Below are 576716 nucleotides of genomic sequence, written 5' to 3'. Positions count from 1 at the left end.
GACTTTTTATCATGCTTGAGTGAGCTGGATCAGTTTTTCTCAAACTATTGGGGTGAAGGATCAGGTTTTTTTTTTTTTTACTAACTTCCAATCTATCATAGACTAATACTTTTATAAAAGACAATAAAAATGCATTGCTAGAAAGATGAAATTAAGAGAAGACATACAAAATACAAGCCCATTTTTAATTCACAGACATAAAATTACATTTTATTGAAAAAAATCAAAACAACATCATCTAGGAAAAAAGGTACAAAAACTGAACACGCTCACTGTTCATATAGATGATTAATATAGAAATTGCTGTACACTTAAATTTTTTTCTTCTGTGATCATAGCTAACCAAAGTTATGAGGGAAATAGTGATTCCCTATATTAAATGCCTATGTGAACACTTTGAATGTACACATGTTTATCAGCATTAAAGCTTTTAGTTGACAAATCCAGGTTGGATTGTTAATAATGTTATAGGAGATGATGTATATCTAAGTTGTGCCTATGTTTTGTTTTAATAACATTCATAGTAGAGTGTCTCTGAGGTAAACTGACAGAAATGGAAGAGATTTTAAAATAATTTCTACATACTAAGGATATTCATTTTTAACATGATGAAGCAATGATGCATTATTTTCAAAGTGCATTTTAAGTCTTTCATTGGTAATGAGCTCCAACAGTTTATGCTGTAAAATTATTGCTAAATATAAATTATATTTTAATGAAAGAAATGGTTTCTGGATCCATGAATTTCTTACATCTGGATCTCTTTTTGATGGAAAATAATCAAAATGTATCAAATTCATAGGGTGTTTGATGATAAGTTTTCACAGGTGTAACATATTTATTACTCTCTTCATTGATAATTATTGTTAACTTGTAGAAACTGGGTTTTTTTAAGCTTCCAATTTTCCTTTTTGACCTTTAATGCTACGTGCCATCAAAAATATGTCGCATTTCTTAATTGAATAGAAGTAGGAAGATCATTAAGAATATTGAAGATATCATACAAAAAAGGAAATCTGACTATCCAATTCACATCTGTAAAATCTTGTGGCCAAAATGATTTTTTTATCTTTCAAAAGCACTGAGAACTTGTTCATAGCTCAAACATTCTCCACGTTTTCCCTCAGCAACTATTATACTTCTGCACCAATAACACTTCTTTATTATCACCTTCGATATTCTCATGTAATAAAGAGATTAATATAGAATTTAATGCATTAGACTTTACATGATTCAAAATTTTCACTAGGTCATTAAGCATATTTAGTTCTGCTGACATTTTTTTCATAGATTATTTTTTTTGTAAAGGAAGCAGTGCATTGATTGACATTCTGTGCAAGCTCCTTAAGCTGGATTAAACCCCTGAATGCTTTCCTGTCATTGCAGCTGTGACATCAAAATATATTTCTCCCTGAAACTTAAACTCCAAGGCACTTTTGTGGACAATGCGATCTTTCATACTTTTATATAGTTCAGAGCTAGTTATATTTGTTGGCAAAGAAGCTGAGAAAAAGAATTCTTTCATATCACCATCTTGCTCAAATTGTGTATGTATTAAAAAACTTTATGCTAAGTGTTCTTATCACAAAAAAATAGAGGGTGAGAGGAAACTTTTGAAGGTGATAGATATGTTTATGACATTAATTGTGATGGTTTCATGGGTATATACTTATCTTCAAATTCATCAAGTCATACACATTGAATACCAGCTTTAAAAAGAAAGACTACATGTTAGCTACATCTGTGAATTCATCAATTTGCAATGAAAAATACTTTGCTAGCTTTATTTATTCATTAAGTTAGTCTTACATATCATTAGCCAGTTTCTGAAAACATCAATCTATGGTATCACTAGAAAAAGTGGTACCTGAGCTTCATTTTTCGCTGTATATTCATCAAACAATTGGAAGCAAATATCTTTGATTCAGTCTTTTACTAAATGTCCTTGGCTAATGTCACTTGTATATGGTTTGTTAGTTTCAGCAACCTGAAGTGCTATTTTATAAGTTCTCAAAGCACAAATGTTTGTGTATGAAATATTAAACATTTGTCTATGTCACCTTTTTAATCCAATATTTTTTCCATAGATTTTTTTTCTGGTTTTGAATTTATTTTTTTATGCAAATACCACTTAAGTTTAGGAGTATAGGTGGCTCTGTTGCTTCATTAACTATATGTTTCTACAAATAGCCCTGTAGTTTTACCCCTTGACCATCACTTATGGCTACAAACCCAAACAAACCCAGTATATGAGGAATCACATTCTGAATAAAACAGGTACAAACTCTTTTAACCATTCTTTCTTTGGAATCACTCCCATTGTCATTATTTGGTTAATGACTATTGCAACATTCAGAAAAAGTATGTCATTTTTGGGACAAAAATGTCCAGTGAAGCTTATTTAGCCATCAGATTTTTTAAAAAGTTTGACTAACATTTAATTATAAAGTTAATTAACAATGCTTATATTTTTCAAGTTTTTATATACTTTGGGGTTTCAATTGACAAACTAACCTTAAAATAAATGCTCCTAACCTGTATGTAGCTCGTGCCACATGCACCTCATCTTGTGAGTTCACTAATACTGACTGGTTGCACCTCGCTCAGAGGAGCCACTGATCACGTGCTTCGATGACGCAGCAATATCAGATTGCTGTTTCCAAAGGTTTACTCAGTCAGCTTTGGTGTTTATCTTACTGCAGACCTGCAAGAAAGAGTTCTTGGGCCAGCATCAGTTCACAGACCACACTTTGAACAGCATTGAGCAAGTGGAAACTATAGATAGACAGAACACTGTAGACATGTAATAGCTCCCATTTGAATACTGCATTATAGCCTACAGAGCATTGTCACATGCAGTATCTCCTTATCAGCATAACTCAAAATGGATAATATTATTCTCATTCTGCTGTCAAATCTCCCACAACTAGAAAGTGGCAGTAGGGACTTGAAACTCCCAGGTATTCAGACCCCCAATCCAATGAACTTGCTCATCTACAATTCCTAAATACCTACACAATACCTAAGCACCTAAATAATAAGTACTTGTTATTACTTCTCCCCAGCTATTTGCTGTGACAACTCAGTTCTGGATGGATGAGTAGTCTCTTTTTATTATTATTATTATTATTATTTTTTTTGGAGGAAGATTAGCCTGGAGCTAACATCTGCCACCAATCCTCTTTTTGTTGAGGAAGACTGGCCCTGAGCTAACATCCTTGCCCATCTTCCTCTACTTTATATGTGAGATGCTGCCACAGTATGGCTTAATAAGCAGTGCTAGGTCTGTGCCCAGGATCTGAACCAGTGAACCTGGGGCCACTGAAGCAGAATGTGTGAACTTAACTGCTGCGCCACTGGGCCAGCCCTGAGTAGTCTCTTTTAATGACTCATTTTCTAAATAGATTTGAGTCAATTTTATTTGTGATCCTATAAAAGTCCTGGAGTCAATTTTGTTCTCTAAATTTATTGTTATCCTAAGATACAATTAACAAAGTAAATTCATTGTGACTTTTATAAAATGTCGTGTCACAAAAGATGAAATCTTTACTAACCTTTCTCAATATGCCTTAAATATATTCCACCCCCATCATTTGCATGAATGAAAAATGGAAAATTAAAAACAGTTACCCTAGGATTACTGTATTTCCAGCAGCTTTATAGATTCACTTCTTCATTTCTATTTTTTGACCTCCTCTTATAAAAGAAGTTGAAAACTCAAATGCCCACAGAGCCAGGCAGGTAATGTAAGGAGGGAAGTAGATTGGGTGGACTGCGACGAATTGTCCAGGGTACTGTGTTTAAACAGGGCAGCTGCTGGCTCTTACTTTCAGCTCATTGTGACTATGCATGACTGTGAGCCCAGGGCCACTAGTCTGATTTTTTAGAAAAGTTGGAGATCTAGATATTTATTAGATTTTTTTTTTTTTGCAGAGAAAGATTCGCCCTGAGCTAACATCTGTTGCCCATCTTCCTCTTTTTGCCTTTTCTCCCCAAAGCTCCAGTGCAAAGTTTTATATCCTAGTTGTAAGTCCTTCTAATTCTTCTATATGATCTGCCACCACGGCATGGCAACTGACAGATGGGTGGTGTGGTTCCGTGACCGGGAAATGAACCTAGGCCACTAAAGCAGTGAGAGCCCCGAACTTTAACCACTAGGCCATCAGGGCAGGCTCTGGATTCTTTTTAATTCTTAAAAGTTGGCAGCAAATTAAAATATTTCAAAACACTGTGCAGCCCAGTGAAACCCAGCTGCAGACAGACTGAGCTGCCAGCTAGTCATTTACTGCTGGCTTATGAACAAGATCGTTGGTATTCAGCTGAAGGTTCTCAGCCATTTAGGGTCATTAGGAGAAAAGTGAGGTCATAAATTTTAGAAAGATTTTCAACAAGAGGTGAAATAAAAGGTTTTTAGCTCAACTCTAACTTTGCCAGAAAATTTAGTTAACGGGGCACCCTCATGCTGATCACTCTGGTGTTTGGAGTGTGTGTATCCTATTAAATTTTTTTTTATTGTGGTCAAATATATACATAACATAGAATTTACCACTTTAACCACTTTTAAGTGTACAGTTCAGTGGTATTAAGTATGTTCAAAATTTCCCCCTTCATTTTCCAGAACTTTTTTTTTTATCATCTTTAATAGAAACTCTGTACCCATTAAACACTGATTCTCCGTTCTCTCACATCAGCCCTTGGTAGCCTCTATTCTACTTTCTGTCTGTACCAATTTGCCTATTCTAGGTACCTCACATAAATGGAATCATACAATACTTGCCCTTTGTGTCTGACTTATTTTACTTGCATGTTTTCAAGGTTCATCCATGTTGTAACATGTATCAGAATTTCATTCCTTCTTAAGGCTGAATAATATTCCATTGTATATATAAATATACACATCATACTTTGTTTATCCATTCATCTGTTGATGGACACGTGTTGTTTCCACCTTTTGGCTGTTGTGAATAATGCTGTGATGAACGTGGGTGTACATGTATCTGTTTGAGTCTCTGCTTTCAATTCTTTTGAGAATGTACCTAGGAGTGGAATTGCTGGATCATATGGTGATTCTATGTTTAACTTTTTGAGGAGCTGCCAAACAGTGTTCCACAGTGTGCACCATTCTACATTTCCACCAGCAATGCACAAGGGTTCCAATTTCTCCACGTACTCACCAACACTTATTTTCTGTTTCTTAGTAATAGCCCTCTTAATGAACGTGAAGTGGTATCTCACTGTGGTTTTGATTTGTAGTTCCTTAATGGCTAGCGATGTTGAGCATATTTTCATGTGTTTATTGGCCATTTTTAAACATATCTTCTTTGGAGAAATGTCTATTCTAGTCTTTTGCCCCTTTTTGAATTGAATTGTTTGTCTTTTTAACAATGAGTTGTGGGAGTTCTTTATATTGTATCCTACTTTAAAATTATTTTATGTAAAAAAAAAATGAGAATTTCAGTGTTAAGATGGCAGCTTTAATCCATCTATTTAATTTTTCTCCCTCCTACTACCTTACCACACCTAATACAAAGGGATTTAAAAATAGTGATAGACCTACAAGGGCAAGAAGAACAGGGAGAGAGAAAACAACAATCATATTTTAAAACCTGTAAAGCAGGTAGATGAGTGGTAACTGAATGAGTAACTCAAAATAGTGGAACTCTGAGCTGGTAGTGGGGAAAGTTGATTAGATCCCTGAGGTATGTGGGTGGTAACTTGTGGCACCAGGATGCTTCTGGATCCTGGAGTGAGTTGTGGAGGAGGAATGGGTAAGAGCTGTTTGAAAAGCTAGATTCCCTCTTCTACTCCATGCTGCTAGGCAATTGCCTTGTCCTACCCCAGCAGGAATTTAGGGGTTAAAGTGCGGGTCTGCAGAAGGATCATTTTTACTGATGAGTTCATAAGGATCATGATGTGTGGTTGAGACTGACTAATGAACAAAACATGTGTGTTCCTATGAATGATTTCCCTGAAGCCTGGTGCTTCCTGTTCACCTTAGCAGGAACTTTCTGGTCCTCACAGACTGACGTATGGAAAAAAGACAAATTGGCCCCAACAAAGGGGAATGCTCTTGTCAATGTACACATGCTCCTGTATATGTGATATATCTCGGGAAGGATACAGAAGAAGCTGGCATTCAGGGGATGCCTCTGGGTGGGATGAATTCATGACTTGGGGCCTGATGTGACTGACGGAGGCTCTGCACTCTTTACCCTTCTGTACCTTGAATTTTGTACCATGTGCATCTGTTACTTTTCAAAAAAATGAATAAAATAAAATACTTTCCTCTAGCCCTAAAGTAATGCATACAAATAAAACTCAGATAATTTAGAACTATCATTTGTTGTATGGCCCAAGGTAAGCTTTGTTGAGTAAATGAATAAAATAGAGAAAATATATCCCCCAACACCCACTGTTCAGATGTGACTGTGGTAATGACTTGGTGTATAGCCTTTTAAACTCTTTTTTCTATACATAAGGAGCATACGCATCTTAAGCAAAAATGGCATCATGCAATGCATATTAATCTGCAATTTTACTTTTTTGCTCACTCTTATTTGGTACATCTGGCCAAGTGAGAATATATAGAGCTATCTCACTCTTTAATGGTGGTGCAGGATTTCGTTGAGTAGATGCTCTGCAATTTATTTAATATTCCCCTAATTGGTAGACTTTTTCTTTTTTTTTTTTTTTTTGCTGTTGTAAAGGATGTTGTAGTGAACATCCCTCTCTCTCTCTATTTTTGCAAATGCATGTGAATATTATTGGAGACTAATTTCATGGCAATAGATTCATCAACCAAATGGTGTGCCAGTTGTAAATGTTCATAGCTGCTGCCAAATTGGCCTTCTAAAAGGTTTTATAATTTTTTTGTTGTTGCTGAAAAATGCCATTAAATGTAAGTGAATTTTTTCCTGTTTATAATTTCTTAAGCATCTCTCTCTTTTTTTTCAGGAATGAATGTTGGATTTTATCAAGTCTTTTATGGAATCTACCAAGATGATTAAATGTTATTTCTTTAACCTATTAATGCTAACCTATTAATGCAAGGAGTTTTAGTGATAACGTTTCTTAATGTTTCATCATCTGCATTCCTGGAGAAATGTTACTTGTTTATAATGTATTATTATTTTAAATTATCTGCTAAATTCATTTTGCTAAGGTTTAATCTTTATTCTTAAATGAAAATACTTTTTTCTTTTTTATGCTTTTTCAAGCTTTGCTATCAGGATTATTCTAGCTTCCATATTTTTCCATTTTTTGAAACAAGTAACTTAGAAACTATGTGTTCTTTTAGTTTTAATAAAAGAACTTTCCCTTAAGACCCTCTAGGCTTAGTGTTTTTTAAGACACATGTCTTTAATAATCTTTTAAAACTATTCAATGATTTTTGAGCTGTTCCTTTTTCCTGCGTTCCTGGAGTTAATTTTAGTAATATGTAATTTCCTAAAATAGAGTCTACTTTATTGATAAAAATATTATTGGCCTGAAGTTGTATATGACATGTTTTTTTTTCACAATTTTTAAGTTTTTGAAACTAGGGTGATGTGTATTTTCTCAATACTAAGAGTGTGTGTGTGTGTGTTTTCTGTTTTTTGTTCTGTCTTGCCAGAGACTTATTTATTCATTATCTTTTTATAGAACCAACTCTTAGTATTATCAATTCTAGGGTTGTAGGTTTTTCTTTTCCTTTTTGATTACTTAATTTATGATTTCAGAAAAATAATTTTTCCTATTTTTTAAAATGTATTTTTCTAGCTTCTTAAGATGAATGTTTATTTTTAACCTTTCTTTGAAATAAAGGTTTTCAGGTTATGAATATTTCTTTTAGAAGGCTCCCAAACCTCTTCACTGCTAAGTGCAATATCATTGCTCAGACTGGCTCCTGCCAGACCTTTTATTTATTCCTCCTTGAAACATTTTCTTCTCTTGGCTTCCAGGCATCACCTTGTTTTCATCCTGTCACACTGGCTGCTTTATCTCAGTCTCCTTTACTGGTTCCTTCTTTTCTCCTCTATCTCTCAGTGTTGAAGAGCCCCAGAGCCCAGTGCTTGGTTTTCTTTGCTTCTGTGTCTCTGTCGGTGATCCCTACCAGCCTCATGGCTTTGCTTACCATCTATGGGACTTACAAGGCTCACATATATTTCTTCAGTCGGGTCTTCTATACTGAACTGCAGACTTACATATCAGTTAACTCCTCAGTATCGCCACATGGATGGGCATCTCAAATTTATCATGTTCAAGACCAAACTCCTGATCTTTCCCTGAAAACCCTTTCTCCTCTAGACTTTCCATCTCATTCAACCTTATCCTTCTAATTGCTCATGCCCCAAAATTTGGAGTCATCCTTGATTTTTCTCTTTATCTGTTTGTTGGCAAATACTGATGGCTGTCTTTTAAAAACATATCAAGAACCCATCCACTCCTCACCTCCTTCACTGCTATCACCAGGATCCAAGTCACTGTCACCTTTCACTTGGTTTGTTAGATTAACCTCCATACTGGTCTCCCTGCTTCTGCCTTGCCACTTCCACAATTTATTCTTAACACAGAAGCTAGAGTGATCCTCTTAAAATGTAAGTCAGAATCTCTCATTTGCTCAAAACCCCTCATGTTCTTTGACCCACTCCTTCCCAGGGCCAGTGTTAGCCATGTATGTCTTCTTGTGAATTAGAAGCCCTTTCTCCAGAAGGACACAACTTGTACCAGGATGCATGGCTTGGCAAGCAGACATGGGCTTGATTTTAGCATCTACTTACCCACTTGGCCTGGTCCATTGTACAGTAAACAACCTGTACAACCACTTATAGTGGTCATGCTCTTCTATCTTTCCTCCTCCCCATAAGACCTCATCTCCTGCTACCCTCCTCCATTCTCTGCTGTAGCTGCTCTGGAATACTCCTCCCTCAGAGAGAAGATTATTTGCTCTTTTACCTTCTTTAGATACTTTTTTGGTGATGCCTTCGTTGGCCACTCTATCTGAAATTGCAGCCCCTCTCTCTATTCCCTATCTCTCTTCCCTGCTTTATTTTCCTCCATGCTACTTACGCCTTCTAAAATTCCATATAGTTTGCTCACATTTTATCTTATTTATGTTTGACTTTCCTGCCTTGAAGGTAACCTCAATGAGGTCAGAGATTTCTGTCAGATTTGTTCATTGTTTTATCCTTAGCACCTGAAACAATGCCTAGTACATGGTAGGCACTCGCTATATGTTTGTTAAATGAATGTGTGGTTGACTTTGGCTGCATTCCATAGATTTTTATATATGCAATTAATTTTTAAATAGTTCTTAAATAAATTTCAAATTATGAGGGGCTAAAATTGGTGAAATCAAACTGATATAAATAAATAAACTCATTTAGAGACACCTATTAGCTGGTGGCTAGAATGACATAGGAAGAGCTTTAGCTTGAGCTGAGGTATAAGTGGGCAGAGAAGACAGCTTCATTGGATCAACTTAGGTACCTTGGCAGAGATACTAGGACTAAATTCCCGGATCTAAACAAAGATGGATCCTTTGTATGCACTTGTTTTCACTCATGTGATTTTCGTTTCTGTGTTTGTAAGTTTCTGAGCCAGATGTAAGATAGCTTTGGAGCATGAATGGTACTGGGAATGTAGATTATCCCAGCCATGCTGATTTATGCTCCACTTCCTATATGGGGCAGCAGGAATGATCCAAGTCTCCCAGTTCCAGGTGACACTGAGCATCATGTGGCAAGTGCCCTTGCTGAGGTGATTTCAGTTTGAGAGGATTGCGCTTAATCAATTCTTTATCTCTCTCTTTTGTATATATAAATTATAAAATTTATATTTTTATAAAATCACATGAAAGCTGTAGAATTTTTATTTCTGAAATGGATCTGTGAGGTAAAACCTGTGTCTACACCTGAAATAAACAGCATTTCACACCTGGCTAGTTCACTGAATCTCCAGATGTGCTGGGTGACAGAGCCATCAACCAGCACCCATAGGGTAGTTCTGAGCATGTTGGTCCTGCTGAACCGGCCACATAGGACATGGGGAGTTGGGAAAAGTGGCAGAAGCCTCCATATATGTAAACTTATATCTTTTATAAGAGAACGTAGACTTTGCACACTTCTTTTGAATAATAACATTATTATAATTTTCTAACATCAAGAATGAAAATTTTTAACTTAAAGGACAAGAAAGGGATTTGGATGGGTTTTCAAGGTGATGGGGTGGCATTTTCTCTGAAGGCAACTGTGATTCTCTGTCAGTCATACTGGGAGTGGTTAATCCTTTGGCAGGAAAAGAAGTGACTTTGAAAGTAGGACAAAGACAGGCAGAATTCTAGCTCTGAAACTTACTAGCTATGGGGCCTGGGCTTGAGGTCTAGCTTCACCACTGACAAACTGGGTGACCTTGGGCAAGTTACTGACCTTTAAATTTCAGTTTCTCTCATCCATGAAATGGTAATATTAAGATTTAACCTCATAGGGGCCAGCCTGGTGGTGCAGTAGTTAAGTTTGCATGTTCTGCTTCGGCGGCCTGGGGCTCGCCAGTTCAGATCCTGGGTGTGGACATGGCACTGCTTGGCAAGCCATGCTGTGGTAGGCGTCCCACATATAAAGTTGAGGAAGATGGGCAGGGATGTTAGCTCAGGGCCAGTCTTCCCCAGCAAAAAGAGGAGGATTGGCGGCAGATGTTAGCTCAGGGCTAATCTTCCTCAAAAAAAAAAAAAAAAAAAAAAAGATTTACCTCATAGGATGTTAGAAGGATTAAATAAAGTATGAGAAATGCTTAGCATGGTGCTAGACTTTAGAATGAGCACCCGGGAAACATCATCTATTACCATTATTGGAGCCCATATTGTCTTCAACTTCCTCTTTATGGGCTCCCATTTTGAGAGGTATAACACTTAGAAGAGTGAGGTGCTAAAGTGGTTTCGGTGTGTGAAATATTTTTTTTTTCCAGTTAAATTTGATCTGTAAGCCTGAACTACATTTGAGGTGCCCTCAAATTCTAGTAGGGAAGGGTGTGTGTGTGTGTGAGAGAGAGAGAGAGAGACGGGGAGGGAGAGAGAGAGTATGTGGGTGTGGGTGGGGGTTTAATATTCACTAATCCCTTAATCCCTGGTCAATATAGACTGGGGACTTCAAGTTTTCGAGAGAGCATTTCTTAGACCAGGGCATCTAAAGTGCTGAATTACTGAGGACTACTCTATCGACGACTGAATTGCTACTTCTTATATTTAGATATATTTAATTTGTGAGTTATGTGAATATATCAGTGCACTATAACATCCAAAAACTGATAATTCAACTAGCTAATTATTAACACTACTATATATTATTAAATCCATTCCACTCGTATAGTGAAAAGAAAATACTAATAGTAAAGGTAAAATTGATAAAAACAAGCAAGTTGAATTGAGTGGTTCATTGAGTTTTGGAGAATATTTTCGCTGTGTAAATAATAACACTTGTCTGGATGCCATTGCCAATGTGCCTCTAAGAGATTCAGGTGGTCAGACACTAGTGAGGTTGTCCAGGCTGGGTTATCAGGCCATTACCCATGAGGTCTGCTGTGTGGCTGACTTGCTTTTTCTTCAGGGGGAAAACAAGTTTATAAAGAGAACAGTGTGTGTCATACAGCTTCCAGGAATCTCAAGTGTTTGGCTTAGAATATTTTTTAAAAACTAAATTAATGCAAGTATTCAGAAATCAGACTCTGGGAGACTTCTCTTGAAAATAGTTACAAGGCTTCGTGAGTTAAGATTCTTTGGGTTGCAAGTAACAGAAATAGACTCTGGCTAGCTTAAACAAAAAGGAAATGTATTGGACAGACACAGAATTATCTCACTCATCCAAGAAACCGCTGACCAGACAAACCATGGGAAGAACAGGAACTGAGGGTTCAGTAGCAGTAGTTTGTAGAACTCTGCTATCAGCATGCTCTGCTCCAACAAATGATAGTCTGAGTTTAAAACCCCCAAATTCCTGGAGAATTGGATAAGCCTGGCTTGAGCCGTTGTTTCAGTTTATCTTTGGACCAATCAGCTATGGCCAGAGACAGGGTCTTCTAGTCTAGACAAGGCAGCTGTGGGCCCAACTCATAGTACTGGGCAGCCCCTGGAGAAGTAAAAGCAGGCAGCTCCCAAGGGGTATCTACCACAGAGTATTTTACCTTTGAGCTATTTTTCTTTTCCTCCTACCTTTAAAGACCTTGGTGAATTTTTTGTTCCACTCTTTGCTCAGGGAAGTTAAATGAGCCCTTGCCCCTATCCCTGGACACTTGATCAATGATTTTTGAGAAGTTCTGTCAAGTGTCAGCAGTTCTACTTAATCCAGTAACAGCAGTTGTTGGGTAGTTCCTCCTGTGACATCTGTTTGCTGTTTTTGCAATTTTTATGTATAAGTTCTACGTTGATTGTCATCTGATTATTACATATCTTTGAATGGGCTGACCGCAGGATGAACGGAATGGGTGGGGTAGTGAACTGGGCAATCTGGACTATGACTTGCGTTTATTGTCTCAAACATCCTCTCATCAAATCTGTTATTGCTTTTGTCCTAGAGGAACATTTTCCCTCAGTTCCCTCCCCCTTGACCTTTTCTTGAGAGGGACTGTTCAAAAGTAAGGTATTATTTCCTCTTTTTAAAAAATTATGGACTGTATAATTCTTACAGAAGAATAAATGAGATATACGTCTTATTAGTCTCTAAAGACTAATAATAAAAAGAACATTCATCTATAAATAGAACATTCCAGTATCTTAGAAATCCTTTATGTGCCCTGTCCTGATCACACCATTTGTCCCCTGGTGGTAACCATTTGCTGACTTTTGTGTTCATAATTTCCTCACTTAAAAAAAACTTTTAAAATCACCCACGTATGTATGTATGCCTAAGCATACATAAAAACATCGTGAGTACAAACCTAGCTGAATAGGGGAAGAGCTATATTGCTGTTGTTAGAAGAAGCCTCCCAAAGGAAAATAAGCTGAACAGAGTCTCTTGGGCATGGATTACAAGAAACCCTTCTGGAGAAGTCTTTGGGCAAAGGCTTGAATGAGTCCTGGGAAAGTCAAAACATCTGGCAGGCCAGGAGTGTGGGCCAGGGATGTCCAGAGTAAAAATGGGTGGAGGGAGTGGGATTCTCTGTGTCTGTTGCTTCTCAGCTCACCATGACCAACCCCAGCACTCAAGGGTAGATAAAAAGCAGTAGTTTTCAAAATATGATTCCCTGGCCAGTAGTATCATCTGGGAACTTGTTAGAAATTCCTAGGTCTCAGTCTAGACTTATTGAATAGGCATCTCTGGGTTGGGGCCCAACAATCTGTGTTTTAACAAGCCCATCAGTAATTTTGATGCATAATAAAGACTAAAATTGTTGTGGTTAGTGCCACTGAGTTGCTTCTGACTTGCAGCAACTCTGCGTACAGCAGGGCGGAACCCTACCTGGTTGTTTTGCGCCATCCTCTCATCTTCCAGGGCTATGTCAGATGATGCTCCGCTGCTATTCATAGGGTTTTCCTGGTGAAAATTTTGGAAGTGGGTGGCCAGGCCCCTCTTCCTAGTCTGTCTTAGTCTCGAAGGTCCACTGAAACCTGTCCACTATGGGTGACCCTGCAGGTATTTGAAATATAGTTTTCAGCATCACAAGCACATGCAGCTGCCATAGTATAACAACCAACAGATGGATGGTGTGGTTCCCTGACCAGGAAATGAATCTAGGCCACAGTGATGAGAGTGCCAACTCTTAACCACTAGACCACCAGGGCTGGTTTAAAGCCTGAGATACATTTGGTAAAAGCATATACTCTACATATCCTCAGTTGATACAGGTTGTAGGGCATAGAGAGGAAAGCAGGAGCTCAATTAATTAGCATATGGGCAAGATAGGTTGAGTGTAGATAACACAATAATCCAGGCTCACTAGGCATTTTTTCCTCCATTAAAGAGGTAGTGCAAGGCAGCAGGTATCCAGGAATGACAGTCCTCAACATGGCTGTCTTTTGGTGATACTGCTTCAGTCTGGACTTTTGTCCTCTAAACTTGGTGCACAATTATTAACCCAGGCTCTCTCTTCATCATTCCACCTCAAGATTACCTTCAGTTCTATCCTCTTTCCTCTGCTCTGTGCCTTCCCTTTTCTGGGTTTACTCTCTTGTTTTGGTGAAGGTCAGCATTCAGTATTTTCTTCCAAAAAAGTGACGGAATGTAAATTTTTGGAGTCCTGGAGTGTCTGAAAATGTTTTCATTCTTTTTTCTTGCTTGATTATCATTTGGCTGAATTTAGAGGAATGTTGAAGACATTGCTCCATTGCATCTTATTCTTCAGTCTCTTTGCTTCTAGTGTTGCCGTTGAGAAGTCTAAAGCTGTCAATTCCTATTTTTTTTGTATGTGACCTGTTTTTTCCTCTCTGAAGCAAGCCAAATCTTCTATCTGTCCCTAGAGTTCTGAAATTTCACAAGAATATGCCTTGATGTGCTTTTGTTATTTTGTTATTTTCATATAGGGTATTTTTTTTTTAGTTCTGCTGTGACCTTTTCAATTTAGAAACTTGTGTCTTTTCATCTTGGGAAATTTTCTTGAAGTATTTTGTTAATTTTCGTCTCTCCATTTTCTCTGTCCTCTCTTTCTGTAATTCCTATTTATTTGTTTGTTTTGGATATTGTATCTCCTCGACTGACAGCCTTTTAAATTTTTTCATGTTTTAGCTCTTTTTTGTACTTGAAATGTTCCCTTTTTATAGCTTCTCATTCTTGTCTCATGGATGCAATGTGATCTCATCTCTCTGAGGATATTGATGATATTTTTGAAGTTTTCTTTGTTGCAAAGTTTCTGTTTGCTGTGAATTGCTTTTTTGTTTGGTTTTGGTTTGGGTCTCTGTCCTCTGTATTAGAGGTTTCCTTAGATGTCTGACTTGGTTGCTTTCTCATATTAAAGAGTCAAGAGCTGAAAAGCTGATTGGAAGCTCTGAGCATGTGTGTGCAGGGCTTGTCATTTGTGAACTTCATGAAATAATGGGTAGACCATTCGTTGGAGAGCTCCTGATATTAGTATTTTTACATCTTTACTCTTTTATCAAATTCCCCAGAGAAGACTCTTCCAATGTTCTGCCGGGTTCCCAGTATTCTGGAACCTGAACGGGAAATGAGGACTAGCAGACTTAGCATTCGGCTTCTCAGGACTTGTTCATCCACTCTTCTTTATTTGGACACCCCCTTCACCTACAGTTCCCTTGGCTGGGATGTCGAGGGTCAACAATGTGCATAGTTTCTCCTTCAACTCTTTCTCCTCTGACATTGGAGTTGAACTGGGCCTCTCTATAGGCCTAAAGGCATTTCTGCTATAATACCATTTGTACATGACTGAAAAACCTTGTGTTCTGCAAATTCGTGCTCTAAAATCGGGCTTCTGAGAAAAATATGGTTAGGAGAGCACTACTCAAAATTTTGTAATCAACGCAAACCAATAACAATTCTAATAAAAAAAAAAGTAGTGCAGTTAAATCTCCATGCACATTTGCATCCAGCCTGACTTAGTAGATCCTTTGTGGCCTTAAACTGAAGCATAGGTCCTTGAGAGCATTTGCTTCTAACAGAGATTAGTATCAAAATAAAAAGTCTGATCTGACCCAGGTGTAAGTGTCTCTTCATTGATTTTTTTTTTTAAATGTGGGGAAAATGCCTTTGCAGTTCCAACATCTGCACTCTCAATTCCTTCAAATGGTTAATGTAGTAGAAAATGTAGAGGTTCTTGAAGTCACTAAACCAGCCAATACTTGCAGTTAAGGATTTGGCCTTTTTTCTTTCTTTTTAGGATTTCATATGCTGTTAAGGCTTTCTCTTTAATTGTGAGAAATCTTACCCCTGGTAGCTTCAAAATGAATGGGAAAGGTCAAATATGTACCTATACAATTTCTGCATTATACTGTATCATCCCCCCTAGTTACCACTTGTGTTTGAATTAGTTCTCATTAAAGAAACACCTGTTCTATCTGAACAAATCATACACCTCACTTCTGTGGGGCATTTCTGCCCCCAGCCCTTGTGGCTCTAACTTAAATATTCTTGGATAATCCCCTCAGATTGCCAACAGTTCCCTTAGGGGAGGTATGTACTGTGCAGGGGCTCCATTCTTTCCACATCTCCATCCAGACTCCCCAGACTTTGGGCGGTGTACTTGCGGACTGGAGCTGTATTTGTTTCCTTGTTTCACTGTCATTTTTCTTTTTTCCCCTCAAGTTTTCATCCTTGTTGTTTTGAGGAAAACTTGAGAGAGGGCAGTGGAGTAGGATATATTACTCCACCATTTTTTATCCAGAAGTCTCCCAGGAACAGTAGTCTTCTAGGAAGGTGAACTCAAAGTTAGCTGGAATTTTACAGGTTGAGAAGTTTGCATCAGTCTCAGAGACTTCTGAAGAAAGGGAGGCTATGAGGATGGAGTGACTTAGAGGGAGGGAGAGGTGAAGGAAGCATTTCGCAAAACAGCAGGAGCTGTCGCTATTGATCTAATTTAATTGAGCCTGATTTAAGGTCTGTTTAGAGTACTCTCTTGGTTTCTACGTTTTGAATCATCAGAATCACCTAGGAACTTGTGAAAAAGCAGATGCCTGGGCACCCTTCTGGAGGGCCCACTCTGGGAAATGCTGGCCGGGAGAAGAAGGGCAAGGACAGCTAGTGAGTGACTGTGATGAGGCATCTCACACATAAAGCTGCAGATAGTTCCATTTGTAGATCTGTGGCATTTCATAGGGATGTAAAAATTCCTGTGACCACTTTATCTGCAATGGCACAACTACTATCTAATTAAATTGAATCAATGGCTTTAAGCATAAAAATGAATTGTGTCTTGGGCCCTTTACAGTTATTACTGCTTTTTTCGAAACAGAATATTTGACTCTTACTATGAAACTCTCAATTTTCAGTTTCCTTTATGGCTTTTTTTCAAAGAGTAGAGATTTCTAAAACCTGAATTATCTGCCATGTGTACAACTACCTATTATAGCTCTTAGTCTTTACAGCATTTTGTACTTAATTTTTCTTGCACTGGAATAGAACTTTAAGAACAATTTAAAAGTTTGTGGCACTAAACACAAAAAAATGTACTTAGCCTACCAACTCTACTAGAAAATCAAGCTCTCTTTTTGAATATTTCTGGTCATTTGCCAACATTTCTTTATTATTTCATTTTTTTCTGTAGTGGGTATGAATCTTAGGCTCTCAAAACAGGTATGTAAGCCATATCTATTTTGCTTTTTAGTTGAACATAACTTCTATGTCAAGCCCTCATTTTGTAGAAGTTTAACCTCAGCCAAATCAGAGTTTCTTCAGTCAGTTCAGACTCTTGCTTCTGTTACCACCCACACATCTTTGGACTGAGAGTCAGTGCCAGGAGTGGCATGACTTCCTAGCGGGTGGGATGGGGGTGGGGACAAGCCACTTGCCCTCAAGTGGTTGTCATCTGTTCCCAAGTTATCGATTGTAAATCGGGTACAACATTGCTCTTGTGTCTGCCCTATCCTGTCCCAACCCCTCTCCAGACTATTCTTACTTGTGTCCTTTGGACACACACACGATATTTGGATGCCTTTTTCAGAGATGTTTATCAACAAGCAGCTCTCTTGTTTTTCCATCCTATGACTCCCTATCTTCCACAGCTAAGGGAATCTGTATTTCCTCTAGGATAGGAAAAACTGGATTTTATATAATCACACATTCTATTTAATCCATTTGGTAACATACAATTTTTGCCATATACTCAAAAGATCAGGCTATAATAACTGAAAAAATGATCTGCTTTTCTACAGAAGCACCCCTCTTTGGAGGCAGTAGATACCTTAATATTCAATTTGAGTAGAGGAAGGGTTATGGGACAAAAAGAAATTACTAGAAATGAGAATATCAGTTTAAAATATGAAAATGTTACCCATAAAAATTATGTTGGGATTTGGGGCCAGCCCTGTGGCTGAGTGGTTAAAGTCCCATGTGCTTTGGTGGCCCGAATTCCAATGTTCAGATCCCAGGTGTGGACCTGCTCCACTCATCAGCTATGCTGTGGAGGCATCCCACATACAAAGTAGAGGAAGATTGGCACAGATGTTAGCTCAGAGCTAATCTTCCTCAAGCTAAAAAAAAAAAAAAAATAGAGGAAGATTGGCCATGGATGTTAGCTCAGGGCAGATCTTCCTCACACACATGCACACAAATTATGTTGGAACTTATAATATATATTAATATCTAGTATGTATTCTAGATTCTTAATTTTAGTTTGGTGTTCTATTTTTCTTTATGTATATTATTTCCAAATATCCCTTTGGGGAAATGGAAAGCTGGCAGCAGTGAGAGGTGGCTCACTGGCATGGACTCTACATGATGAAGATGTGGTCTTGCAAATCTGATTTTGGGTTAAGAACTGGGAGCACCTGGTATTAGTATACATTCCCTTCAAAGGAAGCACATACTCTGCTTCCAGGAAGATGCAATAGACATGCTTTCCTCTACTCCTCCCAGTAAGTATAACTAAAACCCTGGACATTTTATATAAAACTAACATAAGAAGACTCTAGAGAGAAGAGGCAGATCAGCTAGGAGCCTCAGGACCTGAGGAATGACATAGTAGTGAGCACTGTGGGTTTTCTTTTTGCTTCATACATTGCAGACTCGATACTGCATCCCAGAAAATGCCAATAGGTGCAGACAAAAAAAGTCCCAAGAAAAGCCTGATCTCTCTAGCCAAAGGATAGGAAAGGACACACAAGGCAGAAAACCTTTAGATAATAAACACTAGACTCCAGTCAAATAACACAGAAAAAGCCACAGTCCTATTTCTCCTCCTCTAGCTGAGACCAAATGGAGGAGTCTAGACTTCTACCCTCTTGAAATATAACAAGGCACCCCAACACCTGCGCTGGGGTGGTGTCAGAGAAGGCCAGGAAGGGGTCTGAGACTTTCATCCCTGCTAGGCAATAATGAATCACCACCCCACCCAACTGCCAGCCCTTGTGGTGTCAGTGGACCACATGGTGAACCTGGACTTCCACTTCCACTTGGTGGTAAGAAGGTGGCCCTTCCCCTCCCCACTAGAATGATCTCAGAGGGGACCTAATGAAGAGTCAAAACTTTCAGCAACACTCAGTGATAACAAGGCCACCTCCCTCCCTCACCGTGTCAGTGGAGTCCAAATGCTGAGCAGTAATGAAGGATCTCTCTCCAGCCAGCATGGTATCAGTGCAGGCCTAGTGGGGAGCTTGAACTTCTGCCCCTGCCTAGTAGTGCTAACAATCCCCTCCCACTCTGGGAGTCAACAGACGACAAATGGAGGACCTAGACTTCTTTCTCCACCTGAAAACTAAAGAGAAAGAAAAATTCTTGAGAGCAACTAGAGAGAAATGACACCTTACCTATTACCTATAGGAAAAAAAAGTGGAATCCTAAAAATTGTTAAAGCAACCTACAGGAAGGCAGGAAAAAGAAAACAGAGAAATAAAAATACAGAGAGATCAAATAAAAAGTAAAATAGCAGATTTAAGGCTTAACATGTCAACAATTACACTAAATCTAAATGATTTAAACATACCAAGTAAAGGAGATTGGCACAGTAGATTTTAAAATGTGACCCAACTACATGTCGTACAAATGACTCACTTCAAATAGCTCAAATGATATATGTAGGTTAAAAGTAAAAGGATGGAAAAATATATACTTTGCAAACTTAAACAAAAGAAAGCAGAAGTCGGGGCCAGCCCTGTGGCCAAGTGGTTAAGTTCATGTGCTCTGCTTCAACAGCCCAGGGTTTGACCGGTTCAAATTCTGGGCATGGACGTGGCACCGCTCATTAGGCCATGCTGAGGCGGCATCCCACATGCCACAAATGGAAGGACCCACAACTAAAAATACACAACTATGTACTCGGGGGCTTTAGGGAGAAAAAGGAAAAATAAAATCTTTGAACAACAACAAAAAAAGAAAGCAGAAGTGGCTGAATTAATATCAGATAAAGTATACTTAGAGTGAAAAAAATTACCAAGGACAGAGAGGGACACTATGTAATGATAAAAGGGTCAATCCCTCAAGAAAACATAGTAATCCCACATATGGTCACCATGTAACAGAACTGCACAATTTATGGAGCAAAACTTGATAGAACTGAAAGGAAAAATAGACCAATCCACAATCTAGTTGGCGACTTCAACATTTTTCTCTCAACAATTAATAGAATAACGAGAGAGGAAATCATCAAGGATATAGAAAAGCTCAAGAGCACCTGTTGGTTGACCGACAGGATCTAATTGACATATAAAACACTTCGCCTGACAACAACAGAATATGTATTCTTTTCAAGAACCCGTGGAACATATACCAAGATAGACCAGATCCTAGGCCATAAATCAAACCTCAACAAATTTAAAAGAATTGAAATCATATGAAGTATGTTCTCTGACCACAGTGAAATCAAATTAGAAATGGATATCAGAAAGATAGTAGAAAAATCTCCAAACACTCATAAAGCAAACAACACACTTCTAAATAATGAAGGGGTCAAAGAAGTCTCAAGAGAAAAAAAAATATACTGAACTGACTGAGAATGAAAATGCAACATATGAAACTTTGTGAGACAAAGCTAAAGGAGTACCAAGATGGAAATTTGTGGTATTAAATGGTTGCATTAAAAGGAAGTACATATATTGTATAAGTTCTTCCTAAATGGTGATACAAAAGGCAATGGTAGGGTAAGAAATGAGCTTTTTAGATCCTGGGAGACCCTACTCCATCAGGGCAATGTTACCAATAGGTGTGTGCCCTGATTAAAGACCTGGGCGTCAAGGGAAGCAGTGCTCCTCAGATACTCTGAATCTGCCCCTGTCCCGCATGATTACTTTGCTTTTTGCATGTTCCTTATCCTTGGTTAAGAATAAATTGGGAGCTATGTTAGTTAGAGTATAGGATAAGCTACTGTAACAAAGACATCCCCAAATACAGTTGCTGAAATGAAATAAAAGTATATTTCTTTATAACCCAACAGTCCAGTGATTGTTAGTGGTCTAGGTTGGTGACTCTGTTCAGCTCTATGAGGTCATTTAGTGATCGAGGTTCCAGTCATCTCTTTGCTCTACTTAACCTCTAGGACAGGCCTGTCCAGTAAGAATTTCTGCAATGATGGAAATATCTTGTATCTGCACTGTCCAATATGATAGCCACTAACATGTGTGAAATCAGGGGACTTAATTTGTGATTTTATATAATTTTAATGAATTTAAATTTAAAATTAAACACATACAAGTGGCTACTATGTACCATATTAGACATTGCAGCTATGGATATTGCTCTGTTCTGCATGATTGAAGGTGATTCACCACCACATTTTTATTCTAATCCACAGAAAGTCAAAAAACTAGAAATGGAAGGCAAGTAATATCTTTTTGGGCAGGTGAAAGTTAAATTATAAATCAATTCTACTCGTGTTTCATTGGTGAAAACTTAACCACTGTGTTGGGGGTTCCCAGCACCAGCCTCAGATTCAGTGCTTTACTAAGAGGGCTCACAAGACTCAGTTGTATGAGTCACAGGATAATACTCGTGACTATGATTTATTACACCAAAAGGATACAAACAAAATCAGGAAAAAGACACAAGGGGTAAATTCTGGAGAAAATCAGGCACAAACTCCAAGAGCCCGCTCCCAGTGGAGTCACACAGGATGTACTTAATTCCTCCAGCAATGGGTTGTGACAACATGTGTCTACCAGGGAAGTTCATTAGTAACTCAGTCTGCAAAGTTTTTATTGGGGAATCCTCTGCTTAGCATCTGTTAAAATGTCAGATTCTCAGAAGGAAAGCAGGTGGTTAGTATAAATCACATTGAACAAACAATTTAGGCACTCTTATCATTTTGGGAAAGTTCTGTATTGAGGAGGGGAACTCTTTACCATTCAAGTTCATAGATGCCAGCCAAGAGCCAAGCCTGTAAGCAGGATAGCAGACTTAGGCCTACTATGTTCTTTTGTCAGCATAGCCATGCCTGCCTGCAAAGGAAAATGGGGAATGTAGCCTCTAGATGGGTAGTCACATGTCTAATTCAAACTCTATTACTGTGGAAGAAGTGGAGGATGGATCTGAAGGGATAACTAACAGTCTGCCATGAAATTTACACACTTTGTGACTTTGTACAAGTTGTGTAGACTCTCTGCTCCTATGGTTAATGCGTGTGCCTCTGAAATAATATATACATTGAACCATGCTTAGCACACAGTAAGTGCTCAATAACAGTTAGTTATATCATTATTATCATTATTATTATTCGTCTATTCTTAGAGCATGTGAGTTGGTTTATCTCTTCCTTCCCATTCTTAACTCACCAGAAACTTGGAAGTTTTATCAGGAGTGGAGTCTTGACTGCTGCCTCCCTATCAGCTTTCTCTCTTGCAGACTTTTGGATCATTTTCATAGTGTAACCTAAGTGTTCTCAAGCCCCTAGCCTTTGGAGATAATCCTTTCCTTTAGCATCCAAATATAATAAACAGTGTCTCCATCCCAAGCCGACTATAGGAGATTCAAACCTTTCCCCAATCTTCCTGAGTATTCTTGATTTCCTTGGAGAGGTCGTACACCTCCTGGTTGCTGCCTCTCACTTCTTGCTTTGAACTCTTACCTTTGATCACTTCTCTGAATCTTCCTGTATTTTCAATCTTTCATTGTCCATTTTGCCCCAAAGGTGGACGTGAAACTCCCTTCATTCTTCAGAAACAGGCTAGCACAAGGCTGCCATATATTTGCTTTATGTTGGTGAACAAAACTCATTGAAGTTTGATGAGTGAGAGAGAAGATAAATTAAAATATGCCGCTAGACGTCACAGTGTCTGGAGTTCCTGAGTCATCTCTGCCACAGGTGTTCCTTATCATTTACTCTTTTTGCCTCTCGCTTCCCTGGCACTGTCTGCCCTTTTGCTGGAAACTGCTACAGAAAACTGGATCTCTTCTAGATACTACCCCTAGATCCCAACCTCCTTACCCTCTGCCACCAGAAGAAACTGAAAAAAATCTTCAGCATTTAAAAAGCAAACAAACAAGAAAACCCCCAAATCAAAAACTCTTTCCCAGAAAGTGGCTCTTTATCTTTCTGTTTTATTAATGATTTTATTTAATTCATCCTCTGTGCTCTTTCATAACTTGGACCTGATGGCTTTAGCTTCATTTCTACTACTTCACTTCCCTCTTAGTGCTTTAGCTATTAACTATTAGCTATTAGCTATTCAGTTCCTCCAACATGCTCTTTCCTGCCTCTGAGCCTTTGCACATGCTCTGCTCACTGCTTGAAACACTTTCGTTACCTCTCCAACTGGCTGAATCCTATACATTCTTTTGATATGAACTTAAATGTCATTTCTTCTGGGAAGCCTTTCCTGAGCCCTCTGCTATAGACTAGACTCTCCCACTGTGCACTGCCATAATAGCAATAGTGGTTTCCTAGGGCTGCTATAACAAATGGACACAAACCGGGTGGCTTAGAAAAACAGAAATTTACTCTTTCATAGTTCTGGAGGCTAGATATCTAAAATCAGTGTGAGCAGGGCCAAGCTCTTTCTGAAGGCTCTGAGGGAGGCTCCTTCCTTGCCTCTTCCAACCTTCTGGAGGTTATCTGCAATCCTTGGTATTACTTGCTTTGTAGCTGCATCTCTACAATATCTGCCTCCATCTTCATATGGACTTCTCCCCTCTGTGTCTCTCTGTATCTCGTCTCTTCTTATAAGGCCCACCCTAATAACCTCATCTTATCTTGATTACATCTGAAAGGATGTTATTTCCAAGTAAGTTCACATTCACAGGTACTGGGGGTTAGGACTTCAGCATATCTTTTTAGGGGACACAATTCAACTCGTAATAGTAGCACACATACTTAGCATATAGCATAGTAGTTATTTCTTTAATTGTTTCCCCTAGACTGTAAGCTCCTGGAGAGAAGTGACCTAGTCTGTCTGATTCGTCATTATATCCCCAGGGCCCAGCAGAGAATCTGGCACAATGCAGTTCTTCAGAGAATATTTGAATAAATGAATACATTCAAATCCAAAATTCTCTGTGCTTTATTCTTCCATCCAACCTCTACTTCTTCCCTCTCTCAAAGCCTCAGTGTCCTCTGAAATTCCTGAATCTTTGTCACTAATCACCAAAACCTACGGAACCAGCTCCTAGCTATCTTTTGTTGATGGCTACCATTGCCTTCTCTCCTCTAGCCATTCTCCATTCTCCGTTCTCCACCCTGAAACTTGAGTGATTATATTAAAATGTAAATCTCATATGTTATTCTACTTCTTAAAATCTGTCAATGCCTTCTCACCATATATGGAATAAATTCCAACATTTTTAATATGACTTCTGATGCTGTGAATGATCTGATCCTAGCCTCCCTCTCCACCCACTCTCAACCACCTTCCCTCATGTCCTTTGTGCACTGGAGATAATGTAGTTTTTATTGTCTCAACCATAGTGTGCTCTTTGTTGATTCAGATGTTTGCACACGTTGTTCCCTCTGCCTGGAATGCTCTTCCCACCTATCTTGGCCTGACTAATTCCCATGTATGTTTCACATCTCAGCGAAAACTTTACTCTCTCAAGGAAGCCTCCATGACTGCCCTACCCAGGCTTAGTTAGGTCCCCCTGCTTCTAGTGCCCCTAGTATAGGTTCTCAGTGCACCTCACATTTCTCTCTTGTAAACCTCATCACACTTATGTTCTTTGTTCAATGTCTGTCTTCCTTGCCATAGTGTAAGCCACATGACAGCCAGGGCCAACGTCTAGCTTATTCACCTCTGCATCCTCAGCATTACCTGACATATATGGTGCTCAACATATTTTTGTTTGAAGAATGGATGCATTAGTTGACTGCTATTTCTCGTTGTTATTTGATTAGGTTAATTTTGGGAAGCCCACTTGTGATGCACAGTTTCTAGAAAATCAGAGTATGTGGCTCTTGCTTAGCTTCTCTCAATTCTTGACCTCTATGGACTTTCCCTTGCTCAGAACCACTCTGCTGGAGGAAGAGGTCTATAGTGGTTAGGGTGAGGAAAGCTTTCTTAGAAGACAGAACTTTTGTATTGCTGGGGTTGAAAAGGGGAAATCTTTACTAAATTCCCAACCTAGTGTTGAAGTGGGATGGAAGGACTGTGCGCGGTTATGCAGATTGCCTCTCTCACCACCACTCTCGACAGGGCCAGGAGAGAAGGGCAGACAAAGAATACTGCTGGTGCAAAAGAAAAGAGAGGTAGACGTACATGCACTGACTATTTATTGCCTTCTCTGGAAGTTCTTAGATTGTTTCTTTCTAACTCTTGGTATTTTTCCTTAAGATGAAGATACATAAGTGCAAAGTATTTGTAATTTCCCCACTCATTGACCAACAGTATTATGTCCCCAAGAATTAAGATGTCTTATATTTGATCATCTATGTATGCTTTCTTCAATCAACAAATGTTTGTTGAGGCCTCCTATGTTCAGGTTCTGGGCTATGGGCCCAAGATGCAAAGATGAATACAATAGAGTCTGCCTTCTTGAGGAACACACATGCTGGCTAGAAAGAAAAACCCATCAATTTTGAGATGTGATACAATGTGGTAGGTGCCATGACAGACAGCTATGTGTAGTGTATGAGGAATTGTATGAGGAACTTGGAGGAGGGAGGCAGAACTTCTAGTTTTTATTTGGAAGCTTGCATATTGCTATGTCTTATACAAGTGGTTGTATCATCTCAAAGGCTTTTGATTGCATCTTTAAATGTATTCCCTGTATTAACATGTCTTGGGATTTTCTACATCATCTCTTAGTTCCCTGGGGGGTAATGGGACCTAAAATTTAAGGGTAAGGTGCCTGGAGGCAGGTAGACCTGGATTTCAACCTGGGCCTGTGTCTTACCTTTCAGCTAAGTTACTTAGGGAAATCACTTACTTTCCCACATCTGTAAGAGTGTGCAAGTGTGAGATTAAATGATATGATCAATGCAACACATTTAACATGGTGCCTGGCATGCAGTAGGTGTTCAATTAATCATGTGACGCATAATGATGTTTCGGACAATGATGGACTGACCACTTATAAGACAGTAGTCCCATAAGATTAGTACCATATAGCCTAAATGTGTAACAGGTTATACCATCTAGGTTTGTGTAAGTACACTTTATGATGTTTGCACAACAGCGAAAACCCCTGACATATTTCTCAGAACATATCCCTGTTAAGTGACATATGACTGTATACCTTTTTCCAGGTGATTGCAGGTTTTTTTTGGTGGTGGTACTGGTAACAGAAACTTGTTCATATTAAGCTTCATAGGACACACAGAGGCTTAGTTGCTAATTTTTTTTAAAAGGTGTTTATTGGTATAAAAACAATTTAAACATTATATAAATACAATATAAATATTTCCTTTAAAAATATGTATAAGTTAGCAATTTACTTGAGGTAAGCCTACGCATTCCAAGAAATGATCCGGCTCTGAAACAATGAAGACTTTGAAGCTGCATAGCCATTTTACATTATCTTTTCAAAACTAATACATAAAATATTTCAAGTGGCACTTCATAAAAATATAAATATCTATCACTTATATAAATTAACTCAATATCATATATTTAAATATCAATAAGTTAAAAATAATTAAAATAGTGTCCTAACGCTCATACTTTTAGTTCTTCATAGAGAACAACATAAGTTATGTGCCCAGTGGACAGGTTTCTGACCAGAGGAAGGAATGCCCATGAACTACAACAATCTTAGATGCCAAGGTTACATTATCCGAACAGCTCTCAGGCTGAACTGCAGGAAATCCTCAAGGCTTCGAAGGATGAGGTGAGTTGTTGTGTTCTTCAGCCACTCATTCTGTGAATGCAGCTTAGCCAGCAGGCTGCTTTTTGCAGTTGGGTCAGGGGTGGTTACTTCTGGATTCTTCATCTGAAGAGAAAAGAAAACAAAAAGAATTATTTAAATATTGAACAAATCCTTTTCAGTGGAGGGATGCTCTGGGCTGTGGGAAGATGTTCAAATTTGGGGTGAAGGAGATTAAATGGGGCTACTTGCCCTGACTTGCCCAGATAGGAGGAGGTGCTTCTCCTCCGAGCCCACCCTGTGTGGGAGGCCCTTTCTTAGCAACTGAATTCCAATCATCTCCTTGCTGCTCTGTCTCCATTGGACCGTAAACATCCTGAGGGCAGCCACAGTATCTTATTTGTCTTTGACTCTATTATCCTAAACAGTGCTTGGCACATAGTTGAAATTCAATAGATGAATGAAGAAGCTATAGTTAAAGCCTATTTTAAAGGATTCTTCACTGGCCTCTAACTCTAATATTTTTCTGTTGTTTCATTCTCACCCCGCAGCCCAGCATCTATTGAGAGTCCACTGACCTACTGCTGTAGAGAGGACTGGGAAATACCTTTCGATAGACACACTGACATGGGGATAATTAACTGGGGAAGGACTTGCGCCGCTAAGTATGGTCCTAGAGCACTGCAGCATGAGCATCACCTGGAGCTTGTTAGAAATGCAAATTTGAGGTTTCGCCACAAACCTGCTGAATGAAACTCTGCATTGTAACAGGATTCCCAAGGGATTCATGTGCACATTAAAGTGGGAGAAGCCATGGTTTAAGGCAAAAAGCAGAAAAGGCAGAGGCAAAATTAGCCCGCATGTGCCCGCCTCTCTGTCTAGGCCCTTCTCATGTGGCTTTGTTTGGCTCATCCACATGCTGTGACTTCAAGCCTCCATTGAGTGGCATTTGAGTGGCTAGCTCATGGTGACCAAAGCCCTTGATACCTTCTCTTCCAGCTTTTAGCCTTTGGCCATTTCTCTGCATTAACTCTTCTGGCAAAAAGTAGGGGAAAAGAGTTGAAACTACCATAATGACAAGAAGGTCACTTGGAAATGATTAAAATATTAAAATAATTTTTGTGCTCTCTGTTCTTTGATATCATGGATCCCTGAGCAGGGTTGGATATGCTTCCTTCTGCCTGTACAGATATTTTTTTCTTATTTCCTAAGCTATTAGAAGTCGATGTTAAAATCCACCTCATTTAACAGTTTAAAATACAGTTATTGATGTCTTTTGCAGAAGAGAGCCAAAAAAAGTTTTAACTATCAGGAAATATTTCTCAGATCTTTTCGTTTACATGTGGCCATCTCTTTTAAATTGGCTCTGCATTCCTGAGTTATCTAGGCTGCTTTCTTTGTGCCTCTCTTCCCCACGCCAGGTGAGGAGATGAGGACACACTCACCTTTTGCATCAGGATCTGGACCAGGACTTTGGTACTGATCTGCATAGTCTTGATGTTTTCCTTTTCACCCTTGAACTCGTTCTGGAGGTACTCCAGGTATATCTGAAACTCCGAAAGACCAGTGGTGATTTTCATCAGGCAGGTCTCCTAAGAGGAAAGATGGTGGGAAAATTGGTTATTGCTAGGAAGATATAACTGATTACATTAAAATTAACGGTGTTAAAATTGCTGTAATTCAGTAACTTTTCCTTCTGCTCCTCCAAGGAAATTCAAGTACTTCTTAGGCATCATGTTTTGAGACATTGGGCAGCATTAGCTGCCCCATTTTAAATATCTGGACAATCAAAGACACCACTTAATTTTACCTAGAGCCTAACAGATGTTAGAATGTGACATTTTTGATTCTCCCCTTAATGTTCTTCCCTCTGGCTGCACTTCTGCCCTTGTCAATGTTGGGCTGAAACCTCTTTTTACAGAGTGATCGGAAGCCAGTGTAGGTTATCTCACTATCTGGAAGGAGAAGGGTGGAGAGAATGACCTCAGCAGGGAGGGCAGACCTGGACTCTGCCAAGGGCAACCAAAGAGAAGAAAGCTCCTGGATCATCTTACCAGATGAACTAGCTAAACCTACTGGGGTTTCTAATGTTTGACAGTCATGAAAATCCCAACACTTGGGGGCCATCTCTGACCATGCTGTTCAAAGACAAGTTTCCTTTAAAAAGCTTTAAGTTGACATCCTCATGAAATTTACATGATGTTCCTTACATCTGTCCCCCTCTTTGTTGCCTGCTTGGTCTATATGTATACAGGCACTGCATGCAAGAGGGAGAACTTTTGCCTAAGGAATAGCTGAAACTGAAAGTGATGAGTTCGTACCTGATTGAACCCAGATTGGAAGCATCCGTCTTTTTCTGCCATCTTTGGAAGATTCAGGTTGTTTTCTGCCAGTACCTCCTTGCTGTTTTCACACTTGCTAAAATTGTTACACATCTGGGAAGGAAGACCAGAATTGTTATTGTCTAAGTGCCCCTAAAACAAACACCACTAGAGGGCCATTCATGTTTTACCATGGCCAGGAAATTCTCTAAAAAAAATGAAGTCACAACCCACTAGCATCCAGGCAACCAAGGTCTGGTGGAGGTGGGCACACGTGGGTTCAGTCCCAGGCTCACCTGTGACTTCAGGCTTGTTACCTATCCGAGTCTCAGTGCCCTTTCTCTCCAAACTGGGGATAACGAAACACCTCCCTTGTAAGTTTGTTGTGAGGATGAGACACAGTATTTATATAAAGTGCTTGGCACATAGTAGGTACTTAATAAATGACAGCAATTTTGATGATAATTGGGTGAGTATAATTCAAGCCATAGAAAGCTCCAGCTGGAAGGACCTGTGAAATCATCTAGTCCAATCACATAATTTTACAGATGGGGCCCAGATGTGGTAGGGAATTTGCTCTCAAGATCATAGGGCTGGTTCTGCAGAATCAGAATTGGATTTGGGGCTCCCAATCCCCTCTTCCTGTGGTCTTTCCTTTCTACCAAATAGAGCCAAACTGCCTTGCATTTAAAGCTTGGGAGCTACTTTAACGTATCTGTGATTTTGCCACTTGGGTTGGCTATTAGGTATGCATCTTGATGCTGCAGTGACTTTGGGGAGTCCCTAACCACTGAGCTTGCATAACCTAAAAGTACTGTGACTGTCTTGAGAGGCTGAACAGTCATTTTAGGTGCTACTTTTCTAATTCTCCCAAAGTCCAAGGGACAAAAAGAAGATGGACAGACCTTAGTTTTTGGTTAGGGAAAAGGGAGTCCTGAGAAACAGTGACCCTCAACTCATGCCAAGTAGGAAGGTGAGAATTGGCTAGGGGCCATAGATTCCAGCCCCATTCTGTATTTTCCAGGAGGCAAAGGGCCTCCCTAAGACCAGCAGCAGAGGAGAAATACAGAAGACAGTCTGCCCTTTTGGCCTCAAGTCTAAACTGCCCCAGAACCCAGCAAAGACCTCCCAATGCACAAGCTCCCATCCACATCCAAGGGCAAGACGAATGCCCACATGGGCCTTTCATTACCCTCTGTCAAGCCTACCCACCTCATTTTTCAGGGCAGAGATTTTGCCGAGGATGTACTTAATGTGCTGTTTGGTTTTGTCTGCAGTGGTGAGTAGTGGTCCATTTGAGGTGGTTTCATCTTCTCCCAGGGGTAGTGGGGTGGGGAAAGCAGTAGCCATCACCAGGAGCAGCCCCAGGGAGAAGGCAACTGGAGTGACGGTGCCTGTACCGGAGGGAAGGGAGAGCAGCCAGTGAGCAGACTGCACAGCTGGGGGAGCTGTGCTTCTGGTTGCTGGCTGCCAGCCAGCCCTCACGCAGACACACACCCCTCCCTCACCCAGGGACGGGGGCCAGGCAGTTCCAGGGCTAGGGATTTCCTTCACTTACTTGTGAAGAGGGAGTTCATAGCTGGGTTCTGGAGGGCAGATGAAGCTCTCTTTCGTTCCTGGTGGGCTCGAGGGCAGAATGAGCCTCAGACATCCCCAGTCTCATATTTATTGGGGGTTGAGACTCTAATATTGAGACTCATGGGAAAATCCCACATTTGATAAATCTTTGTTGGAGGGTGGGGGTGGGGCCAGAGCGGGTGGGGCTGATTGGAAACCTTATTAAGGATTGTGCAATGTGACGTCCTTTAGCATCACAAGAATCACAACCGGGGAAAAAGTGCCGCTTAGGTCATTACAAGCGTAGCCCTAAGAAGCTCACTTACTTTCTTTTCCTTTTTTTTGTGACTCAGCATTTTGGCACGTCTTGAGAAAGAAAGTAAAGCTGAAGTCATACACACAGTTTAACAAGGGGGAGGAAATAAGCTGACTATAATTTAAAAAATACTTTAATTACCAGATTAACAGGCTAGAATTCAGTATTCCAGTTTATTCACATTTGTAAAAAATCTAAGGTGTTCTGACCTAAGTTTCCTGAGACCACACCACAGCCCATCCGCCCAGGGTTACAAATAAGGTGATACTACCGATCATCTGGAGTGTTTTTCTTTCCTGGCTCTCGCCGTGACCAGTTGTTGCAGAACTGCCTGATTGCCCCCAAATCTTGTGTAGTTATTGCTAGGAGTCTTCAGGTGCAGCGGGTGGTGCATACATAAATGACTCCTTTCTGCCGCCACGTGGCATCTGCTAGTTTCCTCCTCACCTGCTCCAGCCCGCTTCAGCCAGGTCAGCTACAGCCCTGCTCTCTCCCTAGTGGCCCGCTGGGGGTCCTCTCAGTGAAGACTTTGATCTCTGTGCCAAGGGAGTTGTTTTGGGCTGCTGGAGCTGTCCTCACCACCAGCAATGGGACGATCCCCCAGGAGCCTAGGCAGGTGCTGGGTCTGCTGGAGCCCTCAAGTTACTGCAGTCCGCTTGGTTCAGGGCAGAAGTAGGGAGAATACTACTCACCTCTTTGATGGGATGTCAAAGGAGGACCTTGTTGCATTTTCTGGAGCTTGTGTTCATAGTTCCCTCCTGCTGTATGACTTGATTTGAATCCAGAGACAGCTGGGAAGAAACCTATTAACACAGGGCTCGAGGCTCTAAATCACGCTTCCCCTCCAATGCCCCCGCCTTCCTTATTGGGTAGAACTTGTGTAGGCTCCCTCTGCCCTTACAATGACGTCCCTTGCAGGAGGGTCCTTGGTCTCATGCAAATAGACTCTAGACTCAGCTGCACTACCAGTCTCTCAGACACCCAGACAGCTCTGAAGATTAGCTCCAGGCTGAAACTAGACTCTTGCAGGCACCAAGAAATTATTTACAAAACACAGTGTTAACATCACAATCGGCTTCTTTGCTTTGCACAGGATCTCTTAAGAATTGCTAAAACAAGGACCTCTGCTAGGGTATTTAAAATATGAATCAATTTACTCAAGTTTTGTTTTGCGCACAACACTGTAGGACCCACCTGTTGGGGAAAGTGAGGTCATCCATTCTTTCACTAACTTTCTAAACAGAAACAGGTCCTGTGGAGGTAGTGGGGTTTTAGTTTGAAAATGAAAATGGGACAGGATGGCTGAATGGTTTCACTTCTAGTGCTCTTGGTCTTGAGCAACTCAGACACCCCCAGCAGAGTCCTCGCTCCTACGCTGAAGGAAGCCATGTTTCCTGGCTCCCTTGCGATGCGTGTGATAGGCCTCTGTAGTGTGGGATTGCTTTTTCTCACATATCTATTTTCTAGAAAATATGACTCAGTAAATTTCAAGTATGTAGTGACTCAGCAACAACATACAGATTTTTCTTTTCAGTTAAAAGTTTTTTAAAATAGGAAGTATGTGTACGTGATAAAATGTTCAAACAGGATGTCAGGGCATACAGGGAAAACTAAGTCTCCTTACATTTCAGCTCGTCTCTCCAGAGCTAGTGTCTGACTCACAATATTTTCTTTTTCTTTTTTTTTTTTTATATTTATTTTTTCCTTTTTCTCCCCAAAGCCCCCCGGTATATAGTTGTGTATTCTTCGTTGTGGGTTCTTCTAGTTGTGGCATGTGGGACGCTGCCTCAGCGTGATCTGACGAGCAGTGCCATGTCCGCGCCCAGGATTCGAACCAACGAAACACCGGGCCGCCTGCAGCGGAGCGCGCGAACTTAACCACTTGGCCACGGGGCCAGCCCCTGACTCACAATATTTTCAATTAAATCCTTGTTACCCTAATCTGGGAGAGGTTTTCTTGGTTACCCAGGTACTCACCTCTGTATTTTCATTATTGGTTTATATATGTGGACACACACACACACACACACACATACAAATATGCACACACTATAATTTCCCATTGTCTGGATGCCACCTCGGTAATTCTCTATGGGAGGGAACATGGTAGAGCACAGGCTCTTGAGTTGCCCAGCTCTGCCTGCCACTTGCTTGACCCTTCTAAGTTACCCCAAGGATCTGTACCCTTTTTTGCTCATCTATAAAACTGGGATAATAAAGTTCTTCCCGTACCGCTGTTGTGCAGATTGAATGAAATGAAGTGTGAAAAAATCCCTGGTGCATAGCAATCCCGCAGTAAACACTCACTCTTTGCAACATTCCTTGGCTCGGGGCTTCTGCTTTGGAGAACTTCTCCATCTCAGCTCCATCACTCCACGTGGTGTCTTGTCTATAAGGGGACTATGAATGAGCCAGACCACTGTGCCAGTGATCAGCTGCTCTCCCAGTCATTTTTCCTCTGAACAAATGAGATTCTATGCTTTGTTGAAAATACCTTATGGCACAAAGTGGAAAATGAAGAAAAAATAAATGATTTCCCCCCTTTTTAAAGAATATTAAGATCCTCAAACTAGGTCCCTCAATTTAGGTAATGAGCCCAGCTTGTGTCTTGTTCTTAGACCATTTCCAAGTTTGGCTCAATGTTTTTATGTCAGAAGTCGACAGCCTTTCCTGTCCATGGTCATCATTATTATTTAGACACCTGAAAGTGGCCCTCAAGGATGAGGGGGCCTGACTTATCCCCAGGTCTTGTGCTTCTGGCAGCTGGGAAAAGGCTAGTTGTTTGGGGGTGGGAATGCATGTGTGTGGGGAGGTTGGAGGACACTGTCTGCCACCTTGCATATTGCTGGCATCCAGAGTCTTTATTGTTATCAATGCCTTGGGCTGGCATTTGCCTGTGAGAGAAATGGACTGTCTTTTGCTCCAGAGTGTTAATGTAACAACCATAAATCCACCATGATAGCTTCCTTGCTTTAGATCTCAATAGATTTTCCACTTGAAGAGCTCATCCCTCATATTTTAACATGTACAAATGACCAGGAAAGGCCAAGCTGTCAGCATTTATTAACTAATACCTTAATTGTTGAATTGCACCATTGCTGGTTTGAAGTGACTGCCAGCTGAGACCAAGAGAGGCAGGACATGGGAATGTATGGGCAAGAAGAAGGGGAACTAAGATGCTTCTTTTACCATCTTGTCTAAGGCTGGCTGGTCCTGTCTGTGCCCTTCAGAATTACTGACCATGAGTGCTTTCCTACATGTTGGTGGAGTCCAGTTCAGAGAGTCCATCAATGCATTCGAGGTGAAGAGGAAAGTAACTTCCATTTGGTCTTAAGCTCTCAGGAGGAGAAGTGTTCTCCATATCTCACAGGGTAAGATGTGGTGGGGTGCTCTCCGTCTTTATTCAGAGGGTTAAGGGGGGTTAGGTCTGGGGTTTAGCAGGAGGGAGTATCCCAAGGAAAAAAGGGAAGTCACTGGGTACTAGGGAACTTGCAGTTGCTGTCAGAATGTAGTTTCACTTGTCACTAAGTCATAGAACTTTGCAAACTGAAACGGTGGGTGATTTAACAGCTCCTTCTGCGATTGAGTCCCCTTGAACAGATACCAGGCCTATAAGGCTCTGGGAAATGTTTTTGCTTTAGAAGAAGTGGTGGTATTACTTGGAGACAGAATATTAGGGATATGTGGTATATCTACCTGGAAAGGGCTGGCTGATCTTGGAGGGCAGTCAGCCTTGGAGACCAAAGCTCTGGGTGGTTCCCAGCCTGGCCCAGTCTCAGTCCTGGCCCTCACAACCTCAGCTCTGATGTCCTATTGTAGCTCGTGGTGACTTCTTGGTCTGGCCTCTGCTTTTCTGAGGGCGAAGGTGTGCTGGGGCTGGGCCTAGCTCTCCCTAGCTCAGAGAAGGGGCACATCTGTCTGCTGGATTTCTGATCCAAAACTGTGCAGGGAGGTCATCTGTTCTGCGCCCTCGTTGTTTTGGTGTGTGCTGAGTTACCTTCCCCTGCTGAAGTGGAAAATCCCAGGCATCTTAGGAGGGAAGTGGCCTCTTCTGGGGCAACAATATAGACTCCCCCTGCCTTGGGGACCCCCCTCCCCCTATATTGCTTTTCCCCTGGTCTCCAGGCCTGGAAGAGAGTGCCCAGATCTCCAGATGTTAATAAGCCAGCTGCTCTGAAGCTGGTTTGGTGATGAGAACTTGCTTTGCTGAACCTGAAGGAGCCTCACTGGCCCTATGCACCAAGTCTGTGGAGGTCCCTCAGGCTGAGTTTCAGTGCTTTATCTCTTCTCCATCTGTGTGGTAGGCTGTCTTTGTTGGTGGCTACTGGTTCTGCTTTACAATTAGGAAACTTCAACTTGTCAGCAGGGAGCACTGAGTTAATTTATTCTCACGAGTCATTTGAACCATCTTTGGTTTCTCCAAAGTCTCAGTTCTCTTGAGTTCAGTGTCACAGGCAGAAACTGAGCATGCAAAAGCATTGGCTGGTTCCTTCCACTCTTTTCCCTCAAAATTAGGGTACTAAGAACCCATTTGAAAGCATCGCATATAATGTCAAGACCAGGGGATTCTACTGTCCTGTCTATGACGAATTTCACCTCCCTTCCCTGCCCTTTTGGTTACTTGTTTGCTAAAAAGAGAGTATCTTTGTCCTTCTGAACTAAGCCTCACATATATTCTCCTTAGCAAGCTGAATCCATGGAGGTAGGGAAGGTCTCTCTAATCTTTATTGTAGAATAATTTCCATGACATGCTTTGGACATGTTGAATGCTCTGTAATTCTGAGACACTGGGGTTTATTATTCCTGAAGAAGGGTCCACCTGGATTGAATAAAAATGTTACAGAAGAATTCATATCCAGGTAAGCAGGTCAAAGAATCATAGGTAATTTCTTCAAGCTATTGAGTTCTGTAATATGTACCTATGTTTGGGCATGGATGTGTACAGCACAGAGCAGAGTCTTGACCTACGGACCTACCATAGCCACTGCTGCATGGGAAGCTGCCTTCACTGTCCAAGGATGGCCTTAGGGGGCATGGGTAGTGAGGAAGCTGGGCTGCTGGTCTGTCATGACTTTGGTTTGCCAGGCCTGTAGCTCATCCTCTTTCTGTGGGATCTCCACAATGGTCTGTGTCTGAGCAGCAGTATCATGTCCCCCAAGGGCTCTGTGGTGTGAGGGCCCTATATCCCTCATCCTGGAGGCCATGTTTCTTATGTGCTACTTTCCTGTGGATGAGTGGTGGTGACAGGAGGGAAGGCACGACATGCTACACTAGTGAGCTTGGTAAGTGATCAGGATGCATGGAGATGGTTTCCTCTACTCTGGCATTTGAAATTGCCTTTTGGTGCTACTTTTCTTGGGAAGTGATGAACTTTTAAAACAAGAGACTGTATTCCCAAAGGTTTGTTCAGGGTCTTGGGGCCTAAGCAATTGCTACTAACTGCCTCAGATTCTCTTGTCCTTCTCAGACAGTAAACAAAGAGGCTATAACATATACTCCTTTCTCTGTGCTAAGTTTTTTCACTGTGGTCCCAGTAAAGCTATTGAAGACACCGAGTGTATAGTCTGGGACAGGTCAGGTGTCAGAAGAGGTTTGGATTCTGGGCTGTTTCCATCTGATATTGTGTGGCCACTCTGCTGGCCAGGCTTGTGAATGTCCCACTGACCTTTTTGACTTGTCTTAGATTACAGGATTCAGAGGAGGTTGGCGCTTTTTGCTGTCAGCAAAACCTTTTGGCCAAATATAAGGTTTCCCTGAATTAGGCTTTTCTTTTTACTGTGTTGCTAAATCCTTGGTTTCCTGTGTTTTGTGAGTGTTGCTCTTGGCAGATATGACATTGAAATGATGAATAATTGGAAGATTTTGGGTAAGGTTCTGTCCCATCTCAGAGTTCCATTAGAGAGATGCTCTCTAAATTCCCTCCCAGCTCGAGCATTCTGTGATTCTTCATTAGCCATGCTGAATAATTCAGAGCGTACTCTTAATGGAATTCTAGGAGTGGGAGACTCTAAATTGAGAAATAGTTCATGAAAGTCTAAAAGTCTGTCTTCTAGTTCACCCAAAGACCTGTTGTGGCTCGTTGGGGTGCCACCCATTTTGACATGCCCAGGATCTTGGTGGTCTTGGGCAGACTAAACTGATTTGGAAGATGACAAAGCCCACATATATCAATGCAAGAAGGTAGCAGATTTCTTGTTATCATACAAGCAGGAACAGATCAATATCAAAATTTTAGTTGTTTTTAACTTAAAAAAGAATTATACAAGTAATACTTGTTCAGTGTAGAAAATTGAGAAAACAGACATAGGCAAAAAGGAAAAAAAAATTTGTAAAATAATCTTATCACCCAACATTAATCACTGTTATCATGTTGTAATTATTCTTGTCATTTTTCTATATAGCGATACATATATGAATGTGTGAGAAATAGAGAAATACCATACATAGTGTTTTATGACCTGCTTTTCTTTTTTATACTACTTTGTCTACATAACATTTTGGATAATTCTCTGAGTAGAGGTGATGGAAATAATGGCTACAGATACACAAGTCAAAGTTGAAAAGGGAAACATCAAGTGAGGGTTATAGGTGACTGCTGGATAAGCACGCTGTTCACCTCACCGTCACGGCGAAAGAGTTCTTATATTCCTGGGGAGAAGATGCATTTAAAACAATCACTGGGTTTCCCAGGGGGGTTAACTTACCAGCTGTTAATGGAATAGTGTAATCTCTAAATCAGTAAGTCATGCTGATTGTTTGGCATCATGAAAATGAAATTTGCTGTTTGACAGAAACTTGCTTTTCAGCTGGTTTGGTAACTTGACATAACCAAGCTTCGGTTGGCCCTTGTGGTGGGCATCATCCTGGTGTCGGGATGCATGGGCATTGTCACAGGTGATGGCTCACCATCTCTCCTCTTTCCTCTAGCACCTTGAGATTGGGGCCTGTTCTACAAAGCAAAAAAGAATTTGTGTCTTGATAAGAAGTGTGTAGTGTTGCGACATTTCTCTCCTTTCCATCTCCAGTTCCAGTCGTGTCTCTTTCAGTCCACTTGTCACCTGTTGTGATTATGCTGCTTGTGCAAGGAAACTGCATTTCCTGTGGGAGCCGAAGATCGACCCACGACAAAGCAGATAGCCTCCCTTGATGATATTGGGGGAGGTGTTTGGGTGAGAGGTAGACAGCCATAGCCTCTCTTGAGGACTCTGAGATGCTGGAATGGGCTGCTACTGGGTATTTCAGCATTCCCTGACTCCCCACCGCTGATCTCTTTAAAAATACAATGACAGGGGCTGGCCCATGGCGCAGCGCTTAAGTGCGCACGTTCAGCTTCGGTGGCCCAGGGTTCGCCGGTTCGGATCCCGGGTGCGGACGTGGAACTGCTTGGTAAGCTGTGCTGTGGTAGGCGTCCCACATATAAAGTAGAGGAAGATGGGCACAGATGTTAGCTCAGGGCCAGTCTTCCTAAGCAAAAAAAGAGGAAGATTGGCAGCAGTTAGCACAGGGCTAATCTTCCTCTAAAAAAAAAAAAACCCCAAAATACAATGACAAGCACCTTTTTGGGGGAGTGTGGACATACAAGGTGATGTCCTAGGAGGACTCTTGGCCCTTGGATTCCATAGCTACAGTATAGTTTTCCTTTTAAGGTATTTTGAGTAAATGAGGATTGACATGTAGGATCAATCAGGAATGGGTTGAATGCCAGGTGCTGGGCTACATGCTTTACACACATTAATTCATTTAAATTCTACTCTATGGAAGTGGCTATTATTAGCTTCACTTTATGGGTGGTAAAACTGAAGCTCAGAGAGGTTAAATGCCTTACCTAAGATCATGCAGGCTCCTGGAATTGTGAAGAAGCTTGCTGGTGTTTGGGAGGAGAGGTAAAATGTGGTAGATAGACTAGGCAAAGGGGTGCCAAGTAAAATACAGGATGCCCAGATAAATTTCTGTATACAACAAATAATCTTTTAGTATAAGTATATTCCAAATATTGCATGGGACATACTTATGCTAAAAAGAGTATTCCTTGTTCATCTGAAATTCAAATTTAACTGGGTATCTTGCATTTTTATTGGTTAAATCTAGCAACCCTTTTTTGGTGGACCAGATTATGGGAGGTGGTTCCAAAAGCTAGGCAGAAGTGAAAGGAAAAGGGAGCCATGGAAGATGGTTTGAGAAGGGCAGTGACATGTTGAGCAACCATCTCAGCATAAGAGCAGGATGGAGCCCAGGCAGAAGTATGATGGGGCTGTTTAGTTCAGGCTCAAAGAGCCAACTGTGCTCATCTCTTCCCAACTGTGCATTTGGTGATTCCCATTGGTAGCTTCATATTAGACAAGGTGAGTGTGTTTACACTATGGAAATTGGCAAATGGTGCAAACCAGGGCCCCCAGAAGGCTAGTTGTTAAACATCTTCCAGCACACCAATGGGCCCAATGGAATAGATGGATATTTTGAAGGCAAAAATCAATGCAATCCAGAGATTGATTATTATATAGATACGATTTAGGGAGTATAGGAAAAGCATGTATCAAAGGCATTATCTGATCTGACATTTCAAAGGCAATTGACCACAAAGATTTTTAGGGAAAGAAATTGTTCTGGTCAAAGCATGCTGCTCCTGTGTTCCAAAATGAAGGCTGCTATTTGTATCAACGAGTAGGCACAGGCTACCTGGGAGGGTCAGAATGTGTACAGGGCAGAATTTGTATTCCACAGAATTAGGTAACCTTGGGTTTCTCCAGCCAGGTACTGGCACATGCCTTAGTGGATCGAGGCAGAGGCTGAGCCCTGCTCTTGAGCCATGGCCCAGATAGGGACAGAAAGAAGACTGATACAGTGAGAGAATTAGACGCAGCAAGGCAGCAGCCTATGGGCCTAGGAATTTCCGCTTTGTCACGATCTGTCAGAACCAGAGCTGATGAATCAAGAGTTCAGCTTTGGAGCCCTTAGTGGACAGGATGAAGAGAGCCTGGAAGCATTCTTAGGATTCCCAAAGGATTGCTTCTTGGGTCATAATTTTCGTTCTTAACTGTACCAAAATCACTTCTACTGTTGTTCTTGGCATTATGTCTTATTGTACTGCATCCTCCTTTTGATTCATCTCCACCACAGTTCTGTTGCATATTTCTAAGACATTGCATTAGGAAAACAAACAGTGCAATTAAATTCACCCCCTGCCTCCTTCTAACAGTACTTGCCTGATGACGGGAACCTGGTTGATACTTGACTGTGTCATAGTCAAACTTCAGAATATTGAGTAAAACCTAAAACTCCCTGCCAGAAACTTAGTTCCATTACATGGCACAGCTCCCAGGCAGATCACATGAGGCTCTATGCTACAATTTTATTTTTCCTCTCCAAAGAATGTTAAGTCTTTTCATAACAGTTTCAATGCAGGGTAGAATGACGGCTTGCGGATGCCATGACGTGTCTCTGTTCTGAACTTCCATCAAGACTCAGACTTGATCCTCTGGGAAGCCTTCGCTGATCCATTTCCAGGAATAGTGAGGGCTCTCCTCTGGGCTGTCCTGCAGTGTCGTGTGCTGTAGTAATCAGTTTCCAGGCAGTGTCGTGATGGCACAAGCTCTGGCGTTAAACTGCCTGGTTCAAATCCTTCTTCCATAATCTACAAGCTCAGTCCGCTAGGAAGTTATTGAACACCTGGGCTTCATTTTTCTCATTTGTAAAATGAGCAGTAGCAGTTGTACCTTACATAAGACAGTTGCTGGAACCTATGCAAAGTGCTTAGCACCTTGCCTAACACATAGTAGGGACTGAATAAACATTATTATTGCTCTCTCTGCAATTGACCGAGTGTTTCTCGAAGGCTCCATCTTTCAATGTTAATGAATAACACAGTTTTGAGCACTTGCTAGGTGCTCAGAGTGGATGAATGAATGAAAGATGGAGTCTCCTTTCAATTGATTTGTTGAAAATAATCATTGAGTTTAGAAATAAAAAATAGTTTAATTCATAAAATTTTCTTTGTATACATGCTTTATAAAAGTCATATAAAATATTAAGCTCACTTCATTTTCAAATTAGAAACAAAGACTGTAATACTTTATTCAACAATTAAAAAAATATATGTATGTATATTTATTCCATATTGCAGGCAGTACAGTTTACTAAAAGAAGCGTGGCTTTCAGAGACAGACTAGCTTTAAATCCAGTCCCAACATTTACTGCTCATACGGCTTTGGGCAAAGGCGCTTCAATCTCCTGAGCCTGAGTTTCCCCATTTGTAAAGTGTGGCAGAGAAAATTTCCCTTTTGGGGGTGGTTGTGCGAATTAAATGAAATCACACCCAAAAAAGCACAGTTATTGGTATATACTAAATTGTCAGCAGAAGCTAATTTTATTTTTCAGTTGTTGTTATATTAGACAGAGGTGGGTCAAGGGAAAGAAAGGAAGAGAAGGGAAACAGAAAAGGATCAAGGTAGATAAGGCACAAAGGAGAAAGGCAGCTAGAAAAATAGAAGGGGCCACCAAAAAAAGAGAGATAAAGTGGCTTATAGATCTAATTTTGTCTTAAAATATTATTTTTTAGTTCTTTATTTTTTGCATAGGCAACACACACCCATGGCATGTAATTCAGAAGGTACCAAATGGTACTCAGTGAAAAAGAAGTCACTTACACCCTGTCTGAGACAACCAGCTTACTTCTTTAGCAGCAACTACATCTACTGGGGTTTTTTTGTGATTCCTTCTAGAAATACTCCATACGTTGATCAGCAAAATATTCACATTTCCCTTGATTTAATTTTATTCTTCTACATAAGTAGTGGTGCACTAATTACACCGTTCCGCACCTTGCTTGCTCTATTCAATGTGTTTGAGTAATCATATCTTTTCGGGAGATAGAGGGCTTCCGCCTTCCTTTCAGCCCTTGTCTTCCATTTATTAGCTAGTCCCCATTGATGGAATTTTAGGTTGTTTCCAAACTTTTGTTATTACAGTTAAAACTACAATGAATAATTCTGTCCATGTGTGATTTCACACATGTGAGTGTTTCAGTGGGATAATTTCCTAGAAATGGAATTGCTTACTCAAAGGATACGGGCAAATTTGATTGATGGAGACAGATAGAGGTTGTACCAATTAACACTCTCCAATGAGGTGTGAGCAAACCTGTTCCTCATACTCTCGTCAGCACATGATACCATCATCTTGATCTTTGCCAGACTGATTAGGGAAAAACATATCTCAGTGTACTTTTAATTTACATCTCTCTTATTATAAGTAAGATGGAGCTTCTGATCAGATATTTGAGAATCATTTTAATTTCATTTTCCAGAAACTCTACGTTCGTATCTTTTATCTGTTTTTCTGATCCTTTCATATTGATTTGAGGAGCTCTTGATATACTCCAAAAGGTAAACTTTTGTTTTTCATGTGCATTTTCAGTTTATCATTCATCTTTTTATTAATTTATAGTGATTTCTTTTTTTATTTGCCATGCAGAAAATTTATATTTATATGAAGCAGACTTTATATCCTTTCTTTTATGGCTTCTAGGTTTTGTGACATATTTAAAAAGGCTTAGTCTATTCTATCATAAGAATATTCTGGGGCTGGCCCCGTGGCCGAGTGGTTAAGTTCGCGCGCTCCACTGCAGGCAGCCCAGTGTTTCGTTGGTTCCAATCCTGGGCGTGGACATGGCACTGCCCATCAAACCACGGTGAGGCGGCGTCCCACATGCCCCAACTAGAAGGACCCACAACGAAGAATATACAACTATGTACTGGGGGGGCTTTGGGGAGAAAAAGGAAAAAAATAAAAATCTTGAAAAATAAAAAAGAATATTCTTGTAAGTTTTCCCAGAGTGTCTTTAAATAGTGATAGGTTTGTGAAGTATTGAGCAAATATAGACTATGTCGCATGACAAGATGAACTATTCTTGTCACACCCTAATGTAAATATACATACATAGAAAGAAATGTAGGTCTCTCTAAAAGGTAGAGTAAGCAATACATTTTTGCCTCTTTATACTTTTCTTTGTTTTCACGTTTTCTACATTGATCGTGTATTACTTTGATACTCAGAAAGATATTAATTAAATAAAAATTTACTTTTACGTCCTTTCACTTTCCTTTAGGAATATCCCCTGGTTCCTGGATCTCTCAGAATGCTAGTAATTCTGACTGTTTTGCTTTGGAAAACAGTTTGTCCAGCTTACACCCTGAACAGCTTTGGCCCATCCTAATGACTTCCTTGTTGCTAAATCCAATGGGAGTAATTTAGTCCTAATCTTGCTTTCCTGCTGGCATATCTGAAGTTCCTGACCACGCCTTTCCACTTGGCCTCAGTGCCTCCTCTCTCCCTGCTGTTCCTCCCTCTGTCCTCCTTCTGGCTGCTTCTCAGGCAGTTGGCCTGCCTGGGAGGGCTCACTGTACAGCAGGTACTCTATGTGCTTTGCATATATTAATTCAGTTAATCCTCACCACAATTTTTAAGAGAGCTGTAGTGAGCAACTGGATTTTTCAGATGAGAAACTGGAGAATTAGAAAAGTTAAGTAAGAGGTCCAAGAGTGCCCAGCTAGAAAAGGGTAGTGCCTAGATTGGAGCCCAGGGCTCTGTGCTCTTAACCAGCCCTCTACACTGTGTATCTAACGAGTGTGCTAAACTGTCCCAGACACTCTTTCCTCTGTGCCTTCTGTGGGTCAGCTCATCCTTGTGTGGCTTTATTTACCCTTTCTCTTTCATACAGATGACCCCCAAGTTTATGTTGTGGCTCCAATCTCTCCCCCGCATTCTGGACAGTCTAGACATTTTCAGTGTTCAGTGGACATTTCCACTTAGATATCCCACAGCATGCCAGTATCTCCTAAGATTGTGCATCTGGAAAGATGGGGGATATTTTTCACAGTGCCCAGTGGAGAAGGCTGGCAAATGAGACCACGGGGAACTTGAACTCAGGTGTTCTATAGCTGAGGTTAGTGCTTTGCTTTAATTAAGTGTGATTCAATTCATCAGAGCCTACTACAGGCCTTGGCCCTAGCCCTCAAAGAACTTTCAATGATTTAGCTTGATTTGCACGTCCTTGGTCTTTTAAGGCCAATAAAACCTTTTGGAAGCTTCGTTGCCTTTCCCCACAGCCCAGAGTGATTTGCTTATCCTGATGGGAAGGCCCATTCATTTCCTAAAAGTGAACAGGGCTTGCTAACATGAGATAATTGGTACTGAAGGCCTGAATCTGTTTAAATCCCTTAAGAGTCTGGGTCTAATCGCCAGAGAACTCAAGGTGGTACATTCGATTTAAAAACAATTGCATTCCAGTGGGAAGAGGAAGCTTCAACCAGAAGAGGAATCTTCTGGCTGAAAGACTGGTTTTTATGCCTTTGCTATTGATAAAAGTCACCATAGGAAGAGCACTACCAAGTCCAATTCTCCTTGATAGTGTTTTTCTTTTCTTTTCTCTCTTAATTAAAAAAAATAAATTGTAAAAGTAACACACGCTGATTGTAACTATGGCAAGACTGCCAGCCCCTTGGGATGACCACTGTTAACAGCCGCACTGTCTTCCACACCCTGCAACAGGTTACATGAATGGATATGAACAGACACTCTAATTACACATACAGGATTGGGTTATTTATTTACTTATTTGTTAAGGTAGTGAAATCATGCAATGCATATTTCCCTGCAACTTGTTTTTCTCACTTAGGTCTATAACATGAATACCCCATCCAGGTCAGTTAACATAGCTTTTATTCTTTTTGATAATGTGTAATATCGCATGTTGCATGATTTATTCAACCAATTTCCTCTTGATGAACATCCAGTTGTTTTCAGTTTTCTATTTCTACAGGCAAGGCTGCAGGAGACATCCTTGTACATACATTCTTACGTAATGAAGCATTTATTTCTAAAGAGTCCTAAAAGTAAGATTGCCAAGCTACAGGGTTGGCTAGTTTCTAAAACTACCTTAATATATGAGCAGGGGAAGAGAAAAGGGAAGTGATGCACTTCTGTCTGCCAGGTACTACAGTAGGTACTTTCCATAAGTTGTTTAGTTTCATCTTGGTCTCCTGCCTCTAGTCCTGCCCCAGTCCCTCTTCTATATAACCACAGATGAACATGTCACTTCTTTGCTTAGAGCCCTGCATGGTTCCCATCTCCTCTAGGATTAAGGCCAAGCTACTAACATGGCCCACAAGGCCCTCCACAGTTTGGTCTTATCTACCCTCGCAGTCTCTTTCTTGCCCCTCTCCCTCTTGCTTTGCATTCCAGCATACCTAAACAATTTGTAGCTACCCGCCTTACCAGGCCCCTGCAACCCTCTAGGCCTTTGCTCTGCCTGCCTCTCTCTTCTGATGGTCCTCCCTATCCTCTTCCCCTGGCTCTTCTCTTAATCATCAGTTAGCACTTTGGCCCTTTTGGAATGCCTTTTGCAGGTTGGTTCATAAATAGTGATGCGAGATTATGCTGTAGTGATTTACAACCCACAAATTTCAAGTCTATCAGATTCCAAAACTCATACTTTTAGGAAAGGTTCTATAAGTTGATTCCCAGATCTGACTTGGGACAATAAGCAGTTCAGCCATTGAGAATGAATTCAATCTTAGAGACATGAGAATCCTAACAGCCTCTTTAGTATACCACATCTGGGATGCCCAGTGTTGCATCTAACAGGGGACCTCCTCTTTGTGTTCTGGCAGCCAGTATTGAAAAGTTAAGCAGACCTTTATGACCCAAGATCTCCCAGGTACGGACTTAAAATCAGGCAAGAAAAACCAGTCCCCAGCCAAACTGAAGAATATTTGAGTCACTATCAGAGCGTCCCTCTGTCCTCACTTAATATATTTGAATTTAAATAGAACCCCTGCTTTCATACATACAACTTGTGTGGCTACAGAGTACTATAAAATTGGGGTTTGAAATTGAGTTTGAGCTCCAGCTTTGCCACATCCTCACCCCATCACTGGACCTCTGAGCCTCTCTTTCCTTGTCTTATGAAGTAACACTGACTGTAAGAATACTTACCTCAGGGCCCACGGCATGGCTGAGTGGTTAAGTTCTCACACTAGGCTTCGATGGCACAGGGTTTCACAGATTCAGATCCTGGGCCCAGACCTAGTACCACTGATCAAGCCATGCTGAGGTGCTGTCTCACATAGCAGAGCCAGAAGGACCTACACCTAGAATATACAACTATGTACTGGGCAGCTTTGGGGAGAAAAAGAAGGAAAAAAAAAAGATTGGCAACAGATGTTAGCTCAGGGCCAATCTTTAAAAAAAAATAAAAAAGGATACTCACCTCCCTATAATTTTGGGTAGACCACAAAGTGCTAACTTTCTGCTCCAGTGACTCAAAATTCCAATGGAAATTCAGGTAAGTACCCTACTATATCAGGGGTCTCCAGAGAAACAGAACCAATAGGATATATACATATATTACATATTTTAATTGTAAATTTTATCTCATATTATTATATATTATATTTTATTTTAATATATTTAATTTTATTATAATATAATTTATGTTATATAAATTATATTATATTCTATATATAAACATATATTTTATATATATAAAAATATGTATGTATATATAAAATAAGGAATTGGCTCCCATGACTGTAGAGGCTGAGAAATCCCAAGATCGGCATGCAGTCAGCAAACTGGAGGCCCAGGAGCGCCAGTGATGTAGTTCCAGTCTGAGTCTGAAGGCCTGAGAACCAGGATGGCCTAAGTTCCAGTCTGAGGGCAGGAGAAGATGAATGTTCCAGCTCAAGCATTCAGGCAGAGAGAGAGAGAAAGTGAAGTCTGCCTTACTCAGCCTTTTTGTTGTATTCAGGCCTTCAATGGATTGGATGAGGCCCACTCACCCTGGGGAGAACAATCTGCTTTGTTCAGTCTACCTATTCAAATGTCAATCTCATCCAGAAACACCCTCACGGACACACCCAGAATAGCATTTAACCAAATATCTGGGCACCCGTGGCCCAGTCAAGTTGACACAGAAAATGAACCGTCACATCTAACCTTCCTTATGCCCTCATAATTTGCGCTGTTAATCTTCTACAGGACTCTTATGCTCGCATTCCTTCTGTGTTGCTATCTGTATTGTTAAAACACATTAAAGACAAAATACTGGAAGTGGAGTAACTTTACCTTCTGAAAACATTTTTTTAAATGAAAATTATTTGCTAAGAGTCCAAGAGAATTCAGTTCAAAATAGTCCCCACTGGTATTCACTGTTTTCCCTCACCATGATTTGTGGGTTTTTTTTAATTGAAAAAACATAGACAAGTTTTTAGAGAAGTTTTAGTTTTCCAGCAAAATTGGGTAGAAGGTACAGAGATTTCCTGTATAACCCTTACCCCCCCTACCTGTACTACCTCCTCTACTATCAACATCCTGTGCCAGAGTGGTTCATTTGTTACAATCGATGAACCTACATTGATACATCATTATCCTCAAATCAGTAGTTTACATTAGGGTTCACTCTTGATGTTGAACCCTCTATGGTTTTTGACAAATGTGTAATGACATGGACCCACCATTATAGTAGAGACTAGTTTCACTGCCCTAAAAATCCTCTGTGTTCCACCTATTCATCCCTTCCTTTCCCCAATCCCCAGCAACCACTGATCCTTTTACTGTTTCCACAGTTTTGTTTTTCAGAATGTCATATTATTGGAATTGGACAGCATGTAGGCTTTTCAGATTGGCTTCTTTCACTTGGTAATGTGAATTTAAGTTTCCTCCATGTCTTTTCATGGGTTGATAACTCATCCCTGATTTATTTTTATCATAGCATTTAGCACTAGCTGAGATATACTATTTATCTATTTGCATGCACGTTCATTTTCCACATCTCCCACTAGAATGGAAGCTTCTGGAAGGCAGGACTTTGTTTTATTACCACTGTATCCCAGTCCCTATAAAAATGTCCAGTGCATAATAAGCTCTCAAAAAAAAAAAAATTATTGAGCCAGCCCTGATGGCCTGGTAGTTAAAGTTTGGTGCTCACTGCTTCAGCGGCCTGGATTCGCTTCCTGGTTGTGGAACCACACCCCCTGTCTGTCAGTTGCCATGCTGTGGTGGTGGCTCACAAAGAAGAACTAGAATGACTTACAAGTAGCATATACAACCATGTACAGGGGCTTTGGGGAGGTAAAAAAAAAAAAAGAGGAAGATTGGCAACAGATGTTAGCTCAGGGTGAATCTTTCCCTGCAAAAAAAAGAAAAATTTATTGAGTGAATTAATGAAGAGATGAGTCACTTATAACTCTAAGCGTCTCATTTAGGGAATTGTTTCTGATATGCGTGACACAAGAGTCAATCCAATACTGCTATTTCAATGAGATTTAAATGTGATGACTCTTAAAGAGTTTGGGTCCCTTTTGGTTTGGATACACGACTGGAGAGCTCATAATGATCAATAAAATAGAAAAAAATCATTGGTTTATAGCAATGTACTATTTTAATTTTTTAAATGCAGAAATAAATGGGAAGTGGACATTCTCCTGATAGCTGACTATTTAAAATGTTTAAAAATTTTCTATTATAAAAGCAATAAAATTTCCTTCCCTATACACTCACTGACCTCTAATCCCACTCCTCAGAGGTAACCTCTTCTAAGAGTTCTGGAAGTTTTGTGCAAAATATAATATTTTTATGTGGTGGGTCACAGATTAACTCATTCTCTACCTTGGATATACAAAATGCAGCACATCTGTTTTGCTCTGATAGGCTATCTTGTTTTCCTCACAGTTTTCTTTCCCAATTGGGCAGAGGGAAGCCTATTCTGCTGGTGAACAGGAGCCCAGTGTCTTCTGCTTTAAAGAGTCTCCTTCCGCTTTGACACAGGTCTTTTCAAGGAACTTATCCTTGGGCATTCACTCCCCTGCCTTCTCCTACCCAAGATGGTGCCTTGGGATTTTATCTGGGAATTTACTGCTACCTGTGGTAGAAGTGTAGGTCACACCTTGTTCCCCTGGTCAGCCTGCAGGTGTCTGTTCCTGAAGCCTGCAGCCAGCAGACCAGAGGCCTGTGCTCCCTCAGCTCAGTCCTCCCTGCTGATTTGGTGCCTCTGCAATTCCCCTGGCGCCAGCCTGGGAGCTCTCAGCACAGTGGTCCCTCATGCTCCTCCTTACCCCTTCCCTGGAGATCTCCTGTGTAGGCTGGCTAGCCCATGCTACCAGGTACTTTCTGTGCCCTTTGCAGGGTACAAAAAACTTGTGTACACTCTCACACCACGTGGCAACTAAGGGAGCCCTGTAACGCTAAATTCAGGCCCGTTTTCTGTTTCATCTGATGCAACATACAGAGAACTTCCTAGCCTGTCAAATGGAAAAGGAGCAGGAGGTTCTCTGCTTTCAACTTTCCCCTTAACCTAAGGCTCACCCTCTGGGATTTTGGCTCGGGAGGCAAGATTTCCATCACACACATATCTGACCCTCTGCCTCCCCTTTCTGTCTCTCTTCTTCCCACAGCCCACTGAGCCTGAAATTTGGACTTTCATTTTGCATTTCCTTCCTGTCTGCTAGCGACTTCTCCTATGGCATATCCTCCTCCATCCCAACTCTAGTGCTATGTCTTTGTCTAAATACTAAGTACAGTGTTCAGGGAGAGAAATAAGCTTGCCGATAAGAGAACAAACATACACAGGGGAATACTTTGAAACTGACACCCATTAAGTGTATGTCTTTTATGTAGTTTAACTAGTCAAAGGTGAGGTCATACTACATATAATGTTCTGTTTCTTCTGTTTCAATTTAATATTTCTTTTTTTCCTTCATGAGGAAGATTGGCCCTGAGCTAACATCTGTTGCCAATCTTCCTCTTTTTGCTTGAGGAACATTGTTGCTGAGCTAACATCTGTACCAATCTTCCTCCACTTTGCGTGTGGCATGCTGCCACAGCATGGCTTGATGAGTGGTGTGTAGGTCCACACCTAGGACTCAAACCAGTGAACCCTGGACCGACAAAGTAGAGCACATGAACCCAACCACTATGCCATGCGGTGGCCCTCAATTTAATATTTCTTCGATATATTTCCATATTCACAGAGACACACAGACACGCATACATCTACTTTATTCTTTTTTAAGAGCTACATAATATTGCATAAAAGGTATGTAGTTTATTTAGCCAGTCTCCTACTGAAGGACGTGTAGGTCATTTCCAGTCATTTTCTATGCAAACAATTCTGTAGTGAACATTACTATATATAGTTTTGAGTTTCTTGAGTGTTTGTGTGAATGTATCCTTTGGCTAGATCTCTAGCAATGGAATTGCTTTACCAGCTGGTGTGTGTGTTTAAGATTATCTGAAACAGTTCTAGCACTTTATATCTAGCACTTCACAATCTCATCTTCTGATATGAAAGTCACAGTTTTCCCTTAAGATAACAGCTTTTATAACTATACTAGTGGTTAAGAGAGTGTGAGAATACATTTGGAAGAAAGAGAGGAAGAAACAGGAAGGCAGGAGATGAGTTGTTTGATAAGTACTAGTGTAGTGTGGGGGGTAGGTTCATGGATGTTGGGAATCATATAGACCTGGGTGGGAGGTCCAGCTCTGCCGTTTACTGTGTGACCTCAGTTTCCTTGTTTATACTTCTTGTTGTGAAGATCAAGTCTGACAGTCCGTGTAAAGTATTTAACATTCAATAAATGCTTACTCTCAGTACGATTACTGTGTACCTGGTACTATGCTACATGTTTAGCATGTACTAGACACTGAAGGGAATGCAAAAGGAAGTGCTAGACGTTATTCCAGACCAGATGGAAAAACACAACAAGCCTGTTGGGAACCGTCAGGAAACAACGAAGTCTTTCAAAAGCTCTCAGTGTCCCAGACAGTCAGATCTACTTTGGAGATTAGTTATGTGGATAATTTAAAAAAAATCAGTTCCAACAAAATAATTTCTTCATGGGAGTTTTAAAGAGCTCTCTTTAATTTCACATGACTTTCTTGAAAGCACCTCATAAGTCATATGACATGTTGATATGTCAGCCTCATTTTTCAAAAGTTCAATTACATGTTTGTCGTGGTTTCTATAGAGTCAACATCCTGAAATTCTTTAAAAAATGCTATTGGTATCTGGGTTGAAAAATAGCTTCAGGGTAGAGCTGAGGTAGATTTGCATTTCAAAGGGAAATTTTAGGCTTCTTTTTAGGATTATTTTGTAAAATGTCAGAGTCCTGTGTATGTCTCTGATTGAGGGTGTGGTGATGCCTGCTCTGGGTCAATAGAGGAAATTATGAAATAATGAAACTTAACTATAGCACTGTCTAACCAGGAGATGGAGGGATGGCTACAGCTTTTCCCCAAAGCTGGCCCTATTACATCATGACATATCACTAGTGATACTGTGGAAACAGTGTCTGGGACCTTCTCATTCTTTCCTCTGTTAGTCTTCTCTTACAGTTCCAGGGTCAGTCAGACCTGGCTCTGAGACCTCATTCTGGCTCTTGTTACCTACACGACCTTAGGGAACTCTTTTCAATCTATGCTTTTTCATGGTCCAGTGGAGACAAATGTCCATTACTGTGCATTTGGACAAGCACTTCAGGAGATTCTAATATGGGAGGAAGGGAACTAAAATCTGGAGAGGTGGAGTGACTTGCCTAAGACAGTACAAATACTCAGTGGCAAAGTCTAGAATTGATCCAGGGTTTCCTGACTCCTGGTGCAGCATTCTGTCCATAAAAGCAGTGGCCTACCTGGGGGTTAGGGGTGGGAGAGAGATCCTCCAGTGTTGCCTCCTACCATAAGGCAGCTCAAATGCTCCTCTTCAGAAAGACAGACCCTAGACAGACTCACCATTCAGCTCCAAGGGGCACCACCTTACCTGCTTCTCTTTCCTCCCAGCTTTCCCAATGCTACTCCCTTCCTCCTCAAGCTCCAAGTAAAAACCTAAAATTCGTTGCAGATACCTTCCTCTCTCTCACCCCGTATATAATCTTCTGGAAGTCCTGTCAGTTTTCTCTTGTAAATAACTTTCAGATTTATTTACTTCTGTCTGTCTCCACTGCTACTCCCCCAGTCCAAGGTTCCACCATCTCCTACCTGGACCATGACTTCCCATCTGGCCTCAGACTGAACTTTCCACAATGTGATTCTGCTTTTTCTTTACCACCTGATTTAAAACCCTTCAATGACTCTCTATGGCTGTTAGGTTGGAGGTACAACATGGTGTGACCTCCAGCACCCTGCAAGGTCTAGCTTTTCAGTCTTATCTTGTACTATTCTTCTCTTCTCTGTGCTCCTTCTTTCAGTTTCCTGAATGTATCAGCTCCTCCCTGCCATAGGGCCTTTGCACATGCTGCTCTTTTGCCTGGAACACTCTTTTCTCTCTTCTTTCTTTGCCCAGTCAACTCCTACTCACCCTTCAGATCTCAGCCCAAGGCTCACTTTCATAAGAAAACCTTTTATAACTGCTTCCAGTTTGTCAGGTTTCTGTTACAGCACTCTCAGAACCATTTTTTCCCCTTTATGTATGTTTATTACAGTCTGTAATTCATGCACTCATTTGTATAACTACTTGATTAGTTTTAGTCTCCCCCACTCTATTGTATGTTCCATGAGGGCAGATTACATGCTTGATTTTTTTAAACACTTTTTACTATTATTATTATTATTATTGGTGAGAAAGATTGTCCTTGAGCTAACATCTCTGCCAATCTCTCTCTATTTTTTTTGTATGTGGGACATTGCCACAGCATGGCTTGATGAGCAGTGTTATAGGTCTGCACCTGGGATCCGAACCTGCGAACCCCAGGCTACTGAAGCAGACATGCAAGCTTAACCACTGAGCCACTGGGCCAGCTCCGTTACATGACTGATTTTTCTCACTATTGTTCCCCCAGTGTCTAACATAGTGCCTGGCACCTAGTGAGTCCTCAATAAAAATTTGCTTAATGAATGAATGAAGCTTATGTTCAGTTCTTCCTGAAATCTCCCCTTGATCTACTTCATCTGACTCCAATCACTTAAGGCCTATCTTTCATGTGTACACTTACTTAGTTGGCCACATGTACATACATGTGTGTCTTTTATGTTCTCTTTATCAGAAGGTAGCCTCTATATTCCATCTGGGCCATCTTCAGTGATACTTTTAATCTGAGTGTCTTGGATAGGAAACAGCAGGGGCCTCGTGACTGTAGCGAAGGGAAGTACTTAGTAAATTACCCTTCCTCTCTCTCTTTTACTGAAGTGCTGGGGAAATCCCTTTGGCCATGAAAGCCAGGGACAGAGTCAGGCTGGAGGCTGCAAACTATCATGGTTTACATCAAGGCTTGAACACAAGATAACTCAGGAAAAAAAGATGGAAATCCATACCTATTCATAGTCCATCAAATTCATTTACCGGTGGGAATCATAGTGTTGGGTGCTGTATGAGACCTTTCGGCTGATCATCTCAAGACTTCATAGGATTCAAATCGCTATAGTAAATTGCTTTAAACTATAACCTACATCCAGACAGGATCTAAGATTGGTAGATTGTTGGGTTCTGTGGTATAGGGCGCCTCACTAAGCGTGTGTTCAACAGGCCAAACAAACTATTGGCCTGAGGCAAAAATGGGGTGGGGAGGCTCTGAGATCTTCCCTGGGGCATCTGGGAGTGTCCCCAAGAACCAGAAATTTCGTATTGTGAAACTAGGGACTATCCGAGATAAGACATGCGGCGCCTTTGCTCTTAGTAAATGTTAGTGCTTAGTAAATGTTAGCAATTCTTTTATTACTGTAGACAGCAAATAGGCACTTATGCTTTAGTTGGGGGAAGAAGTGACATGCACAGCTCTCCTTTTCTCCAAGGCATAGACACATTGGAATCTACTTGTTTATTAAGACACTCCGATGGTCTATCACACTTTTAAAAAATGTCGTTTCTTTTAAAATTCAATCCTAACCAGAAGAATCTATAACATGCTTCAAGTGGTAGAAAAGAGGAAGCTTTTTCTGAATACCTTTTGTTGTGTAACCACTGAATTCCTGCCTGAGCAATGAGAACTTGTCAAGAAACAGGTCCCCCGATATAACCTTTAGCACACTTTTACTCTTCCTTTGTGGATCTTATCACAATGTGTTATTATTTGTCATTTGTGTCTTTTTTAAAAAAAACTGAATTTTCTCATTCTTACTAGACTTTAAGCTCCATGGGAGCAGGAATCTCTATTTTGATAACTTCTGTCTGTATTCGTAGGACCTAGAACCATCTCCGATATAGGGTAAGTGCCTAATAACCATTTACGAGTATCAATTCACTTAGTTTCCCCAGGAACCCAGAAGGCAGACATTATTGTTATCCTCATTTTATAAATGAGAAAGCTGAGGCACAGAGAGGCTAAGTAATTTGCCAGTCAGTAGTTGAGTCTGTAGTGGAACCAAATCAGTCTGGATGGGTTAATCATTATGATCTTCTACCACGAATAGTGTTAAAAGAATGAAGGCTCCATGGGAACAGACTTGGAGCACCTTTGGCCATGTGATATATGAATCACGCAGACAGACATGTTCAGGGTTTCAGTTGGCTGGGAAGGCTTAACTATAGTATGCCCCTGAGCTAGGGGGGAAGGGTTGGGAGGGGACAGGTGAGGACACGGTAAGTAGAGTAGGCAAGTCTGGTCAGAAGTACTCCAGGAGCCAAGGTGGTCTGGCCTGGTCTGTTTCATAATACTCCTCTTTTTATGGATTGGAAGTCAAGATCTAGGTTGTTTCTATACTTGTAAGCAGAATAGCCTAAGTGTGGGGAGTATTTCTCAAGATTCCTAAAGCCAAACATAGAGCTTGTGCGCTTTCTAGTTGCATAACTGGTTCTAACCCCCTCCGACACCGTTGACAAGCTAGAGCAGGTAACAGGCTCAGGGAGTTCATGGTGGCCTGTGCTATGCTCTCTTTCTTATAGATGACTTTATTTTTTAAAGCTGGGTCTTTAAAATGTCATTTTAAACAAATTCTCTACAAATTATTTATGCTTATGGTTTTAAAAAGAGAAACCAACCAGAGTAGAAGGGCACAAAGTGAAAAGTGAGAGTACCTTCATCCAGAAGTCTTTGACGTATCTATCAATCTATATGTAGTCTGATCCTTTTTTTTTTGCACTTAAACGGGAACATACTATATTACATGTGTCAAATTTTGTTTCTTTTTAAAAATAGATTTATAGATTTATTTGGGGGCTGGCCCCGTGGCCAAGTGGTTGAGGTTGCGTGCTCTGCTTTGGCGGCCCAGGATTTCACCAGTTCGAATCCTGGGCGCTGACACAGCACTGCTCATCAGGCCACGCTGAGGCGGCATCCCACATGCCACAACTAGAAGGACCCACAACTAAAAATACACAACTATGTATCGAGGGCCTTTGGGAGAAAGAGGAAAAATAAAATCTTAAAAAAGGGGCTGGCCCCGTGGCCGAGTGGTTAAGTTCGCGCGTTCCACTGCAGGCGGCCCAGTGTTGCATTGGTTCGAATCCTGGGCGCGGACATGGTACTGCTCATCAAACCACGCTGAGGCAGTGTCCCACATGCCACAACCACAACTAGAAGGACCCACAACAAAGAATATACAACTATGTTCTGGGGGGCTTTGGGGAGAAAAAGGAAAAAAAAATCTTTTAAAAAAATCTTAAAAAAAAAGATTTATTTGGACACTTGTGGGTTAATATGGTAGATTGAACACATAATTTTTCTGCCTTCCAAAACTCCACTAAAACTACAGAAAGGGATTTTGTTTGAAGACAAAATTTATAAAGATGGAATTTATAGAAGAGGAATCAAAAGCTCTTAACATTTTGGAAGCAGAAAGGCGGGTGGAAGAGTGGCAACTGATGTAGCAGACCCAGGAAAGCTGTGTCATAAACTGGCCATGGAGAAAGCTGAGAGCCACTTGCTCTAACTCAGGATGCTCATCGGCTCAGCAGCTGACAGCTGGAATCATGTGTATTAGGGTGATAGGAGCAGGGAGTAAGCATGTGGGGATCAAGATGTCTGGGCTGGGAATGCAAGGCACAGATGAAGAGGCGAACTCTATACTGAAAATTAGGGGATTATGTGCATAACGATGCATATGCATACTGACGATGTTTTTCCCACTTGCCTTCCTAAGCTCAGCAGTGAGGTCTTCACCCTCCAAGTAGGAGCTGGAAGGGTACACATTGGGACTCTGACCCATGCAAGCAGAAAGACATAAGGATACTGACAGTGTATTGCCCAGATCGCTCTTCAGGGAAGCTCAAAGTCAGTAAGCCCCATCCTCAAGCTTAAAGCTTCTAATCAGCCCTTTCCTCCCATTCTTTTAAACATGAGCATAGAACCAGCTATGTGAGGACATGAGAAAATTCTCTAACAGGAGAAAATCCAAAACAAACAGAAAAGCAACTTTGAGGAAACAGATTGTGCAGTTAGAAGAAAACCTGACATTAATATCCTCAGGGAAAATATTTCTTCCGTAAAAGAAGAACAGGATGCTATAAAAAGTAAAGTTTGGAGACAAAAATAATCTTTGGATATTGGAAACATATCAGAAGTGAAAAACTCAAAGGAAGATTTAGATAAAAAGTTGAGGAAATTCCCAGAAAGTAGAGTAAAAACAAAAAAGTTGAAAATAGAACAGAGAAGAAAATTAGAGGATGCATCCAGAAGATCTAACAACCCAACAGTATAAGTCCCAAAAAGAAAGAGAGAGCAGAGAACATGGAGGGGAGAATATTTTTCTGAACTGAAGAACATGAATTTTGTGATTAAAGGGACCCAATGATTGCCGAACTCAATGGATGAAAAAATACCCCCAGCATAATTGAAAAATTTCATTACCTTGGGAATAAGGAAGATTCTACAAGTGTCCAGACAGAAAAAAACAGGTCACATACAACTGAGCAGCAATGAATAGAACTTTGAACTTCTCAAGAAAAGCACTGGAAGCTAAAAGACCATGGACAATACTCTCAAAAATATGAAAGACATTTATTTCCAACCTAGATTTCTATATCAAGCCAAAATATGAGTCCAATGTGAAGGTGAAAAAAATATACTCCAGACGGGTGAATCTAAAAAGATTGTGGTAAGTTCCCCTTCCTAGGAAGCTCCTGGAGGATCACTCACTGTGGATGAATGAATAAGCCAAGAAAGAGGAAGGCATGGAATACAAGAGATCCATCACTGTAGAGAAAGGAAGGGAATCTCCTGGAGAGTGGTGAAGGGAGATCCCAGGATGACAATCATGCATCATATGTAGAGGGCAATCAGTGCAGATTGGAACAGCATGACTCAGGAAGTGGGTTGAATCACAACCTTGGTGACAGTCATCACCAAGACTGCCGTTGTACCAGTCTTTTTTAAGAAAAATTATTGTAGTAAAAAAACACATTATGTAAAATTTAACATCTTAACCATTTTTAAGTGTACAGTTCAGTAGTGTTATTTCACATTGTTGTGAAATATACCTCCAGAACTTTTTCATCTTCAAAACTGAACATCTATACCCATTAAACAACAACTCTCCTTTCCCCCTCACTCCACCATTGTACTTTCTGTTTCTATGAATTCAAACACTTTAGACATCTCATATAAGTGGAATCATACAGTATTTGTCTTTTGTGACTGGCTTAGGCCACTTGGCATAATGTCCTCAAGGTTCATCCATGTTGTAGCATGTAACAGAGTTTCCTTCCTTTTTAAGACTGAATAGGGGCCGGCCTGGTGGCGCAGTGGTTAAGTTCGCACGTTCTGCCTCTCGGCGTCCGGGGGTTGACCGGTTCGGATCCCAGGTGCAGACATGGCACTGCTTGGTACACCATGCTGTGGTAGGCATCCCACATATAAAGTAGAGGAAGATGGGCACGGATGTTAGCTCAGGGCCAGTCTTCCTCAACAAAATGAGGAGGATTGGCAGCAGTTAGCTCAGGGCTAATCTTCCTAAAATAAAAAAAAAGACTGAATAATATTCCATTGTATGTATACACCACATTTGGTTTATCCATTCATCTGCCAGTGGACATTTGGGTTGCTTCAACCTCTTGGCTATTATGAATAGTGTTGCTATAAACACTGGTAAACAAATATCTCTTTGGGACCTTGCTTTCGATTCTTTTGAGTGTATACTCAGAAGTGAGATTGCTGGATCACTTGGTAGTTCTATTTTTAATTTTTTGGGTAACTGCCATACTATTTTACATAGCAATTGCACTATTTTACAAGCCCACCAACAGTGCACAAAGGTTCTAATTTCTCCACATCCTTGCTAACACTTATTATTTTCTTTCTTTTATTTAAATAGTAGCCATCTTACTGGGTGTGAGGTGATATTTCATTGTGGTTTGGATTTGCATTTCTCTGATGATTGCTGATGTTGAGTATCTTTTCATATGCTTGTTGGCCATTTGTATGTTATCTTTAAAAAATATCTATTCATGTCCTCTGCCTATTTATATGGTGTATATATAAGGGTCCAATTTCACTCTTTTTTTTTTTGCATGTGGGTATCCAGTTTTCCTAGCACCGTTTGTGGAAGAAACTGTCCTTTCCTCATTGAGTGGTCTTGACATCCTTGTCGAAGATGATTTGACCATATAACAAGAGTTTATTTCTGGGCTCTCTATTCCATTGATCTATGTGTCTGTTTTTATGCCAGTGCCATATTGTTTTAATTACTGTAGCTTTATAATATATTTCGTAATCAGGAAGTGTGAGTCTTCAAAATTTGTTCTTTTTCAAAATTATTTTGCCTATTTGGGGTCCCATGAGATTCCAGATGAATTTTAAGTTGAATTTTTCTATTCCTGCAAAATATTCTGTTGCGATTTGATAAGGATTGCATTGAATCTGTAGATTACTTTGGATAATCTGAACATTGTACCAGTGTTTTTAACTGTATAAACTACTATAAGATGAATTTGACCAAAATGAGGGTGTAAGGTAAGAAATTGGAAGACAGGAGACCACTGGGAACTCACAGATTACCTGATGGAAATGACCAGTGGAATACTGTACTGAAAGGCCATTTGGCAGTGTGGAAGAGTTAGTATTAGATGTATAAAGATAGTCAAGCTAATAAAAAATAAGACCATTATTAGATTTAGGAAAAACAAAAAACAAGAAGAGAAGCATTGTCACAGCACATTACAGTGCTTGACTATGATTAATATTTGCATGGGCATATAATGTAAATATTGAATATTTAGTTAACAAAAAAGTATGTATATGAAATTGTGAGAGAGAAAGTACAGTGTTGGGACAGTTAGACCTTCACTTGCCCATAATAGGAAGGCAATAATAAGTCAAAAGACGCCAATATTCTTTGATTGTTTAGAGCCGTGCTATCCAATATGAAAGGCACTAGCCACCTGTGGCTAGTACTCAGTAGAGGACTGGAAATGTAACTGGTGCAAATTGAGATAGACTTTTAGTTGTGAGCTACACACTGAATTTTGAAGACTTATACAAAAGGAGAATGTAAAATATCTCTTTAAGGATTTTTATATTGATTACATGTTGCAGTGATAATAAAAATATTATCAATAAAATATTTTTATTGAGGGGCCGTCCCTGTGGCCCAGTGGTTAAGTTTGTGTGCTCCACTTCGGCGGCCCAAGGTTTTACTGGTTCAGATCCTGGGCGCGGACATGGCACTGCTCATCAGGTCATGTTGAGGCGGTATCCCACATGCCACAGCTAGAAGGACCCACAACTGAAAATACATAGCTATGTACTGGGGGCTTTGGAGAGAAAAAGGAAAAATAAAATCTTTAAAAATATATATTTTATTGATATTTGATATTGATAAAAATATTTTTAATATTTTGGGTTAAATAAAAGGTATTATTAAAATTTATTTCACTTCTTTCTTTTACCTTTTTTAAAAAGGTGGCTACTAGGGAATTTAAAATTCCATAAGTGGCTTGCATTATATTTCTATTAGATAGCACTGGTTTAGAAATAAGGTGATGTATAAACCCAGAAGAAACAGCTAAGATAGTGAGAAGTAGATGTCCCTGAGGAAGGCACTGGGGGCTGTGGAGGGGTGGAACAGGGAATTACTGTATTTCTTTTTTTTTTTTTTCCTTCTTCTTCTTCTCACCAAAGTCCCCCAGTACACAGTTGTATATTCTAGTTGTGAGCGCCTCTGGTTGTGCTATGTGGGATGCCACCTCAGCGTGGCCTGATGAGTGGTGACAGGTCTGTGCCTAGGATCCGAACCAGTGAACCCTGGGCCACCGAAGTGGAGCACGCGAACTTAACCACTCAGCCATGGGGCCGGCCCCACTGTATTTCATTCTAAACCTTTTAATATCATTTGACTTTTAAAATAAGTGGATATATGACTGTTAAATACAATTTATTAAAATATATTTATTTGGTTAGTTTTAATTACAATATATTTACTTGGACAGTTTCTCCTGTTAGTCCAGATAGATTTACCTGATCTTTTAGGAACTACATAATATTCCACTATATGGGGTTAAAATAATTGCTGTAATTAGTCCCTCTCTTTTATGGATACTTGTTTCCAGATTCTTTTTTTTTCTTTTGCTGTTTCAAATATCACTTTAATGCATATCTCTGAGCATAGATCTTTGTCATATTATATCTACAAGATGAATATCCAGAAGTGGGCTTCTGGTACAAATGGTATGTGCATTTAAAGTTTTGATAGGCCCATCAAATTTCTCTTCAGAGAAATTACACTGGTTTACATTCTCACCAACAATACTAGCTTTTCCACACTTCGATCAAAATGGAAATTATCAATATTCATGGCCCTCACTTTTTGTTGTTATTTGTGATGTTGAGCATTATGTATATGTTTTATTGGCCAGTGTCCTCACTCTGCTCATGTCCTTTGCTCATTTTTGTTTTCGGTTGCTGTCTTTTTCTATGTGATTTATAAGAGTGGGTAGATACTTTCTTAATGGATTTTGAGGGCTATTGTAGATGGGAAAGATGTTTGTCTTCCTAACAGAAGACCAATCCCGTAGTGTCCGATGAGGGAAAAGGTGAGAATGTGTATGTTGGTGACGTTTCACATTTGGCAAAAAAAGCCATTTAAATAAGCAGAACCACATGTGTCCCAGAAACAAAAACCAACCACATCTGCTAAAATCATGGCTAAGTATTAGAGTAATAAAAGATTATTTTGACAGGGAAAGATGATTTTGTGGCAAGAAACAGAAAGATTTTTAGTTTTTACATCTGTGCTACCTCTTTCCTGACTCCTTTGTTTAAGTTCATTCTTAGTTTCCATAATTTGTCTTCAAACCTAACCTTACAAAAGTACTGTGTCGGGGCCGGCCCTGTGACAGAGTAGTTAAGTTCGCGCGCTCCGCTTCGGTGGCCCACCGTTTCACTGGTTTGGATTCTGGGCACGGACATGGTACCGCTCATCAGGCCACGTTGAGGTGGCATCCCACATGCCACAACTAGAAGAATGCACAACTAAAATATACAACTATGTACTGGGGGGATTTGCAGAGAAAAAGAAAAAAAAAAAAGATTGGCAACAGTTGTTAGCTCAGGTGCCAATCTCTTAAAAAAAAAAGTGCTGTGTCATCCAGTCTGAATGTTTACACACACACGCATCCTGCTTAAAAGACAACAACAACAACTATGAAATGGTTTTTCCCCCCTCCACATTATTCTATCCCTTTACTCCCCAGCAGGCAACCTTTAGGAGCAGTGGCTACTGCAAATTCATGGTTCGGACACTTGAAGATATGCATAGTCTATTGAGTTAAAGTGGAAGGATGCATGCAGGTGTTAATAGTCATCATTATTCTGCCAAGGGAAAGAGTCGTTTCTGATATAGCAGCAGCTGGGGATAACTTATTTAAATAACTTCTCTTTCCCCCAATTTAATAGTAAAATATCAATGTAAAAATAAAGTAGAAAAATGTGTCATGTGGTGGAGAGGTATGTGGTGGAGAGGTATGTGGTGGAGATATGTAAGGGCAAGTCAACAGAGAAGTAAGAGCTTAGAATCTAAAAATAAGTGTTTCTCCATTGTTTATACAAACACAGGACCAAAAAGCCCCATATAATGTCAGAGTACATGTTTTTATCTCTAGGGAGCTTTCTCCTAAGCCACCCCAGAAAGTGGGTTTACATCCTCCTGCTCTGAAATATCTCTGAGGGAGAAGGGCTCCATGACAATCCTCAGAAATCCACGTGAGTGTCAACCCTCCTGCAAGTCAGAAGGATCTTGCTTCACTTAGTTGAGATCATTTCCTCTTCTATCCTTCATGGGAATGAAAAGAGACCGGATTACTATTCATAACCCAATAATCTTCCACAGGCTCGTTGTATCACTTCTTTCCTGGCTTCTTCAAACTAAAAGAATCCTCCTCTGTGATACATTTTTTCTCTACATCCTTGAATAATTTCGAAGCTCCTTTCTGACTTCTCTCTCCATATGACACCAAAATTGATCTCCTTTAAGGTTGAAATTTGCAACTAAGTCTTTAATTATTTTAACATAACTGGTGGTAGAAATCAAAAGTGATGGTGTTGTTTCGTCATTGCTGAAAAACTTCACCTTTTCCTCTCCTGCTTCCAACCTTCAACCTCCAGCTCCAACCACCAGTAACAACAACGTGTGTCCAGGGCTTAAAATAGAAATTCAACAAAATTTGAGTACTGGCATTGTGCCAGAAGCTTTTGTCTTGTGGAACACTCAAAAATGGAATAACCCATTGTTACAACAGCATTCTGTGTAGGTTTGCCAATCCAGGCACCAGAATTCTGTGTCTGGCAGGGCTCATCCAGACACATGGGGGAAGCTCTGTATCTAAGCTCTAAAAAACAAATGAAAGGTCACTTGAGATTGAAGGAGCATGATAACATGGATTTAGAGCCTGATATAATTTACTATGCAGTTAACTCTAGTGTAATTATGTACAACAAATTATCGATGATTGGAGATAGGGTCCTGATCCCAACTTCCTGTTCCTCCTGCCTAAGGCATTGGTGAATCAAGTTCTTATCCAAGGATGGTTGTGGGAATTGTCTTCCTCCCATTCTGGCTTAGATCTCTAATCTATGTTCTTGTGCTATGCTAGTTAGGGTGGGGGTGGCCACGATCTCAAACGAAGAATCTTATTCTCATCCTCTTTTTTTGCATTCTGTCAAAGTTCTTTCTGGAGTTTTTGCCAACCGCATGGCTAAGGAGGCTTAGCCTTCCATCAAAGGAGTGTGTAGTAAGCCTGTTGCTTGTCACTTATTACTGAGAAACGGCTTCTCTCCTCTCTATATAGCCTTGTTCTGCTCTGTTCTCTTTCCCTCTGGTGATCTGGCACTGTGTTCTGTCCACTTCCTTTGGCTGGAAAAATTACTTCCTGCTTTTTTTTCTTCTTCTTAAGAATGCATGTACCCCTATTTACAAAACATGTTCAACAGAGAAAATTTGGAAAATACCAAAAAGCACAAGAGAAAAAGTATGCATAATTTTACTACCCAGAGGTCATCACTATTAATATTTTAAGGTATATATACATATTGTATATACGCATTTTACTTTATACTACAAAAGAGCTATTATACTGTGCTTCTTGTTATAACATTTTAAAATTTGGCAATATGTTATATTCATCTTCCCATATTATTCATGTCAAAAATATGTTTCATGACATTTTTTATTAATAGATTTTTTTGTGTGTGTAAGAGGAAGATTGGCCCTGAGGTAACATCTGTTGCCAAGTTTCCTCTTTTTGCTTGAGGAAGATTGTCAGTAACATCCACGCCAATCCTCCTCTATTTTATGTGGGATGCCACCACAGCGTGGCTTGACGAGCCATGCTAGGTCCGTGCCCAGGATCTGAACCTACAAACTCTGGGCCGCTGAAGTGGAGTGGGCAAACTTAACCACTGCATCACTGGGCCAGCCCCTTAATAGATTTTATTGAGTCAATTTTATAGACATAAATTATTTCCATTTTTCTATCAGATGTAATATTGTAATGAACATCATTGCACAGACACCTTTGCACTCATTTGACATTTTCTGCAGAACAAAATCCTAGAAGTGAAATTGTAGGGTCAAAGGGCATGTACATCTAAGGCTTTTGATAAAGAGTGGCATGTTGCCCCTCATAAAGGTGGTACCAGTTTGCTTTCTCACCAGCAGCATGTGGAAGTATCCATGTTTCAAGACTGTGGTCAACAGTAGGCACTTAACTTTTTAACTTTTTTCACCTTGATAAGTACAAAATGGTATCTCTTGTTAAATAATGGCATTTCTTTGATTATGAGTCTGAATATATTTACATGTGTTTCATGGTCAGATACACTTTTTTGTGATTTGCTTCTTTAGGTCCTTGGTTCTTTGTTTTGTTCATTTTTTAAAATTTCTTTGTGTTGGATACATAAACTCCACTAACTCATTGGCAACATGGCAGAGTGATTATTAGCCTGGAGCCAGATGTCCTGGGCCCAAGTCCCACTCTGCCTCTAACTGGCTGTGTAACCCTCTCTAAGTTACTTAGTCTCTCTGTGCCTCAGTTTTCTCATCTGTGAAATGAAGAATTATGTCTGCCTCAGAGGGTTGTTGTGAGGATTAAATAAGTCAATATATGCAAAGCACTTAAAACACTATCTGGCACATAGTCATTGCTAAATAAATGTGAGTTATGATAAATACTTAAGATACTCTCTATACAGTAAGGATATTGACCCTTTATTATATGTGTTACAAATACTTTCCCTTATTTTTCTTAATTTTGTATATGAATTTTACCTACAAAATTCTGTAAATCAAATTTATCCATTTTTTTCCTTTATAGCTTCTACCATGGTGTCATGCATATAAAGTCTTTTCTTATTCCAGGATTATGTAAATATTACCATGTTGTCATCCAGGGTTTTGTTTGCTTTCTCATTTATGTTTTTTATTTAAAAAATTGTAATTATTTAACCTACATGGAATTAATTTTGGTGAATAAACTGATAAGATACTAATATTATTGCTTTTTAAAATCTCAATGCTGTTTATTGAATAATCTTTTTTCTTCCTATTTATTAGAAGCACCACCTTTATGGTGAATCACCATATATGGTGACTACTTATGTATACTTATTAGTTTCTGGGCTTTCTACTCCATTTCACTGAGCTCCCTCTCTCTCCTATTATCAACACCACATTGGTCAAATTATTGTAGCTTTAAAATACATCTTACTTTTGGCAGTGAAGATGCATCCTTTGTTATTACTCCATTTTTTTCTTAGCTATCACATCTCATTAACTTTGAAATAACTTTTTCAAATTTCAAAAAGTCTTTTTTTAATTGAAATTTGAATTAAATATATAAATTATTGTGGAATGAATTGGCGTCTTTACAATGCTGACTTTCCTCATTTGATAAGCTAATTTATGTCTATTTATCAGAAATTCTACAGATTTCTGTTAAATGTTGTTTTGTTTTTCCACCAAGGCTGATTTTCTAAAAAAGTGAGGTAAAAAAGACATAACAAAAAATTTTGGTTTTTAAAAATCTATATAGGTCCTATATATTTCCTTTTAGATTAATTCCTGTGTATTTTATATTTTTGTTGTGCTTTGTAAATAGAATACTTTGCCATTATATATAAATAATATATATATATATTTCCATTATATACAAAATTTGCCGGTATTAAAATCTGCCTCACATATGGAGGAAAGTCTTTTTGCATATTTTGTAACTGGTTGTAGTACCAAACTGTCCTATTTATACTAATAGCTGTTGTTACTTGAAGTGATTTTTAGTAGTAAGCATATCATTCAAATAATATGTTCTGGCTTCTTTTGTGACACTTACGCTTGTTTTTTTCTCGTCTCATTGCTCCTCAAACTTCTAGAGTGTTAAATGTTTTCAGCGATTCTGAGCCTTCTTGTCTCACTTCAGTTTTTACCGGGAATACTGGCTGTTGACTGGAGGTGAGAATGCCATGTTGGGAGTTATAACTAAGAACAGATTTTTCACTGAGCAAAGTCACGAAGGCCTATCACATCCGTGATAAAATCATTCCACATCCCTTGTGGTTGTAATTGCTCGAGAGTGGAACTGTTTATCACTTTGTGTCCAACATGACTTAATCTGCATGTATTATATGATTTAATTCTCATAACAGCTCTGTGAAGTAGATACTCTTATCCCTATTTTCAGAAGAGGAAGCTGAAATTCAGGAGAATATACGAGTTGCTTAATCCCCAGTCACCACATGACAACAGTGCATTTGAGCTAATTCTACTTGTTTTTTTTCCTGGTGTTTTACAAAGTTATGGGAATAGTGGAAGTTACAAATTCCATTACTCTGTGAAATCCAAAAGGAATATAAAGAAATATATATAGTCTTAACTCAGTAGTTCTCAAATTTAATGTTCATAAGAATCACCTGGAGTACCTTTAAAAGTACAGATTCTTGGGGCTGGCCAGGTAGTGTAGTCATTAAGTTCGCACCTTCTGCTTTGGCAGCCCCGGGTTCATGGGTTGGATCCTGAGCGTGAACCTATGCACCACTCATCAAGCCATGCTGTGGCAGTGTCCCACATGCAAAATAGAGGAAGATTGGCATAGATATTAGCTCAGGGGCAGTCTTCTTCATCAAGAAAAAGAAAAAAAGATACAGATTCTTGGGCCTTACTTTCAGAAATTTTAGTTCCTAAGGGCTGGGCTGGACTGGGGACCTGGGATCTGTATTTTTGAGAGAGGAGGACTACAAATATCCCTTTAAAAAACAATGTTTTAACTATGTAACTAGGGATATTATGTCAGGAGTTCTTGACAAAACCCTTGGATACTGATGCATTGACCCAGATATTCTAATAGGTAGGTGCCTAGATGGTGCAATTCCAGGTTCCCAAATAAATCTGGGGTTATATGGGCGCCTTGGAGCCTAAAATTCACCATTAGAGGCGACTTTTCCTCATCAGATAGTCCTCCTTTCACAATTCCCTGGGAGATGGTTTAATTGGTCTCTAATTCCTTGATTCATCAGAATAACTTATACCCTGATGAGACCAACAGGGAGAAAGGTAGGCAAAGATGAAGAGCTGAAGAGGGGAAAGAGCCTGAAGTAAGTATGAGAAGACCATGCTGGGCCTGGCTAGTTTCTGCCAGCCAGCCTCTTGGCAATTGCTGTCTCCTCTGCTTGCTTCACTTGACTCTGCCATTGCATCCCCTGAACCAGATGGACATTTTTGAGAGGTTATCTGAAGTCCTAGAAGAAATCCTTCCAGGTTGATTAAGCTTCTGCTTCCTTCTTGGGCATGCAGATTCTGATTCCCACCTGGGCTCACTTGGAAACTTTGAGGAATATTCTTTGCAAGGGGAGCAAGTGTGATGTTGCTGCTGCTATTTTTTGGATCACACTCTGGTACAGTGAAACTCGAGGATACTCTACCCATGATAACATCAAATAAAATGCAGTTGCCAGTTGGCTCCCACCATCCTTTCACCCTGTTTCTTGGAGGATGGGCTCAATATAATACTTATCTTTTGGAAAGGGGCTAGGAAGTGACTTCTTGATCATTTGACACTTGGTCAGTTCATTAAATGGTCAATTGCCTACACATCGAATAAACACTAATGTTTTTAAATTTTAAAATATTTTTAAATTTTAAAATGTTATTTTTCAATAACTTTTCAGTATTATAACTCTGCAATTTGCAGTATTAGAAGTCTTGTCCCTGTTTATTCCACTGTAGTGTAGTTTATTGCACTTTAAAAAATCATAACCTGAGGTTTTCTTTAGAATTTAGATCTTTCCCTGCTAATTCCTTCCTTTCTTTCACTAAACATTCATTGCACCCCAGGCATTGTATCAGGCACTGTCCCTAAGGAACTCTTAGTTGGGGTGGAGATTTGGGGGAGAGTCTTAGCTGGTTTGTTAGGGTTGTATAGCTCAGAGGGCTGGTGAGGCAAAGAGAAGGTGACCTAACACCAACAATTCTTCTTTCCCTCCCTAGAATATAGCACTAACCTTTAACTTTTCATTTTCACTTAAAAACCCCATTTCTCAAAGAGTACCTTACCCTAAACTGGTTACTTATTTTCCTCCTTTACTATCATAATCAAAAAACATTCACGAATCATCTTAGTGGTTGGCTATCATCTCAAGCTGTTATCTACACAGCTCTTTGGCCACTTCCCCAAATGGTTTGAGGTCTTTGACACCTGGAATTCCTACTCCTGCCACCTTCTTTGGAGAGCATCAGTGACCACATAGCTGATCCTTCTAATGTTCCATTCTCTTGGAGACCTCCTCAGTTCCAATGATCTTCACTGCTTTTCCGTTTCAGCTCATTTTGTCACTGGCCTCACCTTGGATTTGCTATCCAGCAGGGCTGCTTCACCCATGAGGTCTTAAAGGCCAAGACCCCACTCTAATAATGGCTTCTGATCTTCCCTGTCACTCCCTTTTCCATTACATCAGCTCTTGGGTCTCATTGAGTCTTCCAGTTCCTTCCACTTCAAGTGGATCAGTCCTCTTTTGATTTCACTTTTTTTCCTGGGCAACATAGATCTTATTGTGTATCTAGTTTTGTGTGTGTGTGTAGGAATGTATGCTATAGCTATTTTGTTTCAGATTATCTATTTTTACTGATATAGAATTTATATGCAGTAAAATGCACAGGTCTTAGATGTACAGCCTGAAGACGTTTTACGTATGCATCACCTATGTAACCACGACTCGGATCAAGATATAGAACATTTCCATTGCCCCATAGAATTCTGTCCAGCTCCTTTCCAGTTAATAACCACCTTCCACATGTAACTGCTATCATGACTTCTAATCAGCAGAGATCAGTTTTTGCCTATACTTGAGCTTCCTATAAGTGGAAAAGTCTTTGCTTCATAGAAATTAAGATTTAAATTAATTGTTACTAGTCAACCCATGGTGGGAGTTGGGGTTTTAAACGTGTTCCATTAGCTTCACAAATACCCAGCTATTATAATAAACAGGAAAAAAAAATCCTTCTCCCCATATTTTACTGATATCTTTGTTCTTTCCTCAGAGTAGTCTGTCCCTGGAGACCCTCCTCTATCGCTCTTGGCATTTAGCTCAGGTCTTGATGCTCAGGTCTCATCCCCATATCCTGCTCCAGAAAAGGGAGATCGTCCCTCTGTCTACTTCTTTCTCTGACTCCACCCTTACTCACAGAAAAATGCAACTGGACCCAAACAAAGACACCTTTGGTTGAGAACAATAGATGCTTTTTGGGAGCCAAGCTCTTCTGCAAACAAGTTCCCATAGCTGTAGGGCAAGTATGTTATACCTTGATTTGAGCAGAGAAGGAAGCACAATTTGCTGTAATTTTGACTATGCGTATTCCTTTAAGCCTTCCAATATAAAAACATACAAGGTATTATTGGTTCAATTTATCCAGGACCTATGTTGTATGAAGGAGAAGACACAGTGTCCAGTGTCAGAATCCAAAGGCGTCAACCACATTTATTGTTTGTCTCAATTTCTTTGTAGTCTCCAGATGACTTTTTATGTGTGCCCGGAAATACCCCCTGGGTCCTCTTTTCTCCTCCCTCCACACACACACACTCTGCCTGGGGAATTTTGTCATCACCTGTTATAGCTTCAGCCATCATCTTTATGGGTGTGACTCTCACATATGCTTGTCTCAGCCTAACCCTGGACTGAGCCTAGTCTATCCTTCCTGGATATCTCCACTTACATCTTCAAGCCAATAGGTCCCAACCTGGATTCAGACCCTTCTCTCTTCCAAATATGCTCACCTTCCTGTAGTCTATGTATTGATGAGGTGAGTCTCCCTACACCCTCATCTGTGAGTTCTACCTCATCAAATTGTCCTGGGTCTGTCTCTTCCATTCCACTTGCATTGTCACTGTCCTAGTTCAGGGCCCACCATCTCCTGCCAGATCTTGCCTCAAAGCCTTCCTGTTCTGTTCCCCTTCACCTGTTCTGCTCCTACTGCTGAGGGGTGTTTCTAACACAATATCTGATCTCATCACTTTCTGATTCAAAATGCTTCAGTGGTTTCCTACTTCAATGTCTTACACTAGTCCATAAGCCTTTCATAAGCTGGTGCCTACCTACTTGTTCAGACTTATCACCTTGCCACTTTCCCTTCAAACTCTGAGCTTCAGTAATCCTGAACTATCAGACATTCTCTGAATATACTATATGCTATGCCTTTGTGCTGCTGTCACTTTTCCTGAGATACCTCTTCCTATTGTCCACCTGGGAAGAGTAGGGCAGCCTCAATGCTACCCTTGTGAAGGTAGCCCCTTTGTGAAGTCTTCCCTAATTCCCTATCCCTTAAGCATAGCATCCTCAGTCCCACACACACAAGGAAATGAATTCTGCAAACAACTTGTTTGAGCTTGAAACCAGCTCCATGGAGGCAAGCATCTTCCTATATTGTAACTGTCTACATTTTCTATCTCCTACTTGTCTACAAGTTCCCAGAAGGCAGGGAGTCTCTTGTTCAGCTTTGCCTGGAGGTGACACTCAATATCATTTGTTAAATCAATGAATGAATAAATGGTGTAGCACTGTGCTGGGACTTTGCAGATAAGTTGGAGGTCATTTCTACCCTCTTTAGACTTATCTGTAAAAAGAATGATGAAGGCTGGAAAGGTAAAAGACCAAGCAATAAACCGCTATTCTTTGAGAAATACTTATCTTGTGTTTTTGAACAACAGATTAAGGGCCTTTTAAATGAATGTGTGATGGGAGAGAGACTCCAGGAAATTACCTTCTCTTTCTGATTAATCGGTGGAGGCTTGACAGTTGGAAGGCTGGGGCTTCTGGACCTGAGGCTGGGGTGGTAGTGTGGAAGACTGTTCACAGGGCAGGGGAGGGTTTTCCAGGCACTGGGTGTGTTTTTGGAAGAAACTCCTACTCATGTGTAGAATGTTGCTAGGAAGGCACTTACAGCAGATTTGCCTAAGCACTGGCAGGGTGGGCAACACAGGAGTGAGATAAGCAATGGGATGGTGAGATAATTCAGGGCCCTCTGACTAACAGGCAGAGTCTGGATTGCTTGGATCTAGTTCCTTTCAAGTGTGCTCAGATATTCCACCCTTGGGGATCACATCTAATTCATCTGTCAGTCTTAAGGGCTAATCTCTCTTAACTGCCAACTAACTTGAATACTGTCTTTTCCCCAGGGCCACTGAGGACAGAAATTAATTCAGGAAAAGCTTACCCTTCCCACCTCACATCCATATATATATATATACATACACACGCTCACTCACTCTTTCACAAACTCACAGCTTTTCATCTGAGAAGGAATGTGAGATCACAATAATTTGAGACAATTTTGGGAGAGGTCATTTGATGTCATCTCTAAGGTTTTTATTGTTCTTTTCTGGAGTGGAGGCAGGTTAACATGTAAGTATACACACGTGTTCACACATATGTGTGTTCAGCTTGTATAAAGCACAAAATTTGGAAACTTTCTGATGGCATTATTAGCTTCCATAATAGAAGAAGTAATTGAGCATCAGAGAGGTTAAGTGACTTGCCTTTGATCAGAGAGAAAACTTTGGACAAGTTACTGACACTTTCTGAGCCCCAGTTTTCTCACCTCTACAATGGAGCTGATAATACTGTACTGGGTATTGTAGTTATTGCCCCAAATTCTATTCCATTCCTCCTCCATTGTGTCGCAGCTGCCTTTTCTTTCTTTTTTCTTTTTTTTTTTTTTAGGGAGATTAGCCCTGAGCTAATATCTGCTGCCAATCCTCCTCTTTTTTTCTGAGGAAGACTGGCCCTGAGCTAACATCCGTGCCCATCCTCCTCTACTTTATGTGTGGGATGCCCGCCACAGCATGGCTTGACAAGGCACCCAGGATCCGAATTGGCAAACCCTGGGCCACCGAAGCAGAACGTGTGAACTTAACTGCTGCGCCACCAGGCTGGCCCCACAGCTGCCTTTTTAAAAAGAGGGTCAGAGTAGTTCTCAACCTTGAATAGTTATTCCTCAGAGGTATTTGAAAATGTGTGGGGACATTCTTGATTGTCACAATGACTAGAGGAGACACTACTGATGTTTAGTATGATAGATCCACTCTTGTCCATAGACTGGGTCCTTATGGGTCCAAGTCAATTGGGATAAGCCTTCCCCTTTGCCACAGAGAGGGATGAATGTACTCTTTACCCTTAAGGGACTGCCTGCTGAGTTGGAAAACTGTAAGGAGCCATAGGAACAGTTATGAAGAAACATTAACAACAAGTGGTATCACTGGTGGTAGAAGTCTGGCCCTTGGTCATACCCTGACTTGAGTTGTTTCCTACTGATTCTGGTAAGTTCATCTTATCCACTCCCACTGTACTGGAAACTCTGAGGGCAGAGACCACATCTTCCAATGCTCTTTTATTCCACATAGCATCAAATCCAATGCTTTGTGCATAAAGTATTCTCAGTAAATTATTACTGAGTTCAGTTGGATAGATTTGGGGGTTAAGATCTAGAAGTGTGGGTTTAGGAGAAAGTTTCTAGTTCTTAGAGGCACCGCCAGACTGAGACCAACCAAGGTACAGTTGGAGTGAATCAGTAATTTCTTAGAATCTCAGGGTGAGAAGGGCCCTTAAATGTTATGGGACACCTCACCTTCCCACCTGTGCAACAGTTCTGGGTACCCTCTTTTTAAAGGGTCACAATGATTTTCAACCAGGGACAGTAACCTCTGTATTTCCCTTGGAGGTGTTTGGAAATGTGGCATGGGGCATTGGGTCATTTGGGGTGGTCACATGAGTAGGGGGCACCTATGGCACTCAGTGGGCAGGTGCCGTGGATTCTAAATGATCTCAAAGCACAGGAAAGTCCTATTCAATAAAGAATTGTTCTGTTTCAAATGCCAATAGTTGTTCTTTTGACAAACACTGTAAAACTAGAGCTTGTTCAAGGAAGAGATACCAGGTGATGGTCACCAATGAGTAATTTTTATCTAAGACATATTTCAATTCAATATGGAAAGGCACTTTCTCTTTTTCTTATTGCAGCCTTATTTTATATTAACATAAAAAATATTGACAGTTAACAGAAAATTTCTCTATATGAGTATATGTATATATATTTGTATGTTTTTAAATTTTTAAACAAAAGAGATCATATCGTCCACTGTTCTGCAACTTGCTTTTTCACTTTACATTATTCCTTTGATATATTTCTATATCATCAGATATAATAATAATGATGATAAAAATAATAATTGCTAATATTATCCAATGCTAACTACAAACCAAGTGCTGCCTAATTGCTTTCTATGTTATAACTCATTTAATCTTCACAGCAGCCCTTTGAGATAGGAACTGTTATGAACCCTATTAGCTACCGTGTAGTCAGAGATACTAAGTCACTTTCATGGTTTGTTTTACTTTGGTTGTAGCTTTTTACAGCTTAACTGGGTTTTAACCCCTATGGCAGACTGACTCCAGATGACCACCCCCTCTATTATCTTTGCCTTTTGGTATTCACACTCTTGTATAATCCCTCCCCTTGAGTGTAGGTGGGACCTATGACTTGATTCTAGCCAATAGACTATGGAAAAAGTGATGGATGTCACTCTCATGATTGCATAACGTTGTATAAGGCTCCATCTTGCTGGCACATTAGCTTTGGAGACTCTCTTTGCTGGCTTGATGAAGTAAGCAGTTATCGAGCCACCTTCTGGAAGCTGAGAACAACCTCTAGGATCTGAGGGTGGTCTCCAGCCCCTATGGAAACTGTGAGAAAATGAATGTGTATTGTTTTAAGCCTCTAAGTTTGTGGTAATTTGTTATAGAGCATAGAAAACTAATCCAACTCCATTTTATAGGAGAGGAAACAGAGGCACATAGAGCTAAATAACTTGCCTGAGGTCATGCAGTGGCAAAGCTGGTAAATGAACCCTGGCTCCAGAGTTCATGCTCTTAGTAATTCTTCTTGTCTGCCTCTACAGAGACCAACCTTATTCTTTTAAACAGCTGGAAGGTCTCACATAGTATGGATAAACTTTAATTTATTTATCCATATTCCTACCAATAGATGTTTAGACTATTCCCTGTTTGTTCATTTATTTATGTATTTGAATAAAAGATATGCTATAATGAGCATCTACATTTTTTGCCCACTTTTTATTTTTCTGGGAAAGATTTGCCCTGAGCTAACATCTATTGCCAATCTGCCTCTTTTTTTTTTTTATTCCCAAAGCCCCAGTACATACTTGTATATTATAGCTGTAAGTCCTTCTAGTTCTTCCATGTGGGCTGCTGCCACAGCATGGCTCCTGACAGATGAATGGTGTAATTATGTGCCTGGCAACTGAACCTGGGCTGCTGAAGCAGAGTGTGCCAAACTTTAACTACTAGGCCATCAGGGCTGGCTCCCAACTTTTATGGATATATGTTTAAAATAATTCTTAGCAGTAAATTGCTGGACTAAAGGTTATTTTCATTTAAAATTCTGATACAATGGTCAGTTTTCCTCAAAAAAGATCATGCCAATAGGGGGGAAATTTTGTCAGAACTGCCCAAAAATGGAATGGGAAGATTTCTGGACAAAGATGGCAGATTGAACATACATTTCCAGTTCTTTCTTCCTCCCCAAACCACTAAAAATAAAATAAAGACTTTTTTTAAAGGAACAAACCAACAAGCTTGGGAGAATGAGAGATGAGGCCAAGAAGGAAATATTTTGAAGGTGGAAAGCAGATGGACAAGTGATAACTGACTTGGGGAAAGTCACTGGGAAATGTGAATCCTAGGTTGGTAGTGGGGAAAGCTGAGAATTCCCTGATCTAAACTTCAGAATTCCCCAAAGACCTTGGAATTGACAGCACTAGGTATCTATGGAACTAGAGTGAAGGGGCAAGCCTAAAATTAGGTGACATAGAAAAGTCAAGAAGTAGAGTCCTGGACTCTTCTAATAATTCACTGATGCTAGACCATTGCTGCATCCCTACTGCAACCATAGCAGAAGCCTGGAGGTTTTTTTCCTCTGGAGAAGATAAACAAAGTGTCTTTGGACTGAGGACCCAGCATAGTTGAGGGCAGTGACAGAGATATTGTGCAAAAACATCCCAGGCTCTTAGAATTCTGTCAGCCAGGACTTCAACTTCCAAAGAGAAGAGTTTACTCTGGCATATCTGACCAGTCCAAGAAGAAGAAACACCTGACGTTTCTGATATTGGAAGTTCCTCAACAAACAACCTAGCTAGGTTGCACTGCAATGAAACCAAAATTGGACAGATCCCATTTGAAGACCAGAGTTCCAGTCAGTTTTTAATCCCTATTTAATATGAACAGACAGCCAAGGAATACAAGACTTCTGAGAACAGCCTCAAATGAAAAATAGAGACCAAAATAGTCAAATAAACAGTTGGAAAAAGCTAACTCAGAGGGAAGAAAAAGAGATTATGCAAGGAAAAGAAACTTTCAAGGAAAAAAATTATTAATATTTTTAGAGATATAAAAGAAACTATTTTAACCATAAGATGAAAAATAGGATGCTAGAAAAAGCAATTAATAGAACAAAGAAAGCTCTTAGAGAGGCTGGCCCAGTGGTTAAGTTTCACACTCCACTTCAGTGGCCTGGAGTTCGTGGGTTTGGATCCTGGGCATGGACCTAGCACACCACTCCTCAAGCCATGCTGTGGCGGCATCCCACATACAAAATAGAGGAAGATTGGCACAGGTGTTAGCTCAGCGACAATCTTTCTCACCAAAAAAAAAAAAGCTCTTAGAAATAAAATGACATCAAATGTGAACATTTCAATAGAACAGATGGAAGATAACGTTGAAGAAACATCTCAGAAATTAGAATAGAAAAAAATGAGATAGAAAATGGGAGAGAGAAAGTAAAGATAAAATAATTAGAGGATCAGTCCAGGAAGCACAGTTTCTGAATAAGAGTGTCCAAAAGGGGGAACAGAACAAACTAAGTGGAGGAAATAGTCAACAAAGTAATTCAAGCACATTTCGCAGACCTGGGAGACATGGGTTTCCTGACTGAAATTGCCTACTGAGTGCCCAGTACAATGCAAGAAAATATACTCACACCCAAATACAGCACTGTGAAATTTCAGGACACTCAAGACAAGGAGATGATTTTAAAAGTTTCAAGGGAGACAAAACCAATCACATACAAAGAACAGCTATCAGAATGACTCTAGACTTCTTGATAGCAACACTAGAAGCTAGAATACAATTTAAAACCAAGTATGAGATAAAATAAAGATGTATTTCATTTTGAAAACATTCAAAAATTTTATCTCCCACAGAACCTTTCTCAAGAAGCTACTGTGGGGTGAGCACCACTAACACAATGGAGAAAAACAAATAAGAGAGGGACAGGAGATACAGGAAAAGGGAGAAAAGGGAATCTCCAGGTAATGGTAAAGGAAGTTCCCAGATGGCAACTGTACACCAGGCGTGGAATGTAACCAGTCCACATTAGAATAAGCCAGGAGGCTTTGAGATGGCTAGAATACCTGATGTATATGAATGTCTTGAGAGGAAATTCAGGTATTTGACAGAAATCGAGGGTTTGATAAGTACATAAAAAATAAGCAAAGGCAAAGTGTGAGACTTTTTATTAATCCTGGAGGAAATAAAAAGATGTATAGGAAAAGAAAAATAATCATGGTTTACATCATGACTCAACTCTGAATAGTGTTTGGTTATAGTAATAATATAAACACAGAATGCTGATCTAACCAAAATTGCTGCATAAACTATGTTAGAATAATGAGGAGATGGAAAGGGTATGTGTGTATCTTGTCGGTGGGAAATGAAAGAGAACAAAGCGATCTAACATTGTGGGAAGTTAATGGAGAATGCCTAATACTGAGAAATTATGAAATAGCAATATAAGGAGGTTATTTAGAGATATAGAGGTAAAATTTTCTAAAAAAATTGAAAGTGGATGCTTCCAGTGAGGAACTTCTATGTTTCTTAATGAATTTTTTAGAACTATTCAACCCTTAAATTGCGTGCATATATAACTTTGTTTAGAAAAAAATAAAATCTGAAATGTTTGAGAATACTTTTTAGGAGGGTGATGTAAAGGTGATCCAAGCATCTTGAGACTGATTGGATGAAATTCCTTCAGATTTTCTTCCAAGCCTGACGTTTGACAAGCTAATGATTTTCAGTAATGGGACTGTCTGCTTTCCAAAGCAGTTGAATTCCCATTGAACTGTGGAAAAGCTCTTCCTTAAACTGAACTATAGCTTCAGATAATCTCTACTATTGGTGCTAGTTTTACTACTTGGGACCCTAAGACCAAGTCTAATCCCTCCTCTTCATCACGCCGTTGAAACGATTAGACTGTCATCATTGATAAATGATCCCTGCTTCCCACGTTCACTTGCATGGTTTTTGGTCTTCTTATATCCAGTTCAACTTCCTGTCATTACCTTCCACTTCTAAGAGACAGAGAGAGTGAAAGTGTGTGTGTATGTGTTCAGAACAGAATATTCCAGTTGTGGCTGACTACAGGACATCTCCTCCTTGGCTGTCAACCTTAGCAGTTAAGAGCAGAGGCTCCCGAGCCAGCCAGTCTGGGTTTAGATCCAGGTTTGATACTTCCTAGCTGTGTGACTTAGAATGAATTCTATAACTTCCTCTGTCCTTCAGTTTCCTCTTCTTCTTCAACCAACATTAGGAATTATAAAATGGGGATAATGTCAGCATCTTCCTTATGGGGTTGCAAAAATTAAACGATGTAATATATGCCCAGCACTTAGAACAATGACTGACACATGGTAGATGTTCAATGATTGTTGGCTATTAACCTTTCTCCCTAGAATTGTTGTATTAATATAGCCCAAGACACCCATTAATAGACCAATCAATCAAACAACAAATATTTATTGAGTTTCTCCTCTGTGCTAGATGCTGGAATGAGGAGAGTAGGACCAGCCCCTTATCTGAAGGAATCAATAGTCCATCACCACGTTGATTCATTGAGTTAATTAAGAACAAAAGTCCTTTACCTTATTTTATTTTTTCATTTTGTAAAAATATAATGTACTTAAAAAAGTCAATTATTTTATCAAAGGTATACTTGTACATAATTTATAAAGTTAAATAGTATTGAAAGTTTATAACAAAACACAATGGTTCCCTGCATCAATTCTCACACTCCTCCAGTGCCCCTTCCCAGAGGTAATCACTTTTGACTCTTTTGGTCATTTCTTTTGGAGTATACATCTAGGTACTTCCAAATAGTATGCCTAGATTATACTGTTTTGAATTGTGACTTTTAGACATTTTTTATCACCTATTATGGTAGATAAGCATCCAACTCTCTTACACCATCTTCCTCTCTGTTCCTGTGCCCCATGCCCCCAAGCTAATAAATTTTTTAAACATTTTTTATCATTTATTTATTTATTTTCATAATACACTTTTTGGTTAAATCAACTTTTGTGCTTACATAACTTGTCTATGCAAATACAATTCACAGTTTAGTATTGTGGGCTATGGCTCTGTTCTTCTGGTTTTTCTTGAAATTAATTGTTTCCTTTTCCCCTCATTTGCTTAATTTTCTTTGTACCTACCTTCTAATAGACACAAGGTCAACCAACATTAGGTAAATCTATTAATCTCTTTCTTTCTCTTGAATAGAGCCCCCGATTCCTCCACCCTTGTTCTATCTGGGTTGAGTACTCTCCATGCTGTTCCAGAGCTGTGATGCTAGGACTTCCCTTTGCTATCAACCTTGGAATTCCCTATGTTTTTCTCCTGAGTTGAAGTCCTCATCTCTTCCTCTTTCTTAGTTTACTTTTTTTTTTTTTTTGAGGAAGATTAGCCCTGAGCTAACATCTGCTGCCAATCCTCCTCTTTTTGCTGAGGAAGACTGGCCCTGAGCTAACATCCGTGCCCACCTTCCTCTACTTTATATGTGGGATGCCTACAACAGCATGGCTTGCCAAGTACTGCCATGTCTGCACCCGGGATCCGAACCAGTGAACCCCAGGCTGCTGAAGCAGAATGTGTGAACTTAACTGCTGCGCCACTGGGCCGGCCCCCTGATTTACTCTTTCGTGTTTGTGGAGAACATCCTCTAGTAGTCAAGGCAAAAATGGATCTTCTCTTTGTCCCCATTGTTCTGAAATTCCACAATAATGTTCCTGGACATGGGCCTATTTTCATCCATTGTGCTTGTCTCTCAGTGGCCCTTTCAGGATATCTAGAAACTCATCTTTCACTTCCGAGAAATTTGCTTGAATTACTTTATTGATGATTTCTTCTCCTTGGTTTTCTGCTCCCTCTTTCTGAAACTCTTGTTAATCAGATATTGGAAGTCCTGGATTAGTCTTCTAATGTCCTCATTTTTTCTTTTCTGTTTTTCCCTTTGCATTTCACTCTCCTTTTTAGGAGAATGCCTCAAATTTCTTTTCTGATCCTTCTTTTGGGTTTTTCGTTATTACCATTATGTTTATTAATTTCTAATACCTCTTTTTTTTAAACTTGAATACCCCTTTTTCTATTTGCTTATTCTTTTCTTATTTCCCTGAGAGTACTAATGACACTTTTTTATTTGTTTTAATTCCTATATATTTTGTTTCCTCTAAGTTGCTCTTATCTATTTGTTTTGTTCTCTAGTTTTCTTGTTTTAGGTCTTCCTTAGACATCTGGTAATCTTGGATGTCTGCTCAGGATTAGAGTAGAGGACCAAAAAGCTCATTGACTTCGGGCTTCATTGTACCATGATCTGGAAGCACTGTTTACTTCAGGAAACCTCTGATTCAGTTTTTCCCAGTTACATTCTCGGACTGGTCACATTCTCCAGAAAGAAACTTTTCTCATCTTCTGTCAAGGTTACAAGAATGCTGCCAGTGTTCTGGTAGCCAATTGAGGAAGTAAGGCTGGGAGTCTCAGCATTTGATGGTCACTAAATGCCCTAGGTTGTGGTACTGTTTCCAAACCAACAACTGGATCAGTTGGCCTCCAGTCCAGAAAGAGTTCCTTCAGAGAATAAACCTGTTATCTTCTGTGGGGATGGGGAAAAGCAGGGTACAGACCTAGTGATGAGGAGCAGCGAGGGAGAAGAAGGCTCTAACTGCTTCCTAAACAGCCTTCACTCAGCCCTTCTTAGGTTTGTTTGCTTTGCCTTAACCCTCACTTTCTGAAGTATTTGGAACTACCAGTTCCTAAGTCTTCTGAGGACTCTGCACTGTAGATTTCTTTGGTTTTCAGTTTTTACCATTGTTGACCTAGAACTCAAAATTCTGATGTACTGTTACTTCAGCCCCAACTACATATGAGCTGCATTATATTCTAGGATTACACTTCTTTCTTCCTCCCTCCCTCCATTTCCTCTCCTTCCCTCTCTCCCTCTCTCTCTCTCTCTCTCTCTCTTTCTTTTCTTTATTATCTCTTTTTGGATATCTGCCCTTCTGGATTGGTCTTCTATTTTTTTAAAAACTTTTTCCTCTTTTCAATTTCTTTCTTTTTTTCCTATTCCTTCTTGGAGATTTACTCAGCTTTGTTATTTAACCCCTTCTGTTGAGCTTTTGATCTCTGCTATCATATTTAGAATTCCCAAGAACTCTTTTTTTAAAAAATACTGTCTTGTTGCATGAATATGATATCTTCTTTTATCTCTTTGAGGAAATTTATATTAGCTTAAAACATTTTTCTTATTTCTTATTTTTTTTATTTCTCCTGAATTTCTTCTTTCTGTTAGTTTTTTTGGTCTGTTTCTTTCAAGGGTATGGCTTTCTTCAAATGTCTTGGTTACTTACTTTTAAGGGAGAGGCACCGAAATGCTGATTTGAAGTTTTGTTTTGTTTTGTTTAAGATTGGTCCTGAGCTAACATCTGTTGCCAATCTTCCTCTTTCTTTTTTTTTCTCCCTAAAGCCCCAGTACATAGTTGTATAACCTAGTGGTAAGTCATTCCAGTTCTCCTGTGTGGGATGCCACCACAAAATGGCTTGATGAACGGTATGTAGGTCTGCACCCAGGATCAGAACCAGCGAACCCCAGTCCACCGAAGCAGAGCACATGAACTTAACCATTTGGCCATGGGGCCGGCCCCTGATTGGAAGTTTTATGTAGATAGCGCTTATTAGCTGGTCGGCTTTTCTGAAGAGAGATCTGGCAGGGCTCTCGATTTTTACATCGGAAGATCTTTAAATGTCAGTATATGCGGGGATGGAAGCAGGTTTCTCTTGGGATATTCAGTTCCCCCAGAGAGGAGTTGTCTAGTCTGTTACCTGGAGGACATAAACCTGCCTTGCAAGTATTCTGATAGCTGAGCCTCAAAAATGTTGGGCAAAGGGGTAATGTTGGTGTGTGTGTGTGCAGGTGCACTTGCGTGACTCTTTCACCTAATCTCCCTGACTTCTGTTTGGTATTTCACTTTGCCCACACCTGTGGCTGAAGTCCCCTATACAGACTCCCTTGGCTGCTTACAGTTTTTTCCCTTAACATTTTTTTTGTAATCCTACTTTAATGGGTTGTGGGGCTGGGGGGGGGGAGCAGGGAGGATAAACATAAATCTTTAATTCTTTAAGTGGAACTAGAAGTTCCGCCTTTGTATTTATTCTTACCTACTCTGGCCAAGTTATGTCTCCTCCCTGAATTTGTGCAACTGTTTACACGGAAACTTACTCCCCTGAGTCTTGTTTAATCTGAAAGGGCATATTAGGATTTTGATTCTGCCATTTAATATAAGAATGAAAGTACTTAGGTGTTGGGCTAGGCTCCCGCAGGATTCTAGAATATGGGTCAATATGCCAACTTCTGCAGGGTAGCTGTGGGCAGGGGAAAGGGGACTGATAGAAGGAAAAGGCATGCATGCTATGTGTGTGCAGGCACAATGCATGCAGTAGGACCTGAACTGATGTGTATGCTGAACTTCCACAGCACACACTCATCTTCAGCATGGGACCCCGGGCACTGCTAGTGCACCTCTGAGAAGCTGTGTTGATGCCCTTGTTTTATGCTTCACTCTGCATTTGCTCCTGCAGATTGCCACTTGCCCCTTGATCCCGGAGCAAGTTTTCTTAAGGAAGCCTGGGTGGTACAGCTTTTCCTTCTTAAGATCTTGCATGCAACTAATGCTCTAACAAGAGGTCATAACGTAATTAAGATAGAGTGGATAATAGTAAATCTGACATTTCAAACTGGGTAAAAGCCATTGCTATTATGGTGGAACGGGAATAGAATTTTATTAAAAAACCTTAAAAACCAACGAAAAGCTAGCTAAAAGAACAAATGATTTCCAAGCTCTATTTGGACAGTTTAGAACTTAATGATTGACTGCATTGAAAGTCTTTCTTACCTAGTCACCAAGCAAGAGATATCCATAAATAGTCCTCTGTTAGACTACCTTAGAGTTATACCATGATTTTGAAAATAATAAAACTACTTTAAAAAACTGTTCTGTAAGTCACACTAAAGCCTAAAGGAGGTTTTCACTAATTCAGCTGGCCATCATCCTGTTAGATCAAAACGATCCGTGTTATCAAGCAGATTCTAAAGTTTCCTTTTAAATAATCCATGGACGCTTTAATAGAGCATGAGGAATTTATTTCCTGTTCTCATCCAGAGCCCAGGAAGCTGGTTTGACGTCAGGGCCAAGCTGGAGTATTGTGGGGTGGGGCGGGAATAGTGCTCTGGTCAAAGTTGGCATGGAGTCCTCAGCTCTCTGCCCCATCTCCTTTGTGTGTCCATCTACAGGGCAGAAGGAAAGGCAACGTTGATTTGTCCTGGCTTTGGGTACATTAAAAAACATCTGCTAAGAGAAAAGTTTTCAGTTGGCAGTAGCATGCTTGTGACCTAGAGGTTGTGTAGGTGGAACATGGAGTTTTTATAACAGTTCCTAAGAAGCCAGTGTAGTTTCACCCCCGTGATTATCTGCAAGCATGCCATGCATTATTATTAACTTTGTAAATGTTCAATGGGTTTTTAAAAAATTTGTGGCAATGACATTTATAGAATTCATTTTCAGTGTTTTACTTATCTGTGTTGTGGTTTAGACTGAAGGAAGTCGTAAAATCCTCAATTGTTGTATTGCAAAATTCAACTACTGTGACAGCATCATTTGCTAATATGTTTTTTAGACATAAGAGTAAAATTTACCCCCAATAATAGTATTGCAATTATTAATGTCCTTAGAACTTTTAACTTTTAAGTAAAAGGTAAGAATAACATCAGAATGCCTGTTAATATGTAATTTTCTTCTCAGAAGAAATGAACTTTTAATTTTAATCATCATGAGACAAAGTTCCTTTACCGAAGTATTGATGGGATGAAAGATGCAAACAACTTGAGCCCCACTTCTAAGTAACTGAACAAAATGAGCTGGGATTCAGGGCAGACTCATGCAGCCCCTAAGCTCAATTCTCAGAGCTTCCCTAGTTGTGGATGTCTTTGGTGGGGCTGAAAAGGAGAAAGCAAAGCAGCAAGGATCCAACAGAATGTGAAATGCTGTGCTTATTTGTTTTTCTTTTTGTAATCATTTGTCATTGGAAAATTTCAAGCATACACAAGAGTAGAGAGACTCATATAATGAACCACCATTGAAAAAATTGCAAAAATAACACCTTCAACTTGATATGGGAAAGAATAAACTGGCAAATACAAGAAGTCCTTACAAGGTAGAACTTAAAAACCATAGCAAGGACCTACTTCCTTGGCTGCCCAGTTCTACTCCTTCTCCAACGAATACCAGCATAATATAAATGTCATTTTTTAAACAACAAAAATGCTTTCTAAACTTTTGACAAAGACGTATTTCTTAGGACTTACATTGATTTGACAGAGCTCAGGGCAGGCTCATGGGAACAGATCTGGGCACCTGACCTCACCGTCCACTGTCCTGAGTCAAGTATAAATGGGGTCAATAGTAATAGACATAGCAGGAGAGGCAAGTGCTAAAAAGGCACCATCATAAGTCCACAGTGGCCTGGGGAAAGCTATCAGATGAGGGATGTGATTGACTCATGGGCTTTAAAAATGCCAGTCACCTGTGGTATCTGAGAACAGGTGGGGGTGCAGTTCGAAACTGTGCTTGTGCTCCTGAATTCCCACTCACCTTTCAGGTTCTTAATTATGGCGGCCGCAGGTGAGTGCTCCAGGAAGCAAAATCTGCACATTCCTTTTTTAGAGGAATGTCAGTGTTTAATTTACCGCATGGAAAGCCCTAAAACCCCCCAGGGCCTTCCAAAAATAGATGGGATTAGTCAGTAGTGACATTTACAGGGTTTTTTTTTCCTCCCTTCCCCCTTCTCAGGAATGACAAAAGTTTTTCTTCTTTCTACTTAGTAAACTTAGCTCCCTTGAGGATTTTCACCTTATGAAAGAAAGACATGGTTAAATTCTATACTACATTTACGGGATTTTATTGCAAAATAAAAAAATCTAAATTGCTATAGCCAATTTGGGGAAGTGTTTCAATTATGTTCATAATGAAAAGGATTTAAATGGAAGCTATCAACTGGAAAAAATTTGGATGAATTAATGAAGAGTTGAAAAGAGTGAATCCCCTAAAGTAGTAAAAGTCTGAGATTTCTCAGCCCTCCATTTGGATAATGAATGGTTTCCACACAGAGGAAACACAGGAAATGTTTACATATATAAATACTGCAAAATTCTTTTCTAATCGCAATAGGGATGTGTTAATTGAAAAGGAACCCCAGTGAGAGGTAGAGTGCCTCTAACCAAGGGTAAGGCCATTCGTTGGTCTGTTAGTTCACTCATTTGTTCTTTCGTTCATTAATTCATCCATTCATTTCTTTCTTCTTTCCCACTGAAGGGCCTTTGGTCTCATGAGTGCTGCTAGTAGTTACCTCCTACTCTTCTTTCAGATCTCAAACTTCACTTCTGTAAGGAAGCCTCCCCAACCCTGTCATCTCTACCTCCACGTAACAGATGGGTCAGGTTATTACTGAACTACTCTTTGTGGTATATAATAGACACTGAGTAAATATTTGTTAAATGAATGAACAAGTTAATCCATTCATCCATACATTCTTTCCTTTGTCTCTTTACTGAGCAGGAATTTACTAAACCACAGCTATGTGAGAACCCTGGCCACGTGGGCCTGGCTGGGAGGAGAGCAACTTTTCATACCTGAGAACTCAAACAAGTCAGGACTCACCTTCCTCAGAAGCCAAGGGAAGCTGAGAGTGAGGTGGATTTCAGCCCAGGTCTACAGGTGGAAGTTTATGGAACTAAGCAGAAGGGACAGAGATAGGAAACAGTGGAAACTAAATTTGCACTTGTGCCAAGCTCTTGTGACTCTTAGAATCTGAAATATAGTTTTCCTGGTAAGGAAGCTGTGGCCAGAGAGATTAACTGACTGACTTCAAAGTCACAGAACTCATGAACTTGAGTCTCTGAGATTCCTTTGAACTGATTAAAAGTAGTTATGGGTTGAACTATAAGAAGCTGCAGTATGTTTTGGTGCCTTGGATTTGAAGGGGACAAGTTACTTCCAGATAAGTGAAAGGACCCAGAGTGTGGACCCCAGAGGAAATGTCTGGAAGAGAAATGGAACCCCTCAGAGTCTCAGGGTTTTTCTACTCTGGGGTGGTGGTGGCAGAGGGGGTACCAGCAATCCCACCGGGAGAGCATTCTTGGAGGGGGCTATTCCTTCAACAGTTGATTTAACCACTGGAGAGTTTTACCAAAAAGTAAACTTTTCTCATGGTAGTGTAGAAACTTCTGGGTGGTTCCAGTTCTCAGACACTCATTCTGTTTAACTCAGCTGTTCTATTTAATAGGCCATCAAGTGTGTATTTTCAAAATAACGCATCTCAGTTGCAGGGTTTTGGTAGGGACAGAGCGTTTTCACATACGCTAGTTTGCTTGGCCCCATGACACTCCTGTGAAAAAATTAAGACTAGAGACCTTGTGGTTTGCCCAAGAGTCACACGGCAGGTTAGTGGAGAAACAATAGCTTGAACTTGGGTCCCTGACTCAGATCACATACTGTGTACCACAGGTGGCTCACGTGAAAGGAAGTGTTTCTCTAGCAGGCAGGACACATATAGCGAAGTGTGACAAGGGTTTTGAAAGCACTCAGATTTCACTTTTAATATTTAGTCTATATGCTGTCCTTCTCAGAGGTATGCTTTCCTTACCTGGAATGTTTTCTTCTTACCATATGCTGTAGTGGAAGGTGACAGAGATGAGCAGCAACCGATAAGGATAATGACTGTTAGCAATCGATTACACAGCATTTACTATGTAGCAGACACCAAGTGCTTCACATACACTAGTTCATTTAATCTCACGATAAATACATGAGATAGGTATCATAATTATTCCCATTTTACAGATGTGGAAACTGAGGCATAGAGGGGTAAAGAAACTCAATTAAGGGTCTCACAGCAGGTTTAGTATCTGAGATCTGTCTTCTTAATCACAGAATTTTTTTTTTACCTACTGAATTTTTACCTATAAGATTATTAAGCCATTTGAGTACAAAGGTAAGGCCTCGATATTGCATTCTAGAAAATATTCTGAAAATTCTGGGTTTCAAAAAATTACTTTTCTTTCTAAAGTAATTTTCTAGAAAATCTTCTTGAATAGGCAATCCATATGCACAGTACAACCTCACAACCATGAAAGAGTGTGTGAAAAAGTCTATCTCCCTCTACGCTGTCCCCTAGCTGCTCTCTTCCCCTCTCCAAAGGCAACTGCTGTTAATAGTTTCTGGTGTTGAAAATGATGTTTGGAGATTTACGTTCTCATTTGTGCTTAAGGAGAAAGAAATGATGCAGTAGGAACCCCAGCTCTGGCCTCAGCTGTGTCCTCTGTCAGAATTGAGACACATCTGGGCTGTCTGGCAAACTGATAGGGCAGCTGACCAGAAGTCAGAGGGCGGGTGGAGTGAGGAAGCATCTGGGAGAGAGAAGTGCCTAAGGGAGAAGGAGCTTGGCCCCACATCAAAGCTTTTAGGCTTAGTGGGGGGAAAGAGAGATTCTGAGGAAGAAGTGGTGATTTCCTTGACTCTCATGGCAGAGCCCACCCATGGAGTCGTTTCTGAGTCCTTTGGTTTGGAGGGAACCCAGTTGGCTGAGGTAAAGCCTGAGGAAACAGTAAAGGGCTGTTTCTTTGAATATTGTGAAAGATATTGAGCACTGCTTGGGGACCCCCTCCATCATAGCAGGCATGGTAAGGGGGACAGCCTCCTTCGTTAGCTCATCTCAGATCACTGGACAGTGTTGGCACCTCTGAGTTTCCTAGGAGTGGTGTTGAAGGGTCATTGAGGCAGTAGTACCTTGAAGGAGGTGGCCGCAAAGTGGGGGTTAGAGACAGCACTTCACAGGCTACCCTCTCCAGGGGGCTCCAGAACAAGGGAGGAACAAAATGGCAGGCTTGACCCCACAAAATGGTAGCTGCACATAAAAAACATGTATGGGATAAAAATGTTTGCTGATTCTCTGCATGGGGCATTCTCTTGTTGTCTTAATTCTTTGTTCATGGTGCTCTCCTTGTCTGGACTGGCCTTTTTTCTTCCCTTTTCCTGTCTAATTCCTCCTTATCCTTTAAGACATGGTCAGGCAATTCCTTCCCTACACCCCTCTCCTACCCTCAGCCCCTGGCCCTGTGTATCTGTTATTACCTGACTTGTATTAAAATTATCTGCTAGTAGGTCAGTCTGAGACCATGAACTTCTGTTTAGGGATGGTTTTGATGAGTTTTGTAGTTCTGGCACTGGGCTTTCAGTAAGTATATTGAGGAAGTGTAGAGTTCCTGCAGGATGTTCTGAACTACCCGAGATACCTTTCATTCTTGCAAAAGATCCCTCAGTGACAGCTTGATCCATTGAGTGATCTATTTTTTGCTAGCTTACCAGACTAGAGAATCTGCCTTTTAGTTGAGAGTGGGACTAAAATGCTTGCTAAACTCTAGGTGGTTTTGATTTATTAGTGAGCATCTGGAACAGACTGCACTGGAAAATGAGCCACATTAACACGTCACCATAACCATTTAATTATCTTAGATATCCATCAAACTACTGGCTATATTACTCAAGTTTGGGTCATTGAAAAAAAAACCCAATTGAGAAATCTCATCTTGTTTCTGTGAGGTAAATGTTCTGTGAGAGTATGTTGAGATTACCTGCAGAAAGGCTCCATATTGTTGTTGTTTTTCTCCCTCGTGCTATTTTTCTTTTTTCCAATGTCTTTCTCTATTCCAGACATGGTGCTTTAAATAATTTGACTTGCGGGTAAGATTGGAATATAGAATAAAGGCCAATGTGGAGGGAATAGGTCAATGCCTAATTGTTTCTAAATGACAGAGGGGAAATAGACCGTAACTGGTACACTCCTGGCATGTAACCCTTTCTGTCTCTTTAGAAGATTGTCAGTGAAATAGCAAAAAAGTCTGAATTCTCTGAGTAGGTTCTGCTTTGTATAGTTCCAACTAAATGAACTAAATTTCCGTTTAAACACTGCAAGTCTACATGTAATGGTGCACGCTGAAGATTTTACGCTGTGTAAAAATGGTAATTTCCCCCTTTGGAAGGCAAGGAGACAGGAATGGGAGGGGTGGGTGGGGGAATCAAAGTGTAGGTCAAAAATTTGAATTTTAAGTGCAATATTCTTAGTCATCACTTTCATTTCTGTCTTCTAGGGAAATCTGACACAGCTAGAAAGCAATGGAAAACACTAGGGGTTGCATCAGATGTTGAAGAGGAACTGATCTTAGCATGGAGATAAAATGATCTCTTCAAGGGGTGTTTAAAAAAGGTGGTTATTTAAAGGTAGCAACCTTTATGGGGAAAGCTAACAAGGGTTCCAGAGGCTAATTTGTCCCTTGTTAGCAATGTTTGTCCCATGTTAGAATGAGAAATCAGGGTGACTTGATGCTATTTCTCTTCCTCTCAGCATAGATTTGCAAGAGTGGGCTGCAAATAAATTTTCTTCCCTTTTCAGGATGTTTCCTTGTAGAGAAGGTTCTCAATTCACTCTGTGGAACAAATGTCTATAATAGATTTAATATGGTTGCGGTTTTGCCTTAACTCATTGGGTAAGTGGTTTTCTTTTATTCATTCTTAACTCTGCAACTACTATTAGCCTACAGCATTGCTGGCATCGTACGTGACCCAGGGGAGAGTTAGAAAGGAAGTAAAAGATGTGGCCTCAGAGATCTCATGGGGGAGAAACAACAATAATGATAACTAACATTCACACAACTTGAAAAAGTAGAAGTCATTTCCCGTTACTTTCCCTCATTAATTTTCTCTACAAACACATTGTGTAGGCTTCACTATCTGCATTTTACAAATGAGGACAGTGAAGTTTGGAGTAGTTGAGGGACTTAGCTAGGATCACCAGTAAATGACAGAATGTGAACTTACAAATAATATTCTCAGTCTAAAACTGTATCAATTCTATTGAAAACTGGCAGTTACAGTCTAATATCTGTACAAGTGCATGCTGACAAGTCCTCGTGAATGATCAGGGTGGAATGCGGCTCCTCAGGGATGGTATCTTGGAGAAGGATGCAGCACATGCGGATTATTGAAGGAGTCAAAGGAGACCCTGCTGCAGGGAGAAGGGTGGAAAAGGACATGGGAGGAGAACAAGGGCAAGAGTGAGCTGAACATGTGGGTCAGGGGAAGGAGACAGACCTACCCAAGCAGAAGAACCACATGGTTGGGAATAATGAGAGACAAGTCTAGGAGACATTGGGATGTGGATATAAGGGTAGGGGAAAAGTAACACCTGGAATTTTCTTTCCATTGCCTTGGGGAGCACCTGGTGGAAGGGCTGTGAGTGCTCCTAAGAATATGTTCTGCACTGGTGCCTCAATGGGTAGAAAAGGGGGTTGCCAAATGAGTTATATGTAGAAGCTGTGCAAGGGAAGTTCTTATGCAAAATGACTAAACACGCTCCATTGCCCTGCCTGGTTACTTATAACCGTTGCATGTGTGCAGAAGTTGATGGGAGTCCAGACATTATCTATGAGATCGCCCAGAGAATCAAATGAGAATAGAGTTGTTCTAAGAGATAAAGGGCTTCTGCTTTACCTGCAGCAGTTGATGACAATCTGTCCCTCCATCATAGTGCAGACAGTTTCAGCCACATTCCCATCAAGCATTTCCTACATCTGGCACTGACACCTTACTCAAGGGAGGGACTGAGAGCTTGGGGCTGGGGAGGGAAGAGAGACCTGATGCAGACCTGAATGATCTCTACAGTTATATAACTTTCCAGTCACAAATCACTTATTAAACCACTGAATTCATACGACCAAGATCATTGTGTGTTTGGGTCACTTCAGTTACCTTGAGATCTGGGACCCACAGGCCTGAGAGTGGCAGCTGGTCATGTCATGGGGACTCCTCTGCACAGCATCACAAGCACAACAGAGAGCTCTGAATTCATGAGACAACACCTGGAATCTACAGGAATAAAGTGAGAAGGTTTACAGAGCCTGGAGAGAGGAGCCAGCTTACAGAATTTCTCTCCCTTTTTCCTCTGCAGCTTCAAGGCAGATCCCAGGGAACACACAAACACATAATGGGAAGAGACAGTCTAAGAGTTAGTGCCTGACTGTCTGCACCCAGAGTCTCATCTAGGAGGATATTTGCCTGATTCTAGCACAGCCTAATTCTAGATCAGAGTTTGCTTATCCATTTTTGTTAAAAGACTGTAGCCTCTAGAACCAGGGAGTGTGCAAGTTTCTTAAAGCTCTTAGGGCTTGAGGAAATAGGCCTTCCAAATAGGCATAGTAGTAAAACTGATAAAGTTGTGATGAGGAACAAATGAGATAATGTCTGTGTTGCAAGTTGGGTTCCTTGGGACACAGATTATGAGATGGAGGTTTGGATATAGGAAGGTTATTGAGGAATCATTTTGGGATCAATAACTTTGGGAAAATGAAGATAGCATTATTGGGCAGAGGAAGAAGGCGAACCTTGATGCAGTTGTAAGAAACTCCTCACTAGCTCTATGAGTGGCTGTGCAGCTGCAATAGTCCTTCAGAGTTATCCTAAATTGAGAAAAAGAGCGTCAGTCTTATATCCCCACGCTGACCAGTCAATGAATGTGGCTGTCTCCAGGAAGGGTCTGTGATCTGGGGCAAAGAAACTCTTCAGCAGAAGGCAATTCCTGTAGAGGGATTCAGCTGACAGCTTTCAGCTGCCCACACTCCCAGCAGGTGAGGGGAATGAGTGTTTGAGTCCTGAAAGAGGCGATAAATCTGGGTGATGCACCACGGGTCTGCTTCAGTCCACTTTTTGCACCTCGGCTTCACTTGCTTCATTACAATAAGTTCTGAGAACAGCTCCTCCAGGATTCTGGTTGATTTCTTTTCCTGGAGAAACTTATAAGAGGAAGGTGAATGGAATGAACTAGAGCCTACACCACAGTAGCTGCTCTTGAGGTTGCAACTGATACTCATTTTCTTCCTTCTTTACTACCCATTCTAGCTTCTCCTTACTCTTATCTGGGCCAAGTGGCTTACTCGGTGGGTGCAGACTAGGCTGTGGCTGCTGTACTTATCTATTTTCCACTAAGTCACCCAAGTGGATTACCTGGGTGCCAAACACAGTCTTCCCTGCTCCCCAGTTGTAAGATCAGCCCTATCACTTCCTGATTTTCAGGATCAGCTACTCATGCCAGAATGTGACTCCTTTCCCTGTCTGCTGTTCCCTTGGTATGAGGAACATGAAGTAACCGGGTGGCAGCCACACCTTATCATTTAATGGGAAACTTACTGTGTCCTCTTGTAGAAGTAGGCAACCAAGAATGCTGTGAGCCACTGAATCTTTGTAGTGTTTTTTTCCTCCCATCTGAAAGGCACGTATATTACTAAGGCCTCCAACACACTTGCTACTTCTTGCTCCTCAGGTCCAAAGAACATACTGTCATCAACAGAGTGGACCAATATGATGTTCTGCAGGATGTCCAGGTGGCCCAGGTTTCTTAGGACTATATTTGGACAGAGGGTGGGGAAGTTTACACGGCCTTGGGGCAAGGCTGTTAATGTATGCTGTTGTCTGTCCCAAGTGGAAGAGAACTGTTTTTGATCTTCCTTTCTTATAGAGATTGAAAAAAATTTATGTGTCAGATCCATGACTGAAAACTATGTACCTGTGGCAATGTTAATCTGCTCTAGCCAAGATATTAATCTGGCATAGTTGCTGCAATTGGGGCTAGTGCTTAATTGAGTTTGCACCAGTCCAAAGTCATTCTCCAGGATCCACCTGGTTTTTGCAGAGGCCACATTGATGAATTAAATGGCAATGTGATGGGGATCATCACCCCTGAATTCTTTAGACTTGACATTCCTCTCAGGATATAATGCTGTTTCCGATTTACGATCTTGGCTGGAATGGGGAAGAGCAGTTTCAGAGGCTTCAATTTGGCTTTCCCACTATGATATATGGGGGTTCTGCCAAAACCAAGTATATATATTGTAGTTATATATATATTGTAGTTATATATATATATGTAGTTACATATATATTGTAGTTATATATATATTGTAGTTATATATATATGTAGTTACATATATATTGTAGTTATATATATATGTAGTTTTATATATATATATATATATATATATATATATAGTGAAAATGACTCCTATATGGGTCTGAGGAACCAGTGTACCCACTGTGAGCCAGACTTGAGTCAGGACCCCATTTATTAATTGACCCCTATACGCTCCCACTCTAATAGGGGGTATAATGTTTCTTTGGATCCCTGGGTTTCAATATCAACCTGTATCCTATATCCAACAGTCCTCAAAATATTTAGAATTTCCCCTTTTCCAAGTACCCAATTACTTGAGTAAATGACCATAGATAGATCCCTTTGGGAAGGATTGAGGTAATCATTACTATATATACTTACCATGATGTTATAGGATCCTCCTTCCTAGGGACCTTACCTCTGTTTCAGTCAAAAGGTTCCAGGTCAGAACACTGGCTCAAATCTAGAAATTGGGCTTGGGATCATGACTTTTTATTGGGTTGTCCCTAGTCTCTTGATCACCCACCTTACTTTCTTTTGTTTGTTTAGATTGAACATTATTACCATTATTGGCAGAAATTCTGTGTTCTATTAACTACCTCATGAATTACGGCAATTGTGACCAAATTGCTTCTGATGGTTAAGAAGCAACTTGGCTACCTGGCCTCTTTTCAAGATCCTACCATCCCTGTTGCTATCAATGAGTCCACTTCTGTATAACATCTACTACTATCAGCCTCGTCCTACAGAGGATGGCCACTATGGGAGTGAATTCTAATTGGCCTAAGCCAATCATGGTGGTTCTATCCCTCTTGCCTGTGATTAATTTAAGCATGGGCACATAATATAATTCTGGCCAGTGAGATAAGGGGAAATTTGCTGGAGGCTTCTGGGAAATATTTTCCTCATTGATAAAAAGAAATTCTCCTGAGGAACTATCCTGGGGATGTTGCCTATACTTAACTTGTAGGACTGTGGCAGCTGTCTTAGGCTCATGAGGGGAACAGCCATCTTGGGGTCATGAAGAGAGCCAGCTAACAGGTATTATTAGGGTTCTCTAGAGAAACAGACCAATAGGATATACATATAGGAAAAGATTTATTATAAGGAATTGCTTATGCAATTATGGAGGCTGAGAAGTCCCATAATCTGCTTTCTGTGAGCTGGAGACCCAGGGAAGCCAGTGATATAATTCAGTCTGAGTCCAAAAGCCTCAGAACCAGGCGAACCAATGATGTAGATTCCAATCCAGGTTTCAAGGTCTGAGAACAAGGAGTGCTGAGGGTGGGAGAAGATCAATGTCCCAGCTCAAGCAATTGGGCAAGAAGAGTCAAATTCTTCCTTTCTCTACCTTTTTGTTCTGTTCAGGCCCTGAATGATTGGATGATGCTCACCCACACTGGGGAAGGCAAACTGCTTTACTGAGCCCACTGGTTCAAATGCTAATTTTGTTCAGAAACACCTCACAGACACACCCAGAAATAATGTTTACACCAAATATCTGGGCACGTGTAATCCAGTCACGTTGACATAAAAAAATAACCATCACAAGTCCACTCTTGTCAGGTTGGCACCGACACGCATCTCCTTAAAACATATTTAATGTCCAAATAAAGACAATAACTAGATCATAATTCTGCCTAATATGATATAATTATCTTGCATAAAACCAAAACCAAACTTACCCCTTCCCTAGAAGAGGAGGTAAAGTCTCTTAAAAGAGTAAATGATGTTTACTTTTGATCTCCCATAACTTAAACACTATGACGTAAAATTAACAATACTCAAATACTGATACAAAGTCAATATATCTTATTTTACATAAGAGGAAAGAGAACAAAGATACACACGTACACAAACACAAATGCATTCATAACAAAATAAGGAGGAAATACTCATGATAATGACAGTCATTGTTTCTGTAACGGACCATGTGGTCATGGCTGTTATTTGTAACTTCCTTCTTCTACTACCCATTCTGTACTCCCTTTACCTTCAGCAAGTACCTCAGCTGATCATATTTTCTTAGCTAGGGTGGGGTGGGTGAGCCAAACCTTCATTCCTGAAAGGTCTGGGCCATTAGTAGTTTTGCCTGGATTGGGTTGTTGTAGTTTTCCGTTAACCTTAACCACAGGACATGGTAATACTAAGAGATCCCCTAGGGGATCTTCTGTATTCTGGACATATTCTTCCTTACTTCCATTGTAGAGTAGTAGTCCAATTTCCCCTTCACAGTCCAGATCAATCACCCCAACCAAAACAGTAACCCGCTTCTTTGCCTGTTGATTCAGAGGCGTGAGGAGTCCAAATTGGCCAGGCGGCACTTTCTAGTTCGATTAAATCATTGTTGTGTCTCCTGATGGAGTGTTCCTCTCTTTGGAACTAACATCTCTAGGCCAACAGAGCCTAAGGTTGTGGGAACAACAAGCAAAAATTTTGATAGTGGATCACTCAGGGTAATAGTAAGTAGTGCCACTCCCATTTCCACCCCTTGATTCCTGAACCCATGAATCCTGGCTCTGTGAGAAACAGCACCATGTATTGGATGCTGATGGAGAGCATATACAGCCTTCTGAGGAACCTTGCTCCAGCCCTGCAAGGTATTGTCACCCAGCTGGCACTGTAATTAAGTCTTCAAAAGGCAATTCCAATGTTCTATCAAGCCAGAGGCTTTAGGATGGTGAGCAACGTGGTAAGACCAGTGAATTCCATGAGCATGGACCCATTGCCACACTTCTTTTGCTGTGAAGTGAGTTCCTTGATCAGATCCTTACCATCCAGCCAAACCATTGGCCACAACCCATGAATCAATATATAATCACATGTTTTGGTCATTTCTCCTTCCTAGCAAAGTGAACAACCAGGTGCACTGCCCAAACTTCTGCCCATTGGAGGATTTCCCTTCACCACTGTTCTTCAGGTATGTCCCAGAAAGGAATGATAGTGCTGTAGCTGTCCACTTTCAAGTGGTGCTTACATTTTGTTCAGAATAATCTGTAAACCAGGCCTGAGTTTTCTCTCTCTGTCAACTGATCATAGGGAACTCACCTGAGACCATAGGTGCAGGCTGGGAGAGAGAAGGTAATGTAGCAGGAGTGGGGACAGTGTACATTTGGGCCAGTACTTCACGTCACATACTTGTGCCTTCAGGGCCTACAGGCCTGATCACATATATACCACTTCTATTTGATGGAGTGCTGCTGTGCACACCCAACTTTATGACTTGCTTAGCCAGATAACCCCCACTTCATGATGGAAACTTGGTGGTCCATGGTTAAGGGTTCAGTCTCTACTAAGGCCCAGTAGCAGGCCAAGAGCTGTTTCTCAAAAAGAGAGAAGTTATCTGAAGATGGTGGCTGGACTTTGCTCCAAAATCCTAAGAGTCTGTGTTGCTATTTACCTATAGGGGCCTGGCAAAGGCTCAAAACAGCATCCCTATCTGCACTGACACTTCAAACACCATTGGATCTGCCTGATCATATGGTCCAAGTGACCGAACAGCTTGTACAGCAGGCTGGACCTGTGCAGAGCCTTGCCTTGTTCTGGGACCCTCAAAACTGAAGCTTTTCAGGTCACTTGGTAATTGGGCTGGAGTAACACATCCAAATGAGGAATATGTTGCCTTCAAAGAAGCCCACTAAGCATTATGCTTCTTTCTTGGTTGTAGGAGGAGCCAGATGTGACAACTTATCCTTCACATTAAAAGGGATGTCTCTTGGGGCCAGCCCCATGGCCTATTGGCTAAGTTTAGTGTGCTCCACTTTAGTGGTCCGGGTTTGGTTCCCAGGTGCAGACCTACATCACTCGTTGATGACCATGTTGTGGCAGTCACCCACATACAATGTAGAGGAAGATTGGCACAGATGTTAGCTAAGGGCATATCTTCCTCAACAATAACAATAAAAGGGTAGTCTCAACTTGACCCATACCACTGGATCCCTACAAATTTAACTGAGGTAGAAGGTTCCTGAATTTTAGTCAGACTTATTTCCCACCCCCTGGTATGTAGATGTCTTACGAAGAAGTCTAGAGTAGTTGGTTCTTCTCGCTCAGTAGGTCCAATCAGCACAATGTCATCAGTGTAATGGATCAGTGTGATGTCTAGTGGAAGGGAAAGAGGATCAGGATCTTGGAGAACTAAATTATGACATAGGGCTGCAGAGTTCATATACCTCTGAAGTAGGTAGGTGTATTGCCAGCCTTGTCAGCTGAAAGCAAATTGCTTTGTGTGGACCTGGTAGACAGGGATGGAGAAAAAGGCATTTCCCAGATCAATAGCTACATACCAGGTACCAGGGGATGTGTTAATTTGCTCAAGGAATGAAACCACATCTGGTACAACAACTGTAATTTGAGTCAACACCTGGTTCAGCTTACAATAATCTACTGTCATTCTCCAAGATCCATCTGTCTTCTGCACAGGTCAAATAGGCAGTTGAATGGGGATGTGGTGGGAATCACCACCCCTGCATACTTCGAGTCCCTGATGGTGGCACTAATTTTTGTAATCCCTCCAGAAATGCAGTATTGCTTTTGATTTACTATTTTACTATTTTCTTAGGTAGAGGAAGTTCTAATGTCTTCTATCTGGCCTTTCCCACCATAATAGCCCTCTCTCCACAGGTCAGGGAACCAATGTGGGGATTCTACCAGCTGCTGAGTATATGTATTCCAATTATGCATTCTGGAACTGGGGAAATAATCACAGGATGGTTTGGGGACCCATGGGACCAACTGTGAGAGAGACCTGAGTTAAAACTCTATGGATGACCCAACTTCCATAAACCCCTACTCTGACTGGTGGGCCACAGTGACATTTGGGGTATCCTGGAATTAGTGGCAATCCAGAGCCAGTGTCCAGCCGTCCCTGAAAGTTCTGATGATTTTCTTTTCCCCAATGCACAGTCACCCTGGTAAAAGTCCATAGGTCCCTTTGGGGAAGGCTGAGAGAAAGATTAACAGTGTAAAATTTTGGTAGTGTACCTGGTCCTTTCTCAAGGGAACCCAGCCTTCCCTTCATTTAAGGACTTCTAGGTCTGTAAATGCGCTCAAATCTGGGAATTGATTGAGGGACTGTGACTCTGTTTTTATAGTTCAGGTTAAATTTTTAGTCACTTGGCTTAGAACTTTTCTGCTTATACAGATTGAGTAAGAATTTTGAAGGCTTTCTGTGTATTTCACTTGTAAGAACACCATGATGAACTAGCCAGTGCCATAGGTCACTGTGAGTCAGACTATTCTGAATACTGCTTTGATTCTTTTGTCTGTTATGGTAATCATGCCCATCTTGCCTTTGGCTGTTGAGTGCTGCCACTTGGCCCCTGCTACCTCAGGCTCCAATTACTCTCACTGAATTTAGGTTTCCCAGTGGAGTGGCTGCCGTTCCCACCCTCAGGTCTGGCCTGCAGAGAAGAGCAATCATGGAGCCCTTCAAGGATGCTGGGGCTCCCCTCATAAACTTATTTCTCTCAGTCTTGATGGAAGGTATGTCTTCTGCACCTTCTCAGTGTGAGTGAATAGGTCTTAAATACTAATCCACTCTAACATTTCAGTCTCTCCAAGCCTTGAATACCTTCCTCTTCATTACATAAAGCAGGTCAGGCATTTCTAGTTCACTCACTGTGAGCCATCTTTTGGTCCATGTTTCAGCCAACCACCAAACAAACTTTTAGAGCCCTTTCTAACTCCCCAAGTTGCAATATTAAATGCAGAATCTCTGCTTGGTGAGCCCAAATCCATAAATTCGGCCTGATACACCTTTGTGTTCCTTCCACCATTCTCCCACACCCTTAGTATCTATTCCTACTAAATGTTCCCTTCATTTCCATCTGTATAAATTAGAAAACTCTAGTAGTTCTTTTGGAGTGTGGTGTACTTCCTCATGGGTCACATTTTGTATGTCATCTTTAGGGGCCTGTTGGGACTTGCGTCTAGGTCTTGGTCTGGAAGCAAAGAAGAGTGGTGGAGGTGGGTCCTGAGGAGAAGTAGTATGGTCTTGTATGGCAACTGCCTCAGAGGAGGCCTTTATAATTTCCTTGGGCAATGCGGTTAATCCCCCTAGATTCCGGTGCAAAGGCCTATACCACTATGGGTGGAGATGCTGCTGCCACTGAAGGGAGTGAGGCCAATTCCACTGAGGATGGGGAGACCTCTTCCATTGGCAAAGAAGATTCATCAGAATTTAGGGACTCAATTGTCCCAGCTTCATCAAGGTCTTCCCACATGTCCCCATCCCAATTTACAGGATCCCATTCTTTCCCAATCAATGCCCTCACTTTAACAGTAGACTCCCTGTGAGTCTGAGGGTTTAACTTGTGTTGTAATTCAACCAGTTGCAGGATGAGGTTCTGTGTTTGATTTTAAGTAATTTCAGCATTGCAGCTACAGGAACTAGTGTTTCCTTTAGGGCACACATAAAAGCTCTTAGGTCATTTACATGGTACTTGAGCTGGGAATTCAAATCCTTGAGCTCATGCTTTTCTTTCATGAAAAGAAAAGCCAGTAACTTTAGGAGCAACCAACCAGTGTCATTATATTCATCAGTTTTTCAAAAAATGTTTGAAAGTGTCATATACAGAGTACCTCATTGTTTCTTATAAGTGGTTGATTAGGCATATCCAATGCAGATATTTTACATATCTCTACAAACAATTCATGCCTATTTACTTCTGGAAATGGAGTTTACTATTTATCAGTGCTCTATTTACTTCTGGAAATGGAATCTCTAGCATCTTTAAATCTAATCAGATTAGAAAGCCAATTCCAGAAACCCTAGACCCACTTGCAACCAAGGTAATTCCTTGTTATATGATATAATAACTATTCTCATTACTTGAACTACATTTGGTTGTTTTCTGTTTACTTGCAGTCAAAAGCACCTATCATAACTCACATAGTTATGCCAACTGATTAGGGCCATTAAAGCATAGTGTGTAAGGTATTGAATTGCCAATATAATTTATTACCTATAATCAGCATATAATTTACATAAGTTAGCATGTTTATTGTGTGATGTCTTTATCAAAATATCAGAATTGGTCTGGGGCATGACCCACATTCACTTCAGGCCTCACCTGCTTAGAACCACAGGGAAACTTCCACTTTAACATTCAGTCCTTACTTGATTAATCCCTTGTTTGTTCTTCCTTTAGAAAATAACCCCCAGGAAGGGACTGGAATGAGGAAATAGAGAGCTGACCAAAGGCTAGACAGCTTCTTGTTCCTGACACTGGTCTAGATGTACTTGCACCAAAAGATGGGTACCTGCACTATAAGAGTAGTGGCCCCAGTGAAGGGGGGGGACAGAGTAAGTTTCAGGAGAAGAAGGCACTGAAGTGATAGGAAATGACCAGATATGAAATATAAAGCAGACTTGAGAGGTGAAGGAAGGCATCTGAGAGGGTTCCAGTGTTTTAGCCTTGGGAAACTGTTCCACCTGAATTCTTATAAAACGTTGCCACCCTGTCTGTAGGCAACTCTGACAGTAAGGTCCCATCCAGCTCAGGCAGCCACTCCTGGACTTGGTGCTGCTGTTGGCTGACACTTGGGTTGTCACTGCATCTCTCTATCTCACAGGTAAGCACATTTTGGGGTATCTGTCCAGCTCACAAGCCAATAAATCCTCTATTCTAGGAATTGATCCCCCTCACCCAAATGGTCCACAGGCAATCATGGATTGCTGACAGATCCTGGCCATAGCTGATTGGTACAGGACTAGCCCCAAACCAGACCAGTTGCTTTCTCTGTTGGGAATTTGTAGTCTTGACCATGAGAAACAAGCATTTGCTGTAGTTCCATCTATAATGTGTAAACTTGGGAGCTGTGGAGTAGCCATCTTCTGCCCACCAAGAAAATGGATAAGCAAAAAAGACCAGTCTGCAGAGCAAGAAGGACAATTTTCTCCTTGCCTCCAGTCTGGGCCTTTCCCTTGAACACCTGTTACACGTTTCATCTTTGTCCCTCATTTGGTTACTCTGTGACATCCTGGCTTGCATTGACATTACTGTTTTGTCCATGTATTACTTTCCTCCCCAAGTATATTTATTCCAAAGACTTTCATTTCCAAGAGTTAGGACTTGATCTTGTTCACAATCAGCAGTCAGTTAGAATTATCAACTAGAATGTTATAAATGCTGTTATTTAAGCACACAAAGAAGCACTAGAGCAGAGAGCAGAGGAGCTGTGACACCTGGGGTTGGATAAATCTTTTCTCATTTTACCAAAGGGGCCCATTGTTTTCACACTCATAGGTTTTGTGTTTCACTTTGTGTGTGTTTATCCTCTCTGCCTTTGTTCTGTTGCAGTCTTTGTGTATGCCCTGCCCTTGCTCTTGCACTTCCTCTGGGAGCTTTGTTGCCAAGAAACAAGGAAAGGCCAAAGCTCTTGATGTGAAACTCAGTGTTAATAAAAAAAGCGGGCAAGGAAGGGTAGACATCAGGTGCTTTGGACCTGCTTAAATCTACACCGGAAAAGATTTTTTGACAACACCAAGAAGATCAAGGAGATTGGGAAGGGTGCAACAATGACTAGGGTAGTAAAATTATTCTGTGCTAGGAGTTTTACAATAATGAGAATGGAACTGGTGCTCAGTCCTTGGCTTGGACAGAGTCAACCTTACGTCATGGTGGTTATGATTCAAGCAAAGGCTTTGGATAGCAATGAAAAGTGGTTTTGCAACATTGGAAATGGACAAATGCACTTGATAGTGGGATAATGGATGTTTAGATTTTTATTTTTATCTTAAGTTATTGTAATATTTAAATATAAAATTATTTTGTTATAGAAATCAGGCTATCATACCCACATATATCAGTGCTATCCAACTAAATACCTTAATTTGCCATTATTTCTAAAATTTTTAAGTTCTGTTTATATATATTTTTTCTGGTAGTATAACCTTCTTAATGCCTATGTTCCTGCTTTACACAGTGTGTATTAAATAAACACTTGCATCTATGCATAAATGAATATCTAAATGGTAATTTAGAAAAGTGCTTCTCAAATTTTAATGTGCATTAGAATCACCTAGTGATCTGGTTAAAATGCATATTCTGATTCATTCAGTAAGTCTGAGTGGTGCCTGAGATTCTAACAAGTTCCTAGGTGATACCTACACTGTTGTTCCACGGACTATATTTTGAATAGCAAGGATTTAGAAGACTGGAAAGAAAGAGCTTCATTCAGATCAACATGCTTTGGTATTTTTCCTCCTGTGTCCAAGTCAGTGGTAGGGTGAGTTGAGCAGTGAACACAGTTGGAGATCTGGAAACCTGTGTCCTGTCCCAACCCTGTCACTAATTAGCTCTGTGACTTTGGGCAAATCACTCACCCTCTTTGGACTTCAATTTCCAGTCCTGTAAAATGAGGGAGTAGGGCTGGATCATGTTTCCAGCTGTCCTGAGAAAGCTATAGCTCTACAGAGATGCTTCAGAGACCCACCCAGGAAAAGTGTGAGGCTAGTATGAGGAGGAAGAGGAGCCATGAAGGCAATGGAGAAGGAGTCATTATTTAGAAAGATAGGAGAACAGCCAGGAAAGTGTCCTGTCACTAGGAAGGTGGCTTTAAGAAGGATGTAGTGTGGGGTTGTGTCAAATGCTTTCGTTCAATTGTCATTCAACACAGTATTTAAGGCCAGCATGTTTCCCACTTATGGGATTTTAATGCATGCATTGCTCTGAAGAAGTCTGAAAACTAACCCTGAACCTGACTCCTTACTGATGGTATATAGAGTATTTAAGATCATCCTTAATGGCAAAGGAGGAGGGAAGGGAAATACCAACAGGACGAGTCAGCAGCTGCCAAAGCTGTCCTGCTGTCCCTGGGGCCTGATCTACTCTCCCTCCTTCCCTCTAGATTCCTCAGTGGACCGTTTTCTCCCACTGGCTCTTTGGGAACGGGGACACAACTGATTCATTTAGTTGCCACTCTTAGGCAAAGCTCCAAGAGGAGAAGATGGCCAATGTCCAACCTGGGTGAGGTATACGTATACCTGAGATCATTTTTATGTCCTCTATTTATTTCCAGGAAAGAGAGAAGAGGAGGGAGAGAGGAAGATTTTCCAGTGACGCATTTTTCTAGTTTGAAACCATTTTTCTCATCTGTGGCTGTACAGTAGAGCCACCTACAGTGTTTTAAGAAAATACCCCCAGAGGTTCTGCTTTAATTGGGGTATGGAGTAGGACTCAGGCAGTGCGTTTGTTTTTAAAGTTCCCCGGATGATTCTTATGTGCAAGCAGAGGTGAGAACTGGTTTAGCACTTCAGCTCAGCAATTCTCTTCTTCTTTCAGTGTGTCCATGGCAATTTGCCCTGGTCCAGAACTGCTCCATAAAAAGCCTGTGGTGGATATGGATTATTTAAAGGCCATCTTGATCTGGACAGAACTGTTCACTGTCTGTTCAAAAATGATGTGTTCCCAGGCTACTGCAATGTTTCAGCCCCAGGTGACTGATGGCTGTGTTGCGGAGACTCCAAGACAGAACAATGGTTTTTTAGGTAGCAGGGGCTTTAAGCTGGTGTTCCAGGGACAGGCTTCCCCTAAATTCAGCAAACATGGAATGTTTTAGCTAAGCCTATGCTTCCTGGATGCCAGGGATTGTGTCTGTCTCACTTTGCCAGACAATGAGCAAATGTGCTGGAATCTTGCTGCTGTCTTTTTTGCTTGGGAGTGGAATTCAGAGCCAGATCTCATGGACCCTGAGATTAGGCTCCACAGTGGGGCTCAAGCATTGCATACTATGACCTCATTCAACTGTGGTATTTTCTCTCTTCTACCACCTCATCTCTCCTCAAGGTTTTAAAGAGGATCAGAATATGCCACCCCGAAATATGCCAATTTGGCTTAAGAATTATTTTGAGCTAAAGACATTTGAGATTCAACAGAAACAGAAAGAAGCCTGTCTGGAGCTTCCTTTTTCTGACTAAAAGTAGAAATTCCTGAGAAACAAGCACTGCCATAAATCCTCTCTCCTAGGAAAGTTTTATGGCCATGAAGAAGATGGAAATTTGTCACCAAGATGGACCTGCACAAACAAACCTTACTAAGATAACCCTTATCTTCCATTAATTTTCTTCCTATATTTGCTTTCCCGTATTTTGCAGCCCCTAGAAGCCTAAAAACCCTTCTTTGTCTTGTTATGTCTCTACAATTTATGATTCTTTGTTAATTGGTGTCTAAGTCTCAGGCCTATCTGCTTCTTTGAATCTTCACTTCTTTTCCAGGAAGGCCCTCATGTGACATAAAAATTAGCATAAACAAAATTTGTATGCCTTTTCTCCTGTTAATCTGTCTTTTGTCAGTCTAATCTTCAGGACCCCAGTAAATGAACTTAAGAGGGTAGAAGAATAAGTTTTTTTATTCCCCAACAGTTTCAAATAGAACCTGCCAACAGCTCTCAAGTCTATTGGTCTTGTCCAGTTTTTGACTCATGACATCTTAAAAATGTCCACCTGGATATCTCATTGGCTCCCTGAAAGATAAACATTTACAAAACTGAACTCATCTATTTCTCAAAGCATTCTTCTTTTCTCCATTCCTATCTCAGTTGTTAACAGTAGCTCTATACCTTCCATCACTTGGGCTGAACATATCAGATTCCACTTAGTCTTCTCCACAGGCCATTCTTGGAGGAAATATTTATTGAGCACCTATACTATGTACCATGCATTGTTCCAACCACTGTACATACAGTGATGAGTAAGCCAGACAAGGGCCTGCTCTCATGGAGCTTACATGGGGAGAGAGAGAACAGACAGTAAAGACATTATTATATTTTCAGATAGTGAGTAGTGCTATGAATAAAGTAAAGGAATGGGAGAGACAGTGAAGGGAAATGCTACTTTAGAAAGTGTGATCAGAGAGAGCCTCTCAGAGGGGCTGCTTGAATAAGGAGAAGGGCTATGGAAAGAGTGGTGATTGTTTGGGAAAAAGGGGGCTACAAGTGTCTGGGACCTGACACTGTTTAAAATCTAAGAGACACTGTCTGGAGAGTAGTGGGTCAAGGAGAGATGAAGGGAGCTATATCACGTTGGATTTGTAGGGCAAAGGTGTTGGATTTATTGTGTTTTATTTAGTCCAGCTCTTTTATCCACACCTTCCTTTCCACTCTCCTAGCCACATTCTTTGTCAAGATCCTGATACATTTCATCTGGACTGTTTACCTTCCCAGCTTTTATGACTCATCCTCCTCCTCAGGCTCCTTAGCTGGTTCTTCTCTTTCTCCTCCTCAACCCTTAACTCTCAGCAGACTCCAAACTTTTCTCCTGTCTCTTCCAGGGATGCTACCGTAGGCCAGCATACTCCAGCTTCCTATTTAGCCTTGAGGAGCAGAGTGTCTGGTTAACCATCCTCCTCAGGTCTTAGCACATTATTATAATTAGAGCTGCCACTTTTCTCACTTGATAGAAGGGTTGATTTCCTTATTACCCCATTCTCATTACTCTCCCCTACTTCCATTTTAATGTATTTTTTTATTTGGATCTGCTCCTGTGAAATGTCAATTTTTATTTCTGTGCATTCATTTTAGTATATCCTGTTCTCTTTTCTGATTTTTCTTTAAACATTATGTTTTTAAGATCTATCCTGGGGGCTATGTATTTCTAATCTGTTGCCCCTAACAAATGACAATATTTCATGGTGTACATATTATTGAAGGTAGGCTGGGCTATGCTCAAGTAACAAACAACCCCAAAATCACAGTGACTTAACACATAAAAATTTATTTCTCATTCACACAGAATTCTCTGTAGGTCTGGCAGTTCTTTAGGGCAGCTCCTTTCTAAATTGTGATTCAGGGAAACTCATCACTTGTGTTTCATAGCTATACTGCTGGGAACCTATGACTTTCAGGGTTGTTGAGGCAGGGAAGGAGAGAGCATGGAGAATTCATACCCACTCTTACTTTCTTCAGACTAGAAGTAAGACAAGTCACTGCCATTCATAGCACATTGACCAAAACTGTTACATGTCCCTGACCAACTGTGTGGTAACTGAGAAATGTAGAGAGCACGTGGGTGGTCAGTGAGCTGTAAATATCTCTGATATAGTAAGCATCCACTATATTTTATCTATATACTATCCAAGTGGCGGGCATCCCACTTCCCACCACCACAAATAATGCTGCAGTGAATACCTTTGGCTTATACCTGCATGAACCTAGATGAGAATTTCTCTGGGATGTTGTAGTGGGTTCAAGGGGGCTCCCAAAAAGATATGTCCACATCCTAAGCCCTAGAACCTGTAAATGTAACCTTATTTGGGAAAACTGTCTTTGCAAATATAATTACTAAAGATCTCCAGATGAGATCAGCCTGGATTATACAGGTGGGTCCTAAATCCAATGACAAGTGTCCTTATAAGACACAGAAGAGGAGAAGACATAGACAAGGAGAAGAAGGCCATGTGAAGATGGAGGCAGAGATTGGAGTTATGCAATCACATCCAAGGAACACCTGGAGCCACAAGAAGCTGGAAGAGACAAGGAAGGATTCTCCCCTAGAACCTTCAGAGGAACACAGACTTGATTTTAGACTTCTGGCCTCCAAAACTAGGAGAGAATAAATCTCATTGTTTTAAGTCACCGGTTTTGTGGTACTTTGTTAAGGCAGCCCTAGGAACCTAACACAGATTTTGCTCCCTGGAAGAAGGGTGCTGCTGTAACACATACGTAAAACCGTGGGAATGGCTGTGGAGGTGGGTAATGGGCAGAGGACAGAAGAATTTTGAGGCTCATTATAGAAAAAGTCTAGATTCTGGTGAGGACTCATAACAAAGTGAGGAGCACAGTGGAGAAACCCTCTACGGTCTTAGAGAATACATATGTTACCATGCATAGAATGTTGTTAGAAAAATGAACATTAAAGGTGCTTCAGGCAAGAGCTCAGAAGGACATGTGAAACTTGTTATTGGAACCTGGAGGGAAGTTTATCCTCATTATATAGTGGTAGAAAACTTGGCTAAATTGTGTTTTCTTTGTTGCATGGAAAGCAGAACTTGTAAGCTATGAGCTTGGATATTTAGCTGAAGAGATTTCTAAGCAAGATGTTGAAAGCGCAGCCTGGTTTCTCCTTGCTGCTTATAGTAAAATGTAAGAGGAAAGATAAATTGAGGAAGGAACTATTAAATAAAAAGAAACCAGCACTTTGATTGGGGAAGTTCTCAGTCTACTCAGATTATAAAGAATGCTAAAATTAGAAAAATCACTGTTGGGAAAGGTGCTCTAGAGAGAAGCCTGAGAGCGTGACTGGATAACCTTTTGCTGAAGAAATCAAGCATGTGACTCATGGCTCCACTCAACTGTCTCAACAGAAACTAGGAATAGAGATAGAGTTATGTAGGAAAGATCTGCGGAGGACCCTCTTGTCTAACGGCATGGACCCTTGTGACATATGCAAAAGACCTGCAAGGTTTTTGAGAATGTTATATCAGCAGAAACGATGCCAACTTGGGCTAAATAGGACAGAAACAGGATAAAATGAGAGACTTCCAAAATTCTACAGACAGGAAATTGGCCAATAGAACCACTCAACTGCAAATGTTTGCAACATTTCAAGAAAAAGCAAGAATGACTTTGAGGTTCCACTGTAGGCCCAAAGGGTGGAGCCATCACCGGCCCAGAGGGAGGGACCATTGCAGGCCCAGAGGCAGGGCTGCCATGGGCCTAGATGGTGCATCGAGTCACAGGATTCTTCTCAGGCCTTGAAACTAATGAAATTTGCCCTGTTAGGTTTGACTTTCTTGGGACCAGTGGCCCCTTTATTTCTTTTATTTTTCCTCTTTTGGAATGGGAATGTCTATCCTATAACTGTCCCACCATTGTATGTTGGAAGCAGATAACCTGTGTTTTAGTTTCACAGATCCACAGATAAAGAGGAATTTTGCCCAAGGAGGGACCATACCTCAAGTCTCACATACACCTGATTTAGATGATGAGATTTGGAACTTTTTGAGTTGAAGATACTTAGATGAGATTTTGAACTTAGAGTTGATGCTGGAATGGTTAAAATTTGGGGGGATGTTGCCATTAAGTGAATATATGTTGCATATGGGAAGGATATAAATTTTGGTGGACCAGAGGGTAGACTGTACTAGATTGAACAACGTCCTCCCAAAATCATATCTATCTGGAATCCATTAATGTGACTGTATTTGGAAATAGAGTATTTGAAAATGTAATCAAGTTAAGATGAGGTCTTACTGGATTAGGGTGGGCTTTAAATCCAAGACTGGTGTCTTTAAAAGAGGCAGAAGAGGAGAAGACACAGAAAAAGAGGAGAAGTTCATGTGGAGATAGAAGCAGAGATTGGAATTATGCAGCCAAGAACACCTGGAACTACCAGAATCTGAAAGAGACAAGAAGAATTCTCCTCTAGAGCCTTTGGAGGGAGCGAGATCCTGTTGATATCTTGATTTCAGACTGCTGACCTCCAGAACTGTGGAGAGAATAAATTTCTGTTGTTTTCAGCTACCATGTTTGTGGTATTTGCTAAGGCAGCCTTAAGAACCTAATAAAGATGTTTGCTCAGGGAAGGTCATAGGTATTAGTGTACTTCATTTGACTAATTATCTGCCAGGGTTCTCTCCATGCTCATGGCATCAGCTTACACTCCCAACAAGAGTACATAGAAGTTCCTTCATCCCTGCCGACATTTGGCATTGTCCAGCTTTCTAATTTTAACTAGCTTAATAGATATAAAGCAATATCTCATCATTTCTTTAATTTTCCATTTCCCTGATTATCTCTTATTTTGAGTATCTCATGGTATGCTTATTCACTCTTTGGGCTTTCTCTTTTGGAAATTGCCTGTTCATCATCTTTGCTGACTTTCCTGCTGGGACTGCTTTCTTTTCCTTACTGACCTTCAGGAATTCCAAATATATTCTACCTGTTACTCCCTCATTGGCTTTAGACATTGCAAATATCTTTCCCCATTTTTTTCAGCTGCCCTTCAACCTTGTCCATAGTGTCCCTCATTGAACAGAAATCCTTAATTTGTTGCATTTCTTCTCTGTTTTCCCTCATTCATGCCAAACTGTACTAACATCTTTTACAGGCTTTGCCAGAGTTTACTAGATGATATGACAATGTCGTGTTAGACAACTTGTTCTCTGTTCACTTGTCCTTCAGCTGTTCTACATTATTTTTTTCTCAACCCAGTCAACCGTGCAATCATGTGTTTAACAAAAGTCATGCTTTTTTGCCGGAAATGGCAAGTGTTATTCTGTAACAGAAAACATTATAACTAATCAGGAACATTTGGGACTTCAACACATTTCCTTGCGGTCAGGCTGTTTGCATGTGGATGTAATGTTGTGCGGTGGGGCCAGATGTTACATTCCCCTCACCTCACGGCACCCTTAAGGAACCAGCTGAGACATGTGAGGGCAAGTGACAAACAGCTCTTTTGCCAGCAGTGCAAGTGAGAGCAGGTATGTCTAACATCATGGGGGGGATTTTTAGGGGTGAGCATTCACTGAATCAAACAATGTGAGAGCTGGAAAGGACCTTGGGGATCATCTAGTTCTACCCCCTCATTTTACAGATTCAGGAACTGAGACCTAGGGAAATGAAGGGGTTTGTGAAAGTGATACAGCTGTCAGTGAATTGCTGAGACTAGAACTCAGATCTCTTGACTCCCATTTTGTGTGTTTTCATTTTTCTGCCTTCCCCAAGAGGATGTCAGAAATCATTTTTTTGGAGGTCTCTGAACTAAAGCTATTACTTGATCTAGGAAATCAGAGGCCTCCAGAATTTGGGCCCACTCAACCTCTCTAATCTTATCTCTTGCCATTCTAGGTTAGTCTCTGCCTCATTCCTCTCATGTTCCATATTCTACTCTTACCTTTAAGTTTTTGCTCATGCTGTGGGTCATGCATGATCAGGCCCAGCATCCCTTTCCCTCTTCTTTCTGCCCATCTCATCCTTCAAGTGCTCATCCTTTGAGGCTCAGTCCTACCTCCTCCATGCCACTGCTAGCTAACATTATTCTCTCCCTTCTTTAGGTTTTCATAATGTCTGCAGTCTATACAAACACAATTTAGGGTTGATTATATCCGGCTTTTTCCTAAATATTTCTATTGTACAACTGACTGAGCAACTCATTTAATGTCTCTGTGCCTCGCCCAGTTTATTTTAAAAAAAATGTATTGGTCAAGATTATTTCTAAGGATGCTTCTATATCTAACTCTCTATGTCTCCATAAGATTTTGAACTCCTCAAAGAAAGGGACTCTGTCTTATATTTCTCTTGTAATTCCCTTAGTCTAATGGTTCTCAGCCAGGGACAATTTAGCTCCCCAGGGAGCATTTAACAACGCTTGGAGATATTTTTGGTTGTCACAATGAGGGAAGGGGGAACCACTGGCATCTAGTGGATAGAGATCAGGAATGCCACTGAACATTCCACAATGCACAGGACAGCCCCCACAAAAATGGGTTATCTAGTTCAAAATTTCAGTCATGGTTGAGAAACCCTGCCTTGGTCTCTAACCCAATGCCATAGACACATAGTAGACATTGAATAAACATTTCCATCTTTCAGTCAAAGAGAATTGCCCTCATAAAAGAGATCCTATTGGATATGGAGCTGTCATGGGGGAAAAAGAAAAGGATGTGAGCACATATGCAAAACTAATGCTAAGTCAGAGAAGAGAATCTAATTTTCCTTAGTCCAGAGGGAGAGGAGAGAGTACAATACAGAAAGAACTGTTGAATGGATGAAAACTGAGAGCTGAGAAGTTATTTACTTTGTAGGAGGTGTTGATTTAAATAATTCATCTCCTAGATGTCTCTGGGGGAGCTTCTTGAGATTGTGGTAAATAGTGGTAATGATAACATTGGAACACATGAAGGAAACTTCTGGGAACTGTAATTTATGTTGTCAGGAAGACTTGTGTTTATAATATCCTCATTCTTACTTTCTCTTGAAATAAAGTCTGGGTGATGAAAGTCGCTTTAATTTATAGGTAAAGCAAGAAAATTGGTTCCATGGCCTCTGAGCTACAACATCCAAAAATATCACAGACTCTCATTCCAGACCCCTACTCGGGGTTTTCTATGGATAGGGATGATGGTTGGCTAAATGCTGTTGGTGACTCCTCCCAGCCTCTGTTGGGCTATGATCCCAATGTTAGCCCTCATCATCTCATGTCTGTCTTTCTCTTTAGGTTGCGACATGCAAGAAAGCCAAGTTGTTATTTTTTTTTTTAACCTCCCCTCTCCTCTCCATCATTATGTAAATATAATAAGAAATATCCTAGACATACAAAATTGAAAGCTCCCCAAAAAGTTGAGATTGGAGGGAAAATTCATGACCTAAAAACTCTCTTGAGAGGCTGGCCCAGTGACATAGGGGTTAAGTTCACACGCTTCGCTTCAGCCGCCCAGGGTTTGCTGGTTCAGATCGCGGGTACAGACCTATGCACTGCTTATCAAGCCATGCTGAGGTAGGCATCCCACATATAAAACAGAGGAAGATGGGCACAGATGTTAGCTCAGGGCCAGTCTTCCTCAGCAAAAAGAGGAGGATTGGCAGCAGATGTTAGCTCAGGGCTAATATTCCTCAAAAAAAAAAGAAAAACCTTCTTGAGATGGACAGCATTATTCTCAACCTCTCCAAGCACTTGGCAGGAGATTGCGTTCTTAGTTCTCCTGGATACCAGAGGTATTTGGCAAGGTTTCTGTTTAGATTTCATTTGGGGAAGAAAAGCTTAAGTCAAACATTAAATTCATGAGAATATTTCAGTTCCTTGTAAACTCTTTTAATCACAGTTACTTCAAGAGAGGTATCATTTGTGGCTCCTCACTGAAGGAAAAGTTCTTCTGAGGGGGACTTCCAACAGTTCATTTCAGGAGATCTCTGAGTCTATGGTCAAACACAGGGCATCATAAAACGGGCTAAAATATGTATATTAGCAATACTCATGAACAATTTTTTTTTGCTTTAGGTCCCTCTCTGTTGCATAGGATTATAAATTTAGCCCATAGAAAAATTAGTCCTTCTCACCCAGTGGTGCCTAAGTTCTTTTTCTAGGTTTTCCAGAAGAAGAAAAACCAAATAAAGGAATTAAAGCACTGCTTTCTCTCTTTTTCAACTTTCCTGTAAAGGTTTTCAGGAATATATCTGGGGGCAAGGACGGAATGCCAGTGTGGCCAGTGCAGAGATCTACATAAGTAGAAATTCGACAAATGTGTATTGCTGCTGCTGCTGCTGCTGCCACTGCTCCTGCCACTGCTCATGTATTTTTTGTCAGACAAATGCATGACTTCTCCTTATAGAATGATCTGGAGTAAACACAAGGAGTTATGAAAAGATAAAGCCCATAAGCATGACTGCACATTCTGTAGCCCAGTCACCATTTCTATTAGTCTGGAATTTTGTCTTTGCATCCGTTCTTCAAGGTTACCTTTTTTTACTTTTCACCCTGCTTCCCCTATACACCAAAAAGCAATGTACAAGGAAATGAGTGCAAGAAACGATTTACACCATGAGCTACTTTGAAACCAATGCTTGCATGGTGGGTGCATTTTGTACTGTTTCCTTCCTCCTCCTTTTGTGATTATTTAAAAATGCAATGCCAAAAGAGCCTGGGCAGCTCTTTGTTTGGTCTCTGGTTTTGCTTTCATAGACCTTTTATGCCTGCTTGGCTGGGTGCAACTGAGACTGGTTTTACAAGAAGCTACCAATAAAGCCCAGAATGGGAAAAGATGAGTAAACTCTTGCTCTGAAGGCAGGGTTTGTGGAAAGGTAGAAAGGGAGAGCCCCTTTACACTTTATGAGACTGCACGATTTAGCGAGGCTTTATTTAAAAGTTCTCCTGGTCCTATGTGGAAAAGAATGGTTCAGCTACTAGCTACCTTCTTGTACTCAGTAGGAAATTGTCTTTGCTCACTAGTTGATTTTTGAGCATCTCACTGTCATTCTGTTTTCTCTAAATATGGAAAATAATAAATTTTGCAAATAACTTGAAGAAGCATGAGGCAGGCAGAATTCTAAGATGGGCCCCAAGATTCTACACCTCTCCCTTCCATGTAGATGCCCTGCATAATGAATATGCAGGACTATGAATATGATGGGTTTTACTCCTGTAGTTATGGTATATGGCACAGTTGACATTAAGGGAAATTATCTGGTGGGCCTGACCTAATCACATGAGCCATTTAAAAGCAGAGAGTTTTCTCCAGCTGGTCACAGAGGAAGAAGGCAGAGATACGAAGCAGGAGAAGAATTTGATGTCTTGTTGCTGACCTGAGGATGGAGGGGGCCACATGGTAAGGAATGTGGGCAACCTCTAAGAGCTGAACATGGTTTCCAGCTGACAGACCTTATCCCCACAACTGTAAAGAAGTGACTTCTGCCAAAAAAAAAAAAAAAAAAAAGGAGCTTGGGAAAGGACTCTAGATGAGAATGCAGCCCCACCTGACACCTTGAGACCCTGAGGTGAGAATCAAGCCGTATCCAGAGTTCTGACCTACAGAAATTGTGAGATAATAAATCTGTATTATTTTAATCCACTAAGTTTGTGGCATACACTTTCTACTTCATACAGCAGTGGCAAACTAATATGAAGGAGGAAAAAGGCTTTTGGAGAAGGAAGCTAAGTAAAACCCATATTCCTATGTTTGGTTTTAGAACGAAGTTATTGTGATGGTTAATTATATGTGCCAACTTGGCTAGACTAGGGTGCCCAGTTGTTTGGTCAAACCCTAGTCTAGATGTTGTTGTGAAGGTATTTTGTAGATGTTATATTTGCCATCCATTGAGTTTAGGTAAAGGAGATTACCCTCCATAATGTGAGTGGGCCTCATCCAATCAGTTGAAGGCCTTAAGAGAAAAACTGAGGTTTCTTGGAGAAGAAGGAATTCTGAAAGACTATAACATCGAAATCCTGCCTGAGTTTCCAGCATCCCAGCCTGCCATATGGATTTCAGACTTGCCAGCCCCCACAATCACATGAGCCAATTCCTTAAAATAAATCTCTTCTGGAGCCAGTCCAGTGGTGCAGCAGTTAAGTTTGCACATTTGGCCCCAGTGGCGCCGAGTTTGCCGGTTCGGTTCCTGGGTGTGGACCCACGTACCTGTTGTCAAGCCATGCTGTGGCAGGCGTCTCACATATAAAGTAGAGGAAGATGGGCACGGATGTTAGCTCAGGGCCAGTCTTCCTCAGTAAAAAGAAGGGACTGGCGGCAGATATTAGCTCAAGGCTAATCTTCCTCAAAATCAATCAATCAATCAATCAATCAATCTCTTTGTAACTATCTTATTGGTTCTGTTTCTCTGGAGAAACTTAACTGATGCAGTCATAAACTCAAGTGCCCTCAGGGAACACACAGATGGATGAAGTGTGCTGGGGGTTAATTGGAAGACAGCGTGGGTGTCTTCTCAAAGGCAGTAGCTCAGGCATAGTGCCACAAATTGTAACCAGCCAGTAGCACAGGCCTAGTACTGTAAGGTCTTTTGATGTTTTTCAAAAGAAGCCAGAAATCCAGAATTTTATGCAAAATTACCTGAATTCTAAATGTAGGCTACTAATTCAAAAGTGTATTTTCTATATATATTGGGTATACTGAAAGGAAACAAACTAGAATATGGGTTGTCCTACGAGACACACCATCCTGGTTCCTTTAATAAGTCAAAGTTATTTAAAAAAAAAACAAAAAAAGACTAGGGCTGGAGGACTGTTGTAAATGAGAAAGATTAGAAGAGACTTACCAGACCTCACAACCAAATGCAATGAGTGTCTTTGGAGCCTGGTTTGAAAAAAATCGCCTATAATAGACATTTTGGGGACAGTTGTGGAAATTTGAGTATGTGCTGGATATTAGATAATATTAGGAGTTTCTAGTTAGCTTACCTGGGTGTGATGATATTGTGAATATATAAGCGAAGTTCTTAAATTTTTTGAGAGATGCATGCTGAGATATTTAAGCATGAAGTGTAATGATGTCTGTGATTTACTTAAAAATTCCTTTTGTTCTATTTCTCTCTCTACATACACTGTAAAAAGTTAACAATGATTTAATCTGGTTGCTGGATATATGTGTGCTTGTTATGCTATTCCTTGTATTTGCCTGTAGGTTGAAAACATTTTATAATAAGTAATTTATTCGTTTGTGTGTGTACGTGTGTGTGTGTGTGTGTGTGTGTATGTGTGTGAGGAAGATTGGCCCTTAGCCAATCTCTCTGTTTTTACTTGAGGAAGATTGTTGCTGAGCTAATGTCTGTGCCAATCTTCCCCTATTTTGTGTGTGCGATGCTGCCACAGCATGGCTTGATGAGCGGCATGTAGGGCCACACCCGAGATCCAAACCCACGAATCCTGGGTCACCAAAGCAGAGCACATGATCTTAACCACTATGCCTCTGGGCTGGCCCCTATAATAAGTAATTTTTTAAAAACCATTGAGTGGAGTAAACTGCACACAATATGACAGTGAGTCCTGGTTTGCAGTTGTGATCTATAAGGTTGAATCAAAAGAACTGTAACCAATTTGCAGGTTACTTAGACTTCCTTTTCCGTACTTCTGTGATGGTGGTGTGGCCAGCCTATCATTGTGTACTTATGTGTGTCTCTTCTTCTAAACGTGAGTTCTTCTTGGGCTGGGAGGGAACTTATTTACCTTTGTGTTCCTGGTGTCTGCACGTAAGTGAGCATTCGATATATTTCTGCTGAATGGATAAAGTAAAGCCCAGGAAAGCTGTAACAACAACAACAATGACGATAATGATAGCAACTAACATTAACTGAGCCCTTAAAATGTTCCAGGCTAAGAACTTCACAACAATCACATGAATTAGATTGAATTAGATGCTAATAGTAGTAGCAATTGGTCCCCTTTTACTAATGAAAAAGGTGAGGCCCTCAGATGATTGGTGATTTGCTCAAGGCCACACAGTAAGAAGTTGACGCCAAGCAGCCTGGCAGCAGAGCCCCATTTCAAGACAACTCCCCTCTTCATGCCTCTGAAATCTCCTTAGCTGTCTAACATACAAAATCTCGCTAAAATAAGTTTTACCACATTCCGTGTGGCAAACTAGGGAATTTCAGGAAAGACCAGCCATGGAGAAAGGAGGCTGGACTGTGGCACCCTGTGCACCTGAGCTGAGGAGCAGCTTCCATGGATTCCACACACAGCTGAGCCTGGGATACCAGGAGGTGGCCACCCTAAGGCCTGTGTGACTTCAGTGGGCAGGAATGACGAGCATGTGGAGGCAGGAGCAGCGAGAGGTCAGGTGGCCCTTGATTCCTGCACTCTGTGGCAGCCTGACCAGCACATGGGTGGGTAAGCTCCCTCCTTTCCCACAGTTCCAGGCAGCTGCCATCATGCTTTCCTCTCATGGTCCTGGGTCCTGCTTGGGCCCAGACGGTAGTACTGGCCCTCGCTGAGTGTTAAATAACTTCCAAGGAGAGCAGCTTTACTGTCACCAGCCCTCCCTTGGGGATCCACTGCGGTCATCTCACTAAGAAGCGAGAAGAAGACTAATGGGGCTTGTCTTACCCCTCAGAAAACCACCCCCAGGCACATTTTAAAATTATGCGGTACATATTTCTAGAGACATTTCTAAGTGGGGCAAATCTGTTTACATTTTTTGCTGTTGGCTGGTCAGGAAAGAGAAAAAAATTTTAAAATGAGTGTCAGGGATTAGGGTCTCCACCTAGCTGTTTGCTGGAGTTAATGTCCTTCACCTTGAAACCTCCATTGCAGGAGGAACTGATATCCCACAGCGACCCCCACCTCCTTACCTTGAGTCTATTCTACTGCAAATATGGTCCCTCATGCCCATCAGGTGTTCCTCAGCTCTTTTCCTTCCACACTTACTCCAGGCTGCGAGGCCCATGCATTCACCTGTCCAGAATTCCATACACAAAGCTCCTCAGCCAGAGAGGGGAGGCCCACACGGAGATCTCCTTTTTAAATGAATGAAAATTTATGCATTTCACACTTGATTTGGGCTAAACTAATGTATTAGTTTCCTACTGCTGCTGTAACAAATTATCACAAATTTAGTGACATAAAAAACACAGATTTATTATCATATAGTTCTCGAGGTCAGAAGTTCAAAGTCAGTTTCACTGGGCTAAAATCAAGGTGTTGGCAGGACTCCGTTCCCTCTGGAGGCTCCAGGAGAGAGTCCATTTCCTTCCAGCTTCTAGAGGCTGCCTTCATTCCTTGCCTTAAAGCTCCTTCCTCTATCTTCAAAGCTGGTAGTGTAGCATCTTTAAATCTCTCTCTGCTTCCATCACCACATTTTCTATGCTCATTTGGACCTTCCTGCCTCTCTTTTATTATAAGTCGCTTGTGATTATGTTGGGTCCACCCAGTGAATTCAGGATAATATCAACATCTCAGGATCTTCAGCTTAATCACATCTGCAAAGTTCCTTTTGCCGTGGAAAGCAATACATTCACACATCCCAGGTAGTAGGACCTGGACATCTTTGGGAGGCCATTATTCTGCCTAATACAACTAATATTTGGAATAGATAATAATTCCAGAAAAGGGAGTTTTATTCTTTTGCTTGGAATCTATTTTCAGATAGTGACAAGTCCAGCTGATTTGTACAGTTATAGCCCAAACAATCCTTTCATTCAGTATCACAACCCTCCCACTGTAGGAACATGGTGGCTTTAAAGCTTTTGCTTGTTTTAACAGAACTGTTCTTTCTAATTTCTAAGCTTTAACCTACTCCTCCCTTTCTCCCATTATACACTGTCTTCCTGTATTTTTTTGTGTGTGTGCAAATTTTGGGCACAAAACTCACTAAGAATTTAACTACTTGGGTAAAATAGGAGTGAATATTTTAAAAATATATGCTCTTGGGTGAAAAAACAGTGCCTAATAAAATCTGTCAAAGTGTGCCAAGTTTGCCATTGTGTTTTGAAGTAGCCATTTTTTTCTGTGAGTAAAAGAACACAGGAGCTTTAATTTTTCACCACAGTGAACAACAAAATAATATTCTTACAAAGGTAAAAGCTGACTTGGTGTTTTGACATTTTCAAATAGATTAGAATTTTGGAATTTTCAGTCAAGGTCTAACTCCAGATCAGTTCCAACCAAGTTTAGTGACTCATGCATCATTTTTTTTAACCTCATAAATAATTATTGTCTATACGGTAAAATATAAAATATAAATAACTTTTAAAAAGTAAAAGGGACTATTTGGTGTGAGATACATTTCCTTTTACAGAATATCTTACCTATTTTAAGAAGTGAAATGCAAGGTCTTCCATTTACAGTAAGTGGCGCAGTCCATATGAACAGGCTGGTTATTTGTATCTTGGGGGAGAGAAGGGAAATTCCTGCCAGAGTTGCTTTTCCCAAATTGAGTATTGACATAAAATTATCTTCAGTTTATAAATTACTATTGACTATGTTTTTAGTTAAAATATGTCTCTTTTTCCTTGTCACAAATTGCTTGAGAATTTTCCTTGGAATTTGAATTAATCCAAGCTGAAGTGTTATTAGAACATTTGGCAGAAGTTCAGGAAGTAATCCTCAAGCATTTTGGTATAAGTCCAAGAGGGCTACAGTAAGATAGAGTGTTTGGGGGTATGTGGATAAAATATTTTTATGATTTTTTAGATACCTTAAAACAGTGCTTGGAATCTGCAGGAATTGAAATGTATCCATTTTTTAAGCAGATATAATTCTTACATGGCTTGCCTTCTTCTGTATTGCCCCAAATACACCCACACTCCATAGGCCCTCAACAAAACACAGCTAGGAATGGAATGTTACTTTATTTCTTCCAGAGTAGATTGCCAAAGATCACATCATTGGTCTGGAATCCAGATTGGGAAGAAAGCTACTCCTTAACAAAATTATGATAAAACCTTAGTCAGCACATACTTGAGATAGTATGGCAGGTCTCTGAGAGATGTTATTTTTCCAAATAGGCTGTTTTGCTAACTGATCATTATTTGGACTCAGAGAAGATGTGACAAAAAATAGGAGGGGAGTGTAACGTCTGCAATCCCTTCTCTTTGCCCTGGATCCAGAGGAGAAGTAAAAATGAGAGACTATTTGACCAATTGCCAATCCTATTTTTCATTTACTCATTCATTCAGTCATTTAGATTGCAGAAGGGAGATGTAAGAGCTCTTCTAAAATATTTGAAAAGAAAAAAGTTAGATCCCTGTATTCACCCTTTACTGTGCTAAGCAAATTCCAGATGATGAAAGTCAAACAAAAACAGCAACCCAAAAGGATGAGTATTTTATCATGGCGAGATGGGAAAGGCATAAGTATAACATAAAGCCAAGGGGTCCTAAAACAAAAGAGCAACAGATTTGACCACATGAAAACTTAAAAGATCTACCTGGCAAAATATGCCCTGAACAAAGTTAAAGGACAAATGAAAGGTGGGGAGAAAATGTGCAACACATATAGCAGATCAAAAGGTTTATATGTCTATTGTCCAAAAAATAAGAAAAAAGAAAAGCCCAATTAGAGAAGAAACACTAATAAGCAGTAAATCTGCTAATATAAAAATGTAAATTAAAACACCAATTTATCTGTATAGATATCGATGTACAAATACGCTCATCCTTTTTTTTTTGCAAATCAGAGTTGACAAAACTAAATCTGATGATGTCGAAGGTCTGATGTTGGTAAGAGTAGGAGAAAACAGTCTCATTGATGGGAGGAGTAATTCTCATAACCTCTTTGGAGGGAAATTCGATAATATCTCTCAAAGATATTAATGTGCTTTCCCTCCTGCCCTGCAGTTCTTCTTCTGACCGTAGACGAAAACTTGACAGGGATGTTGCGGAGGAATTCTCGAATCAGGCAAGGAGCCCAACCCCTTCATGGTTTTTGTCCCTGCAGTGCTGAGAACCTATGTCTAGGGTGAGAGTAACTTCTGTTTTCTGCTTATGAGGCAGATCCCTCCTCCGTTATAGTTGATTTGGGTCTCTACAACTTGAATAAATTTTTAGGGACAAGCCCATCAAAAGTTCATCTGTCCAAAGGCCATCTGGTTTTGTCCTCAATTGTCAGGATCCCATGTGGATATGGAATAGGATGAAACTTGGAGGGGAAAAACATGTCCCCTTTGTGCTGGATTTGAGGCAGCACCTCCCTACTTCTGCTGACAGGGGAGGGGCTGGAAGAAGCTGAGCAATTCCCAGGAAAATGATGTGATGATGTCTGAGTGGTTTGGTTAATGCCAAGATGCCACTGGGTAACTTCATAAATGATGGGTTATTGGGAACACTAAATGCCATGCAGACTTGGGAGAGAATGCACCTATTTCCAGATCTACTTTTACTCTTTAATAGATAAAGTAATTAACCTTAGTGTTTTATTTTGATCTCTTATGGATTAGAATTTTTTCAATTCTAGGTTCATGATAGAGATGTTAGCTAACGCTACAATGAATCACATTGCAATATATAAATATATCAAATTAGCACATTTTCACAATGTTATATGTCAATTTTATCTCAACTTAAAAAATCTACAATGAGAATCAAAAAAATTCTATGTTCACTTGGGATAACTTGTTTCGTGTTACATCCAAGAGAAGACAATACTGCAGCTAAGAATTTTTCAGGAGACTAAATGTCATATTATCTCTTTTCTTCTCTTCTGTTCTGTTCTCTTTTCTTTTCTGTCCCTCCCTCCCACTCTCTCTCTCTCTTTTACCAGTCCAGACACACTTAGAAAACACCTAACCATAGTAGTTTACCATTACTACAATCAGAAACTCCCTTCCTAAGATTTATATTCCTTTCTGAGTATTAACCTAAGGGAGAGGCAAGCAACCATCATCCACCACTCATGTACACAGATGTAAGTCATTCCTGAGCCATCTCCCGAGCCAGGTCTTTTGGCTGACCGCAGAAGGTCAAAGATTCCAGGCAAAGGAGAGGGAGGGAGGTGTACTCAAATCGCATTGCTAAACCTGTGGGCAGGGTCTGGAATCCTGTGAGTGCAAAAGAGCTTGGAAGCATTTCTGTAACATATTTAAACATTTAAAAAATAGACCAAGGCAAAATAATATTTCAAAATTAGAGAAAATAATTTTATATGGCTTATCTTTGGTATTTGAATTAAACTGGCTGCAGCTAATTAACTTTTTAATTTAGTTCAAATACTGCTCATTCCTTCTTATTTGACCCTGCTTTTGCTCGTCCCTTCTCTCCACACTCTAGTCAGTGTTGCTTCTGGATATTCTCTATTAGGTCACATCATCAAGTTGAATAAAGATAAAAATCTCGCTATTTTTGTAGTGCTCTCTCTTTTACCCCAGAGTCATTATAATCCTCTTTGTACTAGTGATAACGCTTATGCTTTTGTAACTTCTTTCCAAGGGCCTCTGCTAACCCATGAGTCACCTTTCAGCGAATTAAATAAAACAAGTGCCCCTCAGGGATAACACAGCCCCAAGTTCGGGCCCCTGATGAAACATGGTTTATATTTCACTCATTGCTTGCCCTCTCAGCCAGGTGCCCTTGTGCACTGAACAGCCTTTGTAATGGTATGTGGTACCCCTGCTTCCTCCTACTTCTTCTGCTCTAAAGGAAAGATGAACGGTTAGGAAGAAGGATATGGGTAAGTGCTGGAAGAAATAATTTATGAAAGTCAAATGCAGTATTGTGCTGAGTCTGGTCATGACAGCTGCACTGACTCTTTATGCACTCATCCTCCTTTTTATGTAATTCCTACAAAATGTTAAAATGGAACTCTTTCACTCTCAGAGTTTTGGCAGAGGACCCAAGTCTGAGAACCAAATATTCCAGCATCCTAAAGAGAGGTATTAGACCACCTATGCAGAATGTGCTTAGAAACTATGACTTCTGTTCTGCTAGCATTAGTCCACAGCCCACCTCTGAGTGATGTAATGAAAGTGATGAGATGCCAGGATTGAGAGTTTCTTTGGGAGAGTTGTCAGTGGGGAGGTGGGGAGAGTTGGAGAGGGAATGTTTCTGCCATTTCAAGCTAATTAAGGTAGTCTGTAGGAGAAGCTCACAGAAAAGTTGTCATTTGTCTTCTGGCATGTGAGGGAACACCGAAAAAGTGCAGAGGAGAGATTGTCTCTAGCGTGCTGCTCTAGAGCCATGGAGTAGAGAGTTTCATTGGTCATGAGCTGTAGTTCCAGAGTTTGGTGGGGCAAGAATGTTTCCCCTCGGTCAGATGAGGACCCCGTGGAAGAGAAAAATAATGGACTCTATCCAAAAGGACTGCCTGGAGGGGAAAGGTGACCCCCAACAGATGGAGGTGACTTATCAGAAACCACTGCCCCAGAAGCAGCTGGGGCAAGAGTCCAGCTGCTGTCTTTGGGAGATTCTTACCTATGGAAGTCTTTGAAGAGTCCATAAAAATACTTCTGAAGAGAGAGAATTAGCAGTTAAATTCTGTACCCTATAAGGGCATTGATGCCAAACTACAACTCACCAATCAAATAAGGCCTTTCTTCCCCTTCGTTTTCCTCCCTATCAGGCTCCAACCCTGGAAGGGCCAAAACCCAGCAGATCAGACTGATAGGTGAGGTGGAGCAAGCAGGAAGGGAGAAACAATTTCTCCTTCTCCCTCTGCCACTGATAATTTCCTAGTGTGGGGTAGGCCAGAGCTGGGGAATGGGAGATACCTACAGTTAAATAAATTTTGGAGTTTTCGTAATAGACTGCATGCTAAACACATCAATGGATGTTTTTGTTGTTGCTATTTGAGAGTAACCGTAAAAGCCATGAGATGTTCTGGAGGTTTTACCCAGGAGCAGGGAAGTAATGATGAGAGAGTTAGTTTCATGAGATGGTGGTGGGAAAGAACACTATTGCTTTCTGTTTCCACCTTTTCAAGTTTCAGTTTATTTGCTGAGTCAGTTCTGTATTAAATACAAAGGGTCTAACTTGCAGAGAAGTTTTATATGTTCTGAGTCCCGTCCCCTCTCACCTTCTCTAGGATATCAGTCCGCAGTTGTCTCCTTCCTCTGGTGCATCACTGACTTCTCCTTTACTACCAGATCTTTCCCAGCAGTATATAAAAATGACTTAATATCACCTAATGTAAAAAAAAAAAAAAAAATTCCATATCCCCTTTAGTTACTGCTCTGTTCCCTATTTCCCTTCACTGAGAAATTCTTTGAAAGAGTTAGCTAACCTCATGGTCTAGGTTTCTTCATCTCTCATTCTCTCTTCAGTCCATTCCCACGGGCTTTCGTCTCCACCACACCACTGAATGGGCTCCTATCAGGATCAACAGTCCTCTAGCTCCATTGTATTTGCTTTCTCAGCTGCACTTGATGTGGTTGACCATTTCCTCCTTCTTCAGATGTGTTCTTCTCTAGGCTTCTGTGCTACACATTTATCTGGGCTCTTCCTGCTCTACTGGCCCTTTCTCATCTGCTAATTCTTCCCCCTCCACCAGCCCCTATCCTTGGCCTCTTAGTATCTCTGTCCAGATTCTCTTCCTAAACCATTGTATCTAGTCCCGGGACTTTACTGGACAGTGAAGATATAAAACATTTCCATCCTTGCAGATAGTTTAACTGGTTAATATGGGTCTTAAAGAAGAAAACAAAGTATTCTCTTTATTAAGTAAAGCAGATTTTAATCAGACAACAAAAATAAAGAGAAAAAACAAGAGCGTGTGTGTGTGTGTGTGTGTGTGTTCGTTAGGAAAACATTCTTTTGGTTCTAAGTGACAAAAACTCAACCCAAATCAACAGAAGAGAAAAGGAAAATATTAGCTAAGGTATGCTGAAAAGTTGAAAGGTACAGGGGAACTCCAGGAGCAGCCTAACTGAGGGCTTAGCCAGTGCCTCCAGGATCCCTCTCTCTGCTCTCCATCCTCCGAGCTGGCTCCACTTTTAGCTCTGCCTATGGACTCCTAATTCCACGTCAGCAGCATTAAGCACACATTGTCATAAAACTCAGTCAGGTAAGCTCAGTTCCTTCAGAACCACCTGCCTCATCTTGAAATTGAGACTTATCAGCCTTCATAATCTCATGAAACAATGTAAGATAAAGAGATTATTACAATGAACTGACTCACACAATTGTGGAGCCTGATGAGTCTCAACATCTGCAGGATGAGTCAGCAGGCTCAGGACCCAGGAGAACGGATGGTGTAGCTCCAGTCCGAAGGCCGGCAGGCTCCAGACCAACAAGAGCTGATGTGTCAGTTTGAAGGCAATCAGGCAGGAGAAATTCTTTCTTACTCAGGGTAGCATTAGCCTTTTTGTTCTATTCAGACTGTCAACTGTTTGGATGAAGACCAGCCACATGAGGAAGGACAATCTGCTTTGCTCAGTCTGCTGATTTAAATGTTAGTCTCATCCAAAAATATCATCACCAAAACACCCAAAATAATATTTGACCAAATATCGGGGCCTCCCATGGTCCAGTCAAGTTGACACACAAAATTAACCATCACACTCTCATGCCCTTCATTGGCCCATGCTGCTTTTTGCACCTCTGAAGTCCAAGCATAGGGGCCTTTATATATGTGTTATAAATAGGGTAAGATAGTCTTTCCATAGGAAAATTGCAGGACTATTGCCCAAGAAGACAGAGTGGAAGCTAGGGGCAAAAAAAGAAGTATCTACTACCAGTCACTAATATATGCATTTGAAAGCTAAAATGAGAATGGAACTAAAAAACATGAATTGAATAACTGCTATGCACTAGGTACTGTCCAAAGCACTTTGTATTACCATGGAGCTGATGAACTTATTGAAAAAGTTCACTTGTATCTTTCAATTTTTTCAGCTGTATATTTACAATGAACAAAAAAGCATCTCTTTCTCTTCACCCTTTACCCCCAATGCACAAAAATAAAAAATAGGATTATAAATACATGAACCCTCCTTGCCCCCGTGGAAGTAAACCTTCTTTAAAATGTGCTATTTCTGATCAAGTGAGAAAATTTGCTGAAAGGTTGTAGATCACTTTGGTGATAGCCCTAAGAACATTTGTCTACATTTTTTTCTCTTTTAGACTAAATTCCTAAATTGTCTAGCCAAGCATAAAGAAATATAGTAAAGTGAGGTAGAAGAGTTTGTGTAATATTGATATCATTTCTTCCATAAATATTTGTGATTTACCATTTAAGTCTTTGTAAAAAGATTTTTAAATTCTTTCAATTTTTTTAGAAGTTATGGAACTATTCAATCTCTTAGACACAGAACAACTCAACATATAGAAGATTTAATTTCTTTAATAGATATAGAAATAGTGAGATTTTTTATTTGCTCGTGTGTCTATTTTGGTAAGTTTTTTAAAAAAGACTATTCATTTTATCTAAATTTTTTAAATAAAGTGACATAAGGTTGTTTATAATGTTCTTCTATCTAGTAAATGTCTGTAATTATCACTTTTTTTTTTTTTTTTGCTGAGGAAGACTCTTTTTTTTTGCTTGAGGAAGATTGCCCCCGAGCTAACATCAGTTCCAGTCTTCCTCTATTTTGTATATGGGTCACTGCCACAGCATGGAGGACGAGTGGTATATGCCCACACCTGGGATCTGAACCCATGAACCCAGGCCACTGAAGCAGAGTGCACCAAACTTAATCACTACGCATAGGGCAGATCCTGTAATGATCACTTTTTATACCTGATATTGGTCATTTTTGTTTTGCTTCTCTTTTTATTTTTTTTATCAATTTTACCAAAGGTTTATCAATTGTGTTAATATTTTCAAAGAACCAACTTTTGACTTTTTAACTTTTCTCTTTTGTGTTTCTTGATTTCTGCTCATTAATATTTCCTTTCTTCTATTTTCTTTAGATTTGATTTGTCTGAAATGGTAATTAAGTTTATTGTTTTTCAATCTTTCTCCCCTACCCCACCCCAATATATATTTGGAACTATAAATTTCCTTTTTGGCATCACTGCTTAATATGTCACTTTCATTATAATTCAGTTCATAATATTTTCTAATTTTATTTGATTTCTTGGTCCTTGAGTCATTTAGAAGTGTATTACATAATTTCCAAATATTGGAGAATTTTCTAATTATCTCATATTATTGGTTTATATCTTAATTCCATTGTAGTCAAAGAACATCTTCCATATGATTTGAATCCTTTGAAAACAATTTAAGACTTTCCTTAAGGCTAGCATAGAGTGTATTTTGTTAATGTCTACTATTAACATAATGACATCAGCTCTCTTTCAGTTAATGTCTACATGACATGTCTTTTACTATCCTTTCCTTTTCACTCTTTCTGTATCTCTATATTTAAAGTGATTCTGTTGTCAACAGGATATAGTTGGGTTTTTAAACAATTTATTTAATCTAGTAATCTTTTTTTAAAAAGCGTGATTGTTTGGCTCATTTATGTTAAATGGAATAACTGATATAGTTGGGTTTAAGTCCACCATCTTGCTATTTATTTTTTTATTTGTTCCTCTGTTCTTTGTTCATTTATTCCTTCTTTCTGATTAATCAAGTGTTTTTATGATTTCATTTCTCTACCCCATTAATAGATAGTTAATTATAAATGATTGTATTTTTCTTTCAGGATTTCTCTGGAGATTATAATTTGTATCCTTGATTTAATACAGTCCATTTTAACCTTTGTGCTGTTGTTGTCATATATTTTATTTATATATGTTATAAATTCCACAAGAAATTATTATCGTTACATGAAATAATCAATAGTATTTTATTTTTACCCACATATTTTTCATTTTCTGATGCTCTTCATTCCTTCTTTTAGTTCCATGCTTTCATATGATCATTTCTTTCATTGTTTTGGTAGTATGGGTCTGCTGGTGAAAACTTCTCTCATTTTTATTTTTCTGAAAATTTCTTTATTTTGCCTTCATTTTTGAATGATATTTTAAAGGAGTATAGAATTCTAGGTTGGCAATCTTTTATTTTAGCACTTTGAAGATGTTATTCTGTTACCTCCAGGCTTCCATAACATGTTGAGAAGTCAACCATTAGTTTTATTGCTGCTCCTTTGAAGTTAATGTATCTTTTTTCTCTGACTGCTTTTAAGTTTTTCTCTCAATTCTTGATTATTCGAAGTTTGACAAAAATATATCCAAGTGTGGTTTTCTTTTTATTTATCCTGCTCAGAATTTGCTGAGCTTCTTGAATTTGTGGAGCGATGTCTTATCAACTTTGGAAAAGTTTTGGCCATTATTTCTTCAAATTTGTTTTTGTTCTAATTTATTTCTCTTCTTCTTCTGGAATTCCAATGAAATATGATAGACTTTTTAACTTTGTCCCATATGTATCCAATTCTCTGTTTTATTTTTATATGTTCTTTCTGTCTGTGCTTGAATTTGTATATATTCTGTTGCCATAGCTTAGAGTCTAATGATCTTGTTGTCTCTGTCAAGTCTGCTGTTAAATGCATCCAATGTGTTCTTATCTTCAGATATTGTATTTTTCATTTAGAGAATGTCCATTTGATTTTTTATGAAGATTTCAGTTCTCTGTTGATATTCCTTATCTTTTCATCTATTTTTCCCTCTTTTCTTCTATTTCCTGTGATATATTAATCAGTTAAAGTCCTTGTCTGCTAGCTTCAGTACCTGGATTATCTATAGGTCTGATTCTATTGTTTATCTTTTCTCTTGATTATGAATATCAGTCACATTTTCCTGTTTCTCAGCAAGTCTAGTATTTTTTTTTTATTGTTTGTCAGACATTGTATACAACAGCACTGCAGAGGCTCCAGATGATGCCTTACGCTCAAGAGGGTTTCCACTTTCCCTATTAGGAAACAGGGTGAGGGATTTATCTTTGAGATGGGTAGGGGTTACATTGAAGCTTTAGTAAGGCTTTAGTCTACTTCTGGTTTTTCATGTTTTTCAAAATAGCTCTACTAAGCTTTTAATTAGAGCCTGCAAGATCTCTGTCTTCTCACTCCTGAAACACTGGGGAATTTAGTGCTTTACTTTAGAGATTTTAAACTTGGTTCTTTATCCTTCCACTTCTTGCCCCATCACAACTTCAAAATATGGAAGATGTCCAGACGGGTGCCTGGCTATGTGTTTGAATGGCAGGACCCCTTTCTCTAGTTAGAATTCTTCTCCTTAGCACTCTGAAACTAGAGGAGATTGTATTATGCCTTTTGGAAGCCTTCAGGCAAACTTCCCAGACTTCTTTGCATAGCCCCTGAACTTAGAAGATGTCCCATGGGGAAAACCAGCTGTGTGTTTAGTACTTCTCAAGTTTCTAGTTTCTCTCACCACCCCATGTGACTATCAAAAACCTCTCTGGTTTCTCTTTCCCCAAGAAAATTCTTTACAAAACATGTTTAATTTTCAGTCCATGCCCAGAATTGTCAAATGTCCCCATAGAAGGAAAAAACTGGTAATTTATGTAGTCCACATTTCTTCCTCATTTTCTGAGACCCTTAAAAATGTAACTTTTGTAATCTGTCTGGCTCTTTCTAGTTGTTGCAATGGGAATTCTAGTCTGCCATGACCTACTACATTATACTTAGGAATAGAAGTATGCTAATCCTCGTGTTTTGAGGGTAAAGGCCCCCCAGTATGGTTACAACTTCAAGAACTGAAAAGGGCCATAGCCTGCCTCCAGTGCTTGGATTCCAGGGGGTGGAAGTTTACGTTGGTGGTCCAGACTTGGGCTCTCAATTGCAGAGGCACTGACCAATAAGTAGCACAGACTTGGGAGCTATTGCTAGACTTGACGTGGGGAGGAAAGTTGGTAAAATGAACGGTAGCTTTTGAATGGACCATGTAAGCTTGCAGCAATAACCATAGCTAGTAGTAATCAAAATTAACTGAATGCCGAGACTCTTTCATTTTCCAGGATATAAACTCTTGTGTGATCCAAAGGTAGGAAAGAAGATCCCCCATTTTTCTGGGTGGTATTTAAACAAGATTAAATTTGACACAGAAAATTAAATAAATTTGTTCTCTTTTTCACAGAGGGAAGCATACTTTTTACACTGTTATTTCTGGCAGTATGACCAGGCTACTGGGTACAAAACTGATTCAGAGCTGTGGCATTTTGAATATGAAGAAGTTTTATGAATACCTTAATAATAATTTTATCTTACTTATATTGTCTTTTTCACATATATATGTACAAATACATATATGTGTATGTATATATGTATATGTATGTATGTATATAATAACTATATTTTTGTTCTACCCTCTCTTTTCAGTCATTATTAATACAATATAGGGACTTATTATTTTTTTAATTATGCTTTTAAATTACATTATTCTTTTTCAAGAGCAATATTGACATTTTAAACTAGATCCACACGTTTTATACCATGATTTTACTAGTTTTTGTTCCCTTTTTTGCTTCATGTTCTGGTCAGTTGAAGGAAGACTTCAAGTTGTTTTTTCTAGAAGACATATTGATATGTTGTAGGTACTTGCTTGCCTGACTATGTCTCCAGTTCTCTTCATGAATGAGAAATAGCTTTGAAATCCTCAGGCTGATAATTTTTGCCCCCAAACCTCTAGAGCAATTGTTCTCAAGCTTACATGCACAATGTCATCTCCTGGGAGATTTGAAAAATACTGATGCCTGGGTCACATCCCCAGCGATTCTGATATAATTGGTCAGAGATGTGGCCTTAATATCAGGATTAAATATCAGGATTAAAAGCAAAACAACAACAACAAATACACTTGAGCTCTCCTCTAGGTAAATTAAATCAGAATTTCTGGGAATGGAGCTTGGGCATCAACACACTTTTTCTGCTTCGTGTGAGAAATTCTCGGGTTTGCCAACTGCACTGTCAGTTTACAGCAGTGTCAAGTTTGTTCTTTATTCCTATCAATGTGGATTAAAATTTTGCTTTCATATTTTTAGATATTTTGCCATCCTTTCTCACCTGTCATCTCCCTTTTATCTTATTGTGTAGTCTCTTTATGCCAGCTGATCTCTTCTTACAGCTTTCCCCTCTTTCACTATGGAGGGGAGTCATTTTACAACTTATAAAACAGTTTTCTGAAATTTTCTTTTATATTTTGCAGGAGATCATTTTTGGAGGCTTGCTTTTCTTCTATATCTCCAGAATGATACTCTCTTTCCCTTTTTTCTGTAGCATTTTTTGTCAGACCCTTATTCTTGTGGTTGTTATTGTGGTTTTGTGTGTACATGCTTTCTTCATTTTACTCATCTCAAATAAGGCAAAACTGATCTCATTGGCCCCACTCTCAGGCAAGGAAGATGACAGATGGTTACTTTTCTCAAATCCCCTCTGCAGTACAGTTGTAAACATTCCCATCTGTCAGTCCAGTTCCAAAAGTCTAGAAGCCTTCCTCTTCACGTTGTGTTGCTTTATGAGGAAATATCTTCCACCCCTATTTGCCTGGCCTTCTCACACGCCAATTGGACACAATGTACTTAAACTTTCCCAAGATTCACTCTTACCATGCTGTTTTTCTCCATCATCCACCCGTAGGGCTTTCCTTGTGGGGACCTCTTTTCTCAGGAGGTTAGACACTAATGCCAGAACACACCTCCCACTTTACTTCTGGCCCTGTTGTTTTCTGGGGTTTTCCATGTCTGCCAGATGGTGACATGGACTGAGGAACAGTGGTCGTCCCAGAGAGTGACACCAGTGGGCCAGGGGATGACTGATGTGCTTCCTTGTGGGTTCATGGCTGGCTCTCTGAGTCAGTGGTCTACGGGGGGAACAAATTTGAAGTACCTCCCTGTCTTTACTCAGATAAATGAAATAAGTTGGTGTAAAACCAGGTAGGCTATTCTCCATCCATCTGTGTCTGGATTAGAACTCGTATAATCTACAAAGCTCCATGGGTGATTCCAGGGTATACAAGGTTTTAGTTCGTGGTTGGAAGAAGCTGCAGTAGGGACTAGTGGGGCACGATTTTAAACTGGAAACCCAGGCTGAATTTGAACAGAGTAACTCCACGGAGGTGGGATTCAAGTGGGGGGAACAAGAAAATGAATGAATAGGTTTTGCAGTTGCCCATGTGATGTTGTTACTGGGACAGTGACCCTGAGAGAGGAGAGGAGTGGGAAGATGTGAGAGACATTACAGAAGCAGCATTGACGAGATTTCGTCCTGAGTAGCTGTAGCAGGAAGAAAGGGGAAGAGCCGGTGACTCCACCCGCCCAAGTGTTCATAGGCCAGAATAAAGAAATGCCTGTCTGCTCTTCTTAGAAATGGCATATTAAGGTGAAAAGGGAGCAGGAGTTATTATTTAGCCATGTCCACTCACTAACTTATGTTTATTGAGTACCTACTATGTGCCAGGCATTTTGCTAGACCCTGGGGATATGACATTTCATGAAAAAAGGACCCAGTCCTTGCCCTCACAGAGACTTTAGTCTAGATGCTTTAGAGATGCATCTATCAAATAAATCACACCAATGAACGTGCATTATAACCTGAGGGGGATGCTCTGAAGGAAGTAAACCCCCCACTATGAAAACATGAAATAAGGGAAGCTGAGGAAGGAGAGGATAGAGGTCTGGGACACAGCAGGGTCCCAGCAGAGAGAACAGGTGACATGCTTCCTAAGGGCTTGAGGAGACGGAAGAACCCCAGTGTGGTGGGAGTGCAGAGTGTGATGAGAGCAGGTTCAAGAAGAGATGGGCAAGTGAGCAGTGCCTTGCAGGAAATAAGACACCATCATTCTGTAAGCTCTGCCCTACTCAGTCCGGCGTTGCTCATTTCTATCGTTATATCAGACTTGTAAGGAGTTGCTTATCTATTCAGCCTAAGTAAGTAAGAAGGTTTTTTTAAGCACTACCCATGAAATTCTTTAATATATGATTATTAATAAAATAATTTTAAAAAATTTCTTTGCATAAAGCTGCTATGGATATTTAGTCAGGCTTGGGAAGTCAAAAGTGGCCCAATAAATCTACACTATAAACATGACCAAAGCCATCTCTTCCTGTAAATCCAGTAGACTTTTCAGTGAAGAAATCGCTAGACCAGACGTCATCTCTCTCCGAAAATGAGCAAATGAGCACTTATGCGCCTGTGCCATGCTTCACAGGATTGATGAAGCCTCTGTCATCTTAGTCTTCAAACAAATTTATTTGCGTCTGTGGTCACAAAGGTGTTTCCTCCTCACCTCTGTCTTCCCCTACCCCACATTTCCCTGCAAGTCCTTTCATAAGCTAGGTTAAGCCAAAGTGGGGAGAAAAAAAAATAAAACCCCATCAGAAAAAATAAATCCCAACCCCCTCAGGAAGCACATTGGATGTTTTCCCGTTCTCAGTTCCTCAAGATAGGAACTGAGGTTGCTAACTGTGTCAGTATTAACACAGGCTGATTTTCTCCCCATTTTTAATTGATTTTTTTCTACTAAATGTTTGATTTTATTTATTTAGCCTGACTTATTTCCTAAGTTTGGGCCTTTATGTGACTTTCCCAGCAGAACTTCACTTTTCAGTCTCCGCCCTTGCTAGATATCGCCAAATCCCAGTACTTTTCTCTTATTCTAATCTCCAGTCTCCTCCACCCACTCCCTTCATGTCCCTGTCTTTCTGTCTGTCTCAGTCTCTGTCTCTGTCTTGCTCTGCTTGCTCTTCGCACCTTTCACACTCCAGCTCTCACTCTCATCTTGCCCTTGCCCCTTCTCTCTTATTTACTCACGTTTTCTCCCTCTTTCTTTCTTTCATTCTCACGTTCTCACATGCAGTGTCCCTTTCTCCCTCCTATTCTCTCTGCTGTAATTTGTAAAATGACTTCACCACAGCCGTAGTTTCAGCTACCACCTGTGCAGAGGTATCTTCTCTATATTTGTAGTTAAGGGGTTCTTTGAGTTACTAATAACAGAAACCAGCTCTGACTGGATGCAAAAAAGAAGGGGAAATTTATTAGAAGGTCACAGAGATATCTCACAGAATCAAGAGTTGAACTATCATGACCAGAAATGGCTCTAGGGTCCACCAACAATACATGAACTTAATACCAGTAATTCCCAATCTCCTTTTTTTCCTATCTCTGATTTCAAATTCCCAGGAGAGAGAATTTGACCAACTCAGATCTAACTGTGGGTCAGTCAGCTCTGGATAGAGGTGTGGCATTGCATTATGCAGACAAGACCGCTTCAGGTCAGTGTTCATAAACTACACAGCAACCCAAGTAGTTGTACCCTGAAATATCAGTCCAGTCCTGGTTTCTGACTTTTGGACAATAGACCCACTTGGATGAACACAGTTGTGACTGAAATTCTCATCTCCCCTCTAACATCCACTGTTCAGGAGATTCACTCTCACCAAGACAAGAGTCTCTGGGTCCTCCAGTTTGGCTGTTATCACCAATCCCTCACTATCCTCTCCTGACACCACACATCCAGTAACAATCTTACAAACCCAAATCTCTGTGTAAAGAGAAAGAGAACCCAACCAATCGGAAAATGTAAAGCTCAGGGCATCATTACAAGTAGTTCACAAAGATTTTTTAACTGGAATTGAGCTTTGGTCACAGTGAATAGGACAGTTTACTTAAAAATATGAATTACCTAATTATTCATTTATTTATTCACTTAAAATATTTTCTGAGTACTCATTCTCTGCTGGTTTCTTCTGGGGGCCATGAGCCCAATGGTGAGCAACATTAGAAAGTCCCTGATCTTGGATCCTCTGGTCTCTCAAGGATGATGGGAAACTAATTAAAAGGCCTCACACAGCTGTATGTAATTTACAATTGTTTTAAGTGCTCCAAAGAAGAGGTGGGAGGGTCTATGAGCACAGTTAATGGGAGGCCAGGGGAGTCTTTCCCTGAGGAACTGATGCTTGCTCTGAGATCAGAAGGCTAAGAGTGGGGGTGTCAGGGAGGAGAAATCAAGAAGAAGCTTCCAGGCAGAGAGCAGGGCATGCTGGGCTCCAGTGCATTTGAGGAACTGGAAATCTAGTGTGCCATGGGAGAGCAGAGATGGATGAGGAGCAGGGTAGGAGGCAGACGAGACAGCAGGCAGGGCTGGCCCTTGTGAGCAGGTTACAGATTTTGTCTGAGAGGCCATCTAGGGCTTTTTAAGCTATAGTGTAACAGAATCAAATTCAAGTTTTAAAATGATCATTCTGGCTGCTGTGTAAAAATTAATTGGAAGGGATTGAGGAGGATGTGGGCAAAATGAGGGACACATTAAAGGAAATCTGGAAACAACTGTTGTGAAATGCCCACATATCTGTAGAACTGGCAGAAAGCCAAAATTCTCTGATAGTTTTATGGCTAGTTTCATTTGGAACCTGCCAATCATCATAGTTCAGAGGTTGTATGAATTGAGTAGTAATAACATCAGGAAAAAAATGTTAAATGGCTGGAATTTTCCCCAGATGATGAAATAATATTATATATGAATCAAGGATAACTCCTAGGTTTCTGGCTTGAGAGATTAGGTAAATGTTTAATGTGACTACCTATGCTGTCTCCTCTATTTCTCTTTGAGAATAGATTATTAAATGAGAAGGATCCATCCTGCTTATGGTTTTGCTTCAATTGTTCAAGTTCCTGATTCAGCCTACATTATTTAATCAATTTCTTTTGTTAGCCACCATATTGGAGATGATATACCTTTTTTTATGCTTGTATTTTTTCTAAAGGCCTGTAAATATCATATTTTGGGGATTGCAGGAAATACCAAATTTAGGTGCTTAAGTCATTATGAAAGATATCCTTAAAAACTCTCTGATAGTTTATGACTCACTCTAACTCAAGTTTATTAAAAGCATATTGAGGCATTTCAAAAGTAGCATTTTAAACCTTGGCTATTGTTTATGATGATGAGAGAGTTGGAAGCAATCTGAGTATCCATTGCTGGAGAATGGAAGGCAAAATGTGGTGGACACAGAAGTTGGAAGGAAGAGACTGGATGTCCACACGGCAAGAACAGTGTTCAGTACACAGGTATTTCAATGGGGAAGATGGGGTTGAAGCTAGAGTATTTCAGACTCACAATAAAATTTAATTTCCTTACAAGATTTTAATACAGTAATTTATTCCTTCCTTCTTCCCTCTTTCCTTCCCTTCACTCATTCAGTTAGCGTTTTTTGAGTCTCAGCCACTGAGCTGGGGCACCGAAGACACTGTAAAGAACAGCATAGATGTTGTTCCTCCTCCAGTGGAATGGGGAGACAGACGAGAACAAATAAGCACATGAATAAATATATGGGTACTAACTGTGATGAATTCCTTGAAGAAAAAATGCAAGTTACTAAATTATAAAGAGGTAGACCAGGGCAGCCTTCTTTGACAAAGTAACAAATTGAGTTGAGACCTAAAGAATCGTGTTTCCCCAGGGGAAGCTGGGAAAAGAGCATTTCAGTGTACAGGAATAGCATGTACAACAGACCCATAGCAAAAAAGGGCCTGGTATCTATGAGAAAATGAAAGGAGGTTGATATGGGTGGACTTATGAGGGAAGGGGACTGGGGTACAACATGGGACTGGAGAAACACATGGAGGCCAAGCCATTATAGGCCCTTTAGGTATTGTTACTAATCTTAGATGTTAACCCACAGACCATGGAATCTGTTGAAGAGTTGTTTTTTTTTTTTTTTAAAGATTGGCACCAGAGCTAACAACTGTTGCCAATCTTCTTTTTTTTCTTTTCTTCTCCCCAAAGCCCTCTAGTACATAGTTGTATATTCTAGTTGTGAGTGCCTCTGGTTGTGCTATGTGGGATGCCACCTCAGCATGGACTGACGAGCAGTGCCATGTCTGTGCCCAGAATCCAAACCTGCGAAACCTCAGGCCACCAAAGTGGAGTGCACGAACTTAACCACTTGGCCAGGGGGCTGACCCTTGTTGAAGAGTTTTGAGCCAGAGAATAAAATGATTTGATTGACATTATAAGTCTATGTCCTTGACTGCTATAAGGAGAAAGGATTGGAATAGGAACAAGAATGGATGCAGGAAGAACCATTAAGAGATTTTTCAGGAATTTCAGTGAGAGGTGGCTTGAACAAGTGAATGGCAGTAGAAATGGAGAGAAGTGGGTGGATTTGAGAGATATTTTAGTGGTAGAATAAAAAGAACTTGGTGTTATGTTAGATATGATGAGAGAAAGGTGAAATCAAGGATTACTCCTAGGTTTCTGCCTTGAGCAACTAGGTGAATGTTGGTACCATTTACTGAATGGGACAGGCTGGCAGAAGATGACATTTTCAAGAAAAGATCAGGAGTCCCATTTGGACATGTAAAGATTCCTGTGTAATTGTGTACGGTTGGTTCTATGGGTCTCGAGGTGAAAGAGCAATCAAGATTGGATAAGCAAATGTGGGAATATAAAGAACAGAAAGTGTATTTAAATTCATTAGAACTAATGAATTAACCAAGAGGGAGAGTATATAGTAGGAAGAGAAAAGGCCCCAGGATGAAACCCTGCGGACATTCAACATTAGAAAAGGAAGAGCCAGAAAAGGACACTGAGAAGGAGAGTCTAGGAGAAAATCCTAGAAGTGTGGTGCCATTAAAGTCAAGAGAAGAGAATGTTTTGAGAAGAAAGTGGTTGTTAACTGTGTTGAATGATGCTGAGATATTGAGTAAAATAAGCCTGAGAAAGGTCCATTGATTTGGCAACATGAAGATCATTATGACCTTGAGAATATAGTTTGGGAGAGAAAGGAGGGACAAAGCTAGTTTACGGTAATTAATTGTGAATAGAAGATGAAGGACTGGAGGTAACATATGCACACAAGTCTTCCAAGAAGTGTGACTATGAGGGAACATGGGAAGATAAGTTAGCATAAGGAGAGGGACTGTATTAGACACCTCTTGTATGTCACTTTAAATCTTGGCTCCACTTTTTACGCCAGCCACTGCCTTGATAAGCTCTGATCAGCAGTCAATTAGCTTCCCAAAGGTTTAACTTGACAGTGCCTACCTTGGGCACTTCCCTACTTTGGGGCTTCCTTGCTTTGTGGCTGGGAACACCTGAGGGAACTTTTTGAGCACTCATGCCTGTACCACTCAGAAACCAGGGGAGATAACATCCAAAGACGAACCTTGATGAGAGGGCAATGGGAGCTGATGGATAAACACTTTCACCTTTCCTCCTTCGGGTGGATGATTTTGAGACACTTCATAAGTTTATTCAGAAGAACCCATTGGACGAACATCAGGTGCCTTTAAAGGTGGTAAAAGAAAATCTGCATCTATGTATTGGCTTTACTTCTTTCCCTCTTTTGCCTCTCTTCCCCGTGCTAGGATCACTGCTAGATAAACCACCTACCTGTATGCGAGCTTTCGACTCATACTAGAGCACGGCGGGAAGGATCCAGTAGAAAAGGAAAGATGAAGACACAGAAGAGGGAAGGGAGAACTGATGGAGCAAGGCCGCTGAGAAGGTGAGAGGAGGTGGGACTCAGAGTACTGTGCAAAGACAGGCTGATAAAGGACGAAGGATATTTCCTGTGTTTTGAGACAGGAGAACAGGTGAAGATGATTTGGGGGCAGGTCTGTATGTAGTTTTAGATTGTGCAGATGAGAGAGTTCCCATCTGTGTTAGTCAGGGTTCAACCAGAGAAGCAGATTCAATAGGAGATTTTATATGTATTTATATATGTAGAACAACTCCAAAATCTGTAGGGCAGGCCATGGGGAAGGGCTAGTAGGAACTCTCGGGCATGGGCTGAAACATCCACAGGAAGAATTTCTTCTTAATCAAGCAAACCTCAGTTCTATTCTTAAGGCTTTCCTACTGATTGTATCAGCCCACCCAAAATATCTAGGATAATCTCCCTTAGCAAAAGTCAACTGATTATGGATTTTAATCACATCTACTAAATACCTTCATAGCAACCCCTAGGTTAGTATTTGATTGAACAGCTGAGGACTGTAGCCTAGCCAAGTGGACACATGAAAAGGCCATCATACTATCTATTTTTACCTCTAGAGCTGTGCTATCTAATAGAAAATTTTGTCACAATGGAAATATTTTATAGCTGCATTGTCTAATACAACAACCACTAGGCACATATGGCTGTTGAACACGGTGCCTAGTGCAATTGAGGAACTGAATTTTGAATTTTATTTAATTTTAATTAATTTAAATTTAAATAGCCATATATGTCTAGTGGCTACTATATTGGCATACAGCTCTAGGATATAAGGCAGGGTGATCAGCTGAGGATATCACTGCTAGCAAAAAGTAATAATTTGGTTGATCAAAATTGGCCCAAAAAGCATGGCATGTTCTCATTTGCCCTTCAGTTTACACAGTGGGAATTTCTCAGTCACAGCTATCATCTTTGTTATTGACCTTGCAGTTTGCTGGTATCACAGTTTGCGAACATTAACAGTAAACATTGGATTATGATTCTAGCTGAGCAACTCACCTAGCAAAGGAGGTGTGCATTCCAGCATGGAGCAAGCAATGGTTCATTTCCTGTATGCACAGAGCCTCTTCCAGATGGCAAACTCATTATAAATAACAGCAGCGTGTACTGCATCATGTTCTCTGATTAATGGGTTGCATTATATCTCATCAGCACAATGAAAACACATGTGGTAGAAGAAATGCCCCTTCTATGACAAAGAAAATCTCAGAGGTTTCTTAAAAATAGAAATCATATGGTCCACATTCCCCAAACACAATGCAATAAAACTCGAACTTAGCAATAACAATAAAAAATATTTATATTTGGAAATATAAAAACGCTATTCTAAATAATTCTTGAATTAAAAGAAACTCAAAACTGAAATTAAGATTTATTTAAATAAACTGATAGTGAGGCTACTATGTATTAAAACACAGGGATGCAGCCAAAGCCACATTCAAATACTTTCCTTAGACAGTTTTAGAATGCCTTTTTAGAAAACAGGAGAAAAAATAAACATAACTATATACTTAAGAAGGTACAAGAAGAGCATCAAAATTACAGACTGAAGTCCTGCCTACTGCACTAGGGAGGCACTAAGAACATCAAAATTAAACCAAAGAAAATAGAACATAGTAATAAAGACAAAAATTAAAATGTTGGCTTGATAAATAAAAGCCAGAGTTTATTCTTTAAAATATACGTATTTCTGGAAATTTTTACATTAAAATAAGAAGAGAAAATACAAATAAATAATTTTAGGAATGAGAAAGTATAAATAAGGAGATATGGAAAAATTTGTATGAATATAAGTAATAATAGCAAACATTTGTTGAGAGCTTTCTATGTTTCAGATACTACTGTTAAAATAAACTATGGTTAAATAAACTATTCATACAATAGAATCCTGTGCAACTATTAAATGGAAAAAGGAAAATCTACACATATGACATTGAAAGTGTCCACAATATACTGATGAGTGAAAAAGGCAAGTTACAAAATTGGATGCACATATGATCTCATGTAAAAAGTATATCTACTTGTATGTATCAATATCAATATCTGTATTTTCAAATCCAGAATAGTTTAGGGATGGAATTGAATCAGGGAAGAGAACTTTCTCATCCTACTTTATCCACTTCTGTATTGTTTAATTTTTTTTAAAATTGGCATGAATTACATTTAATAAGTACGCAGATGATATTTATAAAACCACAAAATATGTTAAGCATAGTATCAGTTCCTAAGAGACTGCTGGGTGAACATTATTTCACTTAGAGGGTGTCCAAAGCAAGTTGGCTGTAACAGTTTTCCTCCTGCTCCATTCTAATCATCACTTGCACTTCTGTAAGATATGCTTTGTCATGTGACTGGCATATTTTATGGTAGTGTTCTTCAAGCACAGTCATGAATTAATGAATCTTTATAATGGCATGTCGTGCTATGAGGGATAAACTCTTGTGGTGAATTTCAGGATGCCTAAACAGGTCAGTTTGAGATATGCAAGGACTACAGGCTCTTGAGAGCTGTACCAGAGAAATCCCAGGTGATCAAGACATGTTGGTGGCTGTCCAAGAGGGACTGAGGCTGTGGCCATCTTTGTCCAACAAGGCACAAGTATGGGAGGAGGCAGGTGTTCAGCTCCAGTTTCTCCACTGCAAAGCATCTTGGACAGTCAGCCTGGTTTAGCACCCGGAGCTGTTTTATATTATAAATTAGCATGTTTTTATTTTTCTCTACATTGATTTCATGTCTGACTGTCTCTTGCTTCTGGCATATCTATTATATTCATTACATTTCCTCTGGGAATTTTTAAAGATGTCCTGATAATGACTTGCAATTCTTCCTGCCTGGTAGTAGCAACTTTCGAAGTTGTCGGCAAGCTGTTTCTGCACAGTTAGGAGCAAATATTATTATTTACTTTATTACTCATTGATTGACTGACAGACTTACAGAAGAATTTTGAGCTTAAAAGGTACCATCGAGATTAAATCATTAAACAAAATTTATGGAAATCCTATTGTGCTCCAGATCTCATTTTCCATCTTTTGGAGATTACATTCCTCAGCAGTGGCACTCAGACTTCAGTGTGAATCAGGATCACCTGGAGAGCTTGTTAAATACAGATTGCTGGGCCCTACCAGCGTTTCTCACTAGTAGGTCTGGAGTAGGGCCAGAGGATTTGCATTTCTAAGGAGTTCTCTGGTGCTGCTGCTGCTGCTGCTCTGGAAAACCACTGCTCCAGAGTAGCTCTGTGCAATAGAAATTTAATATAATCTACAAATGTGAGCCAAGAACACCAGCTTTATTGTGCACAGGAAGGGTAAGGAAATACCCGGACCTGGAACTAGGGCTGGGGGTGGAGGTAGAGGGAAGATTTGAGAGACTGCAGGGGTAGATCTGATAGCACTTGACCTGAGATGGTTGCAGGGGTAGGAATGAAGAAGGGAAAGAGCAAGGTTGAAAGACAGATGTTGAAAAGGGATTAGGGACCAGAGAAGGAGCAAGAGATTAGACAGAAGCAGAGCCAGAGAAACAGAGAGACAGAGCAAAGAGGAGAGGGAAGGAAGACACAGATGATACGAAGGTTTTGAAGCCAGCAGCTGGTGTGATGGTGTTGCCTTTAATAGAAGTAGGGAGACACTCAGAAAAATCTGGTTAACTCAGTTTAGTTAGCTTAATCCAGGTCTTGGAATTGTTGCCTTATTAGGACCATGCTTTGAAACTGAAGGCCAACGTCTAAGTTTGTTCTGACTGTGACCCTTTTCTCGTAGTTTTTGGGAGGACTGTGGGCAGCAGAATAGGTGTCCTTTATGAGAATGTCCTACTCTAAAATGGCAAAATATCCCTGTCGCTGGAAGATGTATTCTAGAGTCTTCTGCTGAGAGAAGGAGGGATGCCTAACTCCTAATCGGGTCAGCTAATGTTCAGAAAAGATTTTTAATTAGATCTAAGGCAGATTTTGCCCAATTTTAGATTGTCTTTGGAGAGGCAGTGGTTCTGATTCCTTTCCAAGCCCCCTGGGGCAGTGACATCCACCTTTTTTTAGGTGTGTCTCTGCCGTCCTGCCTGGGCACCACTGGGTGTGTCACAGATCCAGCTATGGAAGCAGCTGGTTCGTTTGTTTGTTGCTGTCAGCCTCACACATCGTCACATCAGATGGGCATTCTACAGCATTCCTAAGTGGCAGACTTGAAGCTCAGACTTAGAGAAACGGCTAGAAATGATAGCAGAAATCCTCTTCAGGGAAAAATTTAAGCCCTTTTTTCACATTGTTGAGCCAGGAAAAGGAGAAAAAGTACCATACAGTAAAATGAATGGGAGAGAAAAGAATTTCCCATTTGTGCCTCACATTCTGATCATTTCATAACTATTTCTTGGTATGCTTTGTGGAAGAGAGACATTAAGGCATTTGAAAAACTTGTTTAAAATTTGGCATTTGTTTGATAAGAAATTTACCCTTTTCTTTCCCCTGAAAGAAATCTAACAACTCCGGACTGTTGACAAACATTCCCTTTCGGTGTCCCAACTCCTCTTAAAGCCAAAATGAGGTAACTGAAAGTTTCTGAGCAAATATGTAATTGCCCTAATTTGCATAGTATTTGCATAACTAGGGATGCAGGGATTTTCTCTTCTTTCTGTGGGAGAAACCCAACCACAGGACCTTCTTGGATTTTATCTTGTATCTAATTTCCTGCCTTGGACACATAGTGCTAAGAGAATTTTCCCAGACGTGCTATAATCTGATCACCCCCCATCTTCCAGCCTTCCTTTGATAACTAAATTAAATTACTCAAACCCTCATCCTGCACAACGGCAGGAAATCCTTTCTCTTTCAGAGTATTTCAGCAGAGGACTCTAGAGAGTGATTTCTTACCACCTTGTAACAGCTTCTGAAGGCTTCTGCTTCTCTCTCCTGGCTTTGCTCCAAGAAGATTGTTCCTCCTTCATTTCCTAAGGCATTGCTAACACAACCTAAATTGCAGTGGTTAATCAGTTTCCTAAAGATGAAGATAGCAAAGAGAATTACAAAGCACCAGAGAAAAACATGAAGCTCTCAAATATCATGGTCCTCTTGAGCGATTCCATTTCACAATGACTCCTTTCTTCTCCGTTTCTCCTTGGGTTCTGGCTGGTCGCTGGAACTATTGTTTCACTCACATCTTTGCTCTTCTCCCAAATCCCAGGTCCCAAACTCTGCAGAGGAAAATGAAAATCCATAAATTAAAGCAAACTAGCAACAAAAACAAAAATCACTTCCCTGGAAACCCAACCCACAACTCTCTGCTTAAGGAAGACTCTTTTTTACTTTATTAAGCCAAAGTTAAAGTTTTCTAACAATTTTCCCCATTTCAAATTAGCCTACACCCTATCTTAGACAACCAACAATTTCTTTAAAGCTTTTTTTTAACAAAAAGAGGTGTTTTCCTCTAAGATGAATCTACTACTCCCACTTAGCAACAGCCACAATCTGTAGGCAGATTTTTGTTTGAAAAAAAAAAACCATTTTGAAATATTTACTTCTCTGCTGCATACAATGTCCTTAATTACATTCAATGAGACAAGAAAAAAAAAAAAAGAATGGCTGTCTCTGGAATTAGAGAATCTGTAAAAGAGAAAAGAGCCAACAAAGAAATTCTTATAATTATTATTCAAACTCTTTAAACCATGTGAAGGAAGATGGAGTAGTGGAAAGACCACATGCTTGAGATTCAGGCAGTTGACAGACCTGCCTTCAAATCTGAGTCTAATAACCATTTACTCTGTGTCCTTGGGCAAATTACCAACTTCTGTAAAACAGGAATAAACATACCTATAAACCACAGGTTGTTACGAAAATTGAGAAAACGTATGTAAAGCACTTGGTATCTAGTAAGGGCTCAAGAAACAGTCCTTCTTTCCTACTCCTTAGATTAGTAAACTGCTATTGTGAGCTGATTTAAGCCTCTGATTTAGATACTTTAGGATTAACCAACTGAAAATGTTCCACTAGGCAGTTTAGAAGCCAACCCCATTGACTCGCTCATCTATTCTGCTGTCATCTTGTTCCTTTTAGCATCTCTCCACCCTGCCTTGGTTCTTTCTACTCCACACACACCTTTCTCCTCACTATCATTTACTCCTTGCTGTACTTATAGCAGGAAACTGTCGCTTTGATGGAGCCAAAATATAATTAGCACTCATTCTACTTATTGAATAACATTTTATGTTCCTTCTTTGTCTTAATCCAAGTAGAAATTTTAATGCTGTCTTTCTAAGAAACAAAGAGGATAAATGAGCTGGCTTTAAGTGTATTGATCTCAGTTGATTTGGGGAGACGGAGAAGGAGGGTTCGTGGTTCTCAATTAACAAAGAAGTTCCTTACTCTTGCTTCAAACCACTTTGCTTCTTATTTTGTTTCCTCATTTACTCTATTATCTGCAGACTTTGTAGAACAAACACAGGGAAAATCACAATCTCTCTGCAATTATCCACCTAGGTATCAAAAACCTGGGAGTCATCCTCGATGCCTCACCTTCCTTCCTACCCCACAGCAATCTGTCAGTAAGGCCTTTTGGCTCTATCTCCAAAATAGATTCTGTATCCACCCACTTTCCTCGGTTTCCAGGGCCACTACTCTAGCTTCCTGGACTTCTCAAAAGCCTCTTAAGGATTGCTCAGCTCCTATCTCCCCAACCCTCACAAATGTCTCTGCAACAGCTAGAATAGGGTTGCTAGATTTAGCAAATAAAAATACAAGACACCTAGTTAAATCTGAATTTCAGATTAACAATGAGTAATTTTTTAGCTATATAAAATATTATTAAAAATTGTTTTTAATACTAAAAATTATTCATTGTTTACCCGAAATTCAAATTTAACTGAGTATCCTGTATTTTACCTGGCAACACTGAAATAGAATCATCTCTTTAAAAATGTAGATCAGATCACATCAATCCACCAGTGACTTCCCATTGCTTTCTAAATAAAGGCCAAACTCCATGGGTTGGCCTGCCAAGGCTTCCATGGACTGACAGTGTCTACCTCTCCAGCCTTAGCCATACCATTCTCTCACTCTTCTAGTCTCACTCTCCCCCTTCCTGTTCCTAGATCCAGTCAAGTCGATTGGACATGCTATTCCCTTGACCTAGAATTCTCTTCCCCAGAGCTTTACGTGACTGGCTCCTTCTTGTCAATCAGATCTCAACTCATGTGTCTCCTCCCTAGTCGACCTTCTCTGTCCACCCAGCCTAAAGCACCTTCCCCACTGATCTCTGTCACATCACTGGCTTTTGTTTTCTTCATAACGCGTATCTCACTCTGAGATTCTCTTGCTTATTACCTGTCTCCTTCACTGAGCCGCATGAGATCAAGGAACTTGCCCAACCTTTTTCCTGTTACTTTCCCAGTGTTTGGAACAGAGTCTGGTACACAATAGGTCCTCAATAAATACTTGTTGGGCAAGTGGCTCCATCTGTTTAGCTGAGCGAAGAGGTGGGGTCCATCTAGCTTTGTAACACTACTCTGTCAATCCATGTCACCGGTTCGATCAGCATCTCTGTCAGAACAGGCAGATGCAGTGGCCCAGAGAGGATGAGATAAACTGTATTATTGCTTGTTGAATTGTATTTTATACATTGTTACTCAACTGTCTGAACTGACAGGCTAAGAACAAAATTTCCATGATCCATCGTTAAGTGAAAAAAGCAAGTTACAAAATGGTATATGTCCTATGACCCTTGTAATACTCATAACATAATAAATATTTGTTGAATGAATCATGTTTTTCTAAAACCATGTCTGTATACAAATGTCTGGAAAATGGTCTGAAAAAATAGACACATAAATGTAAAAGAAGTAAGTATTCCTGGGAGTGAGATTATGAGTCATACTTTTTTCTTTTCTTTACATTTTCTTTACATTTTAAACCATGAGAACAGTAGGCTGAGGGGAAAATAGCAACTTATGCATTGCTATTGGAAGTATGAAGTGATGTAACCTATATGAAGGTTAATTCAGTAAAACTTCGTAAAATTTCTACTGCATAAGACAAAAGTGGACAAACTAAAGCACATGGGCAGCTGTCTATCTTTGTATAGCTCATGAGATAAGAATGGTTTTTACATTTTAAAATGGTTGAAGCAAAAATCAAGAGAACAATGGTATTTCATAACACATAAAAATGATTTGAAATTCAAATTCCAGTGTCCGTAAGTAAAGTTTCATTGGAACGCAACTATGCTCATTCATTTCTGTATTTTCTATGGCTGCTTTCACAACTACAGTGGCAGAGTTAAGATTGAGATAGAGACCATATGGCCTGTAAAACCTAAAATATTTACTAGTTGTCCCTTTACAGAAAACATTTGCCTATCTACTTCTAGCAGAAACCCTTTGACCAGTAACTACAGTTTGAGCAATTTATTTATGTACTTGGACATGTGCAAAATGAAATTCTGAGCACTGTTTATAAAGCATATAAATAATTTAGGAATGACCAAAATGTCATGGTAGAACGTTTAAGAAATTATGGTACAGCCACACCAACACATAGTAGTGGCTGTAGAAAGGGATAAATATTTGTTTTCAGGACTGATGTGGAAAGATATCCAAGACATACTGCTGGATGAAAAAACTGTATATATCATGGAATTCTTCCATGTTGAACAACTCCAGGGGTACTGTTCACATTGTATTCTATGTAAATGGCAGCCCCTAGAGTTGTGCAACAATGGCTGCCCTGATAATATGCCATTAGTATATAAATAGAAGGGGGAACAGGTACTCATCAATGCTTACATATGTGTATACAACCTTTACTCTGTGAATGTCAGGTGAGAAACTAATAATAACGGTTAGCTATTGGAGAGGTGGGAGCTGGACTAACGGGCAGAAGTAGAAGGGAGGTTTTTGACTATATCCCTTTTAATACCCTTCTTGATAGCCTATTGAAAATTAAATAATTTTTTAAGAAATAAAAAAATATCTAGATAGCTCCTGGTGATGCCTTCAGTCTTGCCTGAGTTCACTGATCTCCTGGCCTGAAGAGAAGGCAGCTGTCAGCCCAGTGCTGTCCTGTGCCTGCTCCTTCCTCTCCACAACCAGCATTCTGACTCTCTGCTCTCACTCCACTGTCTCCTACAATTCTCCTCCCAACTTCACACACATCTTCCCACCCATGTCCTTCCCACCACCTCCCATGTGCTTTGTGTTCTGTGAAACTGCTGCTTTGTAGAGACAAGCCTTAATTCTAACCAAAGGCTTTTCTTTCCCTCCCTCTCTTGGTCCTATGGTTAATCTGGCTCTCAGTCTCCTGGGTCCCCTGCTGCACTTTCCCAGGCAGTCCTCACCTCCTCATAGACCCCTTCTTCTCTTCAGCAGTGAAGGGAGTTGGGCAGGATTTCCTCATTCCCCGGCACCATTTCTAGGCTGTCAAAATACAGGTGTCTTCCATTATATTTTATCTTTTGGATGCCATGTCATCTATCCATGATGTTCTCTTCAAATCCAAGATACTGTAGCTCCTGTCTGCTCACAGACACTTCCACACATCTTCACAGTGTTCTTTCTTCTCCCCATGCAGGGCACCCATCATCCTCCATCATTCCACAACTCTATTCTTCTCCATGATGCTTCAGGCCTCCACATTTATTTCACATAGTAGGGAAGCACCACCCTCACACCCTGGGGCTCCTCCTTCTAAAGACCCCTATGGAATCCCCCACTTCTGAAATCCACACTTCAGGCTTCTCCCTCTCTCATCACATCTCCCAGCTGTCTGCTCTTCTCTTTGCTCAAGTCTATGCTCCCTACTCTGATCACCACAGAGAATGCTCAGGGCCTCAGTCCCCTCCATCTAACCTCCCATTGAGGTTGCCACACTCAGCTCTGCCCCAGATCTTCCCCCTGTGGCATTTCTTCATCATCACCTCCTTCTACCTCTTCTGTGGTGGAGCTACAGACCAGGCTTATTCTGGAGTAGTGCTGTCTGATTTCAGCTCGTCATATACTATGGCTTATCAGTTTTTGATTCTTCTTTTCTCAAATCCCCAGAGCATCACTCAAATAATTATTTCATCCCTATTTTTATCCTTTAACTCTAGTGAAGTGTTTCCCAAGCCTTGCATTTTAAAATCACCTTGGGGGTGTTTAGAAGTCCTGCTGCCCAACTTGCACCACATACCAACTAAATCAGAATGTTTAGGGGTGGGAACCAGACATCACTATTTGTGTGTGTGTGTGTGTGTGTGAGGAAGATTGGACCTGAGCTAACATCTGTTGTCAGTCTTCCTCTTTGTGCTTGAGGAAGATTGTCACTTAGCTAACATCTGGGCCAATCTTCCTCTATTTTATGTGGGATGCTGCCACAGCATGGCTTGAGGAGAAGAGCTAGGTCCGTGCCTGGGATCCAAACCTATGAACCCAGGGCCGCCGAAGTGGAGCATGCAAACTTTACCATTATGCCACGGGGCCAGCCCCCTACATCATTACTTTTTTTTATCTTCAGGTGATTCCAATGTTCAGCAGAGTTTGGAACCACTACTGTAGTGTTTCTGGTTCATGCTCACTCTTAAGGAGGCCTTCAATGTTGAGCATTGACAGAAGTTAAATGTCAGGACTGAGCCTAAGACCATCTTTGTCAACATGACAACTATTCTTTCCAGGAAACTCTTGTCTAGGAAGTAAAAGCTGTAAACCAATAAATAACTTCCCTATTTGCTTTGTCTAGGCAAATAGTTTGCTCATCCAGCCCAACAGCTCTCTTCTCAGGACAATACATTGTTTACCTGGGCAAACAGTTCAGTTGTCAAACAACTGTTTACTTACCCAAGACTTGACCCTCACCAATACTAAACTATTATGTTATGAATTTTGCTCAGTCCCAATCAGATCTCCCCTTAAAAGACCCACCTTAAATCATTTGATCTCAGACATCCAAATTCTGTAAGTATCTTTCCCCTAGCTTTGCTTGATTAACAAGTTTTTCTGTTGTCTTTTAGGGGAGTTGGCTTTTGATAATGTAACTTCACTGGCCCTTTATCTGCACCCTCATTTCACTCCTTTAGGTTAGGAGGAAGAGGTTTCTGACCTCTGTGACATGAATCCCATCCTTTCCTTTCCTGTAAATCCTGATCTCCTAGTCATTCTCTCCTTTGGAACCTTCCCTTCTGTCTAGGAAAACCTCTCCCGTCTTCCTTTACTCACACATTCACAATACTTCTGACACCAGATGTGTGGGTTTTCCACACATCAAACAATTTTCTACAACACCAGCTGGGTGTCCTATAATTCAATTCAATTCTGACTCTATCTACCTGGAGATAGCACAGATCCCACAAGTCAAGGGCTAAGTCCCACAAGACTTCCTCCACTTCAGATGCCAATTGCAAGTTCCAAGTTGTCACCTATACTTCTGACCAACAGCCTTTAAATTGGAATTCCCACAACCCCTTACGTGGGTTTGATAATTTGCTAAAATAGGTCACAGAATTCAGGCGAGTGCTTACTTATGTTTCCTAGTTTATTCCAAAGAATATAATAATGGATACAGATGAACAGCCAGTGAAGAGATACATGGGGCAAGGTGAATGGGAAGGGGCACACCACTCTCCTAGCACTTCCACCAGCCTGGAAGCTCTCTGGACTCCATACTTTTGGGATTTTTATGGAGGCTTCATCACATAGGCATGATAGATCATTAACCTGGTCTCTAGTCCCTCTTCCCTTCCTGGAGGTTGGGAGATGGAGTGGAATGTTCCAAGATTCTTATCATGGTTTGCTCTTTCTGGTGACCGCCTCCATCCTGAAGCTCTCCACAAGCCAACGAAGAGTTGCCTCATTAGAACAAAAGACAGTCCTATCACCCAGGAAATTCCAAGGGATTTAGGAGCTCTGTGTCAGGAACTGGGCTCAAAGACCAAATATTAAAACAAAAGATGTTCCTAGTGTTCTTATCACTTAGGAAATTACAAGGATTTTAGGAGATCTGTGCCAGGAATCAGGGGCAGAGATATTTAATTATTTCACATCCTCCCTTCTGACTCTTTTCCTCCTATCATCAAGTGTGCTGAGATTTGCTCAAATTGAAAAGATCTTTATTTGATCCTTATACCTTTCCTCATCACAGATTAATAATTCTTTCCTATCCACATCCTTGAATACATGAACTGCCAGCACAGCGTCACTTTCCTGGGCAGCTATATCTTCCCTAGCTTTCTTCTGACTCACTACACAGCTGAACCTTTTCTCCCACATCTTACTAATGACCTCTTTATTGCCACATCTAATAGTCTTTCAGCAGAGTTCTTTTTGATGACCCATTGGATATGTCCCTTTCCCACTGTCACTCCCTCACTCTCCTTCTCTCACTTTCTCTCTTTTCCCTTTTCTACTTCCTCTTCCTCACCCCAATTACCAACTGTAAGTTTCCTCTGTCACTCCAGTTTACTCACACACCCTCCCTGAGGGCATTCACTCTCATGATGAACTTCTACATCAGTAATTAAAGCACAGGACAGAGCAAACGCTTCACAGACAAACACTTCTGAATTAATTTAATCAAGTAGCTAATGAGGATGAGCACATCATTTCCGGGGAGCGTCTCATAGGAGTAGCTAGAATTCCCAGTAGATCTGCATCTGGATGTGAGCAGGGATGTGTGCTCAACAGTGGATCCGTAACCTGGAGCAGAGACTGTCTCAGTGGCTCTGTTACCTCTTGGAGACCCCGTGGCTCCATTCCCATGACTGTCAATCCATCCCAGTGGCACTGCCTACAGGACACCAGCCTCAGGTCTTTGGTCAACACTCAACATAATTGGAATGGAATTTACAAAAGGAAAATGGAAAATGCCCTCTTGAGAGTGAGGTCTCAGAGTGGCAAGTCTTCACTCTCACCCTCGCTAACACTATGGTAGGAAACACTAGTGATCTTTCTGCTGAAGTGGGGACACGGTGATTGTCTTGCCCTGATGTAGTCATATCATAGGAACTGAATTAGAGATGGAAGAGAAATTCCTTAGAGGACATGTTCATGAGTTATCCCTGAAATAACTCTAGAGACATTCAAAACTGCCCTCATGCAAGATGTATTTACATTTTATCCACCCACCCAGTAATCATTGTTTAACAAATATGTTTAAAGCAAATTTTATCAGGCACTGTACTAACTGCTGGTGATACAAACGTCAGTACAATTTGTCCCCTGCCTCCAATGAGCTCACCCTCTGATCCCACACAACCACATTTTAAACTAAGTGTAAGTTAGTTATAGAGTTACACAGGCTTTAAGAGAGAGAAGGACAAAGAACTACCATATTCGTAATAGTGTTTAATGTTTCACAAAGTGTTTTCACATCCATTACCTTATTTAATGTTCATAACGGCCCACTAAGATGGGCAGAGAAATAGTGTCAATTCCATTTTACAAAAGAGGATGTCAAGGCATAATGAGATCATGTGCAAAATCACGTGTCTAGCATATGGCTGAGAGCTGGGACAGGAACCCAGCTGGCCAGGTAAAATTCCCTGCTTTTGTCACTACCTCATGCTGTCTTCCTACCTCGGCTTCCTTGCGTGTATAAGGCAGGTGCTGAGCTGGATGTCTTTCTTCTATAGTTCCTTCAACTATGGGATTTTCTGACTCCATAACAAAGTCCCTCCCACGGGGAGCTCCCAGTCCTGGAGGGGCAGATAGACCAAAAAACGAATAATGTTCTTCCCCTGCCTACGTCTGAGGGTTGTTGTAAAGATTATATTATATAATGCACTAAACTAGTGAAAGCACTTTGTGACTCAAAACTAGCTGCAATGATCTTAGCGCTTTGTATGTACCACTTTGTAGCAGGCATTTCTCCAGGTTCTCCCTAATTTTCCAAGTATCTGTTCCTCCAGGAGATGATAGGGGCGGGGAGAATGTTATGCTTACAATCACTAAGAACAGTGCACTCAACATGGATTGTTGAGCAAACAAGGAGTAAGATGAGGCAGGTTGTTCTTAGAGAGGGAGGCGGCTGGATCCATGCACTGCATTCTTGTCACCTCAATGCACATATTTATGTTTCTCAAAGTACCTAGTTTAATATGTTGTGAAAATTCACGGTGGAGGTTCAATGACTACTTAGCAAATGAGGAGAGGTACAGTTGAGTGGGGGAAATGAGGACACAGAAGAAGGAAGAAGAAAGGAAAAAGAAAGAAAGGCAATAGAGCATCAAAATTTGTAAAGTGCTTCCATCTCCATAGATGTAAGTGCCAGGACTTAATTTGTCTTGGCATCCTCATATTTTTCTAATAAGCACACCAGTAACTCCAGGTCTGCCATGGGAAATCTCACGACGACATCGTGTTCCAGGAAATTATGCTGTAGTCACTGCAGCGGGCGCTGCAGCAATATTTTCCCCCCAACATTCCTCTGGAAGGCCAGAGCTTTGCTTTATGTTGTTTTAGCCTCTCTGGCCCAGGAAGCATTATTGGATGGAACCACTCCACCCCACCCCCAGCTCCCAGTGCTGTCTTGTGGTCAGTAAAGTAAATGCCATTTGTGTCTCTTAAGAAATGTGGGACAGGAGGCTGCGTGGAGCGCTGCCAATGTGACAGTGGAGGTGCGTCAGCAGGCTCGGTGACAGGTGGCAGAGGCCAGGGGCCTGGGGAATCACTTACAGTCACGGAGGTTTCTTTCTCTCCCAGCCTTTGTCTGCTGATGGGAATGAGGTAGTGGACAGCCAAGCCACACAACAGGAGCTGGAGAAAGACGTCTTGGGCAATTTGCACACGAATTTCCTTCTTTAAATAACTACACAGTAAGTCAATATCCCTGGGGGCATTTGCTTATTGGCTGCCTTACTAGTTTTGTTTTTTTTTAAAGTAAATCTCTTAAAGACACTTCTCTCTGTCTTATATGCTTGCTCAGGCTTGTCTTATTTTTGTAATTGAAGTTCTACCGTTCAACAGTTAGGAAGGAGCCAGCTTTGAATCTGGGAACAAGAGTGGCACAAAGTCAATGAGACAGTGAGTTTATTTTGCACATGAGTATCAGAGAGAAAGAATGCCAGCCACTATGGGAGAGAGGATAAGGGATTGGACATGCAAAGTGGGTTCTAGCTGGCAGCCCCTGTACAATCAGCTAATGGTAGGGTTAGGAATGGCAAATACTGGAAAAAAGTGCAAACATTTTCACTCATCTGAAATGTGTCATCTACATTAATCGTAAATTCTCCCCACATGGCTCTAGGCAATGGCGTGCTAGTAAACTGGCCCTTTGGAAAGAAAAAAAAAAGTGCTGGTTTGTAACATTAGCCAATTTTCATGGTGTGAATACTCCAACTATGGCAAATTTCCAGCTCCCAATGGTTGATCTGATGGTAAAATTCCTGAATATTTAACATTCAGCTCTCTGGAGCTGGTACCAGCAGCTCCAGCCTACTACTGACTGAGAAACAAATCTCTACTTGCCACTTCGGGGCCAGCTTTGGGTCCACATGCCCACCCCTCCAACAAAAAGATGGGCTTCAGCTTTGCCACTTCTTTGACACATGCTCCTTGGCAGGTGTTTTACTTTCCCCAAACCACAGTTCTCTCTTTTGAAAAATTGTTCATATGATACAGTAGACACTGATTAAAGTCTTTGCCAAGTCTACACCACTCTTCTCTGAGAACTGCTCCCTTCTCCCTCCTGGTACCATATTTGGGTTAAGAGACTCTGCACCTGTGGCCTGAGCAGGGGAGAACTTCGACCCCATGGGAAGAGTCCATTCATTAGCTGGCCAGTTGCCAATCAGATCTCTTCCTTGATTATCTGAACAAAGCAACCCCAAGCTTCGATTTGGGAGTGGAGAGAAAGAGAGACAGGGAGAGACACAGAGGAGGAGTGGAGAGAAAGAGAGACAGGGAGAGACACAGAGGAGGCTCCCTCCCTGTTGTTGCTGCACTCCTCAATCTGCTTGTTGGCTGGCCTGACTGTCCAACTTTATCTTGGAGTCTGGCAGATACCCCAGCTGCTTCCAATAAAGTCTATTCTCAGGTGGGAGTTTGTCAGTTGCAACCAATAGAGCTTTAAATAAGGCAGAAATGATCCTTAAGTCTTTTTTGAGCTCTAATATTTCACCAACAGTTCTCAAATTTGGTCCACTGACTAGCAGCATCAACTTCAACTTGGGGACTTGTCAGAAATGCCAGTTCTTGGGCCCCACCCCAGACCTATTAAATCAAAAACTCCAGAGGTGAGGTCCAGTAATTTGTGCTTCTACAAGCCTTCCAGGTAATTCTGAAATGTGCTCAAGTTTGAGAACTGCTGCATTATTATTCTAAGAGGGTAACATTTTATGCAAAAAAGGCATTTTCAGAATGACTGATGCAATTTTCTTTTCTGATTAGTTTGTTAGATTGAAGGCCAAAAGATGATTTTTTATTGGTAAAAAAGTTAGTAATTTTTATGTGTGTATTACTTTTACAACTTGAAAGAAATTATAGCATTCCCTTTTTTCCTTTTTTCAAATTTTTGTTTCTGTGGACCAAGACTGACATTTCAAAGATTAGCCTAAAAGAATATAAGGACAAGAAAAGGGTGAGGAATGAAAATGCTGGGGGCCAGCCCCATGGCCTAGTGGTTAAGTTCATGCCCTCTGCTTCGGCAGCCCAGGCTTTCACCAGTTTGGATCCTGGTCATGGACATGGCACCGCTCATCAGGCCACGCTGAGGCGGAGTCCCACATAGCACAACCAGAAGCACTCACAACTAGAATACACAACTATGTACTTGGGGGCTTTAGGGAGAAGAATGAAAAGAAAAGATTGGCAACAGTTGTTAGCTCAGGTGCCAATCTTTAAAAAAAACACAAAAGGATGAATGGAAATGCTGCCAATAAAGAACAGAAGTGGAAAACAAGCACCAGATCATTTCAAAATAGTGAAGTTTGGAAGGAACTACAGAACAGATAACCCAGATGCTGTGTGGTTTTGCACTGGAGAGGATTTCACAAAATGTGCCATTAAACACTGAAATGACTAATAGTATCTGGCATTAGGAAACAGTGCACTAATGGTCGATTTACATAAGTACAGTAAAAAGTGAAACAGGAAATTTTGACTTCATTCTTACATACCTCAAAGCACAGTTTTCACTATTAGGGTTGGAGAGATGTGGTTAGATAGGAATTTTCGCTGCAAAACAATCTTAAACAGACAGTTCGAATGGGTAGGGCTCAGTTGTAGGTCGATTGTTTGCAACTAACACTTTTTTTTCTATGGAAAATCATACTGTTGGAGAGAAGATTTCAGGATGGACAATGGGACCCTTAATGTCAGTAAACTGCAGCGCTGGTAATAAACATTGCAGTTCTCTGCTAGGGCAGATCCAGGAGTTGACCGCCACTTTAGCAGTTCCCTCACCAGCCGCTAGAGGGCAACCCCGGGGATGCGGTTAGAGAGAGGGGCATGGTGGAGGGAGGGGAATCAGAGGAGAGGGGCCATCCTCTGGTAGGAGGAATGGGGGCTCCCTTTGCAGAAGCGTCAAGGGTAGGGGAAATAAGGGTGGAGGGAGGTTCTGCAGTTGAGTGTCCATATACGTGTTATTAGTAAGTTGGAGAACCAAAAGTTGGGAACTGCCCCTATTTGCTGTCAGATACTGTGCCTATTGTGATGTCAACCTCTGAAGCAAATTTAAAGAGTGCAGTGGTTATGCTTGCTGCCTCTGCAGTCAGATGGATTCTGATTTGATTCCCAATTCTACAGTTAGTTACCTGCTGTGGACCTTGGGCTAGTTACTAAAACATGCTGTGTACTTTGTGTCCTCATCTGTAAAACGGAGATGATGATGTTTACCTGACAAGGTTGTTGTGAGAATTCAATGAGATAATACATGTAAAGACTTAACGCACTGAGGATTTAATACATGTCAGATGTTGTTAAATGATCCTTATTCTTTTTGAAAAAGAAGATGATGGATGAGTTTAGCTAGAGGACCTAATACATGTAAGAAGTATAAAGAGGACTTTAATGGTTGTGGGAAATTGCATCTACTTTCTTATGTGAGCTGGTGACCCACAGCCCTGAATCTTCATAAAAGATCCCACCAACTGAAAATGGTATTAGAAGTGTGTTCCAGGGGAATTTAGGAATTCTAGAGAAAATAAATATAAAATTTCTATAATAATTCATGGCGTAGAAGGGTTGTTTATCATCATAGTGCTTATTTCCTTCAATATGACTGCTGTTTGAAGGTAATAGGGTTTAAAAACAGAAACAAAATGAAGCAAAAACAAGTCCTGCCTAGTAGTGCAGGGAAGCCGCCTGGATATATTTAGTCGTGTGTCTTGCTCTTCTGACAGTCCCAACTGCTGAAAATATTCATGAGTGTGGTTTTTGCCTTCGTTGTGCTGGGTAAATACAGATAATACACTGCCCTTTGGGGCTTTAGAAATGCTTTGAAAGGCCTGAAGAGTTACAGCTGTTTGGCTCTGACACAGGGTTTCCCAGGGCCTTCGTGGTGTGTGGGCAAAGCAGTCTAGGTTATGTGGCACTCAGCAAGTGTGCTGGCTGCATCCAGTGTCATCTAGGTATCACTACCAAGAAAGGACCCCCCAAGCCTCACATGTGTCTGTCCCAGGGATTTGGAACACATTCTTGGTTGGTGCTTCTGACTTCTAGCAGAGAGGCTTAAGTAGCTTCTGTTGGTGGTTCTCCTATTTACTGCAAATGATTCCATCCCAGTAACACACATTAAAGTCCAAGTATTTACAGAGTAAGGGAACAAACTTCAAAAGAACACAAATCCTTGTACCAGATGGAATCTGAGAGCTGTCTAGCTATTTCTCTGGGTCTGTCCTGGTTTGCTGTACATTCTCAGGCACTGTAAGGGTCCCCCAAGAGTGCCAAGATGATGGGTTCAGACTAGAGTGAGCTCAGGGCAGTGGCCAAGTCATATAGAGACAGAAGCTCTGGAGTCAGGAAGCCAGGGGTTCTGGGTGTGCTTGGCTCACTTGCTAACATAGTTGTGTGACCACTGCCAGTCATGCAGCAGCTCCAGTTAGGATCCAATCGAGGTGATTTCCTGAAGACAGAGTTTCTGCCTAGAATGCTCCCCGTGGATGCCTTACTTTGAAAGCAGTAACCCTCTCTGCCAATTCTCAGACAGTCCCTGACAAGATGGTACCTAACAGTTTGCTTGGGGTAAAACTCTTTTAAGAGTACCCACATTAAGAAGCAATGAGAGACTTAAACAGATCATTAGCCAAAAAAATAAATCTTATGGTAGAACATTGGGTACAATGGCAGCCAATGTGGGAAATACTTTTGAATACATAATTAGTCCTGCATGGCAGTCTTAAATGACTTCCATTATACTCGTCTAATTAGATTGAATTTTCTCTTCTGTAAAATGGGGATAACAAGACTTGACTTTGCTGACTCAAAAGGAAATATAATGACAAAACCAGATAATAGACATGGACTTTTAAAAGTGTTGACCCCAGGGCATTTCATTTTATTGTAATTTTTAATAGGTAGCAATGCAGCCTTAAGGAAAATGCATAAGTTTTGGAGTCAAGCAGATATGAGTTCTGTCTACCCTATGTTAACTGTGTGCCAAATCATTGAACCTCTGTGAGCTTCTAGTTTTTAACTGTAAAATAGGGACAATAGCTCCCCACCTTCCAAGTTAATTGGGAGGATGAGTAAGAATGAGATGCTGTTGGGTGCCCTTCACGGTACCTGGTTGACACCAATAGATGCTGGCTATTATCTTTCCTCAGAGTACCATACAAATGTGAGGTTTTATTATCTACAAAAGGTGATTATGGCAGGAAATGTGGTCTAGTCTCTGGCTGATGGAAGGCTGAAGGACCTTTGAGGATACAGGGGCGCTCTGAGGCACACCACAGAGTCTAGTCTGGACTTAACTGGGAGAGCTGTGAGCTCCATTTCACACCCAGAGGCTGTTCTTCTAGGCAACCTCCTTGGCACCTTGGCACTCTCAGCTACCTTATCTTTCAGTCATCCCTTAAAATGCCCGCTTTGAGTAGATGGAGCCCAGTCTGTCTTATTCACTAACATATCACCAGTCATTTGTATAGTCCTGGGACACAGTAGGGAATCTACCAACATTTATTAAATAGATGAATGACCAGGGTTGGCCATCTGGACTTGCATGGGCTCCTACACAAAGTCTAGTCTGAACTTGAGCTCCAAGAAGTTAGAATTGGAAGAAGGATTTAGGATCACACGCTGAAAAAACCTAGTACTCAAGTGGTATTGAGGCCAAGTAGAAGTGGAGTGGAATACATGGGGCTGACAAGTCCTCCTTTTCACCCCATTTCAACCTGGAAAAGTCATGTGTCTTAATGTTCTAAGCTGAAGCAAGTATGGAAAATGTTAGCTCAGGTGTCAGGAAGGCAGATGTATGTCAGTACTTCTTGACACTTTGGGGAACAGGTCCAGGGATCATTTATTCATTCAATAAATATTTATTGAGGGCCTACTATGTGCCAGACATTATTCTGGGCACCAGTGATATATCAGTGAACAAAGCAGACAAAATCCTCGTCTTTATGGAGCCTCCATTCAAGTGGGACAAAATAGACAGTAAACAAAGAGACCAACAGCAAAGGTGGGTGATGTAAATATGATGAAGAAAACTAAAGCAATGTCAGGGGATGGAGAAAGGCAAGGGTGCTATTTTAGCAAGGGTGTTCAGGGAAGGGCTTCCTGGAGGGGAAGAAATGTACACAGAGACACGAATAAAGGGATCACGATAATATCTCAAGGAAGAGTATTCTAGGCTGAGGGAGGAGTGAATGTAAAGAACCTGAGGAGGGGTGTGATTGGCACATTCAAGAAACAGCAAGAGGGCATGTCTGGCTGACAAGTGTGCAAAGGAGAGAGCAGTAGGAAATGAAGCCTCAAGGAAGCAGGAGCCAGATCCTGGAGTACATTTTAGGCCAAGGCTAGGACTTTGTGTTTCTTCTAAGTGTGACAAGAGGATTTTGAGTGGAGACTTGATTTCCATTTTTAAAGGATGATAAATCAAGTAGCTGCTCTGTGGAGAAGAAACACTGGAGGCAGGGGTAGAAGCAGGAAGACCAGTTAAGCAGTTACTGCAGAAGCTCTGGTGAGAGGGAACTGTAGCTTGGATAAGGACGGGAGGGGCAGAAGAACTGATAAATGAAAACATTTGAGATAGGATTTAGAGATTGAGCCAACAGGATTTGCCAATGGACTGGATATGGCATTTGAACAGAAGAGAGGATCAAGGATGACTCCAAGATTTTGACCTAATCAAGTGGAAGTTTTTTCCTGAGATGGGACACACAAAGGAGGAGTGGGTTTTGTGAGGGGAAATAAAGGATTTGGTTTGGGCTACTATTATAGTCACCTATGGCTGTGTAACAAACCACCCCAAGACTTAAAACTACAATTTATTATTAGCTTTCATGTTTCTGTACGTTGACTGAGCTCAGCTGAGTGATTCTTGGTTGTTTTTCTCTGGCAGTTTTGGTGAGACATCTGGGGCTCACTGAGAGCCCCAGATATGGTTGGCATATGGTTGGCAACTGATGCTGGCCATTCACTGGGAGCTCAGCTAGAGCTGTCAATGGCAGTGCCAATACCGGTTGCTTGGTTTTCTTACCGTAGGGCATCTGAGTTCCAAGAGGGAGTATCCCAAGCAGTTACATTCCGCAAAAGCCATGTGGACATTCCGAGGATTCTTATGACTTAGCTTTACAAGTGCCCAAATGTTACTTCTGCTGTATTTTATGGGTCAAGCCAGCCACTAAGGCCAGCACTTACTCAAGGGATGGGGAGTAGGACTTCACCTCTTGATGAAAAGAGCAGCATACATGTAGAGGGGGGAAAGGAGCTGTTGGCAGCCATCTTCAGACACCATCTATCACTGACATTGTAAGTTAGAGATGTGTATTGATATTCAAGTCTGGAACTCAAGGAGAGATTGGGTTTGGAAATTGGGCAGGAAATTTCTTTTCAGAGATCTTTGTTTAGATTGTTAGACCTCATGTTGTTAAATTAGAAACAAATGGCCCTCCTGCCTTTTTTTAAAGAATGACTTAGTTGGAACTATATTAATCTGTTGGTTATTTCTGTGGTAGCTAATAAATGAACTGCGTTCTCTTTTTATCATCATTAATATTGATTAATTGCTTAACACAATGCCTACTACTGTAGACAATAAGTATTAATCATTACTACTACCTATTACATTTTTTCTAAGTTTCATTATTCACATTTTTGCTAAACTGGATAGATGTCCCATGCTGTGTCTCTGTGGCAAGTATTAATCTGGCTATATTCACATTGGGTTGAATGTTTCTGATGCTGTAAAACAGTTCAGATGACCCATTCTTCCATCTAACCCTATTATTAATGTGCGCACCATTTCTCAACCTGGAGTCTTCTGACATATTTCCTGGGTCCACAAAATCTAGAGGAATTAAACATTTATGAATTTTCATATTTATAATAATCTGAAAGTAATATAATCACATTCTGGAACTCCTGGACTATCTTATTTTACTGAAGTACTCCATGCAATTTCATTGTGGCATTTGCATCGAACGTATGGTATGTTAGTACCAAGTAAAGCCAAATTACATGACAACATACACTCTGAAGTTTTGCAGTCATTCCATAGAGAAAAGTAGTGAGGGGATGGAATGGCCCATATCATTGGCATGTGAAACTAAAAACCTCAGAGCTGGCCATCAGTACATGTTTACAAAGTCAGTGGCTATATTGTGAAATCTTATCTTTGTATACACACATTAGCAATGATTGGATAGCAGTAAATCCGGTAGTAAAAAAAACAAAGATGTTTTTGTTAAACAGTATTTTTTAATTTCAATATTGTATTTTGGAGTGTGCTAATTGGCCTTTCAAGATAATGGATACAGTGTTAAAAGAATGCTTAGTTTTAAAAAAGATGAGCGATGAGGATGATAACAGTAATAGCTCAAATGATAGTTCAAGTTTGCAGCAAGTGAGATGAAATACGTCAGTGCATATTCTACTAATAAACCAAACCAGGGCAATTTAGTGGCAGCAAATAACATCATCCATCACTCCAAATTAATGTTGATAATTTACATTTTAGTGGGTATGTAGCTTAGTTTGTATTTATTTGCAAACTTGCTTTAGCTTTAGATTTGCACAAGAGCTATGAGCATAAGGCATTTATAGTTCATCTTAAAGAAACATTATAATTCAAATGATTTTACTCAACACTGACAATTTAAGATATTTTTCTTTTAAAAGGGTTGCTTCATTACTCATGTTTAAGAAACACTGACTTAGTGAATAAACTTCTATAAACCCAAGAAACAATCTCATTATCTTCTAAGAAGAAAGTAGAGAGAAAAAAAGCACTCTAGGGCCCATTTTTTCCTCCCAGAGATCTTCATAGTCTTGTAAAATTCTGGGTTCAGTTGTTTTTTGTTGTTGTTTTGTTTTTTAAAGATTTTTTTGTTTTCCCTGTGTAGAAGAAATTTGAACAGACGTTTCTAAGTGTGTTTTACGGTTTTTAGAGAAATTTGCTCCTCGTGCTCCGATTATTACCAGTCTACTTTCAGTTCCAAGAACATGCCAAGCTCTTTCCTGCCTCAGCACCTTTGTGCTTGCTGTGACCTCTGTCCGAGCTAGAACACCTCCCCTTGGCTTTTTGCATGGCTCATCTTGTTTAATCTTTGGGTCTCTGCTTGAACGTCTTTTCTTCAGAATGCCCTTCCATGATCACATCTGTCTAAAGGAGGTTCCTCTTATACCTCATCACCTTATTTGTTTCCCTCATAGCACAGGATCTCTCATGATTTAAGACGTTTATTTTACTTGTCCACTGCCTGCTTCCCTCATCAGGCTGTAAGTTAGAAGACAGAAGTCTGTCTGTCTGTCTGTCTTTTTGACCATTGTTGCATCTAGCACACTGTATGGCACACAATAAAGACCCAATAAGCATTGATTAAATTTGGAAATACGGTAATCCCTGCTCTTATGACTCAGTGTATTGCTGGAAACCCTCTCATCTAGAAAGCCATTGTGAAAGTACTGAGAACTTACTTATTCAAAGGTGAAAACCCTTCAGTGAGTGAATTAAAGAAACCAGTAGAAGGTGTATTGGTTGAGCTGAGTGGTGCAAAGCAACCAAAGTAACTACTGGGAAGGGGTCAACCTCCCAGTAGAGTGTTGCTTTACAATCTGAGCTACAAATATTTAATTGTTCTCTGGATTCCCATGCGTTGCCTTTCCTCATGGTTTGATGAGGAGGTAAAAGAGAAATAATGATCCTTTAAGGCCCTGTTCTATCAGACCATGGCCAGGAGGAGTACCTTAGTCAGGATGAGAACTATGCAAATTGATACTCAATTAATAGAGTCAGTGATCAAAATAATGACTAGGTTTTTTTCTAAAAAATGTTTTAATTTTTATTTTATTTATTTATTTTTGGTGAGGAAGATTGGCCCTGAGCTAACATCTGTGCCAATCTTCCTCCATTTTATGTGGGATGCTGCCACATCATGGCCTGATGGGTGGTGCCAGGTCCGCACCTGGGCTCCAAACCTGTGAACCCCGGGCTGCTGAAGCGAAGCGTGCAAACTTAACCACTATGCCACTGGGTCAGCCCCTAATGACTAGTTTTTAAACCTTGGATTTTTATGCATTCATCTCAGAACTCTGTTGAGTTATATATCAGATATTTACCATTTTTTATTAACTCTAATATGCACATTTCCCTCCCCTTCTAATATCTCTGAAATTGAGGTGCATCTTACCATTTTATATCATGGTTTGCTTTTTTTCTTTTTAAACTATGGGCTTTTTCTTTTTAAATGAAACATAAAACAAAGTACATCTTACAATTGATGGCATTTTGGAAACAACAAAATAAGGTAACTCTCTCTATTTTTTCAGGCAATTGTCTAATATTAATTTGTTAAGTAAAGGAATTTGAAGCACTTTGTTAGGAGTCAGCCGCTGTAGTAGCTTTTCATCAAAAACTAAATAAAAGGGGCTGGCCCAGCGGTGCAGCGGTTAAGTGCGCACCTTCCGCTTCGGTGGCCCGGGGTTCGCTGGTTTAGAGGCCGGGTGCGGACGTGGCACTGCTTGGCATGCCATGCTGTGGTAGGCATCCCACATATAAAGTAGAGGAAGATGGGCATGGATGTTAGCTCAGGGTCAGTCTTCCTCAGCAAAAAGAGGAGGATTGGCAGCAGTTAGCTCAGGGCCAGTCTTCCTCAAAAATAAATAAATAAATAAATAAATAAATAAATAAAAGGCCACTAGCAATTCCTACGCAGCCTTGATGCTCTTCCAGCCAAGAGTGGAGTCTGTTTTCCTTTGGCTTGAATCTAAGTTGACCCTTTGTGATTTACCTCTAAGTGATTTACTTTGATCAACAGGATGTGGGAGGTGTGACACTGTGTGACTTCTGGGCATAGGAGGATTTCCATTTCCTTTGGAGAGCCAGCTATCTCAAAGTAAATGTGACTCCTGAATGGTGAGAGACCACAGGGGGAGAGACGGGCACTTGGAGGATAAGGGAGGTACCCCCATCACCAGCCAGCACCAGGGCACTTGGAGGATAAGGGAGGTACCCCCATCACCAGCCAGCACCAGGGCACTTGGAGGATAAGGGAGGTACCCCCATCACCAGCCAGCACCAATGCCCTAAGCACGAGCATGAGGCCATGTCGCATCTTCCGATAGACCTGCCTCAGACAACACCGTGTGAAGCAGAGGTGGAGCATCCCCACTGAGCCCAGTCTGAATCCCTGACCCACAGCATCACGAATGATAACATGATTTTTGTTTGAAGCCACTAAATTTTAAGATGGTTGGTAGGTGGTAATAGATAACTGACACAGCAACAGAGTTAGGATTTAAGTCCTACAGACTATTTTCTCAACTTCCCCCAATGTGGAACAAACTGTCCCCCTCAAATAAAGAGATATCCTTCAATGATATGAGCCTTAGGAAAATTGCCTATGTTTCTCCCAGATCAGATTTCCCAGCACCAGCAGAACAATTCATGAAGTACTGTAAGTCACGGTTCAAAAACATATCCTGCTGGGATCATTATGACCTTAAATCACCTTTCCACTCACAATTGTTTCGACTCAATGTGATAGTGCTTCATTCAGTATCTGGGGCTCCTAAGATGTTTTCCTGTATAACCTAATGTAAAACTGCATAATCACCAGGGAATCACCTCTCTAAATGTCTAATGCTTCTAAATAAGAAATGATTGCCTAGCCATAGCAATTCCACGAGAGAACAAACTTTGAACAAAAACTCTTGCTCATAACCATGATTAGTCAGGGTGAATGATTGGATCCGACAAACCTCATAACTACTAAGGCACAAGGCATGTCACCCACAGCAACAATCAGGGGGAATAGTGGAGGCATATCTGCTGAGAATTGCCACTCAGAACAACTGACCCTGCTGACCAAGCAGGATATCCTCAGTGTGTGCCGCAGTTTCTCAATAGGAAGTATGAGAATTAGGAACATTGCAAAAGGGAGGGCAAGCCCTCTGAAAGATTAATATCCGGTGAGGTGTGAGAGGAAAACTTAAGCTACTTAAGAGGAAAACTTAAGCTACTTACTTTGCAGTAACAGCCTCAGAATGGAAAGCTATTTTGGTAGCCAAGTGTGGAAAGTTAACATTAACCTAATAAACCCATGGGGTCATAAAGACAGGAATGTGCATTTATGAGTCTGGTTTTCCTAAGCTTATTTGCTCTTTCAGAAGAAATTTTCCTCTATTGCTCCATAAAATATGAGTGTATGTGTGTTTACGCTTTTAAATAAACCACATTATCTCTTAAGGTCCTATTATTCCTATTCCACAGCTTAATCCATGTATGCAATCCAATAATTATAATTGCTTTAACATTTCTTTAAAAGTAAACACAGTAGTTTCTCCTTTGTGTCTGCCTAACCTTCTTAATGGGACATTAACATTGAGAATAAAATATCTCCTGCACCCTTTGACTGGCACATGAGACCTTCTCCACGGTCTAGCTGGGGATATAAAATTTTCCATGAGTCCACATCAATCTGTCATCTCAAAAAACCCAGACAGCCAGTTTTACTCCATATGGAATCTGTCTGGTCATCAATGTATTAATGGACATAGTCAAGACGAAGATCAATACCATCCTTATTAGGATGGAGTGGAGAGTCATACTCGACTTTGGATTCCTACATGACATCCAGGAGAGATGTTAACCCAAAAGGAAAACTATGGAATGGAATCATTACATGAAAAAGCAAACCAGAGGAAAGGAGAATGTGGTGTTGGAAAAGTCCAGCCTGACAGACATTGCCATGAGTTCAATGATTTGCAAAGAGGCAGAAAGAAAGGTATCCTTTCCCTAGCAAATGCAAGAGCACCTTGTCATTCTGTCATTGTTGCATGAACATTGATTGACACTCAGTTGGCAACACCCTACCGAGGCCTCCTCACCTCTTCTTTGAACCCCATCAGCAGACCTGGGGTAACAATGCCAGATATTACAGGCTGTGCATTAAAAATCCTTATTTGAAGCCAGAAGACTACTATTAGTTTTCTTCAAATAAATCTAGAAAAAGTATTTCACCCTCTTTTCTAGCAAAGGGAGTAGGGGAATTCACACCAAATCCGAGACCTGAAGATCTGACCAAATCACGGTAGTCACAGAGGTAAAGTTGACCCTTCTCTCTTGACAGGAATAGTTTAAAGTAGCTTTGGGGTGGGAGTGCGAGATGTCCTCATGACCTCTCCCCAATCCCCAGCGTTTCCCCTCACAGCACCAGAGTGTTTTCATTTCTCTTTGTGACACACTACCCAAGGACCACCAATTTAGCCTACTTCTAAAGATGCAAATGGCCCTGGCAAAGGAGTTGAGGTGGCAAGAACACTGATTTCATCCCAGGGCTAAGCACAGAGAACAGGGCCAAGGCAGGCCTCAGGAAACATGTACTGAAAGCTTGAAGCTTGAATGTCTGTAGGAGAGTGATCTTGTTGGGACTTCCAGGTGAGGCACCAGAGTTTGGATAGTGAGGCTGAAGAGAAGGGGAGCTGAGGTGGGGGGACGACACTGGGGAAATCATGGACCTGAGTGACATAGGACAAGGGCAGTGGGAAGCACTGGGCATTCAGGGAGAGGGAACTTTCAAGGTGGCAAAGGGTGAAGAAGGTTGGTGGAGGCAGGCCTTTCGAGGAAAGTATAGTCCATGGTCAGCCCTATTTTCAGGAGGAGGAGGAGGGAGTGTGCCTCTTCCCCCACTTCTTCCCTCCTTCTGTTCCCAAGATCTAAAACCTAATCTAGAACTAATGGTCCCAAGTTTTAACTTCATGGAGGGCTTCTTTAGCATTTTTGCTATCTGTGGATGGATCTCTTCAAACCCAGTCACCTGTGTTAAACGTATTACATAGCACACGATATTCTGCAAACCACTGGCTTAGAAAAACAATTTGTGGGCTGCTTTCAAGGTGAGACTGTCTACACCTCAGCTATGATCTGTGAGGGTCAGTCTCCTGTGGCTCCACCCAGAGTCTTGTTAGGGTCAAGCCCCTTTGTCAGCATGGAGACCACAATTTGCTAATCAGGGTTGGACTTGAAACAGCTGGGCAACGAACCAATTTCCTTTATCTTCCTTTGCATTGTTAGTGGTCATCATGATTCATATGACATAGTTCCTCGAAAGAGCAAGAAAAAAAGATAGCAGAACAAAATTAACAAAATACTTCCTGTTGTCTATGGCTTATGGATACATATTTTAATATCATTTATAAGTGCATAGTTAAGAGTGTTGGGGTCTTCAGAGTTGGAAGCATTAAAAAAACTATATCTGGTAATTAAATATAGGTATTGGGTAATTGTGTTTTCTTTCTAATTTTTTTAAACTAACTTTCTCCCTGTGAACAAACTAAAAGATAGTGACTTTTGGCACAAAGCTGACTTTTCAAATGCAGAGGAAGAAAGAGTTAAGACTTTATAAGTGTGTGCATGACATAGACAAATTTTTGTATTATAGATTAAAAATCCTGAGGTTTGAATTTCCTTGTAACAGTATAGTTAGAAGAGGAAGTCCAATCAGGATGTAACAGGATAATAAAACCCCTAGTCCAGGGGCTGGCCCCGTGGCCGAGTGGTTAAGTTCGCGCACTCCGCTGCAGGCGGCCCAGTGTTTCGTTAGTTCGAATCCTGGGCGCGGACATGGCACTGCTCATCAGACCACGCTGAGACAGCGTCCCACATGCCACAACTAGAAGAACCTACAACGAAGAATACACAACTATGTACTGGGGGGCTTTGGGGAGAAAAAGGAAAAAAATAAAAATAAATAAATAAAAAAGATTGCCTCATACAACCCCTAGTCCAGTGGTTCTCAAAGAGTGGCCGGCGGACCCCTGGGGGGCCCTGGGTTCTTGTCAGGAAACCCACAAAGGCCTGCCTCTCCAACTACACATCTGTGTAAGGCTGGATTTTCTTCATATACTTCAGCTAAAACAGCGTAACTAACAGATTGAATGCAAAAGTAGATATGAGATTCTAGCTGTCTTCTCTGAGGCCAGACATTGAATAAATTCCCAGAAATATAACAGAATGACAGTCTTCTCACTACATTTTTGGGGGAGGAAATATAGTTAATTTTTATAAAAAAATACGTTATTTATGTTAATGTATAAAGGGTTGGTTATTATTATATTAAATGAATGAATACATGTCACAGAAATGTCTTGGTTTTCATTTCTAACATAGTAAACATTAACCTGATATAAACCACATAAGCAGTAGCTTTTTAAAGTCCTCAATAATTTTTCAGAGTGGAAAAGAGTCCTGACGCTAAGATGTTTGAGAATTGCTGCGTAAATCCTGGCTCATTTTTCTCAAGCTAATTCTCTAAGTCTGTAACCATCTAAAGTCTGTCTCTTTCGCCTAAGCTAGTTACCACCTTCCCCCGCTTCCCAGGTGTCCTCCAACAGTGTGCTCATGCACAAAGGTAATCTAAAAGTATTTAGCAACTGGTAGGGTATGGAAACCCCCCAATCAAATGTTTGCACAACCAGTAAGCAAAGATTGCGGGTGAAATCAACAGTTTTCATTCCACTGTTCTGAGCTTCTAGGCCCTCCTACTTGTAAATTCCATCTGTCTGTGGGAACGTGACAATTCTCTCTCCCACCCAGAAGACTGTTCTGTTCACAGGTGATTCCTCAGGCTTAGCACAGTATCTGGTACATTGTTGAGGCTCCACCAGAATCTGTACCTGAGCTCATATTTACCTGTCCTGAGTGCAAACCCTTTGTCTCACCTCGTGGTGTCCCCTCAGTTTGGAGGAACACAAGATAGGGTTTCTTTGCAATGACAAGAAGGGAAAAGGTCACCAAACGCTTTCATCACCATCCTAATTTGCCCCAAGTAGACGGAGCTTCAGGTGGTCTAATATGGTGCAATGTCTTAAACACCTGGATCAGAATTTGTTTAGGTTTAAGGAATGGGTAAAATGCCTGGGAGATCTTAGTTTAACCGAACCACTTAAACCACTCTAGTTAAAACTTAATTAGCACGTTGCATAAAGTGCAGCAGAGTGAGTTTCTCACTAGAAATGCGTGGAATGTATTTAGATGTCTTTTTGGTGGGATGAGATTACGAGAACTGGGAAAACCAAATACAGGGGATTTCCAAAGGTCTGAGGCTAAGCTGATGACTGTCAACCCTGCACACTTAGACAGAGTTCTCCTAGAACATGTACTTCCTCATGCACTTGTTCCTTCCCTCTGAGTTGCTGTTATGGGTTGAATTGTGTCCCCCCGAAATTCATATGTTGAAGTCCTAACCACCAGTACCTTGGAATGTGACTTTGTTTGGAGACAGGATCTTTACAGAGGTAATCAAGTTACAGTGAGGTCATTTTAGGGTGGGTGCTAACCCAGTATGACTGGTATGCAGAGAGATATATACAGAGGGAAGACAATGTGAAGGTGCGGGGAGAACACCATGTGACTATGAGGACAGATGTCTATAAGCCAAGGAGAGAGGCCTGGAACAGATCCTTCCTTGACAGCCCTCAGAAGGAACAAACCTTGATTTTAGACTTCTCACCTCTGGAACTGTGAGAAAATAAATCTCTGCTGCTTAAGTCACCCAGTCGGTGGTACTTTGTTACAGCAGCCCTAGGAAACTTGCCTTCAAGTTTCCAAATCATAACCCCATTTTCTCTCAGGAGAGAGAACTTTCTTTCAGGGAAGAATTCTCAGGAGTTCTTTGAAAAAATATGAAGAATAATGAGCATTTCCCTCTGGAAAAGCTCTCACCACTCCCTCATCTACACATAGCTTATGAGATTGGCTCCTCCCTCCACCTTCAGACTGAAAAGGCCTTCAATATAAATGAGGAGAAGTGTTTGGTCCGCTCAGTGGTGAACCAGGGAGTGTGGCCTGGTGTGCATGGGAGCCAGGCCCCTGCAGCCTCAACACAGCCCTCATTCAGGGGTCTCCTTCTCAGAGACTTTTCCTTCTGCTCTTCAGCCCTGTCAGAACCTGACCCCAATGTGTATTGGTTCCATGCATCTTGTACCATCTATGCTGTCTCTAATGTGCAACAATGTGAAGCTACTCGGGGCTTTTATATTGCTACTGGCCTTGGCATGCCCCAGTCCAAGCTCATCCTCTTCTGCTGTTCTGACACCCTCCTCTGCTTCCCACTTCCCCAGTGTCTTCATTCTTCTCATCACATGCTGATCAGAGAATAATCTTTAGCCACTTTCTGCATCCCTCCTGCTACATCTACTTTGTTGCCAAGTTTCGTGGATTGCTCCTTCCTATTGCTTCTCACACTTCCTTGCCTTATATGTCCACTAACAGCACCCTTGATTAGGCCATTGGTGCCCCATGTATGGACATTGGGTGACGCTGTTTGGACACCAAGAATATTTTGATTTGGGGGTACCTGGAAGGATAGGGTAAAGGATAAGAGGATCTAAGGAGAGATGAAGTGAGAGACAAGGATGGGCTGTGGATTAGGGACCAAGTAAGGCTAATTGGGAGATGGGTGAGCGATGGGGTGAGGGCATCTAGTGCACAGATTTCATGATAATAAAAAGAAGATGAGGGACCAGCTCTGTGGCCGAGTGGTTAAGTTTGTGAGCTCCGCTGCAGCGGCCCAGAGTTCGGATCCTGGGCGCGGACATGGCACTGCTCATCAGGCCACGTTGAGACGGCGTCCCACATCCCACAACTAGAAGGACCTGCAACTAAGATATACAACTGTGTACAGGGGGCTTTTGGGGAGATAAAGCAGAAAAAAAAAAAAAAAAGATTGGCAACAGTCATTAGCCCAGGTGCCAATCTAAAAAAAAAAAAAGTTGAAAGGTCAATCATTTGTGGTTGGGAATTAAAAATTGGCGTGAACATCAAAATGTCAGCTACCACAGAATGTTGGTATTGGAAAGTCATGGATCATTGCAGAAGCTGCCTCCTGGTTGCTTGAATTTCCTTCCTCTAATATTTTCCACACTACCACCATATTTAAATATGTAATTTTGGTTAAGTGTACCACTTCATTTATTCATTTAGCCAACAAACATTTACTGAGTATACATCTCAGTGTTGAGATTTGGCAGGAAACAAGATTGAGTTCTTGTTATTTTCCTACCATCCTCTCCAACAACTCCTGCTCCCAATAATATTTTCAAGCTGATTCTTAAAGAGTTAGTCACCAAATATATATGTATATACACACACATACTTACATACATAAGTACATACATATGTCAAATATATCACTTAATCCCCAGATATAGACTTTTAATTCATTTATTATAATCAAAATGAAGATACTAAAGATACTTGATGATTACTGAGCTGCTGAGCACTCTGCAAATCGTATTATTTTCCTTTAATGGCTTTTTCATTTATAGCATGGAATGGAAAAAACATGGGGACATTTTCAAAACTGTAGGAATTATATCCCTCCTGTCATTCCACACTTTTGTTTTCATTTTCCTCTTTTAAGCTTGAGAATTTTTTTTTTTTTTAAGATTTTATTTTTTCCTTTTTCTCCCCAAAGCCCCCCGGTACATAGTTATATATTCTTTGTTGTGGGTCCTTCTAGTTGTGGCATGTGGGACGCTGCCTCAGCGTGGTCTGATGAGCAGTGTCATGTCCACGCCCAGGATTCGAACTAATGAAACACTGGGCCGCCTGCAGCGGAGTGCGCGAACTTAACCGCTCGGCCACGGGGCCAGCCCCAAGCTTGAGGACTTTTCAGCTTGCTTTTCAAAGCTCATGTGAGGAGCATAAACTTAGTTGCTTGGTTTGGTATTATTCTAACTCCTTAACGTTGTAATATAATTAGCTTTCAATTATTAATTTTGAGAGGCAAAGAGAGAAGCTCTGCCTCCATCTTTCTCCCAATTCCCCTGGTTCAGATGCTCCAAAGCACCAACAATGCAGATGATTCCCCCTTCTCATCCAACTGCAAGAAAACTTTCTCTCAACTTTTTTCTCTCAAATAATAACCATAAATTTTCAGAGAAGTCAATCGTTTCGAAATATCATATGACATTTGAAAAAACAAAAGATTAATCACAGACCTCACAGAGTGGTGGTCAGTGATAATAAATTGTAAACTGCTGGGTATTTTCTGGATTTAAACCAACTATGGCAAAAGTTCGGTCCATGTTGGGTAAGATGAAGATGAATGCCATCTGTGATTAAGTGCTTGCTTCATCACACTCAGAGTCTCCTTTAGGGCATCCACTTGCTTGCGTAGTCTTGGCGATGTTCCAGGGGAGGAAGTGGGGGAGAGAAAACCAGTGGAAAATGCCCAGTTTTCATTCTCAACTCTCTCGAACGGATAAGACCTGTCTGGACTTGTTTGAAAAATTTTGGAGAAATACCTCAAAAACATGACAAATGGAGAAGTTCTGGTTATAGAAGCAGGAACTTATCTAGATGGTCCCTGGGGTCATAGGCAGGAGGGGCCAAGAAAGGGACACCTTTGGTGAAGGTGTCTATATACACAAACATGAAGAGACATGGGGATAGAAAGACGGGTCCCTGGAGACTTAGCTCTTGTCCCATAAAGCCAGACACCTCAGCTTCCCTTAAAGCCCTTGGGCCTCATGTGCAGGAGGGCACGTGTCAGCCACTCTTGCCACGTGGTTTTAAAGCCAACATTTATGGAATGAATATTACCGGGTGCCGGGCCCTGAACTGTGCATTTTGCAGGCATTGTCTGGTTTAGTCTTCTTAGTCCACAGAGACTAGTCAGCCCCAGTTGGTAGAGGAGAACACTAAGACCCAGAAAAGTTAAAAAAGTTTGCCCAAAGTCGCAGACTTCGCCTATTTATCTCCCAGTACTTCTTCAGCACCACCCCGACTCTCTCAATGCCCTCACTAGTTTTGTTTTTTTATGCTTTTCCAAAATTTTCTGTACAGTACAGAATATGTGCAGAAAGCTTCCTGTGTGCCATTTATTCAAAATTCAACAAGATTTTCCCGAGAATTATTAAGTGCCAGCTCTGTGCTAAACAGAAGTGAAAACGTATACCCACTGCACTGAAATAGCTCATCTTCATTCATTCACTCATTCATGTATCATCTATCTGCCTAGCACTTCCCATATCCCAGGCACTGTACTAGGTTCTGGGAATAAAAAGCCAAGTGAGAGACTATGTTCAACGTTGGTAATGCTATTGGCAATGCTGATGATAGTGGCTAACACTTATTGAGCACTTCCTGCATGCTCTGTGCTGTCCTGAGCACTTTGTACCTATTCACTCTGTCGGTCCTCACCACAACCCTCTGAGGTGCAGGTACTATTACCATAATCTTCATTTTACAGATGAGGAAACTGAGACAAAAAGAGATTAAGAAACTTAATCTTGCTGAAGTCAAAATTAAACACAGTCAGTTTAAATACCATACGCCCTATGGGAACCGATTACCAAAAAAAAAAGAAGTTTGTAATGCAAGAAAATTCATGAGAATTGAGGTCAGTCCATAGTTATTTGGGCCAAGCAGAATCAGTGACCAAACATGCCTGACCCAGGGTTCAGGATGGATACTGCTCCTCAAAGTGTAGGTAGTGGCTCCTGGCAAAGCTAGGTCAGGAGAGTTGTCAGAGAGTGGTAAGCTGGGTGTTCAAGAGGCAGAAATGAAATTATCACACTTTCTTTCAGCTTCATTCCAGACATACGGGGCTGTTTCTGCAATGACTGACATCAGGGTTACATGGAAGAGTAGCTTTGGTTGTGTTTAGAGGGTCTGATCATCCTAGTAAGAATCCCCAGGTGGTCATTTCCCTCATTAAGATTCAAATGTAAGCTGTGTGTGTAGTGCTCATTCACTCATTCCATAGACACTTATTAAGCACCTACTATGTGCCTGGAAACTGTTCTAGGCCTTTGGGATACACAGTGAACAAAACAGGAAAACTACCCTTGCTCTCACAGAGCTTACATTATTGTGAGTGACATAGGCAACAAACAGAGAGCATAAGATGAGACCCATGAAAAAGTATTGCCAGTAAGGAACTGGGAGTGTGGGCATGTGGACCTGAGCTTGGATTTAAGTAGGGTGTCAGGTGGGCCTCACTGAGCAGGTGACATTTGAACCAAGTCCTAAAGGAAGTGAGAATAGCCAGTGCCAAGGTTCTAAGGTGGGAGGTGTCTGGTGTGCTTTGGGAACAGCCAGGAAGCCAGTGTGGCTGGAGAGGAAGTAGAGGTGACGTCAGAGAGAAGAAGCCTTATAGGGCTCTGCAGACAACGCGAAGCCTTTGGCTTTTCCTTTGAGTGAAATAGGGAGGGAAGTAATGGAGGTATTGAGAAAGAATTTGATTCTGGATACATTTTGAAGTGAACAGATGTTCTGATAGACAGTAGTTTGGGTATCAGACAAGGAAAAGCCTCAAGGACCACTCTATGGTCTTCAGTTGGAGCACCTGGGAGGATGGAAATGCTATTAACTGTGATAGGGAGACTTCCTATGGAATCATTTGGGGGAAGACCAGGCATTCTGTTTTAGGCCTATTAAGCCAGGGGAGGCCATTAGGCATCAAGGTGGAGAGGTGAAGATGGGACTTAGAGATGTGGGCTGGTGTTCAGAAGAGAGCTCTGGGCTCAGGTACAAATTTGGGAGTCCTATGCAAGGCCATGAGACTGGATGAAATCACCAAGCAAGTGAGACAAAGAGGAGAAGAGGACTGAGAACTGATTGTAGGCCCATCAGTGTTAAGAGGTTGGGAAGAGGCAACCAAGGAGACAGAAGGAGCAGCCACGGCAGGAGGAGGCAGAGAGAGTGTGGGGTTCTGGAGGCGAGCGGAGCGTGTGGATCTCCGAGGAGCGTCCTGTTGTCTGCTTGTTCTCAGGGATAGCCACACCCCCAGTGAAAGTCTTATCTGTGCCTTACTCAGCGTCTAGGAGTCAGGAGTTAATCAGGCAAAACAGTTTTAAGGGAGAGAAACAGCTTCTCTTTTCCTGCCATGAGGAGAAAAAAGACTGTTTAAGCAATTTGCATAAGAGGGCCCTGTGAGAAGGACCGTGTGAATTCAGTGATGAATGGAGGAGATTTTAGCAACATCAGTTAGTCATTAACCCACTTCTTCATTTGCTGTGTATATGCGGTTTCTAACCAGGCTGGAATTTGTTTAACAAAACAATCATGATCTCCATTTCCCCAAAATCCTTGAATCTAAGGATCAATTTTGAAATGTTAGGTCATGCTATAGACACTCCTCAGACGTGTCTTATTTTCACTTTCCTAATTTTATAGGAAAAAAAAAATATATCTGGGGCCTCAATGAACAAATTTGAGATTAAAACCAAAGCTCTCCTTGTGTTTATCAACACTTTCACCATCTTCTGCCTCCAAAATGCATTTTCCAGATGTCTGGAGTCCTTGGTGCTTCCAAGCTGTTCCTACTGTATTTATGACCTAAAACAGTCCACTCATTAAACTTTTTTCCTACTCTTTCATGCCTCCTGTCCATGCTCTCTTGTTTGGACTGGATCCCCAAGGAGCTGGGTTTGGCAGCATCACCACATGGGCTCCAGACAAAGGGAAACCAAAGTTTGGTTTCTGGGCAAAACTTGGCAGGAGGCGTGGAACCAGCCGAAGCCTTAGTTCCACTTGGTCCTATAAGGTCAGGGGAGGGAAGAACTGGTCTGGAGTGCAGAACCTGGGCTCACTCCTGAGGGCACACACTCCAAGGCCCAGGATTTAGGGGCGCTTTCAGCTGAGCCTGTGGGCAGAGAGGGAGCTGATATGGCTCAGTCCACTCATCCAGTCAATATTCACTTACTGTGTGACTCCCATATCTCATGCACTTTGTTTCTTCATGAATTAACAATACAGTATGTTTATTCATATTATGTTGAAGAAACAAGACATAGCCTGAGAATGAGAGGTCCAGAGAGAGTACAAGGGTTAGGGTGGGGGAAATAGCAGCAGCTGATGACTCAGGCTGGCTTGGGTTCAAATCCTGGCCCCAGCAGTGTTGCCTTGAGGTGTTGCTGACCCTCCTTGGGTCTCAGCGGTCTTCTCCAAAGAGGTCGTTATGATATGTTCCTTGAGGAGCTGTGTGAAGATCGTAGATGATATGTGGAAAATACCGGAGACAGCGATTCACATAGCAGGAACCCAATCTATTGTAACAGTTATCATTATTTTGTTTGTTGTAGCAAGGTGTGGCTGAAGTAAGTAGCCTAAAGGAGCCCTCCTGTGCAGAGGCTGAGAACCTGAAGAATTGCCCTGGAAGAGAGATGGCAAATGTCCTACAGTCAGGTTATTGTTGATCACATTTTGCCTTGGGCAGAAATTGATAACCAATCACCACCCTCCTTCTGCTCAGGCTGAGGATGGCTTCAGACCTATGGATCCAGGGCAATACCAGTTAACTGGAGTTCACTTGTGAGATGGTTCAATGATTATAAATAGGCCTTCTCCACCGTCCATGCCCCGGGAAAGGGTCAGTGCAGCTTTGAGCAGCCCTCCTTGCTGAAACTGCATGGTTGGAGGTCATGGTGTCTTTCTCAAGGCCTGGAACTTCCCAGGAACAGGGCGCTCGTTCTCCCCCACGCCCCAGTGCAGTTACCGCCTTCTCTCTCTTGCTTATCTGAGGCCAGCCCTGCCTGACTCTGGGGAGACAGGAAAGGAGCTGAGTCCTCGGCTTCCTCCTCCAACCACAGCCCCAACAGTCAGAGCTGGCAGCGAGGAAATGGGAAGTGCATTTTCTCCCCTTTCTGAAGGTGAAGCCCATGGTTTTACTGCTCACTTGAGATGCCCTTAGGTGAAAAAGTCTTAGCACCAATGATATCCGCCCTACACACGGAGTATGGAAAGTAGATCACTGATGATGAATAGACACTCACTACCTGACAGAGGGAACCAGTGAAAGGTGAGAGCCAGGAGATTCTTGGTTTCAGATTCCTAATTTGGTCTGATCCGAGGTGTTTCTGCTGCATGTTAGACAAATCAGAGAAGTTGCCCAACTGGTAGTGCATGTTGCAGAGAGCCACTGGGATGCGTATTTGCTGATGACTCAGCCCATCTCAGGTCCTTTGAATGGTATTTCCTGATACGGGACCTCTTCCATGCAATGCTTCTCCTTCAAAGACCCGGAAAGAAAAGCCTATGAGTAAAGCCTGCTGCTTCTAGACCTTGGATGGATCCTTCCATATCCCAAAGTCACAGTCATGTCAACAAACATCCATGATATTGGAGCAGTATTCGTTTTATGAGATAGACTTAGAAAAGCAGCAAAACCCAGGGATGAGCGTTTATACTAGGCAAACTCACTTCACTTGATCAAACCAGCCTCTGAAGCCATATTGTGAGAAGGCAGGAGAGTAGCAACCCCAAAACCACACCGGGAGTTCACCAAGGTCAGATCTGATTCAGTAAGATGCAGGAGATAAAACTTTGAGTCAATGAAGCAAGAATGAGATTAGATAAAATTGGTGTAGATTCACTGACTAATCATGGAAAATAAGTCATTTCCATGAAAAGAGCAAGAATGCTATGGGCACAGATAAGATAATAACAGTGGACAGAGTGATACCACGGAAGCTCTCAGGTCATTTATTCCTAACATTATAGCTGTCTTACTTTCACAAAACTAATAATGTTCCCCTGCTCTGTACCAAGAATCACGTGCAGTCTTTTCCATACATTAGCTCATTTACTCTCAACAATAATCATACACAGGATGTATTATTTTCCCCACCTTTCCAATGGCAGGACAGGCTCTGGAAAGTTTAGTAACTACTCCAGGTCACTTAGTAGGGATTGGAGCTCCCTGTGAACCTAGGTTAGTCCTGACTCCAAAATCTCGGCTCTTCACTGGCTCACCACTCAGCTTCCCAATGACAGCAGAGGAAACAGAAAGCAAATTCCATCAACTTCTCTCAATGCCCTTGGGGCTTCCCTTTATATGGCCTCCTCTTTCTCTAGATCAGTGATTCTCTGTCTTAGGGTGCATCCACACCATCACCGGGATGGCTGGTCAAAGTCCAGATTGCTAGTCCCCGCCTCCAGAATCTCTGGTTCCTTAGGTCTGCAGTGGAACCTGAGAATTTGCATTTCTAAGAAGCTCCCGGACGATGCTGGTGCTGCTGGCTCAGAGGACTACACTTGAGGACCACTGCTAAGGATCAACCTGTCTTTCTTGGAGCACAGTACTGGTATTGCAGAGAGGCTATTTGAACACATTCTAATTCTAATAACCAAATAAACAACTAACGGTTTTGTTTAATTATCAGTGGTTGAGTTTTTCTTTATTTCAAAAGTAGAGTTTCTCAGCAAATGTACAGGTCACATAGGTCCTGGTGGGTTGGCCCACATACCAACAACCATTTATAGTAACCAGACTTTTTTCCTATGTGAAACTGCCCTCTGAGTTCTGGCAAGTGGCTGACACCCAGTCTGTTTCAGACTCAGCCTATTTGGAGAATGAACGTTTCCTGAATGTTTGCAGTCAGCCTGAGCTGAACTTGGAAACTCATTCACGGATAAGCTCTTGTAGCACTGCTGGCTGAGGGATGTTTCTTTTCCAGGCCAAACTGCCAGGAATGCTGTTAGAATGCTGGCCAGTCAAAACGTCTTCCCCTGAGCCCTGCTATGCTCTGCTTCCCACTCATTTTTTTCCCTTGTCAAAATTATTTACATTCTCTAACTAGTGATTCTAATAGAAATAGATTATGAGCCACATATGTAATTTGATTTTTCTAGTAGTCACATTAAAAGTATTTCATCTTTCTTTTCTCTACTAAGTCTTTGAAATCTGCTGTTATTTAACGCCTACAGCACGTCTCAATTCAGACCAGCCATATTTCAGATGCTCAACAGCCACATGTGGCTAGAGGCTACCGTATCGCACAGCGTAGGTCTCCTGCATTTGAACCTGTTGTGACGTCTGAAGCTAGAAAGAACCACTTTGTGAACGAACGGCAGAAATATCCAAATATTCATACCTAAGCATTGGTTTATGTTTATTAAATGTACAGATGCAGATGGCCAAAGCATGACTGGGCCTCAGAATTGACTGGAATGCCTGCTAAAAAATATGATGGCCTGTGCCTCTTAATAATTAAGATCTACTTAATTAGAATGGGGGGTGGAGGGAGGGGAATCTGCATTTTTAATGAGCTCCAAGGGTAATTTTGCAGCTGATCCAGCCCAGGACTTTCCAGAAAGGGACATTTCCAAGTCACCAGACAGAGAAGTATGAAACCCCATCCAGGAATGTCAGGCCCAGAGGCTGGGGGCCACACAGTCTCCAGCGTCTTTTACTGTCTGTCAAATGGTGTATTTTACTCGTTACCAGAAGCCTGATTTGCATAGGTATGTATTCTTAAGAAAGAAACATTTTGATCATTTGTCAGGATTAGATTATCACCCAGTTTGTGGAAAAACGCTCTTCACGTGGCTTCCTTATCTTGCTTTTGTGATTAGGTTTTTTAATTTACGGGAGAGCTGTATATAGAGATTTGTATGCATGTGCTGCCACCTAGTGATGGAAGGTGCTATTGACACATTGAAATAAACGTAGGCTTGCCCTCTGCTGGTAAAGATGGGTGCAGTTTACACACAGGGTTCTGCCCGTGCCGGCCTGCTGATCGTGGCCACTCCTGACATTGCAAAGCAGCGGTTCTCAAATATCGTTTCTAGATGAGCAGCAATAGCCTGCCCTGAGTACTCGTTACCAATGAAAATCTTTGAGCCCTACTCCAGATCTACTGAACTAGAAACTCTGAGGGTGGGTCCAGTAATCTGTGGTTAACAAGCTCTTCATATGATTCTAATGCACGCCAAAGTGTGAGAACCACTGCTGCAACCTAAAATAATGATTCTCGATCTTTTAGAGACATAGTTGCCCTAGGAAAAAGGTACAAATGCACATACATCCACACTTTTGCAACCACTTTAGGAGAGTTCACAGACCACTTAAAATTGGACCCCTGTTCCAAATCCTGGGAGGTGGGGGTAGGGGTAGACAAATGGGGAGGAGTAAAGCATGGTCCATCCTTCTTGTGTACCGTGTCAAGGGAGACACACTCTAGTTTAAGGATCTATGTCCTGATTAGTCTTGGTGAGTTTTAGAATACTGGTGCCTATACAGTATCTTTGTCTAGATTAGAAAAAGGTGCTTTTACTCAAGTAAAATTGTTTTTTAATTAGCATATTTTTAATTTTTCAATAATAAAAATTCTTTCAATATTACAATAAACAAAGTTTATATTAGTTCTGTACAAATTAAACAAGTCAAATTTTTGATGACCCAATAATAAAAACCCTGAAATTTTCATCAGAATAATTAGGAATTCAATATCATTAGGACATAATACCTTATTTTAAAATAGTTATTTGTCTTTCTTTCACAGAAGCAATATATTTTGGCAGTTTCAATGCTTACTTGCCCCAATATCTCATTTTCTGTAGAGACAATCGCTATATTTGACAGTCTTTCTGTGACATTATAATCCTCAGATATTGTATAAACTTAGGTAGTTTTATAAAAATAAAGTTTAATTTTGAGAGGCCATATTCCCCACTGGCCAAGTTAACTATATCCTGAAAGTTCCAAAAGTATTATTAGGAAATTCCTGATGAATTATTGCTGTAGATATACTGCAATGTCTAAAAGAGATTCATATTAGAACTTAGAAAGCAATTTAAGGTTTTCAGTTCCTCATACTTGGTGACCCATCGATCGATATCACATACATCTCTTACTATGTTTATCACTTAATTTCAATAACAAATTTGTATATAGTTAAAGTAGTTTATCTCTATCTTAATTTTTACAATTATATGTCATCCAGAAAACTGGGATATTTGTGATATTCCTCAGTATTGTAAACCTTTCTTTTAAAAATGAAATTACCATATCTGATGTAGAAAAAAGAAATTGATTTTAAAATCTAGGGTCTGGCTCCATGGCCGAGTGGTTCAGCAGCCCAGGGTTTCACCGATTTGGATCCTGGGCACTGACATGGCACCGCTCATCAGGCCACGCTGAGGCAGCGTCCCACACAGCACAACCAGAGGCACTCACAACTGGAATACACAACTACATACTGGGGGACTTTGGGGAGAAGTTGGGGGGGGAGGAGGGGGAGAAAAAGAAGAAAGAAGATTGGCAACAGATGTTGGCTCAGGTTCCAATTCTTTAAAAAAAAATCTAGTTTGGGGTCATGGAAGGCCACAAGATTTTCAGTTGAAGACCTTCTGCCTCCTTTTTACACTTTTTTTAAATGGTGGAGAAGTTAGTGTCAAAATCAAGAGATTCTGCAATTTATTTAGCATCAATAACAGATGTTTGAAAACATGATCAATGGTTTTTTCCAAAGAGTTTTTAAATCCTTTGATGCTGTCAAGAGCATTATACCCATTGAATTCGGTTCCTGCATCATTAGGCTTGTATCACTAATTTTACTTAATATATCATCTAAAATCAGTACTGAGTAAATAAAATTTAAAGTTGATATACCTTTGGCTTGCATTCTAAAGTCTGTATCCAAAAAATCATCAACAGTTTTGAAATGAGTATTGCATACCGCTCTTTCAACTCACCCTTTCCACTGAGCCTTTGAAAATGGCCTCATATTCAGGTTTGGTAAATGTTTTTTAATGCAATTCTATATTTCACGTAGCTGTAAAGGTCTTGGGCAATATTTTAAAAACTCAAAATGTCAAAAGAGATTTTTGCTGCATTATTCACTATCAAGTAAATACAGAATAAGAAATGTAGAATGTCCTAGAAGTATTTTAGAGGATTTTCTGTTGCAAGTCATTGTTTTCTGCATATATCTGCAGCATTATAATATTCCTGGACTTTAAATTATGTTTTGTTGAGAAGCAGCTTTTATAAGTGGTCTGCTGAAAACATGCAATATCCTTGTGTCTGTGAGCCCTTTGAGAGATCAAGTGTGCATACAGAGGGATAGTTGCTGGGGGGAGTGAGCAACCTGATGAGAGTTATCTGTTCTATAAAGTTTGCGTCAGTACTTGCATCCAATATAACTGAATGTTTTTTAGAAAATATTTCTTCTCTTATTCAAAATGATTCAATCCATCACATCTGTTATTTTTTCATTCTTCAGCTCTATGTTTTGTCCTCTAAATAAAGTGAAGTATTATTTGGAATTGATTTTATATTCTGCACAAATGTGCTGCTACGATATTATCAATATTTGCTGTGGTTTCTGCCAAATGAAGACAATAGACATTATCACAGCCATGCAGTGTTGTGGACGATTCCTTAATCGTCAGATATGGCTTCAAATTGGATTATGCCTATTACGTGTTCAACAGAAGCTCACAGGTGTATTTTCTTCTTTTTATGTGTCACTGTGCTTCAGCATTGACAGTTATGTATTGTCCAGTAAGATTTCACTTTTGAATATGCAGTCCTACCACTGGTGTGCGTTTTCTTTTTGTTGTGTTTACTGAGAATCTGTGCTGCCTTCTGCCAGTCTTTCGAGCATCCTCAGGCTTCAGTTATTTTATTCACCCACAAAGAGTTTATAATGGAGACGACACCGACTATTTCAAGGTAGAATAAAATAGCAAGAATCTAGTCATTTTTTTTTCACCATTTGGAAAAATTTGAGTGTAATAAGTTTCCCCAAACTCCATACCTATTATTGTCTCTGGAAGGTAAAAGTTACTTTTCAGAGATGAATAATTTTCAACAAGAGTGTCCCACTGTATAACACGAAAATTACATGGTTATGTACCTGGATTAAAGGAAGTATATTCAATGTCACGATTTCATGGGAGTTTTATCTCTTCCTGCCTTTATTGCTGCTGCTATTACTATTTCTCAGTATGACTGACACAGAGGTAGAGGGTACCCAGTCATGACTTACGCTTGCCACACTCCATTAAAACCAGGACCTCTTAGTTTCCTCCCTTTCCTTCTGGCATTTCTTGTATTTTCTCCAAAAATATGTTCATCTAAATAATTTTTCTTCATCTTCTTCTTTCATAGTTCTCCATTTTATGTTTTCTAATCCTAAATTTAAAAATATTTCTGGCATCTAGGATAAATAATTTAATAGCTGAGTGTTTTATCTCGGCATTTGTGGTATCTTAATATATCCACATATTAATAAAAGTTAATATTCGTACTGATGAAATTTTCATAACAAGAATTGCTGTGACATAACTAGTGGATCATTATTAATAATCGCTAGAAGATATCTTTGGAACACTTAGTGACTTATTAATGGAAAATTATTAATTATTATCCACTGATTAATAAGAAAAATGCTCTAGATCCCATCATGTAGAAAGCACACAATGAAACTTCTATAGGCTGAAGCTCAGGGCTCCACAATACCACGTAGGCAGAGTAACAAATATCAGGTGACATGAACTGTATGATGGAGAGTGAATTTAGCAATACTCTAATACCAAAGGGCTTTTCTTTTTAACTTTTAATATTCTCACCAATCATTATTGTCAGTTAGCTCCTTGTTTGGAAGCACAAGTAAATAAAGCTGAATAAAAAGAATTTGATGTTAAAGCAACAAGGTGCTTCAATGCTGAGACTAATCATGTAAGTTGAAGTAGAAGAGATGAGACAACCCTGGCAGAATAAGACACGGGTCAGATGGCGCCAGCTTCCAGGAAAACCCTCATGAGCTGCCTGTTTCTCAGGAGTGCCTTAGTCTTCATCCTCGGGGTATTTGAGGGGGCCTTGCTGCACAGTTTAACAAAGCTTGGCAGAATTATTCACTTGCCTCCCATGCCCATAGGAAGGGTGAGGTCTACGGCAGGCAGAGGAGGGACGTGAGACACAGGTGGGAGGAGACAGTCTGATTTCACCTTTTCCTGACTTCAGTCAAAAGTTTGAGCTGTCCTAGGCTCCTTGCTCATAACTGATGGACCCGGAATCCCAGAGTGGCAGGGCTGGGAGAGCCATAGGAAGAAGGCCCTTGACTTGCACATGAATGAGGAGAGCAAGTCCAGAGAGGCCAATGATCAATCCAAGGAAAATATGTTTTGAAGATTTTCTTGGAGCTTTTCAGAACTAATTTGAGGTTCTGACAACAAGCCAAATATTGTTAGGGATATGAGAAAAATCAAAAGAAAAAAATGCGTCTGAAAATATCTTTTGTTTTTCTTTTCCTGAACAAAGAAAGTCCATCTCCAGCTTTTGCTGACTTCTCAGCATCCAGTTCAACACATCCCAATTTTCAGTCTCCAGCTTCTTAAAGGTCGTGACACAGCGCAAGCAGTAACACTGTCCAGGGGCTGCAAGACACTTACTTCCTCTTCTCTCCACCTGCCTTCAGGTGAGACTTGTCCTACCATCTAGTCCTCAATCCTTTGCCTTGACCATCATGGGACTTCTTAATATCCTTTTAATGGATAAGAACTAAGAGCAGGGTTTTTCCTACTAAATTTGATTGAGTATGCCCAACTGGAATCCTGAAATCCATGCAAAGCATATATTTTCATTGCTGGGACCAAAGAACTTGATCATTCTTTCTCTCCTATTGCCAGCTGCCCTTTGTGTAAGAGAAGAGGAAAATGAAGGAGATGAAACTGGAAATAAATTTCTGTATCAATGTATCCGCAACTTGGACATGGAAACCTCGTGAGGGCTATGAAAATCATCCCCTAAAATGAGGTGTGGGAGGTTATGTATGGATTTCTATTTCCGGGAGCGTTGGTTTTACAGAATCAAGATATTACAGGTACAATTTCTCATTTTCCCTCATCTCAAAAAGGTCAGAATTTGTGCTGTTGTTCTAACTACAAGACAGATTAGAACACGAGAGAAGAGTGAGGGAAGTGATGAGGGTTCTATAGTTTACTTGGAGAAATGAGAGACTCGCCCTCCCAACGTCCTTTTTTCCATGACAGTGATTTTTGCCACTATCAAAATGAGGTCTTAGCAACATGTCCAAGTTGCTGTTGTGGGGACATTAGAAGAATGGGGGAATTGGTTAAACGTCCGAGTGAGGCTAGGCTAGGCTACGCTCTAGTAACCAAAAAAATTCCCAGAGTTCAGTTGCTTACCACAGAAAAGATGTATTTCTTTCTTTTTTTTCTAAAGATTGGCACCTGAGCTAATAACCGTTGCCAATCTTTTTTCTTTTCCTGCTTTTTCTCCCCAAAGCCCCCCGGTACATACTTGTATATTTTAAGTTGTGGGTCCTTCTAGTTGTGACATGTGGGATGCCACCTCAGCATGGCCTAATGAGCAGTGCCATGTCCGTGCCCAGGATCCGAACTGGCGAAATCCTGGGCCACCAAAGTGGAGCGCGTGAACTTAACCACTTGGCCACAGGGCAAGTCTCCCCAGAAAAGATGTATTTCTTATCCATCTGAAGCCCAGTGGAATCAGACGGGCCTCCTTCATCTTTAAGTTCACTTTCTGGGGGCGGGGGGGGGGGGGGTTGGTACCCTATAGATTCGCCTTGGCAGGTGAACAGAGAGATGGAGGGTCCCTTGGATTATCTGTGAGGGCCTGGCCTGGAGCTTCTCTGCTCACCTCCCATTGACCATAACTTAATCACAGGGTCCCAACCTAACTGCAAGGGAGGTTGGAACACACAGAAGAGCAAATAATATGAGCACTACTTATATAAAATTATGCATTTGGCATGATATAAGTAATTTCTGAGGTTTCTCAATTACAAGTAAGACACTTCCATATGGGTCTCTGCAAGGCCAAGGCCATTTTTCAGTTGACAACCCTCCTTTGACTGCAAAAATATCCAGCGATCCAGAAACTTTTGGGTATTGCTGGCATTCATTCCCTACTTCTCTGCATGGGGACACCCCCTATAATCTGTGTATTGGAACTTTGTTTTACAATGGCTACTGATGCTCAGAAGCCTTGGGAGGCCTGAGACAAAGTTTACAACACATAGAACGTGGCCTTCTGGAGCTCACAGACTCCTTAGCAGCCGTTCATGCTGCCAAAGCAATGTGGTGGGAGCATCCTGAAACTGCTGTGTCTCTGGGTCCCCAGGACCTAACAGAATAAAAATCAAAACTGATGTGGGACACATCCACAAGAATGGCTAAAGTTAAAAAGATTGACAATACCAAGTGTGGTGAGGATGTGGGGAAACTGGAACCCTCATATATTACTGGTGGAAGTGTAAAATTGTACAGCCTTTTTGGAAAACAGTCTGCAGTACTCATAAAGTTAGCCAGATATTTACCATTTGTCCCAGCAATTGTACACCTTAAGTATTTACCAAAGACAAGTAAAATCCTATGTTCATAAAAATGTGCACAATATTGTTCATAGCAGCTTTATTCCTCAAACCCCAAAAGTAGAAACAACTCAAATGTTGGAGTGGTGAATAGATTAAAAATTGTGGTGGCCACATACAAAGGACAACTACCTGATAATAGAAAGGAGCAAGGTAAGAAGACACACAAGGACATGGTTGAATTTCAAAACCCGCTAAGTGAAAGAAGCAAGACTTAAAAGCCTGATTCCATTTATATGACATTCTGGAAAAAGACAGACTAGTAACAGAAGGCAGCTGAGGGGTTGCCTGGGGCTGGGTGGGGCCGCTGGTCAGGGGAGAAGATGAAGAGCAAAGGGGTACCAGGAACTTTTAGGATGTTGGGGCTGTTCTATGTCTTGATTGTGATGGTGGTTAAACGACGCTATACAATTACCAAAATTTATCCAACTGTATGCTTAAAACTGTTGAATTTTATTCTATGCAAGCAACACTATAAGCAAAAAAAAAAAAAAAAAAAGGTGGAGGATAAGGTGACAGCTGGCAAAAATACTGACCAAAATGAAACCAACCAACCACGACTCCACCACAGTCCGGGGCTTGAATTCCTACCAGCCAAGTGGCTACACCCCAGTCTCTCCCAGTCCTTTCCCTTGCTGAGCGTGGGAGGGCTGCGCGCTCCTTTTTTGCAAAACCGGTGATCAACCGCGCCCTCCACTGGCTAAAGCTGCTACCTTCATTTGTGGCAAAGCACATTGCCCCTCCCGGCCGGCCGCTCTGAAGGTAGCTGCCGCTTTTGTCGTTGCCATTTCCCTGGGGCCGCAGCGTCCGGCCTCATCTACTACTAGGAAACAGGTGCGCACGTGCGGGGGGTGGGGGAGGGCGGCATTTGCTCTGGGGCCGCAGGGTTTTTGGGGACATGAGTGTGGTGGAGGTCTCCTTCCTCCTGCCTCCCACTTAGGTGCCTTGCGAGGTGCCACACCTACGCTCAGGTGCCAAGTACCTCTGCCCACTGCGCAGGTGCCTGTCAGATACCCTCCCTCCTCGCCCCCCCCCCACCCCCGCCCCGGAGGGTCAGGCCTGAAAGTAAACTGGGGGGCAACCAGAGCCTTTGGCTCGGGCTTTTTTTGTCGCACCCCCAACTCTCTCCTTCCCCGCACTAGCCCTCCCGCCCCGCAGCCCCTGCGACGTCCCCGCAGCCGCAGCACCATCGCCCCTGTCCTTCCCTGACTCTGAGGCCAGCGACAGTTTCTTTTCCATCCCTTGCTCCGGGAAGGAGGCCGCTATGCGTAGGCAGGCTCGCAGATTCCCGTTCCCACAGACGCAAGCAACTCAGCTCCATCGCCCCGCCCCTTTGGCTAGTTTCTGCCGGCTTCCCACAGCTCTCCGGGATGAGAAATGAACCGGCTACAGAGGGGCATATTTTCCTGTGTGTTTACCTCCAGGACCCGCCAGGGCACCTTCTGGGAAAAGAACTTAACCATCAAGATGGTTTGAGCCTGGGATGCCTGCTTGGGCTCATCACCATAAGGGGATGCATTCGGTAGACTACATTGGGCCAGTTCCAGACTCGACAGTCTCTTTTACTAATTTTGGTTTTTAGAAATTATTTTAATTTTTAAAAATCTAATCCATATACGTGGTAAACAGAAGCAGTATCAAACGATGTACAATATAGGTGCGTCTCTCTCCCACCTTTGCCTGGAAGAAAACGTCCCCGACCTCATATTTCCTTCCAGCCATTTCCCAAGCATGGTTAAGTCTATTTGTCTATGTAAGCAAATGAGACATACCTATCGGTCTTTTGTTTGTTCTTTTAATCTATTGTGTCTTGTGGAATCTTTCCACATCAGCGTATAGAGAGCTCCTTCATGCCTTTAAAGCAATGGTTCTCTGAGTGTAGTCCCCAGGCCAGCTACACCAGCATCATCAGGGAATTTGTTAGAAATGCACGTTCTTAGGCCCCCTTCCAGACCAATTGAATCAGAAACTGCCAGCTGGGGCTTGCTGGTGACTGAACAAGCCCTCTGTGCTCAGATTTGAGAACCCCCCTGGGGGCAGGGGGCTGTTCATTGTTTTGGTGTGCCATAATTCATTTAGCTAATTAAAAAGATAAAATATTTTGAATTGTTTTAAATAGTAAATCTGATGTTAACACCACTTAAAGATGATCTTACTTACATAACCCAGTGAGAGGAGAAAGCCAAAATAAAGATACATTCTTAACCCCAAGAGAAACTTCATGGTTTTCACATGGGTTTGTTTATTATTACAAGACCCATGAGGTCACAGTTGGTGGTGAAGTGTCTCAGGTTGATAAGCAGTTAAATCTGTTGTGCAAACATAGCTTGCAAGCGAACAAACATAATCCTCTAAAATAAGCATTTCTATGCAGTTTCCGATGACAAACACATGATTTCAACGTTACAGGTCAACATTTTGATAGATAACTATGAAAACAGGCCTCTAAATATTAGGACAGCTTCTTGCTCTTTTTAGTAAACTGATTTTAACAGAAACTCAGCTTCATCTGCACAGGATATGAATAGGTAAGGACTTATTTTAGTGTTACAGTAATTAGTTGGCAAATATTCTCTAACTGCCTTCTTATCTTTTTAAGCAACGGATCAGGGCTAACCAGATGCTTCTCTCATGGAAAGCACTTACATGAACAACATCTTCATTCAAAGTTTTCACGATACATTTGAAACTTGTGGTCCATAGTGTCAAACTGTAATTTTAACCAAGATTGAATCGAAGTATTTGAGCTTTCAATTTTCTACTTCACTCCATCTTCCAAATACTGGGCATTTAGACTCCTTCCAGTTTTTGGCCTAACCAATTATTGCTTCAGTAGCATCTCCCCACACACATGCAAAAATTATTGGGCAGGGTAGATCCTTTGAAGTGCAACTGTTATGTCAAAGATTATGTGCATTTTACATTTGATAGAATATTGCCAAATTATAATTTAAAGAGGTTGTTGCCATTTACATAATATATTAAAATGTGCATTTTCTACATCCTTGCTAACGTCTTGTATTTTTAAAACTTTTAAATATTTTGTCAATGTGCAAGGCAAAGAAGAGTGGTTTCTCCTTGTCGTAGTTCCGTTTATTTAATTACGAGCCATTTGGATTTCTTTTTCTATTTATGCTTCTTTCCCAGTTTTCTATTCTATTTTAGGTCTTCCTTATTAATTTGCAAGTGTTCTTTATATGTCAAGTAAATGAGGCCTTTGTTATCTGTGTTGCAAAAATCTTTTTTTTTTTTGTTATCTTTTCATGTAGGTTTTTCATACAGAAAATTTTTACCTTTATATGTCCAATTGATCAATCTTTGTTTTTATGGATTCTTGGTTTTAGGTCTTCTTTTGAAAAACCTTTCCTTTCCCCAAGGTAGAGACCACAAATGCATATTAAAAAGCCAAAAGTACCTAATCAGTGAAAGTACAGTCATTCTCCACGACCCTTCTAGAATTTGCACCAGCCAAGCAGGCTGAGGATGCAGTAGAAATCACCACCCCTGTATCTTTCCAGTCCTTGACCTCAGCACTAATCTTGGCAATTCTCAAGGATGCAGAGGGGTCAGTTCCAGGGGACTCCATTTGGCCCCTCCAGCCATAATGGCCTTTATGCCGTAGGTCAGGGATCCAATGTGAGCATTTTGCCAGTTGCCAAGTTTATCTATTTCTTCTGTACATCTTGGGATTGAGGAAATAACCACAGTAAGTGTCCATGTTGAACCTACTGTGAGAAGGACTTGGTCCAGGACACAGTCCATCACCTGACCTCTGTGAGCTCCCATTCTGAGTGGTGGTCCAAGGTGATATTTCAGGTCTCTGGGGTTTCATGTCAGTTCAGAGCCAGTATCTAATAACTCCTGGGAGGTTTGTATATTTTCCTTTCTCTAGTTCCAGGTACCGGAGTAAATGGCCACAGTTTGCTCTGGGAAAGCTTTGGAAGAAAATCCTTATTATGCTCTATGGCTGCATTATACTCTATGCTTGGACATTCATTCCAGGGCTCCAGGTCTGTGAACTGGGAAAGAGGCCATGCATCCCTCTAGGATAATTTGATTTAGGTTTCTGCCCACCATTCCACATTTTTTTCTGCCAATATATGTTGTACAGTTGTCCCATCCCCAGCATACTTTTCAATGCTTTTGTGTGTGGAGAGTGCTCCAGGATCTGCCAGTAGGGTACAAGTGGGTGTGTGTGTGGTAGTGGGAGTAGGTGTGGGGGCTGCTGAGCAGGTTGCACATAGTAGGTTCATCTTGATGTCCCTGTCTCCTTGAGCCTTTGCAGGAAGGTTCTGATGATTCCCTCTGAATGTAGGCGACTGTGGAAGGCAGCATAGTTGCAGATGGAATTAAGGTGCTAATCAGCTGACCTTAAGGAGAGGATCCTGGGTCATCAGGGTGGTCCCAAAATAATCACAAAGGTTCTTAAATGGAGAAGAGGGAAGCAGAAAAGTCAGTTGAGAAAGAAGGCATTGTGAGAAGGATTCTACTGGCTGTTGCTGGCTTTGAAGATGGTGGAAGGGCACCTGGAAGCAGTAAAACAGATTCTCCCCTGGAACCTCCAGAAAGGAATGCAGTCCTGCCAACACCTTGACTTTAGCCCAGGGAGACCCATTTTGAACTTCTGACCTCCTGAACTTAGGAAGTTCTAGATAGTACTTTATATTGTTTATGTTGTTTTAAGCCACTAAGTGTGTGGTAATTTGTCACAGCAGCAATAGGAATACAGCTCCCACTGAATCCGAGTTTCAATTTAATGTTACTCCCAGGTTCTAGAGTCAACATATTACATCCTGAATCTCAGATGAGGATACTCATGAAAATAAATTTAGCCTTATCAGGCCTTATTGTCAGTGGTGTACTGATAAATGTTTAACAATCAGGAATCCAAGGGGGTAAAAAGAAAAGCCCTGACTTATTATGTTAGCCTATTTCCAAGTTGCAAATATTCTCACCATTACTCACTTCAAGCTATAAACATCTTATTACTGAACACAGATTTGGGAAGAGATGCAGAGTAGCCCACTATTATGTAGTATTTCTCTCATATAGCTACAGTAAAGCCAAATAATCTCAAAAGCATAGATAATAGTAAAGTGTAGTGAAGATAAGTGGGAGTGATGATTTAAGTATGACCTTTATTTTTATGTACTGATTGTAAGTTTATGTGATTTAAGTTTTAATAAGGGCTATGTTTTACAAATATTTCATAAAATCCTTGAAAATTTAACACTTGGCTCTCACAAGCTGATTTTAGCCAGCTCTTGAAAACCAACACTTACATTTCATCCTCTTTCATCCATCATCCTTAGATTGCATTCTTATATGTACTCCCTGGACTCCTGCACACAAATGGATGAGGTCAGTGCAGGCCCAGTGTTTATCTGGGCTACACTGGGATCAATTCTTCTTGTAGGCCGGGAGGCACATCCTGGTGGCTGTTGAAAGGTTTTATGCAGGTGTAGGTAGTTTCCTTCCATGTGAGAGGGACTACCTCTGAGGACAAGGCAGATTTAAGGGGAATAGGGGGTTTAGAATTCTCAGCTCCATCCCTGTCTGCTCAAATAGCACCATCTCAGGGCCGGCCCTGTGGCCGAGTGGTTAAGTTCGCACGCTCCGCTGTAGGTGGCCCAGTGTTTTGTTGGTTCGAATCCTGGGCGCAGACATGGCAGTGCTCATCAAACCACGCTGAGGCAGCGTCCCACATGCCATAACTAGAAGGACCCACAACGAAGAGTATACAACTGTGTACCCGGGGGCTTTGGGGAGAAAAAGGAAAAAATAAAATCTTTAAAAAAAAAAAAATAGCGCCATCTCAGAGTCCCACTCCTTTCCCATCAGAGCCCTACATGAGTTCGGTGGTTCTCAAAACCTGCATCAGAATTATCTGGAGGAGTTGATAAAACTCGGGTCCTGGGCCCCATCCCCAGAGTGTCTGATTCAATAGGCCTTGGGCGGAGCCTGACAATCTGCATTTTTAACAAGTCTCTAGCCGACACCGTTGCTGCTGGTGTGGAACTACACTTTTAAACTGTCTTAGTTTGAGAGCCCTGGTGGGTTTGAATATTTATTGCAGTTTTGCAACCATGACAACCAGGTGTTGGGCTTGGCTCACAGCCACATCTGCCTGGGATTACAGGAGATGCGAGATGCCTTCAAAGCTGCCAAGAGGCTGCTGACTTTCCAGTTCTGTTCTCAGTTGGACATTCACAGCCTTCACTTTTCCTTTTCCCTCTGCACTCTCTCTAGTTCCATTAAAAAAAGTCAGCTGACCCTACAATCTCTATAATTACTACTTCAGTTAGCCTTTGAAGTATAACAAACCACCATAAAATAGAATGGCTTAAGAAAACAATCATTTTATTTACTTACAATTCTGTGGGTCAGCTGGTCGCTCTTTTCAAATCTGAACGGCTTGACTGGTGTTGGACGGTCTAGAACAACATGACTGGGGCCTCAGCTGGGATGCTGGAGATGCCTGGGATGGCTAGGGCCTCTCTTCATGCGGTCTCATCCTCCAGCTGGCTAGCCCAGGTGTTCTCATGTGGTGGCCCGCGGACTGCCAAAGAGCAGCAAGAGAGGGGCAAGCCACAAACGCACGAGCACTTCTGCAGCTTCTACTTGTGTCACATTTGTTAGCATCCCAAGAGCCAAAGGAAAGGACGGCTAAGGCCAGAATCAGGGGGCAGAAATAAACTCTACCTCTTGATAGGAGGAGCTGCCAATTACTGTGTCCATGTTTTTCCAGTTTTATTTTTTTTAATTTATTTATTTATTGAGGAAGATTAGCCCTGAGCTAACATCTGCTGCCAATCCTCCTCTTTTTGCTGAGGAAGACTGGCCCTGAGCTAACATCCCTGCCCATCTTCCTCCACTTTATATGTGGGATACCTACGACAGCATGGCTTGCCAAGTGGTACCGTGTCCTCACTGGGGATCCAAACCAGTGAACCCTGGGCTGCTGAAGCAGAACGGGTGCACTTAACCGCTGTGCCACCAGGCTGGCCCCTTTCCAGTTTTATTGATATATAATTGACATAACATCATCTAAGTTTAAGGTTAAAATGTAATGATTTGATATTGCTCAGTGATCACCACAATAAGTTAACATCCATCACCACAAATAGTTACAAATTATTTTTCCTTGTGATGAAAACTTTCAAGATCTATTCTCTTAGCAACTTTCAAATATAAAATACAGTATTGTTAACCATAGTCACCTTGCTGTACATTAGATCCTTGGAACTCATCTTATAACTGAAGTTTGTACCTTTTAACCACCTTCACTCAGTTCTACCCCCCCCCCCCCCCCCACCTCTGGCAACCACAAACCTGATCTCTGTTTCTCTGAATTCGGTTTGTTAGAGTCTACATATAAGTGAGATCATACAGTATTTGTCTTTCTCTCTCTGATGCTTCCTTTAGCATAACGCCCTCAAGGTCCATCCATGTTGTCATAAACGGCAGGATTTCCTTCCTTTTTACGCCTTAGTGGTATTCCTGTGCCTCCTGCCCCCCCCCCCCTTTTTTTTTGGTCTACACAATCCCTATCTTTGCTGTAGTAAAGAAGGGACACAATCACTTGACTTCCCAATATCTTATACTCCACTTATACTCCACTTCACCCCATGCAACCTCTGGTGAATAATTCGGATAACCATGATGCCACCGCATGGTATGAATAACTTGTGCTCCATTTCCCTCAACAAAGGAGTTTTCCATGAGTAAAACATGCTCATAATTGCATTTTGAGGCTGTTTCCTAGGGACACTTCCCAAATGAATTACTGAGTCAGTTAGAGTCCTGGCAGGCCAAAGACGGCATACTCAAACTGGATACTCTGAGGAAAGTTTACTAAAGGGATTATCTACCAAGCTGTAGGCAGAATTAGAGTCATCGGTCACATTTAGTACAGTGGAGTTAGCACTTGCAGGGAGTTGTTACATCCTAAGCCTGACAGGACAAGGGAAGGCTAGAATTTCTGGAACCCTCGGAGGGTAGCCGTATGGGGGTAGTTACCTGACAGTAGTGGAAGCCTTCTGTAGATGATACAGTCAGCTCCTGGTGACCCAATGGGGTGGGAGCCAAGGGGATAAAAGCCTTGACCTCTCTCTTCTCCTGCCATCTGATCTCCTGCTGCTGTCTCCCCTTGGCCAATCCCAACTGACAGCCAAGGAGAAAGGGGCCATTGGTGCATTCCCAACAGGGCAACCTCCCAAGGCAAAGAGCAAGGTGGTTGGAAGGGCACGTGAATCGTGAATGGCCTCATTCTGAGCAGGGCAGGCCAGTCTGTCCATGCCTGGGTCAGATGAAGGAAAAATAATATTCCTTGTGATAACAATGTCTAACTCTCACCCTTTCCAATTTACAGGCCTTGCTCATGTGCATGAGCTCATCGAGGATACAAATCAACTCGAAGGAGGTTGGTGGTATTCCCAGTGCATAGACAAGGCAACTGGGTAAGTAAGTTGCTGGGCATCTCTGAACTTTAAAGTCACACAGCTGGTTAGTAAGATTAGAACCCACTTGTGTTCTTTGGGTGTATCAAAATGCTTCTGTCCAGTTGAGGCGACAATGTAAGCAGAGTCTTCAAATTAAAATTAGGGCTGCCATAACAAAGTCCCACAAACTGGTTGGCTTAGAACAACCGAAATTTATTGTCTCACAGTTTTGAAGGTGAGAAGTCTGAGATCAAGGTGGCAGCAAGGTTGGTTTCTCCCTGAAAGAAAATCTGTTCCACGACTCCCTCCCAGTTTCTGGTGCTTTGCTGGCAATCTTTGGCATTTCTTGGCTTGAAGGTGCCTCACCCTCATCTCTGCCTTCATCTTCACGTGGTGTTCGTCCCGTGTCCATGTCTCTCTTTGTGTCCAAATTCCCCCTTGTTATAAGGACACCAGTACTATTGGCATAGGGCCTGCCCTAATGACTTCATATTAACTTGACCATCTGTGAGGACCCTATTTCCCATTAAGGTCACATTCACAGGTACTGGGGGTTAGGTCTATAACATCTTTTTGGAGGATGCAATTCAACCCATAATGGTGCTCTATTATCAGACATATCAGCTTTATTTATTGAAGGTTCTACACCTTTATAGTACTGAGAAGAGGCAATTTACAATGTGAGGAAGAGTTTAATACTGTTTAAGTACCATGCTTTGGCTGTATTGTGTTCTCTGAAAACTGTTCCAAGAATCTTGTAATCACTGCTAATTAAAATATGTTATTAGCTGAACAATAGCTTCCCTAATTGTACCAGGTAACTGGGAAATCCCCAAACAACAAATAGAAAGATAGTGAAAGACCCGGATCTGTTTCTTTTGTGGAATTTAAGGGTAAGTGATGCCACCTCTATGGCCAGAAGTCTGGTTTCCGGTTTCTCCTTACCCGGTTTTAATCTGTTCCAAACGGTAGGTGTCGCTGTTGCCTGCTCTGTGGTTCTTCACTCTCCATAAAAACCCTTGGGTAGAAGAACTAACAATACAGGCATTGAATGAGAAAATTTATCTGAGGCTACTGCTCCCCCCGTCTTTGCAACTGCTCGTCATTTTCTCATTCACTCAACTGTGCAATCCATTTGGGGACATTTCTGTGGCAAAAGTAAAACCTTGTGGGCTTTTCTCCAGGACTCTTCTCAGCCTCCTCCTTTGTGGGTACTGACTCAGGACAGCAGGCTGAAGACTGTGTGCTTGGAAAGTTAGGCACAAGGCCTGTGCAGTTCAAGTCCACATGGTCATATGGCCCCACACTGCTTCTGCCCTGCTGGGCAGCAGTCAGCAGTAGTTTCTGCTCAGTGGGCTGTTGGGATTATCCTCTGTGATGATGTGGCTCCTGTGAAGCATGGCCTGGCCTAGCACGCATGTAGTTCCTGTGCTCACCTTTTGTTAGAGCTAAGGTGTGTATTTCAAGTTACCACCTGGGTCTCCATTTCAAGGTTGACTTTCATATTTTCAAGGAAGGGTCTCGTGCAGCACTAGTCAGGGTGAGGAGGAGGGTGGGGTGGGGTCCTCCTATTCAAACACTCTGATTCCCACTGTGCGCAGGCACAGGGCCCACTTGGTGACCAGGTTGTCAGGAGTGCTCTCCTTTGCTCTGGCTTGTAGGATAACAGATGGCAGGAAGGTGCATTCCTGAAGGCTGTGGCTCAGAGAATAAAGCTCTTCCTTTCTTCTCTCCCCCTTCAAACACAAACACAACAAATGCACAGCTCCCCAGGAAACGTGGGGAAGGAATCCTGCGCTGTGGGAAGGATAGGTGGGGCAGGGGATGAAGAGGAAATAACATCTGCAGGGGCCTGGAGGCACAAGGACAGACCAGCTGCTCCTGGGAGGGGCCAGTGGAGGAAGAGCAAGGAAGGAAGGGAAGCAGAGTTCATGGACGGTGTGCGGCCACCTGTTTCAGATGTGGCTGGAGGTTTATACAGCAGCAGCCTCTCTGTGGTGGCCTCTGGGAGTGGAGTAGTCCTTTCATGGATTTCCAACCTCCGGAGTGGGTTAGGATGACTGTAACCATTGGTGGGGGTTGCTGGGGCTGCTTCTGGGCCAGTCCTGATCCCAATTACTCAAATAGACATAGGTATTGGTATAATTTGCCCAGTTTTGTATTTCTTTACCTGTATTACTTTCCTACTTTGGAAAGGCAATGTGGTAAATGTGTAAGAAAGTTGTGCTTTAATTTTTATACCTTTTGTAAGAGTTTTCAAACAAATAGCTATATAACTGAACGAAATCTCTTATCAAACTCTTAGTCCTGACTTTTAGTTAGGGCTGGACCTAAGATTGTGGTGACATTTTAGGAAGCTCTCAGATCAATCAGATGTAAATTCCTTGGAGCAGGGGTCATTTTCTCATTTTGTATCTGCATGGCTGAAAAACAAATGATGGACACTGCATAAATAAATGGTACTTCTCATTATTAATGAAGATTTTCCCCCTTCTTCCAACTAGTTGGAGAGACAAACCAACAATTATGATACCTCTTACTATTTATAGTAACAGCCTCTTCCATAACCCAGCCTTTAGGGAGGGGAGCACAGCTTCAGGGACAACTTCCTGGGGAGGGGCTGAGTGAGCTGAGAGGGCTGAGCAGGAGTCAGAGGGTGTGAGAGTGTCTCAGTCCCTGGGGCGCCTGTGTGACAGCCCAGAGAGGAGGGACTGCAAGTACAAACAGCCAGTGTGGCTAGAAAGAAAGGGTGGAACCAACTGGCAGGTTTGCATGAGGGAGTGAGGCAATTGGCTCTGTCTTAGCAGGATAACTCCTTTGCAGAGTAGAGGGCAGACAGGAAGGGAGCTGAGGATCACTCAAGGTAGGGGGACCAGTGCACACCAAGTTGTAGATGTCAGATGAAGACTGGTCAGGATCTGACCACGCTGGTCCATTGGGCTAGAAAAGAAGTGAACTGACACCCAAGCCATCCAGGGGCTAGGAAAGGCTGGGCATCCCACAGCTGATGCCCAGAGAGCTGCCTGCTGGGGCCGTGCTTGCAGGCCCTTCTCTGAGAATAGCAGCACATGGGGTGGGGATCAGGCTATAGACTGTGCTGAGAGGTGAGTGGGTGAGTGCTGGAGAAGTCCTTTGGGACTCAGCATGGAGAAGATTGGCGTAGGTGGGAGGTGGAGGCGATAAAGCCAGGCCTATTCAGAGGAGGTGGAGACCATCAGTGATGAGGTAGGAGCAAAGGTATGGGGCCCAGTTTGGAAACTCTTGAACTATGTGAATGCGCATGAAGGGCAGCGCATGCGCGTCTCAGCCTGGGTGTGTCCAGCTGCAGAACTCGCCCCACGGTGGCACTGATACACGTGAGCCTTTGTCATCTGCTTCCCTCAGTGGCTATTAGAAGCTGACGTTGACTGCGGCGCATCTGCGCCACGGCTATATACACTGAAATCGCCTGGGAGCTTCAAAAAGCGGTGATATCTGGAATCCGCCCCAGCGATTCTGATCTAACTGGGGTGCGGGACCATTGACCGTGGCAGGCTTATATAAGCCAGGCATTATACTAATAGCTATGTACATGCATTATCTCCTTCAGGCCTTTTAACTGGTGGTTCTCAAAGCGGGGTCCCCGAAGCAGCAGCGTCAGCATTCCCTGGGAACTTGTTAGACATGTAATTCTCTGGTTCCTACTGAATCAAACTCTGGGGGTGGGACCTAGCAATCTATTTGAATGAGAGGGAAAATCATCTCTAGTTGAGAACCACTGATTTAAGGAATAAATCTCTAATAGTGAAATTTCAGGTATCAGTAAGTTATGTTCAGAAATGTGTTGGAGACAGAAGGATCCTCTCATTGACTCCCAGATAATACCCACAGGCAACTCTCACCATTCCTACCCTTTTAACTGGAGCAAAAGTGAGCATGTTCTGTCTGTACGCCTTATCCTTCTATATAATAAAAATCTGTTAAACACGTCAAAACAGAACACTGGTGATTACTTCCTTCTAAGATGACTCTTTTCTCCCAAGAGTCGCAATGAGCAGCATGCGTTTTGTCCTTTCTCCTCAGTGTGAGGGATAGAGTTTGATGTTTTGTACGAAAGGCAAAAGCTACGGTCTGCCAATTCCTGAGCCTGCAGGACCCGCTGCCATTTCTCTTACGTTCTAAGAGCTCCCCCATGCGGTAGCTTCTGCGAAAACGGGGGCGCTCTTGCTCTGCTCCCCTCAATTTGTTCCAGGTGTGGATGTCAGCTCGAGGAGGCAAGGCGTGGTGTGAGGGATCTTTGGGGTAACAGTCGTGACAGTAGCAAAGTGTTATCCCTCCTGATTCCAGTTAACCTTTTAACTACCTTCAATTTCTTATCCAGAAGAAACTAGTAATGGGGGAATGAGAGGAACGGAAGCTGGCTCCCTCGTGTAAATGTCGGAGGGGGACCCCCTCTCCCTCTTCAGGTAACTGCTTTTGGCCTCCGTGTCCTTTGTCCCTTGAATGGTGGGCCTTGCTCAGCACTTCCTGGTGCCTATCCTACAAAACTCCTGCTGTTCTGCAAACAAGTACATCAGCAAAAAGCTGGGTTTGTTTACTGCAGGACTTCTCAGGGCATTTACAATTCAAATGGGCCTTGTGAAACTCCAATGAAATAGCTACAGTGTGCAGAGTTTTCCTAACTCTTAAACACAGAATCTCACTTACAAGGGGTGTGTACAAGCCTGGTGTTCTGTGGACCACATTCTGGGAAGACTGATCTGGTTGTAGCTGGCAAGGAACTAGCGATAACTAGCAGTGTCAATGAGGAAAGAGGGGATTCTGGAGTTTGGGAATATAGATCCTGTGGCCTCCTTGCTGAGTAAATGGGCAACACCTTCCCTCTTTTCCTACTGGCTCGAAGTCTTTGCTCCTGAGTACTTTTCACCTCTAGTTTTCTGCTGGGCTTTAAATGCACGAGTGCATCTCAAACACAGCACCAGGAATCTCTTTAGCTGCTTATGTACAATTTATGCCCTATCCATAAGCCGTCATGTCATTTTATATTCCTAAAGTAACGCCGGCTGAGCCAGCCTGGAGAGGAGACTGCCAAGTCTTTACTGCCTGGAAGGAGGGACTATGCGGAGGAAGCTCTTCCCCTCACCCCTGCTTCCCATTCTAGTGAAATAATGACTTTGTTCTACAAGTACCATGGAAAGAAAATGCTCAGTCCAGCTCTCGGAAACACCCAGAATAAACCAAAGTTGGCCTGATAATATGCTGATGATGCAGATCTGGCAGTTAGTGGAACAAGTGTGCTCCTATTCTATTTTATTTGGAAGCCCTATTTATGGATCGATTGTGAAACAGGGATAATAGATCCAGGGAACCTCCTCCAGTTTAAAACCACCAAAGATGTTGACTTCTAGGGGCCGGCCTGGTGGTGTAGTGGTTACGTTCATGTGCTCTGCTTTAGCGGCCCGGGGTTCACGGGTTTGGATCCTGGCCGTGGACCTATGCACCAAGTATCAAGCCATGCTGTGGCGTGCATCCCACATGTAAAGTAGAGGAAGATGGGCATAGAAGTTAGTTCAGGGCTAATCTTCCTCAAAAAAAAAAAAAGAAAAACAGATGTTGACTTCTCAAAGGCCTGAAGATTGCCAGCAGGAGTGTGTGTGATGGGGGGAGAGTATTGTGGATGCTGTTGTCACCCCACCCTGATTGGGTACTGGCTGCCAACAGCTCCCGGGGCTCCTTGGTCTCTGAAGAATTGCCCTTAACCAAATGGGATCCACCTCACCACTCTTGCCCATGAACGGCACCTCCCAAACCACCTGCCCAGGGGCAGACCATGGCCATTGACTGAGCTGCACGAGCGTGCAGAATGCCGGCTCCCCCGCCCCGAGACAGCACTATTTCTTTAGTACATTCTGCCATTTTGGGTTCCCGGTGGGCTCAGGCTGAAGCCAGGTTCCAGCTGAGCCTACCTCCCTGTCCACTTAGCTCTCTTCCCTGCCTGGCTGCTTCCCTTACACCCAGTGCTACCAGATCTAGTAAATAAAAATAACAACACCCAGTTCCATTTAAATTCAGATAACCAACGAATAATGTTAGCATAAGTGTGTGCCATGAAATATTTGGGCCATGTTTGCACTAAAGTTATTTGTTGGTTTTCTGAAATTAAAATTGAACTAGGCATCCTGTATCTTATCTGCAACTCTACTTGTACCCCTTCTTCCCAGAGCATGCCCCCAATAAATCAGTTGAACAAGAGCTCCTGTCTCAAGCTCTGCTTTTGGGAACCTCCTAAGAAAGTCGGGGCGGGGGGGGGGAGGAAGTAGGAAAGGAATAGACACAATTTGAGCCACTCAGGACCCTTTATTCAAAACCACCTGGTGAGTGGCCTGTAAGCAGCTTCTCTTGCAAGCAGAACTCTGGGACTCTGAGGACCAGATCCAGAGGGAGTTCTGCCTGGCCCCTGTTGGGAACAATTGGTCCCCTGAGAGAACACAATGGCCACCCAGTCTCCCCAGAGCAGGATTCAGCTTTCCTGGGCTTGACCTAATTAAGCATGAAATGTCAGTGGGAATAGATGCAAAAATATTTTGTTTTTCTTAAATGATGCTTCCTTCCCAGCTCTCATGGATTACAGGAACTGTACTGCTAATGTTACCTCATTGACTTGAGTCCTAACAGCGACGATTTAGCTTCATTTCCTCATCTTTCAACACAATACTCCTCTGGTCTCACGTGGCCGTGTTCATCTGAGGAGTGCCATAGCTCTCAAAGTGCACGTGTGAAGTTGAACTGGCCCTGTGATGTGTGTTTGGCTTTGTAAAACGGACTCATCTGGGAGTCTTACGTATCTTACGAAATAATTCGTTGCAGTGCACTATTTTCTAGTATAGGATAATGACATCAAACTCCAATGTGCTAATCTTGGGATCTTGTTAAAATGCAGGTTCTGACTCAGTCTGTGGTGGGCCTGAAATTCTGTATTTCTGACAGCTCTCAGGTGATGCTAGACATCAATATCATCTTCTTTGTTAAAATTATTTTTTGGTGATGATGATTGGCCCTGAGCTAACATCCATTACCAATCTTCCTCTTTTTACTTGAGGAAGACTGTCATTGAGCTAATATCTGTGCCAATTTTCCTCTGTTTTGTATGTGGGATGCCGCCACAGCATGGCTTGATGAGCGGTGTGTAGGTCCCCACCTGGGATCCGAACCCTCAAATCCCCGGCCACTGAAGCAGAGGGCTTGAACTTAACCACTATGCTGCTGGGCTGGCCCCCAAACCCTCCTCTTTTTATAGATGAAAAACCAGCCCAGACAAGCGCACAGGTGGCTAACAGCAGAGCTGGGATTTAAAGCCGGGTGATCTGGCCCCAGGGCCCATGAACTTTACCACGAAATCAGGCGATGGGGAAGCTGATTAAAAGACTGGGTGGACTGAACAGGTGTATAGGTGAATTGACAGGACACTGGGCCAAGAGACTGGCTGTAGCTGTGGCCAGATCACCTGGGTTCAAGTTCAGCTACTACCTCTCACTGCACGAGCTTGGATGTCACTAACTTGTTTATGTCACCGAGTTGGGGTCGTAAGAGGGACCCCCTCACAGAGCTGTTGGAGGGTTCCGTGGCATAATCCATGTTAAGTGCTTAGTACTGAGGCTGTCAGAGGAAACACCTGATGACTAGTTATTGTTACTGTAACCTCAGACAGTTGTCCTGGTGCAAGCAAGGCAATGCACTGTGAAGGACTTGCTGTGGCCCCGGGCCGGCCTGCACTCGAATGCAGTCCTTTCCTCTCACTGTCTGCTTTTACTCATTGTCTTGCAGCAGCTTCTGTTCCTTTAGGATGGAGCTTAAATGATCATGTTCTGGTCCTGCAACTTCTAGAAGTCTGTGTAGGCATGCTGCAGCTGGCACCTATTAAAAACAATACAGGCTTCTAAAGGGAGGCAGGCAGCATTATACTCCAATGCTCAAATGTAGCAGCAACAATCCCTGCCACTGAAGGGACGTCTTCACAGGGAAAATGGAGAGGAACACCAGGCCATTGTGGGAATAATCAGCTAGTGTAGACAGTATACCCAAACAATTCAGCCCCGAGCCCCTTTTTTGCTTCAGTAGAGCTGATGGCTTAATGCCTTCATAACTTGCGTCCTTATGGCAACTCCCCATGTCACTTGGCTTTAACAAACTGAGTCTCCCTGGGGCGAGCATAAATTGCCGTAAATCCATTCCATCTTGGCAGCAGGGCGTTAACTACATCCACCCTGAGCGTGGGTCCCCATATTCTTGTCACCTTTGTGGAACAACCAGGTCTCGGTACATAAAAGGCACTGCCACTCACGGACACTGTTGACAGTATCAGAATTTCACCGGTCTGCAGGAAGCAAAACACTCAAAGCTTCCAAAAGAAGGAAGCGTGCTAGGGGCTGGCCCCGTTGCCGAGTGGTTGGGTTTGCGCGCTCTGCTGCAAGCGGCCCGGTGTTTCGTTGGTTCGAATCCTGGGCGTGGACATGGCACTGCTCATCAGACCACGCTGAGGCAGCGTCCCACATGCCACAGCTAGAAGGACCCACAACGAAGAATATACAACTATGTACTGGGGGGCTTTGGGGAGAAAAAGGAAAAAATAAAATCTTTAAAAAAAAAAAAGAAGGAAGAGTGCTGTGTATGTGGAAAGACTTTGCCTTTTCTTTTCATCTGTGAGTGATATATAAAATTATGACTAGATTATGATTCTTTAGGATTTGGAACAGGGTGAGGTTTGTTCTCATTATTCAAGTATAAAATAAATTATTACTCATAACAACCAAGGTCATTTAAAACACTGTTCTAGATGTGGATTCAATAATCTTCTTTTCTAGGGCAGCACCGTCTGGTAGAAGCTGCTGCAATGATGGAAATGTTCTAGGTCTGCCCTGTGCAATAGGGTAGAGGGTAGCCCAGTGTGGCTCTGGAGCACTGGAAATGTGTCTTGTGTGGCTGAGGATAGAATTTTTAATTTTAGTGAATTCCAATTATCTATTTAACTTAAACAGCCACACGTGGCTAGTGGCTACTGTCTTGCAGAGCAAAGTTCTAGAGAGAGAAAGAATTATGCATCAAAGTCTCGGGAGGCTTACAGTTAGCAGAGGGAATAGTAGGAGAATCTGAAGTCAGCAAATTAAGTATAAAATATTGGCCAGCCAGCACTGGTTTTCCCTATTTGCCTGCTCACTCCATGGGAGGTTACTTTACAACGATGATAATGTAATGAATTAAATCTTCAGTCTTTTCAACTTGCCTAGCAGAAAGAATTGGTTGTTATGGTTCAGAGACTATTAGTGAACAAGGCTGCAAATTGTAAAGATGTAGTGTAACGTGATTCTATTAAGGACAGGCAGAGAGAGTTCTCGGTTGGGAGATTGGACTCCCTCCATCCTGCATGGGTATCACATTTTGCCCTCTCTCTTCTTTTACTCATCTACCTTCTCTCTGTTCCCCACCCCAGCCTATGATTCAGACCCACCCAGGGAAGCTCCAGGAATTCTTTCCCGGTGGAAATGATATTATATAATAATGTAGCACGGATGATTCTTAGTCCCCTTGGGTGTGAAGAAATGTCTTTATTTTCTTTAAACAAAATTGCCAAGCTGGTCGGGAGTTTAATCTCAGGTATTTTGGCAGGCCGCCTCTTGGGTGTGGTGCTCAGCACTGCTCCTCTGAGATCCTGCCGCTCCTGTGGTGCAACCAGGGGAGAAGGCAAAGATCCTGGAGCTGCAGAGTGGCCTCCACTCTCCACTCCATCCCAGCTGCCCCTGTCTGCCCAGGGTGACCCCTCAGAGAGCTCAGGTTGGCTGAAACCACAGACAGAAAGTGAGGTGGTCTTTGTGCCCCTGAAGTAAGAGAATGCAATGGCCTGTCTTCCTTCCTGGAATTGAGGGGGGAAAACATTCAGGGAACAACACCCAAACTAGCCACGTTTTAAGTGCTCAACAGCCGCACATTGCTCGTGCTACTGTATTGGAAATGTCTAGAACATTTCCATCATTGCAGCAAGTTCTGTGGGTCAGTGCTGGTCTAGACCAAGCCCCATGGTAAGATTGTACGTGCATTAGCCCATTTAGTTTTTACAGCATACCCATGAGCTGAGTAGGAGTAGTATCATCACTTTAGAGAGAAGGAACGAAAGCCCAGAGAGGCTTCAGGTTAACCAGGGACCCACTGGCTGAGTTGAGGTTTTCAATCCGGGTCTCTCTGACCGCTGGTCACATAGACCTCAGGGCTTACAAGGGTCCTCACCTCTGCACCAGTGTGTGGCTATCTTAAGACCGCCTTAAAGAAACATTCAGAATATCCTGTGAGAACGTTGCAATTACAACAGAGAGAGAGAGGATTCGATAACTGAAAGAATGACTTCTTATCTTTGAGTGGCGGGCTGTGAGAGCAGGCATTTTTGCCTCATTAGCTACTAGTCTCAGCGCCAGAGAGATGTGGGAATCTCCGTGGTCTGTCCTCATTGCCTTAAATAACCGAAGATAAAGCCCAGGCTTCTCAAACAATAGTGTGGTTGTTCACCTCTCTGCTTTTAAGAACAGCGTCAGTTATCCAGCAGATAGATGGAAGCCTAACTGTGACCAGATTCAGGTCTCACCAGTTTGGTGCTATAACAGGGACCTGTCTGGGCCTGAGTCTCAGCGTCCCGCCCCAGCCCCCATCCCAGGCCCTCCCAGCAGCCTCAGCTCCCAAGCCTTGCTGACTGCAATTAGAGCTCAGGGCTCAGATGGGCAGGGCAGGACCCCAAGTGAAGTGGGAAGGAGGCGTCTGTGCTTTTCCCTCTGCTTCTGGGTGACAAGGGCGTCTGAACAGATGCCCTGCTTCTCCCGAGATCGGTGGCTCGTTCATGGAACTCACAGGTCTAAGTAGGAAACCAGCTGAGAAAAAGCAGAAAAGAACAGAGAAAGACTAAGAAGAAGAGATTAAAGACTTTTCCTTTGATTAATTTTTCCCCACTTATGCTTTGTAGGCTACACGATGGATTATACTGGAAGCATTTAAAAAGATTTAGCTCTTGTTAATGTGCCACAAAGCTATGTAAACAAAATTTTTCCTAGATGTGGAGTTTGGAAAGGGCAAATGCAAGCGAGAATCCATTTTGTTAAGAAGGCTAAAATCCGTGATTTTAATGAGTGAAATTCTTACTAAATATTTGCATAGTACTCTTCAATTTACAAAGTACTGTTCCATGCATTATTTCTTTATCGGTCCTGGTCCATGAGTGGGATTATCACTACCACGTAGGCCAAGCAGACTAGAAGGTCATGGGCTTGGGAATCAAATAGACCCAGGCTCAGATTCCATCTGTACTGTAATCTGTGTGACCTTGGACAAGACACTTAACCTTTCTCAATCAATTTCCTCAGAGGTTGGATGGCATCTATTTGTCAAGGCTGATTGCCACCAACACATTCAACGACATCATCCAAGAGCATCTGGAGGGAGGAAGAGTGGGAGGAATTAGTGGGAAGCAGTCAGGGATCAGTAACAAAAACTTTGGCCAAGTTCAGGCTTGGCAAGAAGGATCAAAGAGGAAATCTAATCCTATAGTCAGTGTCAAATACAGAAAGCAAGTGACGAGTGTGGCAGACATACCTTACAGTGACCCCCAATGAGTCATGTCTTTGTATATCACCTTCTCCCGAGTGCAGGTGGAACCTGTAACTTGCTTCTAACCCATAGAAGATGGCAGAGGCTATTGATGTCACTCCCTTGATTGGGTCACATTATGTGGCAAAGGTGGTGGATGTCACTCCCTTGGTTAGGTAATAGCAGACTGGAGAAAGAGGCTCTGTCTCTCTCTTTCTGTCTCTCTCTCACTTTGAAGAAGTAAGCTGCCACGTTGTGAGAAGACCACATGGCAGGGAATTGTGGGTGACCTCTAGGAGCTGAGAATGGCCCCTAGCAGAAAGCCACGGCCCTGAGTCCTGCAGCCACAAAGAGATGGGTTCTGCCAACTGTTTGAATAAGCCTGGAATCAGATTCTTCCCTGCTCAAGTCTCCAGATGAGAACCCAACCCATCTGACACCTTGATAGTAGCCTCTGAGACCCTGAGCAGAAGACCCAGCCAGGCTGTGGTCAGACTCCTGACCCATGGAAACTGTGAGACCATAAATGGGTTTTGCTTAAGCCACTACATGTGTGGTAATATGTTATGTAGCAATAGAGAATGAATATACTGAGTTTGGGGAGAGATTCCCATCAGCTGCCTGAAGGAGGATGTAAAGATCCAGCGATTCAAGGCCCTACGGGAAAAGCAGCCCAGGATCCCAGGCTGGCCTGCCATGGATGCACGCAGCAGGGGCACAGTGTTGCCTTGCAACAGAGTGACTGGAACCTCCATGCTTGGCTCCGGGCTGATGTGACTCTTTAAACAATTCTGTTTAAAAGGCAGGAGCTGGGCCAGCCCCCATGGCCTACTGGTTAGGTTTGGCACGCTCTGCTCCAGCAGCCTGGGTTCGGTTCCCAACATGGACCTACACCACTCATCTGTCGGTGGCCATTCTGTGGCAGCGGTTCCCATACAAAAAGAAGAAGATTGGCAACAGATGTTAGCTCAGGGTGAATCTTCCTCAGCACACACACACAAAAAAAAGGCAGGAGCTGCCGATGTCCTGACCACCACCTACCCACTGGCTGAAGCTGACAGAGAGATGGCCAGATGCCCATTAGGAGCAGCCACACACAGTTCAGGATAGGACTCTCTTCTTAAGGTAAGGGGGGGATGAAGTGAGTTGGTGTATATGAGCCCCTGCCTTTGAGCCTGGAGGTGTTCAGGTAGACATTATTATTCTCCTCCTCCAAGAGATGAGGATATCAAGAGGCTTGTGGGATAATCAAAGAGACAGATACAGGGGGTTGACCTTACTTCCAAATATGACAGTTCATTCAAAGGAGGTATGACTAGTTGTTAAGCAATCAGGAGAGGTTTCTAATTTGGATTCAGAAATCTAAACCTATAATTACAAATTCTCTGTCATCTCATAGGGTGGAAGTTCACCTGACCACCAGTATGGGACTTATGCTCTTCACTGAGATGGGGGAGCTATTGGGCAGAGGTGTTCAGAGCTCTCTAGCCAGGTTGAGGGATGCCCAGGTGCTACAAGTAACACAAAACTTACAGCCGTCTATGGGTATCTGTATTATCTTATTTGAGCTCATGGCTGTGTAAGCCTTAGCCCTGCTCCAGCATCTCACTCAGAAGCCCATCAAGGGCTGCAGCCTGTACACAATGGAGTTTTAGCTAATCTTTGATATGTCCCAGGGCAATGTACATCAGCTTCGTGGATATTTCTCTTCATGAGCTGTCAATAGACCATGCTTAGCTCCCACAGTGGTCATTGTCAGCCACACAGGAAGCTAGCTTTTATTAGCTTCCCATAGAAATTAACAGGACTACAATTGGGACCTTTAGACTCCAATAAAACTGTGATTCCCAACCTTGGATGCACATTATGTCCTGGCCATACATCAGATGAGTAACATCAAAATCCCTGGGGGTGGAGACCAGACATCCAGGTATTTTTGTTTGTTTCTTTTTTTGCTGAGGAAGATTCACCCTGAGCTAACATCTGCTGCCAATCTTCCTCTTTTTTTGCTTGAGGAAGATTAGCCCCAAGCTAACATCTGTGCCAATATTCCTCTATTTTGTATGTGGGTCACTGCCACAGCATGGCTGATGAGTAGTTTAGGTCTGTGCCCACGATCCAAACCCACAAACTCAGGCTGCCAAAGTGGAGCTTACCGAACTTATCCACTCCACCACAGGGCCAGCCCCACATCAGTATTTTTTTAAGCTCCTCAAGTGATTCCAAGGTGCAGCCAAGTGTGAGAAACACTGAAATAAAGGGTCTTTTCTACATCATCTCTAGCATGGCCTGAAGCTGACTGATCCCTGGACATCATTTATATTTGAATATACATATATTCACTTTGAAGGGATATATACCTTTGAAGGAAGATCTATAGATTGATTTATTTATATCTATAGATACAGAAATTATATATATCTCCCTTCAAAGTGATAGGTATTGTGCTAGGCACGTGGCTAGAACTCCATCAACGGAGAATTCAATGACTTTAGCATCCCCAAACTGTTCAACCCCCTTGGGCTTTAACATAAAGCAAACCATTCATTGGTGACCAATGGGTTTATACACATATCTCCTGCCTTTGGAGTTAACTCTTGATGTACAGCCACAGGGATGGGCACTTTCTAGTAGGTCCTAGGCAGGTTTTTAGCAGTGGAGCAGAACTATACTTTCCTCTTGTTCTGTTTGCCATCACCACCATTGTGATTCCAGGCTTGAACTCATGGTATGGACTGGTCTACATACTGCTCTGCCATGACAGGGCTTCCAGAGCACCCAGCCAGCACTCAGAACCTGGGTTGCTTGAGAGACTGCAGGACCTCCATCCTGGAATGGTGCAGGAGCTAACACTGGTGGTCTCGGCCCTGACTTTGCCCCACCATCTTAAAACTGAAGAATCCAGTCTCCCCCTAAACCCACTGAGTTATTATCCTTGGGGTTGGGGACCAGGCAACAGAATGAACATCAGTCAGACTGTAGGAGATAGGTTTTTGAGTTTTTCCAAACAAACATTTTATATTGTTTCAGTACTACCCTTGGACTCCAGACACAGATTTCATGTTGTCTCATTCACCTTTGCTGCATTTATAAGAAGGTTGGATGGTGGAAGTGGCATTGAAATTAATATACTAAATGAAAATCCCTTGCACCTTCTCAGATTCCCTTGACTATTTCTTTCTTCTCTTGTTTGTCACCTCACCCATCCCGAGTTGCCCTTGTACATCTAGGTTGAGAGGAAATGAACCCATTCGGAGCATGGACCATGGTTTTCTGAAAGACCAAGACACTGGAAGAGACAACCATTGATCAGCTGGAAATAGGAGACAAAGAGAGCACCTCTATTTTCCCCTCCAAGGATTGCTCTGAGTTGCAGTTTCTCCTTGCAAGACTTCCAGAAAAATCCCAACATGCCCAGTGAACATGCTTGCTTAATAAGTTGCTGTAATCAAGTTGGTAGACTCACAACTACCATGAACTTAGGTGTGTACTTCTGAGGCCTTAAGAGGCTGGCCTAACACCTGGAGAAAGGGACAATGACACTGGGTCTCTCATCCCAGATGTCCCAATAATCCCTGAACCTCAAAAGATAAATAGTTTCAATGTGTCCTGAGTCTATTGAAGGTATTCCCTCCTCGATGGCGTCCTCTGAGTATCTGGTTTTGGGTGGTCGTGGTTTCTTTCTTTCTTTCTTTTTTCGTAGGTAGCCTCTTCTTCCATTAGTTGGAAACATATCCTCTTGTTACCTCTAAGATTCATATTATCAATATGCAAACATTTTATATCAATCAAAATAGGTTTACCTGTGAGCTAACTGAAGAGTCAGAGACGAATCATTTCTCATACAAAATCTAACACCTAAATGAGGTAAAAGTCTGGTTTTAGGTAAAAGTTTGTAAAAAACTCTGCCTTATGGAAAGACGGAAGATGTAGACAGTCCTATGAAATGTCACAGTTTGGCAGCATCTTCAGATGGCGGCAGATGGTTTTTACTTTTTAACCCACTAATAGTTTATTTATATATTCAGAGATGGGAATTACTTTCCTCAAAAAATGAGGCAACTGGGGATCCTTAAGACCAGACCTTGCAACTCTTTCTTTGGGTGAGATTTTTCTACATTGCTTTCCTCAAAAAATTCTAGAAGGGTTTGCAGACATTTAACTACAAGTGGCACCTCCAGGGAACCTATCTTCCCTAACCCACATTTAGAAAGCATAACTGTAGCAGAGTCTGAGGGGCACAGCCCACCAGTTGGGCCATGCCGCCATGTCAGGCACTGAGCTGTGTGGGAGAGGGAGAGCGCCAGCTGCATTCAGTAGGAAATCCTGATTTAGAAATTCGAAGAAGGAAAGAAGGGGAACAAATAGACACTTTAGGATTCCTGACCCAATTTAGAGATGAGAGGAGGACCAGGAAAATCATTTAATAGTCCAAAATGTGGTAGGCTCACCCTATTCTTGCAGCCCAAATTGGCTCTTTAATGGCTTTTTTTCTTTTACTAGAGAAAGGGATTGTCAGGGAGAAATTAGAGTTCTATGTTTTTTGGGTAATATTTTCATTTTTAGATAATTTTTAACTCAGAAAAGTTGCGAAAATAATACAGAGTTGCTGTGTATGTTTCACCCACTCCCCACTGTGTTAACATCTTACATAACCAGAGAATATTTATGAAAACTAAGAAATCAACCTTGGTACAATAATATTAGTTAAACTGCAGACTTTATTTGGATTTCACCACTTTGTCCACCACTGTTCTTTTTTCTGTTCCAGGAATCCCACGTTTCATTTAGTTGTCATGTCTCCTTAGCCTTCCCCCATCTGTGACAGTTCCTCAGTCTGTCCTTGTCTTCAATGACCTTGATGCTTTTGAAGAGCACTGGTCAGTTATTTTATAGAATGTCCCTCAGTCTGGGTTAATCTTATGTTTCCTCATGATGAGATTAAGGTTATATAGTTTGAGGAAGGATCCAACAGAAGATTGCTCTTCTCTGTGCATCGTATTGAGGTACATAATTTTGATGTGTTGCTGGTGATGTTAACCTTGATTGCTTGGTTAAGGTGGTATTTGTCAGGATTCTCCACCATAAACTTAATATTTTCCTCTTATAATTATTAAACATTTGAGGAGAGATACTTTGAGCCTATACAAGTATCCTGTTTATGCTTAAACTCTTGCCCCCTGATTTTAGCATCCTTTGGTGGATCTTGCTCTCGGCCATGATTCCTGTGGTGGTCTAATGTGATTTTCTCCTTTCCTCATTCCTCCTACCTCTGTTGATTGGGATTCTTCTGTAAAGAAGACTTGTCAGTTTTCCCTCGTTTATTTATTGGTACTTATTTATAGCAGCTCATGGGCTCATAGATATTTATCTTATTCTTTGGGTTATAATCCAATCCTGTCATTTATTTGTTCCTCAAGTGGTTCCAACTTTGGCCTGTGGGAGCTCTTTCAGGTGACTTCTGTGTCCCTTGGGTGTGCTGCCATCTTTTATTTTTTAGTACTTCTTGCTTTCTGGCACCATAAGATACTCTAGGTTTATCTTACTTCTTTTTCTCCAACCCTAGAATCAACCAGTTCTCCAAGGAGCCTTGGTTCCTTTGACTAGAAAATGGTAGAAGAATCCAAGCCATGGGCAGTAAGTGTACTCATTTGCTCCTGGGTGGATGGTGTTTCTAGCCTGTCTCAGTAGATAGAATTAGCTAAGACATGTATGTATACTAACTCGGCATATACTGTACACCTCTATTTTTATTTCTGTGTCTATTTATCTGTATGATTGTATCTTTTAAGACACGAGTCAATATTGATACTTCTGAGTCCAATCCAGCACCTGAGGGTTTATTCTAGCCTTCTTACTTTCCTTAGTTGTAACTTCTTTTTCCATTAATGAGAAATTGGGAGTAATTATTTGCAATATATGTATTTTTTCCTCTCGAGCATACAAACAGTATGAGAAACAGATTTACCCACTAGAGTACCGTGTGTGTGTGCAGTTATTTTTGACCTTAGCTTCACAGTATCAAAACTTTTTCAAAGTGTTTTGTTAGGTGATATTGTAGGTAGGGTCATATAGTAGGTGTCTGTTAACTTTTAAGAAGCTGCCAAATGATTTTCCGAAGTAACTCTACCATTTTGCATTTCCACGAGCAGTATATGAGACTTCCAATGCTCTGCATCTTTGCCAGTACTTGGTATTGCCAGATCTTTTAGGCAAACTACTTAGCCTCTTTTCCTCAGTTTTCTCATCTGTAAAATGGAGGTGGTAATAGTTCCTCATTCAGTTGTATGAGAGTTGAATGAGCCAATGTATGTAAAGCATCCAGAATAGGGTTGTCAGAACAGGACATCTAGTTAAATTTGAATTTCAGATAAATATTTTATTAGTAGAAATACATTCCATGTAATATTTGATATTCCCTAAAAAATAGTTATCCAAAATTTGAATTTAGCAAATAAAAATACAGAACACCCAGTTAAATTTGAATTTCAGGTAAACAAGTATTTTTTAGTATAAATACGTCCCAAATATTACGTGGAACATATTTATACTAAAAAACTATTTTTCCGATGTTTTAGGGGTCCCATTTAGAGGCCACTTATTCTCATGCCTCAGCCTAGGTCCAAAAGGATCAGGGCTCTTCACCAAAGGAATTTTCAAATACCCGTGAAGAAGAGGTAGAAGAGATTCAGAGGTTCTCGGGTGAGCTTGCACTCTATCTCCTGGTAGGGTATTTGTTTTAAGTCAGATTTGTATTGAAGTTGAATATACGTGCAAAAACGTGAACACAGCACAAGCGCGCAGCTGGATCCCTTTTCACACAGCCAGCACGCCCGGGGCCTGGCACCAGATTAAGAAACAGCGCGTTGCTAACCCGCTATCCTGACTTGTGAGGCAGTAGGCTAGTCTGGGGCTGGATGGCTTTTAAACAGGTTTAACATACTGATATTTTTTCCCCAGCAGATTACTTGGGAATTTCCTGAGAAGTTTCCTCTCAAAATGACTTCCTCAGGGTTTTCTGCTTAAAAGTAGGTCGTTATCCTTTTGAATAAATTTGGCCAAGGGAGACAAGTCTGAGCCAAGGAAAGGGATCTGATAAATAAGGGGTCTTCTGGAATGCTGGCAGGTACTTAATTGATTGGAAGAAGCTGTAATTATATTTCCTCTTAAGTCCTTTTCAAAGACCAGGTAAGAACAGTCAGTACTTCCACAGCATCAACTACGTGCCAGATGTTTGAAGCCCTTTACATTTATTAACTCACGTAATCCTTACAACAACCCTACAAGGCAGGTGTTGTCATCATCCTCATTTTTCAGATGAGGACATCAAGGCACAGAGAGGTAAAGTAACCTGCTCAAGATGGCACCACCAGCAAGTGGCAGGGCTGGGGTCTGAACCCAGGCAGTTTGGCCCCAGAGTCGACTCTTTCAACAACCACAAGGTACAAAGGGATTCCCTCTCACAGCTCTGTCCTCTGCGTTGGAAATGTGGCTCTCAGTCAGTCTGCTTTTCTCAAGTACACTTTGCATTATCTTTCACGACTGGTGGAGCAAATGCGTTTTGCCTTTCCGTGTATTGTTCATTGGCCTCAGCTTGCTGTCTAGGCAGGTGGTATTAAAGCGCATCGAGTCAGACGCAGGTGTCTGAGGTGCTATCGAGTCAGCAGAACAAACCCTTAGTAAACCCAAGAACAGCCGTCCACACAGCATCAGGGGACAAAGAGGGAGAGAGAGGTGCTGGGTAATGATCTGAGCCGCAGGTCTCCAAACTTACTGGAGAGGAGATTGTAGCTAATGGAGCACTGATTTCTCATTGCAGGTGATAAATCTTCCTAACGGCATTTCAAACACATTGTTCTATATTTAAATATTTTAATATTAATTTATTCTAATACCACCTCAAGTGGATAATGAACAACAGCATCAGCTGAATTAAAAAGAGAAAAGAAAAATCATAGGCAAATCCTTGCAAATTCTCCACGCTGGGAGTGAAGCCAGGGGAGAGTGAAAAACATTCCATCAAACCTCATTTCCTTTTTAGCTGGGTAATAAGGATACTCAAAATCATGATCAATATAAATGACTGTTAAATTTTTAGCATTTTGAGGAAGGAAAAGCATAGCTGGCTATTTCTCTGGGAGTTTTGAGTTATTTCCCTTTTGAGTTTTGCCCGTTTGCACAGCATAATAACAGTAACTATTACCAACTATTTGCTATGCTACTGGTACTTTCTACGTACTTAACGCAGATTATCCTATTTAATGCTTCTAACAATCACATGAACAGGTGTTCTTTATCCCCATTTTACAGATGAGAAAACAGGTTTCAAGACTTGATGCACAACTTAACTAAATACTGGCACCGGGGTATGTCTGATTCTAGAACCTGGTCTCCTAAAAATGATCTCTTGTGACAGAAGCTGTTTGCACCATCAAGAAAATTAAACAACCATGGCAGAGCCTGATTTTTTTTTTTTTCCCCAAAGAGAGACAGTGGAAAGTGGAGCATGTGGTATAACCCACTGGTCTGGAACTGTGGGAAATGTGAGTGTCCCAGAACAATGACCTGTGAGTGTGCTGGGGAAGGTCAGTCGACTGCTGGAGTAGAACTTCCCAGACAGCGCACACAGCAGCTGGAAGGAAAGAAGGAGAGCACAGAGCTGTCACACTGAAGCCACGGCAGAAACTGAGCTGACCCTCTTTAGAGCTGCAAACTAGCCAAGTGCCCCAAGTTGATACCCAGAATGAGCATTAAGCAATTTCTCAGGGTCTGGGGATGCGTTACGAAATCCAGCACAGCTAGCTGTTCAGTAGTGGAGCTAAAACAGCCCGGAGAATGACCACATTTTTCAGTTCCCCTTAGAATGTTTGACTGCCTGTGTCAGCTATCAATTTATTGCTTCTCAGCTCCAAATACACCCTTCATTATGCTCTGGGATATACAATGGGATTCCTTTAAGTATTTCTCCTTTAAAGTCAGCAATAAAGTAAAATTATATTTTTATAATATATTATATATAGACACACAAACACAGTATAATAAATACAATTTTAAAAGTAAGTGAGCTTAAAGTGTTAAGCTTTTTCAGTAGCAGGCACTGGAGGGGCCCTGCAGGAGGAAGAGGTTCTCCTGTGGTTTCTGGGTGGGCCAGGGGTTGGTGGTGTGAGCGAGAGGACATCTGGTGGAACCTGTCCCAGCCTTAGGCCCAGAACATGGTCCCTCTGCAACTTTGCAGCCTCGGTCTGGCAATAACCTTTCTGCAGCTGTCTCTAACGAAAACCGGAAACCCCGCTAACCCCACCTGCACCTGAACACCATCGCACACCGAGGCCACCAGTTTTGATGGCCGGCTCCCCCAACCTGCACCCCAGACAATGGCCTATTATTTGCCTGGCAATTCAGACCTCCACAGTAAACTTCTCTGCTATGTGGTGGGCAGAACCCTCGTTCTCCCACTAGCGAACCCCTTCCAAGTTTGTCCTTCCTGGGGTCCTCTCCCTCAACCCTAGGTTCCATATAGAGTTTCCTATATCTTACAGTCTTTTTTCATAGCTAATAATTCTTTGTATTAAACTCCCCTGTTTAACCCGCTATGTGGTTTCTATCTTCTGATCGGACCTAAACCACTACACCTTCCGTAGACCACCTACCTGAACCAAATTATGCTGTTGTGGTGGGAAATCTGGGTGCTGAGACTAAACTCTTTGTATTTTTTAAAAATTAATTTTTTAAAATTTATTTTGCTTTTTGTTTTATTTTTGGCTTTGAGGGTGGTTTTAGGTGCAAATTTTCTTCAATCTAATCTCAATTCAGGTTGTTTAAGAGGTTTATTATTTATTATCAAGGAGAGGCTTTAGTGGTTGTAAACAGGATGTTCCCAATCAGCTCCATGAAGACAGGGATCACAGTTTTTCATCTGTTTTTTTGGCACCTAGCACAGTGCCTGGCACATAGTTGTCACCTGAAAATGTTTCTTGAATGACTAAGTATAGCTCCCCCTTGCCCAAGCGATGTAATTTTTTCTCCTTCAGCTGGATTATATTGTCTAATGTTCTTAGCAGTAAGTTTTATCCAAACAACCAGTTGGAATGGCTCATCTGGACTTGTTTGACAGGAGCTGTAAAGGTGTGGCTGGGTGAGAGTTCGGTTGGGATGGGAAATGGCTGGAGAGATGGTTTCTCCAACTTGTTCTTTGTGGCACAGAACCCCCGGATTTCAGCATAGAGCAACCCTGATAATTACAATGCCTTCCAACCTCATGCACTTTCTTTTTCTAATACCATGTCATTAAACAGGCAGGCGGGGACCTTGCAGTTGACTTTGCACTTTCTTTCTAAACCTCAGATTTACAAGGCTTAAAACTTTCCCATAGGTTTGCTAGTTCTCTGTGCTTGACCTAAGCCCCTCCAGCAACTGCCAGTTGTACTCACATGGAAAATGAGAGTTACTAATGCAAGTTGGCATTAGCAAGATATATGTGAAGAAAACTCAGATTCAAAAATAACTAGTACTTACTTTGCATCTTGCCAATAATGTACAGTCGGCCCACCCTATCCATGGGTTCTGCACCCGCGCATTCAACCAACCGCAGGTCTAAAGGCCTATGACAGTTGCGTCTGTGCTGAACATGTACAGACTTGTTTTCTTGTCATTATTCTCTAAACGATACAGTATGACGACTATTTACATAGTGTTTCCATTGTATTAGGTATTATAAGTAATCTAGAGATGATTTAAAGTATATCAGAGGATGTGCAGGTTATATGTAAATACTCTGCCATTTTATGTAAGGGACTTGAGCATGTGTGGATTTGGGTGTCCACAGGGGTCCTGGAACCAGTCCCCTCCAAATACCGAGGGATGACCTTCTATCCTAGAATTCTAGGCTTCTGGAGTTAAGACTGACTTACTAGTGAAGCCACCTGCCCCAGGAACGCATTCCCTAGTCTGCAGTTATGCCCGATGGGTGCCACCACTGGAAGGCATTCACTCTCCTTACCTTGGCATTCAAGGCCCTCCATGCTCTAGTTTCAACCTTTTAATCACTGAAACAACTTTACTGCAGTGTGTGGCACCTTAGGGTACGAAAGGGATACAATTGGCTCAAGGTAGTAATTATAGCAAAAAGGGATACAATTGGCTAATGTGGCTTTTTACTTAGGGTGGTCACCTTTTCTCCTTCCTAATTCACTTTCTTTTCTACTCAAGTTCAAAGTCAGAACTCCTTTTTTGCTTTTCTTTCAACAGTGAAAGAAAGTGAAATCCTCAGTACGGGAAGCCTAGGTCTACCCCTCAGATCTAGGTTAAAACTGCTCTGTTCCTAGGTATATACCTGTGCTGGTTCCTGATTTACTGTCTCAGCAATCAGCTGGTTCTGTGACTTCTCTGATGGATCTAGGCCCTTTAAATATTTTTTGTTTTGCCAGCTGGTACTGAAGCTTGGTCAGTAGAGGCTGCTGGTGAGAAATTGCAGGAGGAAGAGTTTTTGCTTCCTGGTTCCAGTGTGCTGCTCCTCAGGCTCCTGCAATGTGCTTCTCCAGCATCCAGCTGCTGCAGGATGAGCAGCTCCCCTGCAGTGCACATGGCCTCTCTGGAGTCCAGCTCCTGCAGCACATGTGGCTTCTCCAGTTCTGAGTCCCTGCAGTCATGGTGGCCAGCAGTACCTGGTAGCTTGCAGCTTCCCGGAGCAACCACTTTAGTCAGTTTTGTAGTAAAGTGCCTCAGTTATGACACTGCCCTGTGAATAGCTTTCCCTGGCATCCTGGAAGATGGGTTTCCAGCAACTTCCACAGGGCAGGTTTCTGGAAGGTTCCACCAGTGCAACAATACAGTGACTTCTCTGCTACTCAGTGAGCCATGGCTGTGTCCTCTCTAACAAGGTCAGTGTCTCAGACCATGCCCTGAGGGCAGGGATAGGATGGGGTGGGTCTTCTTGGGATGCTCTATCTCAGCCCTGCTGTTGGTAACCTCTCCGTATATTTGCTTTTTCTGTATTCTTTAGATTTCTCTTTACTTCTTACTAGCCAGTCCCTTGTTACTTCCATTATAGTTAAATATCCTTTATATTAAACTTTTCCTATTCAAATTATCATGTGGTTTTGCTCTTCTGATTGGACTGATATGGTGCCCAAGAAAACTATATACAGTCGTCCCTCACTATCTGTGGGGGATTGTTTCCAGGACCCCCGCAGAAACCAAAATCTTCAGATGCTCAAGTCCCTTTATAAAATGGGGTAGTGTTTGCACATAACTATGCACATCCGCCTGTATACTTTAAATTTTACTTATAATACTACTTATTACTTATAATACCTAATGCAATGTAAATGCTATGTAAATAATTGCTACACTGTATTGTTTAGGGAATAATGATAAGAAAAAAAAAGGTCAATACGTGTTCAGTATGTGCAACCATTGTAGGCCTCTCAATCCCCCTTTGGTTGAATCCATGAATGCGGGGCCTGTGGATAGGGAGGGCTGACTGGCTGTCCACCAAAAGATGTGTGCAAGAGTGTTCATAGAAGTTTGATTCATAATAGCCAAAAACTGGAAACCACCCAAATGTCCATCAACAGCAGACTGGATAGGTAAATTGCGGTACATTCACACAATGGAATACTACTCTGCAAGGAAAAGGAAGGAGCTACCTGTGGATGGATCTCACAGACAGTGTTGAGTGAAAGAAGCCAGATGCAAGAGTGTATTCTGTAAGATTTCATGTATACGAAGTCCAAGAAGAGGCAAAACAATTCTGTGGTGACAGGAGTCAGAACAGTAGTTACTTCTAGGGGCAGGAGTGGCTTTGGCTAAGAAAGGGCACAGGGATTTGGCAGGGATATTTGAAATATTTGTGTCTTGAACAAAAGGTATTTACATAGGTGTATATTTATGTAAGAAGTCATCAATTTGTGCACTTTACTGTATGTCTGTTATACCTTCCTAAAAAAAACAAAAACCAAACTAAAAAGGAATGTAGATATGGTCATAAAAAGGGCTGTGGGTGTAGAGCTGTGTAGACAAGAACTCCCCTAGCTGAGTTCCTTGGCCCCTCCACCTCAACAATGCTCAACAACGTGAGTGTGGTATTCTCCAGTCGTCCCCGGAGGCTGATGACGGTAAATATGGTCCCGAACTCTGCAGCCCTCAGCAGGAGAAGCTGAGGAGGTGATGAGAAACCCAGTGATTTTCTGGTGTATACGGCTAGTTAGTGATGGAAATAGAATGCCTCAGCCTTCTATTCCCAACCAGTGTACTTCCTGCTCCATCATGTGGTTTTTCAGAGGGCTTCTTTCTAAAGACATGAGATGAGTAATGAGGTGTTTTATAGAATATGGCAGAGAGTTTTGTACAAGTAAAGCCAACAGAGAATGATTTTGAAATAAAATCCTGTCACAGTTGGTTGGCACTGACGAATTTTTTTTATGATATCTTCTTGACTGCAGTGATAAAGACTGCAGGGGAGTTGGTGAAAAGGAGAAGTTGGTGCCAATTTGGTGGCTGTATGAAATCATTTCACTTCAAAACAGAGAGCAGAAATACCAGAAATCAAAATAGATGATCCCCAGCTCCCTGCCTTCCTACTCTTCTTGGGCAGGAATCAAAGGAGAAGAAACCCAGCAGTAAAAGCAGTCTCCATGGGCTGGTGTCAGGATGAGCAATGCCACAGAGACAGACACGCAGTTCGCCCCTGGAGAATCCTGGTCATGCTTCCTGAACATGTGAGAAAACCGGCTCCCTTTGCACGCACACAGAAGCAAAGCTAAGATTTTGTGAGCTCGGGGTAAGATTCTTAGCCCTGGGCATCACTGCAAGGGATCTTTTAGCTTCTGGTTACTCTCCCTTAAAAACTGCAAATACAACTGAGACCAAAGGCTCAGGACCTACTGTAGAGTCCATCAGTCCATTGATTTGGGGAGAGAGGAGGTTAAAAGTCATTTCCCCTTTCTCTGGACTCATGTAATCCTTTAACTGTAATTTTCTCTCAACGCTTGTGCCAGTTGTTAATTAATTGCCTTTCAGCTCCAAACCCACTCTTTTTCTGTCCTGCTCTGTCACCCTGGAGCAGGACTCTGCCTGTTAGATTTCTGCTTTGACAGCCGGCTCAATGTCCCACTCTAGCGATAGAGGGCTGCAAAGTGGAAGCGGAAGGAAGGGAAGCCTTTGTTCCATGTGCTGTTTTCTGTGCAGTTGCTAGCAAATTGGGGTGCAGAGGCTCCCAGCAGTGTCCACCGCAGTGGTGACAACTCTAAGGTGCTGCAGTGAGCACTGCCAGCATCCTGTTTCTTCTTTGCTGCAGCAACCATGCCCTCTCTTCAAGAGTCTGCATCTCAGCCTTGTGGGATCCTTCTCTACATTTCTAAATTCCTCATTTACTTTTCCCTCAGCCTTAGGGATGGTAGCTGCCTGCTGAGTTTCTACTTCAGCAACACCTTACAGGTCTCTTTTATCCCTTTTAGTAGTTAATCGTCTTTTGCCTAGTTAACAATTCTTCATAATAGATGTCCCACGTTCAAATTACTAGTGGGGCTTGTCTCTTGACTGGTCCCTAACAGATACACCTGACTTGTGTCATGGTTGTTTATATGTATATATCCCAGTGCCCCTTAAGGAGACTCTGTGCTTTTGGCTCCAAGGGGAGCAGCCTTCCAGCTGGAATATATTAGATTGGATATATTTCAGGGAATTAATTTCCAGATCCTAGACTTCCATATGCACTCTTTCCTGTTTGGATCAGTCTGAGAACATGCCTGCGGGGGGATACCATGAAAAATGTTCTTCTTTCTAAGCTCGCCTTCCACTTTCAAAAAAACCGCATTCCTCTCATTTCTCCCTGATTTTATGGTGCATTGTCTAAAGTTGTAATATATTTATTTATGTTCATTAATTTTGTTCTAACAATTTTAACAATAACTCAATCCAGAAGAAAGATTTTAACATCTAAAGGCTTAAGACTATAGGAAATTAAAAAATCATTTTGATTTATAGTGTGTTATTTTTATAGAGAATTATGCTAGGGTGATTAATAAGAGATTTTCAAGCATGAATTATATTACAAGAGGGTAAAATTGGGGAAATGGAATGGAAATATGAATTCAAGGAAGAAAAGAAACACTAAAAGTTCTTACTCTTAAAAGATCATTTGTGAATTTTTAGATTTTAGGTGATGATAAGTATAAATTTACTATGGTATCTACAGTCCTTTGGATATATATAAAAGCATGCAATAACACTGTTGTTTTAAATTGTCTATATTGATTATGCACCAGAATTACATTCTTTGCAACTATTTAAATACAGAAAGAGAAACTTTATATTTCATCTTTAAAAAGTTCAAGAGGGTATGTAATTTTCCCAAGATGTTTTAGGAGATACATGAATAAACAAAATTGCTGAGATGGTGTCAAGATGGCAGTTTAAGCAGATTCTGAACTCACCTCCTCCCATGGAGACAACAAATTTACAACTACTCTTGGAACAATTACCCCTAAGAGAGAACTGAAAACTGGATAAAAGGAACCCCCACAGCAAGGGACAGTGCTGACTGGGGTGGAAGAAGCAAAAATTCCTTACTGGAGAGAAAAAAGCCACCTTTGAGCTGCGGCACCTCATGGCCAGCTGGGAGCAATCTTAAGATACAAAGCCTTCCCTGGAGGAGTTGGGGATCTGAGTGAGGGAGCATTACCATAATAGGCAACATTTAGACTCAGCACAAGTGTCATAATATCTGGCTTTGCTGGCTACTAACAATAATGGAGAATACCCTGAGAAAAGCTATCAGACATAAAAGGGGAAAAAAACCCTGTTCTTAACGGGTCCATGCACAAATTCATCCATTTCAGAAAGCAAACTAAAATCACCAGAAAGAAAGGTGCACAGTCCTTTGGTGGAAAGAGACTCACTTGGTAAGCTCTGGGTGCATCTCAGCAAGAGGTGAGACCTCTCCAGGGACTGAGACATTGGCAGCAGCCATTATCATGACTTGGTACAGGCATGCTGAGAAAGACACTGGCAGACACCACTGGAATTCTTCCCCTAGCCTATAGGTGCAGGGGTCTGCCCCATACACTGGAGCACTGATTTAATCCAGCTCAGCCAGGTCAAGCAGCCTGCCCTAGGGACACCCAACAGCAAGCCCTTGGGCAACTTGTGGGCCTAAACAGGGGGTTGCCTGGAACCACTGCAGCCAGATGAGTGGGTCCACCTCTGCCAGGTAGGGCATACACAAGGGGCAGGCCTGTGTTGGTGGAGTGTGTGGAGCCTCTGCAGTAGGGTGACTAAGTGTGCTTCAGTAGGTCAATGCACACACGTGGTGGGGGGGGGGGCGGTGGGGAACTGTGTTGATGGGTTGTGTGGACCTGCAGGTGTTGGGGCTTGTCAGCTGCAGAAGACTTGTACTTCTCAAAGAGCCACATAGGGGATCAGCCCCACCTTAAGAAGCCTGAAACAATTGGGTGCTCCCATGCCTAGGGCCAACCCCACACAGCTGCAATCCTGAGAGAACTAGCAGCCTTTTAGGCCAGAGGTCTACAGCAGCTGTAAGCACCTGAGCCTAGCAACCAGCCATGCTGGGAGCCTACTCACTTAACAGAAAAACTGCAACAGGAATATGCTATTAGACCTTGCAGCCAACTATTCTGGGGCTTCCCATATCCAATAAGCATCTGAAGGGTCCATACAGTCACATACAGCTGAGCACTACAACCAGCCAGCCAGGGGGACAGCCTAGCCTCCTCTGGAACCTGCAGCAAGAGCAACCCTGGCACAACAGAAGGACACATGTAGCCCAGACAGGGGACACTCCTGGAACATTTGGAACTGGTGACAAGAGGGAAGCACACTGCTGGGTCTCATAAGGCATCTCTTACGTAAGGTCACCTCTCCAAGATCGGGAGACATACCTGACCTACCTCATACATAGATATAAATATAGAGACGGAGGCAAAATGAGGAGACAAAGGAATATGTTCCAAGTAAGGGAACAGGACAAAACCCCAGTAAAAGAACTAAATAAAATAGAGATAAACAATCTACCTGACAACGAGTACAAATTGAGAGTCATAAGGATGCTCACTGATCCTGGGAGAAGAATGGGTGAGCTCAGTGAGAACCACAACAAAGAATTGGAAAATATAAAAAAGAACCAATCAGAAATGAAGAATACAATACTGGAAATGAAAAATTCACTAGAGGGCCTCAATAGCAGAGTATATGATACAGAAGAACAGATCAGTGAGCTGGGTGAAAGACTACAGGAAATCACCCAAGCTGAATAGATAAAAGAAAAAAGAATTAAAAAGAACGAGGACAGTCTAAGGGACCTGTGGGACAACATTAAGCACACTAACATCTGTATTATAGGTGTCCCAGGAGGAGAGGAGAGTGACAAAGGGACAGAAAATCTATTTAAAGAAATAATAGCTGAAAACTTTCCTAACCTAAGGAAGGAAACAGACAACCAGTTACAGGAAGCACAGAGAGCACCAAACAAGATAAACCCAAAGAGGCCCACATCAAGACACATTATAATTAAAATGTCAAGAATTAAAGATAGAGAATCCTAAATGCTGCAAAAAAAGAAAAGGCAACAAGTTGTATACAAAAGAAGCCCCATAAGGCTATTAGCTGACTTGTCAGCAGAAACCTTACAGGCTAGAAGGGAGTGGCACAATATGTTTAAAGTGCTGAAAGGAAGAAACCCACAGCCAAGAATGCTCTACCTGGCAAGATTATCATTCAGAATGAAAGGAAAGATAAAGACTTTCCCAGACAAGCAAAAACTAGAGGAGTTTATCACCAAGAAACCAGCCTTACAAGGAATGCTTAAGGGCTTTATTTAACTGGAAAAGAGAAGACAACAAATAGGAATAAGAAAACTATCCATAAAAAGCAATAAAATCACTGGTAAAGGCAAATATACAGTGAAGGTAGCAGATCAACCATCTATGAAGTTAATATTAAGGTCAAAAGACAAAAGTACTAAAATAGTCTATTTCCATGATAAGAGGGTAATGGATACACGTGCACAAAAAAAGAAGTTAGATATGATATCAAAAACATAAAATGTGGGAGGGGGAGTAAAAGAGTAGAACTTTTATCAAGAAGTCAAACTAAAGACACCATCAACTTAATATAGATTGCTATATATGTAGATTACTGTATATGAGCCTCATGGTAATCGCAAACCAACAAGATATAATAAATACACAAAAAACTAAGAGAAACTAGTCCAAACGTAATACTAAAGAAAGTCATCAAACCACAAAGGAAGAGAGCAAGAGAAGAAGAAAGGAACAGAGAAGAACTATTAAAACACCCAGAAAAAAACTAACAAAATGGCATAAGTACATTCTTATCAATAGCTACTTTAAATGTTGATGGACTAAATGCTCCAATCAAAAGGTATAGGGTGGCCAATTGGATAAAAAAAAAAGACCCATATATACACTGCATACAAAAGACACAATTCAGATCTAAAGACACTCACAAACTGAAAGTGAAGGGATGGAAAAAGATATTCCATGCAAATGGCAATGAAAAGAAAGCTGGGGTAGCAATACTTAGATCAGACAAAATAGACTTTAAAACAAAAACTGTAACAAGAAACAAAGAATGGCAATACACAATGATAAAGGAAACAATCCAACAAGAGGATATATAGCACTTGTAAATATCTATGTACCCAACATAGGGGCACCTAAATATATAAAGCAATTATTAACAGACATAAAAGAAGAAATAGACAGTAACATAATAATAGTAGGAGACTTTAACATTCCACTTACACCAATGGATATATCATCCAAACAGAAGATCAATAAGGAAATGTTGGCCTTAAATGACACATTAGACCAGATGGATTTAGTACGTACATACAGAACATTCCATCCAAAAACTGCTAAGTACACATTCTTTTCAAATGCACATGGAACATTCTCCAGGATAGATCACATATTAGGCTACAAAACAAGTCTCAGTAAATTTAAGAAGATTGAAATCATACTAAGCATCTTTTCTCACCACAATGGTATGACACTAGAAATCAACTACAGGAAGAAAATCAGAAAAGCCACAAATATGTGGAGATTAAACAAAATGCTACTGAACAACGATTGGATCAATGAAGAAATCAAAGGATAAATAAAAAAATACCTGGAGACAAATGAAAATGAAAATATGACATGCCAAATTTATGGGATACAGCAAAAGAAGTTCTAAGAGGGAAGTTGATAGTAATACAGGCTTACCTCAACAAACAAGAAAATTCTCAAACAATCTAACAGTGCACTTAAAGGAACTGGAAAAAGAAGAATAAACGAAGCCCAAAATCAGTAGAAGGAAGGAAATAATAAAAATCAGAGCAGAAATAAATGAAATAGAGACTAAAAAAGCTATAGAAAAAAATCAGTGAAACTAAGAGCTGGTTCTTTGAAAGACAAACAAAATTGGCAAACTTTTAGTTAAACTCACCAAGACAAAAAGAGAGAAGGATCAAATAAATAAAATCATGGGGCCAGCCCTGTGGCCAAGCGGTTAAGTTCACGTGCTCCACTACAGCGGCCCAGGGTTTCACTGGTTCAGATCCTGGGCACGGACATGGCAGCACTCATCAGGCCACGTTGAGGCAGCGTCCCATGTACCACAACTAGAAGGACCCACAACTAAAATATACAACTATATACTGGGGGGACTTGGGGAGAAAAAGCAGAAAAAAAAAAAAGAAAGATTGGCAACAGTTGTTAGCTCAGGTGCCAATCTTTAAAAAAAATACAATAAAATAAAAAATAAAATAAAATGACTACTTTTAAAAATAAATAAATAAAATCAGAAATGACAAAGGAGAAATTACAACAGACACCTCAGAAATACAAAAGATTATAAGAGAATACTAGAAAAGACTATACACCAACAAATTGGATAATCTAGAAGCAATGGATAAATTCCTAGAATCATACAACCTTCCAAAACTGAATCAAGAAGAATTAGAGAATTTGAATAGACCAATCACCAGTAAGGAGACCAAAACAGTAATCAAAAACCTCCCAAAAACCAAAAGTCCAGGACCAGATGGCTTCTCTGGTGAATTCTACCAAATATTCAAAGAAGACATAATACCTATCCTTCTCAAACTCTTCCAAAAAATTGAAGAGGAGGGGAAGTTTCCTACCTCATTCTATGAAGCCAAGATTACCCTGATACCAAAACCAGACAAGGACAACACAAAAAAGAAAAGTACAGGCCAATATCACTGAGGAACATCGATGCAAAAATCCTCAACAAAATACTAGCAAATTGAATACAACAATACATTAAAAAGATCATACACCATCATCAAGTGTGATTTATTCCAAGGATGCAGGGATGGTCCAACATCTGCAAATCAATCAACGTGATACACCACATTAATAAAATGAAGAATTGAAAAAACATGATCATCTCAATAGATGCAGAGAAAGCATTCAACAAGGTATAGCATCCATTTATGATAAAAACTGTGAATAAAGTGGATATAGAAGGAAAGTACCTCAACATAATAAAGGCCACATAAGACAAACCCAAAGCTAATATCATTCTCAGTAGAGAAAAACTGAAAGCTATCTCTCTAAGAACAGGAACCAGACAAGGATGCCCACTTTCACCGCTCTTATTTAACATAGCATTGGAAGTCCTAGCCAGAGCAATCAGGCAACAAAAAGAATTGAAAGGGATCCAAATTAGGAAGGAAGAAGTGAAACTGTCACTATTTGCAGCTGACATGATTTTATATATAGGAAACCATAAAGAATCCACCAAATACTTTTAGAAGTAATAAATGAATATGGTAGCATTGCAGGGTGCAAAATCAACATACAAGAGGTCAGTTGCATTCCTATATACTAACAACGAAGTAGCAGAAAGAGAAATTAAGAATACAATCCCATTTAGAATTGCAACAAAAAGAATGAAATACCTAGGAATAAACTTAACCAAGGAGGTGAAAGACCTGTACACTGGAAACTATAAAACATGTTGAAAGAAATAGAAAAAGACACAAAGAAATGGAAAGATATTCTGTGCTCTTAGATTGGAAGAATTAACATAGTTAATATGTCCTGTACTCTGGTTTCTCTTCAGATCGTATAAATCTTTTGCCCTTTTAAAATGTCCTTACTTCCTAAAGCAATCTACAGATTCAATGCAATTCCTATCAAAGTTTCAATGACATTTTTCACAGGAATAGAACAAAGAATCCTAAAATTTCTATGGAACAACAAAAGACCCTGAATAGCCAAAGAAATCCTGAGAAGAAAGCTGAAGGTATCACACTCCTGGATTTCAAAATATACTACAAAGCCATAGTAACCAAAACAGCATGGTACTGGCACAGAAACAGACACACAGATCAATGAAACTGAGTCAAGAGCCCAGAATTAAACTCACACGTCTATGGGCAGCTAATTTTCAACAAGAGAGCCAAAAACATACAATGGAGAAAGGAAAGTCTCTTCAATAAATAGTGTTGGGAAAACTGGTCAGCCACATGTGGAAGAATGAAAGTAGGCCATTATCTTACACTATATGCATAAATTAACTCAAAGTGGATTACACACTTGAATGTAAGACCTGAAACCATGAAACTTCTAAAAGAAAACATAGGCAGTTTGCTCTTCGACGTCAATCTTTAGCAGCATATTTTCAAGTACCATGTCTGACCAGGCAAGAGAAACAATAGAAAAAATGAACAAATGGGACTACATCAAACTCAAAAGCTTCTGCACAGCCAAGGCAACCATCCACAAAACGAAAAGACAACCTAACAATTGGGAGGAGATATTTGCAAACCATATATCTGATAAGGGGTTAATATCCAAAATATACAAAGAACTCATACAGCTTAACAACAAAATAACTAACAAGCCAGTTAAAAAATGGGCAAAAGATCTGAACAGACATTTCTCCAAAGAAGATATACAGATGGTCAACAGGCATACGAAAAGATGTTCACGATCACTAATTATCAGGGAAATGCAAATCAAAACTACAATGAGATATCACCTCACGCCTGTCAGAATGGCTGTAATTAGCAAGACAGGAAATAACAAGTGTTGTAGAGGAAATGGAGAAAAGGGAGCCCTCATACACTGCTGATGAGAGTGCAAACTCGTGTAGCCTCCTTGGAAAACAGTACAGAGATTCCTCAAAAAATTGAGAATAGAACTACCATATGATCCAGCTATTCCACTGCTGGGTATTTATCCAAAGAACATGAAAACACAAATCTGTAAAGATACATGCACCCCTATGATCATGGCAGCATTATTCACAATAGCCAAGATTTGGAAGCAATCAAGGTGCCCAACAAGGGATGAATGGATAAAGAAGAAGTGGTATACATACACAATATATACTACTCAGCCATAAAAAAAGATGAAATCTGGACCTGGAGGGTATTCTGCTAAGTGAAATAAGTCAGAGGGAAAAAGTCAACACCCTATGATCTTACCCATAAATAGAAAATAAAAACAACAAACAAACACATAGAGACAGAGATTGGATTGGTGGTTACTAGAGGGAAAGGCTGTAAGGAAGAGGGCAAAAAGGGTGATTAGCCACATGTGTGTGGTGATGGGTTGTAATTAGTCTTTGGGTTGTGAGCATGATGTAATCTACACAGAGGGCGAAGTGTAAAAGATGGACACCTGAAATTTGTATAATGTTATAAACCAATGTTACCGTAATAAAAATAATAGTAATAAAATAAAATTAAAAATAGTTGCTTCTCTTGTAATAAACTATGAATGAATGAAGACTGACAGGATGAGTGAATGACTAAGTGAATGAATACGTCAATCAGCAATGGAAAGCAAGAAATCTCTTCTAGGATAAATGAGAACAACATCCCGTTTCTTTGCTCAGGTTCAATTTCTCAGCATCTCTTCTTGGGGAAACACACCTATGGAAAAAGGCAAAAACTATCGTGCCCTTAACACTGGGGCCCAAATCAGGAGCCAGGTCAGCCCAAGTCTCTCCCTTGTCTTTATGTTAGAATAACCTATGGCTGGATGAAAAGCTTATAATAATGCATTTCCTTAAAGCCTGTGTCTTGTTTTTATTTTGTCATCTGTAAAATGGATTTAGAAATTCCCAATCAGTGACAGTTGGAATATTCATTTTACCTTTTGGAGGGAAACAACTGTGGCATAGTAGAACAACACCGTCTTGGAGACAGAAGACCTGGGTCGATGTATTGGTTTTGCTAGTAACTGGTTGCATGACATTTATCAAATGTCTTTCTGTCTCTATGCTTCAATTTCCTCATCTGTAGAAAGTGGATGGTGATAACTATTTGTGAGCCTTAGACAAGATTGTGTATGTAAACATGCTTAGCACATGGCAGTCCCGCAGTAAATGCTTGTTGCAGCTAAAGCTGAAGTACTAGTTGGCAACGACCTTTGGGTATCTCTACTTCTCCCCACCCTAAGGGCTTCCAGTTTCTCTACCATAAGCTAAACTAGTTGGCCATCTAGTGCTGCATGCGGCCACAGGTCTTGATCATGGACGAGACCTTCCATCCTCATGCAGGTATGTAGACCATCTGATCGTGGCACATGGACGTGTTCCGTCTCCACTCCCACAAATGTGGTCTGTGTGGGCTTCAGACTGCAGACAGCAAGTGCTTCAGTCATTGCCTCAGGGGGAGACAGGTTTGCAGGCATTTCATCTTTAGAACCTATTGAAGTAGAGTCATTGTGAAGTATTTGTTTAAGGTCAATAAAACCATTATGTATTATATAAAATAAAAAACACAGGCAACATAGACTCATGCCAGAGTGGTTACTGAATCTGCTTTCTTGTAAGTGTAGAGTACTGGCTGATATTCCAACCAATCAAATTGCAAGCTGACCAGTACACACACACACACATGAAATGATTTCTTTACACCACTTGATGACAGATCTTTGTCACCAAACTGGTGGTAGTTCACCTGGCATTTTATAAGCGATGGAGATCAACTGAGAAAGTGAAATGCTTGTGCAGGTTACCTAATAATAAGATTATAAGGTTTTGCCCATCACCGAAACATTTATGGATCAAAGAAAGTGACTATGGTTGCAGAGTTAAATCAGGTTAGGCAGCATTAGAACTGCTTCTAAACTCGCACCATCAGTCTTTAAAATCAGGATTGCTCACTGAGCTCTTCATACATTTACACTAATAAGAGAGATGAATTTTAAAATGAGTTTTTTAATGCTCTCTGGAGAGTAAACCCTCAAGCCATATTTCTATAAAGATTAAGAATCTCATTCCAGACCCCAATTAAACTAAGGGAAATAACGATTGCAAAGAGACACAGAGGAAAATCAAGTTCCTCCAATGTGCCCAACACTGGCTAAGCACTCTCCCAAATACTGTCTCGTCACTGCTCACAGCACCACTGCAGGGTCGGTATGAGTCCTTCCATTTCACAGGTCAAAGCGTTGAGACTCAGGGAATTTAACTTTGGGACCAAGACTTGAGTCCTTGTCTATCTGAAATAAAGCCCACGTTCTCTCCCCTTCATGTCATTGACTCTAAACCTGGCTCAAAAATGTGGATGCTCAGGGTGCCAGCATGGTGGCACAGCAGTTAAGTCGCATGTTCTGCCTCAGTGGCCTGGGGTTCACCGGTTTGGATCCCAGGTGTGGACCTACACACCCTTGCCAAGCCATACTGTGGCAGGCATCCCCCATAAAAGAGAGGAAGATGGGCATGGATGTTAACTCAGGGCCAGTCTTCCTCAGCACAAATAGGAGGATTGGCAGGAGATGTTAGCTCAGGGCTAATCTTCCTTAAAAAAAAAAAAAAAAAGTGTAGATGCTCAGAAAATAGGGGCTATGGAGGTGACGTTAGCATTTATATTCCAATAGACCCAGAGCAGTGGTTCTCAATGGTGGCTGCATGTTATAATCACCATTGTTCCAGGGTTTGCGCTCCTGGTTGATAAGACACCTCCTATGGCAGTGTTTCTCAACCTTCAGAATCACCCAGAGGTTTGTGAAACAGATTACTGGGCCCTGGCCACAGAGTTTCTGATTCATTAAGTCTGGAGTTGCCTGGGAATATGCATTTCTAACAAATTTCCTGCTGCTGCTGCTGCTGGGGGCCCTCACTGTGTAAACTGCTGTCTCAGAGCATTGTTTCTCAAAGTGCAGTCAGACCCAGGATATTTAAGTTAATTACTTATGGACTCAAATGCAGATTTGGAGGCCCAGGCCCAGACGTATAGATCAGTCTCAGGGGATGGGCGCCAGGGATGTGTCTTCTAAACAAGCATTCCAGGCAATTCTTCAGTTCACTGAAGTGCGAGAATCATTGTCCAAAGGGTTTTTAAGCTCTCCCTCATCTCACATACAAAGTGGCTTTTAAATTCCGTCTCATTTTGAATGATAACCACACACCGAACTCGGTTTACAACCGACCGTTAGCTGTTGTGACTTGCTGCTGTTATTTAAAATGCCCATAATGAATCTCTTAGTTCATGCTTTATAAATACAACTGAAAAAAGGAAATAGTCACTAATTTTTTTTTGGAAAAATTCTCAATTGTCAAGCTTTCACCTCATCAGGGGGAAAGAGGCCTGACCGATTAGTGGTTGTTTCATGCTTCCCCACACAAGTGAAATTGGGAAGAGAAGAGCATTCTATGAAAAGGCTCCTTTCCTTTCTTCTCCCCTCCCCCCTCCTCATCTCAACCTCAATTTCATCAACCCCAGAGAAGATGAAACTCAGACGCTGAGTTGAAAGGAGGTTGGCCCCTTGGAGCCTGGTTACCACGTGGCTTCCTCAGATCTGGGAAATGTCCAGGGAAAGTGCCACTCAAAGGCTGAGGGCGGGAAGCCTGGCCCAGCGTGGATGTGCCCTGAAGAGATGCAGGTGCTTCCCGGGGCCCTGCCCCTCAGCCGCTCCCCAGGGAAGCCAGCGGCCAAGAAGAATATTTATAGCCGGCTTTGCCGACTGGTTCCTCCTTGGTTCTCATATGCGCCCTGAGGATCCCAGCACCACTGGTTGACAAGAGGGGAAAGATTGGGAGGCTGATGTGGAGATGGCCCAGCTGTCCTCCCCGAAGAGTTGCAGAAATTAATGCCCTTATCTGAAGTTGCAAATACAATGGAATTTCGAATGAGGGCAAAATGAAGGTCATGGGAAAAGATTTCCCATTGTTTTTCCATGGGTCCAAAATAAGCTGTTTGCCCAAGAGAACCCTACCACATGGAGGACTGCGCAGCCATCTGCAGAACTGCTGGGTTACAGTCACTCCTGCTCATGGTGGATGCAGGAAGCTCTGGGAAGCTCCCTCAGCCTCTGCTCCCAGCACCAAGCCTGCCCAGAGGCCCTCACACTGAAACCAGTTTTGCTCTCCAGATTCTTAATACAAACCTGTCAGCAGAAACAATGGCCCTTTTTTCTTTTGCATCCTCTCCTTTAGGCCTTTGGGTTACAAAAGAAGACTGATGCAACACAGCTCTCAGGGTGACTACTGCTGCCATGTGGCTAGCCCAGAGTTCCTCAGACGACAGGAAATGGACCCTTTATGGACGAGGGGTGGTCTAGTCATCTGGGGGAGGCCACAGTGTCCCCCCTCACATGGAAGAGTATTAGGGAGCCCATGAAATATCTTGTCAGTTTTTACAGGAGTTTACTCTGTACTGAGCACAGCTCATCAGCGAAAATTTTCTAGGTAAAATCATTAGATCTCCAGGGGGAAAACCAACAAAACAGCAACTGTATCAGAAAAGGTTTCTCTTCCTAACTGGCACCCAGCCTGAGATCAAAACCTGTTACTCAGAGCCACAGGTGGAATTCCTATAAAAGGCACAATCCATCCTATTGTTCTGTCTGAGGCCCTCGCCTCTTCCGGGGTCAGTGTGTGTGGATGAAGCAGAGATCCCTTGTAGTGGCATCTGGGGCTCATGGGCCATTTTCTCCATGAGCTTGACTAGTGTGTCTACAAAGAGAGTCCAGCAGCCCTGGAATCCTCAAGATGGGTGTAATTTCAGAAAACCCTTCCTGAAAATGGGAGGAAATTTATATTTTAGTTGTCTCGTTTTTCTGAGGAAGTGGGTCAGTGTGGAATGATACATAGTTAGAGGCGATTGAAGTCAGCACAAAGGCGAGAGCCAAGCACACAGGAATAGTAATAACCAACCATTGTGCACTTCCGAGTTGCCTTGCACAGTGCTGAGTGCTTTCTAGACGTTATCTCATTTCATCCTCACAACAACCCCATGAGGTAGGTGCAGCTGTTCTCCTTCCTTTATAGCAGAGGAAACGGAGGCCTAGAGAAGGTAAAGGACTTGCTCTTTGTCACAGGATGGGGATGGCAGAGTTGGGATTCAAACCACACCCTCCCCATGAGCCCCAGCCTTACACCACAGCCCTAAGCACAGCTCTGCTTCCTCAGACATGCCCCTCTAGCTCTGCAGCTGCTCTTCTCCAAGAGCTTCTCTGGCTGCAGGGGTCTCTGGCCTCCTTGCATCACTTAGATGCAGGGGGACTGGGGAGGTGGGACTCAGTCAACATCCCCCGGAGAGCCAGTTTACAGGGACAGCCTCTTGGTCTGGCTCAGGGCTCTGTGGGGCCTCCCTTGTCCTGGTCTTGATACCAACCCTGATATCAGTTTCCCTACATTAAACCCAGCATATATGGGGTTAAAACCAAAACACTCATTCCCTGCTTACTCCCTGGCTTCCTGGCTCCAGAGTCCACTATCCTCCATGGAGACAGACACCACCAAGGACAAGCACCTGCATTAGTTATCTCCTCCTCCTCCTCCCCACCAAGGAGCTACAGGCTGGTGGGAAAGCTGCTGGCCAGCAAGGTCACAGGCTCCCTCCTCTCTGCAAGTAGTCTCAAGGCCAAACACAGGCTGGTGGGAAAGCTCTGACCAGCAAAGCCATATGCTCCCCCTCCCCTACCTAAAACCCCAAATAAAAACCCTTACTTTTAGTTTTTCGGGGAGTTTTGGGTTTCAGCATTAGCTGCCCTCTCTCCTTCCTCAACACTGTGCAATAATAAAATTCCTACTTTCTTCCACTACACCCAGTGTCAGAGATTGGCTTGCTGTGCAATGGGTGAGTGAACTCACTTCAGGTGTGATATCATTCTGGCAGGCATCCACACGACCTTTCACCTTCTGCTGGACACCAGCTCCTGGTCAGCTCCTTCTCTGGCCTGGAGCTTGTTCAACTGGGGTGACTTTTGGGGCACTTTATGTAAAACCAAGTTCATGGTAGCTCCACCAAGTGGAGGTGTTTGGCCTGACTCTTGGGTGTGGGATGGTGGTAGGGGGGAGAGGGAGCTAAAAGCAAAAAGGCAGCTGGCAAATGCCAACCTCTAGACCACCACAGAGTGGGCCGTGGATGTGCTGTTGCCCTTCTAAGTGGTTGCTGGTGGAGGTACCTGAGCATGAACACTGTGGGTGGGGCACAGCTGCAGCAGAGGTCAGGTTGGTAGATTTGAAGAGAGGATGACAAGTCTGATGGGACAATCATTTTGTGTGTTTTTTCAGCAGAGAGGAGATATTGCTCTAAGTTTCAGCCACACTCAGAGAGAGATTTTCCTCCCTGGACTCCTCCTGGTCTTGCATTGTCCAAGTTGTCTAGACAAGATTGTCACTATGTCTTCCTTGCTTGCTGTTGTATCCCCAGGATCCAGTGCCATTTCTGGCCCATGGTGGGAGCTTAATTAATACCTAGTGAAGTCATTGATCAAATAAATAATTAATTGAATGAGTCAATAAACCATTAATGTTGAGTACTAGTTTCCTAAAGATAACCAGAGGACAGGACACTAGGATTTTCTCTGCATCTTAAAAAACAAATGTCACCCTCAGAGATTTGGGAAGTGTGTCAGTTCAGATCCTGCAAGAATCAGACACTGGAATAAAATTAAAAGTGCAGGTTTATTGGGGGGAGACGCTTGTGAAAACTAGAAAAGGAAGAAGCAGGACTGGGTGAGGAAGACCACTTGATCTTACCAGTTGCAACAACCTGGATGGACCTAGAGGGCATTATGCTAAATGAGATAAGTCAGACAGAGAAAGACATGTACCATATGATTTCACTTATATGTTGAATCTAAAAAACAAAACAAATGGACAAACAAAACAAAACAGAAACAGACTCATAGATTCAGAGAACAAACTGGTGGTAACCAGACGAGGGGAGGAAGAGGGGGTGGTGAAATGGGTGAAGGGGATTAAGAGATACAAACTTCCAGCTATAAAATTAATAAGTGATGGGCATGTAATGTACAGCATAGGGATACAGCCAATAAATATTGTAATAACATTGTATGGTGCCAGACAGTAACTAGACTTATCATGGTGATCATTTTGTAAAGTGTGTAAATATTGAATCACTATGATGTACACCCGAAACTAATAGGATATTGTATGTCAATTAAACTTCAATTAAAAAGGAAAGAAAAGAAAGAGAGGAGTAAGCAGGATTGTGAATCACACTGGCTTCCCTTGGGGTGTGCCGAAGCAGCTGGAGGCCAGTCAGCTAACTGGAAGTTCTTTCTTGAGCTGAGATCTGAGGGCTGCGCCTCCATGGTGTCAGGGGAAGCTGTAGAGATTATCTGGGTATGACAACGGTTATTGCTTTTCCTTCTCCCAGCAGTGTCTTCTCATCCTGTGTTTCTTCCATCGAGGGTTACCCGTGTCTTCATCACCTCTACACCTTCTTTCTTTCCGACACACCTCTGAGTTCTCTACACTGGGAGGCAAGGCGACCCAGGATGCTGTGGCCCTCTCTCAGCGTTGTCACATTCTCTCTCTCCAACCAATTTCCAAATGTCTGAAACTCAACAAGTCCAAACCTCACTGGAGTGTATTCCTTTCCATGACAGTTTTCTTTCCTAAGATCCCAGCTCTGTCAGGGGTACCATCAGGTCCTGCAGATGAAAATCTAGCATTTCTCAATTCCTTTCCTGATGGCTTACACACTCCACCACCCCCCACCTCCAATCTCAGACATTTGAGGAGGAGCTCTTCAAGACTTCACTCCTACCTTGCAGGCACCAGCTGCAGGCCAGGCCTGCCTCCACTGGGGCCGGCTCAGGAATCCAGGGCCTGACAGGACAGGGTACACAACATCCTTGTTTTAGCCAGAGAGAGTATCTGATTATCAGGGTCTGGGTAAACAACTGAAATGAGGAGGCCTCTGTTATCAGCAGGGGGAGAGACTCATTTGTTTTCTTGACTCTGCATCCTGGCAGTTGGTGTGCTGAGTAAACAATCCTGTTTACTTAAGGTAAGTCGTTTTCCCTTGATAAGTGCTTGTTTTAACTCCAAACCTTTCAATTGTGTTGTCAATATGAAGTTGTGTGTTAGGCACTTCCTCTCACTGAGATATTTTTACCCATCATAGTTACAATGGTTGCCATTGCCTTCTTCCTGTTCATTCATTCATTCATTCATTCATTCACTTGGTTTTTATTCATTCCACAGGCATTTACTGAGAGAGGGCCACATGGGGTCATAGTTAGGCGCATGGGCTCTGCAGCCAGGGAGTCTGGAATCAAACCCCAGCTCAATCACTGCCTAAAATGTGGGACCACAGTCCGATTACTTAACCTCTCCCCACCTCAGATTTCTTATCTTATAAATAGGGGTAATTAGAACACCCATCTCAGAGGTTAACAAGGATTAAAATAGTTAAACAGTGCCTGGCACATGTTAAGGTAATTAAAGGGATACTGAGTCAGTAACATCAAATCCTTTCTCTCAAGGAAATTCCAGTGGAGTGGGAAAGAATAGTGCACGAACGGTCATGACAAAGGCTGATGTAGGCAATGGCTCGGATAAAATTAGAACTTATCCAACCTGGGACATTTTTGAGATAGGGGGGTACTAGAATAATGACAACTACCTAGTTTTTGAAACTATTTATTGACTCACAAATTAGTTTCAGCATAGAGGTAGAACTATTAATAGTCATCTTCAAAAATGAATATAAAAAATTAAATTCTTTTTAAAAATAGAAAATAACATGGTTCTTGTACATAAAGCAAAATTTTTAAATAAATAATTTTATATTTGTTAAGAAAATATAAGCAAAATACAATAATATTATATAGCAGTCCCTCATTATCCATGGGGATACATTCCAAGACCCCTAGTGGATGCCTGAAATCACAAGCCCTATGTATGTGTGTGTGTGTGTGTATATATATATATTGTTTTTTCCTATACATACATATCTATGATAAAGTTTAATTTATAAATTAGGCACAGTAAGAGATTAGCAAGAATAATAATAAAATAGAACAATTACAACAGTATACTGTAGTAAAAGTTACCATAGATTGTAGCAACCTCAGCATACAATTTTTTTTTTATTTGGTGAGGAAGATTGTCCCTGATCTCACACGTGTGCCAATCTTCTCCGTTTTATATGTGGGACACCACCACAGTGTGGCTTGATAAGCAGCATGTAGGTCCACACCTGGGATCCGAACCCACAAACCCTGGGCCACTGAACTGGGACATGAACTTAACCACTATGTCACCAGGCTGGCCCCCAATTTTTTTTCTAAGTCAAGAACTTTCACCTTTTCACTTAAAGGAAGCACTTTACAGCTTTTCTTTGGGATATCCAAATTGCCAGTATCACTACTCTTGTACTTTGGAGCCATTTTTAAGTAAAATAAGGGTTACTTAAACACAAACACTCTGAGATACCACGACAGTCAATCTGATAATGAGGACGGCTGCTAAGCGACTAATGCGAGGGCAGTATATACACTGTGGATACACTGGACAAAGGAGTGATTCATGTCCCAGGAGGGATGGAGTGGGACAGTGAGAAATTTCATCATGCTACTCAGAAGAGCATGCAGTTTAAAACGTATGAATTGTTTATTTCTGTAATTTTCCATTTAATATTTTTGGACCACAGTTGCCTTGGGGGAACTTAAACCACAGAAAGAGAAACCTCAGATACAGGGGGACTACTGCACATATGACTGTGCACAAATACATATTCATGTACTTTAATCAGTCTTTGAGTCATATCTGCCTCTAGGGCAGTAAGTCCCTGGCATTTTTGAAGAATATTTATTTCAATGTCTTTATTTTTAATTTTTAAAACAAAATTGACTGGCCTATCATTTACAGTTGCATTTTATGATTAATAAACTTGAAATTGACCTTTCTCTGTGGACCAAAATATTTTTAATTGAGAAGATAGTCTCTAGAGATCCTGAATTATTTAGTAACCACAGAACAAATGCAGCTAAATGGAGGATATTCTCATTTCTAATGTTTTCAAATTGGATTGTGTTAATATTTTAGCCCAGATACCTTCACAGGGTATGTCTTTTGCCCCCATCCAGAGCATCTTTATTCAGCAAATATTTTTACAAGGCACAAACTGTCAAATAATTTCTCACTATTTATGGTTCTTTCGAACGTTTCACTAAAGCTGGATGTTATAAAATTGCAGGGCTTTTCAATTATACTCCATTTCAGTACAGAATAAAAATTGTTCCTATTAAAAATAAGAGCTTGCTCAAAAGATCCTTCCTAGAAGTCAAGATATCATTTACCTCTGCTCTCCCACAGTTTAATTTCTTCATTTCCTCCCTTGCGTTAGTAGAGGCAATTTCAGTGTGTCCCTGTGTAAACTTGTTTTAGATCATTACTATTCATAAAGAGCTTCACAACCTGAACTTTTTTGTGCTCATTTCATTGAATAATTTATTAAAATAATCCAACTGATTTTCATCAAAATGCAACCAACATTTAAGGAATTGTTCCAAAGGAATTCATTTGTATTCCAGAACATATATATTGATTTACAAAATAGTTATTCTAAGGCTCAGACATTTTTAAAATCAGGTTGCTTGTGGGCAACAGAGAAGGAAAAACTGTGCATCGCCAAGCTGAGGTTTTTGTCATTATTGTTGGTGCAAGGGCTGGTTTGTTAGTTTTGAGTGGGGTGATTGGATACTTAGCATAAGCTCTGTCACAAGAATTTTGTACTTTAGCTACTTTGTTTCTATATAGAAACATTTGTAATTTTTGACAGTAACCATTTCTATGTCCTTTGGTGGAATATCACAGTTGTTCCCAGACAATCATGAATTATGTGCTCCACAACAATTTCCAAGTACAGTCTGCTCTGTAGCTTTCTTGATTTCATGAGAACACTATTTTTCCATGAACCCAAGCTCCCCCCAAAATTTGTATTCCTATTATTACTGCAAAAACACATCTTATCTTCAATGTTGAACTTTTTAACTGAATTTATAACATATTCCCAACGATGTAGGATGTTTTACATGAGAATAAATTTCCAACAGTTTTACTTTGATTTCATGAATTGTATGGGGAAAAAAATCACATCATCATTGGAATCAACTAGTTTTCTATTTGAAGATCTGGAGACTCTAATATAAAAAGGGCTCCATGCAAAGTTTTGGCAACTTTTCTTTTGCTAATGTGACCAACACTCATACAATGATCATTTCACTTTTTGTACATACAGACGGAATAAAAAGGGGCAAAATCAGTTGAGAAAACAGTCATTTGATCTAAATGAAAAGTCATGTTTCACAGAGTGATATGTAAACACACTTTCTGCAGCTGCACACATGAGGTTGTTTGGGGGCACAGCCTTCTTAAAATAGTTCTAACTTTTGAAGTAGAGGCTGGAACTTCTTCAGTAGATTTGTGTCTGGTTTTTGTGTGGTCAGTGATGTGACTAGGACCTTATGGTGGATGGCATATGTCATCAAAGATTTTGTACAAGTTACATATTCATCAACTGTCTTGATACATGGAAATTCAGTACTTAGTTTTTCATTTAACATGCACATCTTGGGGTCAGTTGCTACTGAAAATATTTATTGCCAAATTAAAAAGTGTTACCAAATAGAAAAATAAATAGTTATAATTTTGTGCCATATTATAAATGAAAATCCTCTATAGCAAGAGTATTCAGGTTACTCATTACAGGCATACCTCAGAGAGAGTGTGGGCTCGGTTCCAGACCATCACAATAAAGTGAAAATTGCAATAAAAGTGATTCACACAAACTGATTTGCCAGTGCTTATAAAAGTTATGTTTACACTCTACTGTAGTCTATTAAGTGTGCAACAGCATTATGTCTAAAAAAACAATGTACATACCTAATTAAAAAATACTTTCTTGCTAAAAAATGCTAACCATCATCTGTGCCTTCAGTGAGTCACAATCTTCTTGCTGGTGGAGGGTCTTGCCTTGATGTTGATGGCTGCTGACTGATAAGGGTGGTGGTTGCTGCAGGTTGGTGTGGCTGTGGCAGTTTCTTAAAATGAGACAATGAAGTTTGCTGCATCGGTTGACTCTTCCTTTCACAAAAGATTTCTCTGTATCATGCGATGCTGCTTGATAGCATTTTACCCACAGTAAAACTTCTTTAAAAGTTGGAGTAAATCCTCTCAAACTCTGCGGCTGGTTTATCAATTAAGTTTATGTAATATTCTAAATCCTTTGTTGTCATTTCATCAGTCTTCATAGCATCTGCACCAGGAGTACTTTCCATCTCAAAAACCCGCTTTCTTTGCTCATCCATAAGGAGCGACCCTTCATTTGTCAAAGTTACATCATGTAGTAATATTTGGAAAGGAATCTTTTTTTCTGAGCAGTACGTCTCTATAGTGGGCTTAAAATATTCAGTAAACCGTCTTGTAAACAGATGTGCTCTTATCCAGGCTTTGTTGTTCCATTTATAGAGCACAGGCAGAGTCGATTTAGCAGAATTCTTAAAGTCCCTAGGATTTTCAGAATGGGAAATGAGCATTGACTTCAACTTAAGTCACAAGCTGCCTTAGCCCCTAACGAGAGGGTCAGCCTGTCCTTTGAAGCTTTGAGGCCAGGCATTGACTTCTCCTCTCTAGCCATGAAAGTCCTAGATGGCATCTTCTCCCAATAGAAGGCTGTTTCATCTACATTGAAAATCTGTGGTTTAGTGTAACCGCCTTTGTTAATTATCTGAGCCAGATCTTCTGGAGAACTTGCTGCAGCTTCTCCATCAGCCTTTGCTGCCTCACCTGCACTTTTTTGTTATGGAGGCGGCTTCTTTCCTTAAATCTCATGAACCGACTTCTGCTAGCTTCAAACTTTTCTTCTGCAGTCTCCTCACCTCTCTCAGCCTTCACAGAACTGAAGAGAGATAGGGCCTTGCTCTGGTTTAGGCTTCGGCTTAAGGGAAGGTTGTGGCTGGTTTGATCTTCTATTCAGACCACGAAAACTTTATATCAGCAGTGAGGCTGTTTCACTTTCTTATCATTTGTGTGTTCACTGGAGTAGCACTTTTAATTTCCTTCGAGAACTTTTCCTTTGCATTCACAACTTGGCTAACTGGTGCAAGAGGCCCAGCTTTCGGCCTATTGTTTTTCAAAGTGTCTTCCTCATTCAGCTTAATTGTTTCTAGCTTTTGATTTAAAGTGAGAGACCTGTGACTCTCCCTTTACTTGAACACTTAGAGGCCATTGTAGGGTTATAATCGGCCTAGTTTAGATATTGTCTTGTCTCAGGGGATAGGGAGGCCCCAGAAGAGGGAGAGAGACCGGGGAACGGCTGGTCACTGGAGCAGACAGAACACACACAACATTTATCAATTAAGTTTGCCGACTTACATGGGCGCAGTTCATGGCACCCCAAAACAATTATAATAGTACCATCAAAGATCACTGATCACAGACCATCATAACAAATATAATAATAATGAAAAAGTTTGAAATATTGTGAGAATTACCGAAATGTGACACAGAGACATGAAATGAGAAAATGCTCTTGGAAACATGGTGCCGATAGACTAGCTTGATGCAGGGTTGCCACAAACCTTCAATTTGTAAAACATGCAATATCTGAGAAGCATAGCACAATAAAATGTGGTATGGTATGCCTGTTATATACTTTTTTGCAGAACTGCTCAATCTCTAACTCCCATATATTTTACACAGGGGCCTAACGTATAATGTCCCTTATTTTCCGGACTACAGTGACTGGAGGCCTGGTGGCTTTGTGCATTTTTCAGGCCCCTTCAGTGGCCAAGACACACTTAGCTGGTACACCAAATGGCCAGCGGGGACAGTGTTGCCAAATACGTCTCTTCCCACCTTCCAAGACCAAGAGTTATATATATAGTTCATTTTATCAGCAGTAAGTGCCCTGCACACTGTCCTTGAAAGGGAGATGTTAGTTATCACCTGTTCCGGTTTGCATCTAGAAAAGCTCAGGAAAAGAGACAGGTTGTTGCTGGTCATCTTTCAGATTTAAGCATACGCTAAAGTGAGAACCCTGTTTCCTGCCCATGCGTCTCACACATTTGCAGAACACACCATGGTAGAAGCTAGAAGCAGGAAGTGGACATCTACCAAACTCACCCCAATGTATTTTAATACAATCATCGCTAACAGTGTTCTATAGAAAAATAAAACACGTGGGACAAATGCTAAAAACTGCATAGGATGCCGAGCATAAACTGGGACTGTTCCAAGGGAACGGGATGTATATGTGACTGGCTGTTAGTGAGGTAAGCAGGCATTCCTTTGGGAAGGGCCCCCAACAGCCAGGGGAGGGCAGGGGAGCTTTCTCAGGACAGGGAGTACCCAAGCAGAACCTTCAAAGACAGATAGGAAGTCGTCAGGTAAAGTACGCAAAGCAATTTAAAAAACAGCTCTGTGTAAGCCTTTTATTTATTTAATTATCACAAAAACTCTCTGGGTGGATAATATTACTCTGATTTTACATATGAGAAAACCAAGGCTTAGAGATTAAGGAATTTGCCTGAGGTCCCCCACCTAGGACTCGGTGGGGCTGGGTTGCACGGAGAGGTCTGTGACTCCTGTGCTGAGCATCCCTGGGAGGTCCGCTCATGATTGTGCCCGTACAATGTCTCAGCACAAGAGATGGCATGCAAATTGGGTAACTCCAAGTCGTGTTGACCATGGGGTGTGGGGTGGGTCTGATGAAGGATGCTGCTGCAGGGAGGTGCAGGCCAGCGTGCGAAGGGCTTGGGATGCCTTGTTCACTGGAATTGAGTCCTGAGAGTTGCAGAGATCACATATCGAAGCTCATCTTCTCCATGAAGACCTCCTGGTGGCTGCAGGCTTCACTCGCCCCTGCTCCCTTCGTCTCCACGCATGGTGCTTACTGTTTCCAGGGCAGCTTCAGCTGCGGCTAAATTACATACAATTCGGTGCCTCACTGAATACCGGCTTGTATAGTTCTCTCACTGTTCGCTGTGTGTGCACTGGTCTTTCAAGCAAAAGCCTCAACTTCTTTAAAGCAGAGATGTTTCTGTAGATTTCTTAATAACCCTCCCCCCCTTTAGTGCTGAGCATACAGGAAGAGTTCGGAAAAACACTTGTTGATGGAAGGAGGGTTGTCAACAAATGGTTTTTGGATTGCATTCCATTGATTTCTCTAATATCTCAAGTTTTTAGAAATTTGACTTGTGTTTGAACCTGCTTTAATTTTGCTTTTTGACACTCCCCAGCTTTGTGCTGTCCCCCAAAACTAGCTCTTTGGTTCGTTCATGCCTGCTGCTTCCACTTTAGCTGCTGAGCCTGGCCTGTGATTGCACTTCCTGCCTCCTGTCCTGCCCCATCTGAGTAACAGGCTCATTTTCTTCCAGACATTTAAGGTGTAGTGAATGCAGGTGAGTGGGCACTTGACTCGTTAATGCCTCATTGGCCATTCCCATTGGTGTGCTACTTGATTTGAACCTCAATTAAGTGACGTTCACCGGTTTTGGTAAATCATGGAACTCGATCTCTGAAACTGTGTTATGTAGGATGGTAACCAATAACCACATGTGGCTATTTAAATTTAAATTAGTTAAAATTACGTAAAATTTTAAAATTCAGTTCCTTAGTCACACTAGTCACCTTTCAAGTACTCAATAGCACACACGGCTACTGGCTACCCTATTGGGCAGCACAGATTTAGAACCTTTCTATCATTGCAGATAGTTCTATTGGAACAAAGCAATTGATTTGGGGTAACAATATTGAATAAATTAACAAATTCTGGGGCCAAAACAGAGCAATATAAAACAAAGTTTTGATAAATGATTCTTATTCTGGCTTATGTATTATTTAACATAATATTGATAGAATTCTTAGGGATAAAACTACTTTGTAGCACTTATATAACCATTTGTTTAAATATCTGTGACCTCTAACAAATCTGTCAGCTCTTCCAGAATAAGGATCATGTTTTATCTTTCTGATTCCCAGGCTTGAATTTATGTCTGACACAGAAAGGGCTCAAAAAATGTTTGGAGGGGCTGGCCTGGTGGCGCAGTGGTTGAGTTTGTGCACTCTTCTTCAGCAGCCCTGGGTTCACAGGTTCGGATCCTGGGCTCGGACCTAAGGTGGTGGTGTCCCACATAAAGTAGAGGAAGATTGGCACAGATGATGTTAGCTCAGCAACAATCTTCCTCAAGCAAAAAGAGGAAGATTGGCAACAGATGTTAGATCAGGGCCAATCTTCCTCACACACGCAAAAATGTTTGGAGAATGAATAAATTCATGTTAGAAACATCATCTAGTTTTCTCTATTGCTAACTATAGCTTTTGGGCTCACAAAGTATATTCTAAGATGTACCAATTTTGTTTTTCTTATTCCTGCTATTTTGGATGCTGTATATTCTGAGAATATGAAAGAAAGAAAAAGTTCAAGAATGACATACAAATTCATTTGAATGAAAAGATGGGAAATGTGTGGTTGAGCACACAGGAGGAAAAGCTCCCCAGGGGACCCATGTGGGGTCAGTGGAGGCCTTACACTGACGTGATGTTGCACAAATGACGTGACCCTCATTTGTCGTTCTTGTGGAGTTGGCAGGAGCCAGCATGGAGCATCATGACTTTTGATGGCCGCAGGTGCCCTGTCCCTCAGTCAGGGAAGGCAGTACAGACTATGGAAAGTCAGCTTCCTGTCCCTTTTCTTTCCCTGGAGGGGCCGTCTGCCAGAGCCCTGTGATGCTTATCTGGGCTCTGCAGATCTTTGGAGTGAGGTCATCCAGGAAGTTTAATCCTTTTGATACAATTATCTCTGCATCCTTGGCCCTTTGTTCTCGTGGAGAATGACCGGTGGCCCCCATGCTTCTTACGTGATTGGAACAGCTGTTGCAAGGTGGGATGCCAGGTGCAGGCCCTTGGGTGGGTGTGCATGTCCTTCCCCAGCCGTCAGGATGGGGGCCAATGGATGGGGGTGGGCTTCCCCAGTAAAGCACAGTCATGGAGCTACAAATGAGAGAAGGTCAGAAAGAACTTTATCTGTGATGGGGTCTCTCTCTCTCACACACACATACACACTCATACACGTGTATATACATATACACATTCAACATGACAAAGCCCAGCAATTTTTCCTCTTAAATTCATCTTAGTTGACAACCAGTTAGACCAGTTCCAAAGACTCATTGTTTCCTGAAGGAGTTGGGGTAGGTAACGTTTTGGAATGGGATTTCTCCACAGTCTTGAGCCCAGCTCTTCACATCTTCTAGTGTGCTCTTCCCTGTTATATGTGGAGGCTTTGCAACATTTTCTACCCAATAGGAATTCTCCTGTGTAGCAGGCCCCCCAAACCTGTAACTTGTGCCCCCTTTCCTGGACAAATCCCCCCTCCCCAAAACTTGTGCAGCCTAAGCTGTCCTTGTGCTGCTGTGAGCACAAGCTTGCCTCTCCCGGGGGTACACTGAGTCAGTGCATGGAGGAGGGGTTGGTGATAATGAGGGGGAATCCTTGTCAAATAACCGGGAGACTTGTGAGGCATGCATTTCTTGTTCTGCTCTGAGATTCTCTGTTACTCACTCTTTCTCCCCTGCTTTTCTGTCATCTGTTTTCCCGTTGATGATTGAGACGCGCTATGAGCAATCAGGAGCCTTTGTTGGCAGGAACAGCAGGTCTGAAGATCTTAGCATTTTTCTGCCCGAGGTTGAGCTCGTGAAGCAACTGGAAGGCCTTTGCTCTCAGGGAATGATGAAAGCATTTCTCTAGAAAGACTCCCGTTGTGTCTTTTTAAGTATTGTTCATATCATATGTAATCTGTAGCAGAATAACAGCTGTAGCAGATAACAAGCTAGAATAGTAAACTGTCAAAGAACCAATGAAGGGAAGGTTTCTCGTTTCCCACTGGTGTGGAGGGGAGGGCAGAAGTAATGGGTAGCAGTAGGCATTTGCTGTTTTGGGCTACGTGGTATCCATTCTCCCTTCCTCCTTGTAACATTTTCCGAATCTTCATTCAGATATTATACTAGTCAAGGCCCAGGAAGGAAACAGATGGCACAATGACAGAGTTTAACAAGAGCTAGTTACAGAGATGTGGGTGGGGTGGGGACAAACAAAGGGTGATGCAGTGCTAAGGGACTGGCAACAGCAGAGAGCCATTACCACCCCCGGGCCTGACGGGGTGAGGGAGGGTACCGTGGGACTAGAGCCTGGCAGAGCTGGAGCTGGAAGGGTTGGGGACCTCCCAATAGGAGTTGTCCCTGTAGAGGAACACAGGCTCTGTTAGAACCACAGCAAGGCAGGGAGCAAGCTGGGGAAATGGTTACCCCCTCCCTGTTCTCCTTCCACCTTCTGATCTTCTGTTGATGTTCCCAGGATCAAATCCAGCTGGAAGCCAGAGAGCAAGGGGGCCTTGGTGACACATTGTGAAGAGTTTGCCCTGAGGGTAAAGGACAGAGCAGAGGATGGATCTTGGGGTGAAAGTCTAATAGGGCACAGGTCTCATGCTTCCACCAGCCCCTGTGCTCTGGGGGAGGAGACTCCACTCCAAAAACACAGCCTCGGGCTCTGGTTAGCTAAGCCCCAACCAGCAGATTCTATCCCCCTGGCCACAGTGCTTAGTTGAGGACACATGACCAATTCAGGCCAATGAACCAAAAGAAAAATTTTCTGGAGACTTTTGGAAAAGAAGATATCTTACTTCTGAGAGAGCTACTGGGAGAAAGATTTGTTTTCCCTTCTTGCTAGTCATCAATGAGGAAACATGCAGCCCCTGAAGATGCTTCCAGACACTTTGCAAACATGCAAGGAGTCAGCTTTAGGATAAAGCAGGTACCACAGAAGAGAAGATAAGAAACTACCTTTGGTGCCATCATTGGGCCACTGAAACTCAGCCTATTAGTATAGGTTTTAATTGCTGAGCCAATACCATCTTTTTTTTTTTTATTTATGTCAATTTGAGTTGGAGTTTCTGTTAACTTGTAACCAAAAGCGTCTTAATAGATCCACCATGGATCGGGCCCAGAAGCAGAGAACATTTTCTTATTCAGTGCATCCCAGAAGATGGAGCACCATACAGCAAGACAAGCTATATTTGATAGGAATGTAATGTACAGTTCTATAGTTTGATAGGAATGACTGTAATGTAAATGATAGGGGGACCAAGAACAGGATCAAGTCCAAAATGCCTCTGGAGAAGTGGAAGCTGGAGTCGTGGAGCCCCATGTCCGGTATAGACAAGACTGGGGAAGACGCAGGTCAAGAGCAAATGAGGAAGACCGAGTCATGGTGGTGAGTGTGTCTGTCTGACTGGCTTAAAAGGCCTGGGGCAGGTTGGACAGACAGTTTTGAATGAGGTCATCACATTCTTTAAGCAGTAGGAAACAGCTTTCTCCACGTTCCTTGAGAATACTTGGCTGTTGAGGCAAAACTGTGGCGCTGCGTCCTCAGCATTACCCATCATGACTCTTAGGAGAGTAAGCCCTGGACTCAGCCCGGGTTTCAGTCAGAACCAGGCCAGCCAGGGGCAGAGGGAGGAGGCTGAGGTTCTCCCTGGCTTGAACTGACTTTGCTGCAAGTATTTGCATAATATTGAAATCTTAGAGGGGAGACCACAATTCAACAGCACAAAATAGGCTTTAACGACTTCTTTTGTTAGGGATTTTCATAATTCCTCCCCTTGATCATAAGATTAAAGATGTGCTGTCCTGCCAGTGCTGGTGGAAAATAGGAAGATAATAGTAATAGGAAGAGTTTTGTTTCTTAAGCATTTGATATATGGCTGGCTCCAACCCAAGCACTTTATGTGCACTAATTCATTTAAACTTTATCACGTCCTATGAGAAAGTTACTTTTCTCAGTAGGCAGGTGAGAGAAGTGAGAAGTCATGAGGGTTGAATTTTAGCTGATAGGAAAGGTTTTAGTCATTTGGTTCACCTTTATTTTAAAAACATTGAAATTTTGTACATACATAAAAGAATATAAATATATATATCTACATGCATGTATTATAAAGAATAATATAACGAATGCCCATGTGTCCACAACCAGTTTGAGAAGTGATGCTGTTGAAGACGCTGTGTATCACTTCCCTAATCCAGCCCCTCACATCCTCTGTCCTTGAGGTAAACCCTCAGCTGACTTTCTTATCATTCTCTTGTTTTTCTGTATGGTTTTACTGCCTGTAGATCTGCCCAACCTATGTCAGGCCTTTTAAGCCCATCAGACACACATAATCTTAAACAATATATTGTTTAGATTTACGAGTTTTTGAACTTTTATATAAATGGTGTCATTATGTATATATTCTTCTAAAATATGCAACGTGATGTCCATGTTGATACAGGCAGCTCTGATTACTGTTTTTTCACTGAAATGTGGCATCTCTTTTTATGAATACACCACACTTTAATTTTGCTATTGTGATTGTTGGACATATGGGTAGGTGGTTCTTATTCTTCAAACTTAGCCACTGTCCCTTGGTGCCCACAGGCAAGAGTTTCTCCAGAGTATAAACCTAGGAGTGGGGAGTCTAATTTGTAGAGTGTATGTGGCATTCAGGGCCCTGGATGAGGACTAGTTGTTTACCAAAGTGGTGGTGTCAGTTGACACTGCCACAAGCAGTATACAAGGGTTTCTGCTACACCAGTCTTGCTTACCCTTGATCAGATTTAAAAACGATTTAAAAACAAATTTTTCTTCTGAGTATGTCAGAAATCATTATTTGTTTCAAATCAGTATTCAAATAAGACTCATATGTTATGATTGTTTGTTGTAACTCTGATGTCTCTCTTGCTGTGGAGGTTTCCTCTCCATCTCTAATTTTGTTCTTTACAGTTTCTTTGTTGAGGAAACCAGGTCATTTATTCTGTATAGTTTCACACAGTCTGGATTTTGCTGACTGCATTCCAATGTGTCCATCAACATGTTCCACTGAACCCTCCATTTCCTGTAAATTGGTAAGATGTGGAGAACTGATCAGATTTAGTTTTAATTTTTTGATAAGAATACTTCAGATAATGTATTGTACTTGCATCCCTCATGAAGCATATAATATCCAGTTCACTAGGTTTTTTTAATGATGTTAACAACAGCCATTAATGATTATTGCTTAGATTCATTATTTAATTATGGTGTTAAAATATTAAAATTCTATCACTCCCACTTCATTTATTAGCTGGAATACTTCTATAAAGAAATCCTTCTCCTCATCAACTATTTGATACCCTAAGATATAGTTTGCAAACAGATTCAGTTTGCTTGATTCTTTCCCTTTATTTACTAGTTTTCAAAATAACAAATTGGTTCCCAGCATCCTATAGATATGACTAGAGAATTTTTAAAATTATTTATCTACTACCCTTAAAATATATTTGATATATTTCGGAAGACAAAACGCACAACCACTGATTGAATTTATTTTAAGGTTATAAGAATAGTCAGTTTTGCTGTTCTTGAATCAGTGTTAGAAAGTTATACATTTGGAACTTGTCTATTTTGTCAAAACTTATTGGTGTAACAACTGTATCTCCAGTTGTAGGTCTAACGCGTTGTCAAACTGAACCTGTCCACACCTAAACTAGTGATCTCCACCGATTCCTCTACCTGTTTCTCCCCGACCCTCCCCATCTCAGAAAAGCCAACTCTATTCTTCCAGTTAATCAGGCCACAAGTTTTGAAGTGAACTTTGATGCCCTCTTCGTCTTGCAACCCACTTCCAATCAACGAGGAAGTCCTTTTGGCCTCTCCAGAGTCTAGCCCTTTTTGCCATCTCCATTACACAAAACAGCACAGACTAGGTGGCTTATAAACAACAGGAATTTATTTGTCACAGTTCTGGAGGCTGGAAGTCCCAGATCAAGGTGCCAGCATGGTTGCTTTCTGGTGAACCAGCCATCTTCCTGGCTCACGGCCAGCATCTTCTGGCTGTGTCCTCACATGGTGGAAGGGGTTGGGGAGCTCCGTGGGGTCTCTTTTATAAGAACACTGATTCCATTCATGAAGGCTCTGCCCTCATGACCCACGCACCTCCCAAAGGCCCCACCTCCTAATACCACCCTCTTTGGGGTTTAGGATTTCAACACGTGAATTTTGGGGGATGGAAACATTCAGACCATAGCACTAACTTGTCTAGGCCATCCTTACCTCTTGCTTGGCCTATTGTATAAACTGGTGTTCCGGCTTCCACTCTTGCTCCCTTCTGCTCTGTTCCCCACACAGCACTTCGAGTGAGCCCTCTAAATGTTAACTCACCCTTCAATGTCTTCCCAGCTCTTTAGAAGAAATTCCAAGCCACATATGGCTCTGTGGTCTGGTCCCTAATGTCTCTTGGACCCTGTCTGTGTACTCTGCTTTTCTCACTCTGCCCCAGTTACCTCTCTGCTCCTCAGACAGGCCTGTTTAGGGGCTTTTACATTTTTCATTCCCTCTGCTTGGAAGGCACTTCTCTTTAATATCTGCATGGATAAATTCCTCATTGTTTTCAGGTCTTGCTTGGGTGTTACATTATCAGAGTCCTTCCTTTGACAAACTATATAAAATTCTATCCCTATCCGGTCACTTATTATCATCCCTACCCTTATTTATTTTTCTTCTTAGCATCACCATTGCCTGACAATTTACATGTTTGTTTGGTTTTTGTCTGTCTTCCACTATTTGAGTATAATCTCCTTCAAGGTGGGGCTTATCTGTCTTGTTCATTGCTGGATCTCCAATGTCGAGAAGCCTGGTGCACAGTAAGTGTTCAGTAAATACTCAATGAACAAATCAGTACCAGTTGGCTTGAGGTTACAAATTCTTGGGGGAGACTACTTCCTCTTTACCCAGAGCCACAGCCCCACCTTCATACAACAGTTTTGTTCTTGTTTTCTTTGCTGTTATTCACCCTTTTCCTGGAAATGTAGGCAGCCCTTTGGGGTTGGGTGGTGGAAGGGAGTGTCTGCCTTTTGACTTGGTACCTTTCAAGGGCCCAAGGCTTCATCTGTCTTCCTGTTGCGTGAATGGCAGCAAACATCCCCAGGCAACCTTGGCTTCATCACTCTTTTTTTTTTTAGGAAGATTAGCCCTGAGCTAACATCTGCTGCCAATCCTCCTCATTTTGCTGAGGCAAACTGGCCCTGAGCTAACATCCGTGCCCATCTTCCTCTACTTTATATGTGGGACGCCTACCACAGCATGGCTTGCCAAGTGGTGTCATGTCCGTACCCTGGATTCGAACCGGTGAACCTGGGCCACCAGAGGAGAAAGTGTGCGCTTAACTGCTGCACCACCAGGCCGGCCCCTTGGCTTCACCACTTTTTGAAAATTCTGAATTCTTGCTCTCACTTCATTTTTTGTTCCCTGAGAATTCTCCTTACTTTCTTGTGAGCTTAGCTATACATTTCTTCCAATTATTTCTTTATTTTATTTTGAATTTTAGGGAAGGATTTCAGATCATCTGGTTCACCATATTATTGAATATGGAACTCTTCAGACTTTCTATTTTTCAGTCAATGCTCAGCACCCCAATGCTCAGCCCAAGTTCTTACTGTAAATGAAATCCCTGAGACCAGAGCCTGGGATTCCTCACCTCCAGGACAGTACTTTACTTCTGTGCGGGGCTGGCGGTGAGCCCTATTTTCTTTAGAGGGCCTAATAGGACAGGTCTTTCTAGCCTAATGAGCATTCACAGGCAGAGAACACAGAAAGGAGAGGAAACAATAATAACAACACAACAGCCTCCAATTCCAAGGAAACTGTTGTGCCATTGAGGGCTGTGACGGCCATTTGTAAATCCGCAATGGGAAGTGGGGCCGGGAACTGTGGCTGATTTCAGCAGGGCAGCTGTTGCTGGAAGCTGCTCCTTCTGCTTTTTCTTTAAAAGTCAGATTTGAAAGACCTGTTTTGCTCAGGATTTCTGCTCTGGCCTAAGGCCGCAGGCCATCACCCTTTAGCTCCTGCCCTTTGTTTAGGACACACCTTGTGTGGTTGTCAATTAGGATGAAAACACTGGTACCTTGATAATTGTAGCAGATTTTTAAAAAATTATTATTGGCTCTGGCACGATAGCATAGCTGGAAATAGGCTGCATTTTAAGCAAAATGGCTGCAGGTTGGAGTGCTCGGAACACTATGCAAATCAGTTGAAAACAGAGTTCAGTCAATCAATTTTGATTCATGTGATGCCAACTTACTTTTTTTTTTAAAAAAACCTTATTTGTCTCATTGAACTGACTGACTTTCGGCCTGAATTGACTTAATTGCATGATTGCTTTCGATATCTGGTAGACAGTGATTGCTCTGTCGGGCCATGATCAAATGCAACAAATAGGCCATGGATAATGGTGGACGGCCCCAGCTGGTAGATGACTTGCTAACTTTTTACTTGCAAAATAACTTACTGCTGCCAACCTAGCAGTTAGTTATTTAAAAAGTTTGATAATAATGGTGAGTAGAGCATTCTGTCCCATGAATTAAATTTTAAGTATCACACCAAATCATTGGATCACTTAATCCAGTATCAATTTTTGATAGACAAGGTTATGACCTTCAAAACACAGGTAATGAGCTATTCTGGGATACCTGCCTTTGGTCTTTTGCTTTGAAGATTTCCTTTCAAAAAAACAGCATTAAATTATGTTTTCTAACTATTATAGTTTATTACAATGCACATTTAGAAATCCCACCTACCTAGAGTAGTAACATGGTGACAGTTAATACTTTAGTATATTTCCTTCCAGTCTTTTTTCCACATGGTGTTTTTACTAATTGAGATGATATTGTATCCTGATGTGATTTTTTTTTTCAGCTTAACAATTTGTATACTGATGAAGGGTTTTCTATTGAACATGGTGACTCAAATATTTCCCCACGTTACTATCAATTCTACATAAATTTTTTTTTAAGATTTTATTTTTTCTATTTCTCCCCAAAGCGCCCCAGTACACAGTTGTATATTTCTAGTTGTGGGTCCTTCCAGTTGTGCTATGTGGGACGCCGCCTCAGTGTGGCCTGATGAGCAGTGTCATGTCCTTGCCCAGGACCCAAACTGGCGAAATCCCCAGCCGTCAAAGCAGAGCACACGAACTTAACGACTCCACCACGGGGCCGGCCCCTACATAAATAATTTTAGTGGTAACATAGTATTCCATTGTATGAATATAGAGTAGTTTACTTAACCATTCGTCTATCATCAGACAGGTTATTTCTTGTTATTTATTATTATAAGTGCTACTCAACTGGACATCTCCGTACATTGTTTTCTTCCATATTTTAAATTGTTTTCTTAAGCTAACATCCCATAATTACAGTAGAATTATTTAGTCAAAGGTTGTAGACATTTTGTAGGCTTCTGAGACAAACGGCCAAATTGTTTTCCTAAAATGATGCCCTTGGGGCCGGCCCCATTGCTGAGTGGTTAAAGTTCCTCACCTCTGCTTTGGTGGCCCAGGTTAACAGGTTTGGATTCTAGGCATGGACCTGATCCACCCGTCAGCCATGCTGTGGAGGCATCCCACATACAAAAAATAGAAGAAGACTGGCACAGATCTTAGCTCAGGGGTAATCTTCCTCAAGCAAAAAAAGAGGAAGATTGGCAATGGATGCTGGCTCAAGGCAAATCTTCACCCAAAAAAAAAAGATGTCTTTATTTATATTTAATCTAACAGGACACAAGAGGATTTGTCTCCCCATACTTAGGCCAGTATTATTGAATATTACATTTTTTTAAATGCTATTTTAATTGGTGAAAATTATAGCTTTTTAAATTTACATTTTTCTGATTATCCCTATGGTTGAATTTTTTTATATGTTTATTAGTCATTTTTCAAAGGGGAAGTGAACTAGTCTATTCATGTCCTTAACCCATTTATATCTTGGGTTTTCACTACTTTTTTCTCATAGATGTGTATGAAATCTTTATATGCTAATTAAATTAACTTTTTGTCTTATGTATGGTAAATATTATCAATTTATTCTTTGCATTTTATTTTTATTTTGTGTTTTGATGTATAAAACCTCTATGTTTTTATGTAATCATTTCTATCATCACTTTGTTATTTTTTATATCGAATTTAAGCTTGGAAAGCAGAAATAGATAGAAGGTAAAGTCATTAATTATAGTGTTTATTTTTAGCAGTGTGATTGAGGTATAATTTACATACCTTAAATTCACTTGTTTTAAGTGTACAGTTCAATGACTTTTGGTGAACTTACAGAGTTGTGCAAACCTCACTACAATCTAAATTTGGAACATTTCTATCACCCGAAAGAAACTTCAGTCCCATTTGCAGTCACTCCTCATTCTACCCATGTCCTGGGCCAATGCTAATCTACTTTCTTTCCCTGTGGATTTCCCTATTCTATACACTTTATATAAATGGAATTGTGTGCTGTGTAGTCTTTTCTGCCTGGCTGCTTTTACTTAGTATGTTTTCAAGTTTTAACTATGTTATATATCATTATTCCATTCCTTTTTCTGGAAGATTAATAGTCCAGTGATGGATATACACATTTTGTTCATCCATTCATCTAGTGATGGACATTTGGGTCGTTTCTACCTTTTGACGATTATGAATAAATCTGCTATGAATATTCATATACAAGTCTCCATGTGGACGTATATTTTTCTTTCTGCTGAGTAGAAACCTAGGAGTGGAATGGCTAGGTCATATGGTAAATTTATGTTCAGCTTTTTAAGAAACAGCCAACTGATTTCCAAAGTGTCTGCACTATTTTACACTCTCATTAGCAATGTTCCGGTTTCTCCAACACTTGTCATTGTGATTATAGTCTGTTTATACTTCACTCCTGCACTTGTCTCTATTGTGCTTTGCTCTAGCATAAAAGGTAAGGATTTAAAATAATTTCCCCTTATCCCATTTGTTTGCCATGTCTTTTTATATATTAATATATTAAATTCGTATTTAAATGAAGTATTTTTAATGATCTTTTTTCTTTCAATATCTCTTTTTCACACCCTTCAACATAAAACTTCATCTTTTTCCTTCTCATTCAAACAAAAGTAAGCATCTCACAGAAATCTGGCCATGTGAAATGCTAGGAGAAACTAATGTGACAATTTAAATGATCAATGTCTGCTTCAAATCTTTTTGAAAGTAGTGGGATTAAAAATCCTTTAAAAAGTCATACAAATGAGTATGTTTATCCAAAGGATTCATGGTGAGTATTCTAATGAAGTTCTCTCTCAAGTTATTTTGAGGACTATTCTTTCGAATTGCCCTGAGGAGCCTGTGGTGTATTATTTTGTCTCTCCTTAGTGGTTACGATGTCTGTGGCAGGTGATGTTTATTTTTAGAGAGCATAAAGTCATTTGGAACCAAACATACTCAGTAGGACAAGTGATTGAATTCAACCAGAAATATGGACTACGTAGTAACCCCCCCACACACACACACGTGTGCATGCATGCGCACACATACATGCACACACGTGTATACACACACGCACTGAGTTGCTTTTTCTGTGTTTCCTAGATTAAACTGGAAAACAGGGGTCAGCCCCATGGCCGAGTGGATAAGTTTGTGCACTCCACTTCAGCAGCCCAGGGTTTCACCAGTTTGGATCCCTGGTGTGGACCTAGCACTACTCATCAGGCCATGTTGAGGCGGCATCCCACATAGCAGAGCGAGAAGGACCTGCAACTAGAATATGCAACTATGTACTGGGGTTTTGGGGAGAAGAAGAAGAAGAGGAAAAAGAGAAGATTGGCAACAGATGTTAGCTCAGGTGTCAATCTTTAAATAAAAAAGAAAACTAGAAAACAGCTCTAAAAATCATGCTCTCAGTATTTTTAAGTGATAACGCTATTAGTTGAACAAGAAAGCAACCTTCTATGGTAACATCTTTAAAGATAAAAACATTCAAATAGTTGTACAAGTTCTAGCATATTTGCTTAAAAGTTTATCCCGCTATTTGATAGTGACATTTAATTTCAAAGTTAACTTTGATAATTCCAAGTTCAAAGTTTTATTCATACTGAAAGTGTTCCCATAGGAGGTTCTAATTACAAAGTCGGGTGTATATTGGAAGAAGAGGTCCTTACTTTGGTTTTAAGCTCCCTACTGAGCACGTACTGAGTTTCTGGTCTCGTTGGCACCGTGTGTTGAACTTGATGAGTATCAAGCATATCTACGCTTCTTGTAGGCTTCTTCAGAATCCTAATGATTCATGCTGGGAAAATCTTTCATCTTTTGGTGTACTGGACTTCCTCTCACTGTATCCGTATTCAAAAAGAGTGTTGGATTGGCAACACCAAAACTCTGCTCAAGGCTGAAAAGTAAACTTTCAGAATTGAGTTAGAACATAGATGGAACTGCCCAAGTGTGGTCTGAAGGTGATGGAGAGAAACCCCAAAGAATCTAACTCTACAGCTTTGTAGGCAGAGTATACTCAGAGCAGCCTAGATTGTGAGCTCTTTGACGAGCTGTGTGGCTTCTGAAGTCTCTCTGGGCCTCAGTTTCCCCACCTGTAAAATGGGCACAAAATGAAAATTATGTTTCTCACAAGGCGTAGCAAAATTGAAATGTAATGACAGGCAGCACAATGTGTGGCGTGTATTTAGCGTCCAAACAACGGTAACTCTACTTGCTGTCATCATCATCATCTTTGTAGCCCCTTCACCACCCACCACAGTGCCTGTTTAATAAGAGTACAACAAACAGTACTTCATATTACTATCATCCTCATATTCCTGTCATCACTTAGCACAGAGCCTGGCATACAGCCTGTGTTCAGTAACTGAATACCAAATGAGTGAAAAAACTCCACTTTATGTTTCCAGACATAATTCGTATAGGATATTCAGGAAAATGGTGTTTGACATCACTTTTTAATTAATCAAATTCTTCCTATTCTTCTGTTTTGTTCTCTGAGAGAGAGTAGAATGTAGTTGTTACAAGCACAGATGCTAGAGCTGGAACAGCTGAGTTCACATCCTGGTTGTGCTTCTTACTTGCTGTGTGACCTATGACAAGTTACCTACTCTCTCTGAGCCTCAGTTTCTCCATCTGTAAAATAATAGTGCCTTCCTCACAGAGATTAGAGAGCTTATACCTGTAAGTGATTAGAACAATGCCTGGCAAATAGGAAAGGCCATATAAGTATGTGCCAGGGAAGGGAAGAATTTTAAAAAGGAATAAGGCAGAGTCCCTCTCCTCAGAGAATCTCTCCAGTCCTCAAGGATCCATATATGCCCATAAGGCATGCCAGAGCATGAAGGAAAGCCAATTGTATGTGAAGAATTGAGCATAGAAACAGTGGAACGCTGGTACATGTTTAACAACCAGCTCTCTTGGAGAAAAAAGCCTTGAAGCCCTGATTTATAGCTTTCCCAGTTTCTATGGTGTGAGTATTCCTACCATGGCCAATTTTAAGCCACCATTGTGATGTCATTGAATGCGTTGCTGGGAAAAGATACACACAGTCTCTTCTTGCAGGCTGATATTAATGGGCTCCAGGACGCTACTGGGTAGAAGCTTCAAGATTCCAGAGGAGAACACCCCATATTGATGATGTGGCCTGAGTGCTTGAAAATCCAGCTGGCTGGAGAGTTCTACCTGGCTCTGGGGAGAAGATAGGCCAGAGGGAAGGGCACTTTACACTGCCTACTTATTAAAAAAAAAATTCCTCTTATCACCTGATCCTTGAGATACTCCAGTAAGTCAGCTTCCTTGGCCATTCAGTCCTTGACCTTGAGATTGCCAATAGGTCCGACAAGTACAAAGATGGTTCAGGTTTGTTGAGTTTGAGAGAGAGACAGGAGAAAGATGGGATCCTCATTGCCTCCCAAGGTAGTCTTCCTCAGGCATCTCAGGGAGAAAGAACAACATCACAGCCCAGGTCCCACTTTTCCCTGACTCCCCGGATGACGTTAAGAAAGCGTTTAAACTCGCCATCCTCCTGTTTTGTGTAATACAACGGGTAGAATAATATGGTGGTAGTTATTCTACACACCAACGATTTCCTGCTGCCTGCCTTCCAGGTGCATGATAGGGTAGACTTCCTGACCACATGACCAGATCCTGCCAGAGCATTGTGAGAGGGAATGAGAGTGTTACTTCTGAGCACAACTTTTAACGGCTAGAGCAGAACACTCTGTGCTCTTTTCCCTCTGCCACAGTGAGCAGCCATGTTCCTGATGATGGCAATGTGGTCAGTGTAGATGCCGCCAAGAAGACGACATGGGTAGACCTGCCAGCTGACTCAAAAGAGAGCAGGCAAGAAATATATATGTGCAGTGTGAATCCACTGAGATTGTGGGGGTTCGTTATGGAGCACAACCCATCCTATCCCGACATAAGGATCAGACACGAGAATCAAACGCAATTATAAAAGTTGGGTGGAATTTTCTGATAACATTAAAGCGCTCTACTCAAGGAAGGAATTGGCATCTCTAAATTAGCAAGGGGGCAGAAGAATTTGAGAAAACTCTTTCTTGGAAAATTGCTTGCGATCACTTCTTTGAAATAAAAATGGAAATCTAAGGAACTGTGCCTGATATCAGGTGCTTGCAATGGGTCCAATTTGCTGTTAGCTCTCCTGGTCCTAGACTGGAGAGCAGTCAGCTGCAAGCCTTTGGGGCTAAAGTCTCCAGAAGTGTTAGTGAGGAGGGAAAGTATGTTTCATTGTTCTTTGGGCATAGGAACAGCGACCACATAACAGCAGTCCCTCTTCAGTAAGGAATAGCAGTAAGAATGGCCATTTCTTGAAGGTCTGTGTGCCAGAATTTCATGTATAAAAATATCTAACCCCTACAACACCTAGCCCCCTTTCAGAGTTAAAGCTCATCGATGGTCATATGGAAAGAGAACACAGGAGCTGGAATTCAAACCAGCTGTGCTGTAGACTCTGCCTTAGTTGTGTTTTCCTGGAAGGAGACCCTGAGACAAGGATTCAAGTGTAAGTAGTGTACTGGGCAGCGGGAAGTAATCCAGGAGAGGAAAGTAGCCAGTAAAGGATGCGTTATTATATCAGCTACTACGATGGCAACTGTGGTTTAGTCCCAAGGAGAAGAAGTGCAAAATTCACTACCCAGAATTATCTCATTCAAGGGTGGAGGGAGCTGGGATATTTATACACCAACATCTGAGAGTTGTTGTTTGAGGGCTGCTCCCAGGGGTAGAGTGGCCTGCTGTGATTTGGGGAACAAAACCCCTCAGATGCAGAGATGCAGACCCTGGCAGTTGGAAGTCATCTGGAGCACATGAATGTCCAAAGGTTGTGGGTGGAGATATGACAGCATTTGCTCCAGGCTCCAAAGCCTGAGGTCTCTCCACCACTCTACCCTGCTCAGTTCCTGGGCACATCCCCTCTTCCCTCCTGGGGCCCCTCTAGGGTGAGGGAAACCCCTTGTGGCTCCAAAGAGGCCATCTGGTGCCCAGCTGCATCTAGAGGCCACCTGGTGCCCAGCATGTAGAGGAGAGAGCTCTTGGATGAAATGTGAAATGCGGATAATGGAATCCACTTCCTAGGGTGGTTGTGAGAATTAAATGAGAACATGTAGCATTCTTTGAACAGCATCTGACACATGGTAAATGTACAATAAATGTTAGCTGCGATGGTGTTGAGGACAATGGATTGGGCAGGAGAGGATGAAGGGAAGGAACAACAGAAAGAGGAGGGAGAGAGGGAAAGAATAGAAATTAAAGAACAGAGAGAGAAAAAGCTTTGTCACAATGTGTCATTCACGTGGGCTGTCAGCATCTACAAACTGTTCTCTTTTCTCAGGGTTTGGGGGCGATATACTTCCTTATCAACCAGAACAGTCTGAGATAGCTTCTTACAACATCTCCAGTTCTCATTCCTGCTCAAGGTTATGCTCTCGATGGCGTCATTGCTAAAGACGAGACAAACTACCTGAGGCTGAAATTTGGTGCTTCAGAGCAGCCTAGGATGGCATGGGGCTTTCCAAATGGCTTCTTCATTGAGCCTAAGGCCCAGAATGTAATGTTTGCTTACATGGTAATGCCAGTTTAGAGTGTCCTGAAAGTGTGTGTGTGTGAGAGCACACACATGTTTAACTTGCAGGATATACATAATTTTAGAAATTCTGGAAAATAATTGCTCTTGATTAGGACAAATGGCAGTCACCATTTCCTATTTTCACAGCAAGTTGAAGGAGAAAAGCACTGGCTTAAATCATAAACAGGTGTTTCAGATTAGATATAAAGGGAAATTTCTTTTTCAGATGGATTTGATAAGCCTGGGAATGGATTGTCAAGGGAAAGTTTGAAGCCTTTTTCTCTGGGAGCTTTTAAAAATAGGATAGATGCTCATCTGCCTGAGATGGTTGAAGCATGACGCTATCTGAAGATGGCTTTGGGGTGGGAGCAGAGGAGAAAGGAGATCTCCTTTCTACAGGGGTCTGCTGACTGAGCATTCCATTTCACTTTTTAGAGCATTTCAGCATTACTAACTTCATGTGATTTAAAAAGTCACAAATGTTCGTTATTTAAAATTCAGAGAATATAAAAAAGTATGAACAATGAAAAATCAAACAAAATCCTATAATCCAGAAGTAACCAAAAGCGATTTATTTTTGGCATATCTATTTTCAAGACTTTTATACATAACACAGAGTCTCCAAAAAAATTATATCATACACGGCATGCTTTTGCGATATAGCTTTCATACTTAGTATATTATGGACTCCTTTCCATGTCAATAAATACTGCTTTACGTCATTTTTGGGAGCTAAAGACTATTTCATGGAATGCATATAGCATAATTTATTTAACCAATTTTCTACTGTGGAGGCTTAGGTTGTTTTCCCTGGAAATCCCTATACATAGGTCCTTACTAAGTTGTCCACTTATTTCTTAAGAATAAATTCTTGGAAGTAAAATTGCTGTGTTAAGGGTATATCTGCTTACATTTTCCTACCTATTGCTTGATTCCCCTCCAAAAAGTTCATACCGATTTACATTACCGTCAATAATGCTTGAGAGAGTCTGTTTCCCCTTTTCTAAATAACAGTGGCTACTGCCCATGTTCACCAGCTACTCTCAATGTTTTAATATACACTTCTTTGAGTCCTAGAAAGGTTGAGGGTTTCAATCATTTATATTTCTTGGTTACTTTGCTTTTGTGTCCTTTATCCATTTTTCTGTTGGGGACCTTGATAGGTGGATAGATAGATAGATATAAATAGACATAAATAGATTATATCTGTATCTATCATTTTCCAAGTTGCTTTTTAACTCTAGTGATTATGGATATGTTGCACAGAGGTTTGCTACTCAGAAGATCATTCTTCGGGCTGCATTAGTTATAATTAGAAAATAATGACCTCCTGTAATCCTGGCCATAGCTGTGTCACCTGCTTATAGGCCAGATGTAGTCTCAAGTCACCAAGGAGTATGGAGCAGAGTGTAAGTAGGTGGGTAAGGATGTGTAGATATGGCCAGTGCATATTTTATGGAATCAGGTCAGGGTTCTCTGTCACTGAATGAAGTCAGAGCCACTGAGCTTGACCACAGAACAGGAACTAAGCCTTCAACACATGGAGCGCACAGTGGTGGGGAGTATGAGAGATGAGGGATGGAGGGAAGGTAGGAAGATGGTCCTTTAGGGCCAGTCCCTCTGTTCCTTTCCATCTAAAAGCAGCAGCATCTGCCTTTTCTCGGTAACCACCCCCAATCCCCTCCCTAAGTACATAAGCTAAGAGCCTTTACTAGCCAGGGATGTTGTTGATTCTCTCCTTTCTTTCTCTCTGGGCCGAGGAGAAGGGGGACATGAACACTTTTTATACTTGGTGATGTAGGGCAAGAAAGGCCCAACCGCATACGGGCGAGGTAGACAGAGGGGGGAAGGAACAGGGTACTCTCTCTGCAATGAGGCTGCTTCTGGGGATAGGGACCCAGCAGTCGGTGTAGGGGAAATAGAACTCGGCATCATGCTTTGTCACAAATATGGAGCTAGATCCAGGACCATATCCTATTTCTTCTGACTTCAGCTCATCTTTGCTCACTCCTTGTTACTTTAGCTGTTTCGGGCTGCAAGTTTTATGAGTTTTTGAGAACAGTATCTTGTTCATTTCACTCAGAGTAAAATCCAGATTCCCTACCTGATCTTTCAGGCCCTATATAGTACCACCTCTGCAACCTCTCCTGTCCCATTTCATACCCAATTCCCCAGATCATTCTATTCCACTCATTCCTCAAACATGTGAAGTGCATGCTTGCCCCAGGACCATTGCACTTGCTGTTTGCTTTGCTTGGAATGCCCTTTCCCACACATCCACATGGCTTACCCGCTCCTTCCTTCAGGTCTCTGCTCCAAAGTCACCTTATCTGAGTAGTAGGTGGAGGTACTTGGCAGGCAGCTGTATCTGGGAAGTCTGTCTCAGAGAACACGGAGCAGACATTAGGGAGGGTTCCTGAGGTGGACCCCAGGCCTGGGGCAGGGCTGACTGACAGGACGGAGATGAACCCAAGCTTTAGCAGGGTCCAGGGCCAAGCAGCTCACCAGGCAGAAGTTAGGCACAAGAGACGAAGGTGAGGATTCAGTAACTGGGACTGGATTCCCTTTACTCCTCCAAGCCCATGTGTCTCCCACTGAGCTGGCCCAACCCACAAGCAGCATCTTCTCTCTGTCCCCAGCCTCCATTCTGGGCTCGTGCTCAGAGCCCCACTGCACGGGCGTCCCAACCTGCTCCCAGGCCCCTCATTCCTTCCACCTCCCTACGCCACCCTCTTCCTTACCGAGACTCATATTCCTTTTCATCCCATTCTGGAAAATCTCCCTTCCCCTCCAGGTGTACTGCTGGCCCTGAAATGCCTGAACTCAGCCAAGCCCACAGGCAGCACATCCACTGGGCATACTCCAGCTCTGGGAGCTGGCTAGGCAGGAACTCGGTGTAGGAAGTCGGCCTCAGAAAGAAGACCAGAAGTTAGTTAGTAGAGCTGGACCGTAAGACCCAGAGCCAGGCTGCAAGCAAGCATGAGCTGATGCTGCGTTCAAGAGGGTTGGACAAAAACCTCAGACAGCCCTGCCTCTAGAGGATGGGATTGTCCCAGAGCACAGGATAGTGTTGAGCTGTCCTGAGGTAGTGGCACGATGGCTCCAGGTCAGGGTGGAGGGATGAAGTGGACAGAGAGGGTAGTCATAACATTGCCCCGTCCAGCATGGGCACAGAGCAATCTGAATCAATGCCCACTTGTCCTGGAGCAGGGTCCTAGAGGCCCCCTGCTGGGTCCAGCATTACCCTTTGAAGTGCTGGAATGTGGGGAGGGTCGAGACTGGCCAGCACTGATGTGGGGGAACTTGGGGCTGCAGCTCTTTACTAAAGGCACAGAGGAGCTTCTCCATGTTAACACCAGGGTCTACGGTTCAGGTGTCGGGCCTGGCGGAGGGGACGGAGTCAGCCAGGAGCTGTCGGGCAGGCTGCTCCCACCGTGTAGGGAGTGCTTCCTTTCAGAATGGGAAAGACTCGTCCTAAATATAAACTACCAATTTCTTTGTGAAGGATGTATGGAAAACCAACAAAGCAACGTACTTAACCTTGCATGAAACAAAATCTTCAAGCATTTAGAGACCAGCATTGTGTTTAAAAAGCTTCAAGTGGACTAAAGGTTGTGGGATAAGATACTGCTTTCTCAGTGAGGTCAGTGTGAGTAGACGCCAGAGGAACATCTGAGCGAGCCCCAACATAAAGGTCCACAGGACCGCGGAGGGAAGCCCGAGTGTGTGACCACGAGCCTCCAGCAGGGACCATCAAGAAGGGCCACTGTGGCCCCTGGACCAGGACTGACGGCATTCTCCTGCTGGCTCACGCCCAGCGGCCAAATTCGCTGCAGAGGTGCCGGGAGTTATTGGCTGCTGCCGTTCTAGAAGATCCATCAGGCTCCATTTTTCCAGCGCATTATTCAGCCAGCCCTGGAGTGCTAACTTGAGACTGCATCTTCCCCTGAGGAGCCCACTGGTAGGAAGCGGAAGGACTTTTCAGAGCTGCAAATTCCCAAGTGCTAAAGCTCCCCGGATGTGACAAGTCCATTTAGGAGACTACTGTAGACAGGGAAGATGAAGGGAGAAAGGCTTATGAATTGTCCCGTCTGCTAGGCTAATGGAGGCGTCCCCTCTCTGACTTGAAGAGGAAGAGAGTGATGTCAGAGAAAGATTGAGGCCGGGTTTACAGAAACACACACCAGTTTGGTCATTTTGGCCAAAAAGCTGGTCCATTCATCCAAACAGCTGGTGAGTCTAATGCCTGAGCCCCATACCAAATATTTCTATTCCTTTAGTCAGGGTGGGGTCTGGTATTTTTAAAAAGATCCCCAGGTCGCTACTGGTTTCACTCTGCTTGCTATTTGATTGTCCTCTGTGTGCCGGGCATTTGATGGGGACAGGGGATAGAGATGAAGACATTATGGGCACTGATGGGAGGGACCCGTCAGCGCAATCAAAATGCCTGGACTAATAGTGTGACAGCCCTTTCAATACGCTATCCAGATAATTGCTTGAAAAGGGGAAATTCAATCAATCAACCAGGTGTTATGTCTACACAATGCTTCATAATCAGATTGATCTGCTTCTCCTGAATTGACACAATTAAATTCATACTGTTATTTTTGTGCCATATAGAGACAGCCAAGCACATTGTGTCTTCAAGAGGACCTAGGTACCACCTGTTTGGGGAAGGTTGTTTTAATATAGATTCCTGGCCCTCACCCCAGACCTCCTGGATCAGAATCTCTGGTTCCCAAGTTTTTCTTAGGCAGCAGTTCTCAGCCTGGGCTGCACATTAGAATTACCCAGGGAACTTTTAAATAGCCCAGGCTGCACCCCAGACCAGTTAAATTAGAATCTCTAGATGGAAGCAGTGGGGAGGGGAGAATCCAGGCATCAATGTGTTTTGAAGCTTGTCAGGTGCTTCCACTGTGCAGCTGAAGTGAAGAATCCCCGAGTTGAGTTGCATGGGAGGAGGCGGGCATCAGGATCTTTTAAAATCTTCACGTGGGATTCTGATGTGTGGAAATTACAGAGCGTGCCCTCTGAGACCTGCTGCCTGTATGAAGGGCGTGTGAGCACTCTTGCTGAGCTCTCGGGGCTGTTTGCCGCAGGAGTGATTCATTGGTGAGTTTTCCCCCAGTGAAGAGCTGCCATAGAGAGGCTACCGGTCCTGCGTCTGTTTATGTTTCTCACACGACAGTCAGAAAGTCCCTACTGCTCAGATCCTCAGATCCTAACATTTTTCTTGGTTGTATGTCATGGTCTCCTCCTCTCAGAGCATTCCAGGTGCATCCTGCCTCCCCCCTCTACCTCCGTCTGCCCTCAGGGCCTTACTCAGGCCTTCTCTCAAAGCAAAGCACCGAAGCACCAGGCTCTTCTCCCAGTAGTTGTGTGAGAGCTTGACATTCTAACCAATCAATCCTTATTCCTGTGGGCTCAGGGAATCATGAGCTACTTTCCCCAGAAAACTTTTGTTTTAGTAGAAACCTTTTGGAGAGAATTCCTCCACTAGATAAGGCAAAAAACTTCCTTCTCAGCCTGGTCTTGGTCTCAAAAACTTCTTTACATAACACTACAGGCAACCATTAGAAATAGATCAGAGTCGTGTGGGAGTTGAAACCTTTTTGTCATCCCTTAGAACAAAGTGGAATCTCTTCTGGTGGATCCAATCAGCATGGCAAGTCCAAGGGAAGACGATCTGGAGATGGTGGGACTTTCAGTGGGCTCGTGCATGTCCATGGGTAGGGACGGCCCTGTCCTACCACCACTACAAAGTAAAGACACAGGTTTAGCAAGGACAAAGCCGAAGACCAGAAAATGCCTCTTGTTTATTTTTCCTACCCTGGGCCTCCACCTTCTTGGTAAATAGTTCCATCTTCCAGAGATAGCCCGGACTCCCTTAGTATACTGGTCATGCTCTGGAAGAGAAGATTCTGCAGTGTTCCTAAGTCAAAAAGAACCAAACACTTCCCTCTTTTATTGTAATACTCTTATTCAAGCCAAACTAATTTGATACATTAACGTCCTTTCTTCTTCCTTTTTGCTTTGTGATTTAAACCTTTCTTGGTCATGGATCTCTTTAAGAATTTGGTGGCATCTCTGGCGCACTATCCAGAAAAATTCACCGAAGTATGAAAATCTGCCTTCAATTTCAAACATTCATGACCCTCCCTACCCATCCATGGGCCTAAGAATCCACGTCTAACAGCAGCTCACAGAGGGAAAAGCAGGGATTCCCGTCAGATGCCTATACTCCAAGCCATATTTTTCTGTTTACTAATTGTCCAGAACAATCTGTTAGTGATTATATGTTGTGTGTCCCCCTGCAAATCCGTATGTTGAAGCCCTGACTCCCTCTGTGATGTTTGGAGGTGGGTCCTTTGGAAGATAATTAAGTTTAGTTGAGTTCTTGAAGGTGGGGCCCCCTGATAAGATGAGTGTCCTTATAAGAAGTGGAAGAAAGACCAGAGCTCTCTCCCGTGCTCTCCCTCAGCCCCCCCTCCCACACCTTGTAAGGATGCAGCAAAAAGGTGGCTGCCTGCAAGCTATGAAGTGCGCTCTCACTAGGAACCAAATTGGCCAGCACATTGATCTTGGACTTCCTAGCCAAGAACTGTGAGAAATGAATGTCTGTTGTTTAAGCCACCCAATCTATGGTATTTTGTTATAGCAGCCTGAGCTGACTAAGACACACTCCTTGTCCTTGCCCATTTCCATTTACAGAGCACAGCAGGCAACCTATAAGTTTGTACAGGAGATGAAATTTTTAAATGATATTTATCATTTTTGTGAAATTTTTGTATTTCACCTATCTTATCATGGAGGAAAATCTCCCACAGTAGACCAAGCAGAGGTGGCAAGACCCCTGGGCTTGCAATAGTTTTGCTTTTCCTCTCTCCTTACTGAAATGCTACCCATTCAAGACCAGCTCAAGTAACACAACTCACCAGAAAGCTGTACTCCCAACCCCTCTGTCTCCCCTGCCTTTCCTCCCTCACAGAACAGATTCTTCCCTCCATTCTTAAACTCTGAGAGACATTGTTTATCCCTCTCTTGAGACACATTATGATTATTTCTGTACTTGTCTTGCTCTCCTTTTTCTAAGTTAACTACATTATGGGGAGAGACTGTCTTATCTCTGTCTTCTCTGCAGTACCGACCCTATTACCTGGACTCTAGCGGAAGATAATTTTGTTGTTCTTGTTTAATTAGTAAACTTGGAAATGAAATGTGATGGGGCCACTCACTGGCTCCATTCTCTTATAATCCCATGAGATATGTGGAAGCACGCCCTGTGCGGCAGGAGCTCTGCCCAGCAGTTGAATTGTTGGGATGTTGCACAGGGCTTTTCAGCTCAACTGACTGCACTTGGAAACTATTGGCCAGAAACAGGAAAGAAGTGTGGAATTCCAAGACTCATTTATGAGTGGGCCTTAGATGAGTGTTTCTGGTCATCTTGGCCACAGGAAATCCCAGGAAGGTCATCACACAATCATTTCTACTGAACAACTTTAGGCCAGTCAGTTCACTGACTGGGTGCTGCAGGACCTGTTGGTGAACCCAACATGCTGCTGAGTGAATGGATATAGAACAGAATCCCAAACATTCAGAAGCATCTGTCCAAGGAGGCCCTGCTTCTGGGAGAGACTGGATCCTTTCTACAAGGATCTGGGAGCTGATTTTAAATGGAGGAATACCTAGACATCCCCTAACTTCCTGGCAACTTCTCCCTCTTACTCAACGTGTCTTGTCTACAACCTCTTGCCCCCCACTCCCAACTCCATCTGTATGTAATTCATAAGTTGAACCAGAAGGACTCGTGGGATAGATGTAAAGACAACTTTATTTTTGCTTTCCACTGCCCTTTAAACTTGTTCAGTGGGGTTATTTTTCCCCTCTTCCTGGATGAAAACTCAGGGCAGTACCACAACTTTTCTGATCACTCTCAGATAACAAAAATCTTCCAGTCATTTTAAGTCACAATTTAGACGTGAATTTCTTCTATTTCCCCAATGGTCCAGGAAGGAGCAAAAGTTGGTGGCTTTTTTCTTCTGTGTCTTTATTCCTACTCCTCCTCAGGCTAGCCGGACCTCTGGACCACATTTTCTGGACCTTCAGGGTTGAAGCAGCAGGAAGGTTGGGGGATAGGCAAATTGCCCACCTCTATTTACACAGTGCTACAGGCAACCTGTAAATAGACCAGACCATACTGAACTGGTATTGTCATAAGATGGTGGCATAGTCTCTAGGCCTTTCTCTTGCAGATACTTTCCTGGGTTCTCCTGAGACGCCCACTGGGCCCTTCCAAACACAGCTTCCCTGACTCAGGCAGCATCCCTCCTCTGCCTGGCCTTTCCTGATGCCCCTTCATCTTCTGCTCCTGATATTATACCCTTAACCTCTTACTCTGGACTCCCCTCCCTTCCTGGGAAGGATCCTCAGGCTGACATTCCTACTGTTGATGAAAATAATCCATAACCAATCTATAAATGAAAATTTGGGTGAGTTTATTCTGAGCTAAAATGTGAGGATTATAACGCAGGAGAGTCTTTCCACAAAGGAACAGAGCACTCCAAAGAAGTGGGGGTATACAGGGTGGTTATATACCCTCAAAGAGGATGTTTCACATATGATTGAAATGTCCCTTTTACAATAGTCACGAGGCTGCTCTGTCGGCACAGCGATTGATGGAAACAGCAGATAGGTCTGCTGTCTCGGTGAACACAGCAGGTTGGCAGGTCTGTTGCCTCAAGCTGGGTGGTCACAGGTGAGCACTGCAATCAGCTCCTAGCCTAAGGAAAGATGCTTAATCTTTAAGGAAATGGCAACGTTGGGAGGGGGAGGGAAGTTGCACCTTTATCTCAAGGGCCTTTGTTCTTGTCATAGGAAATGTCTAAGCAGGTATACAATGCATGCTCAATGGCCACAGTCAGGCCCTTTTGGAAAAAAAAGTCAGGCCGAATTAGGTTTATACCAAATGGCTTCCTCATATACTCCAATATATCTTATTGTTTGCCATTTCAATTGTCACTACTACAGTTCCTACTAAATCTGATCCCCAGAACTCAAATACCTTTGACCTGCTGATAGAAAGTTACTTCCTAGATGCAGTCACTCACTCTGCTGCCACAGGCCACGTCAGCTTGTTCAGGTGTGATCAGGCACCTGTCTTCTGGACCCCTGCAGGAAACATATGTTCCCTAAAGCGGGGGGTAGGGAGTGTGCATGGCGGTTGGCTCTTCCAAGAAATGATCTTTAAAAAACCTCTCTTAACTCTTTGTCCTCCTCAGTGAGAGTCTGAGAGTCACTGAGCTGGTTCTCAACCACCTGTTTGACATAACTGTATGGTTGTCCATCTCTCAACTCAAGGTTGACATCCAGTATACATAAAATCTTAGTGTCCCAGCTGGAACTGGCAATTTAAAACTTGGTTCTACGTTATGGCCTTGCTTCTTCATCCACAGCTGATGAGACCAGGAGTGAATTCCTGACCTGAGGCCACTCAGTTTATGGGGTGGCCAAAGATCTGTGATTTGGGTGTTCCAGTGCCAATAAACAAGTAGGGATGATCAGACTGGAGTGAGCAAATCTGAACGAAGTAATCCACAGCCTCCAATTTGTGGTGGAATTCAAGCCAGGGAGTCTCAATGCAGTCAGGACCCATGGGGGTGCTGGAGGAAGCAAGCAGGCAGAGGAAGCAGGTGGGGCCAGTTGAGAGAGACAATGAAGATTCAATCAAAGGAGCTGAGATAAGGGAGGCCTTGTGGCATCTTGGAGTGGGAGGAAGTCATAGATCCTGACTGCCCAAGGGTATCTTCCTGTGGTCATGAGGGACTCCGCTTCTGGCCCTCCAATAGCCATGAACTTGCTTCTTGCATCTTCCAATCCTCTTTCCTTGGGCCGGCACAAGCGGGCTTCTGTTTCTTGCAACCCAAACTGGCTAACAAGACCAGGAGGCAACTGCAGTTCTGTATGTCTTGGGTAACAAAACTCTGAACTTTGTTCTTTTCAGACTCCCTCCCCTACAGATCTATTAAATGCTGCAGCAGATCAGCAGCCTTGTACACCTGCTTGAGTGAAAAATACAACTGTCGGCCAGACTGTCAAGTCAGCATAACACAAGCTTATTTTTTTCCTTTGTGGTTTGAATGCTACCCTCCTGGAGTTGAGAAAAGATATCAGCTCACAGAAAATGCCACTTCTTGTTATTGTTACTTACTAAGTTTGGGAAAACTTGATAGTATCAAGCAGACAAGCAGCAATTAGCTGCCAAGTGTGGAAGATTTTGAACCCTGGCGGCACATATCACACACACCTGAGGAGCTTTTTTTTTTTTGGTGAGGAAGATTGACCCTGAGCTAACATCTGTTGCCAATCTTCCTCTCTTTGCTTGAGGAAGATTGTCACTGAGCTAACATCCATGCCAGTATTCCTCTATTTTGAATGTAAGACACTGCCACAACATGGCTTGATGAGCGATGTCTAGGTCCACACCTGGGATCTGAACCCATGAACCCTGGGCTGCTGAAGTGGAGCACGCAATCCCAACTGCTATGCCACGGGGCTGGCCCCTGAGGAGCTTTTAAAACTATCAGTGCTGGGTCCCAACTGGGCTGTATTCCACAAAGTCACTCAGGGACTCAGGCTGAAAGCAGTTTCACCATCTTGTAAAACTCACCATCTGAAGAAAATGCCTTCTCAATCCCTTGTACCAGGGAAGAGAGAGATGGGAAAGTTACGCATGAGTTTTTCACTGCTTCAGCCGGAAGTGACATGTCATTTTACTCATCCTTCATTGGCTAGGCCTAGTTACGTGACGCTGCCTAGCTGCAAGGTGGTGGGGGAACATAGGGGAGCAAATGGAATGCTTGTAAGCATTAATTTCTTTGCCACACTCTATGAGGTGGCTATTATTCCTGGTTCGAGAAGCAACCTCAGAGAGATTAAGAAATTTGCCTACAGAGATCAAAATTTGGAGCTGGGCCTCATGCTCAGATGGTCTCACTTGAGTTCTTGTGCTCTTTCTGCCCCGTCGATGGCTAACTGTAAGCTCCTAGAGGGGTATTCTCCGTACCAGTCATCATTTATTTATCCTTGAGGGCATCTAGTAAATCCCAAACAAAGCTACCAAACATGAGGTGACACTAGAAATTTCTGGGTTGTAAATATAGATAATGGTGCTATTTTTATGAAGTGTGCTCACTAAATCATCAGGTGAAGTATCCAATGCCATCCTGGGAATAGAAAGGATCATTCTTGGTGCCTAAAAATAACTGATCCACTGTGGGCTCCTAATAGATGTAGCTTCAAAAAAGCAGCCACCGAGTAGCACAGCTCCTGGGCGTGTAACAGACGACATTGACACTGTTAATGGCAGCTTTTTGCAGTTTCTGGAGCTGTGCCATCCCAAATTGCTCCAGGTAAGAGTTGACAGCTTGGTGGAAAGCTGTTTTCCCCTCTCTCTGTGATCAGCCATGGCTGTGGTCGTTTATTAACCCACAGCGTGAACAGGAGTAAGGAATTCACTAAACTGAAAACTCCACAGTTGTAACATGCAACTTGGCAAGTGATGGAACTTCTCAGCTTGTCCAATTGCTTGGGGTCTGTTGTTTTGATAATTACATCTTAAAATGTTGGACATCTTCCAAATGGCCAGTCATACTGTTGGGAAAGAAGAGCTTGCTCTGGGGTGGGTAGCCCTTATTTCTATTTGTCTTGACATGGAGCTTCTTTGTCCCTGGTCCCCAGCAGTAGACCCATTGTCAGGACCCAGAGGCCCCACATCTGTCCTGTATCTCTGGGAAGGAGGCCAAGGCAAGACTGCCTAGGGAGGCATGCTGAACCAAAAATACAGATAGATTGATAGATAGATAGATAGATGATAGATAGATAATGTCAAACAATAATAAAAATAGGCAGCAGTGGTGAGCTTTGCCTCATGCCAGGCACTCCTGTAAGCACTTTATATGTTAACTTATTTAATCCTCCCAACAACTCTCTGAAGTAGATACTACCATTATCCTTATTTTACAGGTAAGAGAGCTTGAGGCACAGAGAGGTTAAGACACTTGTCCAAAGTCACACGACTAGGAAGTGGCAGAATTAAGTTTTGGAGGCAGGCAGAATGGTTACAGAGTTCAGGCTCTTAATCAATAAAGAAAATAAAGGGGGAAAAAAAGGTTTAAAGGGAAAAAAAGTGATGGACAAGAGGTAGCCCATCAATCAATCCCTTTACCAAGTTTCTCTTGGTGACTTCCATAAGGCCCCTCATGAGACTGGGGTTACCTTCCCAGCAAGGTCAGACCCCACTCTGGCTGTGGTTCCACGGGGATCTGGGCCGCAAACTGAGCTGACCACTGAAACCACCTGAGGAACTTAAAAAGGCAATTACTCAAGCCCTGGTCCTGAGCTGCTAACCCAGTCTGGGCCCTGGCAATAATATTTTACCTTAAATTTCCTCAGGTGTTTCTAATAGCCGGGCAGGTTTGGAGTCCATGTCCCAGCAGAATCAAAATATTCCCAAGCACAGGGAGAGGGCTAGGCCTGGGGTGACGGAGAGGGGCCCAAGACAGATCACCCTTTATGTGCAGCGTCACAAGCATCAAGGCTGAATTTGAGGGGGAAGAGAAGTGGTCATGGTTCAGAACAGATATTGTGTAGCTGGAAAGTCTGCCCCCATCATCCCTGTTGCCTTAGCGATGGCACAGAGGTCCTTTGAAAAACACCTTTTATTGTTTCTTTTTCTTTTTACACCATGTGCATCATTGTAGAAAATGCACATTAGTAAGAACAAGAAAATTAAAAGCACCGGCATTTCTGCCATCCAGAGTTACGCTGCTAACACTTGGGGGTACACAATCCCTTCCTGCCAGATAGATATACTTCCTGTTGCTTTTTTGGGACAAGCTGGTGGCACCACCATTTTGCAATCTACACACCTGTGGCCTCACTGACTGAGGCACCAGCAGGTACCTTGTTCCTTCAAGCAGTGCGAGGTTGCTAGAGCTTGAGGCTCAGGGCCCCCTCGAAGAGCTGAGCTGGGGTCAGCAGGTCTGCAGGACCCAAGACAGCCTGTGCAGCAACTGGATGGCTTTTGTGGAGCTGTACCCTGAGCTGCCACAACCACTGCCCCCTTAGCAGCACCACAACCACCAGCCAGCTCAGAATCACGTGTCCAACCTTGGAGAAACCTCAGACACCACCGGTGGTCATTTTATAAACAAGAAAACCAAAGCTTAGGAAGGTGACTGTCAAGCCCAGCTATCTATCCTCCCTGGCTGTGAGTTCTAATATTCCTGAAACATAACTATGGGTCTGGGAAAGGAATCGAGTGATTCCTAAGGGCCATGATTAATGAATGGGCTACAAAAAACAGGTGAGCAAAGCTTACCAGAGCTTACCTTTGTGTAAATCCTTTTTGGCTACTGGCTCGCCTAATTGTATAACCTGACTGCAGTTTAGTTGGGGGAAATCCATCCAACAGACCCAACAAGGGTTGCATTCCTACATTTATTTTGTGAAAATATGCCCATATACCCCTTCCTCTCTTTCTTATACTTCCCCCTGCAATATGATTGGTTAGGTTTTGTTGAGCTGGAGCTTGTAATGTTGGAGTATCTTAATAATGGCCATTTTAATAGATTTACTCCAAAAATATTTTAATAGATTTACTTTAAAAATCCTGTAGGGGTTATAAAACTTTTTCTTAAGGTCATATAGTGAATATTTTAGATTTTGTGAGCTATGGAGTCTCTGTTGCAACTACTCAATTCTTCAGTTGTTGAACAAAATCAGCCATAGACAATATGTAAATGAGTGAGCATGACTGTGTTCCAATAAAACTTTATTTACAAAAATAGGCAGCCAGCCTGCCAAACAGCCTGTAGGGGATTTATTCTGTGGATAAAAGGGGTTTTTCCCCCCATTATTATTCTAGTGAATAATTACAGCCTATATAAAGTCTTAATTATTTGATGAGATGTTGGAAGAGAAATCACTGTATCTTTAGAGTGAATGAGAAGTCGGATCTATTCATCAAAAAAAGAGTTCACTTTGTTCTGAAAACTCTACTTTTTCTGCTTTTTAATGACTGCCAGAACAATGTTCTTGCCAAACATATGTATCAGTGATTCGATGTGAATATATTCATGGTGTAGAATTATTTAAACTCAGACTACATAGTTCACAGGTCTTGCCAAGACATTAAAGCAGGTGGAATATCAACCACCACTGCTAAAATTTCAGTTGCTATTTAAGCAGAAAATGCTCTTAAAGTAGCTAACTCTTCATGGGAATGTATTACAGTTGTTTTCTGTATCAGTTAGTTGCAAAAACAAACCACGCTAAAACTTAATGCCTTACAAAAACAATTCTTTATTTAGCCAGTCTGTGGATCACCTTGGTGGTTCTTTTGGTCCAGGCCTGGCTCCAATGACCTAGACCAGGCTTGCTCATGGTGTGTAGTCAGCCGGTAGGTCGATCAGGGGCTGGCTGGCCTAGCATGGCCTCACAGGTCTGGCAGTTGGATGGCTGTCGGCTCGGGCAGCAATGGGTGGGGAAGAGGGGACTGGATCTCATGGCTCTCATTCTCCAGCAAGCAAGCCTGGGGTTGTTTACACTGCAGTCCCGGGGGGCCAAGGTTGTGAATGAAAGCATGAGAGGTCTCCTGAGACCTAGGCTCAGAACTGGCACACTGTCACTTCCACTGCATTCTATTGGCCTAAGCAGGTCACAAGACCAGCCCATGTTCAAGAGGTGGGCAAACAGACTCCGCCTCTTAGTTAGAGGAGCACAAAGTCGAACTGCAAAGGCCGCAGACGCAGGGAGGTGCGGACAATCAGGCCGTTACTGTAGTCAATCCAGCAGAGTCTCTGAGAGACTAGGCAGAATAGCTGTCTTTTACGGATCGGACAGGAAGCCCTGTTGACAACATCATTTACATGGATGAGCTGAAAACAAAACTAGCAAGATTGACAGGTATTTTCACAGTGTTGAAGCTTGTTCTTATTAAGTGAAACCAAACCACGACTCAGGTTTTATTTCTGTCCACCTCCCAGGCCTGTCCAAATTCCAGCATTTTTCCTAGTGCGTGCAGTTGTGCTCTACCTTAAGAAAGCCCTGGGTATGAACACTCAAACTGTCAAAAGAGGAATTAGGATGTTATTCTGTGATTGACAAGAATTCTTTTCATTTTTAACAGAAAGTTTTATTATAGAGTTCCTTTAAATAGCGAGTTCTCTGTTTACCATGTAATTTACTTCGTACAAATTTGGCATGGAAATTTTCTGGGCACTCCTATCACGTGAAACACGACACATCCATATTTCTCTCCGGACTCCTTATAAATTAAGGTGATACTCCTAGTGTTGTTTTTCACCATGTTTATATATATGAAAAACCCAAATCTGCAACAATAGTACCTCTTTTGGTTTTTTTAGGGGTCAATCCACCTTGGGGCTGGGGAAAAAGCACTGGAGGAAGGTTCAGTAGGTGTGAGTTACGGCCTCAGTTCCATGAGACGGCACGTGTACTGGAAGGAACCGCAGGCTTGGACCTGAGAGATCTTGTCTACAAATACGTCTTTTTTACAACACATCATTTAACTTTTCTTGCCTCCAGTTTATTAAGGTGGGTACCTCCAGTGTCTCTCACTACCTGGTTCCACTTGTTGACCATGTGACTTCTCTGGGTGGCAGTTTCCTTATCAGAGAAGCGGAGCTAATGGCACGTACCTTGCCAATTTCATCGGAGGGTGAGGATCAATGAACAAATCAGAAGTGAGTTTACCATCAAGCTCCTGAACATTGAACGTCAGAGCTTCTCACTAGCATGGCTTTCTTCTAAATAAATATTCTTTTACATCTAATTTTGTATTCATAATTTTGAATCTACCAGAATTTCTTAAGAAAAAGAACATAGGAGAGTCCTTAATATTAAAGAAAATAATAAATATATAAGTATTCATTATAAATTAATAAATAATAAAAGAATAAGGCAGATCCTGATGGATGCCAAACCTGAATACACCTCCAGAGATAATATAAGGAAGCGTTTCATTAGGGCTTCATAGCTTGGAATTGGGATGCAGTTCTTTCATTTAAGGCTGTCACCTCCAATTGAAGGCAAAGACTGCTGGAATGGGTAGCTCACAAATTCTGATCCATCATTTATATATATATATTTTTTTAAAGATTTTATTTTTCCTTTTCAAAGCCCCCTGGTACATAGTTGTATATTCTTAGTTGTGGGTCCTTCTAGTTGTGGTGCGTGGGATGCTGCCTCAGCGTGGCCTGATGAGTGGTGCCATGTCCGCGCCCAGGATCAGAACCGGCGAAACTTTGGGCCACTGAAGCGGAGTGCGTGAACTTAACCACTCAGCCACGGGGCCGACCCCTCATTTACACTTTACAGTGTGTGCGTTTGAACTTTTCCCAAGAGCAGGTTTTAACAGATAGGAAAAGGAGAGAAAGCAAAAAGTGGGAGACCCTAAAATGAGAGGGGGGTGCACCCAGAAAGAGAAAGTAGGGTGATATGGAAAGTAAGACCCAGGCAATAATCAGACTGGATGCTGACTGCAGTCCCAGAGTCGGGCTCTGGACCTCTCAGTTGTGGGATCCTAGGGGAGGTCCAGAGACACCAGGGGAAGGAGTGGAAAGTCATACACCAAAATGTCGATAAAGCATTTATCTTTGGGTGGCATGAATATTTTTATTTTGCATACGTGTGCATACTTTTATTTTCCCCAATTATGGACACAAATTTGCTGTATCAGAATTTTTTTAACATTTGAAAATGAACCTACATTTCAAAGCAAAGAATGCAGAGAAAACCCCTCATACTGTTGGGCCAAAGCTAGACTGAATTGCTGAGGGCTTAGATAATGATTCAGAGGAATGCCCCTTCCACTGGGTGGTTTTATATTTCCAGACAAACATACCTGTTTGAAAGAAACATTTCCCTCCTTGAAGCTGATTCAAGCTAAGTAAGAGTTCTTAAAGCTATGTAAAATTGAGTCTAGTTTTTTTATGGATGCTTTTAAGAGACCATTAGGATAGAAACCTTTACCAGGGCTCATTCAACTTAATTCAATTCAATTTTCTAACCATTATTTATTGAGTACCAGTATGTGGGAGGTATCAAAATGAGTAAGACTTGATCCCTGCCCTCAAGATGCTCAAAGCCAAGTGAATGAGACAGGTGCAAAGACAAGAGCCATCATTCTGTCTGTGATAAGTGCTCTTGCCACCCCAATCTATTACCACCCCAGAGACACAGAGAATTCTGGACAGCACTTCCTGTGTAAGGCAGCTTCTCGCTACAGCTATTCGTGAAACATCACCACCAACATAGATGCAGATCAAAGTTCAGCTCTTGTTCCACGCCTTGGGTTTTAAAACCTTGGTCCTCTTCTCTGGCTCTCACACGGAGACTGCATCCCTAAGTATGCTGGAATATCTTGGAACACTTTGTCCCCTTCAAACCCACCAGCCTTTCTTTGCTTTGCTTCCATCGTGTTTCACTCTCCCAAGCATCTCACCTCGCTCCTAAAAAAGGGGGGTGAAATTCAAACTGGCTGTGTGTGATTTGCCCCAGTTTTTCCTAATTGCCCCAGACATCTGCATGAATACGTCCAATAAGAGGCACAGAGCGTGGAGGGAGTGAAGGCCAAAAGTGAATTCTAAGTAGGAAGGAGTATCTGAGAAGGCTTCCTGGAGGAGATGCCACTTAATTTGAGCCTGGAAAGGTGGGAATAATTTCAGAAGGTGAGAGCAATGCTTTCTGGTAGCAGGATCTCAGTGAGGAAAGCGCCAGAGTCAGGCACATGGGAAATAAGAGATGAGAGATTTGGAGTCTGCTCTGGGATGGCTGTACTGCTCATGGAGGAGGGTGGCTCAGGGGAGGGAATTAAAGGCCAAGAAGTGATTTGCAGCTAGTCTACAAAGGGTCTTGGATGCCAGTCTAAGGAGTTTCAAATTTATTCTTTGTACAAAGGAGATAACCCTAAGCTATGGCTGGGAGGGGAGTGTCCATGGAGCCATGTGTGCTGAAGGTGAGCACAGAATCCCTGTCTGAAACCTCTCCACACAGCCTTATTCTTAGATCCTCTCCATAAACCAGCTTGCCTGGAAGGAGGCCTGGGAGGCGACGCTCCTGTTCCATAGCAGGACTTCGTAATTAGCCCCTGGAGGCCTGCAAAAGTATATCTTCTCAGAGCAGAGTTATTTCCTCCTCTTCTGCCCTACAAAGGAATATTCATTGAGTCCAGGCCAGACCCGCAGGAGTGCAGTGGTGAGCCTCAAGGCATCGAAACTTCACGAAAAACGTCCAATTTAAACACATGAAGCTGGGAGCCTGCACCAAGTGAAGGGAACGTGTTGTGAAAAGTAGATTTCCTATTATTTTCTTGTGCAAAAGACCAAGTCTTCACTCTCACCAACCTTTATCACGGCATGGAAGAGTGAGATTCAGCTCCTAGGGAGGCGAACAGTTCTCGGGCAAGAAACACATCAGAGAAACAGTCCTGCCAGAGTCGTTCTGAAAATTGCCTTTGCTGGTCCACGAAGGAAGAAACGAAGCGCGTTCCAGGAACTCAGCTGAATAAAATCTGGAAAATTATCTGAGTTTGAAAAAAATTCAAAACAGAGCTTAAAAGTTAGCAGGCTTTTGTGAGTCTGGAAATGACACATGCGCACGCGTGCACACATGGTGGCAGTTCGTATCTTAATGGTGTATCTTTTTGTCAGAGAGTGCCTCTCACCTAGAGTGCGTCATTTATTGTTCATTTCCTACAGGGAGAGGGGTGCAGAGGGTTAGTGAGAGGTAGGAATTTTAAAATAGACTCCAGGAGTGAAAGAAATCACATGGTCTTTTTCCCTGGAAGGAGTCTGAGTCCCTTGTATTTGTTGTTGTTGAAAAACTTGAAGCATTGAGACTCGCGGGTGGAACTTAATCTTGAAATTTTATGGCCGCATCTTATACATAGAACAAAGACATTTGAAATACACTTGGGAGGCACGTGACCAGGGGAACAAGCAGAATTCTTACCGTTTTTCTTCATGTGCTGTGTGTTCTCTGCTCTCAGAACGGGCCGGGCCTTGAGAGGGAGGAACAGGGTATAATTACCTGCGCCCTTCCGCCAGCCCCCTGAACTTCTCTTTGCAACACCTGGCCAGGATGTGATGCAGATCTTGTGCCCTGTGGCCCAGGGCTACGTGGAATCAGAGATGGTAGAGACCCCGGGCCTCAGGTGGCTGACCTGACTGCTGCCCTGGCAGAATCAGTCTCCGCCATGGCTGCTGCAGCAGAGCAAGTGGCCGAAGGTCTGGGACACAGGTGAGGCAGAGAACATCTGTGGAGGCATAGATGTGTCTGATACAGGGAGGAGCCAAAGACGATTACCCTGGAATATTATTAGGACCTGTGCTTTTGGCCAGATTACATCACAATCTTAGGACAGAAAACTGTTTACGATGTGTCTCTTCATTGATTGGGTTTGGGGTATGCCATCCCACCGGAGCATTTATGCAGGGACTGTAATCCAAGAATATGAAGAGAGGCGATTATTTTTCAGGACTTGTCCAGTGTCCTCTCTTGTTATAATGGTGCATCATCAATTTTTCTATATTCAGGGTCTTACCAGGGACTTGTGTGGCCCAGGAAAAGGGCCCTAACCAGAGCAGGCCTAAGATGCTGTTCCGGAATGTGCCTCATCGCTGGATTTTAATTGAGTATTTCCTAAGTACCAGGCCCTGTAAATGGAGAACAGACGAGGAGAGGAGTGCACAGAGCCTGCTTTCTCGGCCCTCCCTTTGCAGAGTGGGAGGCCCTCGCCAGCCTGATCGACCCCCATTGAGGAGGCCCTGGGTTTACTCGCAGGTCTGCTCCTCAAGTGGACGTCCTCCCTCCAAGTCCTTGCTCAGACGTCACCTTCTCAAAGAGACCTACCCTGAGCACCCTATTCTTAAATTGCTGCACCTCTGACCCCTTCACCCTACTCTACTTTTTCATTCTTTCCATACATGCATCTTCTAAAATGCCACATAATTTACTGAGTCTTATGAATGACTATTACTTATGAACAGTTTCTTCCGCCAAGAATGTAAACCCCACAAGGCAGAGGTTTTTCCTGTTTGGCTCACGATTTCAGTCACTGATGTATCCTAAGTACCTACTTGTAAGTGACTGATAAAGTAACCATAAGCACAGCCTTGGGCACCCTGGTACCCAGATTCCACTCGATTGGGGTTGGACTGGGCTCCCATTTGAGCAGGATGCTGGATTGCTCCTGAGCCAGGCTCTCTGCTCTGTAACTCAGACCATTGCTTTCTTCTCATTTTGTGCAAGAACATGGATTACTTGCTAGGAGCTACTACATGGATCTGGGGTTCTAGCTTATAAAGCTCAGTTCCTAGGCTGGGAATAGAGACTGTTTCTCTCTCATTTCTCTCTTATCTCTGATCACACTGTGTGGGACCTCATAGGTGCCCAATTAATGTTTATTGAAATGAAACTTAGCTGGCAATGGTATTTAGTCCCTCCTTTCCCAAACATAGAAAAAGCCCTATTGCCCACTATTCCTATCAACCAGAATTTGGCTCTGTGTGTGTGTGTCTCCAAACACAGCCATGTGGTGTGAAAGGTTGGTTTGGTGCAGTGGTAGAGTCATTCTTGTTCCTTGGCACCAGTTTTCACCGCCCCTTCTCTCTCTTCTCTTCCTAAAATTCCCCCCTAATGAGTTGCCCAAGTCCTTGCAGATGCCTGCTGTCCTTGCCTATCATCTCTGACTCAGCCTGGATTGAATCAGGCCTCTCCTTGCCAATTGGGTCCCAGATCTCCATTATCAGAAACATTATTTATGTCTCTCAGCTCCTTTCTAGATTACCCAAGATAAGCAAGAGGAGGAAGTAAAAATAGGGCATACGGGCCAAGAGATGCTTGAATGAACTTGAATAGGTCATCAGGTCTTCCTGGGCCAAGAGTCACTTCTTTCTGATTCGCACTTGATGGTGGTTCCATTTCCACGAGTCAGCAGCCTGCAACCAGGCAGGGTGAAGAGTTGCAGCAGAAATTCTTCACAGCTGCTTCAATTCTGGAAAGCTGACTGTTTCCAGACACGTTTTCCCTCTTGCCTGGGGCTTCTAGAAGTGTGCAGACACTGGGTGGTACTGCACAGAATCTCTCTGTGGCTGTCTGCGAGAGCTCATGTGTGAGGAGGAAGCCCTTCTCACCAAGCTAGATCTGTTTTCTGTAGCCCAGAAGGGGTGTTCAAAGGCCTATCTGGTGTTAGAGAGTCCTTTGTCCACTGTTATAATCAAGAAAGGGAGGCCAAAGTCTTGAGAAGGAGCACCATTCCCTCATGCTGCTACTTCTCTGGGAAAGTGTCTTTATAATTAGAACCAGATTAAATGAGGTTGAGCCCGGGTGGGAGGGCAGGGAATCCAGGTCCTTGCAATGGGAGAACATCCCCCTGGTACCAGGATTCCCTTGTCTCAAGACTTTGACTGCTGTGGATGTCAATGCCCACTGGCCATTTGGAGAGTGGGCAGCTGTGGGGACCCAGCTCCCTATATTAGGTCTGAACAAGTAGTTGTTATCCTTTGAGAAAATGAGGAGAAGAAAGCTGTGGGGGTAAGGAAACAGGATGCCAGGTCCAAATGTCTTCTGCTTTTTTCTCAAGTTCGCTACCTTGCCAGGACATTTCCCACATCTCTGCCATATAGCTCATCCCGTTCCCCCACCCCTGCCCAGCCCCCCACACACACTTTCTCTAACCCCAGCAAAAAATTGAATAGGAAGTGGTCGTAAACTCTAGTTGGTGTCTCAGCAGAAATGTGAGGTGGTCATCACCTTCAGGTTCGGAGTCGGCAAAAGAGGAAGGAAGTCAGCTCCCCACACTCCATCCGAAGCTGCCCTCAGGTGCTGCTTCTCATCATACGCAAGAATAGGTGTGGCAGGGACGACCCACTGGCAGCATGAGACTGGGATTCCTCGGAGAATCCCACCGCCATCTGGAAGCTCTGTGTAGTCGCCATTTTCCTCAGCTAAGGCCCATAGGGAAGGGGAGGAGAGAACGGGTAGGTGAGTGTCGCCAGTTTAGTTCTTGCCAGGGCCTCCATTGAATTTAGCATGCCCCCTGTAAAATCCAGTATTATCTTAGTGAGGACAAAGGACTGGTTAAAAACAAGAAGAAAAGAGAAACAAGGAAATAAATCCTGGTGTTTCTATCAATAGTTGGCTTTCCACTGTATCTGGAACTGGGATATTCAACCGTATATCATGCTGGATGTTGTCCTGTGATTTGGTCTGGTTCATTTGGGTTGAAATTAATTTTTTAGATGTTTTGTATGATAGCATTAACAGAGACTCTCACCTACAGACATAATTGTAAGTTACAAGTGCCTGCTCTGTTTGGAAAGTCAATAAAAGCAGTGCTAGCCCAGGCTTTGCTCTCTATTAATATTGTTGCCTATCTATGTATTTTAAGCATTTCCAAATATTTGTTGTGGTGCCTGTGAATCATATAAGGAGCCCACAAGAGATAAAAATTATGGTTATGTAAATACTTCTCTTTCTTGTGACCCATTTCAATTCTTTGTCAAGACGCATGTTCAATGTCCTCTGCTAATTGTTTCCTACTAGCTCTTTCTAAGAGACCTTGCTTGTCAGTGAGTAATAGTCAATGATGTCATCTGTCTGGAAATGTATGCTCACTCACTTCAGGTAGGGAATATTCCTTTGTAGCAAATATAAATATATAAAAGCCAATTGAAAAGGCAGGAACCAACTAACCAGTATTTATGGTATCTTTTCTGAAATGATCAGCTGCACACCAGGGAGTTCCCTGCATGGCCTGAGAAGGATTAGGGAATGTAAGTCATATTTCATTTTTTTGCTTCTCCTTTGATGGATGCCCCATGACACTATGATCCCTCGGACTGATGTCTGAGAAAAGAAATGTTGAAGGATGAATGAAATGCCAGTTAATTCCATTATGTCATTTACTGACATCCTGGCTAGGCTCAATCTATCCCCAGGGGACTCTGTATAGGGGAGCACATCTGATGGGAAATATAGATTTTTGTGGTCCTAATAAGCCAGTAAAGGTAATCATAAGTCCTGGGCTTGGCAATGGAGGATGTCATTCTGAGACCCAACAGGACTGGACGGATTCTTATTCTTCCTCCACGTGCTGTGCTCTGTGAACTTGAGAAAGTTGGCAAAGACTGGGTTAATATTCTATAACTAGAGCATTAGCCACATGCTGAAAATTATACTAGATAGAAGATCTGAGTTCAGACACTGTTTCAACCAGTCATCAGTTTGTAGCTCTCTTTAGCCTTCAGTCTCCTTGGTCATAAAATGGTGATAACCATAGTTACCTCCTGAAAACACTTTGAAAACTCTGTGGCGACGTTCACTGTGAGCCATCATTATCACCATTACAGGATGTCTCATCAAGCCCTCTTTCTTCCCTACTGTAAATAATGGAGCAGTGTCTTTAACAAGAACTAGTAATTTCCTGAGTTGTCTTCATGCTTCCCCCTCACATTGCCCGTTAGAGATAGATCTTCTGACAAGACATGGGAAACCACCCACCTCAGTCTCTCTTTCGGAGAGAAAAAGCTAAAGTGGCAACTGATCTTGCTGAGAAGAGTTGAGGGATTTTTCAGTTGTAAGAATCTAGCTTTTTACCTGCCTAATAACCCCCTCAAAGTGAAAATCAGCAGGGGTAATTAAGGTAAAATCAGCAATAACATCCTTCATTAAACTTCCAGAAGTACATGAAATTTTGTGTAATTTTTAAAACACCTCACCCAAGGATTGCATTCATTAATTAAATAATGTAAATTAAAATATTATGCTCCTTTATTCTTGCCTACTCTGGGAAACTAACCATTCCATCCCAGCCTGAATGTTGGCACACTTAGCAAATTGAAGCGTCCTCACTTCATCATATTTGAGTTGATCAGTGATAAGGAGTTTCACCGCTCTCTGCCCTAAGATGCATAGGTGTTGCAGTAGGAGGTAGCTGATGTGAGTCAGTGACCTTGACTTGCAAGGGTTGGACAAACAGAAGGAAGCACAGGTTGGGTATTGCAAGAAGTTCACCTAAGTCTTGGTTATCACAGATCTTTAGGTGATCGAGATTATATCAAGGACTTGATGTTCCAGTCATAGTAATCCTAGAACACAGAGTCCTAGATTTAGAGCTGGAAGGCACTTTAGAGATAATCTAAACTCCTGCTACTCAAAAGCATGGTCCAAGAACTGGCAACATCAGCATCACCTGGGAGCTGGTTAGAAATGCAGAACCTCAGGCTCCCCCTCCAACCCACCCCCACCTCCCACGACTGAATCAGAGTCTACATGTAACAAAATCCTCAGGGGATTGGAAAGCACGTTAAAGTTTTAGATGCACTGGTCTAACCCACTCTTTTTGCTTTGTAGATGAACAGACTAAGTCCCAGCAAGTCTAAATTGCCTATTCAAGAGCTTCCAGCAGGTCGCTGGCAGAACAGGAGCCATCCCATCTCATAATGTGATTCTTAGGTCTATGAACTTGAGAAGCAATGAGTCATGGGCCTGGTACCCAAATCGAAGGTGGGTTTTCCTAGTGAAATGTGCAATAGTGACATTAAGCAATGCTGATTCAAGAAGTCAGTCTCATGCTTGGTTAAACTAAAATGTCCACACTGTTTGTACAAATGGATTAGTTCTTATCAAAGGACCACAACTCTCCTGGTGGCAGTTTATTCTGATTGCAGGTTGAGTACTTAGATGCCTTGAAAGTAGAAACTGTTAACATGACAGCAAAAAGGCACTTAGCTTTGCATCCTCTGCATATGATAATGCAGCCAGTGTTGAGGTGGGGTCTACTTCAGGGCCTTTGCTCTTGCTGCTCCCTCTGCCTGTGGTGCTCCCCCTCTGAATCTTCACATGGCAGGCTCCATTTTATCATCCAAGTCTCATCCTTGGAGAAGCTTTTCTTGGTCAATCAATCTAAGTCAACTTCCCTCCTCATCCCATTCCCCTCAGTCACTCTCCATCCCATTGTCTTATTTTATTTTATTTGTGGCGACTGTTAAATGAAATTATTTAGTTTGATAATTTATTGTCTGTCTTCCTTCCCATAGCATGTGCATTTGATGAGAGCAGGGACCTGGCCTCACTGATACACGGCTACATCCCTGTGGACCAACAACAGAGCTTGACACACAGTAGGTGCTCAATAATTGCAGCCTAAATGAATGAATAAGTAATTTAGAACAACGTTTGCTATGTTTATGGCGAGGATAATCATCAATAAGAGCTAACATTTCTTGACGTTAGCCGTGTTTTGGATACTGCTACGGACTTTACATACATTGCCTCATTTAATTTAATTTTTTATTATTAAAGTCTCAAAAAGCAGGCACTAGTGTTGACTGCTTGGAAGTTGTGGCATTAAATATATCTTCCTAAAATTGGGGAAACTGAATGAAACCTAGACTTGACTTCCCTAAAGGAAAGCCCTGAGTGGCCTTCTGCACGAAGTGGTCCACACTGGCTGAGGATTGCCAGGATCCAGGCTGAACTGGTTGGACCAGGGAAACTACTATACTCAATACAGTGTCTTGACGCCCTTGCCAGTTTTCCTTTGGGCACGTGAATAGGGACAGCCAGACTTAGGGTGATGTCTTGGAATGAAATATCCTGATACATTTTTCTAAGTGACGACGGAAATGTTAACTCTTGTCCTTTACCCCTTGCATGGCCTGCAAAACCACTAGTAACAGAAAATAACTTGTGTACAGAAGAACATGATGCCAACCAGAGAACAATCCTTGATCTTCTCAGTTTTGACCAAAGAAACAAAGCAAATAGACCAATTTTGACCTCAGTCATTTGGTACATTTCATGTTGCCTACAAAAGATAAAGGTCGATCAACTTCCCTCACGATAGCAACTCAATACTTCTGCTCAATTTTTTTCCAGTTTAAAGTGTCCCAAAGTGCTCGGTCCCTATTCCACTCTCCACCTTGGTTTCCACTAGTTCCACACGTTCAAACCAAACAGCTGCACTCGGCTGACTCAGTAGGACTGGGCCCCCCCCCAGCTGATCAGGAAGTCAGCCGGAAAGCACTTCTATAATGAGAAACAGGAGGATGGAGGGAAAAACAACTTGAGTAAATGCATTTCAATCCAGAGAAGAGCTTTTAAAAAACCGTTTAACATTTAAAGTTCTATTATTATTTTTGGCAGCATGTTGAGTCCATGTCTCTTTTTTGGCTACTTTTCTAGTACTTTTTGTATCTGGAAGCAAAATTCGCAACCGATTTCAGTAACTCGGAGAAAGATTTTTCAGTGTAATTATAGGAGGTATTTAAATGCTATCTAAATGTTATTTTGTATACTCACCAAGTAAGAGGCACAACTTAAAATGACTATATAAGTGACCTATAATATAATTTATGTTTATGTCATTGACATAGAAAATGCCTTAAGCATTAGTCATTGCAGAATTAATTGTATAACTAAAAACAAACAAAAAAACAAATCCAATGTCAATTACCCAAAAATTCCAAATTAATTACCCAACACAAAATACAGATGGTAGGGCCTGGTATATTTATTTTAATAAACTTTTTATTAGGAAAAATTTCAAATGCATTCAAGAGTAGAGAGACTATGTACCTATCATCTACCTTCAACAATTATCCATTTATTGACCCTGGGCATTGATGGTGAGAGGAGGGGTTGATGGTATGGCCCTTGTGATAGCTGGAAAGGCAAAACAATTGTCTATCATGGCAGGGATGGGTCTATAACCGATTACCCATATTAATTATTTGAAGCCATGGGTAAAATAGGTAGTTCACAAGCTTAATTCTGACTTCTGCTTTAACTCAGGCAAAAAAAAATTCAAGTTTATCAGCATTATTTTCTACCATGAGCCTATCATTGTCCTACATATTGTGGTGAACATAAAGTCGTCATTAAAATATTGGAATCGTACATAGTTTCCATTGGGGGGACTTCCACATATAGTCTCTCCATTACCCTGCCCTGCTCTGCATCCTGGGAGGCCGATTTCTACGAAGTTAAAAGTCCCCCTGCCTTCTGGCTTCTGTTGGGTTGAGCCAAGCGGTGGCAGGCAGAGGGACACCAGCAGAACACCGGAGAGTGGGAAGCTAAGTGGAGAGGGTACAGGCTCATACAGGATGTGAGGAAGTGCTACGGGGCCTTGACTATCCAGCCAATGAGTTATATCTGGTTCAAAAGCAATAACGTGTGCAACATCACTGATCATTAGGGAATTGCAAATTAAACCAAAATGAGATATGTCATACCCATTAGGATGGCTATTATCGAAAAAACGGAAAATAACAAACAACTGTTGATGAGGATGTACAGAAATTGAAACCTTTGTGCATTGCTGGTAGAGATGTAAAATGGTGCAGCTGCTGTGGAAAACAGTATAACAGTTCCTCAAAAAATGAAACGTAGAATTACCATATGATCCAGCAATTCCACTACTGGGTATATTACCAGAGAATTGGTATATAATTTACCCAAAAGAATTCAAAGCAGAGACTTAAGCAGATATTTGTATACCAATGTTCATAGCAGGATTATTCATAATAGCCAAAAGATAGAAACAATCCAGATGCCCATCAATGGAGGAATGGATAAACAAACTGTAGTATATACTCAAAGCGGAATGTTATTCAGCCTTAAAAAGAAGTAAAATTCCGACATGTTCTGCAACATGAATGAGTCTTGAAGACATTATGCTAAGTGAAATAAGCCAGACACAAAAGTGCAAATACTGTATGATCCACTTATAGGAGGTATCTGGGGTGGTCAGCTTCATAGAGACTGAAGGTAAATCATAGGATACAGGGGATAGTAGGAACAGGAAATGGGGCGTTATTGATTAATGGGTGCAGAGTTTCAATTTGGGAAGATGGAAAAGTTCTGGAGATGGATGGTGGTGATGGTTGCAAAACAACGTGAATGTACTTAATGCCACTGAACTGTACACCTAAAAATGGCTAAGATGGCAAATCGTATGTGATGTATATTTTACGACAATTAAAAAAAAAAAAGCAGTAGGTTGCCTTTGTACCTTCACCCACAAGTGAAGATATGAAAATTAGGAGGAATAGTTTAGCAGCAGCATACAGGAATAAAATATGCTTCCCACTCTCTCCACCTCCCCAGGGCCAGTAAAGTATTTCACTTCTTCCAGAAAACAGCCGCCTTCTTCTTCTTTTTTAAATTAGAAGCTTCGTGTATGTAGACATGTTCTACGGAGAAAGGTGAGCACCAGGAAGCTGGCAATACGGAGTCTTTTTCTGCAGGGAGTTAGGGCAGCCCACAAAGAGAGGCAGAGATGAAAGGGCAGGTAACAGAAGTGCTGTGGACAGCCTGTCGCCAGATCTATTCAACAGGGCAGTCTGATCCTTCCAGCATGAAGACCTGTGAACTTAATTAGGAGCTACAGCTTCCGATGTTGTTTATGGAAACCCGGCGGCCAATATTAGCCCTAACACAGGTTGCTGTAAACAAAACTGGCACTGAGAAGGCAGCTTAACGACCCAAGGGCACAAAGAATTCTCTAAATTGTCTCTTTAATTACAACTTGTTTCAGGGGTGAGGCCTTAGGGATGATATTTTAATAAGGCACATGCCACTTGATATGCCAAAATGTCACAGACATTTTCTCCATACACGTGGGATAAACATCAAGTTTATCTCAGAACAAATCTAACTCTGGAATAAAGACAAGAGGACTCTGTCTGAAATTAAACCTGAGTTTGAATCTCACATCTGCAGGACACTAATATGCAAACGTACATTGTTATTGTTCCTGTTACGAATCACTTGCACATAGTTCTCATCCACTTTATAGCAACTCTTGTTTACTTTACATTTACTTTGTAACAGCTCGTCATTCCCGTGTTACAGTTGGAGAAATTGGAGCTGAGAGAGTTTAATTTGGGGAGTAGCTACTAATCGACAGACCAATATTGAGCCAAACCTGCCTTCTCTAACACCAGAGCTCTCCAGGTTTCATCAGAGCTGTAGAAGGCAGGCGATTATATACATGAATCTTTCAGAAGACATGAATCAGAATATTCTACTTCCCTGAGTTGTAAGGGCAGGAATGAGAGTGAAGTGTTGTGCCAATATATAGGTTCAACCACACTACACATTTTTTGATTGTATTTTTTGTTTATCTTATAGTTTTTAAAAGGTTTTCATATAATGACTGTTTCAAGTTCTTGATTCTCATAGAACTCTGGGAAATAAGTGGAATAGATGGATATAAGCTCATTTTACAGATGATGAAATTGAGATACATGTGCTGGCCTAGTGGCATGGTGTTTGGGTTCGTGTGCTGCTTTGGCGGCCCAGGGTTCATGGGTTCAGATCCTGGGCACGAACCTACACGTTGCTCATCAAGTCATGCTGTGGCAGCATCCCACATACAAAATAGAAGGAGATTGGCACAAATGTTAACTCAGGGACAATCCAAAAAGAGGAGGACTGGCAACAATGTTCGCGTGGGGCCAATCTTCCTCACCAGGAAAAAAAAATTGAGATACAAAGAGACCCTGACTTTTCAAAGATCATGGTTTGCTGTGGGTTGAACAGGGGCTATATCCTAGGACCCTCATCTCTGGGCTGCTGATGGTCAGGACAATGCAAAAGTGGCTCTCCTGTTCTTAGACATGTTCAGGTGGTGAAGCCTGGGTGTCACACTGATCTAGCTGAGCTCTGTGAGAAAAAATCAGCCATTGCATGGTAGTTTCTCACATACCCAAGCTGTAGTTGTTCATAGTTTTTAAGAAAAAGTTTTTTAAAGAGAAACTCAAAATTAGAAATACAGTATTCACCAACTTGATTATTTTCTGTAAATTGGGAAAAGACCATCATTAGCTGAATTTTAAAATTAGAGAAGTTCAGACATCAGATTTAAATGTCACTGCTTTTGCTTCTGTAATCTCTCCTTTGCCAGGCAGCATTTCTGTGAGTCAGTCATATTTGAAAGGAAAATCTAACCCCTTTGAAAAGCCAGCCCTCTCAAGAGATTAATATCTATTAGGAGCCAATGGCATCTCTTTTCCTGGTTGATTCTAACTGCCTCATTATTCCTACTTCCCGACACAGACTCCTAATACACCCAGCTGAACTTTATCTTCCAACTTCATTCATTCGACCAGCACATATCTATTCAGCACTTAACATGAGCAATCACTATTCTGGTCTCTTGAGATACGTTAGTGAACAAACAGATAAGAATCCCTGCCCTCCAGAAGCTTACGTTCTAGCAACTTTGAAGGTAATTTACCATTCAGATATTAATGGCATTCAATACACGTATGTTGATTTCTAAGGAAAGTAGAATCCATTACAGCATCCTGATGTAGAACAGGTTGCTAGTCACAGCCTTTCAATTACCACACCTGCTGGCAAATAATCTAAGTAAGGAATATTAAAAGGAAATATTCTTATAAACTCAATGTGGGTTCTAAATTCCCCTGACATTTGGGCCCTACCTCAGATGGTACAGCTGGGAGCCTAATAGAAGTTACCAGCTAATATCCTTTAAGAGTTAAGGTTAAGTCAGAGTCAAAGAAGTATTTCCTTCATAGCAGTTAATGCTAAAGAAACCTTTCGTCTCCCACCCAACTCCAAGCACTATGCTAACTATTCACTGCTTGTGAATTTCACACATATATTTTGTTTTTCTGCACAAGCTCAGTAAGGACAGAAAAACAAAGGGTTCTGGGTAGAAACAAGGCAGAATGGGGAGACAGAGAGGAGTATGACAAAACAGCCTCATGGCTTTTACCCTAAGCAGTGTCAACAGGCACAAAGACAAAAATGTTTTATTGTCTCTCATGTTGCCTCTCAATTTAGGCCAATCCTTCTGAAACCTAATACAACCTTGAAAATTTTAAGAGACCTTGCAACTCAAAATCTGAAAGTGTTAGGTAATGGAGAAGTAATGTGGCTTATTATTTCCTTTAGAAAATGTGTTAAGGTGTAGATATAGGTGAATTCAGTAAGTACATTTTAAAAAGCAAATGCGAAAAATGTTGTTTGTATATTTACAGCTTTACCTTCATAAAAATTCTGACTCACAATTTAGGACTTTATTTGTTTATTTATTTATTTATTGAGGAAGATTAGCCCTCAGCTAACAACTGCTGCCAATCCTCCTGTTTTTGCTGAGGAAGACTGGCCCTGAGCTAACATCCGTGCCTGTCTTCCTGTACTTTATATGTGTGACGCCTGCCACAGCATGGCTTGCCAAGTGGTGCCATGTCTGTACCTGGATCCAAACTGGCAAACCCCAGGCCGCTGAAGCAGAATGTGCAAACTTAACCGCTGCATCACCGGGCTGGCCCAGGACTTTATTTTTTTTAATTAAAATTGATATTTTGAGATAGTTATAGATTCTGTGTGTGGGGGGGTTGTTTGTTTGTTTGTTTTGCTGAGGAAGATTTGCCCTGAGCTAACACCTGTGTCAGTCTTCCTCTATTTTATATGTGTGTCACTGCCAATGCATGGCCACAGACAAGTGGTGTAGGTCTATGCCCAGGAACCAAACCCAGGCTACCAAAGTGGAGTGCACCACGTAACCACTAGGCCACGGGGCTGGCCCAGATTCTGTGTATTTTTTAATTTTAAAAAATTCAACGTATTCTGTGTGTAGTTTGTCCATATAGGAACATGCTATTTGGTTCTCCCCATGTGCCCATCATCTAAGTTCTAAAAAATTTGTAGTTCATTAGGCCCAGCTGACAGGAGAAGTTGGAATTTTCTTGGTTTTCTAAGAAAAATGACAGTGGACATCTTGTGGACTTTTGAGCGTGAGTGGGACGATGACAAATAGTGGATCATACATCATAAGGCACTATCACAGGAGTTGATTAAACTCTGGAATGTGTGTTGGGGATGGAGGCAGGAGAGGGGAGGAAGATTTCTTAGCAGAGCTACAAGCCCGTAGCTGACTGCGGCCGTGCATAAAGAGTGCTGGAGTCTGCGTGGGATCGAAGCAGCCTCTTGCTCAACGGTTTTTTTAAAAAGATACTTAATTAGGATTAATAAAATAGTCATCTCCTGAGTGAAAACCTTTATTATTGTAACTATTTATCCTAAAACATATTTTTAAATGAATTTTGTTGTGGGGCTGGCCCCGTGGGCTGAGTGCTTAAGTTCGCGTTCTCCCCTGCAGGTGGCCCAGTGTTTCATTGGTTTGAATCCTGGGTGTGGATGTGGCACTGCTCATCAAACCACGCTGAGGCAGCGTCCCACATGCCACAACTAGAGGGATCCACAACAAAGAATATGCAACTATGTACCGGGGGGCTTTGGGGAGAAAAGAGAAAAAAATAAAATCTTTATAAAAAAAATGAATTTTGTTGTGTTTCATGCTTTCCTCATTGATGCATTCTAGACTTTTCCTTTCATGGAGCTTTTTGCTTTAATCCTGATGGGCAAGTCAATTTAATTAGCGTACAATCTCTTTAGCTGTAAACTAGAAGTATAGCTCTTCCCAGATCAAATTTCAGAGGGATTTTCTTAAGCTCTGTTAATTGCGAATTGGAAAAATTGTTTGTCTGTCTGCAATGCTGAGATGCATGTGGATAGAAGTCAGATTCATAAAGAGATAGAAAGGAAGAGAGTTGGCCTGAGTTATCTTATTCTGACAACCTTGAATTTGTGTGTGTGTGCTTTTTGGTGGGAGAATGTTGTTCAGATAAAAAAAAAAATCAACCACGAGCCATTCTGTTCACAAGTTTAGGAAACTGAGTTGAAGGAGGTATTGATTGAGTACAAAAGCAGTGAATTATGAACCATCAGGAGCCCTTCTTCAATTAGCAGAGTTGCCATTGGCGCTGGTCTGGACCCCGCAGGGGCACTGAGGAGACAGCTGTGTCGACACAGAAGCCCTGTGGTACAGCCTCTTGCCACCATCCTCCACAGAGCCTCCACCCTCTGGGCCAGTGAAAAAGATCACTCTGCCACAGCCTGCAGCAGATCGGTCCCCTTTTTAATTCCCTACTGCCTCTTCTCAATTTACTGCTCGACACATGAATTCAGAGGGCCCTGAAACTGGGGGGAGGGAGAGAAAATAGCAGTAATTTGAATGGTACATTAAGTACTCCATAAAAGCTTTCTGGATCTCTATTAGGAGCCAGATAACATTAACATCATTATAATTCAAACATTACCATAAATGTATACACAAATCCTTAGTTTTAGTCTACCATTTATTGCCTATTCTCATACTGCAAAAGTGTCAGATGTCGGAAGACATAGTTCTTTTTCTAGCAATATACAAAGCAACATGAAAAGTATGAATTTTCATGATAGGTGAGATTAAGAGCTTTGGAGGGGGAAACGATTTACAGTATTTTCTGAGAATAATGATTGGTCAAAGTTGAGTACTCTTGCCTGAGTCTAACACAAAATCATTGATTGAACACCATTTACCTGGCAAATGGCTGAGATTCTCTGCTCACCCCACCCTCCAACCCCTGAGAGCCTGGGAAGATATGAAGCAAACATACCCTCCTGACAGAGAGCAAGATGAGGGAACGGAAGAGAAAAACAAGGTCCTGTTGGGTTTGTCTAACAGCTGGGGTGTAGTGGAGCTGATCCAGCGGCTGTCAGGGGACTAACACCATTCTGGCTCTTTCTTGCCTCTTTAGGCATAGGCTTACCTGAGTTTCTACCTTCTAAGAAATCCCAAACCTTGGCTGCCTTCACACAGAACCCAATGTAGACAATATGTGGTTGGGAATGGTTGGCCACAAATAGCTGATAGGGATATATCAGAGGTGGTTAGTAGAGAATATGCTGAATGCCTGTCAGAAATATTTCCTTCTGGGGCCAGCTCTGAGGCCTAGTGGTTAAGTTCGGCCTACTCCACTGTGGCAGGCCAAGTTTGGTTCCCAGGTGGTGACCTACACCACTTGTCAGTGGCCATGCTGTGGCAGTGACCCACATACAAAATAGAGGAAGATTGGCACAGATGTTAGCTCAGGGTAAATCTTCCTCAGCAAAAAAAATAAAATATATTTAAAAATATTGCCTTCTAACTAAGTTTGATACCAAGTTTGTGAAGAATTCAGGGACCCTATTTATTGATATAAACCCTATTGTGTTTTATGTGTGGCAAGCTCTTTTTAAAGAATTGTTTTGGGGCTGGCCCCATGGCCGAGTGGTTAACTTCACACGATCTGCTTCGGTGGCCCAGGGTTTTACCGGTTGGGATCCTGGGCATGGATAAGGCACCACTCATCAGGCCATATTGAAGTGGCATCCCACATGCCACAACTAGAAGGACCCACAACTAAAATATACAACTATGTATTGGGGGGATTTGGGGAGAAAAAGCAATAAAAAAAAAAAAAGAATTGTTTCTTCTCTGGGGAGCTGCTGTGTCACAAGTGCTATGAAGAACTCATACACTAGAGGTTCCCCACCTTTTGAGAAAAGAAACTACTGTCCTTTTCCCCTAAAAGCTTTGAGATATGATGAGAAGCAATGAACTAGATGCACACAAGAATCATAGATGAATCTTAAAAACATGGTGTTGAATGAAAATGGTTTTCTGTGAAAAAGAATATAATAAAATGAGATTTACAGCACAGTATCGTTTATGTACATTAAAAGCACAAAAACAGAACCAATGACATTACACATTTTATAAGGGTACATGCATATGAAACGCTCAGAGTGACATGCCTATGGGGAGGAGGAATGTGGGATGTGAAGGGGACTGGAGATGAAGGGGGTGAATGAAATAAAGTAAAATAAGCAACCAAGGACCTGGCATGGACCAAGGATGCTGCACTATGGACTAAGAGCATGATTCACTCACCTCTATGGACCTGAGGGTCAAAGATAAAAGAACAACAAAATTGTGTTGTTCCTATGGTCGGAGTGAAGAGAGATGTAAGAAGCAAGGTCCCTGAGCACAGTGGGGAGCGGGAACACTTATGGGTCATGCTCCCTCTCCACCCGGCTCTCTACCAGGTGTTCTAGTGAAGTCTGCAGAAGCAGCCATGCCCCACAGCAGGAGTCAGCAAACTTTGTCCATAGAGGATCACATAGAAAATATTCCAAGGCTGTGCAGGTCAGGTGGTCTCTATTGCAGCTACTCAACTTTGTTGCTGTAGCCTGAAAGCAGTCATAGACAATCCATGACAAACGGTCATGGCTATGTTCTAGTAAAACTTTATTTAACAAACAAATGGCAGGCTAGATGTGGTCCCTGGGCCGTAGGTTGCTGACCCTTGGCATAGGGAGCTGGATCTCATCAATTAGTGTGGCCTCCGCTCTTACAGAGGGCCCAGAGCAGAGCTGCTAAGATGAGTCTGTCATTCAAATAGATGATGTATGAAGACAAATGCAAAGTCACCAGGCTTATTTAAATTCAGAGAAAAAGAGCCTGAGGTCCACAGGGGCTTCCATGATAATAGAATCTCAGACACTCTGAGCATTCACTGCTGGGGTAAATAACCTGTGGGCAGGGTTCATGTCATTTGTCATCTGATCAAGAGCATGTTTCATAAGTAAATGCAAATGCTCAAGAGCTTTTCCGAGTCTGTAGTAAGTGGCATGAATCCACATTCTGCGTCTCTCAGTAGAACTGTGTAAAGGGCTCCCTCTCTGCCTTTCTCAGACATCCTGGCTTAAGTCCTGGTGTATTCCCCCCAAGAACCCCCAGCTGGACAGGAGGCTGTCTGCAATAGAGAAACCCATGCCTGCGCCTCATATGAAGGAAACGTAAGACAAAATTACAAAGCCCTCAAAATGACCATTTCGAGTTGAATAAGTCAATCAAGCACTGTAGATTCAAGCATGATGATCATCAGTGTGACGATTTTCAGACATCAGCAGGGAAAAGTAAAAAAAAAAAAATTTGATTCAAAATCAAAAACACGCCTGCACGTCCTTTCACCTCTGCCCTCGTCCACTTGCTTCTAGTTGCTAATTATCGTCTCTCAAGACACCAGTTCCCCTCCCCCGTCTTGTTGTCCAGCAAGCATCTCAGGCTCTCATTACTGAGTCTCCGGCTGCTTCTCAGCAGAGGGACGGCTTCCTCTGGCACTGGAAGGACAGCCTGTGTCCTGATGTGCTGACATCTTAATTCAGTCCTGTAACAATGCGCTTACCCACATGATCCATTTGTTCCAAGATTTCCCCAGGCACCTCTTCCCTGCACTTTACTCAAGTTTATACTTTCTTGCTACAGCTCCTATGCTTCACTCTCCCGAGAAGAGGCTGTAAGGTAGAAAAGGACCCTTTACAGCCTGTATAAATTAGTGTCAGTCATAAAATTCACCCACAGAATTGCCCAGGAGTCCCTGGGTCAAGAGAGAGGTGAGGAGAATCATTAACTAAGCAGGCTCGTCTGTTGAGACCCATCAGGGTTTCCCTCCAGGGTCTGTCCATCCTGGCTATGACAGGGAGGGAGCTCTCCAAGCAACCTTAGGGGAAAAAAATCAAAGTCTTCATGGATCTATTATTCCCAGGTCTGGTTATACATCCAGAATATTGAAATATTGAAACTTGTTCACCAAGGCAGTACATTTTACTAATTTCTAAGTCATGGGAAACTGCCCTCAACTTGGTTAACCATACCTGATTTGAAACTTTGCTGTTAGATGAGATGTGGAAATGTTAATCCAACTGCGTACTTCCCTATACATAAATGTTACCTCAATAATTCAAAACGATGCCAAAAATGTTCATCTTGGCTCACCCACATGAAGCCTTGGGTGCCCAATAACAACCGCATTTACGTTTCTGTGTTTTGCTGGGATGAAGGGCAGGACTGCTGAGTGTCCTCTGTCTTCCCCTCCCTCTGCCCAGATCTTCCATTGCTGCCATTTTCTCCACTCTGCAACCCTGTCCTCTTTTTCACAGTGCTTCATGTATTTGGACGCTCCGGGCCAACTACCACAGACCCCCTTCACCTTCACAAATCTGCATGACCCTGGACGGGTAAAAACAAGTGTGGCTTCTCCCTTCTAGATACAAAGGTGACAGTGAACTTGAGAGAGACACGGAATTCCTTCCACTACTGGTGAACATTCTGGGCATTTTGTTTAAAGGGGTGATAGACCAACCTTTAATAATAATATAACTGGCTAACATTATTGAGCGCTTGCTATATGTCAGGCACTGTGCTACACATTTTGTGTGTATTTTCTCCTCACAACAACCCTGTGTAAGATGCGTTGTTGAATACCTCTTTTAGATGGAGAAGCTGAGGTTGGGTAAGTTAAGTGACTTGCTCAGGACACGTAGCTAACAGCAGGGGTGGAATTTGAAACCAGGGACTCTGGCTTCTGCTTTCAGCCTCTATGCAATAGTAGGGAAAGGAATAGAGGAGGGCCCATCCTGAGTCGGGTCACTTTTCAGTTATGCAGCTTGTCAAGGGAGACCTGTCTCCAACATCCCATGTAGGATTTATTCCATGCAAACTCAAAATGCCTCATGGATTAATCCGGCAGCCTGCACCTTATCACCCCCCTCCCTTTATCAGGCAATCAGTCCCTGTCTGTTCAAGGAATGTAAACTCAGGTTATTATTAGCTGAGGAATAATTATGAAAATATAATTCATGTATGTAAATGTTGGAAGTATTAACAAGCTTTTCCTGTCCTTCATCTTGTCTAAAGTGTTATCACGAAGGGTTGTTTCAATGTCTACAATCTAATCTCTTAGAGTAGAATTTTGTTTGTTTGGATTTATTTATTTATTTTTGGTGAGGAAGAGTGGCCCTGAGCTAACATCTGTTGCCAATTTTCCTCTTTGCGTTTGAGGAATATTTGCCCGGAGTAACATCTGTGCCAATCTTCCTCTATTTTTTCTATGTGGGACCCTGCCACAGCATGGTTTGATGACTGGTGTGTAGGTCTATGCCTGGGATCCAAACCTGTGAATCCTGGGCCGCCAAAGCAGAGTGCATGAACTTAACCACTACGCCACCAGGCTGGCCCTGTTTGTTTGGATTTAATGCACGTGTGGCATAAATCCTTAGTACAGTAGAGATTGGATTTTTCCCCTTTTTTTAACGAGAAATGTTTGTACCTGGTGTACTAAAGAGATGCCATGAACCCCTTTTCTAGATTAATTTCCTGGCGCCTTTTTTGACTATGACACACGTACAGGATGGCCAGGCTGAGTTTGGGTTACAGAACTGCTTTTGGAACAATGCAAAACTAATTGTCCTACATATGCCCCAAATGGAAGACACAGCCTCCATTAACATTTTTCTCTAATGGAGGTAATTATCCAGAGACAAACTCGCACATTGACAAAACCTGGGAACAGCAGCAATACTAATAAGAGCTGACCTCTATTTAGAGCTTCTGCAGGTCAGGTGCTGTGCTAAGCAAGTTACACATATTAAGTGGTTGTTGTAGATTTGAGTAGACTATTATACCCACTTCACAGATGAGCAAACTGAGACATAGAGAGGCAAATCATACAGCAAGTAAAATAGTACAGCCAGGATATAAACACAGATCCCGTTGACTTTTTAGTTCTCTAAGTCACCAAGTGACACGATCCCAGCTGTTACAGAGGCCTGGCAGGCAGCTTAAAGGAGTGAGGTCAGCTGGTACAAGACAACAGGGAGCCATGGAGCTGTCACAAGTGGAGGGAGCATCACCTAGCGACAGAGGAGCTGCTGTTCAGAGCGGGCAGGCGGGGAAGGCCAGGTGGCCAGGTCTTCCGATTTTTCCAAAGCAGCCCCAGATCTGGAGTTCAGTGAGAAATCTCCCAATTTTTAAATGTTCACACCTAATTTTATAAAGGCACGCCGCATGTCAACAGCACACACCTGCAGCTCATGCTGAACCCACGTGCTGCCATCTTCTACCTCCACCACACTGGCTCCCACAGCAGTGTCTCAACTGCAATGTACTTGCTCTCAAATACTAACCTTCCATATGGAAATGCTCCTGGATTCAGAGCTCCAATTCTCGGATTCAACTTTGTGAGTTCACACTGTTGAAGAGTGGAGTAAGAGTAGGTGAATCTGCCCATTTCAGGGCCCCATCCTGGAATTTATTCAGCCCAAGTGCCAACTGCGCCTTCAAGCTTCCCTGTGTTCTCTTTGCTCGGACCGATGTCCTCTTGGCCTGAGTTCTCATGAGGCTTTGTACAGAGATTGGCTGCATTCTTCCTCCCTGTTACCTAGTATGTTTGTCCTCTCTCTCTACTACATAGCCTCTTGGGACAAGCCCAAAGTCTTATTAATGACCCTACTCTTCCCACCGTCCCCCAAGCCTGAGTTCAGTGCTTAATAGGTTTACCTTTCAAATATTTGTTGAATTAAATATAAAAATTGCAGCATAGGTGAAGCTTGCCTTCACATTCCTATTAGTTAGGAGACAGGCTCAGTTGCTTTAATAAAAAGCTAAAAATTCAGTTACTTGGCCTCTTTAAACCTGTTTTCTCATCTGCTAAATGGGAATAATGACCCAACCTCCAGGAATCACTTCATTGGTGTAGATTGCTGAGCATAGCACCTGATGCAAAGGAGGCACTCAACAGAGGTGAGGGTTTAGTACAGCAGAGCCAGGATTTGCTAAATATCAGGGGTCCCGTTGCTGGTGGTCCTCACATCATGCATTGAGATGCTGAGGAACTCATAAAAGGTCTCTTTAAACTTAAGACAATGGAGCTCCACATATACTTTTATTGTCCAGTTAATTGTTGCTCAAACCTAGTTAACACTATTTTCCTTCTTAATAGAAATATGCAGAAATCTAAATGTTGAATGTGCTAATTACTCTCTATTATGGGCTGAACTCCCCCTCACCCCAGTTCACATGTAGAAGCCCTAACTCCCAGTGCTTCAGAACGTGATTGTGTTTGCAGAGAGGGCCTTTAGAGGGATAACTAAGGTTAAATGAGGTCATATGGGTGAGCCCTAATCCCATCGGACTGGTGTCTTTATACAAAGAGCAAGTTTGGACACAACACACAAAGGGACAGCAAGGATGTGTGTGTACAGAGAAAGGGCCATCTGAAGACATAGGGGGAAGATGGCCATCTATAAGCCAAGGAGAGAGGCCTCAGGAGAAACCAAACTAGCTGACACCTTGATCTTGGACTTCCAGCCTCCAGAACTGTGAGACAATAAATTTCTGTTGCATCACCCACCCAGTCTTGATACTTTGTTATGGCAGCCCCAGCAAACTAATACATACTTTGTCCTTTGGACCTCTGCCTCTATTCAGTCATGCAACTTCAGAAAACAGGAAAAGGCACCTGCCTGAAGTAAATGGGAGAAAAATGTACTTTGGGAGAAAGAGCATGTTTGCCTAAAAACTGTCTCCTGGCCCAACGCCTAGGGGATTTGCTGAGGAAGACGTGTGTGGCAGAGTCTGTCCATGCCCTGCCCATGTCCCCTCAGCCTCATCTCTCTACACACACCAGCCAGACTTTAAACTGCCACCATCATCTCGCTGTGTGTGGAGGTTTTTCTCTGGTGCCTGAAACCTAATCTGTCAGTGCCAGAGAAGTGTCACCTGGAACAGCCAGGGAATCGATGACTAACGATTGATGGGCATTGGAGTATATATACCCCAGCTCCCTCACCCTCAAATAGGATAACACCCATAACTCTACATTGGCTTTCAGAGTTCTCCAGCAGGATTAAGTTCCCTCAATCTTTCTTGATAATGCACCTTTTGAAAAAAAATTTTTAAACCTTTTTTTTCAAGATTGACACCTGAGCTAACATCTGTTGCCAATCTTCCTTTTTTTTTCTCCTTCTCCCCAAAGACCCCCAGTACATAGTTGTATATTCTAGTTGTAGGTCCTTCTGGTTGTGCTGTGTGGGACACCACCTCAATGTGACTTAGATGAGTGGCACCATGTCTGCGCCAAGGATCCGAACCAGTGAAACTGTGGGCCGTGGAAGTGGAGTGCGCAAACTTAACCACTCGGCCATAGGGCTGGCCCCAATAGTGCACCTTTTATTGGTTCCCTTCGTGTCCCTGTTGAAGTTCTCTACTCTTCTCCCGCTCTGTCAGAGCATCTCCCAAGTAAATTACTTGTTCTAGAATTCTTATTTCAGGGTGTAGATTCTGGGGAAACCAGGACCAAGACAACGTGCTTTCAGGCTACCTGTGCATGCATCTGAAACTTTCATGTTTAAGATGCTGCTGTGGTTTCTAATTTAATGAGCTGACAGACTGCATCAAGTTCTTTCTAGGGTGAGTAGTCCATCCACTGGCGAATTCTTGGAACCTCTCCCTACAGGAAAGGATACTCCGCAGTCCTGACTTCTGTAAATGCCTTTGCTTCAAATCAAACACTGCATTTTTTTCTCCCATAAATACAAAAGCCCAATCCTTTCAATGTTTATTGGCTTTTATTAGCTTGTGCTCTTGTGTCATATCTATATGTTAGGTGGGTGTGTTTGCATCAGCTCTGTATGATTTTAATAGGTTGTCTGTGGCTAAGCCAAATATTTCCTTATGGGGCTGCTACAATAGCTGCTGTCAAGTTGGGTTTGTCCATGAGGGTGAGGAAGTTGATTCTGAACAGGAGTCCAAGAGACTGTAATAGAAGCAAACTTCTTAGGAACAGTGCAAGCTGCCCTGTGTGTGTAGCAAAGCTTCTGCTAAGGACCATTGACCCCAAGCCTGTTCTCCTTTACTTACAGTGTTTGTCAGAAGGTTTAGGTCTTCTCAGAGACTCTCAGAACAATGCTAAGGACACGCTACGTTAAGTAACTTTCAGCATTCTGGACTCCCTTAACCCTCTGCATACTATTTGCACCCAAGCCGCGTAGTTCTGGAATGAGGATGGATCTGGCATGAGGCTCTCGTTGAGTGCGTTAGCAAAGCCTCACCCAACTATCCGTTTAACCTCTGCGGGAGATTTGTCAGTGAGATCAATTATCTTTGCTTCTTCTGGAAAGATTTTGTTACAGAAGCTGTTTCTTTGTTGCCTCTCTCATGAATCATTTCTATTAGTGCATAAATCCTAAGGAGTATTGCTAGTTTAAGGAATTTATATGAAAAGTTCAGGGGTCTTCCAACGTAGTATTTAATCAGCAGTCACTACTATGTGGTCTTCGGCACGGGCCTGAAGCCCAGAACCACAGCTCTAAAGGGCCATGGCTGACTTGCTCCATGCATCTCAGCCAACTTATTTACCTTCTGTTCATTTACCAGTACAAAGGAAATAATAAAAGCGTGTAGTACTCTATTATTTTCCATCTAATTATTTAGAAAAGGCTCCCCTGTGAATTGATTAAAGTAATATGGAGGGAAGGTTTCAAATAGGCTCTGGGTAAATCTACTAACTCGTATAAATCCACCCATTATATTTAAATGGACTTCCTTTGAAGTAGGTCATTCTGTAAAATGATGAGGGCCTTAATCCTGTCTTTAGTTTAAACATGTTTTGCAAGATAATTTCTCCTGACAACCTGTTGGGGTATTAGTTTGGCCCTGATGCAAACGGAGTCGGCAATGAACTGCGAAGCACAAAATCCCTTGTTTGGTTTCCCAGAATTTGTTCCCTAGAATTTAAAAATATTTTTTGTTTTAATAACGGCAAGTGAGTTTATTAGACTGAAGATCTGACACTATCTTATTACTCTAGACAAGGGCACTGAGCACCAAAACTGTGTCTGGCAGCTCATTGAAAGCAGGTATCATCTTTGCGTGAATTCTCTTTCATCTCCCATCCTCTACATCAAAATCTTGTTGGGTTTTGCTTCAATATGTTCAACTCTTCCTTTCCTTTCCATTCCTGCTTAGACTATTTGATAGCCTAGGTTGTCATCACCTCACCTGGTGTCATCATGATACCTCAAAGCTGGCCTCCCTGATCTTAATTCTCAATATTCCAGGCAACTCTGCCTCCTGCTTGTTGGCTAACCATCTCAAAACATGCTTCCACCATGTCCCTTCCCAACTCAGAAAGATACCAAACTCCCTATGGCTTACCATGCACCTTCCAGTGTCCTCTGCCTGACTTTTAACACCTTCCATAACCTAGTCTGTCCCACACATCCCAGCATACTCTCAGTTTTCACTACTCAACACGTTTTGCTTTTTCCGCTTACCATGAATGAACCACGATCTTTTTCAGGGGCAATGGATATGGTTGTACAGGTTGTGTCCTTCAAATGTCAAAGGGCATTGTTCACATAGATTATTACTTAAATGACAACCCCTGGCATTGTGCATCATACAGTGCTGGTCATTTCTAGTTCCATGATTTTCTTCCTTCCCATTGCTGGTCTGTCTAAATCCTTCTCATCCTTCAAAACATACCTTAGCTATGATGTCTTCCTTGATTATGCCAACTCTCATTTGTCTCCTCTTCCTTTGAAGCTCTGGAAATCCTATAAGCTCTTACCTGAAAACAGTTCCTAATACAAACTCGCCTGCTACAGAAGGCATGAACGCTTTCTTATTTATCTTTCCATCTCTACAGCAGGCACAGTGTGGCTTGGCAACTATTGAATTTCTTTCTTTTCTCTTCTTTCAAATGTGATTGTTTTGGCTCTCCCAATTAGTTTCTGAGCCCTTTGAGGGGATGGATGCTGCCATCCACATATGTAGCTAGCATGGTGCTGAGCACAGGATTGGTGTTTCACAAATATTGATTGATTCCTGGGCCTGATCTATGATTAAACTAGAAAGAAAAAAACCATCAAATGTTGTTATGTTTCTTAAGGCAAAATCAGCATCACCTCTAGTTTGATTCCAGAGACATCTAATGTGAACCAAAGATGTGATCTTGAAGCAGAAAGGCCCTTTCCAGAAAGCTGTGAAAATTGTCCAGAGAGAAGAAAGAATTAATCATTTTTTAGCCAAGAGTAACAAAGTAGATTTCAAGCAAGGCAGCTTCAATTATTTAGAACACTGAGTAGATATTCAAGGTTATTAATATGCAAAGTGAGAGGCAGAAAAGCTAGAAAAGCAATATGTCTGCCCTCCTGGTAGAGATAGAAATTTTATAAAGATTACCTGTTGTCTTGGGAGAAAGTTGTTCTAAATACGTATCGCACAGTAACTATGAGGAGTCATAAATTCTCTCTTAAATGCTCCGGAAAACGCAGCCACAGAATTCTGTCATCCCATCTGCTTTTTTCTTCTCATGGAGGATCTGTCCTGCCTTAGAAAGACAAATGCAGAACTGAAACAGAAAATAAAGTTGCCTCCTGCAAATGCCTTCTTTTGGCATTTTCTCCTCTCGCATTTTACCTCTCATAGCTGATCTTGTGATGATTGTCACTTCTTCAGGGTATTTTTAGGATTTGAGCATAAACAGAAGTGTTGGATTTCCATTTGTTTTGCCCCTCCCAGACTGCCTCCAATCCCTCCCAAACTCTCTTTGCCAGCAGACGCTGGTCTACGTCACACACACGAGTGTGGAGTGTTAGACTCTGTTCACACTCAGGTTCGTATCTTTGGGTGGTAGTGCTGCAACGACACATCACTTTGTACTAGCTAGGTCCACAAAGAGAAGGAGCAATCCTTTACATTGTGGTTGAATTCATAATTAAGCCTCAGTGTAAATGGGGCAGTCTGTCTGTCTGTGCTCACACGTGGGGAGGTAGGCTCTAATGCAAATGCCATAGGTCTTAGAAGATCCTGTTATTAGACTACCTACTTTGAAAATCTGATGAAGCCTATATCTCTTTCATCAGAAAAGTGCACAGGCATTTTTCAGATAATTTCAGAAGGTTCCTAACCCTTCTCAAGCCTACGGACCCCAGATTGAAAAGAATGAGAAAGATAATCTCTAACACACCTGTACTCCTGACTGTGCCAGCACCATTCTAAGTACTTTACACAAAATAACTCATTTATTCCCCCACAACAATCTAATGAGGCAGGTCCTGTGATTATCTTCATTTTACAAATGAGGGAACTGAGGCCAGAGATGCAGCATGTTGGACTTCTCAGGGCTGGTAAAAGGCAGCGGGAGGACTTGAATCCAGCCAGTCTGGCCTCAGAGACCATACTGTGGTGCCACTTGTTTAGGATTCCTGGATTAGAAACCGTAAGGCAAGATGGTAAGAAGTGAGCTATTGAGATAAAACACCCAGTGTTTCCAAATCTTTCTTTTGATTTCATGGACTCTTGACTTCTTCTCTTCTAAACTTTATACCATAGAGAGAGATCTAAAAATCACCTTGTCCATATACCTTGACAAAAACTCTTGAAACTTTACAAACATTAAGGCTTATTGATCCTCTGAGTGTTCCATGTAAATAAATGTGAAATTCTGTTGTGACCATTTTAATTGGTATCTAAGAGAATGTTCAAATCTGCATATTTTAAAAGTGAAACATTATCAGTTTTGATCTGGAATTACAAAACAACAGCTCCATGCAATGCCCACCAGGCAGACAACAATCCTATAAGTAGTGTGGAACTTACACAATATTCAGAAGGAGTGATGTCAGTCCTTAGGAAGTTCACAGCCAAAGAAGAGTCAAGGGTAACAACTATGCAGATACCCCAATGGACCGTGACCAAAACTGAATCGACTGGAGAACTGAGTCAGATTCTCTCAGCCTCGATAATGAAGGTTTTGACATTTCACCAGGAATAAACAGAAACTTTATGACTAACAGCTTCTCCTACTTCTAAACCTATAAGACATAAAAGAGTACCTATAGATAAAAGATTTAGTTAGCAGCTCTGTTAATAGCAGACACGAATTGTTACTCCTTCAAGGGTCTCTTCCTCCAGCTCTCCTTTCTCTCCCAAAAGACCAGGTCAGGGAGAGAATCAGATGAGTGTCACATTTTAATTTTTTTAAGGAAGTTCTCCATTGCCACTCTTATCAATATTATCTCTTTTAAATAACTTTATTTAGAAATAAAGATTGATGTGTCTTACTGTATCTCTTTATCTGGGTTTGATATAAAGTGTGGAATAGGCAAACAAATTTTGGGGATGCACAGAACACATTCACAAAGTTTGTGTGCTTGTAAAAATATGTGAAAATTTCATGCTAATAGCCAATAAATGTGTACTTGTGTGTGTGGAGATAATTTTGATTAAATATGTGAAATACGTTAGGTTAGACCAGTTTCGAACATAGAACAGACGAGATTTATTAATACAACTGACACATACAGTTTTACAAGTTGCAAGATGTTTTCATAAGCATTATTTACTTTAGCCTTTCTGACCACCCAGAAGATTGGGTTTAATTATCCCTGTTTTATAGATGAGGAAACAGGCTCAAAGAGGTGGAGTGCTTGGCTAAGGTCACAGAGCTAATAAATCAATAAATGTGAGACATGACCTGGGTTTTTGACTCCATGTTCACTGTTTGTTCTGCCCACGACTGTACTCAGAGTACAAAGGATGAGGAAGTTAGATTTTGATGGTTGGCGGTAAAGAAGGTGCTTCAGGAATAACCTGTCTAAGGATTTGGAGTTTGCCTAGAGAGGGGAATAGGTGGGGAAAGTTGGTGAAAATCACATCTAGACCACCGTTTGTTCAGCAGGTCAGCAGCCTCCCTGGGGCTCCCTGGGGATTGATTGACAGCAGCTCCGGCCACGTGGGGAGCTACCATTTCAGAGGCTCCTCATTGGATTACATGCTTCACATAAATCTTGTCTAATCTTCTCAACAACCTCGGAGTATAAGTACTGCACAGAACAGAGCATAGAGGCTCAGAAAGGCCAAGGAATTGAAGGTCACATAACTAGAAGATGAAAAAATCTGGATTTGAACTCAGGATCATCTGATTCTAAAGAATGGGTCTTTCCATTTCACCACCCAAGTTCCTAGAGTAGCCATCTTTGTGGAAATCATCAGTTCTGTGTCAGGATAAAAGTGGCATTAACTCAAGGAAGGTAGCTGGAAAGTGGGCAAGACAGAAACCTTTATTAGCCCATTCATTTCTTCCTGCTTTCCTATTATCAGAGATAAGTCTTTTTCTGACCATGTCCTCAATAGCAGTCCTTCAGTTTTTTGGTCTTAGGACCTCTTAAATTATTGAGGACCCCAAAAGCTTTTGTTTATGTGGGTTGTATCAATGGATACTCACTATATCAAAATTTTAAAAATATTTATTTATTAATTTATTTAATAATAAACTGATTATATGTTAATATAAATGTTTTATGAAAAATAACTTTTCCAAAACAAAATTTAGTGAGAAGAGTGGCATTGTGTACATTGTTGTGAATTTCCTTAATGTCTGACTTAAGCAGCTGGATTCTCACATCTGCTCCCACATTCTGTCTGTTCAACGTCACATGTCTGTAGCCTCTGGAATATACCAATGTATACTCAGGAGAGAATGAAAACAAAAGGGCAAATGACATTTTAGCATTACTAAGAAATTGTTTTGGGGCTGGTCCTGTGGCCAAGTGGTCAAGTTTGCACACTCTGCTTCAGTGGCCTGGGGTTCACCAGTTCAGATCCTGGGCATGGATCTACACACCACTCATCAAGCCACACTGTGGTGGCATCCCACATAGAACAACTCAAACGACTTACAAGTAGGATATACAACTGTGTACTGGGACTTTGGGGAGAAAAAAAAAGAGTCAGATAGGCAGATTGGCAATAGCTGTTAGTTCAGGGCCAATCTTCCTCACCAAAATAAATAAATAAATAAATAGTTTTAACCTTGTGGAGTCCTGAAAAGGACTGGAGGATGCCCAGAGGCCTCCAGAGCACACTGTGAGAATTGCTGCCCTCTAACCACTTCAGTATGCACTAAGACCAGTGAAGTAACTGAATCTTTGGGTTGGAATGAACATTACAGGTCATTGAATCCAACCATCTGTCTAATGAAACAAAATTCCATCAAGTCCAGTCTGAGCTCCCCATTTTCCAAGGATAAGGACTATTCTATGTTCAAAAGGACTTCAAATGAATAGAAAACTCTATTATGTTCAGAAAAAACTTGCTTCTCTGTGGTTTCCCTCTTCAGTCTAATTCTGTATAGAGTAAGTCCAATTCCCCTTCTACATATTCAAAATATTTGAAAACAACTCCCTTGTTGCCCTTTGAGTGCTGTCATCTTCTCCAAGCTAAAGCCCTTCCTCGTGTTTAAGAAATCTGGAGACCTTCCTGCTCTGAGTGCTCTAGCCCGATATCTATATCTTCTTTCCAAGATCTTCAAAAGCCAATTTGAGCTCATATGATGCTGCCAGACCCTTGAAAGCAGATTTTCTCACGGCTTATTCTGTAATTGGCTTGGGTCAATGCTACAAATGCTTAACATTCACAAACAGGAAGAAACATATTCTTAACGGTCTCTGTCTTCTGGTTGGGCAAGATCTTTGACACCCTGTTTCCTTTCCCACTCCCTTCTGTCGTCCTAGTCCAGGCTCTGCTTTCTCCAAGGCATCGTTTCATCTGACCCTCCCCTTCCAACCCTACAGAAAGGCAGTGCTGTATGTGCAGCGCTTTAAAGTTTGCAAACAGCTTTACCATCCTCAGCTCATTTAATTAGCACTGAAACTGTGCACAGAATGCACTGATGCAAATAGTATAAGAAAAACACAGAAGTTTCCATTAACCTGATTTTATGGATTACCATTTTAATACTTCATGCCTGGGATTCTAGAACCTGCTTTGCTGGCTGCCCAACTTTCAGCGCCTCCCTATTCTAAAGCTCTCTACATATTGATGCTAAAATCATCTTCCTTCCCTGCTGATCTGAACATGCCACCATCTGGAGTCCATTTATAGCCTCCCATCACCCTTGGGATAATGTATTTGCCTGCGACCTTTGAGACTCTGCATCTGCTAAGACCTCTGTCTTGCTTTCCTCAATTTAGGATACCAGTGTTTAGTTAACCACGATTTGTTCATCCATCTAGCATTCATTCATGCATGCATTTATTAACTTAGCATCTACACTGTGCTAGGCATTGCATTAGACGCTAGAGGGGAATACAAAGATGAGTAATTTCTGCCTCAAGGAGTTTATTACCTCATGTAGGGCTTATATGTATACTTTTAATTCTAAAAAAGACACACTGTGATAACAGAGGTGGTAAAAGTAGATTCATAGTTATAGGTAAACCCTTAGGAAGGAGTATTCACAAATGGGAAGAGCAGAGAAGGCTCCTAGGAGAAGGTATTATTTCATCTGAGTAAGGACAAGTAGGTTTCCATAAGCAGAGCACAGAGGATGGGACAAGATTGCCTTGGCTTTCTTGCTGTCTGTTGGTCAAGCTATTTCTCTTGTTGACCTCTTCTTCTGTCTTCTTGGGCATTCGACCACAAAGAGGTTTTTTATTTGAAAAGTGTCTTAAATACCCAAGGGCCTGGTAAACTTGCATACTTGACTTAAAAAAAGAAACTTCTAGGATGATAACAGTTAATAGCATATGAAAAGGCATGAATAGACAGATTTTGTTTCAAGATTATCAACGTAAGGAATAGAAGAGGAACTTACCAGAAATGGCACCCATCCTCATCAGCCAGTCTCTGGCTGGAGCCACCAATGCAAATAGTGTAAGGAAAATGTATCATCCTCAAAGTGAATATTTGCATGACACATAGTGTGTGATGTACGACAAAAATAATAGCAGAGTATCACATAGGTTTGTCATGAACAGTTTGATAGCAGATCTATTTATGATTCTCGAAAAATAAAATAAAATGAGTAAGGCCTAACATTTTTAGGTTTGAAACATGTTTCATTATTTTGCTATGTTTCTACCAATTGCATATTCATTCCATAAGAAAACACAAAAATAGTGTTGGTATCAGGTACACAAATGGCTGTATCAGGCACTCTCAGTAGAGGTAGTATGGACAGCATTGGGTTTCTTGTGCAAGATCTGCCTTCTGATCTCCCACTGCTCGACCTTGGCCCTTCAGAATGTCATAGTCAATCCATTTTGATCATTACATACTGAAGCATTGGCAGGCTTGAACAGGGAAACAGAATTTTATTTAGGTTTTCTATTTTTGAGAGCTGGTAAAGCAATGCAAAACATCTTAAATGGGGACAAAATTAAAAACAGGAAATGTTGGGAAAGGATGGACTCCAAGGAGGACTCATGGAGGCCCTAACAGCTACGGTGTTAGGAGACTCATTAGCATGACATGCATTCTGTACATTTGTCAGAAGACAAGCAGGTACAAAGGGAGTGGAAAAATACGAGGGAAAGCCCAGCTAACGGATTCTTTTCTTGGTATTCTTGGTAATCATATGGGACCAGAAAAAGTAAAGGAGGAAAAGCCATGAGAGTTCACTACCCCAAATTTCCTACAACCGAGACTGGAAAGTCATCTGATGCATGTTCTCCAAGGGCCCAGCTTAGGGAGGGGTAACTGTGTCTGCCCATCCTCTGTGCCCTGAGCATCCTAGTCTAGTTCCAGCCTTTACCATCATATTTTTCAACACTGGCATAGCTACATCTCTAGTCCTTTCTCTTGAGTTCCTGCTCACCCTCTGCTGTTGCTGGTCAGATTTTCACTTGGGTGCCCTTTAGTTTAGCCAGTTTAACTGCTATGCAAAGCTAAAACCCTCAAAACCAGCTCCCCCACCTCCCTGACTTCTCTAAATCTGGAGCCATTTTTTAAATTTAACTTTTTGAAGAGGTAACTCATTTACATTTTTTTTAAAAAACAAAAAATATAAAAAGTCATACATGAAAAATCTCCCTTCTTTCCTTTCCCCATGTAGCCAATTCCCACCACTTGCAAGAAATTTCAAGTTTCTTCACATACAAATATGAATATAAATTTCCTTCTTTTTTATCACAAGGGAGTATGTTCTTTACACTTTTTTGAACCATGTGTTCTAGTCCTCTATTGTTGTATAACAAATACCTCTAAACTTAGCGTCTTAAAACAATCTATTAGTATCTCTCCTAGTTTGTGGGACTGACTGGGCTCACGGGGTAGTTCTTGCTTTGGCTCCTCACCTGTGGCTGCAGTCAGATGTTGGTAGTACAGGAGTCATGTGAGGGCTCAGCTGGACTCGGGGTCCAAAGTGGCTCACAATTGGCCGGCAATTGATGCTGGTTGTTGGATGGGAGTTCAGCTGCCAGAGTACCTCCACAGGCACCCTCCAGGTGGCTTGGGCTTCTCACAGCAAGGAAGCCGGGTTCTGAGTAGGAGCATCACAAGAGCGGGTATTCCAAGAGGCAGGATGTGGAAGTTAGCAGACCAATTAAGGGCTACTTACAGAACTGGCACCATTACCTCTGCTGTAGTCTATTGGCCAAAGTAGTCACCGGGGCTGCCCAGGTTCAAGGGAACCGAGAAATAAACTCCATTTCTTCACGAGGAGTGGCAAGATCATATTGGAGAAGATCTTGGGGGAGAGGAGAGACTGTGTTGGTTATCTTTGTAAAATACAATCTGTAACACCACTGGAAGTACTTTTCTATCCCCCAACACACGTCCAAGGCCTGAGCAGCTTTCTTTTTAACGTCTGACACATAACCCCCACCCCTGTTTCCACTGACCCCACGAATTCAGATCCTCATCTCTCTGCAGCTCATTAATTGTCAGAGTTATCTTCCTGGTCTCCAATTTCTCTTCACTCCAAATAGCCAAGAAAACTTGTGTTTTCTTACCATAAGTATCTCCATAAACTTTAGTTTTGATGTAAGTAAAAATCGGCTCTGGTAACTCAGTGGTTTTGTTTGACCTTAGTGATGTTGGCATATATAGGATTTAGATTTTCTTTTAAATTTTCAACATTGCAAAATCAGGAGATTTTATGTAAAAATCCAGATTAAGCTCCTTTTGAAAAATGGGTTCTCATATGTACAAAAACTCAACTGTTCAACTAATATGTTCTAGATACTGAACAAGAGGAAAAAAATATTCAGGCCCTTATGGAGCTTACATTTTTATTGTGGGGAGGCGGACCATAGACAAAATGAATAGTAAAATGCATAAAATGTTAGATGGCAATATGCTCTGTGAAGGGTCAGGAGTGGATGGGAAGGGCTATGATTTTAAGTCACATGGTCACAGAAGGCCTCACTGATGGAAACATTTGACTTCAAAAAATTGAAGGAATAGAGATACGGACATGGATTCGTAGAACTTTGCTTTCTAATAAGTAGGCCATAGCCACATGTAGCTGTCTAAATTTATATTAATTAAAATTAAATAAAATTTAAAATTCAGTTTTTCAGGCACACTAGTCACATTTCAAGTCCTCAATAGCCACATGTGGCTAGTGGTTACAAAGCAGAAAACATTTCCGCCATTCCAGAAAGTTCTGTTGGACAGCATTGCAGAGGAAGAGTATTCCAGGCAAAGGGGTTAGCAAGTGCAAACATCCTGGGGTGGGACCATTGCTTGATTTGAGCTAAATAGTGACACAGGTGTTCTGTTTACATGTTCCTATTATTCCCTGTTGTCTGCCTTACACAGCAGCTGAATAGCAATTGTCATTTATCCCTTTAACCCAAGCCTACTTTCCAAAGGCCCTTACTGATATTGAGTTTTAGACCCTTGGTCAATGTCATAGAATCTATGAGGCAAAATCCAAACTCCCTGGTCTTGCTTTGAGAAGCTGTGTAAAAGAGAGCAAAGACCAGGAATCTGGATTAGGAGACAGAACATATGTGTTCTGTTTTGGAGCAGAGTAAGTTCATGGTGTGATTCAAAAGGTATTACCAAGAGTGAAAGGGCACAAGTACCCCCTAATCAGAATGAATGTTGACCGAAAGTGTCCTGGAGGGCCTCTCCTGGACCAGGACTAAAGGTCTACCGGACTTTCAGTTGGGGTTTCAGGAGGAAGCTTGGAGTATGGGGTGGCACTCTGGGGCTAAGGACGATGACTGCTTACCAATCGGAGCGGAAGTATTTCAACATTATATAAACTGGGGCAGCCTTATATGGTACATACAAGTGGAATTTCAGCCTTGAATAAATATCTGTGATAAGTATTTGGAAACTGTAATGGACTATAAAGTTTATTGCAGGGCCCTTTCCAGTAAACGCACACAGCTTAAAGTGACAGGATTTAAGGTTTTCGGCAGAGTGTCATCAGCATCTGTTCTGATATTTTCTCCTGCTTCCCTCTCTCCCACCAGCACGACACATTCTCAGTGCCTCATAGGTCCTGTGTCACAGCACCTTGGCGTTTTTCTCACGTTTTCTCTCTTTACTTGAAGGACCTTCATCCCTCTTTCTGGATGAAATCTGAATTGAATTCAGATTCATCTGAATCTGAATCTGGTTGAATCTCCCCCACTCAGCTTTAAGGCACAGTTTAACTCCCTTCATTGACTTTTCTTTGCCCACCCCAGGTCAGAAGCATTTCTTGCTCCTGTGGCTGGGAATGCTCATTATCCGCACTCACTTGGCAGTTACCAAGAGTACAAGGCAATATCTTTGTTTTTCTATATGTTTATTTACTCTTGGGCCAAATCTGAAGTTGGGCAGAGGTCATAGATCATTCTTCCTTTTTCCTTACAAGGCCACATCTCCATATATATTTGCCAGCATCTACCTTGTGAGGGCCTGAGGGTATCATGGTAAATCAACTCAGGGCCCTGACACCCTGTTAATCTTTATTTGTCAATTTTATCTTCTTTTTTTTTAAAGTGAATAAGCCGATTCAATTCTCAGAAGTCTTAGGTAACGGTGTCCCCAGTGTTCTACTCACTAGGAGTAAAAGTCCTAGCTGCTGGCCCTTGATGAAGACAGACTGAGCCGGGATGTGAAGATTCACAGCCACCTGGATCTTAAGGCCCTGCTGGAACAGCTTCGCTCTCAATGCTCCACTATTCCGCGCTCCTGGAATGGTGTAAACAATGATTCACACCACAGGAGGCCCTCGCAGTTTACCAGGCCCAGTCATCACACGCATCAGGCTTTCAGGGAAGGTCAGGTTCCAACATGTTAACAGAGATTCACCTTCAGGTCACCAGACTCGCACCTATTTTGCTAAACACCTATCATAACCAACAAAAGTTTTCTCGTCTTATCCTTTAATGATGAGTGTGCCAAAGAGAGGACAGCAGGGGCGGGGGGGGGGGGGGGGGCGGGACATTCTGTCTCAATGGTGTTCGATTTGTAGCAGAATACAGAGTCTATTTTGAAGTTCTTTGGCAAAAATCGTTTCTACGAATAGCGATTACGATTTGGGGCTAGGCTGTGCAAAAGGCAAGGAGGGGTTGGGAGGAGGAAGGAGTGTCCCAGACTCCCAGTTCGCTTGGTCGAAGTCCAACTTGACCCTGGCTGTTAGGAAAAGGGAGCGAAGCGGGACTTTTCAGCCTAAAGGGAACTGATGGGAGATGGAGTCTGGTGGAGGATTCTGGGAAGTCCACACCTGTGGAAGAGCCGGTGCCCGAGGGGTCCTCCCCTCCTCCTCTCGGGCCCGGGCGGGGCTGAGGGCCCGCTGGGCCGGCGGAGGTGAGCCGCGGGGGGCGGGCCGGCGGGGCGGGGCCGCGCGCACCTGGCGGGCGGGGGAGGCGGCGGCGCGCGCCAATGGGCCGCGGCTGGCAGCGCGCCCCGCGCCGAGCCGCAGTCGCGCCCTCTCGCTGCCTGGCGAAGGCGCGGACGGCGCGCGGAGGCGAGCGCGGAGGCGAGGAGAGGAGCGCCGGGGCCGCATCGCACCGCGCCGCACCGCCGGCGGGGCATGAGGATGGCTGTGGGCTCCGTCAAGATGCAGACGCCGTGCGAGAGTCCGGTCCTGGCCGCGGCGGTGGCGGCGGCGGACGGCGCCCTGCGCCGCAGCCCCAGCGCCCGCGAGCCGGAGCGCGAGCAGCCGCCGGCGCCGCTGCGGCCGAGGCTGCGGGACCTGCCCGCGCTGCTGCGGAGCGGGCTCACCCTGCGGAGAAAGCGGAGCGCCGGCGGCGGCCGGGTGAGTGGCCCGGCCCAGCCCGGGTGGGCATGGGCGGCGCACACGTGGAGCCCGCGCCCACCCTCCCGGGCCGCTGAGGGGCGCGTCTCGAAGTTGGGGAGGTAGCAGAAGGGCGCCCTGGTGCCGGACGGGGCAGCAGAGGAGCCTGGGACTGCGGCGTCGTGGGGTGCCCCCCAGTGAACGACGGTTTCTCCTTCCCCTGTGGCACCTGACTTAACCCAAGGGCACGTGAATTCAGGCTGCCGGACGCGGGCATCGCCGGAAGAAGGGCTGTTTGCCTCTCCCCCGAGGGGCAGCTGCAGGTGTCCGGGTGTCGAGCAGCCGGCCAGCCCTGTCCCGACAGCAAGCCTCAGGCCCCCCGAGTGGGATCCCCATTTGCAGGAGGCGTGGGACGTGTGCGCTCGTTTCGGACGCCCTGTTGCATGCAAGCTTTGGGCATCGGGTCGGGCTCTGGCCGCTGGCACCGGCGAGGGCAGACCCAGGAGTTGGAAGTTCCCGGGCGAGCGTCTAGCTCCCGGGTTCCAGAGTCGCCAGCGCTTAGGACTTGGTGACGCCCCCTTAGGGGGTGCACGCCCCCTAGAATCTACAGTCCTGACTTCCTGATGGTGTGTTCCGATATGATCTCCTGGTGAAGGAGTGTGTCTTGTTGGGTTCTAAGTGCATCCAATGGCCTGAGCAGGTCAGACATGTTTTGTACGTTAAGAGAACCTGGACAGCCTGCTGATCGGCTTCTGGGAGCTTTCACAAGCCACTCAGCCGGCCGGCCCGGGCCTCAGGCTTACTCAGGTTTCTCTGCTCGTCAGGGCTTTGGGGCACCTTTGGTGGGCTCTACTCGGTCTTTAAAAATTTGTCATCATTAAGCAGGCTTTATTGGGAAGCTGCAACAATGTAGATTTTGGGGGCTGTAATTAAAAAAAAAAATTGAAGTCTTGGTTGTCTGCCTAAAAGAAGACCTCACTGGAGGACTTTCAGCTCTTGCAAAGATCGGTTTGTGGAAACTTGAGAGTGAGGGAGAAGCACTTGTTTTGCTGTGGCTTCCTTTGGGTAGGCGAGGGTCTGAATTGAGGTGGGTCTTCAGCCTCTCTAGGCTGCGTTTCCCTCTCCTGGGCATTTTTCGTCCTGTGTGGGGATGACTGTCCATGATGTACCTCAGAAGATGTTCTGAGGATTAGCTGGGTGTGATAGGACATATTTAAGTCCAGACCAGGGGAGTTTAGAAACTGCCCACAAGTGACCTTAACAAGTGGCATACAGGATTGCCTGCAAAGAAAGTGAGGAAATGTGTCCCAAAGATGTGACAGCTAAGTAAACTCAAGAACCAGAGTTATAGACTTGGCAGGAATCTAGGGAAAAGTAGGTCAAATCGCGTTCCTGTTATCCTTGACAGTTACTTTTTCATGGCACAGGATACTGAAGACGTGAGGGCAGCTAGGTGCTCCGTGAGGAGAATGGCTGAGGGTTTGTGTATAGCTAGATCTGTAGTGTTCATCTGCATAGGTTCACATGCTTGTGTTTCTCGCTCGCTGCCTGGGATGATGATGTGCTCCTTGCTAATATACCTACTTATCGTTATCTTCCTAATTATTCTAAATGTAGTTACTTCTAATAATGTATACTTTATTGACCTGTCTTTGGTTCTGATACTGTATGACTTCTCTTTGGGACATTCCAAACACATTTCATTAGCATATGGCCAGTTTTTTATTGGAGGAAGACTGTCAAATTTTTCAATGTTGGAAACCCATGATTTTCAACTATTTTCCCCTTCTTTGTCTTTGGAACCACCTGTGTGATTTTGGAAACTTCACCTTACAAAGAGGTAGGAAGGAATTTGAAAGAAAGAAAAATAGGTGAATATGTACCTGTCTTAGTCCGCTCAGGCTGCCGTAACAAAATACCACAGACTGGGTGGCTTAAACAACAGGAATTTATTTTCTCACAGTTCTGGAGGCTGGGATATCCAAGATCAAGGTGCCAGCTTTTTTGGTTTCTGGTGAGAGCTCTCTTCTTGGCCTGAAGATAGCGCCTTCTCCCTGTGTCCCCACAGGGAGAGGAATGCCATTCCTTGGTGCACATGGAGGGAGAGAGATAGCTCTCTTCCTTTTCTTATAAGGTCACTAATTCCATCATGGCGGCCCCACCTTCATGACCTAGTCTCACCCTAAATATCTCCCACAGGCCCCGTCTCCAAATGCCGTCACACTGGGGGTTAGGGATTCAATGTATGAATTTTGAGGAAATACAAACATTTGGTCCATAACAGAATGGGTTTGAAGGAAAGAGAAAAACAGGTGAAATATGTACCAAACCAGTTGGTGACTTGCCAGCCTCCAGGGTCATCTGGTTACCCCTTGGTCAGGGCAGTGATACTGATGCTAACAAATCATGGCATAGATCCTTCTGTGGACCTTTAGTATCTCATGGGCTGTGCTTCCCGACTACAACTGAGTGGTTATAGGGACAAGTTAACACAAATTCACTACCATTGGTAAAAAAAAAAAAAAAAAAAAGAAAGAAAGAAAGAGAGAAAAGCAGCTCTGCATGTTACACAAGTTGGTAAGAAAGTTTGCAATGTCTGTATTGACCAAGATCTGATTTAGGAATACTTGTGGCTCCTGTCCATGCTGCCTGGGGCTCCAACAAATCTGCACAATCTGATACCAACTGTCACCAAGTGAGCTCTTTGTGGGTTGTGTTGCCCAATCTGGGTGCCGTATATGAAATCTCTTACTGGGAAAAATTAAGCTGACATTTGGTTAATACTGCAGAACTCCTGGTTCCTTGGTTCAGTCACTTCTACTTATGTTGAATTGAAAACACAAATTGATTAAGATTCTTTGCACATCTTTATGCTAAGTGGACTCTTTAGGTTAAGTTTTGCTTTGTGGGAGGACCCTAGCACCTCCTAAAAATCAGTGGTAAGATCAGGCACACCTTGAATTCCCATCCAAACCTTTTAACCATTTTTTTTAGAACTTTGTCTTATGGAGATTGTGAGAGAACAGTATAATAAACACCCAATTCGACAGTTAGAAATTTGGCCAGCCTTGTTTCATATATTTTCCCTTTCCCCACATTTTTTGAGGGGGCTGATGTATTTAAAAGCAAAATCCTACACATCATGTCATCTCATAAATGTTTCAGTTTACATCTCCAATAAGAACTTTTTTTCTAAAAAAAAAAACTTCTCTGCCTTTTCACACCTAAAAATATTAACAATAATTCCTTAATGTAATTCTCATTTTCGAGTTTTCTCAAAGATGTCTTTTTACTTATGATTTGTTAGAATCAGGAACTAAACAAGGTACATACATTGCCTTTGGTTGTTAGGTTTTAAAATCTATTTTATTTTATAATGGTACCTCCCACCCCTTTTCATGCCATTGATTTGATGGTGAGAGAGCGGGTCATTTGTTTAGTAGAATATCCCACTTTCGGGGCTGATTTCTTGCTTGTGGTGTCATTTAATTTGTTCCTCTATTCTTCTTGTTTCCTGTAATCTGGCAGTTAGATGTAGAAGCCTGATTAGATTCAGGTTCAAAGGCACACATCCTTTGTAGGTGGTGCTATGTAAAATCTGTTGCATCACATCACAAGACGCATGATGTCTGGATGTCTCTTTTTGAGATGTTAAGATTGGTTAGTGGGTTCAGGTGGAGTCAGCTTACCTTTCACCTAAGATTTTAGCAACATCGATGGTTGTGGCCTAGATCCATTTCATTGGGGGCTGCACAATGGTGATGATCTAAATCTATCGTTCCTCTTTTTTTTTAGTGTCTATACTTTTTTCTTTTTTTTATTGAGGTAAAATTAACACACAACATTATATTAGTTTCAGGTGTACAGCATAATGATTTGGTATTTGTGTGTATTGTGAAATGATCACTACAATGAGTCTAGTTAACATCCATCACCATACATAGTTACAGATTTTTTTTCTTTTTTTTAAAATCTTTTTTTTTTTCCTGCTTTTTCTCCCCAAATTCCCCCGGTACACAGTTGTATATTTTAGTTGTGGCATGTGGGACATCGTCTCAGCATAGCCTGACGAGCGGTGCCATGTCCACGCCCAGGATCGAACCAGCGAAATCCTGGGCTGTGAAAGCGGAGCGTGTGAACCCAACCACTCGGCCACGGGGCCGGCCCCAGATATTTTTCCTTTGTGATGAGAACTTTTAAGATCTACTCTTTTAGCAACTTTCAAATATGCAGTTTTGTATTATTAACTATAGTCTCTGTGCTCTACATTACATCCCCATGACATTTGTTTCATGACTAGAAGCTTGAACCTTTTGACTCCCTTCATCCATTTCATACCCCCACCCTCACCCCAGCAACTGCCAGTCTGTTCTCTGTATCTATAAGCTTGGTTTTTGGGTTTTTTTAAGATTCCACATATAAGTGAGATCATATAGTATTTGTCTTTCTCTGTCTGACTTATTTCACTTAGCATAATGCCTTCAAGGTCCATCCATGTTGTTGCAAATGGCAATATTTCATTCTTTTTTATAACTGAATAATATTCCTTTGCATTTAATATACCGTGTTTTCTTTATTCATCCATCGGATGCTTAGGTTGTTTCCATTTCTTGGCTGTTGTAAATAATGCTGCAGTGTACCTGGGGGTGCAGATGTTTTCTCAAGTTAGTGTTTTTGTTTTCTTCAGATAAATACCCAGAAGCGTAATTGCTGGATCATATGGTAGTTCTATTTTGAATTTCTTGAGGAACCTCCATACTGTTTTCCATAGTAGCTGCATCAGTTTACATTCCCACCAGCAGTGCACAAGGGTTCCCTTTTCTCCACATCCTCACCAATGCTTATTTCTTGTCTTTTTTGATATCATTCCTCTTGCATTTTTTAGGTGGAAATTCTGTCTATAAAGAACTTCCCCTCATGAACTGTTTGGGTCTCCTAAAATTCAGATTGTGTAGGAAAGACAGGGAAAAGGCTTAACTTTTTCCTTTTATCAATTTTCTGAGTAATGATTTGTTGCCCTAACAACCTCCCATGATAATCAGTAAGTTTTCCTTTTTAAATATCATTAAGAACTTGTGGATGTTAATGTATTTGTTTCAATCCATTACCGTCCATATTCTTTTTGACGCTCAATTTGTTCTTACCTTCTGTATACTTTTTACAAGGTCTCGAGAGTCTCTGATAACTTTCTTGCTTCCTGGCACAAGATATTCTAAGCTTAGCTTGTACATTGCCTGCTGTGGACCTGAAGTCAGCCATTCTCCCAAGAAGCACTGATTGTTTTTACTGAAAACCGCTCATTTCCTCCAACTTTTGCCTCTCTTAGTGGTTGGTCTTAAGCCTTCCATCTTGGGTTTTTGTTTCTTTTTAAATTCTCATCGGGCTGTTTCTGAGACTGTCATTTTCTCCTTCTAATGCAATAGCTGTAACTACTGTTGCCTCTTTCTATATATATTGTCAGAGTGCTGGGACTGACTTATTTTGGGTTTTGGCTGCTACTTATTTTGGTCTTTTCTGCAGTCCTCTGCCTCCTTCTTCGTCTCCTTGAAATCTGTTTCATGTACAGCAGCCAGAATGATTCATCAGTTGTGCCAAGTTGACTGTTCACCAAAGTCCTCCAGGGCTCCTCAGCCTTTGGGTTGCTCTTCTCCACCCTGACCTCTTCTCTGGAGCCACCCTGCTCTCAGCCAGGTCCCTATGGCATGGCAGGTGCCTTCACACTTTAGAAACTGGAAGAACAGCTAGCTGGTGGCTCTCTGCATGTGGTTCTCTTTTTCATTTACACTCTCTACCCAGATGATTCCCTCGCAAAGGGGAACAAGGTAGCCCATTTCCTTTGTCCAAGCTGGAACACTTTAGATGTGACTTAGTACCCTCCTCTGCCAGAAATAAGACTTTGTTGACTGGGGAACACACACTGCTCCAAGTTATACCAGTACTCCCAATTTATAGTCATTTTATACATATAACTTACAGGCAAAACATCTAATTTGTTCTTTGTATTTAAATTAAAATCAGTGGTGGTTGGCCCTGTGGCCGAGTGCTTAAGTTTGCACTCTCTGCTTTGGTGGCCTGGAGTTTCGCTGGTTTGAATCCTGGGCACAGACCTAGCACTGCTCATCAAGCCAGGCTGAGGTGACGTCCCACATAGCAGAACTAGAAGGACCTACAGGTAGAATATACAACTATGTACTGGGGGGCTTTGGGGGGAAGAAGAAGAAGAAGAAGAAAAAAAAGATTGGCAACAGATGTTAGCTCAGGGCCAATCTTTAAAAAAAAAATCAATGGCTAATGCTTCATAACACTTAATTATGTGCCATGCATATTCTGATATAAATTTCCTTTAACTCTTACAACAAGCCTATGAGTTAGATGCTGTTATTTGCATTCTACAGATGAGGAAACTGAAACACAGATATAATTTACCCAAGATCACCAAGTGGGTGGAGGGAGGGAGGTTTGAATCCAGCCAGTCTGGCTCCATAGTCCATCCTCTGAATTGACTCTCTGGTTTTCCTCAAATGCACTGAGGGCAAAGGTCTGTTTACTGTAAGCTGCCGTAGCCTTAAAGTACTTGCTGAGATGACCTTACTACTCTGAGAGTGATCAGTGATGCTGCTGGTAATGCCAGACGTTAATTTTTCTTTCATGTGAGCACACAGATGCTTGTGATTGACCTACTGGGTGAGGACACAGGGAAGGAGGGGAAGTATTGTGGATACAGGTGAATGGTAACTAATGTTTACGAAAATTAAGAGTAGCAATAAGTGTGTCATAAGCAGAAATCACCCAGGCCCACCTTGATCAAGGCCAATCCAAAAAAAACTTGTGAGTTTGCCCCCCTACTTTGTTCTTATCTGCTTAGAGTAGCCTGTCGGAAGACTAAGGCCATCAAGGGAGGCGTGGTCTGCCAGGGCAGGTGAGTCAGATCAGATATGAAATGATCTTATTGGAGAAACACTGACTTCCTACCAGCTCAAACCTTGACACTGTATTATAAAACTGTGTTGACCATGGCTACAGATAAAGTAAGACTCCATGGAAATCACTTCTGAATATATTTATTTGGGAAGAAGGAAAAGAAATTATAGATTCATTTATTCTATTTTAATTTCATGTGAATTCTAGCAAAGGAACTCAGTGGCAAGTTAATGCTGTATTTACTCTCTCTCTTTCTCTCCCCTTTGACCTCTCGTAAGGCTTTGGTTACATAATTAGATCAGAGGAAAAGAGCATGGGCTATGGCTTCAGAAACTGGGTGTGAATGAATCCCAGTGCCTCTGAAATCTGTGTCTTGCATGAGTTATTCTCTGAGCTCTCTAAGACTCAGTTTCTTCCTTTGTAATGAGATATTCCATGGATCAGGTTTTTCCGAGAATAGAGACAATATATGGAAAATTTTGGGCACATTGGCGCTTAAATTTTTCCTTCCCCAGCAGATGCTTATTCTAGGCAAAGGGACTTTCATAGACGTATTTATGGAAATATAGGCACAAAAAAAATTTTGCTTTCATATGCAATGTCAGATCCCACGTTTTTAAAAAATGTGATATCCTAACATATAGTGCATATTTTAGGTGGTGTCTAAATACTGGTACCATAACAAAATAGTTTCACACTTGCACTGTCTCTGAAATTGACTTGGCAGTAATTGGTGACTTGTATGGCTGAAAATAGCTGGAAAGGTGGGAGAAAAGTCACTGGTGATGACTTTGAGTACTTGTGATTTTTTTTGCCCCAATATTGCATAACAACCCTTGTTGAGAATACTGATAATTCCAGTAATGCTATGTGACCTGGAAGTAGTTCATGAGAAGTTCTAAGATTTTCTGTGAAGGCAAAATAGTTAAAATCAGTGACTTTATTTTTTTGTGGCAAATTATTATGATAAATCATTCATAAATGGATATGGGAAAGGGAAAAGTCCACAGAGGCCATTGTGGATACTGGCACATCTTTTTCAGAGTGAATTTCAATAGTCCCCTAAAGGTAGGAGGTATTTTCACCTATGAGGAAACTACAGTCCAGAGAGGTTAAGTAACTTGTCCATGGTCACCCAGCTAGAAAGTAGTAGAGGCAGAATGGAGCCTAGGACTGTCTGATTCCAAAATCTGTGGCTTCCCCACAATACCATGTTTTCTAAGACTTTGACTTAATTATAACCTGTGGTGTATTGAAACAATGGGTGCGTGAGACATTTCAAATCTTAGTGTAAAACACGGCTAGTTTTCTTTCCAGTGTCTTCAGTTATGGCTTCCGGGATCAGTCTTTAATTACTGCCAAGTTTGGCGATGGCTTGAGCAGCAGCTGTCTGTCATCCCCCAGCGGAACCAGCCATTGTACTGCAGCCCTGGAGGTCTGGGATGACTCATCCCAGGAGCCATGGTTTTCTCGGGAGGTTTGGAGCTGACTCGCTCCATACTACAAATGTGCTTTGAGATTTATAAGGCAAGTAGGTTTCTTTTCTGGAGCGTGTGGAAGACTGGAAGAAGAGGTAGAATGAGTTTCTTGTAATCCAGGATTTATGTTTATGCCTGTGACTTCTTTAATATTTAAGAAACTTGATCAGGAAGTGGGAAGTGCGCATACCTATCAAAGTAAATGAACCTATTTACGGTGGAATAAAATCATTGAGAATACACAAATATCTTTCAATAAAATTAAACTTTGGTATATTTACCTGTTAACGTGGCGTGATTACCCTAAGTGATTGGCTCTTAACTTTTTTTTGGATCCCAGGCCTTTTTAAGAATCAGAGGATAGCCCCCCCAGAAGAGTGCACGTGGGGATGGAATTTTGCATCTCACTCCGGAGGGCCTGTGGATGTTATGAAGCCTGGGTCGCCACAGACCCCTGGTTAAAAGGGCCTTCCCTACCCTGCCTTCTAGAGAGAAGCACCATCATTCTATAATTATTTTACTGTTTATCTTTCCTTCCTCTAAAAACCTAGCATAGTATCAAGCGCTCATTCAGTTGTCAGTATTTCCTTGAATTAAAGTATTTTACCGGTTTGTTGAATTGGATATTGTTTGCCTTAGAATGTAGCAAATGCTTCAGTGAGCCCTGGGAGGTGGTGGTAGTGGTGGTGATGGTGATGGTGGTGATTACTATTATTTAACAAATCCTTATAGTACATTGATGGTGTCAGGTTGTTTGAAGTGCTTTAAGAACATTAACTCATTTAATCCTCACAGCAGCCTTAGGTGGCAGATGCTCTCACTGTCCTCTTTTTTTTCCAAAGAGGGAAATGAGGTACAGAGAGGCTAAGTAAGCTGCCTGAGATCATCCAGTAAATGGAGAAGCCAAATTTTGAACCCAAGAAATCGGGCTTCATATTAGGAGGTCTCCCTATTCTGCTGTATCCCCTCTCTAAGTGAAATAATTAGTGTATCTCCTCGATTATAGTCTCTCTCTCTCTCTCTTTTTCATTATAACACTTTTTAAATAGGGATGCATGTTACAACCGATATAATTATTAAATGGGGTGCTTTCTTTTCCCCTGTAAAGCTATTATTAAATTGATGGTGTGTCTTAAAATTGTGGTATCTTAGAATAAAGGAACTTTGGCAAGTCGTGTTTCAGTTTTTAAATGTAGCTGTATAGTTTATCTGTAGAAACATCAAAGTAAGTCACAGCTTTAAAATGTGCATACAAACACAAACCGTATCTATTTATGAACTGTGAAAAGTGTGAATTAAGATTATATTAACAATTTTTATTGCTTAGGTAATGATTTAAATGTCAGAGAAGAATAAATTTAAATTTTTCCTACAAAAAGCATAAATAGCCTCAGAGTAATGTTGAAGGTAGAAGAAACCAAAATTCTTTTAAATGAAATTATATAGAAATATAAAGCTTATATATCTATATATTTATATATATAATTATTGAAAAATAATTTCAGATTTTTTAAAGTAAAATTTGAAAGTATTTCTTATTTTTTAAAACTGAGAACCACGAGTATACACAAATGTCGGTCGATTCAGACTAGCCTCTGAGTCTCCGTACTTTGTGTGGGGAGTTGGCAGATCTTACCTTCTGTGACTCAGTTGGTCATTTTTTTGTATTTTATCTGCTTTGTTCATGAGACATGGCTTCTCCCTTGTAAAATACCTTTCTTTCATTTGGTACCATTTGTGTTATCTGTAGAAAAAACATAATTCAGGATTTCTAATAAGGCAAAACAAACCTTGACTAAAGTTAGAGAGTCCTGAAATTCAGGGCTTCTGCAATCTAGCTGGTTGTCGTCCTGTGTTTTTTTCCTAGCTGGTCTAGCAACTTAAACTCCAGCCCCATTGGTGGTTTTGTCGTTCAGTTGAATTTGACCTTGTCAAATCATTTACCTGCAGCTGTTATGAGGTGTACATGCAAATACTTGTGATTGCCCAACACTTATGCCTTTGGTGCTGACTGTAAATTTGTTTTACTCTCTCCTGTTACTATTGAGGGAAGTGAACAGCTTATCTCTTCTGCTTGGTCTAACACTCTAAATGTTGACGATAATGAACAAACACTACAAATGGTTTGCTTCTTCATATTGTGCTGTGAATTTATATATAGGTATGAAGTCTTCTTTTGTAGGAAAAAAGGGAAGATATGTGATAATTCCTTTTAGAAACAGGGGAAGTATGATGCTTATTTCAATCTGTTAAAATAGAATTTGTCTGTGGTATGGTAGAGAGAACGTTTTTCTGTGTATCATCTCAAGACTGTTTGACCTGGAATAAGCCAACTAACCTTTCTGAGTCTCTGTCCCTAAAGTGGAATACCACTGTTCTATCATGAGAATCGATGGTGGGAGAGGGGACCAGTTTTCATGTCTTGCTCCTTGTCTGATCAGGTCAGAGCAGCGGTCCTTCTCCATTGAGATGCCAACTCAACCCCTAGAACATTTTGAGGCGTATCTTAGACAAATGGATCTTTAATATTCACCACATCTCTTGAGTTGGGGATGGGAGAGATAATGCATTAATAGAGCATTTGAAGATGCAGGAGGAATCTGATTAAATTGAGAACTTGTCATATCGAAAGAGTAAAAAGAACATAACCATAAATCTGTTTCTAGAAGATTAAATGGTATGTTTGGCCATAAACAGAATTCTGAGAGAGATGTTGGAAGAGAACTTGTGATGTCATTGCTTTGGGTCTGGTGGGATCTTACCAAATAGTTTTATCTTCTTTTAGGTAAGAGGTTTATTGCTATTTCTTGTCATCAATGAAAGCTATCTCTTAGCCTTAAATTAGCATCAACATTTGTTTTCCTGTACTATTTCAAATTTATCAGAAACCTTCAAATAACACCTGTTGAGGCATTCGAATTTCCCACTCTTTTTGGCACATAACTCCTTAAAAAAAAAACCACACGCCTAGTCATATTCTAATCTACCTTGAATATCTCATGAATTTAGAGCTTAAAACACTCAGCAAATTCAGTTCATCAGTAGTTGGCTGTTCATTCTGCCATTTATATATTGCTTTATGTCTACAACATGCTTTCATATACTTTCTTGTTTTACTATTTTCATAACTCTGGAATAGATATTCCTTTCTTATGTAGACTCAAAGGCAGGTAACTGAGCTCTTCTATATGCCACAACCTCACCATCTGTGAAGCAAAGGCAGTGCCCACTTCACAGGGTGGTGAGACTAAGTAAATTAATATGCACAGCACTAGTAAGACAGAGCTAGTTATGTAGAGAAGGTTTAGTAAGTGTGACTGCTGCTATTGTCATTGCTGTTATCATCATCATCAATATCGTCATCGTTGCCTGACATGACAGATCTGAGGGATTCCAAGGGATCTTCTATCCCTTTGAAAGCTGAAAGAGATCGTATTGGTTTTATTGTTAGCAATTAAGAAGGAAACTGAGACTCAAACATTGGTATGTTGCTGACAGTCATAGTGTGGAAGCCAGAAGAGTCAGGGGCTCCTTAGGCTGGACTCCATTTAGTCCAAGGGTCTCTGATAGGTTATCTATGGACTGTTCTCCCTAAAGTCGAAGATGGGGTCTGAAGGAAGACTTCTCAAACTTTAGCATATCTGAGAATCCCTGGATGGCTTGTTAAAACACAAATTCCAGGGCCCCAATCTTAGAGGCTTTAATATAGTGGCTCATGGATGGGGCCCAAGAATATGCATTTCTGTCAAGTCCCACATGATGTTGATGCTGCCAGTTTATGGTGCATACCTGGTAGCACTGGTCTAAAGGGCCTGAAAAGTTTGGTGACCTTCATCAGAAAATTACTGAGGCCAGGAGGCTACCTGGTTTTCTATTTGCCGTTCTACATGATGGAAGGCCAAACCAAGATGGAAGACCATGACTGTAAGACCTTTATTGAATTAACAATATTGGAAACTCCACTTCATGGTTTCCACAGAGTTAAAAAAGAAGTGATGAGCATTTGGGACATAAAGGCTCATGGCAGCTCTGCTGATTATTCTGTTTGTCCATCCCGTGTACTCTCTACCCTTTTTTTTCTAATCTGTACCTTGGAGGCTGCCCTCTGTGGATATTCATCACTGGGGCTCTCTTGCCATCTGGCTTTGGTTTGGGTTCAGTCAGTGGAAGGCCAGGAGGAGAGAGAAGTCAGGGGAATCTCTCTCTCCTCCCTCTTTTTCAGGGTGGTGTTGGCAGTGTCTGTGACCATCTGTAACTACAGCTACTGCTGGGCAGTCCCTCCTTGGTCGCTTCAGCTCCCTCTAGCCTCCAGTAAAGCTGTGTCTTCCCCTAGGCCCTCCTACCTGTGGCTGTTAAAGTCTTGTCCTTACTAGCCCATGTATGCTGCAACATCTCCTGTTGGGTCCCTGAACCTTGCCCACGCATCTTTCATAGACTCTTTTCTGATAGGACCCTTGACTGATATAGGAGGCTAAGGAAGAGCAGTGCTGGGAAGAGTGACAGTAGAAGGTGTAGCCTTGGTGAGAAGACCCTCATGAATGGAGTGGGCATTGGCAGTGATTGAGTCAAGCCAGCTGGCCTAGCCCCTGAAGTGAGAGAGAGGACAGAGGGTAAGGAGTGCAGGGAAGGGGCCCGGCCTCTGAAGTGATGCTGGGCTTAACCACAGAAGGTCCTGAGAGGTCCCTGGTAAGAAGCTATAACTGTGCTAGAATGTGACCCAAGAGTCATTTCTGCATCATTCCTGTGCATAATCTTGGATGGCTAGGGTTCAGAATCAGAGATGCTTTTATACAAGAAGTTTGCGTTCTTTCTCTACAATTGTCTGACAGGTTTTTTTTTTTTTTCCTGCCCCTGCCTTCTTCCCAGACACCCTTAGCATTGTTAGTCTCTACACAGGAGTTATAAGACCTTTGTGTGGTACTTTGATCTTGCTAAATTTTGTCACAGTATATTGAACATGTTCTGAAATGCCTGCCAAAACTACTTTTACAAAGTAACAAACAATTGAATAGAGTAATTACACCTTTGGTTCCTTTGCCAATGGGTTCCAGTGATGGGCGTGTCAATAAGATGAAAACCATTTTTCATGGTTTTGGTGCTCAGCCAAATCATCTTCTACAGTAAGCTCAGCGTGAAGCAGGACCACAACACAAACCCATACCAATTCTGTGTGATTATCGGTTCTTTTTTATTGAAATGTTATGCCCAGGTTGAAACTATTTCACAGCTTTTATAGATAATGTTGGGGTAGTAAAGGTTGAATACCAACATCTAAATACCTTGTCTTAGTAAATGAAATGTTTAAAGACAAAACAGGTCCTCAGTCTCAAGTTTTCTATTGTTACTGTTCTTTAGGAAGAAGAAAATTCCTCTATGAAGAAAAGTTAACTCTGAAATTTTTTCCCTCTTTCTGGGTTTTCTTATATTTATGTGTCAGAAGGGTGGATGTGTGAGGGAGTTGGGGCTCTGACCTCATACAGTTGAGGCAAATTATGATGAGTCACTCATGTTAGTCACTGTGGCACAGATTTAAGGCCTGTGAGCCCTTTGTTTTTGCTAGAGTCTCCTTCCTTTCTGGTCATTTATCCAATAAGACTTGGTGGCTGGGCACCCAGAGAAGACAAGCCACTGGAAGCATGGAGGGGAGGAGCCCTAATGTGCCTCGAAGGGGATGGAGCCTTCCCAGATGGAGGCTGCCCAGGAGTGGTGATATGTGCACGTCACCAGTTACTGGAAACTGACCAGAGGGAATAAGAGGGGTTCTGGCGCAGATGACCCTGGAAAGAGAGTCTGTATCCCATCCAGGGAATGAAGAGGAGCTCACTGGAAGAGTGGGCACGACTGGGCCCCCAGGTCATGCAAGCTTCTTTTCCAGTCTCAGACCCTGGGGCGAGGACATTCTTGCTGATCTACCTTGCTTCCACCTCCAGTCTGGAGTGCAAGTCCTCCCCATCCTCCTAGCTGGGGAATGAGCCCTTTCTCTCCTTAGTATCTCCTTCTCTGGTTTGGCCCCGAGAAATCTCTGGTTAGCTTTTCACCTGGTTTTTTTTTTTTTTTTTTTTTTAAAGATTTTATTTTTTCCTTCTTCTCCCCAAAGCCCCCCAGTACATAGTTGTATATTTCTCGTTGTGGGTTCTTCTAGTTGTGGTATGTGGGACGCTGCCTCAGCGTGGCTTGATGAGCAGTGCCATGTCCGCGCCCAGGATTCGAACCAACGAAACACTGGGCCGCCTGCAGCGGAGCGCGCGAACTTAACCACTCTGCCACGGGGCCAGCCCCTTTCACCTGGTTTTTTGAAGACTCATCTCCTTACTCACTTCACCTGGAATGAGCTATCTATCTTCATTTTGGGTTTGGTTTCCTTTGGCTTTACTGTTCCCATTTCCTTCTCCTCCTCCCCCAAGCTTTGTTCCCTCTGGCTTTCCTCGTGGGCTCTTTGCCCAGTGTGCCTTCTCTGAATCATCTCATCCTATTGTTTGTTCTTCTGTTTCACTGCACAGCCCTCCTGTTTCTTCATCCTTTGACTGTTTACCTGGCCCCAAGTGAGGGCCCATTTCACATGGAAGAGGATGCTAGATACTCTTTTCAGGAATTTGGGTGATTGAAGACTACTTTTTCGTGTTAAAGATAATTATGTTAAGACACTCAGGAAAGCCCTCATCTAACCTCCCTTAAATCTTTTTAGGCATTTTAGCTCTTACAGCATTTACATCGTTCACTCCTTCTCCATCCCTTACCCCCCCAAACACTCCAGCCCAAGAGAAAAGGAACTTTTGGACTCAAGGAACCACTATCTAACTGATCTGCATTAGTGGATAGAGAGTTTATAAATGTACTGATTGCCGATAAGCATTACATTTTCAAAACTACCTCCTTTAAATAGGGACTTCTGTCTTGGTCAAAGGATGTGTACAAGAAGGTATTGCCTTGGTGAGAAGTACGATTGTGAAATTCAAAATTAGTTTCATTTCTTAATGACTAACAAATCTAGAAGCTTCTGTTTAAGCAATTAGCTTTGGTAGTACAAGGCTAAATAGAAGACAAAGGGGATTAATGATTTTGTTAATTGTTCTTTCAATGCAGGAAGCTGCTTGTAATGTAGCACCTACCTCTCATGTCCCAGACTGCCATCTAGTGCAGCCGTCCTTGCTTTTGCATTTCCTGGTATCTTTTCTTCCTTCTGAAAATCTGTATTATGCACCTACTCTGTGATTTGTCAGTCAGGATAGTCTAAGTTTTACTGCAGTAACAAAAATACACCAACATCTTTGTGGCTTGACACAACGAAAAAGTTTATTTCTTCCTCACAAATAGACCATATTGCCTCTGGGTGCTCTCCAGGGTGGCTGTCCTCCATGTGGCAGCTCTGTTTCCATCTTATGATGTTTCCATGTCATCATCTTCCACAGTGACTGCAACATGTGAGGAAAGAATGGAGAATTTCACCTGGACATTTCAATGCTTCTGCCTGAAGTGACTTTTGCTCATGTCTCATTGGCCAGAGCAAGTCACATGACCTCACTGATTTAACTCACTGAAGTGTCCTCTTCCCGGGAGCTTGGAAAGAGAAAAGAACCACAAAGATTAGTAACATCCACCCCAGGCATCAGAAGCTGAGAATCCTGAAGTGAATAAAGGCATGATCCCAGTCTTCAAGTCCAGCAGGGGAGATAAACATGTTAATGATATTACCATATAGTTTTACAAAACTGTAAAAATTACAAAATACATAGCATGGTAACTACATCATGGAACAGAAAGTACCTGGGAACACGAAGGGGGAGAACTTACCTCCCTGGGCCTGGGGAGGAGAGGAAAACTTCAGAGTGGTGGTTACATAAGGGCTGGGGTTTGTCTGTTTGCCAGGTTTACATTGACATTACCTTGGTGAGGGTGGTATCTAATTTTACTTTATGTGCTGCATAACATCTAAACTAATAATTTGGGGTACAGCTCAAAGAAATAGGCTTATCTGTTCTTTAAGACCTCAAGAAAGAAATGAAAGCAGTCTGTCAGCAATAGAACTGACAGTTCACATGAAATGCAGCACACAAGTACCTTTTTAGTGAAGACTTGCAAAAACTACTTTTACTGAGCAATTATGCTACTGACAGTTCTTTGATCTCAAAAATTAAACTTGCTGTTACAGTATGAAAAGAACAAAGCCAAGTGTAAAATGACAATCAAGGTTAGTTATTAGGCAACAAAGGTTATATATACAATACTTTGATTTGCCTAGAGATTCTGACATATTTTACATTAGACATAAATGGGAGTGGTGTGTTCACGGTGCCAAGAATTTGCTTTGTAGACAAAAGAAGATGGTCTCTTCCTCAGGTCTAATAACGCCATATTCTTGTCCTCTTTCATGACTGTAGCCTCACTGGCCTTCTTGCTAGTCGTCCATCAGACTGGGCATGCTCCCGCCTCAGGGCTTTTGCACCTGTTGTTTTCTCTGTCTGAAACCCTCTTTCTCCAGATACCCACTCACCTGCTTCATGTCTTTGCTCAAAGGCCATTCTCTCAATGAGGCCCCTTGGCTACCTTATTTAAATTGTAACATCTACATCCTTCCCATGTCCTATTCCTGTTACCACTTTCTAACATAAGTAATTGATAACTAACTTATTTATTTTGTTTATGATCAGTTTTCTTCCACTAGTATGTAAGCTACCCAAGGGCCAGGGTGATTGTTTCAAACATGGTTGTACCCCATGCAGTTAGACCAGTGCCTGGAGATAGTAGGTTCTCAACAATACTTGTTGAACACGTGGGGGATATTTTTTTCGTAAGAGTTTCTCTAAACTGTACACAACATTGTATATTTACATATACTTTTCTTTCATAAAGCTTCACCACTTTTTTATTCAATAAATATTACCATGTGCCAGCTTCCATTCCCTAGGGGAGCAAGATTGAGGACCACTTAGGGAGCTCATAGTCTGGTGGACAAAATTGTCTGGTTCTTCTTGTAATATTTAATTAAATCTATCAAATGTTGGAGTGTGTAATACATGTAGATGTCGAATACGATTCCTAAATTCTAGAAGCTTATTCCTTTTGAGAGTGACATGCCAGGACTTAAGATTTGTCTCCTCATATCATTCCACTTTCGTGGAACGCCTCTTCCCCAGGGTTGCTGGGTCCAGTCCACGCTCTCAGCTTTTTCTCTGCCGTGAGACATGTGAAGTGTGGGGCTCACATGCTTGACCATCCTAGGCATATATTGAATCCTCAGTCAACAAATAGTGAATTATTTTTCTCATAACAATTCCACCAAACTACATGGTGAAGTTGGTCTTCACGTCTTGCTCTCCCACTCAGAAAGTATATTGGAAAAAGATGTTTTAGAAAACCAGTCTGCTTTGGCGAAAAAAATTTATTCATAAACCGCAGTACTTCTCTTACTAATAATAAAGCTGCTACAGCATATGGCAACTAAGTGTGTCATGACAGCTCATTTAAGAATAACTGGTTTAGATAATATATACTATAAGGAGAAAGGAGATTGAGGTTGATTAGCAGGATTTAAGGGAACTATTGGGCAGAGGTAATATTTGAGGACAGGACTTAACTAGTTGGTAAGACTGTAATAGGTAGATAAGACGTTAGAATAGGTCAAGGCAGAAGGGAGCATGGCATGTGATAGGGACAGTGAGGGGTGGGCTTGGCTGGGGCAGGAGAGAGCAGGGTAAAAGGGACTGATCTGTAAATTGAGGGAAGGTGATAAGTGCTCTTGAGTTTGTCTTTGTGTTAGTCTTGTTATCAGCAATGGAAAATGTAGATGGAAAACCTGTATACTATAGAGGTTGCCAGACTTTGTATTTAATGCCCTGTGAATTTTTTTCTAAGTGAGAGCTAACATATGACGTCAGACTTTCATTTTGTCAAATGAGGGTTGAAAAAATGCAATAGCTTTTACATTTCATAAGAGAAGGACATTTTAGCACAAAGGCAGAAAGAACACAACCCCTGAATAAAGGAGTGCTCTTCATAATTAAATAAATTTAGTTTTATAAAAAATTTACTACCATGTCCTTATTCTTATTGTGCCTCATATTGACATTTGGGAACCACTTCATACAGTACATGTGTGGGTTTTGGGGACAGAATAAAGTTGAGACTGTATGTGGATCTGATCTCACAGATGTAAGGTGGCTGTCACTATCAGTTAACAAAGCATTTCTTTAGAAAGATGTGTCTAGGTAGGTGGTATGCAGAATGGAGGAAGGAGAAGTTAAGGCAGGGAAAGCACTCATGGGGTTGAAGTCCGGGTGGCAGGGGCTGAGGGCCTGATACAAGATGGAGGCATTGGGAATGAGAAGTCTGAGAGTTTGGGAAGGATGGGATGCTAGGATTTAGTGATTTCCTTTCTGTTTTTATGGGCAGCTAAAAATCAGCAAGCGCTCAAAATAAGTTCCTGGCGTTAAGAGGAATGTAAGTGTTGGAAATATGACCAAAGGTTTTCTCTGTTCTCTACAGAAGGTCTCTTAGATTCCCAAAACTCTTATTTAAGAAATTGTGAGAGAGAGTATGTATGTGTGTGTACGTTTAAAGCAAAAGTTGTCTCTATATGTGTAAGGCAGCTTATGTGAAAGAAAAAGAGGGAAAGGGGATGCTTTTTAAATGACTAAATGGCGGTATTTGTCCCTAGGACATGTTTTGAAGTTTCAGTTTTTTGGTTTGGGGAAGGAGAGACTAAATGTCAGTCTGCTACCATTCTGATGCATCCTGTCTGAGCTGTGGCCTCCAAGCTGATGGAAATGGATGCCTCTCCCTTTCCCCTTCTCCTCCCCTCCCCAACCCCTTGTCCTCAGGCTGCATCTGCTCTGTGCCAGGTCTCCACCTTCAATGCCGGATAAGCATTGTGCCAGCTGCCCTCAAACTCAGCCTTGGGTTAGGCGAAGGAAGATAAGGTAGAAGATAGGTCATGTGGGAAGAGAGGCAGCTGACTAGGTAGAAAGGAGAGTGTTTATTTCCTTGAATCACTCTTGATGTTTTCCAGTTCTTAAATTTCTCTGTGCATGAAATCCAGGGAATTGTGGCCTAAAGATACTCATAGCTGCTTTTCACAGTAGACTCAGGTAGAAAATTGTGAACTTCTGTAGCTGGCCACACGAAATCCACCTGCATTCTGCTTGAAATTGAGAATAGTGAACCCCATTATTTCTTGCTTTCATAAATTTCAAGATAGTGGTTGCTTCCCATCCTGTAAGATGAGGATTTGGCTCATTTGCATGACAAATATGCCCCTCCCTATGCCTGCCTACCTCCCTGTTCCCAGTGTTCCTCCAGTGATTGACTTCTTATTGGGCCAGAGCACAGTGCAGGCTTTGTGTTCACATAAACTTGACTCTGTAATTGGATTTGGGACTGAGTCAGTCAGGAGTATTGATTGCAAACAAGAGGAACCAACTCTGAAATTACTAGAAGGATGTTGGAGTGCAGGTCGACCTGCAGAATTATTGGAAGACTGGAGAGGTAGGCTTCAAAAGAGGCAGGAACCAAGGGCATTTCCAAAGAAGAAGCCACAGAATGTAGGGATTAAGAGCACAAATGCCAAAACCAACCAGACTGGGTTTCTCTGCCACACACCAGCTCAATGACTGTCGACACTTTGCTTAACCATTCCGTGCCGCCAAGGGTAATTATGAGTAATAAATGCATTAATATTTGTAAAAAGTGCTTAAGACAGTGACTGGCAAGTAATAAGCAGTATGTCTGTGGTTCGTGAGTATATATCTCTAATTGAGTTTGCGTGTATTGATATATATATATATATATAGGCATTGAGCTGCTAAATATGTGCCAGTTTGTTCTCTAGGCTACAGGCTTTCCTTCCACGTCCACAACCTCTTCTTTGCTCGCATGAGCTTTTCCCTTATCACAAATTGCCACCCTTTGTTCAAGGGCTTTGTTTCAGTTCTTCGTGGTTCCCTCAGAAACATTGACTCTGGAACGTTATTAACAACAGAAGACGCATAAAGATCCCAGTCTCTACATTTTGGGCTTTAGTTTTACTCTGCCACCCTTAACAATAGTACAGTCAATTATTTCTGCCACTTTCTCTTTTTTTTGACGCTGTTTTCATGATCATTATTAACATCCCCCATCCCCCATACTCTTGTCCTGTTATTTGAAGTAAGAAACAGCCAAAATGGAAACTCCTGTAGAAGATAAACCATCCTACCTCTATGAAGATTTTTAGGAGCCCCCCCCCCCTCTTTTTTAAAGGTAGCATTACTATTTAAAAAGAAAAAAGAAAAGGAGATATCTACAATACATATTCTATTCCCTCTTCAGTTTGATTCGGAGAAAATTACGTCTATCCATTCTTTTGATGAGATACTCTTTCCCTTAAATAAGATTGTTTAGAGTGTTGGTTATTCTGGCAAACGAGAGCATGGTCTAGTTATAGAGAAGCTTTACTTAAAAAAAAAAAAATCAATGACTAAAGTATATCCCATGCATTGAATATGCTGTTTTGGGTCCCGAGGTTAGTTGGTCACTCCCTTTTTCTCTCTGCACGCAAACACACATAGCATATCTAGGTATACAGTCATGTAGTTCAGCCTGATTTTGAATATGTAAATATGTAAGTACTTAAGTATGTCTGTTGAATATTTTGAAGATTCAAGTACGTAGCTAAAAGCAGAAATTTTTTCATGACAGTTTAACATGAGAATTGTAGAATCGTTTTAATGAAATGTTAGCATTTACTATGAATATATAATAACGGGCTCAGTTTATCTCACTTGGGAGGCGGTATAAGAGGAAGATTAAAAGCATTTTGTTTCAGTTATATGCATATATACATATGTTTATGTGACTTGGGTCACCATATAAAATGTACTCCTTACTGTGGCTTGCAGTCGAAAAAGTTTGAAAGGTGATGATTTAAAAACAGCCACAGCCTTTTCCAGTTGTGTCTCTGCTCCCCTCGTGGTGGGTTGCTCCCTCCGGCATAGAAGAGTGTGACAAAGCCAGAGAGAAGGTGGTTCAAGATTTAATGCATCACCTGATGGTTAATAGGACTGTGATTGTGTCGAAGCGTTTGTTGTCCTGCCTGAGATACAGAAGTGAGAGTTAGGTGAAAGGAATTGCCTGCCATGAGTCATGAACTTAATTTATAATAGGAAAGCTTTCAAAAACAAGTTTCTTTATGTGTGTCAAATTTAGTCAGTAATAAGAAATGGGGATTGACTTTTGAAAACCTTTTGTTAGCATTGAAGCTTGACTACAGAAATGTGGGTGAGTGGAGGGAGAAAGCTGTTTGCCAGGAAAGAGCAAAGTTCTGTTCCCTGCAGGTGGAACAGTCCTCATTTTTACCTTCATATTTAAGGCTTTATGTATACCGGTGACTTTTGTGCTGCCTTTAAATGCATTTACAGGAAGAAAACGTGGGCACACAATTGGGTTAATTAACTCCTGGAGCTTCATTTGCTGGTGATTACATTTCTAACGTTGCCATTTAAAACCTCATTGAAATGAAGACGAAGGTTTGACAAGGCATTAAATCTCCCCCATGGTGTGGAGGCACCGGCAATTCAGGCCAAGTTTGAGAGTGCCCGAGAAGAGAACCTTCAACCTGGATAGTATGGCTTTCTTTATGTGTTTACTTACTTAGTTTAGGAGATTATCATTTGTAAGTAAATTTGGAATTTCAGAATCTATCTTATGTGGTTTATAATTTTTTTTGTCTTTTTTTTTTCGCTTGAGGACAATTGTCCCTGAGCTAACATCTGTGCCAGTCTTCCTCTGCTTTGTACGTGGGACCCTGCCACAATATGGCTTGATGAGTGATGTGTAAGTCCACGCCTGGGATCTGAACACGTGAACCCTAGGTCACCCAAGCGGAGCTTGTGAACTTAACTACTACACCACCCCGTGGGCCCATGGTTCGTAATTTTTAGTTGTGGTAAAATACACGTAACATAAAATTTACCATCGTAACCATTTTCAAGTGTACAGTTCAACAGCGTTAACCACATTCACATTGTTGTGCAGCTAATCTCCAGAATCATATATGGGTTTGAAGCCAGAAGGGTATAAAAACTTTATTTTAAATATGCTTTTACCCTGGGATTTTAAAAATATTTTAGTATTCAAAATTTTCCCGTTACTTGACAAATGTCTTCTAATTCGTGGCTTTTGAAATATGTAATAGAAATAGAAGGAAAAATCCTCAATTACTTGCTCAATGCTGTCACCTTTCTGAATGTACTCCTTTCTTGAAAGTTCTTGGTCATCTCAGTACCTCTTGCAACTATTTTTAATGGAGTCTTGTCCTTTTATTCCAAGGGACACACATAACATCAAACTCAAGAAATACCAAGCTTCTGCAGGCCTCATGCACTAGAGAGGGGCATATCTCTTAGAAAAAATGAAAAGTTTTCAATCTTGTGTTCTTTTTCCAAGACTTTGGTCTAATTCAGTTTTATGTTCGATCTATGAGTTTTAAAATAGTATTCAAACTAGTTTAGGAACTGCTTTAAAAACAACCTCGGTGATTTAATCTTGCCTTCACTGAAAGATCTGTGTGGAAAAATAGTTAACTGAATATAAACTTACAGGCTCTTAAAAACCCCATTTTCTCCCATGGGTTGAGAAATTCATCCCTATCTGCATGTTGAGATCTGAGTACTGAAATTCTTTTGTATTGAACTGGAGAGTTGCCACTTGGAATTCAGGAAGGAATATGATAGGTAGTGAAAGCCGTGAGGCTGGGATCAAAACATAAATTCTTGCTTGTGGCTCTGATGAAGGCAGTGTCCTGTATATGAGGATCACAATTAATAAAAAAGCTGGAGTGCAATTTGCCTATCTGAGACTAGTGAATGCAGTACCTGTACCCTGGGACAGAGGAGGAAGTTAGATTTTACTAGAAACTACATTGACCATGTATTAAATGTAGCTGTCATTTCATAATCCGTTGTGTATCTCTCATTCTTCCCTTGGAAGCTGATATCTAACCTGGCTGTGTACAAACAAATTCAAACACTGAGAACCCCAAAGTTACTGATATTTGACTTTGGGTATTTATTTCCAAATTGTTTTCTTTAGCTGTTGTTAGCTCTGAGTATTCAGAGGTTATTAGGAAGAGAAAGTGATCCTAAACAATTTGGCAAATTGACCGCAAAATACTCTGACCACTGATGTTATTAGAATAGGAACTTTGGTCAAAGCCCAATTTATATCCTTTACCCACCACGGCCATTTAGAGATGGAAAGGCTGCCCCATCTCTTTTTGCTGTGCTGATGAAATTTTCCCACTATAGTCTTTCATTGTCTTCTGTCTCCCTTTATTTCTCACAGAGGGCTCCTTCCACTCACCTCCATAGGTCTTCTCCATGCTTCTGTCTCTTTAGGGCAGGCAGACAGAGTGGCTAAAGGAACCTCCGTGGAGCAGAAAGGAAGAAGGAGTAAAAACATCCTTCCTAGCAGAATCATTGGCTGGTTTATCTCACTTTCCCTCATCCATAAATACACTTATATTAGAGCTAACTTAAGTTTCGATTTCCTTCCGACTGTAGACACATTCTTAATCCTTTATGTGTGAAGAGTCACCATTTGCATCTGTGTAATCTTGCTTTTCCTTTATAGGGTGAGAGGTGGAGGATAGTGGCATGAGTGGGGCTTTTATTTTGCTTTTAAAGTAGCTTTTTTTCCTGGTTATAAAAGTAATATATTTAATATAGAAAAATCAGAAGTTTAGAAAGATAGAAAGAAATAAAAATCTACCAGTAGTGATTACAAGGAGACCATTCCATTAGCAATTTGGTATATTCCCTTCTGTCTGTTTTTAAAGTATAGTTGACCTTATACTGTCTCTTCAGTTTTACTTAGTTTTTTCTCTTTTCACCAAAATACTTCCATGTATTACAAGTTCTTTAACATATTTGTAATGGCTGCAGAATATTTAATCATGTACCTGGACGGGGACGTGGGAGGGGAGGAGTGTGGGTGGAAGAGGAACTGGAGAGAGGGTGGCAAGGGAGAGAGCAGAGGGTGTTTAGATAACCAAGGATTGTAAAACCCTTTTAAGGGGTATAAAAACTCTAACAAAGGTATCCTCCTCCGTTATTCATACACATTGTGTCAGTTAATTCCTCAGTCCCCTACTTTTGGATGTAGGGCACTTTATTAACGTTAGATCTTTCATCTAGAAATAGATTATCAATGTTAACATACCTTGAAAGAGGCCTCAAAAAATTAGGGTTGTGATTGACTGTAGCTGAGCTGAATAAGGTTCGAGAAGATGTTAGCTCTGTTACCAAATATTTCATACAGACAGAAAGCACAAAGAGTGCAGTTGGAGGTGTGGAAAATGAAGTTTGATTAAAAGTAAAAATTGAGGGAGTTCTAAAAACGGAACCCCTTATGAAGTACCTCTTAGAGTAATTGTGCTTAAGAGGAGGGGTGAACACAAAAGACTTGAAGTTGTTTTTGGATCTTATATATACTTATAAATTGGAATCAGAATGTGACTTTCCTCCTAGATAATGGAAAATAGTAAAGAGAGGAGGCAAAATATGTCCAGAGAGTTTGGGGGCAATGACAAATCGCTTTAGTGTGAGGATCCGGGAGCTCCGGTTCTGGCTTCTTCTCTCTTGTTCATCGTGGCTGCATAACGTCCTGCCTTTAGAGCTAAGGCTGGTCTCTGCTTGACCTCCCCGACCAGGAAGGTAGGGGCAACATCATGTCTAAACCTGATTAACATACTTACTGAAAAGTCGCTGGTGAACAGGCCAGCAAGAGAGGTTTGGAGGGGTAAGTACAGGCTTTATGATTGTCAAATGGAGGTGCTGATGCTCTGGGACAGGCTTTTTAATTTACTGTTTTCTGTTAACACCAATAAATGTGCCTTGAGATGGTAACAGATGTTTATAAAAATAGATAAAGTTTTTAAATTCCTTGAGATATGTTTAAGCAATGTTGGATTAAACAGGTTTATTTACTGCAGGAATTCTTTACTATCTTCCCTATGCTTAGGTGCATTTTTCACCTTTTAGGAGAGAGAATAGGATAAGCAACATCTTCAAAACTCATTTCTGTTGGTATCTTGAGGGGCTTTTTATGATTTGCTTTAGGATTTGTAGCTGAAGCAGGATTTCATATCTAGGTAGTGTAGTTGAATGCTTTTCAAGCTTGACCGTGATCTATTCACCTGGGGATCTTGTTAAGCATCATCTTCTGAGTACGGCTGGGGTGGAACCTGAAAATCGGCATTTCCCACAAGGGCTCAGGTGATGCCGATGCTGCTTCTCCTCAGACCACACTTGGAGGAAGGATGTAGATAACTGTTGATTACTGGCATCTGAGATTAACTAAGATGGGGCATGAGAAAGATAATACTTGCCAGGTGGTTTTAGCGGTATTCCAGAAGCCTCTATTGGGAGGCCTCTAATGAGCAGGGAGTACTGATTGGCAGTTACTGATGCCTGTTGCAGTGCAAGGGGGATTTCCAGGGGGGAAACCAGAGAACTAGAGATCCGATTGAATTCCGGAACATCTGAAGACTGCTCTGGTGACCTGTGGGGCCCATTCTCTAGTTGTCCTTCTGTCTGAAGGATCATTGATTATGTTCGCTGGGACTGTAGTGGGCCTTTGTGCCAGAGTAGAGAGTTGACAGGAGAAGAGAAACAGTTTGGAGAAAGACTCTCTGTCATAACTTATTAGAGAAGAGAAAGGATGTCTGGACAGATTAGAAGAAATAATTTAGTGGGGAGACTCGAAAGAAGGTGATTCAGTGAAGGTAGAAAATCTAAATCAGTGTCAAGGAATTGGAAAGTGAAAGCCTCCAGTCAGAGCAGGAAACTTGGCAGCAGCAATGTAGCACAGTACCGGTTAGGCCCTGCCCATCAGAGAGAGGGAACCTGGGGAGAAAGGCTGTCTCCAACCCTGGGCTCTGTGGAATCTGCTTGCAATAAATCAAGAGAAATGATAGTTAGGGTGTCATAGCTGGAAACACTAAAAGGAAATATGCACAAGATGTGAACGAAATTCTGCTTCTCTAGTATGTTACTGTTAGAATGTATTAGAAAAGTAGAAGGAAGTGAAAGGAACTGGTGCGGCTTTAAAGTGAGGTTTCAATAGACCTCAGATTTTAAAAAGAAGTGCATGAGAGGAAGGAGGACATGTGACCCAAGATAAATAAAGTTTCACAAGCCTGTAAGACTCAAGTGCCAGGTAACTGAGGACACGTGAAATAAAGGCCAACAAAGCTAACAGTTTTATGTGTCATCAGAGCAAGAAAAGAAGGAAGGCGTAGGCCTACTCCTTGTGGCAAATGGTAAGATGTTGACTGATGAGACAGCACTATTCCTGTTTCCATCAAGAGAATGATTTTTCAAACTGGAATTGCACATGTTAGGCAGTAATATGCTTCCCAACTGCTTTAAATGACTTCAGGGGAGCTGGAAAAATGACCTTCAGTGATACTGAAAGTCTGCAGGTGGGATCACAGCACTGCTGTTAGGATTATTTGCAAAGTTGTGGAGGATCTGTGTCATAACCCTGGTATTGCGAGTGTCATAAATTTTTGAGTTGTGCATGTGAAATTGTAGAGTGCTAAGGTTCATATTGATCCTGTCAAATTATTAAATGAATTATTAAGTAAAAGATTTGGGAACACTGAGGAAGATAAGTCACAATAATCAGAAGACAGTATAAATTTAGAATGAATGACAGGATTTCCACTTGGCAGTGTCCGGGTAAAACTTTTGTTTATGTGAGAATTAAGTGTACCTAGAGTTTTAAACAGCAGTGGTGGCAGGTTGTTACCATTGACAGAGGCTTATAGAAATTCTCTACCCATTTGGGAAGGGGCCATGGTTCCAAGAACCTTATAAAAGCTGACTGATTCTGAGTTAGCGCTTCCAGACTCCCAAGTATGGGAAGTGGGACCTAACCCTTATGGGTCAAGCAAGTGAATGAAATAGCCCATGTCCAAAAGATGCTTGATGTGAAACCCGGGGGGATGTTGCTACTAGAAGAGTTTTCTTTCCCACAAATCCTATTTTCTTTTCTGGCCAAGAGGAACGTTGGGCAAGAGGCAGAGAATTCTGCCAATGCCCCACTGGCCTTGCTTTGTGACAGGCGCTCTGCTATGTCCTAGGGATGTGAATGGAAAAGATGAAATCCTGTCCCTTGAGAAGCTGACAGTGTAGTAGGGGAGACCCACATTCGTGTACGTAATAGTAAAGTTTGCTTAATGCTCAACAGCAGTTAGCACTCACTGAGTGCTTTTTATATAGCAGGCACTGTTCTAAACTCTTTACATATTTTTAGTGAGTGGTTCTCAAAGTGTAGTCCCTCAGCGTTAACGTCCTCTGAGAACGCGTAGAAATGCAGATTCACAGGCCTGGCCCCAGACCTACTGAACAGAAACCCCTAGGGGTGCGGCCCAGCCATCTGGTTTAATAAACCATCCAGGTGATTCTGATGCACGCTGAAACTTGAGAACCACTGTTTTGAGTCATTTAATCCTTACAACAACCTTATGGGTAGATTTTATTTCACCTATTTAGAGAAGTGGAAACAGAGGCACAAAGAAGTTAAATAACTTGTCCAAGGATGTACAACTTTTAAGTGGAACAGATCGGCTTTGAATCAAAGCATTCAAATCTAGTGCTCTGCTCTTAACCACCATACACGGCAGCCTCCCAGATAGAAGGTGCTGTGCACAGAACCCTCAACTCCGGAAGGTGAAAAGAGTTAAGGAAGGAATTTAAAGAGCTGCAGGGTTTTTTTCCCTTGATAAACTTTTGATGAGAATAAACTGATGCAATGAGTCATGTTAGTCACTGAGGACATTTATAAATAGGAGTGGAATATAGACCCTGTCTTTAAGATTCTTATTATGAAGTAGGGGAAATCCAAATGTAAATAAGTATCTAGAATCTAAAGTGCTTTGGAAGTACATAAGAGAAAATTCTAATGGGAGATTTGAGCTCATGGATACATTTTAACATAAACTATATGAAAACTTATATGTATGAGGAGAAAGGTATTCCAGGCAGAGAATATTGTGTGCAAGATTGAGGTGTTTGAAACAACGTATTCTTGGATTTTGTAGTACTTTTGTGTATTTGACCCTTGACAGTTTTTTGTAGTTTAGACTTCTCCGCATTATAGTATAGATTGGAAATTCCTAATTTTAAAAGGAGTGAAACTGATTGCTCCTTTTTTGTTTGTTTTAATCTTGGGATCGCAAAATTGTTTTGACCTATTTCTTGCTTTTACGTAGCATGTCAGTAAAGATGGAAATGTGCCTTAATCAGTTTTGGAGGATGTCATCTTAAATTGCAATGGGAAATAATTTGGTTCAAAATGAAATTCTTATCAATAATTGGTTAAGCATTGGAATATATCACTAGGGAGATTGTAGAGTGCCTCCTGCTCGGTAAAATTTGATGATCTAGACCAGGATTGATGCACTTTTTCTGTAAAGGGCGAGATAGTAAATATTTTTGGCAGGAATACAGCCAGAGACCAGATGTAAACAAATGGGCACAGCTGTGTTCCAATAAAACTTTATGAAAAACAGGTGGCAGCTGGGTTTGGCCTGTGGGCCATGGTTTGCAGGTCCCTGATCTAGATTCCCACCTGGCTCACATACTTTAGATGAAGGCTATGGAATGGGCCAGGTAACCTCAGGATATCCTTTCTGTTGCTACCTTTCTGAGGTTCTTTCTGTGTCTTAGTTGAGTAATTGAGAAACAAAAACTACAACTAGTTTACTAAATATTCCTTCCGCCAGAAGACTGTACGTTATCACCTTTATTGTTGAGCACCTTTCAAAAATTTATGTATAAATTAACAAAGGAACATCTAAGACTAATTTGTTTCCAGAGCCAGACAAGGTAAGAAGTGTGGCTACTCCAAGGTGTATTTCTTTTGCTCATTTCTGTCTTGTCAGTAACATACGAAAGGAAAAGTGCATATTTTTTCCTCTTGAAGACTACACAGAGTGACTTAATTGAAGTGTTTTTCACTGAAAAGAAATAATTGGCATTCAAGTGGATCTTTGTTTTAAAACAAGCACATAAATTATTCAGTGTATAAAAATATGCTACATAGATGCTTCTCTCCATACATGACCATTTAAGACAGAGATGAGAAAGGAGAGAAGGGAAGGGTGGTGGCAGTGGTGGTGGTGGCAGCAGGGTGCCAGAGGTGGCAATGGGTTTCATAGATTTTGAGGTGGCAACATCATGCTTTACCACTTGGCTTGAGAGTGAATGGGTTTCAGGCAGTGTGACACTAGGGAGAAGTCACCATTGGATGACTGTGGAAGGTCATAGGTTTACAGAAGGTCTCAGTCCCTCTAGGGGTTTTCGAGGCTGGTTAAAGGCAGATAGCATACACATACAAATGGAGCCAGGAGCATTATATTTTTGTGGCAAATATAGACAGGTGTTAGAGCGTTTGGGGGAAGAGATTACTCAGGGAGGCTCAGGGCTTGGCTGGGATTCATGCAACGTTTGCATGGATTGAAGGCAAGGCAGCGTGTGGAAAAGTAGTGCAGGGAGCAGAGGTCATGGCAGGGGCTCAGGCACAGAGGTGAGAAGGCACTTGGTTTGCATGGTGAACATCAGACAACCTGCCTGGCTACCGTGGAGAGTTGTAGGGAGAAGTGCCATGGGGACTAGACAAGTAAGGCCAGTGTTGACCACTTGCTTAAAGACTTGGAACATTGTGAGCACTCAGAGTAAAATGTTTTTGTTTTTAAATAACTTTTGTTTTTAAAAAACAAGGTGATATGTAAGGAGTTGTTTTAGGGAGATTAATCTGGTTTCTGTGAAGGTGCTAGAGGCCAGAGGGGTCAGGGAAGCAAGCGGGGCCTTCTGTCGTATAGCCTATGATGATGAGGTCCTTGGGAGGACAGCGCAGCTGTTGCCAAGAAATAGATGCTGTATTTTGGAATAATATTTGAATTTTTTTGAGACTTTATTTGTGGGGAAGAAGGAAGCTATTTTCTTTTTCAATTTTTCATTTTGAAATAATTTTAGACTTGAGTTGCAAAAAAAAGTTCCCTTATAACTATCATAACTTCCCCAAATGTTGGAATTTTATATAACCACCATACAGTTCTCAAACCAGCATCCCTACTCAATTAACTTAAATATAGACCTCATTCAGATTTTGCCAGTTGTCCTACTAAGGTTCTTATTCTAGTCGGCTAGGACAATGCATTGCTTTTAGTTGTCCCTTTCCTTTGGGCTCCTCCAACCTGGGATAGTTCCTGAGTTTTTCTTGGTCTTTCATAACCTTGACAATTTTTGCTGAGTACAGGCTAATTATATCGAAGAATGTCCTTCAATTTGGAGTTGCCTGTTTTCTCATTAAATTCAGGTATGCTTTTTGACAAAAATACCAGAAGAGTGCCTTTCTCAGTTTATCATATCAGAAGGCAGATGATGTCAACATGTCTAATATTGGTGATAACTTTTATCAATTGGTTAAGATGGTGTCTGCTGAGCTCCACTAAAAAGTTACTGTTTTTCCTCTGTACTTGTCTTGAGGGGGAGGCACTTTGACACTATGCAAATATCCTGTATCTCATACTTTTGTCCACTAATGTTAGCACCCATTGACTATCCTTGTCTGCAACATGTATTATTGTGGTGTTTGCCTAATGGTGATTTTCGGTTTTCCTTTTTTTATTACATTTAGTAATTGGTATTATTCTTTAAGGAAGAGCTAGTCTCTCCTCCCACCCTAAACATTTATTTATTCAATTACTTATGTCAGTATGGACTCATGGATCGTTATTCTGTGGGTTATAAAGCAATACTTTGATTATTTTGCCGCTCCACTTGTCCCAGATTTGGCTGGTGGGAGCTGCTTCGTGTTGGCTGTTGTGGACAGGGTCCATCTTGAAGTCCAGGTGTGACTGGGTGGATTGATGGTGTTATAAGCCTATAAGCCGGGAATTCTGTGGCAAGCGGAAATAAGTAAGCTTGCGAACTTAACTGTTGTTCTGAAATCCTTAGTGACTTGATTCCTAAATTTTAAAGGCTTTTCTGTGATTGCATTAACCAAAGAAGCCCACCCTGGTAGGCAAAACTATGCTCTCGTTTGTAAAGAGAGCGAGAAGAAAGATATTTTCCTAAGGACTGAATAAAATCAAATGGACACTTTGGGGTTTGTTTCTGTTGTACCTATTGTGTTTATTTCCCCAGAAGCTGCTGGTTCTTGCTGATTTATCTCCCTAGGCAGGCAAGATTGTTTATAAGTATTCCTAGAACCCACGTTAATTTTCTACTTTAGCTTTTAAGTGGGGCAAACATGTTTATACTAGAAGAGAGCCCTTTAATAATGGGAAGTGAAAATGAAGATTAATGCCGTGGATACCATTAAAAGGGTATGCCCTTTCAGACGGTGCGTAGGCACTGTTACTCTGCAGACATGAAGGTACCTTGGCTTAGGGCTATGTCTGGGATAGGGTATATAGAAAACACATACCACATAAACAGGTGTAAGGTGGGATTTACTGAAACAGTGGCTCTTTGTTTTGCACAAGTCAGACTTGGAAGCTCAGCTACAGATCCCAGTGCTGTTGGTCAAATGATTTGTACCTCTACCTTGTTCTGACCTCAGTTGAGCGTGTGAGAGATGTGATGTTTGAAGAGAGCTCCAGGCCTCATTGCTGAAGTGGATGATGAGAGGTTCAAATCGCCAGTTTCACCCGCTGATTTTTACAGTTTTTCCTCAGCCCTGACTTAGAACTACATGGGGAGCGTGGCAAAAATTGCCCAGGTTTTGCTTCTGGAGGTTCTAATTCCATGGGTCTGGAATAAGATCTGAACACCTGTTTTTGTTTCCTCATTTTCCCAGATGGTTCTAATTTACATCCAGGGTTGAGAACTGCTGGATCTAGCAAATATTTTTTGTGACTTCATGCAGTTAGATGCACTCATTTGTCAGGTTACTCTTCACTCATCACAATCTGTGTTATATGTGTATGCAGTAGTAACTAATGATAGTCTTGGGTTGCAAACTCAGGTGAATTTCTTAACCTCTGTGAGTCTGGTTTTGTCATCTGCAAAATAGGATTAATAAAAGTACCTAGTTAATAGTTTTTCAAGGATTAAGTGATAGATGGTGCCTGTAAAATCCTTAGTACAAGCTCTAGAACATAGTAGAAACTCATTTAGTAACATGCTGCATGTTATAGTAGAGTAGTGGCTTTGGAATCAATCCTAGCTCTGTAACTTTCCAGCTCTGGGGCTTTAAGTAAGTTTCTTAATTTCTCTGACCCTCAGGCCTCTTGTCTGTAAACTTATGGATAGGTGGGTGCAGTTACTAATGTGGGACAGTGCTTAAGACAAAAGAGGTGCTCAGTAAGCATTTCTGCTACCTTCTCTTTCATTCTGTTTTCTTAAGATATCACAGGGCCATAGAAGAAGATAATTTTGAGACCGTCATTGACTTTGGTGTTGCCAGGCTATGTTGAGAAGATATTGTTACAAATGGCCTTTGTGAGTGTGACTGACTATTGGGAGCACATCCCTTGAAGCTCTGAGGAAATGATTGTAGGCTTGAATTGGACCAGAGCTTGCAGAAAGAGTCGTGGTGCCCTGCCCTTCCAGTTCAGCATTTGGTTCATGTCTCCATTTTGCATTATGCTTAACTTGTGATGACTGTGTATTTCTCAAGCCAACAGATTGGCTGGGATTCTTTTTAACCTTTTTCAAGCTTTGACTGAGATGTAAATGTATCCTGGGGCTTAAAAAGGACGCACCGTCTTAGAACTGGACAGCCTACTAGATCACAGCCTTTATTGTTTAAGTTTATAATCTCTTAACATATGTGCCCTCCAGTTACTTATGAAGCTTTCTGGCTTCCTAGGATTGTAAGAAATCTCAGTATACTTGTTCCACTTTAACATCTTCATGTTCTGTTGATTACTCAGATTGGGAAAAGGACAATGGCTGAAGGTGACAGAAAGTTGTGTCATTAATGAATTCTCAAGTTATCAATAAATTTGGTAGTTCTTGTTGGTTCCTGTTTGTAATAGAGCAGGTCATACTTCTGTGGTTATTAAAGTGATTCAGTCTTTCTCCTTTCATTTCTCCCTCCGCTTAATAGCCTAAGTACTTGAACTCAATCTAAGGAGAGTATTAAGACATTTCCTTTAAGAGCTGCTTAAAAAATGTCTTAAGTCTATCATATTTAAGTTTGATAGTTTCATGGTTTAGACAGATATTTTCAGTGACTCTGGAATGAGTTCCCTACTTGATTCAGACCCAACCTTGTAGACTATTATAGTTTAATTTTAGTGGATACCTAACTTTAAAATATATATATATATGTGTATATATTATTGCTACCTAGTTATTCTTTTGTGTTATGCCATTATTTTTTTTTTTTCAGGAAATTCATCTGTGACTACTAAAGGGTTACAATTTTACAATACATGTTTAAAATATGAGATTTGCTAGAATCATTTAGGGAATCATTTTCCATGGTTCATTAAAATGGAAAAGAGAAGAAATAAATTTGAATTAAAATCTAATTTCATTTGTATTGTTACTAGTTTTTTCTCTGTGGTATGTATGTGTCTTTCATGAGAGAATGATTGCATCTGGCTTAAGTATTTGTAGGAAATTGGAAATAAAGTGGGGGAAAAAGAATCATCATCTCCTCTGGGCATTGTATTTATGAGATGTTATGGAGAGAGCAATTTAAAAGAGGACACCCTGCATCAGTTGGACCAGCATGCAAGATTATAGAGTAAATTGATAGGAAATCAGAATCAAGAAAGAGAATTCATGGGTTTAAAGTGTTCTTTAGATCTTATGTCTTCTGGTAATGGATTTCTAAATTAGGGCTGGTGTCTTGTTCATATGTATGTTTCTGGAAGCTCCCACAGCTCCGTACGTGCTTCATAAATGTGAAATGAATGGAAGTTAATTGCCACAGGAGTGGTTGGATGAGGCCCTGAAATGCTGAGAGGAGGAAAAACAAACAAAAAAACCCCCAAGGGATTCAAAGATGGGATGAAAACAGCTTGAATAACTGTATTTGGGAAAGAATATTGAAATGGAGAGAGGTGCATTTTCAGGGTGTTCTTGTGATCCTTTTACAGGTAAATGCTGGGAGAGCAATTAGTGAGGTGACAGAGCAGTGATTCTCAAATTCCTGTAAGCTGGCCCATGGTATTCCCTTAATAAAATTATGTAACAGTCTTTTCCCAATATCTATTTAAAATGAGCTAATGAATGGATGATTTCTCTGTGTTCTTTAAGTCTTTGGCACTTGCTATTTTTGGTCAATACCAACCATTAACATAAAGTGGATTCTCAAAAAGTACCGAGTTATGGTAGTTATTTTAAGTTTGACAAATCGGTACTTAACGGAGTTCTCCAGAGGGCTCTGCGGCTTCCCCAAGCTCAGCTGAGTTTGAGAGCTGCTGTCCTAGAGCGTTAATGAAACAAAACTCCCCTGGGACCAGTTAAGCTAGGGCTTCACAGGAGTTTCTGACAACAAATCTAGGTATTGTGTGCTGTAAAAGGCAGTTCTTGTTAAGTTGCTCTTGTGGATTCCCCGTGGGCTAATAGCTTATCTAATGCTGTTATCTAGTCAGCATGGAACCATCTCATGGCTTTATTTCCTCACCTTACCAATCTTTTGAAACAAGCCATCCACAGGGGAAGTTTCTGTGAAGTGAAATCGTGTGAGTGTAACACTAGTGTTGAGACAGCCAGATTTAGGTTGGCAGCAGAGAGAAAGGAAGTGGTTTGCTTTCTTTCGTGAAAGAGCCCCTACCTAATTCTTTAGAACTTGTTTCTACCTAAAAGCTTTCTTTTTAACTAGATCATGTGAAGCAGTTGCTTTCCTGAGCTGTTTCAGGCAATTAGATGAGTAATAAAGATTGTCAGTTCTGGCCTGCTGTATTGATTTTTTGACGTGTCTCTGTTTAGGGGAAAAATATTACTTATCATGATGATTCATCTTCAAATTATAAATCTGGTGCATTTGCAAATTTTAAATTGTTCAGTATTTCAATAAATGAATACATTACCTGGGCTTGGACGACAGAAGGCCTACTAAGAAGGGCCGATTGGGAGTGTGTATAGACTAGACCAGAAGGGTGGGTGGATGTTTTATTTCAATACATGGGAATTAAAAATGACTTGTCTATCTTATAAATTTCGTTTTCTTTGAAGCCATTGCCAACTTTCAGCAGAGTGTACCAGTTGACATTTCCAAAGAGTCCATTTATTTAGTTCAGTTTAGCTAGAAGATGAGTAGTATGAGAGCTGTGTGAAGTGAGGAAGAGGCAGAATGGGAATTTTGTCTTAGATTAAAATTTGGTGGAGGATTCAGATGCTGGAAAGCGATGACTGGCAGGTTATGTTTTGTAAATTTAGCAAATGATTCTAAGAAGGGGAGGCGGCAGACTAAAAACTATGGAGTCTCAAAAGACAGCAAGCCTTGGAATAGAGATGTAAAGAGCTCTTAAACATAGGTTGGAAGCTCAGTAAATGTTAGTTTCTCTGTTCTTTTTCCTATGCTACAATGGGAAATGATAATAGTTTTCTATTGTGCCACAGCGTATGTGGGTGATGGTGCTGCTTACTGGATTGTGAGGTAGGAAAAATTAGCTCCTACAATTCAGATAATAAAGATGTAAATATCTATAAGTAAAGGAATAGAAAAAGAATCATTTTTGTGCAAGGTTGTGTGCTAGATGCTGTGAAAGCCAAGCAGTATATAAGCTGCCAGCACTCCCTCAAGGAGCTTATGGATTAGTTGGGATGAATGCCCACATAGGACAGCCAACAATGCAGGGCACCCGGGAACTGCCACACAAATAGTACAAAAAACAAAGAGCTGCAAAGAGGGACAAACCCCAGTGGACTAGGGCAGGTGGGAGGAGCTTCACCCAGGAGGTGACTGCAGAAACCTGGACTTCAAAGTGCTGTGAGATTCAGGAAGTATCAGGGAAGATGGAGGGCTTTCTGAGGAGGAGAATAGTGTGAAAGCAGAAGCAGTATGAGTAGCAGGTTCTTCTGACGAGTGGATCTTGTTGAATCAAAAAAGCCGTGTAGGGAGGCAGAAGGGGAATACTAGAAACCTATTCGAGGCAGGCTGGGGGAGACCCAGAAGGGGAGCCTGGGGCATTTGGATAGACTCACGTAAGCAGTGAGAGACCCACTGTAAGTCCAGGGGGCGATTTAGGTACATCTGTTTAGTTGAGGTTTCCTGAGTTAGACCGGTGAAGGTAGAAATGCAAAGGAAGGGAGAAATGGAAGCAAATCACACGGAGGATAAAGTGACAACTACAAAAACATCCCAGTCTTTCTATTGCAGTTTTTAAGTTGAACTCTCAAGATTGGGAGCTGTTCAAATGGAATATCCTGTCCCATTGGAATGAATGTTGACCAGATACTTAGATTGAATGAGAATAAGGGCATTAATCCGCCGTGGCCCATGACTTGAGATTTCAGCATGTTTTTTTGGCTTGGACAACTGCTGGGCCTGCCAGTGTTGCATCTATTGTGTCCTTATGGTACAAAGATTTCTGTTTGGTTCTAATTTTTCCCTTTTTCTTTCTTTCAAAATAGACTCTGTCAAGAAGAATTTCCAATCCATACCTTGAGCATACTCCTTCCCAGGTATGATTTTTTTCTCTGTTACTGTGTTTTCTGAACAATGCTTCACAAATCGTGCCGTTGAATTCTCTAGTTACAGCTATTCCCTTTGCTCCTGATGATGCCATCTCCTTCACCTCGGGATGACAACACAAAAGGTGTTTAAAATGCTCTAATCATTGTATCATGGTGCAAGATATTCACTAGATAGGAAAAAAAATTATTTCCCCATCTTCCAAGTCCTTTACATGAATGCATTATCAGTACAGCAGACTTGATATATAATATAAATATTTTCAATTTGCTGTATTGGTAGAAACAGTGTATTTTAAAAATAGTGGATATTTTACACTGAAAACTTTGTACAAAAAGGGGTTATTCATATTTATAGTTACCTAATAGTAGAAGATCTCCATATGCTCGTTGGAAAAAAGATGGGGATGCCTTCATTGTGTTATGTTAAAGAATCAATCGACAAAGAGTTGCCCTTTTTAGAATAACAAGGCGATGAGCTTTGTGAGGGCAAGGACCTTTTTGCCTTGTTCACTGCTGCATCCCCAGCATCTAGAATGGGGCCTGAGAGCTGCGCATTAAATGTTTTTTGAATAACTGAGTGAATGAACGGTGGTACCATGTCAGGAATGGTTAAGGGTCAGCTGACTCGTACCTCTCTTATGGTACTACTTTCTGTTATCTGTCTTGTTCAAGTTTTTTTTTTTTCCTCCTAATTTTAACATGTTAAAAATAAATCATGTCCTGCGCTTCTCACTTTCTCGTCAGGTTGTGTTTAGGAGGTGATAATAGGAAAATTAAACAAGCATAAGGGTGGGGTTGAAGTGTTCCCTCTCGTCCTAGTCAATATATTATCAATTTGTTTGCTTTGAGACAAGATATAAAGTATTTCATAGGTGCAAAAAGAGTTCACTAAGAAACAAGACAGCCAGATGTAAGCACATACCCCTAATATATGTTGATTTTTATGAGCCTTTTCTTACGAAGACTGTCCTTTTCATTTAGCTTCCTTTGTGGAACAGCACTGTGCTGTGGAGGGAGGTGCCAATTATAGAAAAAGGAGGTAATATGTAAAGTAGGACATAGGCCTCTCTAGATTCAAGGAGTACCCTCCTTCATCCTCCAAGAATCAGAGATGCATATGGGCGAATTAGAAGATTAAAAAAAGTTAAATGAAAATTTTGTCTGCTAGATGGAATCATGAAGTACATGAAACCGGGATGCTTGGGATTAACTGACCTCTGCAGTTGAGTGAAGCTTAAAAGCAAAGCAGATAGCAGCCTGCTATCAAATTGTGTCATGATGTGAGATGTTCACTAGACAAGAAAAAATTATTTTCCCATCTTCCAAGACCTTTACATGAATGTGTTATCAATATGGCAGAGTTAACATATAGTCATATAAATATTCTTCAATTTGCTGTGTTGATAGAAACACTGTATTTTAAAAAAACAGATATTTTACCCTGAAAACTTTGTGTAAAAGGAGATTATTTATAGTGAAAGCAATTTAGCATTTGGAAAATAGTTACTATACCTTAAAAACATAAGTAGACCAATAGCAAAAATAAAATAGGTAGTTCTAGGTCTGTAGCTACGTAGGCTAAAATGTAAGCTTAGGGATTGGCCATGATTTTTCATATGTAGTATGCTCTTGGCAGCTCACAAACTGTCACATTATTGTTCTAAATTTACAGCGAATGTTTGTCTTTTCCATTTAGATTTATGGAGAGAATTCTTCTTGTGCAGGAAGAGCATTGAGAAATATTATTATCGTTCAGGCAGCTGACCTGATAAAGGACAGAGTGAACCTCAAGGGATTTTACAGGTAACACAGTTTCTTAACACATTGTCAAAAATTCTCCTTGAGAAAAAAACCTGAAAACATGTTAAAATCGTAACCTTGATCACAGGAGAGATGGGCTATACCAGTAGAAGGAGGGTTTGTTTGTTGAAACAGTCTATTTGGGATACTAATGGTGACTTTTCTCTTAGTTAAACTTAGCCGAGTGTTTGACAGTGGGACTCCTGGTTCTGAACTTAGGCTGGGAAATCATCATCCACAGATGTGGATGGGTTCCTAACAGAGTCTCTGTGCTGCTTCCTCTGAGATGTGATATTTTATAATATTTTTATTGGGCATGTGCTGCACTGAGACTTCAATAATATGGGTCCCCTCTTCAGGGACCTTATCAAGGCTCTGTGAGGACGCGGGGTCCGTGGGAGAGGGGACTTCTGCTCTAACTCACCAGGTGAGAGTGAGCCACCTCCTTGGGTGCTGCGAAGTGGGGAGGGGCAGGTTGGCATAGGGATGGCGTTTCTCTGCCTTGGCTGCTGAATAGGGCAGAGGTATTAGACTAAATGGGTGGGCTAATGGTCAGTTTGAAAGTACAATTGGACCAGGAGAATGGTCACTTAGAAAGTTTGGAACATGTTTTCATTTCATGGAGCCATTTAAAGAAAAAACAACAATGAATTATCAGCTTTTTGTTTTGCCAAGTAAAGATATTAAACCACACCAAACAACACCAAAAGAAAACTACCAAAATAAAATGGAAAGGGAAAGAACTATTATCATTTATTATCATTATCCTTCCTTACAGAAATGAGATTACAATAACATGAAAAATAGGAAGAGTACACAAAATAAAAGACACCAAAAAAGTAAGAAAGATTCTCAGAATAAAGGGCGTTTCTTTAGGTTCTCTAAATTTAGCTTTATCACAAACTCATTACAATATTCCTGTTTTTTTCCATTTACCACAGATGTGAAAAATTTCATTGTGGCCTGGATTTTGGGGATAGTGGTTCCCAACCTATTTGAGTAAGAAGACCCCCTTTTTATTGAGACATGATTTATGGTAAAACGCACAAATCTTAAGGGTACAGCTTGATGAACTTTTTAAAAAGTGGTTTTTTTTTTTTTTTTTGATTCTTCTCCCCAAAGGCCCCAAGTACATAGTTGTATATTCTAGTTGTAGGTCCTTCTGGTTGTGGCATGTGGGACACCGCCTCAGCCTGGCCTGATGAGCGGTGCCATGTCGGCACCCAGGATCGGAATCAGCGAAACCCTGGGTTGCCGAAGCAGAGTGCACGAACTTAACTACTTGGCCATGGGGCCAACCCCAAATTTTTAATTTTTACACACACTTATGTAACTATTATCCACATCAAGATATGGAGGATTTTCACATTCCAGATAATTACTTCATGCCACTTCCTAGTCAGTAACTATCCCATGCCACCACCACCTTTCTAATCAAAAACTTGGCAGAATCTGTATTTTTAGGTCCCGTTGAGTAACTAGGTAGCAAGGGTGGGAGAACTATAATGAATATGAAGACTTTAAAATCCCATGTTAATCACATTGAAAAATATGACATAGATTAGACATGATCTAATCTGTTCAAAAACAACGCTTTTGTGTATATGGACTTATGAACCCCTTGAAAAAGCTCGAAGATCACCCGCCTTTCCTCATAAGGAGTTCATAGCCCAAGGTCTGAGAACCGCTAGATTAGAGCTCAGGCCAAGTAGATCTGACAGGCAGGGAGAGGGGCGACTTCACGTAGAGCCTCTTATTTATTTTTATTTATTTTTTAAATATTAACTTTAGACACATCTGATTTTTTTTTTTTTTCCTTTTTTTAAACTAAAAACTGTATGTTTAAGTCTTTGGGTCTAGTTGTGAGCGAGCTCATAGGATTTGCTTTAGCTGCCACAAAAGGTATATGAAATATCTGTCATTATTCTCAGTTTTATTTCTTCATGTGGTTTCCATGGATATAGATTGAAAAAAATAATTGGGAGATGCACATTAATCAGGTTAATGGAAAAGACCCAATCCATCCAAGTTAGAACATACTTAGGGTTTAATGGGAGTAGAATGGGGAGAGAGCATGTGTTTTGCTATTTCATATTCTCAATGGTTGGGCCAGAACCTCCTTTCTTTTATAATCTAAGGACTGATGAATGTTCTGGGTTTAAAGACAAAGTGCTAATATGATGGCCCAGGTGGGTTATTTCATATGTCTGGGAGTAAACTGGGGGAAAATGTTCCCCATATACCACATGAGAATTACTTTCAAAACTGGTCTCTGAATACCATCACCCCATTTATATTTGAGATGAGGGTTCTGTCTATATTACCATGAATTAATTGCTAAAAATGTAACCAGAGACAGAAGGAGACCAAGATAAATCAAATTTTCAACTCCAGAGACTGGTCAAATTAGTGTTTTGTTACAGCAATCACATTGGCCTTGTAACTAATCACCTTCATAGCACAGTGTTCCTACCTAGTATTGCAACTGTAGTTAGATCTACATGTACTCAGAACAGTTTCTGGATTCCGTACAAGACAGAAAATATTCTGGGAGAAAGAACTGCTCTCAGTATTCAGATTGCTCCCTTCCAACTAGCTGTTTTCTTCCTCCCTGCTCTCCTTAAATCCTACAGATTTAGGTATTTTAACCCAATTGTTGCAGACCTGATCAGCAAGTCAGGGGAGTATGAGTTAAATGCAGAGGCATCTCACCTCATTACTAATTAATGGTTTCATGGTGATACTGCATTTTAGCAAATTGACTCAGCCCTGCCCCCAAAACAGAGTGCACCCTTCCCAATGACAAGGTAGAGCTCGGGGTTTGGGGGCTTTATGGTCACCAACATGACCTGGGCCCCAGTCTAAGAAACTTCTTCATCACCTGTGAACAAACAAGCATATACATCCATCTAGCCACCTTTTGCACTTTGGCAGTTTAGTTTCTTTAGTAAATGTTTTGTTGTATCCTTCCATATTCTGGGTGATGTCAGACACACACCAGCAGGCTGAAGAGCTGTATTGTTCCCAGAATCAGAATTAAGATGATACAGTATTTAATCCATGGGATAAAATTGCTTACAAGCCCAAAGATGCTGGCTAATTGACAGAAGTGTTGAGGAATTAACGTTAATTAATTAACTTCGAGCCTTTAACATGAAAGGTGTCCTATAGAATTAGAAGTTAATATTGACTGGTCTAATTGCCTGTTTTGTTGCGATCTGTTTTCTCATTTTGTTTCAAAAAAACATCCATTTGTTTGGCTATTAATCTTTCTAATATGTTAATCCTAACCTGCAACTGAACATGTCTGATACTCCCTTAATTGCCTTCGAGTATCTTTCAAATAGTGACACTTTACCAAAAAGAGTGATGCTTTATCCAAAGCTAGAATATTTGATCAAATATCTCAGTGGGCAAGTGTACTACCTTATTTTTCCTTCACTGTAGAAAATGTAGTACCTCATGGCATTTCTTTGTATTGTTGGTTACAGTGTGATTTCGAGGTATTTGTGACTATGCCAATCACAAGAGAGAGGCAATATTTTTCTGTCTTAGGAATACAAAAGTTGACATCTTTTGGTCCTTAAATGTACTACAGATAGCCATTTATATGATACATCTTTTTTAAAAAAAACATTGTGGTGACATGTTCTCATAAGGGAGAGAGGGATTCAATGAAATTTCTGCAAATGAAAAACCATATTTCAGAGTTTTCTTCCTTTGGTTTTTCATCAGAGGCTGATAAAGAAGGAGAAGTAGGCATGAAGATACTACTTGTAGTGCCCAGATTGGGGTAGTCTTCAAATAAAGTTGTGTATTTTAAGACAATTACAGAGAATATTTTTGTGTGTGTGGTTAATGGAATCCATCACACACATCTGGGTTTGTGGGTTTATGATCTAGGCTGCTTAGCTAGATTGCTTAGACTATGTTAAAAAGATTAACAGTCAAATTTATTCTCTGAGAGAAATTTTAGGGTTTTATCTCTGAAGCATGGCAACCAAAACTCTGCACCACTCACTGTGGTCCCAACTTCCTCTAACCTTCTCGGAATTATTTTATTGTCAAAGAGACTAGATAAAAATCTATAAATGGTTGAACTGAGGTTTATCATCACCCACTTGAGGTACTTATCTTACCAAGGCAAGATATAAAGTATTATCTTCATATAAAGGACTGCTAAATTTATTCCTTCATTTATTCAAATACATATATTTTGAGAACTCTCTATATATCTGGACTGTTCTAATTGTTGGGGATTAATAATTATGTATAGTCCCTTTTCTCGTGAAAATTATTGTTAAGTGAGGAAAGCAGATATTATTCATTTGGAGAGATGCACAGTTACTAAATATTAGGTGATTTGAAGAAAAAGTGTGAGAGGATATGATTCTGAGTTTCTCGAAGGAAGTGATATTTGAGCTGAAATCTGGAAGATGAATGAGGTACATATCATTTATTCTTGAGTTGCCTGTTTAAGGAAGCAAGCACATGAGAGGGATGCTATTAAGTATCACCTTTTTGGCAGATGAGTGGCAACAATGTCTTTGATTGTGAATGGCTTTGTTTTTGTCCAGGAGAAGCTGCGTTGGGTCAGAACTGGTGGACTGGCTTCTGGAACACTGTCCTTTTGTCCAGTGCAGATCCATGGCCATAGGGGTCTGGCAGCTCCTGCTGGATATGGGAATTATGTCATCAGGTTAGTATTACATGTTTGAAAGGCACAAAATCATTATTTTATTAAGCTACCAGGCCAAAATGTACTTGATTTTCCTAGAGGATTTTACAATCTGGGTTGAAATTGTTTTTGCAGGTAAATATTTGTATTCTCTCTTATTATATAAATAAAAGTGACAGGTTATCTTTTTTTCTTTTTCTTTTGATAGGTCATCTTTTGATTGTTTCACACCTTTTGTAAAAATAATTAGGTTCTTGCTGATTCATAGACTACTACCTCTAAGAGTCTTTTCCTTATTCTCTACCTTCTCTACTGAAAATGCAGCTCACATTTTTTTTTTTTTTAATTGTTGACATCTTTGGTTGCTCTAAATGTGTGATTTATCTTGCTGTACTTAGAATCGTCATCAGAAACTGATTTTATGAGTGGAATGTGTATGCCATTTTAATTGACTAAGTAATCGTGAACAGTTAGAGAGAAGTCCTATGAAAATTAGCTGTTTAAACAGAACCGAAAATTGATGTTAACTAGAAACTAAAATAGATGGCAGATATCTCTTTTCTTAGTTGAGCCCAGGGAATTGAAGAATTAGAAGTCAAGCAATCTAGGTTCTTTATTTAGCTCTATCATGCAGCTGCTGGTTGGTCGCTGGGAAGCCCTCTTTTTTCTATAGGTAGGAAATACTGAGGCTCAGAGAACACAGCAAGGTTCAGAAAGCATACCCCAAGTCCCATTGTGAAAGAGTGGTACAGATGGGGATGGGGGTGTAATCTTAGTGAGTTAATAACACCTAGCACCTGATACTCTTATTTAGAAAATCAGTTACCTACTTTTGAGGAATGTTATTATCAGCTTGCTTGTGAGGTTCAGGTTTCTGCTTAGCAAAACATTTTGTATTAATGTTTTTTTGAAAAGTCTCCAGTTCTCGATTCCTTTTAAAACAGGGTTTCCCAGCCTTGGTAGTGTTGACATTTTGTATTAGATAGTCTTAGTTGTGTGGGGCTCTCTTGTACATTATAGGATGTTTAGCAGCAGCCCTTTCTTCCAGTAGTACCCCCTAGTTACGGCAACTAGAAATGTCTCCACACATTGCCAGTGTTCCCTGGCGGGCACAGTTACCCCCAGTTGAGAACCACTGGTCTAAAACTTGTCATAGTGTTATATCTGTGTATCACTAAAGTAATTAAATGTATTAGTTTGCTTTGAGATGCTAAAAAAATTGCTCCCCACTCCCTTTGAATTGTTATAGATTTCACCTGTCCCTGAAGCAGAAAAATTATAAAATGTGAATATACTGGCCAAAGCTTCAAATAATAAAAATACGTTGGTCAATAAGTCCATTTTAATGGGATTGTGAACATGAATGGACTTAGAATATATAATTATAGTCCTACCCCTGTCTTCTCCCTGGTAAGTAGTAGGGCTTTCAATTTATTCTTTGGTTTATGACTCTAAATAATATACTCAAAAAAACTGATCCACACCTTTTCCATTTTCAACAGTGGACCAGCATTTATACTTTCAAGATACCTATGTTTTCTACCAGTTTTCGTCTGATGAATGTAGCTACTTGTACTGTGAATTTGAAAGAGAAGAAGAATGGCAAAACGGTGTCAAACTCCTACTGCAACTTGTGCCTCTCATACCCGCTAGAGCTGGCATCTGTGAACTGTAAGTAGATGCTATTTTGTTTCATTGTAAAATTGTTCTCACTTAGAGAACGTTTCCTGTGTCTAGGGACTGTGCTCTGCTCTTTAAGATCACTATCTCTGTTAAGAGGTAGTTGTTATATTCCCATTTCTCAGATGTGAGTTTAGAAAGGTAAAATAAATTGCTGAGAATTAAATCCAGCTAATAAATAACTGAGCTGGTATTCAAATCCCAGACATCCATGTCCCACCAGCTGCACCATTCTGCTTCTAATTTAATCATTGCTATGAGGAGATGATCTAAATTAGGAATAAACATGGTTTAGCTTAATTTGGAATAAAATAATAACATATCTTATCCACTATCCAAGTCGTGACTTTCCTAAGAAACAGCTCAACAGACATTTCTGAAAATAATCTAGAGGCAACATTTGGCAGATTTAAACACGTGAGTCATTATCACATGAAGGTACTGAATCACTATATGATTAAAACGAATTAAAATTAATTCATTAGAGAAGGTTCAGGAACAGGACTTGAGTCGTGACGTGATTCTGACGCACCTTTGTTTATCCAGCATTAATGACAAGCTTATTTCAGTATAATAAATTGCAGATTAAAAATTTCAGTTAATAAGTTTTACGTATTCAGTTTTCAGAATACGTTCCCATACTGTTGACTCTTTCAGTTCTGTGAAGTTAGCAGGGCAAGTGGTCTTAGCCCCATCTCATGGGTAAGAAAGTAGAATCAGGGAGAAACACCTACAACCATAACTAAGATAAGTTACTCTTGTTTAAAAAAAAGACAGTTAATACTGAACAGTTAATATAGGCTTTTAGAGAAGAAATTTGTCAGAATATTGATGAGACACTACAGTAATAGAAAGATTGATTGTAGAGAACATATTTTATGTCAGGAACTATGCTAAATTCTTTATATTCATTATTTCATATTCAGATGAGTTCTATAAGACAGTTACAACTATTCTCTATTTTATAAGTGAGGAAACAGAGGCACAGAGGTCAGATAACCTGTCCAAGGTCACAGAAGTGGTGAGTGGAGTGTTAGGGTTTGAATGCATGTCTGTATGGCTCTAATGCCCATGGTTTTAACACCTGCTAGATGTGTTCCCAGGAGTTATGGGAGTCATTCTAGCTTCCCCTTCTGAGACATTATAAACAGAAGCAATAAAAATGTTAGTCTGACTCTTGAATGGTTATGAATTCACCACCACTGATTATAGAGGCCTTTGCAATGGCAAAGTGAAATTCAAGTATAACTCATCACTCAATTAGTCTAAGTATGGAAAATGTTCTTTAGCGTAATATGCTTTTAATATAGGTCAGAAGTTTCCTGAGAAAAGTCAAGGAGCATTTTAATAAACTTTAACAAGCTTTCTAAGAAGGAGTGGTTTGCTTTTTGAACTGGAGGTGGCTGTAACTTGGCTTTGGCTCTGTGGAACTGGCATTCTCCAGCAGCTCTTAACCATTTCCTGTCCTGAATGCAAGATGGAAGCATGTGCAATCCCATGGGCATCTCCAGATTGATGGGGGCATGAGGGCAACTGAAAAGAACTTGCAAGCAGTCTTCATGATTTAGCTCCACTTCTTTCTCCCCGACTTAGAAAGCAAACTGGAATGCCAGTGAGTGAGATGACCTTGTTAGAGTAGGTCTGGGTTTCCCGACAAGTTCTAAAAATGAAAATATTTAAAAAATTTGGGTCTTAATATTGATTCCAGATTACTTGTCATCTTCTGTCACACTGATCAGTGAACACAAATGTCATGCCTCTGGAGGTGAGAATCACTGTAGCATGCCTCGTTTATCAATAAGTTTTTTGTGTTGTTGTGAACACATGCATTTGGGAGTGATAATTCTTCTGGAAAAATTGTCATTGGGGAGCTGTTGATCTATCCCATATTATAAGTGCTAAATATAAAAAGATAAAATTACGGAACCACTGCAAGGTTTTTCTGGAGAGAAAATATATATGTTTTTTCTCTACTAGAGTTATAAACAAACTTCTAAGCTGTGGTAGAATGTTTTTGGCCAAATTTTGGAAAGCCAAGGTTTAAGTTATACAACTTGGAATAAACTATGGTTAGAGAAATATTGCCCAGGGACATTGTCCTCTTTTCATTGTTGTCATGGCCCTTCTTATGGTCGATACATATGATCCTATCATAGTTTCTGCTCTACGCGGGGCTCACCGGTCATTCTAGCCTCATCCCACACCCATTTATTCCATCGTGCCCCCTGTGATGCTCTGCTCTTTCCACTGCTTCTTTCCTTGTCTAGTACAATTCTACCCACCCCTCAAGGGGGAGCCCAAGCCCTACGTTGGCCACAAAACTTCAATGGTGTCTCCAGTCTGTGTCAGTCTTACTTTTAGTAACTTACTACTCTTGCTGTTTGCATCAAATTTTTTTCCATTCTTCTGTCATTCTTAGTCCTATGTTATCCTTTATACTATATTATTCATTAATTTTTATCCCTTCTACTGAAATGCCCTCTAAAGTCCTCTTGATTCATTAACTTAGGTTGTCCACTCATGAGCTGAAAACCCAGTCCTGTGGTCTTTTTTTTTTTTTTTTTTTTAAAGATTTTATTTTTTCCTTTTTCTCCCCAAAGCCCCCCGGTACATAGTTGTGTATTCTTCGTTGTGGGTTCTTCTAGTTGTGGCATGTGGGACGCTGCCTCAGCGTGGTCTGATGAGCAGTGCCATGTCCGCGCCCAGGATTCGAACTAACGAAACACTGGGCCGTCTGCAGCGGAGCGCGCGAACTTAACCACTCGGCCACGGGGCCAGCCCCCCTGTGGTCTTTTTTTTTTTAAAGATTTTATTTTTTACTTTTTCTCCCCAAAGCCCCCCAGTACATAGTTGTATATTCTTCGTTGTGGGTCCTTCTGGTTGTGGCATGCGAGACGCCGCCTCAGCGTGGTCCGATGAGCAGTGCCGTGTCCGCGCCCAGGATTCGAACCAACGAAACACTGGGCCACCTGTAGCGGAGCGCGCGAACCCAACCACTCGGCCACGGGGCCAGCCCCAGTCCTGTGGTCTTTTTAATAACCTTTTTGGTATTTGAGGGCCGTGAAGGTCTGCCTTTGTGGTTCTCCATTAGGCCCCTCTAATTTGCTGTCTTCTCTCTAAATCTCTTTAAAATTATGAGGAAACCACTTACTGCCTCTATATAAATGAAGTTCTGTTCTGTACAAATGCATTTTTAAAAAGAAAAGTGGGGAATTTTTTTCATTTAAGAAAGAATGTTTAAAGCAGGAAGGAAAATGGAGCTGTTGCAGCTTTCTAGGCTAATTTGAGGAAACAAAATTCCTATTCTGTACAAAATAACTTTTATATTCAAACTGAGTAGGTAATTTGACAGAAGTGAGGGAATCGGTTGTCAAGGGTACTATCTCTAGGGGAAAAAAATAAGTCATGATATCTCATTCAAACTGAAAGCCAAATCAGGTTGTCCAGAATGTACTGTTTACTAATTCTTTTTTTGTGGGTTGGGAAGCGTTAGGAATGCTGAAGTAACAGTGGAGGGAAAAGTAGCTTAATAATTCCTTGAGGACTAGTAAGAAGTTTCTCTCTGACACTGACTGGTTCGAGAATTCAGGCTGTGAGGAGCTTGACTATTTCATTCAACTGCCGTTACAGCAGCTCCCAGCTTGCCAGGGGTGGGAGTGGTAGTGCTCTGAATAGACTGAGTCTATGAACTTTGAATACATAAAACTATATTCTACCAATTACATGGCAGTTAACATTTATGCTGTTATTAGAAGAGTTGTAGACGATTGCTAAAATTTAGCTCACCCTACACTCAGACATGTAAAAGAATGTGTAGCTTCTTTGTTTTTCTCTCAGTCATCTATTGTTTGTGGTCCACATAAGCCTCCATCCTGCTAGATAGCCAGAAAGAAGGAAAAGAAGCCTGTTAATTTTAGTCTAATCCAGTAAAATTATTCTAATGAAGTAACTTTACAAGTCCCTTTAGTTAGCTAAAATAAAACTATGTTTAGTTTATTTTGATAAAAATACTTCGTCTCTCTGTGCCGTCTCTCTGTGCCATCTCCCTTCTCCTCAGCAGGATGGCATTGGGTATATGGTGAGCAGTGTGGGACCCTTGATCCTTGCAGAGGAGGCCCTCCTGTCGGGGTGGACTCTTTCCTGTCCTCACTGATCTTGCCTAGTGGATGGGCAGCCAATTCCCTAGTAACCTCTGCAATGAAACTGGGGTGTTCTGTTGTATCTGCTGTGGAGCCTGGGGCTGGTGTAAGTTGGGTCTGTCTCTCTCGTCTTGATCAGTGCCTTTGGTCCTGCCTGGTGGATGTGCCCTCCTGGATGCCTGCTGCCATTGCTGATGCTCCTGAGGTCTGGCTGTGGCTTCCACAGACGTCCCATTCAGCCACTTGACCTCTGCTGAAATAGCTCTCTCTCATTGCATCCCAACCTGACTTTTCTTGATTCTAACGTTTTGTTTGTTTGTTTTCTTAAACATTATACCTACTCATTACTGTTACTGGGCAGTATACTTAATTGGGTAGTGTGCCAATGTTCAGATTCCTTACTGATCAACTCTAGAGAAACCTTGGTCCAGTGAGTTAAGATGAATTTCTTAGCATTCATGATTCCATCTGCTAGAGAGAGAAGCAGAAGGGCCCTTGTGATAGATGGCACAGGATTGTGAAGTTAGGACGACTGGCTGCGTGTTGAGGCAGTACACGGCAGCTTGATGCGGCAGGAGCAGTGGGCCACAGCCAGAAGAACTCAGACTTTGGGACGGCTGGAGAACAAGGCTCAGACTGATTGCAAGAGCCTGCAAATCTATCAGGAAGCCAAGCATTATCTCTACATTGAATAAAGAGAATGACTTAACTGTGTATAGATGCTTCTGAAATAAATTAAATAGTTTGTTACTGGAATTCACAGTAACATTTGTATTTGCTCGATCAACATGTACAGAGTTAATGGGTGTGTGATCTATCTCTGTGTTAAAGGGGTTCCCCTGCTTAAGAAAATGGAGAACAACTGGCTTAGTCACTTGGCCTAAGCTGCCCTGGTGGTGGCAACAATAAAAACAATAACAACAATCATAGTCAACACTAACATAGCACTTGTCATGTGCAAGGCACTGTTCTGAGCATTTTACATATAATGACTCATTTAATGCAACAGTTTGAAGGTACTGTTGTTCTGATTTTTCACATGAGGGAACTGAGGCAAGACAGGTTACCTAACTTGCCAGAGAGATAGGCTTCTATTCTTAGTGACAGCAATGAGAATTGAAGGCAGAAGGTGAAGTTGGAAACAACCTGTCAGTGGTTCTCAACCATGGTGCTTTTAAGAAATAAAAAGGTGTAACCTGAGAGCTACTGAATCAGGATTAGGAAGGAGAATGAGATGTAGATTCAGTATTTTTTAATAAAGTTCTAAAGGTGAGGCTAATACACACCAAAGTTGAAATCTACTGTTCTATAAAGTTACCCTTACAGAAAGAACTCTAAGTTATAGGAAAGGGGAAAGTTAATTAAATCAAAGTCTCAAAATGCTATGTAAAGAATCCAGATAAATCTTAGCATGACACAAGGAATATTTTATCAAGCAAGGTGCTTTTTGCCACTTGGCTGGCACTTCTGAAAATTCTATAAATGTAGCTTCATAAGCATTTATATCTGGAAGGGATTTCCTAGATAATTGAATTTGCTCCTCTTAATTCTTAGCTGAGGAAAAGGGGCAGAGAGCAGAGGGTTCGGGAAAAGGCAACCACTTGTCACCAACACTTATCTGAGTGACTTACTCAACAGGCATTCACTGATCATCAGGTTTGTGTAAAGTACTTCACTGGGCTCTGTGAGGAATATGGCAATATGTAAATAATGTAAGGCCTTTTGTGAGGCCAGCATTATTAGGACAAAGTTCAGAAAACGAAAACAGACCAATATAACTCATGAATGTAAACACAAAAATCTTTCTCAACAAATACTAGTACATGGGATCCAGCAGTATATAAAAACGATGCATCATGAAAAAGGGGAGTTTATCCCAGAATACAAGGCTGGTTCAACGTTCAAAAATCAGTCAATGTACTTCACCATATTCACAGTCTAAAAAAGAAACTATATGATAAACTCCATAAATACAGAAAAGGCTTTTGAGAAGATTCAGTATCCATTTATGATTAAAATTCTCAGAGAACTAGGACTATAAGGGGACTTCTTTAATCTGATAAAACTGATAGCTTACATCATTCTTAATAGTGAAAGACTGACTGCTTTCCCACTAAGATTGGAAACAAGACTAGTACATCTCTTATCACTTCTTTTCAACACTAGCTGGTACAATAAGGCAAGAAAAAGAAATAAAAGATATACAGGTGAGAAGGAAAAAATAAAGCCATCTCTCTTTGCAGATGACATAATTACATGCGAAGAAAATCCCAAGGAATCCACAAAAAAATCTTACTAGAACTAATAAGTGGATTTAGCAAGGTCATCAGATAGAAGGTCAATATACAAAATTTAACTGTATTTCTGTGTACTGGGACAAAAACCCACTATGTAATACTTAGGTATAAATCTAAGAAAATGTATGCAAAAACTGTGTGCCAAACACTTCAAAATTCTAATGAAAAAAATCAAACAAGACTTAAATAAGTGGAGGATCTAACCATGTTCATGGATTGGAAGACTCAATATTAAGATATTCTCCCCAAACTGACCTATTTTTTCAATGGCATTTGTCTCCTGATCTGTTGGCCTCACCATATCTGCGTAATAATAAAACCTACATTTGGAAACATTGACCTCTAAACAGGGAGTGTCCTAGAGCTCAGTCTGCAATCTTTTCTTCTTTTTCTACTCTCGCTCTGGATGTGCCCTCACTGAGTCATGTATTTATGATCAGCTACACAGTGATGACTCTCAAAATTCAGATCCCTGTTTCCTCTCAGCACCCTTTGTACAATAGCACCACCACTGCCCTGGCACCTCTGCTCCCTTTATTCTCCTTATCCTATCTACCTTTTTCTTTTCTACCGGACATGTATAAGCAAGGTGAGAAACCTATTGGCAGCCTTAATTTCTCAAATGGTGCTGAATTAACACCTTCTCACTGGGGAGATCAACTTCAAGTGTGCCATTCCTCTGTCCCAAACCTACCCTTTGTATTCCTGACTTTTCCTAACTAGATTTTCATGTTATGATCTTTGGAGAGGAGGAAATACTGTATGAGTAAACATTTTTTGAGTATTTCTCAGAAAATTTTCTCATGATGGAACTTGGAATAAGTTTTGTTTTAGGATCATAGGTGAAGAAAATTTCCCTTTATCACTTTAAATTGTTTGTATAAAAATGCTATGAAGTCAGCTGGTCTTAGTCTTCGTTATTACTCATCACTCCCTCTCCCAAGGAAACAGAGTCCTCCAGTATTTCCATTGTTTACAGACAAGGCTTTGTTCCAGGTGTGGGAACAGATTGCTTATCTTTATCAGAGTGCATCAATATTTAAGAGTAATACAAGAATTTTAACAAAAATCGAACTTTTAGGCCTGGTCATGCTAGCATTTGAAATGTACCTATTTAATTAAACATTAAGCCTTAATCCCCAAATCCTCAATACAAAATGTGCAAAAGAGGTTTCAGTAATAACCAATTTTATTCAATTTTACATGAATGTGTAACTGTATACCCCAGATCTTTAATGAAACCTGTCACATTAGCAATTTACTACGGTTTGGTAAATTTTCTCTATAAGCATGACTAGTAGCCTGATGCTATGAAAAATTATCTTCTCTTGAGAAGGTTGAACAGCTGTTTATATTCATGATGTCAAAGATTTCAAGAAAACCCAATTCTCATTCTTCTACCATCCTGCGTTTTCTTTTGTCATAGGAATTTGCTGTGTTAAGCAAAATAGACCTGAGTGAAATATAGATGTTATGGGAAGGTATATATGGGACAGTGCTTGAGTGTTAGATCTGACACCGTTTTTACCCTCTTGGGGTCAGTAGGTACTGGACGTAGTAGCGATTGAGTCTGTGCTCCTTGAGGAGCATTCTTTTTTTGTGGTATCTAGGACTTGCTGGCCATGATTTCTTAGGAAGTCCCTGAATACTTTTCCTTATCTAACAATCGGCAGGTAGGGAATGGAGTCTGGATTGTCCAAGGAAGATGTAAAATCGTGGCATCATCAGCTAACTTACTGTCATTCCTTCTCAGCCTGGTGGAGGAAGAACCCCGCCTTCTGCTCAAGACTCATTCTTCTATCTGGGCTGTGGGTCTTCCCCTCTTTAGAGACTTCCTGTTTCTGCCTTCTCAATCTTGTACTCTCTGTTGGCTGTTCTCCTTCAGGAAACAAATGGTTCTCTCAATCATAATAACAAGAAACCAAACCTACCTTTAATTCTTCTAGTTACTTCTCCATCCATCTGGTTTGCTTTACAGCCAAAGTTCATGGCCCTTAGCATAAAACCAAAACTCTTTAGCAGTCGCAGACAGGGCCCTGACTTTATCTTTTTCTCTAGCTTTGTCTCTTGCCATTTTTCACTTCCTTGTCTGGGTATTCCTCCTGCAGTTCCAGGGCCACTCCTTATCCATCAGACCCTCACCTTGGATATCATTTCTTGGAATGTGACTCTCCCTTGTATTGGCAGAGTATCTTAAAAATAGATTTTGCTAAACCTACTGGATATTATGATTCTTTTTTCATACATTTCTGTGCTGTGCATCTCCTTTTTGTCATGGGATCATGTTTGAAAGATTCCTGTATGGTTTGTCTTGCTTCTGGTTTATTCCATGCCCCTAGAATTTCATCATCGTAGTCTGAAGTCCATTCTAAAAACTGTATTTCCCTCACGTCCTTCCAAACCAAATAGAGCAGGTCAGCGTCAGCCTGGCTGGGCGAGGTGGGGATGTGGTGGGAGGTAGTGGACTGGCCTACCTGGTATCCTCTAAGAACATTATCTTTCCTGTCAGGATTCTGATTTGGAGGCAGGTGTGTTCAACCTCATTAGGTCCCAGTCTAGAATATCTCTGTTTAATGCAAAGATCTATGTGTAGTGTATATGTAAAAAGCACTCAGAAACAAATGAAAAGTCCCTGGGATGGCAGTAGTAGCATTTTATATGAAAGCTGACTTGAGGACATGTTTCATATTGTTAGATTTCTCTGTAATGTGCAACATCTGTGCCCAGAATAGTGCTGGCTTAAGTGGACCAGGAAGGTCATGAATGGCACCCCAGCTGGATTGGCATGTGCCAATTGTGCAGTCTCTATCTTTTGAGCTACTTGATTCCAAATTTTGTCTGTTTCATGGTTGTTGGGATGTATTTAACACATGTTCCTGTAGAAACGATGTTATATGTAGTGGTAGCTCTTGGCAGCCCACTTATGCTACTCAACATTAAGACACAGATAGAAAAACAGAACTAATACATTTTTAAAGTTATATCAATATACAAGTTAAGTGGTATTATTTGGATAATATTTCTGTAAGAAAATGCTTCCAGCCTTCTACCATAGAATGCCAGGAAACTTCTACTTTTGAAAAGGAGGTAGGATTTTTCCAACTCTAAGATGGTATTGGTTGCTCTTGGATCTTGAGACACAAATGTTTTGGTCAAAACCTGATTAAGGAGTGTGGTCTCTATCTCTCATATAGCTTTATTTTAAAAAACCTGATTGGAATAATCTCAAACCCATTATACTAATTCTTATGAAGGAATGCTAACTGAGAGATTCTGGGAACCTCTACAGGGCTTCCAGTTAAATCCAAGTTGCTAGAGATTATACTGGGCCTGACTAGTATAAAGTGAATTACATTGCCCCGATCACAGCTCCCATGTGCTGCCTCCTAATGCTCTCTATTGGAACTCAACCATGTTGGGCTGAGACGTTCTCTGTGGGGAACTTCCTGCTGCTTTTCTTTTCTGTTGCATCATGAATTGTGTAAATGATTGTCATACAATTGCCTAGATTGGAAACTGTCACCATGTCTGTATGAATTATTTCTTAGGGGAAGATGAGGAGCTGAGGGTGTTAGTGTTGCTGTTATTTTATTTAAGATATTTTCAATGTTACCAGCTCTTTGGTATGAGATATAAGAAAGTCATTCTTGTTGGATTTAGTGACAAGAAGGTCACTGAAAGGAAGACCTGCTGCAGGGAGCTGGGAGAATGATGGAATAGCTAAAGGGAATAGGTCTTGAGTTTAAGCGGGGTCCCTCAGTTGATTTGACTACAGGTATCAAGCTAGTATCCTGTGCAGTGGGAGTTCTGGGATGGTGGTTCACAGCAGAGCATCTTTTGAAGTTTAAGGTACTCAGTTAATTTATTCAACAAATATTTATTGAATGCCTCTTATGCACTAGGTTGTGTTGTAAGTGTTGGGAATGTCACCATGAACAAGAACAGACAGAAATCTCTACTCCCATGGAGCCTCCAGTCTAGTAGGGGAGGGGAGACAATTTCATAAACGAGCAGATTTATGTTGGTTAAAGGTAGAAAACTTTATGAAGATAAATGAAGTAGGAAACGAGGGATGTGGTTATGGGTCAAGAAAGGCCTCTCCAAGAAGTTAACAGAGAGACTTGACGGATGTGAGGCAAAAGCAATGTGGGTATCTGGGGGGAGTGCTCTAGGCTGAGAGGAAGGACAGCCAGTGCAAAGGCCTGAGGGAGAAGCATTAAAGGCAAAGTAAGCGTGGCTGGAGCCAAGTGAGAGAGCGAGAGATGTCAGCCACTGTAGAGACTTTGGCTTTATACTGAGGGAGATGGGGAGTCATTTGAGGAATTTGAGCAGAGGAGGGACATAATCTAATTTATATGTTGATAAGACCACTCTGGCTCCTGGGTCCAGATAAGAGATTTTGTGGCTGGGACCAGGGTGGTGGTAGTAGAGTAGTGAGAGGTGGTCAAATAGGAGTATACCTTGAAGGCAGAGCCAGTAGGGTTTCAGGATGGTTACAACATGGAGTGTGGGTGGGTGTGTGTTGAGGGGGTGGGATGCAAGGATGACTTCCTGCTGGAAGGGTGGAGTTGCCATTAATTAATATGGGGAAGACTGTAGGGAGGACAGGGTTTCTTGTTTGTTTCTTTTCAGTGGGGGCTGGGTAAAATGAGAATGTGTCCAGTTTGCTGGTTAGAGGGCCAAGGGCAGAGGCTCACAGGCTTTTGCCGTTCCTTGTCCTTGCAGTGGCCCTCTTAGATACTGCAGACCTCTCGAACTTATAAAGATATCTACTCACAGCACTAGGTCTCTGCACTTTTCCTTGGAGAATGACTGGGTCAGGCCTAGGCTTTTGGTAAGCGGAGATCATGAGAAGCAGCCATGGAAATTAGTAAAGACGAGTGCCTATTGGGCTGGAGCTTCCTGTTGGCACAAACCCTCAGGGATGGGTCTTCCTTCCTGGGGTCACTCCTGTTCTCTTCTCTTTTTCTGTCCTCTGTCACTTGTCACTGCCATTACCTCCTGATTCCAGCCAGGGTTTCTCTGTCCCTTCTCTAACCAGTGATGAACCACATTGAGAGCTACTGTCTTCTCTTGTTCACTGAGCAGCACAGCCCCCGTTAGTAGTGGAAAATATGCAAGTATTACAATTAATTCTTTTCTTTATTCTCCCTTGCCCCATCTGTTTCTTTGTCTCTTTTGATATGATAGTGAGAACTTGGTCTTCACTGGGTTGCATTGATGTGTATTTACATACATAAAATAATCAGAATTAAACTACATTTTGTAAAATACATTTGCTGGGCAAAGAGTGGTATTTCTGGATGTTTTGGCATCGAGCTGGGGAGGGGCTGCAGTGGTGAGGAAGGAAAAAGAGAGGTGACGTGTTACCCTGCTCTCTTCCTTCCACCTGTTCAAGCTCTTCCCGTTTGCCTCTTATTGCCTGTCCTGCTCCCAAGACCCTCCTTTACGTCAGGTGAGGTGGAGGTGCCTGCTGGTGCAGGGGACATGAGGCACATAGCAGGAAAGGAAGAGTATTTCTGAATTCTAGTGCTTTCAGTAGGCAGTGGGATAATCCCTGAAAGTTTGAAGTCTGGAGAATAGCAGGACCACATCTGGGTTTTAGAAGGGTAATCCTGGTAGGAGATTGGGTGCAAGAGGAGAAGCCAGAGACAAGGAAGTTGATTAGAAGATAGTTAAAATAATTTGCAAAGGCGAGGGCCTTGACTGTCATGGAGGCTTGTGGGGAGGGACTGAAGGAAAGCAGAGCTTGAGGAAGAGAAGTGAGAGGATCTGGTCACTGGCAAAGACCGGGAGTGCAGGAGGGCGGGAATGGTCACAGGGAGACTGTGAAGCTGAGTCGTGAGAGGCGCCAGTAGAAAGAGGCCAGGAGTTATGTTGACTTCGAGGAGCCTGTAAGATCCCCACGTGAGTGAAAGTAAAGTTCCTGGAATTGCCTCTTAGAGCCACTTTAAAGACAGATGGAAAAACAAGGTGAGCTCAGGGGAGATTCAGGGGCTGGAGAAAGACTTGGGAGTTCTGGGCATAGATCGTGGTGACTGAGGTGATAAAAATGGGATATGGGCTTCGGGACAGCCCTTGGGAGATCTTCGCTGTCTCTCTTACACATATTTCCTTTAGAAACATTTCTGCCAAGGCGTGTTTTGTTCTGGAAGAATGATGGAAGATAGTTTAGCTTCTGAACAGGGACTAGATTATTTGTCACTAAACCAGCAACAGTTCAGCCGTTACTCATGAAATAGTCGTTATCAGTCACATGCACAAGGGCTTCCCTTGGAATTTTGAGTTCCTTTCACAGTTTGTTGAAAACACATTCATGACAGAGTCTCTGCTAATGCAAAATACCTCATGCCCATTAACTAATCCTTCAGGTGTCTGCTGGAGTCTGAGAAACCTGAGACGGCATGACAGCCCGCACTTCAATACAGACAGACGGAGCATCGAAGCCGTTGTCTGGTGCTCTCAGGTCTAGTGCGTTTGGCTCTTAATTTCCTGTCAGATCTGTTCAGTCACCTCAGCTTTGTTATATAAACATGGTTTGGTGGCTCTAAAGGGTTGCAAATCTCTTCTTGGTGTAACTTCATGTATATGGAAACCTTGTGAATAGATAATTGTGGTAATAAAGCTCATTGTTTGAAATACTCATTATCAAGGTAACTTGCTTCTTTGGGACTATGGTCAGTTGTAATCCTCAGTTCCCACTGTTTTTATTGGGCAGATTATTTGCTAACATTTCAAACAGTTTGCTGCACAAGTAATTGAGTTATTTGACAACACTGGCGTTGCTTCATACCTGTGTCATGCAATTCTCCTAAAGGCAGGAGTTCGTAATTCATTGCTCTGATTTAAAAGGTGTGGTGCCAATACCAGAATTGATCTGAGGAGCTTTTCCCTCCTGAAAGAGCTGCTTCTTAGCTCTCCGATGAGCCAGGAGAAGCCCTCCTCCTGCCCTGCAAGGCTGGCGCTCCGGCTGGCCCACTGCAGTTACTGAGATTGAAATCAATCATTGAACTGCCATTCTGATAACACTGCTCTGTGGGGCACTTACCACCAATCCCTCCAAGGCCACAGAAGGTGCTGATGGGGATTGCTGTGGACATAGATCTGGGAGACAATTATATATAGTCAGTTGCCTCTAGTTAATTTTTTTCTTTGACCAAACCAGGAAAAAAAAGTAGTTTTATAAGATTTGTCTTAAGAAGTAGATAATTTTATATGTTACTTATGCATTTCTGTGGTGAGAATTTTTCATAAGTAACATTAGAAAGGTGATTTTCCTTAACAAACAAACAGATCTTATACTATGTAATATGTACGTGTCTCTTTAGTTATATAACATATGAGTCATTGTCTTGGCTTCTTAACTGGTCTGTGGTCTCTTCAAAACGAGCGAAGTACTGCTTCTATTGTATTCCACATAATTCCTATCACAGTATTAGGCCTATAATAGACCATTTCATAATAAATCTGTTTTGGCTGAAACTCAAATGGAGTGGAAAATTCATGTTTTATATTTTCAAGATCTGGGAATTTCAGTACTTAACCACCTTATATTTAAATCTACTTATGCTTTGTACGTGCCTATTTTAGTAAATCTGGTGTGTCAGGATTATTCTGTGATATCGTTTGGAGAACAAAATGGATCCTCGGATTTACTTGGTGTATTGTAAGGAGCGTCTTGCTAATTGATTTCGAAGGAGTGGTTGGACTGCAACGGAGTACTCTTCCCATGACATTATTGACACTACGTTATTTGCATGGGTTCTTTCACTAATGTGTTCAACAATAATGCCATTATTTGCCATGTATTCCCCATAACTTGGTAGATAAATTTGAGGAACCAAAACCTAAGAGTAATTTGTTCTTTGTTTTTCAAAGGTCTCATCAAAAAATTGAAGACTCTGAAGAAAGCAGCGATGAAATTCTTGCTCGTCTAACATCTGCGGTAAGGCCTTGTACTTTCCTTGCCTGGGGGTGCAGAAATAATGAGGCCAGGGTCTTTGAAGTGAGGCAGTTTGGGTAGTTGTGTTGAGAGACACTTCCCCTGTAGCTGCTCATCATTGTGGGTGGCCCACATCAAGGCAAAAGAAGACAATGGCATTGACTTGCTAATCTTGATGCAGCCTCTCCTGCGAGATCATAGATATTCGTGGTGGAAAGTTCCTGGAACCTTAGTGGAGGCGTAATGTCTGATTTTTTAAATACGGTATGACACAACCTATGGAAAGTTGCGACCTGCTGCACAAAGGAGAAAAGACTGTATGTTTCATTAGGGAAAAAAAAAGAGTTACCTCAGCCAACAAAAGGCCAGGTTGTTGGTTTTTAAGGTACTAGATTGCAACATTTTCATTGTGTTTTTTAAAGCCACTAATCAGAGTTGGGAATTGACTTGTTGATTGAAGAAAAACTCATGCCTTCTTCATGGAAGAGACTGGCCATGGTTCCTAATCATCGAGCTCCAGTTTTTGACAGGCTGTTGCAGTCCTATCTCACAAAACCTTTATCCGTGGCCTTGGCTTTCTGGAAACTTTTCTAGCCTCCTCCAGGATTCTTTAGTTCTGCTTTAACTGCATTATTAAAATGGTAATTGCTGAAAATCTTGCTGGATTGGTTATGAATGTGGATGAAACTGATCTTGCACAGAGTTTTATACACTGGGTCTTAGCCACAGCTTGGAAGTTAAAAGCTGCCTTTTCTACTCCTCTGAAATGTAGCTTAGAAAAGCATTTTTAGACTAAATACAGTACTGGTGTACTTTTACACTGGTGGTGTAAAACTTCATGTGAAATGGAATCTTGATGGTGTGTTAAGATATTTAGCATGACTTTGGTGGGTTATTTTTTTACTTAAAAAATGTTTTTTATTGGGGCCAGCCTGGTAGTGTAGTGGTTAAGTTCGTGCATTTTGCTTTGGCAGTGTGGGGTTTTCAGGTTCAGATCCCATGCATGGACCTACACACCACTCATCAAGCCATGCTGTGGTGGCATCCCACATACAAAATAGAGGGAGATTGGCACGGATGTTAGCTCAGAGACAATCTTCCTCAAGCAAGAAAAAAAAAGGAAGATTGGCAACAGATGTTAGCTCAGGGCCAATCTTCCTCACCAAAAAAAGAAATTTTTTAAATTGAAGTATAATTGATGTACATTATGTTAGTTTCAGGTGTACAACATAATGATTCAATATTTGTATGTATTGTGAAATGATCACTGCAGTAAGTCTAGTTAACATCTGTTACCATACTTACAGAATTTTTTCCTTATGATGTGAACTTTTAAGATTTACTTTCTTAGCAACTTTTAAATATGCAATACAGTATTATTAACTATAGTTGCCACGCTGTATGGTACATCCCCATAACTTATTTATTTTATAACTGGAAGTTTGTACGTTTTTACTCACTTTATCCATTTCTCCCATCCCTAAACCCCTGCCTCTGGCAACCACCAATCTGTTCTCTGTGTTTATGAGCTTAATTTTTTTTTTATTCCATATATAAGTGACATCATATGGTATTTGTCTCTCTCTATCTGACTTATTTCACTTAGCATAATGCCCTCAAGATTCATCTACGTTGTCACAAGTGGCGAGATTTCATTCTTTTTTATGGCTGAATAATATCCCATTGTGTGTGTGTGTATCACATTGTCTTTATCCATTTATCCATTGGTGGATGCTTAGGTTGTTTCCATATCCTGGCTACTGTAAATAATGCTACAATGAACATGGAGGTGCATATATCTTTTTGAGTTCATGTTTTTGTTTTCTTTGGATAAATACTCAGAAATGGAATTGCTGCATCATATGGTAGTTCTATTTTTAATTTTTTGAGGAATCTCCATACTGTTTTCCATAATGCCTCCACCAATTTACATTCCCACAAGCAGTGCACGAGGGTTCCCTTTTCTCCACATTCTTGCCAACGCTAATTTCTTGTCTTTTTGATAATAGCCTTTCTAACAAGTGTGACTTGATATCTCATTGTGGTTTTGATTTGCATTTCTCTGATAATTAGTGCTGTTGAGCATCTTTTCATGTACCTGTTCCTCATTTTTGTGTCTTCTTTGGAAGTTTGTTTGCTGTTGAGTTATATAGTTCTTTATATGTTTTGGGTATTAACCCCTTATCAGATATATGACTTGGAAATATTTTCTTCCATTCAGTAAAGTTGCCTTTTCATTTTGTTGATGGTTTCCTTTGCTGCGCAGAAGCTTTTTAGTTTGATGTATTCCCACTTGTTGGTTTTTGCCTTTGGTGTCAGATCCAAAAAATCATCTCCAAGACCAATGTCAAGGAGCTTACTGCCTATGTTCTCTTCTAGGCATTTTATAGTTTTAGAGCTTATGTTCAAGTCTTTACTCCATTTTGAGTGAATTTTTGTGTATGGTTTAAGATAGTGGTCAAGTTTCATTCTTTTGCATGTACCTGTCCAGTTTTCCCAACATCTTTTATTGAAGAGACTGTCCTTTCCCCATTGTATATTCTTGACTCCTTGGTTGTAAATTAATTGACTGTATGTATGTGGGTTTATTTCTGAGCTCTCTGTTCTGTTCCAGTGACCTATATGTCTGTTTTTGTGCCTGTACCGTAGTGTTTTGATTACTGTAGTTTTGTAACATAGTTTAAAATCAGGGAGCATGATTCCTCCAGCTTTGTTCTTCTTTCTCGAGATTCCTTTGGCTATTCGGGGTCTTTTGTGGTTCTGTACAAATTATAGGATTGTTTGTTCTATTTCTGTGAAAAATACCATTGGAATTTTGATAGGGATTGCATTGCATTGAATCTGTAGATTGTGCAGTTTAAAATATTGACCAAAGCGTAGTGCCTATTGTGTGCAAAATCATAACTGCCATCTATTTAAAAAGCACTCACTATGGAACAGACCATGTTAACATTGTGTTTGTGCATACACATACGTACACATTCTGTTGGACTTCAAAACAGCCCTATGAAAAAGGTAGCATAATCTCTATTTTATAGATATGGAAGCTTGCAGAGGTTAAATACCTTCCCAAGGTTGCTCACCTAGCAAGGAACAAAGCCAAGATCTAAACTCAGGATTTTCTACTTCCTAATCATGTTCTCCTGACTACAATGCCTCATTTTTTTCTTAATATAATATAGTTGTTGGGATAGTTTCAGAAGCGGGAAAGACATGTAAGATGTGGTTCCTACAGTCATACCAGGAAGACAAGTACATTTAGAGAGTTAATATAAACAGTCATGTGCTGCATAACAACGTTTCAGTCAACAATGGGCTGTATATACCACAGTGGTCCCGTAAATTAGTACCATATAGCCTGGTTGTGTAGTAGGCTATTCCATCTGGGTTTATATAAGTACACTCTTTGATGTTCGCATAACAGCGAAATCGCCCAACACCACATTTTTCATAATGTATTCCCTTTGTTAAGCGACACATAACTTTAAAGTGATTGGCAATGGAGCACCAATAATAGTGGTGTATAGATAGCAAATTCAGGAACAGTAGCAGAAAGCTTCATTGAAGAGACTAGATTTGAACCACTATTGATGGCAGTTAGGATTAGAACAGGTCATGATTAGGAGGATGTGTACCCCAGCTGTGGGGTTTATTGTGTGCAGGCTGAGGAGTAAGAAAGTACAGTGGGAAAATAGTGAGTAGACCCACCTGGCTAGAGAAGATCCTTGTTAGGAAAAGTGAATGACTTTTTGAACAACAAATTAACATGATGAAGTAGATGTTTAAGAAAGAAGATGAGTCGTAGGAGGGGAGACTGGTTGAGAGGCAGATGGAAACCTAGTTTATGGTGGTTTTTGTAGGAACCAAAAGAAAAACAAGTTAAAAAATGAGCACAGAGATTTTTTAAAAATCAGTAGAACCGGGTAAAGGTATAGGAGGAGTCAGATGACTAAAGTTCTGAACTTACATGAGTGGAAAAGTGATGATATTCTTAGGAAGCTGAGTAAATATGTGGAAGGAGGGATGATATATTTTTGGACATATTGAGTGTGAGGAGATAGGAACATAAAAATAATCGGGAAACACCTGGAGATGTGAATCTGGAGCTCAGAGAGGTCAGGGCTAAAGTTATGGGAACGAGTCACAGGATGTCTATTGAAGAGCAGAATGGAAGATAGAGTCTTGGGGAGCACCCACAGTAAGAGGACAGTAGGGAGAGGAGAGGACAGTGAGAGGAAGTGGAAATAGCTGAATGATTTATACCATGAAAGTCAAATTCAAGAGAGCCTCCAAAAAGTAGGGATGGACAGCAAAGTGTTTGCTATATATTGGTTGAGATAGTCTTACTGGAAAAATCTCCAAGCTAAAAGACTGAATAAATGGAGGTAAGGTGCTGGAGTCCTGGTATTTAGGAATGAGAATAAAGGGCAGAGGAGAAAATTTCATCTTTCAGTTGATGGCTCATTGGCCTGGAATAGTGAAATATCATTGAACTGAGATTGAGGACCTTGATTCTTAAATCTTCCAACAGTGTGCCCTGGCCAAGTTGAGTGGTTGGACTAGATATATCTAAGTTCTAAAATACCTTTATTCATTGTATAAGCATTTATTAAGGGACTGTTGTGTTTTACCTCTTCACAATGTAGTTATTCCTGTTGGCAATGGTATAGAAACTTTGTTATGTAGGTGTAAACATCATGCAGGAAGGAAGATATTTACAAACATCAGTCTAGTAATTCTCATCTACCATGACCCCTAAATGCATTAAAGGAAAGCAAAAGTGACATCCGTAATGCAGAGTTGCTAATGTGCTCTTCAAGGTTGTGCATGTTTTGGGGACACTGGAATGGAGGCAGTGGTCTCCAGCAATACAATTTACAGTGCTGTCCTGTATATTCACCTTTTTTTATTCAAACTTGGGAGCTTTGTATATGACTGTCTTAAGAAAATTCCTTATTTCTTTAATCCCAATAATTTATTTCTTAGTCTCAGTTTAGGTTCATCAAGGGAAAGATCCTGTCATTAAAAAAAAAAACAACCTGAAATTCTACCCTGGAAGAAAACACAAGTGAGTTTTCATATTAAAGGAACATGAGAAGATAGTATATATGTAGAAACAGAAATGTCTTTATAATTTAGTTAGATTTACAGTTGTTAAATTTACACAAACATGAATGATTGAAATGTTCCGGCCGTGCTTCTGGTGATTTTCAGGAAAGAACCACCTTCCCAGATGCCTGGCATGCAAAAACCTAAACAACAAAACTGTAAGAAGTTTTCAGCGTAGAGGGAAAGGACATGGCTATAAAGACTCCTTTTTAGAGAAAGTCTACAGAAGCACTCTGGGCATCATTGTCTGAAAATAGTTTCCCTGTTCTGTATATGGTTTCTACCTTAGCACCTTAGCTTCCTTTCTATTATCTTCTGACACTACAAATTTTGCTAACTTGAAAACCTCTTTCTCATTTATTAGGAGTCTCTGTTGGTCTGATCAAGCTGGTAAGCTAAGAAGCACCCTTGAATGACACAGCTTATCAGTTCCCATCCTTGAAGTTCTGAGCATTATTCTGTTTTATTTTTAAACATGAATTCTTCCAGTGTTCATGACAAAAAGAGTATTCACAATTGATGACACAGCTTTCGTCTGTTTGTATCACAATCCAGGGTAAACTAAATATAGGGAAGAGTTTACAGTGAATTAAATACTGTTCTCAAATCCATAGTTCTTAGGATGTAGATTAGGAAATAAGCTAAACCTTGAGGCATCGCAGAGCACTGAGAGTACTTGGGAATCGTCCAAAAACAGGAAATGGAAACTTGGACATCCTTAAATAGGAGATAAAAAAGGATTCTAGACTTCCATCTCTTGTTTAAAATCAATATCCAAAACAAAACTTATTAATCTCTTTCTCTTTAGGCTAAATTTTCACAGTGGAAATTGATAAGAGAATACAAACATCTTATTTGTGCTTGAGTGAAATTTGTTATTTTTGTTCACACAGTCTAATTGTCAACTGAGGTGATGTGAGTTAGGCTACGTTGTGAATTTTATATAGTAGATGCCTATTTGGTGGGATAGTTACGTTAGTAGCACTTATAAGAGGACAGGGGGCACTTGGATGGTGAAAGAGAACAGTGTTGAGTGTCCACAATAAAACACGAACCTGGTGGTGATAGTGGTGGATAGTTTGTGGCCACATCTTGAGAGATGAATTAAAATTACAAATCAAGTGTTCAGAATTTAGGAAGAGAGAACAATGGGAATGAGAGCAAAAGCTAATACTCTGGGACCATTGAACTAGACACTCTTACACCTTGTGTTCCTTCTCCGAGCTGATTTAGTTTATAATTTTCATCAGTTTAGATTTCTGTGTCTTTCTGCAGTATTCCTTTGCTCATTTTCTTTCATTCGTCCAACTTTAATGTAGAACCTCTGCTTTTGATGGTATTTTCTTTTTTTTTTTCATTAATGTTATGATAGATTACAACCTTGTGAGATTTCAGTTGTACATTTTTGTTAGTCATGTTGTGGGTACACCACTTCCCCCTTTGTGCCCTCCCCCCACCCCCCCTTTTCCCTGGTAACCACCGATCAGATCTCCTTGTCAATATATTAACTTCCACCTATGAGTGGAGTCATATAGAGTTCATCTTTCTCTGACTGACTTATTTCGCTTAACATAGTACCCTCGAGGTCCATCCACGTTGCTGCGAATGGGCCAATTTTGTCTTTTTTTATGGCTGAGTAGTATTCCATTGTGTATATATACCATATCTTCTTTATCCAATCATCAGTTTCTGGGCATGTAGGTTGGTTCCACGTCTTGGCTATTGTAAATAATGCTGCGATGAACATAGGGGTGCAAGGGACTCTTGGGATTTCTGATTTCAGGTTCTTAGGATAGATACCCAGTAATGGGATGGCTGGGTCATAGGGTATTTCTATTTTTAACTTTTTGAGAAATCTCCATACTGTTTTCCATAGTGGCTGTACCAGTTTGCATTCCCACCAACAGTGTATGAGGCTTCCTTTTTCTCCACAACCTCTCCAACATTTGTCGCTCTTGGTTTTGGATGTTTTTGCCAATCTAACGGGTGTAAGGTGATATCTTAGTGTAGTTTTGATTTGCATTTCCCTGATGATTAGTGACGATGAACATCTTTTCATGTGTCTATTGGCCATATTCATATCTTCTTTTGAGAAATGTCTGTTCATGTCCTCTGCCCATTTTTTGATCGGGTTGTTTGTTTTTTTGTTGTTAAGCCGTGTGAGTTCTTTGTATATTATGGAGATTAACCCTTTGTCAGATAAGTGGCTTGTAAATATTTTTTCCCAATTAGTGAGCTGTTTTTTTGTTTCAATCCTGTTTTCCCTTGCCTTAAAGAAGCTCTTTAGTCTGATGAAGTCCCATTTGTTTATTCTTTCTATTGTTTCCCTCAACTGAGGAGTTATAGTGTCCGAAAAGATTCTTTTGAAACTGATGTCAAAGAGTGTACTGCCTATATTCTCTTCCAGAAGACTTATTGTTTCAGGCCTAATCTTTAGGTCTTTGATCCATTTTGAGTTTATTTTGGTGTGTGGTTGATGGTATTTTCTAAATTCCTTCTCATAGGGTCTTCAAATACATTATCATCACTCCTCTAAGAAATAGCCCTGAGCTTAAAAAATCTTACTTGCCAGTCAAACACAAATTATAAACCAAGGTGTCTGCTAAAAATTCTAGAAGATCTTGAAGCAAATGAAGCCATAAGAAGCAAAAAGCCATACTAGGATATATAACTATCAGTGAAAGTGTTAGAGAAAGAGAAACCTGGTATGGAGTTTCCTTTTGCCCCTCTTTAGGGAAAAAAGATGGTTATAATTGACTGCTGCACATTGTCAACTTCACAAAATGTTTTTCTCTGCTCAGTGTCCAGAAATTGTCATGTGACTCCATCAGCTTTGACATCAACTGTGAACTTGCTCTCTCGTGATTTCTAGCATTCTTTCTAGTAAAAGTCTTGTTCTTACTTTTTCCCTATTTGGGATCCTGTTGTACAGGTAAGATGGGATCTGATTTTACTGTCGTTCACCAAGAACTGCACTTAACTTGAGGCTTTGTCTGATTCTTCTCCCAAGTCATCTTTTCCTTAGATAGAGTTCTCTTGGGAAATATTTGTTACAGAGGCACAAGGAACTGGGTCGTAAGGAACAAAAAATTGCTCTATCACTGAATGCACAACACTATGAAACTCAAGGATACAAACTTTTCAGGATTCTCTGTCTTGTCAGCTATCTCGTTCCTCTAATATTGTCTGTTCTTATAGTTTGCTTTCACTCATTTAAAACTCCTCTCCTTTGCCATGTCTAATCTTTCACCTGAAGCTTCAGTCATTTTCTTTAAGGGTATGTCTTTCACAGGACTCCGTTTTTACCCGTTCTGGGTCCGGGAATCATATAAAGTGGCTAGGATTCCTTTAGTTTGTCCTTCTCTTTTTTTTTTTCAATTAAAAAAAATTATTTTATTTATTTATTTATTTTAAAGATTGATACCTGAGCTAACAACTGTTGCCAATCTTCTTTTTTTTTTTTTTTTTATTCTTCTCCCCGAAGCCCCCCAGTACATAGTTGTAGGTTCTAGCTGTGAGTGGCTCTGGTTGTGCTATGTGGGACACCGCCTCAGCTTGGTCTGATGAGCAGCGCTGTGTCCGTGCCCAGGATCCAAACTGGCGAAACTCTGGGCCGCTGAAGCAGAGTGTGCGAACTTAACCACTGGGCCACAGGGCTGGCCCTAGTTTGTCCTTCTTAATGAATCTACAAGTTGGGATTGGTACATTGGAGAAATTCCCTCTTGAACAGTAGTATCTGAAGATAACAATGACAGCTTTTTAAATTGGAAACTTTAAAATTGGTACTGGTTCTGGAAGCAGATATAGCATGGGGTTTGGGTTTTGATGAATCTTGAAAACGTTAGAATTTTAGAGACTTACTTAAAAGACTATATGACAAATTAGCAAGGTCTAGAAATAATGTTAGGTTAGTGAAACTGGGGAGAGTCTGTCACATTTAGTATGTGTTGAGTACAATCCAGTGATGATTTTTGCCGTATTTAGAAATATGTTTTTTAAAATGCTAAAATGCTAGTTTCCAGTCACCCTTTTTCTGGCTGTCTGCCTCCTCCTTCCTGGGGCATGGAGAAACAGAGGGAGTGTAGTTAATCTCCCTTTTCTTTGTCTATCACAGACCTGAGCAGGCTTGTGTGTTCAGAGAATAAAAGTAAGTTATTCCCCTGGAGAATGACTAACCTCTGTCTGGCTGCCACAGGACCATGAACATCTTGTTACCTTATATTTTTTATCTGTAGGGAACATAACATTCCTGCTCGGAGTCCTTAGCCTGGCTCTATCTCTTCCGTGGCTTCAGAGCTACTATGTGATTTGGGGAAGGGCCAGGTAGATTGGGTTTTGAGAGAAACTGTCAAGTGAGACCCTAGAAGACAGATCCTGCTTTCAAGGAGCATTTAAAAAAGCACCAGAGGAATTGTAGCACATTTCTGGCATAGTATTCCTTGTTCTTATTGTTTATAAGGAGCCCTGGGGCTTGTTAGTACATTCCCTTGTTGTTCTTTACAGCTACCCTTATCAGCTAGAGTGTCCAAAGGGCCTTGGGCTATGGATTGTCATCTCTGGGACACTTGGAGAGCTGGTTAAAGCTCTCTCAGATTCCCTCAGGTAGGATCTCACAGGAAGACTTCACAAACCCATGACTGTCAATACCCGAACAGATAGTTGAATAGTATATTTCTATCCTTTGTCAATAAGAAATGGGTATCTGTTCTATGTCTATTGCACATCAGAATGATTTTATTCATTCTGGGAATAGATCCCCAAATACCAAAAGATAAAGATGTACACAAACACAACTTGTAAAATTAATTACTAAGTTATCTCTTAACTTCCAAAGGAACCGTATGCACCTACCCAGATTATGCGGTAATCTAATTTAACTCTAGCCTTGAGAATTTGGTTTTGGTGAGCAGCATAATACATGTTCTTTGGTCTACTGAAACAGTCCAATATCGGAACATTTATTTAAATGCATCTATTTAGAAAGGCATAAGTGTGTAGGACCCATTCAAGAATAAAACAGGTCTCAATGAATCGAAAGAAATATGTGTGTACACATATGTACATATACATGTACATTATGGTATTTGGATGTCTAATCCCAAGATGAAGAAAGTCATTTCGATATGCAATACTCATAGAAAACATAGACATTTTCAATTGACAAGGAATAGAAATACGCCATTCAGCTATTAGTTTGTATATTGACAGTCATGGGTTTGTGAGGTGTTACTGTGAAATCCTATCTGAGGGAAATTGAAGGAGCTTTAAAGGATGATCCATGAACATTTCATATTGGGCTGCTGCCTTGTGCATTTGTTTAAAATAGAACTTCTTACAGCTGCTAAGATGAAATGTAATTTTTTTGTCCTTAAGTCAATGTTGTAGCTTTATATAGTTTGTCCATATGTGCAGAAGGACCAGGAGACATACAAAAAAGTGAAAATTACTTGAGTTTTTTGGTGGTGATGAAGTAAGGTAGTCTTTACACCAGTTTGTATTATTTTATATTGTTGTAAAAATTAGAATATAATCAAATTTAATGTGAATACTCATATGAATTCTATCTCTAAATTTGAAAGTGTCAAAATGATGGTAATCCTGGTAGTGAGTTGGCATTACTGTGATTACGCTTTGCAGTTTTCTTCTGGTTTATCTGACACTTGGATTGTTTAGCTTGAACTTAATGACTTAAAAAAAAATTCAAGAATAGAAAAAATGCCCATATTGAAACTATTCAGAAATAACTCATTATTAACACTTTAGTGTTTATTACTTTCTAGATTATTTTTCCTGTGTGTATATTTTTTTACAAAAACAAAGACCCTTTGATTTTATGGTCTGTACTTTTCACTTAATATGTCTCAAGGCTAAAAGTACCTCCTACGACATTTATATTGGTTCCATAGTATCCCATTCCACAGATTTACCATTTTCCCCTATTTTTGAACATTGTAGTTATTTTCAATTTTTTGATATTATAAACAACACAGAGATTAATTCAGTGTGTAGAAATTATTGAAGAAACTTGCTTACAGATGTTAATTTATTAGCCGTTGTTGATTTAAGAAGACCACGTGAGAAATGGGTAAAAGGCTAAGAATGGCTAACATTTGTTGAGCTTTTACATTGTGCAGGCATTCAGCTAATGCTTTTCGTGCACTATTACGTTTCAGTCTCACATAGCAGAGTGTATTTTCATTTGCATTAGAGAGATGAATTATTTGAGACAGGAAGCATTAATTAAGAGTCCATGTTAATTAAAAATAACAATTTAGGGTTCAAAAATCAATTTACCACATTATCTTCACTTAAAACATTTCATAGTTACCGAATAGGTTTCAACAGATTGGGTTTGGGATTTGATATAAAATTCTCTTCTTATTTGAAGAATTTTATGAAATGAGACCTATGAAGTTATATTAAATAGCATTTTAATTTTTAACCTGTTCGGAGTCATTAAATACTGGCAAATATGGCTGCATGGCTTAGCAGTTTAGAAATTTATTCACACTGGTTCTCAGGGCTTCTGGTTTCATTGTGCAAACTCAGGGGTGTGCTCTGGTAAAGATTTTATAGGAGGTAAATCATGTTCCAGAACTAGACTCTATTAGCAAGTTACTGTGAGGCCCTAAAAAGGTGTTGGGGGATAGTTTTTCAGGAAGGCTCAGAGGATCTGTGTTACTAGTCTCTGGTAGGCAGAATGGTCCCCAAAGACGAATACCCTTCTTGGCACCTGTAAATATCACATTACATAGCAAAAGGTACTTTACACATATATTTAAGGCTACGGATCTGGGTTGTCTTCATGGACCTAGTTGAATCCCATGAGCCCATTAAAGCAAAGAACTTGCTCTGGTGGGAGTCAAAGAGAAATGGCAGAGGAGAAGGTAAGAAAACATTCCAAGTATGAGATGGATTCAGTATAGATAGTACTGCTGGCTCTGAGAAGTAGGAGCCCACGTGCAAGGACCAGAGAGAGGCCTCTTGGAGCTAAGGTTCCAGGTGGCAACCAGCAAGGAAACAGTCTCCTCCATCCTACAGATGCAAGAATCAGATTCTGCCAACAACCTGCGTGAACTTGGAAGCGTGTTCTCCCCCAGAGCCTCCAGTAAGGAATGTGGCCCTGCTCATATCTTGATTTTGGCCTTGTGAGTCTAAGCAGAGGACCTGGTTGAGCCACTCTGTACCTGGACTTCTGACCTATGGAAATGTGAGATAATAAATGGATATCATTTTTAACTGCCAAGGGGTGGTAATTTCTTGCATTGGGAATACAAAATTAATACACATTCTTTGTTGAGTACATACCCACAGTCCCTTGAATCATAAAACAGCAGTTATCCCTCAAATGTCAAAAAACTGCTAGGCCACAGCTGATTGATACCTGTGAAGTTTCAAGTGAAACTTCCAAAACTAAAGTCTGCCCTTCATACCTTTATAAAAGCTTTGGAATTCTGTGGAAATCTAAAAGTTCATTTTGAAAGTAAACTGAAAATGCAAGCACTTTAAACACTGTTGACAACTTTTCGCTGAAACACATCAGTCCCTTTTATCCTAGTTGCAATGGGAGGTTAGATAGATGGAATATAATGAGCAGACACAATACTGGTTGTCAGGGAGTTTATAATTTAGCTGGGAACAAGGGCCTTAAACATGGAATATTAAAGCAATTAAGGACTGAATTGTCTTCTATTTTGCTGTTAAGCTCAGCTATATTAATTATAGTAATATGATGATAGGCAACAGATAGCACTTACTCTGTGTCAGGCACCATTCCAGATGCTTTATAGGTATTAACTCATTTAATTCTCACAACAATCCTATGAGGTAGAGGGCTGTGACTCTGCCCCACCAACTGGAATGCTAGAACTTCTGTCAAGGTTAGCATAAAATAAAGAGAGATTTCCTACTCATGTTTTAGGGTTTTGGATCTTGAGTTCTGAATCTTGTTCTCCCAGGAATCCTTCCCATATGAGCAATTTTTATAGATAGACTTTCTAGTTGGGAAGGGTCTTGTATTCATCCCAATACAAGTGTTTCTAATGTGACACCCCTACCCGGTTCTACAGGAATCTACTCCTGCAGATAGGAGGCCCCAACCATAGAAGATCCCTACAGTATCTGGGACCTGACTGGTCTTGCACTTATACTATTGCACCAGTTTAGAAGCTTACCTTCCCAAAGCACAGTGACTGAGAAAAGACATTTTACCATGTAAGCAGTGAGATGTAATATGGAATAAAAGGTATTATAAGACATGTTTGCAAATTATATTGTCTATAAAGACACTTTGTTAAATAAACTGTATCATGTAAATCTACTGAAGAATCAATTAAATGTGGTATGGATTGAAAATACTCTGGGCTTACCAGAAAATGGAAAAAATAACTTGAGACATAAAAATTAAAAATTTAATGATGTTAACATAATTGTTTTATTTCATTATTATGGCAAAAATCAGAATGTCCAATATAGACTTGTTTCCTTAAAATACATTTTATATATATGAAATCTTTATGTGTCAAGAAATTCATGTTGATCAGCAGTTAGGGCTTTGGGGAAATCCCTGACCAGGAGTAGTAAGAGTAGCTTTGAAGACTGAAGGAACAGATATATCTGCTCTTTTGAAAAGATGTCAGTGTTTTGGCTTACTCTTTTCAGATTTCTTTCAACAGGTGTATCTGTAGCTTCTCCTATTCTTTGTGCCATGAAATTGATGATGTTTCCATAACAAGAAATGGCCTCCAACAGATATTTTTCGTCTATTTCTTAAGATTTGCACCACCTCTATCTCTGTTGGATGGATTAGATGGCTATATTATCACCAGCTGTTCAACTGCAGGCTGACAGGTGTCACCAACCCCGGGAGGCTCATGCTTGTTCTCTGTTGATGGTGGATGATTTGGAAAGGAAGCATTCATAAAACAAATCTTTAGAACAGTTCCTTGGTCTGGGTATTTCTGATATTTACCTTCCCGTAGGAAGCATCTTCTACTAAACCTCACATGGACCATTTCCACTGTGGACAGCTCTGATTATTTGAAAGTTCTTAGAGGTAAAACAAGCCTTTTTTGCAACTTCTCTTCATTGGTCTGGATTTTACCCTCAACCTTTCAAATATTTGAAGCTAATGGTCATGTTCCCCCTAAGTCTTCTCTTCTCAGCAGCAACTAAAAACACTTTACTTGTATTCTTGATCACGAACATATGTACCAGGAGCAGTACCAGGAGCCAGGATCAGAATGATGAATAAAGGGGTCAATATTCATGGGGTTTTAATCTACTATTGGAGACCCCCAGCTAACAAGGGGATTTCACTAGCCTGTGACAGAGCTATAATTGAGGTAACTGTAGAGTGTTATTGGAGTATAAACAGGGAAGACTTCACTGCATGGTGGGAGGTGGTTGGCCTTCAAGAGAAGATGGTAACTAAATTGGGACCTGAAGGACAAGTAAGTGACAGCCACACAAAGTGGGGAGGTAGAGAGGCATTCCAGACAGAAAGAAGAGCATTTGGAAAGCCCCAGAGGGAAGAAAGAGCATGACCCATTCAGAGAATTGCATGTGTTCTGTTTTCCTAAGTCTGGAACATTGATTTTTTCTTTTTTTAGACATGATTTTCTGAGGAGGGATGGAGATAGAGACAATAATGAAAACCAGATCAGAAGAATACTGTATATGCAATATTAGACATTGGACTCTGTCATGGTGTCATGGAGAATTCTTTGAAGAGTTTTTTAGCAAGAGATATAAAATTTATGTTTTAGGCGGATTAGTCTTGCTGTAGGGTAATGAATAGTGTGGTATGAAGAGAGATAAATTACAGACAGCAGTCTGAGTGGGAGAAGATGGTGGGCTGAGCTAAATCTGGGATACCTCATTTCTTGGCTTGAGATCCAGGTATATCGTGGTACCATTCACTGACTGGGTATATGGGACATAGAACAGATTTATGGGGTGGAGGGAGATGGTAAGAAAATGACCTCATGTTTGGAAATGTTGAGTGTGGGCTACTAATGGGGCATTTAGGTCCAGGAGGTGGATAGATATTGGGCTCTAAGGCCCTAGAGATGCAGATATAATTGCAGCCCAGTGAGTAAATGAGATTGCATAGGGAGAATGAGCAGAATAAGAAGGAGGTCGAGAAGGCTGAGGATAGATCACTAAGGATCATCAAAATTTAAAGGTAAAGGAAAAGGAGAGCCTTGGGAGAAGAGAAGTAGCAGCCAGAGAGGAAAGAGAAAACCCTGGAACATGTGATGTCATAGAATCCCAGTGGTTAAGAAGAGAATGGGTAACAGTTAAATCCTGCAGGGAGGACAAGGTAAATGGAGACTTCCGCATCCATCGCATTTAGTTACAAGGAGGTGGGTATTTCCTTCTTGTCCTTTTGTGGATACTGGCTACTCCTCATGAACCTAAACAAATGGTACTCCATACCAAGTACAATCCAGATGTTGATCTTTCTGGAGTCCATCATTTTTTTGTGACCTGAATGTCATTCTTCTAGTAATATTCCTAAAAACATTGTTATCCATTCTAAGTAATGTCATTTCCATTGTTAACTCATACCATGAAAATGATCAGATTTTTTTAATGTGAACCTCTCTCAAAGTAGATGTATGTACATGTATCAGACTTAAATAACAGGCTAAAAAACTTAAGTGTAAGACTTTATTCCAGTTCATTTTGTTACTTTCAGGCCACTTCTACGTATATATTTGTCTTTGAACAGTCAGCTATTGTCTAAGTTATAATAAAATTAAAAGGCATATCTATATGTATTCAACAAAAAATCTAGATAAAATATTTCTAAAATATCCCTAATAACTTTGAAGTAGATGAGTAAGTGTAAACATATTTTATCATCTCAGCATGCTTAAAAACACATCTTTGCTGTGGTGACAGCAATTACTCAGAAAACAACTATTTGTTAAATAAACTATTAGGTGGAGAGTAGTAGTGTCTAGACAGATGTATAAATAACTTTCTAAATTTTCTAATTATTGGTTAACATTCACAGGTAATCACAAGATTATCCGTGTGTGAGACCTGTGGCAATATTAGCTCTTCAGAACAAAATGACTTGGAAATGGGAAAACAGGTCTCTGAGGAACAAAGGAAATCATTGCTTAGTTCATGGTATTCCTTCATGGGACAAAAATCTAGCCACCATCACCACTCAGTTTTTGTCTTATCCAAAAGTGCATTGAGAGCCAGCCCTGATGGCCTAGTGGTTAAAGTGCAGCGCTCTCACTGCGTCAGTGGCCCAGGTTCACTTCCGGGTCACAGAACCACACCACCCGTCTGTCAGTTGCCATGCTGTGGCAGTGGGTCACATAGAAGAACTTGTAGGACTTACAGCTAGGATGTACAACCGTGTACTGGGCCTTTGGGGAGGAAAAAACAAAAGAGGAAGATTGGCAACAGATGTTAGCTCAGGGCAAATCTTTTCCTAAAAAAAAGTACATTGATTATTTTAAGAAGCAGATTTATTTGTGTGTTGTTTTTTCTGGAATTCTTAAAGTTCTCACTAGCTTAAGATTTTATAGAGATTTAAAAGTGAATATATTTGAGAATAAAACATGGACGAGTATTAGATTATGTTTCTTACATTTAATTTAGGTAATTGAGAAAATGGATTCTGTGTTTTAAAAACATTTCCATCATGGTATCAAAATTTAAATCTCTAAAATTAATAGATTTACTAAAAACCTTTGGGAAATTGTGAATTGGTGATTCAGTTCAAAATTAGTTTGTAAGGACAACTCTTTGGTTAGCTAAGACCTTTGCCACTATAGGTCTGTCCTCCCAAAATGACCTTCATTCTGTCCAGCTTCTCACTTGATTTTCAAGGGCCTCTTCCTCCACAAAGTCTGCTCATGTCTTCTCGGTTAACTTCTCCACAGAGGTACTCCCTGTCACCCAGAGTTTGCATTTGATGCTTTCTGTTGCCTCTTAAGTCTTGGCGTTGATGCAAAACAGCTTTGCGAGCATTTGGATTTTGAGGCTGAAGGCACCATTAAAGTGCCAGAGAGAAAAGAAGACAAAGTGCTGGAAACAAGACTGACTCTTATTCTTGTTGAATTTCAGGACAATTTTGTGAACAGCCCTGCTGCTTATTGAAAATAGAAAACCAAAACATTTCAACATGTTTCTGATGGGTAACTGGGGGAGAGGAAAAAATTTGAGATATGTCTTACCAGTCCCATCATTATCTCCTATTTACATATTCACAAGAGCAAATATACCCTAAGCTACAGGTGTGTTTTGAATTATGTAGTTCTTTTTCTATTGAGAAGACTATATTTTAAAGTTTAAGCTTCCTAAAAAGCGTCCTTGCAATTTTCCTTGTGCTTGAGTAGATAGTGTCTGTCATAGTGCTGACGCAGTAACTGAATCTCATCATTTGATTGTGTTATAGCATAATGTTATACCAAAAATACAGTGAAGGCCATGTTCCTTTAAAAATGAATTAAATTAGGGGAGAACAAAATAAAAAGTAAAGATTGATTGTCAGTTGAAATAATTATAAGATTAAAAGGTTGAGTCTTAGGAAAATTACGATATCGTATTCAATGGAGCAGTGATTCTCAACCCTGGTACAACCTGGATCACTTAGGGACCTTTGGAACAACAGCAGCAGCAGCAGCAAATACTGATGCCTGGACCTCTGCCCCTGAGATTCTTATTTAGTTGGGGCCCAAGTAGCAGTAGTTTTTTAAAGCTCCCCAAATGATTCTAATGTGCAATCAGGTTTGAGAAATAGGTAGGTGAAAATCCAAGCTATTTAAACAAAGCATTTCTTAGTAGACTAAAAGTAGTAACTACATAGCTCTTTCACAAGAAGAAACGTAAGAAAAAGATGAGGGAAAGAAACTTTTAGTGTAAAATCAGTAGAGGTTTACAACCCCTTGTTCAGTTCTGAAATGTAAAAGCTCTGAGAAACAAAAGGTTTTCATAACTAACTTGGTGACAAACTCTAACCTACACTGAAGATATTTAGTGGAAAATCCTGAAGCTTTTTCTAGTCTTTCTTTATCCCATTTGGTGTGAATAATCACACATATCATTGCAGAAGTATTAACGTGTCTGATTTCTGATTACAAGTTTCTGCCCCGGACCTCACTGAGGGTGTGATATAGAGAGGGTACTTTTCTGAAATGTATAAAATTTTGAATTCTGAGATCCATCTAGCCTCAGGGGTTTCAGATCGTGTTAGGGAAGAGTTGTGATTAGAGAAGGCCAAGGTAATAACGTATTTCCCATCAGATTAAGAAGAATGCGTTTCTTCTGACTACCTAGGCCGTGGTTTAGCCCCCACATTAAATATAAGCAATGGCTAACATCAGAACGTGCCTCTTATCCCTACATGTGTATACTTCTTGAGCCTAATCTGAGAAGAGGGTTCCATGTCAGTCATGGTGAAAGAAACAGGTTAACCAACAACATAAGCAGATAAAGTAGAAAAATAATCATTGTTCTATAGAAGACTCTTCAGCATACCAAACTCCTTCCAAATATAATGGTTTAAAACAGTACGTATTTATTATTTTAACCAGTTCCTGAATGTCGGGAATTCAGGAGCATCTTATAGCTGGATGGTTTTTGCTCGGGGTCTCTCAGGAAGGTGTTGTCAAAATGTGGGCCAGGCTCTCAGTCATCTGAAGGCTTGACTGGTGCTGGAGTATTGTATTTCTTTTTCAGTGCCAACAGGTCCCTTATGAGTTCTTAAAGAAAATTCTAGTTTCTCTTTCTACAGTTGCTCAAAGTTTTAGTTTTCAATGTAAACCTGACAGTTATTTGCTAAGTAGTCCTTGAGTTCTTCTAGTATGTTCTGAAGATTCTTGCTGGCACTAGCTTATTAGTGGGGAATGCTTCTCTTCTGATTTTCATTGTTCTCCCTCAGGCAGCTTTTTCTGTCCCCTAGGTCCTTTCTGTGTTCTTTTAAGGTTGCCTATGCATCCACCTCCTGCGGGTCAATGAATGAGTGTTGATTGGCCTGGATAATACTGTAAAAAGACAAATAGGTCCCTGACTTAGTGGAGCCTCCATCCAGAAGACAGGCATTAATCATACAATTGAAAATGCCAGTGTACTTAAAAAAAATTTTTTTTAAAGAGTGCTGTGAAGGTATTATAGGAGCGCATAATGGATCTTACTCAGCTTGTGTTTTTGCTTGATCAGTGCTCTGTCCTTTGTGTTTTGTAGGAAGAATAACCTATCCTTGGGGGTTTTTGTCAAAAACCTTTGCCATCCCAAGGCAGAAACGTGGAAGATATTATATACTCCACTCTGCATAAAACGCTCTTACATCCTCCCTGACCGCAGACATTCAGGAAATTTAGTGTAGTACAGTAGAGTAATCTCATTTATTTTATATTAAAAAAAAATTTAGGTTCCTTCTAAATTAAACTGTGAAGTTCTTCCTCATTGCCATCTCTCATCTCCTTCCCAGCTCCCCAAAAATGCTGTATTGATTTCTTGCTGATCCCATTCCTCCTTTTCTTTCCCCACCAAATCTTTGAAAAGATGTAGTGTTTAAAAAAAAAGATGTAGTGTTATACTATACACTGGGAATATAGTAGTTTCCTTCTTTGAGCTGTTTATATTTTGAGCCTTATTTCCAATTAGAGAAAGAAAAACTGAAGCTCTCGTGAAGAGAATTTCAGGTGTGGAAAACTGAAAGAGGAGGGTGGAGAAGACTGTTTTCCATCCTCTGTGAGCGAATTAAATGATCCACCTCGTGCATCATTTTCCTTCTCTGCTTTCTCCCTGTCCCTGAGCCGTGGTGGGATCTTCCTTGGAAGGTCATAAAATCAGGGAGCCGTTGACGAGATCTCACTGACTGTTTATAGCGTGCATCTTTGCCCTACCCCCAAATATTTGCGACACTATGAAGGAGGAAAATGGCAAACTGTCATGAACCTTACAGTTGATTTCAATATATAAATATGCAATAATTGATGTTTTATTTTGTTGCTGTTTTTGACTAGCCCTGTAAGTATTTATAAAGGTTTTCCTATGGTCACTCATCATTTCTGTCTCCTCCAAGCCTGTTTTTCCCCATAAATTCTTCAACTCAAATTTTCCTACCATGAGCAATTTCAGAGCTCAGACTTCCAAGGTGGAGAGAGGCTGGTTGTCTTCTCATTACTGTATAATTTTCCAGAGAGAGTCTTAAGATATTAAAGAATCAGCTAAATCAAGAGTATACTCTTTAGAGTGGCATTCGTAGTAGCCAGCCAGGGGAAGCACAGCAGTGAAGCAGTTCCGGGAAGAGCAGTTCCTCTTCTTCAGGAGAGGACGGCCTGGCCATTGTGAAAGCCGTCCTAAGTAGAGTCCTGTCTCTAGCATATATTGCTACTTTTGCCTCAAGTAAGTGAATATAAATTAGATTAATTTCAACAGCAAATCTTCATTAACCTTGAACTTCCACGTTCTCCCTTTAAAACGTCATTAGTGTAATGTATAAAGCTGCAGGACCCTTCCAAACTCAGCACAACCACCCCTGTCTCTACCCTCTCCAAACACCTGAACACACACACACTTCTAAGCTGAGAAGACTGTGTCCTGAAGAGGAAGGAGCTTGCTCATTATGGAATTTTTATTGCTACCAAACAGATTTCCTGAAGATGATCCTCATGTTATCTTTTTTTTCTCATGTTATCTTGAGAGTGACCATGGTTATCTTTTCTGTCTCTATTTTATGTTCCTCTTAGAGAATGCTTTAAGGAAAGGATTTCAGCATTCAAAGTGTGAGTGGGAGAGAGAGTGAGCAAGCAAAAATCTGGACAAATAAGTGGGGCTTAAGGCGCTTAGGATTTTAAAGGTCATCTTGTCTATTTCCATCTCGTCTATTCCCATTTCACCTCTCCTAGGAGTTGTTTTATGTGGCGTGTTCTCCGAAATGGTTGCTATAAACCTGTCAGACTTCAAGTGAACATTCATTGTGTTTGAGCAGAGGTCCAGTTAAACCGGGATCACCTATCTTAATTTTACTAGAGTTTCTGTATTAACTACAATCTTTGAGGGGTAAATAATAATTAATATCTTTGCCAAAGTATCATGCTTGTTTTAATAATTTATTTGCATTATTTCTGATCGTTTTATGATTATGTTTTTGAAGCTCCTCCCATCATCATGGCAAAAATACCAACATTTTACAATGTATAACTCTGGCAACTATCTAATTTCTTTTTGAAGTCAGTCAGTATGATTATTCCAGATTTTGGGCCTCAAATTCCTATGCAGAAATTTTTCCATGTTATTAAAAACAAATGAAATCCCTAAAAGTGGCAGCAACTTAGCTTTATTTGCAATAGCTCTTAATTTTGGTTGCATATCTAAAAACAAAGTACTGCTTTTAATAGCTACATTTTTCTTATTCTAATTTGATTTTTTTCCCTAATATTTTATTTAGGTGCAGAGAGAGCTAGCAGCTGTTATTGCCTTGAAAGCAAGAAAGTCTGGTGAGTAGTTTTCATGGCGCTGGAGGAAGATTCTGCTTTTTTGGGGATATTTCACATGTCACGTGGTCGTGAGCACTTGAGTGTATCTCAGGAAGTTTTGGTGTAGAATGCAGAAAAGTATCACTGTCTGTTTTTCAAATCAATTATTCTACCATCGGAATAGCACAGGATGTTATATATACTTCTTTAAAATCTGACTAGCTTGTTTTAATTTATTTCCTATTGCAAGGAAAAACGAAATTAAGAATATATCCGTAGTCCATTGCAACATGAAAAAAGTCTAAGTACACAGCAAAAGAAAGCAAACCACGCTGCATTACCTATCATAATTACAGAAGAAAATTAAGAAAAGACCGGCTTTATTCTATTTAAGGATGTATTTTTTATCTCAAAGTCGTTTCTTCTAAACATAATTGTGTAAGGATATGTAAAAGCAAGCATTTTACATAGGACTGATTGCATGGATCAGATTCCTAATACCTGTAGGAAACAATCTGTGGAAGTGATATGTGGAAAGGAAAAGGGAGCTTTCAAATACATTTTGAAGGAGAGAAAGCCATACTCTGCTGAAATCATTACGAAATGGAGAGTCACTGAGGTAGAAAAACACTTAGAGAGGAGGCACAGAAGGAGGCATCCTTTGCTGTTCAGAGGGAGGAGGTCACTGCAGAATGGAATGACAAACAGAAGAGAGATGCTTCTTGGATAATGTTAAACCGGAGTCAGACTTTTCAGATGGAAAGACTATGATAAGATCAAAGAGATGGGAATTTGGAGAAATAAATGGAATGGAAATGTCTTAAGAACACATACCATACATTTTACATCTTTCTTTTTCCAGTTAGAAACTCTAAGAATTTGCTTTTCTCTCAGGTACATTTTGAATCACACCCACCTTAGTATGAATTAGCTTATTATATTTACACTGCTTCCTTTGTTGATTTGGCTGATGTAGAGGACACAGAGACTAGATGCTATAAAGGTGAAGAGCAGGATGCAAAGAAAGCCATCTAGACCCACAGGGTATTGAACAAAGAGGACAGCGTGAACGTGGCTCCTCAATGAACAGCTTTAGATCATGGATATTGGCATTTGTGGAGGCCAAGGTGGAGAAAGGACATCAGTATAAAGATTGTAGGAGGGAGAGCTTAGAAATAAATTGTGCTAGAGCTGATCATGGTTCCTGTAATAAGGAGACAAAACTTTGTACAAGTTTGGATGGCAGTGCCTTGGAGGACAGGATTTGGTTTTTTTTAAGTTTCAGAAAAAGTTGGGGAAATCAAAAACTTATAGTGTGTGGTTGCTGGAGAAAAACAGAGCAAATAAATACAGAGAGGGAAGCTGGAGAAGGGGGTTGCTAATTTGCACAGAGTGGGATGGGAAGGCCTCTGATAGAGGACATTTGAGCAAAGCCTGAAGTCAGTGAGGGGCTGAGCCCTGTGCATATCCAGACGAGCATTTGGGCAGAAGTGTGCGAGAGGAGTTGGAGGAACAGCAAGGAGGTGAGAGTGGCTGGAGCCAAGTGAACACAGTGAAAAAGGTAGGCTTTGGATATCGGGCTAAGAAGTTTGCACTTTCTGGAAGTTAAGAAACGAAGAGGAGTGAACAAGACCCATAATGTTACATTGTGCAAAATAAAAGAGTGGTATGAAGTCAATTTTATTATGCCTTAATGTGGCTGTATGAAGTTAGTATGTCTGTTTTCCATACTTATTTGATCTGTGGAGCTTGGAATGTGAACACAACCTTGGCAAATTCTCAGAGTGAAGTGGTCTCTTACTCCTACACTAATGATGGGGACGTAAATTCATAGTTGCTCAGGAAAGTAATTTTTCATTATGTTCCAGTATCCCTAATTCAATGATCCATTAACTCCATGACTGGAGGTCCGGCTGTAGGGTATAATCAGAGATGCAAGTGAAGGTTCCGGTAGAGGGAATCTATTATTGTGTTTTTGTTTTTTTTTTAACAATAAGAAATTAGAAACAATCTTAAGTCCTTGTAAGAGAGAAATGGTAAAATTGCTAAATCAGTGTAAGGGAATGTAAAACAGCTTTTAAAATGATATTTTGAAGAATTAATATAGTAAAATGTTCGGTGGAAAAAAATGTATACAGTGAGCATGTATTCTCTTTTTCATAATAAAAATAGTTTTGTTTTTTCCTTACTATTATAGTATAGGATGCTCATTGAAAAAACTTTGGTAATATGTGAATATATGAAGAAATTGAAAAATCACCCATCATCTCACCAACAGAGATAACCACTATTACTCTTTTCTTGTACATGTTTCCAGACATTTCTCTATTAATATGCAGATTTTATAAAAATGGGATCATTTTATATGTGCTCTTTTAATTGAGATAATTGTGTATTCATATGCAGTTGTAAGAAATAATACAGAGATCCCATGTTCCATTTTCCCCTAATGGTAATAATATCTTGCAAAACTATAGTACAATATCACAACCAGGATATTGACATTGATACAGAACATTTCCATCACCACATTCAAGTACATGCTTTTGTGTGAACTTTAGTCTTCATTCCTCTGGAATAAATGCCAAGGAGTACAATTGCGGGGTTGTTTGGTAGTTGACTGTTTAGATTTTTGTTTTTTTTTCTTTTGAGATCATAATAGTTTATAATGTTGTAAAATTTCAGTTGTACATTATTATTTGTCAGTCACCATATTAAATGCGCCACTTCACCCCTTGTGCCCACTGCCCAACCCCCTTCCACCTGGTAACTAAAGAACTGTTCTCTTTGTGTATTGGTTTATCTTCCACATATGAGTGGAATCATACAGAGTTTGTCTTTCTCTATCTGGCTTATTTTTGCTTAACATAATGTCCTCAAGGTCCATCCGTGTTGTTGTGAATGGGACAATTTTGTCTTTTTTATGGTTGAGTAGTACTCCACTGTATGTATGTATGTATGTATATATATATATATATATACACACCACATCTTCTTTATCATCAGTTGATGGGTGCTTGGGTTGTTCCATGTCTTGGTTATTGTGAATAATGCTGCAATGAACATAGGAGTGCATAAGTCTCTTTGAATTGTTGATTTCAAGTTCTTTGGATAAATACCCAGTAGTGGGATAGCTGGGCCATGTGGTATTTCTATTTTTAATTTTTTGAGAAATCTCCATATTGTTCTCCATAGTGGCTGCACTGGTTTGCATTCCTATGAACAGTGTATGAGGGTTCCCTTTTCTCCACAACCTCTCCAACGTTTGTTATTTTTTGTCTTGGTGATTATAGCCATTCTAACAGGTGTAAGGTGATACCTTAGTGTACTTTTGATTTGCATTTCCCTGATGATTAGTGGTGTTGAACATTTTTTCATGTTCCCGTTGGCCATCTGCATATCTTCTTTGGAAAAATGTCTGTTGATATTCTCTGCCCACTTTTTGGTGGGGTGGTTTGGTTTTTTGTTGTTCAGTTGTATGAGTTCCTTATATATTATGGAGATTAACCCCTTGTTGGATATATGATTTGCAAATATTTTCTCCCAGTTGGTAGGTTGTCTTTTCATTTTGATCCTGGTTTCCTTTGCCTTGCAGAAGCTCTTTAATCTGATGAGGTCCCACTTGTTTATTTTTTCTTTTGTTTCCCTTGTCTGAATAGACATGATTCAAAAATATCCTTTCTAAGACCGATATCAATGAGTGTACTGCCTATATTTTCTTCCAGGAGTTTTATGGTTTCAGGTCTTACCCAAGTCTTTGATCCATTTTGAGTTTATTTTTGTGTATGGCAAAAGATAATGGTCTACTTTCGTTCTTTTGCATGTGGCTGTCCAGTTTTCCCAACACCATTTATTGAAGTGACTTTCCTTTCTCCATTGTATGTTCTTCGCTCCTTTGTTGCATATTAGCTGTCTGTAGATGTGTGGTTTTAATCTGGGCTTTCAATTCTGTTCCATTGATCTATGTGCCTGTTTTTGCACCAGTACCATGCTGTTTTGATTACTATGGCTTTGTAATAGATTTTGAAGTCAGGGATTGTGATACCTCCAGATTTGTTCATCTTTCTCAGGATTGCTTTAGCTATTCAGAGTCTTTGGTTGCCCCATAGGAATTTCAGGGTTCTTTGGTCTATTTCCATGAAGAGTGTCATTGGGATTCTGATTGGGATTACATTGAATCTCTAGATTGCTTTAGGTAGTATGGACATTTGAACTATGATTATTCATCCAATCCATGTGCATGGCATATCTTTCCATTTCTTTATGTCATCATCGATTTCTTTCAGTAATGTCTTACAGTTTTCATTGTATAGGTCTTTCACCTCCTTGGTTAAATTTATTCCTAGATATTTTATTCTTTTTGTTGCGATTGTAAATGGGATTGTATTCTTGAGTTCTCTTTCTGGTAGTTCGTTATTAGAGTATAGAAATACATGTTTAGTTTTTTAAGGAACTGCCAAACTGTTTTCTAAAGTGGCTGTACCATTTTACTTTCTCACTAGCAATGTATACATGATCTAGGTTCTCTGCATCTTTGTCAGCATTTGGTATTGTCACTATTTTTTATTTTAGCCATTCTAATATGTATGTACTGATATCTCACTGTAGTTTTAATTTGCATTTCTCTAATGGCTAATGATATTGAACATCTTTTCATGTGCTTATTTGCCGTCTGAATGTCATCTTTGGTGAAATGTCTGTTTGTATCTTTTGCCCATTTTCTAATTGGATTGTTGGTTTTTTATTGTTGAGTTTTGGCAGTTCTTTATATATTCTGGATACCAGTCCTTGGTCAGATAGGTGGTTGGCAAATATTTTCTCCCAGTCTATAGCTTGTCTTTTCATCTTCTTATCAAAGTCTTTCACAGAGCAAAAGTCTTTAATTTTGGTGAAGTCCAATTAATTTTTTCTTTTTCATGGATCATGTCTTTTGGTTAAGTCTAAGAACTCTTTCGCTAGCTCTAGATCCCAAAGACTTTATTGTGACTTTCTTTTTCCTTAAAGGTTTTATAGTTTTATGTTTTACATTTGAGTCCATGATACATTTTGAGTTAGTTTTTATATAAGGTGTGAGACTTAGGTCAAGGTTCTTTTTTTTTTTTTTTTTTTGGTTTATGAATGTCCAATTGCCCCAGCACCATTTGTTGAAAAGACTATCTTTCTTCCATTGAATTACTTTTGTACCTTTATCAAAAATAAGTTATGCTTATTTGTGTGGGTATATTTCTGCCTTCTCTGTCCTGTTTCGTTGAACATATTCCATTGGTATCCACCAATAATACATTAATGATAACTGTAGCTATATATAATCTACTTTTTATAGGATTCATTTTCACGTCAGTAATATAGATCTGCATCATTTTTATTAGCTATACATACTACACAATTTATTTAATTCTTGGTTGTACATTTAGGTTTTTTTTCCCATTATAAATAATAATAGACCTGAATATATATTTTTGTGCTTATGTCTTTTTACCCTTTTCCAATTATTTTCTCATAATAAATTGCTAAAAATGGAATAGCTAGGTGAATCGCTAGGTGTGGACAGTGTTAAAGTTTTGTTTTTCACATTTAGGACTTCAAGTCATCTGGAATTTATTTTTGTATTTGATGTCAGGTAGAAATCAAATTTTATGTTTTCCTTATGCTAAGCCACTTACACCAGTAGCATTCACTGTATATGATGCTAACTCATCAGATGTGAAGTTTATATATGTTCTTGCCTTTATTTCTGGTCTTTGTATTCCTCTGATCTGTTTATCCCTAGGTCTACACTATCCTGTTTCAATTACCAACACTTTATAATAAAGCCTTTTTTGGGGGGCGGGGATAAGGCAAATCTCTTTTTACTTTTCTTGTTCTCTTGAATTTTATTTTGTCAAGCTCCATGAAACCCTCTATAGGAGTTTTTTTTAAAGTATATTGAGTTTATAGATCATTAGATAAATTTTGACACTTTGGAAATACATATTTCCTTCTGCTAGCCTAGGATATCTTTCCATTTTTTCAAATCTTCAATACTATTTTAAAAATTTCTCCATAAAGGTCTTGCATGTTTTTTGTTTGATGTATTTTTAGATACATTGTGGTTTTGATTAAGTGAACTATTTTTTCTCTTTGTCTCTCTCTGTCTCTTTTTTTTGTTTTTGGTTGTCCTCTTCTCATTCTGTGATGATTTCTCAAGTCTTTGTCTTTTGTGGCACGTTTTTTTAAATAGGCTTTACTTTATAGAGCAGTTTTAGGTTCACAGAAAAATTGAGCAGAAAGTGCACAGAGTTCCCATATATCCCCTGCCCCCACACATGTACAGCCTCCCTTACTGTCAGCTTCTCAGAGTGGTACATTTGTTGCAGTCATTATCACCCAAAGTCCATAGTTTACTTTAGGGTTCTCTCTTGGTGTTGTACATTTTATGGGTTTAGACAAATGTATAATGATGTGTATCCACCATTATAATATCATATAGAGTAGTTTCACTGCCGTAAGAATCCCCTGTGCTCTGCCTACTGCCTCCCACCCCTGGCAACCACTCATCTTTTTACTGTCTCCCTAGTTTTGTCTTTTCCAGAATGTCATATAGTTGGAATCATACAGTATGTAGCCTTTTCAGATTGGCTTCTTTCGCTTAGTAATATACATTTAAGGTCCCTCCATGAATTTTCATGGCTTGATAGCTTGTTGCTTTTTAGCACTGAATAATATTCCATTGTCCGCATGTTCCACAGTTATCCATTCATCTACTGAAGGACATCTTGATTGCTGCCAAGTTTTGGCAATTAGGAATAAAACTGCTATAAACATCACTATGCAGGTTTTCGTATAGATATAAGTTTTCAGCTCCTTTGGGCAAATACCAAAAAGCACGACTGCTGGATGGTATGGTAGGAGTCTGTTTGGTTTTGTAAGAAACCCCCCAAATGGCTGTACCTTTTGTGTTCCCACCAGCAAAGAATGAGAGTTCCTGTTCTGTGTCTTTACCAGCATTTGTCATTGTCAGTGTTCTGGATTTTGGCCATTCTAATAGGTGTGTAGTATTGTTTTAATTTGCATTTCCCTGATGACATATGCTGTGGAACATCTTTCCTTATACTTATTTGCGATCTATATATCATCTTTGGTGAGGTGTCTCTTAAGATCTTTGGCTCACTTTTTAGTCAGTTTGGTTGTTTTCTTATTTTTGAGTTTTAGGAGGTCTTTGTGTATTTTGGATAACAGTCCTTTTTCAGATGTGTCATTTGCAAATATTTTCTCCCAGTCTGTGACTTGTCTTTTCATTGTCTTCACATTGTCTTTTGAAGAGCAGAAGTTTTTAACTTTTGATGAAGTAGAGTTTATCTTTCTTATCTGTCTTGTAAGGAATCTTGCCTTTGGTATTATATCTAAAAAGTCATGCCATACCCAAGGTCATCTAGGTTTTCTCCTATGTTATATTCTAGGAATTTTATAGTTTTTCATTTTACATTTAGGGCTGTGATGCATTTTGACTTAATTTTTGTGAAACGTCTAAAGTCTGTGTCTTGATTCGTTTTTTTGCATGTGGATGTCCAGTTGTTCCAGCACCGTTTGTTGAAAGGTCTATCTTTGTTCTGTTGTATTGCCTTTGTTTTTCTGACAAAGATCAGTTGACTGTATTTGTGTGGGTCTATTTCTAGGCTCTTTATTCTGTTCCATTGATCTATTTGTTTATTCATTTGCCAATACCACACTGTCTTATTACTGTAGCTTTGTAGTAAATGTTGACATTAGGTAGTGTCAATCCTGAAACTTTGTTCTTCTCCTTCAATATTGTGTTGGCTATTCTGGGTCTTCTCCCTCTCCATGTAAACTTTAGAATCTACATCTATTGATCTTGTATGTATGTATGTATTGATATTGTAGTTGATATCTACATCCGTTATCTTTTCTAATTGGTTGTTTTTTGCTATATGAGGATTCTTGATTTTTTGTCTAGCAAAAATGTTGAACTCAAATGAATTCCAACAGTTTGTTTTAATATGATCTTGGATTTGGTGTATGGGCAAATGCGTCATCTGTCGTACAGTCAATAATGACTATTTTGTCTCTATCTTACCAATCCAAATAACTCCTTTTTTCTTATACTGTTTCATTAGCCAGGGTCCTGCAAGATAAGGTTGACTAATATCATTGGTAGTTGGCATTCTTATTTTGTCTCTGACTTTAACTAAATATAATATTTTCTGAAGAAAAGTAATATAAGTGATAAAGATTGTTTTAGAGAAAAACAAAGATATTTCTCTCCTGCACCCCACACATATTTGGGAAGCAATCTAGGAACAAAAATAACCAACAAGTTGTATATTACAATATACAAAGAATCCAAATATGGAAGTACTAGAGATACCTACCTGTTTCACCCTATACTCTGACTGCTTGAGTTGGCATTGAGTAGATGAGAAATGACAATTCCAAGGTACAAGAGAGGCTAAGTTATAGGTATTGTGTTCATTCATTCCTTTATCAGATTCTAATTTGGCACCTACTGTATGCCAGGTACAATGTAAGGTATGAGGATACAGTGGTGAGCAAGGACAAATATGGCCTCTGCTGTTTTCAATTCATAACGTATGTTTTATAAATAAAAACATTAATAATTGACTGACTGTTTGAAAAGGAAAACTTATTACTGTGTAGTTAGGAGGGGATAAAATGCAGAGACATTAAGCACAGCCTTAATTAAACAGAGTTCCAACTGCAGAATAGTACTTTCTGTCTATGCATCTTGTTTTTTTAAAACTATTTTGAGGTTTTGTTTAAAAATGAGGAAGGAGAAAAAGAAGCTGGTATACATCTAATAAAAAAGTATTAAAATGATAGTTGACACATCTGGGGCTTTACAGAAGGAATTGATTACTCTAATATCTTATGTCTTGCAGTAAAACTGTTAATTAGGGCTCAGGTGGTCATGCCAGATTTATGTCTCACTGCAAAGGTTATTAAAACAATAATTAGTATAAAGTGAAAGTTTTTGGTTTCAGCTCATCATAGAAACAGAAATAAAAGTAACTGCCAATCAATAGATTATATAAATGATTCAAAGCTCTAGCTTTGTAAAAAAAAAAAAATCCGTTTTGTTGTAATTTTCTAAGAGGCCATTAGGATGTGCCTTTAAATAGTTTTCTCAATGCTAACCTTGGTGAATGTGAATAACATTTAAGGCTTCACAGGATTTACAAAAATTAGCACAGATATCCTTATACTTCTTTATTTGTGTTGGATTGCTTATTCTACTGCTAATGTTAGCTAATTAGAGTCTTGGAAGATATGTTTGGGTCTTTTTTTCCTTTTTCAGAGAATCCACAGCCAAAGCACGTTTAGCTCTCATTATCTTTAGATCATGTGAAATTTGTGCCATGATGGGCTTCTATTTCTGGAAAGCCAGAAATCTCATATTGGTAAATCTCCTTGGCAGTTTTTTATATTTCACTGTCTCTGCTTAGCCCATAGCTAGTTAAGTACTTTAAGTATCTAGGATATTAAAGTTTGAAAAAGAGAGAAGGTGTTCTAGGCTCTGTTTATGCCATTAAATGTCATTGTGACCTTAGCAAAGTGATTCCGATTTGTATCATGAGGGGGTTGGCATGGAATCTGGTAACCTTAGAGATTCCTTCCAGCTCTAATATTTAATTATATAACAATAAAAAATTTTCATTAGTATCTTCCTTATCCTTAAAGGAGTCACCACCTTGGGAATATTTTATCTAGAACTCTTTTAGACGCAAAAACTGAAAACCGCAAAGGGAATGTGTTGGTTCAAAGAATCTGTGGAGTTAATCTCAGCAGAAAGAGAGGAACTTGTTCCTGGTAGACCCAACAGAAGTCTTGGTAGCGACCTGGTTGGAAGGGTGAAAGGCCCGCCTCTGGAGCAGGGGAAGCATGCTGGGGGGAGGATGGAGAATCAGGTCAGCCCCAAAGGAGCCATTGCACTGAGGCTAGGGCGGGTGTGGCTCCTCAAAGAAAACCAGCAGAAGGGCAATGGCTGCTGGGCAGGCAAGAGCAACAGGTGCTCACCACAGGAGGAGTTGTTTGTACTGTCCCAATCTCAAGGTTTAGAGAGGAGAGGTTGTGCCTAAGATCACTCAGGCTGGAAGGTCTGCTGTCAGAATGCAAATCCAGGCTTTCCCATGCGCTGTCTCTGGTTTTCCAGCTACGCTATGCCCCTCTTGTTAGTAATTTTCTGGGTTAGAAGAATAAGGTTGTGATTTGTGATGGCATTCCCATTTTCCACTGTTGTTCCTGAAATGGAAAAGAACAGAGTAAAATCTCATAAACTTTTTAAGTAGCAGATAGCAGCAGTTTTTTTTCTTTCCAGGATGAACCAGTCTGGGATTCAGGTTAATGTGTTATTTGTGTATCAAGATATTTTATTATTTCTTTGGGATGGTAAAATATATAATAGTATAAAATGGTTTTGCCTGTTGTGTTTAGTTTTAACTTTTTATAAACATTATTTTTAATATGCTAGAAAGCATGAGAGGGAAGCCAGTGTTTTACATTGGAGTTAAATGGTCTCTCCTGGTCTTATAGATACTGTTTTTTGTGGGTGTTTTTGGGTGTTTTTTGCCGAGGAAGATTAGCCCTGAGCTAACATCTGCTACCAGTCCTCCTCTTCTTGCTGAGGAAGACTGGCCTTGAGCTAACATCCGTGCCCATCTTCCTCTGCCTTATATGTGGGATGCCTACCACAGCTTGGGTTGCTAAGCGGAGCCATGTCAGCACCCGGGATCCAAACCGGCGAACCCCAGGCCGCCGAAGCGGAACATGTGAACTTAACCTCTGTGCTACTGGGCCAGCCCCTAGATCCTATTTTTTGAATCCTATATTCAAGCTTAATTAGGTATTTGAATGGGTGTGTGATTTCAACAGCCTGGTTACTGCTATTTGCCATACATTGAACTCTGCTCGTGTAACACGTTCCAGTCATATCCCCTGAATCTGATGGTCACCGTGGACCCGTCAGACAAGATGAGGTCTTTTATCACCCTGATAGTCTGGCTCAGTTCCCCACTTTGAAGATCTAGTGTTAGTAACAATCACTGGTCGTCAACAACACTTTTTAGGAAATTTTAGCAGTTTTAAGCTCCCTCCTTAAATACATGCACTTAAGACTGGGGCAAATCAAACATTGAGAGGAAGCTCTGGTGTGAGGTTCGGGGTCTGACACAATTGAAAAGACATACTCTCCTTCAGGGCAGAAGCATTCAGAAGAAAACCTATTCATGTTGCTTTGTCATGAGAGGTGAAATAGATTGACTGATTTTTTTTTAACAATAGAGAATAAGGCTTTTCCTTTTACACATTTAGAAGAAAAAATAACCATTAAACCTATGGAATTGCTCCAACTTTTATGTCCTCTACATTTTTACTTTTTGTTTTAAGTTGACAGATTCTTCTTTTAATGTAATGCTGTGCTTGCCTTGACTCTTACCTTTTGTAAACACGTTGCTCGTATATAGCATGATAAAATGGGATTTTAGAGTGGAAGTTAATAATCAAATTATGGGCCAGCAAAGACAGGCTCACATGCTAGTTCAATTATTGCTATCTCAAACTGCTTCTACCTGTCTGATTTTCTGTGATAATTGTTTATTGAAAAAATTTATAATGCTCTTAAAACTAAAAGCTATAGTGATCTTCTCTTGAGTATTTTTTCATGTAATCCCTGAGTGCTCTAATAATGACTGTTCACGCTATAAAATACAAGTTCGTAATGGCAAAAGTCTGTTAGCTGTATTTTAAGTAATCAAGATATTATGCTTAATTTTTAGTGATATTTTCAACCACTTAAATTTTCCCAAGTCTTTCACAGCCTGTCCTCAAAGGATGTGTCTTGTTCTCTCAGAACTAATGTTTCCACATGGTTTGTTTTTGTCCTTTTCTTCTCTTTTGCCGCCTCCTGGATGCTGTTGCCGGCCAGCGGCCATCGCTCCTGTTTGTGGTCAGCACAGACCTACACTGATTGTCTTGTAACTCCCTGAATGTGTTATTTAGCATTTGTCAACCCAGAGGAAAGAAGTAGTATGTGTTTTCCCCTAAAATAATCAACACAACATTCTGGTCTTCCTGATTGATTGACGATCTAGGATGTTTCCCCAAGAAGAGCGAGCTTTGCCTAACACCATGCTAATTGTTGCAGTTTGTGAAATCTCTCTCCTTCTCTGGCACTATAATAACTCCTTGTTCTAGCATTTCCAGAGACTATTCTTCTGTCCCTGCTTGCTGACAGATTTTGTGCATTCACATCCCATCTTCCCCCGTGCATGTTCTTATTGAACAGCGATCAATTCAGGGCTTGACAGGTTGTATCTTCCTTTTTTTTTTTTTAATGGCATAAAACCATAATAAGAGTCTTGAAACAGTAATTCTCAAAGCACTGTAAAGTTAGAGGATATTGGAAAATGTAAAATTCTTACAATCAGGAAAATAATAGCATTGGTAAAACCCAAGAACAGTTGAAAATGTGTGCAGCAGATGCTTTGTAAATTTTTCCTAACTCTCCCACTGGGATACAAAGAAAATTGCCTTAAAAAAAAAATCCCATGACACTGTCTTTTGTAATTAGAGCTATTAAGTCGAAATGATAAATAACCATTCAATGCCATACTATAAAAGAAAATAGCCCTTTGCCCTGGTTTCTCCTAAATAGCAAGAGATCTGAGAGTATCATCTATAAGAAGTTGGATTCCTCTAATCCTGAGAATTGTTTAGAATTTAGGAAATTAGAAAGCAAGGCAAGATAATTTTCTTTTTCATCCTTCAACATGATCATGTCCATAAGATTGTAAATGAAACTGATTTGCCAAGGAGGTGAATAATTATAACCACAACAAGAGTGTACTTGAGAATGCAAGGTTTTTAGGCCTTTGTTTTCAAAAACACGCTACAGGGTACTTCAGTGGCAGTATGTGATGCCTATAAGGCTCAACAGACAGAAGTAATTATCTCTCTAAATGGCAGCTTGTTCCTGTTTTAGAGAATCAGATACTGGGAAGGAGAACTGAGTGCTGATGGTCTCTGCCCCCAGGAATGTGAGGGCTCAGGGACCAGGTTCTTTTCTTGTCTTGTGTGGTCCAGGACAATGATTCTACATCATTCAGATTCCAGCCTGTTATTGCCTGTGTTTTATAAATGTTGCCAAGCCCTGAGAAACAGTTTCCTGAGGTTCGGTGCAGAGAGGTGGGTGTAAGGCAGGAGAGAGGCATTACAGGGAGAGTCGAGTTTTCTGTTTGAGTTCTGAGAGACAGCTCCTAGCATTGCAGCTCCTGGGAACATATTTTCTGTGAGGAAACTAGATGAGTATAATGAATGTACCCTGTGCATAAATTCAATATTCATTCTGCACCCAAGGTCAAATGAAAGTTAATGACCATTTGCACACCAGAGATCTGAAACCCACATTTTATTTCTTTCTCATAATGACAAAAAAGGAGAGCAATTTATATTTAAATTGATTTAAATTTCAAAGCATAAACACAGAGGTCTCCCTGGTACCCTTTTTTTGTAAGTGAAACTTCCTGGCAGGGCTTGACTTTCATTAAAAATTAAGTCCCATCCCATTCCAGTTCCCCAGTGTGGACAGTTTTTTGTTTTCTGTGGAACTACCCTGTTCCCACCCTGCTGGGTTAGTAACACCAAATCAGAAGCCAGCAATGCAATCAGGGCCACTTTCTTTAATGATTTAGTTTTGTATTTGTTGAACTAATTAGCTGATTGAAGCAACTAATGGGTGTCTTTATTACACTGTTGACTGGGCAGCTTCTCCCCATGCCTGCCAGCTCCTTTGTTCTTGGTCTTCTGGGGAGTGGGAACTGCTTCCCAGATGAACATATGATATGTGCCACCCAGTGTCCAGAGGCCAGCCCCAGAGGCTACTATGCTAATTACCAAGTGCCCCAAAAGGATATGCATCCACTTGCATGCATCCACTTGCAACCCTGTATCTGACTGATTCTGCATGTTTGAAGAAAGGTTTACATTTGAGGGGTGCATGCTTGAGGGAGAGGAGGAAGATTGCTTCTCTGTACACCCCTAAGGTACAAAGGAAAAGCAATCTGCAGATGTTTTAAAATATTGACTATTAGAATATTTAAGGAAATATTAAAAGATATTAGATAATTAAAGGGAAAGCTATATTAATGGCTACAATCATCTCTCTTATGAACTAAAAATTCCTTAAGAAGAATTCTTGCCATATGCTGTTTTTATAAAGTTATGAAATTCTGCAGTCTGGTAAACACCATCTCGTACCAAAATCCTGCAGTCCTGACCATGTAGTTAGGAAATTTGACTCCCACACTGGCCTGTGTTGACTCTGGAAAGTCACTGGCTTCCCCCAGCCTCAGTTTCCATTTTTCATAAAAGGAAGAGGGCAGGCTTGGTCAATCACTAGGCTGCCATGCTTGGCCTGTGGGTCCTGTCCTAAGTACCCAGTCCGAGGCAGCTTTGCTGCTCTTAACTGTACAGTGCTATCTATTCAGGAAGAATATAGGAATAATAACTGCTGATAATTTAATTTGCTTTCCAAACTTTTTTCATTTCACTGACATTTTCTTAGTGAAAATCTGCGGAAGGTTCCCCCGCCCCCCAAACATTTTCTGCTGTGATTTGTATTGACAAGTAAGAGCTATCAAGGGAAATCTTTGTCTTGGCCATATGACCCAGCTATTGTCCATCATTCGTCACATTAAAAGTCTAATTGTGTAAACAGCCTTGAAAATGGAGCTGTTCTCAGTAACCCTGGAATGACAGGAACACAATGTGTGTAAATATAAGTAAATAACGTGCCATAGTACATAACACAAGGCAGGCATTTGATTCAGCTGAATTCTACCAGAATGAGTGACGCTGTTACAATAATTGAAATTTGCTTCACATACTTTTCTTTCCATTTATGTAACACGTAAATACTTAACATTCAAGAATATCTAAATCAGACATTTTCTTTGTAAGTGGCTAAACAAACCGTGATTCTAGCTATTTGCATTTGTAGGTTATAAAAATACTCTATTTTAATACTAGATATAGTGATTGAGATCTGTTTTTGGAATGAGATTGGTGATGGAAACGTTGACCCTGGAGTCAATGAAGGCTTGTATTATGCAATTTCAGCTTCAACAGTACATTTTGACTTAGCTTTCTTGTTTGGAGTTGAGGAAATAGAGATGGATGGATATTTTCAAAAATAATCCTAGGTTTCTTTCTGAACCATTGCATGAAAAGTCCTCCTTGACTGAATAAAATTTTGTTTTTCTAAAGCAGTGGTCCTTGAATTGAATTTGCTTAACAGTCACCTGCAGTGCTTGTTAACAATGCCAATTCCTGCCCTGACGGCCCCCACCGCCCCTCCCAATTCAGTGTGGATGGAGGCCCTGTCACCAGAATTTTTAACTAGGCTTCAGCCCTGGGTGATTTAGATGCCACACTTTGACAAACATGTTCCAAAGTCTGTGTGAGCTGCAGTGGCAGGGAATGAGCTGGTGTTTTATGAAGGGCGTTGGTCTAAGGAACCAAGCGTGGTAGAGGGAATCAAAATGTTATTTATACTTTTGCTACTGACTCATTTATTGGACAACTGCCTAACTTTTCAGTGTTCCTCTACCTGAATGGAGATTTTCTCATGGGAATGATTACAGAATTATAAAACTCTCATGGCATTGACAATAAATGCTTCATAAATGCAGAGAATTATGACCCAGCTTTATTTGGTGGGCAGACTCAGGAATAAGGAGATATTCTCACTGAAGTTTCTATACTTAAACTTACCAGGAAGACATTTTTGCAGGGGGGAGTGGTTTGTACTGGTGTAAAGGGGAAGTGAATTTAACCTGACTCCCGATAAGTGCGCCTGAATCAAAGCCATAGCCTAGTAAATTGTGGGCAGATCCCACATCAATAGAACTAAAGGGCTTGTCTGGTTCTCTTTTTGCCAAAAAGTGGCTATCTTCTATCTATTGAAAATGTAAACATTTAATAAAAATGAAGCATTCACTTTAAGACCCATGAAGATAAATTGAGGAAGCTTACACCCTGTTATTTTTTTTTTTTTTAAAGATTTTATTTTTTCCTTTTTCTCCCCAAAGCCCCCCGGTACATAGTTGTGTCTTCTTCGTTGTGGGTTCTTCTAGTTGTGGCATGTGGGACGCTGCCTCAGCGTGGTCTGATGAGCAGTGCCATGTCCGCGCCCAGGATTCGAACTAACGAAACACTGGGCCGCCTGCAGCGGAGCGCGCGAACTTAACCACTCGGCCACGGGGCCAGCCCCCACCCTGTTATTCTTTTCCAGTAGAAAAATGACTGTGAGAAATTTGAGATTGAGGAACAGATGGTAGTTGTTAGAAATGTCGCCTGTTTGCCTCCACTCTGACTGCAATAGAGAGTGAAGCATGACAAATATGATTGCCATCTTAGTTTTATGTGTTCTTCTTTTCTTCATTTTGATTTTTAGTTTTGTTTTCATGTGTTTAAAAGGCCCATTTCTATATCATAGTTCCAAAGATGGAGCTCAGTGCAAGTTCTTCTCTGTCCTGGAGGACCTTATACAGCAAACAGAAATTTATCACATATTAGTAAGAAAGTAGACTTCCCCACCCTTCAGCTGAGGGTGTTAAGGGAGCTGGGAGAGTATGGAGAAGCCCTCTTGCTGACAGTTGGCAGGGGGTAGGGCATTGTCCCAGCAGCCTGTAGTCCCCAGGGAGTGGTGTGTCTACTTTGTCTGGTCAGGAAAGGGGCCGATTCCATCATTGGGCCTCATGGTGTTAGAGCAGCACACCTAGGCTGTAGGCTCGGGTGCTCCAGTCCTCTCAGAGTCATAACTGGGACTGACTATGGGCATGGAATTCAGGCTTAGCATTTGTACCTAAATCGAAATTATCAAAGTTGCATCATTTTGCTGGTAACACTTGGCCTACATGAATCAACTAATTTCAGGGCTAGTCTTGTAACCAAATGCACAGTTTCATCAAAAGATCACATTATTTGAGTGGTCCAGGCCCCTCCCAGGGAATTTTCCTGGGGCCTGCTCTAGTGCAGTTTTTCATTACCTTGATTCAAGAAGAAAGTCATAACGATAAAATAACCTATAGTTTTATCAATTTTATATGAAAATTCAAAATACATATACTTTTATTTGAGAGGAAATATGGCTCAGTGCCTTCAGCATGCATGTTAAAAATAATTTGGGCTGATGGCCCATACTGTATCAGAACTTTTTCATTTCCACATATATTTTCTTGGTTTTGTTCTCTGGTAATCGTATGAGACTATTTTATTATATAAGCCATTAAAGCACTGAAATTGATGCTCAGAAATGTTAATGTAACAGGCTCTCAGAATTATTCACTACACTGAAATGTAGATGGGGAATGCTGTGTTCTTTATTTTCAACAAGTGCGCCATGGTCCTCCTAAGCTGCTACCTACTGCCAGGAGCAATATCTTGGCTGTTTCTGATTTGAACTCTTTTTGTGATAAATGGTGTGTTCAGATGTTGCTCCTGCTTGGGGCTAGTTTAACCCCCTCCCACCTTTTGGGTCATTCAGTCCCTAGCACGCGGGAGTTGTTGCAGCCCCACAGTGCCCCTAGGCTCCTCTGATCTCTGCAGATTGGCTGTGCCATTTGCTGCTGCCCCTGTGAGGTTTGCAGTGGCCATCGGGCCCACCTTGGCTGAGTCAGGGTCTCTGGGCCTTCCTGGCTGTCTCACCCTATATCTTGCTGGGGCTGTAAACCCCACCTCTTCCTTGCCACATGCTCCATCCAGCCCCTGGCCCTTTGGAGGGCAGGCTCCATTGCAGGCATCTGTCACCAGGGTATGTAGAAACTACTGAGTTCTTGAAACTTCCCATCCTAGGAATGAAGAACAACTCAAGAAAAATAAGCTCTGCCCCTAGCCTTGCTGTATTCACTGCTGATCCACTGTGAGCATGTGGCCCCCTCTTGGGGCTGGAGGCAGACTTTGAAGTGATCTCTGCTGTGTGCCAAGGCTCAATGTGTATGTAAATCAGTGCTCCCGTCCTCAGTGTCCCCTCAGCCATCTCTCTTAAGTCGCCCTCAGAGCTCAAGCCCAGCCAGGGAATATTGGGTCCACGGCTCTTGTCTTCCATCTCTGCTGCCTCTTTACCCTTCTCCCGCCTACAGTCCACTTGCAGCAAGATGGGGCAGCCTTGACCTTTTCTAGCCCGTTACTTCCTGACCGCCTTCTTCAAGGGGACAGGCCTGTGGCTTAGCCACCCCAGGAGACTTCCAGAGTTGGCTCTTGATATGCCAAAGAAGGTAACATTTCTCTACAGATTTTACCCTTTCAAGCCTGTTGTCTTGCTGCAGCAGGATAGATTTAGATGAGGGTTAAGGAAAATTTTCACATCTTTCCTGGCCTCCTCTTGGGATGCCCGCCCCTGATTGATTGATTAATGATTGATCGAACCATTTGGTGTCTTTGCTTGTATTTGCAAACACAAGGACTCTTGGGGAATTCTTGGTGGTTCCTCTGCATATTTTAGAATTCCACTGTAATGTCAATGGGAAGAGTTAGCAGTAGAATTGCTGACAAATCAGGAACAAAAAAACCTTATGAGCATTTTATGAGTAGCAGAAAGTTGTAATATTATTTTTAAAATGTAGATTCCTGTCTCCCATGCAACCTTAGTTAACAAGGGTGTCAGTGTAGATCTGACTTGTTGCGTTTTCTGGTTTACAATCCCAGAGGCAGATTTGTGTAGCTGTGAAAAGCAAATCAAGAGACTTAGGTTCAGTTGTGGCTTAGCCACTTGCTATGACCTAGTGGCTTCCAGAGGTTCATTTTCTTATTCTGTGAAATAGAGCTAATGGCACATGCTTCTGGGGCTTATTAGGAGTGTGGAGAGTTAGATGAGATGGCATACAGCCTGTAGCTTCATGTTGGTGCATAGTTAGGCGCAGAAGTTACTTGTCTGTTATTCCCTCAGATAAGTCTTTTAAAATTTTAATTCCTGAGAGAAATTGTATAAAGTAGAGTAGTGGGGTGCATTAGGATCTTTTTAAGTGAATGAACATCTTGCAGTGTCTGAGCATCATTGCTGCTCATATCTTTTACCATGTGACTATGGCAGATTGACCTGCACCTGTCCTGTCATAGGAACACATCCTTGAAAGACACTTAAAAAACCAAAAGCTTTTCAGTCTCTCAAGAAAAAATGATGAAGAAAAATTGTAGCTCCGTTAACTCAATTTTTTCATTGAGCTTTTATTTTTAATTGGGTCATATACAAACCTTCTTTGCATTAAAAAGAAACTTTTTTTTTTCTGGTAGGTTTCCTCATAAGAAGGGCAACCGAATAGGCTACTGGGCTCAAATACTGATTAACTCTTTATTACCCTGGCCAATCCAGCAAATATTTATGCTCTAATTAAAGTATTTGATGCAAGATACATTTTGCTCTGGTGACATTATCATTTTTCTCTGTTGAATAAGTTTTCCATTGACTGGACATGTATTAAATGTTATTGAAAAGAAAACATTGTAAAAGCCTAAGTGGAGGAAAGGAAGTTTGGAGGCTCTCAGCTACAAGACAAAGGCATAGAATTGAAATGGAATCCTCTCTGCCTTAGGGTGGGGATAAATCATGCAGTCAGCAGAGCAGCAGGTACCAGCCCAGAACCGTCTCTCAGTGACTAGAGCCGCCTCCAGCCAACTGTATGAGCATGGAGCAGCTGATGGGGGAAGTGGCAGTGTTTCAGCTACCTCTGATTTTAGCCTCCTCACTATAGATTTATTTTGTTGTCTGAGTGCTATCAATTTCCAGAACATCAGCACACCTCTATTCAAATGTTAGTAAAGTAATACATTTCTTTCGTGCAATGAGCATTATCTGCTCTATATAAATCCACGGGTTGGGAGGCATGGCGAGAGTTGGAGGGGAAGGGGGTATGTAGGAGCACTTAAAAATAACTAAGTCATTATGGCCCTGATTTTCAAAGAGACTGAAGTCCTAGTAGGAAATTCAAGTCAATTCTTGCTCTGACTTTGCAATAAACCCCCTGCTTTTTTTGTTTTCACTGTCCCTCCTGTTCAATTCATTTTAGACAGTTTAAATCTTCATGGCATACTGGAGCAGATAAAGAGTCAGACGTGGGTACTTAACTAGCTCCTCCACTGACTTTCTGTGTAATTATGGGCAAGCTATTTAGCATCTCTCAGCCTCAGTTTTCTCAGCTGTAAAATGAGGATAACCATAGTAGCACTTGGAATCTGATGAAGCAGAAGGCCAACCGTAAACTTGCCGTAAAACATCACTGCGACAGCGGAAATAGGAGCTCATTTAACTCAGATTTCTACATGAAATGAATCGAATCACTGTTAAAATGTAAATGGGTCCTGCTCTAGCCAAGGAAGTTGGTCATATCTACTGGAAATTTATTATTGCTCCTTGCTGGATCTGAATATCACTGGTGAATACTTTGTCAGTGAATATAAACACATTGCTGAAGGCCCACCAAGGCAGCTCCATCAACCTGTAGACTTGCTAGATTTTCATTCTGAAACCAAATAAAGCATGGGGTGTTGTTGGGTTTGGGTAACATGATAGTATCCTTGTACGCAATTTACCTCTCTCCTTAGTAAGTGTGTTGGAAAAATTACATGTGGGAAAAATTAAGAATTAAAGTGCCAGAAAAATTACCAAATGAGATGATTCAAAAGAAGTAAATTGCTAAATTCCAAGAAATGGTATTTACCTTTTATTAATAGAAACTCAGTTTCTCGCTAGCCCTACTAAAAAAAGTACTGAATAGATATTAACAAATGTTGGCGTAAAGAGGTATTAAATTATTAACGTCACACTGGCCACATACTTCAATCCAGCCTTGCCAGTACGTCTACCAGAAGGGTATGGAGAAGATGAAGTGAGATAATCCTCATTAAGAGCATGTGTCTTAAATATAGGAAGAGCTCAAGAGCTGTGCCTGTTTAGCATGGTGATGGTGATATTTCCTTTGCTCACATCACCTCACTTGCTGCTAAAGGACCTCCAAGGTCCTCAGCCTGATGTACAAGCCCATCTAACTCCTCCAGCTTTGTTTTCTGTTACTTCTCAGCACTGTGCTATTCACTGGTCCCATGTCAGATCTGGTGCTTTTCTCCCCATTCCTCTGTTTATGCCAGTTCTCCACCTTGACTGTCCTTCTCTCCTCCCTTCATCCACCTATCAGAATCTTTTTCTTGAAGACTCTTTCATAGTCTTACCTTCTCCCTCAAACTGGATGTGACATTTTATTCTTTCTGTATCTGCCTTATAATTGTTACTTTCTGAATTGCTTACCTTTGTTCAGTTCAACAGACAAGTACTTAACATTATATTCTAGATATTACTCCAGGTATAAGAATAAGAAAACATACTCTCTCCCCTCGAGAAGGAACTCATAGTGTAGGTTTGTAAAGACAGAAGTTTGTGTTGCTAGCTATAAAACACTGAGAGAAAAAAATGGTGAGTGTACAGAAAAAGAGCTTTGTTAGGCCAGGAGGAAGGACTCTGCATTTTGTCTAGGTCTGTGGGTGATAGTGGTGAGAACTCAGAAGGATCCTCCCTAAGGAAATGATAGTTGAGCTGGAGAGCCCAGTGGACAAGAAGAATTTCACCTGGTGAAGGCGGGGACAAGGGCATTCTAGGCTAGAAACAAAGAAATGGGGGAAGGTGCACCTGGAAGGAGAGTCTGAGACCGATGGCCTGGTCTTCAAGGCCAGGTTGAGGCTTCAGCCTGAATGTTGGCCATTGTTTAATAGAGTGGGGCCCGTGGGTGTTAAAGCTCTCAAACCCGCACATCGCTGGGCTGAGTCCTACTCATCAGGAACGCTGGGGGTGGGGCCGTGGAGCCTAAATTGGTATCGAGCTCCCTGTGTGACTCTCGTGTTCTCTAAAGGACAGAAGTCTAAAGGGATGAGGGGATGGCATGATCAGACTCGCCTTTTGGAAGTGGAACTCGGTCAGCTGTGTAGAGAACAGATTGAGGGAAGGCTGTCTTGGGGGGGGCTGTGGCAGTGGCCCAGGTGAGAGGTGGTGAGGTCATGAGCTATGACAGTGGTAGAGAGGAGGAAGGATGGAAACATTACAGAGGTAGAAGTGACAGGATTTAGTGAGAGACTGATGTGAGGGTTAAGAGGAAGGAAGAACATGAAGATGCCTGGTGGTGATCTAAACCCAAATACAGACTCCAAGAGGAGGAGGAGGCTTGTGGCATATCGTGAAGGTGATGCGTGCGATTTCAGACCTGTGTGTCCTCACACCCTATTAAATAGATGACTTTCTTGAGGACAGATTGTGCCACTGTACCTATCATAGCAACGTATTTGTAGCAAATACATGATGGTCTGTGAAATGGAAATATTCAGCATGTAACTGGAGCTGTGTGCCTGGAACTCTGAGAAGAGGGCAGAAATGGAGACGCAGATGTGGGAATATGCTGCATAACGGTGAAAGCTGAAACCGTAGGAACAGATCAGATCACTGAGGAAAGAGGCCGAGAGAGGAAAGAGCCTGCAGGAAACTTGTGTGTTTAGAGGATTCAAGGATGATAAGGACCCAGAAGAGAGTTTTAAAACAACAGTCTCAAGTTCAGCTGACAGGGACAGACTGGGAGAGAAAAGAATGTTGGGACAGACAGATACTGGTCATTGCTCAGCTTCCAAAGAGGCGTTCATGTGGCACTGGATGGGCCAGATTAGAAGACTGTGTGAGATGGCTTGATGGTGAATACAGACCACTATTGTTCAGATTTTAACACTAAAACAAATACAGTGATGAGGCAAAGGTTGCAGTTGTTTTTTTCCCTTACTTTTTAAAGAATAGAAAAGATTTGAAGATTTTGAAGCATTTGTGATATGTTGGTAACTGAAAACGAATAAACTTGATCAGCATTTCTTGCTGTAAGCTCGTTGCCATGCCATCACAGAGGGGAACGTATTCCTTGCTGACCATGGATGAAGTGTTGTTGAGGGGCCTCCTAAAAGAAATATTGTGGCCCCACTCCAGGAATGGTACAAAAAAAAATCACTAGTTATTTAGATAATGAAGAACTAGGTTCTGCCTCCTGTGGCCTGGAAACACCTCAGTGTTTTCCTAATTTTTTATGTCTACAATCCACAGAACACACAAAAGGGCCTGGCCTGATACACTGATACACATCTCACCAACATTTGTGAAAAATACTTTACTAGTTAGGATGCATTTTGATATTTATTTTTTTTTCCCTATTGTTCTATTATATTCTGTTCTATTCATTTAAAAAATGAGGGGCCGGCCCGGTGGCGAAGCAGTTAAGTGCACACGTTCCGCTTTGGCAGCCTGGGGTTCACCAGTTCAGATCCCAGGGATGGACATGGCACTGCTTGGTACGCCATGCTGTGGTAGGCATCCCACATATAAAGTAGAGGAAGATGGGCACAGATGTTAGCTCAGGGTCAGCAAAAAGAGGAGGATTGGTGGCAGATGTTAGCTCAGGGCTAATCTTCCTCAAAAAAAAAAGAAAGAAAAGATGGGCCACCCCAGTGGTGCAGCAGTTAAGTTCTGCTTCAGTTGCCTGAGGTTTGCTGGTTTGGATCCTGGGTGCGGACATGGTACTGCTTGGCAAGCCATGCTGTGGTAGGCATCGCACATATAAAATAGAGGAAGATGGGCACAGATGTTAGCTCAGGGCCAATCTTCCTCAGCAAAAAGAGGAAGATTGGCAGTAGATGTTAGCTCAGGGCTAATCTTCCTCAAAAAAAAAAAAAAAAGAAAAGAAATACTGGTCAGGATCCCCATGAAGGGATTTGTGAATGTGCCGTTTGACCAGCAGTGTACTGCTCCATCCTTGACTGAGGTGCACTTGGACCACCACAGATACATACATGTTACATGGAAGGACCAGGACAGGTCTCTGGACCTCATCTGTAAAATGGGGATGATTTTACCTGCCCAGCTCGTCAGGTTGTGTGAACATCCGATGAGACCCTTTATGAAAGAGCTTTCTAGCTGTAAAAATGCTGCACGGGTGAAAGATTTTATTATTGCCAAAACTTTCATTCTTCGCAAAGTACTCATTGAATTGTTTTTTTCTTAACTATATTTGCTGATTTGAGCACATTGAGATTGAGACTTGAAATGCTAAATTTGTGGCTGTGGTAAAATTTTTGGTTGCCTTGTAATTTAAGACAATAGTTTGGTTGATTTTTAAAGAACGCTCTCAGCTCTAGTCACCTAGTGCGTTACGGTCAGTGTGTGTTTAAGTTCTTAGTCTGGCTCTCACCGTTACAAAACTGATCAGCAGAAATTTAATAAGCATCATTTTGAAAGGACATCAATCCTCTTTGTGTTTAGACAATAATATTTGTAGGGTTATTAGACTTTTCTTAGCAACCGTCTTAGTAAGTTGTAGGGAGAGAAAACCTGTTGTCCACAAGGCAATAAGAAAGGGATGTCAAAGCAAGCCGTAAAATCTTTGGAGGCTGGCAACAGTGCTCATCTTGAATCAGTCTTGCTAACTTATAAATAGATACATTTAAACTACATACTCTTATGTGAATTCCTGCTAATTAATCCACATATATTCTTAGTTCTTATGTGGGCTGTGATGTTTACTATTCAGAATATGTGCTTTAGATCTTGTGCTTGTGACTTTTGTTGTGGTAAGTTATTTTCAAAGGGCTTTTCTTGCTTTTAGACTGTGTGTTGAGAGATAAGGGGATGGTTTGTGTTGGCAGAGAGTAAGATTCCTAGCCTTCCTCAGTCCCAGAAGTTGTCATTCCTGTGGACATGTTCCGCCAGAGGGAACTGTCCCAGAATCAATATTTGCATAGGAAAGTTTCCTGACTCTTACTCTGATCAGATAAAAGAAGAGTTACACTCAGAAATCTAAATAGCTGCTTCCTCCTCCTTCCACCACATAAGCTGCACGACTAGAAGTCTTGAAGAGAGAAATTGTCTCTTTATATCTTCCTGACATTAATCTTCATATTAAAGGGTCAGTAGAGTGCTCCCTTTTAGATGACTTTAACTGTGGATTTCACACACGAGACTTGCTGGGGCGATCATAAATCCTCAGAAGTCCAGGATAAATAAGTGTTTGTTCCCAAATGGTGTATGTGAACCACTGGCTAAAATGCATTCTTGGAATCATACTTTTTCAGTATTTCCAAGAAATTGATGTTATTTATGTCTTGGAGGAGACTACTGTCTTTTCTTCGTCATCAGGATGCTAAGATTGAGTCCACCAGCCCTTTGAGAGTCTCTCCGGTATGCACATTAAGATAGATTGCTGAGTTAGATCTAGATAGATGTATTTGCCAAGTCTCTTAACTTGCTTGTGTTTCTGGTTCTTGCTCTATTAACCAAAGTGTAACACTGGGCAACAGATTTTGAGGTCTTCAAAGATGTGGCAATAAATGTAGCATTGTTGTTGGGGATAAGCTAGAAATATAGGACTGAATTTTTATCCCAAGTATGCTTCTATGCAAATCTCTTGCTCCTTGGATTCTATTTGTATATATTAAGAATTATGCCTAAATCTCAAAAAAAAGTGTTAAGTGTCAATCCTGAAATTGTTATTCATTGTCCTGCACATCCTATGTCATGTATAATAAGATAAGATAAGGAAATTTCTAGATGACAGAACATTGTTGTTTTAAAAACAAAAACATGAATTTAGTAGGCAGAAATATTCCAAAATTTAATTTTCTTCATTTTTATGGAAATTAAAACTTTTTTTTTGAGGAAGATTAGCCTTGAGCTAACATCTGCTGCCAATCCTCCTCTTTTTGCTGAGGAATACTGGCCCTGAGCTAACATCCACGGCCGTCTTCCTCCGCTTTATATGTGGGATGCCTACCACAGCAGGGCCTGCCAAGCGGTGCCATGTCCGCACCCGGCATCCAAACTGGCAAAGCCCAGGCCACCGAGGAGTGGAACGTGCGCACTTAACGAGGCTGGCCCCTTAAAATTAAAACTTTAAAGAGCAAAAATTCAAATAAAGCATACGTTAAATGCCAAGGTATGCTTGGTACTTCATGAGGGTGAAGTTGTTCCACATTGGTATAGTATCAAATTACTCTCCAAGAAAATTACTCCCCATTACAGTATGAGGAAAGATTTCTCTTATTATTTCAATTAGTTAAGTGGCGTTCCTTACTTCTACAGCCCACTGCATTTTTAAGTAGAATTCAGGATGTTATTCTATGTTTTATTTTTCCCTTTGTTAAAATTGTAAATAGGATTGTATTCTTAATTTCTCTTTCTGCTACTTTGTTGTTAGTGTATAGAAACACCACTGATTTCTATATGTCAGTTTTGTATCCTACAATTTTGCCATATTCATTTATTATTTCTAAAAGTTTTTTGGTGGATTCTTTAGGGTTTTCTATGTATATAAAATCATGTCATCTGCAAATAGTGACAGTTTCACTTCTTCTTTTCTGATTTGGATCCCTTTTATTTCTTTTTCTTGCTTGATTGCTCTGGCCAGGACTTCCAATACGATGTTAAATAAGGATGGTGACAGTGGGCATCCTTGTCTGGTTCCTGTTCTTAGAGGGATAGCTTTCAGTTTTTCTCTGATGTGAATGTTATTAGCTGTGGGTTTGTCATATATGGCCTTTATTATGTTGAGGTATTCTCCTTCTATACCCATTTTATTGAGAGTTTCTATCATAAATGGATGCTGTGTCTTGTCAAATGCTTTCTCTGCATCTATAGAGATTATCATGTGATTTTTATTCCTTGTTTTGTTAATATAGTATATCACATTGATTGATTTGCAGATGTTGAGCCATCCCTGCATCCCTGGAATAAATCCCACTTGATCATGATGTATGATGTTTTTAATGTATTGTTGTATTTGATTTGCTAGTATTTTGTTGAGGATTTTTGCATCAGTGTTCATCAATGATGTTGGCCTGTAATTTTCTTTCTTTGTGTTGTCCTTGTCTGGTTTTGGTATCAGGGTAATGTTGGCTTCGCAGAATGAGTTAGAAAGCTTCCCTTCATCTTTAATTTTTGGGAACAGTTTGAGAAGGATAGGTATTATGTCTTCTTTGAAAGTTTGGTAGCATCCACCAGGGAAGCAGTCTGGTCTTGGAATTTCATTTTTTGGGTGGTTTTTGATTGCTGTTTTCATCTCCTTACTGGTGATTGGTCTGTTCAGATTCTCTATTTCTTCTTGATTCAGTTTTGGAAGGTTGTATGATTCTAAGAATTTATTCATTTTTTCTAGATTATCCAGTTTGTTGGCATATGGCTTTTTGTAGTAGTCTTATAATCTTTTGTATTTCTGAGGTGTCTTGTAATTTCTCCTCTTTCATTTCTTATTTTATTTATTTGAGCCTTCTTTTTTTTTTTTTTTGTGAGTCTAGCTAAAGGTTTGTCAATTTTATCTTTTCAGAGAACCTGCTCTTAGTTTCACTGATTTTTTTCTGTTGTTTTTTCAGTCTCTATTTCATTTATTTCTGCTCTGATTTTTCTTATTTCCTTCCTTCTACTGATTTTGGGCTCTGTTTGTTCTTACTTTTCCAGTTCCTTTAGGTGCACTGTTAGATTGTTTATTTGAGATTTTTCTTGTTTGTTGAGGTAGGTCTGAATTGCTGTAAACTTCCCTTTTAGAACCGCTTTTGCTGTATCCCACAGATTTTGGCATGTTGTATTTTCATTTTCATTTGTCTCCAGGTATTTTTTGATCCTTTGCATTTTTGCCTCTAGTTTTTGAGAGAAAACATGAGTTTTTTTCTTTATTCTAAAGTTCCCTCCTAATCGGGCAACAGTAGCAACAGGGAACGAACTCCCTTTGAACAAGCACAAATGGAAGTTTTTGCTGAAAATAGAGGAACAGCTTCTGCCCACTTCTACTGTTCCTGCCGTGCCTTTGGATGCTCAATGGTAGGAATTATCCTGGTTATCCATGGAGTTTAACAGAAGAATTTCCCTTCCTTCCTTTTTCATAATAGTTATAAAAGTAGTAGCTAATATAAGTAGTTGGAGTCAAGTTGTGCAATTTTGGTCACTTGGGGAGGAATTGTTCATTCCACTTAGTTTTCACAGAGCTCACACTGTGTTCACAGCATTTTAGGTGGGTTCCATGGTAAGCACCACACAGTGGGCATAAAAGGCACACACAAGCAAAAGGTACATGAAATCATATTTTAAAAAATACAGGGCAGTGAGCACAATATTTAGAAATACACAAAACAATGCAAACTGAACCCAAAAGTATAGTGGGTGACCTCACTGTCAGCAAGTTTGGTGTGTTTTTGGCCTTCTTTTTGATAGAGAGAGGAAAAAGAGTAAATGGTATGATGCGTACAGGGAGTAACTTACTCTACTTAGGAGTCACCCTTGATTGCTTCTTCTCCATCATCTCCCTTTTCTCCCCCACTCATATTCAATTTATTGGCAAGTTATGTCCATTTTGTCTGAAAACACAGCTTAACTCCTCCGTGTTTCTTCACCTTGTTGCCACCTCTCTGGCCTGAGCCATTGTCATCTCTACCAAGGCAAGAGCAACAGTCGCTTAACTGGTCTCCTTATTTCTTCTCTTGCTAATCTTACGTCTGTCCTTCACAAAAAAGGCAAAAAGAACTTTTGAAAATACGCTTCAAATCATGCACTTACCAATTTAAAATTTCTTAGTGCATCCTCATGTTCTTAGGCTAAAATCTGAATTTATGGTGGTCCGTGCTCTCCCTAGGCTTGTCTCAGATCACTCTCGCCTGCCATGGGTGGCTCCATCCCAATCTTCAGGTCTCAGCCCAAAGACTGCTTCTTCAGAGAAGTACCATCCATGGCCCCTCCCTGAAATGATCACCCCTAGTTGGTTTTCTGTCCTTTCCTCATTTATCATGACCTTTAATTCCATCTTATTTTTTATTATTATTACAGTTATAGTTATTCTTGTTATTATTAGTTGTGGTGGTAGTTGTCATTGTTCATTGGCTGCCTCCCCAGCTAGTCTGTGTACTTTCTGAAGTTCACAAGTCACTATCTGTCTTGTTCACAGGAAAAACCCCAGTGCCAGGCACATAATAGATGCTCAATAAATATTTGTTACCATGAAAGAGCAAACTGTATAGAGAGGAAAATAACTAGATCATTGTGCTTGGATCAGAGTTGGTGGTGAATGTCACTGTGAAGTTGGAGATTAGGAGGAAGCTAGAGAATTCAAGGAAGACCTTGAGTAAGGAACAGAGTTCAGACTTGATAAGATAAGCAACACATAGGCCAAAGCGTCGCCCTTGTTGTTTTTGTGTTTCTTGAGACTGGTTATTTTAGAAAGTGGTACCCAAGCTGCATTGTATCAGGGAGAGGCTGGAATCAGGGCCTTTAAGTCAGGAAGTTATTGTACCAGCACAGAAAGAGTGACAAGGACTTGGATAGGGAGATGCTAGAGAAATATGCAAGAAGAGGTGGATTCAAGACTCCACGATTTGGAATTTTGTGGTAATAACGCACTGAGCAGTCCAAACGTAAAATTATATGACACTACCAGCCAACAAACCACACTTTTTAAAAAAAACTTGATAGAAACCTTCATCTACACCCCAACTCCCTTGTGGGTGAAGCCCGATACTGGCATGATGATGTCTGATGGGTTTAGGTGAAGAGGAGAATTGAGATCAAATTTTTCCACTGCCATTTACTTAATAAATGAGATAAGGTACATTAAAAGTACCCAGTGCTATGAGTTAACTTTTCATTCAAATAACAAAAACATAGTATCAATATTTACATTTTGTGACCTAATCTACCTAACATTATTTTTTCCTGACAGATTACTATCTGAAAGAATATGACCTTGATGCTACATTTAATATTGTTTTTCTTTGTTTCTTTTTTGTAGCACTTGAGCAAGATGAAGAAAACAGTGTCAAACACGTAACTGTGACAGAAGCTGAAGGTGTTCCAGATTCTCAGGTATGATAGATGCTGTGACAGTCCCTCACTGCACCCTTCCCCTGTATTGGGAGTGGTGGACAGTACAGGTGTTGGCAAATGATGGTTTTACCTTTTGTTTTCTGTAAATAGTGGTATTCCTGGGAAAAAATATTATTTTTTATTTAGAGGCATTTTACAAGAAAGGCCCTAAATTGCTAATCATATTTATAATTCATAGAGATTCATGGAGAAGGGACAGATAGGGAGACATACTCCACTTCCCAGAGAAAGCAAGGAAAATACGTGAAGAACCCGGGGATGCCACTCTTAGGGCAGACCATCCCCTGGAGATGGCAGAGTCGAATCAGCTAGCTGACAGCACAGCTGGGACTGGGCCAGACAAATTAGTGTGATGCCTCACCTGCCGAAGATTCTGCGCCAACCCCAGTATCTAACTCATGGCACAGATAGGCTTTTGGTAGCAACTTACCTTCAAATACTGTTGCAGTGTAAAAACTTTAGACACCCTAGTGCTTTCAACAGTTAACTTTATGTAAAAGCACAGCATCTAAAGATTCTTAGCTTGGTTAAACCATTGCATTTCACCTTTAAAGTTCTAAATCTGTTGATTCTGGTCAGAATAATCACATTAGCTTTTTCAATAAATGTTGCGTAGGTTTTAATATTTTGATAAATTCATGTAAGGAGTTGTTTTGCTGTGCTAATATTGAAAATGCTGCAATCAACAAGTTCATACTGAAATTACACTTTAGGGTCCCAGGCAAAGCTGGGCAGAGATTCCCCTACTCAGTGTATTTGACACTTTCTCAAAGGTTTCTTAAATCATTAAATTATTAATGGGACAGATGTTTCTAAACAGAAATTGTTGTTGTTCTTTATTTGTTTTGAACTTACTCTATAGAGAAAAGTTTGTTGTAATGCAATTTTATTTCTCTGTATATCTCAAAAGGATACACAGACCTATTAGAGTCTTTGTGGCTTTCTTCAGTAACAGTGACATAAGCACACATCTAAAGGATGTTCAGAGGAATGAAATCATGCAACCACTGAATCAATAATTAGATAAGGAACAGATTCTGTTTAGATTTGAGAGTCAAGAGTTCAGTTCACTGGGAGGCATAATTATGAGTGTTAATAGGCCTAGGCTGTGGAGGGAGGAAGGTGCTGTCACATCCTCTGAGGTGTCTGAGAAAGCTTGATCTGCTGTGACAGTCGAAGCACCAGTTTTCTTGGTTTGATTCTGCAGGTCCATCTATACACATGCTCTGGGTAGAATCATCAGTAGTTCGAGTCATGTAAGGTGAGCTTAAAGAAAACTTTCAGAATTTCACTATCAGATATCTAGGCAGAATCAGAAATAAAATGTATGTATGCTTATGGGTGTTAATACGTGTGCACTTTATAGATAAATTTATTAATTTGATGTTTGATGTATACACATATAATTGAGTACCTACATACCAGACTCTGATAAGTATTTCAGATTATTGAAGTCTTCACTCCAGATTATCTTTTAAACAAGTTAAGTGGAAATTGGTTTCTCTTTCGTTCCCCATATGTGATGAAATATGTCACTATGAGAAAAATGCCCCTAGGCTGCTGCAAACTTTGGGTGTGTAAAGGGTTAAGACAGTCATTAACCCCAGGGAGACTGGGCCTTGTTGTGCACAGGTTTCCCACCTCATATATTAGCTCCTTTCTTTTCTTTCTCACTCAAAATATCTTTTCTGCCTAAGAAACTCCCTGTTTTAACGCAGTGACGTGTGGGTGGAGTGAAGAGAGCATGTAGACTTAGGTTTGCATCCCAGCCCTTCTTCCTCATAGCTGGTGCCTTTAGCCAAGTTCTCTACCGTCTAAACCTGTAAGTTCCTGTAGGGTAGCATCTGTGTCTTTGTCGCCATAGTGTCCCTGCTGTGCTGGGCAGTGACTAATGTGCTTGGTTTTCATCTCTGTAAAGTAGAGATATTATAAAGTTGTCATGAGGTTGAAATAAAGCAACATAAAGATGCCTGCAATCCTGGCACAAAAAATAGTTTCAAGAAATGTTAGGCAGCATACATGAGGTATAAGAGTGCTCTCTCCAGGGCCAGGCCGCCTGGGTTCTCTTCCTGGCTCTGCCACAGTAACCTTGGGCAGGGTCCTCTACTCTCCTGAGCCCCGTGTTCCTTTTCTGTCATAGTGTTGAGAGGTGACACTTGTGCAGCACGTCATATGCACTAGGCACTCTTCTAAGTTCCTTGTTTTTTATTAATGTATTTAAACCTCACAACAAACCTTGTGAGCTAGATAATATAATTCCCCTCACTTTACCTAGGAACTGGTGACTCGGGGGGCCAGGAATCAAACCAAGGCAGTCTGGCTCTAACATCCTTGCTTTTAACCATTGTACTAACTGCTTTCTAACATCTGTAAAATGGGGATAATTGTTGGGTTGTTATGAAGATTAAATGAGTATATGTGAAGCAATTAGAACAGTGCCTGGAACATAGTAAGTACTCAAAAGAGTTATCCTTTATGAGTTATTATCATTATTAGGATCATCTCTCACAATGCTTGTGGTGTGAACGTTTACGGTGTCTAACACAGCTGGGCTGCAGTGTTACTCTCTGCCTTCCATCATGGTATCTTCACATACATAAACATTCTAGACCCTTCACTCTTTATAACTCTTTATATAGGACAAAAGGATTAAAGAATCTTTATCAAAATGTATAGAATTTTTGCCGAGTTCTACTTTAGGATTCTAATGAGATCTTCAACGAGTAATTTATGACGTGTTGAACTTTGGAAATTCTTGCTTTGGTTCAAGTAGCCATTGACCACTGGATTCAGTAATTATTTTCATTGTCTCTCATCCCCCATTGGAATCAATCATTTTAATATTAAGTGATGATAACTATTAATTATACAAATTAATTGCCAAATATTTGATGATTAGTTTATCAGTAGCCAAAGTGTGACTTTTTTTTTAATAGACTGAAGAAAGATCTTATTTAAGACTGTCATAGCTGTCACAGAAAACACATGATCCTTTTAAATCCTTTGTTAGAATTTATTAGAATTTGTGTATTTTCTCTTTTTACTTCTTTATTATTTGTCAAGTTTGCTGCCCTGCTTAGTAGTATGGTCAGTAATGTATACAGGGCTGAGCTGTGATTTCTCTCAGGTCAAAACAAGATAAAATATTGATGGTCTCCTTATTCTGGTCTGAAAGTTCGAGGAATCAACTATATGTAATGAGTGAACACCCTTTTCTTCATCAATTATGTGAATACATCATGTATTTAGTTTCATCAGAAGAGATAATTATACAGGTGTAAAAGATTAAGAAAGTCTTTGAGGGAAATAACAGTAATAAATTTCATGAAACTATGATTTCTGCCTCCTTCTCTGCTCCCAGCATGCTTTGGCAGGACGCAGTATCACACCGTGTTTGTGTAGGATAGGTCTGTTTGAGCAGCGTGGTGTATTAACACAGGTAATTCCAAAAAGGAGGAAGACCAGAGGAGTGAACTTCCCTGAACTTGCATTGCCTCACCTGTACAGTAAGGGACTAGGAGTCACTGAATGATTTCTAAGGCTCTATGACACCGCAGCATGGTGTTTGAGGCCTGTACTAGTGATGCTCTGGGCATTAGTACACCTGCCTTTACCATCACACTTTCTAGCATATGCGCTTTTCACTGTGATTGCTTCTTGGTCCTTTCCTCAATTATTAAAGGGTATATTTTTCTATTCCAGCTAGGAAGAAATTTTTCATAGTCGTCTTTCTCTTTCTGAATAAATTTGAGAACATAAATATTTGCTACCCTAAAATTATTGTTATTATTTTCTCTTATGAGTTTTCTTCTGAATTTTTCTGGAAATAATTCTTAATATTTTCTGGTTTGGAAATAGGTGCATACAATTGAGTAATGTAATATACCATCCCAACCCATCAGTATTTTATTCTGTCATTAGGATTTTCTGTTTGAAGTAGCCAAAAAAAAAAAAATTATTTCTTGAAATTCTATTCAAGATTTAATTTTTGAAGAAATGAGTCTCCTCTGAAGTAACCAATAAGAATTTATCTGAATACTCTGAATTTCTATTGAATAGCATTCTGTTATTGCAAAAGTGCTGTCATGAAAGGTGAACTCTTTCATCCTAGTTTTCCTTCCCTTGATAGCAATTTTTGCGTGATGTTTTTTTCTAGGTGTTTTAGAAAAAGTGATTTTTAAAGTTAGGATAATGCAGAAAATGTATTCATACGTAGAACTGTGCTTTTTTTTTTTTTTTGCAAGGAAGATTCGCCCTGAGCTAACAGCCGTTGCCAATCCTCCTCTTTTTTCCCTTGAGGAAGATTAGCCCTGAGCTAACATCTGCACCAATCTTCCTCTGTTTTTTTTTGCATGTGGGATGCCTCCACAGTGTGGCTGATGAGCAGAGTAGGTCTGCACCTGGGATCTGAACCTGGGCTGCCAAAGAAGAGCACGCAGAACTTTAACCACTCCCCCCAGGGGCTGGCCCCCTAGAGCTGGGTTCTTTTTACCTTTTGTCATAAAGCTTGTTCATTTATCCTCCTTGTAGCCTTTCCTAAGGGAATCCTGTCCAAGTCTCATTTTACCACTAAAAGAATGGACCCAACATTTTATGACTCCGTTTATAAAGGAAACAGACTTTTCATTTACATTCATAATGTTTCTCTTCTCCAATACTGAAAAATCATATGAATAGCTTTAATTATATATTATGGAGACTTTTTTTTTCTTCAAAGCAGACCTTGAAATAAGGTTCTTAAATAATTCTTCTGACGGTTACACATTAATCTTTTATTTTTTTCTGGCCTAGCAGTGTTAGGTAAACTGTTTATAATTAATTTCACATAGATAAATTAAGTAGTCCAAGAATGGGAAAGTCTAGTCAAGGACTGTTAGTTATCTTACTTCTCCTGCCATAACAAAGCTCCCAAAATATATTAATAAATTCTTGGGTTTTTTTAATTAAATCACTAAATTATGGAGCTGTGAAAGGGACCCCCCCAGAGAAGATCTGGCTTAGTGAGGTGCTTTCAAAGAGGACTGCCTTATGTAACTATCTAGGATGTGCCAGCACCTCTCTGGGCTTAAAGTTCTCCAGGGAATTTAGAAACAGTCATAAATACTCCTTGAAAGCCTTTTTTGATAGTTGCTAACGTAAGGAGTGCTACAGAACTAATTATCTTGTGAAAGTACATCTAGAAATTATGCAGAAACCAGAAAATCAAGACAGCGATATTCCTTTTTTAATCATAAGATGATTTAGTTATCAATATGAAATAAATCAATCTGAAGCCCATTTTTAAAAGTAATAGCATTTTGTGTTTAAAATACTCAATTTGTGCACCCATGTATCTGATTCTAATAAAAATGTATTTCCTCAAGAAAGAAAGGTCTGTATTTAGGATCCTAAGCGTGTGAAATGAAGACTGTTTAGAGTTCTTTAAAAAATCCTGCTCACACAGAGACCAAAAGAGTAGGCAAGTTCTCTTAAATTTCCTCTACTAAGTCCCACTCTTATTGCTGATGATATTATTGGTTATTTTTTTTTTAATGTATTTGGGACCCACAGACAGAAGGAAAGACTCTCCAAGCAGAGTCTGTGGGAGCTTAACCCAGTTGCTTTGGAGCCTGTGCTGGTGAGAAGAGAGAACAGGCTCATTCCCACTTGCCAAGTTAGTTAGCTCCAAAGTGCTTTCCTCCTGGGTACCACCCCTGCCTGGCTCCAGTCACACGCATGCCCTCTGTTATACAGGGGTGCCACACTGAGGAGCAGAGAGAGATTAGGACTAACCCATTTCACTACTGAATAAACAACCACGGAGCAGGTCCTGAGGTTGCAGGGTTATTCACATCCTCTCTCCACCAGCAGGACAGTATGTTAAACACTGGGGGGAAAACATGGATGGAAAGAGAAGAAATTCTAGATGGTCGAGATAAATGAATTTTCTAGATAACAGAAACTTATTCCTTTGTGTGAAACAGTCGAAGAATATTAATCATTTTTGTATAGAAATTTCCCTGAATGGTTTCCTTGTCTTCTTAGTTTAAAGGAGAATATGTAACACCTCTGATCCTCTTTTACTCTCTAGTATTGATTAAAAGAGCGTCTTCGAGATGGCCCTATGTGTAGCATTATCACAGGTATGGACTCTGTTAAAATCCTGACAAATAGAAATAGGTCCCAAGGAGGATGGCTAGGATGGAAAAAGGACCCAAAAATAAAATCAAGTGGGCCCTTAGTCATTATTGACAGTCTTATTCTGCAATCCTTAAACCGCTGTCCAGTTTCCTCTTCTCATAGGTCAGGAGCTGACAAACCACAACCTACTGCCTGTTTTTGTAAATAAAGTGTTACTGGGACACAGCCATGCTCATTCATTTACATATTGTCTCTTGCTGCTTTTGCACTAAAATTGCAGGATTGGGTAGTTTCACCAGAGACCATATGGCCCACTGGGCCTAGAATATTTACCCTCTGGCCCTTTACAAAAAAAAGTTTGTGAATTCTTGAAACCGAAATGCCTATTACATGCCTTCTTTTTACATACCTCCAGCATCTTCTCACAGTCCTTACTCAGCTAATAACTTGATACTATTTTTCTGGGAAATAGGGGCCTTCAGAAAAGAATTTCCACATGTTCCCACCATGAGATATGCCAACCTACCTGCATGTTTACCCCTGTACTTCACCTTCCCTCCTGTTAAAGTGAGTGAAATACTCATATTCATGTTTCTGTCTGAGAGTAGATCTTTATGCTCTCTTTCCCACTCAAGGACACCGCTCCTAAAAGGGACACTCTCTCCCTCCTACATCATCAAATTTCTCTCTGTTCTGGATGATTTCTAATAAAGATAAATATGCTGGACTATCCCTCACCTTAAGCAAGCAAGCAAGCAAGCAAAACTCCCTTCAATATCACTCTTAGGTAGTGCCCTGTTTCTTGTAACAGACCTAGTCAAAAGAGTTGTCTCTCATTCTCTGTTAAAGCCATGCTCATGAGGGTTTTTGTTTTCCCTACCACTTTTTTTGTTTAAAAAAATGGTATGTTCAAAGTCACCAATTAGTTTGATCAAATTCAGTGTCAATTATTTTGAATTCATCTCTTTTGATATTTTAGCTGCATTTGATACAGTTTTTACTCCCTCCTCCTTGAAACACCTTCTCCACTGCTCACCGGGTTCTCCTCCTGGAGCCGCTCCTTCTCACTCTCCTTTTCTGATTGCTCCTCATCTTCCCAATCTCTCAACATTAGACTCGGTTCGTGGATTTCTTCTCTTCTCTGTTTACATCCACAGGTAACCTCACTCATTCCTCTGGTTTTAAGTACCATCTACACTGTGATAACTCCCAAAGCCTTATCTCCAGCCTGGACTTCTCCTTTGGACCTCCAGGCTGCCAACCCAGAGCTCCACTTGGATGTCTAATAGGCATATTCCTTCCCAGACCTTCTCCCCTAGTCTTCCCAATCTCAGGAAATGATAACCGTACCCTTCCAGTTACTCAGGCCAAATATCTTGGAGACAACAAATTCTGTTGGCCCTGCCTTTGGAATATATCCAGATTCTAACCACTTCTCACCATCTCTGCCGTTACCACAAGTTCCAAGCTATCTCTTGTCTGAAGACCGGTCTTCTAATTGGTCTTCTAGCTTCAACTACTTCTCCTCACCTAACAGTGTTTTCTCAACCCAGAAGACAGAATGATCCTATTAAAGTATAAGTCAGATTATGTCAATCTCATTGAAACCTTTCAAAGGATTTCCATCTTGTTCAGAAAAAGAATCTAAACTCCTTACACATCCTGTAAGGAAACTACATGATCTGGTCCGACATCACCTCTCTGGCCACTCATACTGGTCTCCCTCTTACCAGCTCTGCTCCAGCCGTACTTTTCTTTGCTCTTCCTTGAAGATGCCAAACATACCCAAGCCTCAGGACACTTGCACTTCTGTTCCTCTGCCTGAAACACCCTTCCTCACTTCCTTTAGGTCTCCACTCAAATGTTATCTTACTAAAGAATCCTTCCCAGACATTCCTATCTTAGTAACACTTCAATCATTTCTCTATCTCCTTGCCCTTTTTTATTTTCCTTCCAATAATGTATTACCATCTGATATTTCATATCTCTATGTTATATAATCTACATCCTCTATTGAATGTAAGCTCCGTGACAGGTAGGGCTTTGTTTTTTCTTGTTGCTGTTCACTACTATATTCCTAGAACCTATAGTAGATCTTGGCACATGATTGCTGCTCAGTTAAAATGTCGAGTGAGTGAATGAATGAATGCATAAAGTAGGAAGATGGAGAAAATATATATGGGGAATACTAAAAGGATATCATAAACAGTGGTATTTAAATATTCAAAAGATTGTCGTATTGGATAAGAAGAAGATATAGTTCTGTTGCTTTAGAAGGCAAAACTAGTACTCATAGGGCGAAGTTCAGTAGTTTCAGAGTTTTGTCTAATGTGATAGGGGACTTTCCAACAATCGTGGCTCTCCAACAGTGCACAGGCTGTCTTAAGATAAACTGAGATCCCTGTCCAAGGAAACCTTGGAAACAAACTGGAGGACCTCTTGTGAGGGATGTTGGAAAAATAAATCTCTGACCTTGGTGGAGGAATTCCACTTGCTGTCCTTTGGGAATCTGTGATTTGGGCCACTTCAAAGATTTGTTAATATCCTTCCTAGTTGTTGGAGAAACTTCTAGAGAATAGTCTTTCTTTGCATGGGTGGTCCCATTTCTCTGATGCCCACTCAACAAAATGGTTATCTTTAGCACAAAGCGTTAAGACCATGAAGCTGTGATCACTTACTGGCCCCTTCTCCGTATTTGGTCATGTTGCTGAGTCCATTAAAATTCTGTAGGTTGTATTGGGTGAAACAAAGATTCCATAGTTTTGGCTGTTCTTGCCAAGAGTAACTTCAGATTTCTTTATTAGATCATGTCCTGATATGGCAATGTGAACCATTTTTGAAAGAATTTGAGCAGAAACAGTTTGTAATTTTTGTGTTGTAACGAATGCATTTTTTTTTCTAATCAAAATCCTTGATTCTCCTCCATATTACTCAGGTACTTTGGTGTAATAAAAAATATGATGCTTTATGGATCATTTCCAAACCATGATGGAATTTTAAGCTTTCTTTTTTCAGTTTATTTCTAATAAACTTTTCCACCATATTTCATGCAGCATTGGAAGTATTTTGCTCATAATGCCCCATAGTAACTTTCCAGTTGTGAAAAAAAATTATCTTGTGATCTTCTTAACTGTGTATTTGTACATGGAATGGTCTGGTGGAGCTAAAGAGTTAGGAGGTTGTGTTCTGTTATTTTTAGTACTCTGTATCACTTCACCCTTATGGCCGGAGTAGTTCCTGGCTAACTTTCCCATGAGTTTTTAACCTCTTGCTAGGCTTATGTAACAGGAAACAGGCTGTCAGGAACAAATACTGGGATATCAGGAGCAGACTTCAGTAGCAAATGATTTAGTTTGCTCTGCCCTTCACCCTCTTAAAGTAGACTGATAAATGATCTCAACTTTAAGTCTTTTGGTGCTGCGTTTCTAGATTAAAATAACACAGTTTCAGTTCTGGAAAGGCAAAATATTTTACCAAGACCATGATTTAATCCAGGCGACGGAGAAGATGAGCTTATTATAAGGTGAACTTTTCAGTGGTGTCATGTCCTGGGACTGTGGATTTAAGTATATCTTCGCTTTTTCTCCAACTCTTAAGGCAGGGGTGATGTGCAAGCTTCAGGAGAGAGATGATATCGGACGAATTGAACTGGTCCAGAAGCTGGCAAGAGAAAACTGTCAATTTCTGCAGACGGACAAAAAAGAACAGGAGAAATCTGAACACGTAAGCCCTTTTCCTCTTGGGGATGCAGGTTTGAAGGAGTGGAAAATATTTCTGCCCAGCTGTACATTTGAAGGAAAGAATATTTTATTTTAAATTCTTTAGGTTTTGTTTTTTTCCCCCTCCAAAAGCATCCGCCTTAGTAAAATCACAGCTGCTCGTAGCTCTGAGCCAGTGGTTTATGACACTGGACTGGTAAGATAACTCTTCTCAAAAGTAAATCATGTGGAAATATAAGGACACGTGAGTAAATATGAATCCGTGTCTATTTATGATCCTGATTTGATGGCTTTCAAGTTCGGCTTGGGGAGTTTCACCCCATCTGTTTGTAGAATATGAATTTTGAAAGAACATTCTGATGTATTTTTATGTTTGGTACACGGGTGGATCTAGTGACCAAGCAAATGTGTCTTAGATCACTAGAGATGGATAAGAACAGAAGACCAAGTGAGAGTGTCAGAAGGGCGTTGTCCCGGTATCTTATGAATGTTTGTGTTCCAACAAGAGTTATATTGTTTGGATGTAGTTAAACTGGAGGAAAGGGACACTCTGCTCGGTTCTTCTGAAAGCGGTTATTCAGATTGAGCCTTAGAACTGAGAATGCTGCCGTCATGCTGGGAAGACAATGGGACTACTTTCTTCTGCTACATGTTATTGTCTGTTGACTTTTTGTTGTTGTTTCTAAGACTTGACACTCAGTGCTGAACTATCCAGGATTGCTCATGAAAGGGAAAATTCCTTAGTGCTTATAAACATGTCTCTCTCTGACTTTAATTTTTCCTTGGAATTTTATTTTCAACCCTTTCCAAGGGGGAAAAAGTGCTTCAGGCTTTTTCTGTTCCAAGGCCATCAATACAATGTTAGAGTTTTACTGAGCAGGAGAGGAGGTGAAATGTTCAAGAAGGGCAGGCTGTTTAGTTTAATAACATAACACATCTCTAACAGTGGGACATCGAATCATTACAATTGGTCTCTCAAGGGGAAGAATAATTAGGCAGTTTCAAAGCCTTGTAATTGCAGCTATTTCAGAGGTGACTATTGAGTTTAAGTGCAAGTGGAGGTCTCAGGAGCTTTCGCTTAGCTGGGTAGTATTGCTAAATTTAGGAATTTGTTTAAGTTGTTAAAAGTATCCTAAAATTTGACTGTATCAAAGATTGACTCTTAACCTCTGCTGTGACCTTAAAATATTTGAATATCCTACTATGTGGCTTAAATTTCTCAAAACAATATTCCTTTTCATTCATTTTAATTAGAAGAGCAGCAGTTTTCATAAGCTATAGTTTATTGATTTCAAGATGCATGTTTCCCCCACCTTTTAGCATCTCTGAAATCAGAATGGGTCTTAATTATTGATGGTATGGAACGTGTCATAGTTTACGGTAGTCCCCCTTATCTGCGGTTTTGCTTTCTGTGGTTTCAGTTACCCAGGGTCAACTGCAGTTCGAAAATATTAAGTGAAATATTCCAGAAATACACAATCCATAAGTTTTAAATTGTGCGCCATTCTGCCTGGGACGCTATATCACAGTGCTTACATCATTCACCTCACTTCACCTCACTTCACCTCATCACGTAGGCATTGTATCATCTCACATCACCACAAGAAGGGTGAGTACAGTACAATAAGATATTTTCAGAGAGAGACCACATTCACATGACTTTTATTACAGTATATTGTTATAATTGTTCTATTGTATTATTAGTTATTGTTAATCTCTTACTGTGCCTAATTTATAAATTAAACTTTATCATAGACGTGTATGTATAGGAAAAAACAGTTACATGTAGAGTTCAATACTATCCATGGTTTCAGGCATCCACTGGGAGTCTTGAAAGTATCCCCCATCAGATAAGGGGGGACCAGTGTAATTGTGAGCATTTTTCTTTTTCAGTAGTCCTTAAAATGAGTGATATATTTTGCAATGGATTGTATATTCAATTCAACGGACCAACAATAATCTGAGGGTAGGGCAACATCTTTTAAATCAAACAAACAGTAGAGTACCACTTCACCAAGGTTAGAAATCATCTGTCTCAGGCCAACAAACAACTTATTGAAAAGGTACCTGTGTGCCTTATGTTTAGTTCAGTCCAGAATATTACATTCAGCTAATGAGAATATAATATGTTCCAAATATAAAATAGAAATCGGAACTTGGTGCTGATAATTGTAAATACTTTTAACATGAAACAAATTTATGGGTAGAAGGTTTGCAACTTTGCTTATGGTTATCTACTCTCTGTTATCTTTAAACTTTCATTTTAAGACAGTAAAATAGAACACTAAGGATTTTTACTTCTTGCGTGAATGTCATAATATGGATGCATTAACAGCTCTGAAGTGTTTGTGCTGCTGAGAGGAAAGATGGTGTCTAAATGAACATGGGAATTATGGCCTTCTCTATGTAGACTTTTCTACTGAAACTTAAAGTAAGGAAAGGTGAATATTAAGGATCCTTCTTCTTTAGTGATAAATAGAAACTTAGGCATTCTGTGACCTCCCTCCTGCAGGAGGACAGCAGTTGAACTAATCAACTCTCAAGGCTGATATTTATATAGTACTCCACTAAGTGCATTATTTGATACTAGATGCTTACACTTTTAACAATAATTTATTAGGAATAAAAACCATTTGGGGGGCTGGCCCCCTGGGCTGGTGGTTGAGTTTGGTACGCTCCACTTCAGCGGTCCAGGTTTGGTTCCTGGGCACAGACTTACGCCACTCACCGGTGGCCGTGCGATGACAACAACCCACATACAAAGTAGAGAAAGATTGGCACAGATGGTAGCTCAGGGTGAATCTTCCTCAGTAGGAAAAAAAAAAAAACCCCAACAAAACAAACAAAAAAACAATCTGGTAGATTATTTTACTGCTTTTTTTGTCTAAAGCATTTGATATATCTATACCTTTGCTTGCACATGGAGTTCACAGTGTCCATGAGATGGATGTAACATTTTCATTTTTCCTGGCCTCACTTTCTTTTCAATAGGGGCCGTCTACTCTTGCTCTTGAAAGCTCAGTTGTAACACAGAATGAACAGAGGAAACTGCAGTTTACATAATGTAAACCTAGTTCTGCACTTTCCTCTTCTTGTTATGACAACAACAATAATGACCAAACCCTAGAGTTACATATAGATTTTCTTTCTTTTATGATTTTAAAATGCTTCAAGTACTTCATCTACCATTCCTGGGCCAAAGTTATTTAAGTGGACAGTGGTGAAATTTGAGTTAGAATCCAAGTCGCTTATTGAGTCATTCTTTTACCAAACCGCAGTGCTTCTCTACTTCTGGAATGCCACATCCCTTTTTGTACATAAGTGCCAAAGTGAGAAAGCTACTTTGAGGTACTGCTGCATAGAGATAGAAATGAATTCGATGGAATAAAGCTTTTGTTGCTGGTATGTCTTGTTACAAATTGAAGGGGCTTAGGGCTTTCTAAGTAGCCATATCTAATATTTTCTTAAACTGGTAAATGCCATGATTATAAATGCATGCAATTAGAGAAACACTTCACTCTGTGCTTGTGCCAAGATGTTTCTGAAATAAAAAAAGTTAAATGTATAATTATCACAAGTTTCTCGAGAAGCACTTGGTTTTCCTCTTTTATATTAACAAGCAGTAGGCAAAATTAGCCAGCACTCATTCCTAAGTGTTGAAAATTATGTGAGAACTTTAAGAAGGGGTCAGGAATTGGCTATTTCTTTTAAACATTATAAGAATGACATTAACATTGGGTTATTTATTCTTTAAAGAATAAAGAGAAGGTAATCTCTTATGGAGGCATCACGTTTTCTAGCCTTAATCCTATGATTATATCAATGGAGGAAGGGGCTTGTGTTACCAGATGAGGATGTGTCGGCTTGACCTTGAAGAATGACCAATGGTCATAGAAGGGCAGTGCAGGGAAAAGCATTTAAGGCACAGAGACCAGCAGGAAGATGCATGACTAGATGATTCATGGGGAATGAAGGTAGTGGGCTGTATGGGAGGCTAGAATTCAGTTGTGAAAGACCGAGTAAGCCACCCGAGGGAGTTTAGACTTGCTTTTCTGGCAAAGGGAAGCCATCAAAGAAGGGAAGTGGCATAATCAAAGGTGGTCTTCCTAAAATCCCTCTGGCATCGGTTTAGAGGAAAAATGGAGTGGGGAAGAGGGACGTATTGTAGAGAACCCTTGGAAAGCTGTTGTAGTGAGTCAGGAGAGAGATGTAAGCCTGAACCAGGGTGGCAACTGTGGGAAATGAGAAGTCCACAGATGTTGAGAGTCATTTAGATGGTAAAATTGGCAGAATTTGATGACTGCTAATGGGAAGGGATATGTGCTAATTTATATTAAGAAATTTTGAATTTTTATTGTTTTATGTGGTATAGTGGTAGACATGAGAATGTTCTGTTTATCACCAGAATGGTTGTTCACTTTTGCCAAAAAGCTACATAAGACATTTACCTTGCTTTGTTTTCCTGTAGTATGTTTCCGGTGTCTGAGATACGTTCTAAAGCACTTAGTGTTTATCTCATGAACAAATTGTTAGATGGGGGTTCTGGCTAACAGTATGCGGACCACATAAACCTTCTTCTTAGACCAGACATTTTGACAATACCTTAAGGAGGGAGAATCCCTGGTAGCCCCAAAGTAAACTGAATTATTTGGCCAGATTTTTGGCATTTGCTGCAATGTTGTTTGTACTTGCTTCAGATTTAACGGTGACTCTAGAGGTGCTCTCCTGACCCATGTAGACTGAGTTGGTGTTACTAAACTGTTATTCCAGAATACTCTTGGTCATTTATTTATTCAGTACACCTTTATTAAAGCTGATGCTATAGGGATCCAGAATAACTATGATAGCTCTGACCCTGAAGGAGTATAGTCAAGTTGTAGAGAAGACATTGACACAAATAACTGAGACACAAGGAGGCAGTGATGATTTTCTCAAAGAGATACATAGGAGTTAGAAGAATTTACACCTAGGGAAACAGGATTCTCTATATGGTAGAGGTGGAGTTTGATGTGGACCTTAAGGTAGGTTTTAGGTTGGATTTAAACAATTCAAGTGGAAGAAAAGCATTCCCAGTGGGAAGAATAGCATTCGAAAATGTACAGAAGTGTCAAAATACAAGGTATTTTTTGAAAATCCAAAACCATTCTGTGTCACCAGAGTACCAAGAGTGGGCGTGAAGGGGGAGATGGTGACAAGGAGGCAGGTGAAGGAAGATTTAGTGAGAAATGACATTGGGACCAGACTGCGAAGGGTATTGAGGGCTGAGAAGTTTCACTTCATTCTACAAATAAAGAGGAGCCATTGACTTGTTGGTCTTGTTAGTTTTCATAAAAAAGGAGGATGAGTGGGGCCTTATGTGAGGTAAATGATATTATTTCAGTATAACAAATTAGAAGGCTGAGGCTGATGAGTGATTAAGCAGAACTGGGCGAAGCGTGAACTCAAGTCTGATCATATGTGGAGCACATCTTCTCAGCAATCACCCTTGCAGGGAGGACTGAGAGGAAGGAGGACAGGAAGCCAGGCTGACAAGAATCATGATAGTCCTCAGAAAGACGAACAACTAGGAGGACAGCCCTGGGGGAAAGAGACAGAACAATAATGTATTGAAGGGCTGGTGGTGGTAGATGGGGGAAGGTTGAAAGAAAAGGGAATGCTAAGGTGCTTGCTTAGTTTGAGTCCTAACTTAGATTTGAAAAGCATATAAACAGTTCAGATTTTAGTATCTGTGAAACAGCTATATTAAAATATATATATCTAGATGTGAATCCTATTTTCTGGAATGCAACTGCACTCTTTACTGAAAGACCGAAACTATTTTTCCTGAAATGTAGCTTATGCTTGTAGAGTAGAAATACCAACAGTAGCTCCTAAACTGAGTTCCTCATTTCCAAATTGCAGACATGAGAGTCTATATAGTGTATGTGAAAGTCGTGCTAAACGCCGCTTTCCCTAGGGACTCTGTCCTTATCCCTCCCTTTCCCGCCCGTTTTCTTTCAGTTCCTTTGTTAAGTCTGGGGACCCACCCCACTTCCTTCCCTTTTCTAATTCACTTATGAAATATGGGTGGGAAGGGGATTTTGCACATTCTGAACCTGAATCTTGGCATAGTCTGCGGCCAGGGTAGGGTCCCTATCACTCAGCCTCAACCGGAATTTCCTTTTCCCTGTTTCCTGCAGCCTCATCCTGGAATTCTGCCTGCGTCAAAGGGTCCCTTGTTCAAGGATTACAAGGGGAGAAGTGGTTTGGGGTATTCTGGCTTCTGCCACTCTTATTTCACATACTAAAAAGTTGGTCTCTGCCTTTTCCCAACGTTTATTTCCCATCTATTGCATTGTGTGTTTTTTTTTAAAGCCTAAATGTAAGATGAAAACTCTCTTTTTATACTATAAGAAATACTAAAAGGAAAAGTAGTTTATCATTCTGTATTCAAACTTGCATTGAACATCTAGGTAAGTGAAATTAAGAGCAATCATGGCATTATTTGAAGTTTAGTAGTAATTTAGTTTAACCAAGAAACTACTTAAAGATAGATAGAATTTTATAACCTTATTGCTTAGTATTGAAAGCCAGAATTCAGATGTAATAGTCAATTCATAATATATTAAGTTGCCCACCACTGAGAAATTGCTGCATAGAAACCGTTACTTGTTTTAATAGCAAAATCCTGACTATGTGTAGGTTTAGTACCAAAGTACCTTTTCATAGGAAATAGGCTTCTGTGAGCAAGTTGTTATAGTTTATACTTAATCAGAATTAATATAGTCACAGAGTAACATAAAAGTGGTAGAAGATAGTTCTTGCCTCCAAGAAGTTTTCTAGTTGGGGAAAAATTCACACATGGAAAACAAGTAACCATTCAAGACAGTATTTAATAAAGTGTTTAAATAATTCCACTGGCATTCAGAGAGAGGGAAATACCTCTGGTAGACGTATTTCACATTGCAGCAATCCATGCACTCCTTTATTCCAAAACAAGGTTTACAGGTTTGGTTCGCTCATGTACTCTTTAAATTCTGTGTGGGTTTTTTTGTCCTCTAGAAAGTCACCGATGTGCTCGTGCTGTCTGGTGGAACCATCTGCTCATTAGCTGTATTTTTAGGTTCTCACAAGAAGCCCATTGCAAGTCCCGACAGTTTTAAGAAATTGGTTTCAGCATTTTGAAAGATAGAAGAATTTGTCATTATGCTATTTATTTATTTTTCTGAAAATACTCAAGTTTATTTTAAAAGGCCCAATTAAGAAAGTTGATACTGGCTCAGTTAGATTTATCAAACTCATGTTCTCAAAGAATCTTGCATTCCCAGTGGTACAGATGCTGCTCCTTAAGTTTATTACAGTCTTATACTTGTAAAATTAAAATAACCATAGCCTCTCTGTATGAGGAATAATTAAAGTGAGATATGAAAAAATAAGTTATCTTTCTTTGGCTTTTGCCCCCCTCAGTGGTATATCTTACTCCAGACCACTGGCAACCTTATATTCTTTTCTTCTCTACCCTGACCAAGGCCTAATCTACATTGACATAACAGCATTATTACCTTGTGGATTGTTGTCTGATCAGGTAACATTAGAAATCTTTGGTGGTTTGGTTTCATTTGGGTTTATAGTGGATGCTTTCAGACAAAAAGGTATAGAAAAAAATGCAGACAGATGGACAGTACTTCATGATAGCTGTGCACTTCTGAGGCTTGGAGAAATAGAAGCCTGAAGAGATGTCAAGGAGTAGGGTGACACATGTACCAAGTTAGAGTGTGCCTTGCTCCCTGGGGCCTGCCCTGATACATCGCTGCCTTCAGGGGGTTAAGGCTTGCCAAGAATTTCAGAGACTGAATTCGCAGTTACTTGTACAATAAGTGTTATGCAGGGTGCTATGGAAGCTTCTCCCAGGAAGCTCAGCTGGTCTGGGAAAAGAGGCACGTGTTCCTGAGGAAGAGACAGAATCTGAAGGGTCGGAAGGGTTACAAGGAGAAGTGAAGAAGGACAGGAATTCCAGGCAGAGGAAAGAGCATGTGTGATGACGTGAAGAGGATGCAGAGAGAGGATGCTGCAGCTCTAGAGGCAGAACCAAGTGGCTGGAGCATAAGGAGGCAGGTGGTGAGGGAAGAGGCTTAGGGGCCAGAGGGCGCTGAGCCTTATAGGCTTAGCCAAAAATTGTGTGCTAAGAGCAATATTGAGCTCTTGTGAAGAATTTAGTAAGCAACAGAGAGAGAGAGAGATGGTTAGATTTGAATTTTAGAGATTCCTCTGCTGCAGAGAGGAAGTGGGTTTGCAGGGGAAAAAGGGTCACACTCGCTCCTTTCAGAGCTCTAACTCTCCTCACAGTCCTCCCTGTTGGTTTTGCATGAAGCAATAACCTGCATTAACATAAAGGCTTTGCTGTGAGGAGCTCAAGTCTGGAGCCTTGAGCAAAAGTCCCAGTGAAGATAGAGTGTCCAATTACAATTCAATTCTAATTTATTAGCTTTACCCTAAAATATACTGCTACATCATCATTTTCTTTAAAAAGCTAACTTTGATTCAGTCCTGTTTTTGTTGAAATGAATTTTGAGCTTGCATGTAATGTGAATCCTTTGTTAATAAACACCATGCAGGCATATATGTTCACTTTAAATATATTTACTTGGCTGTTTGATATTTGCCACATATTGATTCCGTCGAAGTTCGGTGATTTCTGAGTGATTCAGACACTTGAGATGATAAAGATAAGGGAAAGGAATTCATAAAAGATTTCCATGTAGGATGCAAAGAACCTTTTTTTCCCTTTTGCTATGGGAAGTGGGTGGAAAGGAAAAGTTCCATCTGGCGTACAGCAGCCCTAAATGTTGTTTTAAGATAGCAAAAATAGAAGATTGCTGAAAATATCATAACAGAAGATAACAGACTGTGGGCAAGTGTACAGTACATATTTTTCTAATAAATCATGATAAATACCCATATTTACTTAAAACATGACTATGTTCTTATTTGTCATTACATAAAAATTTGCCTTTAATTTTTAAAACATAGTGCAATCCAATACTGAAGCAAGAAGCACTTGGTTTTTTGGTCTATAGAAGTCAATGCTGTAACACTTAGGTTTACCTGGAAGAGGTTTTTATATTTTGTTTGTTTGTTTTCTTTTCCAATATTTCCCTCCTGTATTAAACAAATAGAGAAATAAAGTATGGCATGTATGTTCATTTATTGTACGTTTGTACATAATTAAGTGAGCAAGGCTCAACAGTTTTAACAAACCCTTGTAAATGTCCTCTTGTTCAGGTTCCAGGAATGGCTGGGCATGATTGAAGCAAGCTGAGTCAGAACAAAGGATTAGGGACTCCTCAAGATCCAAGAAACACATAGAGGAAGAGAATAATGGTGATAATGAGACAATTAAGATGGCGGGAAGTGGCTTAGGGGTAGGGATTTGTAAGGAGGTTCATGAAAACTTAATGAGTCATAAGAGCATATCTTGGTGACCTCAAAGGTGGAGATAGGGTGGAATGTGTCAAGGTAAAATTTTGTCCCTGTGCAATCAAAGAGGGGAGAGAGTGGTACTTCATACAGATGATTTTTTAAATCTTTCTTGAGCTTGCCTTAGCTACAATTTATAGAGGTAAAACAAGCTTTATATTGAGACTCTTATGAATAAAGAATTCTAATGATCCCCATATGGTGCAACACATAATAAAATCTCAAACTGAATTTTATGGTTGATAGATGCTATCACTTTCTCCCTGTTCAGTGAACTTATTGTTATTACAACTTGGGGGATTGTGATGATGCGTGATTTTTTTTTTTGCAATCAACCTGAGTATCCTAAGTTTTCCCCTGAAAGTCATAGGCAGTGGAAAGAACTTTTGATACCATGTGTCTTGATTGTTTGGGTAAGAAAAAATTTTGTTCAAAAACTGGAACCTGCTAAATAGGATTATAAAGAGTTTCCTCTATAACGGGCAATAAATGCTATATAATCCATTAATTTTGTTGGGAGTTTGTTAATCACAAAATTTAAAAATATTTCCATTGATAATATTCTAGTAAAATAGATACCTTTTAGCCTCTGTAATCAGAAGCAAACAATCATTAATAAAAATAGTAATTACCAGAAATCCTTCAGGTTTGTTAGAGAAAGTTGTAATTCAGTCTTTGTGTTCCTGAAGTTATAGTTTGTGGAGCCCTAAAGTGAGGCTAGCCTGATTGAAATCACCCTTGCCCCAATAAAACATTTCTGTTGAACTGTATTTCCCCTACTTCTTAGCAGTTACCCTATCAGAAAATTAACACAGCAACTCCTGAAAGGAGACACACACAATTTTGTCAGCAAAAAATAAATGGGATTATTCAGTGCTTCTCATTAAATATCCAGAGGGAAGCACAGATCTAAATATTATCTCAGTATTAAAACAGTATTTAGATATAACTCTAAAATCATGGGAACCAAGAGGGTAATCGAAGCCATGGAGATAACACTGTCTCCTCTAGTAAATTGTATGACTGAAATTTTAAAAGATGTAAATGCGTGGAACCACAGAATATAAAATGGCAGAGACGGGAGCACACATGGCCCAAATTGGTGGTGATTTATACCTACAGGTTTGAGATTAAGGAATAAGTCAACAAGATGTTGAAGGGTGGATTTTGACCTTGGATGAGGCAGAATTCTGACTAACCCTTAAAAGCCAAGAGAGGAAACCTTGGCACAAAGCAAAGAGCCAATTTTATTCTGATTGTATTTTAAGGAATATACTTGAATGCCAGATACTTGTGGACAGAAACCTTTCATGACTTGTTGAACTACTAAATGCCGTTTCCATTGTAATTTGGCAATCAAATCTGACCTTTATCTCAATTTTAAGTAGATCCCATTTCCATCCCAAGTCAGTACATCTCGAATTCCTATCCTTTGGGTGTTACTCATAATCTTGGCCTATAGAGGAGACCTGCACAGACCTGAGAAAAGCTCACCACACCCTGGAAAAATCTTTATTAATAAAGATCACAGCAGCCCTAGGTACATTCAATATCTGCAGCTGCTTATACCCTTCTGCCCCACCCTCTGTGGTGTGCCATTTTTGCATCTTAGCTCTGACTTCTACTTTTGTGCTCCACATGTGGCTACCTTTGGGGAAGAATGTAATGAAAGAGTGTTTTGTTGGTCCCATTTTGGCCCAAAGCTAAGTTTTGAGACCCCTTCAACCCAGAAGAGAAAAGTCAGGAATGGTGTCTTTTCTGACAGAGGATGGTGGGCTCCAGACATCTCAGTCTGAGGGATCCTAGAAAGAAAAGAAGAGTTGGGTAGCACAGGCCTGTGGAAGATCCAGAATGAACTGAATGTGCCGCCTTTAGCTGAATGTGGTGACCCACCATCACTGGGGAATTCCATCACTTACCTAACTGCACTGAGGACGTCAGACAGAGGCCAGCGTCCCTCATCAGTTAGACACTTAGTTTCTCCATCATTAGAGCTTATCTCAGATTCCCATGCTTGAGCTCATGGAGATGATTGGAAAGCATCATATCAGGTGAAGATCGGGCACAGTTAAATAGCTATTTAGCTTGCTGCCTCCAGGAGTGGTTCTTCAACCACAACACATAAAGCTGATTTTGTTGAGGTCCTAAATAATTTTTAATCTCTGTAGAACTTTTCCCTTTTCATATTAGAACAAATTTTTTAAATATCTGGCTAAGATTAATTTATCCTTGGCTTTATTCACTGAGAAAAGCATTTGTTGAGCAGCTATGAGCCAGGCGTCACACAAAATAGAACAGAGACAGAAGTGAGCAAGATCTGATTGGAGCCCCAAAGGCACCCACCATTTAGGGAGGGAGAAGGAAGGGAAAACAAACACAGGAGAGTGAAGAAGGGCAGTATGCAGACAGAAGAAAGAAAGAGGTGTCCTTTGAATAAAGTATTTGTTTCCAGAAAATTGTTTCCTCACATTCTTGTGAGGTATTTGCAAAATTAAACATCATCTTTTTTACTTCGTGGGTTATGACCAGGTAAGGACACAAATCGTCAATGGCAAAGATCATAAATATCCAATCTAAAGACAGTTACGTATTGTTGGCGTTTACCATTCTCCCCTTCCCTCAGTTTCTAGCTAAAATATATTTTTCCAAAAAAAAAAATCAGTATATTACAGATAGTTCTTGACCTGTTTTACTGATTAAATTTGTTTTCAAAAACAAGCTTCATTCTCGAAGAAGTTTATAGGTGTTTAACAGTCAAGAATAAGGTATCAGGCAGTTTGCTGGAATTTATAGCACATTTCTGTTAAAGATTTTTTTGTTTAATGTTCTACTGATTGTAAAAGTAATACATGCCTTTTGTAGAGAATTTAGAAATAATAGAAAGCTACTAGGAAGAAAAGAAAAGCTTAGTGATAACTAACCATGATTTCCCCTCGCCTTCCCCATATATTACTTAGACATTATGAGGCTTTCCTTATGTGTCCATAATATGCTTTACTTAATGACCTTGCCATTTGGGGGCAAATACGCTTTCAAAATTTTGCTGTTCTGAATGATCTGACATGCACATTTCTACAAAAATCTTTACCTAAGTTTAGATTTCTTAAGGATAAATTTCTAGCTGGGTAATTACTACTCACAGGTATGAGCTGTGTTAATCTCTTTTATGTTTTTTGCTCCACTACTTGCCATAAAGCTTCTGCCAGTTTTCACTTACATCAGCAGTACATGAAAGTACTTGTCTTGTAATGCCCTCACCCTCATCCTCACCTTCACTCTCATTGAGTGTTATGATTTTTAGGATGAGAAACTAAGTATTTTTGTTGGATTGATTGGGAAGAAAGTATTATCTTGTTCAAATTTACATTTCTTTTCTAGTAGGGTTGAATATTTGCAATGGATAGCAATCCATTTATCTTTCTTCTGTAAATAATCTATTCACCTCCTTGTCCATTTTTCCATTCGGATTTTTCTCATTGATTTGAATAAGCTCCTTATATATTAAGGATATAATATCTTTGTCATATTTGTTGCATATAATTTTCCCCAGTTTGTTTCTTCCTTATTTACTTATTTTTATACATATATGTGCAAAACTATTCATGGTTTTTAATTTTAAAAATTGCCTTTAAATTAGAAGGTCCTGAGGCTGGCCCGGTGGCATAGTGGTTAAGTTCGCATGCTCTGCTTCAGCAGCCCAGGGTTAGCTGGTGCAGATCCCGGGTGTGGACCTACACACTGCTTATCAAGCCAGGCTGTGGCAGGTGTCCCACATATAAAGTAGAGGAAGATGGGCACAGACATTAGCTCAGGACCAATCTTCCTCAGCAAAAAGAGGAGGATTGGCTGCAGATGTTAGCTCAGGGCTAATCTTCCTCAAAAAATATTTTATTTTCTTCTCTTTCTTCTAGGAGTTGTACTTTTCACTCAGATCTTTAATATAGTTGGGATTTGTCTTTGTAATGTAAAGTAAGATTTCTTGATTAGCTGTCACATGCCAAATTTTTCTTCAGTTAATTTGCTATTTTGTTACCAGCATTAAAAAATCCATTTTATTCTGTAAGAATTGACATTCTGTTAACAAACTTTCTCCACATTAAATATGAGAACAAATTTAGTGAGTCCCATTACCTCTCAGAGCTTCAGTTTTCTCATCTATAAAGTTAGGATATTAGAGATCTCAGATTTCTTCTAGATCTAAAGTTCCTTTCTTAAATTGACAACCCCTCCCTTTCCCCCTAAATTCACCAGCATCCATACTTTTGAATGTTGAACACTTTTGAGAAAATGTTGCCAGTTTTTAGTGGATACTAATTGATTACTTGGAAGGCTTTGAGTAGCCATTTTTTGCTCTGATTGAATATGCCTGTCAATGCCAAAAATCATTCTGTTCTTTTATGTACTAAAAATACTCCTGTGGATAGAACTTCTAAAAATTTATTCTTTGTGAAATGGTGCTGATATGGGACAGACGGCTCATCTAGCATATCCAGCTAGAAGTATCTCTGCTATCAGGGTATTAAAGCCATATTTCAAGTCGAGTCATTAAATATTTGAAATTGTTTTTCTGAGTTCAGAATGTCCTGAGGAGGAGTGAGATACAGAACTCCCAAATAATGACAAACTAAAAAAATGCTGCATCTTACTGCCTTGAACTCTTAGAAATAACAAGAAATCGGTCTAATTATTTATACTGGCTAAGTTCATTAACTAATCACTATCTACAGCCTAACTCCAAACCACTGCTTTTAAAAAATGTGAATTTATATCTCTCCCATGTCTCTCTCTCTCATAAACAATTTACTCTTTGAGAGCAATCCTCATGTTTTCTTTGAACTTTTATCCCCAGTGTCTAGCCACTAGGCTTTCAATCAATGTCTGTTGGCCTGAATCCACTAGAGAAGGCAATTGCGGGCAGTTTAAAATCTTTCCAAAGTTCAAGCACTCAAACCAAATCTGCACAAATCTCAGGTTGTTCCAGCTCCAGGATTCCACTTCATCAGAGATGGAAAGTTTTAAATTAAAGGTTTTGTAGCATGGAGAATTAACCTTGGAAAGGACAAGCAGAAAAGATAGGGAGGTTCATCTAGAGTCAATTTGTAACTGTAGACAAGCCTTTGAGAGAATTCAGACTTGGTAAAGAGTAGACACAAACTTTCAAACTTCACTGAGTCACAGTTTATGGAGCAAGGATCTTACCTGGGCGGGTTTATATGTGAGGATTTCAGTTCTCTTTGGCACACAAGAACATGTTAGTATTCAGGAAAATAGAAGATATTTTTGTCTGTATTGTCACTTAAGTACTTCCATTTCTTTTCAATCCATTCTTCTCTTCCCTCCACACCCATGCTTCACCCCAGGAAAAGAGAGAGAGAGACCTACTACTTGCAACCAAATTTATTTTTGTCTTACTTTAACCATTTCTCTTTCTTTAATATTATTAACTTATTTATTTATTTATTTATTTATTTATTTATTTATTTAGAGGAAGATTAGCCCTGAGCTAACATCTGCTGCCAATCCTCCTCTTTTTGCTGAGGAAGACTGGCCCTGAGCTAACATCCATGCCTATGTTCCTCTACTTTATGCTGTGGGATGCCTACCACAGCATGGCTTGCCAAGCGGTGCCATGTCTGCACTGGGGATCCGAACCTGCAAACCCTGGGCCGCCGGAGCAGGATGTGCGCACTTAACTGCTGTGCCACCAGGCCGGCCCCTTCTCTTTCTTTTTACCTCCTAATTTTGTTTGCCTCTCAAATAGTTTTAACAGTATTTCATTGCATTTTAAATTTTCTTAACCTATTTTAATACCAACTCTCCATGGCTGTGCAATGAACCAAGAGCGACACAGTAATACTTGTCTCCCAGTCTTGTTTCAAACTGTGAAATGAGGTTTCTGAGATGGTTACTGCAGAGACCAAAGGCGTGCCTCTCTGAAAACACCAAGGAATGTACAAAACATGAAAAAACAAGAGTGTTTACTTAAGATGCTTTGTATCTCTTTGCTCCCAGGCCATGTGATCTCGCAGTTGCTATGGTAACTAGGGATTGTTCTTTCCATAACTTGCATGAGTACTGAGGCTACCCTTTTTCTTCCTATTTTGTCCTCTCTGAAGTTACACATGCATGCACGTGCAGACACACACAGGCATATCCACATGTACACACGCAGACACACACATGTAAATACACATTCACATACACACAGAAGAGATATGGAAAGAGTTTGTAGAGTTCCTTGACTTGAAGCCTTCCCTTTTTCTAAGTGTATTGCTTTATTTTTTATTTTTAAAATTTTTTTTCCAAGCTTTATTGAAGTATGATTGAGAAATAAAAATCATATATATTTAAGGTCTACAATGTGATGTTTTGGTATACATATACACTGTAAAATGATTACTACAATTAAGCTAACTAACATATCCATCCCTCACATAGTTACCGTGTGTGTGTGTGGTGAGAACACTTAAGATCTACTCTCTTATCAAACTTCAAGTATTTAATACTTTTTAAATTTGAAGAATATTCTGCTGGGTCTGTTCAGAGTTAAGAGCTAGCCTTTTCAAGTAATTTCAGTTTATAAATTAGGTCTTTACTTAGTTAGGAGGCGTTTCCAAACACAACTGAGTTTCCTATAAGAGGAATTTGGGAAGACAAGCCAAAGCCGTAGGAAGCACTCGGGGCTAGTTATCAAGTGCTGCTCTAAGGATCCATACGTCCTCCTGTGGTTCAGACTTTAAAGGCTTCTATAAAACTGCTTCTGGGGGTTATTCAAACCCCAGATGACAAGTGTATCTGCCACCAGAATGTAGAAACTTCATCTGAGTCATGATTTCACATAGGTTTTCAACCCATCTTTGGGCTGCTTGGGAGAAAGTGTAAATATTGATATTTTCCCTTTAGAATAGCTTTGCATGTACGACATACACACACACACACACACACACACACACGCACTTGATTTGAGAATTCTTGGAAACTAGAAGGTATTTCAGGGCAACATTTATATTTGTCATTTCTGGACAATCTCCTTGGAAGCAAGATTTCAGATTTTGGGGTTTTTAAAAATTTCAGGTAGTATGTAAATTTTGAGGACCATCAAGGTATACTACTAATGAGAGAAGGAAATAAGTACTGTTCTCAGCATTAAGTCATCTCAGTTTTCTGCAAATCCCAGTGTGACAGAATCTGTCGTGAACATATCGTATAAGCAGTCTGCCTGAATGGCATGGCTGACAGGATTCACATATTCAAAGTATTGACAGGCGAAGTTTTTCTCCAGTAATCCCAGTCGTTGACAGTTTTTTCCCTTTTCTTCTGCCACATGTTAGGAAATGCTTAAGGATCTAATTTAGAATTTGAAGGCATCCTCATTTCTTCTGAATTACCTTCAAATAGGCCTCCATCAGATCCTCTGTGTACAAGGCAGTACCCCTCAGTTGCCCTTTGACCTAGGCCTCTTGATTCTAGAGAAGCCAAGGGGTAAGTCTTGGTGATTTCCCAGCTCAGCTGACCCTTCTCATATTCCGTGGGGCCTGCTAACCGTGACCAGTGTTTATAACTCATGAGTCTTAGCTGAACGAAATAACCACCATATCCAGAACAGAGGGGCGGCAGAAGCAGGGGAGTTCACCCCAGTGACCATGGCTGATATCACGCCTTGTTTGTTGCTGCTGGTGTTTTATCCCGTTTATACTTTAGGCTTGCTGATGCTAAAGGATGCTGATTACTCCCCTGCAGATAACCAGGAGCCCCACCCAAAGACAAGGGGCTCATAAGGCATTAACTAACTCTTGAAATTTTGTTTTAAAAATATAAAAGTCAGGAACAACTGAATTTCGTCCCCCTTTTAGATGCCACCCTCTAGAAGCGGGTGGCTTCTTGGTGAGTGAGATTTAGGGTCGAGGGGTGAGGTGAGTGCCAGAGTGCCGTGAAAATGATCCATTTCCTCAATCCCACTGCTCCTCTAGCAGAAGGGCTTTGAGCCTTCTTTCCTCCAGGTTCAGTGAGCTCTGTAATTAACTCCCGCAATGGTCTCTGGCTCTCAATGGTGCATACAACACCATAGGGAGCAGTTTTCAATGCAGCTGAAAAAATTTAATGACATCATTGTGTGTTTCCTTAAATATGGATGATACTTAAACACATATACACATGAACAAAATTGTAGCAAGGCCCTGATACAAATCCAGTTTGTAACATTTTGGTGTTAATATACTTGGATGTCATACAGTTGCAATATAGTTTGTATGTTTTTCTGCATCTGTTTATTGAGGGCTTTCTCTGTGTCCAGCACTAATAATTGGGTCAATAAGATAGGCATTATCCCATTTCACAGGCAAGAAAACTGATGCTCGGAGAGATTGAACAACTCAGTTAAGACTACCCAGCCAGTAAGTGGCAAGTCTAGGATTTGAACCCAGGCAGGTCTCTCTTCACTTTGGTGGCTATCAGTTTAATTTGATTCAGGTCATAAGTGCTTTGAAGGGCTGCCATCATCTGAGTTTAATTTTTGTACTGATTAAGAATCGGTTGTTACTCATGGGATAGAAATGGACCATACCCCTGGCATGGGTCTGGTGGAAAGGAGTTTGGTAAGGCATGTGGATTGTTAAATAAATTGTTTTATCTAGTCATTGGTGATTGAAGGATAGTTGGAGTGGGACTATGCTAGTCCTTTTGTATTCGCTGTCTTTTTTAGTATCTAAAAATCTTCTGAGGGGTATAATAGCCTCATATTCTGGATGACACTTTGGGATTTGGGGAGTACCTTTTTTTCCTCTGGAATACAGCTATTAAACGGTGGTCAGGATTTCACTCCAGAGAAGGCAAGTCCCATGGCCCCTGTCCTCTCAGTACAGTTTGAGGCCTCTTCCGCAGCTGTGAACTCAGCCTTTCTCTGAGGACAGGACTTCCCTTGGATGAGAAGTGGCTCAAAAGACCCCAGAGTCAGATTCAAACTCCGTTTCTGCTGTAAGTGAGCTGTGCCCATTAATCAGACTTTTTGCCCACATCTGACTTTGGAGCGTTGGTTCCTAGCCACAGGTGGTCTAGATCTTAACCTTTTGTTCTGCAGCCTTCTCGCTTGAATTTCTCCCTTCTGCCCTAGCCTGCTCTCTGGACTGAGTCCCTGTGTGGCTGAACCTTTACCTCCTTGCCTTTGGTAAGCTCTCTCTCCGTGATCTTGGGCCACTCTGATGTATGGTATCTGTCTGCACATCCATCATTCACTAGGTCATTCATTCATTTAACAGGCAGTGTTGTTCTGGATGGTGGGACTGCACAGAGAATGAAACAGATCAAGCCCCTGGTCTCATGCCGCTAATATCAGAGTGGAACTTGTCCTGACATCGCTCCTCTCTTCTCCCCTCCATCCCCACCCCCAAATCTGATCATCAAGCAAGAACTTTTATCCTCGAACTAGAGGACTTGCTGGGAAAGATTTAATAAAAATTTGTTTTTATGTTAAAAACAATAACACCTGTGTAATTTAATAACAATTCTCAAGGGTCATGTGGGCAGTGTTGAGTATGAAGCAAATTGTAGGATCTGAGTTGCAGTAAACTGATGTAAGTATTAGACAAGAAAGAGTGTTAAGACAGTAAAGCATGCAGGAATTAGACTACGTCAGCTAGTGAAATGCTAACAACATACCCTACTCTAAAGCTATTAGATTTTTTGAGTTGTTTTCCTAACAGCAAGATGATGGACGACATGACCTGTAAGGTGGGCATCTAAATTAATGATAAGTTGACACAAGCTTCTCTGGACACTGAAAGGTCAAGTGCACTGATTGTCTTCATTTGCATGCCCTGCTTCGCTCTCATGTCTGCTCTCTGGTGGTGGGCAGTGAGTCCTGACCCCTGTGCACTGTATCACCCTGGATCTCTTGCCTTCCACCTCCAAATGGGATTTGGCCAATGGGAGATGTCTCAGGAGGTCAGAGTGCAGGAGGGAGAGTTCAGGGAGTTTCTTTCCACCTCTGTCCTGCTGCCTCCTGCAATTCTGGCAATGACCACGTCCCTCTGTGACTGCCCCTCTTCCTTGGGAGTCTCTCACTCACTCTTACCTCCTCTCACCCCTTCAGGCCCAGGGGTAGTCAGATCTCCCTCTTTGCTGGCCCATGGTTATCTCACCATTTTTTGGTTAATTTCCTCAAACCTACCCACACTTCTGTAAATTGTTCCTTCGTTAAACACTTTCAGAACCCCAGCTGAGTCTGCCTCTCTTTTTTGCCAGAATGATCCATCAAGCTAATACTGCATATTGAAATATACTTGGGATGAAAAGATACTGACTTTATATTTCAAGATATTACAGTCTATCCCCATGTTTCCTGCTATATTGTGAAGTAGGTTTCCCAGCTGAAGTTGCCCTTAGGATCAAATTCCTAGGCTTTCCCTAATTTTAGTGTTCTTAGACAAGTTGTTTTACATGATAATTATTAGAGGCAATAGGATTTAGTAAACAGAGTTCTTCTCAAGCAGCCAGAAGCTTTCTATCCTGTCATGTTTACTGGTTTTCTGTGGGAGTTTGGTCATATTACATAACAACTTTATGTTTGTTTTCACACTTACGAAAATCAGACTTTACCTAGATTTTGTTAGTTTTGATCTGATGAGTCCTATTAGTGTTTTTTAGGCTTTAATTTGAGTTATTAATCTTAATACATGTGGAATAAAAAAAGAAATCCGTTATCATTATTTGAATACTCTCTTTCTGCCAGAGTAGCCTGTACAAAGATGTGTTTGTAAGGCCACCACTTTGCAGTCTGGTAAATCTAAGCCAACGCTCACCTTGACACACATCTGCTTACTTAATCTTTCTCTTAGTGTGCTCTCTTAGTCAGGTCTCTCTTGCCAGCAATATTCTTTTGACCTTTTTTTTAAAAAAAAAAAAAATCTGTTTACTTTTTTTTCTTGAGAGAAAAGATTCAGGAGATACATTATCAGCAAATTCCGTGAAGGTTGTTCTCAGACAAAATTGGTTTTGGCTGGAGGAGATTTTTTTTCAGATAAGTATTACAATTCTGCCATACCCACATTTACAGTCCAAGAATAGATGTGGGCATTTGTGGTTTGGTTTGCTAAGCTTCTGTGTGAATTTCCATAGGACAAGATGAGAAGAGATACCTAACTGCTAAATCATGTGCAATTTTCCTGTTTAGGAGAGCCAACATGGGGCTTCTGTGAGAAAATTGGAGTCAAGACAGCTGAATTTTGTGGAACCTTAGTGTTGGGAAAGATGCTGAGATCATCTTGTCCAGCCCCATTCTCACTGAAGAACCATCTTCACGTTTTCTGTGATACTGCTGACAGGCTCTGGTCCAGCTTGAGGGAGAGCTCATTCTGCCTCTGTTGTCAGTACTTCCTTAAATTGAGCTACAATCAGCCTCCTTTATCTAGCCATCCATTAAAGGAAGGTCACCTTTCTAGAACATCCTGAGTAAGCCTATGGCTCCCTCTCCCACAAGGCAGGGTAGCTCAGAAAGTGGAAATTACCTACGACAGTCTCATTCTTCTGATCTTTTCTTTCTTAGACATTCAAGGTACCTGGACTGTACCTCATTGAGCATGTTTCTCAGACCTCCTTGTAGTTTCTTGATGCAGGGTTCTGTGTGGTTCCATCAGCAATCCCCTGTGCCCACAGGCTCATCGCAGCCCAGGTTTTTTGTTTGTTTTTTGAGGTAAAATTCACATAACATAAAATTAACCATTTTAAAATGTACAATTCAGTGTCTACCCAGCGCTTGAGCCCGTCGGGCCTAAGGCAGCTTATGCACTGGAAACCCCACCAGCCTTAACCTGCTTGTCTCTGTGTATCCAAGTTGTTTGGCACAGGTGCCCACAGACTCCTCTAATCCCTGCCGTGTTTAATTCTATTCCTCCCAGCACTTCATTTTCACCTCGCTGGGTCTTGAGCTTTGTCCTGGCCTGAGCTGGTTTAGCTGTGATCCTGACACCACTCCCAGCCCTTGTCAACCCTCCTCTGCTCTTGAAATTCAGTCCGTTGGTGGCTTTCTCAAACCAGACTGGCCATCTAGAACTAAAAACTGGCCACTGTAATGGTTTAGAGCCTCACCATGACTTAGACGTACCTGTTGCGTGACCCATGAAGCAGATTGGCCTGCTTTGGCTGTGAGCTCCAAGGGTAAACCAAGTCCTTTTCGATAGTTGTAGTCTCTAATGTGTATTATTGACCATCTTTAGGGGACATCTGTGTTTCTGGTTAAGCTCTGTGGTTGAGCCCATCTGGGTTCAATCTCAGCTTTACCATGCCCTTGCCCTGATCATTCTTGGCCAAGTTACTTTATCAAAATGGGAGTTTTAATAGTATTTACCTCATAGAATTGATGTAGTGATTAAATAAAATAATGGATGTTCAGCTCTTAGCTTTGCCCAATATATGATAAACTTTCCATAAATGTTTGTTGTTGTGCATTTATCTGCCTGCCATGGCTTGATTCCCTCCTTTCTTGTCCCTTCCTAGTGGGTCTGTTTGTGGCATATGGCTGTGCTATCCCCTTAATTCTTGAGTTGTGGGTACCTCTACCACTATGAGATAAAACTATATTAGCTTTTAATGATCCAGTAACTAATAATTACATGACGTTTTATACTTCAAAAAATACTTATCGTGCGTTTTCTTATATATTGGCCAAGTCCTGAGGCTGCTTCACAATGATTTTTCACATCAGTTCTCCTCAGGCTAAGATCCTGAATTAGAGCAGGTCATTTGATCTGACGTGTAACCGCATGCCTAGCTTTATCATTGTCGAGTTGGAAGAGCATGCCAGCTGTTTTCAGTTTACTCATATCTGTTTGAGTGCTTCATCTAAGTTGATGGTCAAGATGCAGAACAGGGCACACCGGTAATATCCTTAGGAAGAGCTCCTTTCAGCAAAATAGCCGCTATCTCAGCACCATCAGAATTCACCGCTTGAAATGTTTTCTTTGAGATTCAAGGTGGTGGTCTCTAAACTTCCACTCTAAAATGTGCATTTATCCGTTCGTCTTTTTGTTCATTCATTTGTTCATTCAGTTAATGTTCTTTGAGTATCTGTGAAGTGTCCAGACCTGGCTATTTGTTGGGAATTCACTGTTGACGAAGATATGGTGCCTGCCTGCAAGTGAGCTTATGCTTTAGAAGGGAGACAAAAAAGTGTATCAATATGTGCTTTTCAGAATGCTGAGTCAGAAGGATTCACGTGGTGCTGTGGGGTCACAGAGAAGAGCCAACCAAAGCAGACTGGAGGTGGAGGGGGCGGGTTTCCTGGAGGAGGCAGTTCTTGAAGTGAACTTTGTGAGATGAATAAAAGTTAGACCAGGAAGGTTGTGAGATGAAAGGAGTCGTAATAAGCCCTTGGCTATAAATGCTGTCTTAGTTTGTCCTGGCTGCTATAACAAAACACCACAGACTCGGTGGCTTATAAACAATAAAAATTTCTATCTCACAGTTTTTGAGACTGGGAAATCCAAGATCATGGCACTGGCAGATTCAGTGTCTGATGAGAGCCCGCCTTCTGCTTCATAGAAGGCCATTTTGGTCTGTCCTTGCATGGCAGAAGAGGCGAGGGCTCTCTCTGGGACCTCTTTTATAAGACTACTAATCCCATTCATGAGGGCTTCACCCTCATGATACACTTACCTCCCAAGGCCCCACCTCCAGACACCATCACATTGGGGCTTCATATGTTTCAACATGAATTTTTGGAGGGAGAACACAAACATGCAGTCCATAGCAAATGCCTTCCTATAATTAAGTTAGCATCTTCATTTAGTGTATTCTCAAACTTGAAGGAAAAAAGCATTGCAGCTTGGGTTACTTATATGACTTCTTGAATGCTATGGCATCACACTAGGTGATTTTTTCGTGTTCTCCATTTGAAGTGTTCTCTGATGCTGCCTGCTTCAACCAGGTTTGGTTATGGAGCACTGGGCCAACGTGAGGAGCATTGAGGTTCCTCGTTGGGGCCCAGTGTAGCAGGAAGGGAAAATTAGAGGGCACAAAATACACATCTTGCCCAGTTCACAATGTAGCCCACAGTTTAACCTGTTCATGCCTACCCCTCTTTTTTCATGTGCCCTAGACTGAGGGGCAATACCATTTACTAAATGCCTTTCTAGTGTTGTGTTAGCTGGGTGGCCTTTTATATGTTAGTTGCGTGGAGCTTAGTTTGGTAGAATTCTGACAGATGGGATAAATAATTATAACACTCAAGTTCAAAACACAATTATCTCATGTGATGAGCACTGTAATAGAAAAGTGACTAAGTGGAGAGGGTAAAGGAAGCCTCGTAGTAAGAGTGACCTTTGAGCCATGTGAGATAGAATTCTGCCTTTTAAAGGTAATTCACTGACTCTCTTTCTCATTAATTTGCATGTTCAATAAACCTTTACCAAGTGAGTATCACATGCCAGGTCCTAAGCTGTGTGTTAGGAAGAAAAATGGAGGTCACATCTCTGCCCTCAAGATGTCATCATTTAGTGGAGAACACAGAAGAAACAGATGATTACAGGTTAGTGTGGTGGATTTCATGACAGGGTTCTTTGGGCATTTTGTCTGGATAGAGTGTGTTAGTGGCAGGACACTTGTCAAAGGAGGCTCCTTAGATGAGGTAATAAGTATGAGTTTCATCGTATGGAATGGTTTGTACCATTTGGGATTCATTGACTTCAGTGAGCCTTAACACTCTGGACTCTGCCAGAAAAATGTGCCTACATGTAACAATTTTATATACTTTCAGAGGGTTCTCTGAGTCCCTAAAGCCCATCCATGAACCCCCAGTGACGCTCTTGTAGGAGTTTTGCTCACAGAGCAGCAGGGACACGACGCCATGGAGAATACCAGTGGCTGCTTTATGTGAGTACTTGGGAGAGGAATATTTTCTGTAAGTTAGCATCTTCAGTTACTGTGTTCACAAACTTGAGGGGACGCGGCATTGCAACTTGTGCTACTTATATGACTTCTTGAATGCCATGGCATCAAGCTAGGGGATTCTTTGTGTTTCCATTATCTCTGATAATGGAAAATCAAGCAAGTAGTTGTGACAATTCCAGCAGGCCTGAGAAATCCCTTAGTAATCACTTTTTCTTGTTAGTGCTGATGATGAGTGAAAATATAAATACAGTCAGATCCTCGGCTCAGGACAGTACAAGTTAAGACCTGCTAAACTGTGAGCATCAATTCGTCACCTTATGTACTTTAAAAAAATCAATATTTTTATCGCTCTGTAAGTATTTTCATCCTAAAAATAAATCTTTCATGTGAATAAGTGAAAGAAAAGTTTTATTTAGAAATACCAAAGCTGATCGTGATCACAGAAGTTAGTCTAAAGTAAGTCAAAGGTACCGACCGGTTCTATTCATTCAAAATTCACTGGCAGGATAGAAATGTAGCCATAAAAAGAAAATAAATCAGAGCTACTCGCCCAAAGAATGGAACACAGATGAGGAGCAGAGAAAACTTGGAGGCCTCTTCTGTTTTCATACTCCTGATGGGCTCCATTCAATGGTCCTGTGATTGTCTGATCAAACAGCTTCCCTTCATCCCTCATCCTCCCTCACTTTCATCTGAGGACACATTTATTTTTGCACTTCCTCTGCTCCCCTTCTCCCCACTCATCCCAAATTACATCCCCCTAAGCAAAGCTATGAAGAATCCATCTGGCCCAGTTGTTGGAGTTTCTTGTTCTTCCCACCATCCTTTCAAGAGAAGAGGGAAAGAACTGGTTTCTGCAGATCTGGGGGCTAAATTGTGTTTTTGGGAGAGGGGGGAATTTCTCATTGAACGTGTACAAACCAGGGCTGAGCACCATGGACAAAGGCATAAAGGAACATGGTGCTTTCTGGGAATACACCCCATTCCCCACTTCACTTTCCACATCATTCTTGCACCTACCGAAGCCTCTTCTCTCCTGACGCCTGTGCCACTTGCTTGGGTCATCTTTCCTCCACTCCAGTGTGCTCTCTCACTTCCATTAGTAGCTTTATTATCTGTTTCCTACTTCACCATCTTCTGAGCCCTGTTCCCTGCGATCACTTTCAGGAATATTCCTGTGTATGACTCTCTCATCACCCTTACACGGAAATGCTTTTTATCCTTGACTTCATTAACCACCATCTCCATACCACTCCATACTAATGGCAAGGCAGCATCTTCTGACTCTTGTCAGTGTCCTCTAGCCAGAGATCACCAGGAAAACAGAGTTGAATAAGTTATGTTTACTGCTTGTTGCAGTGAGGGAGACCTCACACCATGGGGAATTCTGGAGCAGCTCAGTATTAAGAGGGTGTTAAGAGAAAAGACTTGTGGGACTTGGGTTTGTGTTAGGTGATTTTGGGGAGGGTTTAAAGAAGCAGGGCTTTTCTCTGGGTTAGATGTTGTCAAGAAACGGTAACTCTATGATTGGACTATCTGTGGGGAAGGAAGACTAAAGCAAAGCTACAGCTGTAATTGGGCAAGAAGCAGCAGCCCCTCGGTATCTGGCTTTTTGGTATTTTCTGGCTTGGCTGATGTCTTGCTTTGTGTTCCAATATGATTACTGAGTGGCCATGTTTCTGTCTTTTTCCATCCTGGTCACAGAGTGGCCTTGTCTGATGTTGATTTTTCATGAAATCATTGATGTTCAATAGGAGAACACCAAGGCCCAGCTGTGAGTGCCAGGCCAGCTCCTGGAGGTCAGGGGCTGCTTTTCTCTTCCTCAGTTTTCACTGCTCTGAACGGCTCCACTTCAGATATTTAACTTCTTGATCAAAGCCTCTACCTCCTTCCTCCTCTACCATTTGCCTCCTCCGTTAGCTCCTGTGGGGACTTGTCCTCGGTCCCTCCACATTTCCCTAGTTTATCAGCTTCTTTCTTGGCTCACTTCTTTCCCTAACCAGATATCATGTGGCGATGAGCTGTTTTCGTGGTCTGTTGACCACTGCCCAGAATCCCTCCCCTTGTCACCTCCTCTTGTCTCCTTTGCCAGCACCTTCTCCTGGGTGGACTCCATCATTCACTATTCTCCTCTAAGATTTCTGAGTGCTTCAGCAGAAAGCCAGAAAACCATAACCGTGTGTTTTCTACCCTCAGCAGTCATCAAGGCTACCTGGCAATCCTTTTTTCCATGACTTTTTTTATCCCCTGTTGCACCCCTCGAAGCCATTTTTCTAGTAATATTCTCTTTAGGCCACCAACTTCACCCTCAACCGCCTCACTCTACAAGATGGTCTCAATTCCCACTCTATTAGGAAGATAGAGACCATCTCGTATGATCTACCTCAGCTTCCTTATTTTTCCTACTTTAATTTTTTTCTAAATCTCCACCCATCCTCTTTCCCATGATCTTCTCTAAAAGGAAGAACTCTCGGGGCTGGCCCCGTGGCCGGGTGGTTAAGTTCACGCACTCCGCTGCAGGCAGCCCACTGTTTCGTTGGTTCGGATCCTGGGCGCGGACATGGCACTGCTCGTCAAACCACGCTGAGGCAGAGTCCCACATGCCACAACTAGAATGACCCGCAACGAAGAATATACAACTATGTACCGGGGGGCTTTGGGAAGAAAAAGGAAAAAAATAAAAAAAATCTTTAAAAGGAAGAAATCTCAATCTTTTTATAGCCCGACCCCTCCACTTGTGTTCCTGACCCTGTTGCCTCTTCTCTATGCCCCTTCACCTCGCTTCCTTTCCCAGCCATGCAGACTCTTCGGTCTGACTCCTTCCCTTCAAAATGAAATTCCTAGGAAGTGGTCTTCCCTGTCTGTTCACTTCCTCCACATTCACTCACACATTAACACTTCTGTTCCCACCCCTGGATCCAAGGTGATCTCGTCATCACTTTTCCTTAGACTTATCATCTTTGTAAACTTGCAACGCATGAGCTTTTTCCTTGAATCTCCTGAGACAGTGCTGTCCAAGTTCTCTTTGTTTTTATTTCTTCATAATCTCTATGAGTAGGTTTCCTCCGTGGCTCTGAACCCCCACATCCTACTCCCTACTTTCTGTGTTTTTTCTTCCTTTGTCCCCATCTTCGTAGTTCCCTTTCTCTCCTGTTGCCCCTTGACAATCTTATCCACTCCCCAAACTGGAATAATTCACGGATCTGTCTCTGTCGTTGACCTTTGTCCAGAGTCATCATTCTTTTTTTCTAACTGCGTACTAAACATCCACAGCATGATGTGCTATCAGTACTAAAACATCAGTATCTGAAACTAGATTCATCAGTCTCACCAGAACCAGTTCCTCTGTACATTTTTGCCCCATGTAGTGACATTCCTGTTCTCTGTCCCTGCAGTGAGCTTTCACTATCAAATCCCATGGATTCTGCCTTTGCACCGTCGCTTGCATTTGCCCTCATCTTAGGGTGCTCACAGAGTTAGCCTTATGTTGTTATGGAGCCTATTAACTTGTCATTTAAGGGCAGGGTACTTAACTTACTCATCGTTGCTTGCCTCTTGGGGTTCAGCAAGTGCCTTACCCAAAGGACACCCTCACTATTTGCTGAAGAATGAATATAAATAAGCATTTTAATGCTTTACTTGCATTCCATGAACTGTTTGTCATTGAACATATTTTCCATCATTAGTTCTCCAGATACTTTCATTCTTAACCAAGCAAACACTAGAATAAAGTTTCATACCCAAAACCTCAACCATGGTACTTCTGCTCTTTTTCAGGAGGAACAGTTAGGTAAAGGTGCATGGGTCAGGAGGCATTAATTTAGCCTTCCTTCTTGAGAGCCAGACTTAATAAATAGGATTATTATGTTTTCCTGGCAATTTTAGATGACTTTCATCTTTCTTTATACATTGATTTTTCTGCTTTTTCTCTTCTTTATTTTTTAACAGGTTTTCAAAATGGAAACTATCACTATGACATAAGATGCTATTGATAGTACATCAATATGATTCAGCTCTTCCCCTGCCCAGCAGAGTGTGGCTGCTCTGTGCACAGCCCTGTAATACATATTAGTTACACAGACATTAGAGAAACCCTTCCCATCCATATGTATGTGCATGGCCCGTGGAAGTTAATAATGCCATATATCACGTGCACGTAGAATGTAAAATGTACTTCAGAATGACAGCAGGCTCATCTAAAATGAGTATGGCTTATAATGAGAGGAAAACCAGGGAAAGATTTTTGTCCTTTCAAATCTGCAGTTTACTAAATTATTTCTGTGTGTCTCAGTATCCCAGACCTACATTCTGCCCCCTTATTATTTTTTTTTTTTTCGGTCAATATATGCCTGTCTCTCCAGGCACCTTATTTCACTTCAGCCATATGGATAACAAAAGAAGCCCTTTGGAGAAATGAAAAATAGCAATTACACATTGGTATTCATGTTACAGAAGTCACACTGCCGTCCTCAGGGAGTTTAACAATGAATATCCAACATTAATTGCCACAGTAACTGCATGTCTGACCTTGCTGAAATGTAATACATCAGTTTTACATAGTAAAATTATTTGCCACTAAAAGATTAAAAAATAATCATAAAATTATATTGCTGTTTAGAACAACTAATATTTTTTGTTTTTAGGAAGATCCTGGAAGACTCAAATGACTAGGTTGCTACCTTTTCTCAGGAATCAGGACACCGGGAATGGAAATCACAGTTTTATCACTGATTGGTTGGCAATTATGACAAGATTAATGCCTTCCTTTTCTTAGGAGAGGGGAATAAAATACATTGACGTCCTTGATAGATCTGTGGAACTGATTAATAAGGCACAAGGACAGAGTATTTTTTATCCATTGGGGGAAAAATATCCTTTTTTTGTGTTTGTACCTAATTATAGGTAGGATTTTCTGCCAGTAGCAGAAATGTGCTAGGAACCCTAGGATGTATTTCCCTTTTTAAAGAGGCAACATCATTTTTAAGATGAAGCCTACTTGCTATCAACTTTTCTTCCTTTAATCTTTTGCTCAGATCCTCAGAAATAGAGAGGCTAAATTTTCTTACATGTATTTCACAGTGCTTTTTTTCTTGGGCTACCTTACTCTTCCTGGGTGTCGCACATCAGGAGAATTTCACGCTACGCACTCTGGAAGCGTTCATCTCTCAGGACCAGGCTGCACACTGCTGGGTCAGCACGGAGCCCGACTCCGACAGCCACGTCAGCGGGCCATGCTGGCTCTGGGCTGTGGAAGCTGTGTGTGCAGAAATGAATGATTGTTCAGCCTTCTCTCCTTTTTAAAACGGACTGAAGTGAAGAAAGTCTGTGCACTCACCCATGACATCCGAATTTCAGCCTAGATGAGATTCCAGCTAGAGATCCATTTTTGCTTGTATTCTGGCAAAACAAGCACATGATAAATTTGAAGGCCATCTCAAGTCGGAGAAAAAAATGAGCTGAATGGGTAGTTTTTTGCTCACCTTTTAAAGTAAGGCTGTGATGTAGATGAATATATGTATGTGCTATAACTACATAACATGGCTTATTGTTTTAGTGTTTAAATGATGTTTTATAGGACCTTCCAATTTTGATACAGTGATTGTTTCATAAGCATTAACCAGATAAAAGAGAATATAGTACACGTGCAATTAGTGTGTTGTGTTTTTTAAAACTTCGAACTTTAGATTCTTTCATTCAAATCGTTCAAGTGGTTTTAAAAACGAACTCTGAATCCCATCCCCACTTTATGTTCTTTCCTATTTCCTCTAAAGTACTTATGTCTCTCTAATGCTTTATGTGTCCGTAGAACTAGAGCCTGGACACTGTACCATTAGAGGGAGATTTTTGAGCAGACTCCTACTTTATTCTGCATCTTTAAAGAAATTACAGTGGACAGCAACTCAAGAGAATGCAGCTTTAGTTAGCTCCTTTTTTTCTTTTTAATTTTCTCTCCCTTTTTCCTTCTTCCATCCCTCACTCCCATCCACAATTAAAGCAGGACGATGAAGTGATGACTGTTCAGGTTAAAGAGCAAGAGCAGAACGTCCTGGTGCTGAAGAAAGTGCAGTGCTGTGGCCCAGCCCCCCCAGCCGGGAGTGCAGAGAGCGACTGGAGGTGAGAGTTTCCACCGAGGCACGCGCTCCTATTTCCTTCCCTCGCCTGCGTTCCCTTCTCTGCTCCATCTCACTTGCTCCCTCTGCCTCCTCTTCCCTCCCTCCCTTTTTCTCCGCCTCTCGAGCGTTCTAGCTGACTGCAGAGCTCTTAGCAGCCAGATGGACTCAGTTCCCAGTGAAAGGACAGAGATGGCAAGATCTTTTAGCATTTAGGGGATGCCTTTGTTACTAGCTGTTCACAATGGGCAGCTCCCGGCTGAGGGTCTTTGACTCTAATTTAGAGAGGAAGGAATCCGCGGCGCTCTCAGACCGAGAGCTGCCCTTGCCTACCTTCGATGTGCCTTATTTCAAATACATTGACGAGGAGGATGAGGATGATGAATGGAGCAGCCGCTCGCAGTCTTCAACCGAGGATGACTCGGTGGACTCTCTGCTCTCTGACAGATACGTGGTCGTGTCCGGGACCCCGGAGAAGATTTTGGAGCACCTTTTGAATGACTTGCACCTGGAAGAAGTCCAGGACAAAGAAACAGGTAAGGCAGGGGGTGTCTCCTCCTTCCAGACTCACATCTGTGGCTGCCCTTGTCAGTATCCTTAGGGGCAAGGCTCCCACTGTAGCTGAAACCAGGGTGGGCTGAAATAGCATATGCTTTGTGCACCTCCCCCTTACCCTCATGCTGTTTTGTTTAAATCCAGTAAATGGACACATGTAGACCCAAGCAGCTGCCTGGAAAATAGCTGTACAAAGAAAATGATACGAAGGCAGGTGTTCTTGTTTCTTTGGCAGTTTTTTTTTTACCAAATCTCACCTAAAGGCAGTTGGCAAGAGGCCAACATTCAATAGCCAGTGTTTAGTGGAAAGAAATAGAAGGAGTCGGGGTTAGCAAGCATTCACCTGGCCTGTGGAAAGCACTGAGCTGGGGGAGGAAATGTCAACAATTAATGCAACTACTCAGCAACTGTAAGCTTAGCAGCAACTTCTGCCTTTTTCCAAGTGCTGTACAAATTGCTGGGGGCAAGCCCGGCGGTGCAGAATATGATACTCGTAACTTCTCAGACCAGAAATTCTTATTCACTGAAGACTTATTGATCTGACTTCTTGTCCTTTCTGCTTATTCTGGGAGAAAAATACCCATTTAGCCTTTTCACACTTGCACTTGTGGAAACACTGCATTGCATTTACAAAATGACCTACCCACACTTCCTTTATCACAGAAGGGCAAGTACTTGCTTCTCTTAACCAGAATTGTAATTTCTTCCAGCCTGGAGCAATTATTCCAATAAATAGGCCTCTGGCTGTAGCCTAAATTCTGTAACTTGATCCCCTGACTAAAAGGCACTTTTTCCTGCGATCACAGCACCTGTAATGCCCACAGTTTGCAATATAGTGACTGCATTAATAAAAGGTATTGGTAGGTTGAATTAGTGCAGAGTAACTCCTTAGGTTTTTTCCATGCAGGAAGGATTGTAAAATGACAGCTTAGGTGCAAGCAGGAGTTTCCTTGTGTCCCAATAGTTTTTCCTGAACATAATTGATGTCTGGCTCTTCACTGCATTATAAAGGACACTAAGAGAAACAAAGATATGTGAAATATATAAGTGGGTAAAAAAAAATGCAAAATGACCCAATCGGTATCCTAGTATAATGTTATTGTTCAATCTCAAAGTTTAAATAGATATCTTATTTGCATATAATTGGGGAGGGAATCAATACTTGTCATTTATGCACAAGCTAAAAGAAAAATGTATTCTTGTGGCATGTGCTGGGTTGTTTTTGTACGTCTATCGATATTTTGTGCATTTGAGCACAATTCCCATGTTCTGCTTCATCAGATATAATTATCATGGAACTGGGCATAATTTTCCATGTACTGATTGCCGGACTGCTTTACACAGGTGGTTTGGACTAGATTACAGGCAAATTATCTGCCCTGAAGAGGACGCCCTTAAACGGGCAGATGTTTTGGGGGATTGAATGCTTTCTTCTTAATAGCACCACAGTTCTATTATACAAGACTTTCGGTCTAGGTCATATTAGGAAGTACAGAAATTATTAAAGCCAGTTTTAGGCCTTACTTGATCTCTTTTTTCTTTCTGTTGTCATTAGTCTTTTTAGAAAGATGGCCTAGGTGCCCACTAACAAGTTCCCACTGTTTAACACTGAGAATGAGAAATCGCTCTGATTACTGTTCCTAATGTCAGGAGTTGCCTCCTGCTGAGACATGGTGTTGTGCATGGTGTCTAGTGGCTGTTATACCGGCCTTGGGATCAAATATGTCACTTTAGCCACGTGCTCAGCACAGCAAAAAGGACAGGACTCAGTGGCTTGACCTGAGCAGGGCAGCAAGAGCCTCTTCAGGGTCAGCATCTCCTCATTCCTACTCATTTCCTTAGAGTTTGTAGAGGACACATATAAACTTCAGATTTTTGCAAGGATACTTTAGGGAAAAAATGGTCACAACTCTCCCTTCAAATAAAGGAGAATTTTATGAAAATGAAAAAGTCAACTTTGAAGAGTGATTGATGTGTATATAATAGCCACACCTAAGCGGAAGTCACATACAGTTCTTCAAAACTTTACAACACTCAGAGAAAATACAACAGAAAAGCCACCCTGTGATTTTTGTTGATAAAATTAAGAGAAATATCATAAATATAAAATAAATTTCATGTGCATATTGAAGAAAAGTGGTTATTAGTTTGAATACGAGATGAACCACATGTTTAAAGTAATTGAGGCCCATTATCACTGACAAAGGTGAATTCTAGTTCTTTATCTTGGTCAGGCTGGCAACCGTCATTATAAAAGGACTGTGTGTGCAAGAGCCTAATAGAGTCGCATAAACATATGGAAGACAGATGGAGGAAAATGAGAAGGGGCTGCAATAAAAGTATACAGCAGCGTTTTTATGTTCTTGAGCACCCCTTTTAGAGAGATGGAGCCATATGGGGCAGGGTGGAGCCATATGGTGGTCGTCTACATGGCCCCAGTGGCAATGAGGAAGAAAGGGTACATGGGAGGAAATAAATGGTCCTGGAGGCTGAGATGAGCCTGCACTGCATTCTTACATTCCTATACCCTCCAGAGGCTGGGGAATATAGCCAAGCAAGTTTTTTTTCCCATCTCTCTCCCACAAAAGTCACTTAGTTGTGAAAATCTAGGTGCAAGGCACAGTGAAAGAGAGCTTCTATATCACAAAGGACAAGTTGAAGTGATTACTAATTGATGTTAACGTGGGAGTGGAGACAAAGTTTACTTATTTGAATGGAATAGGAAGGAGAATGCCAAGGCAATTGAGATAATGTATTCCTGTTGCTACTTGACTCAAGAACAGAATTGAAAACAACAGTTCATATGGTATTCTATCACCAAATCGAACTGAATGATAAAACCAAAAATAATATTAGAGATGCTTAAAAGCAACCTACTGGTGATTTCGCTAAATGATTAGATCCATACAACACTTACCATGCTCGTTTTCATAGTTCCCTATGTGCATACCTTTCCTCCCTGGTGGTACCAGGCACAAGGGGTCATCCAGCGAATATCTGTGGAATGAATGAATGAGTAATTCTTCGTTGTTTAAAATGGAACAGCTATTTGAGTCTAGTAACTGGATATCTGTTTGTGAACATGGAAAGTGATTAAAGCTCTTTTCAAAGATTTCCTTTTCTTTCAAGGTTCAGGTTCTGACTTGAAACATTGGGAATGTTAGAGAAAAATCAAGCAGCTCTATCTTTCATCTTCCCAGAAATAGGGCAGACATCACTGGGCATTCCCAGCCCAGGAGAACTACAAGGAAGGCAAGAAGGAAGAGAAACAAGCTGTGAGTAGAGGAGCAGGGGGATGGAGGAGCAAGTTTGCAGCAGCCAGGCCTGGTCTGCAGGGTGTGCGGTGGTTGCTACTCCTATTTAACCCTTTCCCCTCCCTGGAAAGGGTAAAGTGTTTTTTGCTTAGAGATGCTTCTGAGAATAATGATCTCTCTTTCAAAGCAAGGGAAGAACTATGTGTGAGATGGATTATATAGAGAAAAACCTTATAGATTTTTCTTTCTAAATCTGCATTATGATGTGTCTACCTTAGGGAAAACACAAAAGGAAGTGCTTTATTTGCTCCACTCTTTATTTTCATTTCCTTACTCTATTCATCTTTTTGAAGAAAATTGGCTTTGATTACAGGTTTCCAAGAAAAATAAGCAAACAGAATAGGATAGTGGGACTAGGTAAAGCCTACCAGCTGATTCTTATTAAGCTTGACCTGCTTTCTTCAATGCATGGCTGATTTCTTTACTTCGTGAGGTTATCCTTCAGTGTATTCTATTAATGTGTCCTTGGTGTGGAGCTGTCTGCTCAGCCTGCTTTGATCTGTCGTGGATGCCTCAGTATTGGTGGTTTGCTTTCAGCAGCCCCTAGTAGGTTGAGCATGTCATTGAGGAAGCGAGTATCTTACCTGTCTAACGAGGCAATAACATCTCTGAAAGTACCTGGATTTTGTTATAGGAGTGTCTCACTCAATTGATAGAGTCCAAAAGTTATTCTCTGTTGCCAGCTTAATGGCTTTTTTAGAGCAAAGCACTGATGGAACCTTGAGTAAAGCTAGGACAGGTACTTTATTTTTCATTAAAACTTATCGTCTTTTCTGCCAGCACAAAGCCTGTCGTATGCACTTGATACAAATTTCTTGTGAGGAAAAATTAAGAATGCTTTCTTGTGATCGTTGGAAAGGGAGAGGACAATTTAGGTGAACTTCTTCCTTGATTTTCTTACCTTTTAGGATTTTTGGAAAGATGTTTGGTGCCTCTGCTCCAGGCCGCCTCTTGCAGGTGGCAAGACCTTAAAAACCCTGTAGCAGCATGGCTTTTGCAGGACTAAAACTTTGAGGGTAGGCACAGAAATTTTTAGGTGGTGGTAAGTCTCTCCATGATTTTGTGCAATTAATATGCACGTAAAATTATCTTGTACTTATCTTTTTTATTTAGTTTTATAATGTAACAAATAGACCAGTGGATCTTATCTGTGGCTGCATATTAATAGCTCATGGGGCACTTTTTATAAGTACCAGTGCCTGGGTCCCATCCCAGAGATTCTGGTTCAGTTGGGGCCTAAGCCTTATGGGCTTTAAAAGCTCCCCAGATGATGCTAATGTGCAGCCAGGTGTGAGAACCACTGAACTAGAACATTGACTTTGTCTCCCTGGCCTTTTATTTTTTCCTGATAGATGTGTTCTGAGTTTCTAATAGTTATATATTTGCCTCTGAGAGTTAGGAACATCATTCCCCCTTTACTCTACCTGCCCTCCCCACTCCTTGCCCAGGGCTTTATGTCCAGCCTCATATCCCCTGGTCCCTGCTCTGAAGCCTTTGGAGGCTGAGAAACTAAAAATTTACGAACCTGCACTGCCGGTCCATCCACTGAAATGGTTTTGAAAAAGGAAACAATCAGAGGAGACACAGGTACTGGATACACAGCTGTTTGATTTCTCAACTCTTGGAATGAGGAGGTGATGGTATAGTGAACAAAACCCATTTGGATTTTTGCCAGGGTTCTGTCACACTGCAAAAATCTCTGGGTGGTCTTTAGGTCTCACAGCCAAGAATGCTTGCTTCTGTAAGAATAATGTTTTAAGGAAGGAGAAAACATACATAGCTGAGTAGAAAGGATGCTGGAGTGAGATTCTGAAGGCTTGAGTCCCAGATCTGGGCTCCATTAGGAAACAACCTAAGACCTTGAGCAAGTCATACATGAGAGACGATCTCCAAAGTGTCTTTCATCACTAAAACCCTCCAACTCAGAGGGCTCTCTATAACCCCTTTCCTTTGAGAAAATGTCACAGAACCGTAGAATTCTAGATCTGGAGGAGAATTTACATAGAAAACCTCCAGAACCTTGGGGTCACTTTATGCTGAAATCACCCTCACTTAGCCGTTGCGCAGGTCTTGAGCTATTTGGTCTGACTTAATGTTAGTTTGTATTCCTGCTGCATTTCTTTAACGTCATAGAGCAGTTAGAATGTTGATGGGATAGGAAGCTTGGAATCCAAGATCCAGTGGCCATGCCTGGTGATGATTTAAGTCTGTTTGTATATACCCTTGTCCAATGGGAAACGTTTTAAGAAGTTTTTTTGAGAAATTATGCTCTAACATTTCCAAAGAATAGCTTTGATTTATCACCTAATAGTAAAATCCATTTGCAGAGTTTTATTACCAAGCCATTTTGGGATATTCAGAAAGAGTCTGCTGCATGAGAAAAGTGTAACTTTTCCCCTAGGGATGAAATTTACTACATCTTACCTCTTATACTAGCCATCTCTCTGTAATTTCTTTACTTTTAGCTTTGCACACTACTTCTATAATAAAATATTACAGTGCATTTTCAATTATTCAGTTTCTATATGCACATGAATGAATGCCTTAGAAAAATTTAATTTCTTCGTTCTACAAATATCTTTGACCTCCTATTATGTAGGCACTGTTCTAGATGTGGGGGACACAGCTGTAAACAAAACACATTCCTCACATTCGTGGGGCTTATATTCTAGTGGAGGGAGTCAGACAAAAACCAAAAAAGGGAAATAGTGGGTATTAAATGATAGGTGCTAAATAACCAATATCATTACAAGTACTCATTTAGGATGACTATATCCACATGTCTTTAAAAATAAAGAACCTAGAGGATATTTTAATGTATTTAAAGTATTTTAGAAAATTAACATGAAACTGTTGGTTATGTCCAACAAAGTTCAGAACCAAAGGAAATAGACTTAACTGAAGAAAAAAAAAGAAGTAAAAGAAATTTGGAGGAGGTGTAGCTATCCCAAGGGTACTAGCCAGGGCTAGAAGCCATAGAATTGGCATCCATGGAAATATTCGATATCGGCCTTTTATCATCTTGACCTGTGAAAATAGCTTTCTCAGAGACAAATAACTGGACTCAGTTGCCACTTGAGGTCTTTTTCAGCTTTATGAAACTGTCACTTTTAAATATTAGGTTAATTTTGTTTGCATAGATGAAGACTAACTAAATTCATTAGCGCCAACTCCAGCTGCCCTGGGTGTGCCTCAGATGCAGATGCAGAGTGCCACTGTTGAGTGAAGGCTTGTTTATCCAGATAAAGGGAAGGCTTGAAACAGCTATCTGCAGTGACAACGAAAATCCCTGAAGTACTGTTGAGAGAGAGCTGGAAGTAAAAGTGCTCGCATTAGAATATGGTTTCTGCTCTGCTCTATCATTGTGGTACTATGGATTTTGTTCGTTTTGGTTTGGTTTGGGTTTTTGGCCATTCTGTTAGCTTCTCTCGTAATTACTAGTATGGAGAATGTAATATATTTGCTGACCATAATTGAAGCATTGGGAGACTTTATAAATTAATATTGACAAAGTGATAATTAGAATCTTGTAGAAATTTTCTTCTCAGTTTCCTCATTTATGAAGGCAGAGGATTTAGACCACATGACATTTGAGGTTCCTTCCAGATTTGAGAGCTGGGATTTGAAGATTGCTCAAGACGCCACTCCCTTTAGCCAGACTTCCTCTCCCTTAGATGGATCCTTGTACAGGATAATTGTCTTCATCTAATGGACATAGGAGCTAAGGTAGAAGAAATGAACTAAGCTGCTTCAGAGATAGAGTAATCATTTGAATCTGGAAATGAACCCAGGTGTATTCCTAGCTTTATCCCAGAGATCATTTTTGTCTAGTGACTAGAATCATAGATGAAAGTCATAATTCAAGTGAAAACCTACCATTCAACTCTAGCTATAAACCCCAAATCAGGTGCTTCAGTAGCCACTTAAGAGCATCTAATCTCCAGCACAAAGACCTGTTTCTTGGTTTCCAGCTGTGAGCATGATGGGCACTGGGTGAGCTAGCTACTTCGAGAAGGTTACAAAAGATGGGGGGTGTGGAGGAAGGGTCCTAGTTCCAGCTGATGCTATATCAGAGCACTCATTTGACAAGTGATTAAAAATCAGATTTTGACTTTGGATTTCATTTGAGGTGTTCATCTTCGGAACTAATCTATTCATACCACCTTTGAACATGCAATATTATGTATGGTAACAAGGGAATTGATGCTTTTACACTGCCAGTAGATTGTGGGTTAATTAAACTCTTGTTGGTAATGAAGCAAGGTGAAATGAAGTGAGACAGAGCTGAAGCATAAGGTCATTAACATACACTGATTAATAATGGAAGTGTGGAGGTTGTCATTACAGCATAACCAGTGGGCAAAGGAAGATGTCTAATGGATAAGGAGATAAGTAGGAGTATACAGCATGCTTTTCAGGGAAACAGTCCCTATTTAGAATGAGGATGGATCACTGGAATGCATTTTTTTAAATTGCATCATTTTCATGTTTACGCCACTGATCTCTTCTGGTACTCTGAGTTCAAGTGTAAGTCTAGAGTACACTGGAAACAAACTAAAGTATTGTACAGCTACGGGAAATTAATTTCAAGAGGATCTGCAGATAGGAAATGGAAAATGAAATAGACCAAGGGCAAGAATTACCTTAGAAATTAGATCTTAAGCCTCCTGACTAAGGATTTTGGAAAACTTGGATGTCTTAACAAGAGTTTTTAGTCTTTCTTTGAATACTTTCAAGGAAAGTAGCAACCGCTTTGTGAAGGGTTACGGTGAAGGCCTTGTCCTAGAGCTGGAGGGGAGATAGAGGGTCTCCAAGTTTCCTTCACGCTGTATTCTAAAAGAAGCACGCACGTGACTGCTAGTTTCTGTAAAATCGATCCTGATGATGATTCCTCAACCCTGAACCGTGAGGGGCTTCCCTGTGTAAACTGCAGCCAGTACGAAAAACTTAGAAGTGAATGGACTTTCTTTTTTTAACATTGGCACATTTTATTTGCTTTATTTGCCATATTTACATTTAATTTGCTGCACTTCAAATGCTTTCCCTCAACCTCGGATGCCCATTTGATACTCATCTTTTTGGATAAATGACTGTGAGGAACCTTAGGTATTTCTTTCTTTGTAGTTCAGTAAATTTCTAGTTTTCTAGAATGGCTGCATTATTTGTATTTGTATTATGAATAAAATATTCTGGTTATACTGAAAGTTGCCATAAATTGGCATATGAATTGTCAATTTTCAAAGAATCAGAGTATGTAAAATTACAATCTTATTTTTAAATATAAAGTATAAAGGCCCTGTCTAATAAGTCACAAAGTTCATGTAGAATTATGAGGTCCTAATAGTCTTTGGTTTTATTATTGTATGAATCAGATACTGACTTGAATCTATCTAGTCTGACATGGGATGAAGGTTGCTTTTGAAACACAAATCCTTAATATAACTTGTGTTTTTTCTCATAAAAACAAATTTGAGAAAGATAACAGCTTTGTTTAATTTTCTCTTTATATTCTATTTCCCTAATATATACTCTTTAAGAGTAAAGGCTGCTACTTTTATTTCCGTTCTATCTGTAGTTCTATATCTATAATCTCCGTAGCACAGTTTCTCAGTTAGTTTGGTGCTGATTTTTGTTCTTGCAAATCTTTATCTTTTTTTGTTCTTTTAAAAGGGAAATGGAGTTTTGTTCTTTTAAAAAGAAAATGTTGTTCTCAATTCTTAAGTTTTTAAAACTACCATATTTTCTCCGTGAGTTTTGGGTCTGTTGCATACTTAATATTGTGCTTTAGTAGAAACACTTGTAATTTTGAGTCTACCTGTATTTCCAGAAACTTGTTTAAATGTGTGATGCAAATCAGGCATTTTTGGAGCAGCAAATTGAAAGGAGCAACAGATTCTGAAATTCACACAGAAGAGATATTGTGTTTATAGTGAGTTTGACATCTAATAATTTTAGCAAAACCATAATTTCACTGTAACATCAGCAACTGAAATTACACAAACTGTATTTAAGACAATGTTGAAAGATGAAAAAACTCTCTTTTCTCTCTCTCAGAGTTCTTGTTTGTCATCTCCCCAGACAGTTGATGGATTTAAAGTGAAATCATCAGATGTCCTTGTCTTTATTTTAAAATACTGCGACATCTTCCTGAAACAAAATTTTGCCTCCTATTAGAAAATGAAAACTACACAAGTGATTTGTCTGTGTAAGAGTGTGTACTTCAGATAATCTTATAAGTGAGGAAGGAATGTTAGTGGATGATAATTTGTTGATTATAATCACTGCATGTTAATCTCTCATAGCATGTTTCAATCAAATTATTGCTTCATTTAAAGGGTGCAATGCCACACAATTGCTGTAATTGACAAACACGTGTCTAAAAGAGATATTCTTTGAGTGGGAGAATTTTTGCCTTTAACATGCCTTTAACATACCTATAATTGAGCTTTTCCTCATTTCTCTTTGCAATCTTTCTCCTTAAAACCTTCCCCTCCCATTTCCCATTATCCTCATTTTCTGCCCTTGGGGCTTTCTTGCTCTACAATTGAAACCATTCTTTTCATTCTGTTTGCTGCGTTTTTGCCTCCTTCTTAAGGCTGCTACTTGGCTGGCAGTCCTTCCCTCAAATCTCAGAAATAAATATGAAATTAGACAGAATTGTTAAATATGGGTGAACAGAAAGTATGGAAAACTGAAATATCTTGTTGTAATCTAAATAGTGACAGAAAATTATTTTCAGAGCAATTCTGTATCCTTTTCTGCTTCAGACATTCTGTTCTTGTCTGTCTTCAGCATACAGGATACTTGGTGAATCTTCTAACTTTTAAATCTTTTAATCCTTTAAATGAGCTTCTCTTAGTGTGAAGATGAAAAGTACAAATTAATTGCACTCTGTGTACCTGGCTAGATATTTCTTCTTAAATTCTCAGTCTAAAAATGAACATAGTTTTGGGGAATGGGTGTATGTGTCAGGACCCATGATAGATAGTGGCTCTTATATGAAAGCATCTGCTATTTTCCTTCTTAATACATCCCTTTCAGTGTGCTTTAAAATACCTGTTATGAAGAGAGAGTTACATAGCACGTAGAGCAAATTGGATTTTTTTCCCCTAAATTTTCTTCCTGTCTTGCTTAATATCACATATTTTGTTTTCGTGTAGCAGGCTATAGATATTGTAAATCTAGTGTCACATCATATGTTTTGTTAAGAAAAAAAGAACAGAGTGAAGATCTTTTCATCCTAATTTTGGATCTTCTCTCACGTCACAGTTCAGTTTGATCTGAATTTGAAGGCATTGCAAGCCATTTTCATTTACCACTGATGACTTGTAGAAAATTTTAGTAAGCTCAAATTCTTCTAGTGCTGACTGCCGTACTGGGAGTGTACATCTCAGAATTATGATGATAATTTACACTATTTGACAGTCTTCTGGGCAGAGTGTTCTTTTTTTAAAAAAACACAAAAACAAAAATATGCAAGGCAAATATGTCTTCATCAACACGTTCTAGAAATCCACGGTAGTGAGATCAGGATAAATTCACAATACTTATCTTTCCTTAAATGTTTCCTTAAATGCTTTTGTTAATTGAGAAACTTGAGAACCAGATCACATTACTGATCATGTGTTTGAGTTTCTGAAAATTTTCTGTGTGTATGCATTATTTGTAATTAGGCATGGTTCCGTATAACAGGAAAATTTTAACAGTGACTTGAACAGTATAAATATACTTCTCTCTCATATGAAAATAAATATGGAGAAATGCAGTCCAGGCCTGGTAAGGCCACTCTGAAATCAGCCAGGACTGAGATTCCTTCCACCTCTTTGCTCCATTTCCCTAGAGTCTGACTATCATTTCAGGGACCAGGATGGATGGCAGCATCCCAGTCCAGGCAGCAGGATGGAGCAAGTCATGAAGAACACATATCTATTTATCACACATGGCTCTACTTTTGTCTCATGGACCAAAACTTAGTTTTGTGGGCATATTTAGCTGCAAGTGAAGCTGGGAAATATATTGTTTTGTTCTTTTTTTTTTTTTTAAGATTTTATTTTTTTCCTTTTTCTCCCCAAAGCCCCCCGGTACATAGTTGTATATTCTTCGTTGTGGGTCCTTCTGGTTGTGGCATGTGGGACGCCGCCTCAGTGTTGCTCAATGAGCAGTGCCATGTCTGCGCCCAGGATTTGAACCCACGAAACACTGGGCCACCTGCAGCGGAGCACGCAAACTTGACCACTCGGCCACGGGGCCAGCCCCTGTTTAGTTCTATTTTTTAAAATATCTGGGAAGCAATATGCCCCAGAAAAATCAAAGTTTGATTCCTAAAAGAAAGGAAAATGGCATATAATTTTATAAGTGGAAGTTCATGTTAATTTGTTTTTATACTTTAGACTCAAGGCCATAATTATATATTTCTGTTTCTTCAAGGAAATATAAACATACTGTGATTTAAAGCGTTGTATAATCATTTTTTAAAAAGCCTATAAAAGTGTTTTGGATTAGCTCTTATGTTCTTCTCAACAAGTGAATATTTAGAATAATCTCATGTATTCTTAAGATGCAAGGTTTACTTAACTGTAAGTACGTTTCTCATGTCTGATTTGAGCCACTGAATCCATGTTTGAGAATTCTACATCTTTTACTCCAAAAGTCTCCCTAGGAGGAATTAGAAATATTTTTCATAAAATGAATCAAACATATACTAAGATATTTCATATGTTACAGCTTTGAAGAGGTTTTTTTTTTTTTTAACAATAGCACAAATTAAATTTGTTCTTTAGGAGTAGCTTATCGTATATAATTGTATAAATTCTGATCTTATATTCTTGGTGATATTTCAGAACTTGCTCATTACATATCTGCTTTGTGGGTCAAGTCATCATGAATCATCTGATTTCAATGCTAAGAGAAAGGCCTAAGGATGTTCTTACATGTGGGAGTAGTACATTTATTTTAAAATGAAACAACACTGACTTATTAGAATTGTCTGAGACCAAGGAGCTTGTATGAGTGCCGTTAGCCCAAAGGCGAAAATATCTTGGCCAGTGGTAACTGATACCTGTTTAATGGCATGTTTACCCAGATGTTGGCCTGATAGGTGCAGATGATAACTGAGTGAGGGACAGCCAAGACCTTGACTTGAAAGTCAATTCTTTTGATTTAGGAAAGAGTGAACAAAATATAACGTGACTAATGGCTTTCAATATCTGTAATGTTTAATACTGAGAAGTTTATTTAGAAGGAAAGGAAGAATTTTATGGTTTGACCTTTTAAAACAATTGTTTTAGTTTCTGCTTTTACATTTCAATTTTTAACAATATAAATATGTATAATTGGCCACCAAAACATCTTAAAAGTCCACAAAAGGTATTTGTGGACTATCTTAATCCTTCCATGATATTGCCAGTTCTACCTTTAGAAAAGTAAATTGTCCAGTCTCTTATATCTATTTGCTATGGTCAGGTGTTCACTAGAAAATAAAAACAGAATAAAATTTGAGTAGGAATAAAGGAAGTCCAGCACGCTGGCGCATAGATGGAAAACAACTTTGTAGGCATGTGTTTGGCGATTCAAGGCCAATGAAAAAGCCAAGTTCCTGTATCAATGGCGCTTCATCCCTTCCAAACTCGAGATTCTGTGACTTTCCTGCCCTTCTTCTCCCCTCCCCCTGATACAGACTATTTGGATCCGCCTCCTAGGAGATAGGCTCAGCTCACCTTGGGATGTAGGCCCCTTGCAACATTAACTTTCTGGGGATCCTTGGTGGTCATTCACCTTACTTATCTCAGCCTCAGTGTCATCATCTCACAAAACAGAATATAAGACCTATCTCTTGGGGTGGATATGAGGAGCACAAATCACGTGAGTAAAGCTCTTGGTACAGCATGCAGTATGTGGTCAAAAAAGGTGGCTGTTGTGATTATCTTCAAATAGAGGAGCTACTGTCTTCCCTTCTCTACTTTTCCTCATTGCCCACTGAGGCTGCCACCAGCTGGAACCACTGGATGTGGTTCAAAGCACATTTGGGGCTCTCTAGGGCTGGAACGTTTGTGCTGGGTGGTGGTGGTGGGCAGAGATTTGCTTAAACATTCACATGAATGGACTATTCATCAGCCTGGGGCTTATAGGCTGCCTTGGCAGTCCTTTAATGATCTCACCAACCAGCTTCCAAACCCCTGTGGACATTGAGACTTTGTCTTACAATTTTGTCTTTTTCAAAGAGCACAGTGCTCAGAGCATAGTGCTCAACCCTTAATGATAGGTGTTCAGTCAACAGTTGTGACCAAATCTTTCCTTGTGACCCTCAACCACAAGTCTCTCTTTCACCTGTGTGAGGAAGACAGCAACTGTGTGTTATTGAAAAGAACTCGAATGACTGTTCCAAAAACCAGAACACAAAGGCATGCCTGCTTTCAGTCACTGGTTGAAATATTTGTCCTAGAAATATTTGTAAACACAGGCAATACATTAAAGTAAATTTTATTGTATTGGAAGTTTTCAGTTTGTGTAAGATCTTGTCCCAGATTGTTTAGAAAGAGCCTTAGTTGTATTTACTTTAAATTAGTAAGTTTGTACAATATCTTATCTTTAATATATCTAGCTATCATGCCAATTCTTAGCTTTAAAATAGTTGACTATCCATTGCTAAGCTTCTCTCTAGTGTCTCTAGAGTTTGTTAACCAGAAACAAACAAAATTTTACTTGTCTGAAGCTCAGTGCTAATGATTCATAATAACCAGGAAAAAAAATTAACATTCAAACTGGTGCTATTTTTCAAGTTTTGAAAGAAAGTTGATAATACAGATTCTTCTTGGTGCTTAGGAGATAAAAATATCATACTTGTCCCGAGGCTGGCCTGATGGCCTAGTGTTAAGTTCAGTGCATTCCACTTCAGCCGCCTGGGTTTGGTTCCCGGGCACAGACCTACACCACTCATTGGTGGCCATGCTTTGGTGGCAACCCACATACAAAACAGTGGAAGACTGCCATGGATGTTAGCTTGGGTTGAATCTTCCTCAGGCAAAAAAAAAAAAAAAAAAAAAAAAGATTGGCAACAGATGTTAGCTCAGGGTTAGTCTTCCTCAGCAAAAAAAATATATATATATATCATACTTGTCCTAAGTTGATTCAAGAGTTAGAGTTATTCCTTGAAAAACTATGCCTGAGACTTGTGATTTAAGATTTAATGTTTAAATTAATTTTTCTTTGTTTCATGAAATTTTAGAATGTTTAATCGGCAAGCACTTAGGACCATAGTGTCTATCTTAAGAATGCATTATGTGATGTTAATCATACTAAATGGAGCAACTTGGAGAGGTCAATTATGTTAGACTGGGTGAATCTTAAAGCCAGATATTAATTTTTGTTGGTAGATGCTGGCAGATTGGTATTGAAGGCTTTATACCCATGACAATTCCCATGTTCTAATCTATACTGTTAAATAAAATGGTACTTGCACTGATCATGAAGAAATTTTTCCTCCTGGGTCATTTGTGAGAGCAAATGCTGTTACTAATCAATGAGCTGTACAACTGCAAGAAGAGTCTTTGGGGAAAAACAGTGTGATAGATGGTGTGAGAGCTGATTATCAGAATATCCTCAGTTCCTTTCAGCCTAACTAGAGCATGCTCCTACGATTTACCAAGGTGTATCCCTCTAAAGCCTTCAGACCAGGGACCATCCACACACCAAATGCAGTAACCTTTGAATGCTCAGTCTATGAACCTCCTTCCAGCCACTTTTGACACTTAGGATCTGCTCTCTTTTCCAATCCTTGTTTCTTTTTGCTTCTGTTACATTTCTGTCTCCCAATTCTCCTGTTTCTCTCCTGTTTTCCTCTTCTGTAACTTGTCTTTCTCTTACCGTTGTCCAAATGTGAACATCCACCCCAGCTCAACCCTAAGATCACTGCTTACATCTTCCTAGGATTGTATTCGAAAATTCACGTTGTTCTCAGCCTCTCTTTATACAGTAGTCCCCCCTTATCCGTGGTTTTGCTTTCCACGGCTTCAGTTACCCGCAATCAACCATTGTCCCAAAACCTTAAATGGGACATTCCAGAAATAAATAATTCGTAAGTTTTAAATTGTGCGCCCTTCTGAGTAGCATGATGAAATCTCATGCCGTCTTGCAACATCCCACCTAGGACATGAATCATCCCTTTGTCCATCATATCCCACACTATATACACTACCTGCTCGTTAGTCCCTTAGTAACCATCTGTGTTATCAGAACAACTGTCATGATATCACAGTGCTTGTGTTCAAGTAACCCCCCAAAGCACAAGAGTAGTAATGCTGGCAATTTGGATATGCCAAAAAGTAGCCATAAAGTGCTTGCTTTAAGTGAAAAGGCTCCCTTTAATAAGGAAAGAAAAAAAATCACACTGAAGATGCTAAGATCTATGGTAACTTTTATTATAGTATATTGTTATAATTGTTCTATTTTATTATTATTGTTAATCTTTTACTGTGCCTAAATTAAACTTTGTCATAAGTATGTATATATAGGAAAAAACATAATATAGAGAGAGTTTGGTGCTGTCTACTGTTTCAGGCATCCACTGGAGGTCTGGAAACATACCCCTCTGGATAAGGGGGGCTACTGTACAGTAGCTCCTGTCATTATCCAGCCCTCTTTAGCAAGCTCTGGTTTTTTATGTTTTTGCCCAATAGCTTCGCTTAAAGTAAGCTAGGGAACCCAAGCTTTAATGTGTTGAAAAGCAAACTCATCCTCCCTCTGCTTATTCTTCCTTTGTCCAGTCTGACTTCACTGAAGCAGCAAGCTTAATCTGTATCTCTTGTCACTTCTCATCTTGATAATCTCCGTTCACTTCCCTTTTCCTATAGAACAAGCCCCCAGCTCCTTAGTCGAGCACTCAAAGACCCTCCAGGAACCAGCTCCAATCTACTTTCTAGCCTTACTTTTGAGTTATACCATGTAATATCTTTCGTTACTCTTTCATAGCTATGCCATAGACCAAGACTTACAAACTGTCCTGTCCACAGACAGTCAATATGTACAAGGGAAGCCAACTAGGGCAGAACCATATAAACCAGAGAGTGCACCCTGCATAAAAAGGATAACTCAGCTCTGAACTATGGTTGCCATATAAGATGTGGGCCTGATGTTGCCAGATCTCATTTTTAAATATTGTTATCTAACAAAAAACATCTTTGAGGGCTAAACAAGGCCCAAAGGCCCCAGGTTTGTGACTCAGCCACAGATACACCCACACTTCACTTCTTTGCTCACATTTACTTTCTCTCTTTCTCCACCAATTCTGCTTGGAAGTTTTTAGGGGTCATGTCATCCCACCTGTTTGGTAATCCTTCCATGGCATATTGGAGTCTCTCCTTAACCCCTGCGACATTTGTGGTTGGTGCTGCTCAGCTGAAATGTTACCTCATTAAGTTCGTTTCATGGGGATACATGTTTCAGCTCCTCACTCATTATGAGCTTGAAACCATGACTCACTCTGCACTTTCCTGTCTCTCAACCCCTAACCTCTTAACAAATGCCTTATATTTAGTCAGTTCTTAATACTCAATTTTTGTTGGTTGGTTGGTGGCACTTGGAGAATTGGGACAGGATCTAAATATTAGTTTATGAAAATAAAGAATAGGTGGTATTTATTGAGTGCCTGGCATGTGCCAGTTTCTCTGCCATTTGCTGTAGATACACTATTCTGTTTAACCCTGACTACAATTCTGCTAGGTGTGGATATGATATCCACTTTACAAGTGACTTAGCTAAGCCCCAGAGATGCTGAATATTATACCTAAGGCTACCACGTAGGAAGCTAGCTCTCTGATTCCTTTTGCGTTCTTTACACTGTTTTCTGAGCTTCCCAGCAAGCTTGGCAGACACAGGTTTGAGCCACAATTATAGGTTATAATTGTGCCTGGATGCTGAGAGCAGCTGATTGGCACTGGGACAGCAGGAGCTCCTAAGGCCTGTCCGCCTCTCTTAACCCCAGGGCGACCTGCAAACATGACCTTTTGTGTGGAGAAGGTGGGCAAGCATTATGTTTATTACTCTAAGCTCCTTATAGTGACATTTTTAAAAAGCAGCACGTGAGATGTAATATAGCTAAGAACGTATACCTCTTGTATTCAAGTACGTCTTTCCTAGAGAAAGAATGATTAGGATTCCCAAATCCTACAAATTAAAGTAAAACTGGATTTCGTTATTTGAAGAGTGCCACCTAAACCCTGTCTGTAGTAATTGCCTCTCCTTAAAGCAGTGTCTTTTAAGATTTGATGTAGAAACAGCATTAAATGAATAAGCATGTCTTATGCAACCAGTATGGAAAAATTGAATTAGTTCTCAAGATTTGGTGGTTGTAGAAGGGCTAAGGATTACTCTCATGAATTGTAAAAATATGCAGAAATTGAGTGAATTTAAAAGCTGTGATAAACAGCTGCACTTGAGGTCATTAATATTGCTTTCAGAAAGGTAAAATACACTCAGAAAGAAGCATAGCTTTTAATGGTGTAGCCCTTTAACCTATGACTCAAACATGATTGTTAAATTTTTTTTTATTTGTGCTTAATCAAATTACTTGGTACATTTTGGCACTGCTTCTCAGAGAAGAATGGTAAGTTGTAACGTTCCAGGGCCACAGATGGGCCCTTTCAGGTACAAAGCTTTTCTTGGCTCCTTGAAATAAAGGTTAAGTAGAACATATTTTAGAGTGCCTTAAATTCCATTACATCTGAAGTAGAAATACAGGTGAAACAAATCTGCTAACGGTGCTTTGGGGAATATGAGTTAGTACAGAAATGTTGACTATTCATGTTACCATACTTCGATTAAATGGCTGATATAGGCAGTTGTCTGGCAAAATTCTTTTCATTCTCTTTCTTGGTAATTCACTTTAACAGATGAATGGTTTCACTATTGCAGTGCATTTTGCTTATGAGTGCTGAAAAATAACTGAAGCAGATGTCGCTAATTGTTCCTAAGTAACCCTATACAGTCATGAGCCGCATAAGGACATTTTGGTCAACAGTGGACCACATATACAACGGTGATCCCATAAGATTAGTACCACAAAGCCTAGGGGTGTAGTAGGCTATACCATCTAGATTTATGTCAGTCCACTCTATGATGTTCACACAACGACGAAACTAACTACATGTTTCTCAGAACGTAGCCCCTGTTAAGCATAACTGTACTCCTTATGGTTTCTAGACTTCAGGGTTTGTTTTTATGTTTCTTTATTTTTTACCCAAAAAAATCCCATTAAATTTAGACCTTTTGAAAACATTTAGATCAGTTCCTCTGATTGGGTTACATTTACATGCCAGAACCCTCTAAAAAGGATCTGTGGCAAACCAATTACTGTGCTACCTTCCGCACAACTCTAGGAAGCTCTGGAAACACTTGGGTTTTGCAGAAATAAAATGGAACTTTTTAGTGCTTGATACTCTTAAAATGAGACTGAGAAAATATTTTATACATAAAAGAAAAATACATTCAAGTAGAATCAAATAAAAGTAGACAATTCTTTTCTTATACCTTAAAATTAAAACAATTCCAGATGATAGGGAAAAGTCCTATATTAACATCATTATGCTAATTATAAACATGAATTTTAGAGCCATTTCTATCAAGCCTTTAGATTTTAACAGCACATTGATATATTTTATTTCAAGTTACATAGTACTTAAAACTGTAATACTATTTGCTTTCGAGTTTTGGTTATCACGTGTTACTTTTATACTGCAAGAGTACTTCCTGCATCTAAAAAAGCCACTATGAAAATATTTTTTTTATTTTGGGGGAGGGTGGTATTCCCAAAAGGATAGCTGAATATTTTTGCCAGTGATGAGCCAAGATCTTGGGATTAGATTTAGTGATTGACTTAATGAATAGAATTTCAAAGAAAAGTTTTTTGTATATTAATACCTAGGTATTGCAGTTAGAAATCAAAATGAATAAATCTTTTTATTCAAATGTTAGTGTATATGGCAACTATGAGTTTGTTTAAATGAAAAATGCTTTTATACACAAAGGTACTTTTCTGCCCAGAGTCTTAAATTACTATTAATTAAGCACTGTATAACATAATAGATAATTATAGTGTTTTAATGTGGATGCCAGTGGATTTGCTAGTCTTTCTAAATGGCTGTTGTTGGCTAATAGTCTTCAGGGGATCATTTATATAGCCATTGTGGTTCTAAAAATATCTCTAAATACCAATGGGACAGACTTTTTTGAAGCATAGCTATTATAAAATGCACTTTTATTTGAAGTGTGTCATTTTGACTATATCACTCAATTACTTTCATGTGCAGCAAAAAAAAATACCAATGCTGAAAAAAAAAAGGAAAACTCTTTATCTAGAGAAAATGTTCAGAATAGTATGGTGTTAAATAGAAAAAGATTTGAGTTAGGAGTATTGGGATTCTCTTCTATTCATTAGAATTTTTAGCTATTCTATTCATTAGGATTTTAACTAAAGATGTTTTTATGTAGCTTCATTGTTTTTATTTTAATTAATATTTCTTAGAGAGATAATTAGGTAAATGCTGTTGAATATTAAATGTGGTAGTAGCTTGGAGGAAAATAAGCATTTCGGGGTCAAAGCCCTTAACAAAATATTGTCATATGAGCTAATTAATTGAATTGAATGCCAAATGGTTTTGCCATCATCCAGCCACTCTCATAGTCACTCAGTTCATTATCTAAGGCTGTTCCGGGACGGAATGACTGGTTATGTCAAAGTTACTAATGGAGTAAATCTTGATTAGAGCGTAGTTCCAACCTCATTAAATTAACTAAGTGTAAGAACATCCCGAAGAGTCTGAACCTGTGTATCACATCAAGCATTTTAAATGCTAAATGTGTGAGGTTCTCAGGGCTGTCCCCCAGTGGTGACATTCTGTATATTGTCTGATCTACAAGGGCCCCTTGAAAACCCTAAAACAGATTCTAGGCTACTCTGTGGTCCTTGCTGCCTATATCTAACATTGAATACAAAAAAGACTCCATTTCTGATCAGACCAGAGAAGTTGAGGATTTTCATCAACCACATTTAGTATAGAGAAATATGAGAATTTGTGAACATTGCTGTTCAGTAGCGTCCCAGAGTGACAGTTTTCAAATTGTATTGTAAAATATCCTGAGCATTCAGGCATTATGCTATTGTTTGATGCTAATTTAAACTATTTTTAAATCTGTAATAAAAGACACACAAAGTTTCAAATATGTATTCCAAATTTTTCATGCGGTTGACTGGTGATTAACTTGTGCTGCCAGGTTAACTGGTTTCGGGGCAGATCTTAGAATAAAGCTTCACCTGCCTTTTTGTGCAAGTGTTTGAAACTGCATATAATCTTTGCAATCAATTTGGAAATTATATTGGAGGTCAGAGTTTACCTGTAACTTTTGTAAACAGGGACTCTAGTAGAGAGCGCCTAGCTCGTCTGTGAATGCAGGCTATGCTTGTCCACTCACGTTAAATTGTCCAACCCACCGCATTCCCACAGTTTTCTTGTACTGGACTTAGTTTACGCCCAGCAAGTCCCAGACACTTCTGTTTGAGAACTTGCTTTTGCCATAGAGTCATTCTAAGTTAGACCAGTGACTGTTGGCATATTGCAGTGTGATACAATATTCTAAGTTAGGCTTATTTTACATTTTAGGTGCCAGTTGTCAAATTTATTTTTTTAATAAGGAATGCTCTTATCATAAATAAATATCTTTTTAAAAAATTCCCTTAATACTCTTCATTAACACCTCTGATTTATTTTAATTAAGAATATCTTGGAGCCAGCCCCTTGGCCAAGTAGTTGGGTTCATGGGCTCCACTTTGGTGGCCCAGGATTTCATGGGTTCGGATCCTAGACGTGGACATGGCGCTGCTTGTCGGGCCATGCTGGGGTGGTGTCCTGCATAGCACGTCTGGAGGGACCTGCAGCTGGAGTATGCAACTATGTACTGGGGGGCTTCAGGGAAAAGAAGAAGAAAAAAGATTGGCAACAGATGTTAGCTCAGGTGCCAATCTCTCAAAGAAAAAAAGAATATCTTGCAATTAGAAAGCAAGCTTTTTTTTTTTTTATTATTTTTAAACAATACGATTTACAACCACTTCCCTGTGTGGATCAGGATTATCTTGATGTTCTGCAACCAAACAAAATATAGAAATAAAGTAACCATTGCAGCTGATAATAGGACTGTAGATGTCATTCACAACTTTTATATCAGAGTTTTGTATTCATAAACATAGCCTTGTTGTTTCTCATTGATCAGCTTTTAAAGTAAATGTTACTGGTTATTTCTAAAAATTCTGGAGCTTTTCCAGTCTTCAACATTGAGCTGTCATGCTCTGCACTGGGTAATTCTGTCTACTTACACATTTTTAGGATGTAGATCTTAGCATAAATCCTATTGAGTATACAAGCTCATTATTCTTACAATTTATTACTGTTTCAAATAACTAAAAGCTTGATGTCCAGAATGTAAAAGATACAAAAATTAAATCATATAGTAAAATGAATTTTAAGTTAAGGAGATTAGATGAAGACTATTATGGCAAAAGCTCCATTTTGCATTCTGCTTATAATCTTTTCTATCAGTTTGGAATTATATTGGTGGTCAGAGTTTGCCTGTTTAGCAGGTCCATATTACATGTAAGCTAGACTTTTCCAACAATGCTCAAGATAAAGAGGCAGTAAAAATGGAACCTGTTTTTGTTGAAGAGGTGGAAAAGGAATTAGGAAGGAACATGTTGTGATTCATTGTACCTGCTCTCCATTTTTAACTGGACTCAGCTCTGTTTCTCTTCACAGCATTAAGAAAAGCACTCACCACTTTCCCAACTTCTTACAGTTGCGTTTGAGAGATAAAGTTGAATGGCCTTGGAACCTGTTCTGTGTCCTCTGGGTTTGATTATCCATTCTTCTTGCCCTAGACTTAGGTAAATAGCTTTAGAAAGCCTTAATTTATTAGAACATGCAGGCTTCATTCCCTGTAGGACTGGAGTATGTACCTGAAAAATCTTCTAAAATTTATTTTTAAAAGCACATTATTTATGCGGTATAATGTCTTTACCCACAAATAGAAATAATGTTTTAGAAGAAAAAAAAAAAGATGACAAAAGTTGTATATTTAGAGAACCTTACAACAAAAAAATCTCCTTGCTTGAAGCATTCTGTGTAAGGAGTTTTAAAAAATCTTAACTTTAATAAATAATGTAGGGACTGGCCCCTTGGCCGAGTGGTTAAGTTCACACACTCCGCTGCAGGCGGCCCAGTGTTGCGTTGGTTCGAATCCTGGGCGCAGACATGGCACTGCTCATCAAACCACGCTGAGGCAGCATCCCACATGCCACAACTAGAAGGACCCACAATGAAGAATATACAACTATGTGCTGGGGGGCTTTGGGAGAAAAAGGAAAAAAATAAAATCTTTACAAAAAATAAAAAATAAATAATGTATTTTGTGGTTAAAATTCTCCTATTCAAACCCCTCCCACTACCACTCCCATTTATCATCTTTCTGTTGTGCACACTGTTCTGGGCCTGGATGAGCAGTTGCCTTTCTTATTACCGCTTTGCTTACCTTTTGTTTGTTTCTCTTCCTTTGCAGAGACCCTCCTTGATGACTTCCTTCTCACGTACACTGTCTTCATGACGACTGATGACTTGTGCCAGGCGCTGTTAAGGCAATATCCTTCATTAACTTCAGGATGCTGTGTCGGCTTTTTCTCTGACAGATGTCTCACATTAGGAATTAACTGCCTTTCTTAATTTACTCAACCCACAGTAGAGTGTGGATATGTTAAATATTAATGTAATGATATCCAAGGTAAAAGATGAAATGAGACAGAATAGACAGGGGGAAGTAGAAATGCAGAGCTGCTGTTTTCACATTCTACATTGCGGGTAAATTGTACTATTTATATTATATCTTCAAACCTATGTCTCAAGTCTTTAGAAACCTGGAGGGAAATTCGGCCTACTGAATAAACCCCAGAATCGAGAGGTAGAGTGGATTGGCAATCAGTGAACTTATGAGACAAGCAGTCAGTTAGTGCTGTACCACTTGTGTGTGAAAATGTACATATGTGCTGTCATGTTTCTGGGCAAATGTCCCAGGGGACAAGCCATTCCCCACATATGGGAGGTCTAACTACCCCATGTAATCAAATGTCATCTTTTCAGAGCTTTGTCCCAGCTCTCTTAGAATGATGGATGTGATTAAAAGGTTAATGACCAGTTAAGGAAGTGTTAGGATTTTATCCACTAACTAGAAGAGATGCAACATAGACACATTGAAAGGCCAAAAAGCCAAGCCAAGTAAGTAAACTCAGAGTCTGCAAATGGGCTTCTTACCTCACAGTGTTTAAGGAAGCAGCTTCAGAAGCATTTAAGTAGCCGGTTAACTGTTAGGTTTTTATTAAACCCAACTAAAGGTTCCACTAGAGCCCATATGAAAATTTTTAGGAAGACGGACTTTTTTTTGTATATACTGAAGTTTTATTGAACTCTGATGATAATGGTCTTGGTAATATTCTTTTCCTGTTGGATAATTGTTACATTTCTCCCCACTTGACAGGCCTTTCCTATAAACGAGTACTCTACAACTCCATCAAGGACATAATTGAACTAAAATCTCTCTTGATAAATATGTAAGCTAGAAATGGTGATTACGTTTTAGTCCTTTACTATATTGCATGGCTAAGCCAAGCTAGAGATATTTTGAAACTTTTTAGAACCAGTTCATAAAACTGATCTTGAAACATTATTAGTTATTTTGAATTAAAAAAATTTCAATAAGACAGATTTCTTCCACAGCTTTCAAGTGGGGTGTTACTAAGAAATTTAGTAATAAGTACAAGATTTTCAATTTCTCCTTCTTTAAAAATGTTTTAGAAAAATATCTATGAGTTAATTTTATCTACATTTTAATAATATATTTCCAAAGGAATTACCATCATTAAATAACATAGTTTATTTTACAGCAAATTAGATGCCTTCAAACTATTGTTTTCAAATATGATCCTAATATTATTTGTGATTATTGTTGACTAATTCAATACCTCATAGAATTTCCCTAAAGAATCTCTACAACTTTACTTAGATATAAACATGTTTTGGGGGGGTTTTTTTGCTGAGGAAGATTCACCCTGAAGTAACATCTGTTACCAATCTTCCTCTTTTTGTATATGAGCCACCACCACAGCATGGCCACTGACAGAAAAGTGGTGTAGTTCTACACCCACGCCACCGAGGCGGAGTGCACCAAACTTAACCATGAGGCCACCAGGGCTGGCCCTATAAACATGTTTTGCGTCTTTGATTAAGACATTTTATATGAAAATTTAGTTCTGATTCTTAGCAGCCATTTTACTAAACATCAACACCCATGAAATCCAGAACATTTTAAGCCGGGAGTCTTCCTACATGGCTATTTCTGTATATCTGCAGACTCTGCCTTTTATGAAGTAATACAAACCACAAACAAAACTACAGTATCCATATTTAATCCAAGTATTTTTAGATACATCTTAGTGAAGATACCTTTTCTATCCCGCTACTATCAACTTCTAAGAAGTGGTCCAAGCTATTTTTTGTTGCTTTTTCCCCCATCATTTTTGCACATTATTTATAGATTAGTTGCATTTGTGCTATGTCTGGATATCTTGGATGGATATTTTTATTGCAATAGGATTTAATACCTTTCAGCTTTTAGCATTATAAATAGTATTATTTAAGCTCACAGCCCTAGGTTGGCTAATGTTCAGTGCATTACACTGAGGTTATAACTCACCCAATGCCTTCCCACTGTTCCCCTCTCTCAGCAAAATTTATAAATCAGTAAAATCTAGCATGGGAAAAATGTGAAAGAATGAATATACCCTGATACAGAAAACCAGAATAAAACAACTGCAAGTTTAATCAGTTAATATTTTTAAAAATACAGCTTATAGGATGGAGAACAAGATTAAGCAAATAAATGGTAGTAACTATGGGTGGAGAAGAGAGTTGAAGTTTCAGTCCCTGAAATTGTTTTATCCTGCAGGTCCGTAACTGCAGAACGGATATGCAGCTTTAATAAAAAGCTGCTCTCTTCACTTACACATACTGACCTAAAGAAAGAAGTTGTTAGTATTTCTTAATTTTCCAGATTGTTTTCTTTATATTATTTGAAGCCATTATATTCACAGGAAAAGAAGAAAACATTTGTATAAGTGGAAATAATGTGGAATAAATTTTTATAGTTTGCCTTCTAAGTGAAAAACTGGAAGAAATAGATACTTTAACAGATTCTTTGTGTATTGCTTGGGTTTATTTCATAGGTAGAAATAAAAGAAATCAGATCATCTTAATGTGTTTTCGAAAGTTGAGGAGACAGTGATTGAATTATGTTTTAATATATTTACAAAGCCTGATATAGAATTTATTCCTATTTTGCAATTATATACCAGCATTAAAGAATATAGAATCCTGTCCAACAATACCAAAGCCTACATGTGTTTGGTACCATAGCATTTCCTATTCCTAGTTAGCTCTCAATGTGTCCAGATACTCAGAAATGATCATTTTGGGGACAAAAACACTAAGTCAGTTTGGAAAACACCAAGCTTCTCTCTCATTCCTAGGACTTTAAGCACAATGCCTTTGAGTTTGTAATTTTTGTATAATTTTAACAACATAGTTAACATGTGGTCATTGTATACAAATTAGGAAATTCTTATGAGTATAATTATTATAATTTATAATTATTTATATTTTATTGTTACAAAATAATTCAAGTACTCTGAAATCTCATTACCTTGAGAACCCCGTGTTAACTTTCAATATATATTTTTCCAGGTAATGAAACTATTCACATAAATAAGCATTGTTAATACAAATGGATCATCCTAACATATTCTTTTTTTAACTTGCTTTCTACTCAACAGTATATTGTGCATGTTCTATATCAGTAAATATACTGCTGGACCATCATTTTTATGGCTGCCGAATAGCTTCCTAAGTGGACATGTAATAATTTAGTTAACTGTCCTCAGTGGTTGAGGCATTTAGGGTATTCTTTTTTTTTTTATTCCAGTAAAAAATGAAAATTAGCAGTCTTTTTTTCTTATGTTTGCACATTCATCCAAAACTTTTTTTCAAGTGAATTCCCAGGCATGGGCATTTGAATCATATCACAAATTATGCTCTAGAAATCTGGGCTTATTGGGGGCTACTTGAGAAGAATGTGAATTTCTGAGGATCAAAGGGTATTTGGCCTCGTTCTGATCTAACCATTATGGAAATAATGTTCACCTATGTACTAGTGAGGCCAGATCTTCTCTTGGAGCCACCCTTGGAATTAATGGGCCACCCAGTGTCTCTTTGAGGTGGCGTTAACCTGTGCTGCCTGTGGAAGTATGTCAGCTCTGTCAATGGGATTGTCTAACCCTTATCTTCATGGCCTGCCACTGAGTGTACGTAAATCATCTTTCTCCATTTACTTTTGCTTTTCTCAGTGCACACCTTTTGCTCTCCCTATACATGTTCTTTTCTTCCTGCATGCTTAGATACTAGTAGATTCTTTGGCAAATATGCTTTAGCAAGAATAAATGGATCTCTTATATATTTTCATTTTCAACAACGTAATATTCTTTCTTAACCATTTGCACCTATTCTGCTAAGAAGTATCAGGGCAAAGAAGAAAACTCAGATGTTCCTTGTCGAAAACGTAAGGTCTTGCATCTTGTTTCCCAGTGGATTGCTCTGTACAAAGACTGGTTACATGAAGATGAACATTCAAAAATGTTTTTAAAGGTAATGTAATACTTCCAAATATTCTTTGATGCCAAATAACAGATTTTATTCTCAATTATACATTAAAAAAATCTCATTTTGGGTAGCATTCAACTTTTTTGTGATATTCAAGTTGTGATTCAAAGAAAGTATACATTTATTTTGACTTCTGAGGCCCAGTACTCTGTACATAGATAGAAATTTTCTTTTAATTTTAAATCATTCATTATGAAAAAATGTAGACAGCAAATTTTACATTCACTAATTTAAGGTTATTGTACATAATTCATGGGAATTTTTTATTGCAAAAAAGTAATTAAGGAAGGTAAAATAAAACATACTTTAAAACTTGATACTATTTAATATGTTGAGATTTATTAAAAGTTTGGACTAACCAGTCTCATATATACAATATTTAGATAAAATTTTATCATTTAAAAAGTACATTGATAATATATACATTATAAACCTTTTTCAGAGTATGATGTATTTTGAGAATTTTAAGCAATAATAACTTATGAAGTAGATACTAACCTAGATTTACATTTGGAGTTAGATAAACTGCTATATTTCTAATCATTAATAGGCTTTTCAACACAGATGATTCTCTGGAGATAATTTGTAGACAGTTGGAGTCCTTTGGCCACCAAAACCATACTAGGTGTGTAGGTTAACATAGAGAAGGGGTAGAATGGAATCTGTGCAAGGAAGAGTTCTATTCCAGAATAGTCAAGTGTCTAAACTGATTCTGCTTTTCATGAAGGAAACCGCTTTGAATTCAGAATTCAGATATCATTTAGACACCTGCTTAAGAACTGGTTGACTAAACTAATGTTATTTGACTCAACTCTTTGACTAACTCTTTGACTAAACTTACTATTTTCAAAACAATTGGGTAATTCAATTGATTTTTCCCTCCCAAGTGATTCCATGGATATTATTTTTTAAAATATAGAGTAGGCACAGAAATCTTGAGTAGTGAGCCAGAGATCTCCAAGTTTCCAGCACTCCCTTCCTACAGCCCCTAAGAGCTGCTAGAGAGCCATGCCAGTTGAGTGAGGGGCTAGGAGAGGTGGAATCCCACTCAGGGTCTCATGGTACCTGGTTTAACTCCCTCCCTTGTCCTGGGTTCCTCGTTATTTCCCTGGGCAGAATGACCAGTGTATGAATGTCTTAATCCTTACAAAATGGGCATTAAACCAATTCAGTTGCCAGTTTTCTTTTTCCGCCAGACCATATACAGGAATGTACTGGATGATGTATATGAATACCCAATACTTGAAAAAGAATTGAAAGAATTTCAAAAGATACTTGGAATGCACCGTCGCCAGTAAGTATTTAATTTTCCTTATTGCAATTAAGGAAAGAAAGCAGCAAATGTGACAGAATTTGAGGTGTCTTATACAGTTCATTTTGAACATTTTGAATCTGGGATTCATCTTGATTCCTTATCTTTTCTAGTAGCAAATTGTGTATTTTGTTTTTATATCTCAAAATGAATGAACACTAAATCAAACTCATTTTGACTTTTTATTTTTTTTAACCCTGCTTGATACAGTAGAAACAAGCTGAGCCATAACCTGGGTACACAAAAACAATAATTTAATAAATTATTATTTAATTTCAAAAGTGTAAATATTGAACTTGTCATTTTGGAGGCTTTAATGGAGTAGGAAAAAAAGTTTTATAAATAGGTTGCAGCAAGTCATGGAGCATTTTAAAAGCTCAATTTTATGGATTCCCTGAGGTTTCTTTATCAATTTAGAAAGAAAAAAGAAAACCATTTACTCAGTGACTTTGGGCATGTGCAAGTATCCTCAACGTCTTTGATTAGTCTTTCAAATTGCCAATACCTGACTTTACTCTGATTTACCACTAACTCTCCATATTAATTTTGGTAAATGAAAACATCAAGTCATTCTTCAGTTTTCAGATACAGCTGCAAAGTTAATCTGAAGGGAAAAAATGTTCTCTGATTTACAGTGTAGTTTCTACTTAGTAAATATGAAACACATCTTTTGTCAAGTTGTTAAAAACTTCTAAGATTTCAGTAGTCACAAATGCATTTCTTATAGAAAATGTTGGTTCAGGCCTTTCAGATTACTGATTTGACATTTAAAGCCTGACTTAATTTTAGTAAAGGGAAATCCTGTTGCAAATTAAATGTGTGTATAAATTAAGATTAGAGAGAAAACAAATCGTATGTAACCCTTAGTCCACCATCACAAAAATCACACATTTAGAAATTGAGAAATGAGGTGCAAGTTAGGACAGTGTGTAAGAAATGTGTTGTGAATTTTGCGGTTCTTTCATCACAATTTACACTATAGTAAGTTTCCATAGCCTAAGACTAGTGTGAAAATATGAACAAATGAACAAAAAAGAAAAAGAAGACAGCCTTTAAATCAAAATAATCCCCCAGAAGCTGGTCTGTGCTACAAGGCAGGCCTGTTGGGAAACTTTAATTCATGGTTTCGTAGGTTTAAATGCATTAATGGGATTTAATACATTTAATACATTCCATTAAAAAAACACATAAAAATGGGAGATAATAGATTAAAACAAGAAAATGATATTAAGGCATGCTTCTTGCCTTTTTGGTATAAAATTATGAAATATCTTTAGATTCTGGAGTAAAATTTGAGCTAGGGACCTGCAGAATGTCCCTCAGGTCCACATAGAAACATTATCTTTTAGATGTGCCTTGGCTGACGTATTTAGCTATGTGAATAACAATAATTTCACCTAAAATTTGCTAACATATGAGAAAACTTTTCGAGTTTTTGTGGACTGAATAAATCCAGTTCTTCCCTCACTGCTCACTTTCTGGGGGTAGGAAGCAAAATATACCTGTTAAGTAGATAGGTTATTTTCTTCCTGGTTCACTGGAAATCTAGAGCCCGATGTCAAGCATGTTATACATTGTAAATTAATGTGTTTTATCTTTTTGAAAAGCAAAAACCTCTGCCCAGTGCCTGAAAATTAGTCTTCCATGACAATAACTGCGTTATTCTGGGTTTGAGACAGACTGACTTCCTGTCCTCTTCCTTTCAGCACTGTGGATGAGTATTCACCGCAAAGGAAGGTAAGGCAGACCCTTCTCTATCTGAAGTGCAGCGATCTTGTTTGGAGACCTTCCCTAGCCTCTTTTGGCATCTCTTCGTGATTAAAATGAACAGCACCTCAAGCAGAACAGGGCTGTGGTGGGAGAAGCCTGGGGCTGTGGCTTGCCGACATTCTCCTGTGCACTTAGTTTCCCTGTGCTGGTGCAGATCCGATTTCACCATGTGCCTTTGACATTATGACATTCTGCATATTTTTGTGGTGCATTTTGGAATCTCAGAGTTTCCCCAGTGTCTCTAGAGTGATATCAGTTTGAATTTTAAATGTCAATGCAAAAAAGGAAAAGACCCAGGCAAGAATCTTGACTGCAAGACTAAGGAAGTCCTGTAAGGAAAAGGTTTGCACTTCCGACACAACAGAAAAACAGAGGAGCGCAAGAGGGAATGTGTTTCCTATTCGACTTGAGGGGAAAAATGCAAATGAGATGTCAGGCACAAGTTTTGTAGAAGCTGATGTGTCAGGTGGATAATCATATTGAATAATGAAGCTTTTTCCCTTAAGAAAGTCTTTGCACTACAGCAGAGGTATGAAACCATCCCAAGGTTGCTTTATCCAAAAGCAAGGTTGATGTTGGGATGTGGAAACAATGTCTTTTTCAGGAGAAGAATCTGTGGATGTTTGTAGTATCTAGTAAAAATCATGCCGATATTCTCCAGGATGTCGCAGGGAATAATTATAGGGGCTTTTTGCCTACTACTGGCCTTGGCCAAGGTCTGTCATAGTGCTCAGACTCTCCACCTCCACATGCATTAATAGAGGCAACTCCCAGTTTATTCCTCTAAGATTGGATGGGTGGATTTCATATTAAAAAGAAAAAATTGGCCAGCTCTTTTGGAACATGTTGTAAACAGCTGTGGTTTTCCAAAGGGCAGGAATACATTCATTCATTGTTCTCTTTCTCCCCTCTCACAGAATAAAGCCCTTTTCCACCAATTCAGTCTTAAGGAGAACTGGCTCCAACACAGAGGAACTGTGACTGAAACAGAGGAAAGTGAGTATGATTTTAACAAGGGTTTTGGGTAGGTGGAGTCGCAGTTAATCACCCTCATTCTCCAACATTAACACATCAGCCTGCCTTTAACCATTTCCAGCTGTCACACTCTGAAAGGCACGTTAACATCAAAACTGATGGTTTTTCTTTTCTTGCTTTGAGCATTACAATTTTCTTGATCATATACCTGTGTCCCAGGGACCAAAGCTATTTTTAAGTTGGAAAGTAAGGAAAGGAGATTGCAAAGAGCCTCCTGCGTTCTTAGGGAGAGGTGCAAAATTGCCTGGACATGCAACCTTTTCCTCTTGGCCGCCTTCTTCCTTGCTCTGTTAGCCTATTGCCTATGACTAACTGGAAAGTCCACTAAAGCCAATGTGCAGGGCTTTGCTGAGTCAATCTCTGAGATTTAGAGAAGAAAATCTTGGAGAGAATAATTAAAGGAAGGATGTGCAATCGAAATTCCTTCAAGGCAAGGCTGTGCTGGGCAGTGGCACATAGCCAGTATGTTCTCGGTCTCTGCCCGTCAGTGCTGAGAGGGCTCGTGACCCACCCTGAAGAGGGCTGCTCAGTCAATACAAGGGAAAAGACCTTTTTAGCACCCAGAAGGTGCTGACGTGCTTTTCTACGTTAGTATTTTATAATGAAACAGGAAATGGTTTCCTCCTGTTTGGAAGAAGGTTGAGTCAAGTGCAGAGCTGGGAAGCACTTAGAGCAGTTAAAACGTTCACGCTATTGTGACTTGGAGACTTTCTCTGTTAACTTGCCTTTCTCAATGTGCTAAAATTCTAAGTGTGCACATTTAATATTTGCTCAACTTCTTGAACACTTAACCAGCAAAATGTCACAAGGATGCTTCTTCTGTTATGTTGCGTTTGTATATAATGATGCTCATCAATGGGACTCTTGTATCATAAGTAGCATCTGTACCAAGTGAAAGAGCAAAGGAAGTGACCTTACCTCCTAACTCCTTACTTGCTGACCGTCCTTGACCATTTGCCTTATGGTTTAATTGTATAGTTTTTCAAGCTGAGTTTCAAAGAGTTTGAGTATTTCACGATCCTGGCCTCTTTTCGTTCGTCAGCTTATTAAGCAAACTGTAAACTTGCCTCATCTTTAGTGATTTGTAGAGCCGATCTTTGCCTTGCTCAAAAATTCCATTTTTCTATGGAAGGTAAAAAGCCTTTTTGTCTCTCAGAAGTCTGTTGACAATGTATAAAACACCTGTTTGTTAGATGCTATTGTTTTAGTGACACACTCAACCAAACCAAAAACAAAATGCTGTCAGTGCCTCCTGGTGGTGTGTTTATTTTGACGTTTGTACGTGTAAACTCAGTTAGGTTTTGGCTTCATTTGCATTTCTCTGAAAACATTCCTGGGTTTATTTTTGTGGTCCCATTTAAATTGCATATGAAATTTCTCTAGGAGCTGCACTCTCACCCCCCCCTTTTTTTTTTTTTTGCAGTATAGAAGAGAAGAGTATCTAAGTATATTACTGTTCTTCTGTCTTTTCTAAAGAAGCCAGTGGTTTATACGTTTGGAATAGCTGAGATAGGAAGCAAATAACATGTCAATTATCTCCGTTGCTATTAAAACATTTTCTGCTATCAAATAATAAAGAAAAATTTTTCCAGGACCTGTTCACCCTGATAGTGAAATGTCCTAGTAATAATTATTCACACTGCAGACAATAAAAAGGAAATTAAAAAGACTAGAAGTGTGACCTCTATTTGGAAACTAAACTCACCACGATCTTGATTCAGGGGCTCATTCTTAAATGATCAAGAAGGCTGAATACAGAAACCATGGCAAATGACAGCTATTTGGATAAGCTTATGAGAGTTCTAATAACAAACTGTAGTGTACTTGATTGGGCCACAGTGACTGTCCAGAAATGGAGTATAAAATAAAAATGTATGAGGTAGACTTTTTTGTTTGTTTTTTTTTTAAGATTGGCACCTGAGCTAACATCTGTTGCCAATCTTTTTTTCTTCTTCTTCTTCTCCCCAAAGCCCCCTAGTACATAGTACTATATTCTAGTTGTAGGTCCTTCTGGTTGAGCTATGTGGGGTACTGCATCAACATGGTTTGATGAGCAGTGCTTTGTCAGCGCCAAGGATCCAAACTGACGAAACCCTGGACCGCTGAAGCAGAGCGCGTGAACTTAACCATTCGACCATGGGGCCAGCCCCAAGTTAGACTTTTTCATATACTGCTTTGGGAGATCTCAATAATGCTCAAAGAAAGGACTCAAGAATACAGTCCATGTCCCACAGATTCCAGTGTATTCTGGTCAGGCCATCTCCACCATGAGGGCATACTTGCATGACGTGGGTCTCTCCTTGCTGTATGAGAAACCTAAGTACTACTCATGCTTGTTCACCAGCTGTATAACATCCACATCGCGGGTGTGCAAGGACACATTCGTATGCATATACCCTCAGGCGCCCGTGTGCACACATAAATATGTAAATCTAGCTGTGCATGTTTAAAGAGACTAGTAAGGTGATGTCTTGGTTTGGAGAAGTCTGTACCTCATGTCCACAGTTCTCTGTTTACTAACAATTCTTTTGCCTTGTACAGTTTTTTGTCACGTGTATATAACAGAGCACTCCTATGTCAGTGTGAAGGCCAAAATTTCCAGCACAGCCCAAGAGATCCTGAAAGTTGTGGCAGAAAAGATCCAGCATGCAGAAGAGGATCTGGCTCTGGTGGCCGTCACATTCTCTGGGGGTGAGTTATTTTCTGTACTTGAATATTAATCTTTCACTGGATCTGCTCCCAAAGGTGAGAGTTGGCATTTTTATAGAGTACACAGGCAGTTCATCCCTTCTGGGTCCGCAGCTGGGTGACCACAGTGACGACAAGAAACTGCCTACCAGAGGTGTTTCCATGACAACAGCTGGGCGCTGTTGGATTCTGGATTTCTTCCCCAAGAACTGCATAAAGAGGCATGCCAGTGTTTTGAAATATATTATAAAGCCTTTCTTATTTTGTACTCTAGATAAGCCTTCTATTTTCATATTTAAATTAACTTGGGAAATTGCTAAAGGATAAAATTACTTTACAAAGGAAAAAGAAAAACGGCCTAGAACTAGTCATATTGCTGGCTGACAATTTAATACTTAAAGACTCCCTATTGAAGGAAATACAAACTATACAATAAGCCAAAAGCTCACAGGCAGTGTTCCTGTAGGTGGACGTGGGGAGTGAGGTCTGATGATAGCTTTTCCTTCTGTTGGGCCTTATTTATCCTCAGAGAATGGTTTATTGTCTGTTTTGAATAAGATCACCCAGATTACAAGCTGACGCTATTGATCTACGTGACCTGAACAGACCCTCTCGTTTTCACCGGAGCCTGTCAGATCTCAATGTCGCTGGCCTCTTTTTTGGCTTACAATCTTTGTTTAATATCTCATTAACCCCAAGAAAAATACAAAGACAGTGACTTAGCATCAGTAGTTGAAAAATGGGCATGCTATGTGAACTAATCAACCAGAGATGGGGCAGGCCGGGGAGGGGATCAGATAGCTGCTTTCCTCTTACCTTTGTTATCATTCTAGAGTCAGAGGATATCAGGATATATTTGATGTTAAAGCATCACGTGACAGAGGATTGCTTCTATTGCTTTGTTACTCAGAGGCAGGTAAAATGGTCCTACAAGCTAGTCAATTACATATGCAGACAGATACAGCCCATCTCCCAAGGCCTAACAAACAAGAGTCCCTCCTCCCTCTCCTAGGGCCCCAACTGTGCATCCATCGAAACACTATCTAGAAAAAAAGGGCAAGAATTTGATAAGCATGTGGACTACATGAATTTTAATCAGGGAGTGGTTGAGTTTTTAATAAAGTATTTCAGATAGATCTATGTATATTTAATTTTAAGTGACCAAAAATATTAAATGATTCGAAACAGTATTAAGCTTCATCAAAAGCAACATTTGCCTCTTAAGACAGTGCCTTTACAAAGAGGAAGCATTGGGTCCCCATTCAGACAGAAGGTACTGGAGAAGGAAGGACCCTGAGTGAACTTGGTAGCACAGTTGAGGCCCATCTCCTTCAGAGTCTGACTCACAGTTAGGCCAGGGCCACATGTGAATCTGGAAATTAACGAGTAGCTCTTTACTGTCCAATCTTTTTGATGGCTGTGAAATGCCATTTTACACTCTATGAAATTAGATTCATCAGGGTGGGCAGTGGCAGTCTAATGTGTACACACTCATTGCTAATCATCACTAGAAATATCAACTTATCTCTTGAATTATCTCAGTTTTGGAAACCTGCCATCACTTTACATCAATTAGTAGTTTTGTCTGTTAAGAACCTTTCTGCCTGCAGCTTAATATCCCCCAAATAATAATCTTTTTATGAAGGAAAAAACCCAGAGCCTAATGTATTCCTTGCCCTAGTTACATAATTTTAAATAAATAATATTTTAAATGCTACTCCAAAATGAAATGACAGTGAAATCTACTGTTATTTTCTTTTTTTCAAAAAAAGTTTAAAGATGTTGGCAATGATGTTTTGTGGATTTTTCTAAAAGGCCTGGTGCTGTTATCTCATAGCTTTCAGGAGGTTTCTGTTTTGTACCCAGGGTAGGTGTATGGATATAGTACAGAAACCTAGCCAGTTATTCAGAGCTTAAAATTCTATCAGCTTTAATCTTTTATAGTCTAGTGACAAACCTGAAAATAAGAAAAAAATTTCTTAGTAAATGGAAAAATTACTGTCAGAAAGCCATGCCATTTTATTCCATAGCAAGTGTGGAATAGCTCTCATAAATTCAGATTTAATGTGTACACATGAGCACACAGAGGGTTGCAAGAAATTGTAGCTAAACAAAGAGGGAGGAGATGGAAAAAGTTCAGAGCCCTGCTGTGTGGGACCATTTACTACACACGTCAACAGCCCAACATGACAGTACTATTGATCTTCATGATGCTGGGCCATAAAAAATATATTAGATTATCATTTATGTACTCCATATTAAGCAGAAATGTTCAAAACAAAATTTGGCATTTTAACTAATTAAGTTATCTAGAAAAAGATGTGTAGGATGTTGCATTTCCCAACCATGCTGGATAACTGAAGGGCTACCTCAGGAGAAGCTGATTATGTTACAGTGGAATAAACTTGGGTTTTACTTTAGTCGATTTCCATCTGCATTTTGTAAAGTTAGGAGGAGGACATTTTTCTGTGAAGAAGGCTATTGTGTTACAGGAGAGCTCCAATTATGGTAGAAAAAAGGTCAAAGGATAAGAACAATTTGCAATAAGGGAAATAAATTGAAGAAAAATATATGAAAAATATTCAGTTTCCCTAGTAGTCAAGAAATATAACTGGGAATCTATTTTTGGTTTTAGCAAAATAGCAGACTTACCAAATGTAATGATCAGTGTTGGTCAGTGGACAAGTTTTATTCCTATTTTTAGGAATTTGATGACTAATTTTCTAAAAAATAAGAATTGGAAAGCAACTTGGCAGTTTGTATCAGAACCTTTGAAACTATTCATTCCTTTTGACCCAGTAGTTCCACTGGTGGGAATCTATCTTAAGAAAAGTATCTATAAGCAGCCAAAGATTTATGCACAAGGTTATTGACTTCAGCAATATATATTGTGGCTGCTATAATAATAGATTCCATTCATCAAGACCCTATTATGTGCCAGGCCTGGTGCTAGTACTTAGCATATATCTTGCCATCTAATTTATATGACCAAAAAAATTGGAAACCATTAAATATTCAACAATAGAGGAAACATTGAATGATGGTATAATGGACTATTCTGTAACCAATTAAACATACTTATATAAATAATTTTGACAAGTGGGTAAGTGCTTATAATAAAATCAGAATGTAAAACCATATATGGAATAATTGCAAATATATATGTATATGTGTACCCATAACGATTATGAATGTATATGTATAAATAATAATTGTTACTGTGTGTGTGTGTGTGTGTATATGTTCACACACACATTTACATAAACATCAGAACAAAAATATTCCCAAATGTTACCAATATTACCATCGTATGATTTTCTTAGAGTGATGGGATTGTGAGTGAATTCTACCTTCTTCCCTAAACTGTTCTGTGTTATAAAAAATGACTAAGTATTATAAGAAAGAATCACAAGAGGGTTCCACTTGAGGGATAATGAGCAGTGATGTCCATAGTCCCACTGGTATCATTGTACAGAAAATGCAGAACTGAATTAAATCTACTTTACATCCTATTTACTTTTAAATATGTTTCTTTGGCAAATTTCACTCTTCTGATGTACCATATATGCCTACTGTTCTTCTTGTGTTTCTAATTACCCTTTTTTTTTTAAATAAAGAAAAGCATGAACTTCAGCCAAATGACTTGGCCATCTCTAAATCCCTTGAAGCGTCTGGTCGGATATATGTCTATCGGAAAGACCTGGCTGACACTTTGGTAAGGACCTTTAGCCTTGTACTTGAAACCATAGCCACTAATGTCAGACTCAAAGCATATTTTTGTATATTTTTTAATGAATATTGGAAAAATGTATTGAACTGTTTCCTCTCTTAGCCAACAATACACTCATCAAATAACACTTTTGCAAAGCAAAGAGAGGCCCATCTTGAGAAATTCTAAACCCTTCCTAAGTCAAACCCTGCTTCTTTCTGAGCCCCTAAAATAAGGGATTTTAGAAAAGTGACTCCCTCACCCAGGGAATCTTATTTCCATTTCTTCTTTTTTGGTGCATATATGGAGATTAGGTTGAGAAATGCACCCTGTGTGGATTTAGGAGAAAAGAGAATCTGCTGTTTGTTTCCGTCCATTTACCATTCCTCTCAAAGAGAGGATGGGTTATCAGCCTTCCCTGTGTAAAATGGCCTCATAATAGGGGGACATCAGATGCCATAGAAGAGTAAGAGTATGAAATGTAGAACCCGCACTGTGTTATTTTCAGTTCTAAATTTAAGAACATTTACGTCTAAGTCGATGATTTGTTATTATTATTTCTAAAAACCTCAGAATTGTGGTTGCTTTCTGAATGGTAGGATCAGGCCTCAGATCCATGACCCACAAAAAGCAGGCTCTACCAGATTGTGATTATATCATCCAGACTCATGGCCCTAGTCTGTTTCATAGAGTCATTGCTGGGATGGGCCTTTTCAGCTGGCTCCTGTTGTATACATAATTGAGGAATGTATATACCACATGGGTTAACAAAACTGCTTATAATAAAAATATGTAAAATTATCTACAGGATATCAAGCTACCATAATAATATTAGTCACTGTCATTTTTTACATTTATTACCAGATTCATATGTGCTGAGTAATTGACATACAGTATATCATTTAACATGCCTAATAAGGAATTCTTTATTAGGCATGTTAAATGAATAGGAGTGTTAACATTCCCTATGGAATTTAGAGAGGCTGAGTAGCTTACTCTAGCTGCCTACAGTGCTAGGATTTCAGACTGATGTGTTTGACTCTGGAGCTCCTGCACATTCCTTTCATTTGTACATGATGAGGGAGAAAAGGAGAGAAGGGGAAAGCTTTTTTCTTACTGGGCCTTTCAGTTCTGAGTGTCCGTCAGCAGGTCACAGGTCCTGCATCTGTACATGATGTAACTCCATCACTGAAACATGACAAACTGGACTTTGCACAGCATCTTTGAGCAAATACTGAGAATGATTTGACTTCACCCCTCCCCATGAAGGAGGACAATGTAATGTGTAACTGCTGTGGGCTCCTGGTGATGAAGGGAACCTGGACTCTGTCTTCCACACCCTCCTCCTCCAGGCCACATACAGCTCTCTTGCATTTCCCTTGCATGCATCTCCAGAGCTCTCCTACCACTGTCCAGGGCCAGCTCCAGAAGAACATAATCTGGGCCAGAGGCAATGTCTTAATGGAATAAGTGGGTGCTATGAAGTATTCTGAGATGAGCCAGATGCCGTCCTGCCCTCACATGTTTGCCCCACCAACTTTGCACACCATCAAAGTTTCCCTGTTGGAATCATAACTTTAGGTATTTCATCTCTAAAAGGTTTCAGTTGAACTGGAACCTTGAAAGGACCGCTAGTACCCACTATCCTTGCACATGGATTAATTAATCTTCTTGGAAAGCGGGAATTAGAGCCCTGAATGAATGGGATAGAGAAATATAAAGTGTTTCTTGGAGAAAGCAGTGGACAACCTTGAATAACCAGAGGGCAGTGCCAGGGTAAAGGGCACATTTAGAGAGAAAAAGCCAGGTGAAAATGCCATTACACCCCTAAATTAGTGAGTAGAAATTTGTGTTACTGCCCAGCTCTTGGCTCTCCCTTGGAATGTCTGCAGTGCAGCATGGCATCCATCTGGTCCCAAACTAACCGGACCAATCCTTGAGAAACGTGGGCTTGTCCCCCATCTCAACACCTCAGTATTTTCACATGCATTCATTCCGTCCGCCCTTACTAAGCTCCACTCTGTATCCCACTCTGGGGATCCCGGGATAATTTGTACCTTGACCTACTCTGAAGAGAATCAAGGCTGTGGAAAAGCTCTGTGAAGATCATTTGTCATTCATTTTTTTTTAATTAGGAAAATTTTTTATAAATGTCAAACTTCTAAAATGCAAATAATTTGTTTCATAGTTTAAAAATAGATTAATATTTGGAATCTGAAATATTTCCTTTATCTTACTATGTCATTTATTTATGTAGAGTCCCATTCTTTTTTTTTCCAAGTCATTAACTATTTTAACATCATTATCTCTTCAAGTCCAACCCTTCAAATGGGAGAATTTATATTTTAATAAGAAAATATCAAATATCTTGGAAAGATGTCAGATAATTTTAAATAAATGTAACAGTGAAACTAATGCTGTGGCGGCATTTAATAATTTCATGCCAGATTTTAAGGAAATCCTGTTACCAAACTCATACTATTTGTGTCGGGAAAGCAATAGATACTTCAGATAATCATCCCCCATGGAATATAAATGAAGTAACTTTGATCTTTTATTTCTTGTTTAAATTTTTATCGCTTTCCGCAGGCATTTTAATAAAATTTGTAAATGTGTGTCTGGGATGAGGCTTGCTGAGCATATTTCCTGTAAAAGCCATGTCTGTCTTTATTGAAGTGCACCATGACATTTCTTTTGTTTGTTTTTATACTAGCCTTGCTGGCACATTAATTCTTACCAGAAGCCAAGTGATTTCAGGGCTTTTGCTTTCATTATGCTGTCTGCCAGGCAGTGTTTTATAATCAGATTTGTGCGTGCACGTGTGTTGATGGGGAGGGGGCAGACTAACTCAGTGAAGTATCATTGATCACATTCTGCTGTTTCCAAGGCTGTTTCCTAAATTGGCTGTAATTCACTGAAGGTGAACAGACCAGGGAAAATATTAAGTGCACTCAGACAAGATTACTTTTCTAATTTGGGCCTCTAGTGCCTTTCTACGGCCAGTCAATTCAGTGCCAAACATTTGGGAATTACTGAGGAGCCTTTCGCTTCTGTCTGTCGGTTTAGAACCCGTTTGCAGAAAATGAGGAGTCACAGCAAAGGTCGATGAGGATTTTGGGAATGAACACTTGGGATCTTGCTCTGGAATTAATGAATTTTGATTGGAGTCTCTTCAATTCAATTCACGAGGTAAGTGGAATGAAAAGATAAAATAAATGCTAGTGCTATTTTAGCTGTAAATTCTTTTTGAAGACTGTTTGTGTGTGACTAGGTTTTAAGAAGATCTATCATCTGGTGATATAGTTCTGCTTAGGATACCATGGCCCAAAAAGATATTTGGAGACTTGAAGTATATTGAAAGACTGACCACACCTAGGAAAATCAGAATACACGATCATGATCTATTTGCTTCTAATACAGTCATATGTTTGTATAATGCAGTATAAATAGGCTGTATTTTTATGTGTGAATACCTATGTGTTTGTATATATGAAGCTCTAATAGGATTGAAGAGCCACTTTACATTTGATACTTTTGATATTGATATTTTAATTTTTCCATGAAGTTTACAGTGGTTATACAAGAATCATATTTATGTACATACCTACACACACACACACACATACATTCTTTTACTTAAGAACATACTATAAATTTAGACTCTGCTGTGAGACTTTAAGTACTTTCTTGAAAACTGAGATATCTTTCAAATTTTTATGTCTATCAACCTCTCCCTTGAGGACAGCTTTAACATTTATAAAACAATAGGTTAGAGGCAAAATGCTACTGACAATTAATAAATAAATTTAGCCAGTGGAAAGGCTCATAGGAATCGGGAGATGAAAAATGTGACAGCTCTGTGCAACCATACGTTGGTTCTGCTTTGCCATATAGTGAAATTTTTCATTACAAAATAGCCTTTCCTTCTGAAGAAGGATCTCATGCCCAACTTAGGGACCCTTGAGCTTCACTTCATTTTGGAATGTCTTTTAAATGTCCTTGTATTTTCTCATTAAAAAACATTCCAGCATTATAATCTAAATTTGAGCAAGTAGTGAGTTCATTCAAGCCAAATGACTTGTGACTTTGCAAATGTTAATAGAGAGGGATGTGTCCCTGCTTATGCAGTGGGAGAATGTGAATTACTTCTGTAAAATACATATTCACACGCACACCCTTCCGTTTAGAAGCAAATCGCTTCTATTGTTTTGCATATGATCCGTCCATATAAGTAGTTACTGGTCTTACTGGATTTTGTAAATTTAGGACCTTGCCCTAATCTCATTCTCTGTTTATGATTTGACAGTATCTTATATCAGTGTGAGTTGTTCTCAAAGAGTGGGTTCCCAGGCCAGCATTATCAGCACCACCTAGGAACTTGTTAGAAGCACACATTTTTGGCCCGGCCACAGACCTACTGAATCAGAAAATTTTGGAGGTGGGGCCCAGCAATCAGTGCTTTAACAGCCACCAGGTGATCCTGATTCATGCTAACATTTGGGAACTCTTGTCTAGAGAATGTACCAGTGAGGGTCTAATGCGCATCTTAATGAATACTGGTGGTGTTCATTTTCACTTGTATTTGCCAATATAACAAGTTTGGGAAGTTTCCATTTGATTCAACTTGTGATTTAAACTTTAGAATGTCTTAGATTTTCATGTAAATGCATCATCCTTACATTGTAAAAAATAACATTTATATAAGGATTCTAAGTAAACATTATTTAATGAAGCAGCTCTAAAACTAAAGATAAATTGTATCAAATTTAATATATTATTTTATATTCTCATAGCATTATGATATGAGAGTGGCTTCCCAAAGTAGGTCTTAAAGATCGACTAACTTGTATCACTTTGACTTTGAATGTGCTAAAAATAGATCCTGGCATGACTATGTTTTCTTTCAGCAAGAGCTGATCTACTTCACGTTCAGCAGACAAGGAAGTGGAGAGCACACCGTGAACCTCAGCCTCCTGCTCCAGAGATGCAATGAGGTCCAGCTCTGGGTGGCCACGGAGATCCTGCTCTGCAGCCAGCTAGGCAAGCGAGTGCAGCTGGTGAAAAAATTCATCAAAATCGCCGCCCAGTGAGTTTCTTGTGATGAAAAGGGCAATTTCTTTCTTCTCCTTGAGAGAGTACATTTTTTTCCTTGTGATGATAAGAAGGGTTGGGATGTAAAAGTATAATATTGAGTTAAGTGACCAAAGGATTGAAAAGGTCCGTTCTTGAATATTTATGTCTTTGCTTCTAAGTATTTAAGGTAAATGTCAAACTGCCAGACGAAAGCACTCTACTCTGTTTACAGAACTAATAAGCAGGCAGTGCACACACGTGGTATCCTGCAGCTAAGTCATAGTGTGGCCAGGCGAGCTACCGTAGGCTAGGAAAATGGGGGAAGACGACGTGAGGGGGTGAGAATCATTGAATATTAGGTGAGTTCTAGGATTCTGCTCTTGGCTCCTTGCTACCCACAGAACCAACTTTGCAAACTCCTTAGCAGGACCTGCATAGGCTGGTCCCACCTGACCTCTGAGCTTCATCTGCTGGGTGCACCCCATGCTGCAGCCACTCTGAATGACTATTTCTTTCCTGTGCACAGCATCCTCCAAGCCTGGACAAGGTGCTATTGGCTCTGCCAAGAATGACCACTTCTACCCAGCAAATTACTGTCATTCTTAAGTAATTTCTGACTTTCAGATGCAAGGTCAACTACTCCCTACCTCTGCCTCCCTCCCCCCACCTCCCCCCCCCCCGCCCATACACACATGCTTTTTTCCTTTTTTAAAAAATTTCCTTCTTATATTTATTAAACTTATCTGTTTATATTAGGATTCCTTCACTGGGCTCTGTTAGCCTCCAGAGAACAGGGATTAATTCTAATCAGTCATTGTACCTAGGGTGCCTGGTACAGAAGTTGGTAAATAGCAGTAACTCAGTAAATGTTGGTTGAGTGACATTTTAGTGGCTTGCTGGGAGCATCTCTTAAAATACCGGGTTAGTATCCTGAGACTGCTCTTCAGACAGCTTCCCAACAGAAGCAGGCAGCAGGAGTCAAAAGCTCTCCCAGTCTTCCCATTTTATTTCTCCTTTGTCTTTCAAAGTAATTTTTATATCAAACAGCTTTGAAGTACCTGCCAGGGTAATCTAGTCAGGAAATAGGTATTGATCACTCAGTATATGTGCAGACTCATGCAAGGTGCTGTGGGGAAATCAGACTGAGCCCACACCCGCTCCCTGCCTTGGAGGAGTTCGCAGTGTGCTGGGGTGTGGGGGACACTTCTTTAACTCAAACAGCTAATGTGCAAAATAGAACAGGGGAGTGCCCCATTATGAGGTGAAATTCTGTTGGGGGCTTTAGAGGAAGGGAAGTTCATATGCCAATGATGTAGTAAAGGAGGATTCAAGAATCGTTTGTGAAGGAAGTCGCATCTGAGGTTACATTTGAATTCTGGGTGGAATTTGACAGGTAAGAATTTAAAAGGGCACACTCTCCCCGGAGGTCAAACTCCCTGGAGGAGAGAAGCAGAGAAGCTCATTGGAGGCAGAGAGCCTGTGGTCAGGGAAAGGACCCCATCCAGCTTGGCCAGAGTGGAGGGTATTTATAAGGAAGTTGTGGGAGATTGATCTGCAAAGGAAGATGGGGCCAAATTACAAAGGATGTTGAGTTTCAGATTGAAGAGTTCGAACTTCATTGAGAGGGCAGTAGGGATTCATTGGAAGTTTTTGTGCAGGAGACCCATATAATGAGAGTCGTCCTTCAGGAAGGTTGATCTGAAAGTAGCACATAGACTGAACTGTGGGCAAGGAGACCTCCCCAGGCAGGATATTTTGTTTACTTTGGTGAGAGATAATAGAAGTACATGAGCTGGTGTTTGGTGTAGCAGGGACTGGAATGAGAGAGAGATAATAGATATGCCTAAATCTTGGACCGTGTTTATGGTGAATGCTCCTTTTTTTTATTTCACCAGTGCTTTCCAAAATAGTCTGTGAAATTCCTAGAGGTAAGGCTCTTTTGGATCAGAAACTTTCTTTTAAATGCCAGTTACTTGGAGAAGTGGGACATTAACGTCCCAAGGAATAAAATGACACCACACAGTTTAGTTCCCAGTATAAGATTATATCTATCCTCAGGGAAATGAAATATATTCACATCGTCTCCATGTGGCCCCATGCTTTTGAATTATTTACTGTACTGATCTCTGTCCCTAGTCCATGGAATAGAATGCCAACAGAAACATAAAGTTAAATTCCTCATAATCACAGTTGTAGGAATAACCAAGGGAACACAGTAATCTCCATGATCACGAAGTGTCTTTCCTGCCTAAGGCATCCATTTGCATATTCATGTTCCACTTCTTTCTCACCATCCCCATCCCCCACCTCTGTGGATTGAGTGGATTTTATTTCCTTACACAGACAAAGGAGTGTTTGCTAAACTGGAATGTTTTAGTGTCAGACAGTCTGTTCTTATCTTGGAATGAATGAACCTTGATGACAGAGAATTCCAGACTGGAATGACATCCAGTATTTGTACTCTCTCAATTTGTCTTCTAGAGAAATCGTGTCTGTGTTAATTCCTTTTTTCTTTTTACAGATTCAGATGTTGGTTATATGTGTTTTTTTTTTTAATTTTAAGTATGACTAAAAAAAGAGATCTGGACCAGGAAAATTGTTTATGGGGAGCTAAAACATAAAAAGATGATACTTATATCTAAGATTTCATATAGGTAAATGATACTTTACATATCATTACATTACATACATACATATAGGTAAATAAAAAAGGGAAAATAAACCTTTTTATAATGAATAATAATAAAACCATTTCCCAGAAAATCTTGTTTCAACTCTAGCAAATGCTCTCTGAAAGGCTTGCTGTATACTCAGCATATTTGGGTGATGAGCAGAATATGAGAATGAAATAGACATACACTCTAGCCTTAAAGAACCTACTGTCTAGCAGGACCTCTGTCATGTAGTAGGAGAGAGCCTCCAACTGAGGTGCTTCTGGCGTAGAGATAGAGCTAGTTCTCACTGACCACAAGAGCCGCGGCAGAGGAGCCTGGCACTTCAAACCATCACATCAAGAGATGGGGCTGACTCAAGTCTGTTCTGGCTGGCGTGAACTTTCCAGGGGTGTGATGAGACAGAAAGGGTACAATGAGGGAAGTGAATGGCAGAAGGGAAGTAGAGTCACAGTATGGATGCCTTCAGGCACCAGTGATTCTCATAAATGGATGAATTTCTAAATCATAGGCCAGGAAGTATCTTGTTTGTTTGTTTATGGAATATACCAAGCTGGGTCCACCCGGGAGAAGGTTGGCAGAAACCAGGTGAAGGAGCCAGTTAGACTGAGTTCCAGGTCCTCTTGGCTACCAGCCAACTGCAGGCAGAGTCGAAAAGCTGGACAGGAAGACTATGAGAGGAACAGACCATGCCCAGTGGAGATTCAGTGGTGAGGGGCCTGCAGGACTGCTGTGTTCGCCCCAGATATTTTGGATACTAGGTGTGGAGGCAGCAGTGCCTTTCCAGGTTCCACTGTTAATGGAAATAGAACTTCCAAAATGCTCCCAAGCATGACCCTCACTCCTTCTAGCCCAGGCGCCACTGTACTTTGGCAGTATCTACTCCATGAGGCTGGCTCTAGGAGCAGGCCAGTTCAGCCAGGACCTGCCAGAGCACAGCCAGCTAGGTGTATTACTACGTTAACAGCCCACACCATTTTCCTAGTTCTGAACTAGATGCTCATGTACACAACTTCCAATGCGAGAAATTGGTATAGTTTTGGGGGACAGAAGTTTTCAATATGTGTCAAGAACCTCCTACAGTCGTGATAGCTTTTGACCAATCAGGTAATGACTGGAAGTCTAACTCAAAAAAATCATAAGTACAGTAAAAAGTTTTACACACGAAGATATTCATTGCAGCATTCTATGTTGAATTGAAGATAATTTAAATGTCAACAATAGTGAAATGAATTAATAAATGATGAAATGTTTTGATGAAGTGATATATAGCCATTAATGATAGTGAAGAATTCATAATATATAGCGTAACACAGTATATAACTGAAAAATTAGAATACAGAATTATATATACACTGTTCCCAAATTCCATTTGAGACATTGATGGAGATGTCATGGAAGAGATGGCATCTGAGGAAAGCTAAGTTAATATATACTAGGTACTTTTTATGCACCCAGCTAACTGCTAAGCACTTTCGTATTTCTTCATATGTAATTATCAAGTTAGGGTAATTTCTTAATTTTGAAGACTTGCCTCAGAGAAGTTGTTTTCTACTGTGCCCCCGATAATGGAGTATTTGGAATTCACAGGCAATTCTGGAAGCCCAGCCTCCATCTTCTTATACCAAGCCCCCTCAGCTGGCTTTGAAAATCAGTGGAATTTTGACCAATTAAGTCGAATGATTGACGTTATACAGAACAGATAACCTTACAGAGTGAATGGAGGCCAACATGATCTTATTTTGCATTTTATTTCCTTTCTTCTTTAAATGAGAAATGTGAGACAGTATCTCACAATATATACCATATTTTAAATATATACATAATATAGTAGTTATTTTGTTGATAGCAAAGAAAATACATCTAAAGGTAATGGAAAGGGAAGCTTAGACCTGTGAGGTTAGAGGGGCTTGTCTATCAAAAAATAAAGACAGCATACTGATTAAAGAGGTGGGACTAAGCTGTTATAATAAGAGTGTGGTATATATAAAGAAACAGAAATTCAAGAGTTTTCAGTTGAAATTGTAAATGCATCCAAAACAGATTTAAAAAGGAGGAATCTTTTGAAGTATCCAGAGGATATCAAGAGCACAGATCTTTTCCTAAAGGTAAGGATGAGCTGAAGCATTTGGAAGTGTTTCCTTGGTGTTAGAAATAGTTGAGAGGAAACCCGCTCCCACAGGGGCAGTCAAGGCTGTGTAGACCCTGGAGCAGAGTTTAGCCCTGCCCTAGAGGTCGAACTCTGTGGCCTAGGAGAGTCTTTTCAGCTCATCTTTTGTGGTCATCTGGCAAAAAGATGTTGCTTCAGAGTGCTTTCTGCTTTCTTTTATTCCATAGCTGCAAAGCCCAGAGAAACCTGAATTCTTTCTTTGCTATTGTGATGGGTCTCAACACTGCTTCTGTCAGCCGGCTGTCGCAGACCTGGGAGGTGAGCCTTGGGGGTCTACATGGGGTTGGGGGGGAGGGGGGTGGAGGCAAATAAAACTGAACAGGAGTTGTTCGAACAAAAAAGCCTATATTTAAAATGTTTATTTAAATGGTTTAAATGAGATAAGTACTACTAGGAAAAAATGTTAAAAATTAATGTGTCAAGTTGGTAGGAACTATTTTGGCCAAAGATCTTCCAAATGGTTCTATAATATATATGAAAGATAAAAATTGTAAAATTCTCCCCAGCTAGAATTAGTTTTCTGATCTGCTCCCGTGGTAGTGTGGTTCCACTTCCATGGTGGTCCTTTCAAAAGCTCACCTGCCTGAAGATATACGAACGAATTTAAGCTTCAGGGCCTCTCACTTGCAAGGCTTCTGGCAGTGTGTTCACATGGATGATATGTATCTTTGTAAAATTTGCAAAAGTACGATAATTTTGTATTTTTCTGAAAGAGGGCCCACAAAATGTTGTAAGTTTCAGGCCTCCCTAATCCTGGCTCTGCCTCTGTTAGTGTTGTACAATAAAGGCTGTTTGGGTTCAAAGATGGAGAGGCCCACTCAAGTTAGCACAAGTTCTACATGGACCCTAAGGATATATGTGAGAAGGACTGAAACTGGAGCCTACCTAAATTTAGCCAGACACAGATGTAGGGCTCTTTGCCTCTCCCATGACCCCGTCACCTTCTTTCTTTGGGCTTTTGTTTCTTTCTCTCTCCATTCCCTACTGACTGGCTACCTCGCTCCATGTACCATTTCTCTCCCTCATCCTTTCTCTTCAACCATCACGTCTTCTCTCTTATAGCTCCAGCCTGCATGTGGCTCACTGTGGTCTCCTTAGCCTCTCTCTAGGCCTCTCAGATTCAGCCCCTATCACTATCTGCTCCATTCTCTTCAGGGTTCCAAGTTCAAACTGCTGCAACAGAAAGTGATAGGCCAACGATTTTTTTTTTTCTTACACTAATTTCAGCATAGGTCTCTGGTCAACTTATGGATTCACTTTCTTTGTGTCTGGGGTCATACTCTGATGGAATCCACTGTGGTGACCTGAGGGTCAGAGTCAGTGCTTCTTAAAGGAATTCAAAAGAAAAGAAATGAAAGGCCCGCTCTAGTTAAGCAAACAAGATGTACACGCACATTATAAGATTAAAGGAGGTGGGCAACAATTACCACAATTGATCAGAGCAGGAGGAAAACAAATGACTAGCAAGGGTCAAGGGAGAGTGGAATTTTGAATTAACCTGGAAAGAAACTTTGATTTGCAAAAATTCAGAGGAGAAATAATTCAGTTAAATTCCCACAGCCTGCATTTTATGTGCATATTGACTGCCTACTATGTGCAGGGCACTGCATCAGCGCCGTGGCAGATGGAAAGTGGGTAGACAGTGTAGGGCAGAGTATGCCATGATGAAGGAGGTCCTGAACCAGTTCCAGTTGGACCACAGAAGAGCAAGTGGAGGGACTCATTCTGCCTCAGGTTAGCTGAGAAGACCTGAACAGCAGGGCCTTAGAGGTTAAGTTGGGAGTTGCAGGGGACACTGGGGAGAGGTGACCATCCCAGGCAGAGGGGACCACAGTATCTCTAGGCCTAGAAAGTGGTCTTACTATCCCAAATAGTCAATACAGGAAAAGAAGTCAGATTGAGGAATTAGAACAGAGGTCAGCAAACTTTTGGGGTAAAGGGCCAGATAGTAAATATTTTTAGGCTCTGTAGGCCAGATAGTCTCTATCTTAGTGACTCAACTCTGCCATTATAGTGCGAGAACAGCTACAAAGACTCTGTAAATGAATGGACATGGCAGTATTCCAATGCAACTTGATTTACGAAAGCAGGTGGTGTGCCAGATTTGGCCCGTGGATGACCCCTGGAGTAGATCAGTTTGGCTTTAGATATGTTGAGTTTGAGGTGCCATTGGGACATTCATGTGGATTGTTCAACAGACTAAGATATGCAGCTCAGAAGGAAAACTGGAATCACTTGCACATGTCTACATTTTATCTTTTCTCATTTGATTTGTCCTCCAGTCATTAATACCTGTGCATCTGTGTGTGTAACAGTAGTTTCCAAACAGATTAAACTACCTGTGTGCTATGATAAACTGAGTTCAGATTCAAAATTATCAAATTGAAAAGTCTATTTCCAAGTAATATAAAAGTCCAATTGTTGTGGGGTTTGTCTCATTATTTTGATTTGTTTTAGAAACAGAGAATTCCAGAAATATCTTCTGGAACATTGTCCCTAGTGTTAATAGCTGGAATTTGTTAAGCACCAGCTGTGGACTCTATACTCTTTTTATGAGTTGTCTCCATGTCAGTCAGAGAGTTTGGAGACTCGCACCAAACCCCACTGCTGGAAAGGGCAGAGTCAGAATTCAAATTCAGATGGGACTTATTACTAAGTCAGTGCAGAAGCCATCCAGTTTTTCACTTAACAGTGTTCAAGGCAGGCTGGGAAATTCCAGACCCTTCTTCCTTAGCCCTAAATTTTTATTTGGGAGGATGACATATGTTTCTGTTAGGGAGGAAGAGAATTCCTCTACCCATTCTAGGTCTTTCTGGCTGGTCTATGAATTAAATTGACATGAGACAGAATAACAGGAGAAAATCAAACAAAGCTTTATAACACGTATATGTAGGAGAGACCCAGGGAAACTGAGTAACTCGCCAAAATGGCCAAACTGCTAGCTTAAATATCATCTTCAGCTAAAGACAAAGGAGGATGTTGGGAGTAGTGATCTGGGACTTCAAGGGGGTGGAAGGCAATTACATGGAGATGGAAATGTAAATGGGCCAACTACACCCAATGTGACCTGAGAGACACTTTTTATGTCACATTCCAGTTACCTTATGGTATTAGCTCCTTCCTGGAACAGGACCTTCTGTTTCACTTCTTTTAGGCAGTTGGGGAGGAGGTCAAAGTTTCTTTTAGTCTTTTGTTTTTAAAAGTAATCAAGCCAGAGAGACACATTTTGGGGTGGCCAAGTCTGATCCCCAGATTTCCATCCTCTGTCGTTTTATATGCCACCTGTTGGTGTAGCTGATCTTTACAATTTAGTGATTCGACTCATTAGATTGCAGGCTTCATCATTCAGGGTTTTCATGGCCTTTCACTATTTAGCCCTCTGCTGTGAAACCTAATTATATCATTTATACAAAAATGTCAGCCAACCTTATTGTTTCCCACTCAGCAAGACTATTTAAGAAGATAAGAGCATTCATCAAAGGTAGGATATGGAACTGAAATCCAAGTTTTTATTAAAAAGTCACCAATGTGTGGAATGTCTAACCACCTAGATTCCTGAATCATATGGCTGTTATTTATTTTCAACTTTTTAGCAACATTCCCAATGAATGTTACATTAAGGGATGATGAAAATTGCATAATGAGAAGCAGTCAGGGTAGAACCAGACAGGGGAACGATTTGTGTTTAGAAATGTGAGACATGTAAGCACAACTTAATGAAAATTCCCTTTAGTGCCTCTCAAAATAACTGACTTCTTTAACCTTTTCTTTTATGTTTTTTGTTTATTTTTAGAAAATCCCTGGGAAGTTTAAGAAACTTTTCTCTGAACTTGAAAGTTTAACAGTAAGTAGTTGAGCCAAAGGAGACTTATTCTTCAAATTAATTGCTAGTGTCAGGTTTCTGTCTAGATTTCAGGGGTCAGTACCTGTGCTCCGCCATGTCAGGGGGCTTAGACTTGTTCACTTGTATGTGGAAAGGTAGCTTTGCTCCTCATGGAGAGAAGTAAGTTGACAGTAATGCTTCTTCCTCTCCATGGAAAAAGGTAGTGAGAATGGTTCTTTTGGTATAATTTTCAGAAGGCAGATTTTTAAGTATAGTCCGTTTCAAAGCCTACGAAATTAGTTGGTATAAATTTTGTGTGCAATGTGTGTTATGCATTATTTTCTCCTTTTTACCGTTTCTTCAATTTAGATACAAAATGTATAGTTTCTTTTCAGAATACAATAAAACAGAGTTCTCTTGTTTCCTCTGCATTGTCTGTGCATTATGAGGGCAGTTTTTCTTGGCAGTGTACCTAACAAAAGACTTTGGGGTTACCTCATGATAGAAATTAGGCAGAGGAAACGCTACTGAAAGGACCTATTTGAGGAAGATAATAGGGCAATCAAAGGGTGTCTCTCTTTTGCAGTCATCTCCCATTATTGTAAACCAATAACTTGACTTTCATTCATTGCCTAGATTTCCTGCCCTAATTTGGTGAGTTTATTCTCCTAGGAAACCTTTATCTACTTCATTCTTAGGAAGAACCCCTGATAGCTAAATCATGTTCAAATTGTATAGCAACAGTGGATTTAGAATTGTTTCTATAGCACATTGATTTTTCCTTCTCTTTGTCATCTGCTTTGTTTGGCAGGATCCTTCGCTAAATCACAAAGCCTACAGAGATGCGTTCAAAAAGATGAAGCCACCCAAAATCCCTTTCATGCCCTTATTGCTTAAAGGTAACAGTTTTCTCTCTTTTGTGCTGTGTAATTCCATATTCCAAAAATTTATCACTCTAACTATAGAGGGCAAAAAAAGGACTCTCCGTTTGTTTCTTTAAAGCAGTTTTGACATTCAAGCCTAACTGTGTTTGCTTGTGATTGGTCTTCAAAAGAGCAGTTATTTCAGAGATACCTAAAATACTTAACTGTAATTGAGTAGACATCAAAGCATTTTCACTTGACTCACAAAACTTGGCACTGGAAACGTGTGTTTTTATTTTACTCTGCTTCTAAGCACTATCTTATTTTCTTGGAGTTTACAATCCACTTAATTCAACCAAGAATAAGACTGGCATAAAGAACCCAAACGGTGATCTATCCTGCTCTGTGTTTGCAACCTAAGTTTCCGAGGTACAGCCCACGGCCTGCTGCTGTGTGAGAAGTACCTTTGGTCAACACGAGCAATATAGTGTATGAAAATTATTGGTAGAGATGTACTTTCTTCTTTCCAGGAGTGGAATCCATTTAGGAAAGTATGTGACAGCTCCAAGTTAGTCCACTGACTTCTCTTCTGTAGAGCACCAAATAATTCATCAAGAAACATGTTAGTTGAATTTACTAATGAGATCTCAGTGGTCTCTTTTAAACTAAGGGGATTAATGACAGGGAAGTTCTTTTTGATCTGGCCTACACTTCTGACATTCGGTATATATCCTACCTATGTGCTTTCCAGGGAAAAGGGATTTGGCCATTTTCTTGGGCATATTTTGATTCTTCCCAAGGGATTTTATAGGACGACTCTTTTATACAGGCTCTGCCCTGCAGAGGCTTATAACTTCTGCTGGGTCAGGCCCCAGTGATTCTGGAAATGAGTTACCTAGGAACTCGATTGCTGGTTGGCGTGGCCATCCTCCTGCCCCACCTGCCCCCATCGCCAGCCCCGCTGGCACTCAAGCTGCTCTTCCCTCTTCATCTTCTCTCCAGAACAACCACAGCTTGCAGAACTATTGAGTTGCTGTGCATCCCTGCAGGTACTCACTCAGTCTTCATCTAGTATAAAGCAAGAATCTGTGTGAAACAGTAATGTATTAGGACAACTGAGAGATGCACGGATGCTTCATTCAAGCTGCAAAGATTCTGCTAAATGTAAATGAATGAAATAAGGAGAGATTGTAATACCAAAATAACATTTTTAAAATTCATTTGATTCTTCATATTTATTTCCTTTTAAGATAAGTTTATTCAGGTTTATAATTTTTATTTGCAAAATAAATCACCTTCAACTAGAGAGTAGGGGTGGCAGGTGGGAAGTAACACTTAGAATCACACAAATAGGAAAAATAAGAAATGAGGAAAAATCTGGGAAAAGAATTGATTTTAGGAAGAAAAAATTTTGAAACAATATTTTTAAGGTAATGGGGAATTGGTTGATAATGTCCCTTTAACTTAATTAGATATAAGCAGAGCTTTCTGCTGTATATTAGTGGTTTTCCAAAAAAAATATTTAATGTAGTCAAGTGTCTCAAACTTACATCTTAGCTCAGATGCAGTTCTCAGTTTTACACCTCTTTTCTGGCAGCAGAACAAATTTTCCTTTTTTCTACTGAAAATACATTCATTCATTTGCTCTAGTAAATTAAACTTTTTGTTTTTTTCATTAGAAGCTTTCTTGAGTTTAAATAAGCATTTATTTTTCCTTTATCTTAATTTTTTGCCATCATAAAAATAAACATCAGTAGTATTCTATCGTATTTAAAGTTCCCAGTTTTGTCTGAAAAAATTTCCAAAGGAAAATAGGATGAAAATTTAAAATATGTAAGACATTTTGGAAAAAATAAACAACATTAATTCTTAGGTTTTCTTAACTGCAAGATTATTTTAAAAGTTGGAGTAAACTGGAGCCGGCCCGGTGGTACAGCGGTTAAGTGCACATGTTCTGCTTCAGCAGCCCGGGGTTCACTGGTTCGGATCCCAGGTGCAGACATGGCACCGCTTGGCAAGCCATCCTGTGGCAGGCATCCCACATTAAAGTAGAGGAAGATGGGCACAGATGTCGGCTCAGGGCCAGTCTTCTTCAGCAAAAAGAGGAGGATTGGCAGCAGATGTTAGCTCAGGGCTAGTCTTGCTCAAAAAAGAAAAAAAGTTGCAATAAAATATTTTAGAGCAATCACATTTTTAATGAAAACTCTTTTCCCCTCTTGTGTTGTGCCTCCTACTTGAGGTTGCTTTTAGTTAGAGAAAAAGGACCAAAGTGGACTATGTGAGTGTTAAGAAGGATCAGGCCCCCCCATGTTTCATTTTTTGAGATAGTCAATTCCCAGTAAACATGCAGATGATCAAGTATGCCCATAACCTGAGGATCCTTCCAGCCATCAGCTTTCCTATTTCCCAGTTGAATTTCTTGCTTTTTTATTTACTTTCCCCTCTACTGTGGTGTGGAATCAGGTAGAAAGTGATGAATGGGAAACCCTAAGTAAGTGTTGAGGAAAGGATCCAGCTGAGCTAAAGGTCAGACACAGCAAACTAGTCCATATCATTCAGTGTCTTTGGAGATGGGAGTCCCTTCCAGTAGAGTGAGCTATCAACAGGTGTTTGAACATAAACTGAGGTCCTCCTGGTAGGTTGTGTGTGTATCTTAGAGTGGAGATTATTATTGCATATCTGTGGGTGTATTTAAATAAAAGGGATGTTGGGTGCTTGTATGTTTCTTCCTCCTCTTTCATTTGCCATCTCTTCAAATGGAGTAATTTCACCCGGAAGTTCTAGTATATGAAGTGTTTGGAGTATGTTCAGGTGTCTCCAGCTGAAAGGGGCCGTGCAGGTACTCATTTCCCATGCTCTGAACCTGGTCGGTACTCTGAACTACTTCACAGCCCATGAGATCCCAGTTTCTGAGCTCAAATGCCCATTGGCTTATCTCCCTCACGCCTTCCTCATCACACACCTGCCGTTCAACTGTGTCAAAACCTTCAGCCACTTGAACTCCCTTCTCCAGGGCGGCAGCCCCTTCCAGCCTCTCTTCCCTCCCCATCTGGCCGCACATACCTTCCCTGCCTTATCCTCATGGCAGTATTAGCCTGACAGCCGCCACCCTCACTAGAGCACCCATCCTCATCAGCTAACCTCCACAAGTCCCTGAGAGCTGAGGTTAAGTGAGACCACCCGGGAAGAGGAGAGACCTAAGGCTAGAGAGGCTAGAAAGAGGGAGCCACGGAGGAAACACAAGTTGCAGAGGAGCCCATAAGCCGTAAATTCAGCAAGTTAACTGTGACTAGTTATAAGAAATGTCCAAGTCCTTTCAAGTTGAGGTACCTGAGAGGCACAGTGGTGAGAGAAACAGGCCCCCGAGTTTGAATCCTGGCTCTGACACTGGGCCAGCTGCACACGGTCTTTGGACCATAGTTTCTTCACACTCTTTCCTGCTAGGGCTTTCCCTTATAGTCTTTTGTGAGGATTCAATGAGTTAATGCCGTGTCTGATGCTGTTAATAAATATAAGCTGTCGTTGTCATCACCCCTCCTCATCGTCCTTGGGAACGTAGGCAGGGGATGATGAACCTTGTAACAGTGGGAAAATAGACCAAGTGACTCTGAGAGAGTGTTTGTAGCCGAATTCTTGGGAAGTTATGAGAGACTAGGCTTTTAGGTGGTGTTTAATGTAGACAGTGCACACAGTGCTTTATGTGGTATACAAAAAGGGAAAAGCTAACTGTTGACTGCTCTTTTCTAAATGTCACAGAATGAACGCCTGCAATTCTTTTCTGAAAGCAAAATCATGAAAGACAATAAAATAACCAGAGAATTTGTCAGATGACTGTGTCATTTTGAATTGTTTTCCTGCTAGAACATCAGTTAAAAAAGAAAAAGAGGGGCTGGCCCGGTGGTGTAGTAGTTAAGTTTGCATGCTCTGCTTCAGTGGCTGGGGGTTCGTAGGTTTGGATCCTGGGCGCGGATCTAGCACAGGCATCCCATACACAAAATTGAGGAAGATTGTCACAGATGTTAGCTCAGCAACAATGTTCCTCACATGCAAAAAAAAAAAAAAAAAAAAAAAAAAACAACTTAGGAAAACATTGCAGTCCGTACTGGAAGATGTGTAAAAGGGATGTCTTGAGGAAGGAGTTCTATCAGTTTATGATGTAACTAAGTAACTGGTGTCGCCCTCTGGCGGGCAATCAAAGCTCGGCAGCTAGTGTGTTAGAGGTGGGTTACCAGAGCACCTATCTTATAATTGCCCCCATTGAGAGCAGCAGAATCAAAATCTTGATTAAATGCAAATACTTTCCCTTTCTGTTTATAGGAATCTTAATCTGTTCTTTTCCCTCTTTTACATCAGGTTATTTTAACAAGATTTCCGAAAATTATTTTCATTTGGTTTGCCCTCTGTCTGTGATAGAACATGATTATTTGTATGCTCTTTAATTGCAGTATATTTCTTACTTTGATTCTTGTCTGTATAGATTCCCTAATGCTCAGTCACTGACCCTCTGATCTGAGTTTTTATAAATCATCCGCTCCCAGAGCTTCGGCTGCTGTCTTTATTGTAATTCCCAATATCCCTCTCTCTCAAGGAGGCACTCCTGTGTTTATTACAACCAAAAGATTTTTATTTGAATGTCTTCCGTCACTTTAAATGGAGTGAGGCCAAAACCAAATGTAACTTTCCCTTCCTCTGAAAATGTCCCCTCATCCTACTTTCCTTATATTATTTTCATCAGTGGTGCTGACTTTCTACCAGTTAAACAGGGCCAGAAACCTTGCCATTTTCAAACCTCTGCCTTTCCTCACTCACTTTCGATACACAATCAGGCACTGGATCTGAGAACTAAAAATCTAAATTTAAACATCTAAATCTTAACATTTTAAGTAAAGCAGATCCCATACACTTTGCCAGGGGTAGTTAAAAAGCAAACACATAAATATTAAAATCCTGTTGTTTCTGGGTACTCAGTTCTTTTCTGCTCAATGTTCAGGTCTAAAAACATAAGGGACTGGTCAGGTTATGGAACAGTGTTGGCTTATATTAAGCAGGTTGAAGTCAAACACTTCATTGTAAGTGCAAAATGTATACTTGCATTAATGTTAATCTTTTTTCTCACCACACACACATAAATTAGGCCCTTTCACATCGAATACACTACAGAGTCAATACTCAAATATTCATGTCAAAATGCATAGAATAATCCATAATGTTTAAGAAAAATGAATGTTTCATTGCATCTAGACCTCTTCAGCCCTAACTTATGATCCACTCCTAAAGGTGTCTTTTTATTTTTAATTTTCAGATGTAACATTTATTCATGAAGGAAATAAAACGTTTTTGGATAATCTTGTCAATTTTGAAAAGCTGGTATGTAAATTTCGTTGTTTCTCATTTTTCCCCTGTGTAAGGGAAATGTATGCTTTTCTCTCTTGCTCCAAGAAACAAATACTTTAAGCACTTTTTTCTGCTGAATCCATGTGATTTCCAGGAACTTATTTGCTGCATGTCGTGCATTGTCAGTAAAATGTATTCCAATTAAAAATGTGTGCCACCAAGGTTTTGAGAACCAAATATGAAAATCTGCTTTTTACTTCTGAAGATGGAACCTCATTACATTAACATCACTGTTTGAGAATATGTTGTGGCACTGGAATTAAAGCTGTAAAGTTGCTGTCGGGAGAGGGTCTGCATGTGAGGGAAGCACCACCCCTCTTCAGCCTGTGGACAGTGGCACCTCAGGCTGGCAAAGTGCCCTCCCTGCTCACGAGTAAGGGGTCCCAGGCAGTCCTTCCTCACAAGTTACTGAAATGCCTCTTCCTGAATTATTTCCAGGACCTTCCAGGTGCCTTGTCATGCAGTGGGCTCCTGTAGGCTTTCTAACTGGCCTGTGGCAGAGGAGGAGTTGCCTCTAAGAACTGAGCATCTGTAAAATAGGAGTGCTCCAAAGAGACCTGGTTGACTGTGGGAATAATGGGTGTCTGACAGATGAACTTTAGTGTCATGTATTAGGCTATCCTTCATGGTTAAAGATGATACCAGTGACCCCTGTCCATAGATCCTGACCTTTAAGTGACCTTTTCAGTAATGGTAATGGATTTGTGTGAACTCTTTCAGGAACTGACCCTCAGTTCCCTGTGAGACTGAGTCAGGCATTTGAGAGAAGGTCAAGTGAGGCAGGGGCCACAGACCGTGACCAAAGAACAGTACAAACTAAAGAGTCCAAACGAGGTTTGGCGTCTGACCTTTGCCTCCTAAGTGCCCTGCTCCAATTGTCAGGTTAACTCACCACACATAGGATGAGGCAGCACAGAACCCCTGTTCAACCTGAAAACCCAAGCACCTGGAATCTGGAAGACAGACATCTTGGAATATCTTGCTATAGCTCCGTTTTAACCACTCGAGGGTGATCACTTCATGGCTAGTTATTTTTAAAGTAAATATGTCTGTAACTTTTCAAGTCTCTCTCGGCACTAAGTGCCTTGGAATCAGAGCTCAGTTGTTTTAGATAGAGCAGTCAAACCAACATAGCTGGAAATGGGTATTTAAAAGAGTTGAGATTTTGTACTTATTCTTTTAGAGATTTGTTCTGCATCACTGTGTAATGCTCTGAAGATCACAGGGCACTTATTTGTAACCAAAGGCTGTTGGCGCTAACATTTAGTCTCTAGGCAGGTTAATCTCTAGTGTTTGATATTAATGAAATGACTACAGGAATATGAAGGCTTTGGTCTATATTACTTCAAATCCTGGCCAACACATTTGGTTAAGAACGCCAAATAAGCTTTAGAGAACATGTGTGAAGATGTGGGATGAGCTGTGTCACACCAATTGGAATTCCCTATAAAGTCTGGTAACTTTCCTTCTGACTAACCCAGAGGGGACATAGGAGAACAATTGTACTCTTTATAAGTAGACTGTTGTCTATTGTTAAGAGCAGACTGGTGGTTGACCTTCTCCCCAGAGTGAACCAGGGCTTTGGTTAACATTATGTCATTTCCCCTCAGATAGTTCTACCGAAGGGAGAGGACAATTCCATAAAGGCACAACTGGGAAAGAGCAATGGCAAGATCCCTACACCCTTCTCTCTTTCATTCTCATCAGCCTCTCTGGTCTTCCCCTGATTTTCCCAACAATCCAGTGGAAGCCATTTAATGCAAGCTAGTGTAGTCCAGGGTCTTGCTTGCATATGTGCCAAGACTTCAAACTAACTGTTGGGACTGAAACAGAGAAAGTCTAACTCATGGTACTTCTATTAGGGTCAATAATTGTACCCGTAATTCTTTAAGAAAGTTTAAGGAAATAACATACATAAATAAGTAATATTCCATTTTAAATTTTAAATTCCTGAAGAGAACTTGTATTAAAAAGACAACTAGAAGATGAGTGCAGTTATACATGCACACAGCAGGCCCATAGCGCACACATGCACCCTCAGGCGCTTGCTAGCACATCATTTCGAAAGTGAGCAGATTTTGTAGTATGAGTGAATTCCCAGTCCTCAAAGCAGATGGCACTTAAGACACAACACACCTCATCCTGACCCCTTCCTTGCACAGAGAAGGAGGAGTGAAGTTAAAATTTTTTCTAGAAGGACAAAAATCTATTGTACATTGGATATAGCCCTATGTTATACTTGGATGCCAGAGAATGAAACTGAATTTCCTAGTAGAATCAGTATTTTCAAGGAATGTTTCTTAGCAAAGGACAGGGTTTCACTTAGGCTAAAAAAGGATCATCTTTCATAATAATGAACCAATAGAACCTAACTGAATTAACTTATGAGAAGCCAATTCCTCATGATGGATATTAGCTTAAGCCAGCTTGCAGATAATTCAGTGTATTATCTTTATCTGGCTGATACAGGCCAACACATTAAGTCAGATGACATGAAGACCCAGAAGCGCTCACTGGGTCTAATAAGATTCCCATTGTTCCCTATGCTGCCTCAGCAACTCTGAATGTTTCAGTCTCAGACGATTAAATAATGAAAAAACAAATACTTCCTCCTTTTCTTCTCCTTATCCCTCAATGTTAAATGCATCACCTTTTACCACACCTTCCCCCAGCCCCTTCAGAAAGCCTGAAGATGAGGATCATGACTCAGGTTTCAATACCGCACTCAGTACTGAGCCTCGAGTCAGCTTGAGCCTTGCGTGAGCTCACAAATGGCGCATGATAGAAATCAAGTGATGCCATAGCTTAAAGCAACAAGAGAACTGTTCTGGGAATAGTGGTAAAATTTGGGGAAGGAAATTTAACAATACACTCACAGACAGGTCTCATTTCCTTTACAAATGCAGCTTGAGCCACTGCTGTAAGCACTGTCCTATTTAATTTTCCACTATTGAGTAGAAATATGTTAGAAATACAGTTGTGAGAATAATTTAATAAGTAGGTCATATTCAAATAGTTTCTATAGTTCTGCCAGATATTAAGTAAAAAAAAAAATGAGTATTAACATTATTCTTTCAGCAATAGTTCATTGAGGGTTTGCTGTATATGGATGAGCCTGTGTCCACTGGATGTAAGCAGGACATGAGAGATGACAGCCCATTTGGGGAGGTTTGGAGGACGAGATACTGAATAATGTTGATTCTTGAATAATAGGATGACATTTGGATCTTGATGTGAAACAGAGTAGAGAGTCACTGTAGACTTTCCAGAGGACTAAAGCATGACGACAGTGTTTGGAGATTATTCTGGCAACTGTTTAGGAGGAACAGTAGCGGTGAATGGTCTTGTCCTAAATGCTATCTTTCCTTCATCATGGAAAACTGAAAATGATGGAGTTAGAAGACTGTTGCAGGACACAAGTATGAGGTGATGGGGTCTTCTCAAAGCAGCTGCGGGTTTAAGAAGACTGCCTAGAGATCAGTGAGAACTTTAAAGAAAGAAATTAAAGTTGAATGCTGAAGACTAGAAGGGAATGTAAATTACAAACAGAAAACAGTCTCTGTAAAGATGTTGATGTTTTAGAAAATGTTTATCTTTCACGAATATCTCATTTCCTGTCTCCATTGGAGATTCTTGAGTCTTTGATTCCACAAAAATTCCTATCTCCATTCAGCTCGTATGTGTGAGTCAATGTGTATGATGTATGGTAGGCTGAGCATGTGACGTCCTCTAGTGGTACCTGGTCTAGAGGAGGAGAAAAGTTCCATAGCAGTTATGACAACACAAAGCCAACATGTATTGCACAAAGAACAGTGGGGATGTTAAGAATGGAGGCTCTCAAGTTCAGAAGGAAGATCTCAGAAAGCCTTCATGGAGAGAAGGTGAAACATCCCTGAAGTGAAAAGCCTAAGCAGATTTGGACAGGTAGCTACCGGGTGGGAGTGCTGAATTTATTCACAGTGTGTTTTCCCAAGGCTTAGTTAGAATCTGTGCGACCGGGTCTGGGAGCCACAGTTTCCACAGACAAGGATTAAATATTCTCTTGTAATCCAAGCTCAATATTATCATTTAAAGTTCCAGCTCCAAATATAGCTTTTCAGTTTACACCCGAGGGTGTAAATATCCTTCCATCATAGCAGGCACTGTTACTTCAGCAACACCCTAAATGACCGTTCCACTGATACGTCTCCTGCTCTACCTTCCAGCATATGATTGCAGACACTGTGCGAACCCTGAGACACTGCAGGACTAACCAGTTTGGTGAGTAATTGAAGTCGGGTGTGGAATGTAAATTTACCCTTCATTGGTACAGACTCTGCCCATATCCCAGGTATTTGGTGGTAATAAATTTGAACCTGTGAAGTATGATATGCATATTGTATGCATATACTATGTTCTCTCTGTTTCATCACTGCATGTTTGAGATGCAGAGGAAGAAAAGATACAGCAATCTCTATCTTCTCATGGCAGAGTGACTTTAGATAATCAGAGGCTACCCACCCCACCCCTGACCCAGAAAGTCTTGTTTGCTTGCCCATTGGCTCAGAATTACCAATGGGTTTACTAGGGATGACCCCATCCCTAACCTCCTTGCTTGGAGCCTTCCTGGAATAGGAATATAGTTTGAAAAAGTACCTAAAGCAGCCTTCCAGCATCTTTCCTCTGCAACAAAAACTTCCCGTCTGGAGGTGCCGTTCACTAAAGTATTTTTCTGAGCATTTGTATAGACTCCCCACTGAGACTAATGTATGTAGGAACATTTGTTCCTTTTTAAATTTCAGGCATAATTTATACTATGTTTAAATGGTGTTAAAACATCACAGGAAGGAAGGAAGTCAACTTTATTGAGTTCAAGGAGCTTTAACATGGGCATTGGAATCCTGACACCAGTATTGGTGATTGATGGTTGGAGGTTGTTAACCCTGAGCGTGCAGAGCAGGAAAGGAGGCTCAAAGAGGTTAACTCATGCAGCCATTGTTTAGATCGAGTCTACCTGACTTCCTGGCCCCTACCCTTTCCTTTGCTTATGTGGATTCTATTGACAAAAAGGGCAATAAAACAAAAAATAGAAAGTTGAGTTTAATAATTACAAATCAATCAAAGGTGACCATTAAGTAAAACTTACTTTAAGTAATGCATCATTGTAAAACAGTTTTTTCAACAAGATAGCATGTACATAAAGTAGAAAAATCAAAATCCCACTTCCTAAGGATAGGTGCATATTCTTAAGAATTGTTTTTCTATCTTGGCTGGCAATGTTGTCCCCTAACAAAGCAATTGAACTTCTGTATGAATTACAAAGTTTCTGTTTGAAAAGTAGAATTATAGGGACCTAATTTTCCGAATAGTAACATCAATTAATACCATTTGAAATGTGCTTACATAATTCTCCATTAAATACACAAGTACAATGCAGTTATAATGGAAACAGTGAAATTAACATTGTCATGGAGATTAATTCAAATGTACAAGCATAATGTTGCTGATGAATAATGGGTTCATATTTATTTCATCCTCCTTTGGTTCCCAAGTATTTGAGTACTCAGCTGATTCTAAGACATCAGTCTCATTTACCAAGGGGCTCTGGTTTATGTACCCTGCAAGTGTGGACAGGAAGGTTATACTGGCTTGGCTGGCCTTGACCCTCTCTTGAACCTCCCATCACCAGAGAGTAAGTCTGCATAGCACAAAACAAAGGAAAAATGTAAATAACTAGCAGGCCTATTTGTATTCTATGTTTATATATCTTTTAAAATTGGATGTAGGACTGAATTATCTAAATTCTTTTTGACAGTTTATATAGGCATGGTAAACCAGTAGCAGCATTTGGGGTAAAATGAGATATTGTTAATCAAGCCACTCATAAATTATAAAGTGCCATTCAAGTGTCAGTTGTCAGCCATTCATTCTGACATCTTTTTAAGGCCAAAAAATTAACAACAAAATTATCTTTGTCGCATCGTGTTTTCTAAACCAAAAGCAGTCTGATGTCTTCCTAAGAAGGCATTCTATAGAATAATACAGCTTTTTGGTCACTTTCAAGCAAGTGGGACAGGAAAAACTTTAACTCCTGGTGCTTTTACCTTGTGAAAGCAGGAAACCTTGTGTCTGGTAAACTTAAGAATTACAAGCCAGCCATGACGTACAAGCCTTAAATTATAAAATGCATTTGCCATGGGGGAGGAAAAAACGGGTTTTCACCAAGAGAAAAAATTGTTGCATTAAAATGCTCAGCCTCCCACGGGCCCCATCCTTCTGCTCAAGCTGAGCTCCAGTCTCACACCCTGCTTCTCCCATCTGAAATTCCAGGAAGAGGAAGCACTCACATTTACATTGTCTCATTATTGTGAGACAGACATTATTGTGCAGTTTAGCCAGTCTCCCAGTGCCTTGAGGTTTTGGGTTCTTTTTGTTTCGTGGGGGGTTTTTTTGGATTTGGTTTTTGACTATGGGAAGTGGGCTTGCCCCATTTGCCACATTGTCCCAGCTACTTTATCTCTGGTTCCTTAGCATCCTGTCACCAACATGGCACATACGTGTTCACAGTGCACTAAAGCCTTGGGGGCCCTTTGATTCAGTAACCACCCTGGATTTGGAATGGAAACCCCCCTTGCCTTGTCCTCCGCTGGGTAGATGTTAGCCCATCCACAAATTTTTGGAACCTGCTTTGCCTGTTAACCATACCTTAAGTTCATTTATGTGAAATCTGTTCATTCAATTGGTCCCTTAATTTTTTTTTTTCAAAATCTTAGGACACCAAAGGATCATACAAAACCTTAAATAAAAAGGGAGGGGAGGAACTATTGTGTCTGTGCGCTCACCAGCGTAGCAATGATTTCTGACAATAGCAGACTGAGATATAAGAGTGAGTGAAAGCTATTTAAATGGGCAATTGCTGTGACGTGAGACTTCAGACCATGGACTCGGAGACACGTGGCCTAGGTTCCAGTCCTGCTCTGCCACTTGCTTGCTGTGTGTCTGTGCTGTTTGCCATTCTGTCGAGGGGGATGATAACATGATCACTAAATACTAATAATGTTAGGTCATAAATGCTATATAAACGTTGGTAAAACAAATACCTTACCAGTCTAATTACCTGACCTGAGGAATCTAGTCTGAGCTGAACAAGCATCTCCACTGTTAGAATAAAGAAGTCTGCTGGGATTCTGACTAATGCGCGTCTACCTGGTAGATTTACTCTAAGCCTCAATGTGGGCTTTTGCTGGTGTTTATAAATAGCATTACTGCTCTCCTGAGATCGACTCCTTTTTTTCCCTCCAAAAAATAGGAAGTGATGTGTCTCCAAAAGAGCACCAGGAGTTGAAATCCCATGTTAATCACCTGTACGTCATCGACAGCCAGCAGGCCCTGTTTGAGCTCTCACACAGGATCGAGCCTCGGGTGTGAGCCCCCGCCCCGCCGCCTCCCCTCCCTGTAACCGCAGCACTTTGAGCTATGGGAATGTCAGTGCCAAACACGTCGCTTTCCTGTGAGAAAAGAAGTTGCTGAGTTTTATCAGCATATCACACGACACACACAGGAAAGCCAGCCAAAGCGTGCTCAGGAAGTGATGTCAGCCACCGGAGGTGGGGAGAGGCCTCCCCACGCTGCTCTTGGAACAAGAAGGCAGAAGAAGAGTCAGAAGCATTCTTGAAATGGAGAAGTCTGGTCTCTTAGGGTCACGTGGTTGAGCCAATCCAATTTTCAATTTGAGATGGGCCAGCATCAAGACAAGAGAACATGTCTTGTCATACAGTGACCAAATATTTCAGTAAAAGTGTGCATGAAACAGGGAGACGTTTTACTTTGCCTGGTAGAAGATTGCTGTTTATAGGCTGTCAAAGGAGGAGCTCATTTGAACATCTAAAGACAGTGATGGCATCTGTAGATTTCCAGGGAGAAGGAATGGTCTCTGTGGATACAAACTATGACATCACCAAAGCGACTTGTGTCTAGGGAGTTAGTGAGGACCAGCAGCTGGCATCCATGCTCTGATTTCCAGAGGAAATGTCAAGGCATGCATTTCTTTGCATCCACAATCACTTATCCGTGTACGCTTGCAGGTGAAATTTGTTTCAGCACAACTGATTTGCAACTATAGGCAAGTTAGACTAAGTTGCTTTGCCAATAAGGAAAAATAGTAATCTTTAAGAAATTGACTCACTGTTTAATTTCCAGGGATTGTCTTTACATGTGCAAGCAGGCTCTCATCTCTTATTGGGAACAATGTGATTTTTGAAAAAGTACAGTGCCTGACACATTGTAGGTACTCAGTGACTGTTTATTGGGGTGACACAGTCACAAAAGTCTGCATTCTTGTGCCCGACGACACCCTACTGTTTTGCATGACTCCAGCAGGCTCCCTGCCCACAGTGTGGAATGGTAACAGCCAGCACAGGGAGGTCAGGTGGGTTTTCATGTGTGGAGCGCTTAGCACTCCCTAGAGAAGAGCAAGGGCTCAGGTAGCGGGGACTGCCCGTCTTCCAGCAAATGAAAAGAACCCTGAATATCCAAATGTCTGATTTACACTGGACACTTAGAAGTCCTGTCTGTAGTCCACCTCCCAACCAAGGCATGGAGCCTTTCCATAATTTGTCATTCTTTTCAAAGCCTCAGAGTCTTTTAAGTCTTTTTTATTCCCATTTTTACCCATTGGGGCTCCTACAGTAAATAAAACCTCTTGCTATTCTCAAGAACTGGTTAGAGGATTTCCCCCCACCTTCAAATGAATAAAAAGCCAGTGGGATACAATGAAATCCACCCCTGCCAGCTAGATACTCGTCACGCTGCTAGAATACAAGGGCCCTGCTCGTGTATTAGGTCCCTTCATTTTCCACTCGCGTGGATCCTGGTGCACTTCTCCCCACTCCTGCCTCTGCATCTCTCAGGTGCCCGTACAGAACTGCTTCCTTTTGTCTCATCAACACCTCATTTCTGAGGTGTGTCTGATGCTTTCTGGCACCTAGATAGCGGTGCTGTTTCCTGGGCTCGGGAAACACACTGATTTGGAGAGAGCACTGGAAGGAACTGTGTCTGGCACGTAGAACTTCATTCCTGAAAATGAACAGGGTTTTATAGAAAGGCACCATCCAGGGCTGGTCCCTCAGAGAAATGCTCCAGGCTACCGGGAATGGAATGAGACCCACTGGAGGAGGTCAGAGCCATCGGAACCAGGGAAAACAGACTTCTCTCCTGGCCAATCAAACACTGGACCAGAGCCCCCCCCCGTGGCGATTACTAGACATAGCGTGGGCTTACAGCACAAGCATGTGTGCTGGTCTTTTCTCTATGCTAGGGAGAAGCATTTGGCCCATCTAATCATGTAAGGCCATTTTGACATTGTCTCTTTGTTTTACAGTTTAAATTTTTATTCACATTAGATTTCCATTGCTCCGACTGGAACATTACTTCTTCAGGACTAATTTTCAACGGAGAACTATTTCAGCATAGCACCTGCTGCTTAAACCTCCTTCAAATATGTACACGGCCAAACGAATCCACACATGCATCATGTTTAAACACATTTGGATGGTAGTCAGAGTATCCTGTGTGGCGTGGGTGGAAACAGGCTGGGGAGAAAATGGTGCTTGTTCACTGTTACTCCAGCCGTGGTCTCGTGGCTCTCAGGCAGCAAAGGGAAAGGAGGATTTTCTTTAGATTTGCTTTTCCATCCCTGTCTTCTGAATGTCAGAATCCTTCTGAAATTTAACAACTGTCTCCAGAGATTTCCCAGGCAGCAGCTCTCAGAAATTTCAGAAACTCTGAGAAGACTTAAATCTGGAATTAAAGAATTCCAGGCAGAATTGTGGGGACCAGATTTAGCTCAACAGGAAGCTCTTTCCAGCAAATCTGAGCTGTCCAACAGTGAACAGGCCATTGCAGGACCTAAGCGGCTCCCTGTTAATGAAGATGGGCTGTATTCTCTCTCCAGATATTTGTCAGAGCCTCTGGAATTGGTTTTGTTCTGGCTAGAAGGGTGGACTGGAAGATGTCTACGCTACTTTCCGGCTCTCTTAGATTTTTATCATCCATAAAATCTCCACTCCCTCTGAGAATCTTCTATAATCTGCCATCTTCACCAGTGAGGTGGTGCAGGGGCATGTCTAAGTGGCTTCTTTTTGCTGCAGCACAGCTCTCAGACAGTCCCGCAGGTCTTTGGATCTGTCAGCATTCCAGCAAACCAGCCCTGCTTGGAAGTTAGCACAGGACAAGTTCCTGTAGGCAAAATCGCAACCTTTCTGAATTTTTTTTGCCATATACATTTGCAGATGCTCCAAAGGGTACAGTGTTGTAAGTTCACTCTTTGTAATAATCTGTACAATTGCCAAATGGTTGTAGTGATATATATTATGGCCTACCTTCACGTTATTCTAGTACCATTAATTATGTTTAGAATAAATTCATTTTCCTAGACTCCTATCCACAAGCAAGTCAGGCAGAATGTACATTGAATTCAGAAGTGTGAGGATAAAGTAAAACCCACACCTCCCAGCTGGTAGGGCGAAGATGTTGCACTAATGTATCCTCGCCTCCACAGGGGGAGAAACAGTTGCATGAAAGAGTGGGACCGTGACTTCTGATGCCCGGAGCTGGGCTTTTCTGTTGCCCCGCCTCAGCCCCGTCGTTCTGGTACAGCCATCACATATGCCACAAATCCCAAACTTAGTGCTCCCAAATGGCACAACTAACCCAAGCTTCTCAGAAACTAGGCAAAAACATTAAAACGGGGCAGACCGGGTCCGCTGCAGTTGTGTAACAAGGAGTTTCTTTTAAATGCTTCAAAGACATGTCCTTAAAATTTCAGCCTGCTTATTAATGAGTGGGCCATTGTGCTTCAAAATAGTAGTGGGGGAAGAAAAGTTTTTAAAAGTTGCCAAAAAGTTAGATGAAAATGTACTACTGTATAAAGCAAAGCTGTATATACTAAACATTTTTTAGCAGAGTAATATTTATTTGCATAGCCTATTTATTGTATTCCTATTACACTGTTATTAAAAACTGGGATGAAATCGATAACCTGAAGTAAAGACTCTTGCCTTTTACTGTATCATTAACTAGGACTGCTGTGACATTGTCAGCTTGTGTTAACAATTAGCATATAGGAAACCTGCAATCAGGGCGTCTACCTAACTTCTCAGGGACTACACTTCGTAGTTTTCCACCATTATAAGAGCTGGTAAATATGAAACATTTGTTGAATTACCAGAATTGCCATTAACAGTATTTTCTTTCTCATATTTCTTGCTTTCTGCTTCTGTATATATGACTGTGATGTGTATTTATCGAAGCTAGTAAGCAATAATTTATATGTAAAAATGGCCAAGCAATATAAGGTGAAAACTTATATAAGTCACTGTTACCTTATCTTGTATTTTCAAGTGTTTTTTTAAAACTGCTTTTCCAAATATAAGATGTTGAAGATACTATTCATGCCTCGTAGCTTCTTGCTTTGTCTGTGATGCTTGTGGGCTACATTGCCTCTGTTCCAGCAGCGTATTATGCTCAGTTGTTTGGAACTCGGAAATTCTTTGCTCCCTGAGAGAGCTACAGGTGGGTGAGGAGATTCTCAGGCAGCCTGTAGAAGCCTAAATCACTTATGCTGCCATTGAGTTATTGGAGAAACCAAACACCCTGTGTTGGAAATTGCAACAGTATTCTCATATTCTCGGGTTTGGGGATGCCAGCAGCCCCTGTCACCCACTTGAGTAGGACCAGGAACTCTCCCTTATCAACCCAGATACTGAAGGAGGCTCCAGGCCCTGACAGCACAAGAGCTCTGGGTGGGATGAGAAAGCGAAGGGGTCCTAACCATGCTCTGGGGAAGTGGGAAGACTAGCTGTGTATACACTATGGCAGGCTGTATCACTGGTCAAAATCTCCACCGGTCTCTATGCGGGCATTATCTATCCTGCCTGTTGATGTCAGACTTGGCCTTTGCCATCTGGTAATCCCTTCCCGCAAGAGGATTCTATATCTCACCACGTTGAACTCAGGAGTGGCCACATGTCTTGCTCTGTCCAGTGAAAACTGGGGAGCAGTGACCTGTGCAGCTTGTAAACTGAAGCTTTACGAGGTGGCCTATGCCTGCCAGTCTCCTCTGCCATGAGACCTGCAGTGTTCCAGGTAAAGGCACCTCCATCCACCTGGTCTCCAGCTTGTGAAGCCTGTGTAACTTGAGTGAGAAATAGCAACATTAGAAGCCACTGAGATTCAGGGGTGGTTTGTTACCTCAGTGGAATTTCTCCTAAGCTGACTAATGCAGTCTCCCAGGACACTTCTTTCTTGATAACGTGTCCTTTCAGTCCACGTGTGGGCGATAGTCTTGGCTTTGCACAGTCCCTAATGGGAATCCCCTGTTAACACACATCCATGCAAAGGGCTTGTCTTCCTGTGACAAAAGGTAAAGACCAGAAGATGATTTTCTTGGGCTCTTAATCACCAGGAAGTGGCCCTTCTGTGAAACAAGGGAAAATGGGGAGAGAGAGCACAGGGGGTATTGCCTCTAAGACAGACAACTGGGGAGCAGAGAGAGGAAGACCACAGGGCTTTACCGCTTTTGTCCTGGCCTGTAATCACTTCATCCATGGGGGCAGCCTGGAGTCTGGAGCGGTGCCGGAGAGGAAGGGAGAGTGGAAGCTCTAGGCTCCAGCCTCGGAAGGCAATGGGAGAAGGAAGGAAATTCCCATTGCTTCAGACACTCGGGGGTTTTCTTCACTGTGATTGCCCATCCTGGAAAGATGGACGAGGCTCCTGTGGACTCAGAAGCCAGTTCTTGTTTAAATTAGCAAACTTCCCAATGAATTTTCTGACCCTGGCCCTGGTGCGCTGGCTACAAAATCCTGTTTCAGGGACTGAGAGCTCCATGTCTGGTCTGGCTCCTCTTTGAGGTCTTCTCGATCCCAGTGAGCCGCTTGTGTATTTGCTTTCCCTTCACTACTTTAAACAAACAGCATTCCTAAAGCTGTAGACTTGCTCATTTTTTTTCAGTAAAGTGTTCCTGTTCCTGAAGGCAGCACGAATGTCCCTTACCTAACAGAGGAGCAGCCAGCTCCCCTTCCTGGCCCAAGAAAGGTACTCCCAACAAACAGGGCAGACCTACCGTGCAGGAGCGTGGGGTCCCGAGGGCAGTCCCAGCGCAGGGCTCCGGCGTCACTCAGCTTCTGGGGACACAAGCTGAGATCCCTACTCCAGCCACACCCAGAGCTGGGTCAAGTTGTAGCTCTTGATTTTGTTTCTCTTATGGTGACTCGCTGTTGGCTCAGGGGGAGCTTGACCTACTCTTCAGCCCGACTGTGGCTCCTAGATATGCCTTCCGTCCCTCGGGCTGGGGCTTCTCCCAGGAGTTGGGTTAGGGTTCCCTCTGGTCAGTTTTTAGGGCATTTCTGCCACAAGGTCATTTCAGTCCTCACCATGGCAGTCCCATAGTAAGCTCTGCAGCTACCCTTGCAGCCACCTTCTGAGTGTATGGTTTCACCCCTGCTTGGAGGGAAAGGAGCTTCTGGGTCATCCTCAGAGGGCCCTGACACTCCAAGGTGAAAGCAGGACAGGGGCAGCCTGGGAAATATTCCAGGCCTTTCCCTGCTGCCTAACTGCACCACCTCGCAATTTATTTTCTGCTAAAATCCAACCATGTTGCAGGTCTTCTTGACAGGCTTAGGCATTTTCCCCTAGGAAGAAAAGAACAAGTCCCCCTGTTGTGGACTCCCCTCCAATATCTCGGGCTGTTTCTAACATCCCCAGGTTTCCTACACAGAAATAGGGAGGGTGGAAAACCAGCCGCTCCGGACTGGCCTTGTCTTCTCCCAGGAAGACCCTCAGGCCACCCCAGCTGTGAGCCTTGCTGCCCGAGATGCTACCATGGGAGGTAGGACTGAGTCCTCCTCTCCGAAGGCCCCTTTCCTGCTCATGGACATTTGGAAGTTTCCGAGATGTCTGTGTGTGGTTAGAGGCTGTAATTTCTAATCAGAATTTGAATAAACATAGCCATATTCTGAGAAAATCCCTGCAGTAGATGCTTTTTTTGGAGTCCTGCTCCCCTCCCCCCCCCCCCCCCCCCCCCCCCCCCCCCGCCAAAAAAAACCCAAAACAGAGAATGAAGTCTTCAAAGCAATTAACCCTCACGGGAGACTTGAGGCTGTGGCAAGATCTTTTCCCAAGTTCTGTGGCAACAGTAGCTCTCTGGTGTCTCATAACTGGGAAATCCCTTTCTCTAGGAAAGTCAGGGGTGCCACCACCCAGCCAAGTCCAAACCCATGGAACTATCCTGGCTCCCCGCACCAGCACCCCTTGCTCAGGTTCCCCACAGCTGCCCCATCCCACTTCCCCACCTGAGTTCAGGCCCTTGCTGTCCGTTACTTCCGTCATTGTAGTAACCTTCCAGCTAGTCTCCTTCCCTCTAGTCTAAATTTTGCCCCCATAGAATCTCCAAACGGCCCTGAAAATTTTTTTTCCTAAAACACAAATGTGATCATCTTTCTCCCTTTCTTCGATAGCGCCTCCCAGGCTGTAGACCTAAACCCCAAGTGCAGACAAGTTCTTCACATTCTCGTCTCTACTTACCTGTCCAAGGCCAGAGAGATCAGGAAGATGCCCCCAGGAGACTAATAATTTGGTACCCACTTTCACCTGATAGTGTACACGTGGCGAATAATTGATTCCTACTAATGAAAATGCCTGTTGAAAATAGCATGCACCAGACATTTGCTAAATAAATAAATGTCTATGAGGCTTATTTGCTACTTTCAAGGTGTTGAGTCTTGAAGGAAGACTGATATGGATGCACAGAGAGCTGAGGTGGGGGTTCCCTACCAGGAAGAGCCCAGGCCACCAGAATTGCCTTAAGGATAATGAATTCTTCCCCACCAGAGATGGGCAAACAGATCTAAAACCAACCAGCAATTCACTCATCAGATGAGGGCTGTGCTAGGCGACCTTTACGATCCTTCCAGCTGCTGGCTGTTAAGAAAGCTGGTGCAGATCTGTGACTGTTGGAGCTAATTAATTTTTGTTTAGTTTGGTTTTTTTTAAGGAAGTGACTTGGCTGATGTGGGAAATACGAACTGTTCATGCTTCTTTGTGTTCAATTGACCTGGGCCTGGCCTCAAGCTGGAAGGGAAAAGGCAGTGGGAGGATGCCGGAAGGCAAAGCCTCACCCCTTCCCTGTCCTGTGCCCGATGCTGACTCCGCAGTCCTCCCAGAGATGAATGCCTGCAATAAGGAACTAAATAAAGCCCCTGGAATCAATGTAGTAGAGCCTGCTTCCAAGAACAAGCCAGCTCGTGCCTCCTGAAGGGTAAGGAGGGTACATGGTGAGGGTAAACTGTGTCCGTTCAGCTGTCCCTGTGTTCCGGCTCTGGCCATCTGGCCCTACCCCAGGCTCCCTGCTTGGACCCAGCACTCAGGTCTGGCCAGGCTCTTCTCTGCCTCCTAACCAGGACCCCTCCTCTACCTCCCACATAAGGCTCATCCACTCCAAAGTCCTCCTGGATGACCCCACCCACACTGAACCCCGTAACCCTATGTGCATTCCTACAGCGGGTCCCACCCATTTCTCTTTGCGGAACCGCTCTGCATTGCCTTGTCTCCGACCCAGCATGGGCTGCCTCGAGGGTGAGGAGAAGGGTTAACAGTGTAACCTCTGAAGCCAGACTGCCAGGTTCGAGTCAGGCTTGGACCTTTAGGGGTTAGGACAACTGGCGGAAGTTTCCCCCTTGACCTTAGCTGCTGTTTCTGCATTTCATAAAATGGGGGTTAATGCACCCCCTACTTCACAAGGTTGTATGAGAAATAAAATGAGAAAATGTATGTAAAGTGCTTAGTACCATGTCTGGTACATAGTAAGCACTCAAATGATGACTGATGACGATGATGAAGACTGGGTGCATGCCAGATTTGCACCCACCTTTCTACGCTACTCTGGGCAAAGTTCCTAACTAATTCTCTTATCCTTAGTTCTCTCAATTGTCAAACAAGATAATCACCAACATCTCCGCCACAGGGTGGTTGTGAAAATGAAATGGACAATGCATGTGAGAGTCCTCACATGTATGTGGTAAAGTGAGAGGCAAATATGAGATTTCCTTTTGAATCCTCAAGTGCCTCTTAGACACAGGGACGAAGCAGCGACTCCCTAAATGTTTGCTGATTGATCTGAACAAAGATGCCTGCACATGGCCTGCAGAACTGGGGTGAAACTAATGTTAACATTAACATTGTCAGTGACATATTAACTCAGGAAGGAAAAAGGCTGATCAGACCCTGGGCCTGTTCACATCTGATCCAGGGCCACAACCTCTCTGAGGATTCAGTGAAGCTCCCAGGAAGGCTTTTCCTTGGCTCCACCCCACCGTCTCCCTGTGCCCCTCTGCCCGGACCACAGGCCCAGGAACTCCTGGACAGCAGCTCCACCTCACAAGCATCAGGCTTCCTGGTGGCAACACAGAAGCGTCGTAATTCTGACAGGAGACTGAGAAGGACAGACGCTCACTCTTCTCTAGTTGTGTCCTCTGCGGTTGGGGAAAATTTTCTCTGGTTTCATTTAGAGTCAGTGACACAAGCACTAAAGGGCTGAGCCTAGACTCGGAGTCCTGCATTGAGACGAAGTTCCCTTTGGAAGAAAGAAAAGCAGGAGAGGCCAAAAGAAGGAGGGACAGCTCACCCTGGGCCTGAGCTTATACTTGCCTGGTGTTTTCCTTCCTTAAATCAACCAGTAACTTCCTCTCTCTCTTCTTCCTTCCCTCCCCACCTCGTTAGTAAGCTAACATTAATCTAATAGATATTTCTTGAGCATCTAATATGTGCAGGTGCTATACCATGAACATAAAGATCCTTTCCTCCTGGAGCTTTGATCTAGTTGGAGAAATAGACAATAAACAAGACAAAGTAGTGAAATATGTAGTAATACCTCAGATGATATGACCTTCCTCAAGAGAAAAAAGCTAAAATGGGGAAGGGGAGAGGAGAGTGCCAGGAAAGTAGGTGGCATGTTAGGGAGGGTAGCCAGAGAAAGCCTTATCGTGGGTTGAATTGTGTCCCCTCAAAACTCACATGTCGAGGTCCTAAGCCCAGGATCTCAGATTATGGTCTTATTTGGAGATAGGATCTTTACAGAGGTTATCAAGTTAAAATGAGGTCAGGGTGGCCCTAATCTAGTATGACTTATGTCATTATGAGAATGGTAAATTTGGGGACGCACACAGGGAGAACGCCATGTGAACATTTAGAGGCCATCCACAAGCCAAGGAGAGAGGCCTGGACCGGATCCTGTCCTCACATCCATTAGAAGGAACCCACCCTGCCACCACCCTGATTTCAGGCTATATAATGCCAGCTTCCAGCTCTGGGAAACAATACACTTCTGTTGTTTTGGCCACCCAGTTTGTGGTACTTTGTTATGGCAGCGCTGGGAAACTAACATGGGCTTGCTGAAAAGACCTGAAGGAAGGGAAGGAGCCAACCATACAAATATCTGAAGGGAAAGCATCCCAGGCAGAGAGAACAGCCGGTGCAAAGATCCTAAAGGTGCACCTGGAGCTTAAGGTCCAACAAGGAGCCTGGTGTGGCTGGAGCCAGTCAGTAAGGAGAAAGAAGTAGAAGTCAGAGACAATACAGCTAGATCACATGCAGCCTGGATGTTTCCTCTAACTCCGAGGGGAAAACACTGGAAGGTTTCAAGCAGAGAATGACACGATCTGATCTGTGTTTCAGTAAGATCACTCTGGCCGCTGAGTTTTCAACTGACCAAAGAAGGGCAAGGATGGAAGCAGATAGATCAGATAGGAAGCTGTTGGAATAATCCAAGCACGACACCATGACGATTTCCACTGGGTGGTGGCAGTGGGGTGGTGTGATGTTGAACAGTTCCAGATATATTTGGAAGGTAGGGCTGACAGCATTTGCTGACAGATTGAATGTGGAGAAAAAGAGGCGTTAATGTTAACCCTAAGGATTTTGATTTGAGAAACTGGTGTGATGAAATTGCAATTAATTGGTATGAGAAAGACCTTGGAGGTGGCAGACTTGAAGGAGACTATCAAGAGCTCGGTTTGGGAGGTGTTCAGGTTGAGCTGTCCATGAGGCATGGACTGGAGCCAACAGGAGTTTCTTAACACCAGGTCTGGCTTGTTTGTAGACACACTGGACCTTCATTCAACCCCACCCATTTCTTGGATTTTCACCAGGGTCAAAGGTGAAAGCTGGGCTGTTGTGTAGGATGAGTATATACTTTCGGCTGACTTAAGCTAAATAATGATCCTTCAAACTCTAGAGTCATGCTCCAAGCATTCCCAGCCCAGAAGCCCTCCAAGTTCCACCAAGCATGCACACCCCACCACCCCCATCCACTGGGCAGCAGGTCATCTCGTGGAGCAACCAACTGAGGCTCTTGACACTCTTCCTCTGTCAACCACACCTTTAACTCTGACTTCACAGATTTGTTCAGTGGTTGCCTTCTCATTTAGGCTTTCCTTCCCAGAAGAAGTGCAGAAATATGAGTTACAATTCTGTCATCACAGATTCTGGAGGCTGCAACTGGCCAAGGTGAAATGCAATATGCCTAGAACACAGGTAGTAATAGGCCCTCAAAGTGAGCTTTTTAAGGTGGTCCTGAGCTTTCGGTTCAAATGTTCCATTGCACAGCCAGAGACGAACTTTATCCCTTATGGAAAATAACCTTCTTTTATCCTCAGAACAATCTGCACACTGCACATTGAAATGAGGTCTCTGCCATTGTCATAACCAAAATGTAAGACATTAGCGACATCTGGTGGGCATGTGGTGATCCTGTGCAGAATTTGTCTCAGTTGTAAATGCTGTTCTTGAGGGCCCGGCTTAAGTCAAAGGACACAATGGGGCACTGTTAGTGGCAGAGGGAGAAGCAATGGCTTGGCTGCTCTGCCTCACTCGGCCACGGTCCAGTGGGTTCTTGTTTTCTGTTTTTACAATACAATGCAGAATCTTTTTTTAAAATACAGAAATCAAGGGAATGGAAAGGAGCCGAACGAGAGAATACTGACGCTTGAAGGGGTCAAGGCAGGCCTGTGATCTGTTATCTCCTAAGGGGATGAGGAGGGTGAGGACGGGAATAGGCTGGATCAAGCGACTCCTCACTCCTGCCCACTCCCAACCGTTGGCCCTCAGGAGAAAGTGAAAATCCCTGAAGGTGGCTCAGCGGCCACCCCTCGATGTGCCGCCTGCCTCCTTCCCCAGCTTCCCCTCTGGGCACTGCTCCCCATCCCCACCCCACTCCCCACGAGCCCCACACATTCGCTCTGCTCCAGCCAAGCTAACCCTTTCAGGCACACTCTCTCCAGGCCTTTGGACTCTGTTCAGTGACCAATTATCCTATGGGTCCTCCATGGCACTAGGAGGCGCTATGACAAACATGGGGATGTATTGGTGAAGTAGACTCAGGGTCCCCTTCTCAGGGAGCTCACAGTGCGGGGTGTGGGCTGCCCCCCCTTCCTCTTCTCTCTGCTTCACTGACTCTTCCTCAAGCCCCAGGTCTCAGCACCTGCAGGGGAGCTACCTGGACCCCTCTGGTCGGCTTTGGACTCCCCTCCACCGGGTGCCTCTCATCCCCCAGGTGTGCCCCCCTTCGATTAAGTAACAGCCCATGCCCTGCTCGGCCTCACCTACCCCGCACTAGACTAGAGGGCCCCTGAGGGAGCAGGCTGTCTTTTTTACTGCTGATCTGTCAGTGTTCATTGCAAATCCAGGCACGTGGCAGGTATTTGTGTGGCTGTCTTCATGTTGTGAGCTAAAGTGACTGTCACAGACCCAGATAAAGCACACAGTTGCTACACAGAGGTGCTGCCGCCTCAGGAGACGCAGCAGAACTTACCACCACAGGTGAGCTCCAGTCCCAGGAGGGTGGAGAGAATGGTGAGCCTGCCTGATGCAGTGAGAACCTCCTGGACCTGGGTCCCTTTTGGCCCTTCCCAGCATTCTAGTGTCTGCCTGCAAAGGAGCTGGTAGCAATTCCAGAACGTTCCTCAGCGCTTATTGCTAAGGTGACTCCAAGTTCACTTTTCCAGAGCAGGTTCCAGGTAAGCCATGCCTGAGGTCTGTGCCAGCACCCATCAGTCCAAGGGTCCTTGGACCACCATTGTCACATTCTTCCTTGAGGCTCTGGAACACAGTCCACAGTTCAGAGGACGCAGTGGGTAACATTGATCAAGCTGTGCTCAGAAACAACACTCTGGTTGATTATTGTCTGCTCAACTTTCACCTCTGCACTGTCACCCCTACAGTTCTGCCAGCGTCAGTTGCTTTGGCTGCTCACAGATCCCATGAGGCAAAGAGTTTCCCAACTTTCACAACAATGGCTGAGCGACTCTGTTTTCTTAGCCATTTATAAGGGTCTGGAATATGCCCAGGTGTGGCCTCAGTGGGTGGCCTTGCAGCCCGCCAGTGGGGTGGGGGCGGGAATAAAAACACAAAGCTTTATTTCCTTCCCTCCTCCTATCTTTTCCATGAAGTAGCCTCTGAGGCAAATCCAGAATGACAAATCATCAGCTTTCCATCCCTCCATGGCTCATATTGGCCCCAGTGGTCGCTCCTTTTCTTCTTTGGCAGGGGCAGGGTCGGACCCACACTTCTCTGGAAAGGCCAGAGTCAAGATGTCGGGACCAGCCGCTGGCCCTAGAGGAACCCGTGTTTTCCATTGTGCATTCAAATTCCCATTTGCCTGGGGCTGAGCCTCCCCTCAGAATCAAAGAGGTCAATAGAGGCCAGGGACAAAGCACAAACACTGCCTGGAAGCCAAGAGACGCCCATAAAAATGGAGATAAACTGGCATTTCAGAGCGGTGCCGGCGGTGGCGTGGGGCACTGCCTCTTCGCTGGCTGGCAGCGCCTGGCACTTGGTCTCTGTACTGGCCTTCCATTCGGGAGATGCCGGGCTGGTTTGGACCCAAGGCTTGACTGTTTCGGGGTGGCAGTGGGGAGGTAAATTCCCAATCTTAGGGGTTTTTGAATGGTGCAAATCCTGGCAGTTCAGAACTGCTTAGCATCCTCGGATGTTAAAAAATAGCCCAGTCTTCTCTATTTCCTCTGCCCTTTGGGTTATTTCACTCAGTGGCTCTAGCAGAAAGATCCCCAGGGTACAAGTCAGGAAACCTGGGTTCTGGTCCCTGCTCAACCTTCTTCCCAGAACTGTGACCTCCAGCAAGTCATTTATCCTCTGAGCCCAATCTTCTAACATTCTGTGACTATGCAGAATCACAGGGAGGAAGGAGACCTGGCTTGGTTAGTTCCCTCTGTCACCATGTAATAACTGTTTTGGTTCTCTGTTGGAGAGTTCATTCATTGATTCACTCACTCATCCATCAAATATTTAATTTATGCAGGAATCAGGACAGGCGTGAAGATACAAAGTTGAATAAGACGTGGACGCTGCCCACGAAGAGGCATGACGTATGCTGGAAGGAGCACTGATTCTCTGAGGGGCACAGCCAGCTCCTGGCACTAATTAGTTTTGTGGGTTTAGTGAAGTTTTCTCCAAACTTTAGTGTTCTCATCTGTGTCATGGGGTTATTGTTCAGGGTGACGAGCCATCCTGGTTTGCCTGGGACTGAGGGATTTCCTGGGACACAGGACTTTCAGAGCTAAAACCTAGAAAATTTCAGGCAAACCAGGATGAATTGGTCACCCAAATGAGAGATGAACTGAAATTACATAGAAAGCGCCTAGCACAGTGCCCTGAATCTACTAGCTGCTCTATAAACACAACCTTCCTGAGTGTGCACGCACATGTGCAGGCACACACTGCCACACACCCACTCACACGCCTCCTAACACGGTAAAGGCGGCACAGGGAGGAGCAGGGCTGCTGAGAGGAGCCTGGAGGCTGCAGGGAACCCGGTGTTGAAGGGGGAGGAGGGTTTGACAGGTGAGGGAGGCGCATCCTACACATGAACCCTTGGCAGGAAAGCTTAGAGCTCTCACGGGGTGTTCTGTGTGGCTGGAACTCAGCGGATAAAATCCTGTAGGTAGGTTTGATTCATATCAGAAAGGCCTTATGTGCGATTCTCAAAGGCTTGGACATCATTTTTAAGGTCTCCAAACACTTTCAATAATGCATCTTTTTGGTGGAAAAAAGTTAAAAACCCATACCTCTCCCAGTACATATATGTTTCTGTATAAATATTGTACATGTTTCATGTAGATAAAGCATACAAAAAATAGAAATGTTCAAAGGATGCGATAAAAGCTAAATATAAACAGAAGTTCTTTTTTCTCTCTAGGCTCCAGTGAACTATCTTGCCTACTTTCTGGAGCGCACACTCCCCACTTGAGCGACAGCTGCTTTAGGCAGTGGAGAGTCATGGAAGTGTTTAGATTAAAGCCAAAAACTGATGTGATCAGTTCTGATTTTGGAAAGTGTCTCTGGCTGCTTATAGTCAGGCCTGGAAGCAGAGATGTCAGTAGGAGGCTGCTGTAAAAGTCCCAGAGAAAGGTACCGGCGGCCTGGACTCAGGTGGCAGCATGGGGATACAGCAAAGGTGACAGAGTCCAGAGATATTTAGGAGGTAAAGTCAAGAGGACACGTCACTGAGAAGGGAGATTTACAGTTAAATAAATACATGAATGCATGCATCTTGAAAAATGTCCACAGGAGAGATGCTCCCTGGGAACTTCATGACATTTCACTGACATTTTTGATTCACACTCTAAAGATGACGCACAAAAACACTCAGGGCTGCATTATGACTCTCTGGGCCCTAGACACTATGCCTTCATGGGCCCCTTCCTGCCTTAAAATATATATATATACACGCACATAATATATGATATATGATGTATTTGTGAAAGCATATTTTGCTACTGTGTTGGTATAAAGATGAATATAATACAGCAATATTATATTCCTTTTTTTCTCCTGACTTTAAAAGAAATTAAAATACTTTTGTGGGTCCCTAAAAGTATCGGGGGCCCAAGCACTGTGTCTGCCATGTCTAAAGGATAGATCAGCCCTGGAAGCCAGCCAGATTCTGGTTGTGCTGAAATTTGACGGGTTCAGTATGAGCATCGAGCGCCATCTAGTGGTTCACATGTTTGCAAAGCAGGTGAGCCGCTTCTGCCCTGCTGAAACAAGTTAATCTGCAAAACCTTCTCTCTAGGGTCCCAGACCAGACCCAGTGTCTGTTATTCCTGCTTGACTCGGATACAGCTGCTCTGGGCACTGGGTTTTGAGGCTGCTGACTGACAGGCAGCCAAAGTGAGACCTCAAGAACACAATGAGAGCCCAATAGTGACCCCAAATCAGCTGAGAAAAGCCAATCTTTTCATCAAACAGGTTGTTAGTGCATAGGTGTCAACATTTTTGTGCTTGAGACAACATACTGAAGGGAGAGTAAGTGGACAGCAGTTTAGGAAAGCATGTTTTAAAATGCTAAGATAAAATTCAGTTTGCAATATTCACTCAGTGTTTCTCACTTTCTTCTCCACTGAGATTCTTTCCATATCTACAAGGCAAAGTTATCCCACTTTTGGTGAGTGGCCAGTCTGTCTTTTTAGCCACCTTGAGATGACCTCTTACTGGCTGCACATTGCAGTCTGTTCTGTTCTGCAACTCGAGACTCGCTCAGCTGAGCATTCCATCTGACAGATGTCACCCAAGCGGGTACCTCTCTCTTCAGAGAAACTGGCGGCTCAGCTGTGCATCCTGTGGTACAGGAATTTTTGTATCTATGTTCATCAAGGATATTGGCCTGTAATTTTCTTATCTTGTAGAATCCTTATCTGGCTTTGGTATCAGAGTAATGCTGGCTTCATAAAATGAGACTGGGAGTGGTCCCTCTTTTTCAGTTTTTGGGAAGAGTTTGAGAAGGCTTGGTGTTAATTCTTCTTTAAATGTTTGTTAGAATTTACCACTGAAATCATCTGATCCTGAACTTTTCTTTGTTGGGAGGTTTTTGATTACTGATTCAATCTCCTTACTCATTATTGGTCTGTTCATATTTTCTGTTTTTCATGTTCAGTCTTGGTAGATTGTACATTTCTAGGAATTTACCCAATTCTTCCAGGTTATCATCAAATTTGTTGACATACAGGTATACCTCAGAGATATTGTGGGTTCAGATCCAGACCACTGCAATAAAGCAAATATTGCAATAAAGTGAGTCACACAAATTTTTTGGTTCCCCGGTGCATATAAAAGTTATGTTTACACTCTACTATAGTCTATTAAGTATGCAATAGCTTTATGTCTAAAGATATAATGTACATACCTGAATTTAAAAATATTGCTAAAAAATGCTAACCATCGTCTGGGCCTTCAGTGAGTCATAATCTTCTTGCTGGTGGAGGGTCTTGCTTCGATGTTGATGGTGCTGACTGATCAGGGTGGTGGTTGCTTAAGGTTGGAGAGGCTGTCACAATTTCTTAAAATAAGACAACAATGAAGTTTGCAGTATCAATTGATTCTTCCTCTCACAAACAATTTCTCTGTAGCATGCGATGCTGTTTGATAGCATTTTCCCCACAGTAGAACTTCTTTCAAAATTGGAGTCAATTCTCTCAAACTCTGTGGCTGGTTTATCAAATAAGTTTATGTAAAATTCTAAATCCTTTGTTGTCACATTTCCATAATCACAGCATCTTCACCAGGAGTAGATTCCATCTCAAGAAACCACTTTCTTTGCTCATCCATAAGAAGCAACTCCTCACCCATTAATATTTTTTCATGAGATTGCAGCAATTCAGTCACGTCTTCAGGCTCCACTTCCAATTCTAGTTCTCTTGCTATTTCCACCACATCTGCAGTTACTTCCTCCACTGAAGTCTTGAACCCCTCAAAGTCATCCATGAGGGTTGGAATCAAATTCTTCTAAACTCTTGTTAATGTTGTATTTTGACCTCTTCCCATGAATCACAAATGTTCCTAATGCTATCTAGAATGTTGAATCCTTTCCAGAAGGTTTTCAATTTCCTCTGCCCAGATCCATCAAAGGAATCACTACCTATAGCAACAATACCTTATGAAACGTATTTCTTAAATAACAAGACTGGAAAGTCAAAATTACTCCTTGGCCCATGGGTTTCAGAATTAACAGTGAGTTAGTAGGCATGGCAACATTAATCTCACGTGAACGATGAGATGCACACTCTAGCAGAGCTCTTGAGTGACTAAGCCCATTATCAATGAGCAGTAATATTTTGAAAAGAAGGTTTTCTTCTGAGCAGAAGGTCTCAACAGTGGGCTGAAAATATTTAGTAAACCATATTGTAAACAGATGTCCTGTCATCCAGACATTTTTTGTTGCATTAAAAGAGCACAGTCAGAGTAGATTTAGCATAATTCTTAAGGGCCCTAGGATTTTCAGAATGGTAAACGAGCATCGGCTTCAATTTAAAGTCACCAACTGCATTAGCCCCTAACAAGAGAGTCAGCGTGTCCTTTGAAGCTTTAAAGCCAGGCATTTTTGTCTCTAGCTATGAAAGTCCTAGAGGGCATTTTCTTCCAAGAGAAGGCTGTTTTGTCTACACTGAAAATCTGTGGTTTAGTGTAGGCACTTTCATTAATGATCTTAGCTAGATCTGGAGAACTTGCTGCAGCTTGTACATCAGCCCTTGCTGCCTCACCTGCACTTTATGTTATGGAGATGGCTTCTTTCCTTAAACCTCATGAACCAACCTCTGCTAGCTTCAGACTTTTCTTCTGCAGCCTCCTCACCTCTCTCAGCCTTCACAGAACTGAAGAGAGTTAGGGCCTTGCTCTGGATTAGGTTTTGACTTAATGGAATGTTGTGGCTGGTTTGCTCTTCTATACCAACCGCTGAAACTTCTCCTTATTGGCAATAAGGCTGTTTCGCTTTCTTATCATTCATGTGTTCACTGGAGTAGCACTTTTAATTTCCTTCAAGAATTTTTCCTTTGCATTCAGAACTTGGCTAACCGTCTGGCACAAGAGGCCCAGCTTTCAGCCTATCTCGGCTTTTAACATGCCTCCCTCAGTAAGCTTAATCATTTCTACCTTTTGATTTAAGGTGAGAGTCATGTGACTCTTCCTTTCACTTGAACACTTAGAGGACATTGTAGGGTTATTAAGTGGCCTACTTTCAATATCGTTGTGACTCATGGAGAAGGAGCCCAGGGGAAGGAAAGGAAGAGAAGGGAACAGCCAGTTGGCGGAGCAGTCAGAACACACACCAACATTTATCAAGTTTGCCATCTTATATGGGTGTGGTTCATGGCACCCCAAAATAATTACAATAGTAACATCAAAGATCACTGATCACAGGTCACCATAACAAATATAATAATATTAAAAAGTTTGAAATATTGCAAGAATTATCAAAATGTGACACAGAGACACAAAGTGAGCAAATGCTATTGGAAAAATGGTGCCGATAGACTTGCATGGTGCAAAGTTGTCACAAACCTTCAATTTGTCAAAAAATGAAATATCTGGGGCCAGCCCCATGGCCGAGTGGTTAAGTTCACGTGCTCTGCTTCTGCGGCCCAGGGTTTCACTGGCTCAAATCCTGGGTGTGGACATGGCACCGCTCATCAAGCCATGCTGAGGAGGCATTCCACATGCCACAACTAGAAGGACCCACAACTAAAAATACAAGACTATGTACCAGGGGGCTTTGGGGAGAAAAAGGAAAAATAAAAATCTTTAAAAAAAAACCTTAAAAAAAATGCAATATCTGAGAAGCACAATAAAGCAAAGCTCAATAAAACGAGGTGTGCCTGTATGATTGTTCCTAGGAGTCTCTTATGATCCTTTGTATGTCTGTGTATCAGATGTAATGTCTCCTCTTTTATTTCTGATTTTATTTATTTGAGTCTTTTTTTTTCCTTGGTCCAAGTGGGCAGCTCCTGACTCAGGAATCTGGATGTGGCGAGAGAGAAATGGGCTCCTTTGGCAGCATCCCACACAGCTGGGGAATCCGGGCGCTCACTCACATGCTCTCACTTTTCCCGAAGGGAGACGTCACAGGCCAAGATGGGCTCTCTCGGACCTGAGCTGAGCTGCCCTGGGGGAGGGGTGAGGCAGATAAAGCCAAGCCGTTCCTCTCACTCTGTTTGATGCATCCAGTCTCGGATTTTTAGCTCCAGTGGTGTACTGGAACTTCTCCGCTGAATTCCTGGACTACCACAAACTCTCTCTGATCTGTGGATGATTGTCAAAATTTGTGTTCTGTGAGGGGAAGACGATAGAAAACTTCTATTCCATCATTTTGATGATGTCACTTTCTGACATATCTTTAAAAACACAAGCTAACGAAGCTTACTCAAGAAGAAATAAGTAACTGTAGTCCTGTATCAATTGAAGAAATTTAATTCATAGTTTAAAATCTCTCAGTTTGCCTACATCCAATCAGGAGCTTAAAACCACACAGGAGGTTAAACAGGGAAAGTTTAATATGAAGAATCACCAAACTGTGATAAAAGAGGAACTGTAAGATAAAGCCAGGGGCCGGCTCCATGGCTGAGTGGTTAAGTTCGTGTGCTCCGCTGCGGCGGCCCAGGGTTCGGATCCTGGGTGTGGACATGGCACCACTAGTCAGGCCACGTTGAGGCAGTGTCCCACATCCCACAACTAGAAGGACCTGCAACTAAGATGTACAACTATGTATGGGGGGGTTTGGGGAAATAAAGCAGAAAAAAAAAAAGAAGATTGGCAACAGTTGTTAGCTCAGGTACGAATCTTTAAGAAAAAAAAAAAAGATAAAGCCAATGCTGGCCAGGACGTGGAGTGACTGGAACTCCACGCATTGCTGGTGGGAATGCAACCTGGTACAGCCAGTTGGAAAGCAGTTTGGCAGTTTCCTTTAAAGTTTAACATATTCTTACCATTTGATTCAGCACTGCTACTCATAGATATTCATTCACTTAAGAGAAATAAAAAGGTATGTTGAGACAAAGACTTGTCCTTAAATGTTCAAAGCCAACTTAATCATAAGAGCCAAAAACTGAAACCACCCAAAGATCTAATGACGGGCTAGTGGATAACAAATTACAGTGTGTATACAGATTGGAAAACGATTCAGCCATAAAAAGTGACAAACTACTGATAAGCATAATGTGGATGACTCTCAAAGCATAATACTAAGTGAAAGATTTTAGACCCAAACACAACATGCTATATAACTCAACTTATATGAATTCTGGAAAAGGCACAATTATAGAGACAGAAATGAGATCGATGTTCATCAGGGGCCAGGGGTAGAGGAATATATTGACTGTACAGGTGCACAAGGGAACTCCTGTGGTCTGAATGCGTCCCCCAAATTCCTATGTTGAATCCTAACCCCCAGAGTTGATGCTATTAGGAGGTGGGGCCTTTGGGATATGTGATTAGGTCACGAAGGCAGAGCCCTCCTGAATGGGACCAGCACCTTATTAGAAAGGCCCCACAGAGCTCCCTAGCGCCTTCCACTATGTGAGGACACAGAGAGAAGGTGCCAACTGCGAACCAGGAAGCAGGCTGTCACCAGAACTTGACCCTGCTGGCTCTTTGACCTTGGATTTCCCAGCCTCCAAAACTGGGAGAAATAAATCTTTATTGTTTGTAAGCCACTCAGTCCATGGTACTTTGTTATAGCAGCCTAAACAGACTGAGACAGGAGCATTTCAGGGAGAGGGAACTATTCTTCATTGCAGTTATGGTAGCGTTTATACTACCATATACATTTCTCAAAGCTCAGCAAATTGTACATTTAAAATTGGTGATTTTATTGTTTGTAAATTATTTCTCAATAAAGCTAATTAAAAAATTAGAAATATCAAGCCTCCAGACCAGACTAATTAAATCAGAACCTCTGGAGACAAGGCCAGTGCCTCGGGGGATGTGAAGTGCAGTCAGGCCTGAGAACGGCTGCCCGCTGCAGGAGTATCTGCGGGACGGCCAACTTCACCAAGGCATCTCGAACGGGAAGGGATCCGTATGAAGCTTGCCTTCAAGAGCTCCTCCACTGGGCTCTGTTAAGGCATCAGGCTGGCCCCCTCCACCTCTCAGGCTAACTCTTACTTTCCAATCACTTCCTTACTATAACCCCATAATTCTGGTTACAAAAATTCCACCCTGTTTATTTTTAAAACTTTACTCTCGTGTCCAGTCTCACCCCATTCAGGGCACGGAGGGTCCCACAATCTGGGCCTGCAGAACCGAGAGGAGTGGGGCTGCTCTGCTCCCCCCAAATTTCTTTTCTCTGCACTTACCTGGTGGGGGGAGGAAGAGACAGGCTGCAGTTCCAGAGGTCCCCAAGACCCCCCTCAGGTTCCATGATTCTCAAGAAGGACTAAGAACTGAGAACTGAGTCATTAGACTCACTGTTATGACTTATTACAGTGAAAGGACACATTAAAATCAGCAAAGGGAAGAGGAACACAGGGCAGAGTGCAGGAGATACCAGGCGTGAGCTCGCATTGGTCCTCTCCCAGTGGAGTCATGGGACAGTGCTTACTCCTCCCGGCAACAATGTGTAGCAACATGTACAGAGTAGTACTAACAAGGGAAGCTCACTCAAGCCCTGGTGTCCAAGGTTTTTATTGGGGGTCAGTCATATAGACCTGGCTGCCCACCCACATGACTGACTTTAGTCTCCAGCCTGTAAAAGTCAAGCTGATACCATGTAGCCCCAGGCCCCCATCATAAACCATATCGTTGGCATAGACTATCTGGTGTGGTCCAAGGCAACCAGGTAAACAAGGCACTCTTATCAGGCACGATATTCCAAGGACTCAGAGGTTATCTCCTAGGCACGATATTCCAAGGACTCAGAGGTTATCTCCTAGGCGCTTAACAAGGGTCAAACCTTTCTTTGGGCAAGGTTAATCCTTTATTGCACACAGGCCTACTTTCATGTGACTGCCCATGTCAGGAGCTAGTCAATCCTGCAGGTCTAGCTAATTGTCGACAGAGATTTCAGAGGAATGTTCATAGCCTGATGGACCTGGAGAATCTGGGGACTTTGCTCTCTACAGATCCCTATATCCAATGTTATCACAGCACCATTTTCTAACCTCTGGAGTCAAAGAAGGACCACAATCAGTATTTCATACCATTCTGTTTCTATAGCAACACATACAATTTAACATTGAATTCAAGACATCTTGGTTTAAAAAAAATCCCTTGGCCAGTTTTTCCAAAATTCAGTCTCCAGCTTCCCACTCAGTTCCTCTACTTGCCTCCCTTTCAGGAGCAAAACCAAATTCTTCCAATTTCAGCTCTGTTCTGTCCTCACCACCAAATTACTCCAGGCCAAACTCTGCATATCCAAATCCATTTAGGAACTAGGCTGAATGAAAGAGCCTTTCATTTTTCCAGGATTCACCCTCAAAAAGGCACTTGTGATTATAGCTAGCAATTTATTTTCCTATGTTACAATCACCGTTGCATTATTAGTCATCAACCACGGATCGTTCGCTTTTTCAATTGATCCTCTGCTGCTCCCAACGTGCTCCATGAAGGGTGGTTTGGTGTCTAGATTCTGATGGCTGACAGGAACACCCAGGGGACCAGGGCTTTGCTGAGTTTTTACTGATCTTATGTTCTGTCTGTCAGTGATGTTGGGGTAACTCCTCTTTGCAATGAGATAACGTTACCCGTGTTTTATTGTTTCTTACAGAATAGCTTTGATTTGCTTTAAGTAATTATCTTAGGAGAAAATCACTCAACTGAATAGCTTCTGCAGATGACATGCAGAGCTTCAGACATACTATTTCCTCCTAAAAACAGCTAAGCATACACGCACTGAGGGATACAAGACATCCCTGCCCTGTGTGATGGAGCACGACAAACACACACGCAGAAATGGGGGCTCTGTCTCCCGCAGGCAGGGCGGAGGTCTTACCCTCCAGGCCAGGGCACGTGTCCAGTGAGAAGGCACATGGGCTACCACAGGCCAGCCGAGCTTGAGGTGGTCCCAGAGACAGTATTAGGATTTGAAGGAAAACAGAGTTGATGGAGTAAGATGAAGTGCTCAAAACTCCATCCCTTCCATAACTTAGTTCCTGGGTAAGATCTGGAGGAGACAAAATTCCGCTATGAGCAACCACAGCGTTACACGTACTAACCAGACTTCAACCTGACGTGCAGGGTCACTTCAGGGGCGTGTGACCAGTGCCATGCTGAGAATGGCCTTTGCTTGGGGAGTAACACCCTGTGGCTTCCATCCTGAAATCCTTAATAATTTTAGTTTTGAATTTGTGTTTTGTAAGGGAAGCCTGATGGGACAATGGAGCATGTGCCAGGGGTTTGGAGGGTCCCCAAACTGTGGTTTTTGTCTTTTAGCATGCCTTAGAATTTTTGTTGCAAGCCCAACGTGATGTACTGGGTAAAAGGAACTGAGGGAAGTAGGCTATGAGTGGGAGTTTTGTTCACGCGGCTGGAGGCTGGGCTGCGGCTACTGTTTGCTGTAGCTGTAGATGTGAGAGGCTGACCTTTGTCCAGAGTCCTTGTCTTTGCCTCCCGTGTTGTCCTTGGAGTTCCCCCAGAGACTTCGTAAATACCTTCTGAGATGCACGACTCTGTCTGCTGTGTCCCTTGTTGTCATACAGGAACCCGAGTGATGTGGAAGGCGACGGTGGAGGGGAAGCGGTCTCCTGTCCTGGGGTTAGGTCACAGTCTTTCAGGAACCTGTGCCCCTGGGCTGGGACCTTCACAAGAGCTTCTCAGTTTTGTTTGGGGTTCTTCCCCTGAGGTGAGCCAGGGAGGCTAGAGAGAGCTGAATTGGGTATTTCCCTTCCCCCAGGTTGCTTAGGCTCTGCTAGAAGAGTTTCTCTGGAGGGCGGACCTCGTTAAGAAGAACAGAATTCTCTGGGTGTATTTAAGAAGGGCGATTTTCCCCCTGCCGAGTCCGGAAGCAGGAGGGGATTTTTCTCAGATCTTCACTGTGAGAACCTGGCAGGGATCCCGGAGGGTGGGAGCCTCCCTGGAGTTTTAACTCTCAAACTCCTCCGCCCCGGGGCCTCCAGCCGCTCGTCAACTACACTTCCGCTTTCCCGGCGGGCGCTGGTTTCCGCCGAGGTTCCCGCGCCTGGGCTTCTGCTCCAGCGAGTTGTGATTCTCTGTATCTGCCTGTTTGTCTCTCCGATTTTGGGGACAGTGTCTTGTCCTGTGACCTCAAATGTCTGATGGATCTAAGAAGAGTTGTTGATTGTTTGTTCAGCTTTTTTTGTTATTGTCTGGACGGGAGACACCATTTCCAATCTGCTGTACGTGCCGAAGTGGAAACTGCAAGTCCACAAATAGAATTTTAAAAGTTTTCCCACGGTTTAATTAGCTGGGAAGCAGTACGGGCTTAGGAAAGAGCATGAGCTCTGGAGTCCTGGATTGTTACTTCACTTAAAGCCTCAGGACTCAGCGTGGTCCGCGAGCTGGCCGTCCACGCTCAGGAGCTTGTGAGAAAAGCAGCAGCCCAGCCGCAGCCCAGACCTGCTGAATCGGAGTCCACAGCATAACAAGATCCCCAGGTGATTCCAGTGCATGTTCAAGTCGAAAAGCTCGGACTTGAAGTTACTTCACATCTTTGAGCATTAGTTTATTACCTCAGTTCCCAAACTGTGCACTGAGGCACCCTGGGGCACCACAGTGAACTCACAAGGACTCTCCGGGATATTTTTAAATTTCACAGGAAACACAGAAACGGCTGTCCGACACTATGTGAACCACCAGCTTGAGATAGTTCAGTTTCCACGTTAAATTGCTACACTCCTTTTGATGATGTCATATCAATGACAAGCTAGGATTTCACCTCTGATAAAATACTAGCACTGTGTGAAAGGTGGTGTAGGATGAGAAATGAGGTGACAGCGTCCTGATTCCGAAATCTGAGAAGCTGGGCATGGCCCAGTAGGTGCTAAGTTGTTAGCATATCAATATGTATCAAATTGTTTGAAGCTGACTACATCATAAATAGAACTTTAGGTATTTTCCTAGGCATGCTGCCACACTAGGAGCACCATGAAGTGAGAATGTCTGGGAACCTCTGGTTTAACATTTGGTTAATTACTTCCCTCTCAGTTGATTTTCGAGTGGATTACGTGAGATGAGGTATAATAAATCCCTGTCCATTGAATTTCGCTTCACTTTGCCCTTATGCAATCTGCTACTTTCTCGTGGAACTTCATCTGCATTCTTTAAAGACAACGCGCAAAGCCATCGTAGCAAGGTGAGTGAACTCGGCCCCACAAACAGGATATGTTCATGACGCCATAATCAATTTCCCTCCGTGTGGTGCTTACATGGGTACCACTCTTTATTGTTTACAAACCACTTCGCATACACAATCTCCTTGAATTTTCACAACCTCATGAGAAAAGCCAAAGAGGTATTATTAAATCCATTTTAAAGAAGGAAAACCAAAGCCTCCAAATTCAGAGAGGTTGCTTAATTGCACAAGCTCACACAGCAGTCTTTTGCTACCCTAAGACTAGTGGCCCTTATTTCCCTTACTGCTGGAGGGAAAGGAGGTATTTGAGAACTGGGTGGGATATGAGCAGGGAATTTTAATTTAAAAACTGTAGCTGGTTGGAGTGCTAGCTTCCTGCTGGAGCAGAAGGCTTCTCACTGTAACTACTGAGGTCAGCTAACAGCTGACCTGAGGGTCACACTGCGATGTCATGAGATGACTGGAGCCCAGTTAAACCCCCAAGATGCCATGAAATTGTGCGGGTCCTCGGGCAGCAGTAGAAGGGAGCCCGGCCTGCTGGGATGATTCCAGCTGGCACGGAGCAGCTGCGGCTGAGGGATGACTGTCTCTCAGGTGATGCTCCCTCCTCAGGAACTTGAACGAAGCCGTGCAGTCTTTAAAGTGGAAAAGCACCTCAGAGACTGCATAATATCCCACTCCCTTGATAAAGCTGGCTTGTCAGCCGCCTTGGGACAGACTCTTAAAAATCAGTTTTCACATCCCCGGCGCCAGGCGCGGTGTGTGCTGGGGCTGGCAGGAAGGAAGTGGCTCCCTGGTTGCTCAGGTAACGTGCACAGAGGGAAGGTTTGAAACAGCCTGGCTCCTTCCTCTCCCGGGCAGACCAATAGAGGTGAAAGAAGTTACTTGCTCACAGAGGTGGCTCTGCCTAACCAGCCCCCAGAACTACACTGTGAGAGGTGAGGAAAGGGAACTTTGTATTCTGCTTCATTTATTTCCATTTCAGGTGATTTAATGACCCTTACATATACACACATATACGCAAAGGCATGTATGGGGTCTGAGCAGATCAGGGGGTTGGTAATGGACTCCAGCCCCTGTGACAGGGACACACGACTGGGAATGGCTGAAACAATTCATGGAAGGCAACTGAGGCCTCCACAGAGAGCTTTAGAGATGAAGAGAGCTGCATTAGAGCTGAACACGCCATTGCCTCTGGATCCCTCATTTGATTCTTGTCCAGATCGGGGAGGACCAGAAATGGTGACCATCTGTCCACTAGCCTCCAGCCAGGGCCAAGGAGGCCTGGCGCACACCACCACTACCGCCCACACGGCCTCAGCCCACTGGGCAGGATGTCCTGCATTGTTCCTTTTCCTACTTCTCATGTTTGACCCCTACTGAAGGAAGCAGTGTACAGAACCACTTTTTTTCCTTCTCTTTGAATAATAAAATCTAACATTTATTGGGAAATCACTAGTATCTGGTATTGTGCTACTTGCTGCCGTAACAAAGTACCACAAAGTGAGCGCCTTAAACAACAGAAATTTATTGTTCCACAGTTTTCGAAACCAGAAGTCCAAAATCAAGGTGCGGGCAGAGCCCTGCTCCCTCTGAGGCACAGGGAAGGATCCGTTCCGGGTCTCTCTCTGTTTCTGGGTGTTCCTTGGCTTGCGGCAGCATGACACCATTCTGTATGTGACATTCTCCCTGGGTGCTTGTCTGTCTCCAAATTTCCCCACTTTATAGGGACACCAGTCACACTGGATTAGGCACCCACTCTACTCCAGTATGACTTCCTCTTAACTAATTACATCTGCACTGACCCCATTCCCAATAAGGGCACATTTTGAGGTACTGGGAGTGAGGACTTCAACATATGCATTTTTGGGGGGCACAGTTCAACCACTAGCTTCCACCCGCCACCACCAAATAACAAACGAAGAAACTGAAGCATAGAGAAGTTCAATAACCTTCCCAGAATCACACAGCTAGGAAGCGACCCAGCTGGGATTCGAACGAGAGGCCCCTAACTCAGAGCAGCAGTTGTCTAACTGGGTGGAGACCAAAATCACGTGGCGGGCTTGTTAAACAGCCTGTGGGACCCCACTCTGAGTTTCCTGTGCAGGAGTCTGTGGGGGGCCGACGCATTTGCATTTCTAACGAGTTCCAGGTGCTGCTGCTCTGGCAGTCCAGGACCATACTTTAAAAACAGCTGCCCAGCGGTTCTCAGGCGCTCGTGTGCCTAAAACTCACCGGGAACTGTTGTTTTGTCTGTTCTTCTGAGTAAGTCCTGTGGCCCACTCCAAGAGATTTTGATTCCAGAAATCTGGATGGGACCCAGAAATATGTATTGTTGACAAGGAAACTCCGTGATTCTGAATTAGAGGATCAGTGGCCACACTTTGAGAAAAAATGTGGTGCCTGCTTCCCCCTGGTCCCCGAGGTCATCAACTTTGACTGCACATTGGAATCACCAGGAAACTTTCGGAAGTACTGAATGGATGGCTGGGATTCACCCTTAAAGATTCTGATTCAGGGGCCGGCACAGCGGTTACGTTCGCACATTCTGCTTCTCGGCGGCCCGGGGTTTGCCAGTTTGGATCCCGGGTGCGGACATGGCAGCGCTTGGCAAAAGCCATGCTGTGGTAGGCGTCCCACATATAAAGTAGAGGAAGATGGGCATGGATGTTTGCTCAGGGCCAGTCTTCCTCAGCAAAAAAAAAAAAAAAAAGAAAGAAAAAGAGGAGGATTGGCAGTAATTAACTCAGGGCTAATCTTCCTAAAAAAAAAAAAAAAGATTCTGATCCAATTCTTGTGGGAGTGGCCTGAGCCACTGGGTTTTTTAAAATCTCCTACAGGTGATTCTAATACGCAAAGTTGAGAACCAGTGCCACAGCCGCCAGCATGGGAAAAAGCCACAAGGGGCTGCTTACTGTGGGCGAGGTTCCAGAACATTAGTCCACAGAGCCTGGAGATCTCAGGAGTTCCAGTTCTTCCCCAACACTAAGTCAGAGGGGTCCTCCTTGTTATTAAGACCATTTTCAGTCCCAAAGCCTATATCTTTTTCCAGAGAACCAAAATTTTCATTCATTCATTCATTCACAAGAGGCAGGCTGGTACCCTGGTTAGCTGTGAGGACTCTAGAGTCAAGCAGCCTGGGTCTGATCCCAGCTTCCACGCCTGCTGGGAGTGTGACCCCATGCACGTTATTTTTGCCGGGCCTGGCTTTCCTTATCTGAAAACCTTACCTCCTAGGGTTCTTGTGAGGAAAAAGTGAGTTGCTACAGGTGAAGATTTTCTAACAGCGCCTGGCACACGGTACTGTCCAAATTAGTGTTTTATAATTATTCATTGAACAAAAATGTATTAATCAGCCACTGTGTACCACACTCTGGGGTACAAGAGGGAATACAAAACAGGTCCCGTATCTCACAGAGCTGCAATGGAGGGAGCAGAAGGTGGTAACATGTAATGCAAGGGTACTAAAGTATTTCTCTCTCAGAATCCCCAAGATGTCCTCAGGCACCCTTTCATGGACTGTAGGTTTGTGCCCCCACAAACAATTCAGAAGTCGAAGCCGTAATCCCCAAAGCGTTGGTGTTTGGAGGTGAGCCTTTGGGAGGTGATTAGGTCATGAGGTGGAGCCCCCATGAGTGGGATTAGTGCCCTGATAAGAAGAGACAGAGAGCGCTTACTTCTCCCTCTGCTCTCCACCATGCGAGAACACAGGCAAAAGCCCTCAGTCTGCAAACCAGAAAGAGGGTCTCACCAGAACCGGACCATGCTGGACCCCTGACCTCTGACGTCCCAGCCTCCAGAACTTGTGAGAAAGAAATTTCTGTTATTTAATTCATCCAGGCACTATGATATTTGTTATAGCAGCGGAGCTAAGAAACCCAAGTGAGGGAGACTTCAAAATCAAGCGCTGTGCCTCCAGGCAGCGGCCCATGGGCCCCCCGCAGGGGTAAAGAGAGAAAGGAGGAGTGGGTGTGGATAGCTGGGGAGGGAAATGTGGTGGGCCAGGATTCCCATTCGCTGCCCTCCCCTCTCACCGCCCACCTCCTGTCGGATTAAACTTTTCCAAGAATGTGCTCTTGATGTCTCTCCCCTTCCTTTCCTGTCCCCTCTTCATCTGCCTCCCCGCAATTGTTCCCGGGAGATTTCCCACTCTGCCTAATGTTGTAGGTTCTCCTGCGGAGTTGCCGCTTGGGGAACGGGGATGGGATGGACCGGAGCAGGGCGCAGAGGCACACATAAATAGGGCTGGCCACCAGCAGGAGCCGTGGCTCCAGGGCCTGGCTGGCAGGGAGCATCAAATGGATTGAAGCGGTTTTTCCTCTTCGACAATAGGGTCGCCTCCTTCCCTTTCCCTGAGGTTCATTGAACTCTAACGCAAACGTTAACCGCCCACGGGCGCTGGAGGGCGCTGGTCCTTTGATTTGCTAAAAGACACAGAGTCCTCCTGCAAGATCTCGCCGGCAGCTCGGGGCCAGCGGGCACCGCTCTGAAACTCCCGCAGGGCCCTCTTGGGCAGCAGCCGTCGGCGATCATCAGCCTGGCGAGGGGCCAGCATCCCTTGCCCTTTGAGGTCCCGCGGCCCGGGGTGGCTGCTGGGATGTTCGGCCAGGAGCATCCTCACCGCGTCGCACATACCGCGTTGCCTCAGCAGGTGTCACTGTGGTCGGGAGAGTGAGAGCCTGCAAGCCGTGCGAAGGCTGTGCACCGCGCGACTTGGCACGGGGGTCCAGAGGAGGGGACACTAAATCGAGCTGTAAATAACTGCAGTTCCCAAACGGCCGGAAACGTTCCCCAAGATGAAAAATTGTTCCCATCTACGGCTGAGCCTCCTGCGGCCGCCACGGTGAAGGCAGAGGGCCCTTTTCATGCGAAGCAGGGATGAGACCTGGGTCAAACTCTTTCACGTCGGATGGGGTCCTGACACCCCTTCTCCCTGGACGTACCTGGAGGCCGCAGGCAGATGGTTCTCGCAAGGCAGCACTACCAGTGGGGAGCTTTAAATGCAGATCCCGGACCTCACAGCGGAGTTTCTTACTGAAACTAATGGGACACCACCCAGGAATCTGAGTTTCTCTGGTGTCACAGTTGGTGCAGTCCCTACTTCGAAAAACACTAAAAAAGAGAATCTGTCATTAAATCAGTTTCCTGGAGACTTGCCAGGAATCTGGATACTATTTCAAAAGATGTTTTGCCGGGTAATTAGAAAATTAGGGGTCGGCTCCGTGGCCGAGTGGTTAAGTTCGCTCGCTCTGCTGCGGAAGCCGAGGATTCGGATCCTGGGCGCGGACATGGCACCGCTCGGTAGGCCACGTTGAGGCGGCGTCCCACATCCCACAACTAGAAGCACCTGCAACTAAGATATACAACTATGCACACGGGGGGTTTGGGGCGATAAAGCAGGAAAAAAAAAAGATTGGCAACAGTTGTTAGCCCAGGTGCCAATCTTTAAAAAAAAAAGAAAAGAAAATTTAAAAAGTAATTTTACCCCCAAAGGACAGAAAGTGGCCTTTTTCACCACTGATGTGGCCACATTTTGGACCCGCTTACTACCAAACCCCTGCTTCTCTGCTAAACCCTTACTTACTTACTTACTTACTTGTCTGTTCCTCCCACAATTTGACAGCATCAGCCTCTCCATTTCTACACTGGGAAACTGAGACCTTCTGACATGAAGAAATTGCCCAGAGTTGCTCTGCTCCTCCTTGGCAGAGTGTCGACTCCACCCAGGGTCTGTCTGGCCCCGAAAGCTTTGTCATCCTCTCTGCGGTTTGTATAACTGGATAAGGGAAGCCTGGGCTCTTGCTCTGCCAATCTGACCCCTGATATGATGATAGGCAAGTTCTACGGGCTTCACATTGGAGCTGGATGCAGAAAACGGGTTGGAGATTTAACCTGGAGGCCATTGCTAACTCAGCAGGGGATTTGGGTCCAGATTTGGTCAAACGCTGGTCACTGCTGTGTATCAGTGAGTTCTCAGTTCTTTGTACTGATGCACAAAAGCGATTGACACAGCACCGCCCTAGATCAATCCCTTCAGCTCTTGCATTTATTCCAACCTCCAAACAGGGCTCCCTGACTCTGCGCGCCCCCTACAGTCTACTCTCAGTACAGCAACCAGAGTGGGCCTTCTAAAATGTCAATCAGATCATGTCACTCAAACTTGTAATGGATTGAAATAAAATCCAGAGCCCTAACTGTGGCCTTCAAAGCTCGAGTGGCTATACCTTTCCCTCATCTTCCACCATTCCATGCTGCCCACTAAACTCTTTCTTCTGTCATTCCCAGCTTAGGGTCTCACTCGCTAGAACATAGTGGCCACGAGGGCGGGGACTTTGTCCTGTGCACTGCTAAATCTTGAACGCTAGTATTAGACAAATTTTTGCGAATGGGTATTTGTGAATGAATTTGTGAACTGTGTTTTTTGATCCTTGGATGTTGTCTCATTAGGGAAATTAGAGTGGGAAATAGCAGTGGGGGAAAAAGCTCAGCAATGTTACATTTCACTTCTACATGTCGGTACGTTTTTGAGATTCTCCCTTCAATCTCTAGGGTCAAAACATACGAAGAGCATAGTTTCTGAAAGGAAAGAACGCACCCATTGAGCAAGGTAGGCAGATCCCCCTCCACCACTCCCCGCAATCGTGTCATAGGCCACTCGGTGAGGATCCATCTTTGATCAGCCATGTTCCCTAATCTACTATGCAAGAGTTTTCACTGGTTTCTTAGTGTGGAGACCCAGAAGACTGACATCAGAACCCGTAATAGAGGGGCGTGTCTAATAAAATTGGACCCCAAAGCAGAGGTTAACGTGCCTTCCCATTCAGCAAACAACAACGAAAAGCTCTCCTTTCTCCTGTCGGTTGGGTTAATGGATCTAGCAAAGAAAGAATGAGGTTCTTGGGTGAGATGGAAGAGAGACGGAGCTTGCTGTGTTCATTGTTGTTGGGTCTGTTGGTTTTGTTTTGGAAGAGATTGCTCGCCAAAGATCAGATGGTGGTTATCTCAATATCTTGGGTAATGTTGGGGGCCCAAAGCAAGGCTGGTATTGCGTGGGGCCTGAACCGAAGTGATTTCCAGTTGCTCAGTTCTGCCTCACCGATTCTTTGGTCCAAAAAGCCACCCTTGCTCTCACTGCCACCATGTGCCTCTCACATTCTATGGGCCTCAAGTGTTACCAGTAGCTACAACTGCACAGACAGCCACTGGACAAAAGCTATGACTTTTATCTGCAAAAATATGTAGAAGCCACTGAATTTACTTCTCATTACAGAATGAGGTTTCTGTTATTCTTACAGTTTTTTTCTGTTTCTAAAAAAAAAAACCCAAGTTAAAGTTTTTCTATGGGAGAGGCAGATTCATAGTGAAGCTAGTAAAGCTGAAGGTTCAGAGGCGCACAGCTGTAGCGAGGCAAAGGAGGCACGAAGTTCAGGGGTCTGCACGTGTTCACCTGTCACATGTTTTTGTAAAATTTGAAAAAATGAGATATTTTAACTGCAACCAGTTAAACCCACTCTCTTTTTCCACTTCAACTTTACCTCTAATGACTTTTTTCATCTGGTGGCTTTGGAGGTAGGGACGGTCATCTTTCGGATCCAGCTAAGGGAAAGTTGAATTGCAGGTATATTTTGGCTTGGATTTCATGGGATATTTTTATTTGGTTCCCAAGTATTTCATGCAGAAATGAGTCATACTAAGCTACACTAATTGTCCCAGTGTGGGAAGGGCTTTTCTGAATATGCCTGTGGTTGGCTATGCTTCCTCACCTGGCATTGCAAAACAAAGGTGTAGACACCAAAGTAGGCATGTAATGAAGACAAAACAGATTTGAAACGTACAAAGCCAGAAGCTAGTCTGTGTCAAACTTGTGCAATCATCAAAATTTTAATATTGTGAGTAGAAGATTTACTTCTCATTGATGCTGGGTCAAAGCAGAAGTTGTATCCTATCGGAGATGAAAAATTCTTTTAAAAGCCTCACAATGGGCCACCACAACAAGGATATCCATGACAAACTGATTTATAACTGTCTTCAATTTATAGTATTTAAAATTATTACTACCTTAAAATTTTAAGACTTACACTTGAAAAAAAATAATAGAAGTTTTCCTAAATTTGACACCAATCCTAAAAATTTACGTGACTTTGAGTAATGAGTTGTTTCTATTTGATATTACAAAAATCATTATCATATAAAAGGTGCACAACCAAAAATATGGAAAAAATAATGGTGGGCTGGTCAGTCAACTAATGCATATTATATATATTTATTATTCTAATAATTACTAATTACTCAATAATAATTTTATTAATTTAATAATGTAGTATTATAATTTTAATAACTTTCATAATTATATCTAAATTATATATAATGCTATATCTCTGGATTTTGTGCTGTTTCTGGTATTTGTCAGCATTTTATTTTTATTGAGATATAATTGACATATAACATTATATTAGTTTTAGGTGTACAACATAATGATTTGATATTCATATATGTTGCTAAATGATCACTACAAGAAGTCTAATTAAAATCCATCACCATACATAGTTACAAATTTTTTCCTGTGATGAGAACTTTTAAGATCTACTCTCTTAGAAACTTTCAAATATAAAACACAGTATTATTAACTGTAGTCACCATGCTGTACATTACACCCTGTGACTTATTATTTTATAACTAGAAGTCTGTACCTTTTGACCACCATCACCCATTTCACCCATCTTCTACCCCCCCCCCACACCCCCGCCTCTGGCAACCATCAATCTGTTCTCTATGAGTTTGGAGTTTTTTTTCGTTTTTAGATTCCACATATAAATGAGACCATATGGTGTTTGTCTTTCTATGTCTAACTTATTTCACTTAGCATAATTCCCTGAAGATCCATCCATGTTGTCGCAGATGGTAAGATTTCCTTCTTTTTTTATGGCTGAATAATATTTCATTGTATGTTTCTACCACATTTTCTTTATCCATTTATCTATCGTTAGACACTTAGGTTGCTTCCCCCATGTCTTGCCTATTGTGAATAATGCTGCAGTGAACATGGAGGTGCAGATAGCTTTCTGAGTTAGTGTTTTTATTTCCTCTGGATAAGTACTCAGAAGTGGGATTGCTGGATGATATGGTAGTTCTATTTTTAATTTTTTGAGAAACCTCCATACTGTTTTCCATAGTGGCTGCCCCAATTCACCTTCCCACCAACAGTGCACAAGGGTTCCCCTTTCTCACATCCTCACCAACACTTGTTGTTTCTTGTCTTTTTGATGACAGCCATTCTAACAGGTATGAGGTGATATCTCATTGTGGTTTTAATTTACATTTCCCTGATGATTAGTGATGTTGAACATCTTTTCATGTACTTGTTGGCCATTTGTTTGCCTTCTTTGGAAAAATGTCTATTCAGATCCTTTGCCCATTTTTTAATGAGATTATTTGGGTTATTTTTTTTGCTATTGAGTTGTGTGAGTTCTCAATATATTTTGGATATTAACCTCTTATCAGATATATGATTTGCAAATATTTTCTCTCATTCAGTAAGTTGCCTTTTCCTTTTGTTGTTGGTTTCCTTTACTGTGCAGAAGCTTTTTAGTTTGATATAGTCCCACTTGTTTATTTTTGCCTTGTTGCCTTTGCTTTTGGTGTCTGTCAGCTTCTTAAAATGTTTAACTGGCTGTGATATCATTTTTCATTCTAAGCCATCACTTTTATTCCTCCCCTACCTACCTATTAAGATTCGGCTGCCCAGGATGGACAAAAGCGGGTAAGCAACACCTCCTGCAGGAACCGTCCTGAAAGAGCCTGTGTGGATGTGCTACACGCCCGTCATGTGCTACCAGCTCATCAGAAAGGGGAGGAAGAAATAGATCAATGAGGGAGAAAGTGGAGAGAAAAGGAAGATGTACAGAAATTCGAGCTGAACAGGTGAAAGTGGGCAAGGAGGAAGATGAAGACCCGGCAGTAATTGCTAACTAGAAAAAGACACGTAAAGCAAAATATTAGGAAAATGTAGAGTAAAACAGACTAAACATTTTAGAGGGTTTTTCTAACTCTCTGCCAGGCCTTTCCCAGATGGTAACTGAAACATTTGTTTAAATTAAGTCTTGCTTAAATTATAAGGAGCTGAGCTAATTTCCAGTGTCAAGAATTCCTGGAACAGAGCCATGGGAGGTGGGAGAATGGAGAGTGCTATAGGGTGGGGAGGCTAAACGTTTGCCAGCTGAGGATTTCTGGATCCTTCTGATATTCACTCATGTTTAAAACAACAGTCACCCCCCTAAAGCAAGCCACTTCATCAGATTGTAGTGCTGAAGCCCAGTCCCGTGAAATATGCAGCATCTTTAATGGAAAACTTCTTTTAGCTTTTATAAAGTTCTCTGAATTAGAAATATTTTTAATAACAAATAAGCAATCTACAGGATTAAAAATACGATAAAGTTGACTTTCTTTTAAAGTGTCCTAAACAGTCACATGTAGAAATGAGAATTCCCTGACGTTACAAAACAGAGTCCTAAATTTTTTACATTGACAGCACGGAGTTTAAGATGCACTATCAAAGGAGAGTAAAGAACACACAAGATCTCAGGGTCCAGTCTGAGCATCCATAAAACAGAAGCATCCTCTGGACCAGCACAGATTGTCCACTTGCCCCTCTGAAAACTCTTAGCTCCTTTGCCGCCTGAAAACTGCTCCTGGGGCTGTCTCCAGGCCCTCCCCCAGCATCGCCGGCTAATCCAAGTTCTCCGGCAGATGGCTTCCCTCACACCCACCTGCCCCAGCTGTGTCTTTCAAAAACACTTAGAGGCTGCAGCCAAGCTGGTTTTCTTTTTAACTTTCCATTTTTATTGAGAGGTAAATTAGGAGTTGGGAACAATCCCAACTTAACTTTCCTAATACTGTCACTAAGTGGCCACGGGTAATTGCTTGAAAGCTGTGGCCGCCAGATGAAAGTCTGAACAGAACAACCCATGGTGACTGGCAAACCTCAAAAGGGTCAGCCATTCAGTGCCACCCCTCAGCCAATTATTTGTATGCTTTACTGAACCTTGGATGGAAAACCCAAGCCTCCTGGATCGGTGAAATTTGGATCAGAACTACCTGAACAGCTTCTCCATCAGGTTTTCTGGGCTAAAGGGATGAGAATTTTAATTGTTGAAAGCTAATGATGATGATGTCTAACAGAAAATTACTTACCCGTGGACACATCAAGCTGAATCAGTTGCTGGTGGCTCTTCGCCTAGTACCAATGACTTTTAGAGGATCTCAGAGCCGTAGGTGTAAGTGTTTTGGCTCTTTAAATTCCTTCAGGGCATATAGAGGCCTTGTGGCACATTGAAAGGAAATTGAACCCAGTTCCAGGCCTGCCTCACTTGCCTTCCAGCAGACAGTGTAAAGGTAGGTAGGTCACTCCATCTCTGGGATCCTCAATATACCTATCTGTGAAAGGGAATGATACGCTAGGCCGTGTTTACTCGAAAAGGTCATTATGGGGATCAAAATAATTAATGCTGTGAAAAGGCTTTGAAATGTTCTATACGAACATAAATAGAACATATTATACAAATTCAAGATTCTCTACACTTAGCACCTCTCCTTATGGTCTTGATCTCCAGACCCTGCCGACGCTGTGTATGCTCTCCCCCAGGGCATTTCAGCTGCTGACTTTCACTTTAAGTAAAAGTCAGTACTGTTTGCCAAGTCTTTTAAGGTAGGAAGAACTTCAGCAGTGTTTTCTTTGCCACAAGTTTGATCTGAACCTTAACTAGTCTCATCAACAAGCACCGTGATTGATAAGTGTGTGGTGACAACACAGGAGTGATGGAATGAACGAACACGGATGGATGCACAGAAAGCCTTAGCCAGCCTGCGAAGTTCTCATCAGCTCTCCCGGTTTTTACTCTGTGACAATAATGAAATAATGACAGGGGAGCCCCCTGACCTAATGAGGGGTTGTCATTTCCTGCTCTGTGGACAGATTTTTCTGGTTTACTTATTTGCTCCTTTTAGGTTGTTATTAAGCCCAGTTATAGTTTTCGAAGTTTTATCTTGACTTGCTTAGCTGGCCTTAAACTTTCCAAGCAAAAGGATATCTGTTTTTTCCTTAGTTGTATTTTCAATATTGGAAAAAATACTCCTTCCTGGGCTAAAATATGAAAGGAATTGCCAACAAGGGGAAAACAGACCTCAAAGCTTTCAGCTGGGAAAACTGAGGAATTAGAAAACAAAAAGACATTGTTTGTTTTTGCATTTATTTTTTCAAATTATGAAAATAATATGTGCTTATTGTATAAAACTTGTACAAAGCATACAAAAAAGTAAAAAGAGACAGAAAAACAGTCTTAGCACACAGGTACTTTCCTTCCAGTATTTTTTTTAATGCGTTTTCCATAGCTCAAACTATTTGTTTATTCATTTATTAAAGCATTTCTGTGGCACCTGTGTACCAGGCACCATGCTGGGCAGGCACTTTCTTGGAAGACACTGGTGAACAAGGTAGTTTTTTGGGTTTTTTTTTTGAGGAAGGTTAGCCCTGAGCTAACATCTGCCACCAATCCTCCTCTTTTTGCTGAGGAAGACTGGCCCTGAGCTAATATCTGTCCCCATCCTCCTCTACTTTATATGTGGGACGCCTGCCACAGCATGGCTTGCCAAGCAGTGCGTAGGTCCACACCCAGGATCCAAACCGGGGAACCCCAGGCCGCGGAAGTGGAAATCTGCCAACTTAACCGCTGTGCCACAGGGCCTGCCCCTGAACAAGATAGTTTTACCCAATTTTGTATCTGCTTTCTTCTTTTATCACAAGGTTTATCCTAGGATGTTGTTTTCTTTACCCATTTGTGAATATATCATAGGCCATGTCTGCAAAATTGTGTTCAATTGTCTTCCAATGCAGATTGTTAACAATCATGTCATTCTCTAAGTCACATGAAAGTCTCTGTCCATTTGTTGCTGATAGTAAAACTATAATCATCCTGACGTAGCTGTCAGTGATGGATGAGACCCATGAATTCTGACAATTATCATTGCCTTGGCCTATCAAATTTTTAAAAGAAGCAAGTATCCCATGATTCGATCCTAATCTTCGGCACAGGCTTTGGGGCTTGTCCTATAAAGCTATGGGGCCCAGGAAAATGTTAGCGGGCCCAGCTGGTTCATCTTTTTTTATGGCTGAAAGAGAGAGAGAGAGAGAATGAATGTCACCGTTTTTATCCTTGCTCACATGGGGTGAAATTGTTTTCTGCAGCATTCCCTCAGCCCCCAGGCTCTGAAGTTTTGAGGCATCGGCTTTCCTGCTGGAATATCCCTGCAGATGGTGAATCAGGAGAGAATGAAAAAGAAGTATTTTTCCTCTAAATTATTCAAATTTAAGAATACAGGTACAGATCAGGCGGCACCATCAGTAGACATGTCTCCCCCTAGGACACAGCAAATACTCGCACCTCCATTCAAAAGTCAATTAACTTCCCACTGACTTACGTGGCCTCCCCAGTCACAGAAGGGCTCTTCCTTGCTTTCCTTTGTACCCAGCCTCCCCTCCAGCCCTTTAATGACACAGTCTAAACATTTGTATACAGTCAAGCTCTGAGTACCGTTTGCACAGTGGGGGAGGCTGAGCAGAAAGGAGGCGAGAGGTGCACACGACTTTGTGATCCATCCTATTTGGGACATTTCCGAAATTCTTCCCACTTTCTCAATAATATCTTCTAAGTCTCCCTCTCCCTTTTTCAACACAAAGGTAAATTTTCAGATCAGTTTTCCAAAAATGAGTTATATCTGGCATTTTTCATACTATAGAAATCAGTGAATGCATTTCAGTTTTGAGATTAAATTTTCTAGATGATTTCCTGCTGATTTTTTTTTTTTTTTGAGGAAGATTAGCCCTGAGCTAACATCTGCTGCCAATCCTCCTCTTTTTGCTAAGGAAGACTGGCCCTGAGCTAACATCCATGCCCATCTTCCTCTACTTTATATGTGGGACGCCTACCACAGCATGGCTTGCCAAGCAGTGCCATGTCCACACTGGCGATCTGGACCAGCAAACCCCCCGGGCCGCCAAAACGGAATGTGCGCACTTAACTGCTGCGCCACGAGGCAGGCTCCCCCTGCTGAATTTTTTGAGAGGTTTATTGGCTTCAGTCACTCATTTTAGTTCAGGATGGCAATTTAAAAATGCTTGTAGAACAAAGGTCTTTCTCCCTGAGAAGCAGTCATTGGAAGTTAAAAGTGTGGCTGTATGTGCACATACATACATATGGCAAAGAAAACCAGAGCTGGCCAGTAAAGAGGTAAACACAGATTTTATTGAGGACCGTTGCAATAGGGAAAAAGAGACCTCCGTGGAGAACCAAGCTCAATTCTGAACACGGCACGCGCAAGTGGGACTTTATAGCCAAGGAGCCCGGTGGGAGTCAGTGGATGCAAAGTTACTAAGAGGAAATATCAGAGGTCAGGAGATATTTGGTTAAACTGACCTGACAAGATTCTTGCTAAAGACAGGCCAGGGAAGGGCTGGCTCAGTGGTACAGTGGTTGAGTTCGGGTGCTCTATTTCGGCAGCCTGGGCTTCGCAGGTTCAGATCCTAGGTGTGCACCTACATATCACTCGTCAAGCCATGCTGTCGTGGCATCCCACATGCAAAACAGAGGAAGATTGGCACAGATGTTAGCTCAGGGACAATCTTCCTCAAGCCAGAAAAGAGGAAGATTTGCAACAGGATGTTAGCTCAGGGCCAATTTTCCTCACCAAAAAAAAAAAGACAGGCCAGGGTGATTAGACATTACCTGGGGGAAGGTGGAGGATGAGGAACCTCCTCAGATATGGAGGGTGATCAGACGTGGAGAATGGAGGACTCTCACTAAACTGAGTTCTTCCTAGAACTAGATTTTACAAGGAAATGTACAAATAGGCCTAGGAGAAGATTCAGGAGCCTGAGTAAAGCTTGATCAAGCAAGGAATCTTTGTCGATATATATACACACAAATATATGTATATGTACACACACATTACATATTATATATATATATACACACTATATATTATATAAATACACATGATATATATAAACACACTCAATGCCTCAATATATACGTTCTTAAATATGTATACGTATATGTACACACATTATATATTATATATACACACTACATATAGTATATATATTATACAAATACATGCAATATATAAACATACTGAATGCCTCAATATATATATATTTTCTTATATATGTGTGTGTGTATTCTTTCTGATAAAATATAATGGATTCTGAAAATTTCAAGTCCTTAGTGAAAAGTCTCCTAGTGCAGTGGTTCCCCTATGTGAGTCCCGGACCATCTGCATCAGAATAACCTTGGGAGATTTTTTTTAAAGTAGATTCAGGGGTCTTAAATCCCCAGATAATCTGACTTAGTGGGGCCTGGGAATCTGCTTTTTAAACACGTTCCTCAGATCATTTTCATGCCCAGACACATGAGACCACTATCTAATGCAGAGTACTTGCCTCATCTTGAAGAAAGCAAAGCCATACCCTATGCTTTATTTTCTAAAATAATACTGAAAAGGGCTACCACCTAGTTACCTTTATGTTCTAGGTACTGTGCTAGGTATTTCCCTTATATTGTCTTGAATGAAACACGTATTGAGAACCTATTACTGCATTGATGTTGAGGTCATCTAACCCAAATCAAGGGGGTTTCTTTAGCTTTAGGAGAAAGTTTGTTTTTAAGCTACACGGTATATAAACAGGCTTTGTTAAAGCATGCCTCACTTTTTTTACCTTGGTTTTCTTTCTTCTGGTGAGGGGCACAAAGGAGACTTGTGGTAGACTAGAAAACTCTCAAATCCATAGTCTAAAAATCACGTTGACAATGACAGAAAATGCACTGTTACAACGCAGAGTGTGGAGTGGCGTGTGGTTTTGAGAGGTGAGCTAGTAGTCTGTCTGCTCAGGTGCAGAATGCAGGGTCCTTTTGTCATGCTCGTAGTATGCATAGTAAACACTTCAATATGTGCTTTTCCTTGTTCATTTCATTAACGTAACTGTGCAACTATGCCTATTTCTATTGTTAGAACTGTTAGTAGTTTTTATATCTAAGGTAGAATAATTTGGAAATTTATTTGTTCTTAAATATAAGCTATTTTCCAGAGACCACTTCCAGGGTATGGTCTTTATCTTTTTGAAGATAAACCAGTTTGCTCAAGGTCACATTAGTTGGTAGTGGAAGTAGAATTAGAATCCTAATGTCCATCCTTTCACACTCTCAATCACATCCATAGAAACTACGTGATGTTTTTAGGTCTAGGACATAGCTGCTACCCACCATCCTTCTTGCAATGTTTAAGCATTTGAGGGGCCAGCCTGGTGGTGCAGTGGTTAAGTTCACACGCTCCACTTTGGTGGCCCAGGGCTCACGGGTTCAGATCCCGGGCCTGGACCTAACACCACTCATCAAAGCCATGCTGTGGCAGCATCCCACATACAAAAAATAAAGGAGGATTGGCACAGGTGTTAGCTCAGGGCCAATCTTCCTCACACACACACACACACACACACACAAAAGCATTTGAGAACAGTTGGAAAGAATTCCCATTCCCCAGTTTTCTCTGTGAACCCCAATAATCCCAATAGAGAAATTATTTTTAAAAGGTTTAGCAAACTTTGCTTTTAAGAATGTTGGATCTCAGCACCTTTTGGGTTGTAAAAGCATGGATTCTCAGTCTGTGTGGTTATAGAGGCTCTTTGCATCTCCCGGCGTGGTCTAATTTATTTTGAGTACATCTGCTATGAATGTAGCTCAAAGGGAGACTGTCAAAATTTACAGATCTTGGGCAATTTCTCCCCAGTGAAATAGAAAACTGGGGTCTGTTTAATAATCAAAGTTTCAAAGGTTCTCAACCAATAAAGCCACAGCTAAATTTTAAGCAGGAGGAAAACAGAACAATCTTCCTTTTATCTACCCAGACAGCAAACCTCATGGTCCCTGAGTGCTTTTCTGACAATAAACATGCAATGTCTCTTGGACGCTGGCTCATCATTCATTCAACAAACATTTATCTGTCATCTCCAGCATCAGGTCTAGGTACCTGGGATACATCAGGGAACAAACGGACGAAGATCCCTTGTCTCGCTGACCTTCTATTCTGTTAAACTTTCAAGCAATTCAGGCTGTTTGAAAATATCAATGGAATATAGATATTCTGATGGTCTCTGAGTTGCAAATTGGTCACCAGAGGCTCAGTTCAGCTCACAGACCATTTCTGTGGTTAGCCAGTTGGGTTTTAGAAGTTAGTTTGAATGCTTTAAAAGAGCTACACGCTGTCCAGAAGACACAAGCCCTCGCCATTCTTATTGTTTTACACCTCTTCAGCTTCACTCACACATTTACCTGCCTGGCCCCTGAAGGCATTTGAGTCTGTGGCCCCTGGCATTTAGCATGCCCATGCTTGGCGTTGGTTCCTCACATTCATCTGGGATTGTCAGAATAAACTCTCTTCCCTCACCTCAGAGAATTCAGATGCTCTGAATGTGTTCAGAACCAGGTCTGCAATATCAGGGCGTTCGTGGGAAGTCTGCTCACATGAGAACTCACATATAAAGATGCTGAGGTCAAAAAGGCAATGGCTCACATGGCTAGTCATAGCTAAGATGTTCCTAAAACTCACTACATCACTCCTTGCCCTCAGGTGGAAAATCAAGTCGATTTTTTTCTCTTGGCAAAATTGTGTGCAGTGGTACAGGGGAAACAGCCCTTGTGTCTATTTTGTAGGAAGCCAGTGGAAGTCTTGTCTCTCACTCCTCTCACTGTTAGCCTGTTATACTGTTTGAACTCTCACTCATGCAGTCCTTTTGAAACGGTATGCTCTTCCCCCTCCTCCACCCCCGTAAATCCTTGCTATCTATTCAGTCCAGCTCCTCCTTCCATGAGGGTTCCCATCTCGTCCATTAAAACAATTCATTCTATTCTAACTCTTGTCAATTTTCCCTCCTCTGAAACCATAGCACACTTAAGGTAGCTGATATCATCCATTCAGTTATTTGTGCAACATTGACTGATTGGCTACCTTGCCCTGCCCCAGGCACTCCAAATTGAGCACTTAATTATATATTGTCTCATAGGATTTACTGATACTTATAATATGTTCATCTGGTATCCTCTACAAAATGTACATTTTTCAATGTGAGGGACCATGTCTGGGTCATCATCAGCCACAAGGTGCTTTTGAATGGGTTCGAAAAGGAGCCTCCTCTGGAACAATGCTTGTAGAGGGAGCACCCAGTGCCCACTTGGTCCTCACCTGTGCACCCTCCCGGTGGACTGGCACATCTGTGCATATGAGAGAGCCCACTGAGCATTGATGAATGACACAGAAAAGAACAGAACCTCAGAAAGGATTGACAAATAATTCATTTTGTTTAAAACATGGATAGTCCTCAATTATTGTTAATAATGGAGAGAGTCTTCTCAACATTAACTTCATGTTCACCAGACTCCCAAAGGTAACAGCCAATTTGAAATCCTATAGTATTATAAGCATCAAGTCCTTGTCGAGCTCTCAGTTTATACTAGGGTAACAATATAATTCATCTTCCAAACTTGGACACTTGTGAGGGTGAGAGGAGGGTCTCTGAGTAATCACACCAGGACAATAGGAGCTAACCGGGACTGTTCCAGGCAAACGGGCCTGTGTGTACCCTTGCGTCTATAGGAGCAAAATAAGAAGCACCTTTGACCACCAACCATTTAAGATGTCTTAGTCCACTTGTGCTGCTGTAACAAAAATGCCATAAGCTGAGTGGCTTATAAATAACAGAAATTTATTTATCACCGTCCTGGAAGCTGGGGAGTCCAAGGTGCCAGCATATTCCATGTCTAGTAAGGGCCCGCTTCCTGTTTCATACGCAGTGCCTTCTCACTGTATCCTCACACGGTGGAAGGGAGGAGCAACCTCTCTGGGGCCTCTTTTATAAAGGCACTAATCCCAGTCATGAGGGCTCCACCCTCAAGACCTAATCACATCACAGAGGCTCCACTTCCTAATACCATCACCTTTGGGGTTAGGATTTCAACATATGAATTTGAGGGGGACACAAACATTCAACCATAGCAGAAGGTATCACCTCTAGTGTCTGATTGACAGACATGGTAAAGAGGAACAACCTGCCTCCCAGGTTGGGCTCATCAGTAAACTGTAGCCTAGTGTAGGCATCATTAAATTTTAGAGTTGAGTGGGCTTTGATTGGCAACTAGTCCCCATGTTCTCTACTACCCTAGCCCTAACACTAATCCCTTTAGCATTAGTACTGGGGCTTTGCAAAATATGCCACCACCCCAACAAAAGCCTGTCACCTTACACATCCTCCTCCACGGCACCATTTTCAGTGTTGATTATTACCATCCACCATCATCATCTTTCAACATCTCAGCACCCACAGTGGGGTGATGGTACAGCTCTCTGGAAAATCAACTCAGTGAAATCTAGAGTACCCTTTGATCAACGAGGCAGGATGTTCAGGCCTTGGTAGTCACTCGATAAATATTAATGGGATATCTGGCCACGGAAACAATTTCTTTTCATCCTACAGTGGAGGTGGAAGGGGACTGGAAGTGCAGAGACACTGAGATTTCTGTCTCCAAGGCAAAGGAAGAAGTTCCACCTTAAGATGTCATTAAAGAAGTTGGAAGAAGAGGAGGGCTATTTCTTGGGAGCTTCTTTAATCTCAAGATCAAGAAAGTTTCACTCAACTCCAGCTTCCTTCTTGGTAAGTTTCACTCTCCTAGTTTTTCAAACGTGGAGGACAAATGTTTAGTCTTTCAGGAGTTTTGAATCCTATTTGAGGATGCTCCAAAATATTTCTGACCCTGAACCTTTTAAACAGACTAAGAAACTCACATGAAATACACATGCACAAAGTCCTCTATATTTATGCCTGTATGTGTCGCTCATCTCTATACAAATAGACACACACAAACACCTTTTATCTCAATAAAGAAAGCACGTTCTATTCATAGGAAAATAGTTGGGTCAGGCTTTCTGGGCTTTTTGTTTGTGCGCCACAGGGTGCCTGATAGCACTGCAGGGGCAGGCATCCGATGTCACGCCAGCCACCTACAGCATGCGCCGTGCCAGAGGCAGAGATGAGAGAGTTAATTAGAGGGTGTCAGGAGACAAGGAGAGAAGGAAGGGGGCGAAAAAAAAAACACACAAAAAAAAACCAGCATAAAACTTTCCATGAAGATAGAAAGTAAAGGAGGGTGGGTTTCTCCTTTTATTTTTGGTGGGAATTCTCTGCTTTTGGATTGTACTTACTTCAAAATAGTACTCTCTCTCGTATAATTTACCGCCAAGAGCTGGATTCATGGAAATAGCTGAATTATCTTTTGAATGTTGCCTACATGCTTATGATAGACATTTTTCAATCTGCTTTTATCCACACTTACATCATGATGACCCCCTTGGCCCTGTACTAGCCATCGCTGATGGAGTTTGTATTCAAGAGTCTTCATGAAGATTCCCCCGTTTTGTGAAATTGATCTTATGTAATCCAACACGCCCTATCTTCCTCGGGGCCATTTGTAGCTTTGTGTTTTTCCTGGACATAGGTTTTTATTTCAGTGGTCCAAGCCCCTTTATGTCGTGGAGAAAGTAGTTATTGCCTTGTAAGGATGTTATTATAATATTACTAATAAATTACAGTGCCTTCCAGTAACTGAAGATTTGGACAGTTCCAGCCATTCACTTGACATTTTTCTGGATCTGATGTTGCCCTTTTTTCTTTTCCTAGAGTTGTCATCTCTT

The 576716-nt window shown here is 41.1% G+C and overlaps 3 protein-coding genes and 5 long non-coding RNA genes across 38 annotated transcripts; 2 read left to right on the top strand and 6 right to left on the bottom strand.

Annotated features, from left to right (window-relative positions):
* Positions 1-26635: 26635 nt before the first annotated feature.
* On the bottom strand, positions 26636-31769 carry IL6 (interleukin 6). Of its 2 annotated transcripts, XM_070264177.1 has the most exons (6): positions 31258-31769; positions 30672-30729; positions 30326-30507; positions 29114-29227; positions 28238-28384; positions 26754-26918 (listed from the first exon to the last, which is right to left on the bottom strand). In XM_070264177.1, exons 2-6 carry the CDS (start codon positions 30688-30690, stop codon positions 26754-26756), a joined length of 627 nt encoding a protein of 208 aa, XP_070120278.1. In that variant the 5' UTR covers positions 30691-30729; positions 31258-31769. The 2 variants fall into 2 exon arrangements, with proteins under 2 accessions (NP_001075965.2, XP_070120278.1); NM_001082496.2 differs by lacking the exon at positions 31258-31769 and having other exon boundaries at positions 26636-26918; positions 30672-30690.
* Positions 26683-27908, top strand: LOC138923767 (uncharacterized). Its single transcript, XR_011437863.1, has 2 exons — positions 26683-26816; positions 27344-27908. It is a non-coding gene; the product is annotated as an uncharacterized lncRNA (long non-coding RNA).
* Positions 31770-82401: 50632 nt separating the features above from the next.
* On the bottom strand, positions 82402-92897 carry LOC111773193 (uncharacterized). Of its 19 annotated transcripts, none has more exons than XR_011437859.1 (6): positions 92711-92897; positions 91570-91644; positions 90768-90842; positions 90136-90252; positions 84991-85063; positions 82402-82562 (listed from the first exon to the last, which is right to left on the bottom strand). XR_011437859.1 is itself a non-coding variant. In XM_070264690.1 (6 exons), the coding sequence occupies exons 2-5, from the start codon at positions 91713-91715 to the stop codon at positions 85042-85044; spliced, it is 360 nt and encodes a 119-aa protein (XP_070120791.1). In that variant the 5' UTR covers positions 91716-91783; positions 92711-92897; the 3' UTR covers positions 82402-82562; positions 84991-85041. The 19 variants fall into 19 exon arrangements, 15 of the variants coding, with proteins under 15 accessions (XP_070120791.1, XP_070120782.1, XP_070120783.1 ...); XM_070264690.1 differs by having other exon boundaries at positions 91570-91783; XM_070264681.1 differs by having other exon boundaries at positions 91570-92181; positions 92711-92874.
* Positions 92898-138170: 45273 nt separating this feature from the next.
* LOC111773191 (uncharacterized) lies at positions 138171-151270 on the bottom strand. Of its 2 annotated transcripts, none has more exons than XR_011437856.1 (3): positions 151158-151270; positions 141400-141716; positions 138171-139408 (listed from the first exon to the last, which is right to left on the bottom strand). It is a non-coding gene; the product is annotated as an uncharacterized lncRNA (long non-coding RNA). The 2 variants fall into 2 exon arrangements; XR_002807458.2 differs by having other exon boundaries at positions 141397-141716; positions 151158-151259.
* A 33637-nt stretch (positions 151271-184907) lies between these two features.
* Positions 184908-534228, top strand: RAPGEF5 (Rap guanine nucleotide exchange factor 5). Of its 11 annotated transcripts, XM_070264269.1 has the most exons (31): positions 184941-185063; positions 192601-192688; positions 273900-274089; positions 281284-281330; positions 282910-283062; positions 283596-283679; positions 350242-350292; positions 352001-352107; positions 356682-356803; positions 358285-358453; positions 372777-372843; positions 394373-394421; positions 424247-424320; positions 434059-434184; positions 464515-464630; positions 465074-465162; positions 488092-488170; positions 492134-492278; positions 493490-493587; positions 495312-495342; positions 496293-496371; positions 498952-499101; positions 502716-502813; positions 505874-505996; positions 507715-507893; positions 512890-512980; positions 516516-516566; positions 517357-517444; positions 522711-522775; positions 527008-527062; positions 530091-534228. In XM_070264269.1, exons 9-31 carry the CDS (start codon positions 356752-356754, stop codon positions 530207-530209), a joined length of 2193 nt encoding a protein of 730 aa, XP_070120370.1. In that variant the 5' UTR covers positions 184941-185063; positions 192601-192688; positions 273900-274089; positions 281284-281330; positions 282910-283062; positions 283596-283679; positions 350242-350292; positions 352001-352107; positions 356682-356751; the 3' UTR covers positions 530210-534228.
* LOC138923765 (uncharacterized) lies at positions 275144-302835 on the bottom strand. Its single transcript, XR_011437857.1, has 3 exons — positions 302720-302835; positions 302483-302651; positions 275144-280502 (listed from the first exon to the last, which is right to left on the bottom strand). It is a non-coding gene; the product is annotated as an uncharacterized lncRNA (long non-coding RNA).
* On the bottom strand, positions 458908-463948 carry LOC111773190 (uncharacterized). Its single transcript, XR_002807457.2, has 3 exons — positions 463852-463948; positions 463583-463770; positions 458908-461170 (listed from the first exon to the last, which is right to left on the bottom strand). It is a non-coding gene; the product is annotated as an uncharacterized lncRNA (long non-coding RNA).
* On the bottom strand, positions 486528-487418 carry LOC138923766 (uncharacterized). Its single transcript, XR_011437858.1, has 2 exons — positions 487312-487418; positions 486528-486624 (listed from the first exon to the last, which is right to left on the bottom strand). It is a non-coding gene; the product is annotated as an uncharacterized lncRNA (long non-coding RNA).
* Positions 534229-576716: the final 42488 nt, after the last annotated feature.

Source organism: Equus caballus, chromosome 4 (genome assembly GCF_041296265.1).
Source record: "Equus caballus isolate H_3958 breed thoroughbred chromosome 4, TB-T2T, whole genome shotgun sequence".
Lineage (NCBI taxonomy): Eukaryota > Metazoa > Chordata > Mammalia > Perissodactyla > Equidae > Equus > Equus caballus.
This window is presented reverse-complemented; position numbering and strand designations above follow the sequence as displayed.

Bases quoted from the DNA above. Each gene is read 5' to 3' on its own strand.
- IL6 (XM_070264177.1), bottom strand. The intron at 28,385-29,113 runs GTACGAACTCAT...CTTTCCTCTTAG, and splicing joins TCCAATCTGGGTTCAATCAG to GAGACCTGCCTGATGAAAAT. The intron at 26,919-28,237 runs GTGAGTGTGTCC...TTTTCTCTTCAG, and splicing joins TCCAGATCCTGATGCAAAAG to ATGAAGAATCCAGAAGTAAC.
- LOC111773193 (XM_070264676.1), bottom strand. From the start codon at position 91,928: ATGGATCTGACACATAAATTTTTTTCAATCTCTATAAGAAAGGAAGAT. The intron at 90,843-91,569 runs GTAAGTTTCCCA...TTCTCAATTTAG, and splicing joins TACTTCTACAAGAGGACACA to GATAACTCTGAAGGACTATT. The intron at 90,253-90,767 runs GTTCGCCTTCTT...TTATTCCTGTAG, and splicing joins TTTCTTACAACTGCATCAAG to ATTCCAGGTGTTGTCTCATG.
- RAPGEF5 (XM_023639352.2), top strand. From the start codon at position 313,062: ATGAGGATGGCTGTGGGCTCCGTCAAGATGCAGACGCCGTGCGAGAGT. The intron at 352,108-356,681 runs GTAACACAGTTT...GTTTTTGTCCAG, and splicing joins AACCTCAAGGGATTTTACAG to GAGAAGCTGCGTTGGGTCAG. The intron at 516,567-517,356 runs GTAAGTAGTTGA...TTTGTTTGGCAG, and splicing joins CTGAACTTGAAAGTTTAACA to GATCCTTCGCTAAATCACAA.